The following is a 576716-nucleotide window of genomic DNA, read 5'->3' as shown; positions in this document are numbered from 1 at the left end:
ACGTGACTCTTCTTTTTGCACACAAGGAGAGAGGACAGTCCCTTGGCACTGAGGGGGCGGGTGAGGGATATATGCTGCTCTGGGGACTTCTCCAAAGAAAAGTCCTTGTGCCGCACAGTAAGAAGCAGAAGGTGGGAAACTGACCACGGGAGCCGGCAATGTCTCCAGCTGGTTAGACCCTCCAGGCGACAGTCTTGACACTCTCCCACAGCCACTGAGTATAATGCAGCATCTCCGCTTTGTGCCAGTTAACTCACACAGCCTAGACTTTAACCAGTCATGTAAGATGTGCTTAAATTATTTTAAAATAAAAGAATGATTTCAGGCATAGGAGACTATATCTGCAGTTCTGAGGCTAAAATAGGAATATTGTGAATTCCAGGCAAGCTTAGACTATCCACGGACATAGACAGACAAACAGACACAGACACAGACACAGACACAGACACACACACACACACACATTCATTCTCTCTCTCTCTCTCTCTCTCTCTCTCTCTCTCTCTCTCTCTCTCTCTCTCAAACCATCTAAACATTTTGTCCTAGGTATTTTTAACAGAAATTTTGTGATGAATCCATTTTACAAAGGACACAAAACTAAAGAGAATGACCCTAGCATGGCTGAAGCAGTGACACCTAAAAAAGATCTAAGAAATAACACAAGACCATATGCGCTTCATGGATGTACCACATGGCACCATCTCAGCAGGAGATGGCATAAAGGGTGTGTGAGAAGCCAGACAATTCAAAACTACCAGTGACATATCAACAAGGGGACAAGCAAAAGGTAATTCTGTCTCATATATGTATGAGATATATGAATATATTAACGTATATTACTATGTATTAATGTGTTAATATGCATATATTAATAACCTATGTACATGTTGTTATGTCTATTGCTATCATACACACATTATTATAATGTATATTAATAATGCATATTATTAATACAGACCAGGGCAATAGCAAAGAGGATGTAGAAGGAGAGTACATCAGTTGCTCTGCATTCTAAGCGTTTCCACTTCTAGGCTCCTGTACAGCAAACAATCGAAAACTTCACAGAATTAATTCAGAAAAAAAGGCTTTATTACTTTAATATTGTGATAAACTGTGAAATGAGGTGCTGAGCAAGGTAAGTAAGAGGAAGGACACTGGACAAGCAGTTAAAACGTCACCATACCTCACAGCAGGTGCCCGAGAAGTCAGGCTGCCAGTTACACTGCGCTGATAGGCTATGCTGTGGTTACACGTGGCCAGTCATGACGTCAAGAACGGGAGATAGGCAGGAAAAGTGAACAGACTAGACAGTGGCGGTGACGTCCACAGGGACAATGACCGGAGCAGCAGCGACAACAGTGCTTATTGATCTTTTATCTATGGCCCACAACGTGAACATGTGACATAATCATGACACTGAGGTCACCCCACTGCTGGGACCAATGCCTCGGACTACTGCTGTTCAAGGTACCTGGGACTCGCCAGATGTCCTCACAGGAAGACCATCTCGTCCAGACACCTTTCTCTGCACAGTGGCTTGCTCCGTCACTCTGCCATCTCCTATTTGGGCAGCCGTTGCCATTCACGTATGCAGGAAGTTGCTCTGTGGACATGTGACTGTAGAACTGGCACTATGAATAGGACAAGGCTAACTTTAGACTCAAGCCGCCCAAGTCAGCTTCCTGTGTGAGAAATGTGTAGAGTAGTGCAGCAGAGCAGAGGACTCAACCTTTGGAGCAGTTGGCCAGGAGTCCCTGGACGTGCATATTTTAAGCACATGGAAACGCATCAAACCAGACTGCAGAGAGCAAGGATAATGGTGGGAGTATGTGACGAGACACCCAGGCAGCAGCGTGCCAGCTGTGCACAATCCTGGGTCCTGCCTGTGGCTTTCCCTAACTCCGGTTTGTGCCACCTTTCACCCCCGGCTACCTCTGCTCTATCTCCACCCTGGGCAAATGGCTTAACTTGAAGATACCGGAAATCCCCTGTGCCAAAGCAGACGATATGAGTCATGGGTAGCAGAAATTAGGGATATGGAACAATTATTGAAAAGAGCTTATGATGCTAATCTCCATTGTCAATTTGACTGGGTTTGGAATTACCTCAGAAACAAGCCTCGGATTGAGTCAATAAAAGAATTTCCAGAAGAACTAACTAAAGGCTCAAGGCCTTGCCCCAGAGGCCCCAAGAGGTTTGCCAACCCTTGTGGGAGCCCAGATATGACTGTGACAAGCTCAGAAGGAAAACCAGTCCTGCTACTGCCTGCCCGCCTCCGCTTCCCCCTGGCGGGTGCATCTACCCTGTCATCACCATCCTTTCCTGACATCCGAACCCAGCGTCCTCAGTCTTCCAACATGGCGGAAGACCAGCAGCACCCAGTAACACTCTAGACCCTCGCATGGTGCCACAGACTGCTCAGCCCTCCAGCCTCGTGGACTGAGCAGGCAGGCAGCCATTGTTGGACACCCCCTGGAGAGGAGCCTGGAGGAGTGCCAAGCCCTCCCCCAGAAGACCTCATGTCCACCGTATCCATATCTGTCTGCTTCCTGCCCCACTCTCCTGCTAGCCATATCCTCTCCAATGAAAACTCCCTTCCATGCCCAGCAGCCTGCACGCCTTATGAAAGACGTCTCTCTTCAATCAACAATGTAGCATACTGAGTTCCGCAACTTCCCTTTGAATTGAAATAAAGTAGCAACCATTCTCTTAAGCCCCTGGGCCCAAACCCTGAAAATGAGCTACACCAGTATGTGAACGCAGGAATCTCTCATGCTAAAATGCTACATTCCTCACGCCATTGCCTGACCTCTACAAACTAATCCATCTTAACAACTGGTTGAACCAGAATTTTCTGAACACTTTCTACACATGCTATTAGCAGTCAGAGGCAAAAGAAACATGACACCAAAAAAAAAAAAAAAAAAAAATGGGGACACATTACAATTTTCATTACAAATTATGAAATCCCCACTCCTAAGCAATACCAGGTTCTTCCGGGAGGAGGAGGGTAAAGGGTGTGAGGTCTGTTTTCTTTCTGGAAAACCAGGAAAGTTTTCATTCTGCTGCCAGTGAACCTGGTAGAACAGCCTATTCTAAAGCACTTTTCCTGTGATTCCTGTGAAAATAAAGAAGTTTGTTTTTGATAAAGTCTTACAGAGATAATGGCCTAGAACAAATGTCAGGGCCAAAGTTAAATGCTAGACACAGACATTTTATCCTTAGTGGGAAAACAAGTAAGAGGAAAAATAACCAGAAAACGATCAAGTCTCCATTTTCACAGCTGGTAAATTGTGGCCGTTAACAGCAAGTGGATTTCACACTTTGGTTAACCTCGGAAGCCTTTTTCTACAACAAAGCCTTGTACACAAACCCATAGCTGAAACATCTACAAGTACACCCGGTCCACTCACTCCTGCCACCCAAGGCAGGCCTCTCGCTTGCCCAGATGGGCATCCAGAGCCCACGTCTTCTCAGACCACCGCCACCCTGCTCTAATATGAAAGGTGTCAGTCGAGAAGAGCACACTGAAGCCTGTGTGTCACACGGCACACTGAAAGCATGTGATAAAAACAGTGACACGCCTGCAACGCTGCTCTCAGAAACCAGGAGATAACAAGATTATAATAGCCGGATTGCTAAGTGCCTACCACATGGCAGCCTGTAAGACTTTTTATATGTTTCCTCATATGAATTACCTCACTCGTTAGTCCAAGAAAAGGGGACTAGTGCCTGCAAACAGGAAAGCACACACGGAGGCTGGCAAAGACCATGAAACTGCCAAAAGTGGCAAAGCAGGCTTCTAGAGCCATAAGCAAAGGGGCTCGGAGTCCATGGCTGCTCATTGTCACCATAGTCACCTATTTCTAATGTCTGAAGGAAGAAGGGAGTGGGGACATTTGTGGCTTCATGGCAACATCTTAGACAAGGACTGTCAACAGGTGTTCTGGTGTGTCCCCTCCCTATACCTTTAAGAGGTTCCCACCCCTCCCTACTGCCTTGTCATACAGGCTCGCTTGAACTTTCACTCCACAGCAGCTGGCACCAAGCACTACAACGCACTAAATGCAGGAGCAGACACAAAAGACAGCTCTCTTCTACAGAGTCATAAGTCCTTTTTCCCATGAGAATATAGTTTATGCCTAAAACTGAGCTTACTATCTTACATCAGATGGTACATGTTGTTGTTTATTTGTATCTTAATTGCTAATGAAATATATACTGATTTAAAATATATACCAAATTTCTTAAACATATCTTTGAAGACCTCAACAATTTTCAATGCCATAACAGAGTCCAGAGACAAAACCTTATGAATATATATATATATTAAACAGGAACAGAGGGCCCACTGCTCAAAATATAAAATTTAAGTGTTGGTTAAGGTATATTTTCTTTTCAACTCATTTTTTTTTGTGAAGCATTAAACTGATAAACTTAGATTATCCCTTAAACTTATGCTTAACATAACTTTACACTATAGCATGATAAAATATTATCTTTCTGTGGCATCTTTTAAGTTAAGTAGGATTAACTCTAATACTTCAAGGTTTCAGCTATCATATATTTTTCTACATAATACCTGGTACCTTCATAACTCTAAACTCAGATGTCAGTACCTGAGTCTTTAGTAACTAAGCAATGGAGATTGATAACACATACTTAAAAAGTGGTGAAAGAAAAGACACAGTTGCCATCCACAACATTTTTTTGTGATATGATACTGCTATGACAGTAGTTTTTTTTAAACATGTCAAAAAACATTAAGTGTAATGTACTTTTCAACACATTTATTCCTATTGCTTAAACCCTGTATGTTTATGATCTTCTACAACTTAGGCTTAAATATTTGTACCTAGGACCCATGCAACCACAGTCATTATCAAGTTATCTATTAGGAACCGAGATGGTCACACGGTGGTGTGAGGCAGCTCTACGTGAACACGTGACATGGAACAAACACTTCTTCCCAGTCAGAGAGCACTAAGATGCATAAGCACAGAGTATGTAAATGCCAGGCTTTATACAGGCAAAACCAGACAAACTGACAAGGGAACGCACCGTCCCACGGGAGTCACCCTTTCATCATTGTGACTTACGACACCGAGAACAACACCTCGCGCGCTAACCACCAGGGCAGATGGTAACTGTTTACACCAATTCGCACCGGCTTTAAATTTCTCTGTCTGCTTCCTTCGCAGAAGAAGAAAGAGCAGGACATGTCTATTCTCAACTTTTCATTTGAAAACAGACGTTTTAATCATGTTTTATTTTAATTATGCAGATTTCTCTTACAGTGAGAAGGCAGTGACCACAATGTGCTGGAGTGGTCTGATTCTAGATAAAGGGAAAAAAAAAAAACAAAAACAAAAAATCTCAAAGTAAGAGCAGTACACAAAGCCAAAGAAATAATAAAATTTAGGCTACCATCTCCCATCATCAACTGGCTCTTTTGCTGCTTTCTCCTTCCCAGAAAAAAAATTTTTAAAGTCATCATTTTAAAAAGTGTTTGAAATACTGTTTTTTTTTTTTATAGGAGAATCTTCAAATTATTGTCACCTCTTCCATAAACACCAGATTTTGCCTCTAGATTGAATTACCTAGATTGAATTAAGTCTGGTAAGGTTACTCACCTGAATGAATTCAAGAGGAAGCTATTCATGTACACACAGCTTTGGGAAGGACCACACAGCCTTCGCCAAGGTCACCTCACCGGGGTCACAGCAAGTAAGCTGCATTTCCTTAGACAATGAGAGGAAGGGCAGCCATTATCTGGTTTGGTAAATCCAACTCCGTGTGGGCTAGATGACAGAATGTAACATCTAACCTTTCAGTCCTGCACCTAGTTAAAAATTATATACAAATTCAGGATCCCTTCATACAGGTGGACTAATGGAAGCAAGGCTCACTCAGTGTCAGTCTTCGAGGGTGTGGCCTGCCAGGAAGGCATGTCAGAGCCGCTCAGATCATGGCATCAGGATCATGTGACAGAGGCGATTTCTAGCACAGTGGGCCAGAGAGCACAGAGAGGTGGGAAGAGCCACCAGGTCAGGTAAACCTTCCTGGACCTGTCTCCACTGACTGACTTCCTCCAACTGCACCGTATCCCTAGTTTACAGAAAATTTCAAAACTTCAAAACATAGCTACTAACGTTCAAAACAGGAACTTGGCTGGGACAGTCCAGATTCAAACTCTAACAATATTCATTTTGTAAATAAAGTAATAATAAATGGAACCCGCTGTCCACAGAAGGCCAGCGCAGTCTTCATTAAACAGCTGTTACATACACACTCCCGATAGAGGACCCCAGTAAATGTCATGGCAGAGAAAGACGTGGCATCATAAACATCTATTTTAAGGTCATCTGAAAGTGCTCAGTGTGTCACTGAATTTCATTAAAACAGAAAAGCTAACGTCTTCAAATAGTGATATAATCTTCAGGATAGCAGTGATGAAAAGAAACAGAAAGCAGAGCCAAAGGAAGACTTGACTATATACATATGTGTCCACAATACTAATTAATATTCATACATCTCAGGTGTCTCTATCAACAGCAGAAAGTGAAACCATGACAGCTTCAAACGGCTGTTTCATCTTGTACACGCCCCGGAAGACTGTTCCCAGAAAGAACCCAGCTCTACAGACTTTCCCTGGACATTTGCCTTGAGGATCTGCCTTGGTCTAAGAGCCAGGCTCTCTAAAGGAACCCATGGCTCTCTTTTTTTTTTTTTTCTTTTTCTTTTTTTTTCATATCTTTCCCTTCAGCCAGAGAAGCCACACTCTATAGAAATGATCTCTCTTGACAAAGGGAGAAACAGTAGAACCTGTCAGAAGACATTCGCCAATCCCCAGTGAGGCTGAAAACCCTTCCTAGGGCCTTCCATGGGTGCCAGAGGGAACAGCCAGGAGAACAAGTCCGGAGCACTCCTCCTACAAGCTACCCTTCCTTAGGTATCCTCGGCCTAAGGGCCACCTTTCAGGGGTAGTCAAAGCACCAATCCCCACATGATTACCCAGAATATCCCTCGGCCTCGGTAAACAAGACCGTAGACTTCCAGAACCAAAACCTACCTAGAAGTAGTCACTGGGAAGGCCAAGAGGAGGCTCACAGGCCTCTAGCTGCCATCCCGGACTTAACTGGACTCTGAGGAAACTGTCTCCCAAAGTCTTCCCTGCTCAGACAGCGTTGCCTTCCTGGAAGCTGCGAGGCTGTAGCTATGGCTTGCCACACCCCAGCCGGTGAGAAAAGGCAGCAGCTGCTTCTTGAAGGCTGAAACATAGTACAGTTCCGGGGATGCTCTTATCACGCCCTCTGCCCTGTAGCAACAGCTTGTGCCAGTTCCTCAGAATGTTCTGGAAGTTTCTTGGCCTAAAGGCAGAATGTTCCCAGATAAGGCACTCCAGGCCAAGGCCACTGTCAGATCCCAGATCCCTACCCTATCTAGAATAGCACCGTCAAAGAAGTTTTCATGGCCACAAACTCTTTACGATCCATTTTCCACCACCTCCCAGCTTTGCCCAACAAACTAGGAGCCCAGCAACAGCCTGTCAGTCCTCACTCCCACCCCCTTTTTATTTAGTAACTGGAGGACTACAGTTAACAGAGCAGCCACACAGCTACAACGCAGTAAGGTGGGAATTCAGGACCAAGTTCTGAGAGAAACTGTTTAGAAGAAAGATTTTAGTGAAAGAAAGGAGCTAATTTTTTGAGTGCCTCAAAATATCTCTGGACTTCCAAAGCAAATACTCTGAGATATCTTTACTGCACTATGGCAAAACGTCATAGGAAACAGTTGTTTTGCTAAATCCAGGATTGGATGCTGACTGGTTTGGTCCCTAGTGAAGACAAGGGCATCAAGCCACAGCAGGAAGGCATGTAGGGGACATTACATCTCAAACCAAAGGGAGAACACACCTCCATGACCCAAAGAGCTCCCTGGCCTTCCTGTAATGGGCTCGACACTCCCCAGTAGAGCCACTCTGAAGATGGAAGCTGTAGCTGGGACAGATGCATGACAGGCTCCCCCTCGGTGAGCAACAATGAAGCCATTCTTTGTCTTCTGACCTTTCCTCCATAGCCCCTACCTACTCATTAGAAGCTCTCTGCCATTCTTCTACAACCAAGAGTTAGAATTAAGTCCTATGCTTCCCACGGTAGAAGAATTCTTGGGCTGCAAGTATCAGAGGGCAAATACCAGGCCACCATTGCTTAAGCAACAGTTCACACACTCCTTGTCCAGTAACTGCCATAGCATACAGATGACTCAGGGGTCCACTGGATTTCACTAGTGCCCTGGAGACCGTGTGTGTGTGTGTGTGTGTGTGTGTGTCCACTGGATTTCACTAGTGCCCTGGAGACCGTGTGTGTGTGTGTGTGTGTGTGTGTGTGTGTGTGTGTGTGTGTGTGTGTGTTAGAGACTAGCAGCTGCCACTGAACAGCTGCTTACCATGTGATTACTGTCAACCAAGGACTTCTGGGTACTTGGCATGTTCTAACTCTGTTAAAGCTGAAATAGGGTCATAGAGATGGGGCAAGTAAAAGGCTTTTGCCACCAAGCTTAAGGATTTGGAACAGCTCATAACTTGACTGATAGACTTGCTTGAAGAAATAGAATACAAAGTAGAGAGAGGCACCTGGAGAGAGTGGAAAGTAATGGAGTGAACTACAAAGGAAAGAAGTGACCCAGCGTGCCACTGGACGGGAGCTGTTCTTGCTTTCTGGTGCACTCGGGACAATGCTGAGCAGAAGGCATGCTGACATAGGAACAATATGGGAATCATAGCACAATGGAAGTGCACATCACGTGGTCACTGGCTTCTGAGGCTCTCGTACCAAGGGAAAGACTTACACAAAGTGAGACTTGAAAAATGACAACCAGCCTCAAAGGAAGCCATAAAGTAAGAGAAATGCTGACGATTCTCCCAACACCAAATGGAATATCTGCCCTTGTCAGAATGACTGTAGGAAATGCAGCCTTCTATCCAGCTCGGTGTGGTATGTGCACAGGCCCAAACCAAGAGCAGACAACGTTTTCCTCCTGCCTCAGACTCCCAGCAGAGGTAGATATGCAGCCCTGACAGTGGGCAAAAAACATGCAATCGTGGAAGTTTGAATGTGACACCGTGCATTTGAAGTGTTGAGAGCAGGAGACCAAGGAAGATAGGTGATGTAGCCACTCAGAGAAAGATCTCTTTCAGCGCCCCCTCCGGCCCCCATTGGCTGCCCCAGCTGAGTCCCATGGGGTTAGAATACCACCTCTGCACACATACCAAGATATAAGACAAGGGCACACATGACTCAGGATAGGAGTTCTGTCATTAGCATCTCAGCAACACGGTGATACTGCTCAGCAGTCAAAGGCTTCCTTCTCTGTTGTACTTTTAATATTTTAACTCAACATATAACATGTTAAATGTATTGTAATGACATTTTCCAACTGAGTCTGCTTTTGTGGCTCCCCGTCCCACTTCCCCTCCCCCCACTGCTCCCACGCCCTCCTTTTGGAAGCTCCTCCAACTCCTGTTTCTTTTCATCTTCCACATCCCATGTGTCCCTCTGCCCATCTCCACGTTCCCTCACACTTCAGTATTACCTTCTCTTTGTTTTCCTTCTAGATGTTTTAGACCCACCCTTATACCATCACACATATATTACATGTATACATTTTTCTTTGTTTTTGTTGGAGGAGGGTTGCTTGTTTGTTTGTGGTTTTGTTTTGTTTTTATTTGATTCGAGACAGGAGTCGAGGGTAGCCTTGGCTGTTCTGGAACTCACTAGGTAGCCCAGGCTCACCTCGAAGTCAAAGAGATCTGCCCGTCTCTGCTTCCTGGGTGCTAGAATTAAGTTTTGAGAAATAAATGAAACAATGACATTTCCAAGAAAATTAGTGGATCTGTAAAGTACTATTAAGCAAAGGGAGCAGTCATCCTGCCTCTGCCTCGCCAAGGCTGAGATTAAAGATGTGCAGCATCACACTTGGAAAGGCAGTGGTCTTTCGGCTTCTCCATAGTTGTTTCACTCTGTCACTGTAGAATGGTAAAAGTTAAAGACAAAAATAAAAACCAACAAGTGAAGGTGCATGCCTGTGTACCAGTGTGCCAGTAACTATATATTTACAAAAACAAGAACCGTGGCACAATTGGCCATTTGACTATAGTTTGCCAGCCTTGGTGTACTGTTACTTAACTGATGAGCTGGCATGTGCTTTACCACCAACTGGAGTGGAGTTCTGAAACAAGTGCTCCTTAGAACACTCTGCAGAGGAAGCCATGGGACTGGTTACATTGAGAACCAGGCCCTGTCAAAGACGCTCCAGAATTTTACCAGTCACCACTGAGGCCTCCACACTTCCTACCCCATGGTGTTCTGACTGATGCAGGGCTGCTGCGACATGCTCAAAGCAAATGGCCTCCACGGCATGTTCCTAATTAAGCCCGTGATGAGAGTGATGACTGATGTTAACATCGGCCCACAACGAAGCCGAGGTTAAGACTTGATCTCAGGATTGGTTTGGGACACTCTAAAGAATTCTTTTTGCTAATTCTTGGCTCCGTTTCCTATAAGGATTTTACCATAACGAAGCCCTTCCAATCCAAGGAGCCCCTCCCTGCAATACTGTCCCTTCACCCTCTACTCTGGTGCAGTCATCGCAACCTTGACATCATCAAGACCATGTGTGTCTCAGAATTGGCATGTTGGTAGTCAGTGTCCCAGCAGGCCAGCATGCTTCCTACATGCTGGTCTGGGTAAAGGAAGGAGCTAGGGCTTCCTTTTAGGCTATTTCTTAAGTGTGTTTATGCAACTGGTGACCTCAAGAGGTGAGGTAAATGTATGCCTCTCTCCTTTTCCCATAACTCCAGCAAAGCCTAGGTCTCGTATCAATGTTGATTTTTGTTGCAGATATGGTTGAGTTGAAGGGTACCAAGAAAAGAGGTAATCTGTATTCCTAAGCATATTTACTTCCAAAGAAGCCTGGAATGGGATGATGCCCTGGAAATGAGACTGCATCATGTGCCTCTCATTCTGAGGCTTCTTGGATTGAGAAGATACAGGTTTTACCACCTCCACATTTAGCCATTGATCATGTGAGTCAATCTAATAAATTCCCTCTAACTTATATGCACGTGCATGTGTGTGCATGCATGTGGGGTGGGGGTGGTCTATGTGTATTCTATTAGTCTGAGTTCTCTGGAAATCCAGGTCCTAATTTGTTTTCTGTTACTATGTTAAACACCATGAGCAAAAGCAAGGAGGGGATAAAACTCTCTGGTCAAGAACAACCTCAGAGAAAAGGGTTTGTTTCAGCCTAGATGCTACAGTCATTCAATGGGAGGAGCCACATCAGGAGATCAAGCAGGAACCTGAAGACAGGAACCCAAAGGCACGAACCAAAGGCAGGACCCCGAAGGCAGGAACCCAAAGGCAGGACCCCGAAGACAGGAACCCAAAGGCAGGACCCCGAAGACAGGAACCCAAAGACACGAACCAAAGGCAGGAACCTGAAGGCAGGAACCCCAAGGAAAGAACCCAAAGGCAGGAACCCAAAGGCAGGAACCTGAAGGCAGGAACCAACGCACAGATATAGAAGAATATGCTCACTGGCTTGCTTCCTCCAGCTCTTGCTCAGCCTTCTCTGTAATGCAGTCTAAGACACCCAGCCTAGGAGTGGCACTACCCACAGCAGGCTGGACCTTCCCATACCAAACCAATCAGCTAACAAGGCAATTCCCCACAGATGTAGCCACAGATTACTCTGACCTGGTCAATCCCTCAACCGAGTCTCTGTTGCATACTGGAGTCATGGCAGAGGCCCCTCAGTGCATCCTTCAGGCATAAGGCAAAAATCACACAGAGACAGCTCTGACTGTAAATGCCTGGTGTTTGTGGAACATTAGAAAGTCAGGTTATGTTCACATTTCTTGCTCTGCTATGAGCCCCCACCTCTGACCAGGACACCATGTTTTCTGCCATCACTCTTGAAATAGTAGCCAACTAATTATAGTTATTTGTTAGTACTAAAATATTAATTTTCATAGATAACACTGATTCTCTTCAATATTAAATAAAAATTGTAGTTACTTAATTCCTTTTTTTCTGCAACATCAACAAATTGGGGTTTTGTTTTTGTTTTTGTTTTTGTTTTGTTTTCATACTAGAAGTGGTTTGCTCAAGACAACCTCCTTTTACACCTTCTGGCTGGCTTACTGTTCCACATCAGTGTCAAAGTATCCTGGCATATATATTAAATTACTTTATCATTCTAGTTAGAAGCCAGTGGATAGATACATACTTGCTGACAACATGTAAATTCTTTCTATGTTTAATTTTAAACTATTTTTGCTTGCTTTGTTTGCTTGTTTGTTAGAAAATAAAGAAAAAAAGAAAGCACCTGCTGGTTTCTTTTTTTTTTTTTTTTTTTTTTTTTTTTTTTTTTTTTTTTTTTTTTAGCATAAAGCACATTTCTCCCTAAGAATTTAACCCATGATAATTGTATTTTGCAAATAAAGGAAAGAAAGTTTTAAATTCAATCTCCTCTCCCAGGAGGACGACAACCAATGGTCATTAAGTGCTTTGTTGCTACAAAACACACCTAAACATGCATTATTTTTTCGTTTTAGTAAAATATCGTTTAGAATGGAAAATGTTGAGAAAAACATACACAATCTGGCTTCCATTGTGTCTGTATCTAAGCAGTGTTCCCTCCACCCCCACAAGATCTGAGGGAGCAAACCTCCAAGGAAAGTAATGAGGGCACACCGCAGATATGTGACTGCAGATTCTGGGAAGCCATCCAGTTCGCACATCCTCCTCACTGCAACCCAGTGCACACCGGGAATTGGACAGCTTGTCTCATGTGCAGCAAAGGAACAGCCCTTCCTGAAGCTGCCCCAGCATTCCCCAACAGGATAAAGGGCTTTCCATACAAGTAATGTCAACAGGCTTAAGGGCTTCCCATACAAGTGATGTCAACCATTGGCCTTTCAACCACACAGACTTCCATGCACAGAGGAGCTTCAAGACTTGACAAAGTATAACAAATCACTCTACCCAAATTGTGATGACCAATAACACAAGAATCCAGGCCAGAGCCAGCCAAGCTAGCACTATATTAAACAGATTAAGCACTACAAACAAACAAACAAACTTTCTAGTGAGGCTCTGATGGACAATACCAGAAGGCCTACACAGAGAAAGGGATACAGATAAGTGGTAGGGCTCTTGGCTAGGATGTCCAAGGCCCTGAAAACATGACACTCTTTTGGGAAAAAAAAATGGTTTTGATGCTGTTTGTTTGCAAAACCTACACTTTTTGGCTGGGCAGTGTTTAGTACCCAGAGCATCTTCATATGAACAGTCAAGTCCAAAGATCTGTCTTAATGAAAAATCAAGTGACCTTTTCTATAACCCCAGCTAAAACTTCAATGATCATAATTAAATTCAAACCATCAGGGCAGTAAGTTGAGACTGTGCACTAAGTGGTACCTCGTCTAGTGTACAGTCAGTCTTGCTTCCAATAGGAAACCACAAAGCATGCCCCTGCCTCAGCCATGGCCACCCCCCACATGACAAGGGGGTCATTCCCCTGCCTTAGCCATGGCCACCCCCCACATGACAAGGAGGCCATTCCCCTGCCTCAGCCATGGCTACCTCCTACATAACAAAGAGGTCATTCCCCTGCCTCAGCCATGGCCACCCCCCACATGACAAGGAGGCTATTTCCCATCATACTTCCCACCGTCAGTTCCTCCAACGCCATCTCTTCAGTTATTGATTCTTATTGTCAGTATTAAAACACAAGACCAAATGAGATTTATAAAGAAGAATGATATCTATGGAAATATATTCAGGTGTAAGTTCATTCAATATTAAATGAAATTCATATCCAACCAATTCCATAAAGCCTTCGTGTGCTCAAAAAATCATATTTTTTTCAAACGTCTTTACAGTTTGTTAGCCCTTTCCTTAGAAATTTATGGCATCACAGCAGATCAAATCACCGCAGAATCTCTGCTCCTTTGCTTTGCGCCAGCACCAACACTGTCCTTTGCAGTCCCTTGATCTTCATCCCCTTCCCTTCTTTTCTGGAGGCCTCTTTTTCTTCTCACAAAGGCCACGCCTTTCAATACTGTGTTTGTGCTCGCTCTTCTGTGCATAACCCAAAGGAACATCCAAGGGCTGTTGTCTTGTCACAACCAAAATGAGTTCCAAATCCAAGTACAAAGATAACATCTTGTGTGCATCGGTGCATTTCAGCTAGCTTTTCCCAGGTTTCTGTTCTTGGTGCTGTTGCTTTCCCAGGGTGAAGGCCACCTGAATTTCTAGTCCGAGTTGTTACGGGGCCATTCCTGATGGCAGCCCACCTCCAGCAGCCAAGAAGGAAAGGAGAACAGATGTGCCCCTTCCAGGTGTGACCAGGCTCTTCTCTGTCTTTCCCATCAATAGCCCCCACTGTGCTAAGGGTAAAGCCCAGACTGTATTAGTTTGAAAGCTGCTTCCTGACCTCATGTCTTACCAAACCAGCTGTATTGGTCAACATTGTGCTCTATAATCACAAAACCTGGGAGAAACAGCTTAAAGAGGTGTCTTGGTTTTGTTTACAGTTGCGATGAAATACCTGGCGGAAAGCAGCTTAGAGGAGAAAGGCTTTGTTTTATCTCACAACTCCCAGTTACCATCCATCACTCTGGGGAAGTCAAAGTAGCCAGACTCTAAGCAGCTAGCCTCATTGGTCACACAGTTAAGAGTAGAGTACCAACCCATGGTATAGTACTCCCCACATTTGGGGGTACCACTTCAATTAACATAATCAAGACAACCCTCCATAAGCCAATGAGATGCCTTCTCAGATGATTCAGACTATGTCACATTGACAACTATAACTAACCGCCTTAGGAGAAGTCAGCATGGTGGAACACCTCAGCTCATAGCACAGAGGTGAGAATGTGTGAAGACTATTCACATCACTGAAGACTGAGAAGCCCCCATCCCTGGCGATGCACTTTTACCAGTGCTGTTAATGTTCTCTCCATGATAAGGGGGAGGCGGGGTAAAGAGCATCGCCCGCCTCCTCAGGTCAACTCAGAGAACCAATGGGTTTATTGAGCTTACTCGAAGAGCATCAATGAGGAGTTACCAACAGGAACATAGGCAACCCCAAAGTAGCCTCATTGTAAAGTCTTCACCCGCTGTGGATGATGGCTTCCCTAGAGCTGAAAAGAAATGGAGCCCCCTCCCTAGTCTTCAACAGTCTATATTTTCTAGTGCTTCCCTGAGACTGCAATGTCACATCACATGCAATCAGGGCAGAATGAATACAGATGACTAGTAGGAGTAGCTGCCCACTCAGGAGAGAGTCCAAGGAACCTCTCCAACTTACTCTTGTGGGAAGGAATTCCAACCATCCACAGGCTTAACTGTGATGGCACAGCCATCCTCACTTCCTTGTAGTTAACAACTTCCCAGAATAGCACCACCATCTGGGCAAGAAAGGGTCAAATCACTAGCCTGTGGGGACACTCCAGATGCATACCTTAACACCAGCTGTCTTAGTCAGTACCCTACTGCTGTGAAGAAACACCATGACCATGGCAGCTCTTACAGAGGAAAGTATTTCATTGTGGCTGGCCTACAGCTCAGAGGTTTAGCCCACTGTCATCAGGGTGTCATGGAAGCAGACAGGGTCCCAGAGAAGTAGCTTGAAACTTTTACATGCAGATAAGCAGGCAGCAGTCAAAGGGAGTGACACTGGACCTGACTTGAGCATTCCAAGCTCCAAAGCCCACCCCCCAATGATACACTTCCTCCAACAAGGCCACACCTCCTGATCCTTGTCAACTAGCAGTGGTCCCTAATGATGGAGCCTTCAAATGTATGAGCCTGTGGGAACCTCTGGTATTCAAACCACCCCGCTGGCCTTCTCTAATCCTCGCCAAGTGGTGCTCAACACTACCTGCTTCCTCTCTTCTCACTTCCAACTTTCAACACTGGCCAGCCATGCCTCAACTCTTCCCTCCTAAGAAGCATCCTGGGACTACCTACTCCCTCCCCAGGAAGCTCAGGGAAATACCTTCCTAGGCAGAGCTTCCCATCACAGCTGCTTTACTTGTCAGTCATTGTTAGTGCACTGCAAATAGGAATTGTACTCAAGCACTTGGAACAATGCTGGACTCATAGGAGGTAACAAAGAATATTGATTTACATAATGAGGTGATGGTGGCTTAACTAAAACAATAAAAATGAAGATCTATGGAGAACAAAAGGGCACCTTGTAGGACCGAGCAGGACTCGGCGGCAGGACAGATATGAGCAATGACCTTCACTAAGAAACAGGCAGATGTAACAAGTTCAGGGAACAACGGCGTCTATGTGTAGACAACGGGCTTCAGAGTTCAAAGATATCTGCTTCCAAGGTCTGGGTCTGAGCTGAGAACTCACCATTGTTCCACTCCGGGTATTAAAAGCTTGTCAGTCCATTAAGTGAAGTTCCAAAAGCATTAAACACACAGCTCTACACTCCCAGGTCCTGCCAAGGTCTCCAACCTCGCTTTGTACACATTTTCTTCTGGATCACCTCACCAGTCACGGTGAATTTCCACTGCCCAGAAAAATGCCCTAATCATTCTCTGCCCAGCACACGGAACCTAGATGCTCATCGGACTTCCTGCTTCTTCCTGTTTCAATAAAGTCTCGTTTCCTCATGGAGGATGCTCTGTCAATTACGGAAGCCACCTTGGGCACCCGTCCATGGCTCATTAGGACATCAGCATTAGCTCCATCATTAATAATCTGAGCCAAGTGCAAATCCAGAACTTGGAAGACTCAGCCAAAAGAACCTCACATTCTGGGCCAGCCTGGGCTTCATAGTAAGAACGTGCCTTATAAAATTGATGTGATAAAATGTGGCTGTATATTTATTTGTTTTGCCTACTTAAGATCTACCTAATTTGTCTGTGTTCTAGTTTTCACAAAGGCAGGTCAACCTTTGCCTTCCATGAGCGTACTTCTCACCATGCATTTAGAACACCCACCCTAGCTAACCATTCATCAAGCTTGTTGGGTGAGTAAGACAGGGGAATAACAGTAACAAGAGTTTACCTGGCCACATCTGCCCTTGCACTGGAGTAGCTGTGTATATTAATTACTTTTCTACTGCCGTGATAAGACACCATGACCAAGCTGACGTATAGAGAAGTTTATTTAGGACTTACAGTTTCAGAGGACTAGGGTCCATGGCCATCATGGCTAGGAGCACAGCAGCAGGCAGGCAGGCATGGCAATGGAGAAGTAGCTGAGAGCTCACATATTGATCCACAAGCATGAAGGAGAAATGGGTAACTGGGAATGGCTCTGGACATTTGAAAACTCGAAGCTTGTCCCCAGTGACTCACTTCCTCCAACAAGACCACACCTCCCAATCCCTCCCAAACATTCTGCCTACTGGGGATTAAGTGTTGGCATCCATGGAGCCATTCTCTTTCAGAGAACCACATGGTGAAAATGCAGAATACGATACAAAGTGCCAAAAACATGAGAAGAGTAGACATAGTGACAGGTTACCTCAATCTCTAGGAAGAAAAGCACATACAGCTCCTGAGAAAAGCACAGAGGACAGAGAGAGGGTACAAGACAATGGAACTTTGGTATGAGTCAAGCATCCCCAATTAAAAAGCATGAAATCTGAAGTGTCCAAAATTTTAAATTTTTATGAGAAAAAAAAGTTACATATACCACACATAGTTATTTAAAATATTGTTTAAAGCCACTTTATTGGCTGGCTTTCTCGTCCATGGTAAAATAGCTTAGAGAAACAACCTAAAGTAGAAACAAATTCTCTTTCACAGTCTCAGAGAGTTTAATCTTGGTGGCTTGATTGTATTTAAATGTCATGGCAGCTGGTGTGTGTGGCAGAGGAGAGCCGCCCATCCATGGTAGACAGGAGGCAGTGGAGTGACAGGAAGGGACCACAGGCAATGTGCCCCAAGTGCCTGGTACCTTCACCAGTCCTCCTAACTCTTCCCGAACCTCTGGAAACACCACAGCCCGTGAAATCCAAGCTCTCAACACATGAAGCTGGAACGGAATGTTTGATATCCAACCGTAACCGTCCACCCAGCGCCACAAAAGTCTCATGGGCATCTCACAATAAAAAAATGACTTTAGCTCAACTTAAAAATACCTTCTCATGCCCTCTCCCTACCTCATCTAGTCCTCAGAAAGGGGGAGCCCTCCTCCCCTAATATCTGACCTCCGCCAATAAAGTCTCATCTGGACTACCTGTATCCTCTTCTGTGGCCTGGCAAGGCTGCCCTGCCAGGGGCAAGTGATCGACATCAAGGAGTGGGAACCAGGGTCCATGTCAGAGGCAGCCCCTACTCCCCACATTATGGGACCCACAAGGAGACTGTGCTGCCTGTCTACTGCATCTGAGCAGCGGGTCTAGGTCCTCACCATGCATGGTCCTTGGTTGGTGCATCAGGTGACAAGGGAGGGGGCCTACAAACAGGATGTAAAGTGAATAAGTTAAAATTTTAAAAAATCCCCTCTCGTTCCCACACTGTTCCCCATCCCTTAGTTGGTGGCCTGAGGGAGAAAGTGAGGTGGGGACATCTAGAGGTGATGAGACCTCAGGTATCTTCAAGCACAATGGGGAACAGACTCTTAGGAGGTAGGCTTCAGTGAGACATCTCATTTAACTGAGGGGGGGCAACGGCTATTTAAACCTTTGGGAAGTGGGTAGAGGCTGTGGTGGTGAGTGTGCGTCATTGTTTGGGGCTAGGGTGCTGGATACTTTCTTTGCAAGAAGAGGAATCCCAGTGCTTTCTGGACATGACTTTTAAAGGAGAGAGGAAGTTTAACCTGTACCCTGGCTGCCAGCGACATGACCACCTCAAGGGTGGCACAGGTGGGGGGCATAAGGCTACGTGTACCAGGACATGTAGGCCCAGGATAGGGAGGGAGCAGTCACACTCCTGCCAGTCTCGAGATGAAATTTTGGGGCTTTGGACATGCCTCAACCCCCTTCTTGCTCCAGGATGGGTCCCGCTAGTCACCCAGCTCCTCGGCCCCACAGTGAACTACAGTCTTCACGGTCCCAATGCTGTTCAGAATCCCAAACTCAAACAAAGTCTGTGCTGAAATCAAATGGCACTCTTAGCTACGAACCCTTGCAAAGGAAAAACGAAAATGTTTCTAAGTACAATGGCTGGGAGTAAACATTCCTACTCCAAAGGGGAGTATTGGGGGTGTAGAAGAGGAGAGACCAAAGCCAAGAGCATATGCAGCAGGAAAACCGTAAATACTGAAGCGCCACGCCTGGCATTAGGGCATTAAGACACCATGGTCTGAGCTCCGATTCCCCTATGGCTTTGCCATTTGCACCCCACACTAGCCTCTGTTTAGCGGCTCTACTCAGTGCCTGCAGACTTCCTGGGCAGGCTCTCCATACTGAAGTCTCCACCACAGGCTGGGCTCCATCCTCATAGCTTCAGGCATCTCCCTCTGAGGGGCTCCCTGAAGAGACCCCAATCCTACACACCATTTTAGTGTTTCCGGCCTCCCTTTAAAAGCACAAGGGGCATCTCCGCCATGCTATGACTACATGCTCTGCTTGTTTACAACACAAGCACCAGATACATATCACCAAAGTCTACATCCTGTTCCAACAGCCCTGTTGGGCTACAGATGTGTCTGCTTCTACATTCCTCTGAGTCCTGACCCAAACACCTCCCTAGGCAGCCCTACTCAAGCAGACTGTCCATCAATAATGAGAACCACTACAAAGTCCACACACACCAACACATCAGCCCCTGTCGAACCCCTACCAGGGCACCCCTTTCCCATTAAAGCCCATGGGAGGTCTTTACAATGGCTGCTGCGCAGACAAGGTCTCTTCCCCTTTACCTCTTGCTTCTCTGAGCTCCTCTCTCCTCTCCCCTCGCTCACTAGTTTCTCCTTAAGATCCTTCTGCAAGCCCTACTGTCTGGCCTCCCCCTGTTATCTTCGCTATCCCTTCTGCCTAGAATTCTTTCCCCCTCATACCGGTCAGTCTGTTCTACCTGCCCTTTCTCAGCAAGTTCTCAAACCAACTACTGAAATGCAGGATGCTGCCAGTAGCTCAGCCAGTCCGCTCTCTGTTCCTTTACTCTTTCAATTCCCCATAATATGTATCATCTTTCAAACCACTAAATAATCTTCCTCCGTCTTATTCACCATTTATTGATGGGCTCTCCCTAGCTCAGGTATAGGCTCCATGTAGGGTCTGCACCCATTTGGTTTGCTTATTGTTTAATGCCCAAATAGTACTTTGCATAATCTAAGCACACAGCACCTACTGTGTGGAAACAGAAACTAGGTATTAAATATCAACTCATTGGATTCGAAATATTTTACTTCGAAAAATTCATCTAGTACTTTGATTTTCTAAGTGTACTACGGAGGTATTGGAACCCTAAAAGAAAAAGGATTCACTCTACTACAAAAACTAAACTAGTTCTAAATCTCCCCTCCACACACCATTTTTAAATTCCTTTAGCTCACATCTGTGAAAATCTATGAGGAAAAAGAAAGGTTTTTGCTTACAGCATTTGCTACCGCAGAAAAATAGTGCATATTCTTCAATACACTGAAGATAGCGCATTCCTTACAAAATTAATTATTCTCAATAGCTTGACTTAATTGTGGATGTCTTTCCCTATTTCTCTCCCCTTTATTTATAAACTATTGTGAGACTCTCACTTGTGTCAGGAAGTCAACCTCAGGGGCATCAAAATCCATCTGTGTCACAGTAAAGAAAGAAATCCCAGACTTCCTCTTGCATAACTGATTAAAAGTGAGCCGAAGTGCCAACTCTCGCTTCTAGTCCCGTGTCTCATCTCTCTCTCTCACATTTGCTCTGTGTGTATTTGAACAGCACAGAAAGTATCACAGAGAAAAGGAATGAGGGACACTTTAATAGGAATCTTTAAGGAGGTTTCCAAGGGATTAAATCGATGACCCCAACTGACCGAATAACAAATAACAATGCAAGTATGTCATTTATCAAGCAGTACCTGCATGCCGCTTGCAACACTTAGGGTAAATACTTCCTAATCCCAACTTGCTTGCATTTTTAGCAAATTCTCATCAAAACACATACACACAGACAAGCACTGGTCTCTAGGGCAGAGGCACCGAAGAAGAAAGCCTAAATTAAGATTACAGCTGTGGCTGAGTGGGTGAGCTTAGGTTGTAAAGATGAATACTTGGGAAATCCAAGGCGAATAAGGTTAGTTGTTACTTTGTTCTCTTAAATGCAAGTTGAGGAGGCTGGATGCACAGCAGGGTCTGCCTCAAGTGGTGTGCCACATTCCCAAGTGCAGTATCCACTCAGCTCAGCGGCCCAACCTAAGCTCCAGTCTCTTGGAATGTAAGAGATATTTTTATTTTCCTAAAAGCGGGTGAACACACTTACTTCTGGGATTGCCTTGGGTACTGACGAATGTTCGTATTCACGGCCTTATTCACAGTCTCCACCACAGGACTCAGCAGGTGAGCGAGCTACGTGTTGTTATTCCTGCTCACCCTCTGCTCCCCACATTAAAACGCTGTCACCCCGCTGTTACTGGCAGCGGGGGAGGGTGGGGAGGCTGTGCGCCATACATCAAGACATGTGCAGAGAGAATATCTCAGCTCAGGGTCAGAGCACATTCTCTTTTAAGAAGTATTGTTATTAAAATGATGTTTTGACACAAACGTGTGACATATGTGCCTACACAACCAACTTACTGTTCCTAGGGTTAAAAATACACACTGTAATGTGTTTGATGTATTAATGTAATCATGGCCTCAAAAATACACATAGTAGTGGCAGCATCCAAGAGGCTAAAATGATTCTCACTTTGGGGTGAGTAAAATCACAATTAAACATGAAAAATCAAGGTGGGGATATCATTTCTGTACAACAGCTAAATATGTTACAATATTATATGGGTATTCTGCATTCGGTTTTCTTTTTGTTGCTTTTATAATTAACCTCCGGGGATGTTATCTATAATAAAGAAGTCGAAAATAACCCGCCATTATAAAAGCATTTCTTTCCCAAACTCTCATAATAACATTGAGCAAGATCAAAATGATAAGCCATCCACCTGCAGTGGTAATGCTGGCATGTTCACAATGCATAAAAATTATGGACTTTTTCCTCAGGGATAAAACTGTCAGGTAGACGAAAGCCAGTATTCCGCTGGAACTCGTGAAGCCACTTCCCCTCTACCAAAGAAGCTGTTTCTCTATCACTGGCGTAAGAGACATATCATATATTTGTGGTAGCCATTAGCATGTCAAAGCTCGTGCTGGCCTCCAGACCCCTCAGTACCACAAGTACCAGTCACACATCTCAGAGTCCACGCCGGCATCCTGCCTCTTCTCACGCTGCCCCTCCCTTACTCCAAAGGTCTCCAGGCCATAGACTTCTCCTGCCAGTTTCTCATTGTCATTATAACCCTGCTGTTTCTGCTCTTCTCTCTCTCTCTCTCTCTCTCTCTCTCTCTCTCTCTCTCTCTCTCTCTCTCTCTCTCATCTCTTCCTCTTCCTCTCTTACTCTGCTCCCCTCTCCCTCCTCTCATGGTCAAGTCCAGGCTACTGAACATGTCTAATCTACCACTTTCTCTCCCTGTTCTAGACTTTTCTAGATGCCTCTGATGGTGCCCTACTTCATATTTATAATAAAAACCTCTCACCTAATCATACCTTCAAATACCCATGCTGTCAGTTTATATAAACACAACAATCCAGCACTTATGAAGTAAGAAAACATAGTGTTACTCTGATCTGAATGAGACTAGCTCACATTCTAGACAGACTTTGGAGTAGTTATGTAGTCATGAGAAAATATCTCCAAATGACTCAACCTGAGTCTAGTTTTTCTTAAGAACAAACCATTATTTTAATGTTATAGAGTTAATTTGGGAAGTGCAGCTGCATGGACAATTAGAAGTCTGATGGACAGCCCATCTCACAGGTCAGTATGGATCTCTTTCCACCCAGCATTTCACCGGTCACTAGGAACCTCAGGCTATGAGATGGGACAGCTATGTTGGCAGTGTCCCCATGGGGTGACACAGCTCCTACTGTGACTTTGACATCCTCACTTGCCACTGCCCACTGTGTCTGCTGGACCTTGGCCAGTATCACATGCCTCTCAGTACACCCAAACTCCCATTTCCCTCTATAAATAAAGATCAGAAATATGTGGCTTTAGTGCGTAGGTTCCAGCACTTAGTGAGAGATCTAGCAAGCATCTAGGGTGGGATGGAAAGCACCCCTGAGGTGTGTACACATAAAGGTACTCCCTAAGAACACACTGTGTGTCTCATCGTGTATTCAGATTTCCCTATTTGGAATAAGCACATAAGTCCTTTAGTAGCAAAACATACCACCCATTCAGGGAAATATTATACTGCATGAAAGTACTTAAAATAACTGGCAAGCCATTGCTGACAGTTACTCAAACAGTAGCTATCTTTGTAGCATGTGCTAAATATTTTGTGCTTAGAACGTCATTTAATATTGACAGCAACCCTACTGCTGCCTTGATTTTACATCTGAAAAAAAAAAACCCTAAGTTGCCTTTGTTCCTATAGCTACACAAAGCCAACCCCGGGCCCAAAGCCAGGCTGCACATTTTTAAACATTTGTTCATTCAGCCAAAGATACAGATGTTTTAAGTATATTTAAAAAATGGATGTTGAGAATTCTGAACAACAGAATAGATCATTCTGGTAACACACGGGCAGAGCAACAGAACTGACAGAGACCAAACTTAGATGAGCAGAGAGAGTAAAGACAAGGGATGAAGCGCAGGCAACAGCAGGCCAGCACACAGGATCTATGCTTTAGTGAGAAATGCCGAGTCACCCATAATGCATTGGTCACATTAAGGAAAGGAACATATGCACTTCCCCTTGGAGTCACTGGACCAACAGTGAATCCGACTTTTGAGTTCTCTGCTTAATGCTTCTATGTCTTCCAGACTTTGTCTGTTGCCTAAGTCTGAATCTGTGCCTCCCAGAAGGGAGGTTTTCTTGTGAATCTGCCCCTGTGTCGTGTGTGTGTGTGTGTGTGTGTGTGTGTGTGTGTGTGTGTGTGTGTGTGTGTGATGTGACTGTGTGAGTCTGTATGTGTGCAAGCTGCCTGTCCCTAAGAGAAGGTTTTGCTCTGTATTTATTAAATAGCACAGAAATGATCAGATGGGGGAAGGAATGCGATACGTTACAAAACTTTAACAGAGTTCTACAATGGCTTAACTCACAGGCTCTAAAAGGCGCAAATAACCAGGACAAGAAGCATCAACATTTATCAGCCGATATCCATACATGGATGCTTCTCGCCTTTCTGGGGAATTTTAGAAAGTTCCTTTCAACTTCTATATTTGCTACTTTCAGTAAAAGAGACAGGCCCAGGAAGGTATTGTCTTGGGTATTAGCTATGTCTTAGCTTGGCCTGCAGAAGTTAATTACATGCAACGTCCATGCAGGAGGGGTTGGTAAAACAAGAAGCAGGTGAAACAAAGAGTCTGAGTACCCAGCAGGACGGCAGCCTTCAGCCCTGAGTGGCCTCAAGGTATGTTACTTACTTTGGCTGTGAGGTCCAGCAAAGTTTCCAGTCTCTTAGAATGTAAGAGATATTTTCATGATATCGCATCACCACAGGCTGCTCACAGGGGAGGACAAGCAAGGCCCACAAGCTCAGCAGCACAGAAGTCGAGGAGATCTCCAGACCCAGAGAGACAAGGCTGGAAGAGAAAGCAGACCAGACCACAGCATCGTATTGAAACAACTGAGACCAACAAGCAGCCTGTGCTACAACAAGAGCTGTGCTACAACAAGAGCTGAGCTACAGCAACAGCTGAGCTACAGCAACAGCTGAGCTACAGCAACAGCTGAGCTACAACAAGAGCTGAGCTACAGCAACAACTGAGTTACAACAAGAGCTGAGCTTCTGAGCTACAGCAACAGCTGAGCTACAACGAAGCAGAGCTACAACGAAGCTGAGCAGGCTAACATTGACTCTTGCTGCATGTAGCCAGCTTCTTTCCAACAGCTATGAGAATAACCCAAGCATCATAACAACCAGACATCCCGTCTTTACTTCAAATGGCAAGGCCTAAAGAGTCCCAAAGGGAAAATATCTCCCAGACAGACTCAGAGTTAAAGTAGCTCTAGGGTTCCAGCCTTTGAGTAGCCGGGGCCGCAGTGGAGTGGTGGTGGTGGTGGGGTCCAGGGAATGACCAACAAATAGCAGAACCCTAAAAGACCTAAGGCTGCAAATAGCAGTGTCTCCAAAGTACCCCTGCTGCACATGGTGCCCTGTGGAGCCTGCCACACCAAGAAGGATCATGAAGACTTTGCCTTTCAGCGCAGTGCCCCTGGGCCAGCAATTCACTGTGTCAGTCAGCTCTGTGCCCAACCCTGAGGAGCAGCTGCCATGTCAGGTCCCAGTGGGAGAGGATGTGCTTAGTCCTGTTGCAACTTGAGGTGCATAGGTGTGTTATAGTAAGGCAAGGGTACCTGCTAAAGGACTCAGGTTGTCGTTGTCCGATGACATTCTTAGCTTTACGATTGGTGGAAGCGAGGGGTCTGTTTACACATTCCAAAAGGATATACAAAGATCTTAGGTCACTTACTGGGTTAGGCAATAGTCACAGTCACGTAGGCACTTTTTAAGATAGCAGAAGACAATGTGACATCAGGACTGCATTGTTCCAGCTCCCCAAAGCCATGGGAAGTCTAGCCAGCCTTGAATGCTTAACACAGCAGAGACATCCCCCCACCTCAGCACCCAGTGAGTTCTCAAGCCCTGAATGAGACATCTTTATCTAGCCCCACCCCAAAGCTCAGGGTGGGTTGATAGCTCTTGGGGGCCTTCCCTTCTCTGAGAAAAAGGAGAGGAGGAATGGGGGAGGGGGCATTCATGTGAGAGTATGAGCGGAGTGAGGGAGCTGGGATCAGGCTCTAAAGAGATTAAATTAATAAATAAATGAAATAAAATGGGGGTTAAAGCTCTGCCTTCTGCAGGGTGCAAACTCATGAAGTCATCCTCCATCTGTACCTCCCCTTCACACACATACACACACACACAAACACACACACATATACACACACAAAGACACACATACACAGACACACATACAGACACACACACAGACATACTCACAGACACACACACATGACACACACAGACACAGGCACACACACAGACACACACAAACACACACACAGACACATAGACACACACAGACACAGACACACACATACATAGACACACACAGGCACACACACATGCAGACACACAGGCACACACACAGGGACATACTCAGACATGCGCAGACACACACACAAACACACAGACACACAGGCACACATGCAGACACACACACAGGCACATAAACAAACACACACACACATACACATGTAGACACACAGGTGCATACACACAGACACACACACACAGAGGCACACAAACCAGACACAGACACACACACACACACACACATAGGCACACACACCAGACACAGACACACACACAGATACACACACACAAACACACAGACACACAGGCACACATGCAGACACACACACAGGCACATACACAAACACACACACATACACATGCAGACACACAGGTGCATACACACAGACACACAAACACAGACACACACACACAGAGGCACACACACCAGACACAGACACACACACAGATACACACACACACAGGCACACACACCAGTCACAGACACACACAGACATACAGGGACACACACCAGACACAGAGAGACACACACAAGCACACACACATGCAGACACACATACAGGGACACACGCAGACACACGCAGACACACACACAAACACACAGGCACACACGCAGACACACATACACAGACACACACACACACAGAGGCACATACACAAACACACACACATGCAGACACACAGGCATACAGACACACCCACACACACACACACACAGAGGCACACACACCAGACACAGACACACACACACACACAGACACACAGGCACACACATCAGACACAGGCACACACACCAGACACAGACACACACAGGCACACATACCAGACACAGACAGACATACACAGACACACAGGCACACACACAGGGACACACCCAGACACACACAGGGACACACACAAACACACAGACACACAGGCACACATGCAGACACACACACACACACAACCATTAAAAACCCAAACAAGAAATCACACACATAATTTTTGAACTAGGCTTCAGACTTGTATGGGGAGCACAGCGTGAGGAGGAAAGAGAAAAGGGGTGGGGACCTCCAGGTTTCCAAATGCACTGATCTTCTGCAGACGCCACACTAAGTGCCCTCAGTGGCCAAGCTGGCCAGTCCCTCCTGCCTTAAACACGCAGGCCACCACACTAGCCCAGGGTTCACGGTACAAGCCACTCACAGCAGCTGACCTTTAAAGCCAGCCCCAGAGGAAGCCAGGGAGAACTCCAACGTGGGTTCCTCAACCATAAAGCAACCTTCGCTCTCCCTTTCTGCTGGTGGCTGGTGGAGGAGAGGGGGCACGCTGGTTCCAGCTGGTTCCCAACGCACCTTTCCCGGTTGTTTAGAATCCGACTAGAGCTGAAGGAAGCCACATGGAGCCTCTTCATATTTTAATTACACTTAGGCAAACCTTTGAAAAGAAAAGGGAAACAGTGCCACCTAACTGCCCTAGGAGCTTTGTTCTCCAGGCTGACTTTCCCCCTCCATTGACAGTGTATCATTACCAGCACTGCAAGTCCCCTCTACCGGCAACTCAGTGTGGCCTCGCAGGCCCTGATTCCCCTCTGTGAAATCACAGCAGGCATGTTCTCCAGAGCAGCATGGCAGTTCCACTGCACCTACAGGGAAGCAGCATGTTCCAGCCCTCGTAGGTGAGCTAGGTAAGGCTGGACTGAAAATCTGTTTTATTAAGTTGACCTTAGGAATCTTCAGATGAATTCCTTTTATGTACTTTCCAAATATCGATAACTTTCTCTGTTTCCTCAGCACCTCAGTTGGCCCCTTCCCTGCGGCCAACTGCGTTATGGATACAGAGCGAGGTAGTGCAAGCATCAGAAGACTGACAGAAACTCCAGAGATGGCTTTGGAGAACAAAGAAAAAGGTGAGCCTGGTGTTCGTAAACTCCTTAAGAAGCTTCCTAAGACCTCTATCCATAGCCCCAATAGAAGATAGATAGATGATAGATGATAGATAGATAGATAGATAGATAGATAGATAGATAGATGATAGATAGATAGACAGATAGATAGACAGACAGACAGACGAGAGAGAGAGAAGCAGACAGCTAAGTGGTGGACTCCAAACTCAGCACACCCTTTCTGAGAACTAAAGTCAGATTCAGAAAGAGATGAGGAGCCAGCACCCACCCCCAGCCCTATTACAGACACTAGATTTGAATAAGAATTGCTCCCATAGGCCTCCATATGTGAATGCTTGGTCCCTAGTTGGTGGAACTGTTTGGAAAGGATTAGAAGGTGTGCCTTGTTGAAAGAATTGTGTCACTGGGGTCAGGCTTTGAGGTTTCAAAAGCCCACGCCCTCACGGTGAGTGTGTACTCCTTCTCATGCACTCTCGTCCACGCTCACACCCTTCCCTCCCCTGCCTGCTGCTATGGATCAAGATGTGAGCTCTCAAGGACTGCTTCAGCGCCATGCCCACCTGACTGCTGCCATGCTCCCAGACGTGATAGCCATGATCTTAGCCTTTGAAACTGCAAGCCCAAAATAAATTCTTTCTTCTATAAGTTGCCTTGGTCATAGTGCCTTATCACGATGATTCTTAAAAAAAAAAGTAACTAAGATGATGTCTTTATAAACTCGTCAATAGTGGTGGCCACATCAGCAATATCAATAATAATATCAAAAATTATCACATCCATGTTTGGATGGGTATAGCTATGGACTAGCCATACATAACACATTAATTTCTACCCCTGTGAGCATCATTTACAAATAACACTTATTTCACATTTTTTTTTCAGAAACTCAATTTTGACTGATTGTCAAATGCCATTAAAATAGTACTTTGAAAGCTGGAAAGATAGCTCATCACGTAATAGCACAATAGTAATTTTTGTAAGAAATAAATCTTGTAAGGAGCATTTATTGCTTCTTACAACATTCAAACTGAAAGAATACAGTGTAACCAAATCCCACTCCACCCTCACCCAACCGCTCTGGGCAGGAGCATGGCTTATGAAATATTAAGTTTATAAGATATGAGTACAAATGAGAGAGACACTGGACTTATGCACTACAGTTGAACTACAGGTAGATGGGCCCACAGACTACAAATACGTTGCTCTTTCGGTTCACATTCTTAAAGAAATAGGACCGAGTACTTCAAAGGCCTTCACTGTTCAAAGCTAAGATTTACTAGGGAAGTGTGGCTCCAGCACACACAGGGATGTGCTGGGCTTCAAACTGCTTCTCTATGCTGCATGCTTGTGCCTTCAGCACCACCAAACAGCACTGGAAAAAAAGAAAGAAAGAAAGAAAGAAAGAAAGAAAGAAAGAAAGAAAGAAAGAAAGAAAGGAAGAGAGAGAGGAGGACACACAAAGATGCTGTAACAGTCCCAAATGGATCTCCATTGCAAGGACAAAAGGGACATGCCCCTGCCTCAACCAAAACCTCAGCAACAAGAGAGCTTTGGGATCAGGGAAGTTGAAACATAGCTCTCAAACAAGGGCTCATGCCCCTGAATCATGCTTTCAAGTGTCAGGGCACCTAGGCTGCAGGACATGATTTCCTGTCCCCAGTCTTCTCCTAGTGACAGAAACATGTGTCAGTCTAGAGGCATGAGATATGCAAACAGTATTTTCTTTAAAACAAAATTCCAAGGATTTTCATTTTTAGATTATTTCCATCTCCACAAAGTAATGCGTTCAGCATACTATCTACTTATTCAAGTGGTTTTTCTGTTACTCATTTTTTCAAATCCCAAGCACAGTCTAAATGACCAACAAAAATATGCGAAAATCATATACAAAAATGTACCTACACCAGCTATAGTGTTAGAACAGGACACTTACAATTTTAATAAGTTTTCTCACTTTCTAAAAACAAGAATATCTGATAGAATGAAATAATTGTGAATAAAGTGATAAATTCAACTGCTTCCACATATATGTGCATGAATTTGCAGCCGTGCACACACACATAACAAACAACATCTCTGCAGAGACAGCGTCACTAGCTGGTGGGGACGCAGTCATCAGGCAGCACACTCCAGCTTCAGACCATTTGGTCATTTTGCACTAAATAAATCCATCTGTGCACAGTCTAACCTCGGTGGTACCCAAACCAAGACTTGATCATGAAATATACAACCAGAAATTTAATTGACCATAGATACAAGCAATAAGAGTTGACTGGGAGCCAACATTCAACCATAATGTTTTCATTATCGGGTTTAAATTTTGAAAAAATGAAGATGACTTTGGACATATCAAACTTCATATGAAATAAATTCATTTTCATAAGATAGTAGTACTAAACAGAAGGAATAACTACTATTTATAAGCTAAGTAGAAGTGATTTGCCATTTAGTGAATAATTTCTTGTCGTTATCACTGCAAGTAACTGAATGAGTTTCTTTGACATTACCCCAGGTATTGGACAACAATTGGGAGTAAAGGCCAGTTTCTCAGTCAGAGGGGAGTCATTTTAATTCTGCACAGCATTCCAGGAGTGGCATGGGCAAGGCCGACAACGTGGGACAATCCATAGCAACAGACTCTCCTTGCTTTCAGGAAGATGGACCATCTCCCTGCCTTCAGGAAGATGGACCACCTTCCTGCCTTCAGGAAGATGGACCACCTCCCTGCCTTTAGGAAGATGGACCATCACACTTGATGCTCACATAAGTTCAAAACCTCATTTATGCTTCTGTGAATTTTGACCTTCACTCCACTTTACGAGACAAACAATAGTGCAGCATTGTTCTAATATTTCATGCTTTCTCACACAAATACAGCTCTAAGCTGACGTACACCACCCACTGTGTGTCTGACAGGGGTGGTAAGGTGCAAACTCCAGGGACACAAAGAGGGAAGCCTCAATTTCCTATCACTTCTTTAAAAAAGCTTTCACTTGTCCCGTTCCAGAAGAAAGCTGCTCGGCATCTGTGCACCCTCTAGCCATGAGGGCCTCTGTGATGGAAGTGACCACCATCACACAGCAAGGCAGGGGCAAGGGAGACAAACTGAGGCAGAGAGTGAAAGAGGAAGGGAATGTAAAGGGATGAAATTGTCTCTATACAGATGGCTTAGGCTGTTTCTTTTTCCCTCTGTTTCTGAGTGCCATGTTTAAACACTTAGGCTGAAGGCTCTCTGAAGCAAGGTTTAATATTCACACACACAATGGCATTACCATTGCTGAACTGCTTATCTTTGTTGTAACCCAGAGTACAGAGGGAGCCCGGTAATCCTCCTCCTTCTGTGCAGCATGCCAGCAGGGGACACAGGGAAGGTGCAGAAGTGACACACGCAGGGAAGGAGTCCCTCATCCCTATGCTGGGTTGATTAAGTCTTGCACTTTTCCTTCCATCCATAGCACACGGTCTCCAGAGGCAACACTACAAGGTCTAGAGAGCAGAGCTGGTGCGATTGTAACTAGGCCCTGCCACTGTGTCACCTTCCACAGGAAGTCCCTGAGGGACCATCTGTGGAGCAGAACAGTTTCTCAATTAGGAAGGTGGCAAGGATGCTCTAACTCACTCCCACCCCTGCTCGCTCTCAGGGGTGGGTATCTTTTCAATGCCTCTCCGAGAGGCACAGGGCCTCAGGCACGGCAGCAGTGGGCCCTCCTGAAGGAACTACAGACACCAAGGGTATTTCCAGAGCAGAAGAGACTGAGAGTCTTATGCTGAGGCCAGGCACGTCACCTCTTCTGGGAAACAGCACTGAACCAAAAAAATGCATGAGTCAGTCGAGGAGAGAGAGCATCGAGAGAAGGCTCAAAGCCTTAGTGTGAGTTGCTGGAGGAAGAGCAGAACCCAAGTGTGTGTTTGGCTCCTCAAGTCTCTTCATCCCAAGGCCTAGCACAGCCATCACCAAAGTTAATAATAAACAATTATAGAAAGAATGAACATAATGCCACTCAGCAAATAGAGTATGCATGTCACAATCCAACCTAGCAAGCACGTAAAGAAATATCGCTCTATAATAAAGTTTGCTACACTATTAACTTTGCTACAGAACTTGGTTATGAAAACAAATGTCAGTATGATAAAAAACAAAAAAACTCATGACGCTAATCCCCAGCCTGAAAAGACAAACAGCTAAAAAGGAGACAGACAGATATGTGTATATATGTAGAAAAAAAACCTCCATGGACTGAGAGACCCTGGCAGCCTAAACCTCAGTTTCAAATCAGCTACTAGCCAGTTGGATAAATTCGGGTAAATGAGCTCTTGACACTGCTGTTAATAATTCGTGTCTTTCCCACTGTGTGAGTAGGATGAGGGCGCTTCTTGTCTGACTCCTCACCAATACCACGTCCACGATCATATAGACTGATTTTTTTTTTTTTTTTTTTTTTTTTTTTTTTATAACAAGGGTCCCTGGTCTCCTGGGGCTCTGCTAGCATTCTGACTTCTGTCCAGCTTGCAGTATAAAATGAAGAACAGGCCAGCCAGGAATACAGAGCAAAACCGTGTCTCATCCACACCAAACCATACCCCACGTCACCACGGGACAACAGACTACTTCTGTAAGTCACAGCTAAGACGCTGTCCTAGTTCCCCTTCTTGTCAGCGGGAAGCAGGCTGGACTCATCTGAGAGGGCCCTCACTTGTGGTGCAACCTGTATTGTCACAGCAGGCTGTGGACATGCCCGTGTGTAGGGGTGGTGGGCGGGGGGGGGGGGGAGCCTATCCTGATCGTTCACTGTCTTGTTAATTAATATACAGGTGCCCAGCCCACTGTTGGCGCCACCACCCCTAGGCAGGTCGATCTAGGCTGAATGGGCCTGTGAGTGAGACAACAGCAATGCTTCTCTATGATTTCTCCTAATCTGGGACAGCAGCAGTGTCTCCATAAACCTCCGCTGGTGTATGTTAAAGCTTACAGCTACTCAGCTGAAGGTTTTGGAACTATGATAGGGAACACTGAGATATGAATGTGATTATAGTTGCATTTGTAACCTTGCGTCTGTGGAGCACGCTGGTGAGTAATGTCTAACTATCAACAGTTTCTTTGCTCCTTCATCACTCACTCACAGCTGCGGGCTCTGTCCTGAACACAGATGTGATCCAGTTCTGGAAAAGACTGACAATGACAGCCGCCTCACAGAACGGAAAGGAACACCCTGACAGTTCCTGATGGCTGGCCATGATAAAGTAAGTAGGCATCACCCTTCATACAAGAAGACTTAGCCAGCCTCTACAAGTGCATTCGTGCCCTCAGAAGCGCAGTCTGATATCCTTAACTCCTAAGCTAAAATGCTGTGTAGCGATGCCCCAGGAATATTTGCATAACTTCTGGGAGTAAAATCCCAACGAACTCGCTGCTGTGATGAGACAGGGAGGACTCTCTGTCCTAACCATCCACAGAAACTCCTGAGTCAACTCCAGACTTTGGGCACTGCACTGGCATCTCTAAGAATTCAGCTCTATGGTGCTGAGGACCGGGTCAATACGGTGTAATGACATGGATTAAAAAATATTCTCTGCCATAAGCAGAAGAAAAAAGAACATTGATTTTCTCTTTGACATCTGTCTATAATAACGACAAAATGGAGGGATAAACGCCACTTCGTCACGTTCTTTAATCCACCTGACTCTTTCCCACTTACTCACGAACTTCCCGAACGTGAGGAACTTTGTAGATCTGCTTTCCTGTGCAGCTATCACTAAATGACTTAAAGTCCTTCCAACTTTATTAGCTGGGTGTCTAATGTCTCGGGTAGTGGTTGGGCTTTGGGAGTGTGTAGTGACAAGCCCTTGATCAGCCAACAAGCTTCCTGAAGAGCACAGCAAAGCAGAGCCCTGGGTCTCACAGTGTGACAGCCGTCACCTCAGCAACACTTGCCTGAAGGCCAGGGCCCGTGTTAGGGCCACAGAAGCAGCTAAGTAGGAGCCTCAAGAAAGGCAGGTCTCCGTGTGCAGAAGCCCACAAGGCGGAAGGGGTACTGCACCTCCACAATCGCCCCAAAGCACTGTCTGAACAGCACGGCCATACTCCCGTGCGCTTAGGGAGTGGAAGGACTGGGCTCAGCTTGCCGCATGCAACTCTCAGACTTAATATGGCCACTTCAAAGGGCAGGAATCAATGAAACAAGAAACCAGTAATATTTGTTGTAGTTGTTCAGTTGGCATGTTTTGTTGCTTGTTTTTTATACATATCACATGATAAATAAGAAGAGCACTATGGTAAATCAGGAAAAAAAAAAAAAAACCAACTCGATCAAAAGAAAAGAGGTGGAACATGCCTTGGTTTGTAAAGTCCTTGCCTCTTGCGAACATGGGGATGTGAGTTCCATGCCTAGCACCCACTTAACACCAGGTATGGAGGCGCAACCCAGTAATCCTTGTCCTGAAGAAAATCCCAGGAGTTTGCTGGCCAGCCATGCTAGCTAAATGAAGAAGCTACAGGCTTAGTGGGAGACCCTGTCTCTACAACTAAGGTGGAGAGTAACAGGAGAACACACCCAGTGTGCACACCTGGACTCTACACAGGAACACCTATGTGACACGAACCCCACCTTCTGTGTGTGTGTGTGTGTGTGTGTGTGTGTGTGTGTGTGTGTGTGTATACATGTGCCATAAAAAGTAAATAAATAAACTAAGTAAGTAGACCCTGGAAAGAGGATGCAGACCTGTAAATACTAGCACTTGAAAAGATAAGGTAGGAGGATTGCAAGCACAAACCAAGTCTGGGCTTCGAATTTAGTTCAAGGTAACCCTGAACTATACAGAACTGTACCCTGATTCAAGAAAAAAAAAAAAAAAAAAAAAAAGGTAAGTGGAAGAATACATCCAGCTAATTTTTCAGCTGAACATACCAGCAAGAAGCTATAAACAGCAGACCACAAACAACAGAAAGCATCTGGTCAGTAGAATCCACTGTTTATCTTAGCAGCATCCTAAATATGCAACAAATATTTTAAGTACAGTGATTGCACAGCTTCCTGAAATGCAGATTTCTATCCATTTTTTATACGAGTGACTATCTTTTAGATCATGTAAAACTCCCATTTCACCCAAGCCTTCAACTCTCTCTAATGTCTCTGTAGCACCGAGGAAGCTTCTCATCCATTTACTTTCTTACAGAGTTCTAACAATACTTCCCTTCATGGGCGACAAAAATCAACAGGATGAGAAGACTCTGTGGATTTTCTTCTTTATGCCTGCCTCACTCAGCTATCTCCCTGGAGACATTCAATTTGACCTTGATTAAAGTCTTAATCTCATTTGCTGAACAGCAGTGACACCAAAGACATTCATTAATACACGCCCAATTGAAAAAACTAAAGCCAGAGACAGAATCTTTGAACTGTCATCCATACAGACCTGAACTCACGGCTATAATCATCTGTTCCTTGCTGTTTGCTCAAAAAGAAATCACAATAATGACCACGCATAGTTTTTTTAAATGCTGTCATGCAAGAAATTTCCATTTTTAAGTGTGAAATGTTCTGAAGCACAGCAGCCATGAATAAGAAACAATAGGAAACTGCTGGACCAGAAGCCCTTCCGGGAAGTGGAAAGTTCCAGAGCCCTGATCCACATAGGACATCAAGTAGGGAAACTAAGAGATGACCCTTTGGCACTTGCACACATTTTCGAACTTCCTGCTCAGGAATAAAAGCCCTGTCACAGAGCATGCTCATGGGCAGGCCTCAGAGACACGCACCTGGGTATGCAACGCAACTCCATACAGGCTGACAGGTTATCACCCGCAGAGGCAGCAACTGTGGCGCGAACAACGCAGAACACAGAAGCCCCACAGGGGCAGAAACAGAGGAGGAAGCCTAGCCCTGACAACCTCTAAAGCCACGGAGCAACCCTCTGCACTTGGCATGTGTCACAACAAACCAAGTGTCTACTGAAACTATCCTACTTTCTCGCTGGGAAATGGCCAGGTGGCCAGGTGGCCGGGTAGCCTTTCCCAGTCTCTCTCTCTAATACCCACTCGTCTTCTCAGGCTGGAGATCTGGAGAAAGGAGGAGGCCTGGGCTCTTCCCTTTGCTCGCTCTTTAATGGACCAGCAATTTTGGCCACCCTACCTCAGCAATGCCCCTGGGATCCCTTCATTTGTAGCCAACTCCACTCCCACCTCCCTGCTCCAAGCAATGCTAGCTCCCATAGAGTCCTAGCCACACCTAAGTAAGTACAGCAGATGATGGCCGGAGGTGGCCTTTCTTGACCTTAAACAGACCCTGTCACACGCCTGCTGACCCTTCAAGGCTTCCTTGTGTGTTTTGTTTGCTCTAGTCCCCACCTAGCTTGTGGCTACCTGTCCTCAGGGGCCTTGACTGCGCCACAGAGCAGATCTGTTCAGCCTGCTGGACTCCTCTCATGGTCAGCTTCCAATCTGACTTGCATGTAATGTGTGATCACTTGTTATCTGTCCCTGGATTACACTACAAATGCCACGGGAGCCAGACTCCTGTCCATATAGTTACACTGCCACACAGCAAACATCCGACGAAGCACTGTCTCACATCATTCCCTGCTCAGGTGAATGGGGAGCCTAGAGTTAAGGAGATTGTTCAGGAGGTAAAGTGTTTGACGTGCAAGTGTGAGGGCCAGCGTTCAGAGCATCTGAGTGCACACAGCATCATAGTCCTATCAACGAGGTTTAAAAGGGACAGAGAGGAGGCAGGGGCAGGAGGGAGGAGAGACAGGTTCCTGGAGCTCAGTGGCCGGCTGGCCTAGCCCTCATATGCTCAACATTGTCATCAAGACAGAAAAGCAGCGTCCTGCAGAATGTCTGTCTGGCTTCACTGAGTGAACTATTCATGCATAGACTCAAATCACCATAAATGGGGGAAAAGGCTGTGCAAGTGACAGTGAACATCTATTCCCCATGTCGGTGACAGACTTACCAAAGATGCGGAAAACAAAGCAGTGGCAGTGGCAACCCTGGGGACTTTCAGAGCCAAGGTTTCGCTTTTCCCAGTGTTCTCTCTCTCTCTCTCTCTCTCTCTCTCTCTCTCTCTCTCTCTCTCTCACACACACACACACACACACACACACACACACACACACACAATCATTCGTACTTGCAAAATGAAAAATACTAGATACTAGATTCTCCTTAGACACCATCCTGAAAAACATGACAGTGAAATTCGTAAACAAAACGTCATTATATGTGGGTGAGTGAACTGACAATTTTCTTTTCTCCCTTTCTCCCTGAAATCTTCTAGTTCACTCTCTTGCTAATGAACAAGTCACTCTTTTGGGGAACATGCGAGTAATACTGGGCCTAAATGGTTTCTTTACTTGGAGGTATGTTCCGACAATGCATTCCACTCAAAATAATTGTCATCAATGCTACAACTACAAGACACTAAGTAAGAGGGATGGTCATCCCCCTAAAGCAGGAAGTAGAACAACCCCATGCTCCACACGGAATCACCTTGAAACTCTGAGAGTATCTCTTCCTCTCTTCCAGGCCAGGCTGAGTGTTTCCATTTGGGTTTCCGATTAGCAACTGAATGAGATGTTGTTCCTGCCTTGCCAAGCCATAGGCTCATCTCACTGAGCCTACCCCTGGGTCCCTCCAACAATCACACAGCTACTCTCCTCCCTTGGCGGGCTCTTGATATTTCTTTCATTTCATTGTTTGAGTTTCGCCACCGTGACACAGGTGGTCTGAGTACCTCCTACCTCTCCTTGCCCATGTCAGGCGCCTCTTTCTGATGAAGGCGATCTCAGTGTCTCCCCTAATATTTTAGGACTAAACTGATCTGCAGTCACCCTAGTCCCAAACCCGCGGGATCTGCTCTCCTACCTCTCAGCTCACCAACAGCATCGTTCTTCCCTAATTAAAGTAACTGACTATAGAGTGAACAGTGATTCCACAGTTTGCTCCATCCACCCCTCCTTCAGCTCGAGGGAAGGGGAAAGAGACACAACACAAGAGAGAGTGGGAAGCAGAGAGCTGGGGCTCCTTCTGGCTAAATGGGAGCCACTGGCGCAGTCCTAACCCACTCTGCTCACAGTAGCTCTTCGTGGTGAGAACTTCCTACCTGCAACCTGCCCTTCATCGTCACATTGCCCCTCCTGACTCCCCGCTTTGGATGCTCACATCTCTGCCTCGGGGTTGCCTGACAGCGTGCAGATTCCATCTTATTGTAAGAAATTGAATATGTCCTTTGTCACATGCAGTGGCCCAGCAGGCAGTGCAGGCTGCTTCTTCACTACTGAAGATGAGGCGAGTGTTTAAGCTATGTCACCCAGGTACTGCGATGAAGAAGGAGGTAGCGCTCTCTCCTTAGAATCTGGCGGTCAACTGTAAACACTTCCTTGGTGGTGGAAGCTTAGTCAGTTCCTCAACTTTAGTTCCTTCCTCTGACCACCTCCTCACCAGTACTTGTAGGAAACAGGGTGAGAGTTTATTTTAGGCATCAGATTGAGCTCAACATCACCCAACAAAGTATGAACTCAATGGTTCCGTAATCTAGCACCACATGAAGTGAAACTCCCTGGCACCTCATGCCACACATTAACCAGTGTCACTGAAGTCAACCTGTCCGGAAGTTCCAAACCCACTCTCCTCTTCCAACCTCGTCTCAAAATTCTGTAGTTACCAAGAGAAATAATAAAGTTGGAAGACGTGTCATTGTACACAGTTTAGCATCAAGAGCAAACTCCACGTGAACTCCCACCCCTATCCCCACCCCCCACCCGCGTGCCACTTCCACCTCCTTCCGGGGTCAAGAGGATTGGGGAACATCAGAATACCCCACCACTTCTTTCAGCCAAGACCTGAAGCCCAGACTTGCTACAGGCATCTTCTATAAGGAACAGTGAACACTAGTGAACACACAACAGGAGGAGAAGCAGTTAGCAACTAGGATGGAGACCAAAGAGGCCTGAAGTAGAATAGGATGCTGAGGATGGTCTGGCTCCAGCTAGCCATCACGCAGGGAGCACTCTCAGACGTAAGGGCGGCGCACTTGGGAGATGGAGGCAAGCCTGTCAGTTTCATAATGGCTGGGTTTCATGAGGCACTGTCTCAAGAGAATAAATGAATGAGTGATTAAATGAATGACTAAAAAGAATGTTCCTGTAAGTGAACCCAAGTACATATAACGAAAAAAAAGAACTGTTTGAAGATGTTAACCATTGACAGATCAGAGGCTGCAGACAAAATACACAGCCTCCTCCTCACCTCCAGAAAACTCTTTTTTTTTTCTTTTTTTTTTTCCTCTTTTTTTTTTTATTAATTTATTCTTGTTACATCTCAATGTTTATCCCATCCCTTGTATCCTCCCATTCCTCCCCCCCCCCCATTTTCCCATTATTCCCCTCCCCTATGACTGTTCCTGAGGGGGATTACGTCCCCCTGTATATTCTCATAGGGTATCAAGTCTCTTCTTGGCTACTTGCTGTCCTTCCTCTGAGTGCCACCAGGTCTCCCCCTCCAGGGGCAGAAAACTCTTACACCAATCCTTCATGGGACTGCGATGGCCCATGCGTGTCTCCACCACCCCCGCCCCAAGCTGACCCAGCAGGGCCTGGGGAGCAGACAGAGTGGAGAGAACAGGGCGACAGAAGCCAGCATGTTCTTCTCACACCCCAAAGCACCTTCCTCAGTTACAGAGAGTCTGACACTGCCTGGTTTGCCCTGCGCCCCATTCCTGGCTCTGAGAGCCCAGAGCAAGGAGGCAGGGAGAAGGAGACAGTCCCTGAGAGAAACACAAAAGCTAGCCATTCCCCCAAGCGCCGGTGCTGGGGAAGGCTGGCTGAGCGGAGCGGGGAATACTCCTGGCCTGGCCTTGCCCCACCAGCTGAGGAGCTAAGACAGGCAAAGTGGACTACAAGTGGGGTTCGCCTCGGCCCCACGACGAGAGAGAAGGGAGGAGCCCATGCCTCCGCCCTTGCCCCAGGCGCCGCCCCCTCCCACCCCTGCGCGCACCCCTGCTTACCTCAGGAGCGCCCCGCAGAAGCTGCGGGTGAGGTGCCCAGGGCGCGGGGAAACGCCCCCGCCGCGCGCGCATGCTCCTGCCGCACCTGCCTGGCTCTGTGCCCCGCCGCGTGGCGGGCAGGCCGGGCTTCCCCAGGCGACGCTGCTGTCCCACACCCACACTCACACCCACACCGGCTGTCTCCACACCGACTTCCCGGAGCCAGGTCCACGGGTTCCAGCCAGTGAGTGTCCCGCCACTCCTTTCCCGCAGCCGCGTCCCGTGCGCTCACCGGGCTTCACCTGCGCCCTGGTGGATGCTGAAACCTCTTGGTTGCCGGGGGATTTTGACTTCGCCTCACACGTGTACTCGATTCCTCCCGGAGGAAGGAGATAAAGCGATGCTCTTCACGCTGAGGTGAGGGGAGGCTACCCACAGCTGTGCTGTGTTGTGCAGGCTGAGAACTCAGAGCTGGTCGGGTTGCTCAGACTCTCTGGGAACTTAAGAGTCCATCCTACTCACTAACTGGCCTTTTGCTTGCTTGCCACAGTCAGTGATTTGTGGAGGATCTTGTTTAAATCACTTTTGTGTTTTGATAGCTGGTAATTGGAGGCCATGCTTTGTGACTTTTAAGTGAAGTATTCTTTGTTGAAGGTGTGTAAACGTGAGTATACAAACAATCGCTGTCTGGTGGGTACAAAGTACGTATTAATTAGGTTTTTGCTTTGAACAAGAAAGACAGTAATTTAACATGATCAACACCCAGAATCCTCTTTTTTTGTTTGTTGTTATTTGTTTGTTTTGTTTTATTTTTGTTTGCTGTTGATTGCCATAAACTGAAGATTGGAAACTTGTAGGCAAGGCTGATCATTTGCTAAAATTTAATGTGTGAGTGTTGAGGAAAAAATATGATTTGCCAATGCATTTCTAAGTTTGGAGCAGTGATCATAAGAACTTGCAAGTGCCAACAGACGTGCAACCCGTCCCTTGTACTCTAATCAGTTAAGACAAAGATTTGAGGTAAAATTATAAAGAGAAACCAACAGCAGTAAAGCTGTTGGACTGATGTGCTTGCCCATGCTTACCCTACTTAAATATGCTTGTGCTAAGACCTATGGAGCAGACAGACAGAAGTAAACATACCCAGCAAATGTTCAAAAGCCGAACAGCCAGCGCCTTGAGTCAATGTGGCTACTCTATTAGCTAGCTGGAAAGGTTGGCTGGGGACCAGGGGAGGAAGGGGCAGTCAGCAGGCAGCTCAGGGCCAGTGGCTGCTGCCCAGCTGCCTGATGAAGGTCAAGAGCTTCAGCCACAGTGGTGGAGTCTGGCCCTTCTCAGTAGTGTTGACCACTTGTCTACATCCCAGTGATATAAACTTGACCATCATGGCAGTATTGACTCAAGGCTGCTGCTTCTAGCTCCACCTGCCTGTCCGGGAAACAATCAGTGCTATGCATGAAGAAAGCTGAGCTGAATCTACGTAGACAGAACTTATAACCTACCTTCACTAATTTTAAAACAGAAATAGTATAATGTTTATTAATGATATTTGGGTGAAAATCATATACATTAGCAATATTTTAGCAAAGATCCTGAAAGCCTAAATACCCCATTTCCATGAATTATTTTTTTCCCAAAGGACATACCAATAAGATAGTGCACAATGCAGAAAACCCCCTTCAGGGCTACTTTCAGTTATGTGCACTTCTGCAAAAAAAACCTGACAAGCAGAGAGTGTACTCAAAGAAGCTGGTGTGTGTTCTCAAATAGCACTGCTCCTCAAATTTATTGAAATCTAAGCAGGAAGGAATTAGCACACTTCTTACAGAACATTTAGACTGTCATAGTACATTCTTTTTTTTTTTTTTTTTTTAATCCGAACAGCTGCAAATTAAAAGGAAGGCCCACCATACTGTTGAATACTACAACTCACTCAAGCCAACGGATTCCTTCTTTTATGAGGTAAGCACTAACACATGAAACCAAATCACATCCCTTTATACTTGTTTGTACCTGTTATTGTTGGTGAAAACCAATGCTTTCTGCTTGCTAAGGCAGTGACCACACTAACTCAAGGCGCTCTTTGACAGTTGAAAATGTCCTGGGCTTCCATCTGAGTGGCTCTATTTCTTTTCTGAACTGGATTAACTTGTATTCCTTTACTGTTGGATCAATAGTTGGACTGGCAGATGATAGGGGTGTTGGAAAGATTCACAGTTGTTCCTTGAATCTGTCTTGGAAATGGGCATAGAGTGAACACTCCACCCGGGCGAATGTGACTGGCTCCAAACCTAAGCTGTGCACAGCAGCTCACTGTTTCGTCGGTCACTATCTGTCCTCAACTGTCACCATCAAGTTTATTTCCATATTAGCTCCATTGTTGATCACTTCTATATTATGGATTCACTCTTGAACAAAACGTGTTTCTAAGCAGATTAGCTAATAGTACATTTTCTTTAATGGGTTGTTATATAAATAATTTAGAGTTCTATTTAAATGTAAATATTGGTTCAGAAAGAATTGCCAATTATATTGAATAATTTAAACTACTTTTTTAAATGACAACATAAAGCTTCATAACCAAGATAATATGCACATTCTGCATTTTGAACAAATGATTTTAAACATATATAAAAATCTGTTTTGCTTTATACTTATACTTACTATCTTTCTTAGTAGAACAAAACTGTAGTAAAGTCCCTGGTGTTTTCATAGCATAGACCTGTGATCCTGCTACTCAACCCCAAGTAAAGGCTAGCCTGGGCTGCAGAGGGAGTTCAAGTCTAGCCTGAGCAATTTAGCAAGGTCCCGTCTCAAACACAATGTAAAAGGGGCCAGTGCTGCACCCCTTCTGTGAAGTGTTTGTGAAGCCTCAGTCAATACCTAACTGGAAGTGGGGCACCTCACCCCCTTACATTCTGAAAATAAAAACCTTCTAATTTAAGCACAATACTCCTGATAAGAGTCCATCTGGATCGGCTGAACAGGACAAGGATGCTCACGTCAGCATACACTTTGCTTCCCAACACATGCAGTGCTGCAGAAGCAAATGCAGGTTTTGGAAAGGAAAGGAAATTCGAGAAGGGAAACTATCAGCCTTTTCTTCTGGTTCTCGTGGGTACTGTTGCCTTAACCATACTCCATCCTAAATAAGAGACTGAGAAAAGTCTTTTTAAAAATGAAATTATATGTAGGTCATGTTTTCTGAAACAGCAATATGCCTCCCCAAAGCTTCAGCTAGACACTTGCTGAAAAGTACTGCACAGTGCACAAGCTCGGAGCTGGGAGAGCGGCTGCCATTCCTGTCTCTGCTGCTGATCACCAGGAGAGAAATCAGATGGCTCCAGTGGACGTGTGTCATCATACAGAATTTACCTTAGAGATCACCACGTTCAAAGACAAAGTCTAGTTCACAGCAGAAACATCTAGAAACCAGTTCTGTTAGTATTCCAAGAGGTAATTGGCTAGAGGAATCAGCTGAAACAAGAGCGACAATTAGCCTGACTGATATAAATGCCCCAAAGATCAATGTTCCTCAGTCAAGGCATTCCCATCACCACAGTCTATCTAACAAGGCGAATGGTGTTTGAAGACTGCGTGGTGACCATGAAATCAGAACAAGCAGAGCTGGCTTATCTTAATGGACAGCACCTACAAGTGTCAACCTCCTGACACAGCATCCTCATAGAGGGACACAGAACCCTCATAGAGGGACACAGCATCCTCATAGAGGGACACAGCATCCTCATAGAGGGACACAGCATCCTCATAGAGGACACAGCATCCTCATAGAGGACACAGCATCCTCATAGAGGACACAGCATCCTCATAGAGGACACAGCATCCTTATAGAGGACACAGCATCCTCACAGAGGACACAGCATCCTCATAGAGGACACAGCATCCTCACAGAGGACACAGCATCCTCATAGAGGACACAGCATCCTCATAGAGGACACAGCATCCTCACAGAGGACACAGCATCCTCATAGAGGACACAGCATCCTTATAGAGGACACAGCATCCTCACAGAGGACACAGCATCCTCATAGAGGACACAGCATCCTCACAGAGGACACAGCATCCTCATAGAGGACACAGCATCCTCATAGAGGGACACAGCATCCTTATAGAGGACACAGCATCCTCATAGAGGACACAGCATCCTCATAGAGGACACAGCATCCTCATAGAGGACACAGCATCCTCATAGAGGACACAGCATCCTCATAGAGGACACAGCATCCTCATAGAGGACACAGCATCCTCACAGAGGACACAGCATCCTCATAGAGGGACACAGAATCCTCATAGAGGACACAGCATCCTTATATGTGGACCCAATGTCCTCCAAAGGGAAGGTCTGTAGTGAGCAGATCCAGCTGCTCAGGAGCTATGAATGGGTTCTACTTTTCTCTTACTTTCTAATCCTTGGGGTGCTCCCTGGTCACCACCATGATGAGACCTGGTTATTTAAGAAATTCCACCAGCAATATACTTAGAATAATTTTTTGGAGGAGTTGCATCACAGAATAACAAAGCATTTTCCTCCTTTTTGGTGAATGTTTTCTTGACTTCCAAAATATCTGAAAATAACTTTTACTGGCATCCCTTATGTACTATCAGTGTGAGTCTAAATTTGCTTAAATTAGTTCTGTTTCAATGTAATATTCTCTGTTTATTAAAACATTAACCAAAGTAAAAAGAACATGTTCTTACCTTAATACATTTCTATTATTCAATTAGAAATACAGTTTAATTTTTCCACATCAAATATATATTTGTTCTTTTCCAATTTGATGCTGAATTTATAAATCCTCACAAAATTCATTTCTAATTTTAGAACAAGTGTTGGTCTAAAGCTGTTTAAAGAAACATTTCTATGAATGAGAATAATGCACTCTCCACACAGGGACAAAGCCTGTACCTTTGTCTAGACTTTAGATTACAAGGTATTCAGTGAATGCATGGAACTTAAATATAAAAATGCTGAGTACCTCCCTAATTTTGAAAACGAGTGGTATTCATTACCAAGCCATGCTACCCTGAAAATAAGATCTCTTGTTTGCATTACAGTAAAAAATGCTTTTAGTTTTTGGCTTCTGATGCAGGTTTTGTAAAGCCAGAATATATTCAACATAGGCCCCTGAATATCACCCACACACACACACACACATTTATGAAAACCAAGTGGCTCAGGGTAGTGCTTCTTGGTAGGATCAGAATGGGGACTGGGCCGGTCAGCAGAGAAGCCCGTGGGTGAGAGGGAGGAAACTCTCAATGCTGCCCTACACAGGGTAAAACTGTGAAGTGGCCAGAGACTAAGAACAGAACAATTACTGACTGACTCACCAGCTTTCAGGAGCATCTCCACTAACAGACAGATGCCTGTGCTAGGAGCATGGCACCGGGGAGTCACAGTGAGCTTTAAATTCAGCAACTGCAAGTTGACAACGAAGTTTACATACCGGTACATTCCAGTAACATTGTTTCTTTTCTCTTGTATTAAAATGCGTAACTGGCTAAGTGTTGCCTCTCCAGAACCGCTTGAACTTTGTAAAATTTTCTCTTGCTGCCAGGGATAAAATTGCAGGAAGAAAATGTAAAAGTCTAGGTCTACAGCAGGCCATGGTGGTCTAACCACTTGAGATCCTGAGGGGAGGGTGGCGGGAGCAGGGTTGGGTGGAGGGGTTGCCATGGAGTTTGTGGTCAGCATGGGCGACATAGTAAGATCCCTCCTCAAAAATAAAACACGAGCCGAGGCTGTCCCAGTGGGAGAGTGCTTGCCTGGCACCCAGAAAACCTTGGGCTCCATCTCAGTCCCTACAGAGAATTTCCTTAAATTAATGTAATTGGGACAGGAAGATGACTCACTGGGTACAGTGCTTGCTGTGTGAGCAAGAGAGCCTGAGTTCACCACGTGAAGAATGAGGCACAGAGAAACATGCCTCCAACCCCGGCACCAAGAAGGTAGGAGGCCTGTGACGCACCAGGCAGCCAGGCTCTCTGAATCAGTGAGTATCTGTTTCAGTGAGCGACCCTGCCTCAACAATTCAGCTGGAGGGCCATTAAAGAAGATGCGATATTGACCTCTGACCTCCACATGTATATAGACCCACGCATGAGAAGCCAGCCTACATGTAGGATAGAATATAGTATTGTCACTAATATAGCCCCAGTGTTCATGTGATCTGGAACTGTCCCTACACAGCCACAGTACTCAGTGAATGCTCTGATCCCTGTATGCACAGACACAGGCCATTTTCACAGCCTTCCTGACAATGGCAGCGCTTTCCCTGGGCTGAAAGAATGGAGCGTATGGTGGCTCCTTTAACTTTTCCCTGTACTTCATATCTACGTCTTAACTCCCAGGAGCCTCATATCCACCCCCTGCACTGAAAGTCATCCAATTTTTTTTAATTTATTCATATTACATCTCAATAGTTATCCCATCCCTTGTATCCTCCCATTCCTTCCTCCCTCCCATTTTCCCCTTACTCCCCTCCCCTATGACTGTTCCTGAGGGGGACCTCCTCCCCCTGTATATGCTCATAGGGTATCAAGTCTCTTCTTGGTAGCCTGCTATCCTTCCTCTGAGTGCCACCAGGACTCTTAAGCCTCATCAACACCTTTAGGTCTCTCAGTTCGCCATTATCTACTCTCCTGGCCCCTTTAAAACCTTTGACAGCAGATACTGAGACCAGCCGTCAAATTCCCTCATTGGCTAAGAGGCTAGAGAAAAGGCGATGTCAACAGAAAAATCAAGCCTGGTTTCAAAGCATGTTTCGCGCCAGCTGCTTCCTTGAGTGTCTACAAGGTAGACGTAACAGCAACATCTCCCGCATTCTCCAAATGAGGATGGTGAGCTCGAAGGCAGCCTTAACTGTGCTTCTTAGGCGTCATGCTGAAACTAGTGTCTGCAGAGTCCAGCGTCCATCCACATCTCCAGCCTCCGAGTGTCCTCGCTGGTCAGGTCTCAGCTGTATCCACCCTTCAAGGCCACCGCAACCCCACCTCCCACTGCACCACTGTTTGACAGGATACTCCCTGGGCTCACACAGTTGCAAGTTTGACCCATTTTCCCAAGCAGGTTAATCAGGGGGCACTCCTCCCTCAAGCCTTTTCCAGAATGTTAACGTGTGACCGAGCTTTGAGCATTTGAGCTACTGAAATCATCTATTTGGTTTTGGCTTTCTTTTTCTGTGTCCCATTCCATTGGCACTTTTTTTCTTCTTTTTCTTTTTCTTTCTTTCTTTTCTTTTTCTTTTCTTTTCTTTTTTTTTTTTTTTTTTTCTTTTTTTTTTTTTTTTTGTTGTTGTTGTTTTGTTTTGGTTTTGGTTTTTGGAGACAGGGCTTCTCTGTGTAGCCTTGGCTGTCCTGGACCATACTGGCCTCGAACTCACAGCGATCCGCTTGCCTCTGCCTCCCGAGTGCTGGGATTAAAGGCGTGTACCACCACCGCCCAGCCCATTTGCACCTGTTACCACTGTATTTGCATTGCTGTAATTTTATTATGACAACATATTTGGTTAAACAAATCTCTCATGATTCTCTACGCTTTTTCTTAAGAGGATTGGTAGCTTTCAAGCTATTTAAGTTTTAAATAATCTGTGAGGATTGCCCGTAGTTTTTCCCTTTTAAACTATCCTCATAAAATGCAGGAAGTGATGGAGTTAATGGACAGACCTATACCACCCAACAGGAGTGCTTAGTAGCCCTTCCTCAAATTGGCCTTTTCAGTGAATCCCGGCGCTGTGGAGCTGAGCTTCCCAAGCGCTCACACACTGTTTTGCCTCCTTCCCCTGCCGGGTTTGTTGCTCCTTGTTCTGCTACAATCCTCTGTCCTTAAGGTCTCTGAGTCTTGCGTGTCTCTTGGGGAACTTCTCCCTTCACTCAAGATCATACAAGAGCCTGGCAGTTCTTTAATGCCATTTAATCTTACTGTGGTAAGTCACACTTTTTGCACATACTGACTAGAAGGTTCTGGGCCACTCTACTTTGCTCATAACTTTGGTGCAGATTTTTCCAAGGTCACCACGTTAACTGTGGGCTCTTTTTCAGGTTAATGGAATCGCATAACCTTTGAGTGTTTGTGTTTCTATTTTATACATAAACAAATATGGATCATATCAGCTGCTCTCTCTCAACTTTTATTAAAATGGGGGTTTTCTTTGTTTGCTTTTCCTTTCTTTTCATGATTTGCTTCCCAGACTTCATTCCTTTGTTTCTTGATCTGTAAACACGCTGAGTTGCAAGTCTTTTGTTTTAGTGCCTGTAAACTTCCTTCCAGTTTTGAAGTGTTGACTGTTTTTTCCCCAATGCTAATTACTTAGAGAAGGAGCTTTTGAGTGGGATCCTGCTTCAGCGCCTCTGACTATACTTCCTGCCACTTTCTCCATTCACATCCTCTTGTCCAGGTTCAGGCCTCCTCCTGGGGCCCTGGCCTTCCACCCTGATGACACCAAAAGCAACACCGAGGGCAGTGGAGACACAGTCACCAGGACAGTAAGGGCCTGGCGTGCTCTCAAGCCTCCCTTTTTGAGATTATGCTGCAAGAACAGAGCTTTGCAGAGGCCGCAGCCCTTGGCAGTGAGCAGCTACTTGCAGATTCATCACAAAATATGGAGAGGAACACCCAGAGCCCTTTGGCAGGACTGGAACTGGCAGTCAACAATGGCATTTCCAGGCCCAGAAACTCCTAGGAGCACAGTGCCAGGCCCTGAATCCCACCGTGTGCGTGTCCTGCCGCGTGCATGTGTTTGTTCCCAAAACCTAAAGGTTGGCTTTTCATTTTGATGCCTGCTAGCAGCTTTGTTTACATGCCGGGACTTTTCTCGGGTCTGACCTTTCATTTGACTTCTGTATTCTCTCAGAACGGTGTGTGGCTCTGTGTGTGACAGGCGTTCTAAGAAGTTTGGGGAGTCAGAGTGATTCCATTATCTCGAAGCAGAAACTGAGTAAGGATTCACCAGGAGTGTAGTGCAGAGAGGGGGTTGGGGCGTGGCTCAGCGGTAAAGTACCGAAAGGCCATGGGTGTGACTCCTAGTACTGCAAACACTATATACATGTATGTGTGTATGCATTGCTATAACATGCAATGTACAATATATGTTACTGTAACATATAATGTGTAATATATTGTTAGAATATCATATTTTATATAACAAGATTACATACACATACCCTGTGGAGGAAATCAGTGAATGATATTATACACACATACGCTGGGGATGAAATCACTGTCAGCCTGACCTGATACCTGCGTGAACTGTAATTCCTCCTTCACGGAGGATCCCATGCTCCATCCCTGTCCACGTGCACAGGGCATATCTGAAGAAAAGCGATACGTTCACACGGTTCCCAGGATGATGACCGAGCGCTCAAGAACTAATTGGTAATAATCAGGGTAGTATATAGTTCGTCCCTAAGGAGTCTGTTTAACAGTCCGGCTATGTATCTTCGCTCTTACAACCTAATTTTTTCCTCTTCTCCGTCTGCCTTCACTAGCCATTGTAATGGTGCAGCGCATGCAAATGACTAATCTATTCACCCTGGGTTATCCATATTCCCTCCTCCAACAGTCCCGCCCCGGGCTAGAACTCATGTATCTCAGGTTGGCAATTAACTGCACAGCCTCCCCACCTTTCATTTGTTCTCCTTTTAGATTTTTGTCCAGGCTAAATACCAGTTCTTTGGTCCCTGGCTGGCAAGTGTCCCAGATGGTAATAAATAGAAATCTTGTCATGCAACTTAATAACTTCCGTATTCTAAAACATGTGAGTGGTCTTTTTGGAATCTTGAATAATCTTGCTGTATCGGGTACATTTTATCTCTGTGACCAAATAAATACCCAGCAGGAAGTGGCTTGATGGAGGAGAGGCCTGCTCTGGCTCCTGGGGAAGGCAGTCCAATCCATCACATCAAGGAAGGCACGGCGGTGTCAGGCTAGCAGCGGGAGCTGCTCACGCTGGCTCTGGAAACAGAGGGAGCACAGAGGGGTTCTTTTCTCTCTTTCCCCCTTACAAACAGCCTGGGACCACAGCCCATGTGATGGTGTCATGCACATCCTGTTAAAACTGTCTGGGAACGGTCGCAGATTCAGCCCAGCATCAAAGGTCCAGCCAGTAGAGTTTCTCCAAGCTGGAACCACACGTGGCTGGGAATCTCCATTAGGGTTCGGAGTGTCCTGTCACAGTGCAAACTTGGAAGATTTTGTCCGTCGAACTGTTTCTCAGTTGCAGCCACACCGTTTGCTCTGTTCATCGTGGCCGACACATTGACCGCGTTCATGTCGTTCTCCTGACCGAGTCATGCAGCTCTTGAATCATCTTCCTTTAAGATCTCGTTGTACATAAAAGATCCTCCAGAGGAATCTCCATACCCGATCTCAAGCTGTACTACAGAGCAACAGTAATTAAAACAGCATGGTACTGGCAAAGCAATAGGCTGGTGGATCAATGGAATCGATTTGAAGACCCAGAGATGAATCCACACACATTTGCTCACTTGATTTTTGACAAGGAAGCCAAATCTATTCAATGGAAAAGGGATAGCATCTTCAACAAATGGTGCTGGTCTAACTGGATGTCTACATGTAGAAAAATGCAATTAGACCCTTATTTGTCACCATGCACAAAACTCAAATCCAAGTGGATTAAAGACCTCAACTTAAAACCAGAGACATTAATTCAGTTAGAGGAAAAAGTGGGGAAGAGCCTGGGACACATAGGCACAGGAAACAACTTCCTGAACAGTACACCAACAGCCCAGGCCTTAATGTCAACAATTAATAAATGGGACCTCATGAGGCTGAGAAACTTCTGTAAGGCCGGAGACACTGTCAAGAGAACAAAGCGACAGCCTACAGACTGGGAAAAGATCTTCACCAGCCCTACATCTGACAAAGGTCTAATATCCAAAATATATAAAGAACTCAAGAAATTAAACACCACAAAACCAAACAACCCTGTTGACTCTGTTTCTTAGCAATTAAACTTTATTATGCAACCCAACTAGCTTATACAAGAAGGAAAAAGGTTAAAGGGACAAAAGAGTGAACCTTCCGGTAGCCTTTTCACGGGACGGGTCCTTAGGTGTCTCTCTGGCCTGCGTGCTGGTCCAGCTCGTCCGCTGCCCCCCCCCCCATATGCTCTCTCTGCAGCCTACTTTGTTATTCTCTCTTCCCCAACTCCTTCAGTCATGTGGGAAGGTCCCGGTGAGGGTCCATTAGAAAGACAATAGTCCAGGTGGGGTTCCCAGGTCTGCTTTCTGAATTCCAGACCCAGGATGGCTCCACTCAGTCTGTCACAAGGTATTCATGGGGTGCCCCAAGGGTAAAGCCCTGCCAAGACTGCTCCCACCTGTGACAAAGCTTAATCTTTCCCACACAACCCAATTGCAAAATGGGGCTTGGAACTTAACAGAGAATTCTCAACAGAGGAATATCAAATGGCCGAGAAACCCTTAAAGAAATGCTCGTCCTCGTTAATCATCAGAGAAATGCAAATCAAAACAACACTGAGATTCCATCTTACACCCATCAGAATGGCTAAGATCAAAAACTCGACACCACATGTTGGTGAAGATGTGGAGAGAGAGGAACACTCCTTCATTGCTGGTGGGAATGCAAACTAGTACAACCACTTTGGAAAGCTATCTGGCGCTTTCTCAGAAAAATGGGAATAGGGCTTCCTCAAGACCCAGCTATCCCACTCCTTGGAATATACCCAGAAAATGCCCTACCACACAACAGGGACATATGCTCAACCATGTTCATAGCTTCTTTATACATAATAGCCAGAACATGGAAACAGCCTAAGTGTCCCTCAGTAGAAGAATGGACTAAGAAACTGTGGTACATTTATACTATGGAATACCACTCAGCTATTAAAAACAAGGAATTCCCGAAATTTGTGGACAAATGGATTGATCTAGAAATTATCATAATGAGTGAGTTCACCCAGAAGCAAAAAGAGACAAACGGTATATACTCACTTATATCAAAACACTAGTCCAAGGGAAACGTACCATGAAAAACTTTACTTACCAGAAAAGTGGGTCAGAAGAGAGGACATCCTATTGACACTCTAGGCGAGAGTAACATGGAAGAATGGGGAAATAGTAGGACTCACAGGGTCCTGGAAACCTACAAGAAGAACTTTCTGACAGGCAGATCTGGGTCCTGGGGTCCTCCTCAAACTAAGGCACCAGCCAAGGAGAATATAGGCAGTAAGCTTCGAACCCCTACGAAGACCTAGCCGACGAACATGATATTCTCCACCATTGAGTGGAGAGTGAGATCTGACTCTCACACGAACTCTTGTGCCCCTTTTCTGACCACGTCCCCTGGATGGGGAGGCCTGGCGGCACTCAGAGGAAGGATAGCAAGTTACCAAGAAGAGACTCGATATTCTAAGAGCATATATAGGGGGAGGAGGTCTCCCTCAATCGCAGACATAGGGGAGGAGAGAAGGGGGGAGGTGGGAGGGAGGGAAGAATGGGAGGAAACAGGGGAAGGCCTAACAATCGAGATGTAATATGAATAAATTAATAAAATTAAAAAAAATAAAACAATACAGAGAATGAAAAAAAAAAAAAAAAAGATCTCGTTGTTCATCTCAATAAGCGTGGAAAGCAACAGCCATGTTGCTCAGCCTCCAATGTTCCGCCCTCTTGAAATTGCCTCTGTCAAATGACTGAGAGTTTTTCTTTACACTCAGGATCCTCATGTTCTCGGGACTCAAGCAGAAATTGGCCAGAGTTTTTTTGCAAACTGTATCATAGATGCCCTTGAGTCTGGTTCCTGCTGCAGTCCTATGCTTTCTGATATTTCCTGAGCACTCTTACTGTCTACCTTTATCTATCTCAGCGCTCCGCTCTTGTTCACTCCCAGCAGAACGGCCAATTAGGCTCTGCTTATAGCCTTTGAGGGCTGTTACAGCCACAGGCTGTTCCACATTTCTCCCACAGTCAAAGTTATCAGAACAACAGCCCCCACTTCTTGGTACCAAGGATCTGTATGGATCATATTTTCTGTGTCTTTAGCCAAGTACCCAACAAGAAACAGATTAAAGAAGAAAAAAAAATACTTTTGTCTCAAAGTTCATAGGACAACTGGGATATAGTCCTTTAAAGTAGGGAAGGCAGGAGCCACCAGTAGCAGCGGTGATGAGGGTTTGCTCGCAGACAGACACCTCGGTTAACAGGTGATTGCTGGGGCCCGGATAACTTTTTGCTTCTCTCTCTGGGACCTCACTCCACAGGAGGGTACCTCTCAAATTTAGGATGGGTCTTTCCTCCTCTCTAGGCATGCCCTCAAATTCATACCCAGAGGTGTGTCTCCTAGGTGATTGCAACTTCAGTCAAGTCAACCATGGGATTAACTGCCACACCACAGGCTCCAAATCAACACTTAAATCCTGATTCTGGCGTTGCTATTTTATTATCGTGTCCCTGTTCACACAGAGTGTCATCAGAGCTCATGTTTTTCCACAGCCTCTGATTTAAAGCTGAAAATGCACCTCTGCCGATATAAATGGAGAGGAATCCAAAGGTGAGATGCCTACTCAGTCACAAACACTCTTAATACTCTGAATAAATTAGGTGAAATTGTTATTTAAAAACTGGATGATCACATACTGCTCTGTCTTTCTTGATCTCTTCTATTGACCTCGGCATACAGATAAAGATTCATACTCTAATTGTATTTTGCTTGGCTTAGATGGCGTTAGAACAAGACTTTGGAAATTCCTTCTGCAATACCATCTTCACAGAGCGTCCACTGGCACTGTGTTCACTCACCTACTCCTTATCATTTTTATACTCCACTTCAAGCTCTGAGATAAATCTTAACCAACACAATTGCGCCATATGGGGCTTTAATTGCATTTTACTTTTTACTCTTTTTACATTTACATTTCGTATTCCATACCAACTCACAGCATACTGCAGCATCGTTTTCTTAGTTTCTAAGTGCAAAATATTTTATATTACCTATAATAATGTCTCTCTAATGTAGGACAATGTTTACAGCATGTTATCTTAAATAATATACCTGAGGCTAAGACACTTAGTAGTATCAAATAGCTGGTTATTTAGGATAGATAGCTTTCAGTTACTATAACAAATAGCTGAGATTACATCAATTTAAAAAGAGAAAAAGGTCTGGGAAGATAGTCCAGTGAGTAAAGTATTTGCTATGGACCTGAGCTTGGATACTTAGCAACCACATAAAAAGCTGAGCATAGCAGAGCGTGGCTTAATAGTGCTTATTATTAGGCCTATAATTATTATTATGACAGTATTTTCTAACCTGCTAGCAATCAATCAAGACACAGACACCTGTTATATTTTAAAATAGCCTTAGTTAACCAAGGGGCAGGGCAGATATTAATCCCCTAAATACTTCCCATAATGGGACAGGTATCCCATACCTACCCCAATCCCATGATATGTGCTTTTAATAATTTCTATCAAGCTACCTCCCATCCATAATCCCAAATACTTGCTAATTATCATCATCTGGACCAAATATCCATCCACGCCTGCCATGTGCTTCTCCTCCACCTAACCCATGGTGCAGCCGCCTTCTTCTCCTCACCTCTGCTCTGGTCTCTCTCTCTCCCAAGATTCCTTCTCCCTCCCCAAGCCTGGGAACTTTAGCCATGCCTATCCCATTTACCCTGCCCAAGTGTGATTGCCTTTTATTAGTCAAACAGGTTAGGCTTTTAGGCAAAGTACAGGTGGGACAGAGAGAGCAAAGCAGTGATTAGCATCAAAATACATCAGACCAACCTCCAACAGATACCAAAGAGAAAATCAGTTTCCTCCAATGAAGTCTCATAGGGTATATCAGCCATGCTCCGGGGTTGGCCTTGTGACCAGGAATAACTGGCCAACACAATAAACTCTCTGGTGTTTTGTGGACTTTTTGCTTTGATTTTTGATTTTGTGGTTTTGTAGTGGTCTTCTTCCTTGTTTTCTTTGTTCATTTGTTTGTTTGAAGGAAAACATAAATTTGGATGAGTAGGGCGATATGGATGATATGAGAGGAACTGGGGTGGGGAAAACATGACCATTTTTCAGTTAAAAAGAAAAATTAAAATTACTTGAGATGGAAAGAAATAGGGAAAGATGCTTGATTTCAATCTCTGAACTCACAGGTATGCATATACACACATGCACATACATATAACATACATAAATACACATGCTATATGTATGTGCATATGTGCATATCTGAGTCTAGAGGTATATATGACATATGTATGTACATATGTATTATTAGCCCTGTTCTTCAGTGTTCCCACCACTTTCCAGTCCTTCACGGGCCTCAAGTCAGTACGTGTGTTCTGAAGTGTGTGGTGATTAATTTTACTGGTCATCTTGATACAACCTAGAGTCACTTAAGAAGAGACCCTTGGCGATTGTTAGATCAGGCTGGCCTGCAGACATGTCTGTGGGGGATTCCCTTGATCAATGTGGGCAGGTCCGCCATGACTGTGAGTGCCCACCATTTCACACGAAGGCTGAGTCCTGGGCAGTGTAGGAGAAGGGAGCTGAGTGGCAAGCATGCTGGCGTCGGTCCCCTCTTCTCTGCACTGTGGTTGTCACTTCCCTCATGCTATGGACTGTGGCCTGTACACGTAACCTGAATAAACTCTTTCTTCTCTGTGTTGCTTGCCGTTGCAAGTGTTTCTCCTGTAACAGGAGCCGACCAGGGCAGGTGGCATTGTTCCCCATTCAAAGGACTGCAGTGGCAGCGGCTCACTTTCTCATATGTTTGTGTCATTTATCCATTTTCATAAAGTGTAAAATAGTTTACAAACAGTATCTGATAATTAATATAAGTGTCTGTCACCTTTGAAAAGGTATACTCATTTCATTTTCTTTTGAAGAAACATTTATGTTCAAAAACAATCTTGGACGCAAGGCAGCTGTCAATTTTCTGTCCATCTGCCGTGACCCCAGAGGCGCCGTTCCCCTCAGGATATTATTGCAGAATGCTCTCAAAGAAGATGGGCTGTTTCCTCCGAGGAGTGGGCAGCAGAAAGCTGCAACAACAAGAGCTCACGGGCATTGTTCTAGAATGTCTGTTTCTCTCTCGATCCTTTCCGATTAACGTTTTCAAATTTACACGCAAATTATGTGTAGGCTTGTGTGGTATGTCAGTGCGTGTCCGTGTGAAGTAATCAAATCAGAGTAAACATGCTCGTTCCTTAGAGGTTAAAGCATGTAAAATAACTTCTTCAATTCCTTTAGTGGCACGTGTTCACCTTCTTCATAGACATGGGGCCATGAAAACAGCTTTCTAGAACTTACTTCCATCTCCTTTGACTTATCGCCCACCGGTTGGACTTGCCTCACCTTTCTCTCTTTGTCTCCCACTCTCTCCGTGTCTGGTAAACACTATTCTCTTCTTGACTTCTACCTGTTGTTCCCCAGCTTTGGCATGTGGGAGAAATAAGTATTTGACTGATGACTGAGAATATTTTATATTAAGGTAGATGCAGATATGATTTAGAATACAGGCACCATTTGCCTGAGTTTTAAGACAAAGCAAAGGGGCTTTAAAAATAATCTTATTTTGTTTTTTAAATACCTATATTTCCTCTATGCCCCCCAGAGCCTATTTTATTTTCCTAATATTATCTTTTGTTAGACTTCCACTCCGTTTATAATTTTATTCATATCCAGCAAAAGCTCTGTGGCTGACAGAAGGGGCCAGATTGTTCATGGCTTGTGTGTTCCTTTGACTCACATACTGTGATCCAGGTGGAAGACTGGCATCTGCTATGGCATAGGATGACCTTTGGAGCTGTTTGTTCACAAAACACTCATTTCTAGATAAGGGCGGTCTGCCTGTTTTAGATGATCCAAGCTGATATTATATGTGCTGATTTAATACTTCTGTCTGCAGTAGCTGTATTCCCTGTCACTAAGACCGTCGTTACCACTATGCAGAATTTAACATGGGTCACACGTGGGACATATTTTGAGGGAAAGCGTTCTTCCTCAGGCCATCGTGTGTTGAGCTGCTTTCAGGATGAGCAGCATTTGAGGACAGGAGGGAAGTGCTTACTGATCACACTGCACAGGCTCAGATGTGTCTGTTTGCCCATAAAATCGTCGCCCTGCTGATCGCATCACGCTTACCTTGGGTCATTGAGGTTTATACGTCAGTGTGGACAACCTCAAAGGAAAGAGTATGAGACCAACGCAGCTAATTTGATTTGCTAGTTGCCTTTCAGACACTCTCCTTATTTTCCAAATTATTATTTTCACATTGTGGAAATCAGGAAGCACTATATTCTGCTTCTCCAAATTAATTTTAATTTGCGATTCCATGAGTGTCTGCATGGTTTTCAAAGCTGTCATTTTATAGCTCTATTTTATGAAATTAATTTTACTGGGCATTTTCATGCAGTAGCACGACATTTTTATAGCTCTGCAGTAAACTTGCGTTAGGCTGTATATTGCTCAGCCATCTCCTATTCTTAGACATTTGGCTTTTCCCTGCTGTGTTTTTGTTTTAGACATCACAAGTAGCATTACTATAAATATTTTTAAGTAAATAATTTTTGAAACTGCTTATTTCCTTCCAGAATGTTCCAAAGAGAATTACTGCACTAAGTCATAACCAGTATTTTCATGACTTGTCACATGGATTTCCAAGCAAAGCTGAAACAGCTGATGATAACATGCGCAGTTATATTTTTGTCGTTCTCAGATCCAACAGCGTTTTGTGATTCATATTTACGATATGTAGACACTGACATCTGAATGTTACTAACACCTAGACTGGTTAAGTAAACTATTGGGACTAGTTAGTCCGTGCAGTGACCCCCCACGTGTGGTCCCTAGTTATCCAATGCTGCATTTGAGTCATTCAATGAATCACCTGATGAAATTTCAGGGGTTGGATTTTGTAAATTTTCATAATTTTTCTGCAAATTTCAGGAAACAAACCATCTAGCAAAAATAACCAGAAGCAAACAGGAAATTGTCACTGCATAGACAAAAAAGAATATAAGCAACAATGCAAAGTGCATCCCAGAGACATAGTTGTGGGTCTGTAGGGCTAGCACAGGGGTTAGCACAGGGGTTAGCACAGGGGTTAGCATGTGGGTTAGCACAGGGGTTAGCACAGGGGTTAGCACGTGGGTTAGCACAGGGGTTAGCACAGGGGTTAGCACAGGGGTTAGCACGTGGGTTAGCACGTGGGTTAGCACAGGGGTTAGCACGTGGGTTAGCACAGGGGTTAGCACAGGGGTTAGCACGTGGGTTAGCACAGGGGTTAGCACAGGGGTTGGCACGTGGGTTAGCATGTGGGTTAACACAGGGGTTAGCACAGGGGTTAGCACATGGGTTAGCACAGGGGTTAGCACGTGGGTTAGCACAGGGGTTAGCACAGGGGTTAGCACGTGGGTTAGCACAGGGGTTAGCACAGGGGTTAGCACAGGGGTTAGCACGTGGGTTAGCACAGGGGTTAGCACGTGGGTTAGCACGTGGGTTAGCATGTGGGTTAGCTAATGGTTGTGTTTACTGGGTTTTGCTTCGGTTTTGGTTTGTTCTGATTTTCTGTGGATGGATAGGACAGAATCAGAGTGTATTTACCAAATGTTAAACTCTGGCTCCCTTCCCTGCTGTACTAAAGGCTGACTCCCACAAGTTAGCCAGTGTTTATTATGACTGCCAGTGTTTATTATGACTGCGTACTGCTATGGTATTTCTAAATATGTATGTAAATTTTAAATACATGGCAAGTTTAGGATATGTTTCAAAAGCTACATAAATGACATTTTGTATCCATCCCATTCTTTAATCTTTCTTTATATATTAAAATTTGTGTTATTTAAATTTTAAAACTTCTTTTTACACCTTCCTCAAAAAATAATGCCATAAGTGTACTTCCTCATGTTTTAATTTTAAGGCCTAACTATTGTATATGCTTGAGGACTAGCTTTTCTTTCTGCCATATGAGACAGTGAGTAAGATGTTTTTCTCATCACTGATAACAGTTGTCCTCAAAATATTTGTTAGATTTCTTTATTTCTCACTAGTATTTTTTTCTTCCAGATGCCTAACTTTTACATGCTCTGGGTTTCTTTCTAATGATTATTTACTCAATCAAACTTTAGCTTCACTTCTCGTAATTTCACTGTTTGGTATAACTACTACAATCTTAGCTCTTTAAAAAATGTGCATGCCAACTCTGGTTCTTTAGGCTTCCACATTGCCAGGCGATGTCCTGTGTTGGCTCACACACTGAACGCATCATGATTGTCCAACGTCATTGTGTGAGCGTCATAGCATGTGCTTACACACAAAGGGGTGCTGTAGGTTAATCCTTCCTTCATGGTATAATTAAGAAATTTGTAAGCATGGCATAAAAGGTAGGATGTTGCATGTGATGGGACATAGCACATTTTCTTTACAATAAACATTTTAGGGTTGTTTGTTTATTTGTTTGTTTTGTTGTTGTTGCTGCTGCTGTTGTTGTTTAAATAAGTAGAAGGACTATAAAATGAAGCCAAAAATTTTGTATGAATAAGTAACACTTCTGTTTCGTTGTTTGGTTTGGTTTTTTAAAAGGCATTTGTCTGCTCTTTCCTTTGTTGGAAACAAATTCTAACTATGCATCTAATCTGGCCTGGAACTCACAGGCCTCCACCTCAGCCTCCATGCTCATGACACTACACCTGCCTCAACACAGTTCTTTATTACAGAGCACAGTGTGCTGTTGTCTTAGCCAGGGTTCCTACTTCTACCAGGAAACACCACAACCAGAGGTTACCTAGGAAGAAAGGGCTTACACTTCCCTATCGATGTCTACAGTCACAGGAAGTCAGGACAGGAACAAAGCAGGAACCTGCAGGCAGGAGCTGCTGCAGGGGCCATGGAGGGTGCTGCTTACTGGCTTCCTCCCCATGGCTTGCTCAACCTGCTTTCTTACAGAACCCAGGACCACCTGCTCAGGGATGGCACCACCCACAATGGGCTGGGCCTCTCCCACATCAATCACTACCTTTTAAAAATGCGCTACAGCAGGATATTTTGGGGGCATTTTTCTCAATTGAGGGTCCCTTTTTTTTAAGATGGCTTTAGGTTGTCAAGTTGACGTAAGACTAGCCAGGACAGTGTATGACACTGTATGTCACATGCGCTTTAGTATGACTGGCAGAGCAATAGTTTTGCTACATACAAATGTGTACTCACGTGACAATAGCTTCATCTGGACAGCGTCACTAAACAGTAACAGTTTCAGTTCTTTACCTTTCCATACCATTGTCACACGTGCAGTCTATCTTGAACCGAAATGATGTGAGATGCACACGGCTGTGCACTTTAGAACACACTCACTGGTTTCCAGAGAAAACACTGTTCATTTGGGGGAGGGGTTCATTTGAGAATAAGTGACTTTATGATGTTGGGCTCTTATGGTGTCTTAAGCATGTCAGGGACACTGCACAGTCTGCCCTGAAGATGCACACATCAGCCTGTTAATAGGTTCCTGGGCATATCTATCCTCCCCTGTATCTAGTCCAAAGTCTCTTAAAATTTACAGGCTCTTGCTGTGACTTGAGGTGCCAGAGTGGGTTGGTACTTCTTGGGGGGGGTCTCCCCTTCTCTGAGAAGAAAGATAGGAGGGAGTGGTGGACAGAGGGGACATGAAGGTGGGACTGGGAGGGAAGAAAGGAGGGAGGCTGGTATCGGGCTGTAAATTGATTAAATAAATTAATTTTTAAAACTTGAAGACAGCTTAGTGGCAAGCACCTGTAATCCCAGCACTCAGGGAGGCAGAGGCAGTTGGATCTCTGTGAATTTGAGGCCAACCTGGTCTACAAAGTGAGTCCAAGAAAGCCAAGGCTACACAAGAAATCATGTCTCAAAAAATATTTTTTTACACGCTTCCTTGTTGGATGAAGACAGACTCCCTGTTCTTCAAACCTTTTCAGAAGTGTGGGAGCCCCTTCCTTGACTACAATGGCTCCTGCCCTGTGTGAGCCCTTCAGCCTCCTTTTCTCTCAGAAATGGAATTTCTTGGCCTTTGCTTCCTGACTGCAGTGAAGCTCAGGGCAACACCATCCCAAGTCACTGCTCTCAGTTGCTCTTAAGTTCTGATCAAAAGGTTTTACAGGTTTAAGAACCTGGATTTTATTTTTCTTTGCTTTTAATTCCTTGTGTTTTCACTCTTTATCCGTTTGTTACCAAATGTTGAAGCCCAGAGAGAATTCTGGAGAGCAACTTAGTGTTCCCACAGGGTAGAAAATGAAAGATAAAATTGAAAGGATTCTGAAGAACAACTCAGTGTTCCCGCACCGGAGAAAATGAAAGATAAAATTGTTTTAATTATGTTACAAAGATGCCAGGTTCTGTCCTGTTCGATTGATTTTGTTTTATAATTGAATTTATTCAAAAGGCTTATTTGTATTTAATATTGTGCTTATTTTTAAACAACCATGAGTTTATATGAATTTCTGGGCCAGAATAAATGAGTAATTAAAAATTTAACTGTTTTATTGGGGCACTGGTTGTGGGCTTTTTTTATAAATGTGTTTTATTAAAGGAATTTGAAGAGTGTGTGTCCTTAAGAAGAGACAGGCTCCATATTACAGTCCCTTTTTCTGTGACATATAAATAATGATGTCTATTGCCTACAGTGGAGGTTTAGAGGACGCTCACATATTTGAAGCAGTCACCAGGGGAGTGGAACTGCTTGAAAGCTTTAGAAGGATTAGGGGGCGTGGCCTTGTTAGAGGAAGTGTGTCACTAAGGGTAGACTTTGAGGTTTCAAAAGCCCAGGCCAATCTCTCTCCCTCCCCCTTTCTCTCTCTCTCTCTCTCTCTCTCTCTCTCTCTCTCTCTCTCTCTCTCTCTCTCCCCAGCTGCTTCTCCTGCCGCAGGCCTACCTGCCACCAAGCTCCCACCATGGTGATAATGGACTAACCTCTGACATTTTAAGCAAGCCCCAAATAAATGCTCTCTTTTATAAGTGTTGCCTTGGTCATGGTGTCTCTTCACAGAAATAGAACAAGTGACTAAGATAATTACTCAATTAACATATGCAAATTATCCGAATGAGTTCATGTATATTGAGCACTGAGGAAGGTGAGAGACACCTGGGAAGTTCTTTTCATGTTTATTGTTATTATAACCATATTTTGTTCAATTATAAGTTTAGTCTTTAAATAAATTCTAATTTAGTCTTTTCAGTCAAACGTGTGAGACTTGTCTGTCTTTGTTCTGCTAGTCAGGCAGTTTGGTATGATGATTGGCAGCGCTGCCAGCTTAGTGTGTGCTTGGACAGTCACTTGGGACAGTGACAATCTTTACAAATGGTAGACTTGGGTACAAACAGTCTAATGTCAGCCTTGTGGGCAAAGAATTACCTTTATCATCACCATGACAGTGCTGGTTAGCAAAATTTATATGGAAATCCACTCCTGCGAGATGGACAACATAGCAAGCCCAGGATTTTGCCGTAGAATGCATTTCAAGCTGGTGAAAACTAACAATGATTTGATCTCACTGAGCTCAGTCACCAGAACAATATCCATGGCCTGGACCTCTGGAAAAGCTCCAGCCAGGATCGTACAGGCTTCTGTTCCAGATGTATCACCAGCGGTGATGAAGGACTTCAGCCACAAGACAATCCGAGGGGTAGACGGCCCGTGACAGCATGCCCTGGTCTTGCATTGGCCTGCAGCTCTCCACACCATACACCATGCTAGTGTTTGTAGATGCCGGCACCAACAAGGAACTGGGGCTGTTCCTCTCATGATAATTCTGCCCCAAACCAAGTGAGATTCTGAAATTCTTGACCACATGTTGTTGAGGAATGATGAGATATTTGGACCTCCCCAGTGAGGCAGAGACTTGAGATGGTATACCATCTTTTCTAGGCAAAATCCCTAGGGCAGACTGAAAAACCAGCTGAAGATTTAAACTATGCCTGGCTTGCATCAAACTCTAATACTGAAGCAAGTGACACACCACCCAGGATCTTCAACAGGTCCAGGCTGCTTTGCAGGCTGATCTACCACTTGGGCCCTATAACCCAGTAGACCTTGATGGTAGCAAAGGTGTCAGTGGCAGACGGAGATGCTGTTTAGATCCTTTGGCAAGCTCCCAGAGGTGAGTCACATGAAGGCCTTGCAAATTTGAAACATAGCTCTGCCATTACCTTAAGTTAGCTATTCTTCCTTCAGGAGATAAGTCTTGTTCTGTCACCAAACCTTCATGAAAATGGAACACGTGACAGTGAACCAAGTTACCATGTGACATGAGCTCCTCATCATCAGCGGGCTGTTATCCAATCCTTCAAATCGTCAAGGCGGAGGTTCACAGCAGCAACCCACCGGCAAATGGAAGCGGCACATATGTGATTGGTGCTGAGCAGGCCCTGTGGGACCAAGCAAGTGTGTGAAGAAACTGTCCAAAGCTATAGTCTTTGTGCTTATGATTATGCTTTGTGTTCCAAGCATGGTCCTGGGACTTCATGGGCGTATGACCCGTGACTGAGGAAGAGAGAGCTAGGGCCAGTTTACTGCTGATTCTGCGTGCTATGCAAGGACCCTCTAGAAATAAGCAGGCCCATCCCGGGAAGACTGAGAGAGAGAATTTTTAATTAGCATTAAAGCAACCAGAACAGCAGAGCTTTCTAACTCATAAGCCCAAATAGTTGAGAGTGCAGGTCGGCAAGTACGCTAGCCCAAGGCCCCAGATGATAAGTCACAAAGAATGCGGAGCTAGGAGACAAAGGCCTATTGAATGTTCCAGGGACCGGCCGTAAAAGATAGGGAGGATACACAAGGACAAATTCCTGAAAGAAACAGGCACCGGACATGGTCGAGTGAGTAATGAGCCAAGACCCCTCATCCGATCTTATGGTGTTTGCTTAATCCCCCCTTGAGGCCAGCACACAATGTTCCAGGTTTGAGTTTAACCAGATGTGTCGTTAGCTCAGATAAACATCTACCTCGGGTTCAAAGAAAAACAGGAACCAAGGACTGTTCCTGTGTGATTAAGTCTGACCTTACCCCAGATCTGCCTACGCAATTTGCTGATGTTCAAATGTTTAAAACAACCAATCGTGTGTGGCCACGCCAAAACTTCCCGCTCCCCCTGACCCTTGTCCATATAAATCCTAAGCTCCTGGGCTTCTGGGTCGACCCCTGTGTCTCCTGCGTGAGATATGTGTCGACCCAGAGCTCCGCCAATAAACTGTCTCGTGTGTTTACAACAAGATAGTCGTTTGTGTGTCTTTGGGTGCGGGCCATCCCGAGGCTTGAGTGAGGGTCTCCCTTCGGAGGTCTTTCAAGACCATGCAGGACACAAGTGGGGAGAACATTCTCAGTGAGGAGCACTGTGGGCAATGTTTACGGATGCTCGAAGGAATAACGGCCAGATGATGTGCAGTCATTAGGCATGTGTGAGCCATAGCCAATGCTTTAATTGACTGGTTGAGGACTTGGAAGAAACATAGTTAGAAAATAGATTAAGAATTATAAATCTAGAGCCAGGTGTGATGGAGCACACCTTTAATCTCAGCACTCAGGGAGGCAGAGGTAGGTGTATGCTCAATTTTCTTAACCAATATATTTTATTACCAACTTAGTGACCGAGCATATGTCACTTATAATCCATCTAACCAAAACAATAGGAAATGAGGATTAATGGACACAATAACAAAACCATAAGGATATCAGTTACAATAACAAAACCGTAAGGATATCAGTTCCGAGAAATGATTCTCCTGGGACATTCTGCAGGATTTCTTCTGCTGGAACCTAGAGTAACCAGAACCCAGAACCTCAGCAGGAGCCGGAGCCCCGAAGCCTTCCCTCGAGTGGTTCTCTCTAGGAGCGTGTTGAAGTGCAGCAATGAACAGCCAAAACTATCCCAAGTCTCCAAAAAGCCCGCCTCCAGTTCTGGGCTCATTTATATATCTCCTCCCAGAGTCTGTTCACGGGATCTTTTCGGCTGGCAACAATCAAGCTCCCGCAGGAGGTGGTCAGTCTTTTAGTGGATTAACATCACCTGTTCTCTCACAAGACCATTCCAATCCCGCACTTGGGATCCTAAAAAACAGGTTTATCTCTCCTTCAGGTAGGCATATCGCTGTGAGTTTGTAGACCAGCCTGGTCTACAGAGCAAGTCCAAAATAGCCAAGGATGCCTAGAGAAACTATGTCTCGAAACAACAACAAAAAGAAGTATAAATCTGTGTTATCAAATATAAGTTTGGGCTGTTAAAAGACTAAGCATTCCTCTGAGGAGTTTGGGAGGAAATAGAATATGTGTGTGGTTGTGCATGGTATAGTTAGTCATATTAGGCAAAGTTATTATCTTATTATTGTTTTTACTTGGAAATCAATCATGGCATGGGGAGATGTGATTGGTTGTCAGTCAGCGAGGGGTGAGTTTGGTTGACTACTTGATCAGACCAGGAATCAACTAAAGGATGCGCAGACTGGGCCACCTGTGAAAGATTTTTTCAACTGAGTTATTTAACGTGGCAAGAGTCACCCTAAATGTGGCCGGTGTCATCTGGTGGTAGCCAATACAAGAAGTCTGAGAAAAGGCCTTTGTTTTTTGCCTCTTTGCCTTTGCAATTTGCCAATGAATTCATCTACTGCATTGCTACTGCTGCCATCACCACTGCATTCATTCACTGACATGAGAATGCAGGTTCTTCAGACATCCAAAGTCCCCCCTGAGTGTGGCTCTCCCCTGAGTGTGGCTCTCCCCTGAGTGTCGCTCTTCCCTGAGTGTGGCTCTCCCCTTAGTGAGTGTGGCTCTCCCCTGAGTGTGGCTCTCCCCTGAGTGAGTGTGGCTCTCCCCTGAGTGAGTGTGACTCTCCCCTGAGTGAGTGTGACTCTCCCCTGAAGAGTGTGGCTCTCCCCTGAAGAGTGTGGCTCTCCCCTGAGTGAGTGTGGCTCTCCCCTGAGTAAGTGTAACTCTCCCCTGAAGAGTGTGGCTCTTCCCTGAGTGTGGCTCTCCCCTGAGTGTGGCTCTCCCCTGAAGAGTGTGGCTCTCCCCTGAGTGTGGCTCTCCCCTGAGTGAGTGTGGCTCTCCCCTGAGTGAGTGTGGCTCTCCCCTGAAGAGTGTGGCTCTCCCCTGAGTGTGGCTCTCCCCTGAGTGTGGCTCTCCAGGAATTCCAGGCATTCAGCTTTAGGCTGGGACTGCTGAGATGCCTAGCCTCAGGGACTGAGCAGCTACTGACTTCTCAGCTTCCTCAGGGTGAGACAGACATTGTTGAAGTATAAATAGTCATGCCAGTTCTGTTTCTCCAGAGAGCCTGACTAATGCAACTAGACTGAGAGTTGATCTGGAACTAAGGGGCCGTCTATCATCAGGGTAATGTAATAGTGGAAGTGAATGCAGATTCAGAGAAAATGAACAATCTACCTGAGTTTCTGGGAAGATAAGCACAGACAACCAAATTACAAAGACTGGAATAAATATCTATTCCTCCAATACATATACACTATCATACGACTGTAGAGAGAATATACTGTATACTGTATGGGTGAGTCACCTGTCTATTATAAAACCTATGGCCTATAGGAAAGGGTAGAATAGAAGATGGGACATCTGTTAAGGGCAAAGGATTCTGGATTAGCGCCAGGTATAGGAGATTCACCTAGGAAGACATGAAAAAGGACAGGTGCATGGTACCTTAGCAGAGGTAACCAGCCACGTGGCAGAACTTAGATTAGTTAGGTTATTAAGTTGTGTGTTAATCAGGGACTGATCCTAGCTCTATTGCCTAGGTATTTGTAAATATATTTTGAACCTGAGTCATTATTCTAGTACTTGGGCCAGGAGGAAAAACATGCAACGCACAGCAGCAAATGTCACAAACTCTCAAATAACTATGACCTCACCCACTGATCAAACTAAGGTGCCAGAAACCAAAATGGTAACCAGTATGGCCGAAGTCCTAAATGAAGGGTTTAAGTCCGTGGTGTTAGGACAAGACAATCGGCTGCAGGATAGCACAGGGGAATGGCTCTCTAACAGAAGAACATAGCAGAAATTGAGGCAATTAGAAAATGAAACAGAAATCTTTGAGCTGAACAATGTACTAAACAAAGCTAGATATATGTTGTGGATAACACTAAATCAAAAGGGAGAGAATTAATAAACTCAAAGGCAGGAGATTTGAAAGCATACAGTCGTAGAGGCGCAAACGAGAATGAGAAAATGTTTTAGGGACTTTGGAGCAGCAATAACACAGGAAATCATCAGGTCATTGGAATTTAAGAGCAACCTAAGAATTCCATTTAGAAAGATGGCTTACTCAAGATAATGGCACCGTAAAAACTTCCATATGTAGAAATGGGAAAAAATAGTCACATGCATGTTAAAAGTCTACCTAGTATAACCCAAGACTCAGTCAAAAACCTCAAAAGCCCAAAGACAGAGAGAAGATTCTTTTACAAACATTCTTACTAATAGACCCATTATTCTATTTATCATTAAAGATGATAAACCTCCTATGTTAAAAGCAGTTTAGTTTGTGTCTGTAAGTTTGTACCCAGATTATTCATTTGTGAGTACATTTATTAATGTCCTAAGAGTATCTAAATTCAGTCCAATTCCCCCAAAATATACAAATTTATGTCTTTTTGCTTTTTGTTTTTTAATAATAAACTTGTAAGACTTCAGTCAGTGCCCCTCTTTGCTCTGTATAAAATCATGTGGATATATGTAAAAGACACTTGGTCTCTGAGATTCCTTAGAAAATTAATATGTTTTGCATTGTTGTTGTTTTATTAAATGTATTTTTATTTTAAAAAAAAGACATAAGAGATAAAGTTAAAGAGTGGCTTGAGATTGTGTTTGCCTAAGAGAAAAGCCACCGCCATGTCTCTGAGTGGCAGGAACTTCTTGGTCATTAGCACAGAAAACAAAAGCAAAAAATGGCAAATATGGCTACATCCAACTGAAAAACTTTTGTGCAAAAAAGGAAACCATCAACAGAGAGAAGACAAAACCTGAAAGGAGAAAACATATGACATCTGTTCATCTGACAAGAGATTCTTATCCAGAATATCATAGCAAATGAACACATCAGGAGGAGAGACACCCCAGAAGACAGCCCAGATGACAAAGGGCTTGACATGCAAGCATGAGCTTGACCCCAGAACCCAAGAGAAAGGGCCAGCGTTACCACAAGTGCTCAAATCCTCCTAGTGAGAATGTAGGGACTCATGGGTCCCCGGGGCTGGATGGCTAGCCAGCCTAGCTGAATTATCAAGCCCCAAGCCAATGACAAGTGCTGTTCCTCCTGGGGGAAAAAAAAAAAACCGAGATGGGTGGTTCACATGTTGTCCTCTGTGTGTGCACACACATAAATCTTACACACATACACAGAGAGAGAGAGCGAGAGAGACAGACAGACAGACAGACAGAGAGGAGAAGGAGGACGAGGAGGAGAAGAAAAGAAGAAGAGAAAAAAAAGAAGAAGAAGGAGGAAAAGAAAACTGGAGAAGGCATGGTTTAAGAACTAAATAGATACTTTTCAAAAGAAGACAAAGTACTAACCTGTGTCCATCCCTTACTCTATTCTCCACCCCATTCCCACCTCCATCCCCCTTTTCCTCCAACCCTCCTTTTCCTCTGTTCCTCCTCTCTCTCTCTCTCTCTCTCTCTCTCTCTCTCTCTCTCTCTCTCTCTCTCTCTCTCCCCTCTCTCTCCCACTTTTCCCCTCTCCCCCTCCCTCCCTTCCTCCCTCTCTCCCTTACCCACCCCTCAGTTTGCAATCCCTGGCCTATGTTATCTGACGTGGTGAAAGTCCTTCAAATGAAGGGTAGTGTTTACTACCCTCCTCTGCAGTAATGCACCAATTGGTTATTATTGAAAATAGATGAAAACATCAAATACTGCAGTCTAGTTTACTTTTATGGGTGAAAAAAAGACTAAATTTTATTTTGCTTTAGGATGTTAAACAGAAAGAGCACTAAATGATAATAATACGTGTTACAAATCACCCAGTCCTGGAAGCCTTAAATGGCTACGGACTGCCTTTCCAGGTATATGTCAGCAGAACTGTAGGTAGACAGAGGACAGTAATTGATGTATGGTTCTGCTTGCCCTGCGTTTCTTTTCATACTCTGTTATTTTATCCTGAAACTTGTAATACATTACACAATGTGCCTTATTGTAAGTTAGTATTAGAAACAGCACAGAACAGTAGCCAGAGGATGTAAATGCATAGAAGGTTTTGATTTTTTTTGCATAACCTTAGGGATCTATCCCATCCCCTCAGCCAGCTCCGCCTCCAGGTTCCTGCCCTGTTTGAGTTTCTGTCCTGACCTCCTTCGTTGATGGACTACAACTACTACATGTGAAAGCATAAGCCGAACACACCCCTTCCTCTCCTCCTCTCGCAAATATACATAAACACTTCTCTACCGTCTACAAGGAGGAGCTCACCATGCTCCTCTTGCCTTGAGAAGGCCCACTGCAATTTTTCTTCATTGTTTGCTTGGTTTTAGCTTTGCAAAGTAAACTTCTGATCAAACTGTCCCTTGATCGAATTTCTCCTTCGAAAACAATAGAACCAAGGGCCACCTCCTGCCCAACATCTGTCATTACGGTAATCTTTGTGTTGTGTTCCCTCTTACATAAAAAGAGTAGATTACATTCTTCTGAATTTAAGGATCTTTTTTCAGTTATTTACCTGTGCTTCAGAACCACAAGAGAATAGGTATCTTTTAAAAATAGTTACTTTATTTTTATTTTATGTGTATGAGGATTTCTTCTGTATGTGTGTTAAGTACAGTGTGTGTGTGCCCAGTGCCCCCACAAGCCAGAAGAGGCTGCTGGGTGCTCTGATACTGCAGTTGCATAAGGTCATTATCTGCTATGTGGGCTCTGGGAATGAAGGAGGTTCTTGGCTTGGCATAGAGGTTCTCAGCCTGTGGGTTGCGGCCATCAGAAAACATATTTCTGCTGGTCTTAGGAACTGAGACACTGCTCTGTAGCAAAGTTACAGTTATGAAGTAACAACAGAAATAAATTTATGGTTGGGGGTTCCTAAGACCACCAGAAATATGTGTTTTCTGCTGTTTGTGTAGTTTGAGCCAGAAGTGAAAATTACATTAATGGTAGTTTTAGACACGAAAATAAAAAGGTTTTGTTGTGAAAGTCCAGAATTAAATAAATCTAATTGCCTAATACTATGACAATTAGTTCAATTTTTAGGTGGTTTTGGACAATTAAATGGCAAAAAATCAATTACATAGGTAGAAAAAAAGGTAAAGATCAGAGAATCAAGTAAAAAATTAAGAATTAAAAAAATCTAATAAAGTAATTGCATATGGGGTAAATATATTAAAATGAATGGTGTTTATAATATCAGTAATGCAATATTTTTTAAAAAGTGCAATTTAGAAACAAATTTGCATAAGACTATAATGGAGGGGACTAGTAACAGTACTCCTGGGTGCACAATTTTAGGAAAAAATGCAGCATGATAAAACAAGGCGAAGGGGACCTGAGGGGATGACTCAGTGGGTAAAGCTGACTGTCGTCAAGGCGTGGGGACCTGAATTTGGTCCCTGGAACTCCTGTGGTAGAAGAAGAACTGGCCTCTGAAAGTCATCGGCTGACCTCCACTCGCATGCCGTGACATGTACAACCCCCGTGCATGCACACTCAGGTGTGAGTGTTTACTCGTGTGCACATGTACACACCACACCACACACACACACACACACACACACACACACACACACACTTTTGAAAGGCAAACCATTGAACGTTAGATAAGAAATGGTGAGGTGATAAAAACAAATATGCTGCCTTTTGATACCTGAGTCAGTCGTCTCAGGAGCAGGCCAGATGAAGGTACCCGCTGCCTCCCACCATCTGCGGGGCGGGGCCACTCACCTTTCCAGGAAATAGCCTGCGTGTGCTGGAACATCTGCTGTCTGGACCCTCTCTGCAAGGGCTTGGGGTTGTTAGATTTCTGTGCCAATCCTTCCCCGGGCATCTTTGCAATTTATCCCACACCTGCTCGCTGTCTCACTGAGCCTCAACCTGGCATCCTATTAAAATGACCCAGCTCCCTCCTGACACGTTTTCCTCACCTCGCTTTATTTTCACCGTTGCTCTTATCAGCTTGGAGCACACCACTGAAGTCACTCACTCACTTGATACCATCCCCTCCTGCTACTGTCGTCTTCCAAGAGTGAACATTTGCACTTCATCTTATTCAGGAATGTAAAAAAAAAAAAAAAAAAAAAAAAAAATCCATTACTTGACAGCTCAGTGAACCACCCACAATGCAGTAGTATTTGTGCTATGGTAATATCAGCAATGATGGTTCATCCTTTTCCAAACTTTTTATACCTCATGTTATTATCCTTATTTATTAAAATACATATAGATTTTAAAAAATTATATTCTCATACTGAGCTGGTTTATTTTCCTAATTGTTTGTTAGATACTTTAAAAAAAAATAATCATGGAAACAGACAGGCTCATTATTCAAATTGACACCACACAACAAGCTCCCTGTCCGTTTTCACTCCCCGGTCCCCCCTGTCCCTGCCCCCCCCCCCCCCCCCCGCTCCATTGTGACAAATCAGGTTGGATGCTTTTGACTGTCATCATTAGCTGCTTCTTGTGGGCACATCTGACCGTCACCTGTTAATTACCATAATTACCAGCTCTTTTTTCCCAGCTAGATCAGACAAGCCTCTCTGATCCCCAATCCAATACTCTCAGCTATTCTCACGCTGAAGTGAGTTAGTAAGATTAATTACATTTGCTATAAACGTTCTCAAATGCATTGTCCTCTCTTTCAAACTGAATCCTTCCCTAATTACATGAATGCTCCTGCATTTACTATTTTGGTTATATCATAATTTCCGGCCTATTTGTTTTAAGAAGTTGTCACACATGTTTTGACTATTTTAAATAAAGTGTTTTGAACACTTGTATTCCGGACTGGGGAGATGGCTCCATGGTTAGGAATGCATGCTGTTCTCAGAGAACCCAGGTTTGGTTCCCAGCACTCACATGGCAGCTAACAACCATCTGTAACTCCATCCAGAGGCTCTGATGCCCTCTGACCTGTGTGAAGACCAAGCACACATGTACTACACATGCACACATGCAGGTAAAATGCCCATACACATTTTAAAAATAGAATTAAATAGTCATGTTCATTAGAGCTTTACCCCAAGAATCTTTTCAGGTGTGACTTGATTAGACGGGGTGGTGAGAGGTGCTCATCAGCAGCTTCTGGAGGAGCAGGCCCTCACTCAGTCTGTGTGTGGGGAGGGCTTGGAACTGCGTCCCCAGTTGCCTGGGCGTGAATTTAGCATCCTCTTGCTTAACATGGGTTCATCCCATGAAAGGATCATGGGGGGTATTCACAGCAGTCCTGTGGCTTCAGGGTACACAAAGACGTAACCCAAGAGGAAAAAATATTATTTACACTGTGGTTCTCAGGGAATACGTGGAGAGCCTCATTAAGTTATAATGAGAATCTGGTAGTTATAGCGTGACAATAAAAATTCATGTGATAACTGCACCCAACTTTATTAATGGCCTCCACGTTGTTGCTGCATTTCAGGCCTTGTTTACGCTAAACACTAAGTGAGCCCAGCACTTCTGGGACTAGATCATCACGCAGCCTTCTCAAAAGCTCTGTCATCTCTCGGGGGCACCGAATGTTCCTACTCGAGCAAAAATGAAACTGGCACCTTCTGCCTGCTCCCCGCACAGTCTGAGTCACAGAAAACCCCTAGCCATCGTTTCCTTGACAGCTGCCCATACATTCTATTCAGTAACCCAAACAGGCTCTGTCTAGGCCGTTTTGTGACATCCCATCCCAAACTACCTGGCAAAGCAGGCTTGCCAAAAGCTGTTTGTTTGGCTCCACTGCCAACAGCAAAACTGTCACACAGTTACACCAAAGCAAGGTCAAACGGCCACCATGACAGAAAATGTCTCTTAATGATTTAGAGATTCCGCATAGGCAGACCATGCCTTTAAAACAGAAGTCTGCTACTAAATTCTGTGTCCAGACCACACCTCTTGGGTCTACCTGTCCTAGGTTGCTCAGAAGAAGAACATACAGGCCAGGGAAACCCCCAGAGCCAGATTTAGAGGGAGGCTCAAGACAGACGCACCATCGAAAGAGAACCCGCTCTGCTCAGATATGTCAGCCAGCTTCCTCTGACCAGAGTTGAATGCCTGAGGCCAGTAACTCACAAAGAGAAAGGATTGCTTTGGCTTGTTGTTCTAGACAATTCCAGTGCAGCATGAGTTGGTTCCGTTGTCCTGGGCCTCTGGCAAGCCGAGCACAGTGTGGAGAAACGTGTGTTGGACTATGACCCAACCCGTGGGTCCAGTTATTTGGAGGGGGGGGGGGGGCGAGGAGGGTCATGGCCTGTGGATAAAGAACAGGCGAGAGAGACGACAGGGCTCAAGAAAACATTGCTTGTCAAGAGCCATTTATTGTAAGAGGGTGTTCAAATTTAAAGTAAGCCTCAGGGAGGGCGGGGGCAGGAAGGAATGCAGTGGAAAGTTACAGAATCTTCTGGGCCAGGCCCCAAGGGCAACAGATGGGGAAGGGGCGATTACTCAGAAGTCGCGATATACCGAATGTTCTCTTTCTCAAGGCCAGGCTGGATCTTCTGTGGTTGCCAGGCAGAATGTTTATCTCAAGCATGCAGACAGCTGTGGCTTTCAGCCAGCAGGGCCTCTCAGCCAGCTGGGGCAGGTCAGGCAGGGTCCTATGGCTCCTAACAGGACTACACCACTCACCATAATCCAGGAGAGACATATTGAGGGTCCCGTTTCCTCCTTGGTGGCACACTGTTCGTAACCTAAGGATTTTCTGGTAGGCCTCCAAATCCTCAAAGTTCACAAAAACTAGTCTTCTGTGCTCACACTGCCATGTAAGGTGTAGTCTTCTGTGTTGAAGCTCCTGCTATTTTCCCTTTGTTACTGCTGTTAGTTAAAGGAGATCAAAGGCAGAGACTGGTAAAGATAGACGTCTTAGTCAGTTTTCTCCTGCTGTAACAAATATCACCACCTGGGTAACTGGAGAACAACAGATGCTTGCTTGGCTTCGGGTCCTGGAGATGGAGATAAACCACACTCACAGTGGCAGAATCCAGTGAGAGCCTTCATGATGAATCATAACATGGCAGCTGGGCAAGCTTCTAGTCAAGACAAAAGCAGCAGCACTGAGGTGAACAAGTCCTTCTTGTCCGGAGACAATTACTCACGTTGCTGGAAATGCCATCAGTCTGTTCCCCAGGGCAGAGGCCTCAGCAGTCATCAGCTGCTTAAGGAGCCACCGCGTGACACTCTTCCAGTGACACAACGTAGTTTCTATGAGACACCCAACCACAGCTTGGTTTTATTGGGTTGTTTTCGTTGTAACAAGACAACAGAACATTAACTGAGGGTTAAAAAATGGGAATTAGAAAAAGTAACAGATGATGAAGATAGGATGAAAGTTTCTGAGACAATTTTGTGAACACAGAAGAAGCTCCTGTGTGCCCATGCAGGGCCACCCTCTCTGAGTCTCTGGAGATGCAAGGTCAAGATTATGTAGACCTCAGCTCCTGCATCACAGAACAGGACTTCAAGGTTAAAGCTTTATTCTTTTCTGTCTTATGAAAAGTTTGGTGAAGGAAGTATAGTTATTTGACCCATAATTAAATCAGTACTACAGCTTTAAAAATGAGTAGTCACTGTTAAATAAGCGCAACTTTGAGCCAGTGGAATATCGGCCCTTGATTTCACATGTCCTACAACTAATATATTCTGATAATATTTTACTAACATTCAATTCTTAGATTTATCTTTTATTTCTACAACCAGATCACAAAACATAATCAATGATTAAAGGATCACAAAACATAATCAATGATTAAAGAATTCTAAAGAATAGTTACAATAAAAAGCAAGAGCTATTTTTATTTATTTTCTGTGTTAATAGTGATTTGTTAATCATCTTTAGAAAGATAATTAGTTTTGTGATTAAATCTTGCATATGATCTCCAGTGTCTAACCAGAGCTTTGCTCTTGGAATCCCATGGAGATATTTTTGTAATGCACATAAAGATAAAACGAAAACTTTGGCATCCAAAAGAAAATGCTAATGACAAAACTAATTAGAAAAAAATCCATGTTCTTATTAGAATTGAGTCAATATACTCACCTTTGTTAAAATTAAAAGCACAAGATACTATCTCACAATAGCTTCCTTGTAATAAAAAGACCGAATCATGACTTGGCATCACATTATCTCAAGTGTGTGCCGTGGCTTTGGCTTTTCTGTGTGAAGACTTTTCTCCCTTCTTGATTAAAAAGAACTTTCTACTCTAGTTCCATAGTTATATGGGTGGCACGAGTGCATATAGGTGACATGTATGTTAATTATTTTGCTTTCAAATAGGTTTACTGGTCTCTTATTAAAGCCCATTACTTCTAATCCGTATGGTTTTAGTAAATAGAAAGGATATCTCCCTAAGTCTTGTCCTTAGCTATTGGACACTGTGGCTTGCTGACTGTGAGCCTGTCAAGTGGCCTCGCTGGTTTGGGACCACACTGGTCTCATGGATACAGTAAGCACAACTCTGACCTTTGACCTTCCTCTCTCCTTGTCACCCTGCCTGCAGGGCAGCCTGGTGCGGAGCCCCTGCAGCTTCTCTAAGCAGTGCTGTCAATTGTAATGGGGGGAGTGCACTTGGGACCCTCCTGTGGAATATTGTCCTCTGTAGGTCTTGTGGCTTTAAGCAATATGATCATTCTGCTGTAGGTCTTCAGCAATGTGAGCATTCTGCCTGCCACTTCCCTCAGCCCTTTTGTTTCTTCTTCTACCTCCAGGCAAAACATCACAGCCTTTTCCACTGTCACTTACTGGTTATTGGTCTTCACTTTCTCTGAGCTTCCTAGATACCCGGAGGCTAGCTTGCCCACCCTTTGGGGTTAGGACTGACAGATTTAGCAAATAAAATGACATGACCCAGCTAATACCATTGCTAGGTTATATAACGATATGGCTGTACATCCTATCTCAGAGATACTAGTATATTGCTACACTTTTCACAGTAGCAAGAAAAATGGAGCAGACTAGATATCTATCGACAGATAAATAGATAATGAAAATATGGGACATATACACAGTAGAATTCTCTTCACTTGTTAAAGAAAAATTAAATTAACAAGAAAATGGTGAATTTGGAAAGTATTATTTTAAGCAAGGTGACTCTCTTATAGGTGGATTCTACTACTCAATGTGTGTGTGTGTGTGTATGTATGTATGTATGTATGTATGCATGTATGTTTGTATGTATGTATGTGGATTCATGTAAACACAGGCCATGAAATTAGAAAGACACAAGGGGAAGAAAAGAGGTGTTGAGGGACAGAGAAGAGGACAATAGAACCATGTGACATGTTAGAAGGGGACAAGAAAGGGTGCGGGAGGGTGTCTCTCTGTCTCTCTCTGTCTCTAACACACACACACACACACACACACACACACACACACACACACACACTTTCCAGCTAACCTTGAGTTTCAAATAATACCTACTTTTAGCTTAATTGTGCTGCAAATATAACATATTGTTACTATACTGCTCAGCCTTCCATGGCGTCCTTAGCAGGATGCTCCATTCTCTGACCTCAGAGAGTATCTCCAGCTCACTTTCTTCTTATTTATTCATCTTCATTCTTTTTTGGTATCAAACAACCTCAAAACACCACACTAGGGACCCACCCCTGCCCCCATCTCCTGTTTGAGCTAATGATTGCAGCTCCTTCCCCGTGTATCTCTTTCTTCCAGTAAGAGCTCCACACAAAATACCAGGCAAACTGTGCTGGTATTTAAAGCCTCTTTGTTGGCTTGGAAGCCAGGAAAGGTGACGGGGGCATCTTTTGTTCTGCAGAGAAACTCCTACAGCACTGCTGAACATGAGGGACCCCATATCTTCCTACAGACAGTGGGATCGCTCTGTGTGTTCCGTGACACTGTATGCACCCACAGAGCCAGCACTCTCTAGAATCTGCACTTTGTGCCCCATCCCTCGCTTGGATGCCAGGCTTTCCCAGCCAGGCTCTGCCTAGTTGTAGGATGCCAAGTCTTTAAAAAAAATAAAAATAAAAAAGCTCTCTGAAAAGGAATGCCAAGAAAACCCTTGACTCATTATATATTTGTTGGTCTCTAGTGTGCCAATAGTGGTCTACCACTGATGATTTCAAGGTACCAGGATGATGCCATTTAAAGGTGAAACTGATGAGATATAAATGTTTAATTAGCACCAGCCAAGCCTTCAGCTGGGCTTGTGTCTTATGGTGGTGTGACTCTAAATATCAGGCATAAGGTTATTGTGTGATTCAAATGCTGATTTCTGTGCTCCATGTCACTGAGGCCATACTTAGGGAAACATGCACTCTCAAAGAACAGAAGGAGGAAGGACCAAGATGCTGACACAAATCAGAGTTAAAGGGGAGGCTGGAGAGCCAGAGAAGGAAAGGCCAGAGAAGCCAAGAACATCACCCTGAAATCATAGTATTTCAAAGATCTTTCTATAGCCTGGAGAATTGAAACTGAGGACAGAATGGCCAATATCTAATTTAGCATGTTTAGCTGACTAATATTAAAAACAGAGCCTCTTTTAAATGGAAATTTTTGCATTTAAGCCAGTCTGTGACATGTCCCATAAAAAGGAAGAGCTAATATGGTTCCAAAACTGAGACAAAAAGGCCAGTAATTATAAAAACCCCAATAGGCCGTCAGACACATAGAAGACCAACTGTGCGTGGGAACCTGGGGTACATCCAGGCACGGTTCAACATTCCTGAGTACAGATGCCTTCAGAACATCCTGTCCTCAGTGTGCACCTTGATTTCCAGCCCCACTACCCCCAAATTACAGGTCTCTATGCCAGATACCCTTGAAATGTTGGCTATTCTCCAGGACTGTTCTTAAATTAATGTTTTGGTTTCTTTTCTCCAAAATTGAGACTTTGAGCCAGGAGATGGTTCAGTCAGTACTGTGCATACTAGAGCACCGAGTTTGGATCTTAGTATCCATGTGAAAGCGCAGAAGTGGTACCTCACATCTGTATCCCTGGCACTGGAGGAACAGAGACAGGCAGTTCCTAGGAGCTTCCTTGGTGGCTAGTCAGGCCAGTCTGTGACTTGTGGGGTCAGGGAGTACCATTGCCAAAAAGAAGAAGGAGGAGGAGGAGGAAGAAGAGGAGGAAGAGGAGGGGAGGGGGAGAAGGAGAAAGAAAGAGAGAGAAAGTTAGATACTTGTAGAGGAAGACACTTGTGACCTTTGGCCTCCACGTGTACTAATACACATGTGCACAAGTATCTGTGTGTATATATGTACACAAAATTGTGCATTAACAGTATACTACACACATACACAGATATACACAATTTTCAAAATCGGGAGTATTCAAGGTGTCCGGCTGACATACTCATTGCTTATAAACTGTCCTAACACTGGCTTTCTGCACTTTAAAGACATGTAGGCTAGGATTTTAGCTCAATGATAAAGCATATTTCAGCATGCGGGGTACTCCAGGCTCGATCCCCAGCACTGCAACATTAATCAGTTGGTTAAAGCTATTTAGGCAGATGTGTAGGGAAATTCAGAAGCAGCTGAATAAAGATGTTCATGACTGCAGGGCCAACATCACTGTGAATGATATTAAACAGAAGAGGCTCCATCTCCTGTTGGCCACCTCTTCCGCCCAGCGGGCTCAGACATGAGAGAACTCAGAAGGGAACTGCTGTAATACCCTGTTCTGTGGTTTGGTGTTTTATTATTTTGTCCTTCTGTTCCCTGTTTACTCGTTATCTTGGAATTTCTGTGTAGAAAATTCTCTTCACTGTGCAAATTTTTCTCTCTTCCCCCCACCGCCTCCATCTTTCTAATATTCCTCTTCCTGTTTATTTTAAATTTTCTATTTTCATTGCAACATGTTTCATTTCATGCAGTTGCTGCCTCGAATTTTACACTGAGTAATTTTTAACGTCATAAATCTGCATTATCTTTTGTCCTCACTCCTCTAGTCATCCTTGGCGTCTTTGTTGTCATTAATTAGTTTAACGCGCATCCCAGTGAGTGGTTTGATTCGTTGCTTGTAGCTGTTACGTTGGTTTCTTTTTGTCTTCTCTGAGGGGAATGAGGGATTGATCTTTCAGCTGAGGGCTAACTCCCAAATAAAACCTGAAGATATATTTATTCCCACAGATGTACAAATCACACTGCAGAAACACAAGGACATGAAAAAAGCAAAGCAAAAATGATTCTTCCAAAAACCCGAAACTCCTCAGTAACAAAAACCCAAAGAAATGGAAATGAGTGAAATGCTAGATGGAGAACTGAAAACTTTACTTGTAAAAATAATCAGTGGCTACAAAGAGGACACAAACAAATAGATGAATGGAATAATTCATGACTCAAAGGAAAATGCAAGATTTTTTCTCAGATCTAGGGAAAGAAGTATACATCTGAGCACAAAAGGCATTTACAACTCTAAAAAGGTTAATCCATGCAAAAATCTCTTCAGGATGCACAGTAGTCAAGATATCAAAGGTAGAAAACAAAACAAAACAAAGGAAGGAAGTTGTAAGAGGAATTTGCCAGCTCACTTAGAAAAGCAAACATAAGAGATAACATCAGATCTCTAAACAGGAACTCTAAAGTCCAAGAGACCCTGAGTCAATATATTTCAAACTCTTAAAGTAAACAACTGGCAACCAGTGACTAGAAAATTGATCTTCTACAATCAGTGAAGAAATAAAAACATTGAACACAGTGGCAAACTAAACTTACTCATGACCACCAAAGAAGCATTGCAGAAGACATTGCTCTGTTGCTGTGAAAAGGTGCCATGACCAAGACTACTCTGATAAAAAGAAAGCACTTGATGGGGGGTGGGGGGGGTTGCCTACAGTTTCAGAGGGTGAGCCCATTATCAGCATGGCGGGAAGCAGACAGGCAAGGCGCTAGACCAGAGGCTGAGGGCTTCACATCCTGGGCTTTTAAGACATCAAAGCCCTCCCCCAGCAACATGCCTTCTCCAACAAGGACAGGGACTCATCTCCTCCTGCAGAGACAGGCCTCCTAATCCTTCTGAACAGTGTGCCAGCTGGGAGGAGCCAAATAGTCAATTTCATGAGCCTCTGGGCCTCATTTTCATTTAAACCCTCACACAGAAACAACAAGGCCAGGGGGCTGGAGACAGCCTCAATCACAAGATACAGGAAATACTTTCCTTCGTGTAAGGAACAGATGAACAAAGGAGAACTAGGAAAATAAATCAACCATATCCAATTCATCCAGTTCAGCCTTATTATACGAGAGAAAGAAAAGAGCCAATAGGAGTGTCACCAACAGGAAAACAAGCAACAAATATATAGGAATCATCAAGCTTCTCTTAATAGAACCTAACTACAAATGGTCTTAACTAGCCAACTGAAACATTCAGGCTAGGTAACTGTACTAAAAACACGAAATAATTAGCTGTGGTCTCCAAGAAACATATTTGTCGAAAGTGAAAGTATGGAAGTCAACATAGCAAATGAATGGAAGCTGAAAATATACTGGGGTAGCTAATCTTATAAATGTTAAAGTGATTTCTATCCAGATTAGAGGAGACAAACCACTACTAGGTCTTTATAGAGGAAACAATTAATTAAGAAATGTAATAATGTAAATATATAAATGAAACTTTGGGGTTCCCACTCTCATAAAACAAATACTAATGGACATAAAGTAATGGCCATGTCCTGATAGAATATTAGTGGGTGACCTTAATATTCCTCTTCCATCAATAGATTTATCTTGTTATAATAAATATCCTTAGAAATTAAAAAGCAACAATGATACTTCAGTTAGCTGCATCATAGATAAAAAGGGACTTAAATAAAATTCAAAATATTTCATAAATCACATGCAAAATATATGTTCTTAGCACCCCATAGAATGTTGTTTAAAGGACAATACAGGCAGTAAACTTCGAACCCCCACCTAGATCTAGCCGATGGACAGGACATTCTCCACCGTTGAGTGGAGAATGGGGACTGACTTTCACACGAACTCTGGTGCCCCATTTTTCACCATGTTGCCTTGATGGGGAGGCCTGGTGGCACTCAGAGGAAGGATAGCAGGCTACCAAGAAGAGACTTGATACCCTATGAGCATATACAGGGGGAGGAGGTCCCCCTCAGTCATAGTCATAGGGAAGAGAAATAAGGGGAAAGCGAGAGGGAGGGAGGAATGGGAGGATACAAGGGATGGGCTAACAATTGAGATGCAATATGAATAAATTAATAAAATATTAAAATAAAAAGAATGTCCCTTAAAATAGACTACCTTGGGCCATATTGCAAGTTTAACAAATATAAAATAATCTAAATAATTTCCTGTATCTGATAAAATATTAATAGGATAAGTGAAATCAACAACAGAAACTATGGAAAACACACAAATATACAGAAATTGAGCAATATGCTTTGGGTGAGCAATGGATCATTGAGGAAATCAAGGAAGAAATTTAGAACTTTCTAGATTAAACTCAAAATGAGGACATGATTTCTCAGAACCTTTGGATACAGCGAAGGAAATTCTAAGAAGAAACTGTAGAATTGTGTGAGTTTACATTAAAATGTAAAGAGCAATCTAAATTAAATAGTTTAATGATGTACTTCAAAGACTTAGAAAAACAAAAGTGCAATAAGACCACAGTCAGACCACAAATTGACTACCAAACAGAAGTTAATAAGATGAAGATTAAAAGAACAATTCAAAGGACCAATTAAAGAAAAGTGGTTCTTTGGAAAAAAACCTAAATAAGATTGATAAATCCTTAACCAAGACCAACGTCAATAACATCAGAGTTGGAGAAAGGGACATTGCTAGACACCAGTGAGGTGGGAAGGGTGACCCTGGAACACCTGACAACCTACACGCCAAAAAACCAGGAAGTCTGACAGGAGTGGATGGATTCCTAGACACTTATGGCCTCCAAAGCTTCAACCAGGAGGACGTAAATAACGCAAAAAGATTAATAGTGAGTAACAAGATTGAAGCAGTCATAAGAATTCTCCAAAACAGAAAAGGCTAGGATTGATGAATTCTACCAGACCATCTAATAAGTTATAACACAAATGTTCCTCAAACTAGCCTAGAGAGCAGGAAAGGGAGGAGCGAACCCAAACATTCATTAAAGCAGGTATTATTCTCAGGCCTGATTGCCCTGAACATGGATGCCAAAATTCTCGGGAAGATATTGCAAATCAAATTAGACAGCACATTGCCAAGGCCAAATGCCAAGCTAGGAGAGCTGAGAACTCAAGGCCAGCCTGGGCTACACAGTGAGCTCAAGACTAACCTTGGGTACAGAATAAGACTGTCTAATGAATCCCAAATCCATCTGCCATGGTGGTTTGAGTGAGAATGGACCTCATGAATGTTTAGTCAGCAGGGAGTGGCACTCTTAGAAAGGATTAGAAAGATGAGGAGGTGTGGCCTTGTTGGAAGAAGTGTGTCACTGGGGAAGGCTTTGACGGTTCAAAAGTCCATGCCAAGCCTAGACTACCCCACCCCACCCACCCAGGGATGAGGATGTGTCTCTCGGCTACTCCTCTGGCACCTGCCTACACACTACCTCCTCTCCACTACGATGATAATGGGCTAAACCTCTGAAACTGTGAGCAAGCCCCAATTAAACTCCTACAAGAAGTTGACTTGATAATGGTGCCTCCTCACAGAAATAAAATGCTGATTAAGACAGTGACCAAGCTGGTTTCATTTCCATGAGTCAATAAACGTGATGTAATATATAAATATAGTCATGGGCAGAAATCAAACAGTCATCTCAGTATATGCAGAGCAGATCTCTGATGAAACTCAATGCCTCTTCCTGAAGAGACTGGGAATAAAGGAAATACTGCAAGACTGTGTGCAATAAGCCTGTAGCCAGCACTGGGTTAAATACAAGGAGACTGAGAGCATTTCATCTAACGTTTGGACTAAGTTGAAGATGTTTAGTCTTTTCATTTTTATTCCACATTGTGCTCAACATCTTAGATACAACAATAAAGTAGTAGAGAACTCAAAATGTGTACAAATAGAAAAGGGAAAAGTCAGAATATCCTCCCTCCCTGCCCATGAAATAGCCCTGTGCTTAGAACCTGTGTGTATGTTCTACATGAGGCACCCAAAGACTCCACCAGAAAATGCTGAGAAATGATTTAAAAGGAAAGTAGCAGGGTACAAAATCAATGCAGAAAGATTGAAGTAGGCTTTCAGCCAAGCCTACTGACCTAAGTTCAATCCCGAGAACCACCCCCCACCCGTTTTAAGATTTCTTTTTAATGAAGTATTCCCATGAGATGCTTTATCTTTGTACCCACAATCAAAATCTCATTTATTTTGTTAGATTACTTCAATGTTACAAAACAACGACAGACATCTATAGATAGTTCATGAACAGTAAAGCAAACAAATGAATAAAGGATGGATGACTGCCCGAATGAGGAAAGCACTTCTTGGACTTTGTAACCAGATAGGTAGAGTGACAGGCTCAACTTTGGGAGGTCTGGGTTCCAGTGCAAGCCTGCTGATGGCTGCTATCACATTGGCTTTGGAGCTCCTTCACCCCCTGTGCCTTGGCTTGGCCACCTGGAAGTAATTCATCCACATAGATGCTTTGGAGCTTGTCCCAAGCATCAGAGCTGGTGCCAGGCACAGGGACATGGTTAGGATGAGGCCTCTGAATTCATGAGTTACCTAAGACCCGAAACTGTCTTGAACTTCCAAGATGAATACAAATCAATAAGAGATGAATTCAAGTCAGATTAACTGAAATTTTTTTTGTGTGCAAAGTGCTGAGAGTTGCAGAATTCTCTCCCTGACGCACACCTTTAGCACAGTGCATCCTGCACAGAGACCAGCGTCCTCTGGGGGCCCTGGTCCTCTGCTTCCCCCTCATATGCAGCCTTTTCAGGAAACACTAATAGGTGGGGACAGAAGACTTCCTCCAGGCTTAGAGAATTGAAGGGTTAATCACTGCTGCTTGGCACATAGCTGCCCAAGATTCTCAGATCCCTGTGACACTTGCCTTGGGGATTATTTGGTAGGAGACACATCTGACCCATTTTATAGTCATTTGCTGTGTGGGGGCACCCAGGGTTGGGTGAGAAGTAAACACAAGCTCCTTTGAGTTTCTTGAATCTGCACCTTGGCAGGTGCCCAGTCCTATTTGCCAAGAGAGTGGAGAACCAAAAGATCAGGCGGGCCCCCTGCCCATTTTCTGGTTCTTAAGATAGTTCATTAGTTCTGTTCCAGATTGTGTGATAGCTTAGTGATTTTCCTCTATGGGTTGTGTGTTTGGCCTTGAAGGGAAAATGATATATTGGTTCTGGTTTAAAAGACAAACCAAATTGTGTTCAGCTGGCTGGCTTCCTACAAGATTACGTCTTGACACAGAGGCTTGTGTCAGAGTCCTTAGCGCTCTCTCTCTCTCTCTCTCTCTCTCTCTCTCTCTCTCTCTCTCTCTCTCTCTCTCTCTCTCTCTCTCGTGTGTGTGTGTGTGTGTGTGTGTGTGATGGGATTGTGAGGCAGGAAACACAACACAGCGATGGAGGCAGGGCTCGGATAAACAGGTGCTTTCCAGTCAGCTACAGTGATGAGTGATGAGCTCAGCCTACACATGTGCCTCCTGCCCCCCACCCCACCCCACCTCCAATTGTGCTGAACTACAAAGCCGGCTCCTGCATGGGGGCCTCCTGGGAGAGAGGAAGAGGCAACACCGAGGAGCAGTGGTATGCACAGGTGTGAGAGACAGCTGAGGCCCTCTAACGGGGAGCTTTGGAGGGTTGTGATGTGATGGGCAAGATGTGCCCATATTCTGCGATGCTTCTGTCTGATGTATTTACTCAGGATATAACATCTGCACATGACGTCAGGGGGCCATAACTACTCCCTGAGTTATTACTATACTATTGATCAGCTCCTGGGTGGGTGCGGGTCATGGAAGCTCTCCTGAAACGGAGACTAATGAGGGTAGGCCCAGCGTACAACCTACGGAGACTGTTCTGCCTTAGCTTGCTGTGATCAGTGCACTGCTGGACCACAGCTTCAGCGATTTTGTTGTAATTAATATTTCACTCAGAAGCTGTGCCTGAGAGGGAGACTACGCATGAATGGGTCCCAGAAAACAAAGTTATCATCTCTTTGCCCAATTATGTCTAACTAGGAAGCTAAAATGCGTAATAAGACTCCAATAAACATTTTACCACACAGGGGCATTAATTGAATAATTAATAGCTTTTTGCACTTAGCATGAATAATTAAGAAATCTAAAGGAAATACAGGCTGAATTTTCAACAAAAGATTCAGAGGCTAATGCCAACTGTGCATCAGAAGCTGTGTTCAGTGCACCAGGTTGTGGGACATTCAGCCCCTAAGGGACCATTCTTTTCGATCTTGTTATAACAAGTTTTGCCTCTTAACAACAATGCCTAGCTTTTCAACTGTGTCAGGAATGGAGACCTCTTACCCTGTTTTCTTGTCCAAGCAGACAATGGGCTTAATTCAAAAGCCCATCAAAATGGCTTTGCTGTCAGTGCGGCCTTTGGCAGGAAGGAGGAGCTGGGGTCCTTAGCTTAGTTTTAGAGATTGTCACACTGGCTTTAAATGCAAAAGGTTTTAAATGCAGATTTTATGTGCAACATACACTGGGACCAGTATATAATGAACATCACTCCGTCCCTGTACAGATCCATTTTCATGGCTTATCATGTAGACTTTGTCTGAACAAGGACTTGGCTCCGTGTTTTCATCCCTGCATCCCTGCGCAGCTTACCGGGCTGCTCTGAAGGCTCTTGGAGCTCTCACGGGGCTGTTCTCAGCACTGGGAGTCTTCACTTCAGCCTCCACCTCTGAATGCACTGTTTATCCCTAGCCTGACGTCACTGCTTGCAGCCCACAGGTTTCTTGTGGATTGAACTATGGGGAGTGACTCGACTGAAACCCAAATGAACACTGCGGCTTCTCCCCTGATCACTCTGTCAGGGGATAACTAAAATAGCTCTTTGATTAGAAGTGCAATGTTCCTTCCCGGTATGACTGTGTCTCAAAATCAGCACACTGTATCCTAGGTTGGATGTGAGTGAGGGTTTACTGCCTGAGTGGCTGGTGAGTCTTGCAGGCACTTCTGTCACACAGGAAAGAAATGTTCTGAAGCAAAGAAACCTAGACCACAGGAGGGTGCCTAAAGAGAGTTCTGAAAAGATGACATTGCAGGGATCGCTGCTCAAGTCCCCACCCCTGCGCCAGAAGGGCCTGAGAAGCCACAGCCCTCCCCACCTCCCCTTCCCCCTGAGTTCACCCTCCCTTCTTCTGATTTCCCACAGTTACAGCTGCCTGGTATGACTTGTATGTTATGTCTCCTCCATTCTGAGCACACGGTAAGATTCACAAGTATTGCTATAATAAATAGCTGCCCAGGTGGATAAATATTCCAGTGAGGACAGAGGAACAAATAAACCTTCATGCCAAACCAATGAATGAATAAATCAAATAATTACAATTTGTAACAAACGGTGAGTGATGAGAAAATAGGTAATTACAGAGAGAGAAATCCCCTGGGGTGGTTACGGAGCTGGAGAGAGTGAGCGAGTGCAAGAAAAGCCGGGGAATCCTGGAGGCTGGAAGAAAGGGGTAGGCAGTGAGGGGAGACCAACGCGAAGGGCCATTCCTTCTGAGAAGCCAGAAGAATGGGGAGAAATGAGGGAGTGAGGAAGATTAGAAGGGGCTCCTGTACAGCCCAGAAGGCTGTGACGAGGAGTTTGCACTGCACTTGTAGAACAATAGCAAATCACTGGAGGGTTGGTGTAAGGACCCTGACAGGCTGGGAGACACCCTCACCACCACCCCTCCAGGGAACGGTGACCACCTGAGACTCCATGGCCTAAGTCGGAGACTCCGGTACCCATCTCATTAACCCTCAAGTGTTAAGATTCCTCCTCTCCTTTATGGCTTCAAAAAGAGAAAGCCTTAGCAACACATCCCAGGCCTTAGCAACAGCCCCCAGGCTCATGTATGGCTCTAGGCTCGGAGATTTCACATGGAATCCCAGCCCTGGGAGTCTCCCTTATCTCCAACGTGTTGGCAGGAGCAGGGAAAATGTTTTGTTATTAAGATCTCTGTGCCACCCCCACTCCCAACCCCAATTTCTCTGTCTCTCTGTCTCTCTGTCTCTGTGTCTCTGTCTCTGTCTCTCTCTGTCTCTCTGTCTCTCTCTCTCTCTCTCTCCTCCCCCCCCACCCCTGATCTCCTTTTGAATGACCTATTCCTAGCTCATCTGAAATTCAACACCACTTGTGTCTCTTTCTGTACTTTCTGGACTTCCACTGTCCCCAAAGCAGCAGGTCACAACTGCAAAGGCAGTCTAGATGCCAAACACAATCTCCTGTCTCCCTAAAGAGAAGGTGCACTTCTGCCTCGTGCCCCTTTGGAAGAGCCCACTATCTGGCATGACAGAGGCCTGTACTACCATCACCACCATCACAACACACACACACACACACACACACACACACACACACACACACACACACACACACCCCATTATCCCATGCACCAATTTGTGTGGAGCTAGAGGTCAACCCTGCTAGTCATCTATATGAGTCTATCATGGTGACGCAAACTGTAAGATGTGTCACAGAATCTTCTAAAAAGAACCTGTTTCTGACTATGAAAGAAAACTTCTGGAAAGAAGCTGTGTCTGAAGAGACTAGGTGATTCAAATTTCAGTGCTGGGGAGAGGTAGGCTGGAATGTTGAAGGTTCCAGGGGCAAAATACCTTATCTTCAAAACCACCATTCCTTGTCACCACTGTGTCAGAACTAACATCTTTCAGCAATCGATTTTAAAACTTTTACAATCTACTAAATTATCAGGCAATAGCTTCTACCAATCCAAAATTTAGGAATGGCATGAGATGGCATCTTGAACCTTCAGCAGATCTTTTGTCACCTTGTTGCCCTGTCTCTCTGATGTGCCCACCAGTGTATTTTTAAACTTGCTTTGATTTATAACTTTTTAAGAAGTATTTTGTTTGCTATCCGTTTTCTACATATGGCGGCTTGTGCACCACTGTGTCCTTGTGCCTGCCAAGGCCAGGTCAACACTATTGGACTCCCTGGACCTGGAGTTACAGGTTGTGGTGAGCCACTGTGTGGGTGCTGGAAATTGCACATCGGTCCTCTAGAAGAGCAGCCAGTGCTCTTAACTTCTGAGAAATCTCCAGCCTGAGTTAGGACTTTCATTGTCCTGTAGAACTATAAAAACTTCATGAAACTCGTTCTATATGGAAACATGGATTTTGGAGCAACCTAAGCCTGTCCTCCTGGACTATGGTCAGTCAAAAATGGCTTCAGAACAAACTGTATCTTATTCTCCTTAAGATGAGAGCTGTGTTTCTTGCATTGACAAAGGAACAGCCGAGAAAGGGCGGAAAAGTTGTCTTTCTGTCTGTCAGCGTTCTCTGTCCAGAGTCCTGGAGATCATGAAGAGTTCCTCCTCTCCCACTTCCCCTGTCTCCCCTCCCGGAGGGAGTAAGACAAATGTCAGTTTGTTGGTATAGATAGAGGAGAAATGGGGTGACTCTGCAAATGAACTTTATGACCACTTAGGTTACAGTGAGATTTCAAAGATTTGGAGGCCAATGAAATGCTGCGGATCAGACACCTGGTTTACATCTTGCCTCAGCACGATTTGCTGACACACACGGAAGCACCCTAATTTGCAGCTGCTTGTCCCCAGTTGCTTGGCTTTTGAGACAGGGTCTCGTCTATCCTAGGATCTTGAACTGCTGGTCCTTCGGTCCAAATCTTGGGGTTACAGGATTGGACTACCATACCTAGCTCACACTGCCTTCTTAAATAATTAAATCATGTGTACATATGTGTGAGTGGCACAGGTCCCAAGCCTGTGGGATCCAGAAGAAGGCATGTGATCCCCTGGAGTTACAGGCCATTGTGAACAATCTGATGTGCGTGCTGGAAAGCAAATTATGGCCTCTGCAAAAGCAGTGTGTTCTCCCAACCCCTGGGCCATCTCTCTGACCTCACTCCCACCCCAACTCCCAGGCCCACTCCAGTCTGGCTCTTACAGAGAACAAGCGCCATCCTCCACCTCCCACTGCCTCTGATGTATTACACAGCTGGGCCTCTGATGTATTACACAGCTGGGCCTCTGATGTATTACACAGCTGGGCCTCTGATGCATTACACAGCTGGGCCTCTGATGCATTACACAGCTGGGCCTCTGATGCATTACACAGCTGGGCCTCTGATGCATTACACAGCTGGGCCTCCGATGCATTACACAGCTGGGCCTCTGATGCATTACACAGCTGGGCCTCTGATGCATTACACAGCTGGGCCTCTGATGCATTACACAGCTGGGCCTCTGATTTATTACACAGCTGGGCCTCTGATGTATTACACAGCTGGGCCTCTGATGTATTACACAGCTGGGCCACTGATGTATTACACAGCTGGGCCTCTGATGTATTACACAGCTGGGGTATGGCAGCCAATCCCTGAGATTCTTGTTCACTCACTTGGGCCGTGTGCTCCCCTCTGGAAGACGATTCTACTTGTGTCTAGAGGAATCAAGTATCCAGAGAGGAGGACTGACATTCAAAGGACAGAGAAACCACAGCTGTGAGACAGAGCATCAGTCAAACAGATGATACTACACTGCCACATCCGGAGAAGCAATTCAGTAATTGCTAGCGTTTGTTTATGGGTACCCAGTACATGCCAGGCATGTGTAAGTCAAAACACAAGCATCTTCTCAATCTTCAAATATTTAGGTCATTGCCGACTTGACCTAAAAGTTTCATTAATTCAAAAAAATGGACAAAAAGGCAAAGGAAAGAACGTTTTCTTTTGTCCCTGCTGCTGAAAAAGGTACACTTGCCAATAATCATGAGGAAGCACTCCAAAAGACTGCTACAGATTCTGGTGATGTATGGTTGTATATTGCTTATTGTTTGTGTAGGAGAAATTCCACAGTTGTTCAACTGCGAGGCACTGTCCTTCGTCTACTCTGAGGACTTGGGTAATGTTCCGACATTCTGAAGCTGACTTGCCCAAATCCAGATGGACTCGTTGCTACCGGGTCACCTTGGGATATTTTCCTCCAATTTCAATGTGTTCCTCCTTAAAGTGTGTGTGCGTGCGTGCGTGTGTGCGTGCGTGCGTGCGTGCGTGTGTGTGTGTGTGTGTGTTTGGGGGGGGGTCATTCCTAGTCTCTATTCCATAGCAATTAAGTCTTAATTGAATCAGGAAAAATAGACTGTTTCCCTGGCACTTAGTAAGTGCTCCATAAACTCAATGCTGCTTGTTCCATGGCGAACCTAGGAAGCTGGTTTGTGAAGACCAGAGAGAATTAAGGTGACTAGGGGAGGGGTGGTAACCAGAAGCCATACTTCTAGACGGCCTGTGTCTTTTCTTTGCTGTTGTCATTCCTTATTCTTGAGACTGCAATGTAATGAGGGCATCTCCCCCTTCCCTTCCCACCCTCCAAGCCCTCCCATAGAGCCTTCTCCACTCTCCTCTAAGCTTATGGCCTCTCTTTCTGTTAATTATAATATATGCATTTCCATATGCATATATATTCCTAAGTATAACCTGTTGAGTTGGTATGTTATATGCATGTATGTTTCCGTGGCTGAGAGTTTGACACTAAACAATGACTCCATGTGCTCTCCCCGGGGAAGGCTACCTCTCATGCTCGCAGCATTTCTCAGTTGCCTGTAGGTCTCTGTGTGGGCTGTGAGGCCTCCAGGGCTTTCCACGTCCAGTCTGGCATGTTCATTGGTTCCATTCTTGCTCAGCTAACATTTGAGTGGTCTTGTTGTTGAGACATTGTGGGTGTAGATTCTGACATTCCTAGGAGACACAGTCTCACAGTAAATTCCCTGATCTTCTGGCTCCTACAATTTTTCTGCCTCTTATTCCACAGTGTGCCCTGAGCTTTAGATGGGGGAGTAGTTTGTTTTGTTTTCCTGTGTTTTAAGTGCCATCCACAAAAACTGTCATTTTTCTGTCGTTAAAACATTAAAATTCTTTCACCCAGCTATCTTAAAAGTTTATTGATATTATTTAATTTCCTTTTTAAATTTTTTTTTACATATACATTAATATTATTATACATATATACAATAGATTAGCTATAGGAAGAAGAACCATGACACAATCAGGAATTATATAAAAGTTACATTCTTTTAGTAGATGGCACTTTAAAACACAGGAAAATAAAACAAGCGGTTCCCACACCCAATGCTGAGGGAACACTGTGGAATAAGAGGCAGCACATACCCTTAACATGACTTGAACACCACACAAGGTTTGTCTACATGGAAATAATATAAGCAACACCATTAACACACATTTAATTTTTTTGTATAGCAATTATAATACAATTTTGTAAAAATAAAATTAAGTGCCATCTAGCCTATTTTTTCTGCACCTCTAATTCTAGATCTATAAAACTCAGATGACATCTCCTCTATCTATACCATACATAGGTTTACTTTTACTCTACTAAGAAACAAGAAATATGAGAATAACAGGTTGCTAAGCAACTGTTACTTAGTAGGATTTGATTTTGATAATAATAATAAAAAAAAAAAAACAGGACCCCTTCTGACATGTCCACATAAGCAGCCCAAAGCCTTGGAAGGTGGGAATCCAGGCACAGGCGCACTTGGAGGCCTGGTGTTGTGTGCAGAGAGCGGCCTTAGCTTCATGAACTGAGACTTGTGGTGCCTGGTCCACGCAACAATTCAGGGCTGGACAATGCTCCCGTGGTTGGATGGCAACACGCCCAGCTGGAAATAGAGACTCTTTAGTGAAAAGGGAGGAAGCGGATGCATTGTGAGTGGCTGGCAGCGCCTGCCACAACCACGCAATGGGCCCAGATTTTTACACATATCGCTTTCCACAGAAAGCTCAGTGCTCAGCACTCGCATAGTCTCTGTGTCCCTGCTCCTCATCAACTTCCTTTTTCCTCTTTCAAAGAAAAACCCAGTTATATACACAGATATAAGTTGGTTGGTTAATGTTAGGCTTATGACCAAAGGTGCGATCTGAGTTTTCGAATAATTTCCTGTAGGGAAAACAGTGATTCCTCTCAGGATGAGTATAATAGTTTTTACAATTGAATCTAGATATAACTTTAAAACACTTTCTAGATTTTACTTCATTATTTTGTGTAACGGGTGTTTCGCCTGCAGGGATGTCTATGCACCTCATGCATGTGATGCCCTCAGAGGCCAGAGGAGGATGCGAGGTCCTCCAGGTCTGGACTTAGAGATGGTTAACCTAGCCCCTAAGTGGGTGCTGGGATCACCTAGCCCCTATGTGGGTGCTGGGGATCCAGACTGAGTCCTCTCAAAGAGCAGCCCATGCACTCAACTGCTAAACCACTTCTCTGGCCCTTACCATAAAGATTTTTAATTTAAGTAGAATTATTTTTTAAGAAAACATCAAACCACATGGCAGCAGCTTAGTGCCCCCAACTTCAAACAACTGTCGAAACAACAACAACAACTCAGCAACTTGTTTCCTTGGTTATACCTGGGAGTCAGGGAATAAAGTGAATCAGACCCAAGCCCCCTCCCTGTTAGGGCTTGAATCTGGATTATCTGCCACTGCCCCACTGTACCACACACTGGCTCCTGCTTTCAACTCTTGTTCCTCAGCTGTAGATGAGGAAGGTCACGCGGAGTGGTGCAAACCCATGTGACCAACTCCTCCATAGACTCCCGTGCCACGCCTTCTCCACCACAGTGGACTGCAGCCCTCTGAGACTGTGAGCTGACGTCAGCCTTTTTCCCCTTAAATTGTTTCTGCTGAGTACTTTGGAACACAGAGTGCCTGGCACTATTATTCTGCATGGTCCCATTTTGTTTGTTTTAATATAATGTATACTTTTTTAAAAGACCAGAGTCTTTAAACTTTTTGAAAAAAGATGGCCTCTATTTGGTAAAAATTGTTCTATCAAAATTTAGGAATCATAGTTGAAAAAAAAAAAAAAACTCTATTTGGACTGTCTTTCATCAGGCCTCCCATCTTTCTGGTTTCAGATGTCCCCACATCAGGTAGCTATTTTTAAATGGGTGTGTTTATTTATACTCTGAAAATTTCCTAAACCTTTTTCCAGTTGGTTCTATTAAATTACATACTAAGTAGCCCAAATTATACACAAGCGATGAGCGTGTGAACTCAAATCCCTGAGATGGTTCCAGACAACTGCAGATCGCAGCTTTGCTTGGCTTGTCAATACATTGGAGCTGAAGCCGAAAGATCCCAATTGCTAGTGTTCTTGCCGTCACAAAGGGAGCTGGCATGGCTGCTCTTCTAGAGCTGTCACCAGTCCTTCTAAAGCAGTGGTGCTCACGCTTCCTGATGCTGCAACCCTTTCACACGGTCCCTCAGGTAATGCTGACCCCAACCATAAAACTATTTCATTGCTACCCTATGACTGTAATTTTGCTACTGTTACGAACTGTGCTGTAAATGTCTGTGTTTTCAAGTGTTCTTGAAAGGTATCACTGCCCGCAGGTTCAGAACCACTGTTCTATAGCCTCAAGTTTTGATTCAAATACCAGTGATTTGTAGGAAGGTGTGCCACTGGAGGTGTCGCCATTTGGGGCTTAGTGACTTTTTAGCTTCGTCCATGTGAGTAAAGTCACACGGTTGCTCCTGTCTTCCCTGACAAGTCCCATGGGTGGATTATTTGTCTTCGTAGGAATTCGGGAGTCTGATCAGTGTGGAAGTAACGTGTGGCGTCTTTTCCTTGAGCCAGAACATATCCACCCCATGCTGGGCTGTCACACCACAAGGTCTGTGTTCTCACAGAGCTAGAAGCCCCGCCCCTGCTCAGTAGAGACCTCTGTCTGAGAAGTGAGAGAGCAGCAGTCTGGGGCCCAGTTGTAACAACCTCACCTTTATCTCCTGTGACGCTTGAGATCAAGTTTGCAGATGAAGAAATCTTTTTCTGGAACCCAAAGATCTGTAAAACAAAAATCCCAGCTGGACTCAAAATGCTAAAAGAAGCAGTTGCTTAGAAGGTGTGTGTGTCTGGAGCAGGGTTGCCTAGCAGGCAGCCGTGGCAGTGACTGCAGATGAGTGTCACCCGGCCTGAGATGCTCAGACCATGCTGCGGAGAGGAAGCCTTATTCTGAACGTTTCAGAGAAGGCACAAGGGCCCGTTTATTGGAGGTTTGCTACGTGATGTTTAATCCCTAGTGAAGGATAATTTAGTGACCTTAATCTAATGAAACGTAAGCATTTGTAATGAGCTTCTTGTCGGACTTTAAGTGGACACTCTGAGGGCCTGGGGCAGTTTCATGATGGAGCACACGCTTGGCCAGGTGTGCATGTAAGTGGACACTCAGCTTATTCCATTGACAGTCCTGCAAACATCCTTTAACACTGGTGCCTGTGACAGGGCCTTGGTCTCCTTGGTAAGATATTTTCGTTGTGTCACTACGTCAGTGTGTGAATAACTTTGCTGATTGCTATGACCTAGCAACTTAAGAAAGGAAGGGAGGGTATATTTTGGCTAACAATTTGAGAGAATGTGGTCCATGGAGGCCAGGATGGGATAGCCATGGCGGTGTGGGGAAGGAGGTCACATTGTCCCCCTCCTCCCCTACCAGCAAGCAAAGAGAAACGAGTAAAGCTCCCTGGCTCACTTTCCTACTTTATGTGGTCTGCAGCCCCAGCAAACATGGCGCCGCCCACATTTATGATGGGTCTTCTGCTCAAGTAGTAACCTAGTCCAGGGAGTCCTCCTGGGCACACCCAGGGGGGTGTTTCCTCATGCATTCTAACTCCAGCTAAGTTGCTAGTAAAGATTAAACATCACACTCAGGAGCGCCTTCCCTCTCCGTGGGGTCACGTGATCTTGTCTGCGAGACTGATATGCAACAGCAGGTCACAGGGTGGCGCTCAGCAGAGTCCAACTCTCTGAACACGGTTCTCTGTGAAGAAGTGATGGGTTTGTAAGATAGTCCTGGCCTGAGAGAGCTTCCCTGTCTAACGATGCCATCCAGTCTTTTGTCATTGCTACCGTCTATTATGAGGGAGCCCTTAAATAGGCACATTTATAAATTCGTTTGCAAAGTACAGAAACAATTTCTATCTTGTGAGGTCACTGTGACACTCCTTCGGGTTGGTTGGTGTTGAACAGGACACCAATATTCCTGCCAGAAACAACTCTATGCCTCATGCCACATGTGGAAAGGCATGTTCAAATGTATCGAGGGCCTGGAAAGAGTGGAAGGACCAAGAGTCAAGGGCCAAATCAAAGTGGGAATCCAGAGGAGGCATTGTGCGACCTCCTGCTCTAAGGACACATAGCCTTCTGAAGGCGTGTGATGTGCGATGACAGCATAGGGGGTTGTATGGCGCACAGGTGTGTGCGTGTGCATGCGTGTGTGCGTGCACGTGTGTGTGAGAGAGAGTAAGATGTAGTACAAGTGAGTGAGTGGGGGCTGTATATCAGTGCACAAGTGTGCGCATGCACGTATGTGTGTATACAAGTGTGTATGATTGTGTGTGTGAGATGTGTTATGATAAGTGAGGGAGTTGTGTGTGTGTGTGTGTATGAGTGTATGTGAGTGTGTCTGAGTGTGCATATGTGTGTAGATGTGGTATGATAGCGAGGGTATGGGAGTCGTATGAGTACACGCGTGTGTGTACATGAATGTGTGTGTGTGTAGGTGTAACCCTGAGTACAGTGGGTGAAGTCTCGGACTTTTCCTGTGAAATAAATGGGCAGAGAGGAGACTAAATGTGCTACAGAAGTCGGACGCCTTGAAATGCTCAGTAAATGACCCAGGAATAAGCCTGTTCCAGACCCAAGAAAAGAAACGTGTCTATCTCAAATCTCAATGCACTCACATGTTTTATAACTATAAACAGTATTCTGTGGGTTTTCACCCTGATTACATAGCACTGTGTATGTCCCTCAGATGGGGCACTTAAATTCTAGTGACCCAAATTCAAGCTGGTCAGCCAACACATACAGATGTAAACCTCCAGACTTCTATTCAGTCTTCAAAAGACTTTACAGAGTCCTGGGGAACTGGTGCCCATTTTAAAATCATTCCCACGTGAACATAGACATGCACAAACCAGTGACACCCAAGGTTGAAAAAGTCATGGATGCAATCAAATCCATAGAGACTTCCAATTGAAATTAACATACGTGGAACACGAAGTATGCTTTATATGACAGTAAGAGGAAAATAACTTAAACATGAAGAAGGTGCATTAGTATTCATAAGCCTGTGTATATTAAGAAGCCAGAGTTCAAGCTGAAACTTTAATCCCACTCCAGTGTCCGCACACTCATCTCGGCCCCGGCCCCGTCTCTCATTTGGAGCTCTGTCTTCGACAGTGAGAAACTTGAGTCTCATTTTAATACATAGCTATTGGCTTATAATTTCAGCCCTAGCATAATACGCAACGGTTTCAGAATCCCTGAACAATACCCCTGTGAAAAATAATACTGTCAGCAATATAAGATTTGGGTAAAAATTTATAGTTGCATAGGAGACAGAAAAACGACCGTTGTGCAGTTATTGCGTTCCTGTTTTTATTCACGTCCTTTGGTATGACCATGGTGTCTGCTTGTATTGTTGTTAGGATCAAATTCCTGTTTCTGTTCTATTTCAGCTCCTCTGTGAGCCTGATGGTTAGTTGTGATTTCTCATTTCTGAGATGTATGCAACATCTCCACAGATGTCTTTTCCTTAAAATGACAGTGTGGGAGGGTGCAGTGGGGAGGGTCTGGGAGGAGTTGGGGGAGGAGTTCATAAACAGAATGCATGATATGACAAAAATCTAATTTCAATAAAAATAATAATAAAAATAAAATCAGAAATTATGTAAAGTCTGTAATCATCTTTTTTTAACAATGTATTTTGAGATACTAGCTAATATAGTTAAAGCTATAAAATTTACTTGGATTGTAAAAAAGGAAATTTCCTGTTGTTTAAGAACAGTAACGCTGCCTACATAGAGAATGTGTCAGGATCTACAGGTGCCATTCTAGAGTCTGTAGGAGACTTGCTGGCCAAAATAACTGCAAAGATATAAAACAACATTCAAAACCATTAAAACATCACTGATACAGAAATACATCTTAGAAAAGATAAGAGGTAACTTTATGGAAGTAGCATAAAATTGGAAAGATGAAAATGATCAGGACAATGCAGATCAAGCTCAGATGACGCTGATATATTTAACAACAGATGCAGGTCACAGGATAATTTACACGTTTGATGCATTCCAACCAAAGTCACAACAGACCAATTTTACATTTTAGTAATTTTTAAATGGAAATTGTTAAGATGATTCTAAAAAAGACTGCAAACCACACTTCTAAAAGGAAGAAAAATAAGATGCAGGATTTGCCCATTAGGTATTAGGGCTTAAATCTAAAAGTTTGAAAGCAGAGGAGCATTTGCACAGTAGACACCGCTGAGTGGAATAAAACACCCAGCCCAGACCACAAGCAGACACACGGGAGCAGGCGAGCTGTGGCGGAGCTGGCTTTGCAAGCCAATGGGGAGATAACGGCCTCCACAACTCGTGGAGCCGTGTCAAGTGATTATCCAGATGGAAACAATGCAAATCGCATCTTATTTCCATCAGACAAAACGAAGGACTCCAAGTAAATTAAATTTCAAATGTGAAAAGCAAAACCATAAATCCACGGGAGCAAAAGAGTGGTCCTTTATAACCACTAGGGAGAAGGAGTTCTCTAAACAGAAAAATATCAAACACATCAAAGGGAAAGACTGACACAATCCATTATAATCAAAAGCTGCTCCTCAAGTGATGGCAGAACGTAAACTGGAAAACTGAAGCCGGAAGTATACCTGCTACCTGCGTGGCCAACAAAGGGCCATGCGGTGGTTACCTAACGCATCTGCTGCCTAGATCCTCCTGCCTCTAGCTCTCAAGACCTGTGACTGCAGGCATGTGCCACCATACCAGTCACACACAGAGGTATAAACCTGGCAATCTGATTGTGTCCAAGTCTTGGTCAGGAGACAGTGGAGTCAGAACCTTCATATCCTGCTGAGAGGACCGATCGGTACAAGCCCCCTGGGAGACAGTCAGGCAGTGTCTCCTAAGTTGGGCACCTGCATGCCGGCTAGCCAGACCAACTCTAGCTCCCAAGATTGATGTTCACGCCTCTGCCAAGGGATATGTATGAGAAGAGAAATGCAGAGGTTAGAAGTAACCAAACAGACGGTGATGGAGTATAGACACGTTGACAGTGGTCTGCTCACTTGGTGGCCATCCCTGAACAGTGGGATATTGGCCTACTCGCTCAGTGGGCCACCCTGAACAGTGGGATATTGGTCTACTCGCTTGGTGGGCCGTCCCTGAACAGTAGAAATAAAGGGCCACTGCTGAATACACATGCTGGATCCATATTAACCCAGACTTGCTCTTCCTTACAAAGTGTGGAAGTGTCCTGCAGTATCCTTTGGGGATGTGACACACGTGGGCCACCTGTAAAGAGTGGCCACCATTGATGGGATCGAGGAGGAAGAGAAATGGGGCCGGGACACAAAGCAACTGTGGAAGTTTTTAAGCTGCATGTTGGGGGCATGGGTGCTTGTAGTCCTGCAGCACTTTCTGTCTGAAATGCACTAGAGTGATTATTTCTAATTGTTATTTTAGTACAATACGAAGGCCTTTTAAAAGCCAGTTTCAGACGAGTGCACACAGCTTGAAAGCAATCACCCTTTAGGTTGACAGCATCACAGACAGGTGGCAGCAGACATCGCTGGAGACGGAGGCCGCACAGTTGAAGGTGTGAAAGGTGAGGTCTGAGGTCGCTGAGAAGGCTTCTAGGGGGAGAGGAAGCACAGTGACAAGTATTTTCATTTAGTGCCGCTGCAGCAAGGTATGCCGCACACTGGACGCTGGGAGACATGCACAGCATCTGTCAAGGGCCCTAATCCATTCATGAGAAGGGAACCACCGCCCCCGCCCCCCAGAGCCTAACTGTCTCTCAGGAGTCCCACTGTTGAAGGCTTATGAACTGGGGATCGTGTGTTTAACATGTGTAGATCAGGAATCAAGTTGACCTTGAAATCACAGAGATCTGCCTGCCTCTGCCTCCTGAGTCCTGAGATTAAGGTTGAGTACCACCGTGCCTGCCCCAATCTGTGGAGAAATGGAAGAAGGTGAGGAGAGAGGGAAGAAGGGAGGGTGCAGGTAGAGAAGAAAGGAGAGATGGAGGGAGAGGGGAGGAAAGAAGGAAGGGAGGAGTCACTAGAGGGAGGGAAGGAGGGACAAGGAAGAAGGAAGGAAAGGACAGAGGTAGAGAAATGGGACATGGTGGGGGCAGAGGAGAGAGGAAAGAGGCAAGGAGAGGAAGGAGAGAAGGAAGGGAGGAGTGAGGGGAGGAAGGAGAAGAGAACGGGAGGGAAGAGAGAAGGAGAAAAGAGGAGGTTGGAAAGAGAAAAGGAGAGATAGAGGGAGGGAGGGAGGGAGGGACAAGCCAAGTCTCTGGGTGTCTATAAGGTAGGCTGGGAGGCAGCAAGGCTAGGTAGATGCCCCTCCCCGCTGCCCTCTGCAGGTCACAGCACTTGTGATGTACAGCCTTGCTCTCCTGGGAACTCTCTCGGGTTTACCTGCAGGGAGGAAGCTCCAGGCTGCTCTCTGCAGAGCTGACCTCCCAGCTTTAAGGGGGTGTGGATGGTGACTCACAGCTCCCTGCATCCCAGGAAAGGAAAGAACCTGCCTGTGGGTTCTCAGAGGAGACTCCGAAGTTTTGCTTTCGGGCGTTTCTTCAGAAAGTATGCTAATCAAGTGCCCTGGTTAGAGGGGACCTGGGCGATTCACCTCCTCTTATCAATTATTCATAGCATAATTTTTTTCTCAGAACACCGAGTCCTTAAACACGGATTCTGTTTTTCTAAAACGGGTTTAAAATTCTAATATTTTCTTATGGCAAGACTTCACTCCTAGCTGAACGTTCAGCCCTGTCTTTTCTGATTCCTCTCCCCTGGTAAATGCCCCTCCCCACAGGATAGCAATCAAATTCACAAATAAAATATTTTTAAATGTTCTGCATTTAAGCACACAACACAATAAGCCACTGTCTTCCAAGCACTGTTTAGATTTCAAGGCAGGTGGCATTGAGAAAGGAGGGACGCTAATGTGACAAATAGAGAGAACAGCATTAAAAGGGTAGGGAAAGCACTGACCTTTTCCAAGGCTGTTTGTAAATTCAGTATTATTTATGGCATGAAGATTTGGAACCGCGAGAGTTTCTACCCTTGAAGACTATATATCCTGGAGCAGTGTTCCATTTGAGTGACTTTAAGACAGTCGGCTGAAGGGCGGGAGGCGGTCCACTTTATCTGGCTGCTTTGGAAAGGCCATCACATCTGTATTGTAGCCATTAGTGCATTACTGCATAGCATCTGTTCCTAATTTTAATAAATCATATGGTTTAAGTCTTTCATAATCAAAGTGATGAGTAGTGGGCATTTTCAGAATGGAATGGGAAAAGATTAGAAAGGGACAAATATTAAAAAGAGGAGATTCTGGTTAATTTAAAACCTCTGTGTGTGTGTGCGTGTGCGGGTGCACGCCAGTTTACTACAGCAAAGCATCACAAACGACATTCTAGCGTTCTCTCCGGCTCTCCAGGTTGGGTTCCATGTGAGAGCAAAGCTAAGCAGTTACTGCTGGGATGTTCCCTGTCTCTGCCCTTCCTCAGCACTGCAGCCTCGTCAGCATGTGCCCTTTTCCTTGACTCACTCATTAATCCATTCACTTATTCACTAAATATTTAATTACGCACGTACGATGTGCCCCTGCACAGGGCGCCCATCAGGCAGCTCACATAGAACCATTGCTTCCTCCTCTTCTCTGTCTTCACATCAACTGAGGAGACCTTGCCACTCGGTGCCTCCTCACCTACCCTCACCTACATCCAGATCTCCACCCAGTTTACCAGTTAACCCACCTGTAGTCTCTTTACCCCTGAAAGACTATAATGTAGGAAGAGCTCCACATTACAACCCACATGACACCAAGTGCCAGGGTGATTCACGTGTCTGAGTCACTGCTGTTTTGGACAGTATTTAAGGCCATAAATACAGAAGTGTGTGGCAATGCACAAATGATTGATTTATGCTCAAGCCTGACCCTGAGTTAGAAGCGGGTCTTCCTATGGGGCTGAAAGGCTTCCTCTGAGGCCACAAAAGGCAGAGACGGTGGCCAACTGCTAGCCCACTAATGGAGCAAAAGGACATGCAGTGGGAGAGCCTGTGTGCTCAGGACAGGCAGAGCCACAAGGTTAGTGATGGAGCTACATCTTGGTTAAAAGTAAGAGGCCAACAGCCCAGAACCTAGACACCCAAGGGGACCCACAGCAGAGGCCCTCACCCAGAGATTTTATGTTATTTGTCAGTAGCTGTGACTGAAACACCCCCAGACAATGACTTAAAGGAAGGTTTGTTTAAGTTCACAGCTTCAGAGGTTTTGGGACACAGTCCTTGGCTCTGTTGATTCTGGATCTGTGTAAGGCAAAGCATCATGGTACAGGAAGCTGTGTCCCTGTGAAGCAGAGCATCATGGTCCTGGAAGCTTTCAGCAGTGTGAGACAGGGCATCATGGTACAAGAAGAAGTCATGGCAGAGGCTGACTATCTCCCTGGTAGACATGAGCTGGAAACCCATGTAGACTCTTTAAAGATGTGTCCAAATAAGCCATTTCTTCCAGCTGGGCTCCTGAAGTTTCTGGCATCCTCTAAAACAGTGCCACCAGCCACCTCCCATGAGCTTGTGAGGACATTTCACATCTCAGTCCTAACAATTGCGCCCACGTTTAGTCACACTGGTTAGCGTGGGGCACCAGAATAGCCTTTGTCACTCACTGTGCCTAAGGGCATGGGTGCTCATTAACGAGCTCAGAGCTATTCATGCCGGAGCAACTCCTGTTTCCGGTCTCATCAACTCCCAAATGGAAAGTACATTTCTGGCCTTGACACAGCTGAACTCCGTGCACCTTTTACCTATTGAGGTCAGAGTTCAGGTGCTCAGACTGAGGAACACCAGGCCAGCAGCCTCCCTCACGTGGTTCTGGCCTGCTGAACTGAGGTTCTGAGTGTGCGTTTCCACTGGGGACCCCGAATTTTAGTTATTTGCCATCCCTCCTGGTGGCATCACCGTGCTCACGTTGCCTCTCTGTTTGGTATGCTGATATGATGGTGAGGCTGGTGCCAAAGCTGCTCACAGCTAACACTGTATGCCAAGCACTGCAGGGAGGGATTGCACACATTAACTCCTTTGATCTGTGTGACAATCCTACAAGCTGGGTGCTATAATTATCCCCATTTTCAGATAGGGAAACCAAGGCACAGAGAGATTCCACACAGGATCAATTGCAATATTTACTACGTTTACTTGTGTTTCGCTCACTTACAAGAGGCTCTGTGACATGACCTTAATGTCATTCGGACATACCTAAGAAAGATGTTGCTCCCCCCGCCCTTCTGTTTTGCCTGTTTGATACTTAGGGTGTTTTCTAGAATGTTTATCTAATGGCAGGCAGAGAATGCTTTCAGGACGGTATGAAGCGTGCTTCTGGGGCTACGTGCTGACTATTTCTAACACGTTAGCAGCTTTAGCTCATTATAATTAATAACAAAATCCACTTTTGCTCTCGTGCCCTCCAGGCACCCTTCTCCCGGGTCAGGTGGTAACTGCATTTTACAGAAAACCTGAAGCCTCGTATCTGTGATCATGTTCTTTCCTGTCTTCTCCTCGGGGACTGAGGCTGTTGAGTCACTGCTGCGAGACAGGAGGAGCAGGCTCCCCTCAGGAGGCCTCTCAGGATGGCTGCAGTTCACAATAGCCTGCTCCATATTTGATGAAGAGCGAGAGGAGAGGAACTCAGAGTCTCTGAACACAAAGAAGTGACGAGGTGGAAATGCTAATTAGCCTGGTTTGATTGGCACACATGGATGTCACACATGCCCCTTAAATAGGAACAATTATTAATTGTTAATGAAAAAAGGAGAAACTGGAAAGTTTAAAGGAAAACTGTCTCCTTCTGTTGCCCTTGAATATAGTCTCTAGATAGACATCTGTGAAGGTGACAGTCGGTTCAGACACTCCAGGAATTTAAGGATGCCACAGAGGTGGCTGTTACAAAATAATTGGGCTGTGTGTGTGTGTGTGTGTGTGTGTGTGTGTGTGTGTATGTGTGTGTGTACATACATGTTTGTGTGTGTGCATGTGTGTATATGTGTCATCTCTGCCATTGCGATGTCTCTGTTTAATACAGTTGTTTAAAGGATAAGACACTTTTTCAGGCATGTTAACCAATTTTCATAAAGTTTAGGGATTTCTTTGTGTTACAGCTACATAAAGCTTTTTTAAAAAATGCTTTCCACTATACCACGCCTAGGATAAAATGCAGAGACAGCTCGTCGGCCGTCTCTTTATGCAGCTGGGTTATGACTCTACAGTTCAAAATGCCCTCATTCAAACCAGCCTGAGGGAAGTCTGGCTAAAATCAAGACTTTGGGGAGACAAGGGACTTGACAGTGAACAAATTCTGAGGCTGGCTGTTTATCTTTCTTTTCCATATTGGACCCCGGATGTGTACTTTTTCTTAGGCTGTCTGGAACCAAGCTGATGATCTTTTCTTTCCTTCAAGGGTCCTCTGTGAGAACAGCGATTGGTGACAAGAGCCATCAGAGCAAGGGGCAGGCTGACAGGAGCGAGGGCAGAGTAGAGCCAGCCCAAAGGGGCTCATTAACTCGGTGACATTCCTCATGGCTGGAGGCCTTGATCTCTACTAGAAAATTCCATACAGTCTTAAGTACTGAGCAAAAATCAACCAAATGCCATTTCTAGGAAGTAAATTATGAAGAAAATGTCTTAACAGAAAGATGATGTAAATTAGTCATCTTTATCATTTTTTTCAAGCACCCACAGATTAAGTGGTCAGGAAAGGTATGGTTACTGTGGCTTCAAGACCATCCTTTCATAGACACCGCTTGTGACCCAGATATGTACCAGACAGTCTTTCTAGACCAGAACGTATGACAGGTCGAGGTATGACAGACATTTTTAAACCGACAGTATATATGAAAAATTAAAGTAATATGGTTCTTTGATTTTGATCCCCTCAGAAGTGAGACTGAGACACGGATTTGAGTGCAAACCTCTTATTTGAGTAGGGCACCCTGGAAGCGGGGCAGGGAAGAAAGCCCTGAAGCTCTGGGCCACTAGGGGCAGTAGAGAGCAGACCGCAGGGTTACCCTGTAGTCATATACAGCCGCCCAGCTAGCTTCCGTTTTTGCCTGATTGCCTTGTGACAGGGCTAAGAGCAAGCATACCCTTGACTATCCATATTGCTACACACAAAATGGAAGCTGCTGACCAGAGGGACCCCTGGAGGCCTTTCTGTCACCGATCTTCATAGATGTTGCGTGTATCACACCACCACACACCCGTGCGCCATGCTGAGAGGACACACCTTTGTCTTCAAGGTTTTCCCTACTGTCATTTCATGTGCAGCTCACTGGTGTAACTTCTGCTCTCTTCAGTTCCTCATGTGATGAGCATTTCAAAGCTCTCTGGGCCCTTGAATGAGCCTCGGCTTATCTTGGGCAATGGCTTCCGGCATCACTCTTAGAAGATCTTCCTGTCTTTGTGTTGAGACTCAGTAGTTAAGTGCAGGCAATGTTATATAATCAGGGATTTCAGGGGGTAGGCATGTTCTCTGCCGTCACAGTCAAACTACATACTGCATGCAGAGCATGCTCCAGGTACTTAAAAAAAATAATTTATTCAGATTACATCTCAATTGCTATCCCCTCACTTGTATCCTCCCGTTCCCCCCTCCCTCCCTCTTTCACCCTATTCCCCTCCTCTAGGCCTGTGACAGAAGGGGACCTCCTCCGCCACCATATGATCACAGCCTATCAGGTCTCATCCTGGCAGCCTGCTTCCCCTTCCTCTGAGTGCCACCAGGCCTCCCCACCAAGGAGAATTAGTCAAATAGGGGACACCAGAGTTCACAAGAAGACCATCAAGGCTGGCGGATCTGGACCCAGGGGCGTCTGCTCAAACTACTGAACCAACCAAGGATAGCACATGCTCAGGGTACCGTAACAGAGCGTGTTCTCGGTGCCACGCTTCCCGCTGGCTGCGGGGAGTCCTAAGGACAGGCAGAAAACAAAGGCATTCCTTTCACGTATTTGACTATGGTGTGTCTCCATTGGCTCCTTGTAGTAATTTGAATTAAAATGGCCCACATAAGCTCATAGATTTGAATGCTTGTTCATCTGGGAGCCCTCCAGATGCCTGCCAGCTCCAGATCCCCTGAGACCTGTGTTGCTTGTACAGTTACCTGAAGTGTGGATGTTCTAGCCAGTTGCTGGTCCCTCCTAAGTGCCGTCCGCTGTTGTTTGCTTTATGCACGTAAGGCATCCGGAATTCACATAATGCATCATCAAAGTCTCCTGGAAGTTGATAGAAGCCTAGAGTGAGTAAAGGCGTGAGCTGGCTGGGGAGCTGATAACAGATAACATTGATTCCCTTCAGAGGCAGGAACTGAGGAAACAGAAAAGTCAACCGGGGCAGGTGGAGCCCAGGTAAACGTTGGAGGTGCTTCTGCGCACACCTGTTCCTCACCGCCAGCTTTGAGACGAGAAACTGTAAATCAAAACTCACTTGTTGAGGGTATACAATTGCTTTGGATTATTTATTGCCCTGGTAAAGTGTTTATTACCTTGAATTTACCGCCTTGACTCTTCGCAGTGTGTAAGCGCAGCCTTACTTACGCTCATGTGGAGAAATGTCGCCCGAGCTTGTCCCTCACCAAGAACGTAACCTCTGTATGTTGGGAGTAAAATGCAACACTTCTTCCTCCATTCTGCACCAAAAGCCAGCACTGTACTTCCTGTCCCCATGGATCTGGCCACTCTAGGTTTGTGTACCGTAAGGGTGAGGTCATTAGTGTCTGCCTTAAGTCCTCTTAGCGCGGTATCCCAGGGGCTCATTTGTGTCGTGTCAGCAGACTTGTGTGTTGTTCCTGCCTTTTGGCTATAGTGACTAGTCCAGCAGGGAAATGTGGGGTGCTAATACTTTTTGAAGATACTTCAAGCTTTTAACATACATTCAGAAGCGAGGCTCTCGTGTCATGTGACATTTCTGTTATTAGTTTGGGGGGAGGTGTCATACTGCATTCTATTAAAGTTGGCTATACCATACCACCACAAAACGTGGTGATTCCCATTTCTCCACATCACCAACACTTGTTTAGATATGTTTTATTTTTAATTAGATGCACTTGGTGGGGTTGGTTCCTGCGTGAGAATGCAGGTGCCTACAGAGACCAGAGGCATCAGGCATCAGGTATCCCTGAACTTCGAGTTACAGGTGGTTGTGAGGCACCTGAATTCAGGCACTGGGAACTGAACTCAGATCCTCCACAAGAGCGGCGTGTGCTCCTAATGGCTGAACACAGCATCATTAGTTCCTTTTTAAATGATAGTCATTCTAATGCAAGGGAAACGACACCTCATTTTTGTTTTGAACCTAGCTTTCTAGGGGTGATGCTATTCGGTCACAGTGTCACAATGTATAACCCTGTTCAATATTTTCTCATGGATATCCATCCAGGCTACTGATCCACCGTTTCCGTCACTTTGGCGATGCTGGCTGGGGAGCGCTGAGTGAAAAGTCCCAGCATGAGTTGGAAAGCATCCCTCCTCTTCAGCATTTTGGACAGTTTTAGAAGCGGCATTAATTAATTCTTTAACGTTTAGCAGAATGCTCAAGTGAAGCCATGTGGTCCTGGGCTTCGCTTTACTGGGGGAGTTTTCCATTCCCTGACAGTTGGTGGTCTCTTCGTCTTCTGCGTTTGTGCTCCGTTCTCTGCAGGTGCCACACTTCTAGGGATGCGTTCGCATATCTGGATGGCCTAATATGTCGGCATCCCCAGCGCACAGCATTGTCTCCCATCCCTTCCCTTTCTGGAGCGTGATGTCTGCTCTACCACTGCTTGCTCTAGCTCATCTGCCCTGTGCACTTACTCCACCTAACAGTCTGCCCATGGTATTGATCCATAAAGAGTAGATTTCATTTCCTTGTTTCCCCCTATTGTTTTCTCCTTCTTTATTTCTATGATTTCTGCTGGGTTTTTTTTTTTTTTTTTTTTTTTTTAATTTTTACTTTCGTTAGAGTTTGCTTTGTTTTGGTTTTTATCTCTGTTCATTGTTGTATGATTAGCTTGTTAACTTGGGGTCGTAAAAAGCATAAAGACAATGCTAGCTTATGCTGTGTCTTTGTTTCCATGTGTCTTAAGGTGTTTCTCATACTCCCCTGTGATTTTTTTTTCTTTGTCACATCTAAGTCGATGGCCGTATATTTGGGGGTTCGAGGGATTCCTTCACTATTGATCTATAGTTTCATTCTATTATGACCAGAAAAGATACTTTGCATGACTTACGCAATGCCTCGTTTTGTAAAGACTTGTTTTGAGGGCCCCTTGTGTGATAAAACACCATGGCCAAAAGCAACTAGGTGAGGTTTATTTTTTTATCCACTTCCACGTCACAGTCCATCACAGAAGGAAGTCCAGGACAGCACCCGGAGCAGAGGTCATGGAGTACGCTGCTTACTGGTTTGTGCGTTCTGCTTCATTACACAACTTAGGACCACATGCTCAGGGATGAGGGCTGGGCCACCCACATCAATCACTAAGTAAGAAAATGCACCACGGGCTTGCCTGCTGGCCAACCTTAGAGAGGCCCCTTCTCAATCAAGATTCTCTCTTCCCAGCTATGTGTAGATTTATGTCAAGTTGACAAAAGCCAAACAGGAAAACACCCCTCTCTTCATTTAACATTTTGTGTAGAGGTTTATTGTTGATGGATGCCCGTAGCTGTCAGTCATCTGAGCAAAGTCTCCACTTTTCCTTTGTTGCTGAAGGACAATTTTGACAAATACAATGTTATTGTTTGACCATTTTTCTTTTAGCTTTTGTCATCCTCGTCCCCCCACGCCCACACACACACACACACACACTGCGGGCCTGTGAGGTTTCTGCATGGAGATCTGGCAGTCATCTTAGGGAAGTTTTCTTGTACGTGACAGGTGGATTTCCTTTGCTGATCTCAACGTTCCCCTTGTCTTTGACTTTGGACAGCCAGGCTGAACGTGTGCCGGAGTGTTCTTCGGCTTTGTCATAGCTGGAGTTCTTCACGTGTCTAAAATGTGTATCTTTTATTGCCCCCTTCTTCCTCTCTGCCTCCGCCTCTGCACTTACCCCTCTCAGAGCCTTGGCCGGCTAAGTCTACCCCTGAGCTACATCCCACCAGTCCTATATGTTCATTTCTCCTTTCAAATAGGAGAAATTTGGGGCCATTATATCTTCAAGTAGGTTTTCTTCCCCTCTGTTCTCCTTGCACGTTCTTTGTTTTTGTTTGTTTGTTTGTTTGTTTGTTGAGACAGGGTTTCTCTGTGTAGCCTTGACTGTCCTGGACTCACTTTGTAGACCAGGCTGGCCTTGAACTCACAGCGATCCACCTGCCTCTGCCTCCCGAGTCCTGGCATTAAAGGTGTGCTCCACCACCATTCAGCGTCCTTGTATGTTCTTAATACATGTATCAGCCCAATCATTTTGTGTCATAGTCCTAGTGCCTAAAACAAAAAAGCTGGTACTACACCTGCAGGGAGGACAGCAGCAGGGAGGATGGCAACAGGAGGACAGCAGTGGGAGGACAGCAGCAGGGAAGACAGCATTGGGAGGACAGCAGCAGGAAAGACAGCAGCAGGAGGACAGCAGCAAGGAAGACAGCAGCTGGGAGGACAGCAGCAGGGAGGACAGCAGCGGGATGACAGCAGCAGGGAGGACAGCAGCAGAGAGGACAGCAGCAGGGAGGACAGCAGCAGGGGGCTAGTAGCATAAGTCTGTGGATGTCCCGCCTTCCTCCATTCCTTCTCTCGTTTTTCACCTCAGACTTAATGGTCTCAAATGTTTCAGATTCGCTGCCCCCTCCTTTTTATTTTATTTTTTTTATTTATGTTTTGTCTAATCAAGTCTCCCCAGTAATCACTGCACATTGATTGTTCTTATGAGCAAAGTTTTTGCCAAACCGCTCTAAAGAATTTTTAGTTCAGTTATTTTATTTTTCAGTTCTAGAATTTGATTCATATTTGTGATGTTTATCATTATTTGTAGCCTTATCTGTGACTTGTTTTCATGATTATGTCCAGTTGTCTCTGCTCTTTCTGTAACGTGTACCAGGCATCTTTATAACTGGGCTTAAACTCTGTCAAGAGCTCATAGGTTCCCATCTTACAACCAATTTCTGAGGCTCTGTTGTTTCATTAGCCTGTGATCTCTTGTTCTTTCCTGGCCTTGCAGTCATTTATTGCAATTTTGGCCTTCAGAGACTTTATTTTTAAAGACCTACAAAAAACAAAATGAGAACTCAGTTGCAATCTTTACACAATGCGATCATCCTGCACCCGCCAGATAGGTCCCAGCACCTATCAAACCGCTTTTTAGTTCTAGCTCCCCCTTGTGCCCACCTGAGGAATTGCATCCCTAAGTGCAGTTGCCTAGGTTTTCAGGGGTTCCTGAGGTCACCTGCATGGATTAGTGCTCCCAAGTGAGGAGAACCAGACAATTTAGAATATTGGCAGTGTGGCTCACTCTGGTGTCTGTTCCAGTGGAGGATTTCCTGCAGCTTCTGCTGTGCAAACTGGGGGAAGAGGAAAGGCCAGGTACGCAAAAACGCCATAGATCCTTCCGTTAGCTCCAGTCTCTCCTTGGTCTCACGTTGGCCAGGGTGCTGTTGAACATGGAAGGTGAGGAACTTTCTAACTTTACCAGACTCTTCCTTATGTCATGGTAGGAACAGCATCTGAAGGATGCAGCTGCTGGGCTTACTTGCCCTGTAGTAAGCTGAGGCAGCACTTAGCTGCCCATAGAAACATGCCTCCTGCCTTAATCCAGTCACGCTACCTAAAGAAAAAAATCTGCATTATTTCCATGCACATGGAAAAATAAACAAGAATTAGATCATACCACCAGGTTAGGTAAGAACAGAGTCATGTGTTCCTTCCTCTTCCCTCCCTCCCCCTCCTCTCTCTCACATGCATGTGTGTGTGAGTGTGTGTGTGTGTGTGTGTGTGTGTGTGTGTGTGTGTGTGTGTGTGTGTACTAGGATACATTTCATTTACAAATTTTTATTTCCAGCCATATGGATTCTTTTAGACAAAACACAGAGCACGTTGTTCATGTTGTCCCTCCACAGGAAGACAGCACGGACCTGTCTTTCTTTCATGATTCAAATCACCTCATGCGTGCTGTGGGTTTCAGGTATGGGGTGCCCTGAAGAAGCACTTAGCGTTTTCCTTTGATGATAGGATTTCCATGATGGAGGAATGTCTGGATCTGTTGGGCGTGAGGGGGGGGGGGTGTGTTAGGACCACTGAAGAGTTCTAAGCGAGGCGATGGGATCAGGACCCAGATGACGCTGAGTCTGTGGCATCAGGAGTGTAGGTGACCTGTGCCTCACTCACCGCAGTCACGTGCCAAGGCGGTGCTGCCTGGCCCTGAGCATAGGGCGGGAAGTGGGACTGTCCGGAGGGTACCTGGACACTGCCCCATGAATGCACAGCAGCCAAGGAGGATCTCCTTATTGTCAACCAGTATTGATGAGTAATTGCCATTTTCCTGGACCCACCTGAGGTGGGATTTCAGAAGTGGAAAGGGAGCTACAAATAGATGGCATACATTAAACGTCCCCTCACCTTGGCAGGCACAGCTAGCCATGATTTAATATGTAAAAAGTAATTAAGTGCTATTTATTGCTCAGGAATCATGAGGCAGTATACATTATTTTTCCAAAGAGGATCTATAAATTGCCCTCTCAGTTGACGCTCTACTAGGGTTGTCACCCTGTGACATTAAATAGTCTTCTAGGATATAATGTTAGGAAGAAGCCAATTGTGCCATGTAAGAAGTGGCACAGAGGGCTAGAGAGGTGGCTTGGTGCCTGAGAGCACTTGCTGCTCAGCTGTAAGGACCAGAGTTTGCATCCCAACATCCACGTACAAGTCAGGTGCTCTGCAAAGGTCTGTGATTCCATCTCTGAGGAATATGATGCCCTCTTCTGGCCTCCGAGCATGCACAGACGTGCACACAAGTGTACATATACCCATATGCGCACACGCATGCACACACACACAGATAAATACATGAGTAAACACATAAGTAGTTTCTTTTTTGTTGTTTGTTTGTTTTAAATTTATTCATATTACATTTCGATTGTTAGCCCTTCCCCTGTTTCCTCCCATTCCTCCCTCCCTCCCACCTCCCCCCTTCTCCCCTCCCTTATGTCTGTGATTGAGGGAGACCTCCTCCCCCTATATATGCTCTTAGAATATCGAGTCTCTTCTTGGTAACTTGCTATCCTTCCTCTGAGTGCCACCAGGCCTCCCCATCCAGGGGACGTGGTCAGAAAAGGGGCACCAGAGTTCATGTGAGAGTCAGATCTCACTCTTCACTCAACGGTGGAGAATATCCTGTTCATCAGCTAGGTTTTCATAGCAGTTCGAAGTTTACTGCCTATATTCTCCTTGGCTGGTGCCTTAGTTTGAGGAGGACCCCAGGACCCAGATCTGCCTGTCAGAAAGTTCTTCTGGTAGGTTTCCAGGACCCTGTGGGTCCTACTATTTCCCTATTCTTCCATGCTACTCTCACCTAAAGTCTCAATAGGATGTCCTCTCCTCTGACCCACTTTGTTGGTAAGTAAAGTTTTTCATGGTACGTATCCCTTGGACTAGTGTTTTGATATAAGTGAGTATATACCGTTTGTCTCTTTTTGCTTCTGGGTGAACTCACTCATTATGATAATTTCTAGATCAATCCATTTGTCCACAAATTTCGGGAATTCCTTGTTTTTAATAGCTGAGTGGTATTCCATAGTATAAATGTACCACAGTTTCTTAGTCCATTCTTCTACTGAGGGACACTTAGGCTGTTTCCATGTTCTGGCTATTATGTATAAAGCAGCTATGAACATGGTTGAGCATATGTCCCTGTTGTGTGGTAGGGCATTTTCTGGGTATATTCCAAGGAGTGGGATAGCTGGGTCTTGAGGAAGCCCTATTCCCATTTTTCTGAGAAAGCGCCAGATAGCTTTCCAAAGTGGTTGTACTAGTTTGCATTCCCACCAGCAATGAAGGAGTGTTCCTCTCTCTCCACATCTTCACCAACATGTGGTGTCATTTGAGTTTTTGATCTTAGCCATTCTGATGGGTGTAAGATGGAATCTCAGTGTCGTTTTGATTTGCATTTCTCTGATGATTAACGAGGATGAGCATTTCTTTAAGTGTTTCTCAGCCATTTGATATTCCTCTGTTGAGAATTCTCTGTTAAGTTCCAAGCCCCATTTCGCAATTGGGTTGTTTGGTTTTGTGGTATTTAATTTCTTGAGTTCTTTATATATTTTGGATATAAAGCCTTTGTCAGATGAAGGGTTGGTGAAGATCTTTTCCCAGTCTGTAGGCTGTCGCTTTGTTCTCTTGACAATGTCTCCAGCCTTACAGAAGCTTCTCAGCCTCATGAGGTCCCATTTATTAATTGTTGACATTAAGGCCTGGGCTGTTGGTGTACTGTTCAGGAAGTTGTTTCCTGTGCCTATGTGTCCCAGGCTTTTCCCCACTTTTTCCTCTAACTGAATTAATGTCTCTGGTTTTAAGTTGAGGTCTTTAATCCACTTGGACTTGAGTTTTGTGCATGGTGACAAATAAGGGTCTAATTGCATTTTTCTACATGTAGACATCCAGTTAGACCAGCACCATTTGTTGAAAATGCTATCTTTTTTCCATTGAATAGATTTGGCTTCTTTGTCAAAAATCAAGTGAGCAAATGTGTGTGGATTCATCTCTGGGTCTTCAATTTGATTCCATTGATCCACCAGCCTATTGCTTTGCCAGTACCATGCTGTTTTAATTACTGTTGCTCTATAGTACAGCTTGAGATCAGGTATGGAGATTCCTCCAGAGGATCTTTTATTGTATAGGATTGTTTTTGCTATTCTGGGTTTTTTATTTCTTCATATGAATTTGAGAATTGATCTTTCAATATCTTCAAAATATTTTGTGAGTATTTTGATAAGGATTGCGTTGAATCTATAAATTGCTTTTGGTAAGATGGCCATTTTTACTATGTTGATTCTCCCGATCCACGAACAAAGTAAATCCCTCCATCTTCTGATGTCATCTTCAATCTCTTTCTTCAGAGGTTTAAAGTTTTTTTCGAATAAGTCCTTCACTTGCTTGGTTAGAGTTACTCCTAGATATTTTATATTGTTTGTGGCTATTGTGAAGGAAGTAGTTTTCCTAATTTCTTCCTCTGCCTGTTTGTCGTTTGTATACAGGAAAGCTACTGACTTTTATTAGTTTATTTTGTATCCTGCCAATTTGCTGAAGATGTTTATCAGCTGTAGGAGTTCTCTGGTGGAATTTTGGGGGTCACTTATATACACTATCATATCATCTGCAGATAGGGATAATTTGACTTCTTCCTTTCCCATTTGGATTCCCTTGATCTCCTTTTGATGTCTTATTGCTCTGGCTAGAACTTCAAGAACTATATTAAAGAGATATGGGGACAGAGGGCAGCCTTGTCTAGTTCCTGATTTTAGAGGGATTTCCTTGAGTATCTCTCCATTTAATTTAATGTTGGCTGTTGGTTTGCTGTATATAGCCTTTATTATGTTTAGATAAGTGCCTTGTATTCCCGATCTCTCCAGAACTTTAAACATAAATGGGTGTTGGATTTTGTCAGATGCTTTTTCTGCATCTAAAGAGATGATCATATGGTTTTTCTCTTTCAGTTTGTTTATATGGTGGATGACATTGATGGATTTCCTTATGTTAAACCATCCCTGCATGCCTGGAATGAATCCTACCTGGTCATGGTGAATGATGTTTTTGATATGCTGTTGTATTTGCAAAAATATGGAACGCTTCACGAATTTTTTGTGTCATCCTTGCACAGGGGCCATGCTAATCTTCTCTGTATCGTTCCAATTTTAGTATATGTGCTGCCAAAGTGAGCACCATAAGTAGTTTCTTAAGAAGAAGTAGAAAAAGATAAAGAAGAAGACAAGGGTGAGAAGGACAAGAGGAGGAAGAGAGCAGGGAGAGGAAGAATAGAAAGAAAAGGAAAGGGAATAAAAAAGAGCTTTCTCTCACCTGAGGGCTCTGCATCCATAGCAACACATTGAGAGGGTGGTTCTTGGAGACACATCTGAGCCCAACTTCGTCAGGACCCACAGCTCAAACTGTCTTTAACACATGAGCATCAGTTTGGCCATGGCTGACATTGAAAATCAGATTGCAGATATGCTTAGTGTAATCGTTCAGCCATCCATGCACCCAAATTCAGCAATGTTTGCTCAGGCCAACAATATGCTAGAGTCCATCTTAGGTGCAAAGAAACAACAAAAGCAACAGCAGCAAAACAAATTCCAGTTATCATGTATTTATTATTGTCTTGTGAGCCAAGACCTACAGAGGCACAAAACACAAGTAAAACCTCTATAAAACCCAGATGTAAATCTGCAAAGTGAGTCCATGAAGAGCTTAAGAAACAAAATGTACTATTAAGGCTCTGAGGGGGTGGGTCGCAGGTTAAAATCACTGCCTGCTCCTGCAGAGCTCCTAGATACAGTTCCCAGCACCCACATCGTTGCTCACAAGTACACGTAACCCCAGTTCCAGGGCATCTGATGCTCTCTTCTGACTTCCATGGCCTTCTACACTGCACGTATGTAGTACACACACACACACACACACACACACACACACACACACACTAAATTAATGAATAAATAAGTACTGTGAAGCAGCATTTCCAGGAGGCCACGCTTGTGGGCTAACTCTCTTGCTCTGGGCTTCAGTAGGGCCACACTAGACTCCCCAGTGCTGAGTGACACATGAAATCAAACTCTGAGACCAGGAGACTGGCTTGGGTGACAACAAGACCCTGATCTCAAGGACAGAGAGAGATAGGAAGGGCAGAAGAAGAGAAGGAGAAGGGGAGAGAGAAAAGGCAGAGGAGATGAAGAGTGGGCAGGGAGCTCAGCTGGCAGATGAGTAGGGGGTCTTTTTAAGCTACTGAAAACATAGGGCCTTTAGCTCTAGTCACAAGGGAGTCAGTGGGGATATTTAGTCAAAGGAATGGAATAGTTCACCTACGTGGAGATCCAGGTACAGAAGATGGGACTGGGAGGAGGGAGACACTGAGTTAGTGACATAAGGTAGCCGGTGATGTGGGCCACAGTGCTAACACTGGAAAGGATAAGAAGAGATGTTCCTTTCCTTCTTCTTTTTAATAACCAAAATCTGATTTTTCAAAAATGTATTTACAGGTTTTTTATTATTTTTTTATGCATACATTTATATTATTGCACATACATAAAATAAACCACATACAGCAAGAAGAAGCACAGAACAATCAGGAATTATATTCATGTTACATTCATGGTGTTTTGGCTGTTCATATTTGGCAACCTTGAAGAAAACATTTCCCTATCTTGGTGAGCCTAAAATTCTGAATGTGAACAGATGTTTCTAAGAGAAGAAAACAGACTAGTCTAAGCAAGGATGTTGGTCAGCCACACAGGGTGAACCTGGAAATGTGATGTCATTGAGGACCTGACCAAGAGGTGCTTTGTTGAAGACTTGCCTGAAAGCCCAAGGGAAACATGTCACGTGAAGGAGAGAAAGGAGAAAGTATGTCAACATGGCTTTCAGACCTTGTCCAGAAAAGAGAGGTAGGAATTCCCCAGGAGCTTGAGGGATGGAATGGGACCACAGGGGCGAGGGCAGTGTTTGTATTTAAGATAAAATGATTTCACATTCATAATGATGGGGAGGTTCAGTAGGCAAAACCTGATGATCCTGGAAGTTACGTTAGGGCCAGGCCACGTGATGCATCCCGGCACATCCTCTCTTTTTCTAATCTGCTCTGCCTATCCCATTCTGTGTTGGTCATGCTGTTGAATTGAACTCAATGTCTTAGGTTTGAAGCAAGAGCCGGAATCCAACTTGCCAGCTGATATAAAGCCTTTCAAACTTAGGCCTGCTTCTGTGCAGCTCTCTCTATGGGGAGGACTCTGTTCTGTGCAGCCCTCTCCAAGGGGAGGACTCTGTTCTATGCAGCACTCTCTATGGGGAGGACTTTGTTCTGTGCAGCACTCTCTATGGGGAGGACTTTGTTCAGACAGTTCAGGGTAGAGAAGTTTACAGATGTTTAGGGAACTCAAGAATATTTTGTTTTATACAGATTGTGGTCAGGTGGCTATAGGCCATTCAAACAGTGGGTGGCAATGCCACTGCCATCTCTACTGTGTTCCTTAGTTCAGAGCCAGCCAGCCTCATGTAAAGGCGCAATGTAACAAGCGAAAGTCTGCGAGCTACTTCTTCTCCTGATGACTGCGTTTGTTCCATGAGCTTGATGCTTGCGTGCTCTCACCCTCCCAACGCGAGCCTTTGGCATTTCACCACACTAAATTGACATTTCAAAGTGAGTGGGTGGACAAGGCTTATTTCCCAAGGGAGATGATAGCATCTTGATTTCCTGTGTGCAGAATGTTAATGTTTCCTCATGGTAAAACAATAAAGAAATGCAAACATAAAAGAAGATAAAACCACAGATATGCTAATGATTAATACCAGCATCCTACTATGTAGACTGTATCCTAATCATTTTTATACACAAATCCCCAACTAAAATGCTCCATAATTAAAATTCCACACATTTATTGAAAAAAAAAATCACTGAACGAGTGAGTGAAGAGCTGAGCGTGTGAAGAAATGGCTGCAGCCTAAGTTACCTAGCTCTGAGACCTGACGTAACTTACTCAGCCCGGCTTTTCTTCCTTCCCAATCCCATTTGGAATCTATTTAAAGGAAAGGATATTTACCCACCTGAAGTTGGCTGTAGTGTGAATATGTAATCACAGTTACCATGAACTTTACAGAAGAAGGTGTCTTTAGAATGATAATGCCACTTGGCTACCTTTGTGCTTGGCCCTGAATCATCTAATAGGGTGACTGCTGATAACATCAGTGCCTATGAATTCTTATTTTAGAGAGGAGGCCAAACATTCCCATTTAAAGAGAGTTTAATTCGGAAATGCAGTGATGCTAAGCCTGAGTTAACAGGGCTCGATCGATGTCATAGGTAAGACCGTCATCTTAGGTCTGCCGCTCTTAGCAATGTACATCAAGATGTGTTTGCCCCAGAACAGAAAATGAGCCCCTGAGTAAGCATCCTAAACTCTCACTTCCTGTAAGAATGCAAAGATGCTAAAGGCTCATGGGATATGAAAATAGGTCTTCATCCATGTAAGCTGATGCCACTGCACTGCCATCAGCTAAGTCTAAGGCTAAAGCCCATTTTCCAGGGATGTATAGTGTCCCTGGACCAGAACTGATGTGCTGATGGCCTGACTGGAGCAGGGACTCCAGCCTTTGGAAATGCACTCAAGTGGAATAAAGGAGCAATGCAGGGATCACGAAAGGGAGTTGAGTGTTTGCATACCTGTGGCAGCCGTGGTGTGAAACTGCTACGATGAATCCCAGGTGTGGTATTCTCAAGCAATGGAAATATCACATAGTTCTGGAAGCCAGACAGCCAACTCAGGGTGTCAGCATGCCCGTGCTCTCTTGGAGGCTCTCGGGAGAACTCTCTCTGCCTCGCCCTCCTCAGACTGGACTCCTTGTGGCAGCTTGGCTCCATCTCTGCTTCACCGTCATGTGTCTTCCATTGTTGTGGTCAATTTATCAGTATGGCTTAGTAATGTTTATTATCAGGCCTATAACTATTATTACGGCACTATTTTCTAACCCGCTAGCAATCAGTGAAACACAGACACCTGCTATATTTTAAAATAGCCTTAGTTAACCTGGGGCAGGGCAGATATTAATCCCCTAAACTACCTCCCATATTGGGACAGGCATCCCATACCCTACCCCAATCCCATGCCATCTGCTTCTAATTTCTATCTAGCTACCTCCCATCCATAATCCCAAATACTTGTTAATGCTCTTCATCTGGGTCAAATCTCCATCCACGGCGGCCACGTCCTTCTTCCTGCCTGTTCCATCACTCCACCTTCCTCCTTCCTGTTCTCTTTCTGGTCTTTCCTCCTCTTCCAGTCTCGTCCCCCACCACTCCCCCCACCCACCCCAGAACCTTAGCCTATCCCAGTTGCCCTGCCCAGGTGTGTTGGCTTTTTCTTGGCCAAATAGGAATATGATTTTTAGGCAAGGCTACATGGCAGTCTTGGGGCACAGAGACAGCAAGGAGCAATTAGCATCAAAATACATCAGTCCAATCTCCAACACTCTGTCATCTGTGTACTGACTTCCCTTATCTCTCTAATAAGGAAGTGTGTCAGTGGGTTTAGGCCCTGCCTGGATGATTCAAAAAGATCTCATGTTCAGTCTCTTATTATGTAAGTAAAAACCTCATCTCCAGAGTATGTCACACTCACAGGTGCTAGGGGTCAGAACATGCGCATAACTCCCGGGGTCCAACATTCTGCTCACAAAGGGTAAAGTTCTCAGCTAAGGGGCAGGAAAGCCTCCTCCCTTCTTTTCTCCCCACTGGGAAGTGAAGTCCCTCTTTGCTTTGTAGGTCACGGTTCTCTGGTGCTTTCTGGACATTGGTAACACATCTGTGTCCATGATAGGAGGGACAAAAAGCCTAGTAGGGACAACCAGGCCCCATTCATTTCATAAATATTCTCTGGGAGGTCTTGTCCATGATGCCAACACAGAACCCACTTATGTGGTCAACACTTGTGACTGGTGGTCCCAGACTCCAAGTGTTCTGTCTTCCCAATTCTGATAGAGGAAAACAAGGAATGAAGCAACCCTGAGTGACTTTCGTGTCTAGTCCACAGCATCCACCATAACAGATCAAAGGAGACCATGATACTGGCTCCAGAAGACCTTGTAGGGTCAGCTTAACCGGCACACCATCTCAGTGCTCCCTTTCCTGTCAGCACTGCTTGGTTTCACTGATGTGACAGCTATGTGAACCTTTGTGAATGTTGATGATACATAGTTTAAATATCTAAATTAAGGGAGATCAATAGGACTGCTAAAATAGCAAGTAAAATATGACATACAGTTAGATTGTAATTTCATATGCATGTGAATAAATTTATAGTTTAAGAATGTCCCGAAGGGCTGTAGTGATGGCTCAGTACTTACAGAGCAAGCAAGAAGACTGGGGTTCAGAACCCCTGGATGCATATAAGTGTCACGTTGGTGCAACACAGAGACAGGAGACGCCCACAGGAAACCATCTAGAGATTGCCTGTGTGGGCGAACTCTAGGCCTGACTAGGTGATCCTGCACCAAAGGATAAGGTGAAAGAGTGATCGAGGAAGAATCTCAACACCGTTCTTGGTCATCCACATGTATGTACATGTGTGCATGTCATACACACATGTGAATATACATGCATACATATCATGCATACATGCACACAAATATGAGAAAACGGCCATCCCAAATGTTCCACAGCAGTAAACAATTATTTGCTATTTTTCTGAAGCAAAAAAAAAAAATTAGTTTGGAATCTGGCAACACTGAACAGCAGTGCCCCCTGCACCAGAGTGCTCAGCCAGTGCTCCAAGTTCTCAGCCACAGGAATACTGAATACTCCTCTTGTTGTCAAATGTGGCTTTATAGTTGCCTATGACAAGCACAAGAGCAGGGTTTGTCAGGAAAGAGAGAACAGCTCTTTGAACACAGAGATCTTTGGAATTCAGAGATACTGCATTAAGCATTAGCCTCATCTTTTGACAATTGGCTTTGACCCTACTTTTAAGAAAATGTATTCTCTGGGAAGCTGTCTGGTCACCATGACTGTTCCAATACCCTCAGGTCACGTGTCGTCTGACTGGGAGCCTAGCGTGTGGGTGCTGAGGGTTCTGAGAGGAAATCATTGCCGTTCATCTGCCCCAATCCTGCAGCGGCTCCACAAACCTTCTCCTGGGCACAAGGGTCCCAGCCTTCAGGATAGGGAGTAACACAGAGCAGCAGGCAGGAGCTGCCGGCCTCACTCTCACGGTCTGTTTTCTCTAGAACAGGCTATTGGCGCTTGTGATAACTTGAGCTCTGGCACAGAAATCTCTGGATGAAGAAGCTGCTAAACCTGGCTGCTGCGAGGTCCACTTAGCAAACAAACTGCCCACACTCCTCTCCCGTGGGATGTCACACTGCGAACTGAGAAAAAAAATGGGAGCAGTCGATATCCCCGGCAGAGCAGAGGACACACACAAACTCAGACACGACTATTATCTCGGTAATGTGTGGGGTACACCAGGAAAGGGGGGGTTAGAAAGCACATAAAGGCAGCCATGGTTAATTCTTACATTGGCTAAAACCCAGAGGAAGAGCCCCTGGGCACCTGCTAAGGCCAACAAGCCATGTGTGCCCATGGGTATCACACAAGGCAAAGAAATCAGAGACCTAATATGCTCATGCTAAGGTCAAGGAAAAGCTTTATCTCCAGGACTGAGCAGATGGCCCAGCAGGCCAGTGTGCAATGCACACCAGGGCAGAGCAGCTGCATCCAGTGCCTGACGCTTACATAGGGCAGCTCACAACTGCCTATAACTCCAGCTCCAGGAAACCTGACACTCTCATCCAGCCTCCTCCAGCACAAGCACGCAGGAGTACATAACCTAAAACACACACACACACACACACACACACACACACACACACACACACATATAAAGCAAAAATAAAATAAAGTTTAAAAAAATTACTGCTACACAAAATTAACAGTGGCTAGAATAGACCTTTTGTTCTTTGATTTTGAGGTTGTCCCAGGAAACAACTAAGGTTGTCCTGCCTGCTCGGCAAGCTCTCTGCACTAAGCCATACTCCCAATCCACGATAGGTATGGTGGGTTGAATGAAAATGGCCACCATAGGCTCATAAGGAATGTCATTATTGGGGGTGTGGGTGTGGCCTCGTTGGTGTGGGTGTGGCCTCGTTGGTGTGGGTGTGGCCTCATTGGAGTGGGTGTGGCCTCATTGGAGTGGATGTGGCCTCGTTGGAGGAAGTGTGTCACTGAGGGTGGGCTATGAGGTTTCAGAAGCTCAAGCCAGGCCCCGTGGTACTCTCTCTTCCTGCTGCCTGCCATCGTGCTTCCTGCCATTACGGTAATAGACTAAGCCTCTGAGCAGTAGTCAATCCCCAACTAAACGTTTTCGTTTAGAAGAGTTGTTGTGGCCATAGAATCTCTTCACAGCAATAGAAATCCTAACAAAGACAATAAGTAACTCTTTGCTTCGGAGTCCTATACATTTAAGGCACTGGTTTCATACTGCTGCTTTCCAAGCAATTTTATTCCTATTAAATCTTATTCTGCTAGGATAAGATCCTCTACATCTCTTGCCTGGTTTCTGTACATTTCCCCAATAAAAATGTGCTTGAAGAAGCATCAACCAAATGTCAACGTGGCATAATCCATCTGTCACTGCTGGCCACAGAATTCACGCCTCAGGTCTGCCTTCTCAACAAATAGCCATTAGCTTTAAAAACAGAAGTCCTTTACAGCCTCCAGCAAAAGCATCACAGCTATTCACAGCTATACAACTGCCAGGCTTTTCCACTACAGTATAGAAATGAATAAAAGGCTCCAATTGCAACTAGTTTAAAATAGAATCCTAGCTATCGGATGCAATTCAAACCGAGTATCATTGGCTCTGGTAAGAGAAGTCTTTCTTGTTCAGCTTAAAACATGATTAGAATTTTTATTTTACTCTCACAAAACTGTGATTTCATTTTCTTTCTAAGGATGAAGCAACCAAAGACCTAGTCAATGAGAGCTCTGTCAAGGGGGCCATAGCCAGTGAAACCTCCTTCATCCCTCAGGCTCAAAAATCTCTGCAATATAGTGTACATGAGAAATATTTTGCCAAGACATTTTCCTCATTTTTCAGTGTCAGCTACTGCCAGTATCTTAGAAAGGGCAACAGTGGGAAAGGCTGCCAGTTGGGAGCTTGGTTAGACTCAGAAAAAGCTCTTAGCGAAAACAACACTTGGAGCATAAAAGCAGAACCAATGAAGGCCATGATTTAATGACTGGCTTATTGCTTTGTGAGAGGCCCTACTTACCCACAGTTCAGCTGACCCAGGAAGCAGGCCTCGACGGATGTGATCTCCATCCCATTTGCTTCTGGGCGTGGTATAAGGAGGAGAAGGTGGCTGGCAACCTCAGGCGATGGGGTGACTAACTGCTGTAGAAAAGTTAAAATATCACCTCCAGAAGGTGGCAGGGGGAGGGGGCTCTTGATGCTCTGAAGGCAAACAAAACATCAGAAGGAAGTGGAAACTTGGAAGAGTCTAGAAGGTTCCTCCCAAGGCAGGACTTGTTTCAGCACCAGCAGTAACAGCTAAGGTTGCTGTTCTCTGACAGTCCACCAAGAGCTAGGTTTAGGTGGGAAATGGAGACTCTGAGAGGCAAGTCAACATGCCTAACGTCATATTTTACCCTGGTCTTTGTAGTTCCGGGCCAGTGTCAGGGACACTGCCAGGGATGCTCCAGGACACTGTCAGCGATGATTTCTGTTTGAGAGTGTGAGCGCACTGTCTGGAGTCTTCAGTGTTTCCTCTTTGGTGGTCTCTCCATTACCTAATGCTTCCCAGAGCTCCTCCCTTGTATACGAATACTGAAGGTGTCCTCACGGGGTGGAGCGTGGCTTGTCAATCACACGGACTGTGGGTATTGAGGAACGCTATTGAAGTAAGATGCTATTTGGATTTTGTAGACCGCAGTTTGGGTGTGCGCTGCTTACTTTTTTTTTTTCCACTTGATTTAACAGGTATTACCAAGTATCAAAGCTAATTTGTTATAAGGCTCATAAAGAACTAGCTCCTGTTGCCCCCCGCTCGCACAGGCCCGTTGTCAGTGTACCCGTGTGGCCAGACGATCTGTAAGTTCAGAATGAGGTCTTTCCGCCATCCTCAGTTAAGAGCACTGCCCCCCTCCACTTAGACGTCCCCTGCCTTTCTGCTGCTGGAAGGCCAGGAGCACTTCTGAGCTCTTGCTAATGGGACACCTACTGAAGACTCACTGTGGGCTTCCTGAATGTCTACATGTGGTCCGTGACAACTTCTGTGTGTGGTCATACTTGCTGGGAAAGAAGAGTGCGGAGGGTTCCAGCAAAGGGCCTTCTGCCTGCTGCACTGATCTGCCAAATCTTTTGACCTGCAAATGTAAAATGAGCTCTTATTGAGTTTCCATGTTTCCCACAGTGCTTGACACTACAAGTCTGCAGACAGTAGAAGAGAAACCACCTGGAGGAAGACACTGGAATCTTCTTCCAACCGCCAATCAAATAAAAAGAAAGGTATTTTGGTTCACACTGACTTCTAATCAATTAAATTTTCTTTCCAGTTACTAAGATACTAAAATGTGGCAGATACAATTCTAGATGCACAAGAGAATGTTTTCTTTTGATAAGAAGTATACAAAACATAAATTAAACCACCCCATGGTGTGTGTGTGTGTGTGTGTGTGTGTGTGTGTGTGTGTGTGTGTGTCACAAATCCATAAGCAGTCATGATATATATAATAGGCTCTGGAAGCACATCATTAGGTGACTGTCCTATGAACATCGTACTGTTCTGACCCACATTTAGTAAGATAGCTGAGGAAGACTCTCGGGCTACCTGGTGTACACCGCTGTTCTAGGCTGCAGATCTGCCCGGTTCTTACCACGCTGAATTCTGCAGGCAACTATAACATGGAGTATTTGTGTGTTTTAATATAGAAAACATACGGTAAGCATATGGCACAAGGCACATCTGTGTCGAGCACTTACCATGAATGAGTTACAGGACTTCAAGCAGCTCTTGGGAGTCAAGGAGAGAGATGAGCGAGTATGGACCACTCCAGACTCTCACAGCACTCAAAGCTTAGCATATGCTAAATTTATGTTTTTTTTTTTTCATTAATAAATAACATTAAATTATTATGTCTTCACATTAGGGATAGTGAGGACTGGGACAAGGTAGCCCAGACTGATCCCACTGATTCCTCCTAAACACTGAAATCACCCTGTGAAGAAAAGGGGTAACAGGCTGGCAAGGTGGCCCAGTGGCTAGAGGCACTTGCCACACAAGCTGAGTGACTTGGGTTCCAAGTTGGGTACACACCTAAAGGTCGAAGGGGGGAACTATCTGCACAAAGTTGACTTCCAGCTTCTGCGGTGCCACTGTGGCACGTGTGCTCCTGCACACAACACACCATGCACACACATACACAATTTAACAAATTAAGAGAGGTAGGCAACGGGCAAGGGGAACTCACACAGTGTGAGAACTCATATAGTCTGCTCAGTTCACAGTGTCCAGCGAGGACAGAGCCAAATGGAGGGACGACTGCAGAGCCACACAGGGCGGGCCCACAGTGCTGTCCTTGGTCGCGAGTGGACTAGCCTTCCTGAGTGGGAAGGGGAATCTTCGGAAACCTCGGGACCCTGGACATGGCATGATCTGTCCTAATGTTGCTATTGAATCACTGCAACTGAAAACATCAGGAAGCAAGTGAACATCTGCAGGATTTTAATTTTGTTGATCAATCTCTAAAAACATTTCCTGACCTGAGTCCAATCAAACGGCGTATTTCACCATCACCGTATACTTGTGAATCTCCCTTCTCTTGGTTCCAAGGGGGCTGTGCCTGCTGACTCGGTGTTTTTACCTACTTCGGGTCTTTCAGAAATCCAAGGAATATTCAACTGAAATTTGTAAAATAAGCACCATGCCTAAAAAACCCATCTTTTAATGAGAGATACTATAATTTCCTTTTTCTGGTTTCAGATTTATAAATTACATCATTATTGTCACGGAGTGGGGAGGTGAAAGGGAGTGTCTCTAGCCTGGAGAGGAATGTACACAAATGAGAACATGATGGCTTTTTAATTTCATAAAGAGAATGTATAGTGCATCCAGCAATTTGCATTGCGAATATAATTAGGACAAAGACCGCGCCTGCCCATCGCTGAACAAAGGCTGGGGGAGACTTTTCAGATGAAGTTTTTGTTTTTCTAAACGGCTCACATAGCCGCTTTATGGTCAGTGGATGTGCAAGGAAACACACCCATCTCACTCAACTTTCACCTGAAGAACTGAAAAAAAAAAAAAAAATCCAACTATGTCTTACTGTATGTGTATTTACCTAGGTGCGGTTCTTTTTTGCTTTTTGTTTTTTTAATGGAATTTTCTTTCCATTGATCTAAAGACCATATTTCCATCATATTAGAAATGGGTTAGGTCCTCCTTATATTTTATGCAAAACAGACATTAACATAACCACTAGATGGCAGTGAGTTGGCAGAAAAATGTAAATGACACTAGATGTTCACTCTGTCAAAGGGACAGCTGAGAGAAACGGATTCTCCGTGGGTGGCTCATGCCCATCCTGCTCTCAGCCTTGAAGGGTCACGGAAGCCATTGCTCGCCATCCTGGCCGGGGTTCTGGCATGCTGAAGGGACACATGAGCAGAAAGAAGCAGGCAAGCCTCAGAGTAAGCCACCTTGTGTTCTGGGGTCCCATAAGCCTGGCTGAGACACTTGGTTGCCTTTATGGCCAGTGGCAGGGTCTCAGGGAACTTTCTGTGCCGGACTTCAGTTTCCCTGACGGGCTCGGTCAAAGCAACAAGAGTGCTTATAAGGGCCTTAGTGACTTGCACATAATCTTACCAAATTTCCTGGGTTTCTCAAACGTTTTAATGATAAGGCAGGAAGTATTTATTTGTGCTTTGTGACGGGGTGTGCGGGACGCCACTCTCAAACACATTCCTAGTGCAGACAGCTCTATAAGCAATATATGCCAAAAAAAATCTGCTCAAAATTTCCCTCCCAATGAATAAGAACGATTCTTGAGTTCAAAGCTTTGGAAGATTCTGATTGTGAATATAACACCGTGGCTCTCAACAGCCCATGCACAACGCAGTTCTGCACGGCCCTATGCCGTGCTTGTTAGTGTGGGTACACGACAGAGCGGGTGCTGGGGAGGAAGAATAGCTATTTCTTCTGCTTTCGCTATCAGGCTTTGCTTTCATAACTCCCACCTGGCAAAACAGCTTCACAAAAAACAAGAGAAAATAAGTGATTTCCTACACTCGAGTGGGGGAGCTCTCAGGGCTTCCATTAGAACAGGCACCCAGAGCTCGGAATTAGGAGACGATGATTTAAGTCTTCCTCTGGGTGAACGTTGTCTTCAAAGCATTAAGGGACAGTGGCGTGTTCCAGGAAAGACAGTCACCAAGGTGACACTACTGCCTTGTTTGTGGGAGGCTGTCCCAACGACGTCACATTCAGATTTCTCCTAACGATGTTCTTGGCAGCGTGCAGCGTATAGTTCCCTGCGACTATACTGCCTCTACTACCTTGTCAAGCCTGCAGGGCAGAAGCCAGCCTTTCCCCTGATCTGTTTCTTCTTTCGTTGTAACCTCCAGGAAGCCTATAACTTGTATAGTACTCTCTTTGAAGATGTTAGATAAATGTGGGGCCTTTAGCTTTATATCGGAAAAATTCTGGCATGCCAGTTCAGATATTTTCAAAGCCAGACACATCTGGGAGCTACGTGAACTCTTTCAGAAAGCACATTCATTACATATGACTCAGGAAAGGAAATTGAGCTTACGTGTTTGAAGGAACTAGAGGGCAGAGCTCGGACAATGAGTGAGACTAAGTGTAATTGGGACTTGGGCTTCTCCTGTGTTTTTGCACATACGAGCTAAAGTTAAAAACCCATCTACATATTAGCAGCATAGATTAAAAGCAACTCCAGCTGGGTTGTTTTAGTCACAATTAATAGCATAAGAGATCCGTGCCCACAGTGCTGTGGAAAATGCCAATGCCAATTCAGTCCTATTGGTGAGCAACGGATGTTAACAATCCGTGAGTGTCAGCCAATCAGGTGTCCGTCCAATGACTGGAACCACAACCTGACCATGAGGTTCCCATAGCAAAATTCCTGATGCCCCTCCCCCCCCCCACCCTGCCCAGACCCTGACCTGGGACTAAGCCCAGCTCCTCAGCGAGGCAGTCCTGCCCTTGGGGTGTCTCTTCTGCCTTCGCTCCTTCAGCCAAGGTTCACATCTAAGTCAACGTGGAGTCTCTGTCCAGTGTTCTTGGATTTTTTTCCTCCCCACACTGTATCTCATAGTAAAAGTTGTTTATCCCCAGCATGCAGCAGGCAGGGCCACTGCTTTCTGAAGGCTTCCGTGCTGTCATGGCAAATCATTTGGGAAAGCGTTTGGATAGCTCCATATTTTGTGTCTGTTCAAGGGCTCCCCTTTGTCACCTGGCCTGTCCCCACCTGGAGTCCTAACCAAAAGATGGAATGCAGAACCAGCTAAGGCCTCCAGGCTAATAGCCTATATCAATCATTGGATGTAGCCTCCATAGATTGTCCTCCAACAAGTCTGAAGGCCTACTAGTCACTTCACCCTGACAGGCCACCATTTTACGTGGTAGCACTTGATGGGTTTCCAAATAACTCTGGGTCTACATGTACGTTGTTACTTGTGATTGGTGAGTTAATACGCACCTCAGGGGAATTATTTGAGAATATGGAAGAATGGCTAACAGACGGGTTAGTTTGCTGAATCTCGGTGGTCTAGGGAGGACTGGTTTTGAGAGGTTTATTTTGTAAGCTTCATGGAGTCCTAGGGACTGTTTAACTGGAGATCTGCAGGCTGATGGAAAATGGGTGAATCAGGGACTTCCTTTTATTTTCAGCAACGCAATAGCTTGTTCTTAATAGCTGAGTCGTATTCCATTGTGTAGATGTACCACAGCTCCTTTCTCCATTCTTCTGTTGAGGGACATCTAGGTTGTTTCCAGTTGCTACCTGCTATGAATAAAGCTGCCGAGAACATAGTTAGCAAGTGTCTTGTTGTGCGGCGGAGCATCTTTCGGGTATATACCCAGGAGTGGTATAGCTGGGCCCTGAGGTACAGCTGCTCCCAATTTTCTGAGAAAGCGCCAGATTGATTGCTGAAGTGGTTGTGCAGGTTTGTACATCCACCAGCAGTGGAGTGTCCCCCTTTCTCCACAGCCTTGCCAGCGTGTGCTGTCACCCGAGTTTCTGAGCTTAGCCATCCTGACAGGTATAAGATGGAATCCCAGAGTCATCTGCATTTGCATTTCCCTGATGACTAAGGATATTCCGCATTTAAGTGCTTCTCAGCCATTAGAGATTCCTCTGTTGAGAATTCCATTTAGCTCTGTGCCGTGACCCATTTTTTAATTTGGTTATTTGGTTTGTTAGAATATAATTTCTTAAGTTCATTTGCAGACAAATGGATGGAAGTAGAAAGTATCATCCTGGGTGAGGTAACCCAGAACCAGAAAGACAGACACCCATGGTATGTACTCACTTACAAGTGGATATTAGCCATAAAGGACAGGATAACATCCTCCAATCCACAGACCCAAAGAAACTAAGTAACAAGGAGGGTCCAAGGGAGGAGGCTTGAATCTCACTCAGAAGGGGAAATAAAAAAGACATCGGAGGTGGATAGAGGGAGGGAACAAGGGGGAGGGGAGAGAGGGAGGGGAACAAAGGTGGGAATCAGGTATGGGGAGAGTGAGGACTGTTAGAGAGAACAAATTGTTGGGGGGCATCGCTGGGAAAATCCAGAGACCTTGGAACTGGGGAGGCTCCTAAGAGTCTATGAGGGTGACTCTAGCTAAGACACTTAGCAGCAGGGCATATGGAGCCTGAAGCCATTACCCCCTGTAACCAAGCAAGACTTCTAGTGGCTGGAGAGGGACACCAACCCATCCACAAACCCTTCAACCCAAAATTGATCTGCCTACAAGATGAATAGATACAAAAGGGAGCAGAGATTGAGGGAATTGGCAAATCAATGACTGGTCCAACTTGAGACCCGCCCCATGGGAGAGGGCCCAATCTCTGATACTATTGAAGATACTCTGTTGTGCTTGCAGACAGGAGCCTAGCATAGCTGTCCTCTGAGAAGCTTCATCCAGCAGCTGATGGAAACAGATGCAGAGACTCACAGCCAAACAATAGGCTGAGCTCTGGGGGTCTTGTGGAAGAGTGGGACAGCAGAAAGGATTGAGGGAGTCAGAGGGGTCAAGGACACCACAAGAAGACCTGCAGAATCAACTAACCTGGGCCCATGGGGGCTCACAGAGACTAAACCACCAACCAAAGAGCATGCACGGGCTAGACCTAGGCCCCTACACATATGCAACAGATATGCACATGGTCAACACGTGGGCCCCCTAACAATGGGAGTAGGGGCTGACTCTGACTCTTGCCTGCCTTTAGTCCCTTTCCCCAGTTGGGCTGCCTTGTCTGGCCTCAGTGGAGAGTATGTGCTTAGCCCTGCTGAGACTTGAGGTGCCAGGGAGAGTTGGGAGGATGGGGGAGGAGTGTGAGGGTGGCACTGGGAGGAGAGGAGGGAGGGGGCTATGATTGGGATGTAAAATGAATAAATCAATGGGAAAAAAAAAAACAAGTTAAAAGAAACGCAATAGCTTCCTGTGATTGTAGCAATCCGTTTGTGCCAGGGGTTCATATGTGAGTTCTTTTGTGTTTCCCCATTAATTTCAAAGGAAACCACATGAATAAATGTTTTTAAATGTCTGATGGAAAAAATATAACACAAGCTGTCACATTTTTTTTTATCCATGAGAGTGACTAGGTTAATTTTCCAGCATGCGTTTGACCACAGTGGAGATTATATATCACAGTCAGGCATGTAGAAGTTGGTAAAACTCCAGCTTCATAATTTGTCATAGTTTTTGGCATATCCAACTCTCTAGTTACTTGGAGAGAATTTTTCTAAATGACTTTTTCAGAAGCTCAGCCAACAGACACAGAGCTAACACAAACAAAAGTTCCATTGTCTGTCTTGGATAGATTCTGTTCGCCATATGGCTTATGGCTTTGAAAACCTCTCTCCTATGGCAGCTTCATCTTCTAGTTGACTGTTAGTGGTAGCTTCCTTGGGGATGCTTTATTTGCATGTGCCTGGTATGATGTACATTTTTATTGTGGAAAATTCTGAGTAGGAAGAAGAGTAGAGACTGTAAAGCAATGTGCTCAGCCCTTGGCTTTGACCTTCACCAGCTCATAGGCAAGATTCTCTTCTCTCTTCTGTATGGCCTCCTCGCTCCTTCCCCTCTCTCTCTGAATTACTCTTAAGCAATTTAAAATGTCATATCAATTCCAAATACTAGTTAACCATCTATGTATTGTGTGTGCATTATATCCTTTAAAGAAATGAGGCCCTTACATCTTAAATGTCACTCCCATGTCAGAAAGTATGTGCCCTCCACAGTTGTCAAATGTGTAATCTTCACACACTCTAATGTGTGCTTTTATTGTTAGAACCAAGACACAAACGGGATTTACACGCAACTCATGCAAGGTTTACACACAATGGCCAGTAAACAAGCCACTGATGTCTCTCTTCATTTCTTACTCTCACATCCTTCCTCACATCCACCCTCCTCTCAGGGGCTGAACTGTCATTTGTGTATTGGGCTAACTGCACCCCAGATGTCACTCCGTGGCTCTGCTCCTCCACCTCCTGTTTCTGGTACATGACTTCTGCAGATTCGCTCACCTCCAGTAGCTCATCCTGTTCCTGTCCATCTCGGGGTACATAATGTCTACCCTTCATCAGACTGTAGCGTTTACAGACTGAAGGTGGTCTGTCCTCCCATCTGCACTTACCAGGAGGAACAACTCTCCAGAGAGACAATTTCTCCTAGACCCAGTTGGATTCCTTGAGATAAAATTAATATGTGGAAGTCAGATGGGACCCATCAGTAATTCTCCCTTGAATTACTGGTTTTCACAGTAAGTTGATCCCCCCAAGTCATTAGGCATGATCAGACACTCACTGTCCTGGTACGCTAAAACAAGTGTATTCTGTTGATATTGTCTGATATTTAGCCCTTAGGGGCTTATTTCACACATATCAATTCTGTTTAATGAGATCTAAGTAATATGTGGTACTCTCCTTTACACCTGGTTTGAGAAAATGTCCTAAGACCTTTAGTGAGCTATCTCTAAGAGAACAGGACTTAGGTTATGTGGGCATTGCTATCTCGTTGGGTTAGGTTGTGTGCGCATTGCTATCCCATTGGCTTAGGTTGTGTGCCCGTTGCTATCCCGTTGGGTTAGGTTGTGTGCCCGTTGCTATAACCATGACTTAGGTGTTGTGTGCTGCTATCCCGTGGCTTAGGTTGTGTGCCCGTTGCTATCCCGTTGGGTTAGGTAGTGTGCGCATTGCTATCCCATTGGCTTAGGTTGTGTGCCCGTTGCTATCCCATTGGGTTAGGTTGTGTGCCCGTTGCTATCCCATTGGCTTAGGTTGTGTGCCCGTTGCTATCCCATTGGCTTAGGTTGTGTGCCCGTTGCTATCCCATTGGCTTAGGTTGTGTGCCCGTTGCTATCCCATTGGCTTAGGTTGTGTGCCCGTTGCTATCCCATTGGCTTAGGTTGTGTGCCTGTTGCTGTCCCATTGGCTTAGGTTATGTGCCCGTTGCTATCCCATTGGCCTCTGTTGTTAGAAGACTTTCCATCAAGCAGAATGGTAACTATACATTGTTTTGTAGAGATAAAACATGCTAGAGATTCATGCGGCCTTTCTCCTTTGAGTTCAATAAGGAACACATCTCTTGCCTCTTTTCCGCCACATTCAAAATATGAGTATTGGAGATACTCATTGTATCAGCAACATATTAATAATAATAAAACTATCACTCCCATCAATACCATGATTGCTTAAAAGTGTTTCTCAGTTGCTATCATTAGCTGTTGCTCTTTTACCTGTGGCCTAGCATCCTAGAAGCCCAAGTCAAGCCACTTCATGGAACTCCCTGGATGCCACACCAGCACCCGGATTTGTAGCAAAACCAATCAGCCTAGGCATATTGATAGATTTTAGGGCTCATACATTTGTTTTTATTAAGTTCTGTGAAATGTTATATATTTAGGAAACCTTCCTTAGTTTCAAGGCTTAGTTAGACAAATTCAGCTTTTCCCGTTTTCCTCTCCATCCGACGTATGCCCCTCCTCCTCCGATTAACAAGTTCAGTTGTTCTTATTTTAGTTGTATTTGTCCATGTTTATCTTTCCATTTGTTTCAAATTTAAGCAAAATGCTTATATACTTATATTTCAAAGGTGTGTGTGTGTGTGTGTGTGTGTGTGTGTGTGTGTGTGTGTGTGTGGTATCTTAGTTGCTTGCTCCCTTGGGCATATCTAGGAGTGCATGCCCTTTTAGAAACGCTTACCTCATTTCTAACTTTTATTTTCATTGTTGGTAAATTCCTGACAAGATGGTGTCCTTTGGCTCTCATGGCAGCTGCGTTAGCAATTTCTTATCATTACAGGGTTGGTGCGTGCTTTTCTGAAACAGTGCATCATCCTTTTAGGACTGCCCATGTGGCCACTTCTCAGCAGCCCTTGTATCATGCTGATAACATACATGTTTGCTCACAGCAGAAAGGAAAGGAGCCACCACTGCCTGGTCTCCTCACTGGTGAGGGTTAAGGGAAAGCTAGATAGCAAGGAAAGAGAGCCTGGATCTAAAGATGAGCTGTTCAGTTATTCTGTCTGCCAGAGTAGTCACTGGAGTGTTTCTTCTTCTTCTTCTTCTTCTTCTTCTTCTTTTTCTTCTTCTTCTTCTTCTTCTTCTTCTTCTTCTTTTTCTTCTTCTTCTTCTTCTTTGTTTTTGTTTGTTTGTTTGTTTTTGTTTGTTTGTTTGTTTTTCAAGACAGGGTTTATCTGTGTAGCCTTCTTATTGCCTGAAAAAGATGTCATTTTGGGGATTGTGGCGTGCTCCTTTCTTTTCTCCTTCTCCTTCTTCTTCCTCCTCCTCCTCCTCCTCTCCTCTTCCTCCTCCTTCTCAAGTTTACCTAGTAGTCACTGTTCTATTGTTATGAAGAGTCACCAGGACCAGGGCAGCTCTTATGAAAGAAAGCATTTAATTGGGGCCTGGCTTATAGTTTCAGAGGCTTAGTCTATTATTATCTTAACAGGGAGCATGGTGGCAGGCAGGCATGGTGCTCTAGTGACCAAGCATTCAAATATATGAGCCTATGTGGGCCACTCTTCTTCAAACCAGCACATCTCCATAATTTTCACTTTGATAATTTGCAAACCAATTGTGTGTGTGTGTGTTTGTGTGTGTGTGTGTGTAAGATCCTTCGTTGAGTTTGTACACATATACTCAAGATGTGTACCCACTGCTAGATGAATGAGCATCTTCTGGCTAGACTGTGCACACAGCACAGTGCATTCTGATTCCAAGGTTCTTTTTTTTTTTTTTTTTTTCTTCCAACATAATATTTTTGATTATTTGGGAATTTCACATAGTGCACCCTGATCACACACACTTTCCAGTTCCTTCCAGGTCTGTCCTCTACCCTTGTGACTTCCCCCTGACATCCCCCTTCCCCCCAAAAAAAGAAAAAGCAAGTTCAACTTGTGTTGCCCATATACTCCCTGGAGCATGGTCAAACCCCCATTGTTAAAATCAGTAACATTGGCTACTTGTAGTGCAAGATTTTCAATAAATTAAAGATTAAATTAAGGTAAAGCTCTCAAGGGCCAGAGCAACTGTTGAAGAGGAATGCTGGTGCTCAGCCCCTTGACTGGAGCATCTGTTCCATGCATCAGTGTCTACACTTCTGGCACTATAATGAAATGCTTGAGGCACGCCAACATTATAAAGAAGGGATGTGCATTTGGATTATAGTTTTGAAAACAGAAAGTTCAAGATTGGATGGGATCATTCGCTTGTACTCTGGCGAGTTCATGAATAAGAGGCCACAGAAAAGGAAGCCAGAGAGAGAGATGCAAAGGTCAGGCTCGTGTTTTTGTAATAATCCAGCCTTGCAAGAACTTACTCAGAGCTTCCATGGAGTCACCTAAATCCTTCCCAAGGGAACGTACCAGTGATGTCAGTGATATCCCACTGGGGCCTGCCTCCTAGATCCCCACAGAGCAAGCATGAGAGCCCTGGAGGGACAAGCCACATGTGAACCATTTTGCTATGTTTGATTAAAGTTTTCTTTCATGTACACATTTTTGAATAGCAACAAAAATATTTCAAAGGTCCATAGAGTGTTACAGATACTTCTGACCCCTTTAACAATCCTTATCATGTTTTGTCTTTGCATCACCTTAACCTTAGGAAGTATCGTCTATCAGTTGAGACTGGTTTCTTGTCCTAGGGTGACAGGTGCAGCTCTGGAGTCCCAGTGAGAATATGGCCGTGTCGTGAGCGCTCTACCTGCCTTAACCACAGCTTCCTATTTCCCGTATCCTAGCCTGCAGAGGAGAGTTGTGTTGAAATGTTGTCATTGCACATGGAACAAACTCATTTTCCTCTCCATTCATTCATCAGCGCAGAATTGGCAGCCTGACTGAGGAGGGCTGTGTCTTTGTGGCACTTTGGTGGAGTTGCCTTTCCTTGTAGAAGCTGCAGCCCCTAGAAGGTGTTTTGGGAAACCGGAGGGGGCCATTTTAGTTGTTATAATGGAGGGGCTCAGTTAGGATTTGTGGGCTAGTGTGGCAAGCATTAGTATATGCTAGTGATTGCCCCATGTACCTATGATTTCTAACATAGTCCTGGACGCTCATGTGTAATTGGAGCGCCAGGGCTTTACTGACGATTATAAACCTTCAGTTAACCTCACCTGTAGTTACTAAGTATTCTTTAACCCTGTCGCTTTACTGATGATTCTAAACCTTGCGTTAACCTTACGTGTAGTTACTAACTATCCTTTTTTGTCATTTCATTTTACTGTTAAATCTTTGGGTCTTCAAGGGAAAATGGTTGTTTCAAGACAGACAGGAGAAATGTCACTCGTGTAGTTAGGTCCCTGAGTCCTCAATAGTGTTAACTCTGAATTTAAAATTTGTTTATTGATCCTATTGAAGGAGGAGGTGAGTAAGAAGTTCAGCGGTTTTTTCCAAATTAATGCTTACATATCTGAGAAACAGTTTAGGGGAAAGACATAGTTTTAAAGTATATTTTGTGGAAACATGAAATTACTAGTAATTTTGAAGACTGTGGCTAGCAAAGAATTTTCTGAATGACACAATGTGTGTCTCTGTGTGTCTATATGTATCTGTGTGTCTGAGTACCTGTGTGTGTGTGTGTGTGTGTGTAGTCTGTGTGTGTGTCTCTCTGTGTGTGTCTCTGTGTGTCTATATGTATCTGTGTGTCTGAGTACCTGTGTGTGTCTCTGTGTGTGTCTGTGTGTGTGTGTGTGTGTGTGTGTGTGTAGTCTGTGTGTGTGTCTCTCTGTGTGTGTCTGTGTGTCTATATATATCTTTGTGTCTGGGGATATATGGTGCCTGTGTGTGTCTATGTGTGTATGTGTGTGGTGCCTGTATGTGTCTATGTGTGTGTGTGTGGAGTCTGTGTGTGTATGTGTGTGTATGTATGTGTGTGTTCACACATATACATGCTCAAACATTTGCTGGTCACAGCTTCAGAAGCTGATTACAGCTTCCAACAGGGACTTCATACAGTTGTTTGAGGACATATGGGAAACTGGAGAAAAAAGGAGGCCGGGGCTGAGCTCTCAGCATTGCTATGGCCCCAGTGTCTTGCTCCCTGGACTCTACCCTGGTCCAGCCTTTAATGTGGGACCTCCCTAAGGTTTCCATCAGCTGAAGCCATCCTTTTTAGATGAGGGGGTTGGGACCTGTGGGGCTTTAACTTTGATCAGAGTAGGCCTGCCTGGGCTTACCAGCCTACAGAAATTACTCAAATTACTCGGGGTACTTTCCCTCGTGGCATCTTTCAGAGCTGAGGCTGAGCCTCCAGGTGAGGAGGCTCCCAGTGTGCTAGGTCAGTTTCTGTCCCTCTTCTTTTCTAGGGAGACATCACCACTGGAGACTTTTGTTCTCGAGTGCTGCAGCAGTGGGACACCACCAAATCCACGCTTCTGGTGAATTATGCTGCCAGATTTAGGATGGGGCGTCTCTTAGAAACCGGGTGAACCAGGCTAATTGCAAACAGTCCTATGTTGTCTGGCAGCTTGTGCTCCTGAGGGGCAGCCCAGAAAGCCTGGGCCCGTCTCCCACACCATATGGGGCCAGGGTTAGCTTACACTTGGCTTCCTATGTGTCAGGAAAGGCTGGCCTCAGCGAAACTGGTAGAAGGATTTTGTTGGCTTCCCCCACTACCCCTACCCCTTAGTCCGCTGTCTCTGTTACTTGTTTCTGAGTTAAGAGGCCTGGATGGCTTTTAAGTTTCATCTATTTGGCCATGTCCTGCTGACAAATGCAGCTTCAGATGGGATGCCTTTTGCAGATACTGTGTCTGTGACTAGTTTGCGAGTACAGCCTGGATCCACTTCAACACGTGGCCTTTACAATCTCACTGCTAGCAGGATGTTCACTGCTCAGTGCAATGAGAGAAGGGGCCGCTGACCTCATGCGCTTGCATCTGGTGAACCTCTCAGCAGGATTCAGAACACAGGGATCTGAACAAAGATGCCTCAGAATGCTGCGCCTGGCCGGAAAGCGCTTCAGAACAGCGGGGGAAGAGTTCCCAGTCCCACTTCACAGATCCCTGAGGTTCAGCGAGTCTACAGATTTCTCTGATTTTGCTTTCAAGTGGAAGTTCCAGGACAGCAACAGAGACTCACAAAGCTGAAGACCAGGGTGTGTCACACATAGACACTCGGCATGCATTCTTCTCAGGGCTCCGTCACTTATCAAGTCTGTGAAAGGCCTGAAGGTCGATTCCCAGCAGCCGTGGTTGACCTCTCTGTGATGTCAGTTGCCCATCATCAACGATGGTCCAACAACACTAAATGGAAAGTCCTGGAAATAAATAATCCATAAGCTTTATTTCCGCGTTCTCCTCTGTGGCATTTTGAAGTGCTGTCCTAACCAGGATATGAGCCTGTCTGTCTTCCAGTGTGTCTGCACTGTGTGTGTGGCCGACTGGCTTACCTGTGTGCCTATGTAACCTTTCTTCTACTTACAGTGGCTTCAAGGGTGGTGAATGGCAGTCCAGCTACGTCAGTAAGAAGCTGCAGTTTCCTTTTAGTAAAAACATTAAGCTTCTCCATAAGGAAAGAAAATCATGCTGTAATTTTCTAATGTGGCCGAGATTGATAGCATACGATATTTAAGGAGGAAGTTTTATAGACATCTATATACAAAACCAACACCGTGCGTGGTTCCAAGCTGCTTTCTGCATCAAGGATGAGGACTATACCCCCAAGGATAAGGGGGAGACCACTGATCCCATCCACAAAGCTTCCTAAGTTCTAAAATCATTCAAAGATGAAGGAGAGGTTCAAACACTCAGGTCTATGTGAAATGTCTCACGGACCACTGCTTTTCTCAGCGTGCATTCCAATGTTTTTCTCCCACGCGTATCTCCTTCAGGAAGTGTGGGGAGGTGGGGAGAGCAGAGGCCGCCTGGAAAAGTGTGTCAAGTGATAACAGGAGCCCGATGGGGAAAAGCCTGGCATGGGCAGGAGCTGCGGAAGGCTGCCGCACAGACACGGAATTGCCTTTCCCAGCAAGAGTTAAGCATCTTGTTTTTCTAAGAGCTCTTTCACTCACGCTAAAAACAGAGGAAAATATAACGTCTACTCTAACCTTTTCTTCCTGAGAAAACAATCACCGACCTCCACATTCGCCAGCAACGATCTTTTGTCCTTGTTTGGAGCAGCAGCTAGGGAGTCTGTGGGGAAACAGCTGCCCCACTTTTGCGTGTGCCTGTGTGCTGATGTCACGTGCTCGATGCGCTCAGGTGTGTGTGCTGCAGTGAAGATGTGAGCCATGCACAAATTATTGCAGGCTGTTTATAAGGCAGGGTTTCTCCGGTCACATTCCCGAGACCCTGGACCACCATCTTATGTCTTTTCATTTGACACTAAAGAATGAACTTACCATAATAATTTTTAAAAGCTCTCAATTAGAGAGATTACCTGTCTGCATTAAACAGCTTATTGCAAGTCAGCCATGTACCTACAACTCTCTCAAGAGTAGATTTGCTTCCTTAAGCCATAATTGCTAATGACTGGTCTTAGTTAATCTGTTGAAACAAACAGGAAAAGGGGGTGAGAGAGATGCCTACCCCTGAATATGTGGAGCTTTCAAATGAAAACCCATGGCAGACAAACCCACCAGTGCCGCTGCAGCTCTTCTGTGACTGCTGCTGATGCTCCGTGCGGCAGTTTTCAAATGGAACATTTTCTTCCTATCACAGGGAAACAGCACAGGGCTGGGTGGTTCTGATTTCTGTCGCAGCTAAAAATCTTTATCTCCTGTTAGCATGAGCAGAAACACAAATGAAGTCCCATGTCCACCAAGCTGAAAGTTTTATTGAAGAAAAATAGAGTATTTGTGCATAGAAAGAAACAAATATGTGCGCATGTACACACCCACCCACACACATGTACGTGCACACACACACATGCACACATGCACACAGCCTTAGAAGACTTCGGAAATGTGACTGTCAATAGCTTATATTCATGTTAGCTTCCTGGTTTTGATTATACTATAAAATAGTCATAAAATATTAACAATGGGGGGAAATGAGTAAAAACATACCAGGAGTTTCTTTCTTCTCCTCCTCCTCCTTCTCCTCCTCCTCCTCCTTCTTCTTCCTATCATTGCATTTTAATTTTTATTTATCTCAAAGTAAAACTGCTTAATTGTTTAAAAAATTAGAAAAGTAAAATGAAAAATTACATGATGAATTAGTTGATTTTTTTTTTAATTCCTAAATTATTGGTATGTTATCACAGCAAATAAAAAAGAAAGTAAATAGAGGTTCTAGTTCTTCACTGTTGCTTCAGTAAATCCATCACATAACCAGGTCGGGGGGGGGGGGCGGGTGTCTTTTCTTTCACACTTCGGATGACACTCTACACTGAGGGAAGGGACCGGAGGCAGGCACCGGAGCAGAGGCCACAAGGGAGTGCTGCCCCCTGGCTTGTCCTTATCGCTTGCCCAGCTTGTGCTCGTCTACAAAGCAGACACACCTGCTTGTAGGTGGCGCAGCCCACAGCAAGCCAGGCCACCTCACACCAATCATTCATCTTAAAAAACACACCGCAGCCTTGCCCGGGGCCAGTCTGGTGGAGGTAATTCCTCAGGGTCCCTCACTCCAGGTGACTAGCTTGTGCCATGCTGACAAAAACTAACCAGCATACTGGCCATGGCACACTAAGGTCAGAGCAGTGGCACACGTACTAAACCAGTTACCTAAATGAGAGTGAGCTATGATTCTATAGTCAGCGTTTTAGTTGTTTCCATATAAATCCTATGGGAGAAGCATTTTATCCTGGTTGAGAGTATTCAGATAATAATAAAGCTTTTATGACTATGCTTGGGGAAAACAGTGAAACTAGATAAACCTAATATCCCTTCTGGTTATCATAAACACGCTTGCCGACACCAAGAACATCTGCGTGTTTGTGGTTCAGGGATGTGAAAACCGGAACCCAGGAATAAGCATTAATGCTTTCAAAGGAAGTGTGGGTTGAGATGGAAAGATAACAGTGCTGGGTATAAAGTACATGAAGAGATGCTCTTCTGTCCATCTGTCTATCTGTCTATCTGTCAGTCCATCCATCTGTCTACCATTTGTCTACTAGTCATCTGTGTCATATGTGACGTATTGCATTACTCAGAGGAAACATCTTAAACTCTTTGAGGTGATCAAATTAACTTCTATAGATGGTATTATGTTAGACAATAAAAATAGTAACACAGAGAGGGCTTCCATAGCTACAGTGCAAGATTACAACCAGGAAACAGACACTGATACAATCCACTACTCTGGCAAATGACTTTTAAAAAATTAAACAATTTTTAAAATTGGGAGTCACTGTACCAACAGCTTGTCAAGCACTGCCGCGCACCGTGAGGAGCACAGGGAACCACTGAAAACAACCCTTTCTTGGGTTTGCTACAATCTAGAGAAACACCATTCCCCTCGCTATTTCTGTTTGCTATTTCTCTTTAGGCTCAGTGGCCACAGGCCAGAATGGCGAATGACTTCAGATGCTTCCTGAAACATACTCAGGACATTATAAGCCTACGAGGCAGATGATTCGCAGTAAAATTATTCAGAGGCCAGGCTTTGGACATGGGGTAGTTAAACCTCGTATAAGAGATTTTATTATTCATCAGCCTGTCAAAGTCCCTGAGATGTAGTAAATCCCTGCCTCAGCACAGCCAAGTTCCACAGACAACCTGAACTCAAGGCTTGGCGTAGCAGGTACTTTTCCGTTGCTGTGATAAAACACCATGTCCAAGGAGACCCGTAAAGCTAAGTGTTTGGTTCGACTTACAGTTCCAGAGGGTTAAAGTCCATGATGGCAGAGTGAGGCCATGGTAGCAGGAACAGCTGAGAGCTTGCACGTTGAAACCACAAACAGGAAACAGAAAGGCTGACTCAATATGTCACCAAAGCCCACCCCCAGTGACATACTTTCTCCTGCAAGGCCACACCTCCTGATCCTCCCCAGGCAGCCACCAGTGAGGGACCAAGTATTCAAGTGTTCAAGTATTGGCATTATACTACAAAATGCGTTTTCTCTAACTTCAAGAATCCTCCTAGTCCCTCACAGTCTCAGTACTGTTTTAAGTCCAATATCTCTTCCGAGACTGGAAGGAATCTCTTGATAGTAACCCCACCTGTAAACTAAAAGAGCCAATCCCTTGTACAGTGGCACAGAACATACATCGCCATTCCAAAGGAGAGGAAGTGGGGTACAGTGAGGAAACACAGGACCAAAGCAAGAGGGAAACACAGCAGGGAAAACTCCAAAACCTGCAGCTCCCATGACCAAGGCCAAAGGGCTTGGACGATCCCTCGGCTCTGTTGCCTTCTCTCTCCAGCTCACTCCACTCCCCATGTGCAGCTCCCCTTGGCAGTCACCCCACAGCTGTGGCGTCCTCAGTGTCTCCGCGTCTCTAACCCAACCCAGGCTTCCTTCCCTTTCACAGCATCACACAAACCATCGGTTTGGACGTGTGACAGCACTGCTTGGAGAAAGCAGTGGACCCGAAAGAAGAGAGTACTCCCTCTAAAGCACCTTCCTAAGAGAGCAGCGCTGAGCAGGTGATGACGTCTTCTCCATCTAAGTCAAATTGAATTTGGTTCACCTGAGGATCAGCCTAGAGGTGGGACCACAGAGTGAAAGAGAAGTCAGGGAAGAAGGCTGGCCCAGGTGCGGAATCTAGGAATGTGGACAGCTGTGCTACAGACACATGAGGACCGAAGAGAATTAAGCTGAGTGGAGCCTACTGGCAGCTTAGCATCAGTTTAGCATAGGCAGTTTATGTAGCCTGATGAGAAAAAAGTCAGACTGGAGAGTGTACAGCCAGGCAACTTCACAGTTGGTTAGTATCTGACTTTCCAAGAAACCCAGAGAAAGAAAGTAGCCAAACTTTCCAAACAGAAGAGTTTCAACCAGGCCCTTGATGAAAGAGCAACCTGGATGAACCAATCTGATGTTACCCAGTCGGTTGCTTTTCCATGTTCTGTGTCTGTGCCCACCTCATGAGAAAGGTACCTTTCAAGTGGCAAATCTGTACCTTTGTCACTGTTTGCTGTGTTTTTGTTTGTTTGTTTGGGGTATTGTTTTCTTTTGTTTTCAATCAGTCTGTACAAACCAGCATCTTCCACTAAGCTAACCACAAACACCGCATTTCACGGTACAAACTGCTGCCTGCTTCTAGAATCACAAATAACGTCGGTTGAGATCTTTAAGGTCGTCTTGTTCAATCTTGCTTTGCTCTCTTGACTCGGGGAAAACAGTGATGGATTTGGAGCAGATCAGTGAACATCCCGGGCCTTTCATGCAGACCACCCCCTGCCCACCTGTTTTATGAAGGCCACGGAACACTCATCCAGCTCTTACTCCCACAGGTGAGATGCTCATACCGAGGCTGGGGAAAGCTTGGCAGCTGAGGGTGTCCATCAAGGTCACTTTCCTGAACTGTCTCAGGCACAGTGCCTCAGGGCCTGGCCCTGTGGCTGGGTCAGTGTTGAGAGGACAAGGGATAGACACTGACACGGACATGACAATACAGAAGGAAATGGATATCTCCCTGCCCTTTGAGTTAAGACAGCACTGAGCCGGGCTTCAGAGCTTCTAAGAAAGAGACTCAAGTTTTCTGCTCTAAATTAACATCCTCTTGTTCAGTGTCCAGCCCAAGGGTCCTCAATATCTTTCCATATCTTAGTACACAAGCTTAGAGGATATTTCCTGTGAAACTGAACTATGACATATCCCTCATAAATCATGAGATAATCTCAGAAATCATTTAAAAATATCTATAAGTGCAACAAAATTATATGGCTAATCTAGCAACAGAATTATATGGCTAATCCGATTATTTGTGATTACATTAAAGGAGCTGTGTTAATATTTTCCGTCTTCAATTTTGAGGCCAAGGCTAAAAGGAATAAAGTGACTAAGATGGCTTCCGATATTTTCATATGTGACCTCCGGTGTCATCTATGATGAGGGAACAATGGCACCCTGACAAAGCACCACAGTGAAAGCCCCTTTGGAGAGGTAAACATATACAACCTCCTCAAAAGGGACCCCAAAGACCAACATCAAATAAGCCAGCCATGATACACAGCTCCAAACTTAGGAGTTATCTACCTTCAGAATGTCTTGATAATAACACTGTGCTCACCTTAGCCTGTGCCTCACCGAAAACCTTAATGGCCACACTCTATTCTCCTGTCAAAACTGAGTCAACTGCCTTGAGGTGAATACAGTCTGATATTTCCTCTATTACTACTGGAGAAAATCTCAATAGTGCTTTTATTTTACTCAGGTCCTTTTTTTTTTTTCTCCTCTTAGGGGTCTGAGACCCCAGAGGAACCCCTCGCCACCCTTGTCTGAAAACATCACAGAACCATTGCTGAACATGAGTTGATCATCTCTAAATCTATCTCCTGTCTTTATTCTTGCCTGCCTCATGGGACTTCCCAGAAAGATAAAATTTAAAATAAAATAAAAATTTCTGCCATGTCTTATTTAGGGTTGCTATTGCTGTAAGGAAATACAATGACCAGAGCAACTTAGGGTGAAAAGGGTCTATTTGGCTTACACGGCAGGAACCTGGAGTCAAGAGCTGGTGCAGAGGCCATGGAGGAGTGCTGATCACTGACTTGTTTCTCATGGCTTGCTTAGCCTGCTTTCTTATAGAACCCAGGACCACTAGCCCAGGGATGGAGCCACCACAATGAACAGGGTCCTCCCAATCAATCACTAACTAAGAAAATACTCTACAGACTTGTCTACAGCTCAGTCTTACGGAGGCACTTTCTTAGCTGAGGTCCCCTCCTCTTAGATGACTTCAGCTGTGTCAAGTTGGCATAAACTACCTGTCACATGCTCCCACCCTTGTCTAGTCAACAACATCCTCCTTTATTTATACCAGCAGACTTCATGTCGGCACCTCATCAAGACAGATAATAAGAATGTTGGACCCATAGAACCCAACAACTCTAGCTGCAGATGATGCCCCGATGAGTTCCATCCCACATCCCCTGAGCCATACCTTAGACCCTTAGAATGAATCACCTTGGACTTATCCCAAGTCCATCTGAGAGACTTCCATCAGCCCTGGTGATATTAACAATATAGGTCCAGAAGACTGACCGGCTTGGCTCAAAAAAGCTACTGAAGAAGAGATAATCATCCAAATTATTTATATTGTTAGTCAGGGGGAAACATGGATGCCATGCTAGGATTCTGAGTTATTTCTGACTCAGGGCAAGTCTGCCGTTGCCTCAAGGCCTGAGTGTGGCTTACCACAATAAACTCAACTGCACTTGCTCCAGGTTACTGTGACATTAAACACTGCCTGACTGTCCACGCAGCTCTCCCCACAGCTCTGTGTAAGCAGCTCCTTACAGTGCCCTTGCACACTTCCTGTCTGTTGTCCTCTACTGTAGGCCTATGGCAGTGTATCTAATACACTCTCTAACGTTTTTAGATTTGGTGCGTTCTTAGTTTGTGATTATGTGTGTGTGCATATGTGTGTGTGTTCATATTTGAGATTCAACTATGGTGACTGGTTTGTTGGTTATGCAAATGAACAGCTAAGTGTGAATCATGCTATTTAATGTGTACAAGAAAAAATATTAATCTCCTGTCTTATAGAGAGGGGCAAAAAGACCACAAGCTATGTTGGCATGGAAACATTTGTACATTGTGCAACGTGTGAGAGAGAATGGTAATTATGAACGTAGTTGGTAGATTCACTTCCCTGTCTTCAACTATAGAGTGAAAACATAAAACGGAAAACTCTAGAAACAGCACTTCAGTTTTCTAATCTGCATGCCATTCTAAAGTATGATAAACCATCTCTTCATTCAGCTCTGTTCTGCAGAGGATATGAGTGTCCCTTTGTCCATCTCACCATCCTACATATGCTACCTGCTCCTTAGCCTCTTAGCACTTGTCTTGATGGTCAGATCAGGTGACTTGGCATCACAATGCTGTGTTTTGATTTATTGTCGCATTAACGAGGAAGAAGAATGTGGTGGTTAATTTCAATGGTCAACTTGATTAGATTAAAGAACACCTACCTAGAGCATTAATGATGGATGCACACTTTGAGTATTTTTTTAGGTGTTTCCAGAGATATTTAATGGAAGAGGAGAGGTCTGCCATGAGTGTCAATAGAACCAGCCAGTGGGTTAGGAGCCTGGACTGATTTAAAGAAATAAAGAGAAAAAGGAAAAATCCAGCTAAGCAATAGCTCTTCTCTTCTTTGCTGCCTGGTTGATGCTGTGGACCAAGCCACTCCCACCACCATAGCTTCCCCACCACGGAGGGCTGTATTCCTCTAAACTGTAAGCCAAAATGAGCCCTTCTTCATGTAAGTTGCATTTGTCAGATGACAGCCATGAGAAAGGTGAAAATTACAAGGGGCAATGCTGACAGTTCAGATGTGCCAAAGGGAAGCTACAGCAAGCTAAATACAAAGGGAAAAGCTAACATCCTTGGCTTAATAAGGAAAGAAAAACAGTCATAAAGCAAGGCTGCTCTGACCTATAGTAAGAACCAAAAAGGGAATTCAGTAGAAGCTGAGGGAACTCAACCATGAGCCTCTGGGGCTTAGAGACACCTCTTGCAGGTAAGGCAGAAAGGAGGCTATACACTGCAGTGACTCCCAGACTCGGGCCAATAAACAGATGAGAACCAGGACAGGGTGGCAAGTAGATATGTTGATGCTATTCCACAAATATTAAGGAATTGAAACAGTCCTCCCATGATGCCATCGGCTTTGAGCTACCTGCTCAAGTGAGTCTAAACATCATCACTCAGGTTTCCTGGTGTGTCTGATGCTTGTTGTGTCTGACTTCAACACATGGTGGCAAAATATAGAACAGCTCTCTGCATGTTTTAAGGCATTTGACAATGAAATCATGTCTACTTAATCACGCTGAGGGGATTACATTTTTATACTGTATTGAATGAAGGAAGAAAATATTCTTTAGTATAAAAAATTAAAAGTAACACTAAAGGAAATCTTTTAAAGCCTTGGTCATATTGTTTTACATGAGAAAATCCAATCTTTCTAAAGAATGTCTGCCTTGACTCTGAAAGTTTCACTCCGGATGAGTGAACATTGGAATTTTCTACGACTGCATTGCAAGGCTCATTAAACCAAATCTACTCCAGGCGCTCAGACAGGCAGGCTCTGCCCCATCTGTATATGAACGTGGATTGAGATCTTGAGATCTTTTCTTATCCTGATCACTCGGTCATTTACACACACACACATACACACACACACACACACACACACACACACACACACACACACACACACACAGTACTTGACTTTGCCTGCGAGTTAGATGCTGACCTCAAGACAAATGTTCTCCATTTTCTCCACCCATATTTCAAATGCTTTAACTTCTGCTTCCTGTCTTGCCTGGTGAGCCAGTTGAACCAGTCACTGCTTATCAAGACTCTTAGACGCAGTCTAACATCCAATTGCCCCATGTGAACAAAGGCAACCCAAATATCTCAGGGTTTACTGGACACTTAGCAGGGTTACGGTAAGTCCCTCACATAAAGGACAACTCCTTAAATTAGAAGGGAAGTCTCGGGGATAATGAATACTGATGGCACAAGCATTAAAAAAAAAAAAAGTGTTTGTTTAAAAACTGCATAGTTTCTCGTTGTATGCAACAAACAGAAGTGTATTGTGTTTTAAACAATCAACGCATTACTTCATGTTCCTGCTTTCTTACTAATCTCTTCACTGAGTCATTAAGAGGTACAGTGGATCTAGCAGGTTTCTGCAGAGGAGGAAGAAGAGGAGCAGAAATTTCCTCCACAGTGATACTTAAGATGACATTACAGAGAAAGTCAGTTTCACAAAAGTGACACTATGAAGAAATTCATTGTTAGGGAATCGGCTTCCCAGACAGAATGAAAAGATTCAGAATTACTCAGATTGGAGAGACTGAAAGTTTGTCATTGTCACCTGAGATCATCACTGCTCCCCAATTTTCTAGCAGGAAAGACAGGAAGAAAAAGCTAAAGCATTTGAAATTTGGGTGGTGAAAAGGGATAACATTTATCTTGAGATCAGCATTTAATTCAGAGGCAAAATCAAGTTCTTCTCTCTCTCTCTCTCTCTCTCTCTCTCTCTCTCTCTCTCTCTCTCTCTCCATCTCTCTTTGTGTGTGTGTGTGTGTGTGTGTGTGTTTGTGTGTGTGTGTGTGTTTGTGTGTGTGTGTGTGTGTGTGTGTGTAAATGATTGAATGATCAGAATAACATCTCAAACCATGTTCACATACATGAGGCAAACCCTGTCTATTGAGTGTCTGGATGAAGTTGATTTAATGGAACTTGCAGAAAAAAAATTTGCTGGAGAAAATTCCAAGAAGCTAGCTGCATTGACATTCACCTGTAGCTCTTCAGCTGCAGTGACATCCACCTGTAGCTCTTCAGCTGCAGTGACATCCACCTGTAGCTCTTCAGCTGCAGTGACATCCACCTGTAGCTCTTCAGCTGCAGTGACATCTACCTGTAGCTCTTCAGCTGCAGTGACATCTACCTGTAGCTCTTCACCTGCAGTGACATCTACCTGTAGCTCTTCAGATGCAGTGACATCCACCTGTAGCTCTTCAGCTGCAGTGACATCCACCTGTAGCTCTTCAGCTGCAGTGACATCTACCTGTAGCTCTTCAGCTGCAGTGACATCTACCTGTAGCTCTTCAGCTGCAGTGACATCCACCTGTAGCTCTTCAGCTGCAGTGACATCTACCTGTAGCTCTTCAGATGCAGTGACATCCACCTGTAGCTCTTCACCTTCAGTGGCATCTACCTGTGGCTCTTCAGCTGCAGTGACATCCACCTGTAGCTCTTCAGCTGCAGTGACATCTACCTGTAGCTCTTCAGCTGCAGTGACATCTACCTGTAGCTCTTCACCTGCAGTAGTAGACATCTACCTGTAGCCTCTCAGATGCAGGACCTCCACCGTAGCTCTCACCTCAGTGGTTCACCTTCAGTGGCATCTACCTGTGGCTCTTCAGCTGTAGTGACATCTACCTGTAGCTCTTCAGCTTCAGTGGCATCTACCTGTGGCTCTTCAGCTGCAGTGACATCCTCTTGTAGCTCTTCAGCTGCAGTGACATCCACCTGTAGCTCTTCAGATGCAGTGACATCTACCTGTAGCTCTTCAGATGCAGTGACATCCACCTGTAGCTCTATAGTTTTTGCTTTTCTCTGAGGATCTCTCGAGCTCAGGAGTATAGGGCCAAGTAGGTCAACATAAGCTGGAACTCATCTCTTTAAGAAAAAAGAAAAAGAAGAAAAATAAGAAAAAGAGGAGCGAGTCAGAGGAAAGAAGCAAGGAAAGAAAAAGAAGGTAGGAAAAACAATTTTCTCATCAAAGGTTTTTAATGTCCAGCAAACAAGCCAAACTGCACAGGGAGAAGCCCATGAGGCCTCAACTCTACACAAAGAGCAGCAGGCAACTGAGGAAAACTGGGAACAGAGAAGCCACCTTCCTCAGAAGAGGCCAATTAATTGTCCAGGGCCAAACAGGCAGTCCTCAAAACATACATACAAGTAACATTAGAAGCACTGAACAGATTATATTCAGGAAATATATGTATATACATATATGTATGTAGTAAGAATTAATGAATAAAAGAATCCATAACTTTGAAAGACAGTGCGGAGGGCTATATGGCAATTTTAGAAGGAAGAAAGGGAAAGGATATATTTTGTAATAGAATTATAATCGAAAAAAATTACAATAAAATTTCTTTGGTGTCTAAACATTTGGAGAAGTACCCCTACTGTTGTATGTGCTCATAGATCCTGTTGAAGTCTTAAAAACTAGGTAGAATTCTTCAAAAGTATAAAATATTTAAAATAACAGCAATATCGGAGAACATAAAGGAGAACAGGTGTAGACTCCTCCATGTAAGCTACCCAAGACAATAACCCTAACGAGATTTACAAACTGGTTTTATCAGAATTTGATGTCTCCATGGCACACGCCTAACACTCGCCTTTGGAAAAGAACATTCTGGGCTACATAACTGTGCCCAGTTCTTGTGCTTCCCGTGACTCCTTCCTCCAGTGTTTACCGTTCAGAACAAACAACAGAGATCTCGAGTCAGACAGGACTAAGCCACGGACAACGGCTGCAGGTGTCAGAGCCTCTTTGCAAAGCATGTCAGTGCAGGTTGCATTGCTCCCACGAGGAAGCCGACAGAGCCTTGGAAATGCTGTTGCTTCATTCTTGGACCAGATAAGTCTTAGCATCGATATTGTGTCTGTCTTGTGGCTGAAGGGGAAAATGGCCTTCCTGCATTTCTCATTCTGTTTGAAACCTCAGATCTCTTTCTATTGATAATACTAAAAGTGGGTAGCCCACAGGCGCCTGAGTTCTGGCATGGCTTCCAGCACCATCATGACCTGATAGAAGGTTCCAGAGCAGAGTTTAGGCTTAAATAATCAAGAAAAAAAATACTTTTAGGCTGATCACCTGTGGGTTGGATGCTGTGGCTACTGAAAATAACTTTGTGATGCTCAAAAGTGATCACCTGACTCACTCAGCAAGTGATCTACGTGGCTTGAGGTTAGCCACAAAACAAAAAAGGCAGAGGGATCTCAGCACTGTGTGTGGAGGGCTAATCATGAGACCTTCCAGACTCTAGACAAAAGCTGCCCTTTGATCAATTTCAAGATTCAGAAATGCTCTGTTCGGTTTAGTCCATTATCATCACGGTGGGAAGCACACACATCAGAATCAACTGTATTACTGTTTTATGGGTGTTTGATGTTGTCATTTTATTTTTCATATTCTGTCATGTATTAAGAATGACAAAATCACATTCTACTATTGAGTTCTATCTACCCTTGTGTTTTCTACAGGTTTTGTGGAAAATTCACTGTGGTTCTGTAATTGTCTCAACCTCTTTAAGGGACTCTTCTTGTCTGGATAAATGGTCAGAACTTAAAAAAAAAAAAAGAAAGAAAGAAAGAAAGAAAGAAAGAAAGAAATGCTCTGTTCTTTACTTTATTGAGTCCCAGGTAATGAAATAATGAAGAATAGGACTTTGCTACAACCATAGATCAGTTTACATACACACATATCCACACCCACACACAATTGATACAACACACATTTTGTGTGTGTGTGCATGTGTATGGGTGTGTGTGTATGTGTGTGTGTGTGTGTGTAATAGGCTAAGGCAGAAGGATCTTGTGTGGCCATATGTCTCATAAAGATTTGGGAGGAAAAATACATTTCCAAAAACTCTTCCCCAGTGGTGTTCTGTGCTGTGTGCCCGGGGCCGACAAACCCAGCATGCATCATTGCTTTATCCGCGTATGGAAGCACAGGTTCTTTCTCTTTCGTTTCTCCTTGTACTCTTTTCAGTCTTTTAGCTTAGGGGCTGATTCTTCAGCTTCCATGACTCCCAAATGTTCATCACACAAATCCAAAGAGGAAGAGTGTCCCAGTATGCTTCTCAAGTCAGGTGACAGCAGCAGGTCTTGACTAGGGTGTGGTCAGGCACCATGGAACTCCTCTTGCAGCTGCACTGCAAGCCCTCGTAGCAAATCCACGTGGACACCCAGTGTGTGGGGCACCAGATTGCACAGGTAGCTGTGCGCTGGGCAGTGCGGCATTTCCATGTTCTGGCTTTTCACAATCTTCTTTAGCTAACAAGATAATATTATCACTCCTGTTTTCAGAGAATTGAGGTCCAAGACACATAAACCTTTGCGCCTGATCCTGAATCCTGCAATATTAACCACTTGGAACATTATCATCTGTATGTTCAGAAATGGTCAAGAAACAGTAAAGAGATGAAGCAAATTGGGATTACTCAGGAAGGCGCCTTGTTACCACAGCCAGCAGCACTCTCCAGCCTTCTGCATCACAAAAGTAATTTATTTAGAGCATCTTTAAAGTTAAAAGTTAAACATAGTTTATTTCTGGCAAAAAAAAAAAAAACAACTTTTTTTTCTGATAGGAAAGCATGTTCAGAGGTCAGGGTTGGCATAAACCCAGTCTTCAGGAGGCTGAGGCAAGAGGATCATGGGTCTAGGCCAGCCTGACCTGTGTGGTGAAGAAAGAATGAGGAGAGGGTGGAAAAAAGAAGGAGGAAGAAGTGGACGAGGAGGAGGAGGGAAAGTGGGAGGACAGAGGAAGGGGAAGGAAAAATGAAAGAAAGACTCCTGACAGTGAAGGGCAAGCCTCGCTCATCCTGTGAGAACCCCGGCCTACTCACGGACACAAAGCAGCCTCAGTCTGCAAGCCTGATGCCAGCAGGCAGGCGACTGCACTGAACAAACCCCAAGCCGTTCTCTCCTGCTCACTTGCTTGTAATTCAGCAGTAAGCCTCTGCCTGTGGATCGCAGCCGGTCAGGGACACAGTGGAAGGTGTGGATGCAGGGCAGGCAATCCTGGCAATCAAGACTTTGGCTTTCTCTTGAAGCACTTAAAAGGGAGGGGGAAGGCAGAGAGGAGTGGGCCTCTATTACTATCTTGTGCCATTCCCTCATGGTATCTTCCTTCCTCCCTGCCCTGCCACCCAAAGAAAGAGGAGTTTGGGGGAGGGGACTGAGTTGTGGTGCTGCCTAGAACTTGGGGGCAGAAGTCAGGGCACTGGCCATAAGGCTAAGTAAGTCGGCTTGTTCAACCAAATGCCCGGGCTGGCTCTCTGTGTTCTCTAAAAGCTGTGTTTATGAATCATCACTTAAATTACTTTGGCAAGATACTTTCACTAAATCCATTAAACACAGAACCTTAAAATTCTTGGTTATCTGGTTGGATTTAGATAAGCTGTGACCCTTTTACCCCTCAACCTGCCTAGAAAGCCTGGTGCCGCACAGGTTTGCGTCAAATGTGATATCTTCTTGGATAGTAGAGCATTGCAGTGTGAGCCTCAACACCCATGCACACTGCAGCCCAGAAGGCAGTCTGACTCAGAAACACGATGTGCGGGGGTCTCCAGGTCCTTTGGGAAATTGGCTTTCGTTTGGATGAGCCTTACTGAATACGAATTGAGGAAAGTGAGTGTTCAAGTCTCCCTTTGTCTTTCGGGATGCTGGCAGCCATTGGCTCCTGGTTCCTTAGCTTTTCTGAGCTGGAAGGCGAGGGGACCTTGAATTATCTGGCAGGTAACATACCAAGTTCTGACTATATCATCTTGGTGACGTTTCACCACAGGGAGTCTGCAGCTTCAGCAGCTCAGACAACCTCATCTGAATGAGGGAAAGGCCCCGAGCTTCTATCGCAATCGACATGTGAGCTCCCACCAGCTTTCTTGTCTTAATACTTGGGCACAGGTCAGGCCTGACTTCTAATGGACAAGGCACAGACACCCGGAGAATGAGTCACACCTGGGGATGCAGGCCATAGAAAAGGCTCAGGTCACAGGGTCATCTGAAGATGAGGAAGCTGTGCCTTCTTCAAGGACCAGCCAGCTCACCGTTCCCGCGGCCATTTCTGAAGAGCTCTGCCTCTGCAAAGGCCAGCTTCCCAGAGACTCTCCTACAAAATCGTACAGCCAACCGAAGTCCTGTGCTATAGATGTTAATGTGCATGGGATGTCATTAATAACAAAAGCATCTTGATGTGTGTTGTATTACACAAACTATACGTGACGTTTTTATTATTTATTATTTGTATAGTGCATATTGGTGTTTCACCTGGGTATCACATGGTCCTTGGTGCCTAGAGAGGACAGGAGAGGTGCCGTAGACCTGCAGTTGTTGGTGCCTAGAGAGGACAGGAGAGGTGCCCGTAGACCTGCAGTTGTTGGTGCCTAGAGAGGACAGGAGAGGTGCCGTAGACCTGCAGTTGTTGGTGCCTAGAGAGGACAGGAGAGGTGCCGTAGACCTGCAGTTGTTGGTGCCTAGAGAGGACAGGAGAGGGTGCCGTAGACCTGCAGTTGTTGGTGCCTAGAGAGGACAGGAGAGGTGCCCGTAGACCTGCAGTTGTTGACTCTGCGAGCCTCAGTGTGCACACTGGGCATCAGACGTGGAAAAGTACCCAGCACTCCTAATTCTTGAGCTGTTTACACAGCCCCATAAACTACACTTAGAAAAACACCACTGCGTTTTGTGATTTTTCTTCTTTGTAAAATGCCTATGAATTTTTCTGCTAACCTATTAAACATATTATGGGTAAAATGTAGCTTCGAGGAAAATTGCAGATTTTCAATTTGAAAATAAGTATCAATAGAGATATATGTTTTATCTAACCTAGTGCTCATTACGTAGACCAGACTGGCCTAGGCCTCTTTAGTCCTGGGATTATATGTGTGTGCCAAAGCTCTCAGCTTAGATTTCAAACCTTGGTTGACCATGGATAACTCAAATTTCAGAAATCAAAGCCACCCTTAAGAGGGGAGCCTTGTATAATTATGTTACAGCCCCCTTGTGTGGAGGCTTCCAGAACCTCTAGACAACACTGGGTCACGTACAATAGGAATTCCAGAAACTATACAAACTTAGACTTTTTGAGCTCATCTTTGGGGCAAGGAGCCAGGGATGACCCATGCTGTTGAGAGTGAGAACGGTCTCTCAACTCAACCTGTGTCCTGTACAAGGGACGGGATGTAAGCGCAACAGCCCCAGTGCCACCTTACATCCCTAAGATCATAGTCAAGAGCTCATAGCTCATAAAAATCTCTGAGGCAGTGAGTGTTTCCTGGAAGTGAATGTTTTCCTAAGACACTTACTACAGGATAGATAGATGATAGATAGAGAGATAGATAGAGAGATAGATAGATAATAGATGGATGATAGATGATAGATAAATAGATGATAGATGGATAGACAATGGATGGATAGAGAGATGGATGAAGAGATAATAGATAGATGACAGATAGATGATAGATAAATAGATGATAGATAGATGATGGATAGATAGATAATGGATGGATGGATAGATGGATGGATGGAGAGATGGATGAAGAGATGATAGATAGATGGATGGATAGATAGATGGATAGATAGATAGATAGATAGATGGATGGATAGATAGATAGATGGATGGATAGATAGATAGATAGATGGATGGATAGATAGATAGATGGATAGATAGATAGATAGATAGATGGATAGATAGATAGATAGATGGATAGATAGATGGATGGATGGATAGATAGATAGATAGATAGATAGATAGATAGATAGATGGATGGATAGATAGATAGATGGATAGATAGATAGATGGATGGATAGATAGATAGATAGATGGATAGATAGATGGATGGATGGATAGATAGATAGATAGATAGATAGATAGATGGATGGATAGATAGATAGATGGATAGATAGATGGATGGATAGATAGATAGATAGATGGATGGATGGATAGATAGATAGATGGATAGATAGATGGATGGATAGATAGATAGATAGATAGATAGATAGATAGATAGATGGATAGATGGATGGATAGATAGATAGATAGATGGATGGATAGATAGATAGATAGATGGATAGATAGATAGATGGATAGGTGATAGATGAGGATAGATGTGAGAGAGAGGAATGGGCTTCAGTGGCTCAGGCCTCGTGCTCTCTGCCTCTTCGGATTCTCACCCTGGGCTGCTGTCTCCCCTGCTTTGTCGCTGGCTCCTTCCCCTCTCCTCACATCCCTTAGGGCCTCTGCCCTTCTCCTTGCCTCCACTGCTTCACTGACTTCTTTACAGGACAGTGACCAACCGTAGGCCACGCCCTGAGTCTCTGGGGACCTCCTGGGAGTTGTGAGGTGTTACCAGAGTGCATGAGTAGCAGGGAGAAACCACTTCCCCTTCCGGACTCTGTGAGGCAGCTCGGCAGCACATTTCAGGAGGTTCTTCAGAGAGGCCAAAGGTGACTTCTGTAGGCATCTGCGCTTCTTTCCTCATGCCTGCCTGTGACTCAGACTATCCCTGAGGGGGTGTGTCAGTCATGAGCTGTAGCTGCATGGAAAATGGATATTTTTGAGGAAAAAAAAATGGGCAGAACACACCTGCAAGCAACAGAAAACTCGGGTCTTCGATTTTGCGCAAAACCCAAATTCGCTCTCAGTTGCAGCATCCCGAGGAGCACCTCCTGTCCCTCCCGCCTGCCTGCCTTTCTCCCGGAGCAGCAGCCTCATCCTTCTGTCATTGCTTGGCCATGAGTCACTTGTTTATCTGCACAATCAGAGGGATAAGTGGGCTGCAGAGACGGTGGTGGGAGCGGTGTGGTGGGAGCAAAGGAGACGCTGTGCTGGGGTAACAACACGAGTGGAGGAGGGCGAGCCCATGCCGGGGATGAGCAGCAGCGTGAGCAGACGCAGGAGGAGCTGGAAGGCCTGAGGACTCAGTCCTGCTGGAGCACAGCTTTGTTCTCCGGCCTGCCCACCCCAGGCAGAGGATTGCTAAGGATTGGAGCAGGTAATATGTTACGAGTGGGCACTCAGGAACTAATCCCCGCTCTAGGGAGCAGGGAGGTTCAGCCCTGAATGTGGGAGGCACTGAGCAATAAGCCGCAGGTCTAGAATAAGTTTAACAGAAAATTTAAACATCCTGGAATCGGAGGAATCTTGTCTGTTCTCTGGGCCCATTCCCTCCTGTAAGCGTCGTTTCATACCCATTTTAAACTTTCCCTAGTCCCTCAGCTACCTCTCACCTGTAAGGAAGCCCCAACCACATGACCCTTCTCTGTCTCACTTGTATGTGACTCTCACGCACAGGAGCACACCAGTCAATCTGATTTCTGCTATTTTCTTTCAGCAGAGTCAATGGCTGAACCTTCAGTGAGTAAGTCTTAAGTCGTCTTATCTCTTTGTCCCTTGAGATCATCTTGTTCCCCAAAATTAAAGTTTCCCAGCAACTTTACACCACAGTCAACAGCACCGCACATGAAACAGGAAAATCCCAGTGACGATCGAAACCTTACCCGGTGCTTCAAGTCCAGCAAGCTGAGCTTCCTTAGTTCCCTCGGCAAAGAGAAGTGATGAGGGAATCCAAGCTACAGGAGAGAATAGGAAAACTGGGGGACAGAGCCAAAACTGCCTCTTCCAGGGAAGTTGTTCAGGTGGAAGTAGAGGAATGTTAATTCAGAGCATGGCTGCTCTGGCAAGAGATCACACCCAAAGACCTCCTGGGTCTGTGTAATCCGGCTGGAATTCAAACACATCTCTAATCCAGGAGACAGGGGCAAGCAGATCCGAGTTCAAGGCCAGCCTGGAATAGAGCAAGTTTCAGGTTAAAAAAAAAAAAAAAAAAAAAGTACATGCTTTTAATCTCAAAAAATTAAGGTAAAGTTAATTTGTAGAAGGAAGCACTCATGTTTGAAAGTGATGTCTAATGTAGTGGCAAAAAAAAGTAACAAATCAGAGAAGATTTGACAGAATAGGATAACCCCAACTCTCACGAGGAGAGAGGGGAAAGGGAAGCTACTTAGGGGCAGTGCAGAGAAAGAGAGGAAGGAGGCAGTTTTACCGGGAGATTTTTTTATAGAGAGAGAGGTTGAAGACAGAATGAGCCTGAGAATGAGAAAAAACCAGAAGGTTGGAGCAGATTTCTGGAGTCAGTTTGAGGCAAGACAGAGCAATTTAGAGGCGAAGTGAGAATCAGTCATCTAGGAGAGGAGTTTGGGCCAGAACAGCTGTGTTGAACCAGCCATCCCAGAGTTCAGAAAGAACAAAAATGGTGAGCTTACTCAGCAGTAAATATCAGAGGCAGAAAACATTCTAGGCTTAGGTTAGATTGTATAGAGGCTAGAAGCTTCCAGAACTAGGCCTAGGTTAGCATAAGGAGGCAGTAAGCCTCGGAGACAACAATTGTAACAGGAGAATGAAAGTTCCTTTTAAAAGTGGATATTACAGAAGTAATTTCCAACACCAATGCTGCTGTCAGAAATATTCCTGTGATGTGCTAAGGTCTCCAATTGCCAACTTTCAGAGAACACCACTCCACACCGTGGGGTACCAAAGCACTGACCTTATTGCTGGTTCAAACTGCCTACCACCAGCCAACTATGCATTCCCTCTGAAGAAGGTATTAAAGCCTCAACCATCCCGCCCACTTTTGAGTTTTAATGTGTGTGTGTCTGTCTGTGTGTGTGTGTGTGTGTGTGTGTGTGTGTGTGTGTGTGTGTGTCCCATGTACCAACACTGTCCAGAGAGGCAAAGGTGTACAAGAGACCACTGGGTTACACTGGTTGTTCTCATGTGCCTTTTATTTCATGGAGACAGTTTTTGTTTCACAACAGCTTTATTTCCATCCAAGCTGGAGGCAGGTCAAAAACACTGGACTAATCTTACTTTCAGAACTTCCAGTGATGCCTTCTGAACACAAAGGGAACCATACCCGCCCGTGAATCTTAAGGTTGGTGTGTGTGAAGTTTCCATTCACCCAACTGTTGTGTGGAGCGAGCGATTGGATTCACCGCATTCAGAGATACGTGCTGCGCGCGACAGTTATGAGGCCTTCAAGATCTGGCAGACATGACTAGCGAAATTACACATGGAAGAAAGAGCTCCTCCATTTCCTCTGTATGGAAAAAGACATGTATAACCCGTATGTGCTTCTTTCTTGAGGCCTTAGGGGCCTGCTCATTTGTTTACAAAGCTACTTTCAGATTGTAAAATTCTGCTGAATGAAAAAAGCAGGCATTGCCGGCCTGTGGAAGAGCTCCTTTGTCTCCAGTGGTCTTTAATGGAACCAGACTGTGCCCATAATCTTTGGCAGCAGAAGGTAATCAGGGGCCACAGCGATAACATCCGACTTCAGCACTGTTGACCAAATCCTGATGTTTTTCTTAAGGCTCAGTAGGAAGTGCTCATTAACAAATACGTGAGAGGAAGTCCTGATTCATCTTGCTGTTTCCATCCTTCAGACAGAAGGACGTTTCTGCCCTCACTGTTCTGTTCCATTCCTTTTTCACTCTTTTTCCCCCTGGTCTGATAATTTAAAGAGTAGATGGGTACAGTAAGGTGATTTTGAGCTATTTATATAATCTACCCAATTCCACTTGGCAAATGGGCCTCCAATCTACTGCGGACACTCGGTTTTCACTTCCTGCATAAAACTGGGGTAGAAATTCTTTGCAGAACCTCTTTGGACATTCATTGCTTTTACACTGTCCCTCTTTGCTTGCCCATACCCTCTGCCTATAAGTGCCTGGGCAGCCTGGAGCCCATATCATATCTCTAGGCCTTAGTCAAGTTATTTTTAATTTAATGTGTGTGTGTGTGTGTGTGTGTGTGTGCACGCGTGTGTGTGCACACATGCATGCTCACATGAGTTAATGTGTGCCACACCAAGAAGAAGCCCATGGAGTTGAGAAGAGGACACTGGATCCCCTAGAGCTGGAAGCATAGATGGCCATGGGTGTCCACGCGGGCGATGGGAACTAACCCCAGGTCCTCTTCAGGAGCAGTGACATTCTGAGCTGCTGAGCCATCTTTCCAGCACCTCCCACTGATTTTTAAATGGAGGTGAGATGACTGACAGCTGGCTCATGGGTCGCTAGGAATAACAGAGGCAGAAGTTAGCATTTACTGTGTCAAGTGCATCCTAAGTGGTTTCCAAAGACCGTTGCATTCTTTCTTCAGTTCTTCGGTGCTGTCGTTGCCCCACAGCAGGGCAGATCAACTTGGTCGTGAACACTCAGAAAGTCAGTGCTGGGGTTGGGTAGAACCAGGCCAGCCCTTGTATCAAAAAAATCCTGCCATGAAGCAATGCCCATTAACATCTTAGCAGAATATATGGCTTAAACTCTCGTTCACTGAGTGTTTATTAGCTTCGTTTCCACAGCTGCACCAAGGTCTTTAGAATTCTACCCAGGCGTGGAAAGCCACGCAGACACTAAGTTCCATGTTGCTCTGCCAGCCTGTGGCAAGCTCCTGAGCCTATGGCAGGAAGAGTCTTCCCAGGAAACTGTCGTTTACCACCTCTCATCCAACAATGAAGTCCGTTCAGGACATAGGGAGAGCAGCATCTCTCTGCCCTGCACATCAACCGTCTACTACATTAGAAGAATTCAATAGGCATCTGATGGATGCGGAGGCCAACGTATGTCTCTGTAAATGCAACAGCTCTTCTCCCTTTGATCTTCTCTCTCTGGCAAGTGGCCTCCTCCACACTTCTTTTTGAAGTGAGCCCCCACCCGAACATTTCTCTGTAATCACCTTCTAGAGACAGGAAAAAAACTTAACAGAGGCCCAACATAATGTTCTTTTCTCACCAATAACAAACCATTCAACATTTATCAGGCAACTTTCTGTAATGTTTTTTATTTTGTTTAAAACAACAACAGATAACCCAATGTGTTTTTTACAGTACTAATGACGGTAAAATGCTGCTCCCCTCTTCAGTCATTTCGTCTAAAACACACGGATGAATTCCTGCTCGTTTCCCATGTTGATCTGTCTATGCTTTAGCGGGACGAGGGATTAGCTTTCTCTTGTGTTTTGTAGTTTCCAGATCTCTTGTGTTCTAAGAGCCTTATTTTGCCACTCACCTTAGAGCTCTGAGGAATTGCAGGTCTCTGCCATATGGAATGGAACTCTGTCACATTCTCCCAACTTCCTTCTGTTTTGTTGAGACAGTTCTGAGGTGAGCATGACTTCGTAGACCTATTATTAGCTCAAACCTTAGTCACTGGATGCATGACTCCACCAGCACAGTGGAAATGGCAGTTACTGAAAGTGACTCAGGAAGAATCTGAAAACAGCTGACTCACAAAACCAAGCCTCAAACACAGCACTGTAGTCATGCTTCGGTCTGCAGGCTCCTCCATAGCCCTGTCACCTCAGGGGGCCTGAGTCCATGTCCATCACAGTCTGACAAGTCATCCACCAAGAGTCCAGCAAGATAGGGCAAAGGAAGCATTACAGCTTCTACTTATTCAACTTAATTCATTTGAAATCCCATTTATAATATAGTCAAAGAATAATATACTTTCATAGTATATAAGAATAATAAATACCGGGGTGGGGGGGGCAGGGTGGCTGAGGAGAGATGGCTCAGGGGTTAAGAGAGTGCACTGGTCCTGTCAAGGACCTGAGTTCAGTTCCCAGCACCCACACTGGGCTACTCACAACCATGTGTAACTTCATTTCCTTTTCTGACACCCTTTTCTGAACTCTAGGGTCACCTACACTCATGTGCACATACCCACACATATTCACAAAACTAGAATGATAGATAAAATAACTTAAAAGTAAGTAAATAAACATGTATTGGAGACAGTCAGACCAGTGATATACACACCCAATAGAAACAGAACCAGTTTCAACCAGTTTCAAGGGGCAGAGGACATCGGACAGACTAGTGGGCAGTCAGACCCACCAGGTGGACTGTGGGTAATTTTTATCCATGGGCAGAGTGCGCTGCGGGACACTTGCAAGCAGAGCATCCATATGTGATGGGGAACAGGTCACAGGACAGCACAGAGAAGTAAGAGAACCCTCAGCACACAGCAACCCACTTAAGCTCAGGCCTCCTGGAAGATAGCTCTGCTTCAACTTAGTTTCTTTGAAAAGACAGGTTTCTTGGGAAATCACAGCAGGTCATCTGTGGAAAGAGCAAATGTCTATTTTGAGTTCTGAAACAGTTCAGATTCACCAGCTGTATCTTTCCAGAAAACCTCTCATGTTGTTACACAGAACATACCGGAAATGGGAAGAGGCGAGTCTGAAACACCGAATCCTTGAATAATGACTTTGAGGCTTTTTATCTGTTTCTGTGGAGAGGAGGGTCGGTGCTCCCCAGGGTGTTTTGGGAGATGAAGCTGCAGTCTGGTATCTGGTAGGTGTATTCAGAGGCCTGTGTCGCTCGCCTTCCTGTGTTCGTGGGGTACGGAGGTGGGGGCAAATCTCTGCCCTAGAGAATGGGCCAGGACAGAACGGCAGTGGCCTGGCCGGTTCCCCACCTTCCCTAGGAATGATAGGCTGACAAAATCAGTTAATTGGAGCATTAATTATTTTCCCTTGAGACTCAGACTTATGACTATTGGTAGATTTCCTCCATTTCCTGTAGTCACTTACCTTACCTGAAATCCTGTTAGTTGAGGGGGAATAAAAACTGGATAAAAATCTTTACTTGATATTTATTTTTTTAATAAAATAAACTTCAAAGCAACTTTATGTATGTATGTATGTATGTATGTATGTATGTATTCATCTATGACAAAATATTTATATCCTGACCAGAAGTACCTTGCATCTATGCCACTGGCTTTTTATTTTAAACCTTCAAGAGGATCGTTCGGCATCCCAAGGCCAGATATTTAAATCTGGTTTCCAGTAGGAAACAGGAAGGAAATGTGAAGATGAACCTCCTGTGACAATAACATCGTGCAGCCATTAGAGGTTTTGGGGGTTGTGGCTGGAGCTAAAATAATGCATATTCTAGAACAAACCAACCACCAGGGTCTAATACATCCCGAAGAAAGAAAGGAAAGCTAGGGCCTGGCATAGACCAGAGGGAATGTTCAGCCCAAGCTGCCAAGCTACTGAATCTGATTGCACTTACAGAGCCCAGCTTAGCAGCCAGCACTACAGCCTCGCATGTGATGGAGGCAGTCGTGAGATAATGCCCGGCAAAGAAAAACCTCCGCAAACTTGTCGACATTTCCAAACAAGGAGTAGATGAAGAAGGAGTTGTTAACAGGAAAGCTAGGAGTTTGCCTCTGTGCTGACTTCGGCTTGACGTCGAAAGGATGAGGATATAACTCCTAATAAAAACAAGATTTATTTCAGAACCTCTGATAAATGCCTTTGAAATAAACTGTAAAACCCAGTTTTATCTATTCGTTTTTTGTTTTGTTTTGTTTTGTTTGTTTGTTTTTTCCTTAAACTCCAGGGACAAGATAACTCAAAAATAAAAGTCCAGTGTTTATGTCTTGCTGGGGCCATTCTGAAGGAGACAAAAACAGTTTAAGCCTTCTTAGCCAGATAGGCTCCTTTGTGGTGTTGGAAACACGGAGGCTGTGTGGAATTGCTTCAGTAGGACATCTTTGCTGTGGCTCTCCGGGGTGCATACGCCCCTTGCTTGCATAATGCATAGTATTTCACCGTCCTCCACTTCCCACCGCTTTGATCTTTCCTTTCCTCCCCAGGAAGGCCAGCTGCTTCCTTTGGCTGGGCACCTACAAAAACAGGCTGGCCAGAGGGCAGAGCGGCCAGCTAACTCACTGCAGAAATAGCTTTGCATCTTCAAAAGTCAACATGAAATGTCCAAGTTAGTAAGGGAGATGCCCCCAGCTTGTTCAGTGAAGCAAGGTCAGCCTTAGAGCCAAAAACTCTGTTGAAAACTTATAAATCTCCTTCTATGACGAGTTAGAAACCCCATAATTTGGACCATTAGAAGTGTTTTTTGTTTTGTTTTTTGTTTGTTTGTTATTGTTTGGTTTTGGGTTTTTTTTGTTTGTTTGTTTGTTTGTGTATGGGGGTTTGTTTTGTTTTTGGATAGTTAGGGGTTGTTTGGGTTTTGGTTTTAGTTTTTTTGAGACCGGGTTTCTCTGTGTAGCCTTGGCCGTCCTGGACTCACTTTGTAGACCAGGCTGGCCTAGAACAGCGATCCACCTGCCTTTGCCTCCCAAGTGCTAGGATTAAAGGCGTGTGCCACCACTGCCCAGCTGGATGGTTAGTTTTTTTGGTTTGGGGCTTTTGCCTGTTCGTTGCTTTGGTTTTGTTTTGTGTTTTGTTTTTTCCCTATTCTACAAACAGGTCAGCTGTTAATCAGGCAAACATTCAACAACAGACTGAACCTCTTGGAATTACTGTGGTGAACAACTCCAGAAGACTGAAGGGCAGGAAGCACCAAGGGGAACCAAATGCCACCAGCTGTTTCAAAACTGTTTACACCTACAGAAGTGCAACCTCCCTGCCCCCTGGGCCACCTCTGGTTCTTCTTTCTCCCTCTCTGAAAGAAGGGACTGTATGTTAAGGGTATGTTACTAACAAGCAACCAGCCAGTCATGGGAAAGGCCAAGCACCCAGTTATCAGGTGGGTGGGGTCCCACTTTAGTTTCCCTGCATTGCACCCAGTGCACCAGATCACAGGGTGACATGCATCTGTCTCTGCTTATGCAGGACACAGCCACAACTGTAGTCCTGAAAAAAAAAAATGGGGTGTGTTGTCACGTCCTTACACCAGTGTGGTTTGCTCTCTGTGCACAGTGAGATTGGCCTCTAGGGACTTACATGCGGAGATGGTGGGACTTTTAAGTGGTGGGAACTGGGAGGTCCTTCAGGCATCAGGGCTGCCCCTCTCAGAATGTACTAAGGTGGTACAGCAACTCTTGAGAGAGTTCTTAGGAAACAACCCTCCCCACTCTCTGGTTTCCTCTCTTACCATGTGATCTCTCCCTGTCCTGCACCCCTTTTTCTGAAATAATGCTGCCCCAAGAGCCAAACAGAAGCCAACACCAGGCCACAAACCTCCAGGATTTGAACTTAACAAACCCTTTTTCTTTATAAAGTTCTCAGCTTCAGATGTTTCATTGGAGTTATAGACAACAGACAGATATAGCTTCATCTTACTGAATGCATAAAATACCTCAGCATTTCTAAGCCAGTCTCTCCGTCTATGTGTCCTGTGCACAACTGCTTTGCAAAGTTACACTAGTCCAGGAAGGAGGCATCTTTTTTCTTCTTGGTGTGGACCAAGTTGTTAGTCTAGTAATGTCCAAGAGTCATCCTGAGAGTCACTGGCCTGCTTCACCTCCTTGAATCCCATTCTACTCTATCCCACATGTTTCTTGACTTCCATTCCAGCGTCTGTGTCTCCATGAACCCGCTGTGCTAATAGTTAGCACATGAAGCTGCAAACGCATCTCCCTACCAGCCAGGGACAGAGCTCCAGCTTTCATTACCTGCAGCTTATCTGAAAAAAAAAAAAAAAAAAAAAAAAAAAAAAAAAGAACAGCTGTCCTGAGAGGTCAGAACACAGTCAAGCACTTGAATGAGAATTTTGGTTTCTTTAAAAACTCAGTAATTTTATGTGAATATGTTTTTGTTTTGATCTCACGTGTGGGATATGGGGCTGCTTCAGAATGTCCTCAGTAGGGGACTATACTGTATCTAGTGCTCTGGCTGTGATTTGCGCCAGCCACAGACAGTTTGATTCTGGGAACTCTTGAGAGGATATAAATGAGAGACCTGAGAGGGCCTGTAGTGGCTACTGTTCCCCCTACCACTGGCCCCTGTTTTCTGCATTTGCTATTGCTGGCTTTCTGGATTGCTGGTTTGCTGGATTGCTGGTTTTGGTGGATTGCTGGCCTAATGAAGATTGGACTTGCCCAAAGGAACCCAACGACCCTAATCAGCAGAAAGTAGTCTTAAAAGGTCTATGCCCCCTTTCCTCTCTAATCTTTCTCACTTAGCTAGGATTGGGGAGATTAGAACGTATTGGGGTAGAGAAGGGTGGTAGGTATGAAAATCCAAATAAAATAGCTAAAAAGTACACCTACAAAGCACTGTGCTGTTGTAGTAATGGGTCACTAAAGGTTGTCATTTTACAGTAGACTGACCTCACAACTGCATGAGCATAAAATATTAAAACAACAACAATAAGAACAACAACAAAAGAAAAAAAAAAAAGAAAACAATGGCACATTTCCTGAGAAGGTAGTTTTTCTATCCTAGCACTACAAATGGCAGATGGTTTTGGCTCCAATACAAGTTTATTTACAATAAAATTTGGTGAAAAAGACAGAAAAGGATGCACGAAGGCCTTCAGGATCTCAAGAGTAAATCGAGTAACTCATACTATGCTGCTGCCGATAACGTAAACTCACTGATCATGGCGCTGGGACCACCTGCGAGCCACCTCTAGCATACCAGTATGGAATTACGTCATAATTGCTATAGGTTGGGGTGTAAGTAGAATGCTCCAGAAATAATTTTTCTTTGTGTTGTCTGCATGAAGAACATGGAATCTGGTGTCAAACCCACCTGGCTGCCTGAGGTACATACAGCAGGTGTCCCTTAGCAGGACATTTTCAGAGCTATGAACTGGGTTTGTGAAATGAGTGGCATTGTGCAAACATCACAGGCTGACAGCTCCAGCAGCACCATGCGCCGTTGCCTCTTAGGGGACCACTGGCACGCTCCGGGTCTTCCACTGATGGCAAGTGCCACTGCGTAGCACATGACTATACTCTCTCTGCCGTGGGGACTGTACTGATCAAGTTGTTAAACATTGGAAACCTGCAAGGATTCATCTAGAGATGAGGCTGCTGATGCTGGCAGCAGCTGTCTGTCTAGGGTTTTAGAGAAATAACTGCCGCACATTTCTTGGTAGTCTTGAAAACTGGCTCTAGGAATCTCCGCAAACATCCAAATTTCTGGATCCTTAGCCTGCTTATACAACATAATATTGAGTTTGTGTGGCAGTTGTGTAACCTGCCTTTGTACTTTAGCCACTGTTGAAGGACATTTGATCACACTGTGAACCCCAAGATTGTGTTGTTTATTGGAAAACCCAGTTTCTATTTGTGATGTGGCTCAGCCCTAGCATACACTTTTAATCCAAAACAGGATAAAGTCAACCATAGGTCAAAAAACAGAGCAAACAATCAGTTGACAGGAAGTGAACAGGGGAAGAAACCATGGAGAGTGAGAGGAAGTCAGGGTGACGGTAGAGAGGTGGGGGAGCACTCAGTTTGAGGAGTTTTGAGACAGTGTGGAGAAGGAGAGCTTCCTTTTGTTTGGGGGATGTCAGCTGAGGAGGAAGGTCAGCTGGGTTCTTTTTCTGACTCTCTGGGCTAGCAGGCTTTCACCCCAGCACCTGGCTCCAAAATCTTTACTGACAAAATCGAATGAGTGAGATTTTTTTTAAAAACACACAACATCTGCATTGGTGCAATACCTAATGCTGTGTAAGTAGCTGCCACACTGTATCCCTCAGGGAATAATGACAAAGGCAGATGTAATTTTGTTCAGTTGTTTTTCTGTTTGTAGCCGACTCCGTGCTCAGATACAGAACTCTAAGTTTCAGAGGGCCCACTGTTTGTGCAAAGGGCTTCCCCACGTTCTGCAGCGTGCTTTACTGATGTTGATCATGGCGCTGCTAAGTGTCGTTTGCTATTCCTGAATTCTCAGTCTCGAGTGGGGAGGTGGGTTGTTTGCCTGGTGCTGATAAACACTCTTGAGGACTCATCACTCACAGCTTCCTGGCACATCCCCCTCTCAGGCTCTACAGACCCCAAATCCTGTTTTTGAGGGCAGGGTCCTTTCATTCCTCAACCTCAGCCCCCCTCTGTGTTTGTCCAGAGTGATTAGGACACAGTAGGATTATCCTTGCTTTGCTGTCCGTGTTGCCTTAGTTTAGTTTTCATCTTTGCTTGGTCCACCTCAGCCCTTGCCCAGTTCCTTGATTTTGGAGAAAAAGTTAACTATGTCAAAACAAACCCTTCCTAAAATCAAAACGAAACACTGATGTTAGTTAATCATACTTCGTTTTGATTATTGCTTTGGGCATGGTGTGTGTGTGTGTGTGTGTGTGTGTGTGTGTGTGTGTGTGTGTGTGCGCGCATTCGCATGCATGCATGTGTGTGTGTGTGTGTGCATGTGTGCATTCGTGCATGTATATGTGCAGTACTGAATTCCCTCATGGAACTGAAGCGATAGGCACCTGTGAGCTGCCTGATCTGATGTGGGTGCTGAGAGTCAAACTTAGGTCCTCTGCAAGAGCAGTAGCTGCTCTTGACCACTGAGCCATCTCTCCAACCCCGTCCTCCGTTTCTTAATTGTTTTCTTTTCTAGATATCAATATCTGATTTTTATGACAGAAAAGACACAACATTGTCCTGAAAATGCTACATTTGAAACCAAGTATGGAGCAGTGGCGACCTGGAACTTATAACAACAGTGGAGATGACGCCATTTTCTTAGCACACAGCTGTTTATGCTTCCCCGTTCAATCTTCAGATAAGGAAAACTGTCTATAGATGGGGACACTGGGGGGGGCGATGCGTTGAGTGATCAGTTCAAGGCACACACACTGTGGGAGCCTCAAACCTTGACAGTGACGCGAGAATTGAGATGCATTTGCCTTCCTCAGGCCGAATTCCTTCTGAGCCCCACTGCACACACAGCTGTCAAAATAACCTTATTCTGAGGTCTGAGCAGCATGACATTGTCTCAGGTAACCATAATGTAGCACTAAAATCTTCTATTACATAATCAAAGAAAAGTCATCAACTTGAGAGTGAGGGGCTACACATGGGAGGGGTTGTGGGGAAGAAAGGAAAGGGGGGACAGTGATTTAATTATAATACATTTTAAAATTAAGATATTTCCTTGCGATACTTCTGCCTAATTTTACGTTATTTGCCCACATGCTCTTTAATTATAAATCGTCAAATAGCTAATTAACAAGACAAATGCCTTGAAGAGACAGTAAGGACCCATGTACTCTAGAGATACAGATACAGGCAGTCTGAGCTTGAGACATCTGCCTGCTGCAGAAGACAGCTCCCGTGCCCTAGTGTGAGATGCCCTGCTCAGCTCGTGTATTTGACCACCCGAGCACCAAGAACTGGCCGTTTGGGGAGGCTCTGGGGTATTTATAGGAGGCAGGACCAAATGGAGGGAGAAGGTCAGTAGATCTAAAACGGAGGGTCTCAGGGCTGACAGCGTGGTCCTGCTTCTTGTCCCATCTTCCTTTCTTCCGGCTTCTCGGCGCCAAAGATGTCAGCAAACAGCGTCACGCTGGTCACATGGTCACATAACCACAGCCCAGTCTGTTCAGCATTCCTTCCAGCCATGGCAAGTAGCACCTGTAGACCGTGAGCCAAAAATAAAACCTTCCTCCCTCAAGAGTCTTCTTATCAAGTGTTCGGTTAAAGCAAAGGAGGAAGTGATAAACACAGACATAATAAACTTGGGTCTGGAAGAGATGGCCAAGCTGCCTAAGGAGGCCCGGCCACTAAGATGGGAGGGACACCCGTTTACCACTGCGGAGAAACAGACCATAGTTCTTAGCAGATTCTCATCTCTGTAGGTAAATCCTCTGTGAACAGCAAGGCATCGGGGGAACCGAATTATCGTCCTTACCCTGCAAATGGAGAGAGAGCATGCTGGCTTCCAGTCCCTCAACACCCGGGACAATCAGCTTTGGAAGTTTTCTGGTCCCTAATGCATTGGGCCTGTTGCTCTCGGTGTAGACAGCATTTCCCAACAGGACACAATGAGCCCGAACTGCTCATGTCGTAAGAAGAGAGGGCAGAGGTCTATCTACTTGCCCTTGAGGGCCCATTGGCTTGAGGCCTCCTGTAAGGCGCCATATCGCAAAGGTTCCACCAGCTCTCATCAGCACCACCATTAGCAGAAGAAACCTTTAACATGTGACCTTTCTAGGGATACCCAGAATCCAAACCAGGGCCGAGAAGTCGGCCTTCTCATGGAAATAAAATTGACCACCAAAGCAAAGACCAAAGCTGAGTAATCAAAGCTTTTTCTATAGTCGGCCTAATGGTTGGTGTTTGGGCCTGCTGCTGATAATTTGGGGTGTGTCTTAGTCCAAAGGCCACAGCCCCCCAAGTTCCAGCTATGTTCCACCTCCCCCATTCACCAGTCAAGCACTCAATATGCAGCCAGTTTGTTTTCTGATTTTCCCCCAGAGACTCGGGTCCTACTGTGTACCCACACTGCACTAGGCTCAACGATGTTTTCTCACTCAGTCTTCTCAGTAATTGCATGAGGTAGCCATACTAAGCATCCCCCTTTTTATAGCAGAGAGACGGAAGTGCAAAAGAGCTAGCTCTGAGGGCCTCCGGACAGACCTCCACTCTGTACACTTGCGTGCTTGTCTGCAAGACACTTCACTGTCTTGGCAATGATCAAAGGTTTCATGTCTTGCAGTCTCCATGTAACAGTCACACTATTTTAATATTTAAAAAAATCATCAGAGCCGCCACACACTTAATTACTCTTTTCTAATCATTTCATCGCCACCCGTTTTCCCTTCTTTCCTTGCCTAGGCTCTGCTGCACTGGGTTTAAGTGGTCTTACTACTTGTGAAAATTTGAAAAAAGTAGACGGACTAAATTCCAAGCCGAGAAAGCACTAATGGTCCATTAGTCCACTTCCCGATAAATATGTCCTCCTGGGAATGCCGTCATCGTAAAAATCTACTTCTGCGCTAATGTGATGTGCAAAAGTGAGTCCTTAAAAGCAGTGCTGGCCCGGAACCCACAGAGAAGAGGTAACGGGGTTCTTGAACTACCCAAGTTTGATGCTATAGAGCAGACATTGCTTCATAAGCCGGAAAAATGAAAGGAAAGACGGTTCTGAGCAGACCCACGTGGCAGGCGTTCCAGCTGCAAGGGTTCTGGGTGGGTTTATACCTTGTTCTGCCCACTAATGCAGGCTAGTGATGGGCTGTGAGAAACAGGGTTTGCTGTGACTCTTTAATGCCTAGCAGGATGCTGTGTTGTTTTTGTTTTTTAATTGAAGAGGTCAAAGAAACCCAACTGAAACAAGATAATAAACTAATATATTCACTGCAAAGGACCACATGCACACTTTTTTTTTTTTTTTTTTTTTACAGTTTTATTAGTGGGAAATGCTACTAAGGCACAGCTCATTCTTCATTGTGTGCCTCCTTGCGCTCCAGGCTTGACCCACTGAACTCACAGGGGTCTCTCTCTACGTCCCCATTATAAAGGAGGCCAGGTGGCGAGGCACTGACAGTTTCTCAATGTCTCTTGGTTGGCATTTTCTCAAAGCCAACAGTGTCCCTATTCTGAGCCGATGCCGCTCCGAAGCACTTGTTCCATGCACACAAGTCCATATGAGAATGGTACACCATCAGCAGCCGCAGGGTAGCAGCTCCCCCGTAGTGTGTCTCTGCTGCCCGTCGAAAGTGGGAGTCATGAAGCCAAGAGAGAAAGAGATGGCAAAGGACAAGCCAGTGCACACTGAGGACATTGTTGGGGATCTCATCTGGGACGCTCCTCTGTCTGGCAGGTACCCCCACCTCAACACTGAATTCAGTCCACTTCCTGCCAAGTGCTAGGTCACTGCCTTCTTGTAAAACTAATTGTTTGCACCATGTTTTATTGACTGCTTTCTCTCAGGTGTTTTCAGGATGGACAGTCAGCAGTAACATGACCACACAGTCTTCCTTGTCTAACCAACAAACTTTAGGAACTAGGGGCAATGTGTCCAAGGAAGCCCGTGTTGCTGTGTGTGCATGTGTGTGGGGGGGGGTATGCAGGCAGGGCACGTGTATGTTGTACATGCAAACATAGGAGTGTGCTAATACAACTTTGGATTGAACAAGAAGCACCCTCAAGGTTGTTTAAGCTCCAGGGGAGCGGGTTTCCTCTGCAAAAGGGAACAAAACAATGTCAACTCCAGAGCTGTGTACACTAAGGGTGGGAGGCCGCAGCTTGGTTAAAAATGCAGCCAATCACCCTGGGTTCCCGTTGCCTGAGGAATGTGTGCTCCGGAAGAGAAAATACTATCATCCTGTCAGTCAAAGTGGAGGGCTCATTGTTTCATCCTGCCCCGAGAAGCTTTAGGAATTCGTGTTGTATCCTGTGGAAGTGGCAACACCCTCCAAGCATAACCTGCTGTGTGTTTTATCTTCCATCTTGCCCACCATGCATCCTTCAAGCATGTGCTTGTGTGGAGGAAGAGATCTGCGTTTAGGATGGCCCGGCTTGGGCCTCAGCAGTGTGGCCTTGGGTGGCACGCCTTCTTCCACTCTAACACAAATAAGCCAGAAAAATCCGCTTCAGTGTTTTACAGCATGGACTTCTGACTGATGAGAGCCTGAATCTCACAGGTGAGTTACAACCTCAGAGCTGGTGCCTCCGGCGGGATGCACAGCCTTTCAGGTGGACATCTCGGGGTGTGTATACTGAAAAGTCCATTTTGTGCTGAACAGAGCTTATATATATTGGCAGGTTGGGCTTTAGGAACGTTAGTATGAGGGTTGCAAACCTTACTCACACAAGAGGCAGAGAAATTTGCTCATGGGGGTGGGGCTGTGGAGTCAGGAGAGGAAAGTGGCTCAGTGTGAGTACAAAGCAGAAAGAGTCTGGGAGACAACCAGTGTGGTCTGGGGACCTCCACCTGTCTGGGTGACAGCTGCTTCCCTCTAGTTGTGCCTGCTGGTCTATTCTTAACAGTGTCATTCACTGGAGACCACTGCTTTCCAGACAGGCTGCTCTCTTTAACAAGCCTGTCTTATTTCCTTTGTGCTACCGTAACAAAACACCTGAGACTTGGTGGCTTGATCCTCTCTTTCCTAGAAGCTTCGACAGGCAGATGAAGTCACTCCTGTAATCAGTATCTGGGAAGGGCTGCTCTCCAGGATGGTGTCTTCAGGCAGTGTCCTCACCGGGAGGAAGGAGCAGGAAGAGCCAAAGTCACAAGTTCACCTCTCGGGCCATTTCTGAAGAATGTCAGTGCTGTGGGTGAGATCCCTGCCCTGAAGGCTTAATCATCTCCTGGGTGCTCGCCCCGGAATATTACCACGTGGGATCTTGGCGAGAATTGAAGCGGAGCAATGTATATTCAAACCACAGAGGTGGCCATGCTCAGAATTATAAAACCCCTGTCTATTACAAGTTGTCGAGGAATTTGGTATTGAAGATGTTTCCTCTCAAATCTTAGAGAAAGCACCTCAGTAAGCTACTGCGAGTCTTGGTATTTTTGCTGTTTGGAATGAGAATTCTGGGCTGAGTGTACCACAGCACATTGTTTTACTACAAAGGGTTTTAAAACACACACACACACACACACACACACACACACACACACACACACACACACGTTTATGAACCCTGTCTTTCAAAACAGGAGTCATGTTCACTCATATGGTGGCTGAAGGGAAAAATATGCCCCCACAGTATCTGGCAGCATTTGCTTAGTAGTAGCTGAGTGTTTTCTTTGTAAACACGGTGCAAATACCTCTCTGCTGGACACAGTTTTTCCTTTGCTGTCAGTGTGCCTCTGCTCTGAGTCAGTTAAACCCTAGCAGGTTCATTTGCATCAGTAACTGCAGCTACACCTGCAGGAGTGCCTCAGCCCCTACAGTCTGTCTTTCTACCGTAGCTCTCCATCCTAGCTCCCAGCCTCCAGCACCTACACATGCCCAACAAATGCATGGACCGAGCTCACATTGGTTGAGCAGTCACCCCGGTGCAGGACCAGCCCTAGGAGGCAAGAGAAGCTTCCACTCCAATATACCAAGAAAGATAAGGAGAGTTGCCCTGAGGGCAGGCCCTGAGGTACGTGTTCTGGCTCCAGGCTGCACGATAAACTACCTGCAGGATAACCCACCCAACAACAGCCTCTCTTTCCTTTCATGTCCCTCCCAAACTGGCATTCCAGCACAGCCCAGCTGTTTCCTAGTCCAGGGTTAAGTTCAGGGATGTCAGAATACCGTGTGGGAATTCGGTGCTTATGCTGACCAAGGAGAAAAGCGGCTGTGCATGTCTGTGACAATCATCTACATAAGGTTAATTGAGGCGGGAAGGCCCACCCCAACTGCAAACACACACACACACACACACACACACACACACACACACACACACACACACACACAAATAAAAAGAAGTGAGCTCCTATTGTATCCTTTCCCCTTCTTAATGGTCTGTACTCTCAAACTGTGGGCCAAACCTTCCTCCCTTAAGCTGTTTTTGTCACATTACCTGTTGCAGAAACAACAAAAATTAACCGATAAAGAGTCTGTGAGCCTGTCACAATTCTAGCCAACTTGCCTTAAGCCTAGGCATCCTAGGCAAGAAGGAATATGAACTCAAGAACTGCTTCCATCAGATTGGCCAAAGGGCATGCCTGTGGGACAGTTGATTAATTTCTAATTAATATAGTAATTAATTAAGACAGGAATAAAGTACTACTGAAGACATAAAAGTGTTGGGAGCTGGAGAGACGACTCAGGAGCTCAGAGCACTTGCTGCTCTTCCAGAAGACCTGAGCTTGGTGTCCAGCTCCCATGTTAGGTGGCTCACACCTGCTGCACATAATTCCAGCTCTATCGGGATCAGATACTTTCCCTACAGGTATACAACACACACACACCACAGACGCAACACACATACACAGAGACATACACACCACAGACACAACACACACACACACACACACACACACACACACACACACACACACGGCAGGTGAGGTATTTTTCTTTTCTATTAAGCCCCTCTGGAGCACTGGCTCTTCACCCACACCAGGCTCCCAGGACTCCCAGATGTTCTCTTCGAGGCCTGCTGCAGCTACTGTTGCATACCTGCCCTCTCACTGGCCACCGACACACTTGTAAGTGACCTTGCATTCCCAGCCCTGAGATTCCCCTTTGTGGGGATGTCAAGCAGTTAATCCAAGATACCTGGTACTGCCATCCAAGACGCTCCAGACACTGCCATATGCCTCTCTGAGATGCGGAGGCTGTGCTCACAGTCTTATGTTCTTTGCCCATACTTATAATGGCACACAGATGTGCTGGCTCAGTCATCTCTGCCTCCGTTCGGAGTATCACACCAAATCAGAGTAAAACGGTCCCATGCAGTTATTGGGAGAAGCGAGTAACTAGACAAATGAAGGCACGCTTGCAGCAGTCTCTAGCGCACAGTTCCTGTGAGGCCCGCACATTTTGCCCCATTGATCATTTACTTATTGGTCCTGAAGCTTTAGGTTCTGAAGCTCCAGTCAATGCTCTCCTGCTGAGATAAGCCCATCCCCCATGTATCCTTGTATTTTCACCCCTAACACTTGGAGTCCCATTATAGGTCTAAATGTCCCCAGATGTCTGGGACTTAGATGGCAAGCGTGCTGAGTATACCAAGCTGTGGGAGGTAGTCACTACACTCACAGGAATCATAGCATATCTGGGGAGGTGACCAGAGACAAACTCCTAGAGGGGGAAGATTGGCGTTTCACGTGCTGCCCAAACAGGGACTCTGGGCACTCAAAGCAGCAAGAAGCCAAGGTCTGCTGGAGAGATGCCTCCAGTGACGGAGGGATTTCTTGTATGATAATATGTTGGTCTGGAACGATGGCTCAGAGGGCTGCTGCACGCACAGGCTCTAATTCCCAACACCTGCGTGAGATCCCAGTATGGCCTTTCATGTCTCTAACCTCGGTTAATGGTGGAGTCAGGTGGATCCAGGGAGCTCACAGGAAAGGTGAGCTGCTGCCGGTCGAGCGAGAGAAGCCCACATCAAGGGAACTAGACAGAGAGCAACAGAGAAAGATGAGCAAGCCACGTCTTCCCCGGCCTCAGCATAGATACATGCATGCGTCTACCCCTACTACACACATGCACATGTGTGTGCCGCGGCCACCACCACCACCACCTACTACACACACACACTCACATGCATGTACCCTCTACCACACACACACTTACTAATTACTCATGTAATCACTAAAACAATTAACCTTGTGAAGACACGAAGAACATACACATACAGACAATAAGTTTGCTAGCGTGTGGAAAACTGGCCTCGTCTCCAGGTGAGACTCTACGTGACTGCCTCTCTAGGATGTTTAGGAACAAAATTTGTTAGAATTACTATTTTTGTTATTGGTGTTTTGTTGGGTGTTTCTGTTCGTTCGCTCTTCCATCTGATGGTGTTATAAGTGACCTTTGTGAGGATGATGATGGAAACACAGACACAACAGGACAAGCTAACCTCGGAGTGTTGTTATAGCCAAGGAAAGGCTACTTAGCGCCTTGTGTGGAATGTGTCCCCTTTGAGAGCTATTGAGAGGCAGGGTTTCAGAGACCTGATGAGGTCATGAGGCCTCTGCCCCCAGAACCAGTTAGTCATTCATAGACTAACAGGCATGACTAAAGCCTCTTTCAGGAATGAGTGGCTACAAAAGCCAGGCTAGCTCTGTGTCTTCTGTGCGAGGACCCTTGCCATAGGACGACCTGTGTCCCGACATGAATCCTTGTGGTTCTCACCCACAGAAAGCCCTCCCCAGATGCTTTACTTTGTATCCTAAATGTGCGCAGAGATCCATATGTCAAAGCCTCAAGTGATGACACTGGAAAGTGATAGGGCTGTCAAGAGGCAGGGCCTTGTGGAAATAGGAGGTCTTTGTGTGAGTGAGGGGCTGTCTTTGAAGGGGCTCGTGAGGCTCTGATTTCTTTCTCTTTCTCTCTATCCCTTCCAAAGGATGAGGTGAGTGGCCTTGCTCTATCATGGTCTTCAATTAGTCTAATGAGCATAGTAAAAAAAAAAAAAAAAAAAAAAGCCTTTTAGACATGTAGAAATACCTAGTCAGGATCCCCACTACACCCAAGGCTGAACCCGAAAACCTTACTCAAGATAACCACACACACAACTGGAACCCCATGACACCCACCGGACAGTGTATAAGCAGAGACCACACGCAATGCTCTGCTCTGCATGTCTAGAGAGACATCACCTTGATCTGCCCCGTGGCCCCAGGATCCTGTCCCTCGAATCAGAGACTTCTATTAGAGACTGGAGCTGACCTCCAGCTAAGCTCCGTCACCCAGCTTAGGACCGTAGTTAGGAACTTAGAATCTGAACGCTGTATGAACCTTAGCATAAAACACAACGTTTTCCATACCAACTGTGCACATTCACCCTCTCGCTCCCAGCAGTCAGGATGGGCTGTCATCAGAGGCACCAGAGTTGTACCTGATAATGGACCAGGATCTCAAAAACCGAGAGCAGAGTGCGTCTTTTTCTTACATCAATTGCCTTCGCAGCGTTCCGTTACAGTAACAGAAGATTAAGGGCTCACACGATGCTCTCTCCAACATTCACGGAGTTTCTAACCTGCAGATCCACGGAAAATGCCTTTTCTTTATAGGGTAAACATTTTGCCGAGCCACGAAGAACAGCCCATGCCACCTGACCACCTTCTGTGCACACTTACAGTCTTGCACACCTTGTCAGAGCGCATGGAATAGGATCGGTGGGGAAGGGGAGCTGAAAAGAAAGGCAGATGCAGAGGGCTTGTCATCAGGGCAGGGAGGAAGAGGCGGGCTCAGAAGTGGGGTAGGCTGGCTGGCGGTGCCTCTTGCTAGCCTGTGTCTCAGTTACCAACTCCTATCAGGGGCCCAAGGCAGCTCAGGCCATTTTTTTCTAGGGCTTCAAGTAAAGAAAGCCAAATTTCCTGTTAAGAGGTCCAACCGGCCTTGGACTATTTAAAACACATTAAGCTTTATCACTGTTCGCACCTTGCTCGAGGTCAAACAGACTATGGGGTACTTTTATCAAAGTCATTTCCTATGTAATAATAGCTCAACGTGAGACAATGAAAGAGGAGTGCCTGACTGATGGGGGAAGGGAGGCGCTGCTGGGGATTTACCCACAAGGCCTTGGGGAATTCTCCCTCTGTGGCTCTGTAGTGGCTGCAGCAGCCCTGCAGCACTAGGACACTGACTCTCTGTTTGTAGAGGAGGAAACAGAGAGACTGAAATCCTTTTCTCCAGGACGGGGAGTGGAGAGGCAGGAACTGACCTCTGGGACCATGTTGAGTCTTGGGCTAAGTACTATGCTCAGCGCTTTGGGGATGGAGATGGAGAAAGAACAGGCCAGGTGTCAAGCTGGAGATGGTACATCTGACCTCGGCTTTTAAGTGAGGACCTTCATCCCTGTGGGCGACAGAGCGAGTCAGAAGGCCCAGGACACGTTCTCAAGTCTTCCTGCCCACAGGCACAGGGTAGTGGTCAAGTGTGTTGAATGTCTGATGTCTTCTCTACAGAATGAGGGTATAGAAATGAATGAGGCGGCTGTTCTGCAGTACAGTTAAGGGGAGGTTTTTATTGTAGACACGAGGGAGAAGACAGCCAAAGGCATCTGGAAGAGTCCAGAGCAGAGACAGAAAGAAGTCGACTGAACATGGCCAGCAGACTGGACCTGGCCAGGGCTGTCTGCAAGAGACGAGAGAAATGAGAGAAGAGCAATGGGTAGAGAATAGAGAGAATATAGTGAGATAATCAGGAGCAGAGAGACAGACAGACAGACAGACAGAGACAGACAGAGACAGACAGAGACAGACCGACAGACAGAGACAGACAGACAGACAGAGACAGAGACAGACCGACAGAGAGAGACAGACAGACAGACAGAGACAGAATATCAGGATTATAAGGAGAATGAGTAGCTAGGGGAAACAAAGCCCGTGAGCTGGAGGGAGTTTAGGGTAAGAAAGGGGGTAAGAAGAACCGGATACCAGCATGGACTTTGAAATGTGTAACAGGTCCTTGTTATGCTGAGGGAGACCAGAGTCCAGCATGTAGCCGTAAGTCCCCTTTGCCAGAGGTAAGAGAAACGACTGACGCCTTTGGTACACGGGATCCAGTTTCCCCAGTGGCTGAGGAACGAGTGCTGGCCTTTATATAAGCACCAGGACTTTCCTCGGTAGTCCAGGCTTAGCTCACTGGACTGCCTTTTGGAGTTGGAGGAACCGGCCTTCCTTCACGCCTAACTGGGGACTCAGGCAAGGATCCTGCCCACTGTGGGACAACTACTGACGTAAGCAGTGAGTCTAAGAAACACAAGGTGGTTGAGGACAGTGATATGTGTGTAAAACCAGCTTCTCAGAAGCACAGTGTGAGAACTGGGAGCAAACCCCACCCAGAGAGGGAGTCAGTTCAAACTGGGGAGGTCTATGAACGTCTGGCCAAACACACTCTTTCTCTGGACCCGTGTCTGCTGCTCAGATAATATCAGAGGCCACATTCTTTTCAGATGCCGCTCTCCCTTGAGACTTCTAGGGACATCATTGATGTTGGTCATTGTGTGAGTGAAAAGCAAGACGGTTATGTATGCCCTGGTCCTGTGGATGCCATAGACGTAGCGGTTATTTTTTTCTTGCTGTCTCCTCTGGTGCCTGGCTCCCCCTCTCACAGCCTTAGCATCACTTGTCTTTCACAGTCACTGTACGGACTAAGACTTTTGACTTTTTTTAAATTGCCCATTGTGTAGCCTCAGCTGGAGGCTGCTAGATGCAAACCTTCAGCTAAACATGAAGAGAAAAGTCAACTGGGACCTGAGGGGAGTGCTTCAGAACACGGGGGCACTCAGACAGATGTGTAGCTCTCAACTACACACCTGAGAGGACACCTCACGAAGCCACCCTGACCAGCGTCACACAGCATCCGTGTCGCAGCCTAAGGGAAGAAATGAGTTACATAAATCTAGGCAGGGAGGTCACAGGCAGCCAGAGCAAAAACCTTGGGAGTCCTGCGTTTTCCATCTATGGGCCAGAACAGCTGAAGTGCGGCGGTTAAGCAGGTAGTAGAAGCTGAGGTGGAATCTGATGCGGCTGAGAGAACCTGACGCTTGCACATCTCAAGAATCTACTGATGTCATGGGTCCAGCTGAAACAGGACCAGCCACCACCCATGGACACAGCTCCCATGGTGCAAAATTCACCAGAGGGAGAACCCCAGCACAGGATGCCAGGTTGCATCTGTGTCCAGGAAGCTGCTACATACGTCTCAACTTGTATCGCTGTTTGCTAACCTGTGCACCTAGTAGGGAGCCTGTCTTTTTCTAACTGTGGTAAAGTCATCCAGTAGGCCTGCAGTCCCCATGTCTATAGTTTTCACTTTGCTCCAGCATGCTTTGGAATTTCTGCTCTAAGAGACTCACAATTTTACTGAGCACATTTGAGTAGGAGGGGGGCAGGGCAGGCATTAAGGGAGGGATTTAGGAAGCTATATTTTAACCGCAGAAGCACATGGCTGAAGTGGGCTCACTCAGTGTCTGGCTAAGCATTTGCAGGAGGGACGCTTAGCTCAGAGCCGGAAACCAAGGAAGACGATCTCTTGGAATTTGAGGCCGTGGCAGCTTCATGGCTTCCTACCTGGTTCCTGTCCTTGGGAGGCTGAGAGTCAGGGAAGGAAGTCCAAGCTGCAGACCATCAGTTGTCAGGCTCAGACAGCAATGCAAGAGGGGCACACCATGAATGTGTCCCTCAGGCCTGGACTGGACAGGGAAGCTGCAGAGAACTGGACTAGTTGAGGTAAGAGGGAGGGCCACAACATGTCGTGAACTCTATGAAGCTCAGGGCCCAAGGAGTTGGCTCACGGTAGATGCCCGTTAGTTACCTGTCAGGTGAAGGTGTGTGTGAAATTGTCAGTGAGTGAGTGAGTGAGCGAGTGAGTGAGCAAGTGAGTGAACAAGTGAGTGAGCGAGTGTGTGAGTGAGTGATTCAGTAAGTGAGTGAGTAAGTGAGTAAGCGAGCGAGCGAGTGAGCGAGTGAGTCGGTGAGTGAAAAAATGAATGAATGAGTGAGTGAGCAAGTGAGTGAACAAGTGCATGAGTGAGTGTGTGTGAGCGAGTGAGTGAGTGAGCGTATATGTGTGTGAGTGAGTGAGCGGGTGATGAGTGAGTGGCTGGGTCACTGAGTGAAGAGGGCGGAGCTTACTAAATGAACAAATGGCTGACTCATCAAATAAGCAGCTGGCCTGTGGAGCAGATAAGGAAGTTCCCCAGGGAAGTCTGAGCCCCAGAGCTAACAGGAGGAAGCCTGGGTTGGCCTGAGGAGGGGAACAGCTGCTCAGGAGAGAACTCTGTAGGCAGAACTGGCTTTTGTTGTCCCTGTTGTCCCCTCTCCCCCCATTCTGGGTGCTGTAGCCTGGAAAGCAGTTATTACACTGATAGCTAGCAAATAATTAAACAGTTTGAGGCTTTAAAAGTTTGTGCTCCAACTAATTAAACTTTATGTATCTGGCTGTTCGCTGAGCATTATTTTAACATTGCTCCCTGAGCAAGGCAGGCTGTGGAACTCTGGCTCCATTAGAATGGTGTCAGTACCTGCTGAGGGACATTTCACAGTGTGTGTGTGGGTAGACTCCCAAGACAAATGCCCTACGTGAGCATCCCACAAAGCAAGCACACGGCGCTTTCATTATGCAGAGCTTTCACACGCACAGTTAAAGCACTAATACCTTGTCCAACACATAGAGCTAGATAAACAGTTTATAAAAACACCATCTTTTTTTTTTTTTAATGGCATCAGATATGCTAGAAAAGAAAGAGAAATAAATATACAGTGTGTGACAGTTGAAAGTACATAGTCCTCACGGCTCCAGCTATGAAGTACCCTTCAGCTGAAATCTGGGACAGTCCTAGAAATTTCAAGTGTCAGTTTGTCAGTGTCATTTAAGAAGGAGTGTGAGAATTCACATTGATTTAGAGAACAGATAATCAGCATAAAATGTAGGGGAGTCATGATAATTCTATTAAAAGAAAGTGCATCACATCCTGTCAAATATTAAGCACATAGTATGAAACAGAATAGGGCCCATATAAATGTGTCACGATGAAAAAACCCCCAAGCAAATCAGCCTAGGGGATGAACATTTGCTTTTGTTTTGAGTTTTGAATGTGTCTACCCATGATCACTGATCTGCTGCGTTAGGTCTGCGTCGATGGTTATAGGGGCTCATGGCAGGAACACATGGCAGAGGGGGTGCTTGTCTCATGCATGCAGGAAGCAGAGAAACATACAGAAAGTGTCCGGGGTCTCAACAAGTCCATCAACGGCACACCTCTGTGACCTGCTTCCTCCCACTGGGCCTCGCCATCTCCTTGCCAGATCATAGGCTGAGGACAAGCCTATTAGCACATGGACATTTGGGGGGCAGTCACCCAAGCCATGACAATAAAGTATGAGCCAAAGGCCTGCACCTTCAGGACATGCTGAGAGCACCGTCTTCCTTCTCTGTTAAAGATGACAGAGCCTAGAAGCTTCCTTCTTCCAAACACTCGCATGGCTTGCTTGTGGCAGGTCACTAAAGAGGAGGCTTGTGGAAAGCTCCACAGGTACTCTCGGCTGTCTTCAGCCCTGGCCCCACGTTCCATTCGGGTAGAAGATTCACTAGTTGTTTTTTTCTATCCCACTAAATTTACTGTTCTAGGTTATTGGACATTTCAAAGTAGCTAAGGTTACCATGAAACTTCATACAACCAGATAATGTATAAAAGTAAGGTAAAAGCATAGGTGCCAATCACAAATTACAATATTTTCCAAGGAAAAAAAATTAGTTTGAAATTAAAGAGGCATCCTTGGGATGGTTTAATCACCCCCGAGAGTGGAGGAGCAACCACGGAAGGCACGCGGGGGGAGGGGCAGGTGTGGGATGTGCTGTGCTTGCCCAGGCTCCCTTGCCTTCTCCAGTCATAGGAACTCTGCAGAGTGGCTATCAATTCTCCGAGAGTAAGATTTAATTCTCAGATTGTCAGGCTTTCGTTCGGAAAGCACCGTTGGGACAATATAAGTTATAATGCATGGTAGTTTGAGCTGGCTAAAGATACTGCCAGCCATATTCTATTTAAAACGCCATTTTGGAAGTAACAACTAACAAAAGAAAAAAAAAAAAAAAAAAAAAAAAGAGCAACACCCAGTAGACATAGCACACAAAAACCTAGGTGGCTGGCTTCCTGTGAAGCACAGAAAGTTTCCTCTGAGTCACACAGTGTGCCCTTAATCGGCAGCTGTAGCTAAGCCAGTCTTTTGAGGCAGCTGGCAGTTTTCAACTAAATTATCGTCATTACTTTCCAATGAAGGATTAGTAATCTCCTTCGTGACCAGGCCTGCAGCACATTACAGTGGACACCAGCTGACCCTCCTAGAAAAGCTTGGAAAAGCCAGTGCTCAAAAGAGGCACCGTGTAAAGGTACTCACCTATACCCTCCAGAGAAAAGACCCAGCTACTGCAGACATGGCCCAGTCTCTGTTTAGCACAGCAGTGTGCTAGTTTCTGCAACACTGTAACAAACACTTGAGGGAAACTGTCTTGGCTCATGGATTTCATTTGCTCCCTGGTGTCTGGGTGGTGGTTAGCATCAGGGCTTGGAGCTCCGGATGGGAGTTATGGCTTACCTCATGGCCCCTGGCAAGCAGAAGAAAAGAGCAGGGATAAAGTGACTCCTTCAGAAACACAGCCCCACTCCTTCCTCCAGCCGCACCTTCCCTCTATCACCTCTGCCAAACCCCATCGAAGTACGAATCCATAGCAGAGCCATCGATTGGTTAAGTCAGAGACCTCACGAGTGGATAACCACTCACCCGATGGAGGCCAAACACATGAGAGGTTGTTTTCTTCTGAGGTGGCAGGTGTGCCCTCCATATCCAAGCTGCAACAGGTGACACACAATATACCCCTTGCATTTCTCAGGTGGTTTTGGAGGTTTTCGGCAGCTGCCTCTGAGCCTCTGGTATCAGGGAAGAAATAATTTTATCATTTTTTCAACTTGGTTTATCCCACTGGGCTCAGCAAAGGGCTCTGCGGGTAATGTGATACTTCCATTTTTTTTTTATTGTTCGTTAAGGGGACAGTGCCCGCTGTAATGTAGAATTGGCTTCATTTATAAAACGCTGGTTCCCCCTATCTGTTGCTTTCTCTCATGGATATTTTGTTGCCTAAATACCACTAGGGGCCAGCCAAGTCAGGGCTCTTGTGAGGCCTTTAAGGCTGTTTTTAGGATGTTTCAGTGGTTTGTTCTGATTAAAACTGGGGAGGTGTGTTTGGGAAAGGGAAGTCCCCCGAAGGTTGACATATTACCAGAATGGTACCCGCTGAGAAGAGGCAGTCTTGCCAGGCACAGTCACTGATAGAGGAATGCACTTACCAGAGACCCCGCCCTCAGCCTGAAGAGATGACAGAGATGACTCTAACTCACACCCAGGGTCACCAAGACAACCAGCAGCAAGCACTGTCACACACGCCCTCCCTCTAACAGAAATACAAGAAGGAGAAGGCTACTTAAGTACCCAGCATTCCTGTGGGGCCCATGTCCTCCTCCGTTTCCCAGCTCCCACCTGGCACGGAAGCTTCCTGGCAGCCTTTTGCACAACAGCTGTTCTGCCATCTGACAGCTAGGGCTTAGCCACCCGTTGCTTGCTCCTGCTCCATCCTGAGGTAACCAGGACAGCAATGTACAAGGGCCCAGCACCACATCTGAACCACAGAGAGTGGGAAGCCACCTTAGTTATTTGTGGGGTTACATGATTGTCTGATTGCACCCAACCTGGCACATCGTAAGGGTCTTGTGGATATATCACGGTTCGTTTAACAATTATTTATTAAGTCTTTCCTCCTATGCTAATACTTTTAGCAGACCAGTGTCATTCTTTGTCCTGAAGAATATTCTAGTAGGTGAAATATCCCACAAGCCAGCTGCCAACGTAACACAATTGCAGTCAGGGCAGTCACAAACTGCTCAGTATCAGAGAGGAACGTGGGAATACATTTGTGGGTTTTCAGCGACAATGAAAAACTGCTGTCTGGCCGGGGTGCTTTGCCTAGGATTCTTGAAGTGCGAGGCAGTTCAGAGTTTTAATCCACGGTCTTAGGTATATTAGTCAGGATTCCACAGAAAAAGAGATCTTTTGTATGCTATTGGCTCATACACACAGCCTGAGATGTCCCACAGTCTGCCAGCAGGCAGCGAGAAGGGCAGGACCAGAAGTTCCAAGGCCTCATAGTCAGAAGGTTCAGTGATAAAGTCTAGCCTGGACCTGAAACCTGGAGAGGTAAAGGCTGGAAACTCTCCTGCCGCAGCTGTGTTCAACTTGGTTCCTCAGTGGGACAGGTGATGCCCATTCACACTGGGAAGGCAGTTTGCTGCAGGCTTTACCCTGCCTACCAATTTAAACACCCATCTTACAAAACAAAACAAAACAAAACAAAAACAAAATCCTCGTGGACACAGAGGCACCCACAAATAATGTTGGATCACATACATGGGCCTCTTAAGATCCAATCAAGTTGACACACTGGGAAAACCCATGTCTTCAAGTTGTGCTCCTGTGACAAAGTAAAATAAATCAGAGACACAAAGCACCCTCCCAGCACCCACAGCCAGGAAGGCCAGGGAAGCTTCTGTAATTGCACCAGATTTGCAAACACAGTTGGAACTTACTTTAGGCTGAGTGCTGGTCAGTCTTCATTTTTAACTTGATTGGATCTAGCTAGGATCTGCTCTGGCTGTGTCTAAGAAGGTGTCTCCTGCAAAGTTTAACCGCGGAAGGAAGAACCACGAGGAATGTCTGCCACATCATCCCACAGGCTGGAGTCCCTGAAGGAATAAAAACAAAACAAACAAAACCAAAGAGAAGCTACCGGATCACCAGCAACCCCTGTTCAGCTCCATGACCCACCTCTTCTGGCACGCCTTCCCTGCCTTGATGGGACTGTACCCTCAACCTCAAGCCATGGTAAGTCTTCCCCTCCGTGCCCGCCCCCCCCCCCCTACCCCTACCCCTACCTCCACCCCAGCCAAGTTGCTTCTAGCCAGGCATTTTGTCACCGCAATAAGCCTGTCACGAACGCAGGTTGCTCTTTACAAAAAGAAAAATTAAACCTAAACTCAACCAATCAGAGGTATCAATTAACATACACAAGCAGGAAGTCCCCAGTAAGACAGGTCAAGTGAGGCAACTCCAGAGACAGAACCATCTCACGCGTGTTCCTGACTTTACCCCTCGTGCTCTTTGACAAAGCCCCTAACCACTTTCAGGGAGATGCTCGTTGGGTTTTGAGTTGCTGTTAGCTTGAGTAAACTAATAAATGCTGATCAATCGTGCTGCAGGTTTTCTTTTCAGGGTGGCGCTGACAGTCAGTAGCTCAGCCTCGACTCAGTTCCCCGTGGAAGCGTCAGACAAAATAATCCTCTAGTAATCCTTTTCAGAGAAAATCATTTTCCTCATACATATTTTGAAACTTATCTAGCATGCGCAAATGGCCTGCAAGTGGAGCGATGACAGCCTAGGTCAGCTCTCTTCCCCGAGGCCTTCGAGCCACGCCGTGGCTGATCTAGAAACAACCTCAGCCTCGAGAGCTGCTTGCTAGTTTCTGCTCATGGCTTCCTCTCTCTCTCTCTCTCTCTCTCTCTCTCTCTCTCTCTCTCTCTCTCTCTCTCTCTCTCTCTCTCCCTCCTTACCCAGAAATGGCTGCAAAGAAATGCTCCAACAGGAAGCTTCATTTAAAAAGAATGACACAGAGAAAGCAGGAAGGCTGCTGGCTGACAGGCTGCCTGGTAATACTTTAGAAGAGTTTGAATAAGAAATTAAAAAAAGAAAAGATATAATCAGAGCTGGAGGAGGGTTGGAGGCAGAGAGCTGGGGAGTACGTGAGTATGGGCAAGCCTCAGACAGAAACATGGCGTCGAATCTCAGTCTGGAAGCACCAAGTGGCTAGGCATGATGGGACGTTAGACCCATAGTCCACTAGAACCAGGGAAAACATGAAACTCTGCAGCAATTGACAATATTAGAGTGATTAGAAGTGGATGTTTGTTGGAGGATGGACTGATGTATTTTGATGCTAATTACTGCTTGCTGTCTCTGTGACCCACCTTGCCTAGAGCCTAACCTATTTGACCAATAAAAGGCCATCACACCTGGGCAGGGCAAATGGGATAGGTGTAACTAAGGTTCCCGGGCTTGGGGAGACAGAGAGAATCTTAGGAGGAAGAGAGACCGGAGGAGAGGAGAGGAAGAAGGAGGCTGTGCTGTCATAGGTTAGGTGGAGGAGAAGCACATGGCTGGTGTGGATGGAGGATTTGGTCCAGATGAAGATAATTAGCAAGGATATGAGATTATGAATGGGAGGTAGCTTGATAGAAGTTAATAGAAGCAGATGGCATGGGATTGGGGCAGGAATCCCATACCTGCCCCACTATGGGAAGTAGTTAGGGAATTAATATCTGCCCTGCCCCAGGTTAACTAAGGCTATTTTAACATATAACAGGTGTCTATGTCTTGATTGATTGCTAGTGGGTTAGAAAACACTGTTGTAATAATAAGTATAGGCCTGATGGTAAACACTATGAGGCCATACTGGTAAATTAACTGCAACAATGGTCAGCCCTGGGCAGGACAGGCATGACGTGGGAGGACAGGGATGACGTGGGAGGACAGGGATGACATGGGAGGACAGGGATGACATGGGAGGACAGGCATGACATGGGAGGACAGGCATGATGTGGGAGGACAGGGATGACGTGGGAGGACAGGGATGATGTGAGGACAGGATTATGTGGGAGGACAGGGATGACATGGGAGGACAGGGATGATGTGAGGGGACAGGGATGTGGGGAGACAGGGATATGGGGGGACAGGAACATGGGACACCCTCCTGCTCTGGAGAATATTCCAGATGGGGTAGACCCAAGGGACATTTCTTACAAACGGATGAGGGCAGGCTTTCCTTTTCCCAGTAGTAAGTGGCAAAACCCACCCTGACTTCATGCCTGTGTGATAACAGAGCTCACGGGGAAGCAGGGATTTGTCAAAGCCTGAGAGAAGCAAAGGTGTCTGTTTGGACCACATTTGGCCATTTTGATGCCACCACAATAGAGTGAGTCCACAAGAAAGACTGAAGTTCCTTGAATCCATTTCATAATATCTTATAAGTCCTTTCATTTCCGTTGACTATTAATTGTAATTATATGCTCTGTGACAAGTACCTCATAGCCATGGCCAACTTAAGAGAACAGCACCATCTCACAAGCTGACAGTGAGCCCAAAGGAAACCAGAAACTCATTCTAGTTTATGGTATGGCTTTTACCGAGATGGAACCACATCCAGCAAGTCGGCAGCACACTGGCTAGTGATGCTCATCAGAAAACAGAGAATAAAACCAAGAAAGGAAGCAGTGGTTTGTCCCTTTGTCAGAACCAAACACAGCCTGAAATTTCAGAGCAGAGACTGACAATTGTGTGGCATCTTCTCCCTCGCTAGCGATAGACAGAGGTCTGGCACCATCTGCCCCAGTAAAGAATTTCTGGGCCTAGTCTGTTTCCCAGTGTCGGAACAAGACTCATCCCCACACAGCTTCCAGGAACAGAAGCAGATGCCAGGTCTTTTGAGAACTGAGGGAGAGCGGAGAGTATCCATCACTGTGACGTTCTTCTTCAGCGGCCCCAGACCTCCAGCAAAGAAAAGCCATGCACTGTGCCATGGGCTGACTGAGAAACAGAGTCTGTGTGGTGATCCCAGCCTTGCTGCCCAGGGACAGCCAACCATGATGGAAACTTCCAGAGAGATGGACCAAATAAGCATTGTTCTCTTTATAGGTTTACTTATCTAAGGTATTTATTATAGTGGCAAAGGGCAGATGCATTCACCTCTCTCTCTCTCTCTCTCTCTCTCTCTCTCTCTCTCTCTCTCTCTCTCTCTCTCTCTCTCTCTCTCTCTCTCTCTCTCTCTCTCTCTCTGTGCCCTTAGGGATCTTTGCAGGCACAAAGCCCTGCTTCAGACATGAGACAGGGAGCCCTGACAGCATCCTGTGGGAAAGAAGACAGAAGAACTCATTGCAGAAGAGGAGATGGAAGGAATGTGAGAGGCAGAGAGGGATGGGGACGTGCTGTGAGATGCCGTCTTCTGGACAGGACACAGCTGTGGCACGAATGAATTCATAACAGCTCTGGTTACCTGCACAGGAGCTACACAAGCTCAGGCAGCCAAAATTCCAGCGCGAATGGAGGAGGAGCTCTCTGGCCCCACCATCGACTGAGGGGCTGTTGGGTTGATAACTGATGGGGGAGGGGAGAAAACACTCTGCCTTAGGGATGGGTGTGGCCACTGTGTTCCCATGGCTGGCTCTACACCGACACTGGGCAGCACTGGTTGAACATAGTAGGACATATATAAAGAAAAAGGTATAAAGCTGGAAGGAGGGCATGCTGGGAGGGAGTTAGAGGAGGAAAAGGCAGGCTGATATGCTTATATTTCACTGTGTACATGTGTGAAATTATCACAGGACAACTGATTTTTTTTAAATAATAAGATTTCCAATGAATTGCATTTTTTTAAAAAATGAGAACTCCAGTGGTTTCTCCGTGTTTATTTTCAGTATAATATCTGCATTCAAAAAAAAAAAAAGTCAAAGTAGACAAATTGAGTCTCCTAGAATTGATTTTCATGACTCAGTTTACCCATGGTCTTAGTATTATCATCTACGAAGAGATTCCATCATTCTACGTCAAAAGATTTTAGTGGCTTTAGGTAACTGGGCCCCTTAGTCTCTTTTACAGTAAAGACAGAAGCTCATTTAATACAGCAAGTAAAAATAACATGAATGTTACTTCGTTTGTCGGTTGTGAGGCTATTGTTTTGATCTCTGTGCTCTCCACACAGATAAATAATGACGTCAGGAATGTGGCTGACAGCAATGTATTTCAAGTGCTTTCCTCAAGCTTTTCATAGGAAATGTTCAATTAGATTTCCAGAGCAAAGGAGAAAATAGGACTCTTGCTATTCAGAAATGAAGGCTTTGAACAGTGGTTTCTTTGTTAATATTTTTCTCAAGATAGTGTATACTTCTGTCAGAATGCCAGGAAATATGCAAACCCCCCAAGAATACAGAGCAGAGCATAAAAAAACATCCTTGCAGACGATGGATGGCTGTCTGAGTCAGTCAGATCGGCCGTTCCCCAGGTGGCTGTGATTTAGTGGCCTTCTATGCACTTCCCTCTGTATTTCCCTCTCTGCTCTTCAACTGCTTCTCCGGTTTCCTGTGACTCGAACAGAACCACGTTCTTGAACGAGCCACTCCCTTCATTTTCTTCCTTTTTGTCAGACCACCTAATTCTTACCCTCTCACGTCACTGACTTCTCCTCACGAGTGTCTCTCAGAAGCACGCACTCTCAAACACGCCTATAGAATTATAAGGGTGCCTGAATGCAAAAATCTTCCCTGTAGGCCTGTGTGTTTGAAATCTTGTCTCCCTATCTGCTGGCACTGTTTGGGGAGGCTGTGGAAACTCTAGGAAGTGGGACCTGTCTGAGGGGTAGAACTACAGGCTCATAGCCCGGCGGGCATTTCTTGTCTGATCTCTGCTACCTTTTCTAGTGAGCTGAGGTGAGGTGAGAAAGGTCATGTGAAAGCTCCATCCACTGTGGAGCTACCTGCCGCCACGCCTCCTCTGCCATGATGAACGAGGCCCACTCACACCATGAGCCAAAAGGATTCCTTCCTCCAGTAAGGTTTTTCTCATCAGGAGTTTGGATGCAGCCATGAGGGAAATAACTACAACACACAGGTAACTTTTTTCCTCTTTTGCATCATCTTAATGTGCATTCTCCCTGAAGCTGGCCTTGGAGCTTCAAGGACAAGTAGTTAGGTAGGCAGAAGATTCCCAGATGGTCAGAGGGAAGATGGAGAAGGAAGAGGAGGGGGTTCATGATCAGCCCTGGACGCAGCTGGAGCACTGCTCATCCCGGGGAGTCACAGAGAACAGTCATCTAGGGGGCTGAGGAAGCTGAGGTAGTCACTCGCCAACCCCCTGGTCAGCCAGCTACTTGCTATTAACTCCTGACATTTCTAAGCTGTGGAGAGCAAGTGGAAAACCAGGTCCCTTTGCTGCAGAAGACTCTCAGGCAAAGAATTCGGGTCGCAGGTGGATGCCCAGCAAGTGTGCACGGAGGGTCTAAGGGCAGAGGCATGTGGGCGTCACAGCATCACAGGGGCCACGGCAAGCGTCCTTTAGCACGTCCCTGTTGGACAGTTCTGCCCCAACAGCTTTATTTATGACCAGATGCTAGGGGCAAATAGACTTGACTTAGAGTGTTAATTTTAACCAGTTAATAGTGGCTTTCTTGGGAGTGATTCTGAGGTTGTGTTTAAAGTCAGTGGGGCAGGGAATCTGTGGCTGATGAGCCATATCTGCTAAAAGAAAATCGGGTGGGGCTGAAGCGAGTATCTTGCCAGTCATCTGTTATTCTGAGTCCTGTTTTCAATCCTGAGGGCCTGCAAAAAATAAAAATAAAAATAATAATAATAAAAATAATAAAAATAATAATAATAATAATAATAATAATAATAATAATAATAATAATAAATAAAAATGCCAAAGGGGAACTGGTTAAGCATCAAGGACTGTCTTAGTCTATTTAGGTGACAAAAATATCACCCTGGCTTGCTTTTGGGCAGGCTGATATAGTTCTCACGGTACCAGAGGCAGAGAAGTCTATGAATAAGGCGTCAGCAGGCCTGGCATTCAATCGGGGCCTGCTCCTTACTGAGGGCATCTTATTGCTCTGCCTTCATGTGGGACAGGAGTCAGCTAACTCTAGGTGCCTCGTTCAGGCAGACACCACTTCTCCCATGACCAAGCACTCCCTAAGAACCCCACCTCCTAATACCATCAGAGCGGTGGTTAGGGTCCCATGCGTGAGCTGTGGAATGGCACAACTCTCAGGCCAAATACTAAGGCCTCTGTGGTCCCCTCCCCTTCAAATCTCTTCCTGCTCTGCTCTCCTCCAGGGAGGTGGGGGTTGGGTATGGATGGCTTTGTCTTAGTTTCAGTATTAATTCTTCTGAGTTCCTTTATACCAGCAGGTTATAGATACCCATGGCAGGCCAAAGTGGGGGAAATTGTGTAGGTGGCAAAATAAATCAGCACAAGTCATGAAAGTTTTGGCATGACTATTGCATGTTTCATGCTGTCCTTCAGAATCTGACTGAAGCATTTAGTTAAGAAGTACTTTGTGGGGCAGAAGAGATGGCTCAGAGATTGAGAGCACTGACTGCTCTTCCAGAGGTCCTGAGTTCAATTCCCAGAAACCACATGGTGCCTCACAATCATCTGTAATGTGATTTAATGCACAGTGTATACATAATAAATTAATCTTAAGGAAAAAAAGAAGTACTTTGTGGACACCTATCATAGGCCACCATTATATGCTCTTAGACAATAAAAAGAGGAAGAGGGCATAATCTAGCAAACAAGGGGCAAAGGGTAGTAAAATCTCCCAAAGGAGTGTGTCAGGCAAGGCCAGGATGCCTCTGAGCTTGCCCGAGCCCAACTCCCCACTGGCTGGGTGACCAGGAGACACTCAACTTCTCCTGCATCACTGTCCCAGCTGGCGTTTTCATGGAGCTGTTCTGGAAATGGCATCTGCTGACACGTCTGACAAGAGCCCATGCCTTGCAGTGGTGCATGATGGGATTTCAACACTGTTTCTGCTCCTTGCCTTTTCTGTGAAGACCCAGCTCAGGGACATTTATTTCCCTCCTCCAAAGAAGAGCTGCTGGGTAAAGAATAAAGAATTCTCAAAACAGAATCCAGATGCCCCTCTGGGCAAAGAGCAAGCAGCGCAGCACGTGAGGAAGAGAGCAGGGCAGTTTGGGGAGCAGCGCCCCACTGAACATGAGGGTGAAATAAATGTCAAACTCGCCTTCTTGGGTGATGAAAAATGACCACGTGTGCTCATCTCGGCAGTGTATATGATCAGGGTTTTATTTTAAAATTATGACGCAGGGCTGGGGACGAGACTGGGCAGTAAAAGCACTTGCTGCACAAGCTTGAGGACCTGCGTTCAGATCCGCAGTGCCCACACAACCATTTGGGGCCTTCTGGAAGCCAGGGGAGCTCCAGGCTCTGTGAGAAACCCTATTTCAGGGGAGTAAAGTGGAGAAAAATACAGTACGACACCTGGTTTTCTCCTCTGGCCTCCAAGCATATGTGTGAGCAAGCACACCCACAAACACGTGTGTGCATACACTAAACACACACACATACACATACATGACACACACACACGCACAGTAGAAGTATGACTCTTGCACAAGTATCAATGAGAGTGTAAGAACTTCCCCTCCCTCACTCCTTCCTCTCTTCCTAAGTTCACCAAACACACCCAAGATCTATAATAAGACTAGATCAAGTTTCCAGAGATATTCCTATCTGAATCCATGAGCAACCATCCCATAATATGTCCACCACAGCTGGAAGCCACTCTGGACTCCAAGCTACTTGCAGCATGGAGCTCACTCAGCTGGATGGGGCAAAATGCCACGTGCGCTGGCTCCATGCGATGCACAGAGGAGAGCCAGCGCCTCATACAGTCAGCAGCGAGCTTCAAGCCGAGGGAAGCACTGAGAAGGAACAGGCCTCGTTCTTTGCTCTGAGTAGATGTTTGCATTGCCTCTCTCATTTCAAAGCAGTGTTTGGGAGTCTCTGTAAAAATCAACCCATTGTTTTATGTCTCCACTCATCACTGCTGCTGATGTTAAGAAGAGCAGATCACACTGCTGTCAACAGAAGGCAAGTTATCAAAAGGGAGGTTGGTTCCCATCAAATGGGAGGGTCTAACCTCTAAAATATGCTCCCCTGTCACTTTCCAGGTCCTGAAAAGCCATGAGAGAAAAGTGCGCTAGGCCACTGTAAGCCATAGAGCCTAAGTTTGATAGGGTAGGTGGATTCCCCAGTGCAGTCGTGGAGGGTAGAGGTATCGAGCTGAAAAGGATTGGTAAATTAGCTAAGAGGGTAAAACTGGGATGTGGGGGGTGGGGTTGGGGAGGAGGAAAGAGGAGAGAAGGAAAGAGAAGAGAGGAGGTGAGGGGAGGGGGAGAGAAAGGGAGGAGAGGAGATGGGAAGGCAGGATGGAGAGGCGGAGAGGTCAGAGAGAAGACCCCAGGCCTCCTAGAGTCCTGTGCTTGAACACTCCTCAGTCTAAACCTTGCAGCAAGCATCGCCTTTCATCAAGTGTCTCCCAGTGGATCAGCTGACTCCTTGCACGTTCAGCTCCTGCTGTGACACTCCAGGACTTTTAAAGGGCTGGGCCTACCTCAAGCTCTTCTTTAGCTGCTTCCTCCTTCTCTGGTCTAAATGCAGGACACGCAGCCCTCGCTCTGCAGCTTTTCTGACTGGCAGTTAGAAATGGGGGGAGGACCAACACCAGTTGGGCATCAATGACAGCGTTTTGTACATTTTTTGCTAAGTTTTTCCAGTTGTACTTTATATTACTTCTTTTGGTTTTACTGTATAGATTAAAAAAAAAAAAAAAGACCCTCAGGGCCAGAGGGCTGGATAAACTTGCCTAGGACAAATGGCTTCCAAGGAGAAGGATCAAAACGGGTCCTGAATCTGCCTAACTTGCTAAGTCAGGTACTTGTGCTCCAACAAGCAGGCATTGCCTGCCAACTTAACAGCATTAGAGCCAGGCAACGAATGTCAGGCCGTAAGACAAAGAGTCAACAACAGCAAAAACAAATGCTGCAGTACACCGACCTTGAATGATCCAGAGAAATAACAAACAAAAACTAAAAACAAACAAATGAAAAAGGACCCAGCTACAAAAGCAGACCAAGAGAGACAGGAAGGTTACAAAACCCTGATGAAAAGAACTGAAGAGGATATGAGCAAACGGAAAGTGTCTGGTGGTCACGAATTGAACAAATTTATATTGGTAAAAGGTACATATACTCAAAATGATTGGTGGGCTTAATGGGATCCCTATAGAAGAGTCAACGACTCTTTTTTTTAATAGAAATGGAGAAAGTAACCCTAAAGTTCCTTGGAAATCACTAACAAGCCGGGATAGAAAAATAAACCATAGCAAAAAGAACCAAGTCGGAGGCTTCACGCTGCCTGAGTTGAGATCTAGAAGCCTGCAGCAGCAGCGGCACACACAATAGGTGATAATTAAGCATTGAGAGTTTATGTCTATGCTGCTTACTAATGAAGTGGGAACTGCTATGGAAGGACCCAGGATTGTAGTTTCAAACGCATCTCTGCTTTCTGCCTTAACCTCACTACTAGTCAGCTTTCCGCCTCTGTGACAGGATACCTGAGCTAATGAACTTCAAAGGAGGCGAGGTTTATCTTCAGCCATGGCTTCAGAGACTTCAAGCCCATGCTCAGCTGACCTCTCCTGGGCTAGGATGGGAAAAAGATGTTTCTCCCCTGTCAGACATTAAGCAAACAGAGAGAGGAGGGGACAAAGAGCCCAACATCCCCTTTAAGAGCGTGTCACTGAGGCACCAAGGGCTGCAGGTCTTGGTCAAGTCCTCCTGAGGGCCTCGCTGTCTCCCAACAGTGTGATGAGCTTCTAACACATGAAGTTCTGGAGAGAGCACTTACTATCCAACACACAGTAGTTGCCTCATCCCACAAACTCATTTCATTTCTAACAACAGAATATTTAAGAAAATTGCTCTGCTTACTCAACAGCATTGGAATCTATTTAAAATGTTGACATCAGAACTGTGTACCAAAACAGAGTGACATCAACATAGTGCGCCAAAGGGGAGGAGGTCTAAAATCATGTACACGCTATGATGGTATTCATATGAAAAATAGCTAGGAAGGGAAAGAGTAAAAGAGTAAGTGTTCATATTGGTGACTTGAAGTTATGGGCAAGGTTTTCTTTCTTATTCCCACACTTCTGTTGTATGGCTTCACACCACTATGTTCTTTAATGAAATAATTCACTCTCCCAATGCATTCCAGATACATGAAAAACCGAGCAACACACCCGCAGATCATCTGTGATCATCTTAATTTCACACATTTGTGAGAAGAACTCTCTGTGAACTAAAAGGCGATGCATGTTCAGAAACCTCACACAGAATGAACAAAGGCTTTTAGTAAAGCCCAAGTCTTCCCATAGGAAAATAATATTTTCTTAGCATCCCAAATTGGCCATCTGTGCTAAGAAAACACTGGGGGAGCCAGGAGGAAACTTGAGGCGGCTTACGCTTGCAGTGCGGAAGCGGTTCCAACAGATGGAAGCGCCCTCTCCTCCTCTCCAGGCAGACTTGTAGGAACTCTGCCCAAATCGGAGCTCCAGTCCTCACAGCTGGGTCCCTCAGCAGTTACTGCCCCCAACCTGCCCGCTGCCCACACCCCTACACACACACACTCCTACACACACACACCCCTACACACACACCCCTACACACACACCCACTCCTACACACACATCCCTACACACACACACCCCTACACACACACCCCTACACACACACCCCTACACACACACTCCTACACACACACACACTCCTACACACACACCCCTACACACACACCCACTCCTACACACACATCCCTACACACACACACACCCCTACACACACACACCCCTACACACACACACCCCTACACACACACACACTCCTACACACACACCCCTACACACACACCCACTCCTACACACACATCCCTACACACACACACACCTACACACACACACTCCTACACACACACCCTACACACACACACCCTACACACACACACCCCTACACACACACACTCCTACACACACATCCCTACACACACACATCCCTACACACACACACCCCTACACACACACACCTACACACACACACCCCTACACACACACCCTACACACACACCCCTACACACACACACACTCCTACACACACACCCCTACACACACACCCACTCCTACACACACATCCCTACACACACACACCCCTACACACACACACCTACACACACACACACCTACACACACACACTCCTACACACACACACCTACACACACACACCCCTACACACACACACCTACACACACACACCCCTACACACACACACACCCCTACACACACACCCCTACACATACACCCACATCCTACACACACACTAACACACACACCCACCACCACAACACACACACACCTACACACACACACCCCTAACACACACACCCTACACACACACACCCTACACACACACCCCCACACTACACAACACCCACCCCTACACACACAACACACACCCTACACACACACCCCTACACACACACCCACCCTACACACACATCCTACACACACACCCCCTACACACACACCACTCCTACACACACACCCTACACACACACACCCTACACACACACACCCCTACACACACACACTCCTACACACACATCCCTACACACACACCCCTACACACACACACCCCTACACACACACTCCTACACACACACACCTACACACACACACCCCTACACACACACACACACCTACACACACACCCCTACACACACACACCTACACACACACACCTACAACACACAACCCCTACACACACACACCCCTACACACACACCCTACACACACACCCCCTACACACACACACACTCCTACACACACACCCAACACACACACCCACTCCTACACACACATCCCTACACACACACACCCCTACACACACACACCCCTACACACACACCCTACACACACACACCCCTACACACACACCCACTCCTACACACACATCCCTACACACACACACCCCTACACACACACACTCCTACACACACATCCCTACACACACACCCCTACACACACACCCCTACACACACACTCCTACACACACACACCTACACACACACACCCCTACACACACACACACCTACACACACACCCCTACACACACACACACCTACACACACACACCTGCACACACACCCCTACACACACACACCCCTACACACACACCCCAACCCAAACACCCCTACACACACACACCTACACACACACACCTACACACACACACCCCTACACACACACACCTACACACACACACCTACACACACACCCCTACACACACACACCCCTACACACACACACCCCTACACACACACCCCTACACACACACACCCCTACACACACACACCCCTACCCAAACACCCCTACACACACACACCTACACACACACACCTACACACACACACCTACACACACACACACCTACACACACACCTATACACACACACCCCTACACACACACACTCCTACACACACACACCTACACACACACACCTACACACGTACACACACCTACACACACATCCCTACACACACACACTCCTACACACACATCCCCACACACACACACACCCCTACACACACACCCCTACACACACACACCTACACACACACCTACACACACACACACCTACACACACACACTCCTACACACACACACCCCTACACACACCCACACACACACACACTCCTACATACACACACCCCTATACACACACACACACCTACACACACACCCCTATACACACACACACCCCTACACACACACACCCCTACACACACATACACCCTACACACACACACCCCTACACACACACATACACCCTACACACACACCCCTACACACACACACACACACCCCTACACACACACACACACTCCTACACACACACACACACACACCCCTACACACACACACACACCCCTACACACACACACACACCCCTACACACACACACACACACACACACACACACACACACACACACACACACACACACACCAAGTCTGCAGGCTCTTTTTCCCCCTCCTACTCCTGTCTCTCTCCCTCTCAGAGTTCTCCTGACCTCAGTGGGATAGTTCATGGACATTACTGGATACTCATTAAAAGAAATAAAATAAAATAAAATAAATCACCCACCACTGTGAGACCAACCAGCAACAGAGTAACTTAAAACAATGAAGAGTATTCAATCGCCCACAGGGCTATGCGGCTGCCAGGACTGTGGAAACCTCACTGTCTTATTTGAATTCACAGCTTTACCACTGACAGGACTAGCTTGGGGCTTGTCAGTTTAAGTCAAGTAAGCCCAGCTTCGTCATCAGCAAAGCCAATATCCTACAGAGTCCCTGTAAGGATCCAATACGCTGCTGTATAAGGGATGGCGTGTTACAGCTCTGTGGAGATCAGCCGTGGCTTCCACACGCTCACTGAAGGAGGGGGTCAAGCTTTGCCAGATGATCCCCTCTGCGCTCTGTCAGTTTTCAGCCTTGGACTCAGTTCAGCTCTGAAGGACACATATGTCCCCAAACATGTTGTTCAATTCTCTTCCCCCCTTTTTCTTTTTAAAGAGGATTGGCTTCAGCTTTATAGCACAAATGGGGTATCAGCTGAGGATGGATTAGGGGCATAGCAATAGCCCTCAAACCCTCTGTCTCTAGAATCACCCTTCCAATCTACCTTGAGCACCTAGGAGACAGGGCTCCCAACTTTCCTGTCTTTAGTGTGCTGCTTTGAATGTGACTGGCCCTCTGGAGCTGTGGACTTGTGGAGGGGGTGTGTCACTAGGGTGGCCTTTGAGGTCTCTGACTGCTCCCAGCATCCCCAAGCTCCTGCCTCCTGCTTGCATCACTTGCTGGTCCTCCTGTGCCTATGCCTTTACTCCACCATTAAAGACTCCAAGCTCTCTGCAACCAAGCGTAAGCGGCGTTAAGCCATTTCTTTTATGAGCTGTTTTCTCCTGATATTTTATCATAGCAATGACTGTGATAATTCATACAGGGTATCTGAATAGCATAGTCACCCCTGCATGAGAAGGGGAGGACATGGAGGAAAGTGCAGCACGCGCTGCCCCTCCTGATCCACTCAGAGGAAATTACAGAAGTGCTGAGTATGAATCCCTCTGCCCATCTACTTGTTGTTCTACAAAGAAGAAATTGGCCCTGAGACCACAAAAGAAGCCAGGAAGCCATTTCTAGTAGCACCTCAAAACAAAAAACAAAAAACAACAAAACAAAAACAAAAACAAAAACAAAAAACAAACAAACAAAAAAAGCATTAGGAAGCATTTCAACACTTCCAATTAAAAAAAATAGGGACCCAAATGGAGCATAGGCTGCCCAGAAGGATGCAGGAAGAGGGAAAGCTCATGATCACTACTCAGAGGCAAGTGCTCTGGGTAGCTCCTCTCCCCATCTTTTCATTGGGTCTCTGGCTTCTTCTTCCTTCAGATCTCTTCTCACGGGGCTGTTTCCCAGCCTCTTGGAGTCTCTCCAGTAGCTTCATCCCACAGCACATAGAAGACTAAGCCCTGGATGTTGATTGTTTTGGTAAAACAGAGAGAACAGAGAGAGAGAGAGAGAGAGAGAGAGAGAGAGAGAGAGAGAGAGAGAGAGAGAGAGAGAGAGACTTGTTGGTCACTTTGCAAACACAGAAGAATCTGGTTCTAACTGGGACCAGCAGGATACCTCAACTAGTTCCCAATACATCAGCCTGTTTTCAGGGCTGTTCATGGCAGAGAATCTACTGCTCCTGAGGAGCAGGGCAGGAACTAGGGAGCTAGAAAGAGGCTGGCATGCTCAAACTCAGGAACATTTCCTCGTGCTTTACTGGAAATGGTAGTCGGGTCCAGGCTAAGCTACTTAACTCTTAGGTTCTGGGAAAAACAGCTTATTTTCTTGTCACTCAGGCATCTAGACCTATGAGTAAATAAAAGAAAAGAGAGTGCCAGCATGTTCAAAAATACAAACACCACATGCGTTTCCCCATACAGAAAAGCTAGATTCTAAAAAAGAAATAGAAGAGAGGAAAACTGTTTGGGAAGCCAAAGACGAGCTTGAAGGGGCAAGTGGGGGCATGAGAGGGTGGCAGGGTATAAATATGACCAAAGCTCGTCACATTTGTGCAAAGCATGTTGCTTCATGTGTATAATTAATATACACACACAAAATGAAGTTTTAAAAAAAAATCTGTTTTAAGGAAGAGAAGGGAAGAGGCCTGTAGATATAGTTAATTGGTGTTTAGTTTGTGTAAGGGCAGGGCTCTGTCCCCAGGATTATGACCAATAAAACAAACAGATAAGAACATCAGACATTTCAGTTTGTTGGGGCATCACAGAAGATTTGAACCTCCTCACTTGTGATACTCCAGAATCAAGCCCAACTCTGCTCAAAATTCAAGTGCCCAGGGCAGAGTTAGAGATAATCTGCATGTGTTTTTTTTTTTAAACAAGTTGATCACTGATGCATAAAAATTTCAGCTGTAGAAAGACAAGGGTTATGCCCCCCAAATGATGGTGTGTGCGTCATCATCGCCTTTAGCCTCCTGAGTCCGGCCCAGGCTGCACTCTCTTCCTCCACTGGGAAACTATGATGCCAGGTTATTCTTCAGCCTGTTCTGGTGATGGGGAGAAGGTTGCTGGTCATTGTTATGCAGCTATCTCTCTGAGACTATATATTTTAGCTGCAAAGTGAGGCCTGACCGTGTTTATGGAAGATTATTGTGAATGTTGAGGTTATGGTTGGCCAAAGTTAGTTCCACTCACCAGTAAACCCAGTGCCATTGAAACAAGGAACAACCTTCACCAATGGGAAGACTCCGAGCTCTAGCGAGATGCGTGCCTTTAGAAAACAATCTTAACAACGTGTGTACTTGCTGCTCTACTTTTGCTCCACTGTCCTCTCCCCATTTCTACTCCCATGTCGCAGTCTTCTGTGACTCAGAGAGATCTGCAGGGACCAGCCTCTTCTCACATGTCTAAAGATGGGTAGAGGATCCCATCATAACAAGCGTTTCACCCCATGCCCTAGACCTGTGGGCAGAGCCAAGGATTCCAGTGCATGTGCTAGGAATAGAGGTCCCCTGTTATAAGGATACAGGCCACAAGCATGACAGCGCTGTGATGAGGGACCAGAGCATCTCTGTGTGTTATAAGGATACAGGCCACAAGCATGACAGCGCTGTGATGAGGGGCCAGAGCATCTCTGTGTGTTATAAGAATACAGGGCACAAGCATGACAGCGCTGTGATGAGGGGCCAGAGCATCACTGTGTGTTATAAGGATACAGGCCACAAGCATGACAGCGCTGTGATGAGGGGCCAGAGCATCACTGTGTGTTATAAGGACACAGGCCACAACATAATAGTGCTGTGATGAGGGGCCAGAGCATCACTGTGCTGATGATGATGCTCTGGAGCTGAGCTTTTCTTCTTTTCTCTTTTTCAGCATAGGGGAGTTGAGTCTTCAGGAAGGCCCACTTCCGTTTTGTGGTGGCAATCACTTCTTTTAAGGTGATGTATCCTGTGGCTCATTACTAAACTAATGGAACCGCGTGTGCATTTTGCAGCATTGATTTAGGTTAGTGTCTCTGAGCCTTTTAGACTGAAGCCTTTTGGGAACCAGGCAGAGCAGCCAGTGTGTGGGGGTGGGGGGAGGGGGTGTCAGGGAAGGGGGTGCCAGGGAAGGGGGGCAAGCACTGGGGGTTCGCACCACATGCAAATAGAACCATTGAGTTTTTAATCACAAAAACATTTTGAGCTGCAAGTTATATTCTTTACACACACACATACACACACACACACACACACACACACACACACACACACACACACACACCCCTCTCTGTGTTTCTAAGGAACACTGATACTTTCTATCCTAAGCATCCATATCCCAGAGGTCCCACCCAAAAAAGTAAAATGGGACAGGAGGTGTAGAGCTAGCCTGGGGGAGGACAAACTTCAGAGTCTGCCTTTACAGCTGATATTAGACTACTGGGAAGGATAGGATTATTTAAAAAGGAGTAAGTTCGAAGGACCAGCGTGACTAATGCCAACCGCAGTGACATCACAGGTACTGCTCGGGTCCTGTGGAATTCCCATGTGCTCCCTCAGAAGCATTGGGACAAATAGAATAGCTCAGATTAGTACTCCGGTTTGTCTCCATCCCAGTCTCTTTGGGCCCCAGACCAAAGGATGAACAACATGACAAGAAAGGGTTAATGGGGGAGCTTGGCATCTGTGCTTTGGTCTCCCCTCCCCCAGCCACCAGGGATGCTCTCTCCAGGACCTTTGCCACCTGGTTTCCTACTGTGTTGTTCTCACCTCTTCCCACCTTGATCTCCCAGTTCTCCTTTATGTGTGGGTGCAGAGTGTCATCCCATGGCTAGCCAAGACCTAGGGAGCAAACTGGATGTGGAAAAATAGCATGCCATTCTAGAAGGATGCAGGAGTTTTGCCTCCGTTTAAATTTTGGAACCTTGTGTTACAATTTTTCTGACACTGTAAGGTCTTTGGTCTGTCGCTAATGGTGTATTTGGCCTGTGGGTGGGATTTTGGTGTGGCACCTTGGTATATTGGTGAGATGGCATGTTTGATTTGTTGCGGATGACGTATTTGCTCTGTCCGTGATAGCATTTCTGATATCCCTGTGTTAGTACACTCCATCAGCAAATGTTAACAACTAGAAGAAGTGTGTGTGTGTCCCGTCCCCCCCCCCCCCCCCCCCCCCCCCCCCCCCCCGCCGCTCCCACTGAGGTGAGGAAGGGCACAGCGAGCTTAGGGAAAGATTGACAGCCCCAGACAGTCCAGGGAAAGCCGTGGTTTTGGTCAAAAGATTTGAAAGATTCTATATTGCGCTAAGATCCTCTGCTTAAGAGGAATTAACTGTAGCTGACATTTCGAATCTGCTGTTCAAGCAAAGATAGAGGTGCCGAGGTCTCCAGGGAATGGCTGAGATAAAATGGGAAAACGTCCTAAGATTTTGAGACATAATTTAGAAACTTGGAGCAAAAACTGTCAGATTCTTGGAGATGCTCCCTAAAGATATTTTTTTCCTCAGTATGATATGCTTCTTGCTTCTTTTGAGAAAATTTGGAAAAAGAAAAGAGATGAAGAAAGTAATTTGCATAAGTGGGTGGAGTCTGGCACACACACACACACACACACACACACACACACACACACACACACACACGTGAAGTCCAAATGGATTAACTTTCCCTTTAGTAAAGTGAGAGGGAGCAAGGAAGAAATTTAAGAGGAATAACTTAGACATACATTACTTTAAAGCAAATCCATCCTACTTAAATTGAACCATTCCTAATCAAAGGACGCCTTCAAAGGCTTACAATGGTGAAGTAGCCATCATGAGCAAGAGACCAGCCTCCCCTCTGCCAAGATCAGAATCTTTGTCTAACTAAATCCTGAGCTAAAAAGTAAATGCTTAATTGCTGAGAGATGGAGCCCAATGTGTGAGATGGCAAAAGAGTTAAAAGAAAGACAACCTCAACTTCTTTACTGTCTGTTTGCAGGACAGGGTGAGTGGGGACTGAGCCGCGAATCTTACGCAAGTCTCTCCCTGTCTGAATTCGTGCCAGTGCAAGAACACTGGGGTTCCCTCACGGGCTCTTCCTGCAAACTCTAGCACTTTGAGCTCCATTTGTTTGTTTGTTTTGCCTGAGCATATAAAGGAAATTATGGTTGGCAGTTTCTCTTTCAAGTTTTCCATCTGTACGGAAGACAGGATCTGTTGGCTAGTTTTGTCCCCGAGCATATTTCTAGGATAAAACAGAGTGATGGGAGACGGAGCTGACAGGACTTTGGCTGCAGCCGTTGGGAGCAGCAGCTTTCAGGAAGCTAGTGGATGGGTTTGGGATATAGGTTTGTTCTTTAAAAATCTCTTTATTGCTTTGTGACTTGGCTTCCATATGGATCTTATTAAGCTGAGAAGTGAAATGATACAAAAAAGCAGGGTGAAAATAGTTCATTATCTCTTTCTAGCTTAATATTTTGATGGTGGATGTCTTCAATCCTCAATGAGCCACTCAGGACACCAACCCTTCTCAGGAGGTAGGGACAGCCGCCATGTCTGCCACCACACCAGATTGTTTCTCTCTGCCATGCTTCAGCATGCCCTGCTTGTCATAAGCACACATCCACCAAGGGACATGAGGTATATAAAGATTTCATTATTTACCACCAATGTAACAGGAATCTTCAAGGAACCAGATATCTTTCTATTGTAGAGTAAACTCCCAAGGGCAAGAGAACATAGGGAGGTGAGAGTTGATGAAAAGACTGTTTTGTCTCACTTTTCAGGCTCGGCCCACATCTTCCACCTCCACACTGCCTTTTGTTCCCACAGGCATTTCCTGATATTGGGCCAAACCATGACTGGAGTTATGTACTGAGGGCATATGTACATCAGGCCTTGCTCTGGAGCTTCTAGAACTGCCCTTCCCTGTCACAATTGGAACAACTAGCACAGGCGACATCAATTTAGGCCCAGAGTCCAGTTATGTTCCTGGGTCAGTGTTCTTTCCCGAAGATTAACATACTTCTCAGGTATTGTGTGGTATGAGCCACCAGGACTGTGAAATTTTGAATCATACTGGGTGTCTCACGATCAAATGATTCTTCCAACAAACGTCATCCACATAACTCCCTTCCACTAAGGAACTTTCTGGAACTACATTTTGTGAAACACGCGTGGAAATAACAAGGGAATTATAAAAGAAGAAGCAATGTTAAAAAAAAAAAAAAAGAGAGAGAAAATAGACATTTAGTGCTGTGGTGGTTTGAATAAACATGGCGCCCATGGGAGTGGCACTATTAGGCGATGCGTGGCTAGGAGATGAACTCTGAAGTCTCAGAAGCTCACGCCAATTCTCTCCCTGCTGGCTGCTGGTCAAGGTGTAGAACTCTCAGCTCCTTCTCCAGCACCATGTCTGCCTGGGCACACTGCCATGTTCCCCACCATGATGATAATGGACTAAACCTCTGGCCTGTGAGGCAGCCTGATTGGATGGTTTCCCTTATAAGAGTTGGCATGGCCATGGTGTCTCTTCACAGCCACTGCAGCCCTAACTCAGGGAAGTGAAAAGCAAGTTCAATCTTGTGGCTGAAGATCTATAAGACAAGGAGCATTCCTGTAACAACTGTGTCCTCAGACCTACAGTCACCAACCAGCTAAGTCCATATCTACCAACCAGCCAATGAACCCTCTAGACAGCTAAGTAGGAAGGAAATCTTTAAAAAAGGGACAGGCCGTTTTCTCTGAAGTAGAAGGCATTCACACAAGCCCTTCATCTCAGAATGTTCCTGTTTCTTTGATATCACATTAGCTGTTGATCAGTTCTAGAGCACAGACCCTTCTGGGGCTCAATCAGGTTCAAGCAGTGAGACAAGACCTGTGACCCTAACCTTCACTGCCCTGAAAAGGTGGAAGACGGGAAAGCTGGCAAGAAGGAAGAAATAGCATCCACAGAGATTTCAGCTGACCTCAGCGTGGCCCTGCCAGAGGCTTTGGTTTTCCAGGAGACAGGCATAGCTGGACTCAGATAAGGCTTCTGGTGTTCCAGTGGCATCAGCTCCCACCAGTAACAGCGAGAGGAGTCTGCTAGAGTCACCTGAAAGATCACAGGAGCCACTGTGTGCCCGGGGTCTCTTCACAGCATCAATTCTGAACCTCATCCGACACAGTTCAGCAGTCTGAAACAAGATGGTCCTTGGCCTAGAACATCCCAACACCTAACCACAATCTGGTGAGCAATTTGGGAATTCTAGACCGAATTCCATGTTTTCCTCGCTTATAGAAATGTTCCATTTCCATTATTTATGTGCCATGTAGTGGTCCTATTTTTTTTTTAAAGTTGTCTTTACATTTTAAGTTGGGCTTGATGGTTTTACTTTGTACCCCAGTCTGAAGGTCAAGGCAGGGGGAGTAAGGGTGTAGGCTAGACAGGGCACCATATGGAGACCCTGTCTCCAAATTCTCTTCTCCAGATTTTTTATTGCATGGTTATTAAAAATTGCTGACCTTGAGACCAGCCATTCACCCCTGTGTGTTGAGGAAACAGAGCCAGTGTTTGTTGTCATTTGGACAGGGTTTAGATGTCCAGTCCTAACCGGCATGTGTGTGGTAGGCTGAGGCCCTGTTTTCTTAACCTGCTGGGGGATGTGAAACAGCATTGAAGGGTCTCAGTGGGAAAGCAAGCTCTGAGCGATGGCGACTGAAGATCAACAGCCCTTGAAGCTGCCTTTCCCTCAAGCTCTGAGTCTTTTTGCTGCATTGTTTGAAAATACCTGAACCAGGCAGTAAGTTGTCTTGGAAATAATGTCTGATAAATGTGTTATTAAGAAGAATGTCCTTATACCGGTCCTCAGATTCTCTTGATGGTTTTAACCATTTGCTTTCAAATAGGGGAGAGTGCATATGCAGGGACAATGAGAGAGAGGAGAGAGAGAGGTAGACAAAGGGGAGAGAGAGAGTCAGGGAGACACACAGAAACACAGAGGGAGATAGACACAGACACACAGACAGAGAGACACAGAGAGAGGAAAAGACAGAGAAACAGACAGAGGGAGAGAGAGAGAGAGAGAGAGAGAGAGAGAGAGAGAGAGAGAGAGAGAGAGAGAGAGAGAGAACCCTCCATCCCAAATCACAAAATCTGTGCAGCCATGGTAAAAGCTTGACTCACACCCTTAACAGCTAAATCTCCCCTCAAACGTGCATTTGGTTTCTCTGCCATTAGTTTGATACTGCAGAGAGAGAATAGCAGAGCTGATCAGATGTTGTTTAAAAAAATATATCTTTTCTATCCACAACTCTAAATTGCTGCTCAGAGGGACTCAAGACTGAGGCATCAGGATCAACACGTGAAAACAGCCTGTTTACAGAGTTCTCATCCAAAATCACTAAAACCCCCATTTTCTTTGGTGGTAGACGTAATTACTTCTTCTCTTAGAAGGAAAACCTAAAGAAATGCTTTGTTTTAGTTTTGGGGTCAAGCTGCCCCTCCCCCCCTCCCAAGATGGCCTAGAACTCCCAGGATCCTGCTGTCTCAGCCTCTTGAGTGTTGGATGGCAGGGACAAGGCACCACGCCCAGCCAAAGCAACACTGTAGCGTCTCTTACACAGCTGCTCTTCCCACTTCACCACTCCTGTAGCGGGTGACACCCCTGTAGCCCTTCCACAGAGCCGGTGAGCTACTGTCACCACCAATTTTCACATTATGAAAATGGGACAAGGTTCAGACGTCAGACTTTTGCTACCCTGTTTTCTGGCATATTGCATCTTTGAGAGAAGGGACTCAAGACTGAGGCGTCGAGCTCTGCACATGAAAGCAGCCCGTTTACGGAGGAGACTGGACGCCTTTCCTCCCCTGGGCTTCAGCTCACGGCCGAGCAGAGGCTCTCTCCCAGGACTCAGGCTCTAAAAAGGTACTATGAAGGGCTAGGCACTCGGAAGCTCAGTGTTTGGGGCGCCTCTTCTCAGCTCACTAAGGCACCCCCATTCTCAGGAGTTCTCTCCTAACATGTGGTCCCTGTTTCCAGTCACATATGCCTGGGGCAGTCCTTAGTCCTGCCAGGGAGACCTGCTGCCCTCTGATCAGACCACAATCTGGCTTGCAGCACGGCTTCCTTTCCTTCTCTTTGTGTGTCTCTTTGGACGCTGGCCAGGCAAACGGTGTCCCTCACACGTTCCCTCACTCCCCACTCCTCTTCCGTCTACAGCTGCCTTCCAGGTCTCCGTGCTGAACACGCCAGCTGTCTTGAAGTCAAACAGCCCTGCCTTTCCCTCTTCCTCTTCACTGTCCCAACAGCCGCCAATACTTACAGCGTGTGCATCCTCTACCCGAGATACCTTTGTCCCTGCGACTCTGTCTATTTTCATTCTTGTTTGTTTGTTTGTTTTCAGGACAGGGTTTCTCTGTGTGGCCTTGGCTACCCGGTAGTCGCTCTATAGACTAGCCTGGCCTTGAACTCACAGAGATCTGCCAGCCTCTGCCTCCCTGAGTGCTGGGGTTACAGGTGTGCGCCATCATGCCTGGCCTGAGTCCGTTCTTAAAGACATTACAAACCCTAGAGGGGAAACCCCAGAATCCCGAATCCAAAATCACATGGGAAACGGTCTGCAAGCTGAGTTCCGTTCCAGTTAGGACGGCTCCCATGAATGTTGAAGCGCTGCAAAGCATCTGTGGCAAAGCTGCCCTTTCTCTGAAGACTTGTGGGGTACAGCATTATCGATGATGCTGAAAATGCCGATGGTCATACGTGGGTGGAAATTCCATCCGTCTTCAATAAGTTAAAAATGACTCAGCGATGGTCCACAGCATCCTGTGGATGAAACCATGGCTGTCGCTGCTTCCAAATAACAAACCCAACAAACCAACAACACTGGTGAGAGCATCTCTTCCCAGATCACAGATAGCAGCATCTGAAGGCGACTGTGTGTGCTGTGCTGTGCTGTGTGGGGTCCCGTCTGCTCCGATTCCAGGGCTGGACTGTAGAAAGGAAAGGCTCTCCTGAAGCACAGGGCTATCCGCCCAGCAAGGCTGCTCTGGGTCTCTTCATCTGCTGAGACCACACTTGGAAGCACTATACCGAAATGTTCTCAAGATTACACAACAAATGCCTCAAGGTGGATACTTCAAATATGGATGTTTATTTTTAAGTAACCCTGCCTTTGCTAATTTCACCTATTAATTTCATATGAGAATAACACATATGCAATAGTGTTGATATTGTAATACCTGATAGCACTTTATATTAAAATAATTTGCAGACATTTCTAAATGGACATTTTTGTTACTTAAAAAAAATTTTTTCCCACTGTTGTTCTATATGTAGCTAAGTTTCCCCCACCATATGAAGCCATCAGAGTTTTACAACACAAGGTGGCCTCATTTGATGTCAGTAGCAGACCCTGGAATTCTCAGCCTCAGAACCATGCACTTTTCTTCTTAACCCCTTAAGGGAAGTTATAAATCACTGGGTAATTTTTATTGTTTTGACCAATTCTATCCTAATTTGCATTTTTATGCCAAGAGCAATTTTTTTTCACATTTTTGTTCTTTTTCTTTTTTTCTATTTTCCTTTATGCTCAATGTACAATAACTATTTGTTTGAAAATGCCCTTAGGTAACCCACATGCAGAGTGAGAGTTTTTTAAAAATAATACATTGCAAAGAAAAGAATTTGAAGAGAAGGATTTTTTAAATGTGTTTAGTTATAATTTGCATTTGTTTCATTACAAGTGTTTTGCTTACGATGGTTGCTTGTTTTTTATTATGTTGTTGATTTTCTTTAATGACTTCGCTCTGCTCTGGATTCCACGTTGTCCTAGTTAAAAGTTTGGTGCCAGGCCATCCTCTAATGAGGGGACCCACTCACTTTTCTGCTTACGGCTTCCATAGCTTGGGCAGCTTTGCTCATATTTGGGACTTCTGATCTCATCTATTTTGTTTTTTAATCCCTCAGAATTTTTCTAAGGTGACTTTTCATTTTTCCCCCTTTTTCCCTGTCCTTTCTTATCTGGGGGTTCTTAGCTATCTCCTCCTTTCTTTGATCAGCCCTTTTGACTTTCATCTTTTAACATGCCTTTTATCTTCTGTTGTTTGGTTGTCATAGAAATTTCCAAATCAATAATATCCTCTTCAGTTCTGTCCAGTTTATCTCACCAGGCCCTTGGCTGCATGAGAGAGTGTGTTATGTCTTCCTATATACTTTAAGTTGTCAACACATTTTTACCTCCAAACCCATTTTACTCAAACCTCTGTTTAGTGAGGATCTGCTCCTAACCAACTTACCTATGGTGTTCAGATCGGTGTCCCCAGGGCCCCTTAGATGGACTGCCCCCCTTTTCTTATCTCAGTCTTTATTACACAGAAACAAAAATAAGTCACATCTCTTTGGTCCCTTCGCTTAAAATACCCCAGTGGTTGACCATATCATACCAGGAAGAGACAGACAGGCCAGCCAAAAGCACACAGTCCTTATTACGGCTACAAAGTGTTACTTATCTGGACCCCCAGTGCTGCTCTCTCCATCACAGGCCACGCTGTCACCTCAGGGCATCTTGGGACACTGTTCTCTGGATGTCTGTGAGTTGTTTCCTCAGCTCATTTACATCTCAGGAAAAGTCTTTCCTGGTCCTCTGTGTGATTTCCAGCCCTCCCCATCCGCTCTCTTCCTACACGCTCTACACCATGTCCCTCCATATTGTTTTATTTCTGGATGACGTATATGAGATCTTATTGATTAGGGGGTTTGCTTGTGGTGGTTTCTGTCTAATTCCTAATGCTAAAAATAGTGCCTGGCACGCGATAGGAACTGATACACCCTTGTGAAATTGTGGAATCAATACACAGCTGAGTGATCTGCCCTCAGAATTTTACCATGACATCTTCTGGACCAGAGACAAGATCCTAGCCCATTTAGTGAACTGTTCTGTGTGTCTGAGGACAGTTTTTTTTTTTTGAGATCAATTCTATCCCGTATTCTCAGTTTTCCTCAGGAGTCGCTCTTGGTAGTAAGTTTGTTCTTGAGTCCTCTTTGCTTTAGCCTTTTTCCCATCCTGTTACAGCTCAGAAGCCACCTGCCTCCCAACGGCCGATGATGCCTGAAGGTGTGGTCCCCAGGCTGCAGAGTCCCCGGGAGGTAGTGACTTGGGGTCAATGTGGTGTGCCTTTGGAAGGAATGTTGGGGTTCAACTCCTTCCTTCTTTGGACTCCACTTCCTCTTCCGTCACACCCGTGTTCTCGGCCAGCACAGGTGCAAAGCCACCAACTGAAGCGTAAAAACCATAAACCCCCCAGAACCCTTTCATTCTCTAAAGCTGATGACCTCTGGGAGATTGTCACAGGAGGGAAAGTTGATTGACAGACACCTGCTTCTTCCTTATCAGTATTCTTTGTTATTTCTGGCCTACTAAAGGTGTATTTATGATTGCATGCTTTTCAAAATACCCTTGGGGCAAGTTTCAGGGAACTCCAGGCAGGAGGCGGAGAGTTGGATTTCCCTTCTACCGTTTTTTGATGGAAGCCTCCTCTATAATAATTCTTAAATCTGATCAGCTGATGTTCAGTGCTCAGATTTGCTTGTTTGTCACTGTAGCTAAGGAAATGCTGGCCGAATGAATATTGTTAAAGGATTGTTTAGTAGACTGCATTTCCTTCATAAATATTTTCTCTTCTTTCCTGAGGTTTTTAGGGTGAAACAAAGCCTACGATTGATGGATAAACCGATGGATGGGTGGATGGATGGACAGGCAGAGAGATAGATAAATAGATATAAAGATGATAGATTAGACAGGCAGGCAGAGAGAGAAGGGGGGCAAAGCAGTAAAGGGCAGCATTTGTTCACTGGGTGTCTGTTCTGAGGAATTGTGTTGGCAGCTGCTGCACTGTCACCGGGTGAGCAGAGTCTTCCGCTATGAAACAGGTGGCGGCATTCTAATTTGAACTAATTGAGTGTCTTTTCCATGACTGTCTTATCTCTTCATCCTAAACATGAAAAAGACAATGGGTGACAATTGAAAAGAGCCATGACCAGGATATAAAAGGAAAATGCGGCATCATTTTATGGCCATTTAATCTCCATTTCCTTATGATCATCTCGTCCTTGTTTCATCGCCGTTGAAAGTTGCATTAACCATGTCCTCTGAACTCTGGAATTTCCTCCAGGTGAGCTATTTAATTAACCTGCAGTCTTCCATAGAACGACATAAATTGAAACTGAACTGGCCAATTCAAAGAGATTTTTGGTATCAACAATTTTGGCTCTGCAATTATTCTCAGTTGACATCCCAGCTAGCGAATCCTGAAAATTAGTTATGTGAATTTTGTAACTTCCAAAAATAACTGGGGGACATATGATCTAACAAGAAAGCCTAAATCTGGACAAACAATATTTAGAGTAATTCTGTACCTCTTCTCTTGACTCTAGGCCAGAGCTGTTAGACCTTGCCCTGGTGGCACACTGGACAGCTGTAGCACAAAGAAAAGCGAGCATCATGAAGACCCCACTTTATCACCAGTAAGGCTTTTTTTTTTTTTTTTTTTTTGAATCACTATAGATGCAAATGAGTGCTACATTTGGAATTAAAATGAAACTACTTTGGCTTAAGATCAAATATATAGGCACCAAGCCTCTTTATTGCTGTAAGTGCTGGTCTGATCGAGCATTCCACTGCAGGACCCATCTCCACTTTCCTCTCCTTCATCTGTGTGAATCCCTCTTCATTCTTTTCCTGCATGAACATATTACTGCCAAATGAGGACATTACCATTTTTTCTTTCTTTTTTACCCACAGGCTGTTAAACTCAACTAAGCTCTCAATTATTGAGCCAGAAAAAAAATACACCCTAATTGGCAAGGACCCCTCTCTGCAGGCAGTTTGAGAACTGCCAGTCTTATAGCTACATTTTTAAAGAGAAAGTTACCAGAAGAATCCTGAGGTGCTAATTATGCAGTCATATAATTTACATAGATTTGTGTCTCATTAACATATAAGTCTCCAGTTTTTAAAAATTGATCTAGTGAAAATCGATGAGAGTAATTACTGAAGTATTTGAGAATTCCCCAACCCCATGAGCCAGCTAAGCGTATATTATTATTATTATTATTATTATTATTATTATTATTATTATTATTATTATTATTAATGTAATTTAGTTTGTTCTAATGGTGTCTGTGTCGAAAGATGTGTCATTAGATGTTGTGCGCGGATCCACGGAATCATCCCTGAGGGGTAAGAATCATCTGTCAGCGCCTCTGCGCTTCCTTGGGAATGCAGCCATGGAGGTGGGTGGAGATGTCTTTAGAAAACACAGAGGCCCTAACAGAGCTTGCCTACCCTGAAATGTGGGCTTCATTACTCTAGGAGGGCTCTAGGCCCAGGTATTCTTTCTTTTTGGGGGGGAGGGGTTGAGACAGGGTTTCTCTGTGTAGCCTTGACTATCCTGGGCTTACTTTGTGGACCAGGCTGGTCTCAAACTCACAACGATCCGCCTGCCTCTGCCTCCCAAGTGCTGGGATTAAAGGCATGCTATGTAGTTGGTGTTTTAATGGCTTTTATGTCTGCTGTGCAAAAATCAAAGCAAATTCCCCATGGTCTCTGGCTGGCTAGGTGTGGTGCCATCTTTGTGAACAGCAGGAAGGTCAGTCCGACCTTTCAGAACCCACTCCTGGAGGCCTGGGCTGTGAGAGACTCTCTCCCAGGCTTCCCTCCACTCCTCTCCTGCTGCACTGGCTCTGCAGTGGTCTAAGATCCACAGTGATGTCTGATGTCAGCCATAATCACATACACAATTTTCAGTAATGATATTTATCCCTATATCCTAATGATTTCTCTCATGTTCAGGGTTTTACCTGGCTTAGTTCTTGGGCATCCAGGAATTCAGAGTACTATATCAGCCACCTGTAGCTCTGAAGACAAGATTGTGCCTATTTTCTGTTGGGTTGTGTAAATACTGACGTAGGCAGATGCAAGAAAGAAAGGGGCAGTGAGAATTTACACTTGAGCTCTTATGAAGCATTTGTGCTCAGTTAATACAACTTTATACAACCTTTACTGACTTCATATGCTGTGTGTGTTTTCCAAAGCCATTCATGGGTCTAACTAGTAGTGTAATGAGTTAATCCAAAAATTAAAAATAGAAATACATATTCTAGAGAGATGACTCAGTAGTCAAGGGCACTTGCTCCTCTTGTGAGGCCCAGGTTCAGTTCCCAGCACCCACATGGTGCCTCACAGCTGCCTATAACTCCAGTACCAGGGTATCTGTGTCTTCTTCTGGCCTACATAGGCATGCGCACACGCACACACACACACACACACAAAAACATATGCACACACACAGGCAGGCAGATGCACACACACTAAGTCATGAGGCTACTTTAAGCACCTCTAAAGAGGGTGACATCTCCAGCCTCTTCTGTAGAAGGAAGTGTGTGCCATTCTCATTCAGAAAACAAAAATTGCAGAGTGGAAACCATAATGATGATGATGGCGATGATGATGATGATGGTGGTGGTAGTGGTGATGATGATGGCGATGATGATGATGATGGTGGTGGTGGTGGTGATGATGATGGTGGTGGTGGTGGTGATGATGATGATGGTGGTGGTGGTGGTGATGATGGTGATGATGATGATGATGGTGGTGGTGGTGGTGATGATGATGATGGTGGTGGTGGTGGTGATGATGATGGTGATGATGATGATGGTGGTGGTGGTGGTGATGATGATGGTGGTGATGATGATGATGGTGGTGGTGGTGGTGATGATGATGGTGATGATGATGATGGTGGTGGTGGTGGTGGTGATGATGATGATGTGATGATGGTGGTGATGATGATGGTGGTGATGATGATGGTGATGATGGTGGTGATGATGATGGTGGTGGTGGTGGTGGTGATGATGATGGTGATGATGATGATGATGGTGGTGGTGGTGGTGGTGATGATGGTGATGATGATGATGATAGTGGTGGTGGTGGTGATGATGATGGTGATGATGATGATGATAGTGGTGGTGGTGGTGATGATGATGATGATGATAGTGGTGGTGGTGGTGATGATGATGGAGATGATGATGATGATAGTGGTGGTGGTGGTGATGATGATGATGATAGTGGTGGTGGTGGTGATGATGATGGTGATGATGATGATGTGATATGGTGGTGGTGGTGGTGGATGATGATGTGTGGTGGTGGTTGGTGGTGGTGATGATGGTGATGATGATGGTGGTGGTGGTGGTGGTGTGCTGATGTGTGATGATGCTGATGATAGTGGTGGTGGTGGTGATGATGATGGTGATGTTGATGCTGATGATAGTGTGGTGGTGGTGATGTGATGGTGATGATGGTGGTGATGATGATGGTGGTGGTGGTGGTGGTGTGATGATGTGTGATGATGCTGATGGTGGTGGTGGTGGTGGTGATGATGTGATGCTGATCTGATAGTGGTGGTGGTGGTGATGATGATGGTGATGATGATGATGATAGTGGTGGTGGTGGTGATGATGATGATGATAGTGGTGGTGGTGGTGATGATGATGATGATAGTGGTGGTGGTGGTGATGATGATGGTGATGATGATGATGATAGTGGTGGTGGTGGTGATGATGGTGGTGGTGGTGGTGATGATGGTGGTGATGATGATGATGGTGGTGGTGGTGGTGATGATGATGAAGATGTGATGCTAGGACAAGCATGCTGTGGGAGCTGTGCTGTTAATGCTTTTAGTGTTTTGACAATGGCTTCAGACAAGATTCTACCATTCTTTCAGAAATTCTGAGGCAGCAAAGGATGTGGCGGGCATGCCTGTCATCCCAGGACTTGGTAGGCAGAGACGGGAGGATAGGGAGTTCAAGCCCAGCTGGGGCTACATAGCAAGACTCCGTCTTTAAAGGAACAAAGAAAAATAATGTGTTATCCCCCAAAGATTATTATTTTAACACATTCAACTTCTTAAATGTTTTAAATGCAGAGGAGCAAAGCCAGGGTCTTACCATTGAGATCAATATTCTCGTAGTGGTCCTTGGTTTGAGCTTAACGTTATTCCTAGAAATGTTACCTTTAGTGTCAGGAGATAGAGAGCAAACAGGCGCCATCCTTCCTTCATAAACTGGCCAGGGAGCAGGAGCGCGTAATGGTGCTCACAGTGGTTTATCTTGCCGGTACCTGACTGCTTTTCCACAGGATCCCTTGGGCACTACACTTTGCATCTGCCAATGGACAAATTATGAATATAAATTGGAAACTTATGCTGTGCAAAATTAACACTACAAGTGGAAAGTGCATTTCCATTTGAATGTGCATCCATACTTTTAGAGATAAAAAATTACCAAGTCACTATGAAATGAACATAAAGTCTATCTTAGCTCATTTTTTTTTTTATATATGTGACACCAGTGCACCAGGGACATTCTGGATCCCAGAGGTGGGCGATCTAATCAACTCCTTTCATTTTCTGCAGCGTTTTTTGGCATATGTCCCATGCGATCTTATAAACTCCTACACAGGAGACAAAAGAGAGAGAGAGTAAAAGAGGATTTCGTCAAGTGAACTTGGAAAACACTGTTTCAGAGCTCTCAAATACATCACTGTTTTACCTGCTCCAGGGTGCCTCTGTGAGCCTTTAAGACATCAGCAGCAGCTTGGAGTATGTTTGACATTATGGAACTCAGTGACGTGTCAGTGTCAGGCCCCAGGATATGCTCACGTGTCACAGGCGCTGCGACTTCAAGCTGGTGTTCATTTTCTTCTCTACTGGGGTTTTGTTTTTGAGACAGTTTCTCTGTGTGGCCTTGGCTATCCTGGGTTTGCTTTGTAGACCAGGCTGGGCTCGAACTCAGAGATCTTCCTGCCTCTGCCTCTCGAGTGCTGAGATCAGAGGCGTGCGCCACCACCTCCGGGTTCTCTTCCCTGCTTTATCAGAGCCACAGCTTATCATCTATGTGACAAGGGGTGTATGTTCCCCCAGGGACCCACTCTTCAACCAGTTCCCAAGAAGATAAGCAAAGATGGCTACAGCGGAGGCAAGTAGGCTGCCGTTTCTCCACAGCTTCGCTTCCACGTGACCCCAGGACATAGGCGTGTAAGGCAGGTCGATGACACAGATCGCGGGGAGTCTGGGGTGCCCTGGTCTTAATATTCATCTCATTTGCATTCCTCGTCACCTGTGCCTCTTAATGTACACACTTCAGGGAACCAGCTTTGGTCATGTGCATAGGCCCTTTGGTTGAGGTCTAGTGAGAAATTAATTTTCAGGAACCCTTGACTAATTTCTCATTATATCAGCTAGAGGATTTTTCTGGCATGTTAACCACTCTCATCCGCACCGCACTCATCCGCTGAGGATGCCCTAATGGAAAACTGATGGAGCGGCTTAAGCAGCGGGAACATCCTTTCCTCTACTGCAGTTACAGAGGCCAGCAGATCCAGGTGTTGGTCCAGAAAAGCATCTTCTCCTAAGCCTCGTTCCTGCTCCGTATGCACTCTCCTCCTCGAGCCCCTGTGTGGCCGGCCCTCTGTATGCTCAGCTCTGGTGTTACCCCTGTGTCCAGCGCCTTCTTCTCATGAGGGCAGTACCCATCAGGGGTGGTTTTGTTTTTTGTTTTTTGTTTTTTTGTTTTTTTGTTTTTTTGTTTTTTTAATAGCAAACTACCTTCTTAAAGACTTTGTGACCAAGCACAGCCCCGCTGAGGTGTTGGGCTTTAGTGCTTCAGTATACTGCTTCACCCACCTGAGCTAGGAAGCCTCGGGACCTGGGCCAGCACGGAGATGGAGCCTGTTCACTGCCTCCCAGGGGTCCATTTCCAGAGCCAGGGTGGGCTAGCTACTGTCGTCCTTGCAGAGACAAAATCCCCTGCCCAAAGCAACCCGAGTGAGGAAGGTCTGTCTGGGCGCACATGGCCATGCGCAGTCCGTTATGCAGGGGAGGCAGGGCTGTAGGCTTCAGCCAATATGGTGGTGCTGTCCACATGTAGGGCTGGTCTACTCACCTCAGTCTCCTGCACAGATGTTCCCAGAGGTTTGTCTCCGAGGGCTCCAGATGTGGTCAGCTTGGTCGTCAATACAAGCCATCACCCTGAGCTCACCTCTAGGTCAGGAAGCCAGGCTTCCAAGCTTAGTTGTGAACTCTTAGGTTTGTCTTCTTATAAAGTCCTTGCGGATTTTATTTTGTTTTGTTTTGTTTGTTTGGTTTGGTTGGTTTTGAGATAGTCTCTCTATGTAGTCCCAGCTGTCCTAGAAGTCACTAAATAGAACAGGCTGGCCTCAGACTCACAAAGATCCACCTGCCCCTGCCTCCCAAGTGCTGGAATTAAAGGCGTGTGTTTCCGTGATGGGACAAAATTCTTGAGGTTCTGTGGATACACTCTGCTTTAGGATAATTGCTCTGCGCCTGCCTCCCCCACCCAGACCGTAGCTGTGGGGGATTTCTGTTACAAACGGAGCTGTTAGGCACCTTGGCATGAGCTTAATACAGTCCTCTCTCTCCAGCAACTGTCTCATGTGCACACCACGCCTCGACTGACTCCTTAGCTCTCAATTTCATCTAATCTTCAAGGCGTCTTGATGTTTAAGTGTCCTTTGTTGCTGACGACTCTGCTCTCATCACTTACTCCTTCAGCCAAAACCAGTCAAAGCAAGTTGAGAAAGAGAATAGGATCCAGGGTGCCCTTTCCTGCATTTCGCTGTTTTAGATGTTCTTATTTTTAAAATGTTAACTTAATAAAATTGTGTGTGTGTGTGTGTATAAAATGTATGTGTATTACATGAATGTGTGTATTGTATGCATGCACATGTGTTACATGCACATGTATGTTATGTATATGTGTGTTATGTGTGTGTGCATGCATGTTACTTCTGTGTGCATTATATGTATATTACATGTATGTGTGCATGTGTGTTATGTGTATCACATGTGTGCATGGTAGGACGTGCATGTGTGTGTGATAAGTGTGTGCATGTGCAGTGTGCACTCACCCATGCAAGTACCTGTGAAGGCCAAGGTTGGCATCAAATGTCTTCCTCAATATCACTTCCATGTTAGTCTTGGAGGCAGCATCTTGTACTGAGCCTGAAGCTCATTGTTTGGGCTGGGTGGCTCGTGAGCCCTGGTACCCCTCCATCCCTGCCTCCAACACTGCTGGAGTTATAGGTGCGCACTGCGGTGCCTGACTTTTACATAGATGCTATGGACTGGAACTCCGGTCCTGACAGAGCAAACACTTTGCTCAGAGCCAGAGCCTTAGCCCCGATTTTAAACCTCAGAGCTTTCCTCTGGATATCCCTGTCAATGGCCAGCCACTAACTGACACTTCATCTTCGTCTGCCTTGCTCTCATTTCCTCCTCATTGCTTTTTGTAAACAGCTTTGTTTCATAGCAAGTGTGGGTTCACACCACAGCTCATGAGCTTTGCTACGCTGTCCTCTCCTGGTGTGGGAACCATATCCTCTTACCTCTGGCTGTTAGCATCTCAGGCTCCATCCCTGGACAGTCTTCAGTCTGAGATGGTGAGGACAGGAGCTGCACAGAGACAAGCAGTAGAGCTAAGGACGAGTGTCCCATGTACCATCCAAGGTTCCAGTGGATTTGGTCTCTTGTCCTGTTTCCCTGGCATCCCACCTGCCTTGGGACTCTCTCTGCATTGTGATCGTCTGTCTGTCTCTCACCTCATTGACGGAATGCTTAGCACACAGTAGGTCCTTTGAACGGACGATTCGGTGATTTCATAACGCTCATAGAATAAAGCCAAAATGTGCCAACAGAGCATCTGACTCCTTCAGAGTATGACTGAAACTTCGCTTTTTAATCCTTCATACGGACTTGTTGCCTCTACACTGACGCCCCATCCATGGAGGGTGGCGTGCTGTCCTGGCTGTGACTCTCTCCTGCTCTGGCCACTCTGCCCTCTGCCTGATGAGTTCCTGTACTTCCTAAGCCTCCTTTGAATGTCATCGCTTCTTTGAGTCCTTCCAGATGACACCAAGCCAGAATCTATTGAGAAAATAAAAGCCTCCTTCTATCTCTTTGTTCTTTAATATACAGCTTGAGAAAATAAATTGTGGCCAGTCACATGTACACCCCTCTCTCCTCTGTGTGCTCCTCCTGGAGAGGGCTGCCAGATACTCAATAAATATTTGTGGAAGGTTAATGCCCAGGGCATCGCTGCTTTGGGTAATGTTTGGATTCCTGTCTGCCACATCTCTCCTTGGGGCACAGGAGGTTACTTCTCCCAGGCAAGCTAATCAAAGGCAGGCATGGTGCTAACTAGGTGGTCCATGCCTGGTGGAGCCACAGATCATTAAACTTTATCCTCTGTGTTCGGCGGCTGTTTAAGAAGCCAGGCTCTTGCAGGGAACCCCTCCTTTTGTTGTGCTCTGTCCCTTGATGTCCAATGTCAGCCAAGGGATCTGCCACACTCCCCCTCACAAGCGGCTGGAAGCTACACATTTAACTCCTGACTTAGTCCTCCTTGGTTGTTGTTGTTGTCGTCGTTGTTGCCACTTTCTCCTGTTGTTTTCATGGAAGATGGCTGTGGGGACTTGATTTAAAAACTGTAGGTCACTTTGGGTAATTCCTTTCATTTTTCTGAATGAAAGCGAACGTGAAACGCATGCCCACACGCCTTGAACCCGGGCTCCTCTGGCTCCTGGCCTCTATGCATCTCCGCCTCTTTCAGAGCCTCCATTCTGCATCAAAGCACTGGCTCTCAGTGCTCAGGAACATTATCTTCTTCACAGGCCTTAGTCACATGACACAGCCTCGCAGGCCTCATTATTTTCAGATGAGCTTAGACCTGATCACCAGAACCACGCATGTGCATCTACGTGCGCACACGGAGAGGCTGCCTTCTGTGAGACACAGCGTGAGCATGCGCACTTAGGCCTGACATTCTCACTTAAACTTTTCAAAAACAATTTTGGAAATGTCAGAGCCTTCAGTGGGGAAAAGAATATTAATTTAAAATTACTTTGCATGGTATATGTTAAATTGGGTTGGTTGTTGTAAACATGAAAACACATGATAGCTCACACTAATATTCACATCATGAACTAAGGAGATGCAATGTTTGTTTCTGTATCAACTTCAGAACAGGACAAGGGTCTCATCCCACTCAGGAGCATTTGCACAAGCCCCATCATTAGCAGATAGTCACCCCACATCCCATAGTGTCTACAATGACATATGTCTCAGCACCCAACAGTGTGCACAATGACATATGTCTCCCTTGCTAAGTGGTCAGGTGGTAACAACTGGTAGATTTATAGCATGTTGGCTGTCAACTTTTATTTAAATCCTACTTTGCTACAACCTTATAGATGTTACTGTTCCTATAAATCCTATTGTTATAAATGAAAAGCCAAGGTTAATGAATCTTTAGGTAATTTTCCCAGGATTATACACTGGGGAAAAAAAACAAGCATTGAAATATGATCTCAGATGTGTGTGATTCAAAACCCACGTAGACATTGACATTTCACAATGCAAAAGCAAGTGCTGTCTTACATTTAGCATCTGGGCAAGTCGACCGACAGAGAGTGGCTGGCTCGGCTGTGCAGCTGGCTACTCAGGAGCTCGGGAGCTTTGTAAAGCTTGTGTTGCTGTTTAATGGCGAAGCCCGTTACAATGATCTAACATGAGAATGTGTAAAAATCTATGCCCATCCGTGTCTGTGTCTATCTCCATGTCCAGAACTCTTACTGACATCTTCTGATGGGTTTTTCTGCTCTGTGCATCTCTGAGCTGCTCTGTGGACCTCTGAGAAAGCTTCTGGGCATGTTCTCTACAAAAGCCCGGAGTTGTGTGTAACAAGCTAAGAGCGGCCGACCCTCTAGATCACTAGAGAGTTGTTTACAATACTCCCCGTGCTTCCTTCACACCATCTTAGCAAGAGGTGTGTACAGTTTATCTTTCTCCGTGTACTGTAATCACTTTAAGGACTAGGCCTTCCATGTTGAACCCAAAGTCAGCGCACCATTGATAATTACCACATCCAGGATTTCCCTCTGGGTACAATAAAATGCACTCTGTGGATAGATCTCCAAGCAGGCTCTACTGAGCCACTCTGTGTGCTCCAGAGTAGCTCACAACGTACCACCATCCCTGATTTGGTTCCTTGGCTCTTCTTCCCCAGAAACCTGGCTCAGCCTGCCAGTCTCTAAAACCTCCCTCTGCTTCAATGACTTCAATACTACACGTAACCACAGTAGCAGTCTCCAAATCCGATCTATGGCTTGGACTCAGTCGTATCTACTGTTTGTAACTTTGCAGATAATAGATTGGTTCTCTCTGTTCCAACATGGCTTGTACAGCTAACACCACCCGGGTCCACCCCACTGACCACCTGCTGGGAACACACCACCAAACAGGCACATTCTCCAGGTGCCTGAAGCACACAGAGCTCACCGGCCACTGACCCTGGCTGAGTCTGCAGACAGGAGAGCACTGTCTCCCCAGACACCAGTGATGGGTGACGCCTCTGCTTCACAAAGTCAAGCTACACTGAGCTGACAGGGACACAAGGAAATATAACAAAGTATGTGCTAGAAAGATCTTCATTTGAGGCTCAGGCACAGAGTCCATTTCTAGTACAGCCAGACACAGACAATGCCATCTGTCGAGTTTATTGTTAGTGCTGTCACATGGACCAAAGAAGATGATAAGTGAGAAAGTTCTTCGGCAATCACAACCATCAGTGGAATATAAGATACTTCAGTGCCTCCTAGCCATGGTTTATTTTCCAGATCAGCCAAGATCTTAAAAACATGTCCAGAAATAAAAAATTCACAAGTTTCCAACTGGACACAATGAAATCTTACACTGCCCTACTCAGGAGTGAGTCTCCTTTCTCCAGAGTATCCATTCTGTATCTGCTACCCACATATCACTAACAGTAGCCATCTTGGAGATGTGGCAGCTATGGGTCTGCTGTTTCACAGTGCCTGTGTTCAGGTAATCCTTGTTTTAGTTACTAATAAGGCGGAGTGCAACAGCAATGGTGCTGGCACTTTACTATGCTCCACTGGTGTAATTGCTCAGTCTTTTATTAAATCCTGTTGGTGTTGTGTCACTCTGTGAAATTCTTTTATTTTAATGTTTTTATTTCCTAATCCCACTCATCACCCCTTCCTTTTGTGTTCAACCTCTGTCCTTGGAATGCCCCCCAAACAACAACAGCAACAACAACAACAACAACAACAACAACACCTCATTGTGTAAGATGTAGTGTCACATTGAGTCACATAGTGTACACTTTTGTTCACACATGTTTACGTGCAAATGCTCCTTGCAGTGAGTCGTTGGTCTGGTTCGAGGCCTCTGGCTCCTGCTGCACTATCAATGCTGGATCCTCATTGGGACCCTCTTGGATATTCTACTGTTGCCCTGCGTCATGGAGATCCTGCAGCTGTAAATCTGGAAGCCTTCATGCACTTCAGCAGTTCATAGATGGGGTTGATGTTGGAGTGGGCCAACTCCAAGCCCTGGATCGGGGCCTGGGTGGTAGCTGAGGCAACCCACCAGTGCTTCCACATCCACACCACCAAGGCAAGCTCTCCAGCACTGCCCCAGCTAAATCACCCGATGCTTCAGCTAGCGAGGGGTAGGGACAGCTCTCCTGCACTCATGCCTTTGGAGCTGGTCCTCCAAACCCTCCTTCCAGGTTCAGCTCTACTGTGCTACCCAGGCAAGATACAGCATCCATTCTCCCAAATGCTGCAACCAGTGAGGGATGGGGCCAGCTATGCACAGCTCTTGAACAACATTGTCCCAGGAGGCAGCCCAGACTGGGGACTTTGCATGGCCTTTGGAGATAATAGGAGCCATAGGCTTGAACACAGACCCCAGCTGCTGCATGGCCACCAACCCAGCTGTGGCTCTCAGCAGCAGCAGCAGAGGCTATGACCTCACCATGGCTTTGGGTGGCAGCACAGGCTAGACATCACCATGACCTCGGGTGGCAGTGCAGGCTAGACCTCACCATGACCTTGAGTAGCAGCACAGGCTGAACCTCACCATGGCCTTGGGTGGCAGCACAGGCTAGACTGCACCATGGCCTTGGGTGGCAGCACAGGCTGGACCTCACCATGGCCTTGAGTGGCAGCACAGGCTGGACCTCACCATGGCCTTAGGTGGCAGCACAGGCTGGATCTCACCATGGCCTCGGGTAGCAGTGCAGGCTGCTCACATCAGGCTGTTCCTCTCCTCCCTTGTGTTTCTAGTTCTGCCTTTCTTCATTGTGCTCAAATCATTCCTCTTCTCTTTCTCTCCCATCTCTCCAGCACATACTTGCACGTTGTAGTGGCAGGCAGGCCTCTCCTCTGTTAATTTCAATTTGTTTGTTTGTTTATTCACTTTACATCCTGGTTGTATCCCCACCCCTCCTCTCCTACTAATCCCACTCTCTCTCTCCCTCTTCCCCATTCCCCTCCCCTATTCCTCAGAAAAGGGGAGCCCCCTTTCCCATCCACCCCAGCTCATCAAGTCACATCAGGACTGAACATGTCTTCTTCTCCTATGGCCTGGAAAGGCAGTCCAGCCCAAAGGGAGAGATCAAGAGGCAAGCAACTGAGTCCATGTCAGAGACAGCCCCCACTCATCTTACTAGAAGACCCACATGAAGCCTTAAATCTCACTGCGTTAAATTCTTAAGTCAAACTTTATCATAGATATATATGTATAGGAAGTGTGTGTGTGTGTGTGTGTGTGTGATACTTCACATGGATGAGAGTATGGACCAGCCTGTATTACATCCTTCCAGCTCTGGAATCCTAAGAGATCTTCTAGCACGGAGCCTTCAGTGTTGTGTATCCACAGATCCAGTAACAGAAAGAGTTGGCCAGCCTTCCCAAGGTTAGACGCCACCACAAAGCAGCAGTAACACTTTCCTCTCACTCTGCTCATGGCCTCAGACCTTGCTGTTTCCCGTGTCTGCCTGGAATCACTTGTCTTTCTGGATCTTCACTGGAGCAGTGAAGTGTTCCTGTTCCTTCCCTGCAGCAGCTCACCTGGTCCTCAATTTCTAAAACATGGGGGTGCCCCTTTATTGACTTCCATTCTGACACAGTGATCTCTGACAGCAAAAGGAATGAGAGGACCAAGCTGTCTTGGTCACTGTTCCATTGCTGTGAAGAGACGCCATGACCAAGGCAACTATTATAAAAGAAAGACTGTAACTGGGGCTGGCCTGCGGTTTCAGAGGTTTAGTCCATTGTCATCATGGTGGGAAGCATGCGGGGCAAGTGGACAGACTTGGTGCTGGAGAAGGAGCCGAGAGTTCCACACCCAGATCTGCAGGCAGCAGGACGAGTGAGAGCTGCTGGGCCCAGTGTAGGCTTCTGAAACCTCAAAGAGCTCACCCCTGTGACAAACTTCCTCAATAAGGCCACGCCCCTGCTCCAACAAGGCTACACTTCCTAACCCTTCTATGTAGTTCCACTGCCTGAAGAGTAAGCATTCAAATACATGAGCCTATGAGGGCCATTCTTATTTAAACTACCACACAAGCTGAGGCAGGAGCTTGACTGCATCTGCTTTGGTGTGGGTGGGAGCCACAGCTACTGCAGCTGCAGACTCTCCCTTGCCTAGAGTCCCTGGAGGAGCTGGCCCCTAACAGCTCCCAGGGGCACTGTATTTACATCCCAGACACACAGAGCAATTGGACCCTCCTGGCTTAGTTTTCCTCATGCACATGTTGGGGGGGGGGCTGCCCATAAGATGCATGCTTTCCTCTGCCCCCCTCCCCGTGCTAGCTGGAAAGGCTGCAGGGCTCATGTTGGCTGATTCCCTTCAGACAGAATCACCAGCTGCGGCTCAGTGAGAAGCGAGGCCTGTTGAGCAATGGACTCATGGGATTCACTCTCCACCTTCTATGTCCTCGGTCTTCTTCCTTGAGAGCACACTCTGGGGCAGAGCTCTGGCACTGAGCGCAGCCATGGCTTCCAAGGCCAGGAGAACCTTCACAAAAAGAGACGCTCAGCAAAGAAGCTTCCTGCCTCACTGTGCTCTCCTCCCCGGTGGTAGGGGAGCACATTTTCTGATGGGGAGGGGCACTTTTCCACAAAGACAAATCTTCATTGACAGGCTGTATTTTCTCATTGTAGGCTGCTTTAAATTTTTGCTGTTTTGTATCCAAATGCACACTGTGAACCATGTGTATGTGTGCTGGACTGCCTGTAGAGACAGTTTAATGCACACTGTGAACCATGTGTATGTGTGCTGGACCGCCTGTAGAGACAGTTTAATGCACACTGTGAACCATGTGTGTGTGTGTGTGTGCTGGACCGCCTGTAGAGACAGTTTAATGCACACTGTGAACCATGTGTGTGTGTGCTGGACCGCCTGTAGAGACAGTTTAATGCACACTGTGAACCATGTGTGTGTGTGCTGGACCGCCTGTAGAGACAGTTTAATGCACACTGTGAACCATGTGTGTGTGTGCTGGACCGCCTGTAGAGACAGTTTTAATGCACACCGTGAACCATGTGTGTGTGTGCTGGACCGCCTGTAGAGACAGTTTAATGCACACTGTGAACCGTGTGTGTGTGCTGGACCGCCTGTAGAGACAGTTTAATGTACACTGTGAACCATGTGTGTGTGTGCTGGACCGCCTGTAGAGACAGTTTAATGAAAGGAAACTGGAGGGGTTTGTTGTGTCCAAAAGGTCATGAAAAAAAATGCAACCATTGCTTCATGTTTCTTGCAAGAGCAGTTATATTCACAAAGGATAAAATAATCAGAAGGGAACATGAGACCAGGGCTCTGGAAATATGAGAAGTGCATATTTGAACTTGCATGTACTCGACTTCATGAGTTTCTTTGAGTAGTTTTCGCTTCTCCATTAACTGCATGGTCCTTTATAAAGAATTCTTTTTTTTTTTTTAATTTTTAAAACTTTATCTATCTATCTATCTATCTAATCATTTTACATCTTGATCATAGCCCCCTCCCTCCTCTCCTCCTGGCCCTACCCTCTCTTCCTCTCTTCCCCCTCCTCCCTCTTTCCCCTCCCCCCTCCCCTATTCTTTAGAAAAGGGGAGGCCCCTCTCCCCTCCCACCCCAGCTCATCAGGTCGCTTCAAAGCTGAGCACATCCTCTTCTTCTGTGGCCTGGCAAGGCATCCCAGCCAGAGGGAAGTGATCAAAAAGCAGGGTAACTGAGTCCATGTCAGAGACAGCCCCCACTCCCCTTACTAGGGGACCCACGAGAAGCCTGAGATGTGTAGGGGGCCTTAGGTCTAGTCCATGCATGGTCCTTGGTTCATCCTTCAGTCTCTACAAGCCCCTCTGGGCCCTGGTTAGTTGGCTTTGTCAGTCTTATGATGCTCCTGTCACCTCCAGGTCCTTCTATCCATCCCTCACTTTTCCACAAGACTCCCTATGCTTTGTCCAATGTTTGGCTGTGAGACTTTACATCTGTCTGGATCTGCTGCTAGGTGGAGCCTCGCAGAGGACAGTTATGCTAGGTTCCTGTCTGCAAGCATAGCAGAGTGTTCTTAATAGTGTCAAGGGTTGGCTCTCTCGCATGGGGTGGGTCTCAGGTTGGGCCAGGCATTGGTTGGACATTCTGTCAATCTCTGTTCTATCTTTATCCTTTTTCATCTTGTAGGCAGAATATATTTTGGGTCAAAGTTTTTTGTGGGCAGTTTGATGTTCCCCTCTCATCTTACCAAAAGCAATCCCCACCAAAATACCAGCACAGACCTTGGAAGAACAATTCTAAATTTCATATGGAAAACCAACAACAACAAACAGAGTACCTAAAACAATCCTATGCAATAAAAGAACTTCTGGAGGTATCTCCATCCCTGACTTCAAGCTGTACTATAAAGCAATAGTAATAAAAATTTTCATGGTACTGGCACAGAAATAAGCTGGTTGATCAACGGAATCAAATCAAAGACTCAGAAATAAACCCACACACCTACAGATACTTGATTTTTGGCAAAGGAGCCAAAAACCACACAATGGGAAAAAAGAATCTTTAACAAATGGTCCTAGTCTAACTGGATGTCTACATGTAGAAAAATACAAATAGACCCTGCACAAAACTCAAGAATTCTTATAAAAGGATTTCTATGGCTGAAACCACAGGCCATTATTCTACTTGTCCATTCTAGTCTAACCTAGAGTCCAGGTCTGAATGCAGACAATCCTTTCCTCAAATATCTCAGTGTTATTAAAAAGAGAGGCCTACAAGGTCTGAACAATGTAAATGTCATCTTCCTATAGAGAGACACTGTGTGGGGCTATGGAGCTGGCTCTCTAGGGAAAGTGCTTGCCACATGTGTATGAGGACATCTATTTTCTATCATTTATGCTTAAGCATGCAGGATGCAGCAGACAGGTCTCTGAGAAATCTACAACGACTTTCACTAAAGTCTTTAACCAAGGCGCTGTCCTGCCTCTTTTCTATTAACCATGCTCCCTGACAGTGACATGTGACCTCAGACTGAGTACAGTCCCAGTAAAGCCATCACTGAGCTTCTAGCCTCTAGTGAGATGTTTTTCTAAATAAGACATATATATGGTAACTAAATGTTTAAAATACAGGATTCTCAGGCATTTCCAGTGCTTGCTTCTCTGGTCCCTATAGGTGTTATCATTTAAAAAATAAAGAAAATAAGGTGATATTAAGATACCAGGCAGCAGATATGATATAAGGTTTATTAAGTGAGCATGGGGAGAGAAGGAAAGTGGGGAGGAGTACCCCAGAAAGAGGAGAGAGAGAGAGACATAGAAGAAGAAGGAGGAGGAGGAAGAAAAAGAGAGGGGGAGTGAAGAGGGAGAGTAGAGAGAAAGAGTAAGAGAGAGGGGTGAGGTAGGACTATCCTTTCATATAGCCCTGGCCAGGGCCACGCCCCTGTGGCAGGTGAGCAATGACGTCACAGACAGGCAGACTGAAGCAGAATGCTAACAGTAGGTGCTCTCTAACAGCTAACTGGCCTGCTCTTCACTGGGCCTTGCAAGTACAGAAAGCAGCTTTCCCCAATTACATGAAAGTATGCGATGCTGCACTCTGACATGGCGCTCTTTGTATGGCTCGTGCTCCTTGAGATTCCATGGAAGGCAACATTGTGGTTGTGGTGTGTGTGTGTGTGTGTGTGTGTGTGTGTGTGTGTGTGTGTGTGTGTGTTACCTGGTGTGTCTTGGCAAAGACTGGCAGTAACACACACATCCGACATTCCCTTTCCTCAAATCACCTTTACCAAGTGGCAGTGTAAGGACCAGACAAACTCCATTTTGAAAAAGAAACCCCCATTTTGTGTTAAACCTAGCCAAGGGCTGAACCCAGACTCTAGAAAAACCATAAAACAGAAAAATATTCCCTAGCAACACAATCAGCTCACCTTGGGAAAGCCCAAATATACTCTCTGCTGGTCAAATTGACCAGTAGGTGGACATAGCAACCACCAATTAGGAGAAGCCAGGCCAAGGTTCCTAAAGCCCCCATGACTGCTTCAACTAATCTTTTCTATAGGCCAACTTGCCCCTACACCTATTACCCAACCACAAAACGCCAAGGCTTGTAATTCCCTGCTTGCAGCTTTTCTGCCCAAGTGCCATCCAATCAGGTACTGTAAAACTCATTTCTTTGTCTAAAACCTATAAAAACCCCTCTCAATTGAGACTCAAGGCTGTTTCCCTGCAGCTCCTGTGTCAGTGCGTAGGAGGGGTGGCCCTGGTTCGAACCTGCAATAAACACTCCCTTGCCATTGCATTTGGACTCTGCTCTTGGGTGGTCTGTTTGGGGAGTCTCTCAGAATTAGGGCATAACAGTGGTTACATATATCCCTTGGGAAATGCTGCTTTTTGTGTTTGCTTTCGCTTTTGATAAAACTTAAGGAAACTGCAGCATTATCTGGTGATTCCTGCTTCACACTCTAGATCCAAACTCAGTGTCCCACGGGAAAAGAGCGGCTTGTCATATCTCCTCGCGTCTTAGTGCCACAAAGCCAGGGACAAATTTGATGAAATGCTTTCCTTTGGCTTTGATTATTTCTCCTTAATCAAGCTTTTGTTGTACAACCCCGCAACCCATCCCCCGACTCCCCCTAATCCCCCTTCCTCAGTACCCCACTCCCCCCACCCCAACCCCCAACTACTCATCCTAGACACAGAGGCTTCCAGCCGACCTTGGAAAAGCTTCCAAGTCAAATACAGTGAGCTGATGAGTGTTGGTCCCCATACCCTGAAGCGGTCCACCCACAGCAGAAGTGACTCATGGAATACCATAACACCCGAGCTTCCTCCAGGGGCTGAGGGGCAGCTACACAAAGGAAGAGTTTTCCACCCTAGGTAGGTGAGGGGCGTCTCCTGAGTCCTGAGCCTCCCTGCCTCCTCCAGGAAGGAATGTTAAGAAGCTGGATGCCAGGACGAGATGCAGGCAAAGAATGGTGCGGATAGTGACCAGCCCGGAAGAAACAGCTGCATGGCAAAGCCTAGTGTGTGTTTTAAAGCAAGCGACTTCAAGCGTGAGAGCCAATGTTATGTTTTCAGTTTTATTTACTGTGCCTCTGACCTGTAAGCCTTCCCCCAAGGACATTGACTTCCTGAAATGTTGGAGACTATTGTTTATGGGAGATAAGAAGCTGGGTGTTTTCACTTCCCTAAACAAGTTTGTTTGACCCAACTGCACTGGATGAGCTTAATCACATGTGGGCGGGAGGTATGTAGGCAGGAAGTGCACCAGGATGTATGCTCACCCAGAATGGATTTGAAGAGAAATACGGTGAATTGTGGGTTTTGCCTTGTTAAGCCCTTGCAAACTGTGACCATTTAATGGAAACACAGAGACGGACCCGGCCAGACAGCTCATCAGCCTGCGTCACTCTCATCACTGGTACAGAGTCAGACACCCACAAGACACTCGGACATTTTTTGGGCCCCAAACTCCTTCTTAATTGGCAAGCTGGAGTCATTCAGGAACCAGCTTTCTCATCAGGGGCCAGTACCCAGAATATAACAACAGTAGGTAGTCTATGAAATTGCTAGATTGCAAATAACATCATAACAAGTAGAGAAAAGCATTTTTTTTTTTTTTTAAATGAGCTAGTTATACCATTTTGGCCACTGTTCCTTATTATCCCAAGAAATTTCTGAACCCTTGAAAAGACACACCATAGAAAGTGAAAACTGCAAACCTTTGTGGAAAAAGAGAAGAGGCTGTGTTTGGAATGGTGTTGCTAGTTTAAGGCTAATGCAAATGCGAACTTTAAATTCCTGCCATCTCAACAAACAGCATTAAGCCACGAAGAGTTTTAACTTTAGAATCCTGCATCCTACCGGGCCTCAGGCAGTACTCTGAGGCAGACTTCATTCTCAGGAGGACCGCAGCCCCCTCTGCCCCTCTTCTTCCTTCAGGTGTGTGTTACCTGGCAGCCTGGAGGCACAGTAACAGTCCCCAGATAGATGGGCTTCTCAGCCACGTGTTCCTCTCCATTTGGTCAGGGGAAACACAGCTGCGTGGAACAGTCTCATAAAAAAGATTTCCTAAATATTTTGCAGCTTTTCATCTGTAGTTCAGCAGGGAGTGGGAACTGGGAACAGCAGGTAGCCTGGACCATTGAGCACTGAGGTCTCCGGCTTCAATTCCTTTCTCTTCAGTGGTGTAGGCACTGCCTACAAGCAGTTATGTACCACCATGAACTTGTTCTGTGTTGCCCAGGGCTAAGCATCGCTCAGATCATGCACTGCTGAGTTCCAAGGTCAAAACAATGGTGTTGTGATGGAGTGGGCCTGCGGCTCATGCTTGGACTCCTGGGGTCTTTTACCTGTTTTAGTCCTTGGAGGTTGAAGCCATTGGTTAGGTCCCCTGGTCCCATGGTGACTTTGGTATATAGTCTGACTAAGATCCTAAACCTGGGGTTGGGTAACAAGTGTCCACATCACACCGCGTTGCTCAGGACTGTCTGTTTTCCGCATATTAGCTTGTTTGTTCATTTTTGTGACTTGGCTCCTAGCAATTTACCCCAGGGAGGACCAAGATGGTCATTTAGATCTACTGAGCTCCTTTCCAAGGCTCCCACCTTTCTCGGTCCTTTGTGGTACCCTTAGTGCTCTGTCTGTTTTCCTCAGCCATTCACATCTAAGCTAAAGATGTCACCAGAGAAAGGATTCATATTCCTGCTATGATTCAGGGGGGCGGGGTAATAATGTTGAGGGAAGACTGTGGGGGAAAGGAAAGCACTGATCCTAAGACATAATGAGAACCCGCCTTGCCAGCTAGCAGAGTGAGATGTGTCTGTAGCACCCTACCCGATGTCAGGAGAGTGAGAGGTGTCTGCAGCACCCCACCCAATGTCAGCAGGGTGAGAGGTGTCTGCAGCACCCCACCCGACGTCAGCAGAGTGAAGGATGTCTGCAGCATCCCACCTGATATCAGCAGGGTGAGGGGTATCTGCAGCACCCCACCCGATGTCAGCAGAAGGAGCAAGGCCTCAACGTTCTTATTTCACCTGCTCAAGATACAGAAATTCACTACTTTAGCTGAAGTGTCTTCATTGTGGAATACCGGCCAGTAATTAGAGCATCTTCTGCTCTATGAGGAAGGATTTGCCGAATATATTCAAGAGTCTGATTCAGCCAGGAGACTACCATTTGTCTGCAAACTGTATTTTCTCTTTCTTGTCCTGAGAACCACCATGGCAAGGATTTCAAACAACCAGAGAGGTGAGCGGAAGTGCACCACAGGACTGGGGCAGGTTCCTCCCGCTTCCTCAAATGCCTGTGTAGGGAATATAAGGAAGTTGGTCTCTGCCAAGATTAATACACCTCAGAATTCTACATGTTGCACACTTTCCTATTACTTTGCAAGTGCTAAAATTCTAAGTGGATGTGAACAAAGGTCAAAATTCCTTTCCTTCCCCAACAGACAAAACTGCCTTTACTCAGAGACCGTTAGGACTCCTCGGTTATCGGCAACGCCTACTAAGAACAAGAAATCCTCGATTCCAGCACTTGGCAGAGTAGGGCATGAATACTGCCACAATCAGGAGGCCAGCCTAAGCTACAGGATGACTTCCAGGCCAGCCTGAATTACAGAGCAAGCCTTACCTCAAAACAACACAAAGACTCACCCTTTCTTATGGTAAGCAACAACTTACTACTGAAAGATAATTATAATAAAACCACACACGGTCTCTACTAAGAAGGAAAAACTCTGGGCCTGCTATTTACTGTGTAGCCTTAGGAGAAATAACCTGCCTGTGTGTGTGTGTGTGTGTGTACACGCACGCGCACCTGTGTGCATGCATGTATCTGTGTGTATGTCTCTGTATGTGTCTGTGTGTATGTGGGTGTGTGTCTATGTGTATACGTCTGGGGTGTCTATGTATATATGTCTGTGTGTGTCTGTGTGTATCTGTGGGGGTGTGTCTATGTGTATACGTCTGGGGTGTCTATGTATATAGGTCTGTGTGTGTCTGTGTGTATCTGTGGGTGTGTGGTACAGTCACAAACCAATGGAGGTTGTCTGTTCTGAATTTGAAGTGTCAGAGTATCTTTGGGCTACTATTCTGACTAAACACATGATTAATAATGCTATGTCTGAAATACTGCTTTTCTTGTACTGGGAGTTGAACTTAGGGTTTCATACATGCTGAGCAAGTGCTTTAGCACTGCGCTGTATCTGCCTGGCAAATGGGTCAGGGTGGGAAGGCAGACTCAGTGATCTTCACAGTCATGTGAGGAGGCTTGGTGGAGCAAGTTCACACCTCACTAAGCATAAGGCCAGATGCCAGCAGCCTCTTTAGTTAAAGCTTATTATTTAAGGCGGGGGGGGGGGGGGGGAGGCTGAGGAAGAGACGAGAATGACTTTAAAAGTCCGTGCTATTGGCTAGATTTTGCTGTTGTTTTTGGTGGTTGTTGTTGATGGTGATGGGTTTTGTTGTTGTTGTTGGGCTGTTTTTTGGTTGGTTGGTTGGTTGGTTTTGTTTGTTTGTTTTTGTCAGCTTCACATGAGATAGAGAGATTTGCGAAGACTGGACACTCAGTTGAAAAATGCACCCACCAAGTTGGCCTGTGGGTAAGCCTGTGGTTTGATTAATGAGAGATGTAGGAGGGCCCTGGATCTCTGGCCACCCCTGGTGGGCATCTCAGGCATGGTGCCACCCCTGGGCTGGTTGTATAAGAAAGCAGGCTGAATAACTATGTGGAGAAAGCCAATAAGCAGCGCGCCTCTGTGACCTCTGCAACGTTACCTGCCTGCAGGTCCTGCCCTGACTTCCCTCAGATCGTGATGGTGGAACTGTGAGGTGAAATAAACAGTTCCTCCCACATTGCTTTGGGGCATGGTGTTTTACCTCAGCAATGGGAGCACGAGTCAGGCAGCTACATCCAAGCTGATGTCACTGGTCATCCCACCTTGCCAGCACATCTCTCTTCTTTCCCTGGAAGCCACACCCGCTGCTTCCAGCCTCAGATCCACTACACACATCCTGTCACAGCTGTGGCATCGTCTGTACGACTTCGCTAGGAGTGTCTGTGGCTCTGTCCCCACTTTACTTGTTCCACGTACTGTTTACCAGACAGAGGTTTGGACGTTTCTTACGCGGCTCTGAGAGGCTTTGTTCTATGAACTCCCTCCCCACGTTATGGCTCTGGCTGGTGAGAGCTCTTCTTTTGTAAGGGTCTTGTCCTACTGCACAGTAGTACCTGAGTGACTAGCCATTTTTATAGAGGAAGTCTTCAGATGTTCTTTTTCTTAATTTCCTAAGACGTATTACTTTTATCTAAGCAAGTAGTTTTCCTCCCTCCCTTCCTTCCTTCTTCCTTCCTTCCTTCTTCCTTCCTTCTTCCTTCCTTCCTTCCTTCCTTTCTTTTCAGACAAGGTCTCACTGTGTAACCTTGGCTGTCCTGGAACTCACTAAATAAACCAAGCTGGCCTCAACTCATAGAGATCCTCTGCCTCTGCCTCCAGATTGCTGAGATTAAGAGTATATCATCATGCCCAGATTAAACACATTTTCAAGTATGTTTTGAAACTTAGCCTAGACCTACACCCTGGTGGTGTGAACCAACAATAGTAAAATCTAAGCCACTAATTATGGTTTAGTTAAGCTACTTCTAATTTTTATCAGCATGTAATAACTACATATTTCGGTGTGTATTTTAATACAGGCACATAGTAGGTATATAATCATTGAATCTACTTTCCCTTTAGACAAAGGGACCTTGTAATTATGGTCTACATTTTACTAACTTTTTCTGTATTTTGTTCTTAGAGCTTGGCTTCTTTCACTTAGCACCATGTCTCTGGCTCCACCTCTTTTGCTAGAGGTTTTGCTAGGGTTTTTCTTCTTCTTTACAGCTGAATGTATTCCACCATGTATACATAATATCACATTTTCTTTATCCATTCATCTGGGCACCTGGATGACGCCAGATCTTAGCTGTGCTAAATGCTGGCACATTTCTTTTTAATTTACTGAACTCTTTCTCTTTATATAGATATGCAAAGTGAAATAGCAGAACTGTATGGCAGGCCTGTTTTTAACTTTGAAAGGGACCTCCATCTTCTCTCTGTAAAGGCGGCTTTGACTGTGTAGGTGTCATTTCTTAGAGCAGTTGTGGCTTCACAGCAATATCACAAAGAAGTGCTTGAGAGGCAGGGACACCTGCACAAGCACCCGTGTACCTGCCTTACATCCTGTGCACCTGCCTTACCTCCACATATGCACAGCTTCTCCCGTCACTGTGGAAGTGGGGTGCATGAGTGGCCATGCCACTGCTCCCCAGTCCATAGCTCATGTAAGTGTACACGCTTGGTGTCACACACCTGCAGACTGAGGCAGTGTATAGTGTATGCACTTTATAGTAGCCTCCAGGGCGTCTTCAGTGGCTGGAATTCCCAGGTGCTTCCTCACTCACATAAGCACCATTCTTTCACTTTTCCCACAGATTATCTGTGTCTTTTACAGTACAGAGGATGGAACTGAGTGGTAGGGACTCACTTAACATGCTTGAGATCCGAGGTTCAAAGTCCAGCACCATAAACAAACAAATTAATAAATGCTGTGTACTTGGAGCCCTTCAGTATACAGTATGTCGCCCTTTCAGATTGGCTTTTTTTTTTTTTTTTTTTCACCTAGAAATAAACATTTAACCCAGCTTCTGTTTTGTGGCTTAATAACTGACTTCTTTCATTCTGTCATATTCTGTTGGATAAGCTAATTTCCCTACTGACTGACTGAAAACTATGTGGGCTGTTTTCAAGTTATTGCAATTATATATCAAGATGTAGTGATTGAAACATGAGTCAATCTGTTTATTTAATTAGTCAGATTTTTTTCTATAAAGAAATAAATGTTTAATTTCTGTGTATTTGTAGAGGCTCTGATCATTTTACGAGCTTCATTCGATTATAAACTTTTGGTAGCTTCTTTACCAGCCTGTAAGAGCAGCGATATTTCTCTACAACCCACTAGAGATGAGAAAATAAACAATCAGGAATTACCAGGAAGCTGGTATGTTTGAAGCTGATTCCCATAGACATTTTTTTCCTTTTTTAAATTGAAAATAATATTTAACTATAATACATCCTGATCAGTTTCCCCTACCTGTCTCTCTCCTCCCACATTTTCTTTACTTCCCTACCCATCTTAACGCCATGTCTTTCTCTTTCACTTTCTCTTTAGAAAAAAAAAAGCAGGTAAATTAAACAAACAAACAAAAATAAAGAAAGGAAGGAAGGAAGGAAGGAAGGAAGGAAGGAAGGAAGGAAGGAAGGAAGGAAGGAAAAATCAGAAGGAACACAGACACAAAAACAAAATTCATGGAAACACAAAATCAGGAGCCATAACATACAACCAAGACCAGTAAGATTAAAGAGTGAACAAACAAAGCAATATAAGACACACACACACACACACACCCCTGAGATTGTTTTGTGTTGACCAACTGCTGCCACTGTGTGCAGAGTCTACACTTTAATATGTGATTAATATGCCCAGTGAGACACCAGTGAAGAAAAGAAAACTAAATTATGCCGTGTAAGCAGTTGTCTATTGGAGATGGCTTCTTGTTTGAATGTCCACTTCCCCCTCACAGCACTGGGACTGGTTCTGGCTTGCGTATTTGTAGGCCCTGTGCAAGCTGCCACCGTCTGTGAGTTCGTGTGGTGTGTGTGTGTGTGTGTGTGTGTGTGTGTGTGTGTGTCAGTCATGTAGTGTGGTGCCTGGAAGGCACTGCTTCCTGGGTGTCATCCACCCCCTCTGGCTCTCACAGTCTTTTCACCATCTCCTCCACATAGCTCCCAGAGCCCTGAGGGTAGGAATTTGATAAAGATATCCCAATCGAGGACTAAGTGTTCCAACACCTCTCACTCTGCACACTGTCCAGTGTCTGTGTTTATTTCCATCTAATGCAAACGAAAGCTTCTCTGATGATGGCTGAGCAAGACACTGACTTACAGGTGTAGCTGAGTATTGTTAAGCACCTTTTATTAGTATGCTCCTTTAAGAGAATAACAGTAGTTGGTGTTTCGCTGGGCACATGACCTGTCTGGTCTCAGATTCTTGATCACTGGAGAGGTCATGCACGGCTTCCATCTTATGAAATGGGTCTTAAATCCAATCAGATTGCGGTTGGTTATTCCCACAATGTCTGTGCCTCTATTGCACCAGCACATCACGGAGGCAGGAAACTGGTGTGTATAAAAGAAGTGTAGCTGGTTAGGTATTTAGCTTTCTCCTCTGATGGTATAAAGAGTACCTTCCAGTACCAGGAAGCCTGTTCTGGGGCGGTGAAGGCCCCAGTTAGGCGCCTGCTAGGGTTTTTCATGTTCAATGAGCTAAGAAATTGCCTTGCCATCAGTTTATGGAGAGCAATCAATAGCCTTGGCAAAAGCCTCCGATTTTAGAGGTTTCCATGGGGTCCCTCTGACCAGTGACTCAATAAAATGTAACCCATTCCTGCACTGGAAGTTTTAGTCACTGACAAAAGATGTTTGTCTGGGGTTTTGTCTACCTGTTATTAGGTGATTGCATTTAAATCTCTTCCACGTGTGTCCATATTTTAAGAAACTTCTACTGTAGTGGGTTTCCATATGACTTCTCAAATGGTCCTTAGTGCTAACTGTCCATCTCCATATTCCCTCATATGCCCAGCTCCTCCCAAGCACTCTCCATATAATCCTCCCTCCCATAATAAAATACATTTCCCATTTCTTAGGAGATTCTCCCCTCCCTCCTAGTCACTTCCTCTATACTTAAACACTTTGGTTATATAAATTGTAGCATTCTTACAGAAGGCTTAAAAACTAACATCTGTATAATACACACACACACACACACACACACACACACACACACACACACACACACAATGTTTGCCTTTTAGGGTCTGGCATACCTCCCTCAGGTTGATTTCTTTTCTGGCTCCACACATTTCCTGTGAATTTTGTAGTTTCATTTAAAAGCTGAATAAAATTCCATTGTCTAAATGCACTACATTTTTATTGTCCATCCATCTGTTGATGGACATCTAGTCTGTTTCCAGTTTCTAGCCATCATGAATAAAGCAGCAATGAAAACGGATAAGCACTTGTCTCTGTAGGATGTGTGTATCCAAGAGAGATCGGTGTACCTGGATCCTGAGGTAGACCTATTCCCAGCTTCCTGAGGAACCGCCACACCGATTCCCATAGTAGCCGAATAGTTTGTGCCCCTCCTCCCCTCCCACCCCCTCCCCCAGCACCAATGGATGCCTGTTCCCCTTGCTCCACATCCTCACCAACATGAGCTGCCATTCGTGTTATTGATTTTGGCCATTCTGACAGGTGTAAGATGAAATCTCAAAGTAGTTTAGATTTGCATTTACCTCATGGCTAAGGATGCGGAGTGTTTCTGAAAGTATGGCTGCTTTTATATGGAGCTGAAAATTGTCTTTTCAATTTCTGTGAAGAATTGTGTTGGGATTTCGATGGGAATTGCATTGAATCTGTAGATTGCTTTTGGTAAGATGGCCATTTCCACTCTACTAATCCTCCTGTTCTATGAGCATGGGGCACATCTCCAGCCTCTGTTAGCTTCCAATTCTTTCTTCAATGTCTTAAATTTTTGTTATAAAAGCCTTTCACTTGCTTGGTTAGAGTTATACGCTTTGGATATTAGATAATATTGTTGGTTTGTGAGTGTGTATCTGTGTGTGTGTGTGTGTGTGTGTGTGTGTGTGTGTGTGTGTGTGTGTGTATCCAATCTTAGACTAGTGTAAGATAAAATCTCAAAGTAGTTTAGATTTTATTTAAATTTACCTGATGGCTAAGGATGTTGAATATTCCCTTAAGAGTATGTGTATTTATATGGAGCTAAAAATTGTCTTTTCAATTTCCATGAATCATTATTTTAGAATTTTAATGGGGAATGCATTGCATATACATAATACATATATGTGAATTATAGTTGCTTAAAAAATATTTTACCTTTCAGTAGGTTGCTACACTGTCCAAATGATGGTGTCCTTTGCCTGACAGAAGTTTTTCAGTTTCGTGAGGTCCTGTTTATTAATTGATGGTCTTAGTACCTGTGCTGTTGGTGTTCTGTTCAAAGTCATCGCCTGTGACAATGTGTTCAAGCCTATTCCCCACTTCCACTTCTGTCAGGCTCTCTGTATCTAGTTTTATGTTGAAGACTTTAATCCATTTGATCTTGAGTTTTGTACAGGATTATAAGTATGAATCTATATTGCATTATTCGCCATGCAGGTGTCCAGTTTGTCCAGCACCAATTGTTGAAGGTGCTGTCTTTTTTCCAGTGTATATTTCTGCCCTCTTTATCAAAAATCAGGTGTCCACACATATGTGGATTTATACCTGTGTCTTCAATTCAGCTCCATTGATCAAACTGTCTGTTTTTATGCCAATGCCATGCTAGCTTTTATTACTGTATCACTGTATTATAAATTGAAATCAGGAGTAATGAGACTTGCAGAAGTTATTTTATTGTTTATGATTGTTTTCAATATCCTAGGTTTTTGTTTTTCCATATGAAGTTGAGACTTATCCTCTGAAGGTCTGTAAAGAATTGTGTTGGAATTTTGATGGGAATTGCATTGAATCTGTAGATTGCTTTTGGTGAAACAGCCATCTTTACTATGTCAATCCTACAGATCCATGCACATTGGAGATCTTTCCATCTCCTGACATCTTTTTCAATTTCTTTCTTCAGACACTTGAAGTTTTATCATACAAGTCCTTCACTTGCTTGGTTAGAAGTGCTCCAAGATATTTATATTATTTGAGGCTATTGTGAAAGGTATTGTTTTTCTGAGTTCTTTCTCAGTCCATTTGTTTTTTGTATAAAAAGGGATACTGATTTCTTTCTTTTTTTTTTTTTTTTTTTTTTTTTTTTTTTTTAGTTAATTTGTATCTAGTTACTTTGCTGAAAGTGATTATCAGTATAAAAGTTCCCTGGAGAATTTTTACAGTTACTTATATATTCTATCATATAATCTGAAAATAGTGAAACTTTGACTTCTTCCTTTCCCATTTGTACCCCCTTGATCTTATTCAGTCATCTTATTGCTCTAGATAAGACTTCAAGTACTATATTGAATTGATACAGAGAGTGTGGGCAACCTTGTCTTGTCCTTAATGTTAGTGGAATCGCTTGGGGTTTCTTTCCATTTAATTTGATGTTGTCTATAGGCTTGCTATAAATTGCATTTATTATGTTTAGGTGTGTCCCTTGTATCCTTGCTCTCTCCAGGACTTTTATCATGAAGGGGTGTTGGATTTTGTCAGAGGCTTTTTCTGCATCTAATGAGATAATTGTGTGGCTTTTCTTTTAGTCTGTTTAGTCTGGATTCCATTCATTGACTTATATATGTTGAATTATCCTTGCATCTCTGGGATAAAGGCAATGTGATCATGGTGGATAACATTTTTGATGTGTTCTTGGATTCAGTTAGCAAGTATTTTATTGAGAAACTTTGCATCTATGGCCATAAAAGATCTTAGTCTGTAATTCTTTCTTTGTTGTATCTTTGGTGCAAGTATTTCACCAGCAAGAGCAAGCATTTCACCAACCGAATACAAGAGATGGAAGAGAGAATGCTAAATGTTAGATTTTAAATTTTTCTGACAGGAAATAGCCACGAAATGGACACTATGAAAAGACAAAATATAAAAATAATATGAATATAGGAAGGAGAAGAATTCCAGCTTAAAGGCTCAAAAAACTATTTGCCACAAAAATCATAGAAAAAATTCTAACTTAAAGAAGAAGATGGCTATAAAAGTACAAGAATCTTAGAGAACACCAGATAGATTGGACCAGAAAAGAATGTCTCCTTGCCACATTAATAATCAAAACACTAAACACACAGAAGAAGGAAATAATATAAAAGCTACAAGGGAAAAAGACTAAGTAACATAGTAAAACAGACCTAGTAGAATTACATCTGACTTCCCAATGAAGATTTTGAAAGCCACGGTGGCCTGGACCCATGTGCAGCAGACTTTAAGGGAGCAGATGCCAATACAGACTACTGTGCCCAGAAAAAATTTCAATCACCATAGAAAAAGAAAATGAGATATTCCATGATAAAGTCAATTGTAGACAATATTTATCTACACATCTAGCCCATAGAAGGTGTTATAAGGAAAACTATAACCTAAGGGTTAACTGTACCCATGAAAACACAGGAAATAAGTTGTCAGAGACCTGTGAGACCAAAAGAAAGCAAACACAAACTGCCACCACCACTACCACCACCACCACCACCAAACAACAAAATAACAGGACTCAACAATCATTGGTCATGGATATTTCTCAATACCAATGTTCTTAATTCCCCATTTAAAAAGACACAGACCAACAGAATGGATATGAAAACAAGACCCATCCTTCTGCTGCCTCCAAGAAAGACACATCAAGATCAAGGATAGACATTACCTCAGGCTAAAGGGTTGAAAAAAGACATTCCAAAAAATGAGCCTATAAAACAAATTGGTGTAGCCATTTTAATATCTAAAAAAATAGACATCAAACTAAAACTGATTTAAAAAAAGATAAAGAAGGACACTACATTCTCATCAAAGGAAAAAAAATCTACCAAGATGACATTTCATTTCTTATCATTTATGCCCCAAATGCAAGGGTACCCATTTTGTAAAAGGAAAGCTGCTACAACTTAAATCAAATATTGACTATCATATGGATAGCAGGAGGCTTGAATATGCCACTTTCACCAATGAACAGGTTATCCACACAAAAACTAAACTGGCGCTAACAAATGGACCTAACAGACTTTTGTAGAACATTCCACCCAAACAGAAAAAAAAAATATACCTTCCTCTCTGTACTTCATGGAACTTTTTCAAAATAGCCACATACTTGGGTAAAAAGCAAGTCTCATCAGATACAAAAAAAATTAAAATAACTGCCTGCATTCTATCATATGACAACAAATTAAAACTGGACATAAAAAAACAGAAAGCTTACAAACTCAAGAAAACTGAACAACTCTATATTGGATAAAAATGACTCAAGACAGAAATAAAGCAAAAACTAAAAACTTTTTAGAGTTCAGTGAAAATTAAACAAAGAGAATGATACAAAGAATAAACAAAGAGTTTAGTTAGTTTGGTTTTTGTTTTGAGAAAATCAATAATTAACAAACCCTTATCCACGCTAACTAAAAGTCCCAGAGAGAATATCCGAATATCAAAATTAACAAGAAAGAAAGAGGGGGCACAACAAGAGACACTGAGGAAATTCAGATAATCATAAGAATATACTCCACCAAACTGGAAAATCTAAAATAAAGGGATAATTTTATCAGGAAGTACCACTTACCAAATCAAGACCACACAAATTAGATAGATCTATCATGCCTAGTGAAATAGGAACAGTTGTTAAATGTCTCCCAACAACAACCATAACAACAAAAAGCCCAAGGCCAGATTGTTTTAGCCCAAAATTGAACCAGACCTTCAAAGAAGAGTTAACGCCAATACTCCTCAAATTATTCCACAGAAAAGAAGCAGAAGGAACATTGCCCAATTCATTTTACAATGCCATAGTTACCCTGGTACTCAAAGCACATAAAGATTAACATAGGAAGACCCTGTATCAAAAAGAGGAGGTACAGGCTAGGAAGATGGCTCAGTGGGCACAGAGCTTGCCACACAGCCATGAGAATCCTAGCATACTCCCCAGAGCTTATGTCAAGATCAGCACAGTAGCATGAGTCTGTGATCCAAATACTCCTGTGGATACAGGAGAATCTGATGATGCTCACAGCCCAGGCCCATGCAGCCAAGACCTGAGGCTGCCTTCCTACCTGTACACACGCACCGGGGCATTCATGCACCTGTGTTTACACAATGATTGTGCACTGGTGGCATAATTCCCCATGATCTGTCCCTAGCACATGTGCCCCTTAGGCACATCTGGTGCCAGATCAGGTTCCAAACATGCACAGCAAAGACGAACTTCAAGAATGCATGGAAACGAATCTTACACGTATCAGAGGGCAGAACGATGAGGTTGCAAATCTCCCCAGAACAGCAGGAGAATGGCAGCGGTGAATACACCCTAGTGCAGGGAACTGCTCCGCAAGAATTCTCCCTAGGAGCAGACACAGGAAGAAAGCAGAGGATGTGTTTGCCAAAATTTAGGAGACCTGCGACGTTATCATTTCCTTCACGAAGGTATGTGGTTCAGGAATGCTGGGGTTGCATTTGGTGCTGGTTTCTGGCCTATTGGGTGTACTCAGCAAAAGCTGTCTGCTTATCCAGTTCATCCCAATAAAATCTGGCAATTTAAAAATGCTGGCACTGTTCTGGAACCATGAAATCCAAAAAGATAAAGATTTGGTATAAATCCAAGCAATTATTACAATAACTATTTCATCGTGATTTTTGAAGATTATTATCCAGGGATATGATGCAGTAGTTATGGCCTTACAGGATGTTTATATTAGCCTAATTTTGAAATGTCCCTAGTGTCAATTTTATTGACATAACTGCAATCATTTGAAAGATGTTCTAAACAGGTAGTTTAGAACTGGGAGCTAAATAGCACTTCTTGGCATTATACCATCCGAGCTTGGACGGACGGGTCCTGGGGATTCCCTTTGTGCCTCGAGCATGGCAGCCTGGCAGCTCACTGGCAGCTCGCCTGCCCTTTTGTTTTGTCTTTTCCCAAGGTACAGTCTAGGTAGGTACACTTTGCCTTTCCAATGGCGGACTCTTCTGTAAGAAAGGAACAACACCACTGACAGGCCGAACCCTAGCCTGGGATGCAGCTGCCCCAGCCAGATCACTTGCAGTCAGTTTGCTGAAGGAAAGGCTGATGCAAATCATCCTTAGAGAAAGTCTCTCGTTGCCCCACTCATGCGTCCTTTCACGATTTCCTTATTCACATGATGTTTCCTGACATCCAATATACGTCGGCTGTAGACTCTAAGCTTCAACCACATTTCTGAAGAGCAAGAAGAAAAGCGGGAGAAAGAAGAGAGGGAGGAGGAGGAAGATGAGGAGACTAGCAATGTGAGCCACGGCACGCAGGCGCTTGGGTCTAGGACACACAGGTGTTCTGCTAGGCTTATGGTCTCACTGACCTCTGTGTGCTCCTTGAAGTAAATACCATTGTTTGCTCCCACTTTTCAGATGAAAAGGCTGATGTTCACCCACGGTGAATAATTGAAAGGCTGGCCAGTGGCAGGCTTTGTTCTACTACTAAATCTAGTAAGTGGCTGTGGTTTCTACAAACAATGGCCAGAGCTCATTTCTGGATTTCCCCCAATTTCCGCTTTTATAGACAGTCAGATGAGTGACTCTGTGTGATGTGTCAGAGTTACACGCGGCTCATAGTATGACACCCCCCCCAAAAATTTTATTATTCCAAAGTTTCTGCACACAGTTCTCACCTTTCTGTCCTCCTGGACTCATAGGATCAAGTCCCTTGGACGAGGCATATGACAGTGTACTGGGGCGGGCTGCAGTGAGATGTGCAGATTGCTGAGGGGGAGCTCCAAATTCAGACATGGAGGAAATGGAACCTCATCAGGAAGGCTGGGAGAAGGAGGAAGAGGCGGGTGGTTGGAGTGTACGTTCAGACATGGCTAATAGTTTCTTAGAAGCATAAGCTAAAAATATTTAATCCAGAAAAAGAATTTAGGTATTAACAAATGTTTCCTTGACTCCTGAAGCAGGAAGGAGTGAAGTTGACAATATCGCCGAAATAACCCTAGCAAATATGTGCCTGTTGAATTTGGGATGAACTGAAAACATCAATCGTCTGTAAAGGAGCTTTGCTTATAGCCACAGTATTCATTACTCTGAGTGGCTACCCTTGCAGGTGCACAGAGAGGCAGCTTTCTCCTTCTGTGGCCTTCTGTCCTCTGTGATCCAGCTCCCAGAGGTAGAATTCATACCTGGAGTAAGTGTCTGTTTTTAACTTCCTAGTCCTCTCTGAGGCTGTGTGCGTCAGTGATGGCTCTCTCGGGAGAGAAGACTTCAGACATGGAAGGGAAGAGGCACACTTCAGTTTTCCTCCAGGGCACCACAGCGTCTGAAAGGCTTAGTCACCACCGTGCTGGAGATTGCACGTCTCGTTTTATGACCTGCTGTAAAACTGTCTTCATGTTCAGGGTATTTCGTGTTTTCATCCAAAACAATGTCAACAGTGCAAATACCATCTCAAGACCTTACAAACTCCAGCCTTGTCCTAGGGACACAATCCTGGTGTTGGGGGCCCACAGCTCCCCTCTTAGCAAGAAAGGCCACATGTATACTCACTTGAATCGAGAGCCACAGGAAAGAGAAGAAAAAGGCAAACGCTGGATGTTTCTAATATAAAACCTCCAACTAACAGATAAGTTCTAACTCAAATTTTATATTTTTTTCCTGCAAATAAATAAATACATAAATAAAAAGGCTTTTTCATTTAAAAACAACTCAAGGACAAATGTCTTTGGTGAGTGCCGGCTGATTTTCTGTTAGGTTTTCTTTACTGATTCCAGTGGGTTCCGCTTCGCTATCTGTGGGTGATGTGAAGGGCGGAGGGGACAGCTCCTATGCACAGCAAAGTGTCTGATATCGAGGAGGCCAAGGAGAGGCACGCTCACAGACTGTAGCTCCGTCTGTGGTTTCCATATAGGAAGCCTTGCTTTAAAAGTCCAAACTGGATTCCTGCTTCATTTTCTGGCCTTTTGTAGCTGTGTTGATTAGGAAGCAAACACACCCCACTGTGTCTCCCTGATGGTGAGCACACAAAACCACGGTGCCCTTTTTTGTGCTGCATTTAAACCTAGCTATGTGAACTTTCCTTCCCTGAGAGAACCTTGGAATGTCTTACGATATAAATAAGCAAATACTTCAGGCAGAATAGAAAATGAGAGACTTGAGGAGCTCCAAACTCAGGATGTTTTCAGTGCGTGATGGCAAAAGTGGAAAATTCCCTATCTGACCTCTGGGACAGACAGTTCACCTGCCAAGGTGCCCGGGCATTAACTTCCCTCAAGGCTATGTGTACGTGTGATATAAAACATGAGTGAATTCAGACTGGGTCTCATCCCACACATATCTCACCACATACATGTGGTCATCTCATCACCCAGAGCACTCCACAATCTGTAGCGCTTTGTCCTGACGTTCCAGACAAAGGATGCCTATCCTGAAGTTGCTTGAGCCGTGTTTTCACTTTTAATCATCGTGTACTGGAGCTGTATTCATGATATTTCCATGCTACAGATTCATATAAAAACGCAGCAGCAGAACAGTACCAGAATAAATGCTGTCAAATTATCTCCCCCTCCCTCTCCTTCCCTCTCTCTCTCCTTCCCTCCCTCCCTTCCTCTCCCTACCTATCCCCCCCCCCCGTGTATGTGTGTGTGTGTATATGTGTATGTGTGTGTGTGTATATGTGTGTGTGTATGTGTGTATGTGTGTGTGTATGTGTGTGTATGTGTATGTATGGGTGTATGTTTGTGTGTGTGTGTGTGTATGTATGTGTGTGTATGTGTATGTATGGGTGTATGTTTGTGTGTGTGTGTGTGTGTGTATGTATGTGTGTGTGTGTGTATGTGTGTATATGTGTGTATGTATGTGTGTATGTATGGGTGTATGTTTGTGTGTGTGTGTGTATGTATGTATGTGTGTGTGTGTATGTGTGTGTAGCATACATGTGCAATGGTGTACATGTTGAGGTCAGAGAACAACCATCTCAGGTTTCAGCCCTCAATCTGCACCTTGCTGGAGACAGGATCTCTCATAGTCTCCCCCTCCATGCCAGGCTACATGGCCTGTGAGCTTCCTACAAGTCTCATCCACCTCCATCTCCCAGTGAAGACATGGCTTGTGTGGCCTGAGAGTCTGAACCCAGACCATCAGTCTCACTTCTACAAGCTTTCTACCCACTAAGCCATCTCACTGGCTCTCAGAGTCTTGCCTTCAGCATCGGGGTCTATAGACTCTCAAGTGGCCGGCCAGGGCAACCTGATGGAACACTGTGGGCAGGGCAGGAGTACACTGATCTTATGTGATGGGTCTCAGACCTCAGTGATCTTTGTGATGCCTGCAGTATAGCCCTGTCGTACAGCTGTGCGCAGCTCAACTCTTAAGAGCCCTTTCTGTATTTGTGGCTCTAAATCCAATAGGCTTCTATGAGAAGGGCTGTTGGGCCAAAGGCCATGCCCTGTATTTCAGTGTTTGGGAGCCTCTTTTCCCTTTGTTCCTTGATTTTTCAGGAGTGATCTGGAGAGCTAAAGTTTTTTCAGATAAATGAGAGGGTAGCTGTGTGAGACTACAGAGTTTGAAATGGAAACTTGGTGTCTGAGAGTATTTCTAAATGTGAAAGGTGTTTTCAATTAGGATAATCTGGCTGCCTGTCTCCCAGGCATTCCAAGGTTGAAATGAATTCCAATTCTTCTTTGACATGGATTTGACCAAAATCAAATGTTCTTACTATGAAAACATACACCATTATAGCTTTCTTCTCACTCTGTGCCAGATGATTACTAACTTATTGCTACAATCGTTTACAGACTCACATTATAGCAGCACGCCTATGAAAATATACAGCTCTTCATTTTTCAGCGCATATGAACCTGATTTTAGCTAAAACTCAAGGCGCATATTTCCAGCTAATGAACAAAACACTGAAGCACAGACAAAGAACTCTTAAGCCGTCACAGTTGTTCAATCAGCTTGTGATTACGGCAAACTATTTCCAGCCCGAAGCATTTGCTGAACATGTGCCTGGCAGCCTCCCAAGTAGAGCTGACGAACAGCAAAAGGACAAGATGGCTGAGCGCCTTGACATGCTAACCCTCTTCTGCCACTGCTGTAGTGTAGAAGTGAGCTATCCCATGGACACATTTAGCTTTTACAGACAATGTGAATTTTGGAACGTTTGGTAGGAACGGCCAGATCAGAATCTGTTGTCAGGTTTCCCGGGGAAAACGAGATGTTGTGCGTGGCTCTCACCGAAGGCAGCCCCTTCCATGGAGCTTTCCACCGTATTCTCCAGCCTGTCGAAGCAAAAAGGACTCGCTCAAATGCCCACATCATTCTTTCCTAAAATAAGGGTAATTTTAGTATTTCAATACAGTGTGTGCTTAATTCAAGCAGTATGGAAAATTCTGTATGGTTTAATGTTGATTAAATCCACATCACAAAACACTTGTGTGAAGGTAACCCTAGAGGGGGGGGGGGGGGGTAATAGTCTGAAGGAAGCGAACTTTATTGCTACCCTGAGCACTTAGGTGAGCCATGCCGGACATTTGGGGGAGCACCTCTCTATTATCTCTCTGCGTCCTTACGTACACGGAGGCCCCCCGAGCCGAGTGATACAGCTATTTATGTTACTTCATAATCTGTGTGTTTAACTCATTATGTAACGCAGAGCTGTCTGTCTCCCAGGCTTTCAGAGAGCCCCAGAGTACAGGCGTCTAACCCTGACTTGTGATAATTCAATTTAATGAATTTTTTAAGTTATTATAACACAAGGGGTGGGGTGAGGCCATGGCTCAGCGGGCAAGAGTGTTTCCTGTGAACGCAGGAGGACCGGAACTCAAACCCTCAACACCCACATAACAGCCAGGCATGGCCGTGTGTGCCGTGGCCCTGTAATGCCGGGACAAGACAACATCTCCTGAAAGCTCACTAGCCAGGCAGCTAGCCCAAATGCCTCACATCAGTGAAGATTCTGTCTCAAAATGACCAGAGGATACACACTGCCCTCCTCTGCTTCCTGCGTGCTGCACCCACTGATTTATAAGTCCATAAATGACCCACAGTGCACGCAAACAAATTACATGGTATAAAAGGGCACCGCACAGCAATCTGGCTTCCACTTTCAGTACCAAGCCCAGTAACGTACCTGAGCTCTCAGCACTTCATTGGAAAACAACGGACTTTATCAGTGTTAGGTGATAGTTCCAGCAGGCTGACTTAAGCCTGAGTGTGTTTAAGGTGGGCACTGCTGAGCTGTGAGGTCTGTCAAGCTGGGTGTAGTAACTGCATTGTTGACATGAAGATGACATAGGACACAACCCAACTTGAGGCCAAGGAGCATGTGCACTATACTACACAGCCAGGTTAGTTTGCGTAAATCTTCTTTATGGGGTGGACTTTGACATCAGTGATGTGTAGCACTGCGTGTCTACCATCCCAGCAAACAGGGTGCTGAGGCAGCAACGTTGGAGGTTCAAGACCAGCCTGGGCTACAGAATGAAATTCTGTCTCAAAAATAAGTTAATATTTTCTAGAATTTGTTATTTTAACAGAGATATTATGGTGCACAGTCTTGTACCTTTACACGTCTGACTTACCTTGCAGGGAACTGAAGGAAGTCCTTAAGCAGGCTGGAAGACCTTGGGCATGCTGAGACAATGGGTCCCTTTCTCTACTGCAGAGTAGAACTGACCTGCATTGACTCTTGTCTATGATCTGACATGACTACAGCAATGACAGGCTGTGCCCTTCCCAGAGTGGGGAACGTGTGCTCCTGTGTACAGCAACAGCGTCTGTTCTCTCGCTGTCTGCTGGCACGGTAGACATGCAGTACTACACTTCACTGATTTAAAAATCTACGCAATACAGAAGTATGTATGCAAATTAACCTGGGCCCCTTCCCATGCATGTGGACCTAGTTTCCTCTGGTGCGTGCTGTGATGTGACATTGATCTTGGAAAGAAGAAATACGTTTCATGGGACACAGTTCAGCTGCACAATGGCGGCTTTGAGTTGCCTCCTCTCCAAGCAAACATACCCAGACATAGTTTAAGGGATTGCGTTTAAAGTACTAGACCTGTTGTTCGTATCTAGGACCTTTCTCTTGTGAAGGCAACCAAGCCCCACCCCCCACAAATTCTTGTTAAGAAAAAGAAATTAGGAATGTGTATTGTTTGGTTTTACTTGTTTAAAAAATATAGACAAACAAAACATCTTTAAAAATGTTTCTAAGATCACTGAGTGGTCTTTAAGCCTGGAGCAGAGGCATTCTGCTAATGGTGTACACGGACATACAGAGACATACAGGGACGCAACTGTGCTGGTTCCTTTAGAGAAGCCACAGTCGGAAGAGAAGGACGAGTTTGAGGCTGCTGTACTGCGCCCACAGGAAACATGGACAACCCCGAGGAGCAAAGGGGTCCTTGTTTACAACGGAAGTTAAGTTCCCCTACTGATGGGCTATCTGAACCCTAACCCTAACCCTAACCTAACCCTAGCCGTAACCCTACCCTAACTCTAGCCCTAACCCTAACCCTAACCTACCCTAACCCTAGCCCTAACCCTAACTCGAACCCTACAATAACCGTAACCCTAAATCTAACCTTAACCCTACCCTAACCCTAACCCTAAGCCTAACCCTAACCCTAACCTTAACCCTACAATAACCCTAACCCTAAGCCTGACCCTAACCCTAACCCTACCCTTACCCTAACCCTAACCTAAACTTAACCCTAACCCTAACTCTACACTAACCCTAACCCTAACCCTAACCCTAATCCTAACTTAACCCTAACCCTACCCTACCCCTAACCATAACCCTAACCCTACATTAACCCTAATGCTAACCCTAACCCTAAGCCTAAGCCTAACCCTAAACCTATCCCTAACCCTAACCCTACCCTAACCCTAATCCTAACCCCAACTCTAACCCTAACACTACCCTAACCCTAATCCTAACTCTAACCCTACCCTAACCCTACCCCTAACCCTAACCTAACCCTAACCCGAAGCCCTGTGACTCCAGGAGGTAAAGAGGGGCACGAGCACATGAGTGACTCACTGCACACAGTTTCTGGGGGCCGGGGGAGGCAGCGAGGGGGATCCCCAAGCACCCATTGTGAGCGTCTTAGTTGGGTTTCTATTGCTGCAACGAAACACCGTGACCAAAAGGCAAGTTAGGGATGAAAAGATGTATTTGTCTTACACTTCCACATTGCTGTTCATCAACAAAGGAAGTGAGGACAGGAACTCACACTGGACAGGAACATGGAGGCAGGAGCAGATCCAGAGGCCATGAAGGGTGCTGTTTACTGGCTTGTATGCATGGCTTGCTCAGCCTACTTTCTCATAGAACCCAGGACCACCAGCCCAGGCATGGCTCCACCCACAATGGGCTGGACCACCCCCTCCCCTCCCCCACCCCCTTTGATCACTAACAGCTGGATCTCATGGAGGCATTCCCTCAACTGGCGCTCCTTCCCCTCTGATGACTCTAGCTGTGTCAAGTTGACACACAAACCCAGGCAGCACAGTGGGGAGTGTTTATGGGTGTTGCTGAGTGGCTGTTGACAGTTCTCTCCCTTGGGTCAGCTCAGGTTTGTTAGAGCCCAGGGAGATCAGTGCCTTTGATTTGGTGTTCCCTTGACGGGACACCACACATTTAATTGCTGTATTTAGTACCAAAAAGCAAGTCTTCAAGGGTGCTGGAAGTCTCCCTGACCTCCCATCCCCATAAAAGGCTGATGACATTACTGAGATCGACCTGCTACCCCAAACAACATATCAGAAGTTTTCTCCATGGAGAAATAACGGAAGGGACACACAGCACCACGGTGTTTTGTGTGACCCGGGGTTTTCCAGGCCATACCTGCGTGTCCTGGTATGGTGCTTTTTATGTTTCTGCATAGCTTTGTATGGGAGTTATATGTCACAGTGTAGACAAAATCATTTAATTCAGCCTTCAGTCCTCAGGGAGGGAGTTTGTAATTACTAAAAATATCTTTCTAAAATAATGCATAAATAGAAGTATCACTTATCTCTACTGGGAGCTAAATAATGCATTTTCAAAACTCACTTCACTTTTGTATGCAGGATCAGTGAGGCTCTATGCAAAACTGAGAGACACCAGATCCGAGCTGAACCCTTTCGCGTGGCATTTAGAGTGGATCAGCCGGGAGTCTCCAGTGACTGTACTCCGCTGCTTCGTTCTGATTTCTCTCACGTAAACCGCACTAAACCCTGCACTAGGAAGGCATTCTCTGGAATCTTCTTGCAAATCAAAAGTAACAGCATGTTCTTTTCTGAAATAATCACAAAGAATTTTATTTTTATAATTATTATGTAAGCATTTTAGATAATTATATAAGAATCTTATTATTGTAATTTAAAATAATTACAAAAAAATAATTACAAAAAAAAGCTTGAGTTCCTACATTTAGCCAAAAAAGAACATTCACTTCAGAGAATCATTTTTATCATGAGAACAGCTTCATGCACCATGGCTTACCTTTATTGAGCACCTACTGTGTGCACACATCCTACCTGGCGCTTATAAATGTTGTCTTGTCTGCTGAGTAAAAGTCAGGTTGGAGGATCAGTCAGCTCCATATTTTAGGAGAGAAAAAGAGATGTGCTCACAGCATGTGCGTGTCTTAGTGAAAGTGCACGTGTGTGTGTGTGTGTGTGTGTGTGTGTGTGTGTGTGTGTGCATGTATGTATGTGGGTGTTACCCAGTGGGTGGCAGTTGCTAAGTAGCACCCTGCCCCGTGCTCAGCACAGCCTGTAAGAAGACTGCCACAGGCCACAGGAAATTATATCAGATCCCCACGAAGGTTTCCAAGGGCGCCCCCAAAGAAAGTGAAACTGAAGGTAGGTTAAAGTGCTGATGGGTGGTTTGGATAGGAAGTGTCCCCCACAAAGGGCTCATATGTCAAGGACTCATTCACCAGCTCTTGGCATTATCTCGAGAGCAGAGCACTCACCTCATGAATGGACTGATCTAGCTGGAGTATCTTGCTTTCTTTTGTGTGTGTGTCACTTAACACTGCATGAGGGCCTTCCCTCCTTATTCTTACTGTTCAAAACTTCCTTTTTAAAAATTAATTTATTCAGATTACATCTCAATTGTTATCCCATCACTTGTATCCTCCCACTCCTCCCTCCCTCCCACTTTCACCCTATTCCCCTCCCCTATGTCTGTGACTGAGGGGGACCTCCTCCCCCACTATATGGTCACCGACTATCAAGTCTCATCTTGGTAGCCTGCTTATTCTTTCTCTGAGTGCCACCAGACCTCCCCACCATGGGGAAATGGTCAAATATGGGCCATCAGAGTCAGTCTGAGTCAGTCCCCGCTCTCCACTCATCTGTGAAAAATGTCTTGTCCATTGGCTAGATCTGAGAAGGGGTTTGATGTTTAGTGCAAGTATTGTCCTTGCTTAGTGCAGTCTCAAAACTTCCTTTGTTATGAGGGTGGGGTATCAAAGTATACTTCCCTTCAGTGGGACGTGTAAAAGATTAGTAATGTGATGACCAAATTTGTATGCAAACCTAAAACCACACTTCAAATTCCTTTCCTGGGAGACAGGGTGAGAGGTGGGACGTGGATTACTGAACAGAAAAGGAGATGTTATCAGTTGCCTTCTGAGAAATGAGCTGTATTTTCCTCACCTTAGATGCTGCAAGCTTGACCTTCCTTGCTTTAGTGACAGAATCCATGTGTGCTGGGGGTGGGGGCCTAACACATCTTTCTTCTCCTTGGAACTGAAAGGTGATAGGCTAAGGGGATATTTCACAGTAGCAGGAGACATGTGTGTAATAATTGTTTCTAACACGGAGTGACAGTTCCTAACTGTTAGGAGAATAGTGCTTGCACCCCTACTGAAGGAGATGCTCCACACACGTCACTGAGGGGTAAACCTGTGAGCAGAGCAGTGCCCAGTGTGGGGAGTGTGGCTCTCAGTGCCACTCCTTGGCTGGGTCTAGAGAAAACTCCTCCAGGCCCTCCCCCTCCCCCGCCCATCCCGAGGAAGCCACCACCTCACCCTCAGCACAGGATGATTTACACATGGCATTTCTTCCAACTACTGACCCATGTGTGCTTTGCTTCATTCATGGGAGCTCACTAAAGTATTCAGAAGAAGTTATTACTACAGGCCAGATGAGAATGTTGCCGCAGGAAACAATGGCCTAACTTCTCTTCAGAACCTACCTCGACCTTCATCTCAAGTGTATTTCGCTTTCTGTATATCAATACACTTTGCCTTAGAGAAAACAGTTCAAACCACTTTGTGAATACAAACTGAGAAGAGAAACCAACAGGTCCTTGTTGCAACCTTTCTGAAGAAGCCAGACAGATCTAATGCACAATGTGGAAGGGTTTGAGACAGACCTGAACATGGTCTCTCTGTAGGTAAGATTGGAAGCGATATAAAAATTATTTTCATTACCATGGGGGTGTACATAATAAGAGGGAGAGATAAATATTTGTTTAAACCCTTGAAATAAAGTAGTAACTAATGGCTATAAAGCCCTGCCATCTCTAAAGTGACAGAAAGGTATGTGTGTGGTGTTTATTGCTGTATGGCTGCAAAAATATATTAAACACGTGGTTTCTGGTTGAGGAAAGTGTATCTCCCTGTAAAAACAGAGACACTGAACTTTAGCGTCACATGATCAATTACAGTAATGAGTACAATCACTCCTGTAAAAAAGGGAAAAGGCTTTCTTTTGAAGACAGTGACAGACATACTATGTCACTGCAGCTCTTTCTGCAGCTAAATTAAGGCTCTGTCACTAATCATTTGGGAACTGTTGAAAAGCTTTTTATGTCAGATTGGTACAACACTAACCATTAGAGTTACTGTCTTGCTTCTCTCTCTCTCTCTCTCTCTCTCTCTCTCTCTCTCTCTCTCTCTCTCTCTCTCTCTCTCTTAACCCAGATGTTTTCAGGGGGAAAAAAAAAGCAGAGTAGCTTTTGATGTGAAAAGATGTGTTTATCAGGCTGGTTCTGATAAAAAGCCACCCCAAGACAAGAGAGGCAGGTGCTGGCACAGAGCAGAGCTTAAAATATCTCCAGGCAAGGGAAATGGCTTCCAAATAATGAATACAAAGAAAGAAGGAAAATTGCTCACAATTTTATCTTACTGATACCGAGTCCTGATGTGCGCCATGGTGGACGCCACCGTAACTGTTGGCCCATGAATGCTCACTGAGGAAGTGAGAAAGAAGGGTTAATCCGGCTTGTTTAAAGTGACATGGTCAGACCTTGGACTAGGACTCAGGGCATCTTCGGAATGCAAAGCCCTGGTCCTGCAACTGTTTGTGCATGCTATAGTCATGTGAGGGTGTTAATGTAGATCTGTGAGCTGGTCTCGTCATGTGACAGTATTGTGTAGATCTGTGAGCTGGTCTTGTCATGTGAGGGAGCTATGTAAATCTGTGAGCCGGCCTTGTTGGATTTGAGCCCATACACATTATTTTTTTCAGACAAGGTCTCACTGTGCAGTCTCCACTGTCCTCAAATTCAAGCTCATCCTACTTCATCTTCCTGAGGTTACAGTTCATGTGCAATGCCCACTAGCCACCTGCCACCGCCACCCACCACCTGCCACCCACCACTCCTTGGCTTATAGCCATGAACTGATACCACAAATCAATTGATTCAACGCAAAGCGTTCGTTGACCTCAAACTTTAGAACCATCATCTTCGTCATATTTCTCTAACACTCCTTTCCATCTCAATATATCAAGAACAATTAGACAATCGGTCAGATTATTGTTATTGCCAACAGAGCAAACCAAAAGCTCAGGACACCTAAGTCACTAAAGGATGACATGAGGCCTGGGACAGTGGAATTCTCCTGATGCCCTCAGAGCTCTGCACCATAACAACTAGCTTGGAGTAAAGCTGAGAAAAAGCACACCCAGCCAGCATTCCTTTGCACTCAGAGTCCTGCTAACCCGTTCAAGTTTTCCACCTGGACTTGTGTCTGAGGTCCTGCTCGGCGAGTCCCCCCATTAGGGTCTGATACTCGGCCATTTTTCAACCACTTCTGCCTGTGTTACACAACATGTGTATGCATCGACTGTTCATTTCACACAGCTCAGATGAGCACAACTCAGCACTTCCGGATGGACTGACTCTAGAACTGAACTCCAGGTGGTCCCTAGCCCCTCTAACCATCCCAAGCGAGGGCTTCTTTGAACACATGTCATTTGCCCAGCTCTATGGCAGGAGCTTTGCGTCGTCCCTGTTGACGCCCCGTGACACTATTGTTGTCATGCTTTAGCTATGAGCTGCCTCTCCGCCCATGCGCCCTTCCTTCACTAACAAAAGTTTAAGCTCCAATCCAATGTTCACAAGTAGGGCCTTTTGAGAAATGACCTGACCTAATCCACGGGTTGGTTTACTCACAACTCGTGTTGTGACATTATTGTAAGGATGTGGAAGAGATGGGAAACAGGGCGTAGAAGGGTGAGTTAGGTTTCTGGGGCCTTCGGAAGCTAGAACTTGGGCCTGTCCTCCTTTGGCTTCCCAGCTACCATGAGTTGAGCTGTCTTCCCCAACTGTGTCCTTCTGCACCATTTCTCCTTTGCCGCTAACAGCAGTGGGGTCAACTGCCTGCAGGCAGGAGCCGGAATCAAATCTTCTCTCCTCTGAAACTGGTTCTCTCAGAAAGTCAGCTAAGGCAATTGTTATCATCTTTTGTAAATAGGTTGAGTTATCTTGTCTGCTAAGAAGGGGCGAAGCCAGCACCTACACCCCATTGTGCTACTTACGTTAAGCCTGCTTTTCTCCCAGCGAGCCGTAGCTGTATGCTCACCCATCTCTGCACGGTGAGGGTGTGGCTCTCCCCTCTCCTGCAGCCTCTTCCAGTTCGGCACACCCCTATCTTTTGCATCCATCCTATCTGGATAATGTTTAACCCGAGAGGTGGGACCCAGTGACAATTCTCATCTTCTGAGAGACCTTTGTGTACTTGGTATAACATTTCCCGTGTGCAAACCGGCATCAGATAGCAGGCTCCTGAGGTTCACTTCAGCCCCCGAATGCGGGGCTGACTCTGCAGAGCGGCTGGTGATAAATTGCCTGTCCCTCTGGCTGCTTGTTTTAAAAGCAAGTCATCCATCCAAGTCCCCAGTTTCTGTCTCTTGGTCCAGGATGCCTGATAAAGTTTGTGATCTGATAAGGTGAAAGAGCCTCCCAGATGTCAAAACACATATCGTGGGAGCAGCTTTCTAAACCTCTTACTGCAGAGAAGGAGCGGAACAGATCTGAACAGAGCATAGGGGAATCTGTGCTCACTCAAGTTCTAATCATCCTGAGAGTCAGTGAACTCACCAAATGTCTGCCAGGATAGAGTTTTAACAGCTGCCAAACATCCAAAGCTTTTGATGAAACTCAGGGATACCTTTTAGAGAGTCTTATCTTATTTCCTTCATGTCGCCCAGGTGGAATAGCTTTGGAGGTAGAAGCGATGCCTCATCTATTAAGAGTGGGGACACTAGCCAGGTGTGATGGAGCATGCCTTTAATCCCAGCACTTGAGAGGCAGAGGTAGGAGGATCTCTGAGTTTGAGGCCAGGCTGGTCTGTAAAATGAGTCCAGCCTGAGGCTGTCTCGAAAAACCAAAAAAAAAAAAAGAAGAGTGGTTCCCCACTGCAACCATCTTTAAGTCCAGCTCTAGGGAATCCAACACCCTCTTCTGGCCTATATACAAACACACACACACAGAGAGAGAGAGAGAGAGAGAGAAGAGAAGAGAGAGAGAGAGAGAGAGAGAGAGAGAGGGAGGGAGAGAGAGAGAGAGAGAAGAAAAGATTGGTGTTTACCTTTCTCCTAACAGAGCCTCTTCTGGTCTAATGAATACTAGTCACTAGGGGCAAAAGCTCTAGTTAGACACCAGCTTGGCTTTTCTGTGTTCGAGGAGATATTTAGGCATCGTAACTCTAGCCAGAGAGCCTTGACATCAGTTTGTGGAGAGCGTCCAATAGCCTTGGCATGACATGAGTTGTTGGAGGTTTCCATGGGCCCCCTTTGGCCAACAACTTAGATGTGACCCATTTCTGGCACTGCAGGTTTCACTTGGTGACAAAAAAAGACTGTGCAGACACTGCTCCTGGGCACTGGGTAGCCTCTGAAAGTTCCCAGTGCTCCCTAAGGTGCTGAACAGATATGTTAATATGTCCAACAGCCCTGCAGGTGTTTCTATCCCTGGCCTGAGTCTATACTCTTTCAAATTATCATTTTGACATGCATGTTATTCTGCCTGTAGTTCTTACAATTTATTTCACTCTCTACACACAGAGCTAAAACAAAGGCATATTCCAGTTGTTCCCAGTCAAACATTCTGTGTAGTGCGGCTTTGATGATTTGATCTGTGAATAGGTTCTTGCTGTGTCTACTGAGATGAGAGAACCATAGATGGCTGGATCCATTAGGGTAGGGCCCACAGCCCTGGGATGCCCAGAGCAGGTGTCTGCTGCCAATGTGGACCCATCTGGGTCACTATCTCACTATCCAGAGACCCAGGACAAGCTCCAGGCCCGTCAGTCTGCCCAAGCTTCATCACCATCCCCCAGACGGGCCAGCCTTCTGCCATGTTTGCTTCTGTACTGCACTGGACCTTCCAAGAGAGTTGATGGATGCCTGCACCCATGTCTTGTATGACAACCAGAACTGTCCTTAGGTCCACACTTCAGCAGAGGGACGATCCGGGAAACTTGCAACAATCTAGGCAAGCAAGGTTTGGAGCGAGAACTGGCGTCTCCCTCCGATTCAAGAAAATAAATGCTGAACTTTTAGTACGTTGAGCCTTCTGCGCTGTAGGGAGGCATGGCGGTGAGGACGAGGAAATGGGAATCTGTGGGTCACTGTCCAAGTTTGCTGACAGCTCCGGGAGTCCTAAGCACAGCTCAGTGGAAACTTGGGGCTCCACACTTACGAGCTTGAAAGTTACCAAGAGCTGGGTTTCATATTCTGTCTATATTTACTGGCTTAGAAAATGAAACAGTTGGAGATTTAAAAAACACCAACCTGTTTAAATCAGTTTTGAACCCCTTACACAAAAACATTTTAATAAAAGATAATGACTTCCGAAAGTAGAGAAAAGACATGGTTTATATTGTTTTATGTTTCATTCTGTGTTTGCCTGTGCTGGGTGTCAGGTGTGGCTGCTCGGGTCCTCTGCAAGAACAGTAGCAATTGTAGCACCCCGGGCTCTGGGCATTTCTTCTCTTTTTCTTTTAAACATTTTTTATTTTTATTTTATTTTTTATTAATTATTTATTTATTATGTATACAGTGCTCTGCCTGCATGTACACCTGCACACCAGAAGAGGGCACCAGACCTCAATATAGATGGTTGTGAGACACCATGTGGTTGCTGGGAATTGAACTCAAGACCTCTCGAAGAGCAATCAGTGCTCTTAACCTCTGTGCCATCTCTCCAGCCCGCTTCAAACATTTTTTAAATAATTTATTTTATATTCATTGGTGTTTTGCTTGCTTAACACGTGTTTGTCTATGTGAAGGTGTCAGATTGTGGAGTTACAGACAGTTGTGAGCTGCCACTGAGTGCTGGGAATTGAACCCAGGTCCTCTGGAAGAGCAGTCAGTGCTCTTAACCGCTGAGCCGTCTCTCATGTTATTTAAGCAGAGAGAACTTGTCTAAGTCCTCCAATCTGTCATTTTGGAAGAGGTCTCCTGCCACATGTTTTCAAACTGTAGTTTTTTGATCCCCCATAAATACACACTGCACAGAATGTCCAGGAAGTTCCAGGACGACAAAACCAATTCTCTTTGTCTCACTGCAGCACCCACTGCATTTAGTTTAGGAAAACCGGTGTCTGCAAATGGTCACCGTTTAACTTTGTCTTTATTGAATAAATGCACGCTGTCTTTTGGCACCCTAGATGGATGACATAGTCTTAGGTCATTTCGTTATTTTTGTAGTTCACGGCTTATTGTACAGATCCCTGGCACTCACTCATTCTCTATAATAAAACCCATATCAGAAACATCTTGACAAGTATCTATAAACCTTGGGTTAAAAAAAATGATGACGAAGGATGCTGGGACAACAGGACATCTACTTACAAACACGTCAGGCTAGACCCAGATCTCATGCCTCTTCGAAAAGAGAACTCGAAACTGGTCACAGACGTGAGTATAAAGCACACAACTATAAAACTCCTGGACGAGGGCACAGTAGAAAACACACACGAGCTCAGGATGAACAGCGACTTTCTGGACATGGCAATCCAGGAAAGAACTGATCCTCTGGACTGTAGCAAAACTTTTTCTTTTCTTTTCTTTTTCTTTGTGAGCGTATTGTTGTAATGAAAAAGCAAGCCAGATTTCCTTCTTCACGTGTAAGAGACATAGCTGGTAAGATAGTATGAGATGACACGGCACACCTGTTAGAACAGGCAAACCTAAGTCACTGGCAGCACCGAATGCTGGCGCGAACGTGGAGCAACAGGAACGCTGTCTGTGAAAGGCAGCTTCATGGTTCCTTAAGAGTATACTCCCATCATGGTGCAGTATTCAGGCTCCTATGAATTTACCTGCAAAGAGCTGGAAATATCTCCACAAAAACAAGCTGTGCCAGTCGAGATGCCCTCTGCTACTGAAGTGGGCAAACTGAGGCACATCGGGCAGTAGGGTATCATTCCCTGACTAAAAGAGTGACCTCTCAGGCCATAAAAAGGTGCGGAGGACACTTGCAAGTGTATCTCTGAGTGAAGGGGGCTGACCTAAAGAGGCTGTAGACCATAGCGTTTCGACTCTGTGACATTGTGGGAAAAGTAAAACTACAAACACAGTTGAACAGTTTCCTGGGCTTGGGAGGCAGGTGAATACGCAGGGCACAGAGGATAGATGCCTGGTGTAGCACAGCTGTTCTGTGTGACACTATAGTGGTAGATACACATCACGTACACCGTCTAAACCTGTAAAATGTGTGTCCAGTGAGAGTCCTGAGTGTAAACTGGGGACCATGAAAGGCAGTGGCGATTGATGTAGACCCATCAACCTCCGCTGAGGTACCATGCCTGCAGTCCGCACTTGTAATGGAGCGCTCAGCCTATATAAGGGTAGTAGCTGTGTGGGATGTACAGGCTGCATTTCTGTTGCTGTGATAAAACACCGTGACCAAGGCAGCTTATAGATGGAAGGGTTTTGTTTGGGTTTATGCCTTCAGAGGGATAAGAGTCCACAACCGTCACCGTAGGGAAGTGTGGCGGTGGCAGTCACGTGGCAGGAGCAGCTGAGAGCTGCAGGCCAAGCTCAGGCAGAGAGAGCAAACTGGGGCCGACAGGGTTTGAAACCTCAAAGTCCTCGGCCAGTGACACACTGCCTCCTTCTTCCTGAGCTTCCCCCAAAACAGCGCTAGCAGCTGAGGGGCAGTCATTAAAACACCAGAGCCCGTGGGGGGCATGCTCATTCTAACCACTCGGGGCACCATTCCACCTTTAATGTTACAACAGGCATGAAAGCGCTCTCTCCCCAAATGACTTTCTCTTTTAAAGTAAACTTTGCAACAAACTTGAGAGTAAAAAATTTTCACTAAGTCAGTTTTGACACCAAGAGTTACACTGTTTGCAAAGGCTGGTATTCCCAACAAAATGCCACTCTTGCAGAGCAGGAATCCAGCACTTGTGTCTCTAATTATTTATTAACTGGATAACATCAGAAGACCACTTACTGGCTTAGTAGCCTTATCTGTAAGAGGGAGAGGTCATTACACACACCCCCCACACACACACACCAAGCAGGATTGTTAGAGCCAGTTTGAAATGAATGATTTGACTTTGAGCATTGTGAAATCTGAACTGTCACTGCTGCTGTGTTGTCTCCCAGGCACCACTCCTGTTACGTTGGTGGCAAGATGAAAATATTTTCCTCCCTCTAAAGCTCTCGTCCTCGTAAGGATACTCCCAGTAAGATTAGACAGCCTCAGACCTTATCACTTGCTCAGGACCCACCTCCCCATGTGTTTACTTAGATCTGTTGCCTTTGTTCATTTGCCTCTGGTGGGAAGAAAACAACTCATGCGTGACCTCGGATGCTCTAGACATAAAACGTATCTTCCTTTCTCCTTAGAGACAGAGAATCTAAAAACATGAAACTCGAGATGTTTATGATGCTGTGGGATTTGATGTGGCCAATATTTTGCCTAACAGAAAACTGTCAATATGAAAATTCCTGTGTAGTGCAAGTCTTTCTGACTTAACTGCATAATACATACATGCAGTGACTGTCATGTCCCTCAGGAGAATCTCCTCTGTAACATCACAGTATCTTCTTGTGGGCAGGAAGTTTTGCCATTATTTTGCCAATATTTGCCATTAACCTCATACTTCCTGCAGTTGTTAGAGTCCAAGTGTGCACAGATGTACTGAGCCTGATGTTTGCTGTCTGCCGCTGTGTAATAAACATATAAGTAATTACTGTGACTATCCTATAGGATGTTTTGCAAAATAAATCAAGTAAGATGGGAAAATAATTAGCCCATAGTAAGTATTCAATATAGATTAATGTTACTAATATATCTATATTATATATTACTCATGTTTTTATGACAAATTTTGCATTACTAGTCATATGCGATCTGCTAATTAGTGTAAGCATACCATTTCGTAGTGCTATATGAAACTATAATTAATATACCTATAATATATTTTAGTGTCTTATTAAAGGTCAGTGTCCCCCTTCATTTCCCACAAGACTTATGTGACGAAGTCTGAGGCTCAGTACCTCAGAATGCTGCCTGATTTACAGATGTGGTCATTACAGAGATCACCGAATAAAAATAAGAGGCACATGGAAGCCCTGTCCAGCATCTCAGGTACTGGATGAAAGGCGCATGTTCAGAGCCTAGCATGCGCGCGCACGTGCGCGCGCGCACACACACACACACACACACACACACACAGAGAGAGAGAGAGAGAGAGATTGCCCTGTGAAGATGGAGGCAAAGACAGGGAGAAGCAGTGACTTTTGGCTCCAGACTCCTACAATGTAAGTGAGGGGCTTGAGCACAGTCCCCATTGCAGATGTCAGGCGTCACCGGTTGGGCTGGCAGATTGAGCATGGACACTGTGAAATAACAGAAGGCAAAACTTTCTCTCGTTTCTGCAAATTGATCTGCGGTACGCCAGTTCCTCCTCATCCATCTTCTGCAACCTTAGCTACTTGTAGTCTGGAATTATTTTATTTATTTATTTATTTATTTATTTATTTATTTATTTATTTTTATTTATGTATTATTTTATTGTCTTACCTATCCTGAAAGGAGGGAGCCTTTTGAGCAATGAGGACTTAAAGTTGACTGGAAGACCAAGCAAGTTATTTTCTGGTTGAGGTTGTGGAAAGGGAACTTACAGTTCGAAGGCAGCCCGGGAATGTGCAGGAGTTTGGGGCATGGAGCCAAGCCGATGGCCACCTGAACTGGGGGATGGGACTAGACTTTGTGAAGTTTCACCAGGCTGCAAACTGTAGCTGTAGAGGGGAGGAAGGTGTGGTGAAATTGGAATGTTCCAGAGACAGGGCTCACTTGGGGCTTTGAAAGAGAAAGGAAATGAAAGAAAGAGGAAGTGGAGCACTGTTTATGTCCAGCACGTGGTCAAGGCAGAAGAAGTGGGACCATAACAGTATAGGACCTATATGCCTGTCTCAGCATGCTGGTCAGCTAGTGCTGCCGAATCAGTGATGTCAATGTTCCAAACAAACGAGGTGGACAGTTATAGAGGATGACTCTTTATGCTGACCTCTGACCTCCTGACACAGGAGCATTTACACCACACAAAAAAGAAATAAAAACAAAAATACACTGCATCCATCTTTGTAAACTCCCCCTTTTGTGTTTGGCTGGGCCGTTGGCTCTACAGCTGACCTACAGCAGCAGTGGATGTTGTGCAGTCCCCTTGCGGGTGCTGCTGCACATCTGCGGTTTTGAACACATTAGCATCAACAGTGAAATGAAAAAGACACACACAGGACACCGCTCTGTAGACAACATAAGTCACTTTAATGGATCATAAATTTGATCTGAATAGTGGAAGGACATTTTCTCATTGATCTGTTCTAGTTACAATGTGATAGTTGCACAGACACTTTTAGGGTAACTCTAGCTCGAGAACATGCCTTTCCATCAAGTTTTTGTAAATGCAGGTAGTCATCACTTCAGTCAAGACCTCAACTATAGTGAGTAGCCTGGTCACTTCTTTTGTATATATCTTAGACATTATCAAGGCTAATCTCATGCTAACCATAGGATGCTCCTGAACACAGCTGGGGAGAGTGAGTGAATCAGACTCGCTCCCCCACCCCACAACCCCCATATCATATTTCTGTCACACAAGAATAGTGCAAATATCCGTGAAGGCATAAGAAATGGCAAATGTTAAATAACTAGAAAAGCGTTCCTTCCTTTTCTATATGGTTATTTCTCTGTTGCCATAAAACAAACAAACAAACAAAAAACATCATGACCAAGCCAACTTATAAAACAAAGTGTTAATTGCGTCTGTGTTTCCAAAGTGTTAGAGCCCATGTTGGTATAACAAAGGCATGGTGGCAGGAACAGCTAAGAGCCCACATCTCCGAAGATCACAGAAACAAGATGCCTCTCAGTGAGAAATCCCTTCACTGAAAGTCTCTTTAATAGTGTTTGCCCTGCCCAAGGAAGATCTGGCCTCAAACAGAAGATTTCAAAACAGAAGATTATATATGCCATAGGCTTATGCATTCTGTAAACAGAGTCATGCTTAAGTCTTTTTCGGGTCAGACCCAGGTCACACTTCAAACTATTTAAACAGAGATAGAGACTGCAAGTGTAGCCACTTAAGCAAAGAGGTTTGCACAACAAAGATATCAAATATTGCCAGAATTATCTTTAAATACACCAGTGTTCTTCTTTTTTGAATAGCTGTCGGCTGGGATCATCTTGTCCACAAAGCAGAATTGTGTTTTTCCTGATAAGAGCACAGGGGACTTAATGGTGGTCATGACCTGCATCGCCCCCTTGAGCTGCCGGTTAGAAGTGTATCTTTGTTATGAAAATTGGGTCTAATATCTAATGAATAAACATTTACATCCTGGCATCCCAAATCTCCCTCATCTCCAGCAGGCCTGGTTAGCATGCTACTTAGCTTCGGGACACTTTAGAGGCACTGCTCCTTAAGATACATTCTGCTTGTGTAACTTAATGTCGCTTAAGCTAATCTCTTAATACATTCTTTATAACATTAATTTAATTGCTCTGAGTTTCTTCTGAGTCGGAACCTGCCAGAGGCGAAGAGCATAGTGAAAATGGCATGTGGCTTTTGAAGCCTCAAAGCCTGCCCTAGTGACACATCTATTCCAACAAGGCCACACGTCCTAATCCTTCCCAAACAGTTCCACAAACTTGAGACCAACTTTTCAAAGTACAGAAGCCTACAGGGGCCATGCTTATTCACACCACCATAATTGCTTTTGATGTATTTAATCACAAACTGAAACCCCTCACGTTTAATAACATCTATGTTTAACACATAGCTCACAACATTCCTGGAGAGGTAATCATTGGTTCTCAGGAACCAGTGCAAACCAGCTCCTGGAGATCGCTGGCTGTGAGTACAGGGAGGTTATTTGCTGACTCACAGAGGAATACTTGAAAGCTCACATCCCAGGCCTGGATATGAAGGGCATGAAGTCCAAACCACTGTGAGATTGTATGCTCAGAAAGACAACAGTAGAGAGCAGCTTCCCGGGGAACCGTTAAGTATAGCCTTGGTAACAGAACCATCAACCACTCTGCAAGAACACCGCACCCCTCACCCCCACCCCACCCCACCCCCAGCTAGAACCTTGATTCTAATAACAAGCCAGAATGCATACTGAAAGTGGTATTTAACTTGAATTTTAATGGAAGCATCAAAAGTCTAGGTCCAGAACTTCTAGACCAGCATTCTGTAATAAGATCTGTATATGACTGAGCACACAGGACATTGGCTGTAAAGTATCTGAAGTGTGTGTTGTTCAGGCTCTCACTGAGGGACCAATGACAGCACTTTACTCCGTGTGACTGAACAATCTTCCAAGCTCCAACACCCTCTGCCACCATGACTCCAGTCTACTGTGCCCTGAGATGTCTGCTGACACCTCACAGTCTTGGAGGTAAAACAGGGCTTTTTTGAAAAAGAGCGTTTGTTTTCTTCATAATCATTACTGTTATTATTTAAAAATATTCCCAATTATTCTTTATTGACAGCGCAACTGAGATATCTGTGTTATCCATTTCAGTTACCTTAAGCTTGACTGGTAACAGTTAGCTACAGGGTGGTCCTTATTGGTTTTTTTTTAATATAATATGTGTAAGGGTGGTAGGGAGGGAGAGGGGGAGGTATAGGGCAGGCGTGTTGTGCCTGTGTGTGTGTCTAGGTGTGCTCACCTACGAAAGGGTGTGTGAAGGCCAGAGCTTGACATTGGCTGTCTTCCTAAATTGCTTTTCACGTTCCTTTTGAGACAGTCTGAAAGAACTTGGAGTTCAGCATTTCGGCAGGGCAGGAGCACCAGGGTCAACCTGTGTCTACACCCTGCCCACTCTCAGCACTGCAGTTACAGGTGCACACCAAAGACTAGGTTTTTATTCCACGGATTGTAGGGATACAAACTTAGCTAACCAGCTTGTGCAGAAAGCACTTCATCCTTTAAAGACTCTCCGAGTCCTCGCCCTCTCGTGTCTGAGGGGATTAGACCGTTCAAGTCTGTGCCTCTTTGAGCTGCTGCCTAAGGTCTCCTCTTGTGCTGTGTTTTGGACATGTTGTTTCACTATTAGTCTCTCTCAAGCTCCCTCTGTGAGGAAATGATACCACTGTCTTTACACACTTGTCTGCAACCCCTTCCGGTGACAGTTTAAAAGTAAACCCTCCACTTTCAGTCTTTATATGTTGGCAGCAGACATCAACAGGAAGATTTCAGAGCGCAGAGCCTGGGTGTCTAACTGTGGTGGTTGACACGCTGGTTTTCTTGATCATTCTTTCAGGAATGCCCTTCAAGGGCCAACTTCAGAAGTTAAGCGCTGGCCATGGACATAGTCTGATGAGAATGGCAGCCCAGACTAGTGGTGGACCTTTGTGTCACACGTGTAAAAACCCCCACCTAGCACCTGAGGCGTGTACATTCGGTTCCAGCCACTTGTTCATTCCACCAGTTACATCTACCACCCCCCACTCCTCAATGTAAATTAAAAAAAAAAAAAGTAAGTAGGACAACATGATTTCTATAAAAGTGAACTGTGGGGCTAGGGATGTGGTTATCTGGGAGAGTTCTCATGCAGGCTGCAGGAGGGGCGGGGCCCTGTGTGCAATATTGCAGGTGGCGGTGTGCTCCAGCGAGCCAAGTACTTGGGAGTAAAGCAAGAGGATGAAAAGTTCAAGGCTACCCTGGGCTACCTAGGAATGCAAGAACACCTCGGGCAGCGTGGGATCCTGCTTCAGGAAAAAAAAAATGCGGTATTTATGCCTCACTGTGATTAGGACAGTGGTACCCATGGGCATCAAGGCTGCTCAAACGGCACCACTGAGACTGCGCACATGGCCCGTTTGGTGGCTTTGGAGAAGGGCTTTCTGAGCCCACTTAGGCAGTAGGTGCCAGGAAACCTGCAGGACAGAGGGACACAACGTCTGTCTTGTCTGTCGTCGGCTGCTCATAGGCTCATGACTGTGCTGGGCTGACTCATTCTTTGGAGCATGACTCTGAGCATCTAAACGCAGAGCTCTTTCTAGGGCGCGTGGTTTGAGCTGGGCAGCACCAGGCCTCTGGCCTCAGGATTAACTGCATTCCCACAAGAGGCATGGGCCATTTCCCTGGGTTTTAGGGATGAAATTCTGGCCAAAAATGGGGCTACACTGCTGGGCCCTCTGTTAGATCCCCACACCAAGGCTATCTTCTCTTCTGTGCAGACAGGGGTAATGAGTGGGCACACTGTAATCACAGGACCTGGTGCTCTGTGTTGAGGGGGAGATGGAACAAAGCTGAGATGCTGAAGATGCCTGTTAGCAAACGTTCGGACTGTGCTTGAAGGCGCGTGCCTTAGTTACTTCCCTGTCTTTTCTGATGCTGTGATAAAATACACTGGCAAATTAAGAGATAGAGGGTCTGTTTTGGCTCAGGGTTCAAAGGTCACCCTCCTTAATGCTAGTGAAGTCAAGAAGCAGGAGACTGAGACGGATTGAGACATTGAATCCATGGTCAGGCAGAGTCAACGGTGAATGTTCTCAGCTCTCTTTCTCCCTTTTAAGTTGGTCAAGATCTAGCCTATGGCATGGCTCTACCCACAGTGCAAGGCTTCTCTCCCCTCAGTTAAGTCCACCCTCATAGCTCCCCAGAGCACCACGGCAATCCCAGGGGCCCACCTCCTATGTGAGTCTAGATTTCAACTTGAGTACTGAAATTAACCGTCAGAGTGAAGTGGACACCGTTCTTTTCTTCTTTAATTTTAATTTTTAATAGTTTCACATGCATATGCAGTGTGCTGTGTTTAGTGTTTATAGTGACCCCTGATGCCCACTCTTGTCCCCCCTTCTTGTCCTCTGAAGCTCTCCTTCTGGTCAACTTGTCCTCCAGTGGCTACACAACTGGAGAGATACAGTGCTGCCCCTCCCCACAGCAGTCACTAGCAGGCACTAGGGCCTCAGGAAGATATGGGGGTCTTGTGGGTACCCAGGACTATTATTTTCATACTCAGTACTTTTCACAGGGGAAATGGCAGTCCAGAGAGGTTAGTTCACCAAAAGGTGCAGACCTACGGAGAAGCTGGGGTGGGATTTGACTCAGGTCTTCTGACACCAGGGCCCAGGAACCTAACCACGCACTATGACCTCTTAATTACTCAGGATGATCTCTCAAACTTGGTCAAGGAAGTAAAAGCTTACGAGGCCTCAGTGTGAGGAGTTTGTGTCCCCACATTGGGTCCTATGATGTCCTTGGTATATATAGCAGTAACTGCCGTACTTGTAGTTACGACGTTTTTATCCCATTTCCTCTATCCTAACTAGGTGGGAGTAAATGCGTCTGTATTTACAGATTGCTTTGAAAGTCTGGATGAAAGATGATCATTAAACACCATGACAGCTTGCTCCCTAAAAGCTTGACAGGTTTTTGCCCTTATACAAAAAGAATGAAGCCCGATTTGGATTTGATGACTCGAGTGTGTCTCTGCCGCCATCACTTGTAAGACTCAATGGTCACTTGAGATCTGGCAATTTAAAAAAAAAAAAATTCTCCAAAGTGACTGAAAAGAGGCTTAAGATGAGCCGATATTAGAGAGAGAATTTTGGTGCCTGGCACGGAAGCACGGTGTAGATCTCGGCATCCTTTGTTCTGTTCTCACCTCAGCCACTGAAGGGAGAAAGTGAGCATTTCCTCAATTGGAGGAAAACCTGTTACCGGCAGATTGGAAATCTTGCCCAGAGAAAATAGGACTATGAAGGTCATTCTACTGGTGACAATTTCCTGGGAGCCATCTAGAGTCTGCCTCTATCACAAGCTTTTGTCCTGCAGCTGTCTGCTTGCTTATTTATTTATTTATTTATTTATTTATTTATTTATTGGCAAGCTCCTGTTATATAGCCCAGGCCAACCCATAACTCACAATCCCCCTGCCTCAGCATCCCAAGTGCTGTGATTTTAGATCTCCTTGCCTCCAATGGCCATGCTTGGCTGGGTCTATCCTGTTCAGACAGCAAGTCTTGACACTTCCCTCTTCTTGCACAGCTCACTTCTCTGGCTCTGATAAGGAACGGTGCACTAGGGCGTTCCTGTGTGCAGTATTTGGATGCAGCCATTGAGTGGAAAGGCTGCCTATCAACCTGTAGCATCGAGGTTGAGCATGCTCTGCATCGCGTTCTGATCATTTATAGACTTACTCGTGACTCACTTATCAGACATAAGTGTGCACGTTTGCATCTTGAGATCACACATGCCAAACACCACTCTGGACTGCAAGGTTACGACTATAGGAAGATGTACTGTGATTACTTGCTCTGCGGTAGTTTTCAACAGGGCATTACACCCAGAGTCGGAAGAAGCTTCGCCTTGCATTCTCCAGGGGAAAGTTCAAGAGCAGAGCATTTAAGAGCAAGCACCATGGGCTCACTGTCTGGCCCACAGGTGACAAGGTGATCGTCCTCTCAGCTCTACAACTACTGTGAAGCTTAGCATGACAGCTCTGTCTTCAAAGTCACTCAAGCCAGCTGCGTGCTGAGCCTCAGGGGCACTCTTCCCAGAGACTCACCCTCTCCAGGACTCAGGCCCTGGCTACCACTGTCTGTCATGTCTGAGTCCTCATGCTCTTTGAAGCTGTCACGGGGGTGAAGGATTGGCCTTGTGGTCTGATTTCATAGAAACCGAAGTGATGCCCTGATTTACAGACAGAGAAACGGACTCAAGTGAAAGCAGTCTTCCTTAGTCACTGGGGCGCTTGTTACATCAGTCTACTCTGCACCAGATGCTGTGATAATTCCAGAAGTCTCTGAGAACCCCAAGTGCAAATAGTGAGCCTGGAATGCCAGCACTGTAAGTGGGGTGTCTCTTCACGGCCATGACCGTGTAGTAGCCAAGTGAGTGAGACCCAAGACAATGCATCATAACCAGGTACGTCACTGCAGTATCTCCTGCGACAGGCGAGCCTCTGTTTCCTGTTAGCTCCCATGCCTGCTCTATTTCAGAATGTGGCTTCGGTTAACGCATTTCACAGTGGAAATGTTTAGTCTCTGGAGTACGCTGAAACGCCCCGACTGTCGGATTCGTGGTGTTAGGTGCTTGATGAATTCCTTTGGAACACCTCTCTTAGGCATTGCTAACAAGATCAGAGTTACAGGAACAACTTCTTAGATATACAACTATAGAGAAAAGGAAAGTATTTGTTCAACATTTTATATATAAGGCACAAGATTAATGCTATTGTCCTGTATTACAGATAAAAGAGGCAATGTCGCAAAGCAGCTGCTGAAGGCCTGGAGCTCTCTTCTCTCTCTGCCTCCTCCAAGCCCACTTCAGTCCTTCCATCAATCACACTGTCTTAATTGCCCCTTGGAGAAACACGCTTTCAGATCATACTTTCAATTCTCCAGAGCCATGTACCTACTATTGAATGGTGTCATCTATACCTTGCCTGAGGCCTGAGTTTGCCGATACAGATTGGAACCCTTCTATTCTTACCCTGCTTTATAAACACTATCAGGCACCGGTACTCCTGTCAATCAGACAAAGCGTCACTTCTTCATTGCACTTTCTGCAGCACCAATCCCTTCCCAGACCCTAGCTACCATCGCCTGCCGTGTCCTGAATGTCCTTGGTCAGTGCTACCAGGCTGGTCCTCACTGCCTGAAGCTTCGCCAGATCAGGCTCCAGCAAACACCAGGTCTGTGGCATCCAGTCTTGGTATCCAAAGCACGCAGATGTCCCCCATCATGTGTGTGTGCTCTTGGGTCTACCTTACCTGGACAGCAAGCAAAATGGTGTGCAAAGGCCACACAGTTCTCAACTCTCAGGGACTGCCAAGTGGAGGGTAAGCATGTGGCTGAGGATAGCCAATCTGATGTACTGTTCTCATTCCTTGTATTCTGAGAAGGCAGGGAAAATTAAAATTCATGAACTTTGTAAGGAGCAGCCAGCAAGATTGTGTTCTGGCATTGGGTTCTTTTTTTTTTTTTTCCCAGCACTAGCTTTCAAACCTCTGCTATTCCCTGGGTATCTCTGGGACACTCTTCCTGTCTTAATTAGACATGTTTCTGTGGCTGCAACCCAGGAACTCTCATAATGAGCTCTTCCTCCCTGTTGGCCAACCTGCTGCTGCATCTGTCCTGAGGCTGCTGCCTCACCAGCTCCTGCACTCATATTGGATCACTTCCTAGGTCAGCATGTCTGTCACACCCAGGGCTACTGCTAACCAAGCAGGCAACTGACCTCTTACGCTGAGCTAGCCATGAGAGAAGGACCACAGAGGCCCCTTTCCCAGCTCCCACTCCAGCCATCTGTGCGAATCTTTATTCACACAGTTATGGAAGTTATGTCCAACAGTTGCTCAGTGCTATCATGGTCTTCCTTTCAGGATGATTTGCCTCCCCACATCTGGACACTGACAGTAGACTTTCTTCTTTCCCAGCATTCACTCTGTTTCCGAAGGAGGTTGAGGAGCACAGGAGGTGTGTGTCAGGGGAGCAAGGACCACATACTGCCAACTCCAGGGGTAGAGGGTCAACCAAAAGCCAAGTCTATTCTAGTTTTGTCCAGTTTGGGACCTTTAGATTTCCTGTCTGAACTCAGGAAAAAGTTTAAAGCGCTCCCAAGGCTCAGATATACCCAGGGCTCAGAAAAATGCCCGTTTTCTTAGCCTGCTTTCTAATACTCTCTGCTCTTCAGCTTATCCAGCAAAACTGCCATTTGGATCTTTTCTGGGACTTCTTTCCAGCCTACACTGCAGTGCCTTTCTTCTAATGTCCCCAACTGCCCATGTCTACCCGAAAATTAAACAACTGTCATTCATCTTTGAAGATGATTTTGTAAAGGTTTACTGATTTTTCGTGCATGGGTGCTTTGCCTTTCTATATGTCTGTGCACCATGTGTGTGCAGTGCCAGAAGAGAGTGTCAGATCCCCTGGAACTGGATTTCCAGATGTTTGTAAGCCACTATGTGGGTGCTAGGGCTCTAACTGTGGTCCCATCCAAGGGCAGCCAGTGTTCTTAACTGGCAAGCAACGTCTCCAGAGGAAATGCTAAAAAAAAGTCCTCCCATGGGTGGTGGTGGTAGTCGTTGGTGGTCATGGTGGTGGTGTGTGGATGTGTGTTTATTGTATGCATGCATACCTGTTTGTGTGCATGAGGGTGAGAATGCATATGTGTGTACATGTATGCAGAGGCCGGAGGTCAGGGCCAATCATCACTCGCTCTCCACTATGTTTTGAGACAGGGTCCCTCACTGAACCTGGAGCTCAGTGAGTCACTAAGTGAACTGGACGCAGAGCACCAGGGACTCTCCTACTTCTGTTGCCCCAGAACTTGGGGTAAGGAAGTCTGTCACCACACCCAGCTTTTTACATGGATACTGGGGCTCCAAAAGCAGGTCTGTCGGCTTGTGTGGTGAGCTCTCTATTTACTGCACCATCTTTCCAGCCCCAGGAAATAAATTCTTTGATGAGCTATTTCTCTAGCCTTGTCTGTGGCTGGCTGATATTCCCTCCCCCACCCTGCCTGGGTCTATTAGCAGTGATTTATTTCCAATCAATAATGATTCAGTTTATTTGCAGAAGTCCCTTATGTGACTCAGTTATGTCCGTCACATAAATAACTCATTGTGACCTGGCTGACTGGCTCTCATGGTGATATAATCTGTGTAACCCAATTACCAGATTGATCACAGAGCCCAGAATTGCTAATGAAGAAAAATGGCTCCAATCTCTCTTTAAAAACAGATGCTGAGGAAGCAATAGAAAAAGTCAGAGTGGTCTGAGAATTCTGTGCCATTGTGAGAATATCCAGAAAAGAAAGTTGCATGATTTGAGTAATACTGATAAATTTTAAAGATATTTAAGAGGATCAGTTTAAGATTCATTAGCTTAAGAGAGGATGAAGAATTTGTACATCTTTCAGACACTTTAAGAGATACTTGTTTTGGGCCAGGATGTACATTAGATAGTAGAGTGCTGAACATGTACTGGGTTGGACTCCCAGTACCATGTGGCCAAGGATGCTGCCACAAGCCTGTGATTCTGGCAGTGAGGTGACAATAGGATCAGAAGCTCATGGTGTTGGAAGTTCAACAAGGCCAGCCCAGGATACCAGATACTGTCTCAGAAACAAAAATAAACAGCAACAAGCTTGTTTTATTAAAGCATTTCTTCTCCATCTAAGCACAGCTCTGGATGCATTCTTTTCAATTGTTCAGTCTTTCCAGAGGATCTGGGGACACGGTAAGGGGAAGTCAGCATCATTGCCAGGACCCTCTTGCTGCCCTTCAAATGGGCCTTCCTTTCCTGAAGATCAGGGCTGGGGACACTGTGGCCTCCTGCCCTCTTGCTGAGGGAGCCCAGTCTATGGCTGTGGGGCCTCCTACCACAGCAGCAGCTGGCTCCCAGGCCTGGATCTCAGGGTGATCGACCAAGCAGCACTGCTGCCAGGTAAGCAGTAAGACCACGAGCAGCACTTTTCTTCTGTCTGCGTGAAGGTTGCACATACATGTCCTGTTATTTCCTGCTAGGATGGGGTACGCTGGGTTACCTCCATACTTCAGAATTGTCAGAGCCAGAGTGTCCTGGTGTCCACTGAGGCTTTTCCAATAGGCGTCTTCTTTCAGTAGAGGTTGTGAAATGTCCCAGAATCTCTAATCCAGGTTGTTTACTCCTGACGGCCAAGTGACTGGAGGAATGAAAAAGAGAGAAGGGAGCGAGCATTTAGCAAGTGTGTATACTAGTGTATAAGTCGGGGTTTGTATAAGTCTGCAATGAAACCCCATGGTCCAAAAGGAAGTTGGGGAGGAAAGGGTTTATTTGGCCTACACTTCCACATCATTGTTCATCATTAAAAGAAGTCAGGACAGGAACTCAAGCAGAGCAGGAACCTGGAGGCAGGAGCTGATGCAGAGGCCATGGAGGGTGCTGCTTACTGGCTTGCTCAGCCTGCTTCTTTATAGAACCCAGGACACCAGCCCAGGGATGGCCCCACCCACCATGGGCTGAGCCATTAGCTGAGCCAATCGCTAATTAAGAAATGTCTTACAGCTGGGCAGTGGTGGTGCATGCCTTTAATCCCAGCACTCAGGAGGCCGGGGCAGGTGGGTCACTTTGAGTTCAAGACCAGCCTGCTCTACAGAGTGAGTCTAGGACAGCCAAGGCTACACAGAGAAACCCTGTCTCTAGAAAAAAAATAAAAAGAAATGTCCTACGGCTGGATCTTATGGGGGCATTTTCTGAATTGAGGGTCCCTCCTTTCAGATGACTCTAGCCTGTGTCAAGTTGACGCAAGACTAGTCAGCACAGACATGTGTAGCAGGTGATAGATATTCTAAAAATAGACTCCTTGCTTTCCCACCAGCTCTGGGGGGATATTTGGTCAGTCCTCACATTTCAAATTAGGACATTAGAGCAGTGTATCCAGTAAGTGGCATGCCCACCATCCGGCCCCAGGCTCAGCTCTCTGGCCTGTCCATTGAGTAAATGGAGTCTTGCCACCCCCTGACCATTCTGTGGCTCTCTGATGCCTCTTCACACCCACCTACTGACAGATACATAATACATACAAAAAACCAAAAACCAAAACCGTTAGCCCTCAACACATTCTAAGAGCCCATAATGAAAATTAATTTTACACACACACACACACACACACACACACACACACACACACACACACAGAGGAATACACAATATGCACTGAAAATACATCTAATTAACCCTTCACTTGCTATTTTTGTGCTCGTGGCATTTAACCCTTAACATAATAAACAGGTTTATGAAAAGTTACACCAGGAAATGCAAATCAAGTCCTACTCATCTCATTACATTAAGTAAAGAAGGATGCATTTTACATCTCAGGAACCCTCTTCACACTTCAGAGGCTGGATTCGGGCAGCAACCAGCCTGGCATGGCTTCCAGCCTTGTCACATGCCGGACACACGGACAAGCAGCTGTAGCCCAGATGTAACTTGGAGCTGTGAACAGTGATGTTTGCTTCAGCTGCTGAAGCTTCTGGGGCTGATGTTTTGGCATCTAGAGCCAGACGGAATTGGACATGACGTGAGCTCCTTTCTTTCATATGTGCAGATGCAGGTCAGCAGGCCAGCACGTGGCTCAGGGGCCTGTGCTCTGCTGGTGTCAGGCTGGTCATCCATGTCTCCTGATTCTTAGCCCAGCACTTGACGTGGGAAACTCGAATTCGCTCCTGTTTGACCTTACTCCAACAGACAGAAAGTGCTGTTTCAGAAGGAATGCTCATGGTGCACTGTCCAGGCAATTCTATCTTCCTGAGGGCCCTCATGCCCGCTTACTCCATCACCTCCCAGCTGTCGCTGCCTTGTGACATCACCCCTAGCCAGTGGTTCCTTACAGTTCTGGGGAGGTCAGCATGCCAATTCATTCTGTTAGACCCACGATGCCAGGTGCGTATTTTAAAACCCAAGGATGCTTCAACCCCTTCCTCTGCCTCTTTTCTTACAACCCTGGGGAGTAATCAGTATCAAACCCAGGGTCATGAGCATATTAAGGAGGTGTCCCCACATGGAGCTATATACTCAGGCCCCCAACAGCTTTTCATAGTCTATATATTGCTAAACCTGTTTAGGGTGGAAATTATTCACTGACAAAACACCTGGATGAGCAATTCTTTTTCTGTCTTTCCTGGTAAGCATGACTATAGCACCGCGGTCACATTAGCAGCTTTGCCTTGGGTCCCAAGGCACACCCGTGTGTCCCTGGAGCACGCGGTGCCTGTGATGACAGCTTAGCAATAGAGGGGCTGTCTGTAACATTGTGCCACAAGTAAAGGAGGAAGTACGGCGTGACTTGGGAACACTGAGTTATTGCCACTCCTAGGTCTGTCTCCCAGTAGTAGTTACCAGACGCGACAGAGCAGCATAGGAGAGGGCTACCACGGGGCCGCAGCTTCACAGCCCCCTCCACCTGCGGTGAGTGAGCCTGCCGCTGGTACAGGGCCTTTCCTCCCATCCCTCCAGCTCCTGTTGCTTCTCTTTTGGGTACAGATGATCTAATCCAGTGGTGATACGGTGCCCAGACTATATGTAACATCAGGTCAGCCAATCTGAAGGGCTAATAGAAACAGCTTGGACAATGCATTCTGCCGTACAATTTGTGCTGTGTAGCATCTTTCTGAAACCTGAAAACTCAAGGAAGCTGGCTAGTTAAGATAGTAGCACACACAAACATTTGGAAAATGGCACCGCACACAGAGCTTGTTTTTATTTGACGTTTTAGTGCTAGGACGTTCTTCGAGTCATTTGTAAGAATTCCTTGGCTAGCCTGAAAGGTAACAACTGCTACCCTGCTCCCTCAGTTCACTTATAATCCACCCACCCATGCATCCATTCACCCATCCACCTGTCCTCCAAGCCCTCTGTTCTAGTTAGGGTTACATTGCTGTGATGAAGCCCCATGGCCAACAGAAACTTGGGGAGGAAAGAGTTTATTTCACTCACAGTTCCATGTAACAGCTCTTTATCAAAAGCAGTGAGGGCAGGAGCTCATGCAGGGCAGGAACCTGGAGGCAGGAGCTGATGCAGAGGCCAAGGAGGGGGCTGCTTACTGGTTTGCACCTCATGATGTCTCCATCCTGCTTTCTTCTTACAAAACCCAGGACCACCAGCTGAGGGACTGCACCACCCACGGGGAGCTGGGCCCTCCCCCATCCATCACTGGGAAAATGGCCTATAGGCCTGATCTTATGGAGGTATTTTCTTTCTTCTTTTCTCTTGATTTTTTTTTTTTCAAGGCAGGGTTTCTCTGTGTAGTCTTGGCTGTCTTGGGCTTGCTTTGTAGACCAGGCTGGCCTCGAACTCACAGAGATCTGCCTGCCTCTGCCTCCCTAAGTGCTAAGATTAAAGGCATATGTCACGGAGCCTGGCTTCTGAAGGTATTTTCTTAATTGAGGTCCCCTCCTCTCAGATAGCTTTAGCTTGTATGAAGTTGATGTATACACCTTCCTTCTAGAGTGTGGCATGTGTAGGAGGGGCTCTAGGGTGTAAAAGCTAAAGATGACATCAGCCCTTCCAGCAGCCTGCAGTTTAGCAGAAAGCACCGGCTTGCTGGAAAATAGGAATTTGATTTCAAGCTGGCAATGGGTTTTCCCCTTAGAGCTTTCTTGCTCCTGGGTGTTTCCTTCTGAGAGGCGTTTCCTGGCTCCAACGGGGCTTTAGGGGACTGGGGGAGAAGACCAGGATCCATTAGCATCACTCAAGTGGATACAAAAAAGCACACCGGGCATAGGAAGGGTAGACTGGTTTAATTACAGGGCAGGATGAAATTATTCCTGTAACAAAAGCAAGAGCAATTTCTAGAAAGTGGCAGGGGGAGTAAGGGGTGGAGAGGGAGCTTTGATTGATAGCTGCTAAGAGGTTTCACAGGGGGAAGGAATCTTTAGAGGAGTTCCAGGTGGAACCATAACGAGGAAAAACACTATCCGGTGTGTGTGTGTGTGTGTGTGTGTGTGTGTGTGTGTGTGTGTGTGTGTGTGTGTGTGTGTGTGTGTGTACTCTTCCCGTGTGTGTGTGTCTATACTCTTCCCGTGTGTGTGTATATATGTCTGTACTCTTCCCCTTAAAAAACGCCCCCTGAAAATACCATTCATCGAGCTCACAAGACTAGCTTTCCGACAGTCTAGAAACAGTATCAGTCAGTGTGATCAGGACTGGGTGGAGTAAGGGACTTTAAGAATGAGGTAAAGGTCTGGCTGCTGCAGTCTGGAGGGTATGGGAAGGAAGGAAGCGCTCTCTTGTGCTTGCAGAGGGACGGCTTGGCAGAAGGGAAGTCAGGTTTACTGTACTTGACTAGTGAATGGCAATACAACCCAATTCTTCAGTCTCTGGTTCGGACATTTAAAAGAGAGTGCCACATTTCCCTCTCTTTCTTCCCCCACAGCACCCATTCCAGACCTAGCCTCTCTCTCCTTGCCTAAGGCAGGGTTTCTGTCTCACTTCTGACTGCCAGGCAGGAAATGTTCTTAGCCACGGGATAAGCCTCCCGTTTGAAGGGGCGAGGAGGAGCTTGGGAAGAGGAAAAGAGAAACAAAGGAAGAAAAACACAAACTTTACTAGAGCAGCTGGCTGGAGCCACAAGCTTCAGGCAGGTTTCCAGTTTCCTAGAAGCAAGGATCCCTGGGCGTGGCTCCCAGTGTATGCTAATCTGCCCGCGTATTGTGTGGGCGTGGCCTCCGGGTGGGTGGGCGTGGCCATAGGGCGGGCGGGCGTGGCCGTCGTGGCTGCGGATCCGTGGGGCGCCGGACGCTCTGCGCTGCTGACCCGCTCCGGGAGCCGGTTCACGTTGGTCCGCGCCTTTGTTCTGGGTCAGCACGGGGACATGCGCCGCTGAGGATGGAGGTGGAGGACTCGGGCGGCGTGGTGCTGACCGCCTACCACTCCCACGCGCGCTCGCAACCGCAGGGGGCAGAGCCACGCTGCGCGCCCCGGGCCGCCGCCAGCCACCCGCTCAGCAGGTACGGAGCCACTCCGCGGGCTGCGCGTCGGGCGGGGCGGGGGAGGCGGGCAGCGCTCTGGCAAGTTTTTTGTGGAGTTGATAATTGAGCCTGCTCTTTGTATGGCCCTGATTGGGATGAGAAATGGCCTGAGCAAAAAGTTTGTGTGTGGCTGGCTGAGTAGCGGCTAGCTAGCGGGATGGGGGGCTTGTAGCCTCGATGCAACTTTATGATGAGTTAGACTCAGGCATCATCTCTGTGGAAGGTATTGGAGGAATTTTAAAATATTATTAAAACCCAACACCAGCAGGATGAAAATAAAATAAAAAGTTCTCCCAAATACTCAGGTTAACTATTCGGAGCCGAAGTTTCCTCTTAACCGGAAACCTCCTTTGATGTAACAATTTCACTCCTAGTATGAATACTCTCAATTGTGTAAATACGATGATGTCATTATTTGATGACTGCTGGTGTCCATTCTATGCAGCAAACGCAATTCCTGTTTATTTCTTTGGGTGGGAAGAAGTGTCTAACCTCCTGACCATGTGCACTTAGCAAACTGGGATCTGGATCACATTGCTCCGACACTGTCCATCTGTTCCACGAAGGATGAAGGTCAGTTAGAGCCTCAATAAGTACACCAAAGATGGGTGGATAAAAACATTCCGAGAGTGAGGTGGTTTACTCTCTGGCCTATTTAGGGGAAGTTAATTTAAGTGTCACTGTCCACTATGAATACATCAATGGATGCTTTTATTTATTTATTTTGAGCCCACACTTTGGTATGTTTTGATTTCATCTCCTAATGGCATTTTTATGTCACTGTTATTTTCAATTACTTGTTTTTCCTCACACTTCTAACTTTATGTGGTTATAATTATGCCTGTTTCCCAATTTAATTGATTTGTGACCGTGTCATAGAGCGTGCTTTGGAAGGCATCCATGAGATGAACCAACCACACGCTTAGGAATTATGCTGGGCTTAGCTTAGCTAACAAAGAAATTATTGTTTCTTCCAAAGAGAGCAGGTTGGTTCAAATCTCATTTTTATACAGACAGTGAGAAACAGACCAGCTTCCTCAGGCGGTTAAGAGACATGCACATCGTTTAGATGCTGCCTGAAGATACAAACTCTCCTTTGTATTTAGCGTGCAATTCTTTTCAGAAATACCATCTTGGACCGCTATGATTTACACCGTGAGTGACTAAATAGATGGAGTTTGATGCAAAGCAAGGGCCAGTTTTGTGCATTCTCTGTGGCTTAGACATAGCTTAAGCCCTAGCAGCTGTCGGCAGGGCGGGCACCAGCCAGATAGCTGAAGGCAAAGTGGAGGAGGACTTGTCATTAGTTCAGCATGTGGTCTCCTGGAATGGTGACACCAAGGAGCTGGAGAGTCCATATAGTCAGTCCTGTACCATAAACCAGTGGGGTCCCAGTTGGTAATTTGGTAGTTTCCTTGCACTCTGTAGGACCCTCTGTTTCCACCCCTGCTATGAGTGGGGGTGGGATTGTGGAGCCCCATCCTTCTAGCCCTGGAAGAGCAGAATCCTGAGAAAATAGCTTAAGTCCTTGGTCCTCAGTAAAAGCATTGAACATAGAGGTTCCTGTGTTTACTAGGAGCCAGAGGCTGCCACATCATCAATCATGTGTCTGATAACAGAAATTATCAGACCCAGTTATTAACCTTTGGCTTACTAGCTACTGATCAATACTTCCTTTCAAGCAAGAAGCAAGATGGTATTGTTCGGCTAGAGGAGAAAGCACTCTCTCTTTCAGGAACATTTTCCTTAAACTCACTTATGTACTTGGAGCCCACTTGTGTAGCAGTGAGCAGTCCGGCTCTGGCTTCCCAAGGGTCGACATTCTTTAGCGCTTGCTAAACTTTCCTTCTTCCTCCTCAGGACGCCAGGGCTCCTAGTTTATCTAGTTTTGAGTTCAGAGTCTTATTTTTCCCGCCAAAATGTAATATATGCCCTATCCCTATTTTTTTTTTTTTTTTGGTCTATTTTCCCACCATTATATTCAAATACCAAAGAAGCATCTGGAATATTGTAGTAGCCAGAAAAATATCTCTTGAGGAAATTAATTGATTCCCTAATAAGATTATAAAATGGCCAAGATAAAATGCCCCCTTTCTGAGTCAAACAGGCTGTTTGCACATATTGCGTCTTAGTAAAACACCAAGCACTGGAAACTCTAAAGATAAATGGGTGAAACAACAGAACTTTGGGAGGAAAGAATTTGTCACCATTTCTAATACAAGAAGTTCCAGGTATAACTGGATTTCCAACGTCCAGTTAAGAATGTGGGACGTAGGACCTGGGGCCCTTGCTGCCGCCTGCGAACACTGTCAGAGGGTGAGGAATAGTAGTGGCTGATCCTTGTGCGGGCCTTGGGAGGCCCTGTTTGCCATGCTCTTTCTGCTGCGTTTTTTGCCTTGATGTCAGCCGTCCACTTAAATTCCTTTGGGGCCTGCCATCAATTTATTTGTTTTAGTTAAACAATCAGCAACATGTGCCTGTCAATTGGGCCGGTCTTGCCAGACCCTTACCGTCACCTGCCTCACTGACTGCTTCAGGCAGATGACTTGGACAGCTTAGAACACGGACCAGCTCAAGAGACACTGTCAGTGCGGCTGATGTTCTTGATGTAAAGTTCTCTGGTCTGTGTCGTCACGTTCCTTGACTCTGAAAGGGAGCACAGTGTGGGCAGACGTGACGGTCAATTGTTCAGATCATTTTTCCTCGTGTGACGTTTGTCTTCTATGGTTTTCTTGGGAATTGATTTGGAAGACTCCACAGTCTGTCTTGCTCTGTCTAGTTTCCTCAGAAGCCATCCACCTGCCTCACCGAATCTCAGTCTGTTTTATTGCAGCTGATAGATGAGATTCTGCCAGTGTTTGGTCCATGAGAATAAGTTGTTGAAATTATCTTCAGAATCATGCTTTTTAGAAAGACCAAGTGTATACTTAGAATCCTAAGAATGTTGACAAACATCCAGAATACTTTTGCATATAAAGTGAGAATTAGCAAAAGAGGGTGCTAGTTGCCTGATTTTCTTTTTAATCGTTTCCTTGCTTGCATGAAGTAATGATGGAAGCACTTGGGGGGGGGGGGAATATAAAACGACCGTGATTGTTTCTAGTTGTACAGTAAACTTCCTGAAAAGTGACAAAAATAGAGAAGGAAATAAAACATCTCTTCCTCAAAAACAAATGGAGCCACCAGCCAGGATTCCCCTCGGGGGTCTCCTCTGCAGCCCTGTCCCCACTTTGTGAAGGAGACATTGGATCTTAATATCACAACCATTTTTTTTTAATGAGAACACTTTATTGATGATGCTTAGGAAGTAAATATTTTGGGCAAAGCTAAACTTATCAATTTTTAGTGATGATCTATTTTGGGGGAGTACTTTTTTGGGTTGAAATTAGTTTGAAAGATATGTATGCCAACATTTGTTTAAATTGAGCATTTCTGCAAGTCCCTTTGAGCTTGTGCATAAACAAAGCACAGCAAATTCTAGGAGAGGAGGGCTGCTTGTCCTTTCTGTAAGGGTCAGAAACTGTAATGGAAATGGAGTACTTAGCTGAGGATGGGTATTTATAGGCCATTCATATGTTGTGGTTGGAAGCAGAGCTGATGTCTCTGGTTTCCTTCACGGACTCCCTCCTAGCCGGAGGTGCCTCCATATGCAGAGCTGGTACTGAACATCTGGTATATTTCCTTTGATCTTGTCATTTGGCTAAACATTTGGCCAGTTGCTCTATCCATTTTTAACCTGCTCAGTTCTCCCTGACCATTAGTCCCTGATGTAAACACAGACACGCAGGAGGTTTAGCCTGATCTAGGAGCATCTTTTTCCTTTTATTTTCATGATGTATAGCTACTACCAAAAAAAAAAAAAAAATGTAACAATAACCTTCACCCAGATTCCTTAAGTACTAACACGTTGCAAAACCAGCATTCAAAGCGGAATAAAACAACTATGGCATGCTACAGTTAACTAAACTACAGACCGTGGCCTTACTATGCCAGTTTTCTGCTAGACTGATTTTTCCCGTTACAAACTTGAATCCAAGCTTTTACAGTGTTCTTTAATATATCCCCCAGGCTCCACTGAGCTGGGAGAATCTGTCTTTTATTCCCCTGGTGCTTGCTGGGAACTTGTTGGTGATTTTATACTTAAACTGAGCTAGCCCGATGTGTTCTTTGGCCTTTGGTGAGAGTAGGAGGAAATTCCATGGCAGCGATGGTAGACAGCCCTGTCAGGTGTGTGATATGAAGATAGCATATCATGCTGATGTTGGACACCTGGCTAAGATGGCCTTGCTAGGTTTCTAGACCACAAAGTCATCCTTTTCCCCTTTGCAATTAATTGCTGTCCTCTGGGCCAACATCCTTTCCTCCCAAACTACTCTGTACTTTTTTTTTTTAGCACCTGTCTATGAATCATGGCAGCAAAATTTATTACTGCGGTGTTTTGATGATGATGACTTTTCTCACTTCATCTTGATTTGACTTAATTTATGTACCATGAAATAATATATTCATCATTCTTTCTAAATCCATTACTTTTAATGTCCATCACTTCTACAAAGTGAACCCAATATAAATAAGCATTAGTCGTCATGTAATAAAGTGATTTGATTTTACCTAGCTTGACTTCATGAAAACTGTGAAGATAAATTTCCTACTTTGTCAAAGTTCTCTTACTTTTTTGTAGGCAAATTTTTACTGAAGCTTTAAAAAAAAACTGTCATGGAGCTGCTAGATTTAATCTTTGTGAGAGATGTAGTTGTCATTAAATCTCCTCTCCTTTGCTTCTTAGAAGTGTCTTGGCCACCTGGTGGAGCTTTCCTGAGACTTGGCCACCTGGTGGAGCTTTCCTGAGACGCTACCTAAATGTCTGTAGGTTTATTTTAACCCAAGTGAGCATTCCAATTTGCATACAGTAAAACTTTCTTTTCATTCTGCCACCAAAGCAGACAGTGTTTACTTGTGGAGTTGTTGTCACCTTCTTACTTCTCATCCACATGGACTCGAGACGTCAGTGCTAGCTGGGAATAACAGGCAGCTGTTAGTGCCGAAGCAGAACAGGTGAACGTTGTTCCTTAGAAGGCAAGTTGCAGGTTAGATCCCATCCCATTTAAGTAGTGGACTTTGTAATGTTTTTAAATCAAGTTATGTGAAAATACAAAGTCAACAACATCCCTAAGTAGTATAGAAAGGGGGAACCTTTTTTTTTTTTTTTTTTATTCTAAAAAAGAAAGAAGAAAAGAAAAATACATCATGAGGACCACGAAGATGGAGCCTGACGATGATAAATCTGCCTGCTGCCGAGCCTGACGACTCGGTTAAATGCCCAGGAGCCTGATGGTGGAAGGAGACAACTGACAGCTGCCAGGTTGTCCTCTGACCTCTGTGTGGGTACAACGGGATGTGAATGTGTACACATGTGCGCGCACACACAAACACACACAGTGTAAAATCAAATTAGCCAATCGGTAAATGAATGCTGCATGAGTTAGGATGCAACAATTTAGGGAATACCTATTAGGATGCATAAGGTACAAAAAGTGAGTAGTCTGTATTACATATCGTCTTATTTCTTCTATAATGTTCATAGTTGTCGTTCTTTAAGGCAGTGTTTTCCTATGCATCTTTGGCTGGCCTGGAACTCTCTGTGTAACCCAGAGTGGTTTTGAACTTGTGACCTCTGCCAAGTGCTAGAATTAATAGGCATGAACCACCACACCAGGCTGAAATTACTATTTATTGTTCTTAATTTTCCCACCAGCTGAAAAATGGTATTAGACCCATATCTCTCACTCTGCACAAAACTTTACTCAGACTGAATTTTTTAAAATCTTGATGCAAATTAAGGACATTGAACTTGTTACAGGAAAACATAGGATAGAGGTTAGGCAAGAATCCTCCACACCCACCCACCCCCAGCAGCACAGAAAATGGCCACAAAGATCAATAATAGTAGCACACACAATTTACAGGCTTCTGCATACAAGAAGGAACTCTCAGCAGCGTGAGCAGACAGCCTGGGGGATGGGAGCAAGCCCAGCTATACTCCAGTCAGGGTTAGCATCTATGATACATAAAGAACCGCAGAGAGTAAACTGCCAGACCCACAATCCACAAATGGGCCAGTGACCTGAATAGACAGTCCTCAGAAGAAGAACCAGAAATGGCCAGTGGCTGTTTTAAGGAGTGTTCAAGATCCTCAGCTGCAGTGGAAATGAAAATTAGAGCCACTCTGAGATTCCATCTCACCGCCATTCAAATGGGTGTTGTCAATAAAGCAAATGATGCCAGATGCTGGAGACAAACCCTTACCCCAGGTTGGCGGGAGTGTGTGTGTGAATAGCTCGGCGGCTGTGGGAATCAATGTGGAGGCTTCTAAACAGAGCCATCCTACGGTGCACCTGTGTCACTGCTGGGCATGCGCCAAAAGGCCCCCATCTCCTACCACAGAGACACGTGCACCTCTGTGTTTATCACTGTTCTTATCACAATAGCAAGAACAGGAACCCAGCCTAGGTGTCTGTCAACTGATGAGTGGATGCTGAAAATGTGGAACACAGCCATGTCGGAGTTTTCATCAGTTGTAAAGAAAAGTGAACTTAATACAATTTTCAGGAAAACAAATGTAGCTAGAAAATACCACATTCAGTGAGGTAACTGTGCTCATAAAGGCAAAGAGCAGATGTTTTCTCTCATGTGTGGATCCTGGCTTCTAGTTGGCGTGTGTGTGTGTGTGTGTGTGTGTGTGTGTGTGTGTGTGTGTGTGTGTGTAGGTTAGGGAACTAGAAAGGTGCCCATGAGATGGGAAAAGATGAAGTGGTTTTCCTGGAGAGGGATGGGAAGGGCATGAGAATCCATGTGGTGTGAGGATGCCACAGGAAGTCTGTGACTTTTGTATGTTGATGTAAAATTAGCTTAAACGAGGGGGGATGGCACATCTTTGGGTTCTGCTCCACTTCGGTGAGGACTGCTACAGTAAACTATCCAACCGGTGTAGGGTGCCAGGTAATTCCAGGGGTGGGGACAGCGTGTTAAGCCTCACTTAGAGGAACAGCTGCAGCCTCCTCTTACTCTGAAGAACTGACCAAGTGTGCACATTCCTGGCAACCCCTCCAATGACTGGAGGATGACTCCACACAAGCAGCTCAAAGGAAGGAGAAACTGCAAACCAAGATAAAGAGGCAGAGGAATTTCAAGCTGCCGAGCAAGTAGAACTTCTCTAGGTTCTTTAGTCCTTCTGGGTCGTGGCACCGAGTTTCTTTTATGTGGAAAGATAAATCTTTGTATCTGCCATGTGAACTTTATGGGGAGTCATGAGACTTTCTTTTAATTCTTCTTTTTCTTCCTCCTCCTCCTCCTTCTTCTTCTTCCTTCTGTAATGTATAGGGACAAGAATTTGTTTAAAGTTGGTTCATTGTTATTCATTTATAAAGATCAACACAGAAAATGATGATCGATGCATTTGACTTTAAACAAATCAAACAGGCTTTAAACAAACAAATTTGACTTTAAACAGATACATCAATGTATCTGTGTTCCCACAAATGCCACTGGTGCAGTAATGTAGTTTTCTTCCTTGCTGTGCTTCCTGTCTTCCCCCCTCCTCCTCCCCCTCCTCCTCCCCCTCCTCCCCCTCCCACACTCCCCCTCCTCCTCTTTTTCTTCTCTCCCCACTCCTCTTCAAGGCTAGCCTCACACTCTCAGGCCTCCTGCTTTATCCTCACTAGTGTGAGGATTGCAGGCTTGTGCCACCACATGAGAAATCTGACAGATGCTACAAAAATATTAAACTTAAAAAATGATATTACACAAGCATGGTAGTGCATGCCTTTAATCCCAGCACTCTGGAGACAGAGCAGTCTAATCTCTGAGTTCAAGGCCAGCCTGGTCTACAGAGCAAGTTCCAGGTCAGTCAGGGCCACACAGTGAGACCCTCTGTAACCAACCAGCCAGCCAACCAACCAACCAACCACAGTAATCTGCCCTCCCACATCTGCCTCACCTTCAGTGCTGTCCTTGAGAAGCTCAGATTCACATAGTCAGCCAAGTTAATGTGTTAGTGGTTGGGATTGGCGCTTTATATAAGAAGCAATGGATGCAAAAGAACTTATCTTCTGGAAGTTTCCTTGATGACAGTAATGGAGGCAGTCCCACTTACAGCTACAACTTGCCACTGTAATGAGCATTCAGCAATTAGCCACGCATTAGCATCTTAGCTTTACTGAGCACTTGCTGGGGGGCAAACACTCAGCTAAGGGCTTGAGGTGCATTTAATCCTCTTGATTTAATTAAATCCTCATTCAATCCTCTGACAGTCTTGTGACACCATACAACTCTGCCACAGAGGAGCCACCCAAGACCACACACACATTAAAGCCATGAGAGCGAAGGTTCCACCTCGCTGCCTTCCAGAACTTGTCCCTTCAACCTGCGGTTACAAGCCTGTGACCCTGAGCCATATATTGTACATAGATCACTTTCTGCCTCAACTTGATGTTGGATTCACTGAGAGCAACTTAAAAACGGAATATGTAATAAATGTTCAGCTTTGATTTAAAATTTCATTTTTGCATACATTTAGTTGTGTGTGCGCATATGTGGAATATTGGTGCATGTGGACAACGTGTCTGGGTGCAGGTGCCACAGATCAGTGTCAGATGTCTTCCCTGGTGATGCTGCACCTTATATATTGAGGCAGGGTCTCTCACTGGAATCCTAGGCTTGATGATCTGACTAGCCATCCAGCTTGCTCAGGGATCTTCTGCCTCTATCTGCTGAGCCCTGGCATTGTAGTGGGTTAACACACACACACACACACACACACTGCACATTCACGTACACTCTCACATACTGCTCACACATACTCGCATACATGTACACTCACTCATATGTTAAACACACACATACATGCACAAGACACACACTCACATACACATATAATATGCTACACATATGTATACACAATTCACATACACTCACACACACACACACATACACGATTTTCCATGGCGATCTGAACTATAGTCTTCAGGCTTGCACAGATAGCGCCTGTTTTAATTGGATAAGCATGCAGTTAATTAAATGTAAATGGATATAAATAATAAATTTGGAAAATTTTGTTATTATAAAGAAGAGTAACAAGACTTGACCACCGCCCCTGAAAGCCAGATTGTTGCCCTTAGCATTGTCACATTTAGTCACTGACCAAGAAAGAACTGAGCGGTCAGCGACACGTGATCTTGTGGATTATCCTCCCCCTTCTCCCTAGTGGAAGGAGAGTGCGCACTCCTGGTCCTCAGCCCTTAGGCGTGTCTCAGAGACCTCAGATCTCGGGTGCCCTCATTTTAGTTTTGCTGACTGATGGCTACATAGCTTCATGGTAGTAACTAGTGTTCCATTTAATCTTTTCATTAAAGCTTGTAAGGGATCTTGAAGTGGAGAAGCCACACTCCTGAGGTCTTCCCTTCACACACTGAGTTGGGTTTTCTGCTCTTCCTGACCTGAAGCTATTGGGGAGCCCCCACTAACCCCTCCGCCAGAACCTCCCACCAGACTCTCTACCAGGTTCTTAAGATTTTTCCTATCACAACCCCTTTTCCTTGTCAGAAAATTTTATACTATTATGACTTTACTGATTAATAAAATAGGCATACCAATCAAACAGTAACTGATAATGAATCATAAAAATATATTTTAACATACAAATATTACCATTATTAAAATCAAAAGTAAATTTTAATGCTAATGAGATGAGTGTGTTTATTTATTCTTATGTAAATAATAAAAAATTGGCTGATTGACACTGCAGGATGTAGGGCACTGTATTTCAGAGTCAAATAAAACTGATTTTATAGTTGTTAATTCTGAGACTGCCTCACTTCGTACATACATGACACAACGTGGCAGAACTGTGCTTAGGGCTCTTCAGGAATTGTCAGAAATTTTGCTCAATGCAAAATGTATTTACTAACATCAAATGAAACATAAATCACTAATTTAAACAATTTTATTAATTTTTAATTATTTATATAATTTTTATATAACTAATATATTCTAAACATACTTTGCCCTCACTCCTTCTCCTCCCAGGTCCTCACCATTTCAACTCCATGCGTTCTCTCTCTCTCTCTCTCTCTCTCAAGAAAACCAACAGGCAAAAAAGACGAAACAAAACAAAACAGGATAAAACAAAATCAACAAACTGACAAAGAAAAAGAAAAAAAAAGATAAGAAAGACCATGAGAAACATGTAGACACCCTCAGATACACATACTCACAAACAAAACCAAGAAAAACTCAAAATCATAACCCAATAGGGCCAATAAGGTTCCCCCCCCACCCCCAAATACCCCTGAGTCCATTTTGTATTGACCATCTGCCGCTGGGCACGGGCCTGCCCTGCAGCGTGGTTTGCATGACCAGCGAGGCTTCCTTGGAGAAACTGCTTTTCCTCTGAGAGCGGTTGTTAATGGAGCCGGCTCCTGGGATGGGGACTTGTGTCTACTTTCCATCTCAGAACCGGGACCTCATCTAGGTTAGATCTGTACAAGCCCTGCAGGTGCTGCCACGGTCTTTGTGAGTTCACACGTGCGTCGGTTCTGTTCTGTCTGGAAGGCCTTGGGTCCTCGACGTCATCCATCCTTTCAGAATCTCTCCACCTCCTTTTCTGCATAGTTAGTTCCCTGGGCCCTAAAGGAACAGATTTGATGGATACATCCCGGTCAGGACTGAGTTTTCCAGGGTTTCTGACTCTCTGCTTATTGTATCTCTGTTGGTTCCCAGAGAAAGTTTTTTTTTTTTTTTGATGATGGCTGAATGAGACACTGGTCTAGAGCTATAGCAGGATGTCCTTTTATTGCTGTGCTCTGTTAGCAGAACAGTACTGTTTGGTTGTTTCCTACGCTCATAGCCTGTCTGGTCGTAGATTCTTAGCCACCCAAGCAGTGTCAGGTGTGGGTTGCATCTCCTGAAGGGGCCTTAAGTCCAATCAGATAGTGGTTGGTAACTCCCACAACTGACGTGCCACTATGGCACCAGCATATCGTACAGACAGGTCGCCATTGTAGACTGAAGGGCTTGTAGATGGGTTGATGCTCAGCCTTCTTCTCTGGTAGCGTGCAGAGTGTCTTCCACCGACCACTAGTCAGTAGGGATGAAGGCTGTAGTTAGACCCTAGCCTGACTCTTCTGTGTTCCGTGAGGTGTTTAGCTGTTGATTTCAGCTCCAGAGTCTTAACATCGATTTGTGGAGAGCAACCAATAGGTTTGACAATAACTGAAGTTGTTTGGGGGTTTCCCTAGGTACCCTTTGGTCCACTACTCAATTAGATGTAGCCCATTCCTGACACTGGAGGTTTTATTCGGACAAGATAGATGCCTACTTGCCATTGTCTCCCCGTTATTTGGTGATTTATATATATATATATATATATATATATATTCTCTCTATGACCCCTCAAATGGCCGTTATTTTTAGCTGTCCCTCTCCACTTGGTCCTCTCATTCCATTATCCCCCACCCTGTCTGTCCATAACAATCTATTCTATTTTTCCTCCCCTGTAGTCCCTTACTCTACACCTAACCTCTGTGATTATACAGAATGTAGCCTGCTTATATAGGACTTAACAGCTAACATCCATTTATAAATGAATATATACTATATTTGTCTTTTGGGTCTGAGTTATCTCACTTGGGATTATTTTTTTTTTTCTAGCTCCATCAATTTACGTGCAAATTCCATTATTTTGATTTTCTCTAACAGCTGAATAATATTCCACTGTGTAAATGTACCAAGTTCTTCTGATCCAGTCATCTGGGGTTTTTGTTTTGTTTTTGCCTTTGTCATTTTTTTTTAGTTCCCTTTGAGTTTCATGACATGACATTAACAGTTTTGAACAGCATGGCACAAATAAAACGTATGTCAGTTTGCTTTCGATAGGCGTCTAGGCTGTTTCTAATTTCTGCCTATTATGAACAGAGCAGAAATGAACATAGGAGAGCAAGTGTCTGTGTAGCGGGACCTAAGGTACTTTGGGAACGTGCTGAAGAGTGGTATCCTTGCTTCTTGAGATGGATCCGCTTCCAGCTTCCCAAGGAACCACTACACGGATCTCCGTAGTGGATGTGTAAGTTTGCATGCCCACCGGCAGTGGGTGAGTGGTCCCCTTACTCCACATCCTCATGAGCTGCCATTTGTCTTATTGATCTTGGCTGTTCTGACTAGGATAAGATGAAATCTCAAAGTGGTTTTGATTTTCATTTCCCTAATGACTAAGAATGTTGAACATTTTTTAGTGTGTCTCAGCCATCCATGTTTCATCTCTTGAGAATTCTTTTTCTATATCTCATTTTTAAAATTTGGCTATTTGTTATTTTTTTTTTAGTTCTTTATATGTTTTCTATATTAGTCCTCTATCTGATGTGTAATTGGTAAAGAGCTTTTCATGTTCTGCAGGTTGCTGTTTTGTCTGAATGACCGTGGCCTTTGCCAGTCAGACACTGTTTCGCTTCGTGAGGTCACGTTTATTAACTGATGACCGTAGAGCCTGCGCTAATGGTGTTTGTTGAGAAAGTCGTCTCCTGTACCAGTGTGTTCTAGGCTATTCCCCCTTCTCTTCTGTTGAGAAAGTCGTCTCCTGTACCAGTGTGTTCTAGGCTATTCCCCCTTCTCTTCTGTTGAGAAAGTCGTCTCCTGTACCAGTGTGTTCTAGGCTATTCCCTCTTCTCTTCTGTTGAGAAAGTCGTCTCCTGTACCAGTGTGTTCTAGGCTATTCCCCCTTCTCTTCTGTTGAGAAAGTCGTCTCCTGTACCAGTGTGTTCTAGGCTATTCCCCCTTCTCTTCTGTCAGGTTCCGTGCATCTGGTTTTGTGTTGAGGTATTTGTTCCATTTGGAGTTGAGTTTTGTGCAGTGTGATAAGTGTGGATCTATTTGCATTCTATACACAGCCACCCAATTTGACCATCACCGTTTGTTGAAGATGCTCTCTTTTTCCCAGTGTGTATTTCTGGCTTCCTTACCCAAAGTCAGGTGTCCATGGGTGTGTGGACTTATGTCTGGGTCTTCGATTCAAGTGCATTGATCATCAATGTGTCTGTTTTTTATGCCAATACCATCCTGTTTTTTTTTTTTTTTTTTTTATTACTTTATCTCTATAGTACAATTTGAGATCAGGATGGTGAGACCTCCAGCATTCTTTCATTATTCAGGATCCACACGGCAATTTTTAAAATCAAACACTCTAAAATAATACAGGCCAAGGACTTGATGTGTGCTGGAGGATGGTAATGGTTTTGTCTACTTAAATCATTGCTGTGTCTGAGCCGAAGAGGTTGTGTACAGTACAAGCCTTGCGGTCCCTGTTCTCAGTCTCAGGTCTGTGCCAAGGTGGTGTAGTCGTTGGCCATTGGCACTGCATGGCCACCAGCCTGAGCAGTGTCGAGGGGTACAGTCGGAGAACCCACTGCCACAAACACCTGCGACTGGCTGTGCTTTTGACTCCAAATTAGTTATTGCTCAGTGTATCCAGAACAGCTTAGCTGTTGCTGGCTTCTGACAAATCCAGTTATTTGACCCCATATAGCTTGAGGATCTAGGTCTTAAGTTCTGACTTTGTAGAGCTCTGCTGTGTCCCTGTGGACATTCCGTATTATTGCATGAGGGCAGATGCCTTGAGTCCCAGATACCTAGGAAGCTGATACAGAAAAATCACCGGAACCCAAGAGTTTGAGGCCAGTTGGGCATCCCATGAATGCCTGGTTTACAACAGTGAAAGGGGAGGGTGTGGTAGTGTTTTCCTGCACCTCCTTGTGCTGTAAGCTTAAATGTAACCATTATCCATCATCAGTTCTTAGACCTTTGAAGATGCTGGCCACAGATGGCCTTTTAAGACACCCACTTGGAAGAGTAATGCTAGATAGCTTGGCCTTTCCTTAGATATTCTGGACAGGCCGGGCTCAGCTGCCCGTGTGTCTATTTTCCAAGGCACTGACATTGATGAACTTTAGTTCTAATGACAGTGAAGCCTTCATGATTGGACAGTTCTGTTATATGTAAATTCCATGTAGACAGTGGTGTGGGCTTTCCTGCTAACTGCCAGGTCTTGGGAGGTGGCCTTCCCTGCATTTAGCCAGCCTGGGAGTGTGGAGTGTTTTGATGACAGGAACTGAGCTTCCTGTGACCCCTCAGGGGTGACTGGAATGTATAAGGCAGAGCCTCTGTGGCTTACCAGAGAGGCTAAGTAGGGGAACAGGTCTATAGTGCTCAGTCTGGCCAAGAACAAGTTCCACAGGAGGGGAAATGGGTCCCTCCTGGGAAACACAAGGCAGTGTCAGTGACAATGCCATTTCCTTGGGTCTCTCCAATGCTGGGACAACTACCCACACGTTATCCTCAGTGTAATTCAGAGTCATGGTGACTTTTTACTGGCGTCTGAAAGAAAAACACCAACCTCAATAGAGTGAGCGAGAGAGCAAGCAAGCAATTAATGGGAAAAAATGCTGACTGAAAATTTCCACACATGCTGTTTTGAAAACCGAAGCCCGGGTGCCTGGCTCTGGAATCTTAACATAAGCCCCATTGCCTCTTCATTTCTGCGTCTCTGGAATTACAAGGTCTACTTGGCAACTATTTCCCGTCAAATCCACATTGTGCTTAGTTGCAGAAAGCCGCGCGCTGGAGGACTCCCCCTTGTCCAGCTGCTGGCGGTGGTGTATAGTTGGAAGGAACTGGCCCTGCCCCCTGCGTTTGAAGCTGTGTCATGCTTTGAGAGGCCGTGAGTCAGTGCCAGCCAAAACAACACTAGTCACTGCTTATGAGAAGCCCCGCTGCGGTAGAGTTTGATTAGACCAGTCCTAAACAACCGTGATAGTCCCCGGATGACACTGCTCTTACTATGCAAGGTTGGGACATTAGTGCTGCTTCTCCTGGGAGTTCAGAGAAATGTTTTTGCTGTCCAAGGGCACTAACCTTCTGTTAACCAAATCCTGCCCGGTTGGGCTCCCTTTGTCTCTTTCAAGGCCTTCCCCTACACCCTGCCCAAACCAGTTTCACTCACTGCCCTCTTAAACCTGCTTAAGAACAATGGGGTTGAAATCCATACAATTAACATTGCAGTCTCCTGGCCTTTCACCTCTTGCATCCCAGTCACCTGTCAGTCTTTTTATTCCTCTGGATTATAAAATATGATTTTAAAAGTCTTATCACGAAGGGGTGGGCAAACGGTGTAGCTGGTTGATGCGGTCGTTCGGGTGGACATGACAGGCAGGTTGTGTGGATGTGAACGAAGTGGGGCAGGCATCAGCAAAGAAGCTTGCATAACTTGGTGACTGTGCCACGAACATTAGGAAAAGTGACGTATGCTCTGTCCGGAAGCATTAAGTAAGATTAGAAGTTTGGGTGTTGAACCAATGGCGGCGGGGGCAGCGCTGGGTGTGGATGCCTACAGTTGTCAGCTATGGCTGGGTGGTTTGGAGAGTTATGGAAGGCGTTTGTTCATGAGACTTAAGTATCAGGGTTGGTAACATCTGGACTGGACAATCCTGGAAACATTAGTGGATAGAAACCTGAAGAGTTTTCCTCACTAGGGGGATGGAAGGAGGTAGGCAGGGCCCGGGGACTCATGACAGTGACCAAGAGGGGAAGGACGTGTGGATGACAAGGTATTGTAACCGTCCCACAACAGCACCAACAGTGGTGGCATGATACGGGTACTTTCAGTGTGATGAGCTCAGCTGCAGGGAGTTTACAGTTTTGGAGGCAGAGGCAGTTCCATTCAGGGAAAAGGTTGCCTGAGTCCATCCAGGCAGCGAATGAGTGGCCCCTGCAGAGCACGTTCGAGAAGGAAGAGTGAGATAGGTGGCAGAGCAAAGGGGAGAATGTTCTCACTTGTTCGTTTGTTTCTCGCCACTCTTTCCTTATTCGTGCGTTTGCTTTTACTGTGTTGCTGTTAGGACTTCTCCGTCATGGGGTCCGCTGTGGTGTGTTTATGCACGTGTCTTGCATTGATCATGTCTACGTTTCAACTCTACTCTCCTTTCTGTCCTCCCATCATGCTCCTTGGTATACTTAAAGGAGGAAACTTTTAAGAAAAGAGAGAGAGAGCTGAAAAATCTGATAAAAGTCAAGAAAGAAATCTGGCATTTCTCAAGGACATTTTCCCTCCTGTTTACTTCCTTTTGATAACAAGTATTGTGGATTGGGTGCGGGTTGAGAGTGTGCAGCAAGGCTTGGTTGTCCACAGTGACAGTGAAAAGAGGAGGATGTTGTAGAGGCCTTGGGGAAGCCATTAAAGACACTGAAGCAACGTTCTCGGAGAATCAATGTGATTCCCAAAGGCCTGCCAGTCCTCTTGGACACAAAGGGCTGTCGCCTCTGCTTGGCGCCTCCTGTAGACAGCCACGTCCCTTTGCTTGGCACTGCCATGTTGTGACGCAGCCAGCAAGCCCTCACCACGATGCTGACTCCTTGCGATTTGGACTTCCCGTCCACCAGAAGCTTGAGTCAGTCAAATCTCTTTAGTTTGTAGAGTAGCCAGTGGCATTCGGAAGCTGTAGTTCAGTTGGTGCAGTACTGACCTAACGTGCGCGAAGCTCTGAATTGGATCCCCAGCCCTGGATAAACCCACGCATGGTGGCTTATGCTTGTAATCCCAGCAGCTTCTTGTAGGATAACGGAAGGTGTTGGTGGAATGCTGCCCACAAGAATAAAAGGTAGAAATCAAAACTGGCAACAGTTGGCGTAGTTGTTCCTTGACCCACGAGATGCGGTGCATTGTGGATAGCCTGTATCTGCCATTTCTTTAAACAGGAAAATTTGCCTAAGGGTCATTTCATTCAGTAAAGCAAGGAACATCTCAATTCTGATAATCACAACAAGAGAACTAAATTCTAAAATAGTTTTGAGTTTCTGTATGTCATATGAGCTATTGGGTGCTGGCGCTACAAATAATGGTTAAAATCTGGGCTGTGAATGAGAATGGATAAACGTGTTCAGGGTCGTTTTACTGTAGCATCCAACTCTGTCTGTAGTGTTGGGAGGTCGGCACTGTATATTTCATTCCAGCAATTTAAAGTGTTTGTCCCAGTGGCCCCGAGCGGACATTCACTATCTCAGCCATTGGATGGATGAACGAGGAGACCGTGTGAGGTCCTCTGCAAGAGCAGAGACTCTGGGGCTAAGGAAGGCTCCTCAGAGGAGCTGCCACAGCAACGCCCTGAGGGAAGCGTGGGGAAGGCTTGGAGCAGGAAGAACACCACGGTAGATGCTTTGCCTTAGTGAACAGAGCCATGGTGCCTAGGAATGCTGCTTCCTGCAATCCGAGACAAGGGGCAGAGGGCAAGAGGCATTTAACCTGTGATCTGAGACAAGGGAAGGAGGGACGGAGGGAGGGAGGGAGAATTTACTGTGCACTGTGGATAAAGCAGGGGTCACACCAGGGTCAGCAGCATGCCTCCTGTCTCCACCGGATAGCCAAGAGGTTCCATTAGCTGACCTCTGGGCCTCCGCTAACACGTAAATTCTGGTTCCTTATGATTAAGTTGGAAGTTAACGGTTATTAGGCAATTCTAGAATGTTAACCTAAACATGCTTTTAGACCTGCACTAATTCCGTAATAACAGCTTTCTCTCTCCAGTTGCACTTTGTCGGTTTGCTTATCTGGTCGGCCTTGCGTGTTCTCACCCGGTCACTACAGCAAGTGGCTTATTATGTGCCATGACTTTAATGAAGTTCGGTTGACTTGACTTAAGCAGCTGAAGTTGGGGCTCTCTGTCAGAAAGACACAGGGGCACAAGCTTCTCCCCCAAATCACAGCCTACCCGAGAGGCAGGACTGATTCTGGTTTTGAAGACTATTGTAAGTTGAGATCTTAATAGGAGTGCTTGGTATTTTTTAACGGCATAATATATTATTATTATCATTATTATTGTTATTATTATTACCATTATTGATCAAGGTTAAGGAGAGAATTCACTAATAACCTCTTTTTTGAAAGATAAATTATATTAATATTGCATGTAGTAGTCTCAATACCTTATAAAGCATAATTTAATTATACTTAATCTGGTTAAAGTGATTTAATTTGTGTCCTGTTTTTGTAGAAGAGTAGAATCAGTTTAATGCAGCTCACACAGAGACGTCCAAGAACATAAGAGGACGTTGGTCAATTACGTTCTAATATTCTAATAAATACATGAATATTCCATTTATGAAAGAAATTTATTTCCCTTCCCCCCATTTTCTGCTGTTTTTGTCCCCCCCCCAACCCAGTGTGCTGCGTCTTAGTGTTGATACTGACAAACTATAAGACTACGCCCATGGAGGCAATAGGTATAGAGACTTGAGAGGAAGCCCCTCCCCCACGAACCTTGCCCCCGCCCATCTTCCCTTCTGACCTGGACAAGAGGACGTCATATATTGGTCATGATCTGCACGTCGCCAGGACTTCTGAAGTAACACCTGGAAACTAAATCTTTTGCTTAGTTACACCAGTCCCTTCTTTTGAAAACTTTATTTGTTCTTTGATAATTCCACGCAGTGTTATTTAGGTCTTTCCCGCCTCTCTTTTACCCTCTAACTCCTCCTGGGTCCTCCCTTTGAGAAGGGGTGGGGCTCCATATGGAGAAGTGCAGTCTGATGGTTTGGGCCCATGCGATTACCATCCAAAAGACAACACAGACACTTTCCCGTGGCCTCCGTGTTTCTTGCGTCCCTTCCTTCCATCCCTGCCCTTGCCGGGCAGCCTGCTTCTGCTGTTTGTCACCATGCTCGGCCTGTCCCTCGAGGCTGTGCAAAGAGGCTGTTGCAGAGAGCATTATTGTGTGTCTGGCTTCCTTTATTCATTCTCGAAGTCTCTGAGACCTGAACATAATGCTGTGCCAGAGGCTGGAAGCAGTCAGTGTCCAGAAATCATCGGCTACTTTTACTCTAGTGTCACCCCCAGCTGTCACCCAGCAAAAGAGGTGGTCAGCAAGGAAGCAGGCTTAGCATCCATCCCGGGGTCAGGGAGTGGAGCGTGCAGCTGCCTTCCGATGCCAACCGCAGGGCACAGAGCATCTTTGCTACATTTCAGAGTTGACTGATATTTTGATTTTATAATCAGCAATGCTGAGGACACTTGTTTTCATAAATACATGGCACCAATGGCTAAAGTGTGTTTAGGGCCACTTTAGAACTTGTTGGGAATCCTGTCCTAATCTTAAACCAGAATTCATTTTGCAGTCTTTATGAAGCTGCAAGTTTTTATGGCCACAGACACACGCTGGATTGATACTGACACGTGGCAGAACGACGGCCTGGAAATGTCTAACAAATCTGCTTCCCATAAGCAAACCACATGTTTCTACGAGATCAGAAAATACTGTATGTGCAGTGAGAGCATTAATTCCCCACACTCCACGGCTGAGGCGTTTCCGAGAGCGCCCCTTGGCATTTGGTGCAGTAACAACACACACAGTGTGGAGTGTGTGTGCAGAACCAGGCCTGTGGTGCAGCCATGTGGTACAGCACAGACAAGCCCTGTAGCACTGCCAGAAACACCCCAGGTTCCTGGGGACTTTCATTTTCAACTAAATTTCGGTTGCTGAGAATTCAAAAGCCTTGCTCCCCAGCGTTTGGTGATCCCGCGTTTAGTTACGAGAACTCATGTGGGCTTGTGACCCACAGTTTTAAAAGGGGAGCGAGGTGTGGTGACTCACACCTGTCATCCTAGCATCAGGTGGAGGCTGGGGTAGGAGGGTCACTGTGAGTTCAAGACCAGCCAGTAAGTTTTAGGTCAGCCTAACCCAAGGCATGCAGTCCTATCTTAAACAGTGACTTCCCCCACCCCCCAAGACAGCTGCAATATGTCCACAATTGGTGAGATTTTTTTTTTCTCTGAAAAGACTGGATATTTGGGCTCTCCTGCTTTCCGGTCTCTGATGCAATTCTGACGTTAGTGGGGAAGCAGCTGCTGGTGGCAGTAACTCTGCTTCACGGTGCTTTGCTAGAACCTTTGCAGAAATGGAGTGGGCTAGACTGGCTCGTTGGCCTAGAACCCAAGCTGATTTAGGCCACTTCCTGTGGAGCCTGCTCATGAAGCTTGTGTGGGGAGCCAGTCATAGAGAGTACAAAGGATTATTGTCCAGAAAAAGGATGACTGGATGCCAAGTGTTACCTGTTATACCTTCCCTTTTTATTTAAAAAAAAAAAGTAAACCCATTGCTTGTAATTTGTTACTGTGTCATCATCGTCATTATCATTGTGTGTGCATGTGTGTGCATGTGTGTGCACACGTGGAGGTCAGAGTTGACCTTCCTCTCTCCGACATTGTGTGTCCCAAAGGTTAAACCGAGGTTATCAAGCTAGGCAGCCAAGGACTGTGAGCGACGCGACACCTCGTGTGGTACTGCGGTTTCTGGAGAGCAAGTGCCTTTGACCCAGGGAAGTGACCTTCTGTGTGGTGGGCCTACAGCGTGTAGCTAGGGTGGCGGGCGGAGGAGGGACTCAAGTTGGATACGTTATGCATGGGGAGCCATGGAAGAGTCTGTGGGTTGCCTTGGCAAGATTTTAATTAAATACAGGATGGGGTTGGCAGAGTAGACAAAGTGTCAGAGAGAATTAAACTAAACATACAAAAACAATCAAATACGCTAAAAAAAAAAAAAACAAAAAACAAAAACCCTGCCTCCCTTGCAGGGGGTGGTGGCATGGTGTGTGCCTTCAATTCCTCATGATGCCATTTGTTTTTTGTTTTTTGTTTTTAATTAGACTTGATTTAAAGGAATGAAGGATGAACTTTCATTTTTTTTTATAGAGAAACTTTGAAGAATTTGCCATCCCCTCAAACCCACCGCCACCCCCACAATTTATTGGAGTCACAGGACTGGCAGCTGTGTGCCCAACTAACCCTAACCACACGCCAGAATCCTAGTTGTCACCACAATCCCTGGGTCCCAACTCCATAACCCGCAGCCGCAGATGCGACTCTTGCTCTGCGAGTCATGCTGTTTCTGCATTTAGCTTGGCTTATGGTTGAGTGGTCCAGTTGGGTTTTGTGTTTGCAGAGTGTTCTGGTGCTGTACAAAAAAGGGCATGCTGAGCCTGGTGTGCCATGTGCTTCCTAAGCATTCTGGTGATGCCAGGAAGGCAAGGGGGACTGTCAGGTCACTTCACACCTGGTTATGTGCAAGGAAGCCCCGTGCCAGCTGTGTTCTGGGATGGCCCCTTACATGTGCTCCTAAAACGGTAGGACAGGTCAGTTTGAGGCTTTCTGCCTTCTTAGAATGATGCCACTCACCCCAGCATAGATTCTTCTGATTTCTAGAACACGATTGAACTTTAAATTCAGCAAGTGTCCAACCACATGAGCCTTTCATCTATTTTGAGAAACGTATTTAACATCTGGAGTGTCCTTATATTTATGGATACCATACTCTGTACCCAGAGAGACCTCTCCCAGTTACCAAGAATGCTGCTTTAGTGCCTAGAGATTCACTTTACCCAAGTGGAAGACAGGCTCAATGTAAAAATAGTGCGAGGCTAAACTAGGGCTTGGCTGCTGGCTCCTGGGCTGGAGGCTTCTGTTGAGCGCTTTCTCCCGCAACTGGGGTGTTTCCGGACAGTGAGCTTACAGAGCATCTTCTGTGACTGGGGCACTACTCTCTCGCCTGTGGGAAAACGCTGGAGGTCCCTGGGTAATCCCTGTATAGATGGCATGCTTCTGCTCTCTGAGGTGGAAAACGTTAATAAACGTTCAAGAGGGACAGGGCGGAGATGTTTTGGTACCTAACACCTGTGTGATGCAATCTCTCAGTCAAGGGAAAGCAATGCATCGTTGGGCCATCTCATCCGTGGCCCAGACCTCGTTCGTTCTTTCTTTCTTTCTTCCTTTCTTCCTTTCTTTCTTTCTTTATTTATTTTTAGACAGGGTTTCTCTGTGTAGCTCTGGCTGACCTGGACTCTTTGTAGACCAGGCTGGCCTTGAAATTCACAGTAATGTGCCTGCCTGTGCCTCACGGAGTGCTGGGATTACTGGCGTGCACCACAGTACCTGGCTTTAAAGATTTTTTGGGGTGTGTGTGTGTGGGTGGGTGGGTGATTAGGCTACCCTGGCTGGCTGTCAAGCCGCAGGGGTCCGCTTATCTCTGCCTCCTTAGTGATGATGTTACAAGCACCTCACCATTTCCTCCTCTCCTCCTCCTCCGAGATGTATGCATGTATGAGTGTATGCATGCATGTACGTGAGTGCTTTGTTTCCATGCACACCAGAAGAGGGAACCAGATTCCATTACAGATGGTCCCTAGATACCATGTGGTTGCTGGGAACTGAACTCAGGACCTCTTGAAGAGCAGTCAGTGCTCTTAACTACTGAGCCATCTCTCCAGTCCCCCAGGGCCCATTGTTAAATGGGTGTTTGCTTAGTGTTTTCAGTACTTTTTCTAGACACCCAGGCCATTGTGTGTTCTGTATGTGAGATCACCCGGCTCTGCCTTGTGTGCCAGTGGGGTGAAGGAAATTAGTGTGTGCATGCAGGCATGTGTGTGTGTGCGCGCGCACGCGCGCGCGCGCACACACACACACACACACACACACACACACACACACAGAGCATTTCTGGGATCCAGGATAAATTGTAGCACATGTCCACCCCACATCCTGACAACATGAGGTAAAAGCATTGAACTGGAAATAAATTAGAGCACATAAGTCATGTGGCCCATTAGCTTGCTACCTGATCAATAGGTCATGGAGCCGTGAAAGTGTGGGCTGAGGAATGCCTGGCTGACATCATCAGTAAGGGCGCAAAGAAGCGTATTATAATAAAAAGCAGGAAGCCTACAAACCCTATCAGCACTCCATAGGCATACGGTCCGGCACATCCTGGGTTCAGACGTGCGTCCTCTTGTTTGGAGTTTCAGGTTTCATGTTCTTCTTCGATCCCAGGAGTCCTTTCCATCTGTCGTTTACAGGACAGTGGTGCCAGGAGACTTCTTAGGAAACGTGTAACCTGGACCCATGGGGTGGGACATTTCAGCCTCTGATCAGCTGGTACCGGTCCCGTGGGCCTGTGCTGAATCAGCACAGCTTGGCTGGGTGCACAAAGCAGAGCAAAGCTGCCACCAGGGCCAAGGCGTGGAAAGGAAAAGCAAGGCTGGTGTGCTGTAGTGTGCGCCCTGAGGGCAAGTTCCCAAGGAGCCTGCTAGGCTCGGTCACAAAGGTCTGTCACCTCCCAGCAGATCCAGGTCAAGGGCCAACTCTTTACCACTTGGACCTTTTGGAGACAGTGCAGATAAGAACTGGAGTGGTTTGTTTGTTTGTTTGTTTGTTTGTTTGTTTTCACTGTGGCACCAGGCTTCATCATGTAATCCTCGCTGCTTCTGGTAGGATGTGTGGCATCTGTATGTTATTGCTCCATCTGTAGTGTGTCAGGCGGCCCCTGGGTAGCCCGCACAGGCTCTTAGATTTACGTGCTCACTTCCCAGGTGCTGGGAGTGCTGGCACACTCGCAAAAGTGTTGTCACCCTGCCTTTTGAAAAAGGAGCATTTTGACAGAAAGCAGTATTTTGGGTTAGGAATTAAGCCATAGCCATGCGTGTTGCTGTATGCCTGGCCCTCAGGGAGGAGGATCCAGAGTGTGCGTTCAGCCTGGGCCCTCTTTCAGAAAACTAAGGGCGAGAGATCTAGATTAAGGTACAAGAGCACTACGCACTTACAGTGAGGCACAGTTCTTTTCCACTGAACTAATGAGCCTCAATTAGGAGCGAAAGTGTGGGACTTCAGGGACACTCCATCAGCGAGCACTCCAGGATGAACGAGGGGCCTTCAGTGTGGCTCGGTTCTCTCCTTGGGGGCTTCCTTTGTTTTATCTACTGGTTTGTTTTGATAGAACATATACACACCACCACGCCTTTAAGGCCCCCTCCCGTCTCTTTCCGTTCTTGGTCTGTGTCTGCAGCAGTGATCGCTGGGGCTTGCTGAGAGCTCCTGGCTGCCCAAGCACAGCTGCATGGGCCTGCAGGCTTGCGTGAGGCCGATCTAGTTCACCCAACATCCGTAAACCTATCTAAAACATTATAAGCTTTTCTTTTAAACTTGACTTGGTAGCTCTTATAGATGGCGATGGTGGCAGTGTCTGAGGGCCCCGTGTGTCTGCGTGTATGTCAGCTCTGAGCGTTCCATCCCTATAGGCTGCTTTGTGTCTTATTCTAGAGCCTGAGCAAGGAGACACACGGTGCTTTACCTAAGGATGGCGTTCTCATTCCAAAACTCACAATGCCAGCTGCCAGTTTTTAAACACTTGTGGTACCCTGCTGCCGACGTGACAGAACGTGTGCACGTAGCCATCATGCTGGGTCACCTTTCTATCTGTGCTACTCTGTTTGCCACTGGCCTTTACTGCTTGAGTCCCTTTGTCTCCAGGGTTTAGGTCACAGGTTATGTTGTCCAGAGTGCCTCCCCTAACGCCATCCTTCTGCACTGTCTTCCAGTGTGGGGCACTTCATCCTTACTGTTGCTGGCCAACCCAGCCCACTGAGCCCCAGGTCCACTGTCCCCACTGATCTGTGATGTGAGCTGCACTGCACCTCCCTGAGAGCAGCTCTTAGGACTGATCTTCAGAATCTCTGGACCCAGCAACAGGCCTGTTGTTGCTGAGACCCTGGGGGAGGGAGGCTGAGCCTTCCCCAACACTGGAAACAATATAATCGGCTCCAGTTAAACGTTATCTTATGAAACTTTCAAAAATTAGTTTTACACCAAGGAACAGAACATGAGACACTAAAGAAATATATGCAAATGCGAATCTGGGATCCGGCTCCTCTCAGCCAGCTGATTGTATTTACTTTGTCAGATTTTTATCTCTTATAAAGGAGGGGGAAAAAATCCCTAGGAAGGGAAAGAGGAAGGGGAGATGTGTTTGTTTCTGAGGCTGACTACGGAGTTTGGGTGACCCTCACTGTGGGGAGATCCTGTGTGGGGTTCATTGTCTCTTGCCAAACCGCAGTGTCTAATCAAGGGCTCAGTGACTCGGGGTGATTCAGAGAAAATCAGATAGTGTAATTTTAAAGACTGGAAAATGGCAGCTACAGAAAGATGCACAGAAATGAAAATGGTCAAGGTTGGAATGCAGAGAGGCACAATTCGTGTGCCAGCCGAGCCAGGGGAGGAACCGTCCTTCAGTTCCTGGGCAGGTGCAGACTGGTTCGTTAGAGTTGTCCAGCCTCGCAGGAACTTCAGGCCTGCCTCCTGAAGCTCTTGTTGCCCCCTCCCACCCCCGGCAACACCCAAATCTCAGAATGCAATAACACCGATTCTTTGTAGTTTTGCAAATCACAACGTCTGCCCTACAATTTTCTTTTCTGATGTTAGTTTGATATTTTTGTCCTGAAGTTTCCTAAGGTTAGGAACACAACAACGGCAATTGCTAAGACAAAAAGCCAATTTTCTTTTATTCTTTCTTTCTTTCTTTTTTATTTTTTATTTTTATTTTTTTATTTTTTATTTTTTTTATGAGACAGGGTTTCTCTGTGTAGCCTTGGCTGTCCTGGACTTGTTTTGTAGACCAGGCTGGCCTCAAACTCACAGTGATCCACCTGCCTCTGCTTCCCAAATGCTGGGATTAAAGGTGTGCACCATCACGCCCTGTGAAGCCAATTTTCATATTACAAGAAATAGCAAAGCCTTTCCAGTTTTGAAATCTTGCCTACAAAGTTAAAAAAAAAAAAAATCCAGGCATCTGGAAAAATCCAACTTTGTAAATGAATGTTTAACTAGAGGAAGGAAGAAGCGCTGCATCTGGAGGACAGACCAATTCGATTACACTTAAGTATTAAACAGATTAATTTTCAGGGTGGCCACTCTTTATCATGTGCCTTTCGTTGACATGAGATTATATTAAGAATTTAATTTTAGCATGCTCTACAAATGGGCCACTGGCCATTCACCCTTGGTCGACTAATAACGTTTCTCCTCAGCTGTGGTCTGTGTTCTTTCTTGTTACCCCTCCTAGAGAAAGACCCTGAGGAGAGCCAGAGGGAGCCTCCCCCTCCAGGACAGGACCGAGATGGATGTGGTTGCCTCAGCAGAATGGATGGTGGCTGGTGACATCCGCAGTCTTCGGAGCCACATCCTGGCAGCCGAGGGAAACCCAGCTCCCTACCCTCTGCCCTGCAGAATCCATTGCAGCTTCTTACTGTCCACAAAGTGCTGATGCTTAACCTCACCCGCTGTCTACCAGCTTGTGTTTGGCCCTGTTTGTCTCAAGCTTGGTCTTCTAAGGTTGTGCTGTCTACCGTGGAGGCCATTTGTGTCCTTAGGGAAACCAAGGCTCAGGCAGTGTCGCAGAGATTTGAGGCTGAGCAAAAGCGCCATTTGCTGAACCCAATGTCACCCTCCATACAAGGAGGGTTATGGAAAGGGATTCTAGACTTAGGTTAGGTTCTAGAAATGTCTCCAGGTCAGTTCTTAGACTGGAATTACAGTGTGGTGACATGATAGGATTTTCCTCCTGAGTGTAGACACATAACAATGAAGTCCCTTGTTCCTCTTAGCAGTTCACCATAGTCACAGCCCAGGAATGCAGAAGTTAAGCCTGTGAGAAATTAGGTCAGTGTCATAGGACCAGGTGACTTAAAAAAAAATTTATTGGCTCATAATCATTCTATTTATTTAGTTTGGAGCTTGTTGACAATGCTTTTTTGTTTGTTTGTTTTAAGATAGGGTCTCACCTTGTAACTCTGACTGGCCCGGAATTCAATAGGTAGACCCAGACTGGCCCCAACCTCACGGAGATTGGCAGCCTTAGTCTCCTAAGTGCTGAGAGTAAAGGCGTGGCAGCCGCCACACCCTGCAGCAATGCAATTGTGCTTTTCTGTGTTATAAGCAATCTCAGCAGAGATTTCAGACAATGTGAAAAACAGACTTTCCAGTCTCTCCTAACAGATAACAGCATTGGTGTCTTATAGAAACGCCACTCAGTCAGTGCTCTTGAGCGCAGACTAGATACCCAGGTTGAAATGGTAAAGAGTCCTTGAGAGAGACCATGCGTATTCCTGCTCGCAAAAGCCTTAAACGTGACCACAAGGGCCTCTCTTCTTGCCTAAAAGTAAGTTTTGTGAGGCTGGCCCTTTAAAGATGTGTATGAGGTGGGTGGTTGGTTGTAGGCTACTGAGGTCCTCCTACTTTTGTTTCATCTAACGCACAAGAGCGGTGACACCGAGAGCCGGGTTTTGTGGGACCGGAACATAGCAACTCTGTGTTGTGTTTGTATTTGTGATTCATGCCACAACCTTGCAGTGACTGCATAGGACTCAGCAGCAAAGTGTGACTTTCTTCCACGCTGACCACAACCGAACAACATGACTTCTTACCCTCAGGTGTCTGGAGTTTGCTTTGAGACTGCTTTCTAAGGATTATTCTTAATTAAGTGGATATTTTGTGCCCCCTCCCCCACCTTTAAGCACACAGTCTTGCTATGTGTAGTCTATGATGGCCTTAAGTGCACGGTCCTCCTGCCTCGCCTCCCCAAGTGCTAGGCATTACTGAATGTGCCACTCTGCCCAGAAAGAGGGTACTTTTAAAAGTTTTGTAAGGGAAAATATTTGGGAGAAACGAGATTGGATTTGTGGGGACATTTTGTTTTATTGCTGTTTTTTAAATATGTGAGTTCTACGGTTTTCCTCACATGGATACTGTGTGTTTCCGAATGCCTGGAAGCTTCACTACCCTTCGCGCGTCTCACCCCAAGCCTGCTCATTTTCAACCTAACAGATCTAGTCTGTGGCATAGAGGACAAAGGTTGCTGAAGGGACTGGTCTGACTGTGAGGCTGACCCACATTTTGTGACGAGGGTTTGGCCAACTTGGGGGTCTGTCTGAGTGGATTTGCCCTTATGCATTGCCTTGATTTTGAAATAGGTGGGTTTTGATTAATGAAACTTTTGTTATACTCTTGTCAATCTCAACATGGCAGGACATATGTCTTAGTAAAGTAATTGATTTAAAACAGCTTTCATTTGATGCCAAGCACATACAGGGCAGTCTTTCATTGTGAAGGATGACTTCTTGTAGCCTTTATTTCATCAATGATAACTAAAAATCATTCAGAGGGATAATTAGATATGTTGCCAGGATTCAGTTCATCTCAAGTGTGCTCTTGTGCGCTCGTGCTCTCTCTGTCTCTCTCTGTCTCTGTCTGTCTGTCTGTCTCTCTCTCTCCCTCTCTCTCTGCCTTCCTCCCCCCCCCCCCTCTCTCCTTCTGTCCCTTTCTGGTGTGTGTGTGGCCTATACCTGTGGCTACAGAGAGCAGAGGGGGACATGAGGTGTCCTGGTCTTTGACTTTTCCTCAAATTCAGGGTGTCTCACTGAACCTGGAGCAGCCCCAGTCATCCCCAGGGATTCTCTGCTCTCTGTGACCCACAGTCCTGTGGCTGCAGGTGTTTGCGGCATCATCTTAGAAACCCTGTGTCTTCCGACTTTCACAGCGAGCACTCTTGTTTGTTGAACTGTCTCCTCAGCTTCTCAGATCCTCTAGGGATGGTTGTCCTCAGTCAGAAACTTGAAGAGGGAGCTGTTAGGCAGAGTCGGATTAAACTGAGCTCTTTTGAAAAGAGAGGGTTAAATACAAGTAAAGAAACCCTGTTTTCCACTTAGAGCAGCCAATTGCTGGCCAAGAGCGACTCAGAGTAGATAGTATGTCTTTCATTTTGCATCTTTTCTGTACTGCATATAAACTTGGGGTGATGTCTTTGTTTCTGTGGCTCACTAAATAAATCTTTAAATTGTACCAATTTTATCATGCTATGCAAAGCATGGCTTTTGATTAGCCTTTATTTGTATGTATATGGATATTTTGTATGCTTGTGTACCACATGAAGTGCATGCAGTACCTATGGACGCCGGAAGAGGGCACCAGATCCTCAGGGACCGGAGTTCTAGATAGTCATGAGCCATCAAATGGGTGCTGGGGACAGAACTCCTGTCCTATGGAAGAGCAACCAGTGTCATCACTTCATTTCAGTTAGTTTATTTTATACACACACACACACACACACACACACACACACACACACACACACACACACACATAATTTTAAGGGATTTAAATAAGCAAGAAATGTTCATAGCATACCAGTTTTCAACAACTAAAACAAACTATATAATATAAACTCAGCTGAGGCAGGACATAAATACAGGAGTTACAGTTGCAAACACAACAAGTAAAAGACATTAAAATCTGAGCATATTTGTGAACTATTTTTATCTTGAAAAAGGCAGTTAAAGCAATTAGGGACTAAAGAAAAGAGGCTTTCCCAGCTACAGAGCTCTGCTAACACAGCCTGACTCCAAATCTCACTCCAGCTTGTCTGTATCAGTGCTTCCCACTGTGCTTGAAGGCACGCTGTCTACAGGCAAAATCGTGGCCACCGGCGGTGGACTCTTCTCTGAAAAGGCAGCGTGTTAAGACTGGAATTGGAAGTTTGTTGGTGGGAGAGTCATGCCAATTGTTGGCGATTTTCTTGGTCAGTGGCGTCGAGATGTAACTGAGAATGTTAGAGGTTTCGGAGGAGTTGCTGATCCTGTGCTTACAGGGTGAGTGCCCCACAAAGCAGGTCCTCTGCGGTGGGACTGCGCCCCGACTGTGCTCACCCAGGTGAACGTAAGCTAAGCTAATGTTGTACAGAGGCTACGGGTTTGAGAGAGCCGATGTGAGTAAATGCTTCCCCCGTAGAGACTCTGGGGAGACTTCAAGTTCCTTGGCAGACAGTTTGCAAACATATTTGTTTCCACTGTCCAAACTTTAAAAGTTGAGCTCTCGTGCTGCTCTTGAAAACAAAACTCAAATAGTTCATAAGATGAGAGGGCTATTCAAGTCCTGGCTCTCATTTCCTTCCCACCAAGGCATACTTAGGCACAGGGAAGAAAGAAACTCAGAATTCAGAGAGTAGTACCATGTGAAGTTATAACCACAGTAAAGTAAAAAAAAAAAAAAAAAGAAAGAAACAAAACAAAAATAAAAAAACCAAACTCAAAGGCATGACATCTGAGAGGGATTTCTTTTTTAAGAAAAATTTCTACTTACTTAAAAATACGTATATATAATTGTATATATATGTGTGTGTTTACACACACACACACACACACACACACACACACACACACACACACACCATATTAAAACCACCTTCTAAAGGAACTGTTAGGTCTTCGGGATGGAAGGGATTCCCTCCTGGGAAGGGGACTCCTTTCTAGAGCAGTAGTCAGTGATTGACAGGTCATTAGTAGGCACCGCTTTCTTATCTCAGTGACGCTCTGGCAGCTGCGTGGACGTCCAGTCCCGCTCGCTGCTGCTGTGGCTGCCGTGCTCCCTCCTAATCTTTAATTCACAGGAAGGATTTGTTACAACAACCTGGTCGGTCACCCACCCTCCTCGAGAGCACGGCACTGAAGTGGACCCTGGCCGTCCCCTCGGTTCCTGATAGCTGTGGGGGTGTAATTCAGAATACAGATGCCCCGGGGACTTTATGTCACACTAGGGGTCCTTAGAGGGTGGGACAGTGAAACCATGGGATTACACTTAGGCCTCATCTACAATAAATAACCTTTGTACTTTCCAAGTTGCAATTCCAACCCTGAAGTGCCTGTAGACACACGTGGAAAACACATGAACAGTTACATTCCTTCTCTGTATAAAAGTACACAGAGCTATCCCATGACACCGCAAGTAATGTGAGTGGTGTCCTGGAAGGAGGACCAGGGTAGGGACAAGTCAGCTTACCATCCGTAGATGGGACAGAGTGCTGTCCTGGAGGGAGGACTAGGGTGGGGACAAGTCAGCTTACCATCCGTAGAGGACATGGGAGAGACTTAACCATTACCCCTCCGTATCGTCTGTTCACTTCTGGGACGTTTGTTGCAGTAAAGTGACGTTTTTAAGGAACGCACATTAGCGGACAGCATACTGTGACTCCCTTCAGGCCTTGGGTGCTGTGCAGCTGTGAGCTGGAGGCACACATTTACCACAGGGACTGGGCACTGGCTGTGGTGGCCCGAGAAAGCGGTGCTTCCCGAGAACAGTTGTCACTACCCTTAGCCATATTATAATTCTGGGCTTGTGCCCTGGCTCAGCCACCAAGCTGCCAGCCGTGTCCTCATCTGCTAGTGTGTGTACGTGATGCTGAGGAGAGGCAGGCTGGGCCAGTCGTCAGTAGCGGGCTGGGAAGTGAAGCCAGTGGATGAGAGATTCTTAGAATCTCTGTATGTACCTCAAGTATGTACCTCCAGTCCCCCTCTCTAAGCCCCTAACATGGTGGTCGTGGCTTTTACCTTGGGCTCTGCATTTAAAAGCTTGTTTCTCCTTTCTGCTTTGCCATTTGTGGGCTGTGAGCCTTCGGCCAAGCTATGTTGTCCCATTAGGGTTACCTACGACCCTGTCGTGCACACAGGGACTTCTTGAAAATTTTGGTTCGGCCATGCTGTGCGGTCATCTTTCCGCTACTTGGGCCAGGGTTAACTTCGTCTCCCCGCTCCTGTGTGCCCGTCTTCCAGCTCCCAGAGCATTCTTATGTCAAGACGGTGATCCCTGGTGCCTCGCCAGGCTGGCTGTATACATAGACGGGGCCTTTGGAGAACTAGCGAGGTCTAATCCAATAGGTGATATCCTTAAGAGACATGAGGACGGACTGATGTACAGACAGACGGAAAGCCATATGGAAACAAGAGAAAATGGCTTCCTTCCAACCAAAGACCAGCCGTAGGTATACCATCATCTTTGAATTCCAGCTTTCTTGAACTTCGAAACAAGTTATAGCGTAAACTGCTCACTGATTTTTTTTTCTCATCATGTGAAATGGGCTTTTAAGCTTGAGCCCCTCTGAGACATAGACACGGACACACCACGGTGAAGTCACTCCTAGAGCCCTCACAGAGTGAAGGCAAGAGCCCCTCTGTGTGCCAAAGGCACGCCAGGCCTGTGCTCAGCACTCATGCCCTCCTGCTTAGTTCCCACGTTTCTACAAAGAGACAGTTCTTTCCGTCTAAATTTACTGGTTCTAAAACCGAAGGAAAGAGGCATTCCCCAAAACGTCGTCACGTACAGATGACTCCCCGCTCTTTTTAGAGTCAGACCTGTCAAGGTGGGCTGTCCTTCCACAGGAGGTTGACTGCCAGCAGCCCCCTGACTGTGTTGGGAGACTTGTTCGTTTTCTTCCCTGCTAGTCCCTAAGCCCCAGGAGTAAAGCCTCCACCAAGCAATGTGTGTGTTTTATTTCCTCTCACCTGTCAGCCAGTTTCCAGCACATGTGGTCCTCAAATGTTGCTGATGCCTTTTAACTCCAGTGCTGAGGCAGAGAGATCAAGGCTCTGCCAAAGGGAGGGGACATGCGGGAGAGGTGCGGCCAGGGTTCCCAGATGAGCACCGCGACTCTGATCCATACACTCCTGCAACCCAGCATCCACATTTCAGTATAATCAGGGATTAGAGTTGGAAAGTACTAAGCAGAGAAATAACTGCAGCAGTCAGATTGGCCCTCGCTTGCCGTTATGCAGTATTATAACTTGAAAGCATCACAGATGTGGGGGCCGGCCTGATGCAGTTCGATTCAGCACCTTTTAGGTTAAGTCGCTCATGGAAGAAGTCTTCACAGAGCCAGAGGAATAAGACAGAGTGATCCCAGCAAAATAGTCCAACTCCTGAATGGTTTGATGTTTGGGAGAGAAACAATACTGGCAGTTTGGTCTCTAGGATTTCCTGGGTGCTCTGTATAATGCAAGGCTCCTGAATGCATTATGGTGCATTGGCCCCGTATGTATTCCAGGATCCCAGACCCCAGGGAAATCTGGGATGAGCGATGACAGGTGTAGTTGTTGACGCCTCCAACTGTGCTCCGAAATGAGCCCTTCCTTCCTTAAATTGTTTTAGTCAGAAATGAGAATAGTTAATATAGCAATCTTGAGAAGAAATAACAATTCTGGAGTTACCCTAATATCTCAAATTATATCATAAAGCCATAGTTGTTGTTATAATGAAAGAAAATCCCAAGTGTTCAGTTTTACCAATAAAGGCTCAGGAGCCAGATGCTGGGGTGAAAGCCTGCTAGCTCAGAGAGGCAGAGAAAGATCCCAGCTGGTCTTCCTACTCAGCTCATGTCCCAGAAGGAAAGAGCCAAAAGCCAAAAGCTTGCTAGCTTAGCTGATGACTCAGAAGGAAAAGGCCTCCTAGCTCACCTGACAGCCCCAGAGGAGAAATCCAAAAGCTAAAAGTCAAAGAGTTCTTTCTTCTTTTCCTTACCGTCTTAAATACCCTCTCTTAAAGTCACTTCCTACTCTTTAATCCCTGACAGCTGGTTTCCTGCTCCGCCTTTGGATTAAAGGTGTGTGCTAGGGCTAAGCCATACCACAATCACCTGTTTACAATGTACAGAAAGCTCTTGGATGAAAGGTGTGTGCTAGGGCTGAACCACACCAAGTAAGAAACAGGTTTTTTACAGTTCACAATCTCAGATTCACAATGGGATCAAATGTCCTGCAACAAGTAGTAATAAAAACTTAGTGGTCCTGATGCAAAAACAGATACGTATACTAGTAGAATAAAACAGAGCACCTACGAATAAACCCATATAGCTCCAACAACCTAACTTTTGACAAATGAGTCAAAAATGTGTATTGGAAAAATCAAAGGCTGTTGAGTGTGCTGGGGAAGGCTGGATTTCCAAAGACCCTAGTATAAAACTTGAAACTCTGAAATGGGTAGAGAAGCATAGAAGCCAAAGTCTTTGAGACGTAGGCGTAGGCAAGGACTTTCTGAAAAGGACGCCAGTATATAGGAATCAAGCCCAAGGGTTGACAAATTGGATTGCATAAATAGTGGGAAAGGTATTCACCATCTTTAGTCATCAAGGAAAGCTTATTTTAGATTCCAACCCATCTCAAGGAGAATGGCTATTTCTAAGAAAACATATTAAATGCTGTCGAGAATGTGGGGAAAAAGGACCTCTTACATACTGCTTTTAGGAATGTAAATTTGTGCCGCCACTATGAAAAAAGTGGCTCTTTGTAAAATAGGGAGTGAACTACTGTATGGCCTAGTAATATCACCCTTGAGTATATACCCCAAGGGCTCATAAGTCAACTCACTGTAGAGATGTTCACCCACAAATGTTGGTTTGCTAGTCACAGTAGCCAGTTAATAAAACCATCCAAGGTGTCCGTCAGTAGGTGCAGAAAATGTGGCGTACATGATGGAATTTTACTTAGTCATAAAGAAAATGAAATCTTGATGTTGACAGGAAAATCATCATGTTAACCGAAACAAGCCAGATGGAAAGACAAATACCACGTTTTCTTTTCCTTTTTTTCTCTGTGTAGCCCTGGCTGTCCTAGAACTTGATCTGTCTTGAACTCATAAGATCTGCCTGGCTTTAAAGGCCTGTGCCACAGCTCCCAGCTGGCAGCTACCACAGGTTTTCTTGTGTATGTAGAACCTAGGTTAGTGGATATAGCTCAGTCGGCACAGTGCTTCTAGCATGCACAAACCCTGGGTTCTATCCCCACACAAGCTGAGTGTGGTGGCACCATGCCTGCGGTGGCACCATGCCTGCAGCAGCGCACACCTGCAATCCCACCCTGGGTGGGTGGAGCAAGTGGATCAGAGGTTCAAAACCATGTTCAGTTACCTTGTGAGTTTAGGGTCACCATAGGACCCTGTCTCAAAAATAAGACTAAATAAGTAAAATGAATTAACAAAATGACGTGTGTGTGTGTGTATGTGTAGTGTGTGTGGTGTGATGTGTGTAGTGTGTGTGTGGTTGTGTTGTGTGTGTTATGTGTGTAGTGTGTTTGTGAGTATAGTGTGTGTGGTGTATGAGTAGATAGTGAGTATGTATGACATGTGTGTACGTGGTGTGTGTGTATATGTGTGTACGTGGTGTGTGTGTACGTGGTGTATGAGTATGTGGGGTATGTGTGTGTAGCGTGTGTGTGTGTGTGTATCCGTATGTGTGTGTAGTGTGTGTGTGTATCCGTATGTGTGTGTAGTGTGTGTGTGTGTGTATCCGTATGTGTGTGTAGTGTGTGTGTGTGTATCCGTATGTGTGTGTAGTGTGTGTGTGTGTGTGTATCCGTATGTGTGTGTAGTGTGTGTGTGTGTGTGTGTGTGTGTGTGTGTGTGTATTCGTCTGTTTGTCTGTGTGTCTGTGTGTGTGTGTGTGTGGTGTGCTGGGTCATGTGCGTGTGCTGACACTGGAATAAGGATCCAGAGAGAAGAGGAGGAGGTTTTAAGGGAGCTGGAAGTGAGGGGTACTGGAATACTTGTGGCGTGAGAGCAGACGTGGAGTTGTCTCAGGGAAGGGAAAGAGTCAGCGCAGGGCACAATGTGACTGTTTAATCAGTACTCAGTTTCTTCTATTGGTTCTATGGTGTTTGCGAACCTGCTTCTGTGCTGCTGATGAGACTTCATCTGGCAGGATGACCTACTGATGAGAGACTCACAAGGAACCGTGGCTTTGCGTGCTTTGTTGGTCCTGAGTTGACGAAGACAGGAAAGCCAAGGCGGGGATGTAAATCACTCCCAGGAGGAGAAGACTAAGAGAATGTTAACTCCTGCCATATAAAAGCAGGATCTGTGGCCAGTCCTCACTGTTCCCCGGGTTGTGTAGGGTGTGTGGGAGCTGTGCAATCCTGGACAACGTCCTCAAGCTCGGGGTCTCCGATTCCTCCATCTCACAGGGGACTGATACACCTACTGCAGACGAAACACTTCCAGTCGCAGTCAGCACCTAGTGAGGCCACTGGTTTGTTATTATCACTATTCGCTGTGGTCTTCACATATGTACACAGACAGTCTCATGCGTGAAACGTGCTTCCTGGCTGTTGGTATTATGTGTAGAGGTGGAGACTTCAGAGAAGTAGGTCACGGGAGACATGTCTCTGAAAGTCACGTCTTGTCCTGACCATTTCTTTCTTTGTTTCCTATCCACCAGGAGGTGAAGAGCCTCTCTGCCCTGCTTCCATTGCCACAGTCCTGCTGTGGGACCTCAGAAACCCTTAGTCCGAAGTGTTTGTGTCTGGTGCTTTGTAGTGATGAAAATCTGACTACGTTATTATTCAAGACAGAGCTTGCCTTCCTCCCTTCCTCCCTTCCTTCCTTCCTTCCTTCTCTCTTCTCTCTTCCTCTCTCTCTCCCTCCCTCTCCTCCTCTTCCCCTTCTCTTCTCCCCCTCCCCTCCCCTCCTCTCCCTTCCCTCTCCCTCTTTCCTCACCCCCCTCTCTGTCTCTGTGTCTCTGTCTCTCTCTCCCCCTCCCCTCTCCTCCTCCCCCTCCCCTTCTCCCCTCTTTTTCTGATAATGTATCAAGTGTTTGGGCTTTTCTGGAAGCATCTATGTAGTTAAGGTTGCCCTCCACCTCCTCAGTGCTAGAATCAAGCTTACCCCTTACGTATGCAGTGCTGGGGATGGAACCCAGGGATTCAGGCATACCAGGCTGGTGTTCTAGCAAGGGAGCAAGAGCGCAGCGTGGGCACCTTGACTGTGCGCAGGCCTCTGTGTGCAGACGTAGACAGCATTGTCAAGAATCATAGTGTGTTGCTTCTCTCATGGCTATGCTAGGCTTTGTTCTTTGCTCATGGATGTGGATGTGGTTTTATGATCAGGGCTGCACCTGTCCTTTTCACTGTTCGTTTTGAGCAGGAAGAAAAAGTCACAGACAGTTGCTTACCATATAAGCTGTTGAAAGAAGGCAATACAACAGGTAAAGCAGTGTTTCCCTGAGGCCTCAGGCCCTCAGCAGGCCCAGTGGAGTTACAAGTCCTTGGCAGGGAGCTACCCATACCACAGCCAGCTGTTCACAGCTCCCTGTGAGCTCAGTCTTCTTGCCAGCCCATAAGCAGGGCACGGTCCCTCCTCACTGTCACTTCCGCTCGCTTTGTTCCCCGTAGCCATCCTGGGACTGCTCAAGTTGTGAAGGACACCAGAGCTTTGCTTTCAGACTTCGTCACTAGCAGAGGAAAGACTGACAGTGGGGATGAAGCCTACGTGAGCCCTGCCTGTGTCGGGTGGGGTGATGGCTCACGGCTCTGTGTGCATGCAGACCTGGATTGCATCCCTAGCTGGGCCTAGTGTAACCATAGCCCTAGTGCTGGTGGGGCAGGCTAGCACAGTCAGCAAGCTCCAGGTTCAGCGATTAGGCCGGATTTACCTTTCACACAACCCAGATCTAGCAGTGTTTTTTCAAAATAAAATGACTTCCTTCTTCCTTAAAGTTGTGTTGCAGTCCATTGTGTACATGTGGCTCTGTCTCTGCATCCATTCACCAGTTGGTGAACTTTTGGTTGTCTCCATCTTTTGGCTCTTAGCTGCAGTGAACATATGGGTCATACTAATTTCACTTCCTCTGGCTGCATGCCCAGGAGTGGGACTTCTGGGTCATATGTTAGCTCTGTTGTTTTGAAGATGCCCCATACTGTCTTGAGTAATGACCATGCTAGTTGGCAGTGCCACCAACAGTGTGCAAGCGTCCTGTTTCCTCTATGTCGCGTCATATTTTAGCTCTGTTGTTTTGAAGATGCCCCATACTGTCTTGAGTAATGGCCATGCTAGTTGGCAGTGCCACCAACAGTGTGCAAGCGTCCTGTTTCCTCTATGTCCTTGCCAACACTCGTTATGCTTTAGACGGTTGCATTGATGAGGGCGGAGAACACGCGCATCTTGGCTGCCCCCTGCTCCATGTCACCAGCACAGGCCTGGTATGATCAGGCACTCAAAAGAAAAAGTTTTTTGTTGCATGAAGGAACCATTTCTTAAACTTCAACCTGAGCCTGGGCCAGGATGATGTGTGCTCTGTGCCCCAGAGCCTGCATTCATGTTTAAAGATGACTCCTCATCCAGTTTCTTCCCCTCTCTGCGTCCTCTCATCTTTGTACTTACAGCTTAGTGAGTAAGTGTCTTGGTGGTTGTTTATGCAGCTACAAAAACGGGGGCAGGGGGTGTGGGGGTGGCACAAGGAGATACCAAAATCAGATAATCACTAGACAGTAATGCTGCGCCAGGTTACCAAATGACCCGACTTTTCTACATTCTTGCCTCCCTTATTTCAGAAGAAAGGCATTTTTATAGATATAAGATGCACTTTTTTATGTCCTTGAAGCCATTTGGGCCTTTGCTTTGTTGAACAAGGTAAGTGCATTACCTTGGTGTTGGGATCCGACCTTCTATGATGTGGAAATTGCCTCCAAAGAGGAGTCGACGTTATTAGGTTACCACGATCTGAACCGCTGCCCTTGTAGACGTCTCATTTGCATAAGGACATTTAGTTCATGAATAAACACAGGGGACATGGTGACTGCTCAGCGCCGTGAGGAGCCATGCTGTCGGTCTCTTACTACTGTACCTGCTGTATGGAAAGTCAAGTTGGTGGTTAGGGGTTAGGTTTCCCTATCTGTTGACGGTTCTCTGAATGGTGGCCACAGGCACAGGGCAGTGCCTACGAGGACACCACATCACATGTGTGTTGGCAGCGGTTGTTAATCAGGCTCCATCAAGCTTAAGAGTGACTCAATCTCTGGCCAGAACTCCACCTGGCTCTGCGTAAGTGTCTTTGCTGCTGTTTGGAGATACAGAGGGCTTTGTGCTTCATGCTGAGGCTAGAGGGGCAGAGAGGTGGGGTTCTCAGTGGGAAAGGTTTCGGGTGGAGAGTGAGAGGTTCTAATTATGCAGCACATGATGCAAACACGCCCACTGCAGATTTGGTTTGAATAAATTGATGCCGTCACTATTTCAGTGACATTTCCGTTAAGCGAAAGGAAGGGTTGAGGACAGTTGGAAAGGGCTGTGGGTTAGGATAGGAAAGAAGTGGCAGCCTGTCAAAGAGACATCTGCCCGGGGAGACAGTTCTAGTCTGCACAGTCTGAGCATTTGGATAAATCTTCAAAATGTACACGAAGAAACTGGAGGAGAGGAAAACAAGGAAAACGTGGTGTGTACACACTCGTGTGTGTGTGTGTGTGTGTGTGTGTGTGTGTGTGTGTGTGTGTGTGTGGCGTGCCACACACACGCCACACCTATACAAATATGCATAGATCTGTTGGCTAGAATCCTTGTGTTTCCTGAGTTCCAGAGAGCATTGCTTTGGTAGCAAACCATTTCCCGCCCCTCCATCTTGGCGACGCTCCCCCAACACATGAGTGTTGGCTCTGTTTTTGTGAGGTATACCAGTAACACATGAGCCCACTGCACTTGGTTTGAATAATAAACACAGTCAAGAGAGGCTTCAAATACTGTTAAGAGTTCACAGGAAAATAATTCTTGCCTTAAAGAAGGCCTCAGCCAGGGACTAATTAAGTCCAGACATTGAGCACCCTGCCTTCAAGATCTCAAGCCCACCGGAGTCTTCGAGGTTGAACTCCAGTGGAGAATGACTATATGTTGGCGGAGTGAGCAAGCTAAGTCCAATACTGTTTGGAAGCTTGCCTTAGAGTTCAAATCAATAGTTACTTCTGCATCCCGTCTCTGTCTGTTCAATTCTGAGACAGTTATTGGACTTGCCGTATTATACACTGACCTGCAGCCTAGGAAAAGGCCGAGGATTACAAGTTGAAGGGAGGTGGGGTAAGGTAAGGGCACTTGCCACAAGGGCTGACGGCCTGAGTTCAATCCTCGTGAGGCACATGGTGCAAAGAGAGAAGCAGTCATGTTGTCTTCTGACCTGCATAGGCACAGCATGGCACACTCAGCCACCGCCGCAACAAAAGCAAATAGGTTAATCCATGGGAAAAGGGTTTTATAAAAGAGAAAGTGTAGGTGTTGGTTGGGTACCTGGTGTTTTTATCTCATCTGTCAGGTAATGTTACAGCATCCTTAAACTGAGAAGGCCTGGACTACTGAGTTTAAGCCTCATGACCAATACAAATGTAAGTTATCTTCCACACACAAGTTACAGTGTTCATGGGGCGGCGGGGGGGGGGGGGGGGGGGGGGGGGGAGGGGGAACCCTCTGCCTCAGCATTATTGCTGGACACAGGCTTTAGCCATTGGGACCAGCACGCCCTGCCTGCGTGTTTGTGAATGAGGCCCGTCTTCAGGTTTTCGTTCTCATAACCACTTTGTATGGTTTTACTGAGGTAAGCCTGTCTCTGTACAATGATGCGTTCCTGTGCTCGTGTCTTCTGTGCATGTTGTTATAGCATGCTTCTCAGGTGCTGGGGAGTGCATCAGCAAAGCCATCCGAGCCTAGAGTTTTCCCCGTGGGAAAGTCGTGTTATCAGCTTCAATGTGTTTAAAAATAGAAATAGATCCCATGTCTTCCTGTCAGTTCCCGTAATCCGTTTTCCAAGGGATTCATCTCTTTCATATAAACTGTTATTTCTTGGCATAAACTGTGTACCAGTTCATAATATGCCATTGTCATCTGTTTTCCATTTGTAGGGCTTAGGGACCATCTCCTCTTTTCTTTTCTGATTTTGATGGTATTTTATCTTTTCTCTACTTTTTTTTTTTTTCAAATCAAGCCCCATGACTGTCCCTATCAGTATCTCAGAGCTCGGGCTTGTCTGGCCAGCACCAGCCCTTTTATGCTAGGCTCTGCCCATGGGGCGTCTGAGATTGGGGGGACCTGTACTGCAGCTTGAGACTCTGTGTTAGGAAGATAACTGAGAAAAACAGCGTGAGCAGGGAGCCCCCCTGCTTTGGCTCAAAGTGCCACATGTTCCAGTTCGTGGTCACCTTGCGTCGGTCGGTGTGTACCGGCCTGTGGTTAGGGCAGAGCATCGAGCATTGTAGCAGAAGTCATGGGGCAAAGCTCGTACCATCCTGGTGCTCCTGAGAGAGGGATCCAGAAAGAGATCCAGAGAAGATAGGACTGGCAGGGGCACCCTCAGTCATCTGCTTCCTCGGGCTGCTCTCAGATTGCACCGTCAAGTGGGGATCAAGACTTCAACATAAGAGTCCGAGGCGGACATTTCACATCCAAACCATAATACTCGTCCTGCCCAAGTCATCTTTTCCTTTTCCGTGTTGCAGATCTGCTCCTGTGTGATCCCTTATCTTGGTGTCACTTACTCCCCCCGTGGCTATTTTCCTGTAGCACCCGCTGCACGCTGGACCCTACTCGACACAGCAGTCTACTGTGTCTTACTGAGTATGACCCTCTCAGCATCGTTGCTGTTTACGTGCCTAGCTACGCTTGGGCCTCTACTGTGCGGTGCCTGTGTCTAAGTGTGTTTCTTGTGGACAGCGAGCGTACAGTCTTTGCTGCAGTCCCTTTCTTGCTGTATTTCCTGTTTCCCCACAGCTCTTTTCAAACCTCCCACCCCCTGCCGCCCTTATACCTACCTGGTCTTCTTTTGGATTACTTGAGAATATCTTTTTATTCTCTTTTATCTTTTTTCTCTTGATACATCTCTTTGTTCAGTTCTTTTATACTTTACACTACTAGATCTCAACTCTTAATATCATTTCACGTACCGTGTAAGGGCCCCGTTGGCTTTATGATTTTACTTTCTCCGTCCTGAACTTTTGGTGCCATGTTACTCATCGCACTCACTACATCCATCGCACAATGTGTAACATGTCGTTACTACTTGTGTTTCAACGGTCACTCTTACTTTAAAGAAATAAAAAGGCAAGGAAATAGTTTCTTTCTGTGTCGTCACACCCCTGCCACCCCCATAGTTCTGATTCGCTAGGGCCATTCCAAGTCCCCATCGAGTTTCGCTTTGCAGACGCTTAAGAAGCCGCATCCAACACGCGCTGAAGTGCGGGTTAGCTGCCTGCACTCCCTGTGTGCCTCTGCGCAGGTCTAAGACACGTCTTTTCCCGCCTTTATTTTGGAAGAATGGCTCCACTGCAAGTAGAGTGAGACGCTGAGTTATCTTTTTCCTTCCAGCCCTCTAGAGATGTCTTCTTCTTCTGCCTCTGGCAGAGCCATGTGATCCCCCCTTTGCTCTGTCCTTGTGGGCGCAGTCTCTGTCTTTCTGCACTGCTGCTTCTGACATTTGTCCATCTGCTGGTTTCAGTGAGGGTGTCATGACACACCAGACTGCTGGTTTTCCATGAGGGTGTCATGGCACACCAGACTGCTGGTTTTCTGTGAGTGTGTCATGGCACACCAGACTGCTGGTTTTCTGTGAGTGTGTCATGGCACACCAGACTGCTGGTTTTCTGTGAGAGTGTCATGGCACACCAGACTGCTGGTTTTCAGTGAGAGTGTCATGACACACCAGACTGCTGGTTTTCTGTGAGGGTGTCGTGACACACCAAACTGCTGGTTTCAGTGAGGGTGTCATGACACACCAGACTGCTGGTTTTCAGTGAGGGTGTCATGACACACCAGACTGCTGGTTTTCTGTGAGGGTGTCATGGCACACCAGACTGCTGGTTTTCAGTGAGAGTGTAATGACACACCAGACTGCTGGTTTTCTGTGAGGGTGTCGTGACACACCAAACTGCTGGTTTTCAGTGAGGGCGTCATGACACACCAGACTGCTGGTTTCAGTGAGGGTGTCATGACACACCAGACTGCTGGTTTTTCATGAGGGTGTCATGGCACACCAGGCTGCTGGTTTTCAGAGAGGGTGTCATGGCACACCAGACTGCTGGTTTTCTGTGAGGGTGTCATGACACACCAGACTGCTGTTTTCTTTGCCGTGTCTTATTTTGGGGTTTACTGAGTTTCTTCAAGCTGTGATTTATAATTGTAAACAGGTTTGGGGGGTGTATTCCAACCACAGCTTTTTAAAAGTCAATTTCCTGCCCCCAGATCTTTCTAGGACTCTATTAACAGGTCTGTTAGATTGTTCTTTGCCCCCACAGGCCACTGGGAAATTCTTCAGTTTTCCCAGTCTTTCCCCCACCTTGTCTGTTCCAGTTTGGATGTTTTTCATATTGTTCGGTCTTCAGACTTACCGGACTTGTGTCTTGTGGCTAATTAATGGGGCTGATAAGCTCATCCACTGTATCCTTCGTTTCAGGCATATCTCTCATCTCCAGAGAGTCTCAAGTTTTCCTGTCTTCCATTTGTCCCCTCATACGTTTCCTTTTAGAATTTTTAGTAATCTGAGCGTGTTTACACTTGTGCTTTCATTTGCTGGCGTGTGAAGTCCTCCGTCCTGCTGTGTCTAAATTCCTGTGGCTGTCCCTTCTTTGCCAGCATGGGAGTTAGGTTGGCTTGCATACTGGGCTTGTTTTCTCTTTGTTCTTGTTTAGTGCAGGATAAGTAAAGTGTTTGGGGCAGACAGAGCTAGCCTTTAAGAGATGACTGAGCTTCATCGAAGTAGACTCCTGAGGTCATGACCTAAATCCCCAGACTCTCCGACAAAAGTCTTTCTATTCCAGCTGGGTGAGACTCACACATCAGCCAGCCAAAGGGAGCTCGGGGGATTGTTTAACTTATAGAAACGTGTTTGTTTCTTGTCAGACTCCATGAAGTTGACTCTGAGCATGGTGACTTGATATTCAGCCGCAAACCCAAGGAAATGCCATATGGATTTCTGGAGCTCTTTGTCTGCCTAGCTCCTTCTGTCTGCCACTTGGTAGTTTTCCCTCATAGATTCTTTCTGCCTGAGCCTCCCAGAATGCTGTTGGGTACCCCCTGTCTGGAGGGGACTACAGTGTTCTTGGGTTTACTCTGCTCCTGAAGTTGGAGTCTCCTAGTGGACAGAGAGAAAACTGGGGTAACCTTCAGGAGTGCCAACTGGTTTCCTCCTCTGTGGGCTGCGTCCTGTCCGTCCTTTGCCTGGTATGTGTAAACAGCTTCTTAGACTTAATCTAGTTTCCCAGCTGTTTATAGCTGAAAGGCTGATCTCATCGGTGTACGGGGACATTCTGAGTGTCTCCTAGACATTCAGGCACCCTTTGAGTTTCTCCAGAGGCGTCCTGCAGATCACTGTGTGCAAGATCAGTTGTTCTGAGATCGCACCCAAGGCTGTGGTGGCACGTGCCAGACAGGTAGGGGTGTGATGGTTGGGAGGTAATTTGGGTGATTTGGGGCTCCCATTCTTTCTGGGACTCTTTGTGGACTCATCTCTCGTGTTTCAGGTATGTGGGTTGGGGACAGCTTGTGTGTTCAAACTCTTCCGGGTGTAAGAAGGGATCTCAGCTGGGGACTCCGAACCTCCTATTTCGTGTGTTTTAGATATCTTCCCCCATTCCGTTTTTTTTTTTCTCCTTCTACGTCTGAGCTGTCAATTGAGGCTGTCTGAAAGCATGCTGTTAAGGGGTCTGCATTTATAATTTATTATCACCATGACCCAACAATGTGGACACCAGCATCTGTATGATCATTTTCACTCACAAAGAAAGCACAGTTCAGAGACATTGAGACGTTTGCCTGAGATCATGCAGCTGGAAGTGGTTCAGCCAGGATTTGAACCTATGCCCCTTCTCACTTCGTGCTTGGCGGTCCGCTTCTGAGGCAAAGTCACGTGTATTCCAGGCTGGCCCCCAGCTCACTGTGTAGCTGAGGATATTCTTGAACTTCTGGTACTCCTGCCTCCGCCTCCCGAGTGCAGTTGGCTGCAGTTGGCCACGAGGCCTCATTTTATGGGGTGCTGAGGATGGAACCCAGGTCTCACTACTACGAGGCAAGCAGTCTCCCGAGCTGCATCCTTAGCCTTGGCTTGGCTTCAGCATCTGAATCAGTTGGGAATATGAAGGCTGTACTTACAAATCTGTGTCTCCGGAAGCGAGCAGAGCCTCCACACATCACATTAGGATGGAGGGCAACAGCAAGAGATACCATAACTTTTGTTACTCACCTTGAAAAAAAAGAAATGGCCCCAAACGCTCGGAATTAAAGTACAATCCAAATTTCTTCTCTATCAAGATCAACCCGTCAGTGTGCCTCTGTTTTGCCTGCTTCATTCCTTACAGAGGTTAGCTGTGGACTCAGCTAACAGGAAAGCTTTGCTCACTCTAAGGCAACAGATGAGAAGAAGGAAAAACATTTTTTTATTGTGTTGTGAAGTGTACATACCTACTATCTGCAAACTGGCGGGCACTGTGTTCTGTGATATTTGTTCCCTTTGGTCAGACCTATAAATTATCTTCTCTTACAGAACAGACTTTCTATGGCCTATTCGGTAGAAAACACTTATTTAATACTAGCAATGTTAGATGTTGTGCAATTGTTGACAAATTGCTTTAAAGTAAGACTTGCATAATGAGAAAAATGGCATAACTAGAGCCCCTGGCTAGTTCCTTAAAGTTATGTTTTTAGCTGCCAATCAGATGTGGTACAAGTCTTGATTAAGTTTGTCAGAACAGGGCAATAAAGCATCTCCACAGCAGGTAACTGGCCACATATCTGCCTGGGGAGATGTCAGGGCCTCTGGATACTCCAGAACACGGCCAACCTTCCCACCCCACCCCCACCCTCAACCCTGATTGAAATTGTACCTGTTCTGGAAGGCAGGGTTAGCGCAGCTGAGTCTACAGGCTCTGGGCATTTTTCAGGCTAACTGTAAGGTAAGAAACCTTGAGCGGCTAAGAATCCATTTTGGAACTCCTTAGAATCTGTAGTTATTCAATTTTAAAAACGCCACCAGTGTTTGAAATCCATCTCTGAGACTCTGAGCTCAGAGAAACAGGAGGAGAGCAGGTCTTTGTTCGTGTGTTGCTTGTTTCTTTCTCTGCTGAGGACACACCTGTCGCCTCACACTTGTGACAGGTCCTGTCCTTCCACAGTCTTCCTTTGATCTTTGGAGATGCTCTGTCCTAAATCTGTAGAACATTTACAATCATGTACAATAACAAGTTATTCTTTTGTATTTGGAAACCAAATTGACATCTTTCCGAGTCAGCAATTAGAAATATTTATTTTCCATTATTACCACTTACACAAGGACATCTGTAGTGGGATAGGTTCCTGGGTAAACTTTTCTTTAGTGAGTTAGCTCATATTGACTCAACGGAGCCCTGAGCCCTGACAGTGGATAGGTCTGGGCAGTACAGCAGCGAGCAAGATAACTCTTTCTCAGAAAGACACACACTGCAGGCTCTCCCTCATCCCAGACCCTAGTCTCTGCGATGCACGTGTGCGCACAACATGTGGGTAAAGCCTCACAACATTAGGAGGGAACCCAACACTGGGCAGTGATAGGAACTGAAGAAAGATGGGCGTGGGCAAAGGACACATGGACCACAAGAGAGGAAAAGAGGCTGGGGGGCAGGTTAGAAGGGAGGACAGGAGGTGAGTGGGTGGGGATGTGGGGCAAAGAGAGTCACTAAAAAAAAAAAAACACACACACACACACAATGATATCTGAACCTCATGCCAGTTCAAATAATAAAAACAAAAATGAATATGCAGTTCTGGTTTTGCAGTTGTTCTTAGAGCTTTTCGTCCCACTTCCTCTGGGATGTTCCTCCTTGGAAGGAACTGCGTGCAGTCACTAACCCACTGCGTGCACACCATGCAGCACTGATCCCAGGTGCTTCAGATCTACTCTAAACATTGAGATGTCTCCATGTAGAGAAATGCAAATAGATCCGTACTTATCAGCCTGCCCAAAACTCAAGGCTGGATGGACCAAAGACCTCAATATAACACCAGACACGCTAAATCTATTAAAAGAAAAAGTGGGGAAGAGCCTCAGAATCGTTGGCACAGGAGATAACTTCCTGAACAGAACACCAACAGCTCAGGCTCTAAGATCAACAATTAATAAATGGGACTTCTTAAAACTGAAAAGACACTGTCAATAGAACAAAACATCAGATTTTTTTTTTAAGGCTTTGGAGCATTCTCACTTCCCTGATAAGAAAATCTGAAACTGGAACTTCAGACTTGAGGGGTACTCAAAAGTGCAGATTTGGGGCTTTCAGATAGATGCTCAGCCTGAATTCACATCAGGCTTCCTGTCAATAGAACGCTGTGCCTGTTTCTTTCTTTCTTTCTTTGTTTTTTTTTTTTTTAAATGTACATTTGTCCTCTTATTTACTTAGCAGTTATTTCCTTTTTTGCATTATAATTTTTAAAATTCATTCATATTACATCTCAATTGTTATCCCATCCCGTGTATCCTCCCATTCCTCCCTCCCTCCCTCCTGCTTTCACCCTACTCCCCTCCCCTGTGACTGTGACTGAGGGGGACCTCCTCCCCCTGAATCCTAGGGTATCAAGTCTCTTCTTGCTAGCCTGCTATCCTTCCTCTGAGTGCCACCAGGTCTCCCCATCCAGGGTACGTGGTCAAATATGGGGGACTAGAGTTCATGTGAAAGTTGGTCCCTGCCCTTCACTCAACTGTGGAGAATGTCCTGTCCCTTGCCTAGATCTGGGTAGGGGTTCAATGTTTACTGCACGTATTGTCCTCGGCTGGTGCCATAGTTTGAGCAGAACCCCTGGGCCCAGATCCGCCCATCATAGTGTTCTTCTTGTAGGTTTCTAGGACCCTCCTTAGCAATTGTTTCTTTACCACTCGCTGAAATGTACTTTATGTTATCATGTGCCAAGAGCAGTCACTGGCATTGCAAATGTCAGAACAGAGAGCAGGTGAGTTTTCTACTTCTCTCTGAACCTCTGTGCCCACAGGACAGTTGCATAGTATGTAAACAAAAATACAATTTTTAATTAAAATAGTCTTTCCTGTGCTAGAGATTGAATCCAAGTCCTGGAGCATGCTAGGAAAGTGCTCTGCCACTTAGCTACAGCTACAGCCTCTAACTTTTGAGAGGAAATATGTTAGCTTTTAAAAACCTCACTACCATTGTCTGATAAGTCTCCAACAATAGCCAGGAAGTTAAGTATCATGTTGCAATTACAGTATTATCGTGTGTGTGTGTGTGTGTGTGTGTGTGTGTGTGTGTGTGTGTGTGTATACTGTGTGAGTGTGTATGTAGTGTATGCGTGAGTGTATGTTGTGTGAATGTGTGCGTGTGGTGTGTGTGTGTGTGGTGTGTGTGGTGTGTGTGAGTGTACGTTGTGTTAATGTGTGTGGTGTGTGTGGTGTGTGAATGTGTGTGTATAAGTGTGTGAGTGTGTGTTATATGAATGTGTGTGAGTGTATGTGGTGTGTGAGTGTGGGTAATGTGTATGTGGTGTGTTTATGAGTGTGTGTGTGTATGTGTGTGTGTGTGTGGTGTGAGTGTGTGTGAGTATGTGTGTGTGTGTGTGTGTGTGTGTGTGTTGCCGAGGATGGAACACAGGGCTTTGTGAATGCCAAGCTTAGTTTTCCACTGGCCTGAATTTCACATAAGCCTAGGCTGTTTTACAGTCTTTGTTTGCACTACTCATGGTGGCTTTGCAAAGTACATGCTATTGGTCCCATTTATTCAGATGAAAAAAATTGGGGTCCCAAAGAGACAGAATTTTGTGCAGATCTTAGAGCCTATCAGCAGCAAAGCCCTCTGGAATCAGACTCTTGCCTTCTGACCATAGGCACAGTTTGTATCTGCATTATGGCTCGACACATATTGGATTAATCAGCCACAAATTCTTTCCCTTCTGCATTTCACATTAAAAGTCTGAAGAATAGAAACGCTTCTATATGACAAGAGATCCAGCGTGGGCCTCTGACTCTTACAGTACTTTTAGCGGAGGCCCCCATCTACTTAGGGAAAACAGGCTTCTAGCTCTCCGTCTTCATACTGTGCCTCGCTTTTCCACACCAGCCTCCTGGCTGCTAATTGCACTTTGAAAGTAAGTCTTCCTTGGGGAAATGGATGGAGGTTTGAGCTGAGACACAAACAGGAAGGCGGCAAGGCCGCGCTTGTCCGGCAGGCACCACCTCTGTAAATAGCTGAAGCGCAGAGGGATCAGTCCTTCAGGAGCCTAGGAACTCCACTGCCCTTTGTTCCTTGGCCGCGGGGCCCAGCCCTGCTTGTCCTGTGGGGGACAGGGCAGCGCACCGCCAGCCGTGGTGTGTGGTGGAGAAGGCTGGCTGGAGATGGCTTCCCTGCCTCCAGGTCCTGAGGGCACACGGTGGCGGAGCTACACTGTGCCTCTGTCAGAGTGTTGCCTTTGAGACTTGTGCCCTGCTGACCGGTAAGTCTCCAGGTGTTTCCTCCGGGAGTCGCTGAGGCTCTGGGGTCCTTTCTGAGGCTTTCGCTGGGTAAAGTGGCTGCAGGAGCTGTTTGTAAAATCCAGCTTTGGGCTTTCGTTGGGTGCTTTGGTGGTGCCCCTGATGATCATCTCGGTAATTTATAGGTTTGCTGTGTGATGATGGTGGTAAATTCTGATCTTAGTTCTTTAAAGCTGGTTGTTTCAAAATGTTATGTTAGGAACTTACTAACACTTGGTACAGAAAGAAACAAAGTCAGTCTTGTTACTATTGTGAAAGACTGGTTTTTAAATGTCTTAATAGATACTTTAAGAGTGAATGTCTTTCCAGACGTAGTGGCCCACGCCTTTAATCCCAGTACTCGGGAGGCAGAGGCAGGCGGATTGCTATGAGTTTGAGGCCAGCCGGGTCTACAACGTGAGTCCAGGATGGCCAAGGCTACACAGAGAAACCGTGTCTCGAAAAACCAAAAAAGAGTGAATGTCTTAAAGGCTCTTGGTTCTAATTCCTGGTTAGAGGTGAGTTGTGGGGAAACAACCTGGTCCAATCTTCCCAGGTCATCACCGAATTTTAGTAGCATCCACTGAGTAGACCTTGTTACTCCGGCCAGATGTTTCACCCCTGAGTGGAATTATTTGTTCTCTAGTCAGGATAACAAACCTTCTGGGCTCGATTTCAGTTCTGGGACAAAGGACACCACCAGCCAGGAGTGGCCTTTGCCCTGGTCCCACAGAAGATGGGTGAGTGGCACTTCCATTCTGTGCTGCTGGGGGGAGGGGCGCAGACTGCTGCCCCTGGGGGTTTGGATGATCAGTATCTGTTCACTGCATCTGCCCTTTCCTGGCCTCTGCCTCGATTCCTGTGTGCAGGCTCCTCCAGACTAATTAGCCCCCATGCCCAGTGTGTCCTGAATCCCAGGCTTCATGAATTCAGTCACAGGGGCTTTCCATCCAGACACACAAATCCCGGCTCTTCTCAGCAAGGATTCCGTGTGCTGCTTAACCCCCTCACCCAACCCCGTCTGATTTTCCCTCCGATGTCACTGGTACCCCCTCCCTCTGTCCTGTCTGCATGGTGTGTAGAAAAGCACAGGAGTCAAGGGAGGCAGAACAGATGAGCGTTTGAATGTTATTTCCTTTAAATTATATTTGAATCAGATGATTGTTAAGTTTTTTTTTTTTTTAACTTAAATATACTATATTCTAACTAGTGCATTTTGTAATCTAAAAGGAAAGGTCTCTCTTGACCCCGTGACACCTTCTTTTCAGAGACTTCCAGAATGTAGTAGAAAGCCACCTCGATGAAATACTGCTTGTTTGGATGATACACAGAGGGTGGGGTAGGTTGCTTTGGTGGGTGGCTAAAACTTTTGTCTTGGATTTCAGTTATAAAGAAAAGTATCTGTGAACTACAGCCCAGGGTACTGTACTCGTATCCTGCGTGATGCCTGGGGTGGGATACTAGCTCGACTCCGCATTTTTTAAAATAATGATCAAACTCACGGTCTGATGGCCATCACCCAACAGGAGCTCCTCCTTCTTAGGTCTGTATATAATCACCAGCGCCCTCTGGCCACCACCTCTGGACAGGTGTCTGTCCTTTGTCAAGGCTCCCGATAAATTCTAAGCCAAAGGATTTATTGACTAGCAACTGATCTAATCAAAAGCAAAATATGACTCATGTTTAGATTTGGAAATGTAAACAAAGGACTTTGTTTTTATGATCTTAAGAGAAGAGTGGGGGAAAACAGGACAATGCTTAGCCCAGGGGGGAGGGGGTGTCTTTTACAGATAAAGGACAATGGCATAATAGTGATAGGGCTCATTTACCAACTTTCTGCCTGAATTAAAAAAAAAATAAATAAATAAAGGAAGCTGCCTATGCGGTGAGCTGAAAGGAAGTCAATAGCTCTCCACAGTAAGGGAGTGACTGCCAGAGTTTGCTGGAAGGCCATTGCCTTCAGGACTGCAGTTTATGCCTGATTTAAACCTAGAGGAAGCGCAGGCCCTTGCCGGGGAACGTTCTGGAAGTTGAGGGTGAAGCATTTCAGCGTTAGCAGTGTGGCTTTGTGACAGTGAGGGCACAGAAGGGAAGCCCCAGGCAGGAGACAGCGGAGCTGAGGTGCTCGGAGCTCTGTCAGCCATACCCTGGTTCTAAGAGCTGTCAGAGATGGACAGCTGTATCCAGAACAATTCTCTGCTTATCTAAACAGAAGGGAGGACACGCCGAGAAAGGGAGCTGGTTCTTAGGGACACAAAAGCTGTAGAGTGTTTAAGGAATGTTTGTTGAGTTGATTAGATGGACATTCATTGTTAAATGACTTTGGTGACAGACAAGTCATAGGCTTCCAAACTCATTTACCAAACAAATTCCGGGAGTGAGCAATCAAACCTGGAGCCCATGGGTTGGGAAGATTAGCCGGACCCCTTACACTTGCCAGATGTGTTTAAGTGAACACGGCCCTTATGCATGCTCGTGGCAAAATTGGAGCCCAACAGGCAAGTGCATTTCCTCGGCTCCACTCAGCTTGCACCAGGGTAGAGTTGCTGAGGACCTGAGCTTCCTAAGACAGACGTGGTGATTTGGAACTCAGGCCGTCCGCTGGTTTGCTTAGCTGGAAGGCTGCTGGGCGTGTTTCAGTGGCTTTGTCCAACAAAGAGATATCTGACTCTCCGAAGCCAGATAAGTGGATGGTGTAGATGTTGTGGCCCTGGATTCTTTCCTGTTCTGCTCTGGACAGAACTCCTTCCAAGCAGCGTTCCCGTCGCTTTGGGAAGGAGAGCTGGGGCTCCAGCAGCACTATGGAAGGTGCTTTCCAGGGGCCCTGACTCCCAGTACCTGCAACGATGTGGAAAGAACCCACAGTGACCCTCAAGCATTCCAGGCAGAGGCCCTGTGGCAAATGGAGGCTCACCTGTGGGTGCACCCGAAGGCCCACCTGTGGGTGCACCTGTAGGTCCACCTGTGGGTGCACCTGTAGGCCCATCTGTGGGTGCACCTGTAGGTCCACCTGTGGGTGCACCTGTAGGCCCATCTGTGGGTGCACCTGTAGGTCCACCTGTGGGTGCGCCTGTAGGCCCATCTGTGGGTGCACCTGTAGGTCCACCTGCGGGTGCACCTGTAGGTCCACCTGTGGGTGCGCCTGTAGGCCCGTCTGTGGGTGCACCTGTAGGCCCACCTGTGGGTGCACCTGTAGGTCCACCTGTGGGTGCACCTGTAGGCCCATCTGTGGGTGCACCTGTAGGTCCACCTGTGGGTGCACCTGTGCACTTATTTAGTATTCACTTATCCATCATTTAGTTTTTTCAGTCATTTTTCCTCTTTCTTTTCTACATTCTTCCTCTCCCCCTTCTTCCTTTCTTCCCCTCTTCCTCGCTTCCTTCCCTCTTTTAGTAGCGTCTTACCGTGTAGATCCTGCTGGCCTTAAACTAGAATCCTCCTGCTTCAGTCTCCAAAGTGCTGGGGTCACAGGTGAACCCACTATCCCTGACCTAGAAGCTTCTCTTATTGTAGTAAATGGAATGAGTGTCTACCGCACATTCTTTCATTTCAAACTTTGCTAACCATGAATAATTCAGTAGGAATGAGTCTGCTTATATGAACTATAAAACATTATGGGCTGTGTCTTCTCTGCAAGCGTCTTTTAAAACACGAGCCCACCTCTTTTAAGTTATTCTCATACCACTAAGATCTTCTAACTTATTCCAAACTTCTTTCAAGTCCACAGAACAGAAGCAAGCAGCATCGGCATTAGGCAAGTCCATGGCAGACTATTTTGAGAAATGGTGTAACTTCCCAAGTGTTAGAGGTGCCCGGGGTTGTCAGAGTATTTTGGCAATATGTGGGGTTTGTGGGAATGGTGGGGGCGGGTTTTAGATGCCAAATTGGAGGGAGACAGAAGACTTGGTACGAAGTGTTTTGGGGGTGGTTTTATTTGCTTTGTGTGCCTTAGTTTGTTCTGTTAGAAGATTGTACTGGTAGCCCAGGCTTGCTTGGAGCGTAAGATAAATAGAATGCCCAGGTCACAGGCATGCGCCACCCTGACCTGCAGTGCACACAGACTTGCTCTGGGAAGGGCTGACCTGTGAAGAGGGCAGGCTCGGAGGAGGAGGAGGGTCTGAGAAGCCTCTGGACTCTTCCCAAGGTCCCAGCACAGTAGAGCCCTTTGCAGTGTCTCTGCTTTTGTCCTAGCTTCTTTCCAAAAATGTGATCTGAAAATTAAAAAAAAAAAAAAAAGATTACACCCACCAAGGCAAACCAGTCCCAAGCATAGGCTGCTGCTGGCACACTTTCAGCTCTCTGTGGGAGCCGAACTCTTGGCTCCTTCCTGTTTCTGATACCCCAAAATCAGCTCATCTGGGGGGCCAGTTCATAATCTACCGCACTAGATGTGCACTGGAAGTGCTGCAGGTGTTTACAAACATGGTTTCACTGATCTTCACACACACCCTGGAGAAACCTTAGAGATGAGGGAGCTGAGAGGTCTGGCTCAGGTTCTAGTAAGTTCTAGCATCAGGTCAAGGGGAAGGAAAAATCTGATTTGGGGCTTGGGTGCCTTTCCACACAGGGCACTGAATGAATGATCCAGTCTGTTTCTGAGTTCTGTGGTGCAGAGGTGGGGAGACCTGGAGTTTCCCCAGGTAACAGTTGCAGGACTTTGAGTCACCCTCTGAGGCTGCTTTCCTGCCTTAATGAGGCTCTGTGAGCTCCATTTTCAGTCTTCGTTTTTCAGTGCTGTGGAACCCAGGGCCTCCTGTGTGCTACAGGCTGCTGAGCCACACCCCAGCCCCAGCCCCAGCCCATCCATCTGTCCAGTACTTCAGTTTGTGCTTTGAGACAGGGCCTGACTGTGTAGCCCAACGTGATCTCCAACTCAATGAAAAGACATGGAAGTCCATGTTTAATTCCCCGCCCCCCTTACTGCTCTTTTGAAGGACAAGATCTATTTTTCTTTCTCTCTGACTTAAATATTGTGTCCGTGGTGGCAACATGTGTGTGTAGGGGCATTGCTATGAGAGAAGCCAGTGAAGGAATCACAATTTCAAGCCATGATGTACTACAAAGAACCGTAGCTTCTTAACTTCGAAGTGGATTCACTAATCTGCTTACACTAAAGATTTGCCGCTCTGACTGCTACTTGACCCAACTGGGTTTGTCTGCTGATCCCTCTGTCAGAGTCCCACCCACTCCTTCCTCCCCAGCCTGGGCATCCGATGATGATGATGTTAATGTCCCGAAGACTGGGGTCTCTCCTACAGGTTCTGTGTGCTCTCCCTCTCCTGCTCAGTGTACTGTCCTGGGTCCTGGGCTAGCCTGCTCACCTGCATAGACTGGGAAGGGCTGGTCTTCCTCTGCTGTCCCTGTGCCTTCCCCTCGGTCCTGCTCGAGTCTCCACAGATGATTCTCCAAGACGTCTGATGCTTCCCCGGAGCTCCCAAATTTCTCTGGCATTTTCAGCTTTTTTCCAGCTTGACAATGGCTCCTTGAGTCTCCAGCTGGCTGATGATCTTTCCCAGAAGCCATCAGTCCTATCGATAACTCTCCCTTCGGTGGGCTTCCCAGTGTGGGATTCTAGTTCCCGCCGTACTCAAGACAGTTATGTCCCTGTCTGTAGGATATCGTCAACAGCTGATGTCACTCGTCATCCATCTGTTTTCTGGGGCTTGGCACAGGTTGCTGTTTGTTGGGTTTCAGAGAAAAACAAATAGCAAGCAGCTGGGCATGCCCACGCCCATGCCCATGCCCAAGAGTGGGGCTCAGTGTTGAGGTCAAAGCTGAGAGAACTCAGTCTGTAAGGTCAGTCTGGAAAATGCCCTGGGAAGAGCTGCAGGTAGGAAGACTGAGAGAGCATGAGAAAGCCACCGATGGTAAGCTAATGGCTCGTTAGCACTGTTGCAGTGCAGTGCACTAGGATGAGGATGATCCCCAAACATTCACCACAGCTATTTAAGGTGGACTTAAATAGCACCTGTCCCGAGCGTAGCACTTGAGATCTGTTTCCACTGTCAGCATCAGAAAAGTGGGGCGAGTTTGCCCTTGGTCAGCTGACTGAGTGCCCATGTGGTCTGGAGAGAGAAGCACCTCGCTTGCCGATCGTTTCTTTCTCTAGACTCCTCTGCTGTTATTGGGAATTCCTATCCATACATTTGACATGCTGTCTTTTATATTATTGTCTTAAAGTAAATTGCTGCAATAATAAAAATTCCCATGGATTGATAGCCAGCCCGTTCCTGCGCTCCGGTTTCTCATGAAGGGTTCTGCACGTTTCGCTTCCTGTGCCTTAAAAACCTGCGGGCCCCGTAATTGTATGGTGGCGCCTGCTTTCAGTAAGAAGAAATTGCTTGTATTGTTCATTCATAAGTAGATTTTTGGCAACAGTCAGTGCATGAAAAATAGAAATACTGCAAGTGTTCAGTGGGGAAATGCGCAAAGCGTGGTGGAAACCGGGCCCACACTTCTTTTCTTTATCTGGTAATGTGGGCTTAGCTCATGGTGGACTTTCTCATTGCCCTTGTTTTTATTCCTATAAAAGAAATTACGACAGCACCTAAAGGGTCTCTCGTGGGATTGTTGAGGGTATCAACAAGCTCATCCATGACAGCGCACTGAAGAGCGTAAGGTATGATTACAGGACGCTATGTGCCCTGGCGGTGGTCAGCTGCACCATTTCATTGTTTTTGGAATGTCTTATAGGACTTTCCTGAATATGGTACAAACTCTAGCTAGATAGTGCTCTATGAATAACAGGTGGTGTGTGTGTGTGTGTGTGTGTGTGTGTGTGTGTGTGTGTGTGTGTGTGTGTTCATATGTATGTGTGCACGTGCATGTGTGCATTTGGAAACGTGGAGACCAGAGGTCAACCTAGAGTGCCAGTTTTTTTTCATTGCTGTCCACCTTGTTTTCATGGCCTGGAGCTTGCTAGGTAGACCAGCTGGGCAGAGGTCCGCCTGGCTCCACTTCCCCAAGGCTGGGATTAAAAGGCTAGGCCAACATGCCTTTCTTTTGCACATGGTTTCTGGGGATCGAACTCAGCTCCTCAAGCGCAGGGCAAACATTTTACTGCCTGAGGATCCCGCCCCCTCCTCTTGTAACTAAGGAATATTGAACTATCACAGGAGATTACTCTACTGACTTGGGAGACTGGGCTAGTGTTTCACCAGATACTAGGCTGTGCATTTTGTTTGTTTTCCAGAATTAAAAAATTTTTTTTGGTATTTGGCTCCCGAGTAGAGGTATGCCACCATCTCCTCAGCAGGCTCTGGATGAAGTCTGCTCTTATTCTAGAATGTAGGTCATTCCATTGCTTGCCAATTGTCAAGTGAACAAAAAGCACCCTCCTGTCCTTGTACAGTGTTTTAAATGTCTTCCTCTTAACTGTGAAATCTGTTAGGGAATAGTTAAAATCGATTTGTCAAGTCTTGCCCAGGCTTCTGACAATACTTCATTGCTTCAAAACTGCTCTGACCTATGTGTGTCATTTTAAACAGCATTCTGTGTAGACATCCAGCCATCCTTGCTTTAACAAAATGCAAGTGCAAAATAACTCAGACTGTCAGTAACGTTGAGCTCAGGGTCCTTAACTTATGTAACAATATTTTTGCTCAGTGCTTGAGTGCTTGCTTGGCATACATGAGGCCCTGGGTTCAATCCCCAGCACTGTAAAGACACAGATATCTAGATAGATGAATGGAGGTATAGACAGACATGCAGACAGACAGACAGATAGACCATTGCAGTATGACACGGGAGGAGAGATGAATAGAATGGCGCATTCTTTCTGTGCTCCACAGCAGGCAGCTGTACCAAGTGTGCATGCTTTAATGTCCTTCTACCTTTTGGCCAGGCCCAAAGACTCCAGGGGTTCATGTACTTCTAGGCTGCAGGTTGGCGAGAGTGGACTGGAGCTGTGGGCCATCTCAGCACCATGTCAGCCACCAGATGAGATGATGTGGGCTATCTCAGCACCATGTCAGCCATCAGATGAGATAATGTGGGCCATCTAAGCACCATGTCAGCCATCAGATGAGATAATGTGGGCCATCTCAGCACCATGTCAGCCATCAGATGAGATAATGTGGGCCATCTCAGCACCATGTCAGCCATCAGATGAGATAATGTGGGCCATCTCAGCACCATGTCAGCCATCAGATGAGATGATGTGGGCTATCTCAGCACCATGTCAGCCATCAGATGAGATAATGTGGGCCATCTCAGCACCATGTCAGCCATCAGATGAGATGATGTGGGCTATCTCAGCACATGTCAGCCATCAGATGAGACAATGCGCAAGTCCAGACAGCTCACCAGAATTTGAGTTCTGTTCAGAAGCCAGATCACTAAGGCTGCTGCCGCTGGATAGGATTTGACCTTAACCAAATATTCACTTACAACATTGAAGCAGTTCAGGCTGAGAAAAATCAACCAGTCTTGTAATGTGCATGGATTTCACAGTCACACACTGCAATTTTCTTTATTTTTCTTGTGGTATAATTTATATTCTAGTTCCAACCCCCCCATTCAAGTAGATCATGGAAAAATTTAATGTACCGTCAGCCACGGCCCGGCCCGTCAGTTCTATCTGATTTAGCACTTTTGACATTGACTTGGGAATATTAGCAATTTCACCCATGCACCTTCCTCTCTTCCCCCTATTGTTGTTAAGTGGCAGAGCTTCTCCTCACCTGGCTGACCTCTCTGAGGCCTGACCTAAGCAAATTGGATGCAGTGTCCATGGGATAGAAACTGGCTGTGAGCCCGGTGCAGCAGTGGTACAAGGCTACAAGAAGAGAGAGAGAGAGAGAGAGAGAGAGAGAGAGAGAGAGAGAGAGAGAGAGAGAGAGAAAGAGAGAGAAAGAAGAAGAAGAAGAAGAAGAAGGAGGAGGAGGAGGAGGAGGAGGAGGAGGAGGAGGAGGGGTTCAGTTCTGAACCCCTTCTTCTCCCCTCCCTCTCTCCCTCCTTCCCTCCCTCCCCCTCCCTCCCTCTCCCTTTCCCCCTCCCTCCCATCAGCCTTACTTAGGCAATGGAAAGACCCCTGGGGCCCACTGCTTAGCTCAAGCTGCCTCCCTCCCTTCTTCTTGCTCCTGTTACATGACCTGTCACGCATCACTGAGGTCATGACCCCTCGTCATGAAAAGGGGAGGCAGCCAGCAAGTGTCTTCCCAGATTTCCCTGAGCTCTTTGGGAACCAAGGACCCCAGCTCTCGCCTGGATGAACACATGCTCTGATTTTTCTTCTCCAGATATTTTTCTTTCTCATATTTGGGGGAGGAAGGGGTATGGCAACTTGCTCTCCTCATCCTATTCTTGCCCAACACTATTTCCATCTTCCATTTCAATTACAGCTACAAATTTAGATTTACATTCTTTGCTTCTATCTATCTATCTATCTATCTATATCTATCTATCTATCTATCTATCTATCTATCTATCATCTACCTGTTATCCATCTATCATCTATCTATCATCTATCTAAATCACCTATCATCTATCATCTCTCTGTCTGTCATCTATCTATCTATCTATCGTTTATCTATCTATCTATCTATCTATCTGTCTGTCTGTCTGTCTGTCTGTCTGTCTATCTATCTATCTAATGTTCTACTCTCACCAATTCTTCCTGAGGCAAGATGTGAAGCTCCTAGAATACGGGCTTAGAGACCCCGTGGAAGGTGAATCCACACCAGCACTCCGTCTCATCACCCATGGTCTGACTCGGCAGCTCTCAGAGTTTGTCACTTCTCAAAGTTCTTAGCTGGCTTAAACCCTCCCCAGCTCAGCAAGGCCTCTGGGCAGGGCTCTCCCTCAATGGCGGGGAAGGTGCATTGCTTTTTAATAATGTGTTTTAAAACGCAAACAAAGAGTTTTCTTTCTTCTATTATTTTTATTGCTGTTGTTCTCCTTCAGATGAGAATTTGCCATGTTGTTTTCCATGCTGACTTCAAGTTCCCAGGCTCACGTGAGCTGACGTCAAGAGTGGCTGAGACGATAGGTGTGCCCCCACCATGCTGGGCTTCCATGTCCAATGTATTCATTAGAACTTTGAGAATCAAAAAGAAATGTCTTCCCATTACATATGCGTGTAGGTCGGTATACAGGACTGTGTATGTTTGTGAAAGCCCATGCCGGTGGGGCCTACAGACCTGTTCCCTCTCAGTCCTTCCATTCGGCCGCCTGATATTGGAATGCTTGGGAAACACATTGCTGTACTGAATGCATGCACATTTTTTTTTGTCTATCTGTTCACATGCATGAACATTGTAGTTATGTCCAGAGATGACTTAAAATATGCAGAGATTCTGTGGAAATACTATGACATTCAGTGTAAGGGATTTGAACATCACGGAGATTTCATATCCACAGAAAGCCCTGGAACCAGTCACTCTCATAGAGTGCATGTGTTAATTAGATACAATATTTATATGCAGCTAATATTTAATTCCATGTATACATTTTGGGATTAATTAAGCATAGAATGTACACACATTTAATTCAATATATGTGTATATAACAGTATATATATACACATATAATGTGCATGCATAGTAACATTTTGTTTATTTTTCATCCCTGTGACAAAAGGCCTGAAAAATACGGATTTATTTTGCTGAGGGAGGGTTTCAAAGGCCCCAGATCATAGCTGGTTGATTTGATTGCTGTGGGGCTGTAGTAAGGGACAATGTCATGGTGGTGTATGGGACAGAGAGGACTGCTCGCCTCATGGTCGTCTTTAGTGAGCAGAGTGACAGGAAAGGGTCTGGGGACAAAGTAGACCTTTCAAAAACACCCTCCCCCACCAAGTAGCTCATTCCGGTGTGAACTAGTGAACTGATCACCACACTGAGGAGGTGAGAGCCCTTATAGTCAGTCATATATGACTGCGTGAGCGTTTTGAGAGGACATTTCACAGCCCAAACAAAACTTGTCTGGCAGGTTTCTGGCTTAGGAGCAGTCTGCTTACCCATAGTGCTTGCTGGTTTGTGTTTTCCTTGGTTCACTCTGTCTTGAAGCTCCTTTCCTTAGACGTGATCCATAGTGATTGCATCTAAATTCAAAAACAAACAAACAGACAAACCTAGAGGCTCCCATACAGAGTGTCTCTGAGAGCCGAGAGCAGAGTGACCCCTGGTTTCTTTGACTGTTTCAGGCCAACCTGCCACTCCTGTTTCTCCAAAAGACCCGAGGGAGGCTAACCCTCTACCACCTGGTGCTGGGCTGCTAATGGCTTCTGAGCACTTCCTGTATGCCTTTGCCTCAGGCATTCAGCGTGTTCGGTAATCTCCAGAGCTGACTTAGGCACCAGGCCTCTGGAGATTCTTGACTCCCTCAGTACCACTGAAATGGCAGAGGCACACAGGCTGACTGCAGTCTCTCCTCATGCTGCCCTTTGAACCAGTGCAGATTCTCTCTGTTTGAAAGGTGCTTATCTTTAACTCAGGAAGTCCCTCTGTTGGATAGCTCCCTTTGTTTTGATTTTTTTTAAGATTGATTTATTTATTATGTATACAGTGTCCTGCCTGCATGTACACCTGCACACCAGAAGAGGGCACCAGATCTCATTATAGATGGTTGTGAGCCACCATGTCCTTGCTGGGAATTGAACTCAGGACCTTTGCAAGAACAGACAGTGCTCTTAGGATCCTTTATTTTTATTTTTATTTATTTTTTGTCTTTCATTCAAATAGCCAAGCACTAAGCATGCTTCTAGCAAAATCTTCTCGGTTATCGTGCCTGAGTTTGCTGTCTGCTTCCCCTCAGGACTGAGGAATGAGTCCAAGTAGTTGCAGATGTTTAGCGTGTAGCTCCCTGGGCAGCGTCCCTGCTGCTGGAGTGTCTGGACCGCATAGCATTCTGGGAATGATCTCAGGAAGAGCTGGAGTCTCGCCTCATGCCCTGGACTCTTGACTCAGAGTACGCACAGGAGTCCCAGGGTGAGCGGAGGAAGCACAGGTAGAGGCTAGACCCCTTCCCTGGCACAAAACAGCAGGAACCTCACAGGATGTAAGCTGCCCACGTGTCATGACTTTCATTTTGGGGGACATACTGAAACATCTGGGAAGCACCTCTTGCTTCACCTGCTCTGCCTCCAATTTATTCCCTACCCTGCACCTCGAAGTCAGGCTCAACTTCCCTTCTTGCTGTATTTATTATTTCTGTAAACTGTACGTGCTGGTATAGGTGTTAAGGAAACAAACAAAAATAAAGTGGCGCATCTCTACCATTCACAGGGCGAAGTTATGTCCCACAGTCACTTTCAATACCTAAGGAGTCCATGCTGGACAGAGGTGGGAACAAAGGCCAGAGCAACTGCTTGATGAAGGTTGGACAGTCTCTCTGTGAAAGTCCAGTTTCAGTCACATCTGAAAAGTTTGAGTAAAGCTTAAATCGTGCTTCTAGTGTTTAAATGTTTTTCTAATATTTTTGTTTGTTTGTTTTTGTTTTTGTTTTTGTTTTCTACAAAAGCAGCGTCTCTGCTGGGATACCTAAATCCATGAGTCTGTGCTGTCTGTGTGAAGGCAGCTGCATGTGGTGCTGGTGACTGCTAGAGCCCAGGGACACGGAGGTGGGGGCTGGGGGTGGATACAGCACCCACTGCTGCCCAAGAAGAATGCAAGAAAGATGAAAACAAACCGCAGCCTCATCCACTGTTTTTTGTTACTGACTGCAATGCTTGTTAAATGCTTTAAATCTCCTCCCTTCAGAAGGTCGTTCATGTGAGTCCCTAATTAGGTCCCTGTCTTTCATACCTGTAAGCAACACTCCCATTCAAGCCCCTGTGTGAGTGTAAGCAACACTCCCATTCAAGCCCCTGTGTGAGTCACATAAGTGAAATTACTCAGATTCCAAATTACTCAAGCAGACTTCTATCACTAAGATGTTTTAAAAGGAACATTGGCTTCGGACCAGGCATGCTGCTCAGACTTTAACCCTGTCTTCCTCTTCCTGGTACCTGAGAAGTGTTTGGATTCTTGAACTTTGAGCATCCTTCCTCCATCTCTCCCCAACTCCCCCTTCCTTGGCCTGAAGCTACCTCACGCAAACTCTGGCTGCTTCCTCTTCTCCGTTCTCCGTGTTTGTTGTCAGCGAACACTCAGACTTACTTCTGTACACATTTGCAGGAGCTGATGCCCTTACCGCAGCCTTGTTATTCTTAGATTCCTGGCATGCTGTAGTCCAGACCTGAAAAGCCACACAGACCAACCTGTGGGTCTGAGAATTCTGAAGCAGAGAGGAACCAGGAAGGGACCTGGGTGCAGATGTGAGCCGGGAGTGAATGAGGGACATTGGCAGTTGTAGTGCTTTTCTGGTGCCTAAACGCAGCCCAGCTCACAAGGCTGATTTTATTATTCTCTGTTAATATTAGGGAAAATCAGAATAGAATAGGGTCTAGGTCAAAAAGAGTGCACATAATGAGATTATTAAAGAAGGAAGCTTATTTCTCACAACCATGATATATATGCAGGCCGAATATATACATTATATACATTATTTCTAAATGATACGTGCTGAGGACTTTTTTTTTTTTTTAAAGAAAAAGAAACAGTTCTCTAGGAAATATACACTATTTGGAATAAGGAGAAAGTTTTGCTTGGATGAAAGAAAGCAATCAAGAGGGAAGTATATATCTTTAAACGGATGGTTGAGTTGAACAAAACAGTATTTTGGCATCAAGTGTCCAAGGAAATAATGTCTAGAATTATTCATGTTTACCAGCTGGATGGCACAGAGGCCCTTGTTGGCCTACAACCATCATATTACAAAACTTCCATTTTCTTTTCTTTTTCATTTGTTTTGCTTTGAGAGCTGGGCTCCAACCCAACTTAGAATCCTTCAGCCTCGGCCATGTTTTATTTTATTTTATTTTCATCTCTTTATTTGGGTGTTTTTCTTTTTTCTTATCCTACCTATGATAGAGTCCAAAGGGACTTTGTGCACATCCAGGTCAGACTAGAGGTTACAGCGTGAGGGAAGCCAGCCTCAGCTGCATGTACCTATCTCACCCTCCAGCTCTGTCTCCACAGCCAAATGTGTTGGGCTGCACTGGCCTCATCGTTCCTGAGACAACTGAAAAATTCAGTTAGGGGGTCAAAGCAGACACTCCTTCTATCAAAAGTCGCCATACAGCCACTTGTCCTGGATGCTGATTGACGACGTGGGAAAGAAGACTGAAGCTGAGTGAGCTCTCTCTTTTGGAGCTCGCCTGTTTTCTTAGCATTAAATGTTGTGACTTCTAATTTCTTTTAGTTCAGCTGAAGACTTTTGGTATGTTCGAAAATCCTCTTTGAGGATAGAAACAAAATCAACTGAAAGGCATTCCTGGAGTGAAGAGAGGCCTTCAGGTTTTCATTTGTTTTTCATCCTGTTTGCGCTTTTTACTTTTCCAATCTGTCAATGAAACTGAGATGTTTCCTTGGGGCTGTGGTCTACATGTGGGAAACTGTCACTGGTTCTGAATGGCAGAAGGGGGCACTTTACAGTTCTTAGCACTGGGACCCACCCCCTGGGATGCCCCGCCCCTGAGATGCCCTGCCCCCTGGGATGCCCCGCCCCTGAGATGCCCTGCCCCCTGGGATGCCCCGCCCTGGGATTCTCATGCAGCTTTTCCAGGACTTGAGTCAGGCAGAGTTTTTAAATCGAGGTCTTTAGCGTTTTGATGCACACGCGAAGTGCTTGCGCCTTGACTGCCAAGCTGGTGGTGTTCCTGGCGTGTCCTCCCAGGCCTTTTGTCTGACTACTCAAAAACAGCTTTAAGCAAGGTCCTCATAAAGTGCTGAGAATTAAACCCGAAGTCTCGTTTATTCAAGGAAGGGTTCCCTCACTGATTCACGTTCCCGAGTCCTCCTCGCAGATTAAGAATATTCAACACGGCCCTGAACAAGTTCTGTGTTTGTAGCAGATACTCTTACTGTAAGACCCATGGTAGCTAATGACAGTCCCATGGCCACTGAGCATTGCTGTCACTCCTCCTGAGCTGGTTTGAGCAGCTCTGCCTATGTCCTGGAGTTCTGGTTCCTTCTGGTTTTGTCATTCAGAAACCACTGCATGGCTTCAGTTCCTCCTGGCTTAGGGGCAGAGATGAATTTTTGCATGCTGGCTAGCATTCTCGTGGCCATGCTAGTGTTCTCGTGGCCGTGCTAGTGTTCTCGTGGCCTTGCTAGTGTTCTCATGACTGTACTAGTGTTATCATGTATTTGCTAGTGTTCTCGTAGATTTCTCGTGTTTCTTGTCCTTTGATAGTTTTCTTATGGTTTTCCTAGAGGTCTCATGGCTTTTCTGGGGTTTTCATGGTGTTGTTAGTGTTCTGTGGCTTTGATAGTGTTCTTGTGGCTTTGATAGGGTTCTTGTGGCTTTGATAGGGTTCTTGTGGCTTTGATAGGGTTCTTGTGGCTTTGATAGTGTTCTTGTGGCTTTGATAGGGTTCTTGTGGCTTTGATAGTGTTCTGTGGCTTTGATAGTGTTCTGTGGCTTTGATAGTGTTCTGTGGCTTTGATAGGGTTCTTGTGGCTTTGATAATGTTCTGTGGCTTTGATAATGTTCTGTGGCTTTGATAGTGTTCTTGTGGCTTTGATAGTGTTCTGTGGCTTTCAGTTGGAAACATGATGGTGTTTCTTCCAGCACCTCCGAATGTCTACAGTTTGCCACTTTCTATTAATAGTGCAGGATACAAGGACAACTGAGACACAGTAGCTTTTAATGTTTTCTTTTCTGTGTATGTGTGAGTACCTGCATGCATGGTTGCATCCCTTGTATGTGTCCCGAGGGACAGAAGACGACGATGTCAGAACTGGAGTTACAGGAGGTGTGAGCCTCCATGCGGGTGCTGGAAAATGAGCCTGTGTCCTCTGGGAGAGCATCCAGTGCTCTAACCACTGTGCCATCACTGTGTCGCCTAGACACAGAGTTAGCCAGTTAGTGGAATTCCTGTGAGTACTCGCCTCCTTGACCAGGAGAGCAGTGTGAGAACAATTCCACAACACTGTTCCGGTGGCTACTGGCTGTGTCAAAAGAGGCTGCAGGGTTGTACCATTTGAACTAGGTCCTCAAAGGCAGGTCTGTTATGAGGGGTGGGCATTCTTATAAAAACAAATGTAAAAAAATGAGAGTTCAGACAAAGGAGGTGTGTGGTTAGTGAGGACCTGTGCGGGGGCAGGAAGCCTGGCACGGCTGAGACACAGACTTGGAAGAGGCCTGGCCCTTCTCCTGGCATACTTCCTGGATTTCCTCAGCCTGGACAGCACAAGGAGTTGGCTCCTAGCTCCAGGAACAACTCCACACTTTGGAAGTTTAGTCCCAGGGCAGAGTGGGGGTTAGTCTGAAGCCAAAAAGCACAGACTACAGAACACAGTGTGGGTACCACAGACAGGACTGAAAAGGAAGCTCAGGCCTGGTGTGGTGACACATGACCCGAGGGCTAGCCTGATTTGTGTGCAGATTCTGAATTTTAGGGTTTTCGTTTCCTGTTTTTCGTGTGTGTGTGTGTGTGTGTGTGTGTGTGTGTGTGTGTGTGTGTGTTGCACATATACCTGTGTACTCATGCATTTGGAGGCTCAGGTTTGCCAGGTATCATCCTGGATCATTCCTCCACCTTTCTTTGAGACAGGCTGTATCAGTCAAGCCCAGATCTCGCTGATGTGACTGGTCTTACTAGGCAGCTTACTCTGGGGTCCATCTTCAAGGCTGGGATTACAGGCGGCCACCCACGCCCATCTGACATTCACGTGGCTCCGGGGCTCTGAATCCCAGACCTTACGCTTGCATAACAAGTGCTCTAACCACTGCATCATCTCCGCAGCCTCCGACTTTTAATCCAGCGCTATGAAAATCATCTTTTGTAACAGTGGTTCTCTCTTTAGCATAGCTCTAGTGACTTCAAAGTAATCTTTACATGGATGTGCAAGAAAAATGCCAGATTCTTCCCATAAGCTGCTGTTTCTAAGGTCTATAAATAAGTTTATAGTTAATTAATTTGTGTACAATTATTTAAAATTGTTTTCTCATGCTAGTTAAGTAAAATTAAAGAGTTAAGTCAAACTTGATATTCTGATCCTAAGACTATTTCCTACTGCATTGCAGTTCAGGAAATGGCCAAGCATATGCTTTTGATTTTAGCAAGATTTACACTGAGGGATAATTAGGATGGACTTGCTAAATATTTGCTTTAGGAAAATCAAAGATAATAAATTAGGCTAAAGTGCCTCTAGTTTCCTAGTTCAGAAGACTCAGTAAATGGTATTACCACAAACCAAGGAAGACAACACGTCGCTGCGCCAGCCCAGCTTCTGCAGAGGAGGAGGAGCTCTGCTGTGCATGTTGCTGGGTTTGAAACATTACACTCTGCCCAATCCAGGCGGCGCACAGCGGAGAGGAAAGTGCACTAGGGAAGCAGGAGACGCGAAGGTCAAGGTCTAGACTGGAAAGCAGTCAAATCAGTGCTCGGCACACTTTTGGATGATGTGAGTGAGTAAGACGTGAGGGATGAGAGTTCTGGAAAAACCCACACTCCTATGGCCTGTGCAGTGATAGGCCAAGAGGAAGAGAAGGAAAAGTGAATGCTCTGCAGCCTGGTTCTCAGCTCTGCGTGACCGGTCATCCTCTTCCATCATGCCGAAGTAAAATATATAGATCACATAGCCTCCTGAAACGACATGTATAGATCACATAAGCCCCCAAGTCAGCATCCTATGCCTCAGTCAGTCGCATGTAATACAAAGGGAAAAGCAAAAGAACGAAAGTTTTACATGACGGCAATGTCAGCGTATAAACCCCGAGGCATTATGGGACTAACAAACACTTTGAAGGAATCAGATGGGACCTCTGAAGTGAGAGACCATCACACACGGGGGAGCTTACAATGGAGATGCCCCCTGTGAGCTGCGCTGCCAGGGATCGGAGCTTCCAGGATGCTGGCTGTTGCTGGCCGTTCTTGGTTGTCAACCCGGCTACATCTGGAATGAACTACAATTGAGAATGGAGGGCATACCTGTGAGGTTTTTTTTTTTGTTTTGTTTTGTTGTTTTTGTTTTTTGCTTGGTTTGAAGTGGGTGGGTCCACTTGCCGTCCAGATCTTTGAGGTGGGAAGACACATACTTTGATCCAGATCTTGAGGCAGGAAGCCAGGCCTTTCATCTGGGCCACACCTCCTGCTGGAAGTCACACCTCCTGCCGGAAGCCTGATGGAAAAAACGGAGCCTTTGCTCTTTTCCTGCTTACCCTCGCCTTGGTAGCAAATTCATCCCTTCCCTGGTACTAGCATGTGCTTCTTGGGGATTACAGCGTCTGTGGAAGAACAGCTGAGACGTCCAGCCTCATGGTCTGAGCGGGCCAGTAATCAGCCCCCTTCATGGCCTCTGCATCGGTTCCTGCCTCCAGGTTCCTTCCCTGTTTGAGTTCCTGTCCTGACTTCCCTTGAGGATGAACAGGGAAATGGAAGTGTAAGGCAAATAAACCCTTTCCCCTCCAAATTGCTATTGGTCGTGGTGTTTCGTCATCGCAGTAGAAGCCCTAATTAAGACAGAGATTACTAGACACAGTGTGGCCTTTCTATTTACATTGTGATTGCATGGCTGAAAAATTATGAACAAACAAAACATAACAACAGTGAAACCCTTTGTGCTTATGTCTAAAGCCAAAGTCAAGGGACTGAAGAAATGGCCCAGCCAGTGAAGGGCTTGATGCACAACATGCCGACTTTATTTCAGACCCCCAGCTCCCACGTGTAAGTCCAGCTGTCATGGCCTGTGCCTGTCTTCCAGCACTCAGGAGGTGGACCCTGGAGGCTCCCTGAGCTTAGTAGCTGGGCGGACCTGCAGAATCTACGAGCTCCCAAACACTAAGATGGAGAACAATTGAGGAAGACAGCTGACATGGACCGATGGCCTCCGCACGCACGCACACGTGCTCGCTCGCATGTGCCTGTATGGGCGGACACACACACACACACGAACACACACTGGGACATTCTATCTTCTGCAGACTGTCCACCATATCCAGCCCTACTAGTTAAGCCCTTCTCATCGCAGCATGCAAAAAATTCTTCCCCGCATTCCAGAGCACTCCCTGTGGAGTGGCAGGTGAGGGGAGAAGCATGAGGTCACGCCTTCAGAGAGGTTCCTCCTTAATTCTTTGCTTGGCATTTTGTCTACTCAGGAAGGCAGTGTGGGCCGAGCTCTGTGGAATTCCGGAGTCGTGGGCTTCCGCTGTGTCTCCACAGTGGCCCCCACCCCTCCCCTTTCAGAGCTGTCGAGCTCGCTTTGCTTAGGCCGCCCCCGCCGCAGGCCGCCGCCCCACCCCCACCCCCATACCCCACTTTGACACAGGCTCTCCCTTCTTCCGCATCGCGGCTGAATGAAGTCCATCAGCTGAGCCTCTGTCGGCTCCTGCTTATGTCTACCTGCCTCAAACTCACCTTCTGCTTCTTCCTAATTAAAATATTTATGAGACATTGATCAATCAAAAGCTATAAAGTGCTGGAACTGATAGGTCCGTAGTTGTGGTGGCCCATGCCTGAATGCGGGGCGGGGGGGGGGTCATGCTAGGTTTAACATTGCTGCGGCCCACGGCCCACTCCTGAGTGTGGGGGAAGGTCATTCTTCATCCATCATTGTGGTGGCCCATACCTGAGTGTGGAGGGTGGGGCGTTAGGGTTTGGTGGGGCTGGCTTTGCTTAAAATAAGGGGGAAATTAGGAACATCTCTGCTCAAGGTTTTGTTATTGTTTTCTTTCTTTCTTTCTTTCTTTCTTTTTTTTTTTTTTTTTTTTTTTTTTTTTTTTTTTTTTTTTTGAGAAAGAGTCTCTCTGTATAGCCCTGGCCAGCCTGGAGCTCTCTGTGTAGACAGGACCTGGAGCTCAAAGAGATCCAACTAGATGCTACTGGGATTAAAGGCGTGATCTGCACACCCAGCTGAATGGGCTAGTACCTCTTTTAATGGTTCCTGTGAGTTTCTGCCTTAGGTGCCTTTTTCCCTTGTCCGTTTTGCATACCCATGAGGAATGGACAGGTTTGTAGTTGGGCCTGATTGAAAGAGAAGACCTGCAATCTGTGTTCTGGGGGGCTTTTAAAATGGTTTACTTCTCTTGTTCCCCAAAACTTGAAGCTGAACTGGATTGTGAAATATTTTATTTCATGACATTCAGAAGACAGAGGCCAAGACCACAGTCTGCCTGTTCTCGTCAGTCAGGGCAATGGTGGCCTCCAGTGTGCCAAGATTCTGTTTAGACTTGTTATTCATTCAGGGGGCCACAGATTAGGAATATAGCAAAAGGCATTAGGAAATTCACAGTATAAATGGAAGCGTGTGAGTGTGTGTGTGTGTGTGTGTGTGTGTGTGTGTGTGTGTGTGTGTGTGTGTGAGTGTGTGATCTCTTACTGGAATGGCAGTTTAGCTTGGTACTTACATTTTCTTTTTTGTTAAAAATGAGAAAAGCATAAATTTCATTACTATGAAGAATTCCCGAAGCCCAGCCTTTGTGCACCTTGTGTGGATGACCTAAGGAGACCTAGCTGGGAAACCAGAAGGCTCACATATTGACAAATAATTTGGAGTATAAATATGCCTGTCCATGGCCTGGGGCAGTGTTTCCATCTGTAACCCCAGTACTGAGGAATTGGAGACAGGAGGATCCCTGGAGGTCACCAGCTTGTCAGTCCAGCAGAATGAGTGAACCCCAGGTTCAGTGAAAGACTGTCTCAAAAGATTAATAGAGGGTGACTGAGGAAGGCAGCGTATGTCAACTCTGGCCTCCACACATCTGCTGGAATGTACAGACAGACAGAAACACACACACGCATACACACACGCATGCACGTGTGCTAGTATGTGCAGACAAACAGACACACATGTATGTAATGTTAAGAAAATGAGAGAGGTGTGGGATTCCTAGCTTCAGGTGTTATAAATCCGATACGCTGCCTAGGGAGAGGTTGATTATATCTGTGGAGTGAACCGAGTCCATTTGGGCCACCTGCAGAGCCTCGGTGAGCACCAGGCGTCACCTCCTTAACAGACTGGCAAGCTTTACTCCTGCGTATTTCCGTGTTGCCTTTCCTTCAAAGCTGTTACGTTATAGTGAGCCTTAATTTATGTCCCTGTTGGCTTCAGAACTCAAAAATGGAAACTGTTACGTGATAACATTGGCTTGTTGGCCTCTAGCAGAAAAATGGGGAGTGTGCCCCCACCATCCTCCACGTGTCCACGTGGACAGAAGTCAGGCTCCGTCGTTCAGGTTAGAATGCACTGTGAGCTGTCTTCTGTGACGTGATGAGGAAAACTCCCACTGGTTTTCAGATTTCCTTGTGAATGCTGTAGATTTGTTCTAGGGGACGGAAGGCTTTACTCAGAGCTGGCTTTCCTTCTATGTAGCCGGACTTGAGCCTCTGAAGTCCAAAGTCACGTGGTCAACTTCAATTTTCAATTGGAAACTTCCTTCAGTGTACAAAGAAAGGTTAAGCAGGTTTATACTGATTTCTGAATAAATGCACAGAGCTACCAGACTCTTATCTTCACAGACTTTCATTGGGTAGTTTCCTAGTGCTTTGTTTGTTTAAAGACTAATTTTCTAAATCCAAGAGTGGATTGTAACTCCTTTCTCTTTCTACGCAAGTGGACCTTTGAAAAACAGATCCTGACTCAGAGCATAAAAGAACAAAAGATTTAATTAAGCCTCCTGCCCTTGCTGAGTCCAGCAAAGAGGGGCACAGGATGACACAGGAGGGAATGCTTCTCAGGCAGAAGAGGCCATGTCGCTCTGTAGGCACAGCTGGCTGCTGTTATCCCTCTGCACTGAGGATGCAGAGGCTGTGCCCTTAGGTATACAGTTGCCCTGGAGAGGGCTCAAGACTCACTGTGTGAAGAGCCACACGTTAACTCTCACAGCTTTGTTGGCTCAGGCTTTCTGCCTCTGAAAACCGGTCAGCTTTGCTCCTACTAAGTCACTGCAGTCCCAGTCTGTGCGTGGAGTGTGGAGGCAGCTGGGCGTGAGGAGAGCTGTCTTTCTAGAGCTGTGGTGGGCTGCACTGGTCCACAGGTTAGCGTTCACTGCTCTGGATCTCATTCATTCTTACCGTTTCTTAGGTCCTGCAGGTAAGACTGACAAGTAACAAGTAATGCATTTGATGACGTTTCATCAGACTTTAGTCAATTGAAAAACTAAATTCAGCACGTGTGCGCTTGTGCGCGACACACACAAACACACACGCACACACACATACAAACACTCATGCAAACACACACAACAATACTCACATAAAACCACACAACAGACACAGATGCACACTCTAAAACTTCATCCTTAGCAAGGACAGTGGAGAATACAAAATGGGAGCCATGAGCCAGGCATGTGGAAGGCCAGTTGCCTTAAGCATGGTGACAAGGCAAGGTTAATCTAGCAGGATGGTGCAGCCGAGGGCCTGTGTGGCACGCATGCACGTGTGGGCAGAAGATATGTGTTAAGAGTTACGTGGACTTGAGGGGCTAGCCGTTCACCATCTGCTGGCTGTTTGTGGGAAAAGGTGGCTAGCCTTGCGCTCTGTCTTGCTGCATGGAAGGGAGCCTTGTTTTGCTCTTTAGCATCTGTAATGCCTCTCCTGAAGCACAAGCTCAGAAACAGAAGAAAATGCTAGAAGCCTGTGATGCTTTTCTGAGTCAGTTCCCCGTCAGTTTGAGATGGCCATGGGGAAATGGCTGCTGACGTGGGTGCTCCCTTTCCAGTGTGGCCTCTGCACCCTCCAGTCTGAGGCTAGAAGGACCCGCAGTTGTCTCTTAGCTAGTTGGTGCCTGTGGATGCACTACTCTGGATCTCTGGGGCGTGCCTCTGTGCCCACCCCCACCCCCTCCGCAGACTTCTGCTTCTCTGCTCTTCCACAACAGCTCAGCTTCCTTATCTCTCTGGAGCTCTCCCTGCCTGGAACAAATTTCTGTGATTCAGAGGCTCATGAGAGAAGGGAGACTTGACAAGGTTGGCCAAATTTAGATAAGTTTTCAAAAACAACCTGTTGTCTTTTCATGAAGCTTTAAAGGAAAAAGGATTTAGGTTTGGAAAGAGGAGGAAAATGGGTCTTTATTTTGTTTAATAAAATGCAGATTTTTAAAGACATCTAGGGACCACTGATGAGCTAGCAGATGCATCAAGGAATTTTCTGAAAATGTTTCTTCAGCACAACATCTATTCTAGAAAGCGTTTCTGTGCATAGCGGTTCTCCCACGTGCATGTGTTTGCTCTTTACTCCTGTTCTGGGCATGGTGGTGCCCATCTGCAAGCTTTGCACTTAGTGGGTTGAAGGTAGCAGTGTTGTGCGTTTCAGGCCTGTGGGGCTACAAAGTCAGACTTTGTCTCTTTTTTAAAATGTTATTTACAGCCAGGCGTGGTGGCACACGCCTTTAATCCCAGCACTCAGGAGGCAGAGACAGGTGGATCGCTGTGAGTTCGAGGCCAGCCTGGTCTACAAAGTGAGTCTAGGACATCCAAGGCTGCACAGAGAAACCCTGTCTCGAAAAACAAAAACAAAACAAACAACAAACAAAAGTTACTTACATGAAGAATTTTAAATTCACCAGCCTTAATTTCTGAGCCAGACCAAGGGAGGCTGAGATTAGCCTAACGCAGAGGTTCTCAGCCCTCCTGATGACACACACTCAGCCTTTAACGCAGCTCCCCATGTAATGGTGACCCTCAGCCATGAATTGCTGGCATCGCTGCTTCAGAACCATCTGGCTTCCTGCCTGGTTCTGTGTAGTGTCCAGGCTTTGAATTTAGGTTGTCTTGTTTGTGCAGGAAACAGTAACTACTGGGCTGTCTTCCCAAGCCAACCCCGGCCCCCCACCCTACACCCACCATTTTGAATTCCTTTTTTATGTGGTGTCGGGCCTTATGGTATAGTTGGTTTGCTTTTTTTATGTTGTGTTTTGTTATGAATCTTCAGTTGTTTCAGCATCATTTATTGAAAAAGTAGCGTGTGCCCACCCTTGACACCCGGGCAGATTTGTTCAAAGCTGGGCATCTCCTGCTGGCCCGTAAGTCTGTCGATGGGCCACACGTGTTGCTTCTCCACGGTTTCCAGATGTTCTTTCTCTACAGCTGCTCCCACTGTCCCAAGTTCTCCTTTCCTGGGAACTGTAGGGAGCGCCTCGATTTCTGCAAAGAGAGGCTGCTGGGAGTTTGATAGGAGCTGCCCGGGGTCAGTTCATCTATTTGGACATAACTGACGTGTTAAGATGTCCTGGCCTTCCAGCACCGAGAAACTATATCTATCCAGCAATTCAGGCCTCGGTTTCTCTCAGTAGAGTTTGTAGTTTTCAGTATGCAAGGCGTGCCCATTCTCCTAGACGTGTTTGTGTAGGTAACTTGTGTTTTGGGGTGGAATTTTAAATGGTATTGTTTTCAGGTTCTGGTTTCTGGTTGCTCACCGTTTAAACAGATATCCGACTGCTTTTTACATTTTGTTCATATATCTGGGCATTTTGTTATCCTCGCTTTTCAGTTTTAGTTACCTGTTTCTGTTTTAGAGGATTTTCCTACGCACTTGATCATGATGCACACATGAAGGGGGACAGTTTGCCCTTTGTTTCCAGTTGGCCGTCTTTCTTCGGATTAACTACACTGCTTAGAATTTTTAGGACATCCTTAAGGCAAGTGGTTAGAACAGACCTCTTATCTTTCATCCATAGATACAACATGGCCGTTTTCCCAGACACCATTCACCCACAGGTCAGGGTTGCCACGCTTCACTTTTATTCTGAATTTGCCGACCAGTTGTTTTTGGAGGCGTTGCATTTTGCTAAGTACTTTTTTTCTGGGTCACTTATTTCATTCATCTGTATTCTTAATTTTTTTTAACCTACTAATACGATGAGTCACCTTGATTACTATTTAAGTCAGATCTGGTGGGTTGTGTTGTATTTGTTACATGTTAACATGTAACATGATCTATTTGTTACATGCACTGTTAGCATGTAACAATGTAGGTTTGGCTCCCTAAGATCTTACTCCGAGTGATTTCATCTTCACACACAGGGTGCACTGATGGTGCTTTTCCTTTCTTGCAATGCCCGCCCCTCTTGTGTGGGAGTTTGAGTAATGATGCTTCTGTGACAAGTGCTCTCACTCTTTCATTTTTTTGTAGGCCTGTGAGGAGCTGGCATTATTTCTTTCTTAAATGTTTGTTGGAATCCTCTAGAAAATCCACTTGAACCTTGAATTTTCTGTAAGGGAAGGATTTTATACAAACAGAAACTTTTTATTAGATGAAGGGTTTTTTAATAATTATTCATCTTTTCTGCTTCTTCTAGGTTTGGTCTTTATTATTTATGCATCAATTGTTGAACTTCCTAGCATAACGATGTCTGTCATATTTTTGTACTTTTATTTAAAAACCTGCAAAATTATATATTATGTTCTAGTGCCCTGTGTCACAGGAGGCTGTCTGTCTGTGTCTAAGTAGCTAGAAGGAAGGATTCTGAATAATCCAGGACACAAAAACTATGAGTGTCTGGCGTGATGGGTGTGGTAGTTACTCTGATGTGATCGGTAAACATCAAATGTATCGACCAAACACTGTGCTGTCTGCCACAGCGTACGACTGTAGCACCAGATGCTCAGAAGGCTGAGGCAGGAGAATCACTTGAGTATAGTAGATTGAAATAGCAAGACACCTCCTCAAAACAAGCAACAAGCAAACAAGCAAATCATAGCCCCTGAAGCGTGTACAATGGCTCTGTCATTATGATGTCAAAGTAATTGAAAAAAACTCTTAAAAAGCCCTACAGCAGTATATTTCGTTATCGCCCTGCAGGCCTTCCTGCTGTATCATGCGTCCTTATTATTCATCTTTAATGACCAGGAAGCAGTAAGATGTTTAACTAAAGAAAACAAATTATTTCTGTTTAACCTCCTAGTTGTCCTTTGTTCCTTTGTATGGTCACCTTTTTCTCCTAATTGAAGAATTTCCATTCATATTTTTTATAGTGAGAATCTGTTGCTTCATAATCATTTATTATCTTTTCTATATTTAAAAAAATATATCTCCCTCATAATTTTTTTAAAGTTTTCTCACTGGATACATACTTCTGAGTTGATTTCTTTTTTTAATACTTAAAAAATGTTGCCCCATTGTTTTTGAGATTCCATTGTTGGTTGATGTTTTTTGTTTTTTGTTTTTAAACAAAAACAGCCCACAAGCTCTGTCCTTTGTTTCCTTGGACTTACGTTTTGTGCCTTTCTATGGTGGTGTGACTTATTATCGATAGACCAAACAATGTGGTGGCCACTGTGGTGTTTTCTGGCCCTCCTTCCATTTTTCTTCCTGCTCCGCTGCCTCCATCAGTCAGTTCTCTGGCACCGTGTGGCCCAGCAGCCCAAGCTGGCCTGAGACCCACTGCTGTCCTTCCTGCCTCTGCCCCCACTGCACACCATCACACATTTTTTGTGTATTTAAAAAAAATTGATGATGATGAAGATGTTTATCCAGGCAGTGTTTCTCTGTGTAACAGCCCTGGCTGTCCTAGACTTGCTTTGTACACGAGGCTGGCCTTGAACTCACAGCAATCCACCTGCCTCTACCTCCCCAGTGCTGGGATTAAAGGCGTGCGCCTCCACCATGCCAGGCTCAGTCTTTGGGCCTTAAGCTTCGGTATGTTGAACCTCTGGATCTGTGGCTTTGGTTTTACTGGGGATCTTAACTTTTCGTTTGGATGTTTAAGCTGTCCTTCTTCCATCTGGCTTCTCAAGGTACAGAATGAAGTGATGTGAATGTCCCCGCCTGTTCTGTCGCCAGTGCCAGTGTCAGGTGTGTTTGAACTACATTTTCTCCTCACTGTGCATCCTGTTTGCCTGCGTCTTTGCATGCCTGGTGATGTTCTAAGTGACATGTGTATTGTTAGGGCCTGAATAGTTTTGTTTTTCTGTAAATATGTCTGAGTTTCATTATGGCACTTGAAAACCGTTGGGTTCGTTCCTGGCTCCCAGCAAAACGTAAATAAGCAGCGTTTAGACTAAGTGCCTGCTCACCCTTGGCACAGCCCCCTTGGGTGCTGGTCTGCACAAGATCCTACGAATCCTGAGCTTTGCCACTGTGATTTGTGTGAAGACTTTTCCCAGCTGAAGACTGCAGGTGGGGGTGACCCTCTGGGATCTCCTGAGCTGGGGTGGGGTGGGGCGGAGGGAAGGGGTCTCTGCTCACCACCTCCCTGCTATGAGTGCTCGGTGCTTTCCTGGCACCTAATTCCATCATCTAAACTCAGGTTGCCAAGCAGCCTGAGCTAGCCTTCGGCTCCTGTACCCACAGCTGGCAGCTTTCGCTACACACTGAGCTGAGCCCATTACAGGACTCTCGTGTGCATCCTGTCTTTGAGAGATCACTGTTTTTAGTTTCTTGACATTCAGCAGTTTAAGAATCACTTTTGAATTTGTGCTGTGGGGTAGTGTGCGTGTGTGTGTGTGTGTGTGTGTGTGTGTGTGTGTGAGAGAGAGAGAGACAGACAGACAGACAGACAGAGACACAGACAGAGAGACAAAGAGACAGAGAGACAGAGAGATCCAGAAAGTCTATCTGGGGTAAAAATTGACACAGTTATTAGGCCACCTGGTATCATCCTGTTGGTCACAGAGCGTCAGCCTGTTTCACCGTTGTCGCTGGGTACTCCTAGGTAGTCATTTCTGTTGATATATCTTCAAGTTCACTGACTTTGTTAATTATACCCAGAGCTTGTGCTATTTCATAATCCATGTTTATGTGTGGGAATTTCATCCTTTATTATTTCTAATGTTTTCGTTATTATGCTTATTCTGTGTTTTAAGTCATAGGTGTTTGGGGCCCTTTACCTATAGTTCTTCTAACCCTTCAGCCTCTCCTGCCGCTCTGGGTCTTTCCTCCTGACTGGCTTCCCTTGGGCTGCAGGTCGTATATTCTTCTTGCTGTATGTCAGTCTGGTAGTAGGTGTTCAAATGTGGGCATTTCAGGTCTTTATGGGCTGGATTTTGTAATATTTCCTGAGTATACAGCTGTATTTTCACGGATAATTAAGGATTTTTTAACGAGATGGGTGGGTACATTTTAGAACATACTCCAGCTGAGGCAAATTATGCCCTACATGAGAAGTCCCATGTTCCCACTGTGTGTACTGGGTGTTGGGTCACATCTCTTAACAGTGTGATATTCACATCTTAGTCATGGAAGAAAGCAGAAGCCTGCAGTACCTGACATATTGTCATGTGTACACCAATGTGGCCATCAATACACCAGTCTTGTAATATATGTGCCATTTGGTAATGTATACATTATTATTGTAATATGTACACCGACATGGTAATATGTACAGAAATTTGGAAATTTGTACTCTCATATGGTAGTATATGCTACTGACGTGGTAACATGTGCCTACACACACACATACCAATATTGTGATATCCACACATGTGTGCACACATGTTCCTAGTCATATATGTGTATACCAATATTGTAGAAGCCACACATGTGCACATGCCTGTTCCTAGCCCTGCATTAAGAGCTCTAGCAAGTTTTATTATTCCCGGGCTGTTTTCTCACGTAGCCCCACTAGAGTTCAGCAAGTCCATCTGCCAATCCCAAGCCGATCCTCTTTGCTGTTCCACCCTTGGCAGTGCTCTGGCCACAAATTCTTGCTGGTGTAAATTCCCCGAGATACGATCTCTGCGTCTTCGGATGCCCTTCTGCGCTCTGTATTCTAGAAATAGCCTTGAAGCAGAAAGCCACATTGCTGGAGGCTCACTCTTAAGAAGTGTACCCAGTACTCATAAGCACTCATAAGCACCCAAGGAATAGCTCTTAGCTTTCATTGCCAGCATCACACGGTAGCCGGCAATTTCTTCTGGAACATTCCATCTCTTCGCATCTGGTCTGCAGTTCACCTTCTCTTAAGAGTCAGCTCATAGAGACTTGGCAGAAATGCCATTTTGTTTTTTCTCTTTTCTACTATTAAGCTAGCTGCTTGCTGGGAAAGCTGGTGCTAAGTAGGCAGACTGTTTCATCCCGTATCTTTGCTTGCAATTTAAGAAGCTCACATAAAAGATTTATTTATTCATTCATTCATTTATTTGCTGGCCTTCATTGGATACCATTAAATTCATTGATAGAACTGTTTTTACATTGCCATCCATGGAGCTGGAGAGATGGCTCATGGGTAAGAGCGTTTGTTCTTGCAGAGGACCCTGTCTTGGTTCCCACCATCTAGGTGATAGCTCTCACCCATCAGTAGCTGTACTCCCAGGGGACCTGACTTCCGCTTCTGACCTTTACAGGACCAGGCATGCATGGAATACACGTACATGCATAGGTACAGGCAAAACACTCATATACATAGAATAAATAAAGCTGAAACTAAAAACAAAACTTTCCACCACCCACTCACATTTAGAGGAAAATGGGGTGAGGGTGCAGCACTTTGCTTTTGTTCTGGCCACCCTGAATTAACCTTAAAAAGTCCTATAGGACGGGGAGGGAGAACCCCAAGCCCAGGAATGATCTCCGGAACAAAGGCAGCCAGGCCTCTCTCAGGGTGTGGGCCCAGGAACAATGGACCATTGTCATGAAGCCTCATTGCAGCATCCAAGGGCTGAGAGTGAGGCCCGGAACCTGAAACTGCAAAGTAGCCACTGACTGTGCTGGGCCAACTGATAGAGCAACTGAGGGGGGTACCCTGTGGGGGACACCAGCATGTAGGTCACCACTGCATCAGGGAGACCCCTGTGCAGAAGGCAGAAGTGTGAGGACAGCAGGACATATTAAGTAAGGAGGGTTCAAAAGGTAGACAGAGAACTGCTGCTCATCCCAGACAGAACTCTTGTGGTAGGAGACACATCTGTCTCTCCAGGTGTGACTCACGGATAGGAGACACTAGAGTTTCTCTGAGTGGCAAGGAACGTGCCAGGTGATGAGCAGTGTGTTGAGTAAACAGTGAAAGGCAGAGGACAGGATGAACATTCTCTTCAACTTTTCTGTATTGACATTTCAGTGAGCAGGGCTCAAGGATATACCTCCAAGAGGTTCCCAAGGAAGTGATTTTTAAGCAATGTATATAATACGAGCCACTCAGTAGAGTTTTGAGGCAGCTGAGTCAAATAAAACAAGGATTTTAGTCCAACTGTGCTGTCAAAGTGTCCAAGGTGTTAGAATTCTGCTTCAGTCTGCCTACCTGTGATGTCACTGCTTACCTGCCATGGGGGCGTGGCCCTGCCTGGGGCCATATAAAAGGACAGACCCTCCACATGGCTCTCTTTCTACTCTCTCTTTCTCTCTCTCTCTCTCTCTCTCTCTCTCTCTCTCTCTCTCTCTCTCTCTGTCTCTCTCTCTCTCTCGTACCCCTTCCCCCTTTTCCTCCCCCACCCATGCTCATCTAATGAACTCTGTATAACTCTGTATTTTATCATCCGCCTTAATCTTTAATTTTTGTGTCTAGCACACGGTTTCTCGGGATGTCCCTAGATTCCGACTCTTCTTGCTGCTTCAGCCAGGCCCAGCTTGAGGAGTCGCTGTAGCCAATGCTCACTGGCTGACGGAATAAGTCATTTGAAGCTCAGTTGGCAGGAACATGGCTAAAAGCTGACTTGGGAGATGAGAGAAGAAAGGCCTGAAGGGGAAGGGCAGGAGCCGTCACTGAGGCAGCATTGTCACTGCTGATGTCACAGAGCTGTCCCCGCACAGGGGAGCTCGGCTGAGCCGACTTTCAGTGGACACTTGCTGGGGACTGCAGTGATGATGCCATCTGCTGTGTCTCCGTGGAGTACGGCCAAATAGGCTGCCAAATACAAGAACCCAACTTGATCTCCCTGTGTCCCAGGGGCTCAAGGGTATCTGTGAGTCAGAAACATCTCTTTATCTTTTTTCTAGAGTTCTTAACACTGCGCATCTATTCTTTTCTATTACATTTTATGTCCTTTATGAAAATGACATTTTTTTCTATCCAGGGTAATAAAAATTTGTAAGGTTTATTTTAGATCAAATGTGCATACATGTATGTGTGCGTGCGTGCGCCTGCATGTGGTGGGGGGGGGGGAGGGAGAGAGAGGAGAGACATCTGCCGTATGTGAGTGCAGGCGCTGGTTAAGGTGTCTGGGACCTGCCATGACAGGGGTCCTCTGCCAGGGCAGTGCGCTGACCCATTTCCGAAGCCTCTAGGATAACAAAACTTTTTAAAGAATTAGTGAAAGAGCTAACTTCTCAAAGGGTTACTCAGATAGACATAACTAATCCAGATTTTCCAATGATTATTGATTTTGAATCAATGAGTTAGTAATATGAGTTTATTTACTGAATATGAAGACTAGCACTGGTTTTCCCCACAAGGCATATGATGTTGATTTTTTTTTTTTTTTTTGCTGGAATTCTGTAATAAAACTGAATGGGAATGATTGGTCATTTGTATGTTTTATGAAGATGAGTTCTCACATTGGAGTCTAGGCTGTGGTTGAGCATGCTGTCTTTCTCCCTCGGGCTCTGGAACGCTTCAGTTACAGGCGTATGCGACTGCTCTGGTCCAAGTGATTTATTTAGCAGAACTCAGGGTCCGTGTGGAGCAGTGTATGGGTTGCCTAGTGTATGAGAGGCCAGAGGGGTCTGAGGGTCATCCTTGTTCTCTTGGCCACACGTTATAGTCCCAGAGAGAAGGGTAGCCATAAGTGACCCCAGGGATCCAGTGCCCTCTTCCAGTTCCACACCCACACCACAAAACACACACACACACACACACACACACACACACACATACACACACACACACTAAATAAATAGATAAATATATAAATAAATAAAACCCACTACGTTTTCAAGGATCCAAAACAACAAAGGTGTTGTGTGAGCAAGCAAGTGTTCTGTAGGCTGTGGTATTACGTGTCTAATGTGTTTTATTTTAAGAGTTGTAAAGGAGAGTGAAAGCAGAAATAGCAAGCCTTGCAATATTTCTGGATCGTTCATCAAAGTCATGCTGTTGAATGGCAGCCATTGTTACATATAATTGAAAGTAGACACAATGAAATGTGAAATCTAACTCCTTTAATCGTTTATGTTTTTAAAAGTGTAAGAAGCTCAATGGATTGGTCACGCAGAGTCCATTCGGAAGTCATTGATTCTCACAAGGAATTCCTGCCAGTGGCAGTGAATGCTGGTGACACTGCTGGAAAATGAGTGGGCAGGGGGCCATGGAGGAAGGAAGCTTCCTGGGATGGGTTACTTCTCCTGGACAGAAAAGGCGTCAGCAGAGATGTCAGGGAAGAGGTAACTCTTGTCCTCCATGACATGACCTATTATTGACTGGGGATTTAGAGTTTCCTGTCTGCTGCCAGGAATTAGATACTAAACCACCAAAGCTGCCCATCCTGGCATGTGGAGGCACCTAGGGGATTCTGGAGACACGAGCCCCCAGTGTGCTCAGTGTCAGCCAGCATGAAATTATTGATGCCACTGTCTTCTGATTGAACTCAGAGCCCTTTGCTTTGCAAAGTCTCCCATCGACCGTAGGTGTTGAGTGTGCTGGCCTGTGGCTTTCTTCATCCTGCCCCAAGAGGCGTTATAAGAACCTTAATGTGAAATGCCCCCATGGTTTGCTATAGATATGTGTGGGATTCATCCATCTTCTGCCCTAAGAGACATTAATAGAACCCTAATGTGAAATGCCCTGTGGTTTGCTGTAGATATGAGTGGGGTTCATCCATCTCCTTCAAGAGACGTTATGAGAACCCTAATGTGAAATGCCCCATGGTTTGCTGTAGATATGAGTGGACTCATCCATCTCCTTCCCCAAGAGACGTTATGAGAACCCTAATATGAAATGTCCCATGGTTTGCTGTACATATGAGTGGGGTTCATCCATCTCCTTCAAGAGACGTTATGAGAACCCTAATGTGAAATGCCCCATGGTTTGCTGTAGATATGAGTGGACTCATCCATCTCCTTCCCCAAGAGACGTTATGAGAACCCTAATGTGTCATCTAGAGTCCCAATAGGATGTCCTCCCCTCTGTCCCAGTTTCCTGGTAAGTGAAGACTTTCATGGGACATGCCCCTTGGGCTAGTGTGCAGATATAAGTGAGTATATACCATTTGACTCTTTCTGCTTCTGGATTAACTCACTTATGATCATTTCTAGTTCAATCCATTTGTCCACAAATTTCGGGAATTCCTTGTTTTTAATAGCTGAGTAGTACTCCATAGTGTGAACGTACCACAGTTTCTTTATCCATTCTTCTACTGAGGGACACTTAGGCTGTTTCCATGATCTGGCTATTATGAATAAGGCTGCTATGAACATGGTTGAGCAAATTTTCTTGTTGTGTGCTGGAGCATCTTCTGGGTATATTCCAAGGAGTGGAATAGCTGGGTCTTGAGGAAGCCCTATTCCCAGTTTTCTGAGATAGCGCCAGATAGATTGCCAAAGTGGCTGCACTAGACTGCATTCCCACCAGCAATGAAGGAGGGTCCTAGAAACCTACAAGAAGAACATTATGATAGGCAGATTTGGGCCCAGGAGTCCCGCTCAAACTATGGCACCAGCCAAGGACAATACAGGTGGTAAACTTTAAACCCCTACCCAGATCTAGCCAATGGACAGGACATTCTCCACAGTTGAGTGGAGAGTGGAGTCTGACTTCCACACGTACTCTCGTGCCCCATATTTGACCATGTCTCCTGGATGGGGAGACCTGATGGCACTCAGAGGAAGGATAGCAGGTTACCAAGAAGAGACTTGATACCCTATGAGCATATACAGGGGGAGGTAGTCCCCCTCAGTCACAGTCATAGGGGAGGGGAGTAAGGGGAAAATGGGAGGGAGAGAGGAATGGGAAAATACAAGGGGTAGGATAACCATTGAGATGTAATATGAATAAATTAATAAAATTAAATTTAAAAAAACAACCCTAATGTGAAATGCCCCCTGGTTTGCTGTAGATATGAGTGGGGTTCATCCATCTCCTTCGCCAAGAGATATTATGAGAACTCTAATGTGAAATGCCCCCTGGTTTGCTGTAGATATGAGTGGACTCATCCATCTCCTTGATATTCTGAGTGAACTGGAGAAGGTGGAAGGGGAATGGCTTCCCAGTTCCCTGAGTTGTGTCGCTGTCATTATCATTAACAAGAGAGTTTCTTGTCGTTACCGTCTGCAGGGACTACCACGAGTTTGTCCCTTTGAGATCAGACACACAGACATTGTTTTTAAATGTTTTAGTGCTATCTAGGGTTTATGTGCATCTTACATGTCTAGGGCATTTGGCCTGCTACCGTGACGGAGCATTAGATTACTTGTCAGAGCCAAAGCTTGTTCTTCTTTAATAAAAATCTTATTAATTAAAAAAAAATAAGTTCAAGTAACTGTAAAACTTCATTTTAAGTTGTATTTATCTTGTGTGATCCTGTATTAGTTACTTGTTCATTGCTCTGGTGAGACACACTGGGGAAAGCAACCGAGGGGAGAAAGGGTTTACTTTGGCTCAAGGCTCTGAAGGAGTCTAGTGCATTGTGGCGGGGATGGTGCAGGTGCAGAGCCCACTGGTCACGTCATTTCATTTGAACACAGAAAGTAGGAAGGGGAAAGAGCAAGCAGGGCGAAGCTATGGAACCTCAAAGCCACCTGCAGTGATTACATCCCTCTCTCGGAAGGCTCCACCTTCTATAGGGTCTGCAACCTTCCCTACAGTGCCACCATCCGGGGACACAGTGTTCAAAAGCACGAGCCTCTGAGGGACATTGCTCATTCAAACCACCACAGGTTTTGTATGTAGGTCTAATCTCTCCTTATCATAAAATTTGATGGAGGACATAACTCTCATTGTTTTATGATCAAAATGTAACTTCATTTTGTCGTGAGCTTTTTCAGAAACAAACTAAGGGAACCATCCCTAATGTGCTGATGGGAAATGAGTTCTTTAGGGAAATGAACGACAACTGTGAATGCAAGTGGATCAGGAGGCAGTCAATCAGGGGAAACAGCAGAGCCTGTCATCAGGAGACGCTCGGTGGCAGCATTTCTCAAAGCATAATCCTGCAACCTCGAGCTTGCTTTTTGCCCTACAAGGGCATCTTTTTTCTTATCTATAAAATGTTCTGGCTCACATGAAAGCTCCTGGAGTTTCCTTTCCTCTCTCTGAGTCTAGGATTACGGTTTGGTTAGGAACCCTGCTTATGGTGTGCTCCCGCTTCAGGCTGTGCATGTGTCAGGGATGAACCGTCTCTAAATTAGCCAACGAAAACAAGTGGAACCCAGATGCCTGTGACCCAGAACTATCCTGGAGTGAGTCTGTGCATGGGAAAAGGATGCTATCAACAAGGAAAGGCTGAGCTGTTGGCACGATAGAGGTCAGTCTGTTGGTACTGGGGTTAAGTGTGCTCTTGTGAATCACCTAGTTTGAAACTGAGCTGGTGTGAGTTTCCCAGATTCTTACTCTGGGAAAGTCTGCCTAGATGGACCAGAGAGCAGAGTGGTCACCTCTGTACAGGCAGAGACGAGACGCTGCATGGTGGTCCTGGTGAGCTTGCTTGTGATGTGGTCCTGTCATGATTGAGTTTCTGGAGCTGAACCGGAGCAACAGACACATGGGGGCGGGGGGGGCCGAAAACAAAGCAAAACAACGAAACAAAAAACAAAAAAACCCAAAAAACTAGGGCACAACCTTTTCACAATTCACTGAGCTTTAATAGTGGTGGTGGTGGTTGTAAATATAGACACATGTGGATTAAAAGTGTCGGTGTTTCACCAAACACATCACAGGGCCACAGAGACAAACGGGGGACTTGAAAATTGAGATAAACCCTTGACCGCTACCAAAATGACTTCAAAAGTCATTGGTGATGGCTGCACCAGGCCCCACAAAACCACATAATAAAAATGTACACCACAACTTGCTTCAACCCCATAGAGAAAATGACGTACATTTGAAATAAAAAGCAGAACTGGAGAGATGGCTCAGCAGTAAGCAGTGCATACTGACCATCAAGACAGTGGTTCTCAGCTTTCCTAACACTGTGACCCTTTAATACACTTCCTCATGTTGTGGTGACCCCCAGCCACCAAGTCATTTCATTAATACTTCATAACTGTAACTTTGGTACTGTTATGAATTGTAAAGTAAACATCTGATATGCGACCTTAGCCCCCAAAGGGGTCACAGCCTATAGGTTTATGACCACTTGTCCAGAGGGACCAAGTTTGGCTCCCAGAACCCATGTGGGGCGGCTCTCAGCTGTCTGTAACTTCATCTCCACAGGATAAACACAGTCTTTTGGCTCTCACCCATGCCTGCACACATGTTGCCACATGTAGCAGATGTGACACACACACACACACACCCCTAAAAATTATAAGAAATAAAAATTTGCGGTAAAAGGTAATCTTTTTTAAAAGTACATATCTAGATGAACAGAGTGCAGTGTAGTTTCAGAAGTGAAAACGTTGGTGAGGAAGACTCAGATACCATTGAAGGCGAGGAACAGGCTAAAGGGTATGAGAAGGCTCTTTTGTGCCCACATCCTGTTTTATAGGTTCTTTCCTGAGTGTCTTTTAATTGGATAAAAAAAAAATGTAGCCTTGCAGAAAATGAACTGGTGTCACCAAATGGTTCTCTGCATAGAGCGTTAATTTGTCTTAGAAGACAGTGTGACAAGAGTCACTTGTGAGATTGAGTGACCTTCACCAGAGTCCATACATACATCAAGCGTACAAACTGCACATTAGTGTGAACCTGGGCAGAACAGAAAGGGTTCACACTGGGTGGCTTACTTAGCTGCAAAGCAGGCACCTTAGCCTGGCCCTGGTTTAGATGACTTCACTGAACAGGTGGGGAACCATTGGCCTTCTGACCACTAAGGCTTCCTGCACCACCATGCCTGGCTCCCTGATGGCACCTTGTGTCTGTTCCATAGTGAAGTCAAAACATCATTAAATGGAGGCACCAGAAGTTGAGAGTTATCTGTATGAATTTATAGATACACGAATACTTTATCTGCATGGCCTCCTGAGGAAGGCCAGAGAGTAAACACTATGTCTTTGAGGCTGTGCCCAGGCTCTGTCCCAGACACCAGCATTGTTCTACCACAACCCTGTGGGAATGGTGTTCCAGGTGCCTTCCTTAGACAGCCACACTGTTCTGCTCCTGTGTCATTCTAAGACCCCTCAACAGGCCCCGGCTGCACTCGCTTCTCATTTTCCTTAGGAAGGGGAAGGCAAATGCATGATTATGGTTCCATCTTCTGAAAACTGGGGTGTTGCTTGGTCTGGGGCAGTGTGGAGCAGGAGGTTCCTGTCCACTTAGGGATAAGTGTTGACTCAGGACTCTACTGGTCAAGCCCAGACCAAGGTAAGGCCAGCAGCGGGGCAGCCCTTCCACCTGGGAACACACCCGGAGCTCTCTTTGCGTAGCATCCAGGCCATTACTGCTTGGGTATGCAATGAGTCTCATCGGGCCACATCCCAAATGGCTTATTCAAGTGTTGTTTCCAATTACAGCAGATGGAAAGAATTTTGGCCACAAATAACAATAACAAAAATAAAGTAGATTTTAAAAATAAGTGGGTTTCCCCCCTTCCCCATCACATTTCTGGAAGTCCACAGACCAGAAACATCTGCTGTTCTGTGTCAGCGACGGCCACTAAAATGTCTAAGCTTCCTCTCTTAGTGCTGAGATGGCTGCTGAAGTGCTGGCCTTCCTGTCCTTATCCCAAGAAGGAGGAAGGCGGGAGAGAAAGCAGGTAGCCCCCATGTCGGAATAATAGTGCATTTCAGCCAGACCGGGAGAGGACTAATCTTACGTGATTTGGGCAAGAAATGGGTCAGGGGGCCAGGTCTGTCCTTAGTAAATTGGGGACCAAACCCAGGGCACTATGGAACTCTGACGAAGGCAGTCTTGGTAGTTGGGTTCCTAGCGATGTGTCAGAGCAGTGTGGCATTTCAGCATTATAGCCTGCCTTCCGCGATGCAGCTCCAAGCATGCTAGCAAGTTACGGCATTGTGATGATTACCGCAAGTGTGCGCGTGCACTGTCTGGATGGCTCACCTGATCTTTCTCCTGACCGCACGTAATCCTTACAACAACTCCATAGAGACTGTGTGGTTACTATGCCTGTCTCACAGATGAGGAAAGGAAGGGCACAGTGGTTCCAAAGTTCAACCAGGTTGCAGAGCTTGGAGGCCAACAAGCCTGCATTCAAAGCCACCTTAGTGCCCTCCTCTAAGACACTATATTGCCTTCATTCTTTGACACAGAAATGGGAGCTGCCGCAAGCAGAGACCCGGTTATCTCAGGGGACTTTGTGAACTAAGAAAGCGTGCTCTCAGGGACCGCTTGGACAAGAATGCAAAGGCTTGAGCTGATACCCCGCTCCTTTGTCATTACTCATCTGCTCTCAGGATTTCTGAGTCTCTATACTCTGCCAGGCACTGTGGAGGTAACAGAGACAGGCAGAAAGGAGCCGGGAGAGCATGTGTCCTCTGGGAAGAGCAGGCGTGGCTTTCCAGAGAAGCTAAGGGACGTCAGTGCATCTGGTGTCAGGGTGGGGAGTGATGGGACGTGGGTCCTGAAACTCGCTGGCCTTGAAGTCCACAGAAGAATTCCCATTCATTGTAACTGCAGCAGGAGCCCCCACATCACACCTGACTCCTGGTAACTCCCTCATCTTGTAATGAGGTGTGTCCCACTGGGCCTGGCAGAGGCTGATGTCAAGAGCAAATGATGTGTGTGAGATGAAATCGTCCTATAGAAAAATATGCTGTAAAACAAGAGAACGTAAAAGCTCAGAGTATTATATAGTGAAAATAGTTTTAAAGTCCTCTTTAAAATTTTTTACTCTACAAGTGAGTTTGGAGTTGGTAAAACAATGCACACCATGCATGAACAATTATAACTTCTGTGGCGCTGGAGAGCAACGGACATGAAGGCATGGGTGAGAGCCATGTTCCAAGGCGGGAGGCATTCTTCCTATGTGAGCCAAACCCAGTGGTTACTACCCTCCCTTTCATGTGTCCTTGGAGTCTGTCCTACTAGACAGAAAGTCACCTCTACTTAAGTCAAGGGACCTTACAGGGACCACGGGACAGCATTGACACTGTGCTGTCTGCCTGCCCTATTGCAACAGATTGTTGTCTCTGCGGACCTAGTTTTCTCTGACAGTTTTCTCCATGGGTAATTTCACTGACACCTCAGCAACAGAAGAGACTAAGGCCAAACTAGAAAGGAGGGGAGGGAGGGAGGAGGGGGAGAAACAGGGCGGGAGGGAGAGGGGGAGATGGGGGGAGAGGGAAGAGGAAAGAGACTTAAATTCCTCTGGGCAAGAGAAGCCTGCCCTGCCCACAAGTTTCCCTTTTATGCATTTGAAACCAGAGAATCAAAGCAGATGCTGACACTCACAGCAGGTTGCAGTGAATGTCATGGAAGAGCTGGGGGATAGAAGGACCTGGAGGGGACCACAGCTCCACAAGGAGACCAACAGGCCTAACAAACCTGGTCCCAGGGGGCCTGCAGAGACTGATGCATCAACTAAGGTCCATATATAGAGAGGACCTAGACCCCCTGCTCAGATGATAGGCAGGACAATCTCCATGTGGGGTCCCGTAATATGGGGAGTAGGGGCCTCTCACATGGACCCTGTTGCCCATTCATTGATCACTTCCCCCTGGTGGGGCAGCCATGCCAGGCCACAGAGGAAGACAATGCAGACAGTCCTGATGAGACTTGATAGGCTGGGATCAGATGGTAGGGGAGGAGGGCTCCCCTTTCTGAGCACCAAGGAACAGGGGAAGCAAGGGAGGCAGAGGGAGGGTGGGACCTGGAGGAGATGAGGTAGGGGCTACAATCAGGATATAAAGTGAATAAATTAAAAATAAATTTAATTTTTAAAAAACTAAGAAAATTCAACTTGTCCTGGACTCAGCTCAACCCTTGATGGCACTTCAGGAATCTTCCCTCACTCCAGCCCTGGAGAGAAGTGGGGTGCTTCTGCAGGGCACAGCCTCGTCTCCTTCAGCTTCCTGGGGAGCTTTAGTCAGTCTTCATCAATAGCCTTAGAATGGCTGTCAGAGCTGACTGTTTTCAGTCTGTGTTAGCAGCATGTCAACACACAGATGGCTGGCTCTTACTAAGCCACAGCAATTCCCAAATAAAAATGATAAGCATGTTAGAAAGTGAAATTGTGGGTAACGTTAACAAAGAGTAGAACCTTAGAAAAGAGGCAGTAGGATACTTTTATCCGAAAGATAAGATGTAATTTGGAGCATTTGTTGGACAAACCTAACAACAGATTAGACAGAGAAGAATAAGGGAAAAAAAAAAAAAAAAGACTAGAGAAAAGAAATTCCTTATATAAGCACAGAGAAAGAGCTGGGGGCATAAAGCAAAGAAAATCACGAAGGAAATTAGGGGCAAGATAAAATACCCTAACAGTTGTGCCATTCAAAGAGAAGACAGAGTCCTGCAGAATAAACAAACAAGCAAACAAGCCCCATTGCAGTGGTATGCGTTGTTACCCTGGTGTCCCCATAATGAGATGGGAGGCAGAGGCAGGAAAATTCTCCAGAGCTCAAAGGCTGGGGAGCCTGGCATGTGCAACAAAAAAGGAGGCATAAGGCCCATTCCCCAGCACCTGGGGTCGTTCCCTGACCTCCATATTTATGCCATAGTCTGCACATGCCCACGCCAACACACATCCTAAATAAATAAAAACAAATATTATAGTATAGAGTAGTAGAGGAAGTCATTTGGTATCCATTTCTAGCCTCTACACGCCAGCATACACACACGTGTGAGCACACACTTGTGCACACAAACACACAGGGCAGCCAGAAGAACACTATGTACAAAAGATTTGTGTGTTGTTAAGTATCCTCACTGGGTCCTCACCAAAGCTGGTGAAGTCCACAGACAAGGGAACGGTTCCCTTAAAAGGTTTTAAACAATACAACCAACAAAATACCACCAGCATTCTATACTGAGTAAAATACTTGTCAAAAACTAAAACAAGATGCATCAATGGGTAATGGCACCCACGATGCAAGCTGATGACCTGAGTTCAATGCCAGGAGCCCAGGTAAAGGTGAGAGGAGAGAAATCAGCTCCAGAAAAGAGCTTAGCATGCATGCTGTGGCATACATAACCACACACACACACACACACACACACACACACACACACACACACACACACACACACATGATCCATATACATGTACACAATAATAATCATACATTTAAAGAATGTAAACAGGAACATTCAGGGAAGAAGAGTTAATTTGCTTAGAATACATCGCGGGATCAGAAAGAATAGAGGAATTGTTCAAAGCTGACCTGATCCCCTGTGGATAGATGAACACGCAGGAAAGAATTGCCAGCACAAGAAATGATAAATAAAAGGATTAAGTTGAAGAAAAACACCTGACTATTTTAAGGCAACAATAATAATGATTAGGAGATGGAAATGAAAAGAAGCCATGCATAAGAACATGAAGGTTAGAGGGAGGAGGGAAACAGACAGTATGTGCTGGGAAGGGGGAACTGAGGCAGTATGTGCTGGGGAGGGGGAAACTGAGGCAGTATGTGTTGGGGAGGGGGGAACTGAGGCAGTATGTGTTGGGGAGGGGGAAACTGAGGCAGTATGTGCTGGGGAGGGGGAAACTGAGGCAGTATGTGTTGAGGAGGGGAAACTGAGACAGTATATGCTGGGGAGGGGAAACTGAGGCAGTATGTGTTGGGGAGGGGGAAATGCCACTATGTATGGCTAGTAGAAATGTGTACAGCCGTAGTGAGTGTCAGCAAATAATACAGACATGAATAGAAAGACAGCAGGTGACAGAGTGGAGAATAAAATCCTCCCGGTTCTAATTTTATTTTGAATATATAGCTATTCGCATACCTTTAAGATCCACTTCTAGCCTAGCAGTGTTTTCCTAACTAAAGTTGCTATGTGACACAATTTACATTCTGGGTTTTGTGTAAGATTTTCCTGGCGTTGTTTTTGGTCTAAAAGAAACAAAATACAAACATCTGATGAAACTTAAGCATGATTCTGCCCTAATATGGTGAGGTATGAATCTGTGGACCACGCTCACCCCACTGCCGAGTGGGCCTGGGGGCCAGCACTACGCAGTGTGTCACGAGGGGAGTTTGTGGTCTGTTCCCACCCAGGATGAGGGCCAACTGTCTGAATCCCTTCCCACAAAAGCTCTTCCAAGGCTGTTTGTCCCAAGAGTGCTCTCTGAACTTCTTGGCCAAAAATAATAGCTGTTCACTGTGGCTAACAGATTCCATGGATGACTCTCTTTGTCAGCTGTTCGAGGCCAGTGTCACACACCTGTTGTTGTCCCTACTGCTAGCTGAGTTTCTTCAAGGTCTGCTTGAGATTCCATTAAGGAGTTTTTCTAAAGAGTGGGGAGCTCTACTGTACCCCAGCTGATGGTTTCTTGCCCCTGAGCTTATCTTCCCTGTGGCTTTCCTGTTGTTTTCCCAAGTATGCAATTTCAATTGTTTTCAGTTCTTGTGTACACTTCCATGACTGCTTAGATTCCGAGGTGAATTTTTCTGTTGCCTGCAGCCATTGACATGGCATGCAAAAAAAAAAAAAAAAAAAAAAAAAAAAAAAGTTTATGGCATATTTTTCGAGTAGGGAAAACAAAAACTGTTAAGTAGAGCTGAGGAGATGACTTGGTGCCTAGGAGCCCTGGCTGCTCTTGCAGAGGACCCAGGTTCAATTTACAACACCCACATGGTGGCTCACAACCATCTGTAACTGTAGTTCCAGGGGAACCAGTTACCTCTTCTGGTCTCTGGGGACACCATGCATGTAGGCAAAAATACCCACACACATAAAATAATTAATAATTAAAAATTAAAAAAATTGATATATAGAGTGATACTGGTATAATTGGAATAGGGAAAGAGCCTGCATTTTGTATTATATAATTATCATAGGGTCAAGTGCTACCTATTAAACCCAAATGCCAACTCATGCTGTGCTGAGATCTATTAGGCCATCCTCCCATGCGTGGACATTCATTTTTTTAAATGAAACTAAACTACAGAATCCATGATTATACCACTTTGGGATAGCCATATGCTTTTCTCTGAACAGGATACCTGGGAGACAGTGGACTGCGAGTAACAGTGTTAGTTTCAGCAATAGAAGAAACCTGCGTTGATTTACTAGTACTTTGTGACTGTGTTAGTGGCATTCAGAATTAATCTTGTTACTAAAGGAAAACACAACCATTAAAGTCTTAGTGGGGAACACTACTTCCTTCATAGCCTGATGATCACTTCTCAGATCCTTAGGGGGAGCCATGACCTCCCTGCTAGCACGGTGATCACACGTGAGTCTCGAGTCCTTAGTGGGGAGCGACGGCTGCCCTGCTAGCGAGTCCTGCTAGCGAGTCCTGCCAGCCTGCTGATCCCACAGGAGTCTCAGCTGCACAAATGGCTCTGCCTTTCCCAAGTGTAAGGAATTCACAGAATAATTTATCACCAAATTATCAAACGAGGATGCCTAAAATTCTTCTTTTATTGCACAACACATTTTTAGAGCTGAGTATTTCATGTTTTTCTTCTAAAGTGTCTTGAGTTTTAAAAAGTAAATTTTTTCTGCTGCCAGTTAATGTCAGAGCTAAACTATTTGTGGTCGAGCCCCAGAAAAGGATCACAGACGCAGAAAGTAATTTTCCTTTAAAGCTGACTAAAGTCTAGAAAATATGATGAGATGAGATGTTTGGTCCTGTTAGAGCAGTGTCCCTACGTCTCTTGTGGCAGCCTCATGCGTGTGCACTAGTGAGCGTTGCCAATGCCGCAGGCCACGGCTGAGGTAGGTGGCAGCCCACTGCTCCCCTGCTTATCAAATGCAGCTGTCCTGGGAGCTTAACACCCAGAGCTGCACACTGCTATGCCTTTGCTCTCGTTAACCCTTTGCGTTATGGTGTGTGCCCTGTGAGTGTGCGTGTGTGTGTGTACGTGTGTGTGTTTGTGTGTGTGCATATGTGCATGTAGCTGTGTGGTATATATGTAGCTATGTGTGGTGTGTATGTGTGTGCGTGTGTGTGTGTGCATGTGTGTGTATGTGTGTGCGTGTGTCTGTGCAGTGTGTATGTATGTAGCTATGTGTGGTGTGTATGTATGTGCGTGTGTGTGTGCATGCGTGTGTGTATGTGTGTGCGCGTGTGTGTGTGCATGCGTGTGTGTGTATCTACGTGTGTGTGTGCAGTGTGTATGTATGCATGCGTGTGTGTGTGTGTTTGTGTGTGTGCATATGTGCATGTAGCTGTGTGGTATGTATGTAGCTATGTGTGGTGTGTATGTGTGTGCGTGTGTGTGTGTGCATGCGTGTGTGTGTGTATCTATGTGTGTGTGTGTGCAGTGTGTATGTATGCATGTGTGTGTGCCCTGTGAGTGTGCGTGTGTGTGTACATGTGTGTGTTTGTGTGTGTGCATATGTGTATGTAGCTGTGTGGTATGTATGTAGCTATGTGTGGTGTGTATGTGTGTGTGCGTGTGTGTGTGTGCATGCATGTGTGTGTATCTACGTGTGTGTGTGTGTGTGTGCAGTGTGTATGTATGCATGTGTGTGTGTATGTGTGTGCGTGTGTGTAAATATGAGGCCTGTTCACACATGATAGCTAGGAAGCCAACCTGAGAAGTCATGTTGACAGTCTCCCCTTCATGAGTTTGCTCCCAGTGACAGCCATGACCTCTCATTAGCACCCAGCTGAGGCAGGGACCAACAGCACAAGGGCTTTTAGGGATGCTTTAAGACCCAAACTGTAGCAAATAACAACACAGGATTTTGTTGAGTAAAGAAAGAACTTAAGGCTTCGTGGTTGGGGATGAAGGTGTTTCTGATAATCTGCTGCCAGGAAATGTCAAAATTTGTCAGTTACATATCAAAGTTTATTTTGTGTAATTCACCAGAATCTCTTAGGTGACATTTTGGGATCCCTGGAGCTTACTGTGTCTATTTTTAAAGCGAGCTTCCTTCGACTGTTTTCGTGTTCTGGGTGTTTTACATGTGCAGCCAACCCCACGAAGCCACTTAGTGCTTGACCTTAGCTCTCTTACACTAGAGGGACAACAGCCTGGCAGTGAGTGACCATGGGAGGAGCCATACCACCCTGCTCAGGCATAGGACCCACACTTAGTGGGCGGAGCCACACTGCCCTGCTCAAGCATTGGACCCACACTTAGTGGGTGGAGCCACACCGCCCTACTCAGCCATTGGACCCACACTTAGTGGGAGGAGGCAACCACCCTGCTCAGCCATTGGAGCCATATTTAGAGTGTGTGTGTGTGTGTGTGTGTGTGTGTGTGTGTGTGCGCGCGCGTGCACGTCTTCTCGTTTTTTACCAACAGTCTCTGTGTTCTGGCTCCCACAACCTCATCCTGACATGGGTCTCCCTGTTTATTGTTACAGATTATTTTCGTTTACTGCCTTATCGTCTTATCAGCTAACCTATAAAGTTATTATAAATGGATTTTTTGTTTTTAAAAAATGAGAAATAGCTGTAACATCTTAAGCATTCGTAAGCATAAGTCTAACGTCATTAAATACAGTCCTAACATGCCTCCATCACGTCATGGATTTCTTTGCACATTTCAGAACTGGAACCCTGTCTCACTAACTGCCCACTCCCTTCTCCCAGCAACCACTCTGTGAATCTGACCACTGCACACTCACGCTGCATATTTGGAACCACACATTATCCTTTGTGTCCCATTGTGACTGGCTCATTCCACTTAACACAGTACCTTGAAGTTCTGTCCGTTTTGAAGCTTTTTTTTCCCTCGAGACAGGGATTCTCTGTGTAGCCTTGGCTGTTCTGGACTCGCTTTGTAGACCAGGATGGCCGTGAACTCACATCTATCCACCTGCCTCTGCTTCCTGAGTGCTGGGATTAAAGGTGTGCGCCACCATGCCGGCCCTTTCTGTTATGCTGCCCACTGCTGGGTATTGAGCCCAGAGCCTCACGCACGCTAGATAAATGCTCTGCCATTGAGCCGCAAGGTCTGCAACGTTCTGCTCCACATGCCTCCACGACTTCTGCTCCACATGCCTCCATGACTTCTGCTCCACATGCCTCCACGGCATTTGCCCACAGACAGATGCCCCTTTGAGGACCAGTTTTCAGTTATTTTGGGGTATATTCCAGGAGTGGAATTGTTGGGTAATATGGTAATATAGCATCTAAAAATTACTTTTGAGGGACCGTGGCCCTTTTTCTCAGAGAGCCTGAGCTGCCTGACATTTTCCATCAGTTGTGTACACAAAAGCTCGAGTCTCTCAAAACCGTGCCAGCACTCCTTCCTTACCTTATATTTTCCCTCGGTAAATACCCTAATGAGTAGGAGCAGCTGACTCTACCTCTCTGACTCTACTTCTCTTTGCCATCATCTGAGGCACTTTATAAGCTTTCATTGTACACATTCCTGACCGATGTAACTCCCCATTTTATGTGTGAGACTTATTTTTTAAATTGAATTTTAAAATCTTGTTAATGATCATTACACACTATACAGACTCATTATGAAGGACAGATCGACCCTGATGAGTGGTGTTCATTTCATCAAGCCCCTCCCTGTGGAGGAGCCGTCTGTTCTCTGTTGACTTTCTACAGAGATTACAAGATTTTGTGACTTTTCACAGGCGCCCAGTTTCATTCAGCTGTCGCTCTTTCCTCAGAAAATCCATCCCTCGCTGCCGAAGAATTAACAGGATGCTCTCCAGTGAGTCCCTGCCTCCCCATGCCTTCAGTCGCTCCAACTCTCAAGCCTCCGTAGACAGCAGCGCATCCATGGAGGAGTTCTGGCGGGAAATCGAGAGTATCAAAGAGAACAGCAGCATGGGGACCCAGGAAGAGCAGTCGCCCACCGCCGAGGTCAAGCCTGTGGACGGTAAGGGGCTGGACCTGCCCTGTGGGTTTTTTCCTCATCCTTTCAGTGGGGGGGAGGGCGAGAGGCAGAAGTCAGCCCACTAGAGCTGAGGGAGGGCAGACTTCAAAAATATCTGGGCAAGAGACCTTACGTGTCCCTGCTTGTGGGTAGCTATCCCTTGGGTTGGGCCTGCTGATGCTGTTGACATTTACATCTGTGTACTTGACATTTCGGGGAGAGGAAAACAGTGGGGTGGAAGAGGGGAGGAGGCGGGTTTCCCTTAATGAGTTTTAGAGGGAAAAATTACTTTGGAACACTTGTTGGTATTAATTTATTAGAATACCTGGCATTCTACAAAAGGAAAATCACATTAGACACTGAGGACTTTTAGGTGGAAACAAAACCAAAATCAAACAGAGAAGAGCAAATGGTTCCAAGCTCTCTGGCATCAGGATCTTGGTCTCAAAGCACAGCTCAGCTCTTCCTGCCTCCCTTCACCTCATGGCCGCATAAGACTTCCAGGAATGCTGTCATTTGTCAGCAGTTAACCTTGAGACAAAAGCCTTCTCATCTGGCGTTCTCGTGTCGTAGTCTTTTCCCACACCACGACGTGGTCACTTCTGTGTGTTCAGTTAGAATCTCACAGCACACAAGCAAGCCCTTGCTCGCAGCTCATGAGCCTCAGTTCCAGGAAGTGATCCTCCATCAGCATAGTGAGTGCTCCCTCCTGTTGTTCCTGTCCTTGCTCTTTACTTTTTCAGACAGACACTTGAAGGAGAATGCCTCTTGCCCCACATCCCTGCTGGCGACCCAGTAACCTCCAATTCTAAGCTGAGGCCGTGGGCTTTGCTGGTGTTCTCTCCTTATATGGACTTCCTTACATAATGAGAAACCTGACTCTTACCCCTACCATACATTTACGTATTTGTCCAAGCCCGGGGGATGTGGAAAATACTTCCTGCTAGCCCAAACCACTACAGACTGAGAGTTACTATTTGCAGGTGTTAACTTGGAACGTTCTTGTAAAGATTTAAAATGCACAGGCCAGTGGGCTTTGACAGAGGCAACGGCAGGCACTTCTCTCACCCCACGTGGGTCAAGATGTCACTTTGCCAGGTATAGTGGTACATGTCTAAAATCCCGGCACTTAGGTTGAGGCAGAAGGATCGCTTGTTTGAGGCCAGCCTGGGCTACATAGTAAGATCTTGTCTCTCAGGGCAGGGATGGGGGTGGGGGTGGAATTTCATTCAAGTAGAAGATTTCCTGTTACATCCTTGTCTGTCTCACGTCTCCCAGTGATACTGTCTAGGGCCAAAGGTAGCCAAGTTCCCATGTTTGTGTGTCATAGGGTTTATGTCACGGTGCTCAGCAGTTGTGAGATTCAGCCAGTATGTGAGAAGCTCGTTGCATTTCGGTTTGGGGTAGTTGCCATTCGTTTTTATGGATCCATTAGCAAGGTACCACAAAACTGGATGGTTTCTAATGACATCAATGCATTCTTCACAGTCTTGGAAGGTAGAAATTGAAAGCCAGCAGGGCTCTCTGAAGCAGTCAGGAGAATCCTGGGATGCTGCTTTCCTGGGCTGTGGTGAAGCTGCCGCTGTTGGTGCCTCTTGGCTCACGGGCAGCGGACTGTGTTGTTCTCGGCATCGAGAACACTGCAGGTGTTTGTATCTGTGTCCTTTTTCAGAAATTCCAGTTGTACTGAAGAAAGGGCTTGCTCCATCCCAATATGGCCTCATTGCAGTTTGGTTTGGCTAGAGGTTTGTTTGGGGCTTTGCTTTGCCGTGCTTGGGACAGAGCCCAGGGACTTGCACGCGCTGAGAAGGTGTTCTGCCACTGAGCTACACACCTCAGTTTGCACCTCAGTTGTTACACGTGTGTGCTTTAGAAGCTCTCCTTTTTAACTTTTTATCTTTATTGAGGTATAACAAGTAAACTGAAGTTGAACACCCTTATGTTATACATGTGCTAATGAGTGCATGTAGCCTATCATTTACCTGTGAATGCCGTTTCCCAGTAAGGCCGCACTCACCTTGCTGGGGGTTAAGGTTCCAGGAGATGTTGGAGGGTGGTTTAGCTCCTCCCAGTAGCTGTCCACTGAGTGAATACATCATTTTTCCTGACATGCTAATGGAGTTGTGGATTTTCTTTATTTACACTTTTAGCACTTATAAATAGATGAGTTTAGGTTTTCTCCTTCTAGTTTCTGCCCGTATGTGGTTCTTCTCTGATATCTATATGTAATTATTTTGTGTGTTTTATTTAGAGATTATAGCATAGTGCTGTTTTGGTAAAAATTACAGCAACTCCCAATGGAAGGTTTGGTTGTCTTTTTAATACATGTCTCCAACACACTTAATGAGAAGTCAGACTTCTGGTGTGAAATGCTGCACAAGATAGGCAGGCTTGTTTTTAAAAGTTGGGGCTGTATATTTATTAATTTTATAACTTTCTAGATTAGTATTTATAATTAGATATTTCATTTGAAACTTAGTTGATCAACTAATTAATTCATCAAGTGTGTATGCCTTCCCTCAGCTAGGTACTTCACAAGGTGTCGGGGTTGCAAGTCAAGCCAGAAGCCTTCCTTTTTCCCATGGACTTGAGCTAGCAGAAGAAAGGGTGCTTAGTGAAACAAGATCAAGACCTACTTGAGGGGAAATTACTTGAAGGAAAAAAGAAATAGCAGAAGTGAGGTTGACAGCATTAGGGCATGACCTTGCCTCCTGGGTTCAAGAGAAATGCTTCATTGAGAGAGAAACTGAGGTATGGAAGAGCCAGTAGTGACAGAGCTAAAGGAGACTGGCTTATCCACATGTACCACAGAGCTTCTGAGGGCCCCACAGGAGCCTGGTGTGGCTGTGGAACGGGGAAGGAGAATATTGTATAAATACACCTTAAAGAAGACATTGAAACCAAGGGGAGGTGTCTTATATTTACTTACGAGGACTAATGTAGGACATGGCTTGGAAGGGGCCACAGAGCAGCTGTAGGAAGAGCTGTGGGCAGTCTGTGTGGAAGTCTAAGTGAGCTACGATGGTGGCTTTGACAACAGCCATGATAGAATACATAAAGGGGACGTGGGAGCCTGGGACTTTGGTAGTGCAGCCCTGTAATACAATACTCAAAAGAGCAGAGGCAGGAGCATGGCAAGTTCAGGGCTAGCCTAGATACAGAGCGTGTCCCCATAGCAACAAAGCTACTCAGAGCCAACTGAAGAAAGCAAGCTGGAAGAAACTGTGATGTGATGAGGAACTGATATCAGAAAGTCTTGGCAGCGTGCTGGGGTTGGTATTTCCTGGGACACTCCTCTGCCTCATTAGTTGGTGGTGAGCCTTGTATATTGAAGCGGGGGAGGCGAAAGAGGAACGGGTAGGGGATGTAAACTGCGGACTCAGGCTTGAGCGTGCTGAATATAACATGATCGGTAGAGTCGAGTCCATACTGAGCCAGCTGCTCGCTGTGTGGAGCTAAAATCAGTGTGGGGTTCTGCACTGAAGATGTATGTGTGGCAGCAGGAACAGAAAACGTGAGGCTCAATTCCCCCTAACTCGGCAGACGTGAGTCAGATGAGGGTCTGCAGTGGATGTATCTCACATAGGAAAACACTCTAGCTGTGTTTTGCCCTAGGGAAGAGAGGTTTTAGGTCATCAATACTCTTGATTTATATTAATTCTCTTGCCCTCCCACCCTGCTTCTATTCTTTCATTATTCCTATCTAAGTGGAGAGAAACATAATCCAATTCTTAAAATGTTAAGGTTCATACATATTTCATCTTTAGGCTTCATAGTCTTGCCTGAGGCTTAAGCAGAAGAAGTCCTTCCAGGTTTGAGTGTTCTGTAGCCCAAGTTTTATCACCTCACATGAAAGCTAATATCGTCAACTCAACGTTCATTTCCATTAAAGGTGCAGCTTACCGAGCAAACAAGCACAACAGTAAATAAAGTATTTGCCATGTTTGGGAATGGGACGGAAGGCGCATTCGCCGTGTCTGTTGATGATGTACGGATGATACAGCTGTGGAAGCAGAGGTCAGGGCTTTAAGACATGTTTACACAGCAGCCTAATCTGCTCATCAAACAGCCCTCCCTCGTGACAAGCCTGTTCAGCAGAGTTCCCAGAGATGCATGTGCAGTGGACTCTCGGCATGGGAGCATTACCCTGAGTCCCTTTAGCAGCTTTCATCCAGATGAACCTTGGGCATTGAAGTGCTTTCTGAAAAATAGATTGTCGCGTGTTCAGAGTATCGGTATCAGGAAGATGAACATTCACTATTTTGTTCTAGGTTCTTTGCCAAATTCGTAAATAGTTTCTCAAAAAAGAATCCTCATGGCTGCGTACTGCCTTCACCGGTAACCCAACGGTGCTATATTCTGCTAATTGGACGTTGTGTTCTCTCTCAAAATAGTGGCTATGCACTGTGGCCCTGCCCTGATGGAGCTCCGGGGGAGGTGGGTGTGGCTGTTTTGGGTGTGCCTTTCACAGGGCGCTTCTTCATCGTGGTAGGTGGCATGATAGCTAAGTGTCCATGCAAACACAAGAATATCTGTTTCTGTTGTGCTCCGGGCTGACTGACGTCCAGCTCACTGGCCAGGGAAGGCAAGGGGGCAGCAATAGCACAGACACGTGGATCCCAGAAAGAAAAGGTCAAATATCTTCCAGGATCAAAGGGAAGATGGGACGCCATCCAGAACCTACTACTCAACCAGTAGACAGGAATCTAGAGAGAGGGACTGTGGTGCCTGTGGGACAAAGCCTTAACTGAGGTCCAGGATTCAAGTGAGTGGGTTTAGAGCGAGCGGGTTTCCACTTCCTGGAGTATCTGACAGAGGCAGGCCCAGCCAAGCAGCAGGGGGGCTGTATAGTCTGTGAGGACAGGCTGCTAGGTTGCTGATAGCCTTGCATGACATGGTCAGCAGGAAATGGTGTAAGAGCCACACTGAGGCAGTGGGAAGACACCGAAAGCTGAGACTCTGCCAGTGGTGACTGAGCCCCATTCTAATAGGAGAAAGTCAACCCTGGAGCAGCATGGAAAAGGAGTGCTGGGTGCTCATCTGCCGAGGGGAAACTGAGGGCTAGAGACAACATTTACCAGGGTCTGTCAGCTACTAAGGGGTGTATTTGAGTGACTGGGGGAAAGAAAAGTGTTCTACCAAATCATGACATTTCTCTTACAATTTCAGTCAAAATGTTCATATTTTATCTTTCCTTGAAATTGGTAGTCCCAACATGGCTTATCTTTAACCTCTAACAAGGAAAACTGCCTTTCATAGTTGCCACATAACCTTGCTCTACTAGACAGCATTTTATTATTTTACTTATGTAAAAAAAAAAAAAAAAGAGTATGAACTTTTTAGTAATTCTTTCATAATAACTGCTGAAAAAAAGACAGTCTTCGTTGGCTGTGGTGGTGCATGAGGTGGCAACCCCAGCGTTTTGGAGGAAGAGGCAGGAAGATCATGAGTTCGAGACCTTGTCTCAAAGCAACAACAGAAGGATAACGTTGTGTGGTTCGCTGATGCTTCTGGCTGTCTGATGTAGCAATGTCACTATGTGAGTCATCAGTCTGCTAGAAAGGCTCTTAACAGCCCCTCCCCTTGCTCATGCTGTTTTCCAGAGGGAGAACTTGAAGCCGAGTGGCTACAAGATGTGGGATTGTCAACTCTGGTCTCTGGCCACGAAGAGGACGACGGCAAAGCCCTCCTGTCTACACTGACCCGGACGCAAGCAGCCGCAGTGAAGAAGAGATACAACACGTACACCCAGACGCTGAGGAAAAAGAATAAGCAACCTGTCAGGGACGTCAGAGATGTCTTTGGAGTCAGCGCATCTCCTGTATGTAACAAGCATGGCTCAGAAGGCATTTGCTTTGGTCTCATGGTGGGAGGGTGTAGCAGCGATGGGAAAGCATCTCAGACAAGGCTGGTCCATTCTAAGTCTCAGAGGGAGCTAGGGCCACTGGCTCTGCAGCATCCTGCTGACTGGAGCCTGGGTAATCAGTCGTTGTCTCCACGGCTGCATTTCCCTGCAGACGAGGCTTCTTCCCTTCTGTGTTGAAGTTGGAGGTTAGCTGCTGTGATTGTGAACCTGTAGGGTCGGGGCACCTTGCCTGAAGCTAAGCCTTGAATGAAATCCTGTGCAAGGCGCAGAGGCCCAAGGAAATTCCCAAGGCTTCATAAGCAAGGTCAAGTGGATTGGTTTAAAATGTGGTAGAGAAATGAATAGAGTATCATTGGATGATTGGATATCATTGGATGCATTTGTGTGCATGATCCCAACAGGTGTTCATTGTGTGTACTATCCCAACAGGTAGGTGTTCATTGTGTGTACTATCCCAACAGGTGTTCATTGTGTGTACTATCCCAACAGGTGTTCATTGGATGCATCCTGTGTGCACCATCCCAACAGAGATTCATTGGATGTATTCTGTGTGCGCTTGATCCTCACAGGTGTCCTTGGATGCTTCCTGTGTGCTTGATCCCCACAGGTGTCCTTGGATGCATTCTGTGTGCTTGATCCCCACAGGTGTTCATTGGATGCATCCTGTGTGTACCATCCCAACAAGTGTTCATTGGATGCATCTGTGTGCACGATCCTTTACCAGATGCTATACAGAGAGGATTCATGGGACTCTGGGTTTATGAGAACACAGAATAAAAGAAATTTTGTGCTACATACAGAGCAAGGAAATTTGATGCTCTGCTTGAGGACAAATCAGTTAATCCATCTGATTTAGGTTTCTCACCAGTTCCATTGCAAAGTGTAAGACATCAAAGTTGTTAGGGAGTGTCTTAGTTAGAGACACCATGACCAGGGCAACTTCTTATAAAAGAATGCACTTAATTGAGGCTTGCTTGCAGTTTCTGAAGCTTAGTCCATGGTCATCATAGCAGCACTCATGGTGCTGGGGCAGTAACCTAGGGCTACATCCTGATCTGCAGGCTGAGGGGGGGTTGGAGCGAGAGATAAACTAGGTCTGGCATGGGGTTTGAAATCTCAAAGGCCACCCCCAGTGACACACTTCCTCCAACAAGGCCACACCTCCTAACCCTTCCAATCCTTTTCAAATAGTTCCATCCCCTGGTGACTAAGCATTCAAATATATGAGCCTGTAAGGGCCATTTTTATTCAAACACCCACAGGCAGTAATTTCCATGGATGAGGCCCCCAATTTGAGTCTTTTCATGTTTGTAAGTCACGTTTTTTCGTAGAGATATTCATCATAAAGGGTTGTTGCCAGGGAGCTTGCACATGCCCAGATAACATACACATATGTGATAATATACTATAGAATAATATTGTCTTTCAGAACTTTCTAGAATGATAGCAATGGCGTATTTCTATTCTGTCTAATATAACAGCCTCCATCACATTTGCAACAAGAGGTTTAGCTGGATTTGAAATTTTGTTTGATCTTAATTGGTCTAAGTCTAAACAGTCACATGTGATTTGTAGCTTGTGTGTTGACCAGCAGAGTCTGAGAATCTTCTGTTGTTTATCTTGATGTGTCTTGCTGTGCACGGTGAGTTCTGTGACACCTGGGACTTTCTGGGTGGAAGGATTGTTTTATTTCTTCAGCAGTAATTGAGTAAAGATGGCTTCTATACCAGATATCCTGGCTAAGATGTCTACCAATGAACGCTTTGCCCTGATAGATTTGGTTCCCTGGGTTGCTATTCTGTTGTTTCTGGGGTCGTATTACAATAGTCTTAAATATTTTTGCATATCTACTTTCTTTGCCAAATCTACTTCCAACTACTCCAGACAAAGGCTTGGGCTCTGCTTCAACCTGGTGATGCTCTGTTGGGAGTCCGAGGGACCTTTAGGAGATGGGGCCTGGCTGGTGGAAGTAGGAAACTAGGGTCAGGCCTTTGAAAATTACACCCACCCCTTCCTAGCTTGCCAAAGAGACTGTCTGTTCCTACCACCTTAGCTGAGCTGTCCCACGTGCCTTTCTTTCCATGAAGGATGGAAGCCATGAGACCAAATCAATGTTTCTTCTTTAAATGGTTTGTTAGACTGTGGCCATAGACACGGAAGTAGCTAATGTCTTAGGACTTTGAACTTCTAGCAACAACACAAAATAGATCCGGAGTCCTTTGTGTCCAATTCCTCCTGTGATTCGGGCCCTCTCTGAAGGGACTGATAAGATGAACACTTGTACCCTGGGTCTTTAAGTGTGAAAAGTGGGGCCCCTCTCAGGTTCCACCGGCTGTTAACTGCCGCTTCTAGGCAGGGCAGAGGGCCTAGCTTGGCACTGGTGTAAGAGAGAATGACGTCAGAACCCTGCCTCTCTCAGCATTATGTCTTCAGTCACAGCCCAATTTTGGACAGAAAAGGCAATGAGGTAAGGGTCGGGTACCTGCAGGCAAAAGGAAGAGCCAAGAAGCCTAGAACTGTACATGCTGCTTTAAAACCCGAGGCTGCTGCTTGTCAGACGTGTAAACCTGGCCTTCGGAAAACATCATCTTTCCATTATATATGGTCTGATGTTTTCCCTAAAGAATTTTAGCATCTTTTGTGAATAAAGAAACTAGGAGCCTTGTAAGGGATGCATTGGAACTTTTTCAACTTCCTATTTTAATTTAACAATATAAACACCGGTCCTGTCCCCACCCCCCCCCCCCCCCCCACCCCTTGCTCCAGTGTGTTTTGGCTTGTTTCCCCTCCACCCCTCCCTCCCTCTCTCCCTTCCTCCCTCCCTCCCTCCCTCTGCTGCTACTGACTCTGTGTCTCCTCTTCCTCATCCTCTTCTTCCTCTGTGGTTTCTCACTCTGATCCTTTCTCCCTCTTTTCTCTCTTATCGTTGTTTTTCTTTGGTATCTTTTACCAACACTGATTGAATATTTGCCTTAAATTGTCCATCTGGCTTCCTCGGTAAGTTTCTTTTTAATTATATATCCTCTTCTGTGTGTGTGTGTGTGTGTGTGTGTGTGTGTGTGTCTGCACATGGGTACCACCATGTGCTGTACTTTTAGGGGTCAGAGCACAACTTCTTTTTCTTCTGCCACGTGGGTGCTGGAGAGTGAATCAGCGTCATCACGTCATCGGGCTGGGCGGGCGGGCTGGGCAGCTGGGTGGTAGGCACGTTTCCCTGCTGAGCTGTCTGTCTGTCTGTCCTTGAACCTCTCTCGGTTTCTTAAGAAGACCCTGCGCTGTTCTTGAGCACACAACCTTTGCCAGTGCACTTAACTAGTGAGGGTATGGCGTCAATAGTTTGAAAAAATAGATGCAAAGGTTATATTCGTTTTCTTAAAGTGTTTCCACAGAATCCCGAACTTAAATTCGCCTTCCCTCAGGATTGCAAAGACATCTTCAGCCGCCTGCCACATCGGTCGCCATGGGAGGGTGTTACACCTGATAGTCCACTCCTTTACTGATTAGAAGTGAAAGGGTTTTGGTTTTGACTCTTGATTCTTGGGATTTGAAGCTGTACCAGCTCCTCCTTTTTGCAAAATTTTGAGCACTAGCAAGTATTAAAACGAGTATAAACTCCTTTCACTGGCGCACGCTGTCCCGAGTGCCTGCTGGATGCTCATTGCTGATGAACCGGTCTTTGTGTCTCTGGAATCTTCTTTTATAATTCCCAGGTTGTTTTTACATGCATTTGTTTCCCCTTCCTGGAAATCCCTTGAACATTATTTGGGAACATCAGTTATTTGGCCATGGTTGAATCTGTGCTTGGGAATTTCCCTAGTTTTCAGAATTCAATATTATTAGTTTATGAAGATTTCCCTTTCCTTGATTTCTTTCTCATTAGAGGAATCTGTCCTTTGATGATGTTGGTTTTGTGTACAGGAATTAAGCTCAGGGCTCACACATGGGGGAAGCACACCTCCGGCTCTGGCTCTCTGTTACTCTCAGCCCTGTTTCTTGGCTTCTTGGCTGCAGTAACTAGCCAGCCCTCTGAAGGCAGAGGTTCAGGCTTAGACTCCAGAGGCTGCTCCTTTCTGTGAGCTGTTTCCTTCCTGGGGGTGTGGGGGTGTGGGGGAGGGGGAGGGCTGCTTATTTTAGAGTCATTGTTTTCCTCTTCGCATTGTTGTTGTTAAATTGATTTCTCATCCCTGGCTGCAGATGTGTGTGTCTTCATGGTGGACGAGACTGCTTGTGGGTAGTGCGGCTCGCAACCATGTTTCTTATGGAGTTGTATGTACCAGGTTCCTCCCCGAGACTCTGCTATGACAAGGGTGGGCAGCCTGCCAGTGAGCAAGTGTGTCGCCAGTCACATTTTGCTTTAAGAAAGGTGACATTGATGCCAGAGGGACAAGATTCCTCAAGGACTCTATTTCCTGTACGGGCAAGGCAAACTTCCCTTTTTGTAGTCTTGTTCTTATCGTCCAAAAATCCCAAGATGAGCTATAATTCAGCTGCCCTGCTGTCCGGGAGAGCCACTTCCTCATCAGAACAGCCACCACACTGCCAGCGAAGGCCACCATGGTACCGGGAGTTTGCTGTTTGTTGTTCAGCATTCCAGCAAGGAATGGCTTTGCCTGGCCTCCTTTACCAAGGAAAAAATGATTTTCCAGTTTTTCATCACTGTTTTGAACTGAGTGCGTTCTGAACTTTTTAAAACGTTTGTCTGAATGTAGAGTTTTGGGGGCTGAGCATTAAACACCTGCTGGTTTTGTCTCTCGTACCTCTTTCCAGACTGAGGGTTTTCCTACCTTACCAAACCAGTTTTTCTTTTTAATCTTCCAGGAATTTCCTATGACTTCTTTCCTGCTGATGAGATGTTGAGGGCTTTCCAGATCTAAGTCTCTGACGTGACTCTGAGGCTGAGTTTGTTTGGCAGCAGAGGGAGACAGCAGTGTGTGCGTCTTGTTCTCTTGATCCAATTTTCTTGTGTAGAGTCACTGATTCCTTTAAAACTTAATGTGGTTTTTTTTTTCCTGCCTCGTTTCCAAAGAAATATATAATCTTCCTAGCCACAGAAAACATGGTCAGGCAGGCTGAGGAAGAACTATTTTTATGAGCCCAAATACATGCTATGATGTCACTAGATAGCCAGTAAATGAGTTTTCCAGTGGTGTGCTGTTGTGAGAGAGTAGGGTGTGTGGCTGTTGTGTTGGTATAGCCTTGCTATTCTAAGTCAAAAATGCTAAGCCAGGCTCAGGCTACTTAGCACTTTGTCTGCGCCCAGAGGCATCGCTCCACAGTTTGGGAAACTTGAATAAATGTTCGTTTCACAACACATCCAAATGGGGAAACTGTTGATTTAATTTATTCCCGGATTCATAGTTGGTAAGTATTCAGCTAAAGGCATACATAATTGATAATTGACTCTACAAACATAGTCACGCAGTGTGCTTTTCCATACTATATTATATCTAATTTATGTGCAGCACAGGAAATGGTAAGCTGTGCCAACAGGAGGTTTTCCTCCTTGAAGGTGGAGCTCAAGGCAGATGGGCCCTCTCCTCGCCAGGGACCCAGCTTCCTGTTGTATTCCTGTGTTGTCATCCACACACAGCCCTCATCAGTGTGCTGACAAGCTGGAGGGCCCCTGCAGGCCCCGTAACCATGTTTCTGCCAGTCCCTGGAGTTGCATCAATGTACTTGTCCCTCCAGCCTCACTTTCCTGGAAGTCCTTCTTGGGAGAATTCCAGCTACCTCCTGCCTCAGAACTACACTGTCCTTAGCTTCAAAGGAACTCGAGATGCCAGGGTTCCCTTTTAGTTAGACGTAGAACTTCTGTGGGCTGTGAGCAGGGAACCAAGATACTGTTTATGAAGACCGGAGACTGGGCAGTGGAATATAGTTGACAGTGTCTTCTAATAAGAAAAATGCACATTTTCATCCATAGAATTTAACCTAATCTCAATAGTGATGAGATACTGAGGGCAAAGGACTGAATGCAGTGATGAGTATCTATGCGGCCATAGGCATGGCTGTCCCCCAGGCTGCGTGAATATATAGATATTACTCCTAACCGATGATTGGATGCACAGTTTGAGTTGATAGCCATCTCTGTGTTAAAATGCACTTTACTTTTCATCTGTATTCAAATTATTTTTGTTATACGCCAGTTTGTTTTTATAAAAAGTTTGAGATGCAAATTTGGATACAGAAATGATGTCAGCTATTCTCCAGCAAAGATGGTCCACCAAATTTGGGGGATAATGCTTATTTACTTTAAAACAATGGCGGGGTGGGCGGGGCTCAAACTAGGGAATTATCTATTAGTTTAATCTGCACATCCCCATACAGTGGACTTCTTCAAGGCAAAGCATTTGCTGCCTTCTACAGATCACCCCATAGTAATTCTCTTCATTAGACCTTTAGCATATCTGTTGTTTTCTAGATGTAAGTAACATGTGGGAGGCACACGAGTGTGTACGTACATGTGGGGGGCACTCCTGTTCCACTGTACATATTAGCCAAACAGTCATGTGTGCTGAAAGGGAGAAGAAGCTAATTATTTATTTCTGTACCACATAGAACTATTACTTTACTTTATTGTCCCATGCATGTCTTTCATGGAATATTCCAGTGACCCGAGAGTGTTGTCTGCAATGGTCCTTAAGCCGGGCAGCTACCCCGAGCCCAGAGCTCACCCACCCATCCCACCCCCACCCCCTGGAAAGTAGCACTTGACGGCCTCTCAGACACGCGGCTGCAAAGGGGTCTGTGTGGCTTCCCCGCCGAGGGAGCTTTGCAGTCCACTGTCCTGAGACTCGCTCTGTTGCCCGTTCTGTTCTCTGAGTTTGTTTACACCTCTGGTCGTGATGTTATTCTTAGGCTCAAGATCTGGTTCAGTACGATGAGTTTACAAAGTTCTCAGACTGATACTGACTTCTTGATTGAATGGGGGAAAAAAAAGGACTTGCCTCCTCTTTACATGAACATATAAGCCATTGTGGGATGCAGGCATAAGTCCAATTATATTTATTTATTTATTATTTATTTATGTATACATTGAGGTTTTATTCAGCCATAAGAACGTAAAATTGTGTCCTTTACAGGAAACAGATAGAAAATGAAGATTACTGTGTTGTAGGAAATAGGCCAGATTCAGAAAGACAAATAGCACATATTTTCTGTAAGCCTAGTTTTATAGCAGCACATTTTTATCAGTCAGCTACATCCTTAAAGGGTAAAGGTTTGCTTTTTGCCTAAGAGGCTCGAGGTTGAAAGGCTGAGGCTGATACAGAGGCCAAACATGGGTCTGCCAACTGCCACCTTTCTATTCTGCTCCCCTCAGCGTTGAGGTGATTGCAGAGTTTTCATAGGCCATGTGACACCCTCAGAAACACATCCATGTCCCCAGAGCAGCACTAGGCACCTGGGTCCGTCTGTTGTAGGAAGATCTGTTAAGCCTCCTAGACACTCCTCCAAATAAAGTGTTGATTTCTCCACGCTGGGTGTGACCATCACAGTGACACCGAGTCTTTAGGTGGACGTGCAGCATCACAGCGAAATCATGACACCCATACACTCAAGGAGGAAGATAGGGTGTAGGCAGGCAGCTAGTGGCACCTGGCTTTGAGACCAATTCTGTTGTAGTCCGTGGTATTTGGTACCATCATGGATGAATTGGTGAGTGCTAACCAACACAGGTAGCCAGCCGTGAACTCTGTGTGTCTGTGTGCAGTTATAAAAATCACACATATGTGTGTGAGCCCCGGTGTAATGCATCATGAAACACATGGCCATGTTTGCAGCAATGAGCTGGAGGAAAATGACTTAGATTTGTTCTCCTTAGCCGAGTGATCCGTGTGACCGTGCTGCTCAGCTGGATGGTACCAAGGAGGAAAAGGAGCCGCCAGGAGTTACCAAAACAAACAGACCTCTGGTGAGTTATGGCAGGGGAGATGGGGACAAGGAGGAAGCCGTTTCTTCAAGACAGTCACACAAAACGTTAAAAGAATGCCGTGTGATTGTGGCTTGCTTGGAGGACAGCCACTGCGTTAGCGCAGTGACTACTTTTCGTCGCTTTCTAAGTTATAGTCATCAGCGAATCAGCCCAAGGTTAACAGGCAAATACACGACTGATGATAGGGTCTGTAAAACAGCCACGGGACCAGCAACTCAAGGTTCCAATCTGCTTTTCTCTCCTTCCCTCTCCATTGCCTGCTCCCACCTTCTGTAGCTACTGCCCACACCCAAGAGGGATGAATCACATGAAGACAGTAGCCACGCCCCTGTCACTGTGACTAGGACAGTAGCCACGCCCCTTCGCTGAGACTAGGGCAGTAGCCACGCCCCCATCACTGTGGCTTCATTTGTGACTTTCTGGAGCTTTTCTCACATATGTTTCTACTTGCAGCACGTTCTCAGCTGGATCTCAAACTAACACCGTGTGAAAGAAGTCAGACAAAAACATTCAATTAATGTAAAAATACAAGAAATATGAGCTACCCAACAGTGACGGAATGGTCATCCTTGACTTCCTAGCCAACTGGCATAAGGAAAGGAGGGAGGGGTAGAAGCCCCTCCCCCAAGGGGGCATGAGCGCATTTTGAATGCTGGTGGCGTTCATCTTCCTGAGCGTAGCAATGGCTAATTCCATAGAATCTAAGTTTTGATCAAAATTTACTAAATTAATTTTTATCAAATTACGTGTTTTATACACACCAGCATTGGGTTTAATTGTGCAGCTAATTATAAATCTGTTATATCTCAATCAACTGGTTAAAAGCAACTTCATAGTAAGTCTTACAGTTTCCTTAGTATCCCAGATGGTTACTTTGCAGTACACTGCTTACAGTGCATGACTGGCTGTTCATATAGTGTACATGGCTCATCTTTGACTCACAAATGGCACTAAAGTTTGGGTACTTACAAAGGATTTACAGTCCAACTGCTATCATCAGATTCCTAGTCTACAAATCGCTCCTCATAGAAATAAAAGACGGCATTTTTCTTATGTTCAGTCAACATAAGTGAAATATTTATTGGAGATGTTAGTTTATTCAAGAAGCGCAGTAGTCAATCTAGTTTACTGCCTGTGTCTCAAGTGAAAAATCAAACCCAACGTTTGCCATCGGTTCATAACTCACTTCACAATGCAATCGCGCCATCTGCTTAGAGTCAACGGTCGCGTCTGTGTGTGTTTCTTATGGAAGAGATCGAAGGAACCTTGCTTTAAATAAGCAGGAGTTTGATTTAATCACAGATTAAGAAACTGATGATGAAAAAAAAAAAACAAAACACACAAAAACAAAAAACACAAACTATCAGTTGCAAACAGTGATGCCTTTAGCATGAGGACTGACTCCCACACCTGGTAGGCTTGAATCCTTGTCCCAACCCTGCGATGAGGAAACCAGGCTGTTGTCCCCAGGAGCACTGGCCACCTGACTGTGTCAACATCAATCCTTAGTTTTCCTGGAAACCCTGCACAGGAGGATGCCTCTTTGCCTCCACAGTCAGAATGCAACACCCTTACTACACAGAGGGATTTGTTTTCCTTTAGTTGCTTAGACTCCATCCCTTAAAAGTAAGTTATCTGGGTTTCTTATTTAAACTTTTTGTTTTACGTCTTGAGTTTAATGAGCTTTATTCTGGATTCTTAACTGTGACAAAGATCTTGATTTTGTTCCATTCACTCAGGTGAGTCTTCAGTGAGCATTTCCTGTCGGGAGGCCGTCTTCCCCCTGTGGTTCCTGGAGGTTTTCTTCCATTGTAAAAAGTTAGCTTTTCTCTTCAGCTCCTGTGGCTCATCTTTCTGGAACACAAATTTCATGATCGTTGCTGTACTCGGATCACATTTTACTATTTGCTAAGTTTTACCTCACACTAATATCTTTGTCATGTATTCTATACTATGTTTCAAATTAGTAGATTTTTATTCTTGATCATAATTGTATAATTTAGGTTTCCAACTCTTTGTGTAGATTTCAGAAAACATATTCTTATTTCCCAAGGGGGGAAAATCCTTCTTTTAAATTCATAAACCCAGTGTTACAGTGATGTGTGGTAAGCCAGGACAGCCCCTTAAAACTTCTTGAAACTGAGTCACAGTTTACACTCATCACACTTTAGGCGTGTCACTGAACTGGTTTCAACAAATGTACTCCCCAGAAAATCACAGTCAGTGTAAGCATAGAAGATGGCTGTCCTACGTCAACGGCTCTCCAGTCCTTTCCTTCAGAAGCACACTGACTACTAACCCCTTTGCTCTTGTTCATCTCCATTTAAGTAGAATTTTCAGTACAAGGCTGGTTTTGTGTCTGCTTTATTTTAATAATAATGATGGTGATGATGATGATGATGATGGTGATGATGATGTCGTCCTCTGATTTGTTACATATATTCCTCTAGCAGATGATATTCCGTTTCATAACAGCGCCTCCTGCTGCCATATCTGCTCACCTGATGATGAGTATTTATTTGGGTTGCGTCCAGCTTGGGCTATTATGCGCAGTGCTGCTGTGAACATTCATGGAGCTAAGAGGCGTGCGTTCACATTCACAAACTCAGATTGTTCCCAAACGCTAATCACACATGCACAGCATCGTCACACGCTGCTCTCTGCAGGGAATAATTTCATAGGTAAATCCAAAAGAACGAAATCCCATCTTCAAAAACACTATAGTCAGAGATAACAACCAGGGTAGGTTGTTATTATCATTATTATTATTATTATCATCATTATTATTATTATTATTATTATTATTATCATTATTATTATTATTATTATTAATGTATGTGTTGTATGGAGGATGCTGTCAGCCAGCTCTTGGTGTATGTGGATGAGTTCACATGAGGAAAAAAAAATAATCCACTACCGTGCAAATATTTTTTTCAGTATCTTCAGTGTCTACTAAGACATAAATATTTAGTGTTTTCCCCCAAACTTTTAAAAGGAAAAAAAATTTTTTTGTGGAGAACATACTGACTTTAGGGAAGTGACACCCTCAATGTCGCAAACAGGGCAGTGTCTACCACTGGGTGAGCACCCTCTGGTGAGGGAGCTGGAGCGCACCCACTGGGTGGCAGCTAGAGTCCTCTGGCTGAGAGTGATTGCAGCGATTGGAGCATTTCTGCAACCTTGCACAGCCTGCTCTCCTCAGCCCTGTGAAGCAAAAGCCTCAGCTAAGCAGAGGGAAACCACCGCACGTCGTCCCCCGGGGGAGATCTCAGAATGTACCGCTCCCGTAAGGTCCTCTACGGAGCTGGACTTTATTGATTTTTCAGTAGATTCATGCAGGATCATCGTTGTATGCTTCCTCTGTTGTTAAGTAGAGTTAGTTTCAGCAGAGGCAGGAATGTTTCTGTGTTTAGAGCACTTAGTTTTAAGGAGTGTGGAGTGGGTGGGTGGAGCAGGCAAAGCCCTCCACAGTGCAGAATCAGAGAGGAGGACACTGTCTCGCTCCCTGTAAGGCTGGATCACTAGTGTTTTCTCCCACTGTCCATCCTTGTGACCCCTGAGGCTCTTTCTCTCATGCATGTAGCCCACTCGCCCCCAAGGCACTCAGCTTAATTTATTAAGATAACATGCTTTATACTCTCCTGGGGTTGTATTTAAGGACTGTGTGTTTAAGGGAGAAGTCTGCCTAGCATCTGTGTTCATAACCATTTTTAATCATTTGCCTGCATCCGCCCCTACTTTGTTCATTCTTTATTATTTTTCTCATTTTTTCCCTAGAAATTCTCCCTTATGCTACTTAATTTTTTTATAAAATATGTGTAGGGGTGTTTGTCTGCAGTGTGTTTGTGTACCACGTGAGGGCATCAGACTCCTTGGGACTGGAGTTACAGGTGTTGGTGAGCCACCATGCGGGTGCTGGGAATTGAGCCGTGGCCCTCTGGTCAAGCAGCTGGTGCTCTTAACCACTGGTCTGTCTTTCTAGCCCTCTTATGCTACGTTGAGAGGAAGTGTTTCTCTTACTGTTTACTTTCCATCCAGGAATTGCTGCCAGTTGTTCTGCTGTGGAATTCTTTGCTGGATTCCATGGCTGTGGAAAGTTTGCTCCCTTTAAAATCTGCCTGTTGTAATGATTTGGGTGAGAGAAGGGGCAGACGGTTGTTAGTTCACATCATGATTAACTTTCTTCAGCCTGTTCCAGAGTTCCATTCATTTCTTTAGAAAGTTCTGTTTTGTCTATCCTCTATCTATCATCTGTCTGTCTATCTATCTATCTATAATAACTATAATATCTATCATCTATCTATCTATAACTGTACCTATATCTGTATCAATCTATCTATAACAATATATCTATCATCTATAATAACTATATCATCTATCTATAATAACTATTCTATATCTATCAATCTATCTATAACAATATCTATATCTATCATCTATCATCTATCAATCTATCTTGTATCCATCATGTATCATCTAGCTATCTATAATTTATATACCCATCCATTATATCTCTATGTGATTTATTGATTTATGAGCAACAAGGTCTCATGTAGCCCAGACTACTGGCCTCAAGCTCTTTTGTGAGAATGAGCTTGAAATCCTTATCCTCCTGCCTCTCCCCAGAAAGGACCAGGACTAACTAACAGGCGAGCATCACCACACCCACCTCCTTGTTCACTGTAGGAATTTAGAGCATCTGGAGAAAATATAGTCAAATGAAATGACAAATGGATTTTTAAAAGACAAATGTTTTGTTTTATGTAGTTCTCAAGTATATACATATATATGTCTGTGTGTGTGTGTCTGTATATATATATATATATATATATATAATTTTTAAATCAAGCCTCCTTTGTGCCCTGGCTGTAATCCCTTTCGCTGTCATCCTGTCCCAGTCCCTTGAGTGCTGGGATCAAAACCATTCACCACCACATCTCATCCTATTGATCAGGAAACTTATCAGCCTTAGTTTCCCCAGCAACACATTGGGTAAGGTCACACTTCTACCTTGTTGCCCACATTTGCCCCACAACCCCCTCTTAGCATCCCCTGAGCCCGAAAAATGAAGGTTTTGTTTTGTTTTTGTTTTTCTTTTTCTTTTTTTGATACTTGACTCTGTGGTAATAAGCCAAGATCATACTAAGACGAACAGTAGCAGGGTCTGTTGCAGAAGTCAGTATCTGCCCCAGGGCCTGGTGCCCAGGGTCTGACACTGGTCCGGCACTAACATCCAGACAGCCGTACCCTCGCATCTGTCACCCATGCCTCTCCGAAGTCAGTGGAACGCACATACCCACTGCAGAGTAATTCTGGAGTAAGAATGATTCTTTTGTGTTTCCATTTAGCCAGATGATGCCTCTCCCAACAGTTGCGCCCTCTCCAATGGTGCCCAGGAGGAAGAAGGTAGTTTTGTGGACCTCCAGAGTGGCTCCGTGGTAAGTCTTTGATGTCAGCACAATTGCACGTTAAGACAACAATGTCAGAGGATGAGAAGAGCAATTCCTTCGAGACAGATTAGGAAAGCTTGAACTAGGATTGAAAACAAGCAGCTACTGCCTACCTGCCAACCTTCTAGCAGCTGGGAAGGGCACTTTGAACCAAGGAACGACTAAGCTCTTCCTTTCACCAGGCCTGAAGGGGCAGGCCTGACCTCTCAGCTCCGTGAGAGGCTGGGGCTGGGCCTGAGGCTAGCACATCCAAAACCAGCCTGAGGCACTTAGACCCTCTGCCAAACATTTTACAAAGAGACGCTGGAGAGGTGCAGACAGTGCTTTCTGGGTGAGCATCAGGACTTAAGTTTAGTACCCAGTATGTACATAAAATCACAGGTGTTAGCCGGGCGTGGTGGTGCACGCCTTTAATCCCAGCACTCGGAGGCAGAGGCAGGCAGATCGCTGTGAGTTCAAGGCAAGCCTGGTCTACAAAGCGAGTCTAGGACAGCCAAGGTTACCCAGAGAAACCCTGTCTCGAAAAACAACAACAACAAAAACAAACAAACAAAAAAATCTCAGATGTGGTGGCTGGCACTTGTCATCTCTGCACTAGGGAGCCAGAGACAGGCAGATACCTGGTTCTCTCTGGTCAGCCACGTTAGGCTAATCTATAAGCCAAGGTCCCTGCCTCCAGAAACAAAGCGGATGGTTTCTGAGGGGCAGCAAGCCAAGGCTGACCTTATGCTCACACACGTGAATAGACAGACATGCACACTCAGAAATCAAGAACATTAAATATTAAAAGGGAGGTTAGGGTACGGCTCAGAGGTGGAACTGTTACCTCGCATCCACAAGGCCCTAAGGTCACACTCCACCATCACAAAAACTTTAAAGGGGACCTACTAATTAACATGATTCATATACGGAAACCAGAGTGAGCTCTTCACAGTATCCAGAGTGGGTTACTGGGTTGTTAAACTTTATCTCCCTCACAGAGTTCTCACAGATAATACTCCAGTGGCTCCCTGAGTTGGCTTCTCTTTCCTCACATTAACCCAGAAGTACCTTTGTTTCCTGCGTAAGTGAGAAAACTCCCCACAGGACTCTGGAGGCTCTGGGCCTTGCCTGCCTGAATTCATTTCCAACCTTCTAAGGACTCACCGACTCGTGCTTTCTCTTTGCACAAATTGCCTCCTTGGCCTCGTGGCAGTTATACTTTTCTTTGTCAAAAATGCTTGTCATCTCCCCTCCACTTACACTAGACTTGAGGCTTAGACTAGACTTGAGCCCGCCCTAAGCGTCTCCGACCTGGTTCCCTGGCGGAGGCGAGAGAGTAGGTCTCTTAAAGAAGGTGGAGGAAGACCCTCGTGTGATGGGGTCTTGGTTCTCTGGTGCTAAATTGATGGAAGGCTGAGTTATCCAAGTAGATGCTCAGAAGAGGTGGCGCCCATCAGCGGTCATCCCCTGTGGTAGCAGTTTCTCAGTCATTGCCTATTTTGAGGAACAGGATAAGTGACATTCATGTATGACCCACTCCTGGGATTTGCTCATTGCTTGGACAAGCAGTGTTGTCAACTCTGTATAAACACTCGAACACATGTGCGGTGAGAATGTTTCTAATTTAGAGATCACCCGAAATCCTTCCCCTTATAATGGGATCTCATTTGGAAACTTCAGTGACCACAGAAGGGGCTGCCCGCAACAGAGCTTACACAATTGTGTCAACCCCTGTGACTTGGAAGTCCCTTTTCTCACCTCCACTTACTGCCTCAGCTGGTGGTACCCAGCTGCTTAAGCAGTTCCTGTGTTCTGGCCTCAACTCCTCCTCCTTCTTCCCTCCTCACACACATCTCTGGGGCCCACGGATGTTATGGCGTGAATGGTTGTGGGCTATTTGTACCTTTGTTGCAGTTTCTTCGTGTTACAGACACTTGTGGTCATCCTCCTGATGTAGTGACCGTGCAGAGAATAGTTTTACACCCTGACTGTCCATCATTTGCATAGCTGCACACCATGGATCCAAAGTGCACATCTTGCTTAAAGCTCTGCCGGGGCTCTCAGAAACATCCTAGTGAACAGGAGTGTGACGAACCTTCAACACCTCTCCTGCCAGTGTCTTGTACAAGCCACAGTGAAGGGTACACCAAGCTGATGTGAAGTAGGATGGATGCCTGGCTCGGTTGCCATAGGAGACGATTGGCAGGCATACCTTGTCCTTTTTTTTTAATGGCTGTTCTATGACCACAGTTCTGTGTCCATTCAGAGTGACACATTTTCCATTTCTTCATTCTTTGCTACTAGCTTTTCCCCTGGTTCATCTCAGGCACTGATTCAAAGAACTCCTTACTTACTGGTCACATACTATCAACATGAAGATTCTTAGTTGAAGAGTTGTGGGAGATGACGATGTGAGGGAACTTGGTCTTGTATGGTGATTATGTGAGCTGTGCAGGATGAGTTATTCGCTTGGGTTTCTTTTCTTTTTTTCTTTTTTTCTTCCTGAAAATAAAATGGTGTCAATAGTGACATTTTTTTTTTTATTTTAAAAAGAGAAAAAAAGCAATATTGGGTCTAAGACAATCTCCCTGGCATAGTCTTCAACTTCTCCTACTTTGGGTTGTTATCCAGAGGGTTTTTATTTAGAAGGGTTGATGAGGATGGGGGCCGCTGGGATGCCCCACAAGGCCAATTGCACCTCACTGTACCCATCCTGGTATCACTGCAGGCATTCGCCTCGAGGTAACCGTGTTCTGAGTCTCATAGACACCAGCTGGGAGTCCCTGTGGGGTGGGACTTCTGGCACTTGGGTAAGAGTGTGTTGAGGTCTATGGCTTCCCAGAGGCTAGTCTGCAGCAGCTACAAGTCTTGGGTGCCCATAGTATTTCATAGTGTACCAGGACCCCAAGTTTTATCTTAGGGGAGACCTTAACAACTTGTCCATTGGAGTTTATTTTGTGGAGTGGGATAAAGTGACCTACGGTTAACTCTCCTGAAAGAACAGTCTTCACTCTTTCACCCAAGTCTTTATTGTTTTCTATATTTGAAAGGACCACAAGTAAACCTCCACATTTCAAGTGTCTGTCTTTGAAATTTGCCAAAGTAAGTTCACCTGCAAGTGTGAGAAATCATTTCTTCCAGATGTACTCAGAGAAAGATCATGCAGTCCTCATGAAAGACCCGTTAGGACTTTTCTTCTAGGGCTTCATAGTTGGGCAGAATATTTGTTCTGGTTTGTCCCAATTGCTTTATTGTGGACTGTAGGTTGAACTACATCACATGGGCATCCACCGTTGAAATGAATCTCTTCAACCACAGACCAGCCAACTGCAGATGGAAGCTATTTTAATTGGGTCTGGGGTGAACGTGTACAGATGTTTTTTCCTTGTCATTCCTTTCTCAGCAATACAGTGTTCAGCCGTTCACATAGCGCTTACTCGGTGAGGAGGCACCTTACACGGTGCAAGATGGTTTCAAGTACTCAGGAATGTGTGCATAGGTCACAAGTAAATTCTGCTCTCTAGATTTCTGCAGGAGTCCCAGGAACCAGTCCCTGCCTGAGGGTCAGTGGTGGGCAGGTAGAATGACATTCTTGTTCTGATTGCCCTGCTGTGACAGGACACCACCCCTTTTTTTGTTGTTGTTGTTCTGTTCCACAGTCTCCTTCAAGTCCACATCCCTAAGTGACTTAAAATATCCCCCTAGGTTCCACTTGCTAAAGTGTCTACCACCTGCCAGTAGTGCCAAGTGGAAGACCAAGACGTGGGCATTTGGAAGATAATGTCATATCAAAACTAGAGCCACGGGTGGTCTACGTGATGTAGGGTTAGGTTTTCAGAGCCACCAGAAATAGGACTGACACCGAGCTTCGTGACCCTAGATCTCTGTCTTTTTATCTAGAAATTGCAGTGTACAGGCATCTGCATTTTGGCAGTTGGCCGCCTATTTCCATGTGATTTGTACAGTTGAGAGGTTTAAAGTCTCATTTCAAATGAAACTGAGCAGGAAGCAAAAGTGACCACGAGGCTGAGAGTCCGAGACACCCTTGTGCAGTCTGCCGTGTACGGCAGAGGAGCTTCCACGAAGCAGGTGTCCGACGATTGCTAAATAAAAGAGAATAAAAGACACCATATCCTGGTGCACAGAGGAAAAGGACAGGTTTACGTATGAATTGCACACCAAAGCATCTTGATAGAATGGCCATTTCCTGAAATCTCACCTGCCCACAGATAATAGCTCCACATTAGGGATATAGGTTTGCATGTACAGTTTTTGATAGAATTTCTGTGTCTTTTTCTCTTGCTGGTGCCATTCTAGACAGGAGCAGAAACTCCTAAGGAGAGACACTCAGCTTCTGACAGAGCAAGTCGGTGGCGCAGGGCTGTGGCAGGCCTCTGTGAGGAAGGGGCCAGATCAAGAATGGAAACTGGATTATAAAAGATAAATTCTGACTTCAGAGTTTTGCTGTTGTTGTTGTTGTTTGTTTGTGTGTTTGTTTTGAGACAGGATCTTACTATGTAACCCAGGCTAGCCTGGAACCTACTATGTAGACGAAGCTGGCCTAGAACCCTCTATGTAGGCCAGGCTGGCCCAGAACCCTCTACGTAGACCAGGCTGGCCCAGAACCCTCTATGTAGACCAGGCTGGCCCATAACTTCACCTGGTGCACTTGCCTTCTGGGTATTGGGACTATAAGCAGATACCCACCACAGCTGGCAGGATAGTTAAGTTTTTTGTTAGTTGTTATTACTCTGTATTCAACAATGAGAGAATTTATATATTAATATTAGCAATATAACTGCAGTCAAGACAGAACTTATCCAGATGAGCAGACGGTAATTATCCAACACACACACCATCAGGTATTCTAGTTTCTACATCTTAGCAGAAGCAGCTAGGTCTGTGAGCCAGGAAGGCAGTTGTGAGCACTTCTGCGTAGTTCTTGTGAGGGGCTTGGGTAAGCTGCATCCATCTCAGCTAACCGTGGGAACAGCTGTGATCTGTGCAAACCACTCGTGAGCCCAAGAACTGTGTCTGTGAAGAAGACCGGCTGCAGAGTATAAGTAAATTCCACTGAGGTGAAGGGTCAGGCTGGAGAGCTGGCTCGGCCATTGAAAGCTCTGTTCACAACCGTAAGTACAAGAGCTGATGGGTCGCTGTGTCTATGGTAAATGCTTTTCTTCCTTTTCCCTTGCTTGGCAGTCCATACTTGAGGCCATCCCAGATATTCCTGTCCACACCAACGGATCTGCGGACCCCAAGCAGCCAGTTCATACTGCATTGAGTGGTGAGTGGCATGTCCCCTGGCGTGTCCCCTGGGGAGGATATGCTGCCTGTGCCTTCTCCCTCTGGGTCTGGCGCTCCATGCACTTGCAGTGAGTTTTGTTTTGAGTGTTTGTTTTAATACTTCCACTTTTAACATTGACTGTGTAGCATCGTAAATATGTACATAGTCCTTACCAGGGGGAGGCATGTGGGGCACACAAACATTGGCTAATGGCTGCGTCGGGCTGAACTTAACTCCTAAACACATATCATCATTTACCAGTTCTTTGTGATGAAAGCTCTTAAATTCATCTCCTGCGGGTTTTTGAAACGTGTAACACATTACTGCTATGGCCGCTCACCGTGCTTGACAGTGGTGCCTAGAACTGTTTAGCCTTGTCCAACCGTGCCCTTCTGCTCACCCATACACTTCTCCTCGTCTCTGCCTCTACCTAGCAAGATGTGTGTTAGGATCTGATGCTTCCTGCATCCTCCCTCCCTCTCTCTCTTCTCTCTCTCTCTCTCTCTCTCTCTCTCTTTCTTCTCTCTCTCTCTCTCTCTCTCTCCCTCCCTCTCCTCCCTCTCTCCCTCCCTCTCTCCCTCTCTCCCTCCCTCTCTCCCTTTCTCTCTCTCTCTCTCCCTCTCTCCTTCCCTCTCTCCCTCTCTCCCTACCCCCCTCTCTCTCCCTCCCCTCCAAACAGCCCATTTTGTCACAGCAGACAGTGTTAACCCAGCTAAGCAGGAAGCTAAGTTGGCCTTCACTTCCAACAAGGGGGGTAAGAGAGTCTCACTTGGGCAGCAGCTTTGACCTAACCCCACCACATCCCCCAACCCCTGTGAGTATCACAATGTGTCCCAATGTCACAGGAAGGCTAAAAACAGCCTCATCCAAGACTCCCAGTTACTGAGGAAGTATGTGTAAAACCTGAGCGGCTTCTGACGTGCAGGCTTACAGGGCTGGCTCTCGTCCAAGCCTCCACCACACCACATGAGTCTCTCAGGATGGCATCCTCCTGACCTAAGTCTGGGCCCCGAAGCCATGCCTCTGGGGTTCCTCTCTTTTGAGAAATGCGCATTTTCTCCTTGGAGAGACACAGCCTATCCTTCAACCATCCGCATCCAGATGCGAAGTGGAGCTGACAAGAGAGTTCTAGAATTGATCACAGTGACAGTCACCCACCTGTTACATACAAAGTCCACTGACTTCATGCACCAAACGCTGGACTGCCTGGCATGCGAGTTATTTTTTGATAATGTGGGTACAAAAAGTGAAATAACTCCGAGGAGAGACTTGCCAGAAATGCTTTCCCATCAGCCTATTTACTGCCCGCAATGTGGTTGTAATCACACCATCAGGGACAGACGCACACACGGTGGCTCAGTAGCTGGGAGAATCTGCCTGCTCGGTTGCTGCTCTCCAAAGACTCCAGCCTAGACCTTCAGGCAACCTGAGCGAGTGAGCAAGTGAGCATTGTTCTCTCATTCTCCTTCCTCTGTGCTGACTGCAAGCCTACCTCTGCAGAAGTGAAACCTCACAACACAGACACACACGCACGCGCACACACACACACACACACACACACACACACACACACTGCCATTTGCTAACTCCTTGTTGCTGCTTTTCTCCATGCTCCAGCTGGCAGTCATGTTCTAAGCTGTCATGTGCTCACTTGTAAGCTGTCCACCCAAGGCTTAATGTAAAGCAAGCAGGCCTCTTATTGATATTATTAACCAGCAGTAAGTGGTTGATTCCACCTTCCGTCATTTTGATCTCCTTGACCTTTAGTTGGAGGTGGGGGTCCTTAGAAGAAAATGTGTTCTGTTTGTAATTAGTTCTTTTTACACAGAAAAAAACTTTTGCCAGGCGGTGAAATGAGGTATCGTCTCAAAAGGTCTTACTCAGAAGTAACAGTTTCATGTTGAGCAAACAGTGTGGGTCAAGGACCCATTTGCCTTAATTTGCAGCCTAGCTTGAGAAAAACACCGCTGTGGGACTCTCCTGACACTGTCACCAGGTCAGGTGCTTTTTAGTGTGCATCATGCAAGGCTAGACTAATACCAAATTATAGAAATCCAAAATAATTCCCCTGCATGCCCCGACGTGAAGTCCACACTGGATAATCTTAAGAGGCAGATGTCTCCATGCTTGGGAAAGTTGAGGGCAGTTTGGGAGATTCCCACCTGTTTCCCTCTTCGCTCTTCGTGGCATCCAAGAGGCAGCACCAGGCCTGGATGGGTTTATTTTTAGCACCAGAAAAACACAGAGAGATGCACCGTCCTGGGTGTTGCCTCTGAAAACCTCTCACAACACATGAACGGCTAAAACACTAACAGTTGGATTAGAACATTGTTTTGGACACAGGTAGAAATGCATCCATAGGGAAAGTCAGAGGGACATCGTGTCACTGTCTAAGTGAGTGCAGGGAGCCAGGCTCTGTCCCCAGACTTCAGCACCCTGGCTTGCTTTGTAAATATTTGGTAGGTTAATTCTGCAACAAATGGCATTGATGGGCTCAATGATGTATTATGTTTCTTGTCTCTTGTTTTTTTGTTTTGTTTTGTTTTGGTTTTTGTTTTTGTTTTTTTAGATGATGCCTATCTAGCAAAGAGCGTTCCGCCAGAGGGTGAAGAGCTGTCCTTTGAGGTGTCTTACTCAGAAATGGTGACAGAGATGCCAGAGAGAAATAAATGGAAGAAGTCAGACATTAAGAAAGAAGACTATACCTTAACTGTAAGCAAACCCCTCTGTGGTCAGCCTAGTAACTTCCAAAGACGACTCCCTGTGCCAATGCGGGGATTGCTTTTCATCTCTGCATATGCGTGAGGGAACTGGAGAGGCCAGGCACCAGTGCTGTGTGTCTCCTGGGTGTTATTTTGTGTGTACGTACAATGTATATCCTGATTACAGGACAGGGGTATGTACAGGCCTTGTAGGAAGGCAATTGCTGGGCTGTGGGGATGGTGCCGGGGTAAAAACACTTACTATGAAATCATTAAGGCCTGAGTCTGAGCCTCTCGTATCCACATAAAGACGGGAATGGTTCATCTGCAGTCTCAGGGTTCCTATGGCGAGATGAGAGGCAGGGTCCAGGGAATGCCCCAAAGCTTATAGGCCACTTAGTGTCACGTCCTCAGTAGCCAACAGTAAAGAGACACTATCTCAAGTCAGGTGAGAGGCAAGGACTGACTCCCGAGATTGTCTTCTGACTGGCACATGCCTGCTGTGGTATGCATGACCACAATACACATATAAACATGCACATACACACAAACACAGGAAGATGGGGGAGGAGGAGGTGGAGGAGGAGGCGGCATCCCACAGTCAAGCAGTGCTCACAGCCCTGGCAGCAATGCTGTCCGACAGAGGTGATGCTTTGCCTCCACTTAGCGTAGCCTCCATCTGCTGGTGTTCTGAAACACCTACCCACTGTTTCTGTGGCCCAGGATGTTCCTCAGAGGGATGTCTCCCAGTAGGCTTTGCTGTGTAAATTTAGAGTGCCCAGATTTCATCTGATTAAAATATATATATATATCTTCTTCATTGGGCATTTTAGAAATTCACTGTTCAGAAAACCAGATTTGGGTTGACCGAGACAGGAGACCTGTCTGCCGAAGACATGAAGAAAATCCGCCACCTCTCTCTGATTGAATTGACAGCCTTCTTTGATGCTTTTGGAATACAGCTGAAAAGAAGCAAGACTGAGCGAGTGAAAGGCCGAGGTAACTAAGAGGCGGCGCTGCCAGCATCAACGCTGGCCCTGGGGACCCAAGAGCGCTTCTGACTCTTGCTTTTTTCTTCCTCATTTGGGTGTGTTCGATGCAGACACCGGGGTTTTCGGGGTACCGCTAACAGTCCTCCTGGACAGCGACCGGAAGAAGGACCCTGCAGTGAAAGTTCCTCTTGTGCTACAGAAGGTGAGTCATGTGCCAAAGACTGGGGAGACAGTGAGGTCGGCGGGTGCATTGTCACGGAGGTCCATGTGTCAGACACATGAGCCTTGAGGGACACGTCCTAATTCAGGAGCGTTTGCTGCACACTGTGGACACTTGTCAAGGGTGGACACAAGGGTCCTGTCTTCCAGCTTCATTCAGTTGTGTTTTCCAGCCCTTTCTTCAGATGGAGCTTGTGTATATGCACTGGTTTCCATGCATTTTCCCCCCTCACTACAGGGTCTCACTATGTTGACCTAGCTATCCTGGGGCTCACAGAGAGCCTCCTGCCTCTGCTGACTGAGTGCTAGGATTAAAGCTTTGCCTGGCTTCGTACGTGTATTTTTGAACATTCTGTTTAAAGACATGATTATTAACAGTCTGTTTGCTGAACATACAGGTGCTTTCTGAGATGCATCAAAAGCTAATTTTGTGTGTGTGTGTGCAGTCATTTCTCAGACTTTTTAAACTCAAATAAATTTAGTAAAGTCAAAATTGGCTTTCTTCTAATAGGTTTTCAGGTGTGACTTTACCCATGAGGTACAGTCAGGACAGAAAAAACCTTATTTGGTGAAAGAATTTTTAAAAGTTTTATCTCAACTGCTATATCCAGAGGTTGCTAAATAGCAGTTTTACTTAAAAAAAAATAAGGTCTAGGTTTGATTTTAATTATGTGTCTATGTCCCTGCGTGTGCATGTACACATGTGTGTGAGTGTGTGAGTGCCGAAGGACATGAGAAAATGGCATCTGACCCTCCGGAGCTTAGTTTGAGGCAGCGATATGCCTCCCTGTGGGGATGCTGGGAGTCGAACCCAGGTCCTCTGTGTGGGCAGTCTGCACTCTTAGCCACTGAGCTGTCTCACCAGCCCCACAGCTGGTTTACTTTTACCTTGTGCTTTTTTTCTATTTTTTATTATTGTTTTTCTTTTGTAGTATATACCTTTACATTATTACACATAAATACAATAAACTACAATACAGCAAGAAGAACCACAAAACAATCAGGAATTATAAAAAACGTTACTTTCATAGTGTTTTGGTTATTTGTATTTGGCAGCCTTGAAGAAAACATCTTTCCTGTCTTGGTGCACCTAAAATTCTGAATGTAAATCAATATATCTCATCTCTGTAAACTTAAAACATCTATCTAGACCTAAAAACTTCTTAACCCCTAAAAGCTAAGATTAATTGTAAAAACTAAACTATTTTAAGTGTGCAGCGACTGAAACATGCTTTCTTAAGAGTGACGTCCGGTGGCACACTTAGAACCCCAGGCCTTTATTATCACAGACCTTGCTGGAATTTAAAATCCTTGTACGTTGTACATAAAAGCCCCGGCTGGGGGACACAGTTGCCCTGCTCACACTAACAGGCAGTTTCTGCCCCTTGCCTCAGCCTGAGCTGCGTCCCTATTCCTGGTGATTGATTAATTGGCCAGTGATGGAGCAGTGGCAGGCAGAAGATGCTGGTGCCCTCCCCATCTGTGAGAAGGCTCCCCAGGGCAAGGGCTGTACCAGTGATGTCACATCCAGTGTAGTCAGCGTGGAGCAGCCCAAGGGGCAGTTTTTATGTCCTTGCTGACAAGGTAACTGCAGCAGAGGAGGATGAGATAACAGGCAGCGTGGGAAGGGAGCACAGCACGTGCCACGCCCAGGGTCCTCATGACAGTGCTGTTCTTCTTCCGCTGAAGTCAAAGCAGGAGTGATGGCCTTTGTCCTCCAGGGAGAGGGTGGATCTTGAAGAAAACAGTCTTTACAAATCCCCGGCAAGAATTCGGCACAAGTTTATGTGGCATTGGTTCAAAACCCAGAGTGGAACGTAGCAGCTAGCATTAACCATGAGGTGCTCAGTAGATGCTAAGTGAACTGTATGTCTGTGTCACATTCTCAACCCAGCGAATGGCAGCCACTCTGACTGCTGGCAGGTGCCTCACTTAAGGCAATCTGAGGTGCTGTCCCTCAGCGCTGTGAGACGCATGCGCCTTCTTCCCCGTCCCTGAAAGAGGCTTGACACCCAAGTGTGCTGTTGCAGCGTCCTCTCACCTTCTGAACTTAGAAAGGTTACTTACCTTCCATGTGCCACAACCCCCTCAGCAGGGGTGAGATTAGTGCTGAAGACCAGGGTTGAACAAGAGACTATGTACAAAGCTTTGAGAGCAGGGTCTGATGTGCAGGAAATGCACAAGATGTGGAAACTTGTTATTAAATCTCACCACCACCACCACCATCACCACCACCACCATCACCACCACCACCACCACCATCACCACCATCACCACCTCCACCATCACCACTACCACCACCACCATCACCACCACCACCATCACCACCACCATCACCACCATCACCACCACCACCACCATCACCACCACCACCACCACCACCACCACCACCACCACCATCATCACCACCACCACCATCACCACCACCACCACCATCACCACCATCACCACCACCATCACCACCATCACCACCTCTACCATCACCACTACCACCACCATCACCACCACCACCATCACCATCACCACCATCACCACCACCACCACCACCATCACCACCACCACCACCATCACCACCACTACCACCATCACCACCACTACCACCATCACCACCACCACCATCACCACCACCACCACCACCATCACCACCACCACCATCACCATCACCACCACCACCATCACCACCACCACCATCACCATCACCACCACCACCATCACCACCATCACCACCACCATCACCATCACCACCACCACCACCACCATCACCACCATCACCACCACCACCATCACCACCATCACCACCACCACCACCACCACCACCATCACCATCACCACCACCACCACCATCACCACCACCATCACCACCATCACCACCACCACCACCATCACTACCACCACCGTTACCCTATCATCACCAGTGCCAGCACCATTCTGTCATCACCACCCCCATCCTCATCACCATCATCATCCCACCACAGCTATCATCACCATCATGACCACTGCCAACATGAGAATTTAAGATAGCAGTTAACTCTTACATGTCTAAGTCCTTAGTTAATCCCTAGAATTCTCTAAGTTCCTAGTCTAGGGCTTTGCAACTAATAAGAGTAAACTTGGAAGAGATCAAGTGCATCAGGGATGTGTGGCTGCAGACGCATGGTTGGTTTAGTATTTTTCCTATTAGTTGGTCTGCAGAAGAGAAATAATCAGATTTGAAAGAGTCAGGTTGGCAGAGTGTCGTAGTGGATAAGAGAGTCCATGCTTTACTTAGGATGTGATCCTGGGAAGCTGTGCAGCAGATCTAAATGGAGAATTCACTATCTGGAAAACTAGAGGCCATGTTGACCTTGTTGAGTGGTCATTAGTTCTTCAGAAATCATTAATATGTCAGCTACATATGCACACGTAGCAAGCAGTCTAATGATCACTGCCCTCACTGTTTAGAATATATGTAGCCACTTAGAGATATTTACTTTCTGTAATTTATTGTTGGTTTCTAGTTTTTTCAGAAAGTCGAGGAATCGGGTCTGGAATCCGAAGGAATTTTTCGGCTTTCGGGATGTACCGCCAAAGTCAAGGTACCCAACTTTCTCTCCTTTCCTAAAAACATAAGCTAGTCTAAGTCAGGGCTCTGCTGCTGCGAGGAGACGCCATGACCGAGGCAACACTGAGGAAATAAATCATTGAATCGGGGGCTTTTTCACAGTTTTAGAGGCGCGTCCATTATCGTCATGGCAGGGACACGATAGAGCATGACAGGAGCATGGTGGCTCTTGTGACGCTGGAACAGGATTTAAGAGCTGCATCGTGACCAGGAGGCAGAGACAGGGAAAAAATGGGCCTAGCATGAGCAGGAAAACTCAGAACCCACTTGCAGTGGCACACTTTCTCCGTCGCGTCCCTAGCTACTGCAGTAAAGCCACGGCTCCTAATCCTTCTGTCACGGCGCCACTTCCTGACGTGCGAGCCTGTGGATGGCATTTTCACTCGAATCAGCACAGCCCAGTTCCAGGGAGCATCAGAACCCAAGTCTCTGTGGCTGTCACTGCGCCTTTGGTAGTGTCACGTGGCTTGCCTTAACACTCCACAGGCATCTGGTGACCTGTTTCTTCCATGTTGCAGTTCTTAAAACCTAGAATGACAAGACACTGCCATCAAAACTCTCGCCTGTCTGAAGCTTGAAACACCCAGCCCTGTGTGGCTAAGTCCTTGGCCATGGGAAGTCTTTGAGCCCACAGCTCATTGGCATTTACTTCCATTTCTAACTGCTCTCAGCTGAGAAGCATTCCTAGGTTCTTCTTTCAGCTGGATTTCTTTTAAGAATTTGCAGCCAGTGCTCACAACCACAGGGATATTCACCCCGTTGTTCTAGAACCTAATTCCATTTATGGTAATGCCAGCATCCATGTGTAACATTAGCACAGCGATGTGAGCCCGTTGGCTTTGCCTTCGTATACCCGAACAGAGGTGAGCTCTACAGAGCAGGAGGGAGCCCTTGAGGGAAAATATTTTTCTGGTAAACTTCTAGTCCAGTATCTCTCTGTGCTTCCTGATGGGCACACACAAGGAAGAGTTTATGCCCACCCTTTGGTTGCCCCCAGTCTGTGGACACTCAGTGATGGGTCCTGAAAAGAAAGCTCAGGTAGCAATGAGAAAATGGATTTGATTGCGATAGCGCCATTAAGGAAAACACACAGAGGCAGAAAGGTATCCTTCATTAAGTACGTGCTTGGGGAATTCTATTCCTATGAGAAGTGTCAAGGAAGCAATGTAGAAATATGACAGAATATTTTCTGAATGGAAAGAAAATAAGTTGGGCATATCCGTGGGGTCCTCCAGAGCAGAGATGGGTTGACACTGGAGGAGACTAGGCATGGGTTAGGGTGCAGCCTTGCTACTTCCTTCCTCCCAACAGGGGAGCCCTACACTGGGCAGAATGGGGCAGGCTGGGCCTGCTCAGTCACAGCCTGGGTTTCCTTCAAAGAAAGGGCTCCTGCAGGTGTTGGGGGCGACCAGATGAGAGAATTAGCTACCTGAACCCCTTGTAAATGAGTGAATTCTCATTTGAAGGGAGAAGGTTGGAAGCTCTGACTCCATCCAGCGAGGAGTTGGTTCAGTGCTAACGTGGTTTCATTCGGGAGGCAGGTGGCTTCCTGGTGACTGCTGAAGCGGCTTTGTCTTGATTGACCACCTTTCCTTCTTAGTTATGCTCCCGGGGAAAAGCACGCAGTAATGAGAGTGAAAACCAGGGCCGCTTCAGTTGTCTTAGGTTATCAGCTGAGTCAGAGACCCCCAAAGAAAGCCAAAGCGTCAGGCTCCCTCACCAGTCAGGCTCCGTTCTCTCTGAGGAAAACCTCTCTTATGGTCCCCACATCTGACTTTAGAGCTGAAGTTACTTTTCTCCCTCTGACTCTTTGTTTAGAAACTGCTCACCAAAGGCCGATCACCCATTGAACGTGTTCACAGACACACATGCCCAAACCACATGTAGGGCAAGGCCTTTTCCCCTTAATGGGTTTGGTGTGTGTCAGACGATTTATTCTGCTGCTTGTAAAGTCCAGAAATGCAGTCCAGATGTGTTCCCAGTTCTGGCTTCAGGAAAGCAAGCCTGGAGAAACCCGGTCAGCAGAAACAGGGACGTGCTGTGGCTAAAGAGACATCCGACACACGTGTTGGCCATCCTTTACGTCTCTTTTAGTCAGACCTTCAGTGACTGGGCTTGTTTAGTTCTTGTTTGTTTGTTTTGTCATCCTCTGAAGTACACTTCCTACAGAACATGGTTGGAGAAAGGCGTTTTTTTTTTTAATCCATTTTAATTATTCTTCATCTGTGCCAAGTAAATGACACCAACCATTCGGGGGATGCTGGTAATGAGTGGCCCAGCCTTGGCTTTGCATCCCAGATTATCAGTGAGATGGGCAGAGACTCGGCCCTGAGAGGGAGCTGCTCAGCCGGAGCCAGGCAGGGGCATCACTGCAAAGCTAGTCCCCAAACTTGAGGCCCACAGATCATTCCGGAACCAATTCAGTGCTTTGAAATGTTCAGTGCTTTTCTTTTCAAAGCATCACAGAATTTTGAGCCAAACACTGGAACCCTAAGATTTTATGGAAGGAGGCGGAGTGTTTGGCTTGTTAGGTTTTCTTCACCCTGGTGTCCGTTGCTCTGTGGTGGCTGTAGATGGTTTGTTGTTATGCTGCTTCGGTACCTTGCGTGTTGGTTTATCTCCCGGAGCTGGTGGCCTCAGGCTAGCTCTTTGCATTTTTGTGAAAATGCTTCAGAAATTGATGTTGTCTTGTTGTTGTTGTCGTGTTGTTGTTGTGTTGCTGTTGTTGTTGTGCAAGGTGACTTAAGGATGTGACTTTGGCTCTGCCTATATTCTCCTTAACAGTAAGCAAAAAGTAGATTTTTACTGCTTGAGAGATTAGGTCGGTTGTTGTTTGTTTGTGGAGACGGGAACTTCACCGTTTTAACCCAGGCTGGCTGCCTCGTCAGCATGCTCCCTTAGACCCTAACTCAGCAAGCCTGGTGGATAGCTCAGTGTTTCAGGCTCCAGGAGCCATGGAAGCCTTTGTGTCTGGCGTGTTAGTAAGCTGATCTTGATAGGATGTGAACAAACAGCCTGTGGCTGTCCCTGTTTAAAGGGAAACATGGGTTCTTCATGAGAAAAAAGCAAAAAACACAAAGTCCAAGGTTACTGGAGTCTCTAAGTATTCTCTTTAGAGCAGTGGGTACTGGTGAGGGAGGTGGCTCCTCTGGCTGCCCGTGCTTGAGGTAAACGCTGTAATTCAAGGGGGTGCTGGAAAATGAGTTTGACCTTGGTGTAAAAAAAAAAAAAAAGCCTTGGCAGTGGTTGCCACTGATAAACAGACGAACCAATGGTGCGTACTTCTCCAAGTAGAAACTTACTGCGAGTGGAACTTACCAAGGCCCAGCGCTCTCACGCAGTCCGTTTGCATGGTCCACCAGACCACAGAGAGGACTAGGCAGGCGTGCCAGCATGTGCAAGACGTGTGCGCGTGCGCAGAGGACCACCGTTCCCGTTCCGGGAAGGGGCCATTTTTCTGCACACTGCAGTGAAAACAGAGTTACTTCACTGGGACATTTCTCATTCCACATGTGAAAGAGCAGAGGGGCACACAGAAGCGAGGGTGACAGAAGGATTTTGACAAAAGGAAAATGGTGGTTTTGTCAAAACTGAACAGATCAGTTGTCATGTGGGGGGCTGTGGTATCCTGCCAGAACCACAGAAATGAAGCTACAGACTCGGCAGGGAATTATATTTGTGCGGAATTGGCCGATTGGCTCAAGATTATTATTATGTTCAAGATACCCCTGGAAATACTTTTTAAAAATCAATTCACAAACCGGTATTTCAACTCTTAATTATGTGGAAAGGTTAGGGCCAGCAGGCATTAGCCTCAGCCAACCAGCTGCCAAACACTGGTTTGTGTAACGATTGCGAGGAAAGAGGACATTGAGTCCAGCATGACCCAGCACTGACCGTCTCCCTTGCTTTGCAGCAGTACCGCGAAGAACTGGACACCAGGTTCAACGCTGATAAATTCAAGTGGGACAAAATGTGTCATAGAGAGGCTGCGGTCATGTTGAAAGCGTTCTTCAGGGAGCTCCCCACCTCTCTCTTCCCCGTGGAGTATATACCCGCCTTCATCACCCTGACGGAAAGTAGGTGAAGAAGTTTAAGTACGGTTGGACTGAGACGTAAGGTTGACGCAGCGTCTGAGCTGCAGAGAGGCGTACAGTGAAGTGGGAATACACTGTGTTGATTGCTGCCTCCCGTGGACACTTGGGTGAAATATCATTTATAGAGGTCCTGGGTTGGCATATCTAAATCCAATAGTTGTTCATAGTTTTTTTTTTAACTTGCTGAGAAAGAAGCCTGTTGAATTTTATGTCTACTTTTTTTTTTTTTTTTTTTTTTTTTTTCCAGCTCTGGAATTTCCAGTTGGTGCCTTTAAATATTTTAATCTGCCTGTTGGCAGGCCCTTTCTTTTCATTTGTTGTACACATGTTTTTGTTTTTGTTTTTTTTCAGGCTGTTTGCGTAACTTGAGAGCCACTTTAAAACCTTGTCTGCTAGTTCCAAGCCCTAGGTCAACTTGCGATCTGGGTCTTCTTTGAGAAGGAATATATACGCTGTTCTTTGTGTGTGACGCTAGTTTAGACTCTGCTCTGGGCATCGTGTTTGCCCGCCGTGCTTAAATAGGTCATCTGCTAGGCAAAACCAAAGCTGCCGCCATTGTGGGTTCAGGGACTCAGCTAAGCACTTCATTAGCTTGTGTGTGTGTGTGTGTGTGTGTGTGTGTGTGTGTGTGTGTGTGTGTGTGTGTGTGTAAGCATGCGCATGCGCAAGGCCAGGCATTCCGAGAGCACAGATTGTTTACCATTCACAGAGCTATTGGCTGTTTTCAATCTTGGCCTCCAAATTCCTGGTTCAATTAAAAGACTAGGCAGTTCTTCAAGCCGGAGAAAGAAAGGTCCATAGTAGGATGCATTTAGATGAGTTAGCCGCAGACGTTTAACAAGATGGTCACCATCAACTTCCATCACCAGAATGAAAGTGGAAATTTGCCAAGTTGGACTTTTCACAGAGGCAGGAACTTCCTAACTCTACCGCGACTCGTACCTGCATCTGTTACAGTCTTTCTCTCCAAGGAGTTCTGGAATGATCACATCTGACAATAAGGCCTCCAGTTAATGTAGAAAAAGAATGTTTCCGATGGGCTTGGTGCTGGCCACGCTCCTCCTAGGGCCTGGTACTTGCACATGCTCACATCCATATATATTACTCTAGGCCTGTGGTGTGTTCTTTTTAAAAATTTGACATGGCTACCTAAAGCCCAAGTTATACTGAGACAGTGTAACCAGAACTGTGCACACACCCTCCCACACACGGGATGCACACTTGTCACCAGCCCTGGTCCCCAGCCCCCAGCCCCAGCACACACAACTTCCACCATTGGAACAGGTTCACACTGGAGCTTTGCCTCACTGTGGTGCTCAGTGCTTTAGCTGATGGCCTGCACCCGGGGACCATGATCGACTGGAAGGACACCCTTCACCATGGTGATCCCCAGGACTCCAGAGCATCCTGTCTCTGCAGGCAGTCTTCACCAGCAGACCAATGTGAAGAGGGTGCAGAGAGGAAGGCGCTCAATGCACTGTGTTCAGCGGTACCCTTGTGGATGGCCACCCTGAGTGTGACTATCAACCCTCTGGCGCCATCTTGTGTCACTAGTCAATAAAATTCTCAACAATCTCCAAAAACTAGTCACCTCCCCTAAATGCCTATGCTAGATAGGGAATAAATAGCATTAGGGCCATAAAACTAATGTGTCCCACACACACACACACACACACACACACACACACGAAGACGACTGGTTCTAGGTACTGACTTAAACATTGTGCGCATATTTACTTATGTAACCCTCATGCCAGCCGTGGGAGCTACATAAGATTTTATAAATGGTGAAATGAACGCAAAAAGGGTAAATGACTTAGTACTAAGTGCAGGATTTGAACCTGGTTCCCGAACATGCATCCTTAGTCAGTGTGGCTGCCCTGCCCTTGAGTGCAATGTTTATTCGCCCTTGGATCGAGCTTTGCCTTTTGTTCGCAGAGTAAGGCAAAGCCTGCAGCCACACTTTGAAAAGGAAGCTGTCATACAAATCTAGAATTATTTAGAGGATCTTCTTGGCAACTTGCCTATAAGCAGGCATCATGGGATTGAAAGCGAGGTGACAGACTGGGGCTCCTGTCCAAATGAACAAATTAACACTGTGGAGCTCTAAAGCAGAGTCCTTCCCACTTAGCTGTCAGGGCCCTCCTGCGCCACCAGATGTTAGGGAGACTGCTGTCAGAACGCATCAGTGCGGTTGTCAAGCGCATGCTTACTTCTATTTTCTTCGTAGGGGGTCCCGACATCAAAGTGCAACTTCAAGCCTTGCACCTCATGGTCATGGCCCTGCCTGACGCCAACAGGGACACAGCCCAGGTAAGTGGCATGCAGCTCGCTGTCACTGGGCTCCTCTGGGGAAAATGCAAGTGTGACAGCTCACAGGGCCGTCTGCATAGTGCTGCCTCACCACCTTGCACGTGCCCAGTGATGTCGCATTTGGGAAGACACAAAGAATGGAAATTCTAGACCCCTCTTTGAAAGTTAATATTTAGTTCCCTCCGTGCAATTGAGGGGGTGCCAAGTGTCTAAACGGATGCTACGATTAAATGTGCGAAACAGAAGTGATAAAGACACAAAGCGTACAAAGACCAGGATCTGGAGTCAATGAGAGCACAGTTCGATCTGTGACACGCCAGCCTGGTGTGGGGGGGGCATGGGGCGCCGTGTAATCCTCTTTGAGGAGGTCGTCTATGGCCACTGCGCTGTGTGAGAACAGGTCACTCTAGGAGTTCAGATGTCTCCTGGTAGAGCCTGGGAAAACAAAGCCCAGAAACCTGACATCTCTGCTCACAGGTGACCGAGGGTCTGGGCTTCCATAGCTCCTCTTCCCTGGCTTCCCTTCCTTCCAAACTCATTTCTTTGTTGTATGTTAGTAAAATGTGAGAGTCTGACTTGCAGTTGTTAGAAATCTGGTACGCACAGAACAGGTGTTTGGACCCTTTGACAAGACAGTGAAGGATCACAAGTTGAAAGAGCGCTTGGTTTTAAGGATCACAAGTTGAAGGAGCGCTTGGTTAAGGCCATTCAATATTTTCCCAAAAGTAACAAATCTATCAATTTGTTTTTGATGTTGCCTGGACACTGTCATTTTATTACACGGCTCCACCTGATATCATATATTGTAGCTAAAATGTCAACGTTTCATATACCCTAGGATGCAACTGGCAAATAATTCAATATGCCTCTATTATAAAGTCTTGGAGAAAGCCGTGGGTGATGCACACTCACATGTACACACGAGCACAGTCTTGCCATTCTGTGTGCCTGGAGTTAGGATCAAGGCTGCTGTCTGTAGAGAAGGCAGAAGTGCACCTGGGGATGGGTTAGTTCTGCCCCTTGGCACCACTGTTGACTGACTGATGCTGGACAAAGCTCTTCATCCTGGCCCCACCCTGATGTCCTACCTGCACAGTCTTTATAATAACATCAGCCTCATAGCGTTTAGACAGATGGCAAGCGAAAAAAATTAAGTATTCATCACTGAGAATAATATCTGAATCATAGTAAACATTCAAGTAAGTGTAAACTATTACTATTGCATGGTAAACATTTCCTAATCAGAAAGATTGTTGGTAGGGCTGGGGACATGGCTCAGTCAATAAAACACTCCTGGTGAAATCATAAGAACCTCTGTTTCAGTCCATACCAACTAAGAGAAAGCCATTGTGGCAGTGAGTACCTACAGTCCCACCACTGTGACTGTGTGTCTGTAATCCCACCACTGTGACAGTGTGTCCCTGCAATCCCACCACTGTGGCAGTGTGTCTGTAATCCCACCACTGTGGCAGTGTGTCTGTAATCCCACCACTGTGACAGTGTGTCTGTAATCCCACCTCTGTGGCAGTGTGTCTGTAATCCCACCACTGTGGCAGTGTGTCTGTAATCCCACCTCTGTGGCAGTGTGTCTGTAATCCCACCACTGTGGCAGTGTGTCTGTAATCCCACCTCTGTGGCAGTGTGTCTGTAATCCCACCTCTGTGGCAGTGTGTCTGTAATCCCACCTCTGTGGCAGTGTGTCTGTAATCCCACCTCTGTGGCTGTGTCCCTGTAATCCCACCTCTGTGGCAATGTGTCCCTGCAATCCCACCACTGTGGCAGTGTGTCTGTAATCCCACCTCTGTGGCTGTGTCCCTATAATCCCACCACTGTGTCAGTGTGTCTGTAATCCCACCACTGTGGCAGTGTGTCTGTAATCCCACCTCTGTGGCAGTGTGCCTATAATCCCACCACTGTGGCAGTGTGCCTGTAATCCCACCACTGTGGCAGTGTGCCTATAATCCCACCACTGTGGAGGAAGAGATGGGAGTGTTCCAGAGCCTTGCTGGACAGACAGTCTAGTGGAGTTAGCAAGCTTCTGCTTCACTGAGAGACTGTGTTTAAAAAAAAAAAAAAAAAAAAAAAAAAAGCCCTGCTAGAGTTCAATCCATCCCACAAACAGGAGAGGACAGACTCCCAAGAGTTGTTCTCTGACTTATACATGTGTGCCCATGGTACATGCATGTCTATATACACACGTGCTATGTATACACACACACAGTGATAGAGTCCAGACTTGAGAACTCAGAGAGCTTCCCCTGGGTTTTCCAGCCCCTTGGTGGACAGCCCAGGGCTCTCGGAAACACCTGTATCTTGAAGGTTTGGTGTAGTTTGAAGATTACCAAGTTTCTTTCTTTTTCTTTTAATGCTTATAAAAGCTGCACATTACCATTTACTGTGCCAGGTGAAGATTCTATAATTAAACGGCAGTCAAAAGAGCCAGGCATGGTGGTGCATGTGTGTAATGCCACCACTTGGGAAGCTGAGGCAGGGGCATCACAAGTTGGAGGCCAATATGAACAACAAAACAAGCCCATGAAAAACTTAAGAGAGATGTTATGTCTAAAGTTACATTTTAAAACTTTTGCTGTGTTTGCATGTGGGCTGAGGGAGGAGCGGCTCCTGTTGCTTAAATGGTTTTTCATTTCTTGAGGAAACAGTGAATTGGTATCGGCAGTAGGCTTTCTGTTCAGGGTGTTTTTGCTTAAAGAATTAGTTTTCTTAACAAAACTGCACTTCATTATGTTTAAGCTGCAGTGTTTTCTCTCCTTGGTTGATGTCTAATTTCAATATTTGTCAAGCTTGTTTAGGATAAAAAGAGTCTATTATCTGTAGACTCCATGGTAATAAACCCATAAGAAGGGGATTATTTTATGAAGCAGACAGTTGAATTAACTGCTCATTTCTTTCTTCCTCTGCACAATTTGAGGGGGCACAGGACACACTGGCTCATCCTTGCTTTCTGACTCCTTACTCGCTACACAGTGAAGGGATGTGGGGGATCAGTGGTCACCATCAGGGGAGCCTGTCAGCGTGACACACACACACACATTAGTGTGACACACTTCTCCTGTCTCTTGTTAGGCTCTGATGACATTCTTCAATAAAGTGATCGCCAATGAATCAAAAAACCGCATGAGCCTGTGGAACATTTCCACGGTGATGGCGCCCAACCTGTTCTTCAGCAGAAGCAAGCAGTCGGACTGCGAGGAGTTGCTGCTAGCCAACACTGCGGCCCACATCATCCGCCTGATGCTGAGATACCAGAAAATTCTGTGGAAGGTAGGTATCGCCTCTATGGCTGTCCAGTGCCCTTGTGAAAGACACCAGCTACAGGGAAGAAGTGACACGTGAGGGCAGGAGGATGAATTCTGAGAAAATAATTCACAGTTGCTTGTGGCATCCACACACAGTCAGCCTTCCCCATCCACAGGTTCTTCAACTGTGAGTTTAGGTAATCATGATTCCAAACACCCTCCCCAAATTGTGTGTCTGCACTGAGTGTCCTGTCATTAGACAGTAAATAGTACAATAGAAAAATAAAAAGCTATGCATGACAGTACAATTGCCCTGGAATAGGCACTGTGGACCATGCAAAGAGGAGGATTCGTGCAGGCTATGTGCAAGCACACGCCACGGTGAGCATCCAGGGATGTCAGAATCCCAGGAGTCCCCAGTACCAAGTGTCCTTGGAGACCAAGGGACAGCAGTGCATCCCTTTAACATGTTCTAGGCGTATTTTCTCTCCTTTCTCTAATCTCAGTGGCAGATGGGCCAGCTCTCGGTTCCAAGGTAATGACAGATAATCTTAAGTTTGAATCCTGTACCAATGTGAAGAGGGGTTAAGGGAAATTCCAGAAGCAAAGGATGAATCTACTAGTGCTTTCACTCATGTGATTCTTCTCCAGGTTCCATCTTTCTTGATCACCCAAGTGAGAAGGATGAATGAAGCCACCATGCTGTTGAAGAAGCAGCTCCCGAGTGTGAAGAAGCTGCTCAGGAGGAAGACTCTGGAACGGGAGGTGAGAGCATCAGTGGGTCAGAGAGAACCACAGAAAGGTTATAGGAGGACCATGGCAGGGCCATAACGGACCGCGGCAGGGCCATAGAGGACCGCTGCAGGGCCAGAGAGGACCGCTGCAGGGCCATAGAGGACCGCGGCAGGGCCATAGAGGACCGCGGCAGGGCCAGAGAGGACCGCGGCAGGGCCATAGAGGACCACAGCTGGGCATGGCTCTCTTCCATTTATGCTTTTACTTCTCAAAGGAGGATGAAGTTAATACACCATATAGATGTTGTGGAAAGTCTCCCCTTGAGGAGGTGGAGCCTCACTGGATGGGGTCACTGAGTAGGGGTGCCTTGAGGCTTTTGCCCAGTCCTACCTCTCCTGGCTGTCTGCTCCTGAGTGTGGCTACAGTGTGAACCGCCCGCCTGCCCCCTGCAGCTGCTGCCTGCCTTGCCTGCCAGGATCGATGATACCCATGGAACCATAAATCAAAATAAGCGTTTTCCCCCTTGAGCTGATCTAGGCAGGACATTTTATTGCAGCAGCAAGAACAGGACCGTGACAGTATATCAAAGAAATAGAAAAAGATTTCTCTGATGGCTGAAAAATGGAATAAATGTCAATTTTTAAAAAAGAAAATTAAGCATCTAGCATCCCCAGAGACTTTGCATTTAGTACAGTTATTTATGTTGAAATAGACATGGAAATGTTTTTCAAAAAAGTTCATTTTGCTGTAACTGAAGGCGGAGGAGGCCATGCATTTCAGGCATTGACTTTACTCAACTCCAAGGATGCAGAAACCACACAGCAGTTTAGGGGATAAAGGATCTAAGTGCCGTGGCTAGTCAGACACATGCAAGAGTGTGAGAGCAGCTGCACAGACAAGTGAGCCGGAGCCACCAATACAAAGATGGTAGTGATGCCGGGTCCAATGTGGGCATCCGGAGTGGACTCTAAGCTGCATCTTGAAGGATGAGCAGCACCATAAAGGAAGACCGGATGAGCACATGGGACAGTCGCGGAAGGGGCACAGTGCTTACCTTGTCCTGTCCACCTTCTGTGACTCTCCCTCAAAACAGAACAGCAGCCATAAACACCACACAGCCTGCTGGTCTTGGGAAGGTGTGGCCAGTTCCATCCTCACAACCTGTTGTGCGCGAGAAGGTGCAGCCGGCTCCATCTTCACTCCTCCTTGGCGGCACTGTTGGCACCCAGAGCTCTGACAGGTTCACACTAGTGGTTTCGGAGTTTCTTACACTTGTCGCTCTCATTCTGGAAGGGCTTACTGACAGGAGTATGTCATAGCGCGGCCAAAGCCTAGGTCAGGCTGCAGTCAGAAGAGCCTGGCCCCGTTCAGTTCATACAGTGAGCCTTGGTGATTGTATCATATACAAAAACCCAAGACAGTGGTATCTGTTTCACAGACTTGTCGTTAGGGTGGACTCTCGCGACGTGTGTCAGACCCGTTGTAAACTCTGTTTACAAGCTGCAGCGTCCTGAGAGTGCCAGCTGTTTTCACGTCTGGCTGGTCTGCAGAGCATCACGCTATATGCTCTACAGAATGCTCCAACCCCATTGTAATAGGTCTTCGTGCTTAATTAAATAACACGTTACAAATTCAAAATGTTGGCAAGAGCCAGTGAGGTGTCTCAGGCACTGAAGGTGCTTTCTGCACAGCCCCAAAGACCCAAGTTCAATCCCTGGGATCCACACAGTGGAAGGAGGGACCTAACGCCTACAAGCCGTCCTCTGGCCTTCACAAACACATACACAAGAAATAAGTAAATGAATAGATGAGACAGAAACTTGGAAAGACTATAGAATAAAATTTAGTCACTGCTGACTTCCACCCTTGGAGAAAAACAGTAGCACCATGGCCAGGTGTGTGTCCCCGGATTCTCTGTGTTCATGGAATAAATATTAATACACCCAGCCCTCTCCATCCGTCCATGGGCTGTATCTGGGAAGACTGGAAATGGTCTATAAATCAGAGCCACACTGGTTCTGAAGATGTACATTTTCGTTTAGTGCTAACTGTTCTCTCAGCAACGCATGACAACTCTTTATGTAGCATTTCTGGTGAGCTAGGCACAACGAGCCAGCTAGAAATGACTTACAGCACTGCAGGAGGGTGTGTGCAAGGGGTGTGTACCTGGACCATGTTCCACAGGACGCTGCTTGAGGACCAGTGGCCTTTTGTGTGTGCGGGTTGTAGAACCAGAGCTCTGATGACCCCAGTAGTGACTGTGTGTGTCCTTCCTATTTACATGACGGGCAGCATGCAGGAAACACTGTCTCTTGTTTTGCTTTCGTGGCTTAAGACACCAGAGTGTGTATCCTATAGTGGGGCTCCCCCACCTCTCTGTGTCCTTTCTGCATTCCTCTTTGGGTGCACAGAACCTTGTTTAGGCCGCCTAGATTGGTGAACCCCAAATTGTATCCTCTCTGTTCTCCTTATGATTTGAGCTTTAGCGAGTAAAATGGTATATGTGTCACTGCTTTCACAATTGAAATATGTTTGAATTTATAAGTGAGGAGGTGTGGGGTCAGAGTGCGTGAGCGCTTTATAATCTGATAAATTCCCAGTATTTTCCTCAAGGATTGTAGCAAACCAGAAGCTTCTTCCCGGGGTTAACCTGAAAGACGGAATGTGTTTTCTTTAGGTTTCAAGCCCAAAGACCTCAAAGGTACCACAAAAATCGCCTACTTCAAGACGAATGGTAAGAATTTTTTTCTGGCTCTGTGTGTGTGTGTGCGTATGTGTGTGTCTGTGTGTGTCTGTCGTCTGTGTGTGTGTCTGTGTGTGTCTGTTGTCTGTGTGTGTGTCTGTGTGTGTCTTTGTGCATGTAAGTGTGTGTGTAAGAGAGACTGGTGTGTGTGTGTCAGAGAGAGTGAGTGTGTCTGTGTGTCTGTAAAGAAAGAAACTGTGTGTCAGAGAGATAATGAATGTGTGCATCTAAGTATATGTGTGTGAAAGAGAGACTGTGGTGTTGTGTCAGAGTGCGTGTGTGTGTGTGTGGTGCTGGAGGGTGAACACAGGGCACTGTGTACACCCAGCGAGCAGGAAGGCTTCTGTCACTTTTCATCTTTGAGATGGTCTCGTTGTGTTAGCCTTACATAACAGCCCTTTCAACCCTATGAGCTGAACACACCATGCCCAGTCTCACAGCTATGGATTCCCTGCGTAGTATTCTGCGACCACGCCCACGACACTCTTGTCTAATTTGGGCCTTAACCCGCCCTTCACGATGGCTCTTTCAAGTTTGCGCCTGAAGCAATGGTGCAGCAACTTAGCTCATGACTCAGGTGTGCGCTTAGGTACCCTGTACAAATGTATGAGGGGTATCAAAATTATAAGGGACGTGACTTTGTTCTGATAAGAGGCCCAGTGATGTCAGGGTATGAGCTGATCATACAAAGACACCGGGAGCTCAGAGGACAAGGTGCTGAGGTGATGGAAGGTGTTTTAGGAATGTGGTCTTGACTGCAGTAAGCTGTGGTCTCCGTGCACGCACCCCCAGCTCCAAATCCCTGCACATGGGTTCCCTGGCACGCTGTCTTAGTTCTGGAAGGTGCTATTAGGACATACTATAAGAGCTGACCTGGTCTTAAATACTCTGCGTTGGTTTCCTACCATAACAATGTACCATAGCTGTGATGGCTAAGACAGTTGGCGTCTATGCTCTTCCGATTTTGGAGCTTAAAATCCAAATCAGAAGTGTCAGTATGGTGGGTTTCCTGTGTGCACTGTGAGTGAAAGGACTATTCCAGGCTCCTCTGCTTGCCTTTGGTGATGCTAAGAGTCCTTGGCAGATATGCCACTCTAGTGTCCACCACTGTCTTCCTGTGGTGTCCTCACTGTGTGTGTCCTGTAGCCTCCACCACTGTCCTCCTGTGGTGTCCTCACTGTGTGTGTCCTGTCGCCTCCACCATTGTCCTCCTGAGATGTCCTCACTGTGTGTGTCCTGTCGCCTCCACCACTGTCCTCCTGTGGTGTCCTCACTGTGTGTCCTGTAGCCTCCACCACTGTCCTCCTGTGGTGTCCTCACTGTGTGTGTCCTGTAGCCTCCACCACTGTCCTCCTGTGGTGTCCTCACTGTGTGTGTCCTGTAGCCTCCGCCACTGTCCTCCTGTGGTGTCCTCACTGTGTGTGTCCTGTCGCCTCCGCCACTGTCCTCCTGTGGTGTCCTCACTGTGTGTCCTGTCGCCTCCGCCACTGTCCTCCTGTGGTGTCCTCACTGTGTGTCCTGTAGCCGCCGCCACTGTCCTCCTGTGGTGTCCTCACTGTGTGTGTCCTGTCGCCTCCACCATTGTCCTCCTGAGATGTCCTCACTGTGTGTGTCCTGTCGCCTCCACCACTGTCCTCCTGTGGTGTCCTCACTGTGTGTCCTGTAGCCGCCGCCACTGTCCTCCTGTGGTGTCCTCACTGTGTGTGTCCTGTCGCCTCCACCATTGTCCTCCTGTGGTGTCCTCACTGTGTGTGTCCTGTAGTCTCTGCCACTGTCCTCCTGTGGTGTCCTCACTGTGTGTCCTGTCGCCTCCGCCACTGTCCTCCTGTGGTGTCCTCACTGTGTGTGTCCTGTCACCTCCACTATTGTTCTCCTGTGGTGTCCTCACTGTGTGTCCTGTCACCTCCACCACTGTCCTCCTGTGGTGTCCTCACTGTGTGTCCTGTAGCCTCTGCCACTGTCCTCCTGTGGTGTCCTCACTGTGTGTGTCCTGTAGCCTCCACCATTGTCCTCCTGTGGTGTCCTCACTGTGTGTGTCCTGTAGCCTCTGCCACTGTCCTCCTGTGGTGTCCTCACTATGTGTGTCCTGTAGCCTCTGCCACTGTCCTCCTGTGGTGTCCTCACTGTGTGTGTCCTGTCGCCTCCACCATTGTCCTCCTGTGGTGTCCTCACTGTGTGTGTCCTGTAGTCTCTGCCACTGTCCTCCTGTGGTGTCCTCACTGTGTGTCCTGTCGCCTCCGCCACTGTCCTCCTGTGGTGTCCTCACTGTGTGTGTCCTGTCACCTCCACTATTGTTCTCCTGTGGTGTCCTCACTGTGTGTCCTGTCACCTCCACCACTGTCCTCCTGTGGTGTCCTCACTGTGTGTGTCCTGTAGCCTGCACCACTGTCCTCCTGTGGTGTCCTCACTGTGTGTGTGCTGTAGCCTGCACCACTGTCCTCCTGTGGTGTCCTCACTGTGTGTGTCCTGTCGCCTCCACCATTGTTCTCCTGTGGTGTCCTCACTGTGTGTCCTGTAGCCTCCGCCACTGTCCTCCTGTGGTGTCCTCACTGTGTGTGTCCTGTCACCTCCACCATTGTTCTCCTGTGGTGTCCTCACTGTGTGTGTCCTGTCGCCTCCGCCACTGTCCTCCTGTGGTGTCCTCACTGTGTGTCCTGTCGCCTCCGCCACTGTCCTCCTGTGGTGTCCTCACTGTGTGTGTCCTGTAGCCGCCGCCACTGTCCTCCTGTGGTGTCCTCACTGTGTGTGTCCTGTAGCCTCCGCCACTGTCCTCCTGTGGTGTCCTCACTATGTGTGTCCTGTCGCCTCCGCCACTGTCCTCCTGTGGTGTCCTCACTGTGTGTGTCCTGTCGCCTCCACCATTGTCCTCCTGTGGTGTCCTCACTGTGTGTGTCCTGTAGTCTCTGCCACTGTCCTCCTGTGGTGTCCTCACTGTGTGTCCTGTCGCCTCCGCCACTGTCCTCCTGTGGTGTCCTCACTGTGTGTGTCCTGTCACCTCCACCATTGTTCTCCTGTGGTGTCCTCACTGTGTGTCCTGTAGCCTCTGCCACTGTCCTCCTGTGGTGTCCTCACTGTGTGTGTCCTGTAGCCTCCACCATTGTCCTCCTGTGGTGTCCTCACTGTGTGTGTCCTGTAGCCTCTGCCACTGTCCTCCTGTGGTGTCCTCACTATGTGTGTCCTGTAGCCTCTGCCACTGTCCTCCTGTGGTGTCCTCACTGTGTGTGTCCTGTCGCCTCCACCATTGTCCTCCTGTGGTGTCCTCACTGTGTGTGTCCTGTAGTCTCTGCCACTGTCCTCCTGTGGTGTCCTCACTGTGTGTCCTGTCGCCTCCGCCACTGTCCTCCTGTGGTGTCCTCACTGTGTGTGTCCTGTCACCTCCACCATTGTTCTCCTGTGGTGTCCTCACTGTGTGTCCTGTAGCCTCTGCCACTGTCCTCCTGTGGTGTCCTCACTGTGTGTGTCCTGTAGCCTGCACCACTGTCCTCCTGTGGTGTCCTCACTGTGTGTGTGCTGTAGCCTGCACCACTGTCCTCCTGTGGTGTCCTCACTGTGTGTGTCCTGTCGCCTCCACCATTGTTCTCCTGTGGTGTCCTCACTGTGTGTCCTGTAGCCTCCGCCACTGTCCTCCTGTGGTGTCCTCACTGTGTGTGTCCTGTCGCCTCCACCATTGTCCTCCTGTGGTGTCCTCACTGTGTGTCCTATAGCCTCTGCCACTGTCCTCCTGTGGTGTCCTCACTGTGTGTGTCCTGTATCCTCCGCCACTGTCCTCCTGTGGTGTCCTCACTGTGTGTCCTCCGTCTCTTTTTCTCTCCTTAGGACACAGGTCTTATCAGAGTAATACTTTTTGGCTGGACTAAGCCTTTACTAATTACTCCACACTTGAGCCTGTTCCAGATAGGGTCATATTCTGAGGTCCTAGAGGTTAAAACTTTTATGTATTATTTCAAGAGACCAGTTAGCATAATGTTCTGACTGTATACATTGTGTCAGTTCATATGCATGTGTATTGTGTGTGTGTGTGTATATGTGTATGTGTGTGTGTGTGTGTGTGTGTGTGTGTGTGTGTGTGTGTGTCTTAAAGTAGGCTTTTTAGGATATTATTCAATAAAGATAGTGGTAACTATCATTAGATGTTTGTCAGAATCCACATTTTCTTCCCTATGGTCCCAAACCATTTGAGCGAGGCCTAAGTGATTATAGTGAGTAGAGACCCAGGTCAGGTAGAGTTTTAATCCTCTGATAAAGTGTGAAGGCATGTTCCACCCTGGTTGAGGTGTGTGTGTGTGTGTGTGTGTGTGTGTGTGTGTGTGTGTGTGTGTGTATGTGTGTGTGCATGTGTGTCTCTCATTCTGAACGCTCCTGGTTTTCATCTCTCAGTGGAGTCATAGGCTTTCCCCCTAGTTTGACCATGTTTCCATCTTTCCTCACTGGCAGTCTGACGTACCGGAAGGCGTCATAAGGGTCCACGCCCCACTTCTGTCCAAAGTTTCGATGGCCATACAGCTCACCAGTCAGACCAAAGCCAAAGACATCCTGGCGAAATTTCAGTGTGAGAACAGGTGAGTGCACCAGCCTGCAGGCTACCAGCGCAGATGCCCTGTCACCAGGTGGGCACGCCACGCCGCCACCTACAGCTGTGGCATTTGAACAATTGCAGCTGTTACCTGGGATGTTACCAGTAGATTGCATGGGTTAAAATTTGAGGCTGGTTAGACAGTGGCTTTCTCACCACCAGGCCGGTTTCTAAAGGAGTTGGTACCTGTGGGATTCTTTTATGGAGATTTATTTTTATATTTTTCTCATGCACCTGTGTATGTGCCACGTGTGAAGGTGCCCACGGAGGCCCTGTTGGATCCGTGGAGCTTAAGTTATAGGCAGTTGTAATCTACCTAATGTGGGTGCTGGGAGTTGAACTCAGCTTACTGGAAGACAGGCAAGCCTTCCCTGTGGCCGAGTGGTTCTTCTCGTGATAATGTTATTTGGTCAATGAGTTTTATCTTTCATTAAAATAAAAAAATACGGCAGTTAGTTTTGTCAATAGCTTGACCAAATTTCCGGGAGTATCATGTACGCTTGACGTCCTCTTTGCTCCATTTAAAACCTGTGAGCCATCCTCGTGAGTGTCTGAAGCGTGTATCCCCAGAAGTGACCATAAAAGAACGTCAGCCGACTCTATAGGAATGTATGCTTGAACAGAAACACCTGACACTACAGTTTGCAAGCGGCAAGATTTACCAGTGGGAACGTAGGTGTGGCTTGATTATTTCTAGTGAGAGCTGTGCATATCCTTAAGCATTTAGGGCCCTGCCTCCAACAGTGTGCGCTGCATGATAGCATTCACGCAATAGTTTTGAAATGACAGGTGCCGTACGTGGGGCTAAGTTACTGATTATGACTGGGGTGAGAGGCATGGCCATAGAGGAGCAGCGTAAAGGATGCCTGTGGCATTAGAACACTTGCCTGCGATGGGCGGGGTTAGCAAGCCTCTGACAGTGTGTTGAACTTAATGCAATGTGAGCACAAGTGTCACCGTGTTCAGTGTATGGCAGGTAGATTTTAGTGTCCTGATTGGGGCACCGTGTTATACTTTGGCAAAAATGCCATCATTAGTGAAAATGGACACAAAGAATTTGTATTATTTTTCACAGCAATATGTAAAGCTATAATTACGTCAATGGAGACAGAAGCAGGGGAAGCCAGAGGCAGGCTGTGATGGTAGACGCTGTGATGGCAGACGCTGTGATGGCAGACGCTGTGATGGTAGATGTTTTAATGGCAGACGCTGTGATGGCAGACGCTGTGATGGCAGACGCTGTGATGGTAGATGCTGTGATGGTAGACGTCAGGCTGGTTGTCAGGGCTCCAGGGGTGGGAGGCATCGGGACTGAGAAGGCATGCCATTGGCTGCCAGTTATTAATACTGAGTCCTGGTCACCTGTTATGTTTATTTTGCAAATCCTTCAAGTTGTATACTTGTGATTCATGAACTTTATGTGTAGGCAAGAGCGCACGCGCACGCGCGCGCGCGCACACACACACACACACACACACACATACATTAAAGTCCAGCCAAGCAAGATGCCCAAAAGAGAGAAGGCCAAGGGGAAGAAAGTGGCCCCAGCCCCCACCTCATGAAGAAATGGCTGATCAAAAAGGTGGGGAATCCTCTTTTTTGAACCAAGAACTAAGAACTTCAGCATTGGACAGGTCATCAGCCAAAAGACATCTCATTCTCCTCATCCAATGGCCACATCAGGCCACAGCGGCAAAGCGACATCCTCTATAAGCAGCTCAAACTACCTTCTGCTATGAACCAGTTCACCATCTTGATCGAGAACAAGAAGGCTCTGCTGCTGGTGGTTGCCCATGACGTAGACCCCATTGAGCTGGTGGTCTTCCTGCCTGCCATGTGTCACAAGATGGGGTCTCCTGTTGCATCATCAAGGGAAAGGCCAGCCTGGGGCAGCTGGTCCACAGGAAGACTCACACCACTGCTGCCTTCACACAGGTTAGCTCGGAAGACAGGGTGCTCTGGCTAAGCTGCTGGAAGCTATCAGGACCAATTACAACGACAGATAGAATGAGATCTGTCGCCACTGGGTAGGCAACATCCTGGGTCCTAAATCTGTGGCTCGCATTGCCAAGCTGGAAAAGGCAAAGGCTAAAGAACTCACCACTAAACTGGGTTAAATGTACACTGCTAGGTTTCATGTACATAAATACAATTTTTGCAATATCCTCAACATTTTGTATTAGAAAGGAAAAGGAGAGGCTAGAGAGATGGCTCAGTGCTTAAGAGCACTGACTGCTCTTCCAGAGGACCCGGGTTCAATTCCCAGCAACCACGTAGCAGCTCACACCTGTCTGTAACTCCAGTTCCAGGAGTTCCAACACCCTCACAAAGACACATGCAGGCAAAACAGCAATGCATGTGAAACAAAATTAATAAATCATTTCAAAAAGAAAAAACAAAGGAAAAGGAGAACAGACAGGCTACCAGGAGCCTGAGCAGTATTGTAACTCTATTGCTGGCCCAGGCATCTCAAAATACCATAGTTATCATACATAGATGGCCATACACAATACCATAGTTATCATACATAGGTGGCCATACAAAATACCATAGTTATCATATATAGGTGGCCATACAAAATACCATAGTTATCATGCATAGGTGGCCATACAAAATACCATAGTTATCATATATAGGTGGCCATACACAATACCATAGTTATCATGCATAGGTGGCCATGCAAAAACTTGAAATCTCATTGCAAGGTGTTGGCATCTGGTAAATTCCTAAGTTATTTAATAAGTTACAAAATCCTCAATTAGACCTTTTGTAGAAAGAAAATGCTCTGGCTCAGTGAGCTTGCTTAGTGGGTTAAAGGTGTTTGCTGCCAAGCTTGCCGCCCTGAGTTGGGTTCCCAGGGCACACATAGTAGAAAGAGACCACAGACTGCCCTCTGACTTCCGGTCATGCCCCGTGGCACATGCATCCATTCCCCAAATAAACACGATATTTTAGAGAGGCACTATTTGTGATAGAAAATAAACTAGGCCTGGTGACTAGAGATAGACTTCACGCCTCCAAGACAACCTCAGTAGATCCATGCTGCCCTACCTCCCTGAGAAGCTCTGGTCACCTCAGCTGTCTCACAATGGAAACATGGGGTGAAGCAAAACTGCTCACCTCCTGACCTTGAACGGGAAAGAGGAAGTGTCTGGGGTCACACACTCTCCTCTGAGGGCATGCGTCCCATGGTCTGAACACTAACACTACATAACCCACCCATGGGGGTTTAAATGCTTCCCACATGGGGACCTTTGTGGGGCACTCCAAACTGTGGACCTTTGTGAGGCACCCCAAACCCAGTCCTAGCAGAAACATACAGATGGCATTTGACCAAAGATACAGAGATGAAGAAAAATGCCCACATGGAAAGACTTTCAGCATCACCCACGAAGGAAATGCAAATTGAAACCACATTGGCAATCACAGTGGCACATCGTGGCACATCCGTGAGGCTTCTAAAGCAATGCAGCAACCCCAAGTACTGCAAAGACACAGAGAGCGATATTGTGTGGGCAATATTCAATCAGTCAGTCAGCCAGTCTATAAAGTCGTCTTGCAGCTTGTTTTAAAACTACGTAACAGCATGGCCTGGTATCCATACTCCCGGACGTTTTTCCCCCTGACATGAAGACGGCATCAACACAACCCAGAGCAGCTTTGTTTAAACAAAGCCAAATAAACCCCAGAAATCCTCCACTGGGGACGTGACTAAACCGTGCCAGATCCCAGGAAACTCTCTCTGCAGGGACGAAAATGGAGAAGGACTTCCCAGGGTCCCTAGGGATCGGTGCCGAGTGGGAAAAAAGCCAGTACCAAAAGCCTCTGCGCTGCTCTGCCAATTGGTTCACACTTGGGAAATCAAGAAATTATACAGACGAGGTGGCATTTACATCGCCAGGATCGGGTGAGGGACAAGGTGTTAAGCATGGCCAGAACAGGGCAGCAGTGAGTGTCTTGGGGCAACGGTGCTGGATGTCACGGCTGAATCAGTCAGCGCTCTCTCCATGAAGTTGCACCTCATCTCCTCAGGGTGTTGCTGTTAGCGAAAGTGCGAAGGGTACATAGGGTCCACATGCATTATTTCTAAAAATGATAGTAAAATATATAGTTACCTCAGAGAAAGACCACGCTGCTAAGAACAAGTAATAGAAAGGGAAGAGCAGCGAGCTTCCTTCTCAGCAGGACTGAAGACTGTCCCTGAGTCTCCGTGACTGGCACCTTCCTTTGAATCCTCTTGCCCCAGCCTTCTAAACTTGGGATAGAAAAGTTGGATTGGACAACTGCTTTCTCTGTCTTCTTTTTATTATGTGGCCGACTTGGAAATAAATCCCCTTTAGGTGTTTTTGTTTGTTTGTTTGTTTGTTTGTTTTTCTTTTAAAGCAGTAGGGAAGCCTGGAGCTGTGACACAGGCTGAATAGGGAGTGCATTCAGAGGCAGCAAACGCAGAGGCACACCTGGCTTCTTTTGGGCGGAGAGAATTGTGGCCAGTGACAGGGCAGTGTTAGACAGGCCACCACATGGGCATCACCACCCTTCTCCTGAGGTGCTGGATTCCTAGCTAGAGTTTGTTCTCTGTTACCATGGCCACTGAGCAACCTCAGGTTCTTGTTGCTGATGTCACGACTTCAGCTTTGTGGAGTGTATTTTGTCGAGACAGAATGGCTTGTCGGTATTCACCGTGGATCCTGAGAGAACTCTAAAGCCGTTGCCTTCTCTGCTTTTCAGTCACAGTTCATCCGGATGTATTAAGATGCAGAACCAAAGGCTATACGAAGTTGGAGGGAACATAGGTAAGCAAGTGTCTTCCACCACCTCTACCCCCACGTCCCGTGACATGCTGCTCGTGCCATGGGCGTGGCTTCCTCTGCCCCCGGCCCGTGACATGCTGCTCGTGCCATGGGCGTGGCTTCCTCTGCCCCCACGTCCCGTGACATGCTGCTCGTACCGTGCGGGTGGCTTCTTGTTGTTCTTATTCTTTTCTACAAGTTTTCTAGATTAAAATTTTAAAAATCAGCAGGTGTCTGCAGGTTTCATAATTCCACATAAAAGCAGTCACATGATTTTTCTCCAATATTCTCAAAATGGAAGCGAGGTGACAACTTTGGGGCCTTTTTCATGTGACTCTTAAAGTTCAAAGCTGTTTCCTGCTGAACTCACAAAACAACAGAGCTGAGAACTTGCTGACCGTGGCTCCCTGTTCTCGCTCACGGCCCCAGGTCATTCTGTTTCCCCGATGAGCATAGGTCCAAAGGCGAGTGTGCCTTTGTCCGTGTCCTCTGTGGCTGATGGGTTCTCTGCATTCTCTTTTATTTGTGGCCAGTGCCTCTCTGTTCTCCTCGGGGATTTCCTTTCCTGCCCAATCAGGGCCGTGCTCTACCTGTGCCTCAGTTTACCCCTGCACCATAACCTTTTCCCTCCCATCAGCATCAATCCCATCTAAAATAGTTCTCAAAGCACTGAGGAACCTTGGGACTGTGACACCGGCTGAGGAGGGAGTGCGTTCAGTTCTCACAGAACACAGAAACAAAACTTGAATTCTTTTAAATGACAAGAACTGTGGCCAGGGACAGGGAGACGTTTAGGCAGGCAGCCATGCCAGTGGTGCCACCTGTACCTGCGGTGTACTGCTATGCTAGCGATCTCGGCACACGGGGAGCTTAGAGCCCTGGAGGATCATGAATTTCAGAACACCCTGGAAAATATGGTGACCCTGTGTCTCAAGTACAAAAAAAAGCGATTTCTGATTTCTTTCCTCTTTAGAAAACTCTGCTGCCACCTTCAATCCGCCCCCATTTCTTTGCTCCACTTGGCTCCGCTTCACAACACACCTTCTTCAGTCCTGTCTCCTGTACATTTCCTCCTTCCAGTTTCTTCTCTCTTGAAAGCACGCATCCTCAACTCCTCACCAAAACCACCCTCTCATCCAGGACACCAGAGAGCTCACACCAAAAACGCAGGCACCACCTTCTAAGCAACTGCCTGACTTGAGGGTCCCCATCTGCTGCTGAGGAGGGGGGTTTCCTCCTGCTCCTCCGAGTCTCTGTCACTTCTCCGCTGTTGTGGGTGTAGTCTTTGGGAGTTTGGATGAGAACACACAGCTTCCTAGGTGAACGCAATTCCCTCGTTGCTTTAAACCCACCTGCTTGCTAATGGTCCCCATGCTGGTCTGTCCTCTGGACTCCGCACCGTGGGTCCAGTCACCTGGTACACTGCCTGGCATTTCGCACTGGCTGACTTCTAGGATGCTCTCGCCCCAGCCACCCTCATCTCCTGCCTGCCTCTCCGTGCCTTTGCCAACCTGCCATCCTGTCAGTGGTGTTGTGCTGGATCATGTACCCTCCAGCTTTGTTTTTTCCTAATATTCCTTGCCAAGACTTACTTTCTATTGCATAGTTGGACTAAGCACCCACAGGAGAAGTCTTTGAGGCTGGAATACTGCCTGTTACTTTGATAGAAAGCAACGAAGTGTCCATTTTTTTTTTTTAATCTTTTTAAAAGTTCATTTCCACTTGTGAGATTATAATTACATCACTTTTCCCTTCCCTTTCCTCCCTCCAAACCCATCCATAAGACCTCTCCTCACTCTTTCAAGTTTAAAGATCTGTGGCCACTTTTTCTCGATAAGTATTGCTTCATGATATATGCATATACAGATATATACCTAAATATAACCTACCCAGTCTGCATAATGCATGTGTATTTTATATATTTGTATGTATATTTTCATGGCTGCACATTCGGAGTTGGTTATCCAATGACAGCTCCTCCGCGGGGAAGCCCACTTCAATCCTTCTCAGCCTTCCTGGCTTGGCTGTACTTGTGTAGGTGGAGGCCTGTGCTCTTTCCCCGTGACCTTCGCAGACCTGTTCTGTTGTCTTTCTTCAGCTCCTGTCTATGCAGTCATGACGGTGAGACTTTATGGCTGTAACTTCCGACATTAGCAGGAGACACAATTTCACAGCGCACTCCGTGACCCCCTGGCTCATAACAACCCTTCTTCCCTCCCTTCTACGATGTTCCCCGAGCATTAGGTGTAAGAGTGTTTCTGTAGCTGTCTTCACTAGGGCTGGGCTCCCACAGCTCTGCATTTTGATTGGTTGTGGTTTTCTGTAATGGTCTCCGGCTGTTGCAAAGAGAAGTTGTTAGAGGTGAACGGTGAGATGTACAGAGGGATGGAATCACACCACGCAACAGATCCACTTAAGAGGTTTATAAGAGAATACAGAGACTGTCTCTGGAGACACACGTGAAGAGAGAGAGAAATGGGAGGAATTCCTGTTATAAGCTATGTAGCGCATGCGCAGGAAGTACATACGCATGCGCAGAAGGTGCACACGTGGCTTAGGGGGCTTGAATCCTGCTAGCGGAGGGTAGTGACATGTAACCTGTTTCTCCACTATCATCAGGACCTTCAGGGGTGACTGCATTGTTGCCTGATTACTAACAGAAGTTCCCATGGTGAAGGGTCAGGACTACATTTACCTGTGGGCATAAGGGCAGATATTGAGTGAAGTTCTCGATTGCGCTGGTTCAATAAAATGGTAGTTGTAGCTTCTCCTCCATGCCCAGTGACTTAATTAGCTCTCAGAACTTGCCGACGTTCCCAGTTCCAAGAGTGACCTGCCACTTACTGGACAAGTCCTAAGTCCCGTTAGAGAGCTGTTGGTCATTGCCAAGACGTGTGTGCCGCTGCGGGTTATCGTGCCGTGGTGGTCATTTTTTCCGGTCGTCAATGGTGTGTTGATTTTTGGTGTTGCTGTTTGCATCCCAATGCTATTTTATGTCTTAATAATTATTGCTTCCTGTTTCTTTCCATAGTCTCTGCTATACTCATTCCTCTCTGCTTATAATCCAAAGGTTTGGGGTTTTGTTGTTGTTGTTGTTTTGTTTTGTTTTTGTTTTTGTTTTCATGATGTCACATTTCCTGATTGTTCCTTTCCTGGGTTTTTTAATATTTTATATTTCTTGCTTATTTGGTCTAGATCCTCTGCTTTATCTTGGGTTACAAGGGCACACCAACACACTAACACACCTGGCTCCTTCCTTCCTTCCTTCCTTCCTTCCTTCCTTCCTTCCTTTCTTATGTAGATTCTGGGGATAGAACTCACACTTCCCTTGCTCGAGCTTTTTTCTTCCCTCTCTTTTAGGACAACACTGCTTGGATCCCGAAGCATATATATTGGACGTGTATCATGCAAATCCTCACGCAGAATGGGTCATTAAGCCTTAGCCAAGTCTTTAAAATATGCCCGAGATGGCTCCTGCCTTGTATCATATGCCAAGAAGACCCTGCATTTTAGTGTGGGGGAAGACACTGCCCTGAGGTATTTGCCCTTGGAACCCTGGTTCTCCGGGAGGGGTGGTGCCATCAGCTCTGGCAATACGCCCTACAGAGGAGGAGCCGGTTCACATCCAACGGAACTTCCTTCTCACATTTCCTTGGTGAGATGGTGTGACCTGAAGGAAAAGCCAGCGTTACTCACGGTGAAGCTATGTAGGCTCGTCCCTGTGCCTGGCAACAGGTAGACTTCTGATGTGAAGCAGACAATGTTTATGCCCTGGCTTTGCTCCAGCTGTGGCGCACGTCGGCGTGTGCATCACACTCTAAGAGGACTGGCTACCACCCTGGTGCAAAGGAACTTTCCCAGCCACAAGTGATGAGATGCTATTTATGACTCCTCGTCTCACGAGCAAGCACAAAGCCTCATTGCAAATCCCAGTCTGCCAATAGGCGGCTTGTGCTTCCTCCTGGAGCGTCCTCTGTAGCCATGGTGTCCTTTCTTTCTCCTCACAGTTATGGTGCTCAGTGAATAAATTGCCTTTCATGTGTCAACATGGATTTCCTTTACAGAACAAATATGGGTTTTTTGTTTGTTTGTTTGTTTTTTTAACATTTCAGGACTATAGTTAGTTACTTCCATAGCCCCAACCCAAAACAAAAATTCAGAAATGGATTTACCCATAAGTGCTGGAAAATGCCATTAGGCCTAGGATTTATAAGTTGCAGGCATTAGTTTTGCTTTTTGATTGCTAGCCAGAGGCATGGCTCAGCGCTGTGGATCGGCACTGGGCTAGAGACCTTACTGTCAGCTGACCTTACTGTCACCATCTTGTACAACCATCATCTAGATCTGAGTGGGGGACATACAGTCCTCGTGTTTCTAATAGGATCAAATCTAAAATGTGCCGAGGGACAGGACAGCTCTTCCTCTCATCTCAGAGGCTGCAGCTGGAGCCCTCATTTGCCCCAGACATGTGCTCATACTGGGCTGCGCAGTCTGAAAGTTGGACAGACTTGCAGCTGTCCCAGCGTTTAAGACCCAAGTGACTATCGATGTCAATTCAAGCAAAGTCAAATAAAAAATGCAGAAGAACCATTTCCGTGCCCAGATGTGCCGTGGGTACACGTGTAAGTGCATACACAGAAGAGGTCTCCTGACACCGAAACACAACAGTCTTCACCCCAGAAGTCAGCATCTTGTTGTAGAAGCGGAGCACTCTTCAAACTCAATGGGAAGATGGCTTTATTTCCAACCTTCAGGAGTTTGTTATGCTTTCCTAGAAACACAAGAACCAGTTTTGTTTGACCTATTTATGAATTCTATTTCCTTTCTCTGAAAACCTACTAGAAGCCGATAGGAACTGCTGAGTGTGCGTGTGTCCCAGCGTCTCCCTGGCTTCTAGGGTGCCCAACGGGCCTACGAGTGTGCTCAGAAAGTACATTAGTGCTTTGCAGTGCAAGGACTGAGCACGCCTGTCACTTGGTAGAGCTGCGGGATTCCCGGATGTCACCAGCAGGACCTGGCCATGCCGGGAAGCCATCCCTGTAGAGCATTGTGGTTCTGTAAATGCTAGGAGATGTTCCTCTGTTTCTTTGCATTAGAATCATCCAATTCTGTTGTATTTATATAAAAAGTGTGCTCTTTTCTAGACGTTGCATTTCATTTGGCTGAAAATATGTTAGAATCTATGCAGTAGTGTTAGTCGCCAGTCTTAAATAGGCAGCTAGGACATGGCATGTAGCGCACAGCAAGGCTGCATTTTGTACCCACTTTTGCTTCACATGCAGTCTTAGCAGCAACTTGAGAACAATCATTTTGGTTTATTCAGGAACATGACAACTTTCAAATAACTTTATCATATGCAGGGCAATGTCAATACCAGATCAGTGTTGGCTATAACCTTTTGTTCTGGGTCACAGGGTCAATTGGCTAGAGAAGTTTTAGTGGACATGCAAACTAACGCTTGGGTGGTTAAGGAGTTTTCATTTATTGATTTTATTCTGAAAAAATAAACCTCCCAGGTAAATTTAAAATGCCTGTCACATGAGTGTTGAAAAGACTTTGGCCTTATTGGGAGTTGGTTTTCAAAAGTTGGGTAGCCAGCCTGTTACAATGGAGTGTTTGCCAACAGAGGAGAAGAGGCCAGATGCAAGGCTAGGAAAGGGGTTTCCGGCTGGCACCTCGCCTTTCCCCAGCAAGTGCTCCTGACACACAAGTAGGAAAACAGCATCATTTTAGAAAGTCTTAAAGGAAACGCCTTGTGGGACACACGTCCAGGGAGACTCCTACAACTGCCTTATTTCCTTCCCACCATTCTTCCCAGGAGGCCTTTGTTATGCAGTTCAGCTGGGATGTGCAGTATAAACTACCTCACCAGCCTCTCTTGGGGGAACAAATCAAATGGACTTTAACATTTTGTTTGTTTGTTTGTTTAACTGCCCCTGGGCCTTTCTTAAGTCCCTGCAGTTAGCTCTAAGTGTGTGTGCTGATAATATGCCGCTCGTGATGTAAATTAGTTTTAGCAAAAGCATTAGAACAAAAATACCCTGGAGGTGTGCCCTGTGGTGTGCTCTGAGGGGATCTTTGTATGTCCTTTAGTGATGGTCTCATGGTTCTAACCACACGGGGACACAGGTTGTCTGGAATGGGTGTTCATCTTTTCCTGCCCACTGCACTTCCCACCGCTGTCCGTGAATTTCATTCGACGGGAAAGTCAGGAGATGAAATGTCTGTCTAGCAAGTGTGTTTTAAATCTTTTTCATGTGTGTGTCTGACTTGCCTGAAAAGACTGTACATTAGGGATTTTAATACTCCCCTTGACAGGCATTTTCAACTATTTTCCATAAATATGTCACCTAATAAAAAGTAATATGACATGGGATTAAAGTGTTTCTTTCAAATATGTTACTGTTTTATACACTCTCATCTTGTTTGAAAATATCATCTTTCAAGCATATCCTATCTTCTAAAACTTTGAATTTTAGTTAGGAAAAAAAAATCTTATGTCAGTGGAAATGCCAATATTGTGTGTTTTTTCCGAAAGGTTAGAATATTGAGTCTTTTGTTCCATCAGCTCTCATAGGATACAGTCATGGCAAGAACTAAAGTTACAATTACAGAACTTCTTACATCTGAGTGCGCAGTGGTGCTGGGAGAAGAATGGGAGTTTTAAACACGAAAGGCTTGCATCTGAGCCGAGCCCAGTCACTGTGGAGACAGTGGGCATCACAGAAGCTCCTCGGCATCGCAGAAGTGATGGATGATCAGGTGGGCAGTAACGGGGTAAAACTGACTACTTCGTAACTTTGCTTTAGTTAGTTTTCTTGCCTAGGCAGGATTTTAATTATATATAATAAAGGTATCTTCTACGTATTTGTGAAATTTTCCATGAGTAGAGAAAATATTTTGACAAAGTTCAGTAAGTGTTTCTTTTTAAAAATGTAACCTCTTACTGCATATCCTATGCAAAATACAAAAGCAATAAAAGCACAGAGTAGGAGAGCTGGGGCTCAGAGAGGAGAGTCCTTGCTGTGCACGCGTGTGGACCTGAGTCTGTGTCCCCAGCAGCCACATTGAAAGCTGCACAGCAACACACACACACGCACATATACACACCAGACAGCAACACCCACACATGCACTTAAACACACCAGGCAGCAACACACACATGCACATATACACACCAGGCAGCAACACACACACATGCACATATGCACACCAGGCAGCAACACACGCACATGCACATATACACACCAGGCAGCAACACACACACATGCACATATACACACCAGGCAGCAACACACACATGCACATATACACACCAGGCAGCAACACACACACGTGCACATATACACACCAGGCAGCAACACACACACGTGCACATATACACACCAGGCAGCAACACACACACGTGCACATATACACACCAGGCAGCAACACACACACATGCACATATACACACCAGGCAGCAACACACACACGTGCACATATACACACCAGACAGCAACACACACATGCACATAGTCACACCAGGCAGCAACACACACACATGCACATATACATACCAGTCAGCACCACACACATGCATATGCACACCAGATAGCAACACACACATGCACTTATACACACCAACCAGCACCACACACACATGCACAGAGTCACACCAGTCAGCACTGCACACACATGAACATGTATACACCAAACAGCACCACACACACATGCACATTTACACACCAAATAGCACTACACACACGTGCACATGTACATATACGCACTTGAAGTCAAGGGGGAAAAAGTTAGGAAACTGACAGTGTAGGTATCAGTAGAAACACACACACCTTCCTGCCTAGCACAAGTGAAGCCCTGGTTTTTGCAACTTACTTGATTATATTGTTGAAAAAGGAAATGCTTATGCATCTTTATTCTAATGATTTAATGAAGTCATGGCATATTAATCATTATATAAAATTAACTAATTTTTATATTTTCAGCAAACAGATTGTAAACTTAAGACTTCCTTTTTACTATAGCATCAAACAGTAAAATACTTTTGAATAGTTTTAACATAACATATATCAAAGCTGTTTCTATAGAAATTAAAATATAAATACATGTAGACTGTACCACAATTGGGAACAAAAGATAAGTGACATCAATTCCTCACAAAGACATCTATAAATTGTAGCATCAGCATGATTCTTGATAGAAATTGGCAAACTAAAAAATGTATGTATTACTGCAAAAGATCTAGAATATGTAATCTTAACAAATAAGAACAAAAAGACCTTGAATGAATCAATTCATTGCCTACTATAAAACTTTAACTTCCAAGATAATTTCCTGAAAAATAAAGCATGTTGGGGTAACAGGTAGGGAGGGTGCCACTTCATGGGTCCTAATGCAACCAAAACATTGTAACAACTAGGTATCAACATGGATTAATAAAAAAAGGAACAACAGAAGCAAAGCTGGACCACTTGACACTGTGGGCCAGAACTTGTGCAGGAGTTACTAACCCTGCCAGCCCTGAGGCTTTCAGTGAGCACCAGGGAGAAGAGCTAGGATAGAAAGACATATCTGAGGGCTTTAGCCCTCAGGAGCTAAAGCAGGAGGATCCAAGGTAACAGCTGAGCCCGAGACTCCACAGCAAAGCCATCTCAAAATCACAAACACATACACAGAGTAGTTTTTTCTCCTTAAGGAAGGTTCTGTAGGAATACACAGTACACAGTATGAGAAACACAGATTCAAAATAGACATGAACAGCATTGTCAACAGCTGCTCATCAAAGAGGGTATTAAGAAGTCAAAAGAACACACCACAGATTGAGGGGAGATATACGTGGGAATCTTACTTGACAAAGGACTTGTATTCCAGAAGCATAAAGAATTCAGCAATTTGGCTCCCAAGATTGGTCGGTAGATAAAGGTGCTTGCTCCCAAGGCTGAGTCGATTTTCAGGACCCATGTGGTGGAGGGAGGGGACAAGCTGTCCTCTGACCCCCACAAGAGCAAGCACTGCACACATGCACACACATATATACACACCAACAGCAACACACACACACCTGAATAAATTTAATAAATTGTAAAAGACAAACTAATTTTTACATGCGATTAAGACTTTAACATATGCAAAGATTCACAGATTTCATGAACAGCAGCGCAGAATCATGGCACACTCATAAAGATTCCAGTGACATTTTCCACAAAAATAGAAAAACAATTCTAAAATTCTAGTGGAAACAAAAAGTTTTCAAATAGCCAGAGCAATCTTGTACAGAAAGAGCAAGGTGGACAGTATCATAAAACTCAATTTCAAACCATAATATAGAACCCAAGTTGTTTTTTTTTTAATGGTACTAGCACAAAAACAAATGCATTGGGCTGTGGGATGCAATAGAAGACACAGAAATAAACCCACACAGTAATAGCTGCCTGAATTTCAACAAAGGTGACAAAAATGTTTCTTGGAGAAAAGATAGCTTCTCCAACAAAGAGTATGGAGAAAATTGGATGTCCACCTGTAAAGAAATGAAGCTGTGTGTGTATGTCTCATCCTGTTTTTAAAAAAATCAACTAAAGACCTTAGTGTATAGCATGAAACTGTGAAAATGCTGGAGGCAAACAGGGAGATCTTCAAATATAGACAGACAGGTAGTTTTTTAGGAGAATTCCAGTAGCCCAGGAAATCAGGTATGGCTAAGTGGGACGGCATCAAATCAAACTGTCCCCACAATGCAGAGCAGTCTGGGACTGAAGAGACGGTCTCCAGAGTGGCAGAAAATCTTTGCGGTGTAGTCTCCTGACAGGATTAGTCTATAATATGGAAAAGAATTCGAAAGGTCAACAAGCAGGCATTTCCTTGAGTGAAATGGTGAAGGAAGTGAGCAGACACGTTGCTGAAGTATATATATTGCCACTGTACTAGTTGCGTGTCTATTGCAATAAGGCGTGGCTTATCAAAGAAAGTGTTAATTGGGCTGTGTGGGTCCAGAGGCTCAGAGCAAAGGCACGGTGGCAGGAGTGCCTGAGAGTTTGCATGATGCCAAACCACCAATGGGAGGCAGAGCACTGGGAATGGCAGGAATCTTGAAATCTCAAGTATCCCCCACCCACCCTGTGATTCAACTCCTCCCAGAAGGCTGCACTGTCTAATCCTCTCCCTACAGCTCTACCAACTGGAGACCACATCTCCAAGCATGTGAGCCCAGGATTGCCCTTCTCACTCAAACCACTGCAGCCGATCCACCACAAAGTGCTCAGTAGCTGTAACCACTGGGAAAATGCAAATACACACCGAATTCAGATGACTCCTCCTCACACCGGGGTCGGAGCAGCTAGTGCAAAGAAAGCAAAAGATGCTGCTGAGGATGCAGCCGGGAGGGGGGGTGGGGGAAGTAGAGGGTGGGGGTAGGGAGATGCCTGTGTGCGGTTTGGGTGTAAACGTCAATTAGCCCAGCACTCCGGAAGTCAGTTCCCATGTGACCACCCATTCCACTTCTGGGTGTATGCCTCAAGAATCACAGTCACATTGCTGTGGAGATGCCTGCCCAGCCATGTTTATCCCCTCATGACTCATAATAGCTCGATCAGAACCAGCCTGGGTATCCAGGGACAGAAGAGTGAATAACATGGTCCGTATATGCAATGCAGTTTACTGTTTAACTTAGTCACAATCTGTCACCTATAGCATGAGATAGTATTTAATAATCAAGTCAGCATCTCATGTAGGTTTCAGACAGCTTGGCCGACTTGTTCCCTTTAAAAGGCCCCATATTTCTCATGTTTGGAGCTATTTTTATATCTCTATGCCAAAATCCATTCCCATCACAGAGAAACCACCTTCCATTATAGCTGCTTTGTGTTTTTAGTGCAAGCCAAGCCTTGGAATACCCTGGAAAACCCCATCACCCACCTCCCGCTGTAAGTCTGGGGTAAGACCTGCCAGCTCAGCTATACCCAAGAGAGAACGGGGGTGTGCTGGACTCATCTTGAACTGCTCCTCTAATTTCATTCCCAGTTGACGCAGGGTGTTTAGATTCATGTACATTCACATACATGTACTTTGTATGATGATCAGACAAGAATAACGTGTTTATCATAATAAACATGAATGTCTTTGGGTTAAGGACATTCAAGCTCAATTCTAGCTATTTTGAAATATGCATCATTAACTTAATTCCTCCTAAGCCTAACTTAGTAACCTATAGACCAACCCCATCACTCCTTTCCCCCCGTTTTCCAGGCCCATCAGTAGCCACAACCCAGTTCTAGGATTCTGAGATCAGCTTTCTCTGTTTTCTATGCAATTGCGATTGAGTCCTTTAGACATAGTTTTAATGATGATGTGATTCCCAGAAACTGTCACCAGAGGGCAGCAGAGCCTGTTGCTTCGACAGCGAATGGGTCAGGTAAAGCGAGCATGAGCAGTTGGGCTTTTGGCAGTAAGAATTCTCCAGTGGACTGGACCAAGAGTACAAGATTCTCCAGATCTTCCTCCAATACGTGAGACTGAGGAGCCAGGGAAGGGCCTCTAAGGCCTTTCCCTGAGCCCACCTGGCAGAGACTCAGATCCAGCAAGTGGCAGCGGCAGCAGCATTTTCCGCACTTCCTCCCTGCAGTGTATGCCCACTCTATGCCCAGGACAGGGCAAGGGTGCAGAGACCACCAGTTCAGAAAACAAACAAACAAACCAGGCTTGTGGAAGTCCTGGACCCAGGGAAATCAGCTGACCAAGGACAGGCCTGGAGTCCCAAAACTCAAAGTGCCCAGGTTTGCAGAGCTCTACAACTAGCAATGGGAAATTGGGAAAGCTAAGGTGACCAAGGCAATGCCATCTTATCCTGACTCAATTTCATATCATTTTATAAACTTCTCAACCTTCGCCTGGAGCCCAGCATATTTACCTTGGTAATATATCTGGGATTATCCACATCCTTGACCATGATCCCGATGTACCAACCAAAATGATCATTTATCCAAACATAAAAAATAACTGGAAAAAGTGTAAATAAAAAATGTCATGTCGCCAGGCATGGAAGGCAGAGGCTGGCAGATGGTTGTGAGTTCGAGGCCAGCCTGGTCTACAAAGTGAGTCCAGGATAGCCAAGGCTACACAGAGAAACCCTGTCTCAAAAAAAAAAAAAATATGTCATGTCATACTGAAATTATGTTCTGAAATAGATGTTGCAAGGTTACTCCAACCCTTATCTAAGACCAATGTGATTGTGGTGTTTTGTCTTGAAAACACTGTGCCACCAGCTTCCTCACCTATACTATAACAAAGCGAGGGGCAGAGATGCACACGGTGCCGCATCCAGTGATGAAGAGCCACTCAAGGGAAGGACCAGCCAGGGAACGCTCACCCTTACATAGTGACTGTCAGTACAAACACCAGCAGTCTCTCAGAGAAGAGAAACTAGTCTACCTGCTAGGGATAGAACCTGCAACCCCCAAGAGCTGCCCGCGGGAGAAAGCAACTTCGCAACCGTCTTATAATTTAGTTCTCTCTCCAACTAGACACATCCTCAAGTTGTGGGAACAGACACATCAGGAAACAAACGTTCTGATGAGCTACGACCCCGGGAGCTTCTCTCTCCTCCTATGCCCTGCCCACTGAGGACTCCGCAACAGAAATGCACTTGCCAGAAGCAGAGGTCAGGGCTTATGATGAGAAGCATGCCCAACGAACAAGGCTTTCTTTAAACAAGACAAAACAAAAAAATTGATTACCTGAGCAAACTGAGTCCATGTGTGCAATCTGCTGTGATAAACACCATGACCAAACAAACCAAAACAAAACAAAAAACCTAAGGAAGAAAGGATGTGTTTGGCCCACAAGTTACAAGCCACCATCAACAGAAGCCAGGGCACTCAAACAGGGCAGGAACTAAAGGCAAGAACTGCAGCTGAGACCACGGAGGGGTTGAAACCACGGAGGGGCACTGTTTACAGCCTTGTTTTCCATGATTGCTCAGCCTGCTTTCCTCCTCAGGGATGACAGTGAGCTGAGGGCCCTCTCACATCAATCGCTAATCAAGAAAATGCCTGGCAGATGTGCCCACAGACCACCTGATGGAGGCAGTGCCAACCTCACAGGTGCTCTTCCTTTGTGAACGCCGACAAAAGATAAGCATTTCAGCCCTCCTGGAGAACGTCTGCAAACCCGCTCACCTCCACCCAAAAGCTTTCTGCCGGTGTCTGCTTTACGAATTCATCACCGGGCCTATGTAAACTGTCATAACCTCTACCAAAGACCGTAACATGACATCAGTCAAATCCGCATGCAAAGGAAGACCAGCAACCAAACATAACCTGACCTCTGTGTACTGAAAACAGGCTCTGCCACAAACTTCCACACTGGTCTGTGGAATATGAAGAAAATGGATTTCCACCAAAGGCCTGGTGAGCATCTACCACAACAATCCCTGATTGTACTAGACAAAAGGTGAGTCTTCTAGAGCAATCCTGTGGTGCTCAACATATTGTTTCTGGTGTGTGGTGGTGGTGGTGGTAATTTCAGTACATAGAGGCCTTACAGACCTCATCACTGCCTTACTGGACCCACTAGGAAATAACGTTAATTACTCCTTTTGGCCTAGGAACTTTAAGTCCCAAACATGGGCTGAGGTCACAGACTTAGCTTGTGTGCTCACCACCTGCAGGTCTCTGCGGGTTGCTGGGTGTTGGCTGGGAGGGGAGGTGGGTCACAGGGGCACTGAGAATTACTAGGCACTAAGGACTTTATTAGAACAATTACTAAGGCCATGAACAGACAGCGACAATAGCATGTGGGGCTCCGAGAGGATTCCAGGCTCCAGTACTGCAGACAGACTGCCTGCAGTATCTGAAGCAAATCAGAGCCTATGTGGTGAAGGAGGAATGCTCTCAAACTCCTTACGGTTGGGGAGAAGTCTACAGCAAGAGCCTGCATCTGGCCTGATCACAGGCAGGAGACAGGAAGAAAGCAATGCAAAGTAAATTCAGAACATGGCTGTTCTGGCAAGAGATCACACCCAAAGACCTTCTAGGTCTGTGCGAATCAGCTGGAGTACAGACAAGCACACCTTCAGGCCAGGAGACAGGGGCAAGCGGATTTGAGTTCAAGGCCAGCCTGGTATAGAACAAGTATCAGGTAAAGAAAAGTTGAGGTCCAGGCATGGTGTACATGCTTTTAATTCCAAATGAAGGTAAAGTTAGTTTGTAGAAAGAAGCACCCATGTTTGAAAGTGATGTTTAAATGAGCGGCAGAAAAGATTTGGCAGAATAAGATAAGCGCAACTCTCAGGAGGAGAGGAAAGGGAAGCTACCTAAGAGGCAGTTTTACGGAGAGAGGAGGCAGATTTTACCTGGACAGTAATAGAGCGATGGGTTGCAGAGAGGGGAGGGGAGACAGACAGACAGACAGACAGAGAACTCAGGTGAAAATGGACCGAGCCAGAGGATAAGAAGCCAGAAGATTAGAGCAGATTGCTGAATTAGTTAGAAGCCAAACAGAGCAATTCCAAGCCGAGAGAGAAGCCAGGTTAAATAAATCAGCTGGGAGAGGAGTTTAAGCCAGATCAGCTGAGTTGAACCAGGCAGCCCAGAGCTCAGAGAGAACAAGAAAGGGTCAGTTTACTAAGCAGTAAGTCTCAGAGGCTAAAAACATTCTAGGCCTAGGTTAGATTTTAAGGAGGCTAGAAGCTTCCAGGACTAGGCCTAAGCTAGCAAACGAAGACCATAAGACTCTGAAACAATAACTGAAACAAGAGAATAAAAGTTCTTTTTACATGTCAGGGAGTAAAGGTGTGCGTGGTGCCAATACCTTAATATCTATACTCTTTGCTGTTAACTCAGGTCCCATGTGAGAACAGTCCAAAGCACCTGTCAGTGTCTAGGAGGGGAGGGCGTCTGCAAAGCTACAGTGTATTTGTCAAATAGCTACATTGTAACCTCAAGTGGCTACATTGTGACCTCAAGTGGTTACATTGTATCATCAAATGGTTGCATTGTATCATCAAATGGTTACATTACATCATCGCACGCTTACACTGACTACTCACCTCATTTGAAGGACTTGAGGCTACATTAACAAGGGGCTGGGGGGGGGGGAATCTACCAAGACACAGCAAGGAAAGAGACTTCACTGTCTCTGCACTGCCACCCCTGGCTTAAAATATGCTGTGTTATTAACTCTTAACACTAACTGTTCCATTTGCACTTCATTAGAGTGGTCAGCTGTGGCCTGCTCTAGGCTCAAAGTCCCCACCTGCTTTGTTACTGGGGACGAAAAAAGTTCCAGATAAGCAGGCCTACTTTTTTTAGAGTCTTTTACAAAAGTATCAGTCTACAGTGGATAGGAAACTAAAACCAAACAAGCAAACTAAACCTTTAATTTGAGAAGTCCTGTTTGAAGAGGTAAATTGTTGAACTCTCCCAATTTGCCTCCATTCTTATTTGGGGAGTTTTGTCTATGTTGGAAACATTAAGAGCAAGGGTTCTGCCCCCAATATGTGTGTGCAAATTCTTGCCTGGTGTCCAGAGTGGCCAGAAGAGGGCATCAGAACCCCCTGGACCCCCCTGGTGAGCTACTGGGAATTGAACCTGGGTCCTCTGGAAGAGCAGCCAGTACTCTTAACCTCTGAGCCATCTCTCCAGCCCCTGAGTGCTTTAGTCTCTGTCTGCACAGTGAAGATTAATACTTTCCACACAGAGTTGGTGAGACGGTTTGATCACATGAGATTTTACCTGGAAACCCCGTTAGCTCTGGGCTGTGAGCAAATTCATTATCAGCATTACTGTACCACATACTTCTGCATGCTACTATCACGTTCAACTCCTCCATAACTGATAACAGGGAAAATATTCTCCACAACATACTAAGCAGAGGGAATTAAATTACCCACAAGCCATTAGCACTCCCACTTCCTGGCAAGTGGCTGCTGGTACCAGAAGCTCAAATTGTTATATTCTCTGAACCCAGGAGGGCGTCCTGGTCCTTTCATGCTTGAAAACTGCTTGAGAAAATTGTCCCCACCCTACTTTTGCCAACCACTGAGACTCTGCCCCTTATACTGTTTTTAATACCTATGACTACACCCACTCCAGGCGGGCTCCCCCTGACCCTAAACCCCTTAACCCCCTACCAACTTCTTTATAGTAGGAGGCTGCGCCCTAAATCACTTTAGGAGCAGCCAGCCTATGGAGTGCGGCAGGCAGAGCCAACCTGCCCTGGCTTGGCAGGGACAGCAGGTTGATAACCACTCTACCATCTCCATACCTATTTGTGGGCGGATTCATAAAGGGTGGAGTCAATTCCCAGAGGGCCCAATGAGGAAGGACGCAGGCTGGTGGTGGGCGGGGCTGGTGCTGTGGAGCAGAGCAGGCCTAAGGACTGCATCTATTTCTAGGATCTCCTTACTGGCTACGCAAATTTGCACATTCACCAACTGTATGAGAATTCCTATTTTCTCCACTTTATTAGCAGCATTGATTTTACTTGAACTAATTTGAAGGGGAGGGTTATAAGCATAACTGGGCTGACATCTCCAATTGCAACTTGGATTTATTTCTGATGGCTAATGAGACTGGTCATTTCAAAATGGATTTGCCGGCCATATATGCCCTGTCTATTCAGATCGGTTGCCCCCTCCTTTTTACATTGGGGTATTTGTTTGTGGACCTTACATATCGATGGTAGTAATCCTTTGTTGGGTAAGTGGTTCGCAAGCACTTCCTCCTATCTGTCTCTGTTGTTTGCTTTGGGAAGCTTTTTGGTTTTCTGTAACCACGTTTTCACTTTTGCTTCCTGTGCACTTCAGACCGCATTTGTCTATGCTTGTATCTTGAAGTTGTCAGGGTCTGTTCTTTGTGACATAGCTGCAAGTGACACAGCTGCAGCCACTTTTGTATTCAGCATAGTCAGCTTCCATTTTGTTTATGAGGTGAAATTAAGTTCAAAACTTTTTAGCTCTGCTTCCCAGAAGTCATTCATAGCTGACTACACTAGCAGACCTTGCCAGAGGTGATTCACTGGCGTCCTAATCCCTGCCCTGTTACCTCCACCCTGGGCTACCCTCTGGTTGCACTCTGTGTTTCTGCACCCGGCTGTGTCAGTGTACACATTCACCAACACTGGATGGGAATTTCTATTTTCTCCACGTTATTAGCCACATTTATTTTACTTAAACTCGTTTGGAGTGATTTATTTCACTTAAACTAATCTGGAAGACCCTAACCACTACCCTCACTTAACCTCACTTGAAACCAATAACCTTAAAGTTTAGCTGGTAATAATTTATCTAGTGAGTCAAAATGAACTTAAAATGTATTACTGCCCCCGCCCCCACCTAATCTCCTGCACTTGGTTTTCCTATAAAAGGGTGGCCCTAAAAGCAGGTTCCTGAGTTCACTGTGTCCCTGACCATGGTCAGTCTTGGGGTGAGTGTTCAGGAAACCATCCATATCTGACTGAGACCGGATCTGAGTGGTTTGTGCGACTGTTCTAGGGCTACAACAAAGTGTCTTCCCTACATTTCACACTGTATTTGATGTTTGGTCCATGTTGATTTTTGCACAGCGTCACAGATGAGGGTCAAAGTTGGGCACTTCTCACATGGATATACAGTTTATCCACCACTATTTATTGAAGAGTCATTTTTCCCAGGTAGGTTTCTGGTACTTTTATCAAGAAGCAGTTGGCTATATAGATAGGTTTGTTTCTGGCAATGACCCTGTTTTTATGTCAGTGTTGGTGATGACAACTCTTAGCTTTGCCTAATAATGACCTCAGGTCTGACCTTTTTCTCAAGCCTGTGGCTCAGGAGAGATGGCTTCACAGGTAAAAGTGCTTGCTGCTCCTACAGAGGACTTGAGTTCAATTCCCAGCACCCACATCTCAGGGCTCTTAACAGATTGTAATTCCAGCTCCCTGGGATCTGGTACCGTCTTCTGCCCAACTCAGGCACCCACAGGCAGGCACACCAATAAAAAAGAAAAATCCCTGTACTCAGGAGGCAGAGGCAGAAGGATCTCTGTGAGTTCGAGGCCAGTCTAGTATACAGACTGGACAACCAGGGCTCTGTTACACAGTGAAACCCTGCCTTGAAAAACAAACAAATAAACAAAACAAAACAAAAAAAAACAAATCTTTAAAAAATAGATTCTTGGGAAACTTCTTTGTGCTTTTATATGCCTTTCAGAATTATTTCCTCTATCTCTGTGAAGGATGCCATTGGTATTTTAATAGGGGTTGAACTGAAAGAGCATTACTTTGGCTAATACAGGGTTTTTAAGAATCAATATTAATTCTTCCAATTGACAGGCACAGACAGAACTCCACTCCATGCTTGTGTAGGCTTCTGTGTATGTGTGTCTCCTTCAATTGTGTTCATGGGTGTTAGTTTACACAAAGGTTACCTGAGTCCTAGATTTTTTAATTCCTCTTCTCTCCTTGGTGCTCTTTCTTTTCTTCTTCCTCTTCCATCCCTCCCTCCCCATCTCTCCTCCTCCCTTCCCTCTCTTTTTTGGTATTGTTTTCAAAATTTCTTTCTCATACTCCTTGTTACACAAATGAAAAACTGCAACTGATTTTCACATGTTGGTTTTATAACTGCAAAATTACTGAATTTATCACTTTTAATAGTCTTTTGGTAGATTCTTTACATTTTTCTACAAAACAGGATAATTTGACTTTCTTTTTTTTCTCTCACCTAATTGCTAGTCTAAGCCTAGCACTGGTGTGTTAACTAAGAATAGTGGGAGTAGACACAGCAGCTGTCTCTCCCAGCTCTTTACCGCTGCGCCATCTCTCCATCCGCCTCTCCCAGCTCTCAACCACTGTGCCATCTCTGCATCCACCTCTCCCAGCTCTTAAAGGAGTATTTACATCTTTCAAGTACATGCCCGTGGGTTGTTATATTCAGCTTTATTATGTTGAAATGTGATTTTTGAACCCTTACAAGTTTGTTTTTTAGCCAGGAATGATGGTACACACCTTTAATCCCAGCACTCAGGAGGCAGAGGCAGAAGGACCTCTGAGTTGGATGTTGGTTCACTCTACATAGTGAGCCCCAGGACAGCTAGGGCTACATAGTGAGACCCTGCCTAAAGAGTAAAACAAAACAAAATGCTTTCGTTTAGTTTTTTCTCACATTTTCCATTTCTCTTTTAAAATTTCCATCACTTCATTCACAAACACACAAATATTTCCTCATCCTCATAGTTCTCAGGCAAAATGCTGCCTTAACACCCTTGTGCTGGGCGTGGAGGCATCAGGGAAGCAGGCTGGGAGAGCCAGAAGTAGGAAGCTGGCCTCACTTATGAAGTGTGCTCGAGGCCAGAGTGGGCTACCTAAAGGTGTGTGTCTAAATGAAAAAGAAATGAAAGCTTTGTCTGAAATATTGCCTCTTGAAAGTGGCATTTGTTTTCACTCTGTTGAAAAATTGGTCCCATTTTTCTGGTTGCCTGTGTTGAGAGGTGTTAAATCATACCCCAACCCTTGCAATGACACGCATCTTGGGCTCTGGTTCCTATGGTACGCCTTTAAACAATGTTTTCTATTTTAGTAAGAAACCAGCCAGGCTCTGCTTAGATCTTATTTTCCACCCAGTATGAAACGTGAGGGAAAAAAGAAAGAAAGAAATTAAATCATCTATATTCTGCCCTAATCTAATACAGTCTACAGTGATGGCTTTGTTTAGTTGGCTGGTTGATTTTTTATTTGTTTTTGTTTTTTGAGATGAGGTTTCTCTATGTTATCTTGGCTGTCCTGGACTCCCTTTGTAGACCAGGCTGGCCCTGAACTCACAGTGCTGGGATTAAAGGCATGTGCTACCACGCCCGGTGTTTTTTTTTTTTTTTTTCTTTTGTTTTTTTTAATGTTCAAAACACAAACCAAGCAACACTGTCAAGTCCATGTCCACAAAGATCCATCTGAAACACTTGAAAAAAGAGACCATGAATTCAACAGACATTTTAGGCTATTTAATAGAGGTATCTGTTGTACATGTGGCTTTAGTTCAACATAAATACAGCATTATTTTTTTTTTTCCTCTCTGGAAACATAACCTGAGTTGGAAATGAGATCTGAACGGAAAACAATTGGCTTCACAACCTGTCTCTCTTCAATACTTTAGCGATGATTCCAAGCGAGGGTTCTGGCAGAGGCTTAGGGCTCAGGGCTCAGGCCCAGGGCAGGAGTGCGGGGAGACTCCGCGTAGGTCAAAGGCCTTACTCAAGTCCAAGGACTGCACCTGTGGGCCCCTGCTCAGCTTGAGGTTCCTCAGGCAACCCCGGAATGGGGTCCGGCTGCTCAGGCAGTTCTGTTTCACGTTGGCTGTTCGGAAAACAAGAGGTGAGTCTTGCTTAGTTTTGTAGAGATAGGGTAAGTTGTGCATTAGGGACAAAAACAATCTCAAGCGGACCCTCCATGGAATCAGAAATGTTTCCCACACATGTGGCTTTAGTGGGCAGCAGGATTCCTGGTAACTTTGAGTGTGTAGTAACTTGAAGGCACAGTTGTGACTCGAAAAGTCATGCAACAGGCACTGAGAATCTGCAGCAGCTTCATCTTGGGACATCTTAAATGCATAATTCAATGCAAATTTGGTCTTTCCCTGTGACTTAGAGCCCAACCTTAGCATCGTGTAGGACAAATGTAGGATCCCCCGCAGCTTAGCTGACAACCGAGCCCAAGTTCTCAGTGAGAAAACTGGTATGTGAAGGGGACATGCTAAATTACCCCCAAGGAAGTTCAGGTATAGTATTTCAAACAGCTTTCTAAGATGGCGAGGCTTGTCGCTATCTTTCAGTCCCGATCCCGTATTCCCGTGAGCTCACACCTTCCCTGGACTGAGCCTCCCCATGTACATAGCCAGCACAGGAGTCACACCCACCAGGATAGCCGCCCACATAGATGGGATCGTTAGTGTCTGCCGAGGTGGAGTGGGTGTGAGGACTCTCTGCCCTCACAGCATTCCCGTCCACGGTCAGGGAGATGCGGTGCTTGCTCTTGTGGGCTCGGAGTGTGTGCCATTTCCCATCACAGAGAGTTCCGGAGGCTTTGGGCTCGTATGTGGCGGTTATCCTGCCAGCGCCGTTGTTGACATGAAACAAGACCTGAACGGGGAAAACACCAGGGTGAGGTTTGCTGTAGCTGAGATCGCTGTCTTTCTGCACTGACCTTAGCCAGGAGGCCAAGACCTCACAGGGCACAGCACACTCATGAGTTGTATTCAGAGTGGAGAGCCTCACAGGATTCTGGAAACAGGAACAGTTACCATGAGAAAGAAAGAATGAAGGTATAAAATCACCCTCTGACAGCACCGCCAGAGGCATCTGGAAGAGTCCAGAGCAGCGCTCAGAGCCTACATAAGCGGCCCCGTTTTAACTGAGTTACCTTTTATCTACATTTATCCATTGTGCGCATGTGCCCACGCACAAGCATGCACAAGCCAAAGAAAAACTTGCTGGAATCGGTTTTGTTCCTTCTACCCTGTGGGTCCTGGCGGTTGAGCTGAGGTCCTTAGGTCAGGCATGTAGGCCCAGGAAGCCATCTCTTGAGATCTGAATTACTGCTTTAAAGTGCAAGTAGGACCTCATCCTGAGAGATGCTAGTGGGTGGGGCTTTAGCTGTGAATTTGAGATACACCATGTTTCTTGCCTTCCAAAAGGAAAACTTCAGCATCTCACAAGGCAGGAGCAGGCAGCCTAAGACTCCAATACCCATGGCGTCTGTGGCCTAAGCATGGCCAGATATATGTGCCCCGTTCTCTCATGTACAAGGCAGTGAGATAGGTGGTAGCTCCAGCTGAAGAGGCAGCATTGGCAAAGACACCTGGGAAGATTAATCCCCAAGAGTTGAAATGCACATGGGCTGGGAGGAGTCAGCACTCAGTGGCAACACCGAGACTCCAGGCCACTGATGACAGCCGAAGGTATGGAGGCCGCGTGAGGACCAAGTGCAGGAGCCCTATGTATAGCCTCACACTGTACCATGTGTGAGGGCGCAGACTCCTGTCTTTGTGCTTCCTGCCTGTGCACACACAGCTCCAAAGGGGAGGGAAGGGAGAATGAGCTGGAAAAACTAGGGAGGAGGCGGTTATGCAACAAACGAGACGGATGCCCTGTGAAAGGTGGCGCCCCTCTTGCTCCCAGCATGGAGGGGATATGAGAAGCTGAGAAGATGCAAGATCACCAAAGGTATAGGAAAAATTAATTTTTTTACTCAAAAAAGAAAAATCAAGATGGGCGTGGTGGCACACACCTTTAATCCCAGCACTCAGGAGGGAGAGGCAGGTGGATCTCTGTGAGTTCGAGGCCAGCCTGGTCAACAAAGTGAGTCCAGAACAGCCAAGGCTACACAGAGAAACCCTGTCTTGAAAAAAGAAAAAGAAAAAGAAAAAAATCAAACCACAAAGTAACAGTCTGTAATAAGAAATAACTGTTGCTATATACAACCCAGGTGGACCTTCAGGAAAGTAAAATATACTCAACCCACAAAGTAATGCTCTGTAATAAATAACTGTTGCTATACACAACCTGGCTGACCCTCAGGGACTCACACTTACTGCATGAACTTAGTATGGAACACTTGTAAAATAACAATTGAGAGATGGAGACAGATCCGTGACTGCCAAGGGTGAGGGTTGCTGTGGTTACAAAGTAGCACTCTGTGAGGGGGCTAGTTGTAATGTCATAGTTGCCATGGATCTTGATGGTTCCACCTGTACATTACAAGCTATGCACACAGGCAGATGCACAGCTGGTCCATCCTAAGAAGTTATGTGGGTTGTGAGGGTGTGCCCTGGGGACTCAGTGTGGGCTTGTACTGACATTACTATGGGAAGCCTGGGGTTAGGTGCCTGAGGAGGGACATGTGTGTCCATTTCGCTGCATTTCTGCGTGACCCTGTTTGCAAGTGAATAGTTTAAGAATTATTAGAAGAGACTGGGCATTGCATGGACATGTTATTCCTGGTAAAGTTGAGGCAGAAATGCCTCAGCATTACAGCTGCAATGCCAGTTCAAATATATGAAAGGAAGTTAGCCTGCAAGTTGCTTTCTTGGACTATCTGATTTAAAGATAGCAATGGGAATTTCTTTTGTGGATGATAAGAAGCTTGAATCTAAGCACTTCCGCATTTCGCTCCTGCTCTGCCTCTGTGGGTGGGCAGGGCACGGAGGCAGAACACCTACCTTGCCATCCACAATCTCTAGACCGATAGCATCCACTTTGGCACTGCTGATGCCCAGGAGGACACCATTCATAGAGGAAGAGCGGAACTCCAGGGTGATGTTTAAATCCAGTCGAACTTTGTAGCCTTCCTTGACTGAAAAACACAGAACAAGACTGTCATGGTGAGAACACATAGGCTGGCAGGGCCGGGTAGGGCTGTCTAAGTACACAAGGTACTGGCCAAGCTCAACCTGGATCCAGTTGCGCTCCCACCCCAACCGTCCTCCAGGCCTCAGCTCTCATCTTCCTCTGTAAAGAAACATTGTGTTTTGTTGTTGTCATTTTATGCAAGGAGTCTTACTATGTAGTCAGGCTGGGACTACATTCGCAATCCTCCTGCTTGTGCCTCTCAAGAGCTGAGATTACAGGTGTGCATAACAAAGCCCAGCTAGACACACTGCCTTTGAAGGAGCTGCTCAGTTCCTTCGGCCTGGGATGCACCCAGTTGGCTGGTCTTTCCCGTTCGCTTCTTGATTTGTATGTATCCAGGGTAGCATCACTTGCAGTTGCCTCAGCCTCCAAAGTGGGGAGTGAATGATAGTTTTTTAATTCAAGTGACAGGCTGGATATTGGCACTAGAAGGCAGCTGTTCCCCTGCCCGGGGCTGAATGGATGACAGATTAAATGTCCTAGTTGGATCAGGGCTCCCTGCCCGGTCCCCGGTGTTGGCTGTCCTACGTATCTCATGGTCTTAATCCTTTTTTTTTTTTTTTTTTTAAAGATGTGCTATCACTATTATGAATCAGGTTAGCATGCAACTTATGATCCTCCTGCCTCAGCCTTCTGAGCATTGGAATTACAGATGCCACACACCTGCTTTTTTAGTTTGAAGGCCTTTATTACCTTGGACAGGGAATATGCCCCACATAAACTTGTAAACTCTGGTCACCTGTGGAGTACAAGACTCTGGCACAGGCTTTGCATGAACAGTTAGGCACGGCCCAGGGGGCTGGATGAATCGCACGGCCTTGTGTAGACATAAGGTTATTGTGCAATTCAAATGCTGAGTTCTTTACTACTCCCCCTCCCACCCATATCTGGCCATAATCTTTGTTCTGAGCATCTCCTGTCTCAATGCTGTGTAAACACTGCTCCCTAATTGTCCCCTGGTTTGCCAATAAAGAAGCTTACAGCCAATTACTGAGCAGGGGAGAGAATGGGGCTGGCCTTTCTGCCAGCCAGGGGAGGAGGAAATAGAGGATTCAGCCATGGATTCAGGCAAGGGAGAGGTCCAGGTGGCATCAGGAGGGGAGCTGGAGCAAGAAAAACTACAAAGTGCGAGTATCTCTGGGATGTACACTGGGAGGAAGCCAAATTTAGGTTAAAAGTAGATTAACAATTGCTCAGTTCTTGTGCTGTGAAGCTTGTTGGCAAATAATATAACAGAGTCTCAGTTATTTGTGTGATAGCTTGGTTAAGAGAGAAACTAAGAAAAAACAAACACAGTTTTATGAAAATAATTTTAACAGCCTTGGCAGCCTCATCCTATCAGAGTTCCTTCCTGGACCCCACAGCATCTCAGAGTGCACACTGAACCCAAGGGGTTCCTTCTGGGCTGCTAACAGCACCTACCAAGAGCTGCATATCCACTGCCTTCAAAGAAAGTTCCTTCCTGGGCCACTGCGTAGCACCTGTCCACAGCAAAGGCGGATGTGGCCCTGTCTTTATCCAGCCGTTTGCTGTTAACCGTCACTTCCCCAATGCAAGCAGGGAGGCTCTGGGTGACCTAAACCAAGCAAGCGAGACAGGGGAATGGCTGGAGATGATGACAAGAAACAACATATTTTCCCCCGTACTTCATTAAACCTCACTCGACAACACATTGTGACACGTTCTCGGTTTTAAAGCTTAACTGTGGCAACCGCTCACATGAAGGTCTCCCTTGGCTCTCTCACTCCAGGACTGTGGTGTTAATGCACTGGGGGTGTTGTCTATCCTCTTACTAAAATGCCGCTTGAATCCAGAATGCTTCTCTCACTGATACCCATACACATTTGCTGGACTCTTCCTGAATGACGTTGGGACTGAGCGGCTCCAGACAAGGGGAACGAATGGTCATTAACTGTGAGGTAGGAAACGATGTGGGAGCCCCGCCACAGGCCCCTGCACTATCTGCTGAGCCCAAAGAGCATTAGAGAAAGATGGCCTCCCACAAAACCACAACCACAGCAAGGTGACATGGGTCCTACGCAGAGGCCCGCTGCTTACACTCCCAATGTTCCTGGCCCTGTAGTGGACAGGAAGGCCTCCGAGGTACAGCTTCCCTTCCACATCCAGCGTTGTAGCATTGCCCACCACGGTCACGCTGGGGGACTCCTCACCATCAACGGTCATGAAGCCCTTTCTTTTAATGTACTCCGTCTTGACCTGCAGAAGGTGAGGACATCTGGAATTTGCAAACCGCTTGAGAAAACTTTTATCAGGTGTGGTTACGGCATGTGTGCCTTAGATCTGTGACAGCCCCGACAAAACCCCCTGCACCCCCATATGATAGCTCTGCCTGTGGCATAGCTCTGCCTGTGAATAGGGTGTGGCTGGCAGATAATGGGGAGATTCTACAGCAGGGCTCCAGAGCCCTGGTTATCAGCAGATGCCACGATGAGCAGCTCGGTTCTTTCAGGCCACACATAGGCTTTATTGGCTTCCGGCCAAGTCAAAGACAGTTTTTTGAGACCTTTGATTCCTTCTGTCTCCAGCTGTTGAGTGTCTACCAGGTGTGCGGCCCTGACCAAGTGTCTGGGGGAACTCAGGAAGCAGGAAAGGGTTGTCGACAAGTTGCTTACAATCATTTGGGGGGATCAAAACACATGGCTCCCCTTAAAGAAAATGGAATGGGAGCCAGAGATTGGGGGGGGGGAGAGAGAGAAAGAGAGAGAGAGAGTGTGTGTTGGGGGCAGGTGACAGGAGCCTCCCGGAGAACTCACCGTGTGCCACCTGCCATCACTGAGCAGTGTGGGGTGAGAGACCTTGGTTCGGCCCTTGCCAAGGTCAAACATGAAGTGCAGGCGACCCTCATGCAGCCAGAGTGTGGCGTAGTCCATCTGGTTCTGATGCGCCATGAAGTATATGAGGCCTCTGGACGCAAACGTCCGGATGCTCAACTGAACATGGAGCCTGGAGGAGAACAGGAGCTCAGTACAAGGGACCCTGGGAGGTCGGCTTCTAGTACCTAAAGCAACCTCCAAGAGAGAACACATCGCTGCTTCAGCATGTGTCATTAGCTTCTCAAAAGGAGCGAGGTGTTCACTCCCTTGCGCTCCTGTTCATGGCAGAGGTCGCGGCCGTCTGATGGGAACTACTGTATGACAGTAAATGACAGATTCCCTGAAACCGTGAAACCAAGGCTAGAACTATGTCAGCATTGTTCTGTGTCACGGAGAGGCCCACTGGTAGCTGTACCAAGTAGAGTGGACAACTCTGAGAAGATGACATTTTAGCTGAGCTCTGAATGACAAAAACTAGCAAGACTCTCACACAGGCCAGCAGGAAAGCCTTCCCTTGTTTTAGCACACTCGGTGTACGCTTTCATGAGGGGCCTGATTAGCGCTAACAGATGGGATCCTTGCCTGTGTCCACGTGGACGCTGACCCGGTCTGGTATGGGCACATTGGCATGTTTCAGAAGACAACACCACACTTTCCTTATCATCTGGCGATGAAAATCTCAGCCGGATTTCGGGAAAAATGCTTACCTCTTTCGGATATCGGACTGATTAAAAGGCAGCACTAAGTGGCTGTTCTGCGAGAGGCCAAACTGGTGAGCGCCTGCAACATACCCTGGAGTCCTGTCCACTGCACACAGTTCCTGTAAGAGGTGCATAGGGACCCTCAGCTACTGTAGCCAGGACCCCATTGACACAAACATGTTCTTCTGTGAAGGAAATGTCACAGAAGCCACTATGCCAGAACAGGAGCTGCTACCACTGTGGTCTGAGTCCTCTGGGTCTCTGTTTTAAACGATGCGCCCCTCAGCCTGAGAGCAATCTGAGCTTCATTCCTCCTTTCCCCATTACTCAAGTTCATTTTCCTTCAGCTTGCTACAGGAGTCACCCCATGATCCTTCCTTGGGCCTAAGAGATCATGGGCATAGCCCAAGGATGCCTATGGCCAAAAGGAAGTCACAGGTGGGACACCATTGGGCGATAACAGTGCCTTCAGGTCTAACAGGGCCTTAAATTCACATACCACATGCAAGGTGAGGAGGGAGGAACAGGGCTTGACCCTGGCCAGAAGCCAGGAGCACAGGGCAGAGCCTCGGCAATGCTGGTTGCCACCACAGTGTCCCACGGGATCCTGAGGCCAGTGAGTCCCAGACTCAGTCTTGTGGCTTAAGGTGGACACACACAACTAGCAAAACTGCCCTGAACTCCTGGGCCCTGCTTTGGAATAACCACATGCCATCTCCTAAATTATTAAAGTATAAATGGGGAGAGAAATCAAAAGGGGGAAAATAAGAGTCACGACTAGATTTTTGCTTAATAAATCAAACTTCTGTCCTTAGATGCTGAGGAGAGCACAGTGGCTCATAGGAAGTTGCGTACTGCCGTGTGTCTCCACTCGAATCTAGAATATCGAGGAGGCATAGGGAAACTCTCATGGTATGCCAACCACTTGGGGGGCCAAGCATCTGAGCAGAGTGTCTGTGTGGACCTTGAGTCCCCCACAGACAAACCCTTCTGCCTTATCCCTGTGGGCTGTTTAGCACAGGAAGGGAAATCCTGAAGATCACTTCCAGTCTCCAGATAATCTGCCATTGGAAGTCTAGCTGGAGAACTGGGAGGGGGAGCGGGGAGAGGGCACAGTGGGGGCACCTTGCCCTCCCTCCCAGCTTCAGTGGCCTCCTTGGGACTCAGTTCTGCTTGATCTCTCTGTCTCTCTCCCCCTCCTCTCCTTCCCCTCCACCCTCCCTCCCTGTGCCTCTCTCTGGTTGCCCTGGCTCTAGGTTCTGCTTTCTCGGGGTCCTATTTCCTGGGTCTACTTCCCCGACATTTGACTTTCTTCCTGAGCAGACCTGGCTAATGCCAATGACGGAGGTTGTGTTTGCAGGCTCTGGTAGAGTTGGGGGGCCTGGGGGGAGTTCTCCATGCAGGTCCCACATGGGCTCTTCTGCCAGCCAGCAAGTGTCCAGCTCTACCTGTTCAGAGCCGATGGCATGCATGAAGTCCAAAAGTCTACAGACAACAAGAAAGCATCAAAACAAAATGGTCATACACCAGCCTGGTTACTGAGTAGTTAAAGCCCTGTCTCTCCTAGGGTGACCACAGCAACAACCATCCATCACAGTTACCAGAGTCATATGGACACACCCTTTTTCTGTTTGGTCCCAATTAAAATAAGAATCCACTTTAACCCCGGACCATACTGGAATCTCAGACATTCCTGAGCTCAGAGTGGACTCTGAGCTGTCACCTCCTACAGACCGAGGTCTCAGGCCAATGGGGCTTTGGTTCCAACACAGCAGCTTCCGTTTAACACTGTCCCCACATCGCTGCACAATAGCTTCCATTTAACAGCACTGGGTCCTTGTTCTGAACTCTGTTCGTCACGGGTCTCTCTTCTTAGAAGCTCTAGCAGGGTGTCTTATGCCAACCTGGATCCCACTGGCACCTCCCAAAGCTATACCCGACTATAGAGTCATGGCTTTCAGAGGCATGGTGTTGCCTATCGAGGAAGGACTGGATGAGTAATCAATGACTATATAAACCTACAGGTAAGTGAGTGACACTCCCCTGTTGCACTGCAGTCTGCTATAGCCTTATTCTTGCTCTGTTCAGGGCCTTCCAGGAGGTGCCTTCTCAGAGGACACTGTGATCGAGGTTACAAGTAGGCCCAGCAGGCAAGGCCAGGGTCTCCTCCTACTGAGTCTGTTGTGACTTCCTGTAGGCAGATGCAGACCTGTGGTTCAGGCATTTTCCCCACCATCCCAATGTGACTAGAGCTTGGGAGAGGAGTAATGAGCAGCCATTTATGCATATAATTCTCTCCTTTACAGAGAATGGAGACTTGCAATAAATAGCAACTGTCGCAGCGAGAGCCATTGATAAGATGTAGCTGTTAGCAATCTAACTGGTACACTTGAGAAAAGGGATGTCGCTCAGTGGTAGAGCGACGACTGCCCGGGATGTGTTAAATCCCAGTTTAATGCTCCATACTACGCACACACAGGGAGCCAGTGGTGGGTTTTCTCTTAATACAATTTGCTGGCCAGATCTGTCCACTGTGGTAGCCTTGTAAGATCCGTTGGAAGAGGCCTTCATGACAGACCAAGGAGGTTCACTGGTTACGGAAGAGCTTGCAGAGTTCAGGACCTCTCCAACAGCAAACCCAGAAGGCAAGGACGTGAGAGCCAGTTACACTTACTCAGCATCGAAGATCACGTTTTTAATACATCCATGGAAAGACGTCCTCATCCTGAGCATTGGCGCCCCCTTGTCCTCGGGAAGCCCCCCTATGTACAGGTTGGAGGTGTTGATGGTCCTTGCTTCTGACAGAGGGCCCAACTTCACTTCTACAGGACTGGTCTCATCCAGCTGTACGGTGATCACTCTAGCAGGCCACAGGGGAAAGCAAGGGTTAAACACATGTTCCATTTTCACAGGTAGTAACAGCAAGGTTTTTTTGGATAATACACTTTCCTAGAGATAAATTTTGGCATGATATTGTATGTGAATCCCAAAACTGAAAAGCTTCAACATTTAACGTGAAAGAATGAAAATCTACAAACGGATACACGGCCAAGTTTGAGTGAACTAACTGTGTGTATTGCAACACTCCTTTTCCCACTGTGAAGATACCCAGTGTACCCCCAGCGCAAGGTCTTCAGTTGCTGAGGGAAAGACAGGGAATGCTGACATGGTGGTGTTGACTGTTGGCAAAACACCGCCCACCAAAACCAGCCTCCTGTTCCCCACCAAATTCATCCAGTTTATAAACAGCTCAGAGATTAAGTCAAGGTCAAAGTTAAAGTTCTCAGGTACGAAAATTTCACAAACACTACAAACTGGAAGAAAGCTGACCCTATGGCAGAATTCTGGCAAATTCCTAGAGTTATTCTGAAACAGAACTATGATCGCTAATGACATCATGCCAACCACTCTGGACATTTAATCACACCACATATGTGGCAAGGCTCCTACTGAGGAGCAATCTCATGCTCACCTCAGCGGCACCCCCCCCCCGCCCTCCCCTCCCCTCCTTCCCCCCTATCTTCCTCCCCCCACCCTTATACAAAGACCCGAGAGCTAAGATACCTCCGATTCCTAACCAGGGAGATGGAGTGCTCTTTCCCGTCGCTGTAGGAGCCGGTGGGGGCATGGAGGAGGGCCTTCCGCAGGCTGCTCCCATCCCCAGCATTGATGTGCATTTCAATGTGACCTCCAATCAGAACGATGGAAAAGAAGGGCTGGGGAAGGTGCGTTTTCCAAAACGGAAGACATTACTCAACGGTCTGTAACATTCTCACCTTGTACAGATAACACAGACATGCTAACGCAAGGCAAGCAAGGGAGTGTGTGGACGTTGCCGTCCATGACAGCGTTTTGGATTTGATGTACTGCTTTCTGATCTGCGTCATGTAATTTATGCTCTGCATCATGCCATCATTGTTCCTGTCACAGATTCCTATTTTCTTAAAGCTCCCACGCTTGCTAGCTTGCTATTTTTACTGCTACGCCATGCACTAGACTAGTTTTCACTGAAGAAGTTTCAAGAAGCGTCTAATTTTCCATTACCGTGAGCGTGACCACCTATTTGATTTTTGCCTTTCCCTGTGGATTACATCAACCGTTTCCGAAAACAGCATTAAGAGCTGGAAGGGTCTCAAGACATTTAAAGTTCTTAAGACTTCCTGGCAACATTGAAAATAAGTACAAGAACCCGTGAAGCCAGCCCTGGAGCGGAAGGAAAAGGGCTCCCAATGCCCTTACTAGCAGCAGCTGCCCCATCCCTTCCCACTGCCTTAGAAGACAACGGCAGGCGACTCCTGCGGAACCCTATTGCGACTGGTGGAGGGAAAGAGCTTAACAGCTTCCTCCAAAGTTAAAACACGGAATCGCTCTCTCACCAGAAATCCCACCTGAAGGTCCACGCCCAGAAGGGAGGAAGGCAAAGACCCAAACCCGACATCATACACACAGGGTCATGGATCTTAGGGGTTCCTGTGAGCCCCAGGATAGAAATACAGGGGAATAGAAAGGGATAGCACAAATAAAAAAATGTAGCTGGATGTGGATGAAACCCCAAAGCGTGCTAAGTGACAGCTGTAAAAGACAACACTGCATATGCCTGGACAGCACAAGCTATAGTAAGCAGCCCATTGTAGAGACAGAACAGACAGCTGGCAGCCAGGAGTCGGGACGGGAGGATGAGGAGTGGCTGCTGCTTTTGGGGCACAGGGTGTTGATTTGGGTGATGGAAACATCTGCAGCTAAGTAGAGGAGGAGACGTCTTTACACTCGATGCACTGGCACTGAGAGAACAGCTCACTCACTGTAAGGCAGGCGATTTTGTAAGAATTTCACCTCAGTGAAAAGCGGATGAATGGAGCTCACAAAACCAATTCTAGTCCCAGGCAAGCCCTGGTTAAGTGGCCCACACGGTATCCGGGGCCTGCAGACTGGCATCCTAGCCTCGGTTCTGACATGTAGCAGCTGGGTGGCCACAGGCAGCTTAATCGTGTTCTCTGGACCTATCTTTGTCCACAAAGCAGCACCCAGCTGCAGCATGTAGGATGATAACTGCACAGCCATGTCTTAGGCAGCACAGCACAGCATTGTGTGGACCTGCACCTGTGCTTATCAACATTTCTTTCAGGTATGTGATCACATACCTGAGGGATCAAATGCTGGAAAATGCCCCCCTTGCTTTGTCCTGCTGCTGCACTCCCATGCCCATCACAGGCCACATCTCCTCCCTTCACATTTATAACAACAACAAATCTGCTGCCCCAACCAATGTGAGAAAGGGGTGTTTTCACTCTGCTGAAAGCACCACACACAGAGGAAACCCAGGCTCTGCCGTCACGAGTTGCTTTAGTCTGAGGGCGGCAGCGTCTTACACACCTCTAGAAGCGTGATATGAGACTCCAGAAATCACAGGTTTATGAGCAGACCATTCAGTAGGAACAACTTTTACTCATTAACTAAAAAGCACTGGTACACAAGCGCTGGGAAACAGCTACAGTGAACGCCGTGAGCTGGAAATTCCCCACATGTGTTTCTGTAAGGCATCTCCCACCATGGATCACAGGTACTCACCAAGTGTGCCTGAGACCAGCCGGCCTTCCCCACATCCTTGCCCAGTGCAACCAGGATGATGCCACTGCCATTCTTGGTGGCGAATGTGACTAGCAGGGAGGACTCTGGTGACAGAGATTTGGGCGGCACCTCCATGTAGCCACCTCTTAGGAAACTCACGCTCCGGATGGGCTGGCGGCAGAAGGAAGAGCAGAGTAAGGCTGGCCTGCTGTTGTGGGGCTGCTGGGCCTCCCTGCGGCTCACCCACCCCCAGGCTGGGAGCTTGCAGCTTTACTGTATATAGAAAAGCCGCTGGGCATTTCTGGAAATGCATCCAGACCCCCATGACAATGCTTGCTCCCCACCTCCAGTGCGCAGCCTTTTCTCACTCCGTAGGAATTCCGCAGCAAGTCAAACGTGGATCTGGATATCTCCAGGTTCCTGATGCAGCCCACGTAGCTTCTGCTGCTGATGCCTTTCCTAGAGGCAAGAACGGGAGAATCAGCCTCACACTTAGTGGGAGAGGCCCGGAAACCCCACATGGCCGGCCCACAGTTCTACGCCGTACCTAACAGTACTTGAGTGAGGTAATCCACCCACGTAGATCAGGTCCTTATCCAACCGGTTGAGGTCAGAAGAGGCTCCTGGGGTTTCTCCTTGCTTGGTCTCCTTGTCACTCGTGTCATAGGCATCGAAGACAGCTAGCAGCCCTAGCAGGAAGTGGAAGGGTTAGTGTGTATGGAAGCCTCTCTCAACACAGTTCTATCTTTGGGGGTCTGTGTTCTTTTTAAGTCCTGCAAATTTGACCGGCGTTACCCTGCACCGTTAGAAGGCCAAGGTCGGCAGCACACACTGCTGAACGGCAACAGTCGGTGTGAGAAAGAAAACAGGGTGAATTCGATTCTCATTTCCAACTTGGCATTTAACCAGAAATAATGAGACAAGTAGAATTATGCTGTTCTTCCAGCAATAAGTGGATCCCATTGCTTCTCATGCCATAGACAAAGCTGGCGTTTAATGAGACCATCCCTCAAGCATGGAGTCCTGCCAGGTGGCGAACAGTGAAGTCGATGATGTTCTCGCTAACGTCATTAAGCCACAGCCAGGAAGCTAACGGAGCATGATGAGGCAGAGGCAGCCAACATGTCCACCCTGTGCACCTACCTTGCTTCCGGTTCCGCTGGAAGGCGATTTTGTACCAGGTTCCGTTGTTGTACCGCCTGTCTGTCATGAGAGTGAGGGGTCCCGAGCCCAGGTCCACCATCACTTTCACCCTGCCACGGACCAGCTCGATGGACAGAAAGTCCCTCTGTGAAGGAGAGAAAGAAGAGATCGCTGCGGAGACATCCTTATCTCTAGAGTTCCCCCACCCAAGCTAAGGGTGCAAGTAACCTTTTAAGGTCAAACTAGGGAAACTGAGCCTGTTCCCATAGCTGGTTACATGAAAGCAAAAATGTCTTCAGTGGCCTTGTAGACTACTGCTGAGAAATGAACTGCTAGCCATTGTTAACCAAAATCCACATTTTAGCAGGAGACGTGGACTATCTTTGTGTGATTTTTATTTAAATTGACAAGTGGGCTATTTCTGAAAATGACCAGCATACAAGATGAAAGGGACCATTCCTATAGATGAGATACAAGCGAGGCAACCATGGTAGATGGAGAGGTGGCTTAGTGGTGGAGAGCACCGGCTACTCTTGAGGACAACCTGTGTTCAATTCCCAGCACCTACCTGGTGGCTCACAACCATTGCTACCAGGGGATCCAATACCTCTTCCGGCCTTAGTGGACACTAGGCATGCATATGGCGCATAGACATACAGACACAGAAACCACTCATCCACACAAAATAATACTAAATATAAATTTAAAAACAAGGCCACTGTGGTAACACGAAGACCAAGACATTATTTGAATAGAATTTAACAGCAAGCATCTGACTATTAACACCTGTGCTGACTGAGGGCACACTGTGTGCTTATGGAAACCGACTAAGATAAATTCACATATATCATATTGCCAAATCCTAATGGCACAGGGTTGTAGAACCCTGTCCTCAAGCCATTCCATGGCTATTACCATGGTCCTCACAGTAGATATGACAACCCAAATGAGACCATGACAAGATCAGGTTGCTGGTGTTTCCTCAGACAATGTGAAGAGCCTCACACGAGACTGCACCCAAGCACTTGCTTCTGTGTTCTACTCCCCACTGTATGGACTCCCACGGCTCTTGTGGACTTAGGTGGTGAAGAACTTAAGAAGACCAGGACTGACTGAAAGGGATACGTGATGCTTTGGAGCATGACCTACGCTGGGGCGAGACGTCTCGGTCCTGCGGCCATCTTGGGGACTCCTCCTTTTTGCTAAGTCCTCATTCACTCACCTCTAAGTAAACCCCCCCACACACCAGCCTCATTTCTCCAAGCAAGGCATGCTGGAAGCACTGCTCTGCCCTCTGGATATGCTTTCTGGAGTGAGAGGACGTTTCTTCACCTCTCAGTGAGGAAAAGTCACTTGCACAACAAACGCGGGGGTAACTTCGAGGCAGTAGGACTGCGCAGACACAGGGGGTCCTGTGCTGCAGAGGGACTCACGGTGGCATTCGAGGCCAGGTAGAAGAGGAGGCCGTTGGGGGAGAAGGTGCTGAAGAGGATGATGATCTGTGTCACGGTGGTCCGGAGCGTCTTCTCCACAACCGCATACCCGCTTCCGTCGAAGTGGAATGAAGAGTCTTCACTCTGGGAGCTGCGAAGCAGAAGGCGTGAAATATTACCCCAGCCTTAGGAGGGCAGAGGGGAGGGGAGGGGAGGAGAGGGCAGAGAGGAGGGGAGGGGAGGGGAGGGGAGGAAAATGGGTTCCATAGTGTATATGCAGATGTCAGAGAAAACCTTTGCATGTGGCTCCTCACTGTTCCATCTCACATGAGGATCTCTCTCGTCTCTTTCTGTGTCTCTGTCTCTGTGTCTCTGTCTCTGTGTCTCTGTCTGTCTCTCTCCTCCCTCTCTGTGTCCCTATCTGTCTGTCTCTCTGTCTCTCTCTGTCTGTCTGTCTGTCTGTCTCTCTCATACTCCAGATTACTGGGCCTGGGGGCTTCCAGGAATCCTCCCGTCTCTGTCTCCTCTGTCCCAGCAAGAATGATGGCATTACACATGTGCACCATTGTGTGGCATTACACATGCGCACCATTGTGTGGCATTACACATGCGCACCATTGTGTACCATTTCTCATGGGTTCCGGTGATTTGGTCTCAGGTCCCCGTGCCTGTATGGCAAGCACTGTACTTGTTTGTCTGTCTTAATCCCGAGTCACTCAGCTTGCTGCCTTCTAGTCTGACGACGAACATAGCCTCTAGAGGCAGACTACCAGGTGTCAAACCCCAATTCCCCGAGCTACCGACTACCAAAGCCCCAAATCTCTGCTGCCTTCATCTCCAGGGGAACACGGCTGAGTGTTCTGATGGAAAGCATGCAACTTGACACGCGCAAAGTTCTTAGGAACCGCAGCTGCGCATGACAAACATGTGCTCCGTGACGGCGGGCGGTGTCTCCGTTTAGCTTGTTCGGGCCTAAGAGATGGCCTCATCTGAAGATCACTTCGAACAAGCTTCACAGGCTGTCCTGACTCCTTGTGTGTGGTCCCTTCCTACCCAGAGCCCAGGAGTTCTCATGTCCCAAGCACGCAAACGGCCGGTCTTTCTGGTTTCTCCCCCTCCTCACAGCCTGCTCAGTTGAGGCGGGTGTGAGAAGAAATGAAGTCAATCTCCTGGCCCTGGGATTTATGGCATGTTCCTGGGCTCTCCCATGCTGGCAGGGCCCCCCAACTTCTGCTTGAGCCCCTACGGGCTTATCTTTTAGGACGGTGAGACCTATGTGCTCCACAGTCAGCCTAGGTTCGCAACCCTGGGCTGCAGGCAGGCTGCCTGGGCTCCTGACTAGGAAGAAAGCCCAACATGTGCATCCATCAGTGACTCTAGTACTCAGAAAGGCCCTGGCACATGCAGGACCAACCTGGGGCCTGGGAGAGTGGGCCTTGCTCTCAGAGGGGCCTCCCCTATGTTAGCGCTGGAGCCTTCAGGAATCCCAGTGGCCTGTCCTCTGTCCCCTGGCACATGTGTGTGCTCTGTGTGCTGTGGCAGCAGCTACTTTCAATACACCAACTCTGCTTGCCAGTTAAGACATCTTCCACATTTTAGTGCCAACTGTTTGAGTCAGAGGCCAGTCTTACAACACCTTCTAAGGATGGAAACTGGTTAGAAGTGGGAAAATGCCGCTGCTATGTAAAAGTATCTGGCAACATATAAGAAGTCATATTAAAGAATTCAACAGTTAAGTTGGCAGTATAAAACCCAGCTATATCCATTAACGTGAAGGATGTCAGGCAGCACTAACAACCTAACAATAACAAGTGATACCCGGCAGTGAATTCAAGGCTCTAGGAACATTACAACAAAGAAAAAGAGAGAGAGAGAGAGAGAGAGAGAGAGAGAGAGAGAGAGAGAGAGAGAGAGAGTGAGAGTGTGTGTGTGTGTACAAAGTCTTATTATGTAGCCCAGCTGATGGCTGGGCAGGAACTTGGAGATCCATTTGCCTCTATATCCTGAGAGCCGGGATGAAAGGCATAAACCACTATACCTAGCTACATTCGATATTTTAACCTGACATTTTCCATTAAGATCAAAATAGCCTCTCTAGTGTTTCTTTTTTCGCCACCCCTCCCCGCCCCATTCTTTTTTCATTTTTCAAGACTGGCTTCCTCTGAGTAGCCTTGGCTGTCCTGGACTTGCTCTGTAGACCAGGCTGGCCTTGCTCTTACAGAGATCCACCTGCCTCTGCCTCCTGAGTACTGGGATTACAGGTGTGTGCCACCACACCTGGCTGCCTTTTTTCTTTTTAAGGAACGTTTTAATATCCCACCAAGCTAGCATTGTTTGAAACCTGGTCAATGTATTGGTCAGCATAGAACAAGAATGGCCGGCCAGCTGATTGGTTCGTTCAATGTTCAGTGAAACACATATATTAAATCCCAGGTTGTCTGAGGGAGTCAGTCCACCTGGTCCTACACCCAGGTAACCACGGTTCCACTTAGAACCTTTTATGAGAGTCTAGAGTACAGAGCTAATAGAAAGGTCAGATGCAGGTGGATCACCTTCCAAAGCAGCCATTGCACTTCCCCTCTCTTTCGATGTAATTCCACAGGCCAATCGATCTGCCGTTCAGGAACGCCTCTCCCATGCAACCCTTAAAGTGAGTGACCTTCACAGCGGGGGACTTCTGATGGGGAGACACAAGCAAATACATGACTCACGTCCATGGCTTAGGAGCGTGTGTTCCCTAAACTGTCCTGGGAGCTCAAATCCAAGTCAACCTCCAAGAGAACACACAATGAAATGGCCAGCTCGCAACAACTGGATTTACTTCCAAGTATAAACACTTTGCATTGTTTCCTGTTCTTTAAGAAAGGGGGTTGAAAAGGAGTCTTGTTATGTGTGTAGCCCACGCTGGCCCCACACGCTCAAATCTCTTGTTTTAGCCTCGAGAATGCTGGGATTGCAGGTACCCGTGACCGGATCCAGCTCTGACAAGTCTCCTAAAGATCAGCTTGGTTGCTGGGGTTTCTGGGGGAAAACCTACTATAGCTGAGTCATCAGACCAGACAACGGGGTGGGGGAGGGGGCAGTAACTGGAGGGATGCAGACCTTCCTCTCAACTGAGGACTCTGAACCCAGTCCAAATAGCTATAGCCATGAAGCAAACACAGTGCTAAACTCTTGCTAAACTCTAATTAGCATAATTACCACTATAATCAGAAGAGAGGTAAAGGGACTTTACAGAAATTACTCTAAATGTATTTAACTTTCTACTTCATCACTGGAAAAGATGCCTAAATGGCAAACAGCTCCACTGACTTCTCATGTATTCATCTTCATGACTGAAAATGACCTTTTAACCCTGGCAAAAACCAGCCCAGCTCTGCTGACCCACTGCTGAATGAAAACTAATAAAGGCAGAAAATTTTGGTTTGTAGAGGACATGCTTATCACTGAGCACACCAGCCAGGGGACCTGTTCAGATGCGCTGGGAGAACAGTACCTTGATTTGGCCTCCAAGTCCTCCAACAAACATGAGTGTTGAGTTGTTTATGTCCAGAACATTCGCCAACCCAGGAGATTTGCTTGTCTTCACCAGTGGTTTCTCAGCTGAGCTTGTTTCCTTCACGCTCAGGGACCCCATGTTTCCAAACCTGCGTCAGAGAGAGTTTCAACAGGAACTTTGCACAGGTCATGCCATCAATGTATAAGCGTGCCTTCTATACACGGCTGCACCAGCCTCTCCGGGCTCACCCGGGCAACTTCTGACTGCTTCCACGCTTGCTCGTTCAAAACCTCTACTTTATTCCCCCAAATCATGTTAAGTTGTTCTTAGGAAACAGGCATTTCACCCTATCCCCCCCCCCTTATTTAAAATCATTACTGAGCTAAACCCCACATCTGAAGAAAAATTATTTTTGTTATGAAACCATTTTTAATATACTGCCAATATTTCCAACACCATCAATATAAAACTCCACAATATTACTGAAAAGTAAAACTTCTGCCTAAGAATTCTTAAATAAAGTTACTTATGGGGAAGGGTTTTAATAGGAAGAATCTGACTTTGTTTTTTTAAGAAAATACATTTTCCCCTTTCCTCCCCCTCTCCTCTCTTTTTCTGTTGCTTTGTACAAAATCCTCTTCAATGGGAGGATCCATTTTACAAGGCTGGTCAACCTGGATCTGGACTTTCTGAAAACATTTTAAAATAATCTAGACGCGTACAAAGAAGGCTCCATGGCCTAGGGTACTGTCTGCTCTTGCAAAGCACCTGGTTCTATTCCTAGCACCCACATGGTGGCTCTCAACCACCTAAAGATACCCAGTGCACTCATCTGCATGCTCATGGTGCGTAGTCATATATGCAGGCAAATACTTATAAAATAATAAAAAAAAAAACATTAAAAAGCAATCTAAGCTATACATTTTTTTGATCCTGCTTCTTGCAACAAAGATTATCTGTTCTGTAATTTAAAAAAAAACTCATTCCTGTAGTTAATATAAATTGGTATTATTTGTTTACAATCCAACTTTCCTAATGGCTCAAATCCTGTTTATTATTTGGTGTTACCACACATTATAAGGTACAACTGAAATAAGAACAATGCTGGAGGACACACTCTGCTACCTTGTTATGTAGATGCTGTGCCATTTGTTGTCATTGATGGAGACATCTGGGAATTCCAATCGTGTGGACCCCGAGCCCAGGTCCCAGAGAAAGGCCACTTTCCCCCGCCGCATCTCCACTGCGAGAAAATCAGGCTGGGGGCCAGGAAACAAGGTGGGGTGAGTTAAATATTTCTATTTACACAGCCAGCACAATGCTTCAGTGTTATTCTGTCTATAAATCATCGCAACCCTGGGGCAGGAGCGTGGCGAGTCCTCAGGCAGAGGGCAGACCCAACATGACTGTCCTTGTAGACTGATCATCTATTAAACATCTATGAAGTTCCTGGGGATGTACAAAGGGGTTGTCACCAAGCCACAGGAAGATTAGGCAAGGTACTCTCTTGTTTCTGTTTCAGAAGGCACCAATGGGTGTGGAAGGCATACAAAGATGGGAACCACAAAAACAAGTTAGCTTCACTTTCTGTCTCCTCAGAAGGCATCTGTGATAATAAATACACTTTTCCACATCTCCCTCACATTTCCAAGGGTTTACATTCCCTCTGAAGACAGCCAAGGGAGTGGTTGTCACATGAAAGGAGCTTGCTCTCTGGGGCCATAGGCAGTGCCTTGGCAGGGAGAACCTGGCTGACGCCTGGCTATCTGACAGTCACCCGAGTTCCACAGAGGCATGATGTAACCAAGAAGACGGAGCTGGAGCCATTACTTAGGAATGTCACTTTCCTTCTTGTGGCATTCACTGTGTATACATCCGTGTGTGTGTGTGTGTGTGTGTGTGTGTGTGTGTGTGTGTGTGTGCCTAAGTTCACATGTGTGCATAGTTCATAGTTCGTATGCACGCATTCATGAGGAGGCCAGGAGAAAGCCTTGGGTGCTGTCTTCCTTTTGAAGCCAGGCCCCTCACTGACCTGTAGCTCACCTAATTAGGCCAGGCTGGTCAGGGATCCCCAGAGATGCCCTGGGCTTGTCTGGCTCTAGAACAGGATGCCCAGGTTTGTGTGTGACCTGGGAACTGAGCTCAGATTCTTCGGCTTACGTTTTACCTCTGCATTTGACATTCAACATTGTAGTTGTAGCAAAGGTCATCCTTGGCAGGGGAATTCAGCGGTTTGGGGGCGGCTTTGTTCATGTTGTCATCAGCAGAGTGTCCACCAAGGAAACACTCGTATTCCCACACACCCACGGCTGCTCACTTACGCCAGTGCTGCTGCCGAGGTAGAAGAGGAGGTTGTCTGGCTCTTGCGTCTTCACGGTCAGCGTCAAGGTGTTGTAGTTGGTAGAGGAGATCTGAGGCTGGTAGGCGCGGATGCAGTCTCTGTCTGCAGACACAGCCACTCTGATCTGACGGGGAGAAGAAAGCAACCCTTGACTTAGGAACACACGGGGCAGCTCTCCACAATGTCAGATGCCTGTCTGCTTGTGCTGTGCATGGCTCACAAAGCTTTGGGTTTCACAGGGCGAGGTAACAGACCACGATGCAAATTCTTTTATTCAGTAAACTGTTTGGGTACTGGACAGTCACTTAAGTTGGGCTATGTTTTATTTGCTGATTTAGAGGCAGTGTCAGACTCTGCTGACCAGGTGGCCTTGAATTGACACTCACAATCCTCCTTGCCTCAGCCTGGTTATAGATGGGTGTCTCTGAACAGCTAACCTCTTCTTGGTTTTGGTTTTGTTTTGTGTTAAGATTTACTCGACTGAATTTTTTTTGGGGGGGGTGGTGAGGGGTGTGGTGTGGGAGGGGCAAGGAAGAGAAAAGAGAGAGACTGCAAGACTTCCCAGGGGCCATGAGAGCCCCTGGGGCTGGGGTTACAGGCAGTTATGAGCCATCTGACTGACCTATTGCATCCTGGGTTCCTAACTCCACAAGAACCAAGCACTTTGAACAGCTGAGCAATCTCCCCAGCCCTTTACTTTTCAGAAGGCCCATCGTCTAGGTAGAAAACTGCCTGACTCACTGAGATTTAGGACTGTGTTACTCTGAACTCACTACCTGACCCAGAGGGGAGTATTTGTTAAATAGAGGGGCGGGGGATGTACTTATTATGTCACCCAGTAAATAGCTATAGAGTGGTTATTATTGACTACATGGGGCTCTGCTTTATAATTATCTGTGTATATTAGCTTATGCTTCCTTGCCCATGTAACAGAGGGAAGCCAGAGCTGCTGTGAGCCTGCATCCTTTTCTATAAGGGGAGAATCTTGGCGAGCCTAGAGTGCCTTTACCTTGCCTAGAGAGCTTCAGAAAGACTGAGCTAAGATCAGAGTCGCACTCTTCTTCTCTAGGACCCCACATCGTGGCAACTGTACACACTCTTGGGAGTCTTACTCTATGCTGGAAATAAGTGAATTGATCCATGGGTAGTTACTGAATGGTTTCCTAACTCTGACACCAGCATCTGTATATATACACACATACTGTCTTCTTAGCATCTGTGTGTACACACACTGTCCTCTCAGCATCTGTGTGTACACACACTGTCCTCTCAGCATCTGTGTGTACACACACTGTCCTCTCAGCATCTGTGTGTACACACACTGTCCTCTCAGCATCTGTGTACACACACTGTCCTCTCAGCATCTGTGTGTACACACACTGTCCTCTCAGCATCTGTGTACACACACTGTCCTCTCAGCATCTGTGTGTACACACACTGTCCTCTCAGCATCTGTGTACACACACTGTCCTCTCAGCATCTGTGTGTACACACACTGTCCTCTCAGCATCTGTGTGTACACACACTGCCCTCTCAGCATCTGTGTACACACACACTGTCCTCTTAGCCTCTGTGTGTACACACACTGTCCTCTCAGCCTCTGTGTGTACACACACTGTCCTCTCAGCATCTGTGTACACACACTGTCCTCTCAGCATCTGTATACACACACACTGCCCTCTCAGCATCTGTGTACACACACACTGTCCTCTCAGCATCTGTGTACACACACACTGTCCTCTCAGCATCTGTGTGTACACACACTGTCGTCTCAGCATCTGTGTGTACACACACTGTCCTCTCGGCATCTGTGTGTACACACACTGTCTTCTCAGAGTCCTGAAGGACAAAGCCCTTCCCACACATTCTGGAAGGTATCTCCAGCATTGAAAGTGAGGAAACAGCAGCAGATGTATCCACTACGCTGAATGTCTTCATGACATAAAGGGTAAGTTATGTAGCCTAGCAATAGTTATAAACTCCCAGAAAAGAGAGATCTTTCCTAAGAATCTTTGAAACACGCTAAACACAAGCAGGAGTCAAAGAAAAAGAGTTTAAGTTTCCTGGATGAGCCATGAGGACATGGGGTTATTGAGATTCTGTAGGAGTCGTAGGGCAATTGGGGTGTCTGAGTGCCAGGCCCACCGATGCCACCATGGTCTGTGATCAGGAGCCCCAGTTTTCATAGCTACCACATTAGGAGCCACCAGCCCAACTCACCGAAGCTGCCTGTTTCCGGGCCCGGCTGATCAGCAGCTTGATCTCCGACAGGTTTCTGCTCAGGTTTTCTTCCAGTGTTTTCAAAGGCTTCAGCCGCTCAAATAAGAGGTTGGCTTGCATTTCCACGACTCTCATTTTCCTTCCAGCCAGCAGAGCTAACCAAGACAAGAGGCAAGTGTTGGCGAGTGATGGGCCAGAGGAAAAGAGAGAAAAGGAAGTGTTCATTATTAAGATGCCGGATGGATAAGACAGAACGGAGCGGGAAAACCCTGAAGTGGATGAAGAGCACAGACAGCCTGCATCCCCTGGGTCTCCTCTCCTCCTTCACAGATGTGAATCGACATGCAACCACATTTCCTTCCACATCCTGTGCACGGGGCTGTCCCCCAGCCGGCACGCTGCAGGCTTTCAGAACAGGGAAGAGAGGCCACTGACATACTAAGACAGCCGGCATGCTGCAGGCTTTCAGAACAGGGAAGAGGGGCCACCGACATACTAGTCACTGTGGAGTTATGCAGAAGGTCACTTGTCTCCTGTGCGGTGGCGTTCACTCGGGACAGGTCCTCAGATGTATTGAGGACCCTCAGGCTCCAAGCAAGGACGTTGTCTAGTGTCCTCACTGCACTCTGATTGGCGGCTGCAGCCAGCTCTCTGGCTCTCCTCGCCTTCTCTCTCACACCTAGAATAAAGGCATGGACAAGCATGTGCTCTGCTGAAGACACCGAGAAAAGCCAGAAACACGTTTGTTGAATACAAACCAAGGCTTCTTGCTTTTTCATGTCAAGGAAGTTTGCACACCATGTGTTTTACCACCCCATTAAAGAACCAATGAATAATTTGGATACTTAACTCTGTAACATGACTTCAATTACACAGTGTGAATACAAGAGAGGTGGCTAGTCGCCGTTAATATGTTTTGGGGGGTGATAAACTGAAAGTACTTTTAAAATTCATTCATTCATTTGTTTACTTAGTGTTCATGTACTATGGCACACATATGGAGGCCAGAGGACAACTCGTGGGAGGAGGTTTCCCCTTCCTTTGTGTGAGTCCAGAGATGGACCTCAGGTCTCTAGGCTTAGCAGCAATACCCATGAAATTATCTCTCTAGCCCCAAACTTCTTTACTTAGCGCCTATCTATAGCCCATCTCATCTTCACCTTCATGTCACTTTATAACCAGATAAGAAGCTTCTGAAAGTTAAGCTGGGCGTGGTGGCACACGCCTTTAATCCCAGCACTCGGGAGGCAGAGGCAGGTGGATCGCTGTGAGTTCGAGGCCAGCCTGGTCTACAAAGTGATTCCAGGATGGCCAAGGCTACACAGAGAAACCCTGTCTTGAAAAAACAAACAAACAAAAAAAGTTAAGCTCTTATCAAGAGGGAAGTGGCTAAGTCATACCCTTCACCTCTAAGTCACACCCCATCACTTCTAAGTCACACCCCTTCACTCTAAGTCACACCCCTTAACCTCAGTTAACCTCAGAGTCACACCCCTTCACACTAAGTCACACCCCTTAACCTCCAAATCACACCCCTTTACCTCTAAGTCACACCCCTTCATTCTAAGTCACACCCCTTCACACTAAATCACACCCCTTAACCTCTAAACCACACCCCTTCACCTCTAAGTCACACCCCTTCATTCTAAGTCACACCCCTTCACATGCTGAAGCTTTATCAATCTTGTCTGTCTTTTTTTTTTTTTTTTTTTTTTTTCAGCCACAGTTCCTAATGAGACATTAGGCAGGACTTCTTCAGGCTCCCCTGAAATGCTTTCACAGTGAGAAGGCAATTAGGCCACGGGGCTCCTTTCTGCTTACCTCCCGGACTCTCTCTAAGCAGCGAGAGGGAGCTGTTGGTCTGCCTTGTGATGTTGCCCATTCCCTCCTGAAATCGACTGGTCAAATTTTTCAACTCATCCATCTTCAACATAATACCTACATGCAGGGGAAAGAAAGCGTTCCCTTTCAGTTAGGCTGCTAAAGCTCCACCTCGGCGACAGCATTACCATTCACCCCTCCCCCATCTGCAGAACACACAGCTTCCTGCAGACACCTCAGTGTCAAGCGTTTGCCCCGCACTTCTTGGCACTGTTCATTAGAGACACTGGGAGTGGGTTTTAGTTGTTTGATTTTTTTTTTTGGTCTATTTTGCTATCTCCTTTCTCATTGGCACTTGTCCTTAAATTTCATGCCTAAATTTATAAAGCGGCACAGAGGTAAAAACCTGTTTAAACTGTCTCTTCTACTAGATTGTAATTTTCTACCCACGCTGAAACTTGCCACCTTTCTCCTCAAGGTTGTCAAATGCTAATGGTGAGCCTGGCTCTTTGTGGTCCCCAACCTGTCACTCTAGTCCCTTCACCTACTGAATCTGGACTCCTCTCAACTTCCTGTAATAAACACTTTTACAGTTTGCTCATAATATGAAACCACATTTATCATTCTGAGCAGATGATTAAAATATGGAATTTTAATTGCCAAGAAGTTCACAGCAGTGGCCTAGAAGGACCTTTACCTGAACAAACTCGAGCCAAAGCCCATCAGCATTGATGACCAAGCTAGTGAGCAAGAACCGTGAGGATCTAACACTCAGAGGCCAAGGGAGGTCCTGAGTGGTCTCATTCACACAGAAACAAACAAACAAACAAACAAAACCGCCTTGCTCCAAACCCTTGTTCAGACAGCTACAGCAGGCTCTGTACTCAGCTCAGACAGCTGTGGGAAACTCCAGCCTCTGGTTTATGGAGGTCCGGAGGGTGCAGTGCTGCCCTTACAAACTGCCTGCACCAGTGTGAGACTCACACTTGCATATTAAGAAAAATCTCATGCCTGCATATTTCCTTAGACTAGCTTCTTGATGTCTTACGTCATGCTTACTGGAAGCTCTGGCATGTCCCAAGCAACTGCGTGCTGAGACCTTTGAACTTTATGGGTGTTTATGGAAAAGGATTTATCATTTATGATTTAATCCAATCAATAAGGGCCCGCAGTAGTTCTAGCCAGATAAAAAGTGCCAAGGCAACATCAGATATAACAGTTCTTCAAGGAACTGGCAAGTTTGAGGGGAAAATAAAAAGAGGAGCCCTGTCGTCAGCAGTGATTCCACACATCAAGCTGACTGGCAGAAGTGCCCACTCAGGTAACTCTGGAATTTGGTCATAATGGAAGCATAACTACAGAGATGCTCACACGGCCAAGTAATCGATGCCACTAGAGTAATACTCAGAATCATGTGACCCTCAGATGAGATAAGATTGCAACATTGAGGACAGAAAGACACAGGCCACTTCAACCTGCTCTGGGAAAAGTGCCCTCTGAGGATGCCGTCAGCGTGCGGCCTCCCATCCCACACATCCGCATGCACACTGACCTTGCTGCTTCTTCCTGGCAGTGGCGCTTTCTTTCAGGAATCTGGAGGCGCGCTGCAGGGCTGCTTTCCCCTGTGTAACCAGAGCTTCTGAGATCTGAAAAGCAGAACAAGCCATGCATAGTGACCTCCAAGACAGCGGCCCCATCAGAAAAGCACCAGCCAGCCTCCAAGTGAGAGAGCCAACCTCCAAGCTAGAGGCAAACATCAGTGTCTGACGGTAAGAATGCAGAGGCCTTTTAAAGTCTATAAAGAAGGCAACCAGCCCCAATAAAGCCGTGAGGAAAAGGAAATATCAAGTGGGCATCAGGACACCATCAGCATCTTTGTCAGAAGAAGCAGACTTCCCCTTGTCTTTGTAGCCTTTACTCTTCACAAAGAAGCAAAAATGACCAAGAACCTAGGCTGGGGTGGTGCAATGGCTCCTAACTACTCGGAAGTCTGGGTGGAGCAGGGACTCACTTTAATTCAAGTGAGGGGTTCAAGGTCAGGCTGTGCAACAGAGCGAGACCCTGTTCTCTCAAAATTATTTATGAGCTAAAGGGCATATGATATGTCAGAGAAAAAGAAAAAAAGAAAAAAACAACCAACCAGCCAAACAAACAAACCACAAACAAAACTTCACCAGAAAAGACTGTAGATAAATATACATATGAGTCACTGGGTGTATGTTCAAAAACCTTCTAGAACTACAGTTTCCAACCTTCCTAATGCTGTGGTCTTTTTAAAGTGCAGCTCCTCACATTGTGGTGACCCCCACTACCACCACCATAACCCTGTTCATTGCTACTTTATAGCTGTAATTTCGCTCCTGCTATCAACAATGATCATGTGAATCCGCCTCCCGGGAGCCTTAGGCGACCCCTGGGAAAGGGTCACTTGAACCTTGAGACTCATTCCAACAGGTCGAGAACTGACATTCTAGAAGACCCTCCCACGGCACAGAAGAGGAAGATGCACACAGGGAGGCCCCGGATCTTTCTCACCACGCTTGTCCCGCTCACTGCCTCGTGAGCATCAGCGGCCAGTCTCTCTGCTTCCTCCGTCAGCATCTGGATGTTGGTGTGCACATGTGCTGCACTGGTGGCGTTCAGGGACACATTCCTAACATTTTCAAAGTCCCTATCCAGTCATCATTTCCAGATGTGAATTAAAAAAAAAAAAAAAAACAATCAAAAACAAAAACAAAAAAACAACAGCAATAATGAAACGAGCAGGATCAGTCATGAGTACAGTAGGTACCTACTACACTCAAAAGCCTCCTAGCTTCTTTCTTCTTAAAGAAGAAGCCAGAACTAGCAAGCAGCGCTTCCTTCTGCACACAGAGGTCATGTCTGAGGAGTCACTCGGAACTGCCTTTAATTAACATTGAGGCTCACGACGGGGGTCGTTTCCCATGGAGAGCCATGCCATCAGTTCCTACCATCTGCCCCGCATTTTCCTTGATCCATGTTAAAGCGCCTGGCTGTGTCTGGGGTGTCCCTGCAGGTGTGCATTGGTTATACTCTCTCCCGCAACCCGTTGGTTAATTTTCAGAAAGCTTTCTGACCACACGCGGGGTGTGCTGGGGTAGATCCTAAAGGATATATCCCAACTTCATGGAATTCACCCGGCTTTCTGCAGGAGGACAGGAAAATAGTTCAGTGAATTGAAACTCATTCCGCCCAGCAGAAAATTCAGTATTTTATGAGTTTTCCACCTGGCAAGGGTGCAGTTTCACTAGCTCAATAAAATGCAACAACTGACACACCTTTGCCTGCTGAGGGGATAATTTCATTTTCTCTCCAACTTTATTGAATTGGTCAATCCCCATACTAGACACCAGCAATTATTTTCTGTTGCTATCTGACTGGGAAAGTCAATGGTTTATAAATAAAAGATAATGTTATTTAATGTTGACTTGCTTTCACTACGCTTACACTAAAAAATAAAGATTTTAGTCCAGCTGTGGATGACGGAAGATGATACAGAGACGCCGAGGTTCTGGCTCCGACTTCTATGACTGGTTGCCATGGCACTCGTATCCATTAAGTTCAGCACCTACCTACTGCAATAGTCTAGTGAGTTATTTTTAATTGCTTTTGTCATGACACTATTTATCAATGGGGTGTTCCCACCACACTTGAAATTTTTACATCCATTTGTTAAAACACAGATAAAGAAACAAACTCATCAGTTAATATCCCACAGTTAGTAAGGTCTGCTAGCCTAGACTAGGAGGCTGAGTCAAGAGGGTCACAAATTCAGAGCTAGCCTGGGCTACAGAGTGAGGTCAAGGCCAGCCTAAGCAACTTAATGAGACCTTGTCTCAAGATAAAAAGTAAGAGGAAGGGACTGTGGATATAGTTCAGTGTTACACACACACACACACACACACACACACACACACACACACACACACTGTGAAAATCACCAAGACATAAAGACTAGATTCCATATTTGCTGTATACAAGAATCACTGAAGATTCTTTTTAAAGGAATTGTAGATTCTAAGCTACAATGCAGAGCGCTTTTGTCACCTTCTCGGAGGAGGAAGAACAAGGTTTATGATGAGGTGCCCTAGGCTAAGTCCAGTGTACAAGTCGGTCTGTGAACCACACTGGCCTGAGTTATGCTTTGTTTGCAACAGGACAAGGACAGGGTGAGCCAACAATGGGACCATTAGTTTAAGTTTGTGACAGTGGCTGAAGGGTGGCTTAAGTAACCACTAAGAGCCCGAGCTCAGGTGCCAACACCCATGTGGGGCAGCTCACAATGGCCTGTAACTTTAGCTCCTTGGGATTTGATACCCTCTTCTAGCCTCTGTGGGCACCAACACATGCTGTGCCACACACACACACACACACACACAAGCACACATTGTCACATACACACCAACACACACTGTGTCTCACACATACACACACAAGCACACATTGTCACATACACATACACACCAACACACACTGTGCCACACACAAGCACACACTGTAACACATACAAGCACACACTGTGCCATACACACACACAAACCAACACACACTGCCACACAAACACAAAAGCACACACACATACCCCACCATACACTGTGGCACACACACAAGCACACATTGTCACACAGACAAACACACATTGTGACACACACATACACACACACATATACACTCATTTGAAAAAATAACTATATTACAAGCTACACCACCAGGCAGGAGACAATGATTAGACATGGGATCCCTCAGCAAAGAGTCATCAGCATATAGAGTGCGGGCAGCCACTTCCTCCATTTGAACCACGGACTCCAAGAACACATGACCTATAGGGAACACGGTGCAACCCGCATGCAAAGCACTCGGGCACTGCAGGTTCTCATGACACCTTAGTAGCCTGGCATGGTTGCATTTCCCAACATACATGCATGCCTATGGCAAAGTAAGCTGGCAGCCACAGGAAGGAATCTGACTTGCCTCGCAAGTAAAATATCAGTCTCATTTTTACATGACAGGATAAAAGTGCAGTGGGGAGAGGGCTTTGAAAACATGAGTACCTTACATTCTCTTGCCAGAAGCCATGAAAAAAAAAAAAAAAAGCCAAGCCTGGTGGCTTGTAATCCCAGGGCTAGGGAGCCTGAGACAGACAGGACTCACTAGCCAGCTAGCCTAGCCTGCATGGTAAACAAGAGACTTTTTAAAATATGTGCAGAGCATCCGAAGAGTGACATCAAAGGTTGTGCTATGGCTTCCACATGTATATACACATAAATGCACGTGCATGTACGTGTACCCGCACACCCAAGCACAGGCACACAGGAGTGTGCATGCATGTTTGTGCACACAGGCACAGCATCAAAGTGATCCAACACTAACCAAAATAGCCATCTTCCCACTGACCCGGGGTCAGCAAGTGCTTCCTGGATTATGACAACCATGCGCCCTCACCTGTCCAGAGCTCCTGCCAGGCTCTGCAGCTCAGAGGCGTGGCGCTCCGAGCTGTGCACAAGGTCACGAGCCCTTCGTTTGGACATCTGCATGACCAGCTCGTCCACGTGGCTCCTGAGTTTACTAGTCCACATGAGGAGTTCATCTCGGTGATGGTCCAGCTGCTGCATGGGGAGGTTAAGATGTAAACATACATGTACTTGTCTACCAGCACACACGCGTACACGTAGGCGAAGACCCCGCGGCATGGCTGTCCAGATTGTAACTTACTGATAGGTTGTCTTGTACAGTAGCCGCGTGAGTGCTGGCACCATCTACCCATTCTCTTCCTTCCGCAATGAGCTCTGAGGTCAAATTTTGTTCTTCTTGAATGTGCAGCTTTTTCTCCTGTGGCAAAATCATCAATTAAGGCTATCCCATGACGGCACATTAGCACCTGACTTTGGACCGGAGTGCCACCTGCTGAAGCCAGCAGCCAGCTTAACTCTGCCTGGAGCTAAACTTGGTGATATTTACGAACAGGCCCTAGTCAGTTACCCTCCTAATGGAAAAGGGCTGAGTTGCTGAGACTCACGCTGAATTCTTTCAAGTTGGCCTTGGCAAGGAGCACCAGGAGGCTGCTCTCCTGGGCCTTAGTCTCTGCTTCCCTCAGGAGCTCCTCTGCAGCCTGCAGTTCATCCGTGTGATTTGAAAGGAGGCTGCTGGCCTCTTCCTTTAAGGCTTTCAGCTTTTCCCAAGGCTTCTGGAACTTCTTCTGAATTCGTGACAATAAGTCTTCAGCGGCCCTGTTAAATAGAAATGAGTCGCTTAGGAAGGAAATACAAATAAAAGCTTGGATCTTGAAATTTTAATGAGAGATTTTTTTACACGTTCATAGCTTCTATAAAAAAGCAGGCTGAGCAAGCCATGCATACAAGCCAGTAAGCAGGCCCCTCCGTGGCCTCTGCATCAGCTCCTGCCTCCAGGTTCCTGCCCTGCTTGAGTTCCTGTCCTGACTTCCTTCAGTGATGGACAGTGATGTGGAAACATAAGCCAAATAAACCCTTTGCTCCCCAAGTTGCTTTTGGTCACAGTGTTTCATCACAGCCATGGTAATCCTGACCAGGACACACAGCTGACCTTCCCCCCCAGTGAGCCGTCTCCCCAGCCCTTGACTGGGAACAGGATTTTTAAGACAGCTACGGTTACAGCAGGACTGACTGTTTCCCTGGTTAACGAAGTGTCTTTAGTCACAACCTTACACATTTTAGTCAAGAAATTAAAATAAATGGCCTCATCGAAGCTGGACTAGGAAAACTGGAACTATATTCTATGTAAAAGCTGACAACTGCTGTCTGTCACTGGGCAAGGAACTGAAAGAAAGGGCAACTTATTTGCAGGGTGAATAAAGTATTTTTTTATGTCAATTAGACAGTTTTTATAAAACCTTTGAAGTTCAAATTGCTTAAAAGATACAATTTGCATCATTAATAAACACACACTTTAGGAAATCAAAAGAATTGTTATTCTTATTGTTATATATTCATTTTTTGAGCTCTTACTATGTTGCCCTGGCTGGCCTAGAACTCACTAAGTAGACAAAGCTCTGCCTCCCTAGTGCTATAATCAAAGGCATGTGTTACTCTACTTGGCAGAAGACACAGAAGACTTTCTATTCCTTTCTAAATGTTATCAGTGGCCTCAATCATGTGAACTGGATCTACAACGCCATATTTAGCTTCTTGCAAAGTTGCACAGGATAAGCAGTTTCTCAAAGATGGCTGCTCTTTGCAATCCCATGATTGCCGATTCCACAAGAACAGTACGCTTAGGTCTACCCCTCAGTCTTCAGGAAACTCTCCATGCATGACAGTGTACTGAGATGGGAAGGCCGGAAGGAAACAACTATCCCATCTAGTACATGTGGCAGATCCCACACTTATCTGTCACAGAACACATTTCTGTACTGAAGTTATCTTTGAATAGGCCTGGGGACACCAGCATGGAGAACAGTTCATTACAGCTGCCGGTGATGGTCTGCAGTGTTCGGAGAGGAGTTCACAGGGCAAGCTGGAGTCAGCTGTCTTCAGAGAGGCTGGTAGGCAAGGCTGTAAGTACTGCCGCAGCACTTCTCCAACTGATAAGTGGCTCAACTGTGCAAGCAAGGTGATTTAGGACACGCACCTGCTTTCCTGCGTGAAATCTGGCATTCAGATGTGCTATGTATGCCCAGCCCCCAGCAAACCCCACAGATGCTGAGCTGCTAACGGCTTCCCCGGGCAGAAATATCACCTGCGCTGTGTCTTCTCTGCTGGAGAAACAGGTCCTAGGGAACCTCTCCTGCCTTCCTTCCCACGCATCCTGGCGGACTCCTCCCATCCCTTTTCCTATCAGGCTATACACTTATCTGGCTGGACATCCTTAAACAAACTTAGCTATAAATTCAATTTCACTTCAAATCCTAGGAATTGCAGTGAGCCCCTGAAGGTGGTAGTGGTCTAACGTACCATGCAAATGGCAGGTGTATGTGTCAAAACTGTTTACCCAGACCCAAGCATCAACCATGAATTTTATAATAATTATAACTGGTAATATGATGGTAATTCCAAAAAATAGGCCATGACATTGGATGATGTCCATTTATGGATGGATTCCATTTATGGAAACTAGAAAGTAGAGGCTAGAAAATACATTTTGAACTCCCCTATTATTTAAGAGTCCCCTTCATCACAGAAAGAAGACAGAAACATAGAGACTGACTGACAACTTTATTCTAAACAAAAAGAGGACCCAGCCAGTGGGAGCTCAGGGCCAGGGTAGGCAGAGGGCCTGGCCCTGCCTTCTCTGCCTTGCTTCAGATAGAAACTCTAAAATAAATGTTTCCGAAGTGGTATAGAAGTTCTGGGGGCACCAGCTCTACTGTCTCTCTGGGTATCTCCAACTCCTGGCACCATGTAGGAACCTGGGGCTCAAACCTTTCTGTTGAGTGTCCAAGGGACTGGCCATTGCAGGGTGATTATGAGAAGTGGGGGGGCGGGGCACAGAATGACCCTAAGTCCCAGGGCTGCCAGTCTGGGAATCTGCATCTTTAATAAGTTCCTTCATAGGCACGGATCCTGCCCTACCTGGGGAAGCAGCAGGCAGCGGGGCCAACGCTCTTGCTGGCATAGATGGGCACCTGTGCCCTTGTAACATGCTCTAGCATCTTTCTGCCTTCATAGCATCTAGTTCTGCTTTCCTGGGCTCTCTCCAGGCTCTCTGAACCAACATTCTACTTTCTAAATCACAGGACTTTATTCCAAACCCTATCCCACCACCACAAGCCTTTCTTTTTAGGCTCTACTTAATCAAAGCAACAGGTCACGAAATGTGTTCAAAGACAGAAGGAGGTATAAGCCCCATATGTGTGCGCTGCCAGGGAAAGTGTACAGGACTTTACATTAGCGTTCTTGTGGGAATGACCTGAAAATGAGCATTAGGCAGCCTCAAAGTGCAGGCGATTTGCCTAAAGAACCTGGATCCTGCTGTCCACTCTGGTGAGATAACACCCTGAAATGCAGGAAGGAGGGGCCTAATCTCCCTGTGGGAGTACACACTGCACTCCCTGGCTTCAGGAGGATGAGGCAGGGAAAGTTGAAGGTTTACACAAGCAGGGCCACAGAGTGAGAGACCCTGTCTCAAAGGAGAAGGAAAAAGAGGAAGAGGAAGAGGATAAGCAAAGGAAGGGAAAGGAGAGCAAGAGGAGGAGGGTAGGGAGGGGGTAGGAAGAGGGGAGGACAGAGGAGGAGGGAGGGGAGGGAGAGGAGAACTTATGCTATAAATATTTAATATTAAAACACATAGGAATATGGAAAAATAACCGACAATGCCTGCTGAAGACGTCCATCACACGACAGTTTACAGTAACAAAGTTTACAAACACTTCAAACATTACCAGAAAGGACAGAGCTTTAGTGAGTGATCAGAACAGCCTCCCCCTGCGGGACAGAAAGCCAGCGCCAGCTACTAACTGTGAAAACCCTAACAGAGGGCCAGGAAGGGACTCTCCAGCTCCGATTCTGCGTGCACGCGTTCTCTGGGGCCTCACCCTGTGCGGTTCCATCAGGGCATACGTGACCAAGCTCAGCTATTCTGACTGTGTCCGTCTGTCCCAGAGCTTACGGTCTGGATGGCCTACTTTATTCTCTTCTTGACAAATGACCTTGTCCTTGACCTAAAGTAGCAGTTCCCCAGGCTCCTCAGTTCATAGGACATAAAATTACTCTAGAGCCCCAGGGAAACGCCAAGCTTACTGCACAGTGCCAGAGATGGTTGTTTTGGCTTCACTGTTTCGCTTTCTATATTTGGAGGGGCATGTACCTGTCTCCTCATTTCCTGGGGAGCTGGGCCTCTCTTTTCTCATGTGGTACTAATTTCCAGGGACCGTTTTTACCGCCACTTCCCTCCCCAGGGTCTAAATGCCTGGCTCTCACCGGTGGCGTTTGGACAGTGCTCGGGACTTACTTGAGCTCCAGGGTGGCACTTTGGTGCTGCTCTGTAAAATCCCTTCTCTTTATAAGTCCCAGAAGAGAGGAAATGTTCTGATGCATGCCCTGCAGCGCAGAAACAGGAGGCTGGAAATCTTCAAGCGCTGTGTTGTTCAACGATGCCACCTTTTCCATGATTTCTACAGAGAAGATTTGCTACCGAATGAGTCTCTTCAAGGTAGACAGGAGGCAGTGGAGAGTGTAGAACATTCTTTGGTGAGAACTGCTCTGAATAGCTACATTAGGTTGGACTTCCAAGCACCCTGTGCACCCAAGCACTCTCTAGACATCCCCTAACTTGCAGCTCCTGGCTTTTTAAATGCTAGTGTCCTTCCACACACACAAACCCACAAGGACTGGCTCTGCATTCAGTGTGTCACCACCGTGCTGCCTTGTGCCTGGGCAGATACAGACCTCTCAGCAAATATTTCCTGCGTGAAGCAGTCTCTACTTGACACCACTCGTTCACTGGGCACTTCCTATCCTGCCCCTTTTCTAGCACATTCCCCACAAAGTCTCGCCGGCACGATGCCCTGTACTTTGTCAGGGAACTGAAAGCAGCATGCTAGAAGGCGTGTGCAACCCAACTGTGGAGTGGTAGAGTTGCTCGAAAACAGTGGTGCCTTATGGCATCAAACAGAAGCCCCAAGTGCTGTTCGCTCCCTTGTGGGTAAGTGGGCGTGGACACAGCACTTAGCCTTGGTATGAGCAGAGAAGGAGGTTCCAAGTGTCAGGCACAGTGCAGAAAATAAAAATGGAAATGCGTATTGTGCTAAGGAGAGCATGTCAGCATAAGCCTGTGACCTGGACATTGCAGGATCCCATGCTGTGGCACTTTCCAGGCCCTTGGCACCAGGAAGCCCAGCCCAACACTGCACACACTTCAGGAGGTGACCATGACTCTTACTATCAAATAAGCACAACGTTCCCAGAGGACAGCCCGCCCACACTACCTTTGATGTCTGCGTGCAGCTGCTCAGCGAACTTGGCCAGGGCTTGGCTCTTGTTGACGGTCATTTCCACTGCCTTGTTCACCTGCTGGCTGCTCGCTAACACTCTGGTGAGCTGACCGACAGTGAGGGAGGGAGCAGGTTAGTACGGTTCAATATTCCTCAAGTTATCTGAGCTCTACCTGCCGCCTCCTTAAAGTGACAAAACACATCTAGAACATAAATATACACGCTGTCGTGCAAACCAAGGCTAATATTTCTGGGCACACATTTGACTAGACGGATACTGAACTCACTTTAGACACGAGAGGAAAGATGGCTTACATTTATAAGCAGTCTAAATGACTAGCAAAGCAAGGCGCTTCCCACTGTCTGTATTGTGGTGGTCCTCAGCCTTCCTAACGCTGCGACCCTTTAACACAGTTTCTCATGTTGTAGTGAAATTATTGCAAAACTTAAATTATTTGTCACTACTTCATAGCTGTAACTTTGCTATTGTTATGAACTGTGTATCTGTGAACATGTAAGTATCTGTGTTTCCCAATGGTCTTAGGTGACCCCTGTGAAAGACTTGTGAGACCCACAGGTTGAGAGTCACTATGCTACCGTATTGTGAAAGGACTGAACTGTAGTCACGTGTCACTGAATGAGAAGAGGAAGGACTCCTTAGTGGACACACTGCCCGCTCTGCCCAGGAAGCTGAACGAAGCTCGCTACCTTTCAGCAGTGGCCTGGGGCTCCTCTCAAACTCCATGACAGACTGAGTCGAGGGGGAGGAAGAAAGCTCAGTTCCACTTAGGTTAAAGGAAGGGCAAGCAGCCAGGCTACGGCCCCTTTCTTCCTCAGCACGCGTGGGCGTGGCTGCAGTGATCAGTCAGGACACTTTGCCCACTGCAGCCGGGCAGCTCACAGACTAAACAGGCTAAGAACCCGGCGGTGATGGAGGCCATGGCGTCTGGAGCTCAGCCAATCAGAAGCTCCAGCCAAAAGCTGCCAGGTGGGACCCAAAGGCTCCCAAGGCCTGCGCCCAGAGGCCGGTGAGAGCTGGGTTATTTTTTGCAGAGAACTTACTTCCTTTTGTAGATTTTCTGTTTGTTTTGAGACACCTTCAAGCTGGATTTCTGCCCGAATCTTCTTAGCATTTTCTTTTATGAAATACCTCTAAGAAAGACAAAACAAGAGCTATTATACTGTTTACCGTGTCACATTTTAAGTGTTCCGTTCTTCCGAGAATCGTGGGCTAATCGCCTTTTGGTTGACAGAAAGACGTTCTAATTTCGTTTAATAATTACTTAAACGCAAAAGGGCTCATGCTCAGTCATGTTCAACCTTCGACTACAGCAACATCGCCCCACCTGCCACCTTCTTGCATTGATCCCACACAGACATAAATTCAAACTCTGGTCCATTAAGCAGAGTCAGAGGCAGGTGGTATTTGTAGAATAAATATGGGGTTTTTTTGAGTTTCAAAGTTATAAACATTAACTTTAATTGTCAATACATGAGAAAGTGCTTACTAGGCTAAAATTAAAATGTGTTCAAGAAGAAAAGGTCTGTAAAATTATGTCTAATTAAGTGCTTAATTCATCCTGGCACTCTCATGTCTGTACTTGTTTTGTAGTGCTGACATTACATTACTGTTTAGGACGTGCGTATGTACCTTGCCCAATTTCACTCTCTTGCTAAAAGCAGAAACAATTCTGTTCACATTCCTGAGAGCACTGGATGGGAGCACAAAGCACTGTGAGGGGTGAATGGGGGGGGGGGTCAATTAGAACAAACCGTTCAAGGTTAGTTAAAATGTGGACCAGCTGTTCACTTCCCTTAATAAGTTCAAAATACAGTTATATCCCTGGGACCTAAGTGGCAGAGCACATTGCTTACTGATCATGTATATCATGGCTGGAATAGAAATGCAAATATCTTTTCCTTTTGTTAGTAGAATTGTCTTAATGAGTGGAGAATCACCCATCTTTTAAAAGGACACTTTGCTATTTGATAGGAACTATTATAAAACTATTTCCTAGAGTTCATCAGCTCCTCCTCAGTACCTCCTCAGTGTGAGTGTGTGTATGTGAGCATGTGAGTGTGTGTGAGCATGTGAGTATCTGAGTGTAAACATGTGAGTGTGTAGGTATAAGCATGTGAGTACATACATGTGAGTATGTGCACGTGAGTGTGTGTAAGTGTGTGTGAGCGTGTGAGTGTGTGAGTATGTGCATGTGAGTGTGTGTGAGTGTGTGTGAGCATGTGAGTATCTGAGTGTAAACATGTGAGTGTGTAGGTATAAGCATGTGAGTACATACATGTGAGTATGTGCATGTGAGCGTGTGTAAGTGTGTGTGAGCATGTGAGTATCTGAGTGTAAACATGTGAGTGTGTAGGTATAAGCATGTGAGTACATACATGTGAGTATGTGCATGTGAGCGTGTGTAAGTGTGTGTGAGCATGTGAGTATCTGAGTGTAAACATGTGAGTGTGTAGGTATAAGCATGTGAGTACATACATGTGAGTATGTGCACGTGAGCGTGTGTAAGTGTGTGTGAGCATGTGAGTATCTGAGTGTAAACATGTGAGTGTGTAGGTATAAGCATGTGAGTACATACATGTGAGTATGTGCATGTGAGCGTGTGTAAGTGTGTGTGAGCATGTGAGTATCTGAGTGTAAACATGTGAGTGTGTAGGTATAAGCATGTAAGTACATACATGTGAGTATGTGCATGTGAGCGTGTGTAAGTGTGTGTGAGCATGTGAGTATCTGAGTGTAAACATGTGAGTGTGTAGGTATAAGCATGTAAGTACATACATGTGAGTATGTGCATGTGAGCGTGTGTAAGTGTGTGTGAGCATGTGAGTATCTGAGTGTAAACATGTGAGTGTGTAGGTATAAGCATGTGAGTACATACATGTGAGTATGTGCATGTGAGTGTGTGTAAGTGTGTGTGAGCATGTGAGTATCTGAGTGTAAACATGTGAGTGTGTAGGTATAAGCATGTGAGTACATACATGTGAGTATGTGCATGTGAGCGTGTGTAAGTGTGTGTGAGCATGTGAGTGTGTAAGTGTGAACTTATTAGTGTGTACATGTGTGTGTATGAGTGTGAGAGTGAGCATGTGAGTGTGTTGTGAGAGTGAGCAAGCACACACTAGGAAAAGCTTCTATCTATAAAATAGCACTCAGTAATGGCCATCCTCCATCTTACTGCGTGACACAGTGGAAAGATTATTTTAAATTGTAATGTGGAGTTAAAAGGTATGATTCAGCAATATTTTTTTCCAATTATAAACATCCCAGAGAAGGGTCTGTCTATGAGTCAGTTTGCTTAACTTTCCTTTCTTTTTGACCAGATTTTTTGATAAAACACAAAGCAAGAACTGATCCTTGGAGATTTTAATACTCAGCCAAGGAGGAAGACTATTTTTAATGTTTTGGAACTCCAATTAAAAATAACAACATGTACCAGAAGATGGCTCACCTTAGGCATAAATTAATACTAAAGAAGATATGGTCCATTAGCCAGGCAGTGGTGGTGCATGCCTTTAATCCCAGCACTTGGGAAGCAGAGGCAGACAGATCACTGTGAGTTTGAGGCCAGCCTGGTCTACAAAGCAAGTCCAGGGCAGTCAAGGCTACACAGAGAAACCCTGCCTTGAAAAAAAAAAAAGATACAGCTCAGGTTTATTTTTAGTATTTGTATTTAGACAGCCTTTTCAAATATCCAAAAGTATGCCAAAGAGAAAAGAGAAAGGACACCTAATTCCAGAGCGTGGGACAAAGTTTATGGGCAGAATGTCCAAGGAGGTCTCTGTGAAGAAATTTCCCAGAGACCCCAATGAGATGTGGGATGAGGTCACTGTCCCTGGCCACCCATGTGGGACAAGTGACCTTCCCCCATACTGCTTCTCTCTCCGTGAGAAAGGTTTCTATCTGCCACCTTTATATCCCTAGCGCCTACCTGGAAATATTTAGTTGCATTTTCCAGATTTGACAAAATTCCATATGGAGCAGGGAAAGCACCGGTGAGGTTCAGAGACAGTATGGCATCACCAACAGTATCCAAGTCGTTCAGCAAGGCACCCACACATTCATCGTCACAAGCTTGAGGAGAAAATGGGGAGAAAACAAAAGCTAATGCAAACAGGCACAGACCCCGGAGCCACACAAGCCACGGTGCTGTAAAGGCGTGGGTCCCTGAGCCACACAAGCCACGGTGCTGTAAAGGCATAGGTCCCTGAGTCACACAAGCCATGGTGTTGTAAAGAGACACACACATGAGAGCCCCATGGACCACACAAATCTCATTCTCACTCCAGCCATAAGGGAACTGCAATTCCCAAAGGGCAATTGAGGCAAAGTCACGTGTTCAGGGTCACAAAGACAGGAACAGAAGAGCCCCGAAAGAGGCCTAGGTGTCATGCAGTCCTTCATACCACTTGAATCTTTAGAGTGCTGTCACTCATCTTAACTGGGACAGGTTACAAGAATTCCTGGTGTCCCCTGTCTCCACTGCCTGAGTGTTCCCGCACTTTCTCCTCAAGCGCAGAGCACAGTGGAGAACACAAAGGGGTTGCATTTGCTTATCACAAACACAGAAACAGAAGTAAAACCCTTTTCTAGTGAGTATCATGGGATACCACCTCCTCTGTTACCCTGCCCCGCCATGACGCACCAGGAAGACATCCCAGGGTGACTTTCTCTTGCCCTCGGCAGAGACATCCATCAGAACTAAAGAGGCCCAAGCAATATGAATGACAGCCCCACAGGGATATTCCATCTTCCATGCTGACTGATCCTTGGTTTCCGCAAAGAAACTGCTGATCCAGCTGAATTATGAAGCCGAAATTATTCTCTGGGTGTAGTTCCAGTCAGTACATGGTAGGAAGTTGAGGCCGAATGTGATGCTTGAAGCCAGCCTGTGCTGTACAACAATCAGCAGCCTTGGCTTATTCACACACAACTAAAGGTTCAACAGCAACACACGCTCAGTATGCAACATACGCTCAATACAACGCAAGGCATAGTGAGATTTGTGGTATCCTCCTGACCCTGCGGGTGCCATAGCCAGGTCCTTCCTCATCGAGGAAACCCCAACTTTAGACACACACAGGAGAATCACCTACAAACACAGTCGCTCTCCATCAGGATGTGTCTTGGCAGGCATTCCTCACAGCGGAGCCCCGTAGCGCCTGGCTTGCAAACACACTGCCCAGATGCTCGGTCACAGTCACTGTGGACAGAACCTTGGGGGCTACAGTCGCACTGCTGGCAGCTGCCACCCACTGCTCGAGGGTTGCCGTGGTAGCCCACAGAGCACCTACGGAAGAGAAGAGAGCGACCATAGACCGGGCAGTCTGTACCCACCAGGAATGCATACACCAGCTCTGCCCGGAGGCACTCGCCCTCCGTGCCAAGTGAATGCAGAACCTTGCTATGGGGTAGCAACGTGCTCCCCCCACCTTACAAACACACACATTTGTAGTGACTCCCGGGCTGCTGTTGTAACCATACCCCATATGGTATAAAAGGAGTGTATGTCTCTGTCTGATTACTTGTGGCTGCTCAGCTGCATACCTCTCACAGTACTGCCCTTCATAGCCAGGGATGCAGGCATCACACCGGAAATCGCTGTCACCTTCCACGTGGCAAGTGGGGCTGAAGCTGAAAGAAATGTGGTTTTTTTTTTTTTTTTTTTTGCCCCAGAAAATTCCGGATATTAGCTTCAAGTCTCTCTTAAAGTCCTCATTTGTCATCACTGTTCTAAATGCTGAGTGATTGATCGCACTGCGCGTGATTTAGATAAGCTAGTGCTTAAAATCTGCAGGACAAAAGAAATGTGAGGGATGCACACAGCGTTTGAAGATACGACAAGATGGCGTCGGGCGAGAGTGAAGTAAATTGGGCTCAAGGATTACAACTATCTATGTAAGAAAGCTTTCCAAATCAAAGGGGGTCTTATTCTGAGAGGCAGAGTTGCCGTGTTTATCAGGTAATGACAGAATTGACGATGCAGGTGTTGCTGGTCCATACAGCTCCACAGGCTATGACGATGAGCAGAGAGGACAAGCCACAGAGAAGCTGAGCTCTGGCAGGACGTGGAAGTGACCTGTGGACAGCACTGATACAACTGTCTAGCTGCAGCTTTTGGCTAGTCCCTCTTTTGCCACACCCTCTGCGCCACCTGGAGGCAGAAGTAGGTAACTGCAAAGCGCTGAAATCTCACCCAAACCTAGCAGGAAATCTCAGGGGTGGTTCCCAGCTGAATGTCCACTGGGTGAGTTGCCCGCCCAGCACCACGTCTAATCACCCCTCTCCTTAAATAATGAGGCAGACTTCAAGGAAACACAAATATATTAAAAATAAAAACCAAGCGGCCTGAGGCCTTTCAAATTTGTTCATTTTCGTGCCTCATAGATCATTACTAAGCATTTGGGGAATAATTAACCCCCTTTTTTTTTTTTTTTTTTGGTGGAAGAAATAGCCAAGAAGTGTACAAATATGCAAAGTGGGCGGTGAAACATCCATGAACACACTTCTCTGGGTGCACATAGCCACTGGAATATACATATATATTTTTTTCAGAATGGTGCCATGTTACCTATTCAATAGCATTGGCGGTGCCACGGCCACCAAACAAGCTATTAACTGACAGTTATATGCCGCATTATCTTTTCTCAGTGCTTGCATGTTCCTTTCTAAGCACACGCATACACAACCCCTATTCCGTTACATTGAATATGAACTGGACTACATAGCCGAGAGCTAAAATTATTCTTTTAAAAAAAAAAAATCCCCACAGACTATTTTTAATGGTTCCATTCTAATCCTCAAGACCAACATGACGCTTTCCTTTTGTAAAGATTCTGTTCAAACACCCCTGAGAATGCTCACCTTCCTGTCACACACGCGTTTATCCACCCCCCCAACCCCTCCCATACCCCCACCCCCCAACCCCCCGCACACACAGAAGCAACAGTAACAGAGACCCAGGAAAGCGAGGCTCGGCATGGAAGCAGCCTCCGCCATGGTGAATGGAGCTGCTGTGCCCTGCTGCCCCAGCACAAGCTCACCTGAAAGGGGGTCTCTGAGGACAGGTGCACGGGGTACAGTCTCCAGCCAAGCCAGTCACCTTCCCATAGTAGCCAGGGGCGCACAGCTCACAGTGGTCACCAGCCGTGTGGTCACTGCAGTTCTGAAGTTCCACATTTCAAAGGAAGAGATGAGCAACGGAAGCAGTCAGGCACGGTTCTCACTAACATCAATATAACCCACCACGCTTCATGTCGGCCAGCTGCTCTTTAGTTCTCAAGGACGATGGGGCATCTTTCTTCATACTTCATAAACCCTGGAGGCCTTTCCAGATCTGCAGCCTTTATTCACCGTAAGACTGTGTCATGCTATGCAGCCTAGAAACTGCTAATACATTCTACAGGAGGAAGACAGACTCAGGGCCCAAAAGCAGTCAGGACTCACAGGGCAGATCTAACGTAGATGGAGGCCCAGTGGTGCGGCCACGTGCCAGTCAGGGCTTAATGCGGTTTAAATGAATAAAATCTTAAGCGTTCGGGTGCTTGGTCCCAGCCGGTGGCACACCATGTGAGGAGAAGCTACAGAATATGGGGTCTCGCTGGAGGAGGCAAGTCACTGGGGGTGGCCTGGGAGGGCTTATAGCCTCGCCCCACTTCCAGTTAGCTCCCTGCTTCCTGTGTACAGCTGACATGTGATCTCTCGGCTTCCTGTTCTGCTCGCCTGCTGCCAGGACTTCCTGGCCACACGGACTCTCCCTCTTCAACCAGAACTCAAACTCAACTCTCCCCCTTTGTCTCATCACAGCGACAGAAAAGTAACTATTCCAGGGCTCAGTATTCACACGTAGGGAGTTGAGGTGACTTAGGAAGCAAAGCGCAGAGCGAGGGAACCTGTGGTCAGAGAGCGCCGCCAATAGATGCTTGCAACAACCAAATAAACATCAGTTAAAGCTGTGTGCCATTAGTTGGACCACAGATCTCTCTTTAAAAGGAGTATAAAAATGTATGTGTAAGCTCAAAGTGCAAGCAGTTTTCAGCACCAATTCCATTTACAATCTGTGCTGTTCAGTCCCCCAGTATTTGCTCTGCTCCTGTGCACAGAGCACTGCCTATGATGTAGCTGAGCTGGAGAGGCAGCAAAGCGGGGAGTCCCTGAGCAGGCTGTCACCATCAAAGCCAGGAGTCCCTGAGCAGGCTGCCACGAGTGCTCTCTGCCTTCTGCCCATGGCATTGAGAAAAGACAGAGCAAGAAATCATCACAAATAACTATTTTAAAATATCTACATGTATACTCTTTTATATGTATATTACTACATTTTACTCTTTGCAACTAGAAAGAATTTTGAATGTTATTGTTTTAAAATTTTATTCTTATTTCACCTGATAAAGATAGGTTTTATTAAGAGTCCATCTGACCTCTCAACTGGGTCTCCCTTCACAGGGAGCATTGCAACCTCTTCAGAAATGGACTGTCATGAATACTTGTTTCACTAACAAAGCAGGATGCAGACAAGAGCCATGTACTAGCTGGGGAGACAGGATGGAAACAGCCCAAGTGCTGCACTGCGACTGTCAAGTCCAGCATGAAGCACTTCCCCTCACGGACAGTGGATGCTGGCTTCCTGGTGGCCGTCATTCAGGAGAATGAGCTACCCCACAGAGTGGCAGAGAAATGACCCGGCTAGTGATGACAAAAGTTGGGGAGGCATCAGCTGCTGAGGAAGATGAAGAAACAACACTGGCTGGTTTCCCAGTGGCCGGTGGTGAGAGGGGAGGAGGCACCTTCTGAGCAGAGAGGGCAGGAGCCAGTATGTGGCAAGGACCTCCTGGAGGGCCTGCCTGGTCCCTGGCCTCCTTCTTCAAGTCACACTGACAACCTTGCACACTTAGGTCAGACCCCACACAAGCAAACATACCAGACACTGCCCAGTTTCAGGGTCACAGACATCACTGTGGTTGTTGCAACTGCAGGGCACACAAGGAGCCAGCAGAGGGCGGGGTCCCCTGCCACCACTTTCCAGAAGCTTCCCTCTGTGGTACCCAGGAGCACAGTCCTAAAGGGATGCCGAAGGGACAAGAAAGTGGACACTGGTTAAAATGTGGGCACAGGGTGAATATTCTTTTCTCCAGTGACAACAGAGGGCTGACCAGCACATGAGAAGGGCAACAGCACTATAAGGCGGAAATGCAGATCAAATCCACACCAAGAGCTGAGTGAGCATGGTGCCTTGTATCCATAATCACAGCTGTGGAGAAACTGAGGCAGAAGGACTCCTCTGAGTTTCAGTCGAGCCTAGACTACAGAGTGAGTTTCTTTTTTGTTTTGTTTTGGTGGTTTGTGGGGTTTTTTGTTTTTTGTTTGTTTTGTTTTGTTTTGAGACAGGGTTTCTCTGTGTAACAGAGCTCTGGCTGTCCTGGGCTCCCTCTGTAGACCAGGCTAGCCTTGACCTCACAAGATTTGCCTGCTTCTGCCTCCTGAGTGCTGGGATTAAAGGTGTGCACCACCACCGCCGAGCTCAGAGGTAGACTAGACTGCAGAGTGAAACAGTGTCTCAAAACACTACCACCAACAGTGAAAACCCCAGCTCTCCTCAAATCCCATGCCTCCGGCCAGAGCGACAAAGCAGAGCTAGTGCTGGAGATGTGAAGGGCTGAACTGCCTGTGCCCAGCCGGTCCAGAAGAAGACCGTGGGCAGAGTCCTCCAAAACTGCAAGTGGCTAACAAGTGTACTTCTGATGGACTCAGAAGAAGGACATGAAGCAAAGGAGCTGGAAGAGACAGTTACACTCCCCTCCTTATAGAAGTTTCCACAGAAGCAACCCAAAGAAGGCCCTACAGAAAACGAATAGCTGAGCAATGAACACGTGTAATTGACAGAATATTATTTGTCCTTAAAAAGGACAGAGAGTGTTCAACATGAGGAAAGGGCCGAAGGCATTGTGCTAAGTGAAAAAGGTAGTGACAAAAATGGAAACACTGCAGAACTCCACTCATCTGGGGACTCGGGTGGTGAGGGTCAGAGAGAGATGAGCGGGTGGTGGGCCTCACAGGTGGAAGGCCTCGTGTGAGGAGTTGCTGAATACATGCAGTTTCAGTTTGCTAAGAGAACATTACGTCCTAAAGAACAGTTGTGTGCCACAAGTCGCTGCTAACTTCTACACTTAAAAGTTGGTGGCGGCAATAAATCTGAATTTAAACAAAAATTAACATTTCTTTTCAATTCAAAGAGCAGTAAGAAGTGACACCTGTGTGTTCATGTCCTGTGCAAGATTGCTATGAATGAGCATATTTCAGCTGGAAGCCAGGACAGACGTGGACCAAAAGCTCCCTACCTGACAGGAGAATCCAGCGGTGCCAGGCGGGCAGACGCAGAGCTCTAACAAGGACGCCGCGTCTCCCTCAGACGGCAGCTCAGCAGCCTTCCTGCCAACCTCCATGGAGATATTGGCAATTCTGAGGCAGCATTGTGAAGAGAAGTGGGAGAGGGGGCGTTAACAATCGAGAGGCTTCTGGAAACATCGCACAAGGTCCAACAATTACACCTGCGTTGAACCGGAGGCCTGTCCAGGGAAAGCTCTGCTCACTACTGCAAAGCATGTCAGCATGCAGGAGGGTGTGACTGCAGAAAAAAGGCCACAGCTAGCATGTCCAAGGCTGAACACGTTGAAGATTGTGCCGGGACTGTTCTGTCCAGCACTGTATAGATTTTCTCATGGGCTAGTAGATGACAAGGTGGATACACCTTTAGTCATAGTTAGCAAAAAAAAAAAAAAAAAAAAAAAAAAAAAAAAAAAAAAAAATTTAAATTACTTAACACACTCCATTCCATAATTACACTGTGACAGTCTTAGTGGAATGTTCTACAAATATCAGGTGTCCATAACAAAGTCCCCATCTGAAGGCCTGCCTTTGACGGGGACATTTTGTTCCTAGCCCCCAGCTCCCCTGCTCTCTACTTCCTGGCTGCTATGAGACTAAACAGCTTGAGTCTGACAGGGCCAGCTGAGCACTGCCTCAAACCTCTTGAACTGCAGCCATCTTGGGATCTGGATGAGAAGTGTCCCCTACAGGCTTGTGTATCTGAACACGGTTCCCTGTTGGTGGAGCTGTTTGGGGAGGGTGTAGAATCTTTAAGAGGTAGGACCTCAGCTGAAGAGAGGGCTCAGAGGTTAAGAGCACCACCTGCTCTTCCAAAGGTCCTGAGTTCAATTCCCAGCAACCACATGGTGGCTCACAATCATCTATAATGTGATATGATGCTTTCTTCTGGCTTGCAGGTGTTCATGCAGGCAGAAGACTGTATACATACTAAATAAATAAATTAATTAAAAAAAAAAGAGGTAGGACCTCAGTGGAGGGAGTGCATCCCTGGGGGTGGATTTTGAGGGCTGACAGCCTCGCTCTACTTCTAGTCCACTTGGCACCTCCTGCATGGTTAAGGTGTGGTGTTTCGGCTTTCTGCCCCAACCTCTTGCTGCTGTGCCTTCCCTGCCAGTGTGGACAGCTCACTCTCAGAAATCCTGAGTCAAAATAAACCTTTTCCTCTGTAAGTTGCTTTGGGTCAGAGTATTTATCACAGCAACAGAAAATCAACTAATATAGAACCAAAATGCACCTTTCCTCCAGTTCAACTGTTTCCCTCCTGTGTTTTGTCATAGCAACAAAAAGCTGACTAACAAGCTATTAATATTTAACAGGGTTTAAATAAGGAACAGAGCTATATCTGTTAATGAAGATGCAGGTAATTGGAGTGGGGGGACAGATATTCCACTTCTACACCAAATAATGAAGATATTCAAAGCTCTAGAACAGCGGTCCTCAGCCCGTGGGTGGAGACTCCTTTGAGGGTTGCATAGCAGGTACCCTGCATATCAGGTATTTAGAATTCGTAACAGTGGCAGATTTACAGTTATGAAGTAGCAACCAAGGTAATTTCACGGTTTGGGGTCACAGCGGTTGGGAAGGCTCTCAAGTACCTGCTTTGCTGTAGTCCTTGGCCATACGATGCCTTGATAAGGATGTACTCAACATTACTAAGAACAGACATAAAGTCCGAGTGCGTGACATGGTTTTCAGACACAGAGTTAAAATATTTCCAGAACTCCTGTGGATGAGAAATGTGTCTGCTTAAGTTCACAGTTCAAATCCTCACAGACATAGAGCCTTAAAAAGAGAGCACAGCTTTTTCATGGGCAGCTTCAGACATCAACCCTGCGCTGGGTGACCAAGGTCAGCTATAACCTAATAGGCAGTTGGCACACACAAGTAGGATACGCAAGATAAAGAGATGAGATGCATCCTGGGCAGGGCAGAGCAGAAAGATGTACAGTTTCGTCATGTGACTAGAAACAGTAAACAATTTAAGGCTTAGGAATTGCTTCTGGAATTTCCCATTAATATATCTGAACCTCAGTTAAACCTGCATATCCAACACTATAAAGAACAAAGCTGTGGATAAGGGACAACTACTGTAGTGTGCCTGTCATGAGGCCATGGAATACGGGTCACTCTTAGAACTCTTGGTAAGCCCACTGGAGGGTGGGTCCCAGGGCCCTCCTGGACTTTTGTAACCCTGACGGCAAAGCATTCGTGAGGAACGTATGTGGAGCAAGCACACATCACCTCTTTCATTCCCACTTTGTAATCCTGTCTCACTCCATTCTCTGGCGCCGGGGCATCCATGTAAATCACATGCTTCCTGGCCCGACCTCCTTTGATGAGAACTTGAGGCTCATAATTGGATGTGCCAGTGCCGAGGGTGGAGTAGAAAGCCACACTGTACTGCAGTTTCCCACCATAGGCCAGGAGCTAACAAACAACAAACTTGTGTTATTTCTCTGATGCAGCCTGAGTTTAAAGACATGTTATGAAAAGGTCCTACACATTACACTGTATCCAATTGTGAATACGTCACCTGGACAATTGGGAATATGTCCTCTGGAATCTGATTCTTTCTAACTCTGCTTATTGATGGTCTGAGACTGACTAACGTTCTCCCAGCGATCCCACCAAAGGCAGAATCAGAAAAAACCAGCGAGGCAAGGATTCTAATCACTTTCAGTCTCCTTTGAATTAAAATCATCTTTTATCTATAGGGACACTTGGATAGATTTCTGAAACTTAAAGATCTAAGTGAGCCTGAGTGGGGGTGTACATCAATTATCCTGCACTCAGGACACTGAGATGGGAGGATGTAAGTTTTAAGACTAGCTTGGACCAACACACTGAAACCTACCTCAGAAAACCCAGAATAATATAAAGATCAGAGTGACTTACAGGAAAGTGCACTCAAAGGCTGCTATCTCCCTTTCACATGCTGTTTCAGGAAGGGCTCCTGGGTCAGAGCTAGCACTGAGGGTTACATTTAGCTGCTGCTAGTAATTACAGTATAGACTTGCTCAATTATTGCTTTAGAAAGGCGAACACAATAACGTGAACTGATGAAACTGGAAAAGCTTTAAAAATTAAACCATTTGAAGATCCGAGCCTTTGCAATGATTTTTGTAAGCGCAGAATGTCTCCACCTTGGCTCGGAAGATCGATTGCATAGCCAAGTCCTTTAACCATGGGCAGGAGCGGGACTCAGACTTTCTCTCGGGGAAGAGGAACGGGCTGGGCTGGTGAGCTCACCTGGTCTCCCTCGAAGTGCTTTGGTAGCCGCCAGTAAAACGGCTCTGCGTGGACATGCTGGCGGACAGCCTCTGCATCCAGCAAGGTGTCTGGAGCCTGGAAATGCACACCTTCAAGTGTGCCCTTGAGGTTGCTCTGCGAAACCACACGCAGGAGGGGCTGATCGGAAGCCAGAGTAATCTAGACATGGAAAGGAGAGAGGCATGCTTCATGTGAAGAGTTAAGTACCCGTAACTCAGTGGGTAGCAGTGCTTGCTGTGTACACGTGAGGCCCCACGATGGAATCCCCAACACTCATGTAAAACAGCCAGTGTGGCTGCATGTGGATCCGTAACCCCAGTGCTAGGCAGTTACAGAGACAGGAGATTGCTGTGGCTTGAGGGCTGCTAACCAGCCCCAAGTTCAGTGAAAGTCCCAGGCTCTAGGGGATACAGTGGAGAGTAATCCAGTGGGAATATCAACGTTCTCCTTTCACTTCTGCATATGTGCAACCCAGCGCACGCGCGCGCGCGCGCGCGCGCGCGCACACACACACACACACAGAGAGATACAGACACATAGGCATAAACACAGAAACATGGGCACACACACACACACACAGACATAGATACAGACCCACAGATATAAACACAGGCACACACACAGACACAGATACATACAGATACACAGACACACACACACAGAGATACATACAGATACACACACACACACACACACACACACACACCAGATTTGATCTGTAAGATTCCCCAGTGGTTTCCAGATGAAATTTTTCATTTTAACACCAGAGAGTAAATTTTCTTTTTTTTAGATTGCACATGTGGATCAGGATGACCAGAGCCACTGTGACTGACTGGGTTCAAGCTACTGCAACCCTGGAGCGTCAATGACAAAAAGTATACTTTGGAGTTACTATAGTTGTCTCTTCTTTCCAAGAAAAGCCTTCCATGGATCAGTTGAAGGTGGGCACAGAAAGCCTTCAGCTCTGCTTGTGTCACTAGATGACAGAAGTGGTCAGAGGATCCTGACTCAAGTAGCAAGCGAATCGCTATCCTCAAATTTCTGATATCTCTCCCAATGCCCACCTAACTCCCGAAGACGAGAGGGCTACAACGCTTCCAACTATGTGCGTGTCACTTACCGGAACCCTCACATAACCCTCCAACTCCGAGCAGAGCTGGGACAGGCCAAAGCAGAAGCAGGGGCTGCAGCCGAGGGGGTTGTCCGCCCGCAAGGCAAAGGTGCTGGCTCGGCACTCGCTGCACTGGAGTCCCAGGACATTCTCCTAAAGGCGAGAAAATGGACAAATTAATGCCTGAAAGAGAAGAGATGTGAGTTTATGTACATGTAGAGACAAAAATAATAAAACACATTGATCCACAAGCATTGCTAAGCTTGGTCTCCTGTGGCCACACCTCTACGGACAGTTCTCTCAGACAGGCAGAGCTTCCCCAAGTATGACTGCGGAGCAAAACTATGGTGAAAGAGGCTGCGAACACATACTCACTAATGTGAGTCTCCGAGGGTCCCTAGGTGACCCTGAGGGCATCTGGATAGAGCCCCAGGCTAGGTGAAGGCCAGCCAGGTCCTGGCCACTCTGACTGACTGGAGCTAGGACTGCTGTTAAGAGGTATGGGAAGACACAAAATGTGCCTCCTCTTTACTTCATCGCCTGTAGCCCCACACCAGCACACCAGCTTCAGGTTACCACCTCATCCATCCTCCTCGCAGAGAGGACTAGAGAAAGTGGCAATGACCTGGCAACAAAGCATGCTGGGAAAACCTATGGACACGTATGAATTCAAGGTGACATTAAGCTCTGACCTCATAGGAAAGCACTGTGCATAACTTCCCTTTATTTGGCACATATATATACTAATCACCTGTCCAAGAGCACAGCTATAAAAACCCCTAAAACCCCCAAAATCCTGTTAGCTGCTTTATCTCTTCAAGAATGCTCAGCCCACGGATGCCTGTGAGAAGGCTGTCTTCAGAAGGGGTAAAATTCTGTCCCAAGAGTCTTCCACCATTCCAGGAGAGAACACAGAGACTGAAGTCAGTGACCAACGAGTGGAGGTGTCCGAGGAAGGGTTTCGAACCATGCTTCTGATCATGAGAATCTATGCAAATAGTCAGAAGCCCAGGGGTGGGAAGGAGGAGGCCACAGGAAGGAAACTGAGGCTTGGGAGCCTACAAGTACCTTGCAGGAGCAGGTGCCGCTGTTCTTCGTGCAACTGCAGACACCCTGTTCCAGGTCACAGGTGTCTGGCAGCGTCCCCCTCAAGTCGCAGTCACAGGGGACGCAGTCAGGAAAACTTCTGTAACCCAAGGCGCACTGGTGGCAGCTCTGGCCAGCAAACCCTTCTTTGCAGTGGCACTGGCCAGAGAGGACATCACACTGGGGACCTGTGGAACCTGCAACGCTGCAGTTGCAAGCCTGAAAGAGGAGGGGAGGGGGTTGTAAAAAAAAAAAAAAAACTAATACAAGAGCAGAACTTACATCCTCAGAAAGTACACAGACTCAGACACCATAAAAACACTGTAGGGCAGAAACACAGAGAGTTGGCTTTCTTCTGTTCACACATGGAGCCCTTCTGCCAGAAAGCAAAGGGAAGGGCTGATTGGCAGGGCATGTGTGTTCATCCGTGACACATATACAGTGGGTCAAACTGTGAGCTCAGATTGAATCTAGCTGTGCTAGCAACTCAGCAAAAGTATTTTAGAGGCCACGTAATGGCCCCACTCCTTTAAAGCCCAAACTATTCCTAATCCTAAGCAAAGAAAATTATTTACAGAAAACTAGAGCTCTCAGATTCAGCCTGAACCTCTAATGAAACTACTTACAACAGCATTGGAAAGTAGAATACAAACTAGCCTAAAACACACTTAAAGGCAGATATCTATATCTGCAGATAGATGATAGAGACACATTTATATCAATTTCATAGCCAAGTTCTCGAAGGAAACCCAAAATAAGGAATGTGACAGATGCTAATTCTTCTGCAGCATTCCTGAGCTTATTATTTGCACATTCACCTGCTTATTTCCTTAAAGGTGGGATCTCCTTAGCTTGTCAAGCTAGCCTAGAATGAGGCTCAAACAATCTAATCCCCCTGACGTGGCCTCCTAAGTGGCTGGGACTACAGGTGCACCGCTGGCGTTCCAAGCTGTACAGGTTTTCAGTATAAACTATGGCGATATTTGACTGCCTAAGACCAAGGATAAAAGGAAGCTTGTTGCAGGGAGGAAACGCTCATGCCAGCATGGTGGCAGCACCCACCTGGCACCCCTGCTCTGGGTCAAGGCCCCAGTGCTGCTCCTCACACTCCTTACATTTCAGACCCCGGGTATGAGGAGGGCAGAGGCACTCTCCAGAGTCAGGGTCACAGTTATTCTGAGTATGAGCACAGTCGCAAGCTAAAACAAAAGAAGCATCACAGATTTAGATGGTTGGTGAGATTCAGGAGGGGCAAAGAGCACAGTTATTATCAGAACCACTATTGAGAGATCTCTGAGGCCTCTTCACATACGCTGGAGGTAGCTCCGCCCCCCACCCAGGTCTGAGAGGTCACCAGAGTGGGACAGAGATGCCTGCCGTCCAGAAGAACAAATAGTTTTAATGCAGTGGCTCTCAACCTGTGGGTTGTGACCCCTCTGGTGGGGGGGGGGGAGGATGGATTGAACCACCTTCTCACAGGAATTACATATCATATCCCACATATCGGATGTTTATACTGTGATTCATAACAGAGAAGCAAAAGCACAGTTATGAAGTAGCAAGGACAAATAATTTTATGGTTGAGGGGTCACCACAACATGAGGGATGGTACTAAAGGGTTGCAGCGTTGGCAAGGCTGAGAACCACTGCTTTAATGTCATTGAGTTAGATGTGACCCTCAATCCTTACAAAAGCTGCTGGGCAATTAGGGTCTCAAAAAACTAAAGCTAAGCTCATACACACAGCAAGTAGGTGGGGAGCCACGACCAAAGCACATGCTCATACCCTAAAAGGGATAAGAGACAGAAAACAGGGTGGGGTCCCACTGTAATGCCAAGAGAAATGTAAGGAAAGTTAACAGAAGTTATTCTGACACCAAGGAAGGTGACAGGGAATGCACAAAGAACTCAAGCGCTTACGTGTGCAGCCGCCGTCCCGGTACGCATAGAAACCATGCAAACACCTGTCACATTTTCTTCCAGCTACGCCTGGTATACAGTGACACTGGCCTTCCTCTGTGCAGTTGTCTGAAGTGGAGCCCTCCACACTGCAGTTACAGGGCACACAGCCAAGCCCTGTGTCCAACCCGTAGTAGCCAGACTGCGTCATGAGAAAGAATCATGGGTTAGTGTGGCCTATAAACACACTGCAATGCCCTCCAAGTCACACGCCAAGATGTTCGATAGAATTGCAGCACACGCCTGCTCCTGAGCACACAGCATGCATGCCCTGTAGCTGGGGAGGCCCAGCATGGCACGGACTGGCCAAGCCCAGGGAGTGAACTTTTTACACATGAATTCAAGAGACTGAGGACCCAGGCTACCTGTCAGTTGTTAACACTGGCCAGCATGCAATGGCCTGCAAGCATCTTACCAGGCACTGGTTGCACTGCTGTCCTGTCACCTGAGGTTTGCAGTCACACAGCCCGGTCTCCAGATGGCAGATGGCAGAAAGGGAACCATTTTCATGGCAGTTACAAGCTAGGATACACAAGACACATAAATGCTTTACTCATTCATTTTTTTTTTCTTTTACTATGATTAGACTAAAACCCTTTTATCCCTAAGGAAAAAGCTTAAACATTCAACACACCCATCATCACAGAGCTAACACACCTCACAGACAATGAGTCAGTTTGTTAAGCAACCCAGCAGTAGGGGGCTTGGCCCTGGACCCTGAAGACTTGAGAGCCTGAGAGAGGACTTGGGGACATCTTCTTGGCTAAGCCCACCCTGCCTACCTAAGAACCTGGCTTCTTTCCAGCCTTCGGTTTTTCCTTGGTATATGTGCAGCCATAGCTTTGCCTGAGATCCTGAGGAACGCAGTCCTGTTGCCCTACTCCCTGCGGCTCTTTCACCCCATAGCTTGGCCCTAAACAGGACTCCTAACTCCCAGCACACAGTCTGTCCGCTCTCCACACATAGATAGGTAAGCTCCAGCTGAGCTCTCCCCCTTCTTCCCTCCCCTCCTCTTCCTCCTCCCTCCCCTCCCTCCTTCCTCCCCTCCCTCCTCCCTCCCTCCCTCTTCCGCCCTCCGCCTCCTCCTATCCCCCTCCCTCCTTCCTCCCTCCCCTCCTCCCTCCCTCCTTCCTCCCTCCTCTCCCTCCTCATCCCTCCCTCTTCCCTCCCCCTCCCTCCTCCCTCCCCTCCCCTCCCTCCTCCCTCCCCCCCCTCCCCCTCCCTCCTCCCCCCCTCCCTCCCCTCTCCTCATCCCTCCTCCCTCCCCTCCCTCCTCCCTCCTCTCCCTCCTCCCTCCCCTCCTTCCTCCCCCTACTGCTTCATTCGGAAGGCAAACCTCTTTAACATCCCTCCATTTCCAGGCCCCTCTCTCTCCCTTAGTATGTCTATCAACCTCAATTATTATTTCCTGTCCTCCTGGGAGTCTTGCACGCTAATGCATCACTTCTCAAAGTCTCTGTGACATCCTAAGTCCTAAATTCAGTGTGCAGATTTTAGTGCTCACCTTATTTGATCTTTCTTCAGAGTTTGGCCCATAGACAACTCACTCATACCCTGTATTTTAAGTTAAGCACCCATGTCGCTGAAGTTTGGGTTGCTGGGCCAAAGCCATGATTGTTTTCATCTGCCTACAAACTTACTATTTTTCTGAACAAGTGGCACCAGCTTATCTCTATGCTGTAATATAAAGACTAACACTTGTCTGGAATTATCAAAAAGTGGCATTATTATTCATGCATCCCTTCCTTAAGACTGTGCAGAAACAAGTACTGTGCAAGATGGAGACAGCAGAAATGGCAGCGTGAGCCAGGGAAGGGACCTGTGAAGCTGAGGAGCTGTCGGCGGCTGATGGCTACCAGAGAGTTTTCTTCAGAGATGCAGCCCCTTTGTGCTGCTCCAATTCTACCCACACAGCAACAGCACTAAATGGACTCAGAGGGTTTAAAAACAGAGCACGCGAAGCTAGGAGGGAGAAGTGGTAAGGAGATGGGAGGAGCTGGAGAGGACAACGGAGCTGGAGAGGACAACGGGAGCCGAGGGGAGGGAGTGGGGGGTGAATTTGATCAAAGTACATTGTGCGTATGTTTAAAACTCTCAAGCAATAAAGCTTTCTCTTAACTATGCAAAGAGGCAAACACTGAGAGCTTTAATATTAGGCGCAAAGCGTGACCCTCTCAGGCACGGGAAACCAACTGTCTCAATGGGTGGCTCTACACCATCCCTAATTTCGAGGCTCCTTTGGAGAACACAGCAAGTCATGAGCAGAGCACTGGGATGTGCCACCACCATGCTTCAGAGAGAAAGCCTCATCCATGACAATAGAGAGTATGCATTTTCTAGACCTCTGACCTTCAGGGATAAACGCTATTAGGCTACTGTAGAGTACTGACTATGTCTGATCTACAGGAGAGCCATCATCAGTATACAAGACACATTCAAGGTAGGGTCTCCATGGGCTAAGCCCTTTCGAAAAACGCTAAGAATTCACATGGCGATACAGAACTGCTCAAGTGCTCACCTTGGCAATTTTTGGCAGTCACAGCATCTCCATAGAAGCCGTCTGCACACCTCTCACAATGGGCACCGTCTGTGTTCCACAAGCACTTCAGGCATTCCCCTGTGACAGTGTCACAGTGGGCAGCCTCCAGAGGATCAACATTGCCGCTGCAGTTACATGGTACACAGGTCCCCCCGGGCACTGTTGGGTTTCCATAGTAACCGTCTGCACATCTGTATCCAGGATGGAAAGCGGGATCTAGTGAATAGGACTGCTCAAGGTATTGCCCGGAGAGCCAGGGACACCCTGGGAGGCCAATAAATCAGACTGGCTGCTTCCCTTAGATTTTCAATGGAAAAGAGGTGACCCTCCCTCCAGATGGTCACAAATCTTCCACGCCTCTTGTGAGATGGGAGCAGATCCAAACTGCGCATAAATCCAGAGGATGTGCCACCATGACTTACTCCTGGCCACTCTGGCCCCTACCCAGCTCTTGACAGGCTGAACCAGGGGCAGGCACCAAGGCTTAATCGCGGGAAAAGACAAGACTGGCTTCTGGGTGCCAGAAGAAGACTCTCAACCAGACCACCCAAAGCCTTCACTATTGTCCAAACAACTGAATACTCAGACATGCAAAGACCATAACGACCGACTGGCCGACTCCCTGCTGCCCTCTCCTGATGGCTTTGGTGTGAACACTGATGAGCTCTTGGAGGTGGAACCCTGCTCTCTCAGTGTGCATCCTGCTTTTTCCATGATCTTAGGTAATGCCTCAAGATGCCAAGACCACACTTAACTACATATTTTAAGTGTCCATCGCTGCACATTATATGCATACTTTGAACTGTCACACCATATCTACAGGGCATAGACAATTGTTGTGTGTCAATTAACACTGAAGATTTGTAGATATTTAAGAAGAAGATATAGAATTTATACTGGATTTTTAGAAATAATGCTAATGTTGCTTTGTGAAAGTGGGGGTTGGGGCGCCACAAAGTACCTCTCACACCAGGCTCCTGCGTATCCCGGGGCACACTGGTCACAGACCACTTTCTCTCCATCAGTGAGGTGACAGGTAGGGCTGAAACTGTCAAAACATTTGAAATGAATGTGATTTTCCAGTGGATGCTACTTGTTTCTAAATATAAAAAATGGTTATTATGTCTGTATTAACGACTGCTCAACAGGTTTACTCTCCGCCGTTAGCCCAGAAGCCAATGTCTCTGCCACGCGGCACACCCGGACACATTGGGGCACACCCGGCAGCCTCCTTTGTCCATCACTCATCATTGAATGCCTGCTCTTCCTCTGTCTTCCAGGCTGTAGCACACTCACATCTCCCTGCCTCTGCCTGTACTGAGCACTAATGGCTTCATCCTTACTGCCTACCTCTCCTTGCTTCCTCAGAGAAGCCTATTTGGACACTCGGCAACATTAACTCCCTTTCTCTCCTGTGGCTCACTAGCAGGGATCTTTCAGGCTCTAAAGACAGCCCCTCCAGACACACACAGAGACAGACAGACAGACAAACAGACACACAGATACACACACACACACACAGACACAGATATACACACAAAAACACACAGACAGATACAAATACATACACACAGACACATATAAACAGAGAGAGAAATACACACACACACTTGAGTGTGCATGTGCACCCACACACATGTACATGCACATGCACACAGAGCTTGCTGAGGTCCTGGAGTGGCCTGAATAGGGAAGGTTGATGGTACCTCAGCATTTCAAGATGAGTAACCATTAACTGTCCCTACTACCACTTTGGGATGGCTCCTGTGTCTTCCTCAGAGTTCCCGATGCTGAAAGTTTGCTTCACACTAGGGTAGTGTTGAGAGGTGGTGGCTAGGCCATTGGCCTTTGGACAGGAGGAAGGCCTTATGATGAGACCACCCTAGAGAGGGAGCTGTTGCTAAAGCAAGAGGCCAGTCCTGAATCTCGCTCTTTCTGTATCATGTGACCCGTCTCTCTCACACACATCCACCACTGTGATGCCATCACCATGAGGCCCTCAGAAGAGGCTGGCGCCATGTCCTTGCACCTCCAGGTGAACTAATGAAATGTCTTTTCTCCCTCAGTACCCAGATCCAAAAATGTCGTGACACCTCAGAGTCAGTAACAGCATTGGTCTATATACCAAATTTTTAGGCAAAAGTCCCTGTGGACAGAATTCACTGATAATGGGTAGATAAAGAGATGAAGGAGAGGGGAGGAGGGAGAAGAGAGGAGAGGAGAAGGCAGACACGGAGAGGGAGGAGAGAAAACAAAAGATTGCTAACTACTGGCCTGTAGAATTTACATGCCCTGGCATGAAAGATAAAGAATTTATAGAAAGATCTGCTGCAACGCACACCTGCTTTCTGATTAAGGACCAAGTGCAATTCCTCGAGCAGGGTGTGTGTGCTTGTGTGTCCCACCTTGGCACACTCAGTTCCCTATGGCTGCTGAGTGGCCCCCTTCCCATCCTATCTGACAGCAGAGCTTCTCCAGAGACATCCCTCAACCCACACACTCCCACCATTGCGTGGACTGGCCTCCATCACAGACCTCTCACTACACCACGTCCCTGGGGCCATGGGTGGAGCGCTTGCTGCTCACATCACCTCCTTTGGTGTCTAGTCTATGGCAGGCATAGATTAGCTTCACGTTTTCACAATTTGATCATCTGACCAAAGCTCATCAAAGACAGAGTAATGCTTTATTCATTAGAACATTGTCTTGACCACCGGATGTATTCTTATGAAAACACATGGCAGACATGAGTCCAAGAGGAAACAAGTGTGTGCATCTTTGCTGCCTCACACCTTCCCTTGTGTCATTAAATACACCTGATTTTTAATAAGAGCACTCTCCCTTTTGGCCTCTCATCTGAATCAATTATCACTCATGACAGCGTTGCCTGGCAACATCAGAGCACACAGCAAAGGGGACCTGGCCACCCCAGCAGTGGGGGCCGAGACTTACTTGTTAGAGTCAATGGAGAGAGGGCAGGCACAAGGCTGGCAGTCCCCTGGGGTCCCACGCGAGGGTGTCCCGTAGAAGCCAGGCAGGCACTGCTCACAGTGGCTCCCCGTGGTGTTGTGTGTACACGCCTAGGTCACATGCATGAAAAGATGAGTCAGCTCAGGCTTCCTTGAAGGGTTTTCAGATTCACCCATGAAGAAGCTGAGGTTCGCGTTAAGATAGAGAACAAGGAAAGGACACACGCTAAAACACAGGTGAACCCTAAACGACAGAAGGAAGAGCTACCTGTTTCCAGACAGAAAGGGTTAAGGTTTTTAATTATGCATAAATATATATGGGGGGAGGCATATTCATGCTGTATCCAGGTGTCTACGGAGACCAGAAGTTGGCATCAGGTTCCTGGGGGCTGAAGCTACAGGTAAGGCCATGAGCCACCTGCTAGGAACTCCACCTAAGTCCTCTGGAAGAACAGAACACGTTCTTAACCCATGAGTCATCTCTGGGACCCCCAGACTGATGGTTTTGTTTGCTTGTTTTTAGCATGACTTTTATAATATCATGGAAATAGTTTAGGCTAAAGAATTTTAAAGAGACGTGACAATATAATTCAATACCTGACCTCAGTGGAGGGTCAGGAAAAAAAGCTACATGGGACACGGCTATATCAATGGACAGAACCAAAAAATAGGTGGTAAACTCACAAGCAGGGTTAATGCTCAACTTTTCCCAGGCTATGAATGCACTAAGGCTGCAGCCCTTGTTCTTAGGGTATTCATGCTGGAGGATTTAAGGATAACGGGCCATGGGTGTATTCCATGCACTCCCTAGTTTAGCCAAAGATCTGACTGGCTAGACGGGGACCGGCAAGGCTAGACAGATGTGAGGTGGGTACAGAAAATGTGGGAGCTACCAGCACACAAGAGCTGGGGTCGATGGTGGGCATCGTGGCTTCGGTTCTCACTCCTATAAGTCCGAGGTAAGATTAAAATCATTTCCAAATTCAAGATTTTTAAAACCAGGCAATAAAACTGCAAACCCATTAAGTCTAGAAGCTTAGCAAACCCCAAGTTATAAGTCAGCAACCCGACAAGCCAGACAAGCACTAAAAGAGTACCCCCTCCCCACTACTGCCAACTCTCACACACACTAAGACACAATAGAACTGTTGAGCAGAGCTGGGAAAGGCTGTTGATCAGGGCAGGGTAGGGCAGGGCGAGGTGGGGTGGAGCAGGACTGGACAACCATCTGCTCAGGTGCTTGCTTCAAGGAGCTGCTGGGCCTATTCACACAGGCTTCCTCACACTGTTCTTCTCCTAGACTTGATTTACCCTCCCTATATTTTATGTAACCTGAGCCTCTCATCAGGCCACTTGCCCTGGGCCCCCAAGCTAGCACTGGTCACGTATCTTTTTATTGGTGATGTCTGTTTGAAGCCACCCATTTTATATACTTGGTCATTTCTCATGCATCTATTTGAACAGGATTTTCACCTCTATGCTATATATGCTTCCATAACTCTTGAGGCTGACACGTCCCTTAGAGTAACTTAACCTTGGTTTCATGAAGACCCGGTATCACGTCCACTCCATACCAGGCCTGCCCCAGATTTTCTCAGGTGAGTTATCCTAGCCAAGAGGGCCTTAGTTCAAAAGTGGACACTGGCCACACAGTGAGCTGCAGATGTGGACTCAGGCTCCAGAGATAGGGCCGGAGCCTGTGTTTCTATTTCGGGTTGTGATCCCAGCCCTTAACGGCTGAGCTGTCTCTCCAGTCCGAGCCTGTGTTTCTAATGAGCTTCCGAGTAAAGCCAGGATTGGTTCTCAGGAATTTGGGGAAGTGATCCTAGCCTGCTTTTACTTCCCACGACATTGGCTTTGATCATTAACCCAAACGCCTTAGAAAAAAAAATGCAGTGAGACCGGCAGGAGGTTACATGGCTGAACTAACATGTTGTACAAATAAACGCAGCTTCCGTTTTAAAATAGTGGGCTGTGCTCATCTGTGTCCTGTATGGACTGCGAGAAGCTTCTGCGAGGCTAGTCGGCTGAGAAGGACATTGACGGATGAGGGAAGGTTGCAGAACCAGAGCCCAGTTACGGTTTGCCTTGGCCTATCTTCAGCCACCTTCACAGCCAATGGCCACAGCCATTGCCAACTGCTATGTCTGACCTGACATCCTTGTGACTAGTAGGCAAAACCCTTTGAATGTCCTAACTTAAGAGATCATTAACATCTGAGAAAGTCTAAGGTGTCAGCAGACAGAATCCGGGGCCCACAGCAGAGGATCACCATGTTGTTACAGCCCGTCTACTGATTCCGCCAGCATATCTGAAAAGGGCCTTTAGACAAGACTCTGTTCTGTCCCTATACAGACTTCTATTACCATGCTTGAGCACGGTTTGGGGTGTCCTAAACCTGCATTCCTGGGCGGCTGCTCACTAGTATTTGGCTCCAGAATCAGCCCTCTCCTCTCTCCCTTGAACTAAGAGTTGTGATTTATGTCTGTGCACATGTCTGTGGGACATGGAGTCTGATTTAAGGGGCAGATGGGACTTTGTCTCTGTTGAGGTAAACTGTCCAGCAATTTTGCTGATAAACCCTAGGAGCATGTGTCATGGTGTCTCCTTTGGGGGCAGCCAATCTGAGTGCTGTTGCTGCTGGCAGCCTGGACGCTGGAGGGTGAGAGTGTGCATCCCTCTTCGGAAGAGAAACTTCTTTCATTGGAAGAGAAAAGACATAAGGGTTGAAGAGAGAACTCAATCTCTAAGCCACCCTGATTTTAAGAGTTTAGTTTCCTTCTACTTTCATCTACATTATCTTTAATTCCATCCATTTTCTCTAAAAATAAGCATTATTTGTTTAAAGGGAGGGAAATAGTAACCTGGGGGAAAGGCTACTAGACACCATCTTATCTGGGCGGCTCAGAGTGGCATGCCCAGAAGAAGATGCAGTGAGGTCATTGTCCCCTGCAGACTCTGAGGAGGTGTATCATTTCCTAGGCCTCATGTCCCAGTGCCCAGTCCCAGTGAGATCACAGAGGAACATCAAACAGGACGATCCTTAGCTGAGAGTGTTCGGGAGAGAGCCTGGCATTCTTGGAGAGCACAAGAGAGTGTGAACTACTGCAGAAGAGAGGAAGCAAGGCTTTGCTGGGCCAGAGGACTCTCGGGTTTAATCTTAAAAAGGACAGGAGTGGAAACGCTGATGGGATGAGAGAGTACATGCATAACGAATGGCCTGGCACCAGGGCAGATGTCACAGTTAGATGAGATCTAAAGAGCTAAGTGTTGGGATGCAAGGAAAGTTCACCGAGGGATTCTGCAGTGAGCCATGGCTTCCCTCTCCATCTAGAACAGTCTCTGAAAAGTGCTTACAACCCCAAACACCATTCTACATGATAAATGGGCATCAGGGGGTAGTTAGCAGACACACTAAACATGTGCAGCTCACTTAGCAACAGTTCCTTTAGTATCTACTGTATTAGGTGGGTGAGTTCAGCTCACATCCACTTAACTTACATATTTCTGCAACTATGCATTTATAGATGCACAAGGAATCTTTACATAAAGGCCTGCTGTAACTATACCACCCACTAGAAGCCCATCCTCAACAGGCTGTCGGCCCACCCCAATGTCCACAGGAGGCCTGGTGTGTGGGGGAGGCAGGGCTTGCAGACCACATGACAGAAGAAAGATGACAAAGCCACAACCTTCCCCAACCCCTGGAACGGGCTTTGTAGAAAAAGCCATCCCAGAAGGACCAAATCACCAGCACATGATGCTTCATGCAGTTGCCATGGATGCTTAGCATCCTGAGTAAAGACATGAACAGACAAATGACGGCTCGCTCGGCGAACAATGAGAAAGCAAGTGAGTGGGACATCAGGCGTCAGCTGTTCTTCTCTGGGGGTCTGATAATTAAGTTTTCCTTAGTCTCCTGTCTCATTGAATCTTTTGATTAAAGAGCTTGGGGCTGGGGCTTCCTGGCCCAGACAAAAGGGGCACAGGCCATTAGTGTTCCCACTCACAATCCCTGAGCACAGAGAATGACGATGGCCTCCTTACAGGCAGAAAGGCTCCTGGTGGGACCTAGGCAAGTGCTACCCTGTGCCAGCTGTGAACTTCATGCCCAAGATTAATAGCACATTTGTTAAGCCTGGTTCCAACTAACACTGCTCATGAAAGACGCCCTTGTTTGTAGTTTAGCTGAACTACCTATAAATTTACATACGGTAAAATGTGGCTTTTTTTTCATGTTTTATTATTAAACTTGTACTGTGGGTTTTAAAATTTTGTATGTTTTAGAATTTTCATATGTGTGTGTACATTTGCATATATATTATATGTATAAATATAAGATATATTAGTGGTATCCTGGGGACGAGACCTAATTCTAAACATGACATTAATTTATGTTTTGGGATATGCCTTTATACACATAGCCTGAAAGTAAAAACATACAGTTAATTTTAGAATGCAAATGTTTTGACTCATTCATCACAAAAGAGTGGGTTTAGGACTCCTCCTTTGTGATAGAAAGTCACAGGTTGACAAGTTACAGAATTTAGATTTTTCAGATCAAAGATGCCTCAACTCGTCCCATGAAAACAACGCATAAAGCAGCAGGTTAAAGGAAAAGCAGATGATGTCTGAAGGCACCCACTTGAATTTGGCGTCTACAGAGCCAGACCCAAGGTAGGGAGTCCCTGACCACAACAGACAGTGGATAAGCACGTCAGGGGGAGAGGCACACAAGGCCAGCAGTAAACTCACAGAGCAAACTCCATGAACGTCACACTCAGAGGCGTGGCCGTGGCACTCGCAGGGCTGACAGATTCCTCCAAAGAGTATCCCATCCACTCGGTAATAGCCGGGGAGGCAGGACTGCAAGAGAAGAGGACCAGTCTGCAGTCAGTGCTCCTGAAAGGTGGCCTTTGTATGCATCGGATGATGTGTGGCTTTGCTGTCATGTAACCCATCTCTTTCCTAACACATGTGAACAAGCTGGGAAGCGCGTCTCCTAACCTTTAACCATTTTAATCGAGATAAGCATTTCTATGCCCTAAAGACACACCCCCTTCAGGTGTGCGGTCCAGTGCAGTCCAGTGCTTCTCAGTAAACTTACCGAGCTGTGCAGCGAGTTCATCTAGTCCAATCTTATTTAGCAACTATGTAGTGTATACAGAGGATGAGTACAGCGCGTGCACACTTCACATATTGGGCACATATTTCTGTAAGTATACATTTACAGAGCATGCAAAAACTTGGTGTTCAGATTATCTGTAGGCAGCGATCAAACCCACTGGAGGCAGGTCCTCACCTTGCTGGCCACACAAAAGCGCTGGCAGGAATTCCAATGGGAGCGAGCACAGCAGTGTTATGCTCTGCACATAACCGGCCTTGGAGACCCGCATGGTAAGGGCCCTACATGTTCCCCTCTGAAGTGGAGTCTTGCACACAGAATCCTTAAGGCTACACTCTGGGTCAGCACTGGGCCTTCACAGATGCCACGGCATTCCGCTCCACCCAGCGCCGATGGAGTCCTGTCTAGTCAGTTCTGCATTAGAGCGGTGGTCCTCACCCTGCCTAAGGCTGCAGCCCTTTAATACAGTTCCTTTTGTGGTGGTAACACCCTCCATGCATTTAGCTCTCAGGGCATCCTGGAGAACAGCACCCATGCTTTAGAGATAGCAAATGCAGCGTGTGAGGACAGCACCTGGTGTGTCCACGGGATAACCCAAGGGTAGCTGTGCCCAGCTCCAAGACTGTGTCACATCCAACTGCCAAGATCTTGGCCTTGTCAAAGCCAGCTCAGTAGTCTCTCACAGAGATGTGGGAGCAGGGATGGTTAGATTTGGTCTCTTCCAAAACAGGTAACTTTAGACAGTAGGGTTTTTTAAATCATATATACATCCATATGCATATACGTGCATATAAATGTATACACAAGTATATATGTGTGTACATATATGTTCGTGTACATACATATGTGTATTATGTATGTATGTATGTACTCCTGAGAGTGTGTCATCTCTCCATCTCCATGGGGAATTGTCTCAAGAGACCCCAATAGATCAACAGATGTCACAACCTTTTGTTTGTTTGTTTGTTTGTTTTTTTGGGTTTTTTGTTGTTGTTGTTTTTCGAGACAGGGCTTCTCTGTGTAGCTTTGTCTGTTCTGGACTAGCTTTGTATATCAGGCTGGCCTCAAACTCATAGTGATCCACCTGCCTCTGCCTCCTGAATGCTGGGATTAAAGGTGTACACCACCATGCCCGGCCTCAAGTTATTTATATAAGATGGTATTCCATTTGTATAAAACCCATGCACATCTTCCAGATATTTTAAGCCATTACTGGTGATACTTAATGAAATATGAATGCTATGCAGGTAAGCGTCATGCTGCCGTGTTCAGGAATAATAAGGGGGGATGTCTATGCACGCTTGGCTCAGGGACAGTGTTGTCACTCGGGGAATGTATGCTTTCAGTTCACAGATGCAGAATCTGTGCTGCCGTGTTCAGACAACCAGAGCAAACCAGCCAGATGGCCAAGTGGTCTCAGGCTAGCTCCCGCTTGTGCAAAGTCATGCTGGTGCTCCACAGGTGAGTGTAAATGTTCAGATAAGAAAGCGAAACTCTCTCTTAGAGGTGCAAGGCCTATCATGGGCACTAAACATTTCCTGTTGACTGAGGCAAGACAGCTGTACGGCGTCCAGGAACCTCAAGCTAGCCCAGGCAGTCCCTGCAGAGGAATTGAATTATTTATTATTTTTAAAGATTTATACTTAATTGTGTGTGTGTGTGTGTGTGTGTGTGTGTGTGTGTGTGTGTGTGTGTGTGTGTGTTGGCAGAGGACAGAGGTAAGAGCTCTGCCTGGAGAGGGAGTTACAGGCAGTTATGAGCTGCTCCATATCAGTGTTGGGAATTGAATTTCAGTCCTTTACAAAGTCAAGATGCACTCTTTTGAACATTATGATGCCCAATGGTCTCATAATTCAAAACACTCTAAGCCACATGGGAATTTTCTGAGGTTAAACTGCAGATGTTCATCATATCAGCTCCAGTGCACTTTTCCCCTTAGGAAATCAGAGAAAGGAAGAGACCGGCAGAGGCCAGCATACCTCACAGGAGGTCCCTGTGTAGCCTTGGGGACATTCACAGTGTTCCACGTCAGTAGCAACTGCCAGGTCTATAGCATTAGGGTTTGCTATGTCCAGAGAGACAGAATCCAGCCTGCAAACAGACAAGGGTCAGTATATAGCTCTCGTGCTTGCAAAATATCCCTCACAGTTCACTGAAGACTGGCACCTACAAGGTTATTTAAAGGCAGTGGGTCAGTGGTGTTTGTGTGCACCCAGGGTGTTCTCTGGCAGCCACCACTGTTCTCTGGGGATGCTGCAAAAGCTGTTGACAAGAAGTGCTACTGTCCACAGGCTGGCAGCTGAGGGCAAGCTCTGACTGAACCTCCCTGGAGTGAAATGAAAGCACTTCACTGAGAGCAGTTGCCTGGTCGTGAATACAGAGACAATCCTTTCCTGGCTTTCACCATGCTTACTCTAGCGGCAACCAATTTTCCGCTTGGCTCCTACACACTGGCCTCCTCAAGTCCATCAAATGACCAAGGATGGACTCAGTAGCTCAGATAACTGCAAAAATAAGGCTGTGGGGCTGAGGAGCCATGTGACCAGGGAAGCCAACCTGCAGCAAGAATGAGGTCGAAGTGTGTCTAAACCCCGAAAATCTCATCTTGAGACCCGCAGGAGTGGGACTCTTCTGTCCCTGCCCTGGGCCTGCATGCCCTGGCACACACGTAGCCTTATGGCTCCCACCGCTATCACCTTGAGGTGGTCTCATAGCCTGGCCTCTCTCCTTATAAGGCCATGTCCAGCAAGCACCTGGAATTCCTCATCATGCAAAGAAGGAATTCCCAGCACCTTGGCCCAGGAGAATAACATACACTCACCCCAAAAGCCTCAACCATTCCCCAAAAGTTTAAATGGCCTTTGTTCTCCCAAATTAACTGAACTGTCTCACTAAAGCCTGCCTCCCGAGAGTCTGTTCTGGTAGAGCTCACAGCTGCCTGAGGTCTACTTACTGTTCCTGCCTTGTTGGCCCTCTTGGGCCACTCATCTGATCCTGGGAGAACATGCCCTCAGGGGACAGAGAGCAGAGCAGGAGTGACCTAAGGCCATTGCCACAGGAGGAATGGAGGGAGAGAGGGGAAAAAGGAAGTAAGGAGAGAAGGAGAGAGAGAAAGGGTGGGAGGCAATTTGGTTCAGTCACTGTTACCTCACTCAGCCCTGCCTATAAGGACAGCACTTGTGGTTTCAGAACCTAAAGTTGTCCGTTTCCTACCAGACGCTCTTGTCATTACACATGCCTGCCTCATGCCTTCATCGTTCTAGTAACCCAGCTCCTGTATCCATAGCCCTCATTTTAACATTAACGGTGATGTAAACAGCAGCAAGGACAAGATTCCACTACCTGTGTTACAGCTTTGTCTCCTTCCTTTGAGCACGTACCTATGGAGCGCCATCTTAGCAGAATTATAGTTGGCTCTGATCAGGAGATGTGTCACATTGGCCAGGACGGTCATCAGCTGGTCCCGGTCAATCTCCTTCCTGGTATTAAAGTCCCGGAAGTTCTCAGGCACAAGTCTGACCACGTTGAAGTACTCCTCGTAGGGTTGCAAGGACAGGCCCTCAGCCTGTGTGCTTACAGTGAGCCCATTTCCCTAGGATTTAAAACCAAGAAGAAAGACATTTGCAATTCAATTTAGTGCCAAAAAATTAAAATCAAATTCTTTATCCACCAATCAAGTTCTTACAGCAAACATATGATGGAGTATATGACCCAATCTGGAGTTACTACAAGAGCAGGGGCAGTTAACTGTATTCTTTTTTATTTTGCATGTGTATGTGCAATTGTACATGTATAGCACACACACACACACACACACACACACACACACACAAACGAGTGAGTATGTATTCACCCCACCGGACCTCAAGCTCTACAGCAAATCAATGCAAATCAGTCACCTTGATGATGACATCATCATAAGACATGAGGTCACTGTCCACCGTCTCCACTGGGATGTCGTAAGACACTGTGTATTTCAGGAACCCACCAAATGCTGTCAGCTGGAAGATTAAAGTGAGAGTGAGGAGGACCAGGGACAACAGTTGTAACCATAAGTCAGGGGAACTGTTGCTAGGATCCACCAGGGTACATCCAGGCCACGAGCCATCCTGATGGCCATAAGGGAGGAAAGCCACACAACAGGCACAGAAAATACTATTTAACAGCTATGGTCATGAAGAAGAAGCCCTTGACATTTGCAGAAGAAAGGGATACAGTCCATCTCCCAACCCCTAAGGTAAGCATCTAAACGTAAAAGAAAGCAAGAAATGGAGGGAGGGGAGAGATAGATAGATAGATAGATAGATAGATAGATAGATAGAAAACTCAGGAGTCTGAGGCAGAAGTATAAGCTCAAGGCCAGGTAGAGATACACAGGAAGAGCCTGTTCCCCAAACAGATAGGTCTATATATATTCATACACATATTTATATACAAATTAAACAGAAAGTAATAGAATTAACTAGAAGCTTACCAAACTATAAGGTTAGTTTACTATGAAGGAACTGGGCCACCTTAATTCCAATCATAGAGTTACTTAAACAGATCCCCTTGTCTGTATCTATTTATTTATTTATCTCTCAGATTGTGGAGAGATAGGGAATATTAACTGGTGAGCGGAAACCAAACACCAATGACAGGAAGGTTCAATCTTAGAAGTCAACTCTCTGCACCATCAGCAATGTAGACTGTATGTCTTGCATTTTCTTCAAATTAAAACAGGCATAATTCTGGCCTTCTATGACCTTCACACGAGCAGCAGTTTGTCTTGTTATGGAAACAGGAGCAGAGCAGACACTCGCTATTAGGAGCCTTTCCCTGGGTGTCCTCCACTGTGCCACAGGCCACTATGCAGGGTCTGCTGCGAACTAGGCAAAGTGGAAACACACCTAGCACTCCATAAAAGGTCTGAGTTACTCAAGGACTAAGAGGAATAAAGAATAAAGTCAGTTGCAGTGAAGGGAATGCGATCCACAAGACGTACCGTTTAGGAACCGGACGCAAAAGACCAGAGGACGATGGAATGTTGCAATATGAAGTCCGACGGGGATTAGAGAGGTGTACTACCAGATAGTGTGCGTGAGGGCTGGAAACACTAGCAAACTCATGGCCAGCAAGTCTTCCTCCAGCTCTTAATGTTCCCTGAGATGTCTAGCTGGACGCTCCCACGCCCCACTCACACACACCTTGTTTCCGAGGTAGGCCTCAGGAGCTGCCCAGTAATACGTGGCCTTCAGCCTCTGCATGACTGCTGTGTTGTTGATGCTGATCTGACGGCGCCTGCCCAGCGCATCCTGCTGAGACTGGATCTTATTTGGGCTGGTCAAGTCAGTGACCAGCCACCCCGACATATTGGTCACCTTAAAGAAAAATGAATAATTTTAGAGTATGGCACAAAAGTCACCTTAGATTTCACCAAGTCCTGGGCAAATATCTTTGCTACAGGGAGTCTGGCAGAGTGAGTGTAGACACAAGATAGAGGAGCAAGAGTAATGTCGCTGAGGCACAGTGAAGGACTGCTCACGAGAGTTGAGGACGGCTGAGTACATGTCACACACCTCAAGGCCACATCTGTCACACGGAAGAAACACAAACACGCAGGTCAGGCTTACATATGTTAGGTGGGGTTTTGCTGTTTGTTGGTTTGTTTTCTGAGACAGGGTCTCACTATGTAGCTCTGGCTGCCCTAGAACTCACTGTGTAGACCAGGCTGGTCTCGAACTCTCAGAGATCCACCTCCTTCCACCTCCTGAGTGCTGGCGTTAAAGGCATGTGCCATCATACCAGGCCTCGTATTTTAGAGTTTTAATAAGAGCAGAGAGATTACTACAGGTTCAATATCCCTAGTCTAAAAAGTGCCCGAATCCATAATTCCTAGAGTCACACATGGAAACCTTCACACCTGACGTCACTTGAGTCATAGAACAGGTGCGGCCAAAACATTACACAAAAGCTGTATTCAGGCCATGTGGATAAACTGTATATAAGACATGAGTGAACACACACACACACACACACACACACCAGACACATACATACACACACTCACACCACACACACACACATACATATACACACACATACACACACCACACACACCACACACACACACACACACACATACACAGACAGACACATACACACATATATACACACACACACACATACACACATATATACACATACACACACATACACACATATACACACACACACACACTCACACATACACACATTCCAAGAAAGAAAATACAAAATGCCTCTGTTCTGCAGCATCTTAGCTAAGCTATGATTAAAATATCTTCCTGTTTCTGACTGTCCTTTCTTGGTGGTCCTGCTTTATAGCCAAACAATGAAAAATGTATAAGAGCCTTAGACCCTATACTAGCTGAAGGGTGATAAGAGCCCCGCTAGTGTAGTGGCTTGGATGGTCAGTAGTGGGTAAGCCCAGACCCCAGCAGGCCCTCCCTAACCTCCAGTCATCACACACTGAACTCTTCAAATGCATTACCCCAGCGCTCCAGTACCCCAAGTCCTGCCTGTCCTTGTAATTCCATGGAATCTTCCTCTGTTCCCACCATGACACGCTTCCCCCTCTGAGATGAAAATCCCCATGACCCCAAGTGTGTCCTCAGGAGAACTAGAAACAGGGCGAACTCTACAGCACCATTCCAGCCAGTTATTTCAACTGGCGAATATATACAGCCATAAACACACGAATTATACCGGAAATGTGTCGGTGCTTTTAGTGGTGGGCTGCCCTGGATGTGGCCTTGGTCTCTCCAAATGGAAGAGCATGGTTTAGGGGAAGCTGACCTCCTGGCTTCCTAACATGGCCACAAATGGCCTCCATGACCCGCTTGTTAACCAAATCGCAGCGTCTCCCACCTGACTGACGGACCACGTAAGGCTGTCACAGACATCAGAGACGCCAAAACAGAAGCACTCTGAGCAGCCCTGAGGGTTCATCTCCTTCAAGTTATAGAATCCTGGCTTGCAGTGATCACAATTCTTTCCTTCAACATTTTTCTGTAAATTAAAAAAAAAAAAAAAAAAAGAGGATTAGCAGGCGAGGCCAGTGAGACAGAAGAAAATGACATGAGTATAGCATCGATAAGGACGAGGTCCACAAAAACAGGCGATAAATGCACGGTTAAGTAAGTATTCAAAGCACATGGGAAACCTCCAACAGTTATTGTTTATGAATAGAGAGCCTGTGACAACTTGCCTGACTCTGCAATGAAGAGCAAGTCCCAGCTGCACAAGTGTGGTCAGTTCGTTGAAATAAATCCCATCTTGTTTTTAAATCTTTCGTTAAATAAAAACTATGTTTTTTACTTATTTATGTTTGCATTTTGTTTGGTCTTAGCTTTGCTTTGTTTGGGGGTTTTTTGAGCCAGAGTCTTACTGTGTAGCCCAGGCTGGCTGGCCTCTTGAGCCCCTCCAGGCTTCTCATCCCTGGGATTAGGGCATGCACACTGTACAAATGTTTTAAGATTTAAGGAAGGCTGTGTAACGATTTGGTTCACTTGTAAACACTCAAGCTGATTTTCAGTCACATGCAACGTCGGCTGAAAACTCTGTTTTCGTGGGAATAAGACGTAAGGGACAAACAGGAAAGCCCAGGAATTCCACAGAAATGGCTATTAATATCATATGACCAAATAAGACCCTTCTCAGGCACCACGTGCATGCCTTCCTATGATTATGCAATTCTCTTTCAGGAGAAATTTAAGATAACAGATCTGCATTTCATTAGAGTTCTGGGAAATTCAGCATTTACCTGGTTCTCCTCCAAGTACGGAGCTGGAAGACAATGCCAAGGAAATGGCATGTGGTGTTGGGTTTCATCTAAGAAGTCACAGAAATGCCCCAGAGGTGCCACAGGAGAGGAAGCCAGGTGCCCATCTAAACCCAAGGACGCAGAACAGGGCCAGCTTGCTGTGACATGCTGTACTGCGTCTGAGCAACCCTCCCCGCTCCGTGCAATACTCGATCATCTGAGCCAGGGGAGCAGAGAGCCCCAGAAGAGACTCAAAGCTTCTCTGACTGCTACACTCACCTTACAAAGACACGGCTCTATGCACGGGTCATCGTTTATGCTGCCGGCGGTACTACAGTCACAGGGCACACAGTCTGGGAAGCCCCGAGAGCCAAACTGGCAGCGATCGCATTTGTCTCCCGCATAGCCTTCCTTACATGGACACTGACCTGGCCACTTCCCTGGGGGGAGAAAACAGCAACACCCATCCAACGTGATGTTCCGGGGTTAGACCAGGGGCCTGCAAACTTTCTGCAGAGGGCCAGTGAGTGCAAACTGCAACCTCTTTAAGCAGAAAATTTCAGGTAGGGCTAGCTAACGATGCACTCTGGTTGCCTTCACACAGCCATGGACTTACACATACATTGGCTCTCTCTGCTCAAATAAAACAGTGTGCAGATTTGGCCGGTAGGCCACAGTTTGCTATAGTGTGGGTGTAGAGAGAAGCACCAAATTAAAACCCACAGGCAGAGCTCCGTCCCATACTGCAACTCCACTCCTGATCCTAGAGTAAAATACAACCCACACCCAGAAAAATAACAATTGTGAATGCTCATGGCAGTGCTTTTTGTTACAGCCAGAAGGTACGAATAACCATAGGTTTATCTACTAAAGACAGATGAACGGCCCGTCACAGCTGCAGTCAACGTTTTAAATTCCCTCAGTGAATAGAAGTATCAGGTTTTACATATGCACTCGTCAAGTAGATAGTGCCTGAATATGTAAAATGTGAGATGCAGTTCAACAAACATCACTCAGCAACAGAAGGAACTGTAGCAGTGGCACCCACACAGCAACACGACCTCGCGGAGCCAGAGTGAGAGGATGAAGTGATTCAGAAAAGCCCCACATAGCACATGGCTCAGTTTCATGTAGAATAAATATTCAGTGAAGAAAATCCTCAAATTTCTATATCCTGGTAGTAACTCTACCCAACACAAACAATCCACACGTGCACGCTGGATCAACTGCACACACAGTAGACCAAGCTCTTGCCATTGGCCAAGTCAACTGCACACACAATAGACCGAGCTCTTGCCATTGGCCAAGTCAACTGCACACACAATAGACCGAGCTCTTGCCATTGGCCAAGTCAACTGCACACACAGTAGACCAAGCTCTTACCATTGGCCAAGTCAACTGCACACACAGTACACCAAGCTCTTACCATTTGGCCAAGTCAACTGCACACACAATACACCGAGCTCTTACCATTGGCCAAGTCAGAATGGAGGTCATCCTTGACACAGACAGGACTCAGAGACCCCACAGGGTCACAGTCACAGGGACGGCAAGGCTGGTCCTCATAAGGAGAGACCTGAAAGGCAGAACAAGTCCTGGATGGCCTCACCAGACACAGCGGCATGGTTTGACATAAAAACCACACTGCCAACCACGAGGTAGCAGCAATCTATTCCAGGGGAGACTATGGCTGCAGGTGGAAGAACGAGGCTCTAAACACCTTTTTGATGGGGACAGTGGCTAGTATCATCAGCAAGGCATCATTCTTCCTTGTTTCTGCTGCTCCCCTCCCCCCACTTCTTCCCACCTCCCCCTTGACCCCCCCATTTCCCCCCCACCCCCTGGCTGCCACCACCGCCATCTTTGACTCCCTAGTTGAGCATCGGCAATGAACGAGACACTCCATATTAAACCAATTGAGGGTTGGGTGGATGCACGCTATGGCTAAGGTATGGCCCCGTCAGTCACTCGCTGAACCTGCGCATTTATAGTTAGAATGACCACATAGCTTGCAGGACCCCAATTCAAATTACATAGCAATGCATGTGCACGCCCACTTTAAGGAAGAAAGCAAGCTGCTGTGGGAGACAAAAAAAATCTGAAGAACGCTGGAACTACAGACAGGAACCCATCCTTCAGGGTGGAGGCCGGGACTTAGTGAGGTGCATCCTCCACCTTGAAGGCCGTGGGGCTCTGCCACTTACTTTGTGAGGTCTGTAATACTGGTCGACGCAGGTCTCACAGTTGACCCCTGTGGTGTTCTGCAGGCAGTTGATACAAACCCCTCCTCCGCTGTACTGCCCGGCGGTGTTCAGACTTCTCTTCTCCTTAGCAACAGTCTCATCATAGTAACAGTCTTTGGCTTTATTGTGACAGTTGCATTCTAGGAAGACATTTTAATATCCCAGTTGGCACACGGAACGTGTCCTATTTAAAGGAAAACCTTATTTCATGAAGTCAATGCCTGTGTTTTTAAATTCTAGCATAAATAATTCCATGAGATAAAGGCAAGGGCTGGAGAGATGGCTCAGTAGTTAAGAACACTGGTTGTTCTTCCACAGGTCCAGTGTTCAGTTCCCAGCACCCTCATGGGTGCAAGCATCCTCCATGGCAGTTCCAGGGCATCTGGTGACCTCTTCTGACCTCCTTGGACATGGGGCATAGGGCACATGCAAGTAAAACACCCATTTATATTAAATAAATAAATACTTTGTAAAAAGATATAGACAATATTCTAGAGGAAAAAAAATGGAAATTGCCATCAAAATAATTAAGTGCACTAGGTGGGTGTGGAGTGCACACACATATTCACGTAATCCCAGAGTTCAGAGGCTGAAGCATGGCAGAGGTGGACCCTCACCTGCACTATGTAAGGAGCGCTCTCTCAACGCGATTCAGTGGGCTTGCAGTGTGGGTCAGGGGTAGAGTGTTGTGGAGTAAACGTGAGGCCCAGGTCTAAAGTTAAAAGGCAATTCTGGGGGCTGAAGAGGTCGTTCCAAAGTTAAAAGCACTGGCTGTAGCTGGGTGTGGTGGCGCACGCCTGTAATCCCAGCTCTTGGGAGGCAGAGGCTGGTGGATCGCTGTGAGTTCGAGGCCAGCCTGGTCTACAAAGTGAGTCCAGGACAGCCAAGGCTACACAGAGAGACCTTGTCTAGAAACCATCCCCATCCCCCCAAAAAAGCACTGGCTTCTCTTCTAGAGGACCCAGAGTCAGCTTCTAGCACCCATATGGCAGCTAGCAACCATTTGTAACTCCATGTCTTGGGGATCTAATGGCCATTTCTGGGCACTAGATATGCAAGTAATGTACAGACATATAAACAGGCAAAACGTACATAGACATATGGAAAAACTACATTTAAAAAAAATAATGGCTTTTAAAAAGGCAACTCTGTAGAATGGCATACATCATTATGCCATTTCCCATGTAACGAAACATTGAAAATAGGAATATATCAACATATAACACAAACTTTCAGAAAAGTACTAAAAATAGAGATTGAGAAAGAGGGAAATAAAGTGATTTATATTTGTGTGTGTGTGTGTGTGTGTGTGTGGTTTGATACTCAGTACCATAATCAATTAAGTAATTAATTTCTCAAACTTCAAATTTGTAGCTAATAAACACATGGGAAAAGAAACTTAGGTAAAATAGTGAATCCACAATGATACCTTCAGCCCTTAAGGTTGGGCAGCATCTGAAATCCTGAAAAGCAAGTTACCTAATGCTTATTGTAGTCAAGGTGCCATGAGCCAAAACATGTAAAGCCGGAGCCTTCGTTCTCTAAGCAGCACGTGTACTCACCCTCACACTCGTTACCCGACAAGATGGTTCCGGGCTTCCAGGGCCGCTGATGGTAGCCAGGGCAGCACCTGTCACAGCTCTCGCCACAGGTGTTATGTTCACACTGACACTGCAGTCGCTAAGCAAAGCAGGGATACAAAAACAGAAGCTCAAAATCTGACCTTGTATTTTTCTTAATTTTATTTAAGGGAAAAGAGTGAGCCCATGAAGCCAACATGTGGGAGCTGGGGGTGTGTCATGTTGTCAAGTTACCGGGCATTTTACTGATGGAGGAGATACACACACAGCCTGATTACAAACGGAACTAAAATATGTGTTAGCTTAACACGAACGTTCTTTAAAATGATGCATTGACTTTAGGGGCTGGGAGTCCTTTATCACTAGATTGATTAACTACTAAGAGATTCTACCATTGTTTGCTTGATGATTTTCTGATGCTCATCAATATGTTTTTCAGGATCAAAAATAGAAAAATGTGCAGGTGAGGCTCAGCCAGTTGACAATGCTGCCACCGAGCCTGAAAACCCGTGTTCCACCCAGAGAGCCTGAAGACCCGTGTTCCACCCAGAGAGCCGCAGGATGGAAGGAGGGAACCGTGGTCCCTGAGCTGCTCTCCAAACCTCTCCTTGTGTGCCATGGCATGACCCCCAAAAAATAAATAAATAGTTGTTAAAAATACTTTTAACATAGAATACTATGGGCTGAGGGTTGGTCTCACTGGTATAGTGCTTCCCTGGGAGGCACAGGACCCGGAGTTCAGTCCCAGGCAATGCAAAGATAAAACAACCATAATTAACAATAAGTAAAATAAATAAAACAGAATATTCCTATTTTAAACAGGGACCAAACTCCAAAGATTGGAAGTAAATACATGTTTTTAAAAGAGTTATCCAATTATTTACTTAGTATTACACCCAAATAGACAAGTCTGTTTTTTCTTGACTTAGTGCCCACAGTAATAGGAAGAAGGGAATCATAAACATAGAAAATATAATTTACATCGGCATATGCTATTTGCCTGACTTTCTAAGCATACTATGGAAGATCATGGAGTTGTTGGTCCCCGGTAATGGGTCTTACTACAGTCAACACAGTTGGGACTTAGTTAGTTTCGATCGAAGGAAAATGATGACCTTGCTGAAACCAAAACCAATTAGGCTATCTACATTTTCAAATGTTTAACTTGATTTGACGCTTCTTCCTGTCTGCCTTGAACAGGGAAGGAAAACATTGTGGTCTAACTTCTGTGTCGAGGTTTCAGTAACTGTAAAGCACTAGAACTCACCTTTGTTTCTTCATCCCACGGGCAGCTGCTAGCATGGCCGTAGCAAATACACATCCCTCCGACGGAAATGTCTTTTATCGAATAGTAATACTAAGGAAAAACAGTGTAACAGACACATATCAAGAACCCCTTTCTTTGGGTGTGAAGTAAATGATAGCGCCCCACAAACACCCCACAAACACCCCACAAACATCCCACAAACACCCCACAAACACCATCCCACAAACACCCCCCAACACCCAAATACCTCACACCCTACAAACATCCCAAAAACATCTCACAAACATCCTACAAACACCCCACAAACACCCACAAATACTCCACAAACATCCACAAACATCCCACAAATACCCCATAAACACCATACCACAAACATCATCCCACAAACACCCAAACATCCCACACCCCACAAATATCCCAACAATATCCCACAAACATCCCACAAGCACCCCACAAACATCATCCCACAAACACCCCACTTCAGCCCCTGAGCTGAACACTAAACTTATTTACATGCACATAGAAAATTTTATTTCACACACATAGAGCCTTGGTGCTCAGTTCAAACCATTAGTACTCAAATTCTTTCATCAAGAGGACCCAAGAGGGTCTAAAACAATTTGTCATGTAGTTTTGCCATAAGCCAAGGTTCCTCTTCGTATTCACCTGCTCAGTCTCATGGGATTGGTTAGGTAAACACAGTATGTGCGGGAAGGATGCTATGTGATGGGTTTCCAAGGATGTTATTTTACCTTTTCTTCTAGCAGCTTTATGGTTCCAGCTTCTGAATTAAATGTATTTTTGCATTGTATGTATGTATGTATGTATGTATGTATGTATGTATGTATGTATGTATGTATGTATGTATGTATGTATGTATACATATACGTGTGTGTGTGTGTGTGTGTGTGTGTGTGTGTGTGTGTGTGGTGAATTCTAACAGGCTCAGCCCTGATCATCAGAGAAATACACATGACAACCACCAGGGGGCGCCATGGAATTCACAACAGCGCCCAGTGCCTGACTGACAAGACTGGGTATCTGTGAGACACTCAGGGCTCCGGGCTAAAATGGACTTTTAAACCAGGGTAGCCGAGTTACACATACAGCTACCCCACAACCCAGTAATTCACTCTGAAGTGATGGGAGAGGCACATGAATGTTGTCCACACATGCGTTTTATACTGAACTGTACATTTAACAGTTATACATTTTCCTAAATATTTCTCAAGTTTTACCATTTCAAGTAAAAAAAAAAAAAAAAAATTAAAATGCCTGGGTCACTGAAGCTCAGATGTAGGACAAAGGCCATTGCATTTTCCAGGAGACTGCACTGCGGGGACAGGTAAGGGGGGGGGGGGTGAGGCCTGAAGGATGCTGGAGCCATCACTACAGCAGGTTTTGTAACAAATGACAGAAAATAATCTTCAGTAAACTAAGGGTAGCTGGGAAGCCCAGAGGCCAACCAAAAGGAAATAAGGAATGGGCTGTGCCCTCTAACAAACTTTGCACAAAGGTCAGGGACATGCCATGTACTCACACGCCTTGTGACAATAGGGTCAAGGTCTCTGAGGTCCCGGTGGCTGAGGGTCATGAGGTCGGCATTGAGGGTTCTGATGCGCTGCAGACGAAGGCGTATGTACCGTGCTGAGGTGAACTCCAGCAACTGGGGGGAGGGGTCATCCGCGCTTGGTCTGCCATTGATGAGTGATGTGTGAATCTGGACACAGCCAAACATACATGTCAAATGTATGCATGTGCAACATGAACACATACACACACACACACACATACACACACCAAAGCCCTGTGAAAGAATCTTTACAAAGATAAATCTAGCCAGGCAGTGGTAACGCACACCTTTAATCCCAGCACTCGGGAGGCAGAGGCAGGTGGATCGCTGTGAGTTCAAGGCCAACCTGGTCTACAAAGCGAGTCCAGGACAGCCAAGGCTACACAGAGAAACCATGTCTCAAAAAAAACAAAACAAAACAAAACAAAACAAAACAAAAACAAAACAACAACAACAACAAAAAAAACCAAACAAACAAAAAAAGATAAATCTAAAATCTAGGCTCTGTTTAAAAACAGAGCTAACCTGTGTTAGGTACTCTTAAACAGTGGTCCTCATTCTGCCTCAGCTTGCGAGTTACCCACTCTACTACCTCAGAGATTTCTGGAACTTTCTCAGCAGCGCACTGCGAGGGTCTCTTAATACCCAACATTATGGTATAGCGTCTCAGAAGCAGATCCCGAACGCCATGAACAGGCTAGAGAGGGTAAGGAGGATATGCCCCAAACTTAAGGACACCGCCCTCTCAGTCAACCTCGGCGGCGGCCTAGCTTCCTGCCCAGATCCTGCCGTGGAGAACACCTGCGAGGTTTTAACATAGTTCACTCACCGAGCTTCACCGTGCTGGTGAAGATTGGACTATCTCTGTCTCACTCTGAGTTCACTGGAGTGTACACTGAACACTAACTCGTGGGCAGCTCTATCCTCCACACCCCTGCAAGGGGGAGAACGAGGAACTGTAGAACATTTACAAGCACCCTTACACTCTGATTTTCATCTATCTGTGCTTTAGTAAAGACAGAGCCTCGCTACTTATTTCGCTAGCTCAGGATCCCCTTGCTCCAACCTCTCAAGTGCTAAGGTTACACTTACGTGCCGCCGTGCCTCACTTCTCATTATTATTTATTTATTTATTGTTTTTTTTTTTTTGAGACAGGATTTCTCTGTGTAGCTTTGGCTGTCCTGGACTCGCTTTGTAGACCAGGCTGGCCTTGAACTCACAGCAATCTGCCTGCCTCTGCCTCCTGAGTACTGGGATTAAAGGTGTGTACCACCACACCTGGCCTGACTTCTATTTAATTAGCACACGTCCTTGCCCTGGTCTCATGGAAAGATTCCATGGTGGGTAGAGGACAGCAGAGTGAAGACTGAGGGGACCTTATGCTGAGAAGAAACCAACACTTAGACAGACCCCAGTCAAGGCTCCTTTAAACAGTGAGGTAGGAGGTCACGCGCACACCTCAGAACTAAGGGTGACTGACTCTGACTGGTCAACACAGGCTCCCATGGTGGGCATCACGGTAACATTTGAGGTAGAGGGTCTCTGACGACAAGGAGCCACTTCTGCGGGGCACACAGTACCTCTCCGTGCTCAAGCGGCACCAGCTTAGAATAATACGAGGTGCAGATGACTTCATTGTCAGCTCTGTAGGTGGGAGGTCCCCGTCTTGGAGTGATTTTGTAGCGCGTCAAGCACTCTGTGTCGCTGACTGCATAGTACTGCCAGGGTTTGTACTTGATGCCATCCACAGAGCGTTCCAAAATCCAGTTTCCAGGCCGAGGGGCGTTGGCGGCTTTAATGATGACATAGGCAACTTGAAAGACCTGTGATGAAGAAAAGCTCAGTCCAGAATCAACACGTCAAGCACAAGACGGCAAATACCACAAGAACACGCTTGTGTGTAAAACAGCCCAACTCATAGACACAGACTGCAGAACTCTGGCTTCCAGAGGCTAGAGGGAGGACCAAGAAATGGATTCTGGGTACAGGGTACAAATTTCATTTATGCAGGACGGGCAAAGCATCCCGGTCCGATGTATAACAATGTTGCTACGGTAACAATCCTGTCCTCTGTTGGAATTTACTAAACAGAGAAACCTTCTGTGCCCTGACCACACGCACAAAGACGGTAACTTTGGATTTACAGATACATGGTGGTTGTTTCATGGTGTTCGTGTGCAAGAAGTCATATGCCATACACATTAAATATGTAAAATTCCAAAAACAGAATCAGAGGCCAGAGCGACGGTTGTGTGGGTCTGTTTATGCTTTTGAGCATAACTGCTCACACCTGACACATGGAGGCAGGTGCGCCTGGTGGTGGTTTTCAAGGTGAACAACAGCAGCAAAGCACATGCTTAATTAGCTGTTACCTCTGACATCTTTCGTAGCAATGTGGGGTTGCCCTGTTGTTTCCAGTGCCTTCCTCTGCTTGGATCTGACAACTGCAGTGTTACTTTACCTTAGTGGCAGTAACAGAAATAGATTTCATACAGTAAATCGGAGGCAATGTTGAAAAGGAGACTCCATCACAGTCCACCAGAACAGCTAAATCCAAACCTTTGCTTTCTGATAATGCCTGTTTCCCTGTTGATTCAAAACCTGTCACAAGTCCTATGCTAGAGTTAGTGAGAAGATGCTAGATTCCACTGTCATATGACTCTCAAACATCAATTCTAGAATCTAAATCTTCTTGTATCTATGTGTGTATGTGATGTGGGTACATGTGTGCGAGTGAGTGTGTGTGCATGCGTGTATACATGTGTGTGTGTGTTGTGTGCGAGTGCATACACCTGTGGAGACAGAAGTGGTTTCCATGAGGTACTTTGTCACAGCAACATCGAAAGGTAGTTGATAAAGCAATGTCTGTGGGTTTGGACTTTGTTAAGAGGCTTTGGAGCAGTGCTCTCAGGATAATGATGGATTATTACATACATGAAACATATATGTAAATGTTTACACAAAAACCTTGGCATGTTTGCAGCTACCCACAAATCTGTTTGTGTATGCATATGTACACATAGGGAATAAAATAGGGAATAAAGCTGCCATCTCTGCACGTCTTGCTTCCGTTTACTTTAGCTTTTTCCCACCTGCTACTCACTAACTTCAGGACACTTGAGCTCCTCAGAATTGACCCATCACACACCGGCTGTGCATCTACTGTTCCTAAGGAATCTGTGGAACAGCAATCCTATCTCCTTATGACAAACAACTGCTCGCCTACATGAGATGTTCCCTGGCAGAGCTTAGCCTGCCAATGCCATGGGTGCCTGACACTGGCTGTGTGTGTGTGTGTGTGATATGTCCCTTTGTAAGGCCATCACCACACCTCAAGAGGATCAGAAGCAAGATGGTTTGATACATGAAGACAGAGAAGCACATTCTCCTGTTTGCTCATCACCACAAGAGAAGAACTGATGAGCATGGGGGACATTGACAACTCTCCACCTGTGTACAAAACCAGACTCAGCAGAAGTACCATGGTGATCAGGCAACTCACTGGACAGTGACAGAAACACCAACATGCAATGTGTTTACACTCATGGTTCCATTTTCACACTTGAGAAGGAGGTGAACAGCAGGCTCACCACAAGCCTGTGAAGAGCGTGGTCATCTCTCATCTCATATAATCCCAAACCATCCCAGGATTGGTTCTGCGCCTGCTTCACGCTTGGAAACCATCGCTGCAGGTTTCCACACGAATCCTGGCACTCTCCTTCCAAGTCCTCAAGCCTTCAGCTAGGACTCCTTCCGGGAGCAAGCCCTGACCCCTAAGCAGCACCCAAGCACTGAGCTCTCTTTTGCAGCAACAGTAGCAGCAAACAGCAGCAACAACACGCTGCCTCTACATCTACCTCCAAACCAGCTTCATATCTCAAGATGGGGAACAGCCACTGCTCCAGGTACATCTGCGGTTTCTACCAGGATACGCAGGACAGAAAAGATGGCGGCAGGGGAGGGGGGGGGCATGAAAAGGCAGCTAACAAATATTAACTTGAGTAAGAGTTAACTGCAGAGGCGATGCTATGCCTCTTAGAAGCTCACAACTGTATTCTGAGGACAACAAGAGCTACTGCTTGCTGCACCTCAGCTAGCAAACTAGGGCACAGAAAAGCTTTGTAACCTTCTTGAGACTCCCCCAAGTACCTCATAGCTCTACACTGTAAGAAGTGAGCCGAGAAGTCTGTGCTCCTAGCTCTCGGCCATGACATCTACAGATATAAAGGACAGGATGGAAGGAGCTCAGGGTGGCTGTCGAGGACCAGCCCAGTTTTCCCAATGCTTCCCATCAGCTGTTAGCAGGTACAGCAATACAAAGTTCCCATTCCTCCCCGAGCCCCTGCCAGCCTTTGCACAGACAGCTGAGCTGTGCGTGGAGCCATGGTGGGAAAGGCCAGGCCCACAGGCAGGAGGACGAGCTAACTCACAGACTGATGAAAACCCGTCCATCAGGAAGCAGGTCATTGTTCTTGCAATCTCTCAATAGTCCTCAAGGTCCCCAAATCAGAGACCAGGAAGCAAACTAAAAGAGGAATGCGGGCTGTGGTCCTGATAAAATTAAAAAAAAAAAAAAAAAAAAAAGGAAGAGGATGCTACAAAGAGTCTAAATACAACTTTCTCTTATTGCCCATTGTTGCTTCAACCTGTTCTCAGGCTCTCCCAAAGGGGAAACCAGAAAAGAAACGAAGACCGGACTGAGCTCTAGGTCTGACAAGGAGGAAAGGGATACTATAAAGAGTCTAAATATAAATTGTGTCCCCTGCAGCCCCTCTGGGGCCGAGTTATGCACTCCCTCCCCAGACTTCCTGTGTTAAAGTCCTAACTCCTCACCCCTTACCTCTGACTGGGACTGTGTTTGGAGATAAGGCCTTTGAAATACAAGGTGACTGACTCACTGAGACCCGATGTCCTTACAAGAAGTACTGAAAGACTCGGGACATAGCTCAGGAAGGGCTCACTGTCTGCGCAAGCACAAGGGTCCAAATTCAATCCCCAGAATTCACGTTAAAAAGCAGAACAAAACAAACCAAAAAAGCAAATCATAAGACAGTTGGCGTCAAACACGATCACAGCCCTGCTCTGAGGAGGCAGAGGTGGACACAGTCTGAGCTCTAGGCTCCAAGGCTCAGCTCATTTGCTGAATCCCAGACTGATGAGGCTGGCTAAGAAGACAGATCAGCCATCAGAGTGCTGCCTTACAAGCATGAGGAACTGAATCTGACCCTTAGGTCCCATGGGCACCATGATGTGTCCTTGTAATTTGGACACTGGAAGGGTCAGAATTGGGCAAAAACCTGTGGCTTGCTGGCCAGGCAACCCACCCTAGACTATGAGCACAGAAAAATGGAAGACACCATATCAAAACATTAAGATGGGTAGCTCCTGAGGGAATGACACGAAAGGTCATCCTTTGGCCTCCACTGTGCACACATGTACATATGTGCATTTACTCACGTGCATAAAATAAATTGAAAAATTTAAAGATGATTGCTCTGAAAGAATAACAAATAAGGCTGTCCTCTGGCCTCCGCATGTAATAGGCACACACATGTACACATGCACACACATGTACACATGCACACACATGTACACATGCACACACATGTACACATGCACACACATGTACACATGCACACACATGTACCTGTATACACGTCATATACACACATGACAAACAAAGCACTTAGGATAGACACACACCCTGACCTTAGAACTCAGAACAGTGACAGAGAAACTCCTCTCCTTTAACTTGCCCGGTCCGTGGCCCCTGCTACAGCAGCCTCAACTAGCAGAGTCCTAACTCACCAATTCTAGCTGAGAAACAGATCTTCCACACAACAGAGACTCGTCGGAGTCAGCTAACATATGGAATCTTAAAGCTTTGTCCAAATAAAGTACCCAAACTTCTCTTGCCGGCTTTGTTTTGTTTTGCTTTCTAACATGTTTGAGACCAAACTCCTCTCAGTGTAAGGCTGGCTGAACACAGACTGTTGATGGAAGCATTTCCATCAGAGTCTGAGTCATCACTGTCTTGACGAGAATGCAGCTGATTCAGCCATTTCCAAATCCACTCCATGACAGATTCCCACCCAGTGACTTTCGTCAATGACCACTGGAATGCGCACAAGCAATGTCACATAAGCACTGGAGAGTCACAAGCAGTGTCACATAAGCACTGGAGGCTCACAAGCAGTGTCACATAAGCACTGGAGGCTCACAAGCAGTGTCACATAAGCACTGGAGGCTCACAAGCAGTGTCACATAAGCACTGGAGGCTCACAAGCAGTGTCACATAAGCACTGGAGGCTCACAAGCAGTGTCACACAAGCACTGGAGGCACACAAGCAGTGTCATATAAGCACTGGAGGCTCACAAGCAGTGTCACATAAGCACTGGAAGAGCACTTCAGACTCTGCCTTCCTACAGAATCCACACAGGAATCTTGCTGTGAGCCTCAATCTTAACTTACATAGAGTAAATCCATCTGACTGGCAGACACCTGTGAGCATTGGTGACCTTATTTTCCAAGGTCAGAGGTCCACTCCCCATCAGGGTTCCCATACCATTGTGTTCTCACAGAGTCCACAGCGGCCAATGACAGACGTGAGTTTGGGCCCACCTGCCCTTCTGACGGTGACTGGACAGGGGACACTTCATTTCTGATGTTCTCAGGGGACACAAACTCACCACAGACAAAAGGCATCCAGCTTAACAGTTAAGGGTGCCATGAATCATGTCACTCAAGGATCCCTAACTCTGTAAGCTGTGCTGGGTATGAAACTGTCGGTTTATGAGATGTAGAAACAGCATTTGGATTCGCATCTTATTTAAGAACGAAGAGGCAATTGCTTGAGAGAAGGCTCATCCTTCGCCCAGGCTTCTGGCAGAGCAATAAGAAGCCATGTGGCGAGCCGGGCGTGGTGGCGCACACCTTTAATCCCAGCACTCGGGAGGCAGAGGCAGGCAGATCGCTGGGAGTTCAAGGCCAGCCTGGTCTACAAAGCAAGTCCAGGCCAGCCAAGGCTAACACAGAGAGACCCTGTCTCAAAACACCAAAACCAAACCAAAACAAAAAACAAACAAAAAAGCCACGTGGCAAGTTCAGGAACTCCTGCTTTTGCTGGGGAGGCATGCCTACAATGCTGATTCTAGAAAAATCCCTCAGGAGTAATTACTATAAAAGTAGGTTGCCTGTTTCACTATAATCTTCTCTCTGAAGTCTAGCCTACACAGTTAAGGACAAAAAGATAGCTAGCCTCAGAAATGCAGAGACAAATTTGAGTTTGTTTTTCTTTCACTTTTGGCATTGGCTATTAACACATGAAATAAACAGGTCAAAGTCCGGTGCCTCCCCCAACACCTTCCTTCCTTTTCAGGTTGGGAGGGGGTGAGGAGACTGGCGGCCTCAGACCATGCAGGTCTCTTACCCTACAAACCCTTAAGAACATCTCAGAACATCAAGGAACATTTTGCATTTGAACCACGCTGAGATATGTAAACACCCAAGACTGTAGCCAGCCAGGGGGCTCAGAGATGGGAGCCTGTGGAAAAAGCAAAAAGTAGGCTTTAATCAGTAATCTGAAGGCTGGGAAGGAATTTTAAAGTGGTCTGTCACGGGGTACACCTGTTTTCCTTCAGCTGGAAAGGCCTCGTCAAAGAGTCTAGCAGGAAGCTGCCCCACCCTCCCACCAGAGGGTAACTAACTGTGTTTGTTATTTCAAGATAAAAAAAAAAAAAAAACATTGAGCCACTTTGCTGAGACCATAAAGCTGGGAAGCAGGTACTCTTCAGTCCTGGCCTACATCTTCTGGAACCTTCCATGTCACCAAAGTTTCCTTGTGGGGCTCTTCCCTTTTCTCCTCTCTTTGAAAGCTCCATAAGATAGCCTAGTGACCCTCGGGGTGAGATGAACCTAGCCGTGACACGCACTGAGGCCAGTCTCAGACCTGTTCACACAGAGGCATTGTTCCTGTCCCCAGCTGGATCTGCGCAGGTTCCACCTTTGAGATTATACCTCCTTTTCCTCAGTAACGGAACTCCCAGTTTGCTCTGCTCAAAACAGAGGTAGCAATATATAGTGTCCCCTTCAGTGTTTCAGAAAAGAAGAAGAAGAAGAAGAAGAAGAAGAAGAAGAAGAAGAAGAAGAAGAAGAAGAAGAAGAAGAAGAAGAAGAAGAAGAAGAAGAAGAAGAAGAAGAAGAAGAAAGCAAGATTGCAGGCTGTGGCTCATCCGGATGCTTTCCAGGCAGTCACGTTTTCTCCCATCTCACTGTTGAGTGGACACAGGTAGGTGCCTTCAACGCTTTGACCTGTGATTGGGTCAATCAGCATCCTGAGAATAGCCTGTACCTTTAACAAAGGCACTCAGGAGCTCCAGCGCAGCAAGCCCACTCTTCCCTAGAGGAGAACTGGAATTGCTTTTCTGTGAGAAAGGCAGGGGAGACCACGGCAGTGGACAGTGAAGTAAGTGGCCTGCAAAGATGCTAGAAACTGAAGTGAGGAGGCATCAAGTGTCTCCTGACAAACACTGGCTGGCTGCTCGGTGAGAGAGGCTGCAGTTGGTACCGCCGATGTAGCAGCCGCACTGAGGGTCTGCTGTCTGTGGATGAGGCTGCCTGAGGCACAGGGAGAACGAGAGGGGATGGAAGGGTATTTGGATGCTGCAGGGGAGGTTCAATCCAGTTTGGAGAGGTGTGGTGGTCAGAGAAGTTCCATCAAAATGTTGAGTATGGCCGGGCCGTGGCAGTGCGCACCTTTAATCCCAGCACTTAGGGGATCGCTGTGAGTTCGAGGCCAGCCTGGTTTATAAAGCAAGTCCAGGACAGCCAAGGCTACACAGAGAAACTCTGTCTCGAACAAACAAACAAACAAACAAAACAACAACAATAAAAACCAAATGTTGAGTGTGAAAACAGGTGTCTAGATAAGAGGTCCACAAGGCAAGGGCAGAGAGGAACAGACCACGGGGCCACAGGGTGGAATGTAGACACTAAAGCAGGCTATGCAGCCTGAGTATAGAGAGCCAGAGGGAGCCTCGAAAGGTGCCGTGTCCCTCTCAAAGGCCTCGGTATACCATGGCCGTTTTCTTAGACTACTGAGAATCCTAAACCAAGGCAGGGCAGAGCCAGCAGCAACAGAAGATCATGGCATTGGACTCTGATGCTTGGGACTCATGAGAGAGAGAGTAGTAATGACTGTGTAAAAGTCAAAAGAGCAGGGCAGAGAGATGCCAGCAAGCAGTCCCAACGAGCTGCCTGAAAAGTTAAAACATGAGTGAGAAAGAACCAGAAGGCAACAGAGGGCCTTCCAACCCTTGGACAACCTCTTCCCAACGGGAGAAGGAGGAGGCTTGCCTCCGCCCTCCAGTCTCAGTGCAGGGAATGCAGGCTGAGAGCCCTGCTCCTTTGCTCAGCATCCCCTGGCCCGCACACTGACTTGGAGCTGGTCCTACAGACATAGCAGCGATGAAAGGCTGAGGGCCTCATCCTTCCTCAGCACCTCTCCTCCAAAGAAAACACGCCACTGCGAAAGCCTCACAGACCGAAATAAGTCACTGTCAGGCAGAGCTGGGGCGATCTCTACTGAAGGAACTCCACGAAACATCTCCCTGTGAGTTACACATTTACTGCTCCTAGGAACCATAACGGTGTGTTTTCTTTCCTTTGGTCACTGACTGAATCATTAACAGTTTTTGCACTGGAGCGATCAGAGAGTCCCTTCTTGTGCAAGTGAGATTTCTCCCTGGATATGAGTTCTTCATTTGAATCCCATGGGGAGGTTCTCCTTTCATTTTGAGACATCTCACTCCACTGAGCATCTGAAAGTTGCCAGACACTGAGCTGACAAATCAGGACATTTAAAGCTCAACAAAACAAAACAAAAGATACTAATATGATAGAGTGTTCAATATGTAGGAAATATTTTTTTAAATCTAAAAACAAGTTTGGTGGAAATATAAAATAGTGGGCCACTACAAAAAAAAAAAAAAAATAGCATAGTGTTCCTTAAAAAAAAAAAAAAAAAAAAATCACACGACAGAATTACCATATGGTTCAACAACTCCAATTATGGTACGTGCCTGGGAGAGAATGGGTTGATTCAAAAGGTTATTTATTCACCAGTGTTTATAGCAGCATTATTCAGAATAGCCAAGAGTTGGAAACAACCCAAATGTCCACCCACGGATGACTGATTGGGTGAAACTTTGGAAATACATACAATAGAAAGCTATCTGGTCTTAAAGAGGAAATTTTGATACAGTCTGCAACATGGGCAATCCTGGAGTCTCTATGCTAAGGGAAGTGGGCCAGACACAGAATGATAAAATTAGTACTATTCTACTGATAGGATGCCTGGAATAGTCAGATTCATAGAAAGATGAATGGTCGAGAAATGCTCTTGCAGAGGACCCAAGCTGAGTCCGCAGCACTGACATCACGTGGCTGGCACTCACCCACAACTGTAGCTCCCGGGCAATCCCTTACCTCTGGCCTCCACGGGCACCCAGACCCATGTGCATGTGCCCACACCACACATATAAACACATAAATAAAGATAATATGCTTTTTGAAATAAAAAAGAAAAGGACCACTGCTGTCATGCCCAAGACTGAGAGAGTAAAGTAGAGTTAGTGTTTGCCAAGTGAAGAAGATAAAGAGGATAGGGTTGTGGGGTGGGGCACCCCATGACACACTGCATACACTAAGTGCCTCTGAATGCCACACTTTGAATGGTAGGGTGGTAAACTCTATATTCTGTATACTTTACAACAGCAAACAAACTCTGAAAGATAAAGAGAATGTGGGGATATGAAAGTGAGTGAGGTGCAAAGATAGAGCTTCCCACGGAAGACTGAGAAGTGTGCACTGAAATAAACAGGGTATAGTGTGTCCAGGCAGGGCCGTCTACAGAAGCCAACAAGCCAGCGAGCTGAGGTCAAGAGACCAGTGCAGAGGATGGCTGGAAAAGCCCAAATCTGGCCCAAGCACTGTGGTACCAAGGCTCCACAGAAATGCTTTATACCTCCATCCAATCTCCTATAAGTCTGAAAGCTGAGAGTGTATTAACTTAAAAAATAACAAGAGAAACTATTATAAACATGCTCTGGCCGTTATGAGCCCTAAGAAGGCTTAGCGCGCCGCAGTCGTGGCTTCAGCCGGAAAGTGAGCTCACGGCCTCCCCAGCTTTCCCAGGACATCTCGGTTTGTACAGCTGTGCCACCCAGCTAATTATTTGCAGCTCTAAAACTTGATCCCAGCGTTTCCCAGGCCTCGTCTCCATGTCTTAGCGAGGCTGAGGTGGAGGCCAGAGCAAAGGCACCTTTCACTAAGCACAGTCACACATGCTGGGACGCATCCTGAGAAACATGTCATCGGGCGGTTCTGTGGACCCCAGCGTGTGCTCACATGTCCCCGTGTGGTGCTGTCTGCTGCCCACTCACTCCTGGGGTTCAGCCGACTGCTTCTTCTCTGTCAACACGTTATTGTACTGAACAGTGCAGGGAACATATAAACCCAAACATGACTAGGGATGAAGGAAAGGGAGCAACAAAGAATATGGGGCATTGGGTGGGTTTCAGATCCGTTATAATCTCGTGGAAGCACTATCATGTATGAGCATCGCCCTTGGATGAGCAGCATTACTGCTTCATGACCTTATGCATGCACAGATGTCACAGGGAGATGCACCGCCACCAACAGCCTGCCCAGCCACTGGTGAGCCCATCCCTATGGTCTGATCAGAACTAAGGTTTACAGTTGGATTGCCTCAGTCACTCTATCCACCAAAAGGGCAGTGCATTATCAGTGACTGGAATTTTTCTTTTTTAATTCCCTTTAATGTAGGGAATCGTAAAACTCTGTAATGCTTTCCGTGCTGTAGCCTTAGGGTGATAAATCCTGAGCAGGGCTCCTCCACAGCCCACCACATCACTCACAGCAAACGCACAGTGGCACAGTGAACGTCATTCTCACGTTACAAGCCTCAGCTGAACCGGGGATGAGAAGGCACAGGATGTCCTGCTGCTCCCCTCAACTGCTGCAGCTGATAATTTCTCGAAGCGATGACACAGTTAAGTCCCTGTTTTCTCTATTGTTAGAGAGAGACGTAGAGATCCAGGCGATCTCAGACACTGGCATGCAAGCCTTGGGAGCGCCACTGCCAGGTTACAAAGCAGTTTGACAACCCTGATGGAGATTAATGACCCAAACGTAATTTATGCGTGAGGAGATAATTTTAAAAGGCCAGACATTGTATTTGGCCCAATGCACCTAGATATATGACCAATATAATGACATAAGATAAAGCTGCGTTATTGATTAGCTCATTCTCTGTTACTCAAAAAGCAAAGAAAGAGGGAGGAGGGAAGTAAGGAAGGAGGGAGGAGGTGGGAGGGGGAAGAGGTGGGAGGGAGGAGGGAGGGAGGGAAGAGGTGGGAGGGAGGAGGGAGGGAGGGATAGTGGGAGGGAGGGAAGAGGTAGGAGGGAGGGAGGGAGGGAAGAGGTGGGAGGGTGGGAAGAGGTAGGAGGGAAGGAGGGAGGGAAGAGGTGGGAGGGTGGGAGGGAAGGAGGGAAGAGGTGGGAGGGGGAAAGAGGTGGGAGGGAGAAGCAGGGCCTTTTCATCATGGTGCTAAGGAGTTAAGAGAAACACTTTCAGTCACCACACACAGACAAATTGAACAATATTTTTGAATAAAACAAAACCCAAACTAATAAAGATTGCACTTGAGGGCTAGAATGTAGCTCAGTGGTAGAGCCCCTCCAGAGCCCTGTTATCCAATCCTTGACACCGAAGACTCTACGGTGGGAAAATGGTCAATGTCACAGTCACGATTTATAATTGCCCCAAACTGGGAACATGGTAAATACAGCACTATGTGTCTATATAATAAAGTAGTGTTCAGTCTTTAAACACTGTTATAGGTATTTAGCTGTTGGTCATAAAGACAGAAGTGAGACTGCCCGGCCGTGGCCCAGTCAGCAAAGGCTGTGCATATGAGAGAAAGGCCTCAAGTTCTGGGCCGTGCAGCTCCCAGAGTTCTGGAAAAAGCGTTACAATCCTGCACTCTCGGCAACAGACACCTTCTGAGCTAGGATTTACTAGGTTGCCCTAAAGTTAAACAAACTCACATCCTTTGGTCAAGCCTGTTCCTCGGAGAAAACAAAAACACATCCAGAAAAAGACTTTTACAGGAATGCCTGCAGAAGGCTCTTACAATGGACAAAAGCTGGAAACAAGCCTGACAAGGAATGGATAAACAAATCTCGGTGCGCTCGTAAACCGAAACAGTGCTCAGAAGGGCAAGGCACAAAGCATGACAGGAAACTGGAGAAAGAAGCCAGGCATACGCAGGCTGTGATCCCATTGCTAGGAAGTTATATATATCATCACATGAACTCATCAACAGGAGGAAAAATCAGGGCAGAAGTTTCTCTGGCTGGAGAGAGGAGAGGACAAAGCTGATAGGAAACAGCCTGGGATGGGGACGGGGAACACCCTGGGGTGAGACAATGGGAATGGTCCACGGTTGATAAGTGCACGGCTTGCACATGCGTCTCCGTTTGTCAAAATTCATCCAACTGTACACTCAAGATCTGTGTACGTCACCGTCTGCAGCTGGCAGCAGGCCCTCCATATCTGCCCACAGCACTCTGGTGTGTCCATCTCAGTGCTGAGGATAGGTACCAACTGTAGGAACCCCTGCCTCATCATGAAGCTGCTGTGGCTCCCAGCACGCACACACCACTGAATGTCACACATTGGTGCCTTGGCCCTGTTCTACTGCCGGGCTTTGATGGCGGCGTCTGCACTGAGCTTTTGTTTATCAGGATTGCCCTGGACAATACTGTATCGCAAATGCTCACACAGCATTCGCACGGATGTGGTGCTACCCATCAGCTAGTGGTGTTTTCAAGGACGCACAAGGATGGGGTTAACAGAGTTGTAATGTAACTTATAATATAAAGGACTGGGGCTTGGGTTGGTACCCTGATGCCTGGGAGGCAGTCCAGTCCTGAAATCAATATCGCGTGGACGACAAGGCATGGTTGCATGGCTATGCGCTCAGAAAAGGGAGAGAAAACACTCAGGAGTGGATGCGCTGTCTCGGCCCCATACATGCCTTACTTTCTCTGCCGCAAGCCTTTCCTGTGCTCCTGTCCAGTCCCCTGGCACATCCTTCCTCATTTCCTCCGTCCTCCCTTCGGTGAGTCTTTCCGTGAGCCCCTCCCCAGGCCCCTTCCTGTGTCTTCTCTTTCCATCCGCAGCACCACAGAGCAGAAGCCAACAGCTGCCTGCCTGCTTCCTACACTGGAGCACAAGCCACAGGAGGGACCAGCTCTTCCCGCTAATGACAAGAGAGACATTGCTGTATTGGTTAGTGTAGATAAGGAAATTACTCTTTCTATGCCGAGGGTTCTGCGCCGATACAGTAACTGTCCCATGCATCAGCAAATCCAAAGACTCCAGAACACAGTGACTGGCAACTCCATGGTATACTAAATATGTACAGTAGGCTCAAATATGAATAAGGTAAACTCGGGTTATTAAAAATTGTGGATGAGGGGCTGGAGAGACGGCTCAGAGGTTAAGCACACTGACTGCTCTTCCAGAGGTCCTGAGTTCAACTCCCAGCAACCACATGGTGGCTCACAACCATCCATAATGTGATCTAATGCACACTGTATACATAATAAATAAATCTTTTTTTTAAATGTGGAATATTAGGAAAAAATCCTTTCCCCTCCTCTTTCATGTTTGTGGAATGTGCATGTTGTTGCTCACATGTGAGCACATATTTACATGTGTGCCTGTGAGTGTGGAGGCCCAAAGCTACTGTCAGGACACATCCGTAATCACCCTTCCACCACAGCCATTTAGGCCCAGAGCTCACTGGCACAGTTAGTCCTGCCAGCCGGTTTGCTCCCAGTCTCCCTCAACTCTGCTTTCCCAGGTTGGAATGACAAGGTAGGTTGCCATGCTCACCTGGAATTTACAAGCGTTTCAGGGGACTGCTGAGCCATCTCCCTAATCCACCGAAACATTTGTCTTATAATTTGTTTAAACATTTCTGTTACTATCATGTATTCCGTCTACATCAGAATGAAGCATTTCTGTGTAAAGAAATGATCCAGCTGGGTTTATCAGTGCGCATCTTAAATCCCAGCATTAGGGAGGTAGAGGCAGGCAGCTCTCCGTGAATTCGTTGCCAGTCAGGTCTATACAGCCTACCCAGGGATATACAGTGAGGCCCTCAAAGGAGGGTGGGGGGTGGGAAGCTAGAACAGATTATAAACTGCAAAATGCCTGAAATGTTTTCTTCAGAAATTACAATTTTTGCTTAGCCCTAGTATAACAGGAAAAATAATGGGTTTATTTTTCCAGGGTGGGGGTGGGGGGAGGGGCAGACTTCTCTTTCTGACTACAAATGTGCAAGCAGCTTTATTTTTATGCAAAACAGCTGGGAGTGGGAAATGCATATTGAGACAGAACCTTGCAAAACCAGCCCCATTCACTTCCCTAGAATCCCCCTCAAGTCCCAGCCAGAGTAGCTGACTTTGAGACAGACAGGATGTCCGAGGCTCTGCTGTTCAGAGCCCAAAAGGGAAAAACAGGAGTGTTTACTGAGAGCCCCAGGTCTTCCCTGACTGGCATAACCACAGCTGCTGACTCTGATTTCTTACACATTACTGGGTAACCAGAAGAAACACTGTGCATAGGAAATAAAACAAAATGGTAGACACGGCTAACAAAGATATGTGCTGTAGAGATCAGAAGAGATTAGGACAAAAGTGATAACCCTTTGTGAGCCTCGGGAGTATCGTAGTTTATTTCTAAGCAATCAAGAGGAGGAAGGACTTCTATTTGTTTTGTCAAACAAATGTCAGACAAACTTTACATCTGAAACTGGAGAGGTCAGTACGAAGCCTGACGTGGTATCACACCAACCTGATGGCAGCGTGTGGTAACAGGGCCTTCTGAGATAGAGCTTTCAAAAGGGTAACTGTCTCCACTCAGAGATTTCTTTTTAATGCACAAGCCAAGACCTGCTTGTTATAAGGGCACAATTTACAGGTTAAGATCTACAAATCTTAGGGGTGTAGTCTGTCTGTTTTCTTACCAACCTTGACAGCAAGTTTGGCAACTTGTGTGTGTGTGTGTGTTTGTGTGTGTGCGTGTGTGTGTGTGTGTGTGTGTGTGTACCAACAGCATACACCACCTAATTCTTGTCAATTTATCAGAGATTTAAGGGAACAAAACACAATGGCCATGTAAACTAATGAGGCTTTACAATTCTTGTCTGAGGTCTTGCACATAACAAAGGTTCTTCTGTGATCCCATTCCCACAACCAAGTGCCACTTCCTAATTAAACCTACACAAAAAGAAAGGCGGTTTCCTAAGGCAGCTCCTCTGCTGCTGCCATAGGGAACATTTCCTTTCTCACAAAACAGATTTTATCCGTAAAAGGATTTAAAAAAAAAAAATATATATATATATATATATACATATATATATGTATGTATGTATATATATAAAACAGATCTGACCCTGCTGGTGAAAATATTTGAGCAGGCTTTAAAAATTATTTTAAAGGAAATACAAAACACCAATCCAATTTGTGTTCTCTTTGGCTCCACACTATCAGGTAAGACGCACCCAATTCTAAAAGCTACTTACAACGCATGGAAGAAGCGCTAGTATCTGCAGAAGAAAACACTGGGGAGTCTCCGATGGACACCTATGAAGTTCTATACATCTATCAGTAAATACTCCTTTTAAAGTGGTCCTCAAAACCAACCAGGACCTTGTAATTTAAACCTCAAAATATGGTTTCTATTTACTGCATTATTTCTTTGGCAGGGAGTGAGCTTGGTCTTTGTAATTGAAAGCTCAAGTTATCATCCACAATAAAAACAACTCAAGCCGCAAAGGGCCTGCAAACTATTATGCTAATGATGGGCAAAACTTATAGAAGGCCAGGAACACAGCTTCTGAAAACCTCAGTGGTGAGCTGCAGCTGTATCGGGAAGTGCTCAAGTCAAGATGCAGAAGAAGCACGAAGACCTAATTGTTTATGTCCCAGACCCTCAGCTGGAAGACAGTCAGGGTCTAGGGATGCTATCCCATAGCCATGCCAGGCTCTTCAATCCTTGAGCAGCAGGCATCCTGGAGTCCCAGCCTTGAGCGAGCTGCACAAACCCTCCACTCTCACTCTCAGTTTAGTCGCCTGTCACAGTTTAGTCGCCAGTGACTGACCCTGTGATTCTAATGTGACACAACCCAAGTCAGAGGTCTACACAGCACAAGCCTGGCACAGTAAGCAGTGGCCTTAGCACTGCTGGTAGGTTATTAAATGTGTAGAGCTCCAAGGAAAGGAAAAGTAAAGCCAGGACAGGTAGCATCCTTGGCTTTCTCAGGGTAAAGGGATGGTGAATGTCTCTGCCTCGTCACACTAACCCAAATCTTCATTTTTACAATGATCCCATTTTATTTTCCAAATCTGAAAAGTTACCATTGACTCAAAAGTTTGTTTTTAAAAAATGTGTATAATTGCTTTTTTTTTTTTTTTTTTTTTTTTTTTTTTTTTTAGTTTATCCTATTAGTAAGTCTAATTAGATAATCTTTTTTAATATCTCCCATCCCGGTGTCTGAAGAGAAAGGACAGTGATGGGGGTAGGAGAACGGTTAGATGGCTCAGTCTACGAAGTGTCACACAAGCTTGAGGACCTGAGCACACACATAAAAAAGGCCGGGCATGCTGGTGAACACCTGTGTCCTTAGTTCAAGGAGGGGGGTGGGTCAGAAACAAGGGGACCCTATAGCTTGATAGCCAGCTAGCTGGGAGTGACTGTTTCAACAAGGTAAGATGGAGAGCGAGTAGCCAGGTACAATGCCTCACACATGTAATCCCAGCACTCAGGGAGGCAGAGGCAGGTGGATCTCTGTGAGTTCGAGCCCAGCCTGGTCTACAAAGTGAGTCCAGGACAGCCAAAGCTACACAGAGAAACCCTGTCTCAAAAAACCCCAAATAAACAAACAAACAAGATGGAGAGAATTTAAAGAGGAAACTTGGTATCAATGTCCCGTGTCCACATGCATGTGTGCACACATGCCTATGAACTAGCATGGGCTCATGAACACAAGCACACACCTGTGCACTCGCGTACACACACAGAGACACACACATACAGAGTACACAAAGAAAAGGGCCAGATAAAGAAATAAACTGATGTTTCCTGGGTATAAGAAATTAGTTGGACTGAGTGTGGTGGTACATGCCTTTAATCCCAGCACTTGGGAGGCAGAGGCAGGTGGATCTCTGTGAGTTCGAGGCCAGCCTGGTCTACAAAGGGAGTCCAGGACAGCCAGGGCTACACAGAAAAACCCTGTCTTGAAAAAGCAAAAAAAGAAGGAAAAAAAAAAAAAAAAAAAAGGAGAAGAAGAAAAGAAATTAGTTGGGCATGCTGCACTGCTTCTAGTGCTACCATACTCTACTTTATAGAAGATTGCCTTGGTGCTGTTCCCTGTGAATCTCCACTACGCCACACCAACAACAATCACAGACAAGGTAATATACCCATATTAAAAAGAGCTGGTTCCCAGGTTCCTCAGTCTTGCCCGAGGCATTTTCCCAGCTGAGATCAAGGGCACCTAGTCCCAGGATGTATTAGAAGTCAGTCCTCGATTTAGCAAGGAAAATTCCAAAGTTTGCATTTTTGTTCCAACAGGTTTGGAATCTGGCTGACCACCATAACAAGGTGCTGTGCCGGGGAGTCTATGGCTGCTTCTCTGAGCTTGGGCCACTGAGCTCAGCAAGTGGTCACCTGCTGAGACAGATGTGGCTGCGAACTGATCCACAGCCCCCTCTGGATTCTGTCTCTCTCTCTCTCTTTTTTTCTTCTCTTTTTAAAAAAGATTTATTTATTTATTATTATGTATACATTGTTCTGTCTGCATGTAAACCTGCACACCAGAAGAGGGCATTAGATCACATTATAGATGGTGGTAAGCCATCATGTGGTTGCTGTGAATTGAACTCAGGACCTTTGGAATAATAGGTGGTGCTCTTAACCACTGAGCCATCTCTCCAGCCCCTGGATTCTGTCTCTTGAGGCTGAGACTAGAGCTCCACAAACCACCAGGTATCTCCTTCAGGTGGGCTGTGCCTGTCACTGGCTTTTCCTGCCACTCTCACGCCAACAGGTGCCGCTGACAAGGCTGCAGTAGTTGATTCCGTTTTTAACTATCCAGTATTTCCCAGAGCAGGCTCCTATTCTCCCATGAAGCCAGCGTCACGGCGGGCAAAGTTCCCCTCCAAGGGTGCAGATGCTAATAAGCCCAACCCTCCCTTGGTTCCTCTATCGCCATCACGGTCTGAGAGTCTTTCTGGCCCCTTTTCCAGTTCTCCAATACAGTCTAACCACTTCTTGTGAGTATGCCCCTCTCCACGCCCAACTTACATGCTCTCTGTTGTCTTGCCTGGACCCTGGCTTTCACAGTGCAATAAAATGTTTAACTGTGGTCAAATATAGGTAACATTAAAATCACCATTCTCACCATTTAAATTGTATGATTCAGTGGCATTAACTTGTCTGGCTGCCCCTGACTCCACAGCAAACGACTGCTAGGTTTCTGTCAGGACCTGCCCCTCACCCACCCACGGTCCCCTCGGAAACCACAGACCCAGCCAGATCTACCCCCACACTCCAGGCTTGGACAAGAACCAAATGGGCCAAGGAGTGATGCGTCGTCTACCTCACACCTGGAGGAGACGGTGAGACTCGAACAGACATTAACAACAAGGCAGACAGACGTCAGAGGGCTGCGGACGCTCTGCAGCGGGCCTGGCCCGACCTACCTGCTGTAAGTCCAGGGTGATGGTGACCCAGTGATATTGTCTCCCGTTTTGGATACTGGGGCTCTGCCACCAGTTATTGGTGCCATCTATCGCGTGAGATATTGGGTGGCGTTCTGTTAAAACAAAACCAAAAACACAAGTAGCTCTCAAATCTGGACTTTTTTCCCCCCTAAACTGCTAAACTCAGGACAAGGATAACAGCCAAGGGGAGCACACTGTTCAAAGACTCTCAGCCAGAGTCTCCAGTTGCTTCAGAAAGTATAAATTCCCATGGGTGGGTCTGAGTGGAGCTCAGAGACAGAGCACACGCTACACATGTGCAAAGCCCTGGGTTTGCTCCCAGTACCCACAAAAATAAGTCGCATAAAGTATCATATTAACACTTTTCTATGAATAGAGAGCTGTACTTGCCTCTAGGATTTGTGCTGTTGCTGTCACACACTCGACACTGGGCGTTTCGAACAGGCCGGCCGGGCACGTGCTCCACCAGTTTGCAGAACATCTCTGGCCCCTTCTCACCACAGGTGGCGTTGGCACTGATGCGGGCATTGGTGGCCAGGTTGAGAATGGCTGGGAACAAGCCTGAAAGCCAAAGTCAAAGGCCAAATCAGCCGAGCCAAGCTGTACATCCCATTTCACGGACAAACCCAAAGAGGACGGTAAAGGCACGTGCCGAATGAAGGGACCTGCCACCTAGACTGGGCACACAAAATGCAAAAGTGATGTGAAGTTCTGAGGCAGGACTCACCTGTGAGGAGACCCAGAGCACTAGGTAGAAGAAATGAAAGAATTTTCTAGAGTAAATATGCTCCACATCTTTATCTGAGTCCCAGCTTCTTAGGCACATGTGATGGGGTGGGGCGGGTGGGCAGGATATAGAGGATGAATATGCTAATATACAGGATGAATATGCTAATATCGAGGATGAATATGCTAATATCGAGGATGAATAAGCTAAGATGTGGGCATTTTGCCACAACTATATTTTATAAGAAGTAACGAAAACAATTATTAATGGGTAACCTAAGTGTCCAGGAGCAGGGCACTGTTTTCTCCTTCAATTCATTTTGAAATAAATCAAAAGGTAACCTGAGCGGATAGAGAAACGGGCACTTGAAGAGATGGTCACTGAAGAGAGACGCTAACAGCGATTGTAGAGTCTAGGCTCTCAGAGTACAGTTCCTATTAAAATGTTGAAACAACGTGTTTAAAGACAAGTCATAAATTCACACTCTGTCCAGAGAAATCTGCGACCTTCCTCAAAGGCAGCGGTTTTGTCTCCAGGAGGACTCGCAGGGTCTTCCCTGTAATTATGCAGGGTTTTATTTTTCCTTTCTTTTCTCCCTCATGAGGGCCTGTTTTCTTGGATGAATAAAACTTCAGAAGGCAAAGACTCAGATTTTACAGCTCTCCCATCACAGATGATCTCTGTCTCAGCTGATCTTATCTCCAAGCAGCTGGGCTCGGGGCAGGTTCAAAGGACTCAGAGGCAGGTTTTTCACAACCCTGAGACCAGGTCCTCAGTAGGTTTTTTCTGAGGTTTAACTTTATCTTGATGAAGGAGGGTACTAGCAACAAAGATGCTAGAACGATCCAGAAAGCACAGGTGGAGGAGGCGACCTGCAGGAGGAGACCTCGTAAACAGCGCTGGGAGGAGCCTGATCTGCGGCTGAGCCTCTGATGGCTAGATTCTGATCTTCACGGATCGCAGACCGTAATAAGTTCTTTGTAAATAACACCAGTCGGGTCTGGGGATGCAGCTCACTGGTAGAGCATTCGCCTAGCACACCCATTAGACACACACACACACACACACACACACACACACATGCACGCACGCATGCACAGACACACTGGGTCAGTACTACTTCTGAAATGTTTTTGTCCAGTTTAATAACACAAAATTGTGTTAATTCTATAGAAGGGATTCTTGTCTTTGGTTTCTTTTATCTTTGAGTACTGCCCAGCACTCTCAATGGTGTTTTATCATAAGCATTTAGGCTTTTATATCATAAAACAAAAATGGTTCTCTTGAGAGAGTCGCTGTGCTGGAAACAACTTACTCAGCTCCAGTTGGTTGGTTGTTGTTGCTGCTGTTTCACTGAGGGGACCCCTGGCTACACCCCTGATGGGGACCCCCTGGCCATACCCCTGACCAAGTAGGCCTCAGTCCTAAGACTTGCTGGTAGGAAAAAAGGACTCTCAAAGTCTGGTGGGAAGGGATGGGAGGGTGGAAAGGCTGGTAAATATGTTCAAAATACATTGCATGACATTTTCAAAAAAATCATTTTAAATACATTCTAAAGCCTAAGTCTTTCAGGGTCTTTTCACACACAGTAGAGTTACCGGGCAGTTCTGCCCTAATGGAAGGACGTGTTCAAGTCAACAGCTCCGAAGCCTGTGAGTGGCCAAAACCTACACCTCACATAGGTATGTTTACTTCCACTATAGAAAGTCATTATCATGTCTTCTTGGTCTGGCCACATATCAGAAGGCCAAAGAGAGACTTGTGGTAACAATTTGGATAAGGACAGTATTTGTTTGTTTGTTTGCGTTAAGTTCTCTGCAGCCACTGAATCATCTTCAAGTCTGCAGAAACACTTCAACCCAGGGCGACTATGTGAGGATCGAGCAGGCAGAGAGACGGACAGGAAGTCTACTCACACTTTCCAAGAAGGGAAAGTTGGCTTTGCACAGAAGCATCCAATATGGATAAAGCCAGGCATGTGTACATTGCACCTAATAGACTGGGCTTTGCGCTTCTGCTGGGCCCTTTATGCTTTGTTGTTGTTGGTTTTGTTCTGTTAGCTGTTGCTACTGCAGAGGTAACCTCTTCTCTCCTGTTCAGGACATGCTGTGGGGCAGTTCAACCCCCCATGCTTTCAGCACCACCTAGACTTGGCGCACCAAACTCCACAGAGCATGAAATAAATGCCTCCTCGGTCGCTGCCTGTTCCTGTTTGCGGCCCCTTTCCTCACTGCCTGAGCACACCTGGCCTCCTAAAGCGCCCTTCAGGGCAGGGTCTCTGTACTGGAAAGTTTCCCCGACTAAGATTGAGTTAAAAAAAAAAAAAAGTTACCAACATATGGACAAAAAAATACTATTACCTAATTACTATAGCTTCATCCCAGACACTTACACGGGTTTAATAATTCATTATTAGAAGCTTCTGAGTTTTTCCCTAAACAGTATTTTTCACATCTCACTGTATCTTCAAATGTTGGTTGAGTGCACTGCAGCATTTTTCACTGAGTCTTTTCAAACATTCGGGGTCAACCCTTCAGGCCATAGAGATAAGTGTGTACGTGTGTACAAGTGTATACATGTATGCAGGTGTGTGCATCTGTGCAAGTGTATGCTTTCATCTCGGGAAGTAAAGGTTTTTGAGTTCCACACAATGTCGTGTTTAACTAATATATAATAAAAATCAATGCGATGTTCTGCAAAGAGGAGGATCTGAAATTCCTATTTAAAGGAACTTTGCCAACATGTTCAGCTAACCTTTCCCTAGCGTTAAACAGAAGATTGAGACTGTTTTATACCGTTGACTAATCAAATGGTTTCTAGGGTCACAATGTTCCCCTTTTTGGAAAACAAAGACAACTTTCACAAGAGTCAAAGTCACTGATTCAAATCTCAGAAAAATCTGAGAAAAGTTAAGAATTCAAGTTTGTGATTTTTTTCTAAGCATCCAAAAACACATTTAATCTTCATTTATGAAATGCTTTCTCTCTTCATCTCTCATTTTCCAAGGACACATTTATGAATTTACTGCAGATCCCAGAGATACTGGACAGTGGCTAATGATACAACACTCACACTGGGATCCATGACCACTGCCCTAAAGCCACCACAAGTCTTCTGGTGACCTGAACGCACATTCCTTCATAGTCTCCCTGTCTCCCTCCCTCCCTCCTTTTTTCTCTCTTTCATTTCTTATCTACTCCATATCCTGGCTATTCTTTTGTGTGTGTTTGACAAAATATTGCCATTTATTTTTATTTTGGGTTAATCACAGCCATTTAGACCAGCTGTAATAGTGTCTCCACTAGGGGGCATGCTCCCCCTCTGGCCAGGGTGCAGTGGTTCATCCATGTTTGTGAGCATTTCTATCTGACAGCCCTGGGGCTGTGCCTTCCATAGCCAGGACACTCAGCTGCCACCCTTTGCACAGCTGTCTGAGACAGATGTGGCTGCTCTGGCTGTCTGTGGGAACCACAGGTATTTTGCTCAGGGCACTTCAGCAGCTAGTGAGAGTTCAATTAGTAACAGAAAGTCCAGTTGACCCATCCACGTCATCTTTGCTAATTTACAAGAAAATGAACATCAGCAGTGAGTACTATTTAACAACAACAGCAATTTTGTTTTGTTTTGTTGGTTTTTCGAGACAGGGTTTCTCTGTGTAGCCTTGGCTGTCCTGGACTCACTTTGTAGATCAGGCTGGCCTCGGAACTCACAGCAATCCACCTGCCTCTGCCTCTGCCTCTGCCTCTGCCTCCCAGGCATGCGCCACCACACCAGGCGTGTGCCATCACACATGGCCCAACAACAGCAATTTTAACATATTTTAATAACACCTAACACCAGCTCAGTGGCCCGGGCAAGGTGGGTCTCAAGGAATGACGATGTGGCAAGGTTTTCACTGAAATTATTTGTGGTGACACACTCCCGGCATGCTCTGCAGACCAATCACAAGCTGGGCAGAATTTATACTAATTCAATTAGGTTCCCTCCAGAAAGCAGTAGAGAAAGCCTGCATATGACAAAAGTGAGTGTTGGAAAGGTAAGCCTCTGGCCCAGCAGTGTGTGCAAGCTACAACGTTAAAATCAAAGCAGTAAAGAAGCGTGATAGGCCACCCAGCCCTTGGGGAGGAAAGATGGCTCGCTTGCTGCTGCTGTGTGAGAGACTCGGAACCAGCGCCACTTGACCCAGACACTACCTCCCTGTGCCTTCCCTTTTTGCTTTCAGCTGAAAGTCTACAGGGTATGATCAAGGGTGAAAACATGCAAGTGCTATCACCCCTCAATTTATTCTATAAGGAAGCTCAGGCTAGGCAGGATTCATTGTGTGTGTGTTTACACACACACACACACACACACACACACACACACATACACACACACACATCTGTATGATTAGAAATAGTAATGACGCAGAATAAGCTTTGTGTGTGTGTTTGTGTATATATGCCTGTGTCCACATGTGTAGGGGGGGTGAGGTGTATTCATGCAACCAAAGGTTCACATTGCATTTTTTCCTCAATTTTAAGGGCAGATTTCTCACTGAGCCTGGAGCTCACGGGACTAGTGAAATGGGCTGGCCTGTCTGTTTCTGCCCTGACCCATCAGTACTGGAATGGCAGTGTGCACCTTGCCTTCTGTGTACTTATTAGTGTCTGAACTCGGACCTTCATGTCTACTCGGCGGGCCACCTCCCGAGCCCCAATGCTGACTGGTCCTAGGAGTATTAGCAAATATATAACTGCCGACATGCATTTTTTTCTGTTTTTGGTCTCGCTTTTTTTAACATCAAAGTGGTCAAGAATGAAACTGACCAGTTAGTGGCCAAGGAATGAGTCTGAGACTAACCATGAGAAGACAAAAGCACTGTCAGTGAAAGCTGCTTTCCCACCACAGCAGCCTGCCTGATGCTACATGTTTGGAGGAGGCTTCACCTTCCATGTGAGTGGCCAATGCCAGGCAGGGGCATCTTGGAAGACGCATGTATAATCCCTCAGCCCCCTTCTCCTGTGGCACACGGCTAGTAGTAGTCTTAACATGGGTGTGTTGTCTGAAGAACTTCTGTCCCGACTACAGCAGTGAGTGCTAGAATAACATTTACAGCAACAGGGAGCCACATGAGAGGTACAACTGTACACTGCACTGGAGACTGGGCGTGGTGGCACACTCCTGTCATCTCAGCACTCTGGAGATGGAGGCACAGGGAGACTGACTGAGTGACATACACAAGAAAGGCCTGGGAATGCCCAGTGATAGGGGGATTGCTAGGAAGTACAAGATCCTGCATGCCATCCCTAGAACCACATTTAAAAAATGTATAATGGCCTCAGGGCTTCCAATCTCTCTGCCCTCGCTGCACAACACATGGCCCTGTGTTCATGGGGATGCTGGTATTAACAAGCTTACTGCACGGGCAGTCAAATACAAGCACCACCACTTAGAGTGCACACCATCTACACCTTAAACACAAGCCTCACTAAGGAACAATGTACCACATTACATCAGCAACAGCCTCACATGTCCTCCTGTTCACTGTGTCCTGGGCCTATGGAGTGGCTGATGTGCCCTCTGAAAGCCTGTGTAAGTTGGGCACGACGTGACCCAGGATGAAGCCGCCTGAGGTGCCTTTCTCAGAATGCAGCCCTGTGGTTAAGTGGTCATAACTGTGTTCATCACAGGGTAAAAATTATTTAAATTGCTACCAAGTGAGCTTGCTTTGTGTATCAAAGGCCAGTACTTTCACATGTTTAAACACTAAACATCAAAGCTGAGGTTTAAATAAACACAAAAGTATTGCTCGTTTAATGGAAATCAGGGCATTTACTTTCAAGGACAATTATCCAAAAGTTACCAGTTAGTCATTTTATTACTCAAGTAAAGAAACAGCCCACACTCAGAAGTGCTTTTCTAACAAAGGTGACCTGCATCCCCTTTAGGGACAGAAACCTTCCAGCCACCAGAAAGAGAAAAAAATTCCACTGATGCAACCCTCCTCCCACAAAAGCGAATGCTTGGTGTCCGGAAGACAAACAACGAAATCACTGATGATTTCAGTAAAACAAAACATTTGAGGTATTCCAGCCATAGCACGGAGTGAGTACCAGGACCTCTGCAGTGGAGAACAAAATAAAGAGGAGAGGAGAGCAGTGCGGAGGCAGAGAAATGGTGGACGAAAGCTAAAGACAAAAAACAAAAACAAAAACAAAAACAAAAAAACCCAGAGGGAAAGGAAAGGCAAAAAAAGAGGGGGAACATGAAAGAGAATGAAAGGGGGAAAGGGAAGAAAGAAAAAGGATGAGAGAAAGGGAGGAAAAGGGAAGATAGACAGTGACAGAGAAGGAAATTAAGAGTGAGAAAGAGAAAAGGAAAGCGCAGGGAAGGCGAGGGAGCCAGGCCCACACAGCCAGGAGAAAGTCAAGGCCAGCATCCTGAGAGTCACAGGGCAAAGCGCAGCTGACTCCCGCTCTCTCTCCTGTGGGATGATGAAAAGAAGTTTGATCTCAGAAACAAGAGTGGGTGGTGAGCAAAAGGCGGTAGGAGGGCTTTGCCAAAAGCCCGTTTCCATAGCAACGCTCTCAAGGTGTCCTTGACAAAGCCAGATTTCCACTGTTGATAAACAAATAGTGAAAACAAGTTAAGCCCAGATGTCTGTAGGAGACAATGCCCAGTAGTGTGTGCCAGGCCCCAGGCTGCTTCTCTTTTAAAATTGGTTTAATCTGTGTATGTGTGTGCACGCATATGATGTGTGTGCTTGCGTGTGCTCATGTGTGTGTGTGTGTGTGTGCGCGTGTGTACTCATGTGTGTGTCCATGTTTATATGTGAGTACAGGAACGTGTGTGTGTGTGCACTCTCCTATGTGTGTGCATTTCTGTATGTGTACAGGCATGTGCATGTGTGTGTGCATACCATGGTGCAGGTGTGAAGGTCAGAGGACACCCTTGGGTGTCGGTGGTCATTCCTGTCCTTCGCTAGTGTGCTCTCTTGCCTGCCTCCATGTACACCATGATAGCTGCCGTGGGAGCTTCTCACACCTGCACTTCCCATCTCGCCGTGAGAACACGAGGATTAGCGCTACAAGACACATGCCACAGAACCCGGCGTTCTGTGAGTGCCTGGGAACCAAACTCATGCGTTCACGCTTGCACGGTGAGTGGTTTGCCCACTGAGCCGTGTCCACGGTTTGTTTAATGCCGGTGTTTGGTCATGCTGGAGGTTTGGGTTCCGCAGTCAAGTTTGCATAGCACACGTGCAAACACGCACGCACGCGCACACACGCGCGCACACACCACTCATCGTGCCGAGGGCCAAGGACAGTAATTTCAACATTCTATCCAATCCACACCATTCCCAATTTTTACATCCCGCCCAGGGAACAGGAAGCTGCTCCTCCTTCCTCCTCCTTGGTGCTTAGAGGAAGAAGCTGCCTGGGACGCCAGGACAGGTGGGACCCTGGAGTTAGACACAGACGTTCCCCAGCCCTTCCGACTAAGACAAAGGCGCATGTGGCTTGGATCATTTAGATTCACAAATCTATCTCACTTGCTTGCCTAAAACTGTCAACTAATTCACTCTTTAAGGCCCGGGGCATGTTTGCAGCCTGGGGTTGGCTCCTAACTCCAGCACTTCCCCCTGTAGCTTCCCAGGTGGCGGACTGGAGGCCTCAGCCGCCATGCCCAGGCAGTTCATCATTTTCCAGCCCACCCAAGCATTTCCACAAACATTCTATGAAGCTTTAGAATGGCCCTTCGAAGTCTTGGTCAATTTTCTTTTTTCTGGGTATCCCAGGCATGTGCTGAGTGGGGGTGGCTTTCGAGGGGTCACACACGCACACACTTGCCCTCCATGTAGAGCTCTGCCTAAATGGCCATGGCATTTTCATAACTCAAACAAGCCTCTCCCGTATTCATTTTGCACTGCATCCTCAAGCTATGTGATTATGCACACGCCTGGTGACACCTTGGGACGGGAGGCCGGTGTTGTTCTTCTCAGAGTCCATGGACCATAGTGCTGCACTCAACCCTATGATCACCCCAAGGTATCCAGACCCACTACCCCATGATCACCCCAAGGTACCTGAACCCACTGGCTTAGCACTGTTTTGTTTTGTTTTTTAACCTAGCACAGAGTTTACATACTGAAAACCTTTAGCAATGGCTGTCGCCTTATGGGACAGTGCCACAGAGACTCACTAAGAGAGGCAGATGCTCCAGTCAGAGGTTCACAGAGTTAGGTGATCTTGGTGTCATTGTCCTCTAACCCTGAGCTGTCAAAGCCGTGGCCTGACCACATATGTGACAGGAACTGGTCCTCAGTTCTTCATCTCACCCTCTCTCTCTGTGCAACTATAACCTTGTGTTGCCATGTTCGACGATTTCATTGGCTGCCCTTAGCCTCTTGCCATGCCTCTGTTACAAACTAAACTTACCACAGCATGAGGAGACACAGTATGTATAGGCTTTGGCGCTATTGAGGTCCAGGCAATCCCTTAAAGAGACTTGAAAGACACCCCAAACTGTCTAAGATTTCTTTTCACAAAATGAGGACAGCACGGTGAAGGATGACCCTCCCCAGCCTTGAACAAGACCACTGTGACCACAAAGAGCTGCGCGTGATGCACAGAAGAGGGAAGTGAAGTCACGCCTCATGTTTAGCATTCATGATCACCTGGGGTCAGGCTGGAGCCCCGAGCCCCAAGCTCTGTCTAAGCAGCTCTCCCAGGAGAGTTTGAGGTCACAGGACTGGACCGCCTGGGCTTTCCTCCAGCTCTGACCCTGAGTGAAGCCAATTCTGCCACACTTGGCACAAACCTCACCAGGGTGAGCCACAAGATCCTGCCTCCTTCAGCAATTCGGGAACTGTTTAACCAGAACTCCAGACACCCACTCTGCATTTGAACTGAGAGCCCTCGAGTAAACTATCTTTAAGAGAACTACAGAGATGTCATGAACACAGAGTTCAGCAGCTTATCATTAGGAAAGAAAAACCGTTAAAGGTTCCAAAACAGAGACCACTGACCATCTGTTAGGGAGCTACAGCCTTCGCCACACAAGACACTCACAGTTGCAGCCAGACATCTGCCCAACACACACACACACACACACACACACACACACACACACACACACAATAATAATAACAACAACAACAATAATAACAATAACAACAACAATAATAATAATAAATTCAAGACCCGTGCACTAGAAAGGACAGAAAATTTCTAAAGAGTGTGATGAAGAGGAGAACAGTGTGATTTACAGGAAGACAGACTTAACATAGCTAAGCAGTAATTCCCCAAATGCTCTATCGATTGAATCCAACTGCCGCCACCATTTCCCAACGAGCTGTTGTGTAGAAGCTGCTAAGCTGTTCCTTGGGTGCCTTAAACCTTGAGTTTCTTTTTCACAGAGGGTTTGGATCCAGGAGACAGAGGGAGGCACAAGGGGTTTTCAAAAGACTGCACAGGGGCGGGGCTGGGCCATCCACCCAGGCCGGGGATTCTCAGGGGATGGAAGGGGATGGAGAGAGCGCCAAGAGCTCTGACCAGAGCACTGTCCCTGAGGCTGCCTGGCATTGTGTGTGTGTGTGTGTGTATCTTAAAATTGAGGTGAAGCAAGATAAAGGAGGGTAGCTAACATAGACCTCTGGTCCCCCCATGCCACACACAAGTACAGACACCTGCACATACCTGTGTACACACAAATATTCACACACTCATTGTGGTGGTTTGAGTGGGAGTGCCCTGTCCTCCACACAGGCTTACCTATTTGAACGCTTAGTCACCAAAGAGGGCAACTGCTTGAAAGAACTAGAAGGATTTGGAGGTATAGCCTGGTTGGAGAAAGTGTGTCACTGGAGACGGGCTGTGAGCTTTCAGAGGCCTGTGCTGTCCCTCTTGTGGACAGAGTCTAAGGTCTTCTCCAGCCCTGCGTGTGCCCCATACGATAATCCACCACCCTCTAATGCCGTAAGCAAGTTCCAATGAAATGCTTAATTTATCAAAGTTGCCTTTGTCATGGTGGCTCTTCACAGCAGTAGGACAGTGACTGAGGCACGCATACATTATGCACATACAATTTTAAAAATTCCGATTGTGTATGTGTATGGGGGGGCAGGACGGGGAGGTTGGTCCCCCGTGAATCCCACGCTGTCCTAACTTCTTTCTGATCCTCCCAATGTGCTGTCCAAGTGCTGGAACAGCAGTTGGCTGCCACTATACTTGGTTTATGCAGCTCTGCGGACAAGCCCAGGACTTCATGCATGCTAAGCACCCACCAGCTAAGCCACATCTATAATCCCTTAAATTTTTATTATGATAATAAGGCAAGGACATTTTACTTGAGTTCTGTGCCCCACTAATAGCACTGACCACATTAATAGATTATTCTCATATTCTCATAAACCATGTTTATATATGATAACCTCTTCTCTATATAAGATCTATATACAGATCTTATATTTTCCTTAAATTTCTTACCTTTACCAAACACTGCACTGAGGTATCCATACGGCACTGTGAGCCCCCCAGACACATAGCATAAAGTTTTAAAAGGTGCTTTATAGGGACTGGAGTACGGCTCAGTGGGTAATGACATCAAGACCCCGCCCCCCAGCCCCCAGTCCCACAACTGTTCCTCTAGCCCTCAGGTCACACCCCTGATAGACCTGGCCTTGTTGACTGAGAAAACAAGTCTCTCTCTCAAGATGCTGGACCCAAGGTCCATGGCAGCCATCAGCCCTCCCTCCACCTGGGCACCTGTGCTCTCTGACAAAGGCGCCAACTGAGGATACAAACTGAGGTTTGGCTCACAATGAAAATCCAGCTGAACATAAATGTATCTGGTACCAAGAATAGAATTATCTTAAAGACACTTCGAAGGCCAGGTGTGGTGGCACACGCCTTTAATCCCAGCACTCAGGAGGCAGAAGCAGGAGGATTGCTGTTAATTCGAGGCCAGCTTGGTCTGCAAAGTGAGTCTAGGACAGCCAAGGCTTCACAGAGAGACCCTGTCTCAAAAAATAAAACCAAAACAAAACAAAAAGATACTTTAAAATAAATATAGGACCCTGAAAGGGGGGGAGGGGAGGAGGGTTCAGATTGAAGAAAGGTTGGCATTAGACCCACAGCTAGAGTGAAGATCACTTTGGATTGTATGCAGGAAAAAGGCTCATTTTCCTGAGGCATCTTGTCACCTGTCCTGATCAGCAGTAACCCTTTACTGATAGTCTGGAGTGAGTATATGTGCACTGGCCACTGGAGTATGTCTGCAATGGCCACTTGTCACACAAGTGCAATGTTACTGGCAGGATGCTGTAGGAAATACATTGTCCCTGAGAAAGCCATGGTCATCAAGGCATCTATATCAGCTACAGTACTGCAGAGGGATGCCTGCCTGAGACAGAGGGAAGGGACTGTGGCAGCCTCCCACTAGTCATGTGTCACAGGCATTTCAGGACTCCAAAAACCAACGAAAAACAAACATGCACCACAGAAGCTTTTCCTCAAGAGACGCTGCTAATGTTTCCAGTAAGACTCACTGACAAAAATGGCCCTCCATGTCCACGTGGAGCTGCTGCATCCCTGCCCATGCTCAGGATTCCCAGTCAGGCACAAAAGCCTGCCGGCCCACTGCAGGAGCCCCTGCTTGGTCTGAGGCAGACAGAAAGCACAGGCCACCAGCAGGAAACTCTCAGGTGGGGTCCCCTGACCTTTGGGTATCAAAATCAGCACATGACAGACAACCGGACTGCACAAAATGTAACAAGGGGACCCCCCCCCACACACACACACAGGAAAAGAAGGGCCACCCTAGCTCTCCACCACCTGGGGCTATTTTATTTAAAAGGGGAAAATACCTAAGGGGGTGGGGGAGGGGAAGCCTAAATAAATAAATAAATGCAGCTCAGTCAATAAAGTGTGCTCACTTCACAAGCACTAATGCCTGAGGTCAATGCCTGGGACCCAAATTTAAAAGCCAGCATGTGGCACATGCTTATAATCCCACTGCTGGGGAGGTAGAGACGGGAGAATCTCAGAAGCCCAGTAGACAGCCATTCTGCTCTATGTTGTGAGCTCCAGTTCAGTACGAGAGCATCACATGCCCCTCCCTCACACATAAACATGCACCCACGGGTGCGCACAAACACCCCGCACTAAAGAATCACTTATAATATTTACTATTTTCGATATTCTATCTCTTCAGCTATTACTTTGGGAAAGCTTTAGTGATTAAGTTAAAACTACTCCATTTGCAGAAAACTGCCGTGTACAGCACAAAGTTTAAGAGAAGGTTGAACCACAGACAATGAGGCTCGTTTTTACACAGTCAATTATAATTAAAACTAAATCAGCCAACTCCGGGGCCACTAAAAACACATATGATCATATGTATAAGAATAGGCCATTGTTTCACTTGGTAAAAAGTTATTTTTATCAACCACAAATTCATCTGTGACATAAATTCTATATGCCTTTGTTTCCCCCCCTCCCCCACGCACACACGGAGGAGGGGGAAAGAATGTCTTAGCTCAGAATGCCCAAAGGGGAACAGATGTCCCTTCACTTAAACAAAGTCCTAAAGCCAGGTAGGTATGTTCCCTAAAAACCTCCACTTTATATAAAAATATAGCAAGTCAGCAAATGCCAACAAGGTAGTCAGCCAGTGCCAGGTCTGAACCACCCAGCAGATGCCGACTGTATTCCAGAGCTGAAGGAGACTCCACACCGCACAAGTGGAGTCCTCCAGTAAACCCAGTTCTCCCGGACTCACACAGGGGACAGCCTGTCCCCTGCTCAAGCGTGGCACATGGATTCCCAGTGTGTTCCACACTGTTTATACTGCCCGTCACTCTGGTAAGCTGCAAATGGCCCTAACTTCTTGCAACGTGACAGTGCTGAATGGTGATGTGGTTCCCGGGGAGTCCTTCCAGGGCGAGCATGTCTGTAACTACCCTCCTCCTGTGGACTATGGGCTGTCCAGCTGTTCTTACAGCAAGATAGACAGTTACTCTGTGTGTGTGTCTGCGTGTGTGTCTGTGTGTGTGTGTGTGCATGTGTGTCATCAAAGCTGGGAACGAAGAGGCTGCTATGTCAGGCAGACAAGGTCACCAAGTCTGCCAGACAGGCTGCTGGCAGACTCTGTGCCACCACCCCTAACACTGCCACCTCAGTGTTATCCAGCGTGGAAGAGGAATAGTCTCTGAGCCCGGTCACCGTCGGGTTTAATAAGACTGATAAATCATAGCAATCCTTATAGACGCCCTCAGAAGGCAAGAATGATGCACCACAGACTGTGTGTACATGCATGTGCATGTGTGTGTGTGCATGTGTGCACCTCAGGTAAATAAGGCCTACATTGGGTGTTTTCCTCAATCCCTTCACTCCTTATTTTTTTTTTTCTGAAGCAGAGATTCATCAAATCTGAGTGCAGCTCTTGGATTTGGGTACCCTGGCTGGCCTGAGAGTCCCCAGGACCCCGCTTTAAGTCAAAGCTTTTCCAAAAGTAATTCTCCTGCCAGGTGATCTCTATCTGTGTGGGCTGTTCTGGATTGTCAACAGAGGCCTGGCTCCAAAGAAATGCTTGCTCACCCCTGCCCCAGTACTGTTATCCAAATTCTTTCCTGTTGGCTTTCCAAGGCCTGTCTGGGTGACTCATAGAGGTTCTAGGCCTCCTGGGCTAGCCTGCTCCTTCCAGGAGATTATCAGTCTGATCTTATCAACGACTCTCCTGGTCCCAAACACATTATCTGTCTGGATGTCTAAATGATGTCCCCTACACTCCTGTGTAGGCCCTGCTACTTGTCTTGGGACATTCCCTTATCCACCCATCGCCATAAAACAAACACAGCTGGGCGCTGGGCGAGGCGGTCGAATTCTAAGCAGAAAGACAAGCAAATGAAGCAACAGCCACAAAATCTGCCAGAGAAGGAGGGAGAGAGCATTCTGCCATACATCAGGGTGCCCCAGGTGAAAGGAAGGGCTTCCGCTGTGTTAGGAAAAGCAGCCAAGGTTCACAGACAGGGGAAGCATAGCTCTACAGGACTGGTCATAGCTCGCCATGGGAGGTGAGGCTGGTCATAGCAGAGAGCCCTGGGAGCACCATGTAGCATACAGCAGTGAGCCACTCAACAGGGCGTGGGACAGCGTGACCAACTTCACAGTCCATCCGCTCCTAAGGAACGTCAGGTGCCAACAGCTTCGCAGGGCAGCCCAGCACCCACAGGAGGGTCAAGCTTTCACTGCAGGAGGACCCCAATGCAGGCTGTGCCTCTGTTCTGTCGGGAGGGGGGGGGCGTCATTGCATCACCTTATCACGTACGTGAGACAGAGGAGCCAGGAAGGTAGCTGGCTACAAGGTCAGTGTAGGTACAGGTAGGGTTGGAGCGAGTTGCAGATGTGGGAAGAACACACGCATGCAGGGTGGAGTTGGAGTCAGACAGTCAGGAATGAGAAACTCCTGATGGGAGCCAGGAAAGGAAGTGAGATGTCACCCATAGAAGACAAGAGCCGAGACAGTGACTGGGGACAGCTGGGCTCTGGCGTCACCTAGGTGCAGGGGCAATGGACAGGCTGGTCCCAGGAGAGAAGAGGTAGCTCAGATCCCAGAGAAAAGGACTTGAGGATTACGAGGTTCATTTAAAGATGACAAGAAAGGAGGGACCCAGGACAGGAACAAGCTTGAATATGGAATGTATTTAATAAATTCTGTTTCGGTCGATCAATCAGTCCCTTAGTCCAACATCCTCCAGATCTTATCCCAGAACAGAAGGGACCCTAATACTTAAAAAGTTTTTTTTTTTTTCTAGAATAAGGGCTCACAGGGCTGAGCCAGGAAAGCCAAACTGGGATTGTGCTTGCCTAGACACAGGAGCAGCAGCAGCAGCAACAACAAAAGGCACCACACTGGGAACGAAGGCAACACAAAGACACATTCACCCCACCAACAAGCAAGAGGTCTCCACAGGTCCTACATACCTGCCCTGTGCTGTCCCATCTGCCACACAGCAAGTTCACTGTGTGCTTTTTAATCCTGGCTGCAAAGGCAAATCCCCTAAGGAGTGTCTTTTAAAGGCAAATGACTAGGTCCCATCTCAAACCAAATACATTCTAATCCCTGGGTTAGGACCCCAAGGATCTGTGTTGTTAAAGTCTTACCTGGAACCTGCAGAGCGAACTTGTATGGAACTGTTTGAAAATGCTTTCCTGCCACCCAAAGAGCCAGCCAGCCAGGCAAGCCCTGAGTTCTTCAAGAAAAAGAGGACTAGGGCCACAGCCTCCAGGCGACAGTGTGGGCTGCATGCAATATCCTGAACTGCTAGCCCAGCTGGGACTCCAATCCCTCAACTTCTTTCCTGAGAATTATGGTAAGTCGACAGTCCTTTTTCTTTTAAATTTTTTATTAATTCATTCATATTACATCTCAATAGTTATCCCATCCCTTGTATCCTCCCATCCCTCTCTCCCTCCCATTTTCCCCTTACTCCCCTCCCCTATGACTGTTCCTGAGGGGGACCTCCTTTCCCTGTATATGCTCATAGGGTATCAAGTCTCTTCTTGGTAGCTTGCTATCCTTCCTCTGAGTGCCTCCAGGCCTCCTCATCCAGGGGACATGGTCAAATACGGGACACCAGAGTTTGTATGAAAGTCAGTCCCCGCTCTCCACTCAACTATGAAGAATGTCCTGTCCATTGGCTAGATCTGGGTAGAGGTTCGATGTTTACTGCACGTATTGTCCTTGGCTAGTGCCATAGTTTGAGCAGGACCCCTGGGTCCAGATCCGCCCATCATAATGTTCTTCTTGTAGGTTTCTAGGACCCTCAGGATCCTTCTATTTCCTTTTCAAGCATACCCTTTTGAGTTTCTCAGACTGGAAAGCAAAGCCATCTATAACACAAGAAGTGTCCTTGCAGCTCTCGACTCAGAGCCAGGAAACAGCCACGAACGGAGTCTTAGAGTTATTATCGCTGGGATGAAACACCATGACTAGAGAAACTCAGGGAGGAAAGGATTCATTCGACTTACACTTCCACACCACTGTTCATCGCTGTAGGAAGCCAGGACAGGAACAGAAGCAGGGCAGGAAGCTGGAGGCAGGAGCTGATGCAGAGGCCACGGAGGGATGGAGGGGTGCTGCTTACTGATATACTCCTCATGACTTGATCAGCACTCAGGACAACCAGCCCAGAGGGCAGCCTGGGCCCTCCCCCATCGATCAATCAATAGTTAAGAAAACATCTTACAGCTGGATCTTCTAGAGGCCTTTCATCAATTGAGGTTCTCTCCTTTCAGATGGCTCTAGTTTCTGTGACGTTGACATGAAACTAGCTAGGACGCAAAGCCTCCAAGATGTGCCACATCCCACAGCCCTTCATGACCTCGGTGAGTAGACACAGACACGAAGGAGTGGGACACAGAAAAGAGACAGGAAACCTGAGCAGACATGACAGGACCCCATGTGGAATCTTTTTCTGCTTCTAAGAAAGGCATTAAGTCTTGCACCTGCAGTCCTGCCTACTCAGGAAGCTGAGGCAGAGGGATCACTTCAGCTGAGAAGTTCAAAACCAGCACAGACAAATGCAAGACCCAATTTCAAAGCACAAAATCAAGCAAGGACCTGTCAATTCCTTGGAGAGACATGAAAGCAATTCCCAGAAGCACGACCCCCTGAAACAGACACGTCCAGTGTCCTCCATTTTAAACTTGCAGACTGAACACACACCTTCCACAAGGCCCAGGGCAGAATGGTAAAGAGCTAGACAAACATTTCCTTCAAAAACGAAGAAAGGCTAGAGCCAGACATCTGAAATAAAAGCGCTGAAAGAATAAATTAAGGGTTATCAGCATCAGGAGAAGAGTGCTACCTAAGCTTTGGGACACAGACAAGTAGAGAGGATCAGACAACTGCCAAGAGGTTGCTCTGTAAACAAATATTTAAACTAGAAACCCCAGAGAGCAGAGGATGGGTGGGAAGGTTCCAGTGCCTCTGAGTACCAAGACGGATAAGGAATTTTGATCCATAAATTCTGGCTCCCATCTACCGGGTCACAGAAAAATCTAGGATGACATCGGGGTCAGGTGCAGGGCAGAGGTCGCCACGCAGGAGCTGGGCGTGGGTTTTACGTGCCGCGTCTGAAGATGTCTGTAGCTTTAGATGATTCCAAAGCCTTGAGCAATTCGCTGGATGATCTGGCTTTGAAGTTGGAAAAGTGTTCTGTTCTCTGTGTTTTGTGTAAGAGCAGACCTCTCTTTAGGTCCCACTTGTGAGAGTCTGCACTGAGCAGCCATCCCCGATGGAATGTGCGCCAAATCTCATCCGTTCCCCACACACTGGATTTTAGAATTTGACTAATGAGTTTTGAGAGGACCCTGTTCTCCCTTCTGGCTTTGAAACTTTGAAGGCTCTTCCACACCACCAGTTAGTTTCCCTTGGCACTGGGGACCTCAAGTGTCGCTGCCATCCTTGCTGCCAGTTTCCTCTGAGAATGGCTCTTATAAGGTGGGCTCCAGCTTTAATCAGAGCTGTTCCCCAGGGCCGCATTTCAGCCTAAGTGAACAACTGGAGTCCACTCACGTGGTGACTAACTTACCTTGGCTAACATCTGTCTTCCACATGAAGTCTGCTCTCCTTCATTATTCTTCCACCTGTTTTAACCACTAAGAACCCAAGAGACATCTAATGTAATATGCAATTCCTGAAGTGTTCCTGATCATCGAATTCTCTATCTGCATGCTGGGGTACAGAGGGTGTTACTGTCACCCACTTCCATTGGCTCAGCTCCTACACCCAGAGTTTCTACTCTGTTTACCTTGTGTACTAAGAAATGCCAAGAAGTGTAAGAAAAATGTTCTTTCTTTTTCACTCTGGCTAATGCATTCTGGGAAAACCACCGAAAAGCAGCACAGAGCACAGCTGTGACTATATGGGAACACAGCATCCAGTGCAGATTTAGAAATGAGGCAGTACACCCAGTCTGTGACAAGAGGTGGTCCTCGGGGCACTGAGCTGCAGGGTTGGGTGGGGTGGGACACCGAGCTACACCTCAGGTGAAGGAACTCTCAGCAGCTGTGCTGCAGACAGGAGCAACTCTGAAACAGAATGGGGTGCCAAGCTAGGATAAGGGCTGGTCGTTGGGGCTGAATTTGGACAGAGTGTGGGGACCATGGCAAGGAGGCAAGAGATGAATGCTCAAGAGGCTGAAGGCGCATGGTGATGGTGCGGAGTTATCTTAGCAGGATTAGTCTAACTGTGGCCCTAAATCACCTGGCTGATAATTCAGGCAGCTGATGGCTACTTCCAACGGAAATAGAAAAAAAGGAAAGAGAGATTTTAAAGAAGAAAGAAAGCTTCAAAGAAACAAGTAGGATAAATGCCATTAAAGGAGCAAACAAACAAAAGCCAAACAGGAAGGAATGGTAACAACCAAAGTATAAGGAAAAACTATGACATGAATGGCTAAAAACCAGGGAAGGAGCCATTCTGAGGGGGAAGAATTCCTTCTCCTACGCCTGAGACAGCAAATCACCAGTGTGTGTGTGTGTGTGTGTGTGTGTGTGTGTGTAAAGTTCTATCCTTATTGAAATATCAAAAGGCATTTAATGGGTGATCCATTACAAGCAGCATCATGGCTATATGTACACGTTAGTGCACGGAGGTATACATGTCACGGCACACATGTAGAGGTCAGAGGACAACTTACTGGTGCTGGTTCTTTCCTTCCACCATGTGAGTTCCAAGGATCAAACTCGGGTCATCTGGCTTGGCAGCATGCACTTTATCCCCTGTGACAACTCTGGGGCCCAGAATGTTCTTTTCTTTTCTTTTCGTCTTCTTTTTTTTTTTTTTAAACTAAAAATGATCCATTGAATTTAAATGTCCCCTTTAACATCTTTATAACTGCTGAGAATTTCCTAAGGTTCTGGCAGGAAATTATGGAACTACAGAGGAAAAAAAAAAAATGCAGGAAATACCTTCAGGAATGAGAAAAGCTGGCACTGTCCATAAATCTCCACCGAGCTAAGGGCGACATTACCGGCAGAGACAGAAGAGATACAAGAATCTAAGGCCTGCTGAGTCAACAGATCAATCGGCAAAGATAACTCCTGGGATGAAGAGATTCAAACTCCAAATGAATTTTTTTTTAAGAGCACACGAACTGAATCATACTCCTGATAGCGCGGTGGTGCGCCCTGGCCACCATTTCTGAGTTAACACTTGTAGATAAATGCCTGCCTAGACAACAATGTTACCCTCCGCACTTCACACTGCTGCCATTGTCTGCTGCCTTCCCCAGCAGCAGGAGTGGGAACCCGCTAACCCAGAGAAAGAGCTCCTGACCCGGCCTTGAAAAAACAAAGACACAAGTGGCCGGACTCTGTGCTGTTTATTATTAAATGCTTGCTCCGAGCGCGGACTGTCACCCCTCCTATAAAGGGGAAAAAAATGCAGTGACCCCAGCTGATGTGTGGTGCCCTATGCTGAAACAGCCACCTGACGGGCATGCTGCAACAGAACCAAAGTTCATGACCTTAACTAAACTACTTCTATGAAGAAGCTTTTTCCTGCTTGTTAATTTTGCAATGCATTGATTTACTCGGTTGCCTGAGGGTGTATATTATTATATTAGAAAACAAGCAAAAGAAGCAACTTAAAGCATCCCTTACAAGTGTGTAAACAAGCTTTGCATGTCTCCCTCGGGAGACCACAGTCCACCCAGCTTATTCACACATTCCTGAGGGACAGAACTAACTAAATCCTTTCACTCAGGCCTAAGTTACAGGGGTTTCAATTAGCTTCAGTTTTCACAATGCAGGCTTAGCTTTGTTCATTAACAATAACTGCTTAAAAATTAAGTTATTCTGTGTCTGCCATAGAGTTCCAGTGGTATTGTAGTGTCTGAAATATTACCAATACACTGTATAACTTCAAACAGAATTACGCCAAAGCTTTCTCTGTGCCAGAAGTATCCTCAAATATATGCCAATCAATTCCCTATGGTAAAAAGAAGAAAAAGGAGGAGGAGGAAGAGGAGGAAGGGAAAGAGGAGGAAGAGGAAGGAAAGCAGGAGGTGGGGAGGGGGCCACCTTTTAGCACTACAGCAAACAATACTTTTATAAAATAGTATAAAGCAACAAAATTCAGTTTTTAAACTGCAAACATCTAGAAAACACTGCTCTGATCACACCTGTCTGTCTGAGACCTACATGGAAAAGACAAGTTGAAAGGTCACCAGTTTAAAGTGCACACATTAGTAAGTGGTATGTTAAAACCCGCCCAAGAAACAGGGAGGTGGCCATATGGGGAGGGCAGTGAGGGGGTGCGGTCCGTGCCTCTGATATCCATGCCTTAGCTGCAAACCATCAGCACAGTTATTTAAGAAGCGATTTTCGCAAGGGGCTTGCCCTTAAGCATTCCAAGGAGGAACCTTGGTGGAAGGACAGCCAAGAAGTAACCGGAAGTGGCTGTCTTGAAGGACAATGACAAAGCCCATTACTGGCCTTTTCCATGTATCCTTTGAATATTGCAGTTCGGGGCAGAGGGTACGGAAGGCTCCCAGTCGCTAGCACCCAAACGGCAGGCACGCGGAGCACGTTCTGGTCTGCATACATGGACACTGGGTAGCAGTGAGCAGGTGTAGGCTTGGCCAAGACCCTCAGCTGTGAGACAGTAGGCCAGAGTGCATCCCAGCCTCCTGGGTTTTCCCTGGGTGACATAGCACCATGGCTGCATTTGGGGACACCCAGAAAGTGAGGAATTGAGGAACAATCCGAGCTCCTAAGGTGGGCCTAGAGAGGGAATAAGGAGAGACACAGGCGTGCCATAGGAGAAGCCTGCTGGTCTGTACACACAAAAGGAATGCCACCTCAGGAGCTGCAAGTACTACTACAAGGAAATGGGAGAAATTCAAGCAGGGAAGGCAATGCTTCTTGTTATCTTTCTGAAAAAAGAACAATTATAGCAAGGCTGAGCATGAAAGGCTGACCCTCACCGAGGTTGAGAAATGAGGTCAAAGCTAGCACATCTGAGCAGATGAACCCAGTGCTATTTGATTCCAAATATAGACTTAAGAGTTTTTAACAGTATAGATACAATATAGTTTGGATAAGGACTTTCTGCACATAACTCTGCAAATAAATAATAATAATAATAATAATAATAATAATAATAATAATAATAATAAACAGTGATACATATAATGTTTATTACAGCCTAGCTGTATTTAGTGCACTTCTGAAATATTTTCCTATGTTAATTCACTTAATCATGAAAGGTAAGTGTTATTACTGTTCTTATCTTACTGTGTTGAAACTAAACCACAGATAACTACCACAGCCAGTGGCCACTAATGCTACAGAATTAGGTCCCTGAGGGTGGACGGACGGTATTGCTTGCATCGCTACCCAGCAAGCTTACTGTAAATGACAGGGGGCATCCGTAGGACCTTGTGAATGAACCGCTGCTTGAAGCACCATTATGATGAAATGAGCAGTCACGTGCACACTCAGTCCTGCTTGATTACGGAATAGCATAATTCTAAGAGCTACACACCCGTGTGGCATTATTACATTCAAGTACATAAGAGTAACTATGAACCCAGGCTTTATACATAATGTCTAGGAAACAGGAGTTAGGTGACAGCACAGGCTTTGTGTGGGTGTATGTGTGTGGCGGGGTGTCCTAGTATGCATTAGCTCCTTTCTAACTGTTACAGTAACATTGTATTGCCCTGTACTTAGAAAACACTGCTACAGAAAAGGAAACGACACCTTTAGAATCCACTGGCAGCACAGCACTAGGTACATACCTGCTACAACTTAACACACCACTCACCAGCACGAGCCTTCTGCTCCTAGATGCTCTCCTGTGGGCGAAGTAGCCAACTGTGAAGTTAGCGCATTGTCTTAAGAAGCACAGCAGCTTGCACTGCTGTGGTGGATGGGGTTTGAACAGAGGGCCTTCCGCACGGTTCACAAGTGCTCACCACTGAGCTACACCCACAGCCCTGGAAACACGGCACTTACTATACGATACTTCCAGGGCAACCCACTTGAAAGGTTACAGTACAGCCAGACTCAGACCTGGTTAGTTGTAACAATAACCCCGTGCAAATGACAGGAGCGTCTAATGATCCGACGCCTGTAGACCCGGGATCAGGTTCAAACTACAAGTACCCCACTAGGTGTGGTTGGATGCCGGTGGTCCAAGCTACTCGGAAAGCCAAGGCAGGGAAATAACTTGAACCCATAAACTCAAGACCAACCAGGGCAACATCGTGAGATCCAGGTGATAGTACACACATGCGCACTAGAACATGCATGCACACATGAAGCTAATTAGATGGATGATTTATAGGTCAGGATTATTTTATTACTATTAAGTGATGCCATTTCACCAACCAGCCACCACACACAGGGAACAAAACTCCCAAAGATGCTATCGGGAAAGGTGTGGATCACCAATTATGGACTAGACATGAGAGATTCAAAGGCCCTGCCCGTAGTAGCTTTCTGCAGCGTCTCAAAGAAGGAAAGCCCCATGCAGTCCACTTTCTCCAAACACCATTCATAACCACTGAGGCCAAGGGGGAGCGGAAAGCATTCAGAGCAACTCTCCTCAGACTAAGGCTTTCAATTTCTTGAAACAATAAACTGAGGCAAGCTGCCTTCCCGACCCCTGTGGGAACCACGATTTGGTCACTTTCAACCACCTCGTGGATTGGAGTTGGGCTCTCAGAGTCAAAGGCTTCCCTGGCAAAGGCTGGCTTCTTTCTTTCCCTGATAACTATGTAAATTCCCCTCTCCCAGCCCCCGCTCAGAGCTGAGCAGCCGCCGGGCTATTCAAAGCTGTGTTTCCAGCTCGGTCCAGCGCTTTCATCATGAATGCATGAATGAATGGGATGCTCACAGCCCGCACAGCTCACAGCTCTGCACAATGCCAAAACACACGCTTTTCCCACGAGGGCATTTCGAACTCGGCCTCCTACTTTTAACCTGTGCCCTTAGAGTGCAGTCTGTGTGGGAACACACTCAATGTAACTTGTTGGGTACATTGCGATGTTTTCGACAAACATTTGTGGCCATCTAGCTAAGCAGAGCCTTGCTCTGAGTGGCACGACAAATCCCGCGCCCCCACCCCTCAACTCCCATCCACAGTGCCCACTAAATTCACTTTGGATTGGATTCTGGTCTCAAACCGTGCAAAGGAAGCTCCTGCTTCCATGGAGAAAGGACACGCTCTCGGTCCTTCCTAGCCTCTTACCCGGCCCCGAGTGCGCACGATTTAAACAGGCATGGGGAGTCCGTTTGCTCCCTTTAACGACTACACAAAGAACAAGTTTTAGAGAACATGTCTGTGTCCTGGACGCCATATGAGGGCCCAGTCGCCCAGAACAGCTGACCTTGGGACCTCTTCTCCATCAGTCTTTCCCCGCTAGACCACCCCGCACACTAGTGACCCAGAGGAGGCCGCCTCTCTCCTGGCATGCTCCTCCTTTTACACCACCAGACAATAAGGTGGTGGGAACTCCCTTCCCATTCATTCCAAGAGCCCTGTGCACAGTCTAGCAGCGGCCGGTCTCCTCTAGTCGCAGATACTCAGGTGTTGAGTAGAGGAGACGGTGTCCCTTCTCAAGTCCCCGATGTCCCACTCTCGCCACCCACTGCACCCCTGGATCTCAGGGTCCGGCAAAAGCTAGAAAGCAGGTGAGCCCCTGAAGCCACTAGAAACCAAAGCTGAAGGCTTCAGGGAGCAGCCGGCGTCCCATAAGCCCGGTGAGGCAGGCAGCAGGTCCGCGCTGCGCTAGGGTGCGTGCGCCCACCCCACAGCCGAGAGCGCAGCGCTTTGTCCCGCAGCACCCGCACGCCCCGGCTCGCCAGCCCGCGGGCCACCGGTGTTCCGGTCACGGGGCTCACCTCTCTGCTGGCTTTGCACAGTGACCCAGAGCACCGAGGCCAGGAGCACCAGGAGCGCGGCTCCCGTGTCGCCGCCGCGCATGTCGCCGTCCGCTCCCTGCGCTGCTGGGAAAGGGTACGACCACGCTGGTTCGCTGGCACTGCACGAGTGTGCTCTTCCCAGCCCGATCCTGGCCTGGTACGCAGGCCCTTCGAACACACCCCCGCCGGCCAAGCCGCGCCCCGCCCCGCCCCTGTCCCTCCCGGGGTCCCTCCCACTGAAGGCGACCCGCTAAACCCGGGTCTTTCTCCAAGATCTGCCCTCCAGAGGGAGCCTCGCCCTTCCCGGGTCCCTCCTAGCAATCCCTCCCCAAGAGGGCGTCCTGCTCTGCCCAGGTCCTTCATAGTGGTGGTGAGGGGTGCCCCTCCCAGGTAGCACTCTGACCCTGGACTCTGATAGGGGTCCAGTTGGACGGGAGGTGGAGTGAGAAAGAGGCCTAGGAGAAGAGACTTTCTGCTAAGCCTGGCCCTGGAGAGTGGATTCCAAGAAAGCATTTGCCCTGTTGACCTTTTTCTGTCTGTCGGTGCTGTGCAGTCTTGGCCAATCCCGGCCGCAAAACTATTGTCAGAGCAACACTCTCTTCTTCTGGACCCTGTGCCCTATGTGGGCCTGCAGAGGGCGCTCTCAAGGGTTTTCCTCCTTCAGAAAGCAAGGTGTAGCTTATTTCCTAACTTGTTTGCCCAAGGAAGGCACAGGTGGTCGCTGGGATTTTATCAGTAGGTGTATTTACCGCTGAGAAAAGAGAGGACTCCAGGTCTCAATGCTGATTTTGGGGGAAAAAAACTTTTAATCCTAGAAATGTTTAACTTAGTTTCTTCGCAAAAGTATTCATAACACATTTCCACACCTTGTGTCTCTCACCCGCTCCCCCAAACACTATTTTCTTTTTCATAGAGGGAGGTCATTTTTATCCAGTTGTCTAAATCAATCTGAAACCTCTACAAATTCCAGTTTCTCTGAGCGTGGGTCTTTAACCACGTAGTAAGTTTTAATGAGAATACTTAGTTATTATTTGTTAGCAGGAGGTAAAAAAAAACAAAGCTGTAGCACTTTGGCTCTTAAAAAAAAAAAAAGATACACCGGGGCTGGAGAGATGGCTCTGTAGTTTAGGGCACTTGCAGAGATTGGGGTTCAGTTCAGGCTCACAAGAGCCTGTAACTCCAGTTCCAGGGGTTGCACGCCCTCTCTCGACCTCTGTGGGCACTTAGCACGTGGCACACACATGTGCAAGCAAAATATTCACACACAGGGGGAAAAAACCCCCACTAAACCCACTAGCTTGATGATGATGCTTACCACAGTACTTCGTGTTAACTCCGGACATTCTTAACTATTTAAATACTAAAACAAATACCTAATTGTTAAGTAAGTTATCAGATGACAGTCAAGTATTTAAAAGTGAATATTTGCCGTGCGTGGTGGCGCACGCCTGTAATGCCGGCACTCAGGGAGGCAAAGGCAGGCGGATCGCTGTGAGTTCAAGGCCAGCCAGGTCTGCAAAGTGAGTTCAGGACAGCCAAGGCTACACAGAGAAACCCTGTCTCGAACTGCCCCCACCCTGCCCCAAATTGTTTGGGCATATGTGTTAGATGCATACATAGCGTATCCTAAAGCACGCTCGTATCTGTTGTCTCCCGTGTCGTTCACAGCTTTATAGAAGGAATGAGGAGGAAGTGATTCAGGCCTGTGTTTTCAGCTGGAGCTCAGGCCTGATTTCTAGCCCAGTTTCCTGTATGTCATGACACTAAAATGTGAGCGAACCGGCTCTTAGGCCAAAAGGACCAGAAAGGCCCGGAATGCATCCTGCAGGGCAGTTACACCTGGTGCTGGAGCTGCAGGCAGGAGCTCAGGCTGTGCCGGCAAGGCAGAGAGCAGCCATTACCTTAAGGCAGAGACAGCCGATTGGAGTCATCTAGAGCTACAGGTCACGGTTTATCACTGCTCAGAACTAAACAGGGGTGTTTCAGCAAAAGAGAATTTCACAATAGCATGTGGGTAAAATGGAATGGTCAAAATATCTTAATACCAAATATTTTATAAAAGTTCACGGTACTAAGCCGGGCGTGGTGGCGCACGCCTTTTAATCCCAGCACTCGGGAGGCAGAGACAGGCAGATCACTGTGAGTTCGAGGCCAGTCTGGTCTACAAAGTGAATCCAGGACAGTCAAGGCTACACAGAGAAACCCTGTCTCGAAAAACTTAAAAAAAAAAAGTTCATGGTACAGATTATCCCACTCTTTACTATGCTTGGAAAATACCTAAATTGCCTCCAGTCCCTTGAGAGTGGGATGACCCATTCAGAGTGAAAAGTGAGTTTAATAAAATGTCTGGCTTTTCTGAGAGCCTACGAGGGCTGCCTGCTTGGACCAGACGCCAGCCAGCCATGTCTCCTTTCCGTCCTCCACAGCTTTGGACCATTCTTGCAAGGTAGAGAGGAGTACGAGCCACCTTGTTGCCTGGACTGCAATGTTACTCAAGAAATAAGACGTTACCCAGGTCCAGGCATGTAGTAGATAGAGGCTTTTACACAGGCCACCAAGCCTCCCCGCACCGTGTCACACCTAGAGTGGCCTGACTTCCCCTGTGCAGTTAGCAAAAGTCATCTTTCATGTTTTTCTAGCAGATGGTCGATCTTCACAATTAGAAGCTTAATTAAATAATTAGACTTAATTAAATAATTCGGTAGCTACTCTATGAGAATTGTGCTTTTTTTAAGGCTGCCTTGATTACCCTAGGTTGCAGCCCTGATTTGCATTTGCTTCTTTCTAACTCAGTCAGAACTCCTTCCCTTTGGTTATATTTCCATTTACAGATTTAGCCCTCACTTCAGTTTCGGTGTTTTTTTGTTTTTGTTTTTGTTTTTGTTTTTTAACATTCTTTCCCTGCATCTGGACATTCAAATAATACTCATGACTTTTTCTTTGCCTCAGAGGTGGGGATTTTATTTGTTTTATGTTTTGGGGGTTTGGTTTGTCTGTTTTGTTGTTTTATTTTCTTTGATTGCTACTATTTTCCTTTTTTCTTTCTTTCTTTTCTTGTCTTTCCTCCCCCACCAGGCTAGTGTTCTCTGTGTAGCCCTGCTTGGCCTTGAACTCACTACATAGTCCAGGCTTGCCTCAAACTGAACTCTCGACTCTCGCTCATCTGTCTTTAGCGCCCCACTTGCTGGCGCTGTACCCCGGGGCCTCGGCTTTGCATCATGAATTCTGTCTTAATTTTGCTTCACTTTCAGGACAATTTTTACACTTTAAAATTTGTAAGAGGACAGAACGAGGTAAGCCAGGAGGTTCTCCTGCCCTGCCTGGCCCAGGGCCTCATTATCTACTGAGGGCACTTCCCAGAATTCCATTCAGATCTTGTCTTTGACGGAAATTCTTAGAGAATGTCCCTCCAGATATGCTGGAGCCCCTCCATTGTCCCGGACATCTGTGGGATCAGCTCTCCACACACCCATAGTCCCTATTGTCCTGGGTTTCTATGGGATGTTCTGACCTCACCCACATGCTTTTTGACAATTGTCTCCCCTTTCTGGGAGCTGAACTTACCAGAAGAATGACAGATCAGAAGGAGGCTCACCACAGGAGCCTACCCCCACCCCCCCCCCGCCCTACCCCCACCCTGCCCACCCCCCTCTGTGTCTTGACCCACCTATCACTAACCCACATTCGTATAAGGTGACTAAGCCTTAGTGCTATCTTGGTCTCTTTCTTTCTTACGTTGACAAGCTGAGGAACAGTCCCCTTTCCTGAGCTGGCCTGTGCTAGCCTGTGCTAGCTTGTGCTAGCTCGTGCTAGCTTGCCACTTCAAACAGAGTCCCTTGAAAAAAGCATCAATCTGTCTGTCTCCCATTAACCACCATAGGAGGTGCACGGGCCATCCACTTTCTCATGGTTTGTTATTTCTTAAGGGGTTGAAAAAGAATTTTGCCGTACATATCTTAGCCTCCAGAGTACAGTATTCAAAATGTATCTAAGCAGAAATAAATGGGAATTTTACATGAGGAATAAGCATAGTAAAACATGACATGAAAACCACACACTGCTTGTGACACACAATAGCTCATATATTAGCTTGACGGCTCTTTGAAATTTTATTTAAGTTTTGACCTCACTTGTAACATGAGGGTAAAAAGCTCAAAAGAGAGAGAGAGACAGAGAGTGGGGAGGAGGGCAGGTGAGCACATTAAATGTGAAATCCCAGCACAGTGCCTGGCACCCAGCAGTTAGCACAGTGCCTGGCACACAGCAATTAGCACAGTGCCTGGCACACAGCAATTAGCACAGTGCCTGGCACTTTGGATAATTAGTTCTTTCGAGTCCACCCTCACGGTCCTAATTGCCTGGATTAGGAAGCCGTGTGGGAGAGTTCAGAGACACTGTGATGCCAGCTGCAATGCAGTGGGCAGGTCTGCAACCTATAACGTGGGGCACACGTAGAGACAAACTATTACCAGCTGTGGTGATGCATGCCCCCCAGGAACTCAGGAGGATGAGGCAGGGAAGTCTCAAGCTCAAGGCCAGCTTCTCCATAGCAACGGCCCTGTCTCAAGGAGATAAAATAATACCTATCTTCTTCCTTATTATGGCTGAAGTTATGAGATCTGGAGGAGAAAGGAGAAAGGAAAGATGCTCGCTGGGAAGGCTACAAGAAAAATAGCAAACAGCTCTACCGAAGAGACAAGACAGTTACAAAACATAATTTGGCAGGGAACTGGTCATTAGGAAACTTGGCGTGTGTGTTTGTTTTATAGAGGAAGAAGAAGCCAAGTTGATGGGGTTCAAGACAGCTGTTCATCGAGACATGTAAACAGCATTTGTCCCCTGGACTCTGCAGGACATCTCTGCCTGATACATGTCTGGCGCAATAAAACCCTTCAGCGGGGATAGTCCCACCAGTAGCAGCACACTGGAAATGCATGCCTGGGTACCAAGTATCTGGGATGTCAGAGTGGTCACTTCGGAAAGGCTCATCCTGACATGTCCTTGTGTCGTTTTCATCTGCTACCTTGCTGGAAGAGGCACTAAAAGACCCAACATGTGGCTTCCATTGACTTTTAGAACTTTTGCTTCTCTGAGAGCCTGTTATCCAGAGCCATCAAAAGTCCAACTGAGAGTCCAGGGCCTTGCAACCCAGTCGTGGTCCAACAACTACATGACAGTAGGCTAAGGCTAGAGAGAAGACATTTCTAAGAAACAGAGCTTGTTACCAG

At 46.2% G+C, this 576716-nt stretch overlaps 2 protein-coding genes and 1 non-coding gene across 3 annotated transcripts; 1 reads left to right on the top strand and 2 right to left on the bottom strand.

The window, feature by feature from the left end:
• Positions 1-114281: 114281 nt before the first annotated feature.
• LOC127196751 (U6 spliceosomal RNA) lies at positions 114282-114389 on the bottom strand. Its single transcript, XR_007831524.1, has one exon. It is a non-coding gene; the product is annotated as a U6 spliceosomal RNA (small nuclear RNA).
• Positions 114390-277595: 163206 nt separating this feature from the next.
• Positions 277596-431816, top strand: Arhgap28 (Rho GTPase activating protein 28). Its single transcript, XM_051154464.1, has 18 exons — positions 277596-277835; positions 373459-373670; positions 379271-379488; positions 387356-387445; positions 392815-392904; positions 398101-398185; positions 400755-400897; positions 401721-401886; positions 401990-402081; positions 405596-405673; positions 409616-409778; positions 412027-412109; positions 415194-415391; positions 416018-416131; positions 418779-418835; positions 423279-423403; positions 428146-428210; positions 431568-431816. The coding sequence occupies exons 1-18, from the start codon at positions 277714-277716 to the stop codon at positions 431648-431650; spliced, it is 2184 nt and encodes a 727-aa protein (XP_051010421.1). The 5' UTR covers positions 277596-277713; the 3' UTR covers positions 431651-431816.
• Positions 431817-448162: 16346 nt separating this feature from the next.
• On the bottom strand, positions 448163-571549 carry Lama1 (laminin subunit alpha 1). Its single transcript, XM_051154463.1, has 63 exons — positions 571468-571549; positions 547231-547401; positions 546820-546932; positions 528542-528784; positions 526928-527107; positions 525388-525477; positions 524103-524220; positions 522502-522680; positions 521768-521873; positions 520577-520737; positions 519403-519543; positions 517701-517874; positions 516414-516515; positions 515895-516106; positions 514494-514605; positions 512145-512255; positions 507373-507500; positions 505382-505468; positions 504400-504611; positions 502297-502403; positions 501843-502023; positions 500986-501122; positions 499906-500142; positions 498847-498990; positions 497706-497885; positions 496698-496883; positions 496052-496179; positions 494408-494528; positions 492991-493128; positions 491117-491238; positions 489621-489707; positions 489170-489363; positions 488005-488147; positions 485120-485209; positions 484052-484163; positions 483076-483238; positions 479168-479378; positions 478864-478980; positions 478594-478757; positions 475666-475801; positions 474683-474776; positions 473131-473247; positions 471806-471988; positions 471310-471464; positions 469070-469213; positions 467874-468007; positions 466746-466896; positions 465802-465926; positions 463250-463400; positions 461817-461961; positions 461221-461362; positions 461018-461132; positions 460674-460844; positions 458670-458821; positions 457780-457965; positions 456464-456590; positions 455112-455224; positions 454345-454534; positions 453629-453787; positions 452993-453146; positions 451381-451514; positions 449080-449302; positions 448163-448520 (listed from the first exon to the last, which is right to left on the bottom strand). The coding sequence occupies exons 1-63, from the start codon at positions 571547-571549 to the stop codon at positions 448360-448362; spliced, it is 9246 nt and encodes a 3081-aa protein (XP_051010420.1). The 3' UTR covers positions 448163-448359.
• Between the last annotated feature and the right edge of the window lie 5167 nt (positions 571550-576716).

Source organism: Acomys russatus, chromosome 12 (assembly GCF_903995435.1).
Source record: "Acomys russatus chromosome 12, mAcoRus1.1, whole genome shotgun sequence".
Taxonomy (NCBI): Eukaryota; Metazoa; Chordata; class Mammalia; order Rodentia; family Muridae; genus Acomys; species Acomys russatus.
The sequence above is the reverse complement of the archived record's forward strand: the minus strand, read 5'-3'. Positions and strand labels throughout refer to the sequence as shown.

Excerpts from the sequence above, each read along its gene's own strand:
- Arhgap28 (XM_051154464.1), top strand. The coding sequence starts at position 277,714 with ATGGAGGTGGAGGACTCGGGCGGCGTGGTGCTGACCGCCTACCACTCC. Across the intron at positions 402,082-405,595 it reads TTCCTCTTGTGCTACAGAAG|TTTTTTCAGAAAGTCGAGGA; the intron begins GTGAGTCATGTG and ends GTTGGTTTCTAG. Across the intron at positions 423,404-428,145 it reads AAATTTCAGTGTGAGAACAG|TCACAGTTCATCCGGATGTA; the intron begins GTGAGTGCACCA and ends TCTGCTTTTCAG.
- Lama1 (XM_051154463.1), bottom strand. The coding sequence starts at position 571,549 with ATGCGCGGCGGCGACACGGGAGCCGCGCTCCTGGTGCTCCTGGCCTCG. Across the intron at positions 507,501-512,144 it reads ACGTTCATGGAGTTTGCTCT|GCGTGTACACACAACACCAC; the intron begins GTGAGTTTACTG and ends CATGTGACCTAG. Across the intron at positions 485,210-488,004 it reads ATGCAACTAAATATTTCCAG|AGGTATTTCATAAAAGAAAA; the intron begins GTAGGCGCTAGG and ends TGTCTTTCTTAG.